The sequence below is a fragment of the Podarcis liolepis genome (genome assembly GCF_965112155.1).
Source record: "Podarcis liolepis genome assembly, chromosome: 2".
Classification (NCBI taxonomy): domain Eukaryota; kingdom Metazoa; phylum Chordata; class Lepidosauria; order Squamata; family Lacertidae; genus Podarcis; species Podarcis liolepis.
In genome coordinates, this window is record NC_139555.1 from 70082706 (window position 1) to 70612415 (window position 529710).

General features: G+C 43.4%; 16 protein-coding genes and 2 long non-coding RNA genes across 49 annotated transcripts; 5 read left to right on the top strand and 13 right to left on the bottom strand.

Annotated features, from left to right (window-relative positions):
- Window positions 1-612: 612 nt before the first annotated feature.
- NICN1 (nicolin 1, tubulin polyglutamylase complex subunit) lies at window positions 613-8391 on the bottom strand. 5 transcript variants are annotated; one of them, XR_014522337.1, is made up of 8 exons: window positions 8139-8391; window positions 7195-7336; window positions 6712-6900; window positions 5199-5312; window positions 3292-3363; window positions 3044-3148; window positions 1280-2514; window positions 613-1223 (listed from the first exon to the last, which is right to left on the bottom strand). XR_014522337.1 is itself a non-coding variant. In XM_083488790.1 (7 exons), exons 1-7 carry the CDS (start codon window positions 8295-8297, stop codon window positions 2473-2475), a joined length of 696 nt encoding a protein of 231 aa, XP_083344916.1. In that variant the 5' UTR covers window positions 8298-8332; the 3' UTR covers window positions 613-2472. The 5 variants fall into 5 exon arrangements, 4 of the variants coding, with proteins under 4 accessions (XP_083344916.1, XP_083344919.1, XP_083344917.1 ...); XM_083488790.1 differs by having other exon boundaries at window positions 613-2514; window positions 8266-8332; XM_083488793.1 differs by having other exon boundaries at window positions 613-2514; window positions 8139-8248.
- A 204-nt stretch (window positions 8392-8595) lies between these two features.
- Window positions 8596-16977, top strand: GMPPB (GDP-mannose pyrophosphorylase B). 2 transcript variants are annotated; one of them, XM_083488763.1, is made up of 10 exons: window positions 8596-8733; window positions 9002-9136; window positions 9816-9896; window positions 11895-11943; window positions 12193-12335; window positions 13956-14114; window positions 14308-14386; window positions 14711-14838; window positions 15104-15286; window positions 16228-16977. In XM_083488763.1, exons 2-10 carry the CDS (start codon window positions 9008-9010, stop codon window positions 16357-16359), a joined length of 1083 nt encoding a protein of 360 aa, XP_083344889.1. In that variant the 5' UTR covers window positions 8596-8733; window positions 9002-9007; the 3' UTR covers window positions 16360-16977. The 2 variants fall into 2 exon arrangements, with proteins under 2 accessions (XP_083344889.1, XP_083344890.1); XM_083488764.1 differs by having other exon boundaries at window positions 8665-8733; window positions 9820-9896.
- Window positions 16978-17157: 180 nt separating this feature from the next.
- RNF123 (ring finger protein 123) lies at window positions 17158-107865 on the bottom strand. 5 transcript variants are annotated; one of them, XM_083488643.1, is made up of 39 exons: window positions 107750-107865; window positions 102812-102929; window positions 100513-100597; window positions 98732-98811; window positions 97580-97677; window positions 94968-95022; window positions 94509-94594; window positions 93124-93210; window positions 91733-91800; window positions 90891-91022; window positions 89730-89838; window positions 89091-89195; window positions 87221-87346; window positions 87013-87105; window positions 86744-86817; window positions 85290-85407; window positions 84952-85051; window positions 84364-84425; window positions 81702-81773; window positions 80241-80361; window positions 79677-79778; window positions 77295-77401; window positions 74727-74919; window positions 73503-73648; window positions 72684-72767; window positions 71822-71929; window positions 71168-71345; window positions 69133-69207; window positions 68420-68507; window positions 68071-68158; window positions 67773-67857; window positions 63130-63269; window positions 62689-62877; window positions 60563-60638; window positions 58066-58150; window positions 26747-26889; window positions 22076-22170; window positions 19214-19299; window positions 17158-18559 (listed from the first exon to the last, which is right to left on the bottom strand). In XM_083488643.1, the coding sequence occupies exons 2-39, from the start codon at window positions 102891-102893 to the stop codon at window positions 18460-18462; spliced, it is 3921 nt and encodes a 1306-aa protein (XP_083344769.1). In that variant the 5' UTR covers window positions 102894-102929; window positions 107750-107865; the 3' UTR covers window positions 17158-18459. The 5 variants fall into 5 exon arrangements, with proteins under 5 accessions (XP_083344769.1, XP_083344771.1, XP_083344770.1 ...); XM_083488645.1 differs by having other exon boundaries at window positions 107722-107783; XM_083488644.1 differs by lacking the exon at window positions 107750-107865 and adding an exon at window positions 107344-107747.
- On the top strand, window positions 38361-42006 carry AMIGO3 (adhesion molecule with Ig like domain 3). The gene has a single exon (XM_083488724.1). The coding sequence runs from the start codon at window positions 39592-39594 to the stop codon at window positions 41137-41139; it is 1548 nt and encodes a 515-aa protein (XP_083344850.1). The 5' UTR covers window positions 38361-39591; the 3' UTR covers window positions 41140-42006.
- Window positions 107866-108041: 176 nt separating the features above from the next.
- On the top strand, window positions 108042-112343 carry LOC310700029. Its single transcript, XR_014522372.1, has 2 exons — window positions 108042-108179; window positions 110303-112343. It is a non-coding gene; the product is annotated as an uncharacterized lncRNA (long non-coding RNA).
- On the bottom strand, window positions 111799-118868 carry LOC310699995 (epidermal differentiation-specific protein-like). The gene is made up of 3 exons (XM_083488781.1): window positions 118748-118868; window positions 116388-116543; window positions 111799-113991 (listed from the first exon to the last, which is right to left on the bottom strand). The coding sequence occupies exon 3, from the start codon at window positions 113906-113908 to the stop codon at window positions 112916-112918; it is 993 nt and encodes a 330-aa protein (XP_083344907.1). The 5' UTR covers window positions 113909-113991; window positions 116388-116543; window positions 118748-118868; the 3' UTR covers window positions 111799-112915.
- A 41-nt stretch (window positions 118869-118909) lies between these two features.
- Window positions 118910-135614, bottom strand: LOC310699957 (NACHT, LRR and PYD domains-containing protein 3-like). 9 transcript variants are annotated; one of them, XR_014522329.1, is made up of 8 exons: window positions 134987-135325; window positions 132762-133050; window positions 131055-131075; window positions 128119-129835; window positions 126800-126886; window positions 126019-126186; window positions 123925-124094; window positions 118910-119533 (listed from the first exon to the last, which is right to left on the bottom strand). XR_014522329.1 is itself a non-coding variant. In XM_083488686.1 (7 exons), the coding sequence occupies exons 2-7, from the start codon at window positions 133030-133032 to the stop codon at window positions 123995-123997; spliced, it is 2364 nt and encodes a 787-aa protein (XP_083344812.1). In that variant the 5' UTR covers window positions 133033-133050; window positions 135417-135614; the 3' UTR covers window positions 123751-123994. The 9 variants fall into 9 exon arrangements, 5 of the variants coding, with proteins under 5 accessions (XP_083344812.1, XP_083344810.1, XP_083344813.1 ...); XR_014522330.1 differs by lacking the exon at window positions 118910-119533 and adding an exon at window positions 121454-123647 and having other exon boundaries at window positions 123764-124094; XR_014522332.1 differs by lacking the exon at window positions 118910-119533 and adding an exon at window positions 125264-125547 and having other exon boundaries at window positions 123751-124094.
- A 3957-nt stretch (window positions 135615-139571) lies between these two features.
- BRK1 (BRICK1 subunit of SCAR/WAVE actin nucleating complex) lies at window positions 139572-141705 on the bottom strand. The gene is made up of 3 exons (XM_083488821.1): window positions 141467-141705; window positions 141255-141337; window positions 139572-140211 (listed from the first exon to the last, which is right to left on the bottom strand). The coding sequence occupies exons 1-3, from the start codon at window positions 141582-141584 to the stop codon at window positions 140185-140187; spliced, it is 228 nt and encodes a 75-aa protein (XP_083344947.1). The 5' UTR covers window positions 141585-141705; the 3' UTR covers window positions 139572-140184.
- A 938-nt stretch (window positions 141706-142643) lies between these two features.
- Window positions 142644-183537, bottom strand: FANCD2 (FA complementation group D2). The gene is made up of 45 exons (XM_083488640.1): window positions 183272-183537; window positions 183173-183231; window positions 182291-182387; window positions 180010-180147; window positions 179639-179706; window positions 179050-179153; window positions 178574-178637; window positions 173635-173687; window positions 172270-172348; window positions 171140-171264; window positions 169297-169384; window positions 168659-168763; window positions 167838-167938; window positions 166802-166910; window positions 165030-165065; window positions 164084-164227; window positions 163215-163349; window positions 162096-162227; window positions 161723-161830; window positions 160859-160968; window positions 159588-159648; window positions 158676-158795; window positions 157795-157868; window positions 157549-157695; window positions 156575-156675; window positions 155877-155992; window positions 155024-155132; window positions 154669-154770; window positions 153481-153593; window positions 152547-152693; window positions 152199-152315; window positions 151118-151246; window positions 150843-150961; window positions 150358-150468; window positions 149959-150086; window positions 149216-149315; window positions 148750-148872; window positions 148470-148563; window positions 147908-147979; window positions 147449-147487; window positions 146639-146713; window positions 146020-146094; window positions 144988-145134; window positions 144019-144090; window positions 142644-143209 (listed from the first exon to the last, which is right to left on the bottom strand). The coding sequence occupies exons 3-45, from the start codon at window positions 182355-182357 to the stop codon at window positions 143129-143131; spliced, it is 4338 nt and encodes a 1445-aa protein (XP_083344766.1). The 5' UTR covers window positions 182358-182387; window positions 183173-183231; window positions 183272-183537; the 3' UTR covers window positions 142644-143128.
- A 16-nt stretch (window positions 183538-183553) lies between these two features.
- Window positions 183554-191877, top strand: EMC3 (ER membrane protein complex subunit 3). Of its 2 annotated transcripts, none has more exons than XM_083488785.1 (9): window positions 183554-183681; window positions 184466-184662; window positions 185855-185912; window positions 187128-187221; window positions 187923-188027; window positions 188271-188352; window positions 188478-188557; window positions 188913-188995; window positions 189997-191877. In XM_083488785.1, the coding sequence occupies exons 2-9, from the start codon at window positions 184508-184510 to the stop codon at window positions 190123-190125; spliced, it is 786 nt and encodes a 261-aa protein (XP_083344911.1). In that variant the 5' UTR covers window positions 183554-183681; window positions 184466-184507; the 3' UTR covers window positions 190126-191877. The 2 variants fall into 2 exon arrangements, with proteins under 2 accessions (XP_083344911.1, XP_083344912.1); XM_083488786.1 differs by lacking the exon at window positions 183554-183681 and adding an exon at window positions 183827-183932.
- A 476-nt stretch (window positions 191878-192353) lies between these two features.
- Window positions 192354-196654, bottom strand: LOC310700000 (uncharacterized protein C3orf62). 2 transcript variants are annotated; one of them, XM_083488787.1, is made up of 4 exons: window positions 196004-196654; window positions 194584-195013; window positions 193697-193788; window positions 192354-192722 (listed from the first exon to the last, which is right to left on the bottom strand). In XM_083488787.1, the coding sequence occupies exons 2-4, from the start codon at window positions 195006-195008 to the stop codon at window positions 192472-192474; spliced, it is 768 nt and encodes a 255-aa protein (XP_083344913.1). In that variant the 5' UTR covers window positions 195009-195013; window positions 196004-196654; the 3' UTR covers window positions 192354-192471. The 2 variants fall into 2 exon arrangements, with proteins under 2 accessions (XP_083344913.1, XP_083344914.1); XM_083488788.1 differs by lacking the exon at window positions 196004-196654 and adding an exon at window positions 195797-195992.
- Window positions 196655-198969: 2315 nt separating this feature from the next.
- USP4 (ubiquitin specific peptidase 4) lies at window positions 198970-235224 on the bottom strand. Of its 2 annotated transcripts, XM_083488672.1 has the most exons (22): window positions 233731-235224; window positions 233193-233320; window positions 231580-231710; window positions 228272-228398; window positions 227325-227470; window positions 226509-226567; window positions 224988-225119; window positions 223892-224009; window positions 223027-223200; window positions 222069-222227; window positions 220038-220262; window positions 217940-218023; window positions 215929-216023; window positions 207847-208038; window positions 206827-206915; window positions 206280-206498; window positions 206117-206187; window positions 205464-205579; window positions 204190-204339; window positions 202752-202855; window positions 201850-201938; window positions 198970-201127 (listed from the first exon to the last, which is right to left on the bottom strand). In XM_083488672.1, exons 1-22 carry the CDS (start codon window positions 233856-233858, stop codon window positions 201008-201010), a joined length of 2856 nt encoding a protein of 951 aa, XP_083344798.1. In that variant the 5' UTR covers window positions 233859-235224; the 3' UTR covers window positions 198970-201007. The 2 variants fall into 2 exon arrangements, with proteins under 2 accessions (XP_083344798.1, XP_083344799.1); XM_083488673.1 differs by lacking the exon at window positions 224988-225119.
- An 834-nt stretch (window positions 235225-236058) lies between these two features.
- On the bottom strand, window positions 236059-239889 carry GPX1 (glutathione peroxidase 1). Its single transcript, XM_083488798.1, has 2 exons — window positions 239466-239889; window positions 236059-236993 (listed from the first exon to the last, which is right to left on the bottom strand). The coding sequence occupies exons 1-2, from the start codon at window positions 239787-239789 to the stop codon at window positions 236655-236657; spliced, it is 663 nt and encodes a 220-aa protein (XP_083344924.1). The 5' UTR covers window positions 239790-239889; the 3' UTR covers window positions 236059-236654.
- Window positions 239890-248952: 9063 nt separating this feature from the next.
- On the bottom strand, window positions 248953-276371 carry RHOA (ras homolog family member A). Of its 3 annotated transcripts, XM_083489588.1 has the most exons (8): window positions 272038-276334; window positions 267905-271987; window positions 265821-267561; window positions 265404-265774; window positions 256808-256965; window positions 253893-254013; window positions 252298-252428; window positions 248953-250199 (listed from the first exon to the last, which is right to left on the bottom strand). In XM_083489588.1, the coding sequence occupies exons 5-8, from the start codon at window positions 256961-256963 to the stop codon at window positions 250026-250028; spliced, it is 582 nt and encodes a 193-aa protein (XP_083345714.1). In that variant the 5' UTR covers window positions 256964-256965; window positions 265404-265774; window positions 265821-267561; window positions 267905-271987; window positions 272038-276334; the 3' UTR covers window positions 248953-250025. The 3 variants fall into 3 exon arrangements, with proteins under 3 accessions (XP_083345714.1, XP_083345713.1, XP_083345712.1); XM_083489587.1 differs by lacking the exons at window positions 265821-267561; window positions 267905-271987 and having other exon boundaries at window positions 265404-265535; window positions 276206-276336; XM_083489586.1 differs by lacking the exons at window positions 265404-265774; window positions 265821-267561; window positions 267905-271987 and having other exon boundaries at window positions 276206-276371.
- Window positions 276372-283972: 7601 nt separating this feature from the next.
- TRAIP (TRAF interacting protein) lies at window positions 283973-311348 on the bottom strand. 9 transcript variants are annotated; one of them, XM_083489596.1, is made up of 16 exons: window positions 310930-311348; window positions 309874-309980; window positions 307305-307362; window positions 305216-305299; window positions 301107-301146; window positions 298352-298479; window positions 294979-295073; window positions 293228-293341; window positions 292159-292246; window positions 291034-291123; window positions 290730-290818; window positions 289084-289269; window positions 287686-287731; window positions 287107-287232; window positions 286720-286770; window positions 283973-285628 (listed from the first exon to the last, which is right to left on the bottom strand). In XM_083489596.1, the coding sequence occupies exons 2-16, from the start codon at window positions 309969-309971 to the stop codon at window positions 285509-285511; spliced, it is 1413 nt and encodes a 470-aa protein (XP_083345722.1). In that variant the 5' UTR covers window positions 309972-309980; window positions 310930-311348; the 3' UTR covers window positions 283973-285508. The 9 variants fall into 9 exon arrangements, with proteins under 9 accessions (XP_083345722.1, XP_083345723.1, XP_083345721.1 ...); XM_083489597.1 differs by having other exon boundaries at window positions 311023-311337; XM_083489595.1 differs by having other exon boundaries at window positions 311168-311335.
- A 4725-nt stretch (window positions 311349-316073) lies between these two features.
- Window positions 316074-382708, bottom strand: CAMKV (CaM kinase like vesicle associated). 2 transcript variants are annotated; one of them, XM_083488742.1, is made up of 11 exons: window positions 382402-382708; window positions 334353-334461; window positions 332364-332495; window positions 330624-330698; window positions 328646-328784; window positions 327921-328041; window positions 327089-327164; window positions 326226-326362; window positions 325419-325497; window positions 324792-324879; window positions 316074-322564 (listed from the first exon to the last, which is right to left on the bottom strand). In XM_083488742.1, the coding sequence occupies exons 2-11, from the start codon at window positions 334445-334447 to the stop codon at window positions 322184-322186; spliced, it is 1323 nt and encodes a 440-aa protein (XP_083344868.1). In that variant the 5' UTR covers window positions 334448-334461; window positions 382402-382708; the 3' UTR covers window positions 316074-322183. The 2 variants fall into 2 exon arrangements, with proteins under 2 accessions (XP_083344868.1, XP_083344869.1); XM_083488743.1 differs by lacking the exon at window positions 382402-382708 and adding an exon at window positions 380925-381037.
- Window positions 382709-430889: 48181 nt separating this feature from the next.
- On the bottom strand, window positions 430890-432282 carry LOC310699370 (actin, cytoplasmic-like). The gene has a single exon (XM_083487079.1). It carries the CDS (start codon window positions 432172-432174, stop codon window positions 430975-430977), a length of 1200 nt encoding a protein of 399 aa, XP_083343205.1. The 5' UTR covers window positions 432175-432282; the 3' UTR covers window positions 430890-430974.
- A 70574-nt stretch (window positions 432283-502856) lies between these two features.
- On the top strand, window positions 502857-507515 carry LOC310700024. The gene is made up of 4 exons (XR_014522367.1): window positions 502857-502888; window positions 504065-504201; window positions 506663-506853; window positions 507084-507515. It is a non-coding gene; the product is annotated as an uncharacterized lncRNA (long non-coding RNA).
- The last annotated feature ends 22195 nt before the right edge of the window (window positions 507516-529710 follow it).

Genomic DNA, 529710 nt, shown 5'->3' on the forward strand with positions numbered 1-529710 from the left:
CTACAATACAGAAAGCATAGCAGTATTAGCTTAGGCAACAGTGGTATTAACAAACATGAGTGCATGAGATGTACTGTAATTAGCTGCTTAAAAATCCAAATTACAGGTCTTTCAGAATACTTACCGTACTTTTACTTTAAAGACAAGGGAATATAGAAAGCAAAGATAGCACTGAAAATGGTTACTAAATCAGGAAGGGCATTTTTTCTTTCCAATTAAGCAAGCATGCATGAATCAGTTGGATTGAATAAAAAACAAGACTACATAGGATCAAAGTAGCCTGGAACACCAGAAGGTGTGGTGGTATTTCCCTCCCTTATTTTGCAGGTTATCTGGGATGTTTGCTAAAACAGGGAAGGTTTTGGAAGCAATTGGCTTTTCTTTTTTAAAAAAAATTATCAATATCCAGCTGTCATATTCAATTCAGAATTAGACAGTGGCCTTTGCTTCTATTCTCCTTTCCACTTGCCGCTCCCCCTTTTGGTTGCTCGGCATCTAGCATGGGAAAAAGAGCATTGGCCCATGTACTCCTAATTTTAGATGCTATTACAGGTTCATAAATAAACTTAAGAGAGGTTTGACAAGTACAATGCACCAAGCACATACAATCAATACAACACAACAATCTTTTATTTGTGATGCATCTGGCCTGGATAATCATCCATTGAAAAATACTTCAAATACATTAACCCTGATTTAATGCAATGGGTAAGGGTTGCAGCTCAGTAGCAAAGGACATTATTTACAAGCAGAAGCTCCCAAGTTGGGCATCTCCAAGTTAGGATAAGAAAGATCCTTGTCTGAAACCCTGAAGAGATATTGGTGCTCAGACAATACTGAGCTAGAGGTACCAATAAGGCAGCTTCCTGACATCATTTGCAAAGGTCTTTCACTGTATTCAGCAAAAGTTTATTATACTTGCAATGGGTTAGAAGATCACTGTGGCTCTTTCCAACTATAAATAAAGTAGCATACATAATTTATAATAAATAACAGAAAGGAAGTTACACAGCTATGGAAAAGAGGTTGTTCCCGAGATCTAAAGTCCAGCATTAAAAAAAAAAAAATCAGCTACACATCCTACTGAACTAATTCATTTTGTTCTGCAGCTTAGTCCACCAGACTATTACATATCATGGACATTACTGCAGCAAGTGTCCTATACCACAAGAAGATACGTTTGCTATGAAGCAACATAGTGCTGTTCTGTTCAAAAAATATCTCTGCCTGTCAGTATGGGGAAGTGTTTGAATATTCTCATTGTAACCATCATAGCAGCCCTTTGAAAGGCAGTTTAAGATGTACTGTTGAGAGAAAGTGATCGTTCAAAGGCAGTGTAGTAGCTCCTTGACAGAGAAGGGATCTGAATCCAGACTTTTACCTTAATCATTTTTTCACCTCAGCTTTCAACACTCATTCTTGAGCATAGTAATTCATGGACGGGAAATGAGCATCTACAACCATGCAAGGGTTATCTAATGAGTTGGAAAGATTAATATGGTAATATTTAAGAATACAAAGGTGACAGCTGGTAATTCAGGTTGCAACTCAGCTTAAATAAGGGAGCTCTCAAGGACATGGCTTTTCAGGCTTTCCACCAGGATGCTATTTTCGCTACTTGAAAGATCTATAGCTGTGGCTGTAAAAAATGACAAGGTGCTCCAGGACTCAGCTAAAAACCAACACAGCACAGTCTGGCACTGCCATTTCACTAGGGTAAACTATTTCTCTAATGTGGCCCTTACAATATTGTAGCCAAGGCTAGTGACAGGTTGTTGAGGGCTAGCTCTGTACAATTCACAACTAAACTACTCGCATCCCTCCAGGAAAAAAGAGGTGGGGGTTAACTTTTCAGGAAGCATTTCTTATTGCCACCCACTTATTAAAAACCTTACACAATTACATAGTGTAGGTTGCAAATGAGGTAGCCATAGCAGAGGAAGCAACAAGGAAGTTCTCATTCTCTCTGGAACGCCAACACATGAATTTGAGAATGTAAAACCTTCAGTCTTGTCAGCTTCAAGACATTTCAAGTCACTTCTCTTGCCAAAATGAAGGATTCTTCTCTCCACCCTGCCCTGCCCCCATCATAGTACCAGATTCTTGAAAGATTGCTTGATTTTGCCCCAAAAAGAAGCATGCACCAACATGCACAGCAGGGCTTCCAAGAAACAGACCAGGAGATGAAGAGCCCAAATAAGGCACCTTCAAGTTCAAGGGAACACAACCTTCCAGGGTCCAGTGCAAAATGGAGAACAATCTCCACATAAGACCTGGCAGGAAGAACAGAGCAGAGCTGGAGAGTTCCCATAAAGGCCACCTCCATGAAGCGGAAAAGGGAAGGACTGGAACATGAAGGCAACACACTTTGTCCATCATTTCTTCCTGCCTCAAGCCAATCCAACACTGTGGGGGTGCAGCTCAGTGAGTCCAGCTCTTAGGAACTTAGTCAGCTTTGAGTCCTGGGAAAACTCAAGTGTAGGACAGGAGGTTAAGGTCATAGGAGCCATTCACCTGAAACAAGAAAGGTACAGGGTATTGTTTTTAGCAAAGAGTCAACACATTGGGAATGTTATGGGATGTATGTTTCTCCCACACAGCCTCTATTCCCTCCAGTGGACAGAATGCTGGACTTGAGCTTAGAGGGAGCTGAATTCAAATTTCTACTCATCCAACAGGGTAACCTTGGGGGAGTCACTATGCTGTAGCCCAAATTTGCCCCAGGGTAAAATACAAACACTTCATGCAAGCCATTCTTAAGCTCCTTAGAGGAAGAAGGATACACGATAAACAGAAATTTCATACTGACTGCCAAATTCTTTCATTGCAGCTTTCCTGATTCGCTGCTGGAAACAGGGAAACCAAAGTGGGCCTTTGGCCTGATCCAGCAGGGCTCTTCTAAGGTTAATGTGTATGCTCTGTGGGCTGCAAAGGCTGAGCGTAAACTTGAAGTAAGTCTTCAAGATAGGGGGTGTGAGTTCTAACTGGACTGCAGTGAAGGACACACTCCCCAAACAAGAAGCAAAAGTAATATGAAACTAACATCAAAACGGCCAATTCGTGCTGCTGGCTGGTTGGCTTGGAGCATCTCAGTCAAAACCCACATTTGCTGCAGTTCAGAAGACACTTTGTCAGCATCAGGGAGTCCCTGAAAGTGAAGGAAAGTTATATATTCATATAAGCAGTTTCTCCACTGCTTTTGTTGATAAAACATCACATCTCCCCAGAGCCATTCCCTGCCAGGAGGCTGTCAGCAAATCAGAAACCCCCAGTGTCACCAACAATACTTACATCACGCAGATTTGTTGGCCGCTCCTGAGGAGATGGGTGAGAAAGCCAAGCTGGGAAGCCTTTTTGTGGACTCTGGAAGATAAAAACAGCCCCAGAGCAAAACACTGCTGATTCTCTACCAACTGGAATGTTGCACTTACACACATTATCCTTTTTACCTTCACCAATTTACTCTCTCAGAGCAGGCTGCCTAAAGACATAAATACTTGCCTCTACTGCCCACAGGAAAGTGCAGAATTCACTCTTATGAACTATTACAATCTATTTACCTTAAGCTCTCCTAGGAGCATTATTTACCAGGGGACTGTAGAGGTACAGTGTCCAGGATAATGTTTTCCCCCATCTGGATTTCACAGGTGAAAGCTTACTCTAAAATGTGCCACAGGGTTGGGCACAGGGGTGCCACAGGGTTCTGTCTTGGGCCCAGTCTTATTCAACATCTTTATCAACGACTTGGATGATGGACTCAAGGGCATCCTGATCAAATTTGCAGATGACACCAAACTGGGAGGGGTGGCTAACACCCCAGAGGACAGGATCACACTTCAAAACGACCTTGACAGATTAGAGAACTGGGCCAAAACAAACAAGATGAACTTTAACAGGGAGAAATGTAAAGTATTGCACTTGGGCAAAAAAAATGAGAGGCACAAATACAAGATGGGTGACACCTGGCTTGAGAGCAGTACATGTGAAAAGGATCTAGGAGTCTTGGTTGACCACAAACTTGACATGAGCCAACAGTGTGACGCGGCAGCTAAAAAAGCCAATGCAATTCTGGGCTGCATCAATAGGAGTATAGCATCTAGATCAAGGGAAGTAATCGTGCCACTGTATTCTGCTCTGGTCAGACCACACCTGGAGTACTGTGTCCAGTTCTGGGCACCACAATTCCAGAAGGACACTGACAAACTGGAACGTGTCCAGAGGAGGGCAACCAAAATGGTCAAAGGCCTGGAAACGATGCCTTATGAGGAACGGCTAAGGGAGCTGGGCATGTTTAGCCTGGAGAAGAGGAGGTTAAGGGGTGATATGATAGCCATGTTCAAATATATCAAAGGATGTCACATAGAGGAGGGAGAAAGGTTGTTTTCTGCTGCTCCAGAGAAGCGGACACGGAGCAATGGATCCAAACTACAAGAAAGAAGATTCCACCTAAACATTAGGAAGAACTTCCTGACAGTAAGAGCTGTTCGACAGTGGAATTTGCTGCCAAGGAGTGTGGTGGAGTCTCCTACTTTGGAGGTCTTTAAGCAGAGGCTTGACAACCATATGTCAGGAGTGCTCTGATGGTGTTTCCTGCTTGGCAGGGGGTTGGACTCGATGGCCCTTGTGGTCTCTTCCAACTCTATGATTCTATGATTCTAAATCAGCTTTAGAATTGAACCTGGCAACTGCAGAGTTAATAACATGGATTGTGTACATGAGGGGCTCTGGTAGTTTCATTGGTGAGGATGTGAAATTCATAGCATGGAAATTAGAATGAATTGGCAGGGGGAGCCATTAATAAACTTGCTCCATGGGTAGCAGAGATCTTAAACTAAGAGAGTGAAGAAGATCAAGCTCAGTGAACAGTAGTTGAATTACACAGGAAACTCTGATAAAACTCAGGCCAAGCAGCAGAAGAGAACAGGAGACTTGGCTCCACAGAAGCTGAAGGCTAGAAAAGGAGGACAGAAGCTGGTAGCTCAGAATCAAAGAGATCTAGGTGCAGCATCTTCTCCAGTTCAGATGTGTGACCTAGCATTTTGGGGGGGAATAAAGCACAGAGAGCCTGAGTTCAGCCAGTTATCAGACCCTAGACTGTGCTCTGAAGAAGGCTTCATTCAATGCTGAGTAAGCCATTACAACCATAGAACAATGGTTATAGAAAGAACAGGTGCTTTGGGGATGAGTTGAGTATGTACCTTCTGACCCCCAGGGAAAAGCTGCAGCTCCTCAATGGTAAAATGCAGCCATACTGGAGATGGTTGACGCAGGATGAGACGCATGGCAGCCACTCGGTCCACATCACAGAGCATCTGGCAAAGTAAGGGAGACAAGGCATCACTGAACCTGCGCCAAGGCCCAATATCCCTTCAAAACAAAGTAAACAATGATTTGCTGTAACATTGTAAGAGCTTCTAATAAATTCTCCCTTAATACAAACAATAGGGAATCATTCCAAACTAGCTAGAATACAGTATCAGTAGGGCCAGGAATTAAGGCCAAGTAGGGGTATTATCATGGTCTGGTACATATAGTAGTAGTTCATTGGACCTTGTAGATCTAGTTAAATCTCGGCTCAGCTATAGTTTTCCTGGGTGGATTCAGGCATACCAGCATTTCTGTGTCTCAGATTGTTAAAATCTTAGTTGCAAGTTGTTGCAAGAATGGAAAAAGTTAGACCTGTAAAGATCTTTGCATGCTAAAAAAAACCTATAGAAAAATATTAAAAACAGACATTCATTTTGCCTATTACTTTGGGACTGCAAAACCATTACAACTGTCAATCCTTTCCCCTCAGTGTACCTAAACCTTTACTAAGTACTCTTGAAGTTTTGGTGGGCTAGGTTGTAACTTACACTATTAAAAATGAAGTTTGGCTGGGATCCCTATCATTAATAGTTTGTTTTCCTGAAAGTTACCAAGCATTACCTTGCTTCTGCATTTCTCCAATACAAAACACTCAATGTAGCTGAAGCATTTTAATAAGACTAGCCAAAACTGTGCCTGTAATAGGCAGAGCTGAAAGGTACCCTATGGGCAGTAAGAGCATGCAGACTTTTATAATTTTTAGAAATTCTATTACAAAAAACACACAGTCCATACCATTCCCCCAACTATCATCTGGCACACTAAAGAAGGGGTGGGGATCTTGTTGTCCACCAGACGTTGCAAGACTACTGCTCCCACAATCTCTGACCATTAGTCATGCTGGCTGGCGTCGATGGGAGTTGGAGTCCAATAACATATGCAAGCCACAAGTTCCCTATCCCAGCTCTATTCAAGATTTACTCAGTGGTAGCTAAAGTGTGATGGCGCAACAAAATAAACCAGGAAAGTTGTGGGGAGCACAGGTTGCCATTTCAGACAGGAAACAATATGAATTAGCAGAATAATTGAATCATCTCATAACTGAGATTCCTGCAGTGCAGGGGGTTGGACTAGATAACCCTTGCATCCCTTCCAATTCTATGATTTATGTGCAATACCAACAGAAATACAGTGGACTCTCAGGTTACGAACGTGATCCGTGCGTGAGGCATGTTCACAGCCTGCAGCGCCGTGTCTGCGCACGCGTGGGTTGCGATTTGGCGCTTCTGCACATGTGCCAAACCCCGGAAGTAACTCGTTCCGGTACTTCTGGGTTCGGCACGGTGTGCAACCCAAAAACGCACAGCCTGAAGTGCCTGTAACCCGAGGTATGACTGTACTTACCTGATGTCTGGAGAGAGAGAAATAATCCTGAGAGCCTTCTTCTGTGTGAGGGTTGGGCATCAAGCAGTAATTCTGCAGACAAGTAACCCACTTGGGAGGACTTTCGTTCCCACCATCTGCAGGGTTTCGACGCTGCACCCGTAGAGTCAGAAAGGCTGTGTAATAGTTCTTGAATACTATTTCCTGCAACTGAGGATAGCAATATGAGGGGAGGACTGTCATGGATTCCTCCTTTTCTTGTTCACAAACATTACTGCAACCCTTGGAGCAGGTCATTGCTTGAATATCTAAATTACAGCTTGGAGCAAAGTAGAGAAGCTTGCCTAGGGTAACCAAGTGAGTTACCAAAGGTGAGTTTTGAAGCAGGTACTTCCTGGTTCACCATCGTAGTTTCTGTATCAGCTTTACAACTAAAATGAGAGACTTCAAACATAAGATCTGACAATTCCAAGCCCCACACACTTGGTTTCCTCCCATACTTACATCAATGGTCTGTGAGTGTGGAAGCACAACATCAATCACCAGAACACCAGGACGGCCTTGCTCAGTCCTCATGTCTCCCACTTGCAGTGAGACTGGGCTCTTTAAAATGCAGGGAACAGGCTCATGAGCCATGGTCCCCATGCTGGAAGAGAGCAGTGGACTCCATTAAGCAGCACATAAATATTACAACCTCCACCTCCCTACACTGAAACTCGGGAACCTGCCCCCTGGTGTGTTTTTTAAAATTATTATTAATTATTTTTTAGTATTATTATTATTATTATTATTAGTTGTAGTAGTAGTAAATAAATTGAATAGTAAAGCCACACACACCAGCAACAAAACATCCATTCAGAATTCCAATACAAATGCAGACTACTAATGACTATAACATGTATATTTGGGGGATCATATTCCACCAACAAAGCAAGTTCTGCGGATCACCCAGTAGCATGATAGCTTTGTTTCACCTATCTGATGCTGGCTGCTGTGAAAGGCCATGGTCCAATAAAACCAAGAAGGTACAATCCTAGGTATGCTTACTTGGAAGTAAGCCACATCACATTCGGGGGTGAGGGGCACACTTCTGATTAAAGACATATGGGATCAAGCTCCTCCAAGGTTTTACATACTGTACTGTTATTTTTTTTAGTAAACCAAATATTTTAGCAATAAAAACGTAGCAATAATATAATGACGGCCCCCTCCACACAGGCTTCCTTACTGTCAACGATGCAGCTCGGTTTTTTTACTTAGCAAAGCCGGAGCGTTCCCTAAGAAGAGAAACACGGACGCACTCGCCCCACTCCCGGTTAAGCCCAAGACAAGCAACGCTAAGCCCCCTCCCCGAGAGTAACGGACCCGTCGTCACCCGCAGAGGGCGGCGGGGACGCGCCCAGGTCCAGGCCCTTCCTTTGCCCACCCAGCGCATCCTTGCGACTCGCCTGCAGCCGCTCCCGGCTCGCTCTCGCGCCTCCTCCTTCTTCCTCCTGTCAACCTGCTGCTTTAAAGCGGGTAGAGGAGCCGACAGAGAAGAGCGAAGCAGTTCCCCCCGCTACGGCTTCCCCTCACCCGCTTAGCAAGCGCAAAGCCACTACAAACATGGCAGCGCCGCACGTCACGAACGTTGCCACTACTACGGAGAACGAGGAGGCTGAAGCCTTTGTTGCTAGGGCTCGCTTGGCGTCGCGCGCGCGTGACGACACCACGCCCCGCCCGCCTAAAGGCGGTGGCTAACGGGGAAGAGGGGCGGGGCTTTAACTTGAAGCCGCCTACCTAGAGACGTGTCTGCTGCGGCGCCTTGGCAATGACGCAAGGCGGTCGCATTTCTAACCTGTCCGCGTTGCTGCGGCAACGTAGTAGCTAGCGTTTTGATTGGCCGACAAGCATCGCAGCTCTCGTCCGCCATTGGATGGTTAGGATGCTTGGACACGTCCGGCGCACTGATTGGTTGACCGATTCGGAAGGGAGTTTGACGGAGATGTCGTGGTGGCTGGTTCTGTCGGCTGTAGGCGGAGTGGCACCTCCGGGCCGGGTCAGGTGAGTTACGCGGAGCCGAGGACGGAGGGGGTGACGTTGGCTACGACTACGGGCCTCTGGGTCCGGTCCAGAAGAGCACCGAGGGCTCCAGGGGCGGCGGCGGCCGGGCTCGGAGCTCGAGGGGCCGCTGGCAAGTTCTGCTTGGCGGGGGGTCGACGCGGGGAGGTTGGGGGACCATCGAGGGGGACCTGGCAGGCAGCGGGGCCGGTGGAGGCCTTGGGGGCGGCGTGGGGTCTGACGCTTCGCCCTTTCCTCCGCCCTCTTTCAGGCAAGGATGAAGGCGCTGATCTTGGTGGGGGGCTATGGCACGCGGCTGCGGCCCCTGACCCTCAGCATCCCGAAGCCCCTAGTGGAATTTTGCAACAAGCCTATCCTGCTGCACCAGGTGGAGGCTCTGGTGAAGGTAGGATTGAGCACCAACCTTCTGTGTTTGGGTGGGTGGGTGAAGGTGAGGCTGCCGTCCGCTTAGAGGGGCGGGGGAGAAGAGAGATTCAGGGGCCTCTTTTTCCTGAAAAGGGCGCTGTGCCTTTTAAGAGCTGCATGGCAGACTGGAATTCAATAGGTGAAGCTTTTGCTGTTGAGTTATTCCATGGGAAAGTTTCCTGCACATATCTGGGATGGCTTCTTGTGCTGTGCCCTCTGCCACGTTTCCTGTGCATTTCTAGGCATCTCTCCATCTCTGTGCTAGATGAAGATAAATCACTTTGCTTTACCATACAGATAAATAGGGATGGATGTACATTTTGGATAACTTGTGCTATAGCCAGGGAAAGTGGCTCATACAAATGATCACAGACTAATACCTAAGTGATAGGTGGTCTTCTTCCAGATTTAGGAGTCGAATGTGTGAATTCTAACTGCTGCCCTTTTGCTGATTTAGCTTCATTTTGCTCAGTGAGTTGATGGGGAAAGGATTAGAAATGTTTCTCTCTGTTCCAATCTTGCATAACCATCCCTTACATCTTCTAAATAATTATGATCTCTGGTCCGGTTGTATTGCCTCCCTGGGTCTGGACACCTGATCACCTCAGTTGCATGCATAGTTTGAGTGTCTTGGAGTTACTATTCCTCTTCTTTGACAGGCAGGTGTGAACCATGTGATCCTTGCTGTCAGTTATATGTCAGAACTGCTGGAAAAGGAGATGAAAGAACAAGAGCAAAGGGTAAGTTTTGAGTTGATAGTTCTTAGGCTGCTTTCCTGAACCTGATGGTTGGAGGTCCTGTAGATGTGCAGGAGTTGATTGGAACTCTTCATTTGCTATAGCATTTTGTCTTAATGTGGCTGAAGTTCTATGAAAGCTAGTGGCTCAATAGCATTACCTAAGCTCATGCTGCTTTCACAGAGCATAGCCTTGTGAATCACTAACTCTAGTGATTATCTTTCAGTGTTCATGAGGTGGGCATTTGATAGTTCACTTTATTCTTGGGGAGTTTTGCAACTGCAAGGAAAGGGGTTCGCTTTGGACTTTGCTGAGTTAGATAGCCTGTATGTACTAGGGCCTCTATGTGAAACTCAAATTAATTATAGTGCAGTGCATGAGCTTTAATTAGATTACAACTATACAATATATTACAATTTTAACTGAAGCCAACTAAGCCAAAATAAGCGCATGTTGTGCAAGTATATCCATAAATGTTGCTCACTTCCTACACTGTAAAAAGCAGGGTGTGACTTTTTCTTGGCACCGTGCCATACCAATTTTTGTAACTTCCTGTAACTGAAGGTTTATGGATTCAGTTTCATTGGCAATACCAGCTACACAAGTGTTGGTTAGAAGCAAGAAAACTTTTCTTCAGTAAAAATCTAGCTAGTGGTACACTCTTAACAACAGCACTCCCTTTTTATGATTTGATATGATTCACTGGCAGATTACTTTGGCCAGAAACCTATTATTTTCAAATAGATGGAACCTATTGTCTATAACTATTTGAAGACAGGGTGGTATTCAAAATAGATGCACTAGCTCAAGGATTAGTACTAATGCATTGGACCCCCCCCCCCCCCCGCCCACCAGTACAGATTTTTTCCTGCTGACGGAATGTATTCTTTGTGCTGCACCAAATACAACCTATACTTTTAATGCACATCTTATTTCAGACATTTCAGCATAAAAGGCTTAGCACCCTCTCCATTGTTACACTGGGACCAGATTCAACTGATTTGCTAGTGGAAGTACAACGGGGCTTCCCCCCTTTGCCCTGTGTGCCCCCATGCCTTCCCCAAATACGCTCTTGCAGGTTGGGAGAACCCACTGAAGAGCACGGGAGGAGGAGATGGGAGATCATGCTGTTTGCAAAGCGTATATGCTTGTGCTGACAAAATGATCAAATTAGTGTAACACTGAATTCTACCCACTGACTGGATTCTTAAGACAGCTAAGACAAGACAGCTTTAGAAAGTTCATGGAAGGAAGATTTCCCATTTCCTATCTACACCCACAGCCACCTGTGCTTCTCCAATAGCTTCTCTGAAGGAATGGGGTCCCCAATTGTGGGACAAAGTGCAGGCGACTTTGGGAGGAGTAGTAGTTAGGAAACCTTCCTTCTATGAACTTTTTGAAGTTACCTTAGGATTCAAGCCAAATTTAGGGCAGTTATCAGCCATCCTCCATGCCCCATCCCACATTTTACAAGCACGTCCCCATCCCCCCCCCCCATTGCTCTAGGGAGGTTTTCAGGGGGAGGAGGGAACAGGAAACTTTCATTCTGTGAACTTCCTCTAGTTAACTTATCTGAGGATCCAAGCCACTGATTCTAACCTCCTCTTTGTAATTGTGAATGCAGCAACCCCTCTGACCCTTAGTGTACCTAACTTAGCTGAAATTCTGTTGGACTTAATGGACTTGCTTTCAAATGTGGATGGTGTGTTACATGACTTTCTAAGAGGGAAAGTAAAGTTTAGTTATTTCATCTTAATTTATGCTGTTCATCTGTTGCTTCATTAGAACAAGTACCCCCACAAAGCCAGGGAGCCTGCAATCTGTAGGTCACCATAAATTCATCATTGAATAATATTGATATGGTTGTCTAGTTCTATTAGAGAGGATTTATGAAAATCTGATGACTAAAGGAAGGGTATATAACCAGGTCACTGGCACACATATTCTGTTGGTGATGCGCATCTTCTAATTTTGTTTTCCAAATTCTACTTTGTTTTCTAGCTGGGCATTCACATTTCCCTGTCGCATGAGAAGGAACCACTGGGCACAGGTAACTGAAGCAGCCACTTTCTTGTGGAGAAGTGAGGTTATAGGGGGAGTAAATGTGGGATCAGAATCAAAACTTGTGGCAACCTGGAGTGTCCTGGCTATATGCAGGTGGAGGATTGGGTACTACTAATTCTGATCAGGAGCTATATAGGATGTAACTTTCTAAAGCGGGTTGAGCAGTGCCTGCTGGCTGTTGTTGCTGAAGGGCACACGAATAGGTGAATATTGAGGGCTTTGGTTTCCTCCACAGCTGGACCCCTGGCACTAGCGCGGGAGCTGTTGACCGAGAATGCAGAGCCTTTTTTTGTGCTCAACAGTGATGTGATCTGCGATTTCCCCTTCAAAGACATGGTGCACTTTCACAGGCATCATGGAAAAGAGGGCACCATTGTGGTAAGTACCGTATTTTTCATCCCATAGAATGCTCCGTCCCATAGGACGCACCTAGTTGTTTCTTTTGGGGGGGGGGAATAAAGGAAATTTCCCCCCTTTATTCCCCCCCCCCCCAAAACCAGGTTGGGGAAACCGAACCAGGTCGAGGAACAGCGGGATGGCGGCGGTGCGCCTCCTTGCTGTCCCCCGAGCTTGTGGGGCTGGCCAATGTCTGTCCGGCGCACGGGGTGCTCTGTTTCAGGGCACCCTTCGTGCCGGGCGGCAGGCTGCTATCCGCAGCGTGGGGAGCCCTGCGGGGAACTCCTGCAGGGCTCCAACACGCTGCGGATGTCTGCCCGGCGCGAGGGGCGCTCTGCTTCAGGGTGCTCCTTGCGCAGGGCGGCAGGCTGCTATCCGCAGCGTGGGGAGCCCTGTGGGGAACTCCTGCAGGGCTCCAACATGCTGCGGATGTCTGCCCAGCACGAGGGGTGCTCTGCTTCAGGGCGCCCGGCGCTCCGGGAAGCATGCTATGGATGTGTTCCTGAAGCGCCGGGCGCTCTGCTTTCAGCACGTCAGGCGCTCCGGGAAGCAGGCTGCTATCCGCAGCCTAGACTGCCGTGCAGGAATTCCCGCAGGGCTGCCTAGGCTGTGGATGTGTTCCCGAAGCGCCAGGCGCTCTGCTTTTAGCGCGGCCAGCGCTCCGGGAAGCAGGCTGCTATCCGCATCCTAGACAGCCCTGCGAGAACTCCCACAGGGCTGCTTAGGCTGCGGATGTCTTCCTGAAGCCTGGAGAGTGAGAGGGGTCGGTGCGCACCAACCCCTCTCGCTCTCCAAGCTTCAGCGAAAGCCTGCATTCGCCCCATAGGACGCACCCAGATTTCCCCTTCATTTTTGGAGGGGGAAAAGTGCGTCCTATAGGGCGAAAAATACGGTACCTGTGGAGCACCCACTCCATGCTTGCAATGCTCCATTGCTGGAGTGGCTCTCCAGAGGTTGCTGGATTCCAGGTCCCATCAGCATGAGCCAATAGTCAGGGATGATAACTTTAGTCTGCCAACATCTTTGGAAAGCCAAAGGGTAGATCCCTTGCTCTTTTGCTTGGAATTGCCCGTGGATCCTTGGACCACCTAGTTTCTGTTGGTTGCAGAGCTGCCAGAAAGCTAAGTTTAGCAGGCCAGCTGGAGACATAGGCAGAAAGAGCTCCATCACTTCCACAAACCCTTAAGACTTGGCAAAAACCGTAGTTGCAGGAACAAAGAATCATAGTATTGTAGAGTTGGAAAGGATCCCAAGGGACATCTAGTCCAACCCTCTGCAACCCACTTAAAAAAAATCAAGCCCCTCCTGTGGGTGTTACAAATGCCTCCCCTTGTTTACATGCACAGGAGCACGCTTATTAGTTCATAAAGAAGAATTAGGGTGTGTGTTCTTATTTTAGGGATGAACTGCACACCCACATCTTTCTCTAATGCAAAAACAGAAGTGGTTGGAGTAAAGGTCCTGTCCTACTCTTTATTTTGCTCATGGGGTTCTTTTTAAAATAAGAGATCAGGATAGTAAACTAGGCATGGCAGTGCAAGCGAGCTCTTTCTGTGCCCTCTGAGTACCATGGCTGGGTGTGATGCCAGTTTTGCCTTGCAGGTGACCAAAGTGGAGGAGCCCTCCAAATACGGCGTCGTGGTGTGTGAGTCAGATACAGGGCGCATACACCGCTTTGTGGAGAAACCCCAAGTTTTTGTTTCCAACAAGATCAATGCTGGCATGTACATCTTAAACCCAAGTGTGCTACAGCGGATCGAGGTATGAGGCCGGAAGGGTGGAACAGGGATCTTGCACAGGGCAGACTGGCTGGGGTGTTTGGGGTTGTGGTTTTAGTTGGGCACCTCATCTTTTCATGCCGGTGAGATTAAGGATGATGATGTCCGTGGGAACAGTAAATCTCTATTCTTTACAACATAAATGGCCAACTGGTAGTACTCTTGCCTTCCCTTAGCTGCGGCCTACCTCGATTGAGAAGGAGATATTCCCAGTGATGGCAGAACAAGGACAACTCTATGCCATGGAACTGCAGGGTAAGGGCACATGGAAGGATTTGGAATGGTACTTTGATCCTAAGGGGCTCTCACAGCTGTAGGCAGTGATTTGAGGAGAGGGCATATTAGACAATTAGATGTTAAGTCAGTGATGACCTGGAACTGGAGTTGAGAAGTAAAAATAAGATCAAGATGTGGAAGATGCCACATAACATGCAAGGGCCCCGTAGGGCAATGTTTGAATGAAACAACGTAATGCGGTTTCACTGTACATCTTGCTATATGCTGCCTTTGGGGAGGAAGGCTGGTATAAGGTCCATCAATGGAGACAGGTGTCTTATTAATGCAGCTTTGTCATCACAGGGTTCTGGATGGACATTGGGCAGCCCAAAGACTTTCTAACCGGCATGTGCATGTATCTGCAATATCTACGGCTGAAACATCCCGAGAGGCTGCACTCAGGACCGGGTTTCATGGGGAATGTATTAGTGGTAATTCTATTATTGTATTTCTTTGGAGCGAGGGTGGGTAGCACTTCATTAAAGGCTGATCTAAAACTGGTAGTATATTGAGCAAGGCAACAGCAGCTCTTGATATTACATCTACCATCTTGTGGACTAGAGCTGTGAAGGAATGTTGTTCTCTCCCATCTAGTTTCCTCTGAGGAGGAGGAAGCTACTTCCCAGACCAGAGCTGTGGAAGCTGCTCAAGAAACACCAGTTTACTTTCATGCACAATTTCCCCCCTCCACTTCAGGACCCAACTGCCAAGATTGGATCGAACTGCAGTATTGGTCCCAATGTCACCATTGGGGCAGGCGTGGTGATAGAGGACGGGGTTCGGATCAAACGTTGCACTGTGCTGAAGGGGTCGCGGATCCGGTCTCATTCGTGGCTGGAATCCTGCATCGTTGGCTGGAGCTCCTCTGTAGGCCAGTGGGTGAGTTCTGTGACAGAGCAATCCTCATCAGGCAGATACACACTGGGGAAAGTGAACTGCTGTAGGCTGAGGGAATGTAAACATTTTCTGCTCTTCTATGGGGAAATGTTACCTCTCTGGGCAGGACCAGTAAATGGAGAGAGCTGGAATGCAGGATAATTTTGTTTATTCCTCTCGGTGGCCCCAATGTGCCTCTTTGCTGGCCTTAACATACCCCCTTTTTGCCCTGCACACTGGGATAGCTTGTGCCAGGAGAGCTTTACTTCAGCCAGGTGAAGTCGCCAGCTTAAGGCCACCTGAGACACAGGGGTGGGGAGATCAGGTCATACCATAACCTCTCCCAGCCAGTGTGTCTGGGACTTAAGAATTGCACTGTTGGTCAGAGCTGCATCTTAGCAAGACTAATTAGTTCTTTTACTGATGAGTGAGCTGGAGTGCACAGTCCACACAAATGCTACTGTGATGTAGTTTCTTCACATGCCTGCATGTTTGTTTTCTCACTCATGATGGACTTGTAGCTTTGCAGTGGTTGTGTGTTCATACTCACTACCCTTATTATTATGAGAGCTGCATTTATAACAGGGAAACATGCCCTATAAAGTCCCAATTTAATATCTTTCAGTGCTGCTTTGTGCTAGGTATCAAGCTGTCCTTTCCCTATGAGTTGAATTGGTACCAGATTTAGTGGCAATTTGAGTAAGATTTAGGGAAACTCTACAGGTATAATTCTCATGGCATCTCATTCTGGCTGCTCCTGCTTTTAATTAGCAGCCCAGAACCAGAAAAGCAAGGGCAGAACTTGTTAGAAACAGACTCCTGAGTAGCCACAGGACTGTACCATGGAAGCAAATAACTGCCTTAGCCTAAGTCTATCTTGTAACATACTACTTCCCCCCAGCTCAGCATAGAGTTGTCTAACTGTATGTCACACCCTTCCTCAGGTACGGATGGAGAATGTGTCAGTGCTGGGAGAGGATGTCATTGTAAACGATGAACTCTACCTCAATGGTGCCAACGTGCTGCCTCACAAATCCATTGCGGAGTCTGTACCGGAGCCACGCATCATCATGTAGCAGTCCTGGGCCTTGAGTATTGGACCTGCTGAGAGGGCCCTCCCTGTCTTACCCTCTTACAAGGGGAATCCCCACCCTGTGCCTTGGGAGCGGGGGCTCCTTGTTGACTTTTATGCTGAGAAAATACTAACCTTCTGCTGGAATCCTAGGAGTGTAGTAGGATAAGGAGGTTTGTAAGCTGGCTGGAGTGCTCCTCAGAATCACTGCTTAGCATAAGGCATGATGACCTGGGCCAGCTCCAGGGGTTGTCCAGTGCCACAGGCCGTTGAGCTACTACTGGAAAGTAACCCTAATGTGCAAAGAGGAAAATGCTTGCTTGTGTGGTTCTGCAGTAGGAGTTCAGCTGCTGCAAGAGAACGGTCCCAGGCAGGCCCGGTGAGGAGAAAGAACAGCATGCTGTGCTTTTATTTCAGGATAACATGTGCTGCTCATGTTGCACAAAGGGAAGACAGAATACAATCCTCTTCTTTGGAACTCTACTGCCTTACAGAGACTGATCCCTCTCTCTTCCCTCCATATGGCCAATAATCACTAACTATTACTATTCAAGAACTCTGGACAGGGCTCTGTCAATTAATGGGGACGGGGAATGAAATTATATTGTCATGAAGAATGGGAGCTGTGGTGTGTCATATGTTTTCTTTAACTCCGCTTGGGGAACAACAATGGCAGTTTTGTATGGCAGCTCACTTTTACCGCTGCCTTCCTTGCAGCCAATCCCATCTTGTACTGCTGCTGTGCCAGCCTTTAGGACAGTGCTCCATAAAATGGAGAGAAGAATACACATAGCTCACCGCCTTAAGGAATAATAATTTAATAATATTCCATTGTATGGAAGTTAACACCCCTTCCACTTTGGAGGGTGGTGGGGGAGAGAGACAATCATAGATGCACATAAGTTAAAATTCCTTGCTTCAAGCACAATGCTTGCTGCCCTCCCCGACACTTCTGGTTACAAGTCACACACAGTTAGTAAATTAAAAAACAGCAACCATCCTTGTCTGCTCCTGGATAGTACAGGCAGCCTGGTCACACAGTGAAGGGCTGGTGCCATGGGCACCTTCTGCTGGTGGAAGAGAGCAGTGCAATCAGGTTCACCCCTGCAGTAGCCCATAAAGATCAACCTAGCTCGTACTTCTCCCAACCAGAATACAATGCATGGGACAAACTCTGGCCCCCGCTATATCTGTTTTTCTTTTCTTGGAGAAGCTTGGGAGTCTATTCAGACTCATTCCTCTGGTTGTTGTGGGCTTCATCTCTGCACTTCTGTTAGTCATGGCATAGTGTGCCTGCTGTTGCATTCACTAAGCTCCCCAGACCAAAAACTGGGCCTTGTGTCTTTGCTATGCGTATCTAGCAGTCCCTACCTGCAAAGGAAAGGAGCTATATGCACAAAGAGCAGAGTCTAATGTTTAAGTGGACAGATGGTACAATCTTTCACTTACCAGCGCATCTGATTGCAGGTGGGAGAATGGCTTGTCAATATCTCCCTCCGTCACCAAAGCATATCAGGTGGCACAGCTGGGCAGGCTGCTGCACGATATGCCCACGTAAATATCTCAACCAGCTCTGAGCAACACACACACTTGTCAAAACAGCTGCTAAGCGCTGCAGCAAAAAACACACTTGGCTAGTGGCCAGCTGGGCTCACAGGAGCGATGTTGCCTGTGAGATCAGCTTTTACCCCATCGAGAAAAGCACCACACCAAACGGGATGTGTCCCAGCTACAGTACGAGACAGGCTTCCTGGGGCAAATGCAGAAAAGGAGCTACAGATTCAGGCTGAGGTAGAAAACCTGAGCATGTTCAGCCCCCTTGTACATGCCCCATGGGAAAAGCCCAGTGCCTGCTGGCTTGGAGTCAATGACAGCAACAGGAGGTGTACCTAAATTCAGGGGGGTTGAAGGATATGATGTGGCCGAGGGGATGCATATGGCAGTGCCTGGCCTGCAAGAAGTGTTATAAATTAAAAAAACACACAACTGAGCTCAGCTGTGCTGAACAGCAGCCGCCTTTGACAGAGGTGCTCTCGAAGCAAGGAGAGTCCATCTTGTGGAGAAGCTGCCTGGGCATGCGGCCCTGCCCTGCAGGGTCCAGGCACTAGGAGGTGGCTGGCTTCATGTAATCATCCACACCCGTGATGGTGGCTTTGCAGAAGAAGCAGTCCTTGTTGTTCATCAGGTGCTGGTTGATGCAGGCTCTAGAAAGACAAGAGCAGGAGGCCTTGGACATTTGTTCACAGCTAGAGGCCGAGCTTTGGCCCAACAAAGTACCTAAAAGTCCCTTGCTAGGCACAAATGAGTGCAAGTGTCCTGTGCATGCAAGATAATGCCCACTTTCCTCTTAAAATCAAATTCTACAGCTTCTCTATAAAACAAATTACACAAATTTGTTTTGGGGGCATGTGCTAAATCATGGTCATGACTTAGAGGAATGGGAGACATTGAAGTCTTCCCGTGCCCCCAGCCAGTTTGAATCCTGATCAGCCTTTCCCATGGCTTCTAAGATTTATTTACAAATGGCACACTTTATCAACCAAACTTTGCAGCCCAAAAGGTTAAAATGCTAGCTAAAAACACACACAAATCAGTTGAATCTGCATGCGCAGTGCAATCACAGCCTTGCATATGGGAGAGCTGGCCTAAGTAGCTATTCAGAAGCATCATGCTGCTGTGTCTTTCCATTAGGGCAACAAGTGAAAAGGATATTCCAGCTAGGAAGCTTCAGAGAATTCAAATGGCAAAACCCGTTAATTAAATCTCAAGCTATGGTCGGGGGCACCTTCTAGGATCCCTTCCATCCAACCAGGAAGCAAAAGTAGAGAAAAGCCCACATCCCCCAAGGGATTACTCACTTGCAGGACTTGTGGGAGCATGGCTTGAATACGGCAGATATGGGATGCGCGTAGCAGATGGGGCACAGGTCCTCCTCACTGGTGGGCTGCAAAAGAAGCAACACATCCACTCAGTTTATTGGCAGTTGCCAACACTCAGCCCACATCATGGTGCAATGCAAGGCATCACATGGCAGAAGAACAGCAGCTCATTAACAGTTAATAACATGAAGGTTCTGCACTAGACGCTGAAACTGAAATGGCTGGTTGGCTTCGTACATTTCATGCCAGGGCTTACTTAAGACACATGCTCCAAATTTTAGATCAGAACCACTTGTGTTGCTTTGCTCCATGCAGCAACTCTCGAAGAGTTTTGCCAGTGAGGTAGGAGGGGAAATGGTTCCAGGAAGATTCCACTATCAGCTATGAGGGCTCTACTCTCTCAGGAGGGCTACATGAACTGGAGGGCTACCTCTACCTCCATGGCCAAGGAAAGAGGAGAAAACAGGAATTCTAGCCTCCTGTGTCCTGTTCTTCACAGGGCAGTGTCCACCTTTGATTGCTCCTCCTCATGGCCTGATTAGGCCCTGGATGTCTAGAGGGGGAGTGTGATAGGTCTGTCTCGCTCTTGGTGCAAAATGTTATAGGAACATGAGCGGATGAACCTCTCTCCCACTGCCACTGGGATGTGGAGTGAAGCCCACGTTTCCTTGCTAACTATGCTCTGTAATTAGGGGAAGGATGTTTTTAAAAAGCTATTAATTTTATTTCCTCTTCTTTTAACTGTAACGTCTTTCACTGGGGAGTTCTATAAAAATGCTGATGACCGTAGGGACTGCACTCCTTTGGGTATTATGGGGACTCCTTCTCCCGGTTGATGTCATAATGGAAGGGAGGGCCTTGTCTGTCCAAGAGGTGAGGGAATCCCAGTGAGCAGACTGCTGCCACTAGGGGGAGAAAGTGAGATTTTTAAAAAGTTTTGGAAAGATAACAATATAAATGTATCTCTTATGAATCTCCCCCTTGGAGCACGGACCATGAGCGCTCCCTGTAAAGACCACCGTTAAGTGCACCTATACATATCCTGCTATCTTTCAATATAATTTTGGGAGAGCTAATAATCTCAGCAGCGGAAGCAGTAGTAAAGAATATACGGGGCTAGTCAACTTCTCTGCACTCGTCTCCCTGTGCAAAGAATGCACAGAGTTCAGCTTAGCTTGAGGTTCTTAATGAAGGCTTGCTTCCTGCCCCGGGGTTGGCCTAGGCTAAGAGCATGAGTTCCTACTGAACCCAGGGACAGTGTGTTCCCATCCCATCAGCTGTCTCTCCCACCCCACCCTGTCCTCCTGCAGCAGCCTTTATGCAGCTCCAAACTGCAGCTGGAAGATGAGCAGCCACATTAATAATTCAGATCCTACCCCTGGCAGAGATCAGGTTGCTTCCTGGATCACAGCTTCTCTCTGGAGGTCACCCAGACAGCAACACACGCAGGGGCTGCTTCAGCAGCCGGAGTCCATCTGGGTAGCTTCTGTGCTGCTTAAGCTCCTCCTCCCTCCATGCCCATCCAGTCCAATTTTTTTCCAACAAAGAAACCCAGTTCTGTGTCTTCAATTTTGCAAATTCATCTTGAACAGCTTATTCTGCTTCCAAGGTTCAGAATTTCAGAAGAAACTGGAATTGTTTGGGCAAAGATTTGGGTTGGGTGGGTGGTAGGGGAGGGAGAATGGAGCTCTCAGGCCTCACTTCCCTGAAGACAGTGGAACTTCTTCCCACTGGGATATCTGCTTGGCCGCTGGGTGTTTGCAGATTACAGATGGTGGAGAACACACAGAACAAGCATATTTCAGTGGTCATAAGTAAGTGCTGTACTCAGCGACCTTGTTAAGTGAGCACATAGCACAGGAATTTTGACTCTCATATTCATTCTATGTTGTACTACTGCTGGGCTGGCTAAACCCTAGTTTAGGGGCCTGATCTGACCCCTCAGTCAGTTTTTGTCTGACTCCCCACCACCAATTTTGGCAGTGCCAGAAAAAGGGGAAAAACAGTGTACACTCGGTAGGAGGTAGGTAGGCTTCAGAGCCTTCGATGTTCCCCCTTCCTAGTCATCAGGCAGATCATTTGATGAGCAGAAAGGGGATAATAACCCAATTCCTCGGTTGATCAGCATGGATCAGCTGAGAAGGGGGGGCTGTGCGGCTCTTGAGTGTGTCATGTATGTGTGCATGAAAGCAGTTAGGGTGGGCACCCCCACAACTGGCATGTAAACCTCAGAGCATGGGCCAAGGATGAATGTGACTCTCAGCCCCAAAAAAAGAATAGGCACCCCTGCTTAATGAAGTTGAGGATATTATTAGCTTAGTAAGAGTGCATTAGCACCTGTGCATATGTATGCTACGCATCTACCTGTGCCCATTCTCAGATCCTGCTTCCGCAGGAAAACACACTTTCCTTACAGATGGCTCAGAACTAGCCCTAAAGCAGGGGTGGTTATGAAGGTGATGCCAATATACAGTTGGACTCCCAATGGTCAGCAGTGATGGGAGCTGGAGTCCAGCAGCAGCTGGAGGGCACCACATTGGCTATTGCTGCCCTACAGCATTAGAGGTCAGCATCAACCTTTGCCATGGAACGTGGACACTTACCCCATATGGTTGTAACATGTCCAAGCCAAACCAGGTACCCAGTGTTGCCAAGCAAGGTCAGTAACGGCCCTTGTATCTGCAGGACCCTGTGAATGCTGCGCCTTCACTTCCCTCGGGCAATGCAGCAAGGGCCGGTGCTTGATATTTTGCCTCGGTTGCGGTCCTGCGAGGGGTGGTGCTATGGAGGGTGCCTTGGGCAAGTGGCCACACACATTCAGTTCATTAGGTGGAAGCTTACCAAGGTGGAGGCTGCAGCCTGCTTGGACTCTTCGCTGAGGTGGCCCAGCATTTGCTCCACCTTGGCCAGCTCTTCCTGGCTGATGTAATCAGTGTCTGCAGAGAAAAAGACAGATTAATGATAAAGGAAGGACAAGTGGCAGCAGAGTGGGGGGGGGCACAGAGCAGGGGGTGTGGGGGGCCTTGCTCCGGATTTCTTTTTTCAGCCCCATCCCACCAATGACTGGTTGGGAGGGATTAAAATGAAGCTGCGGTGGAGGTGTTTGGCCACATGGTGGCAGAGCCCAGCATGAGCTGATCTGTTAACCAAGTGAGGCGCAAAGAGGTGAGGCACCTTGTTCTCAGTGTTATCACAGGACAGAGGAAATGGCTTTGCGCAGTAGTGATCTATGGGACAGGGACAAGGGTAGAGTTCTCAAAAGCCACCACTTGACAGCATGCATGGAAAGCAGCATGCAGGTATAGCTTCCCTGGGCATATTGTGGCCACAACTCTTGCTACAATTAGACAACCCAGAGATTTAGAGTGCTGAAGAGAAAGACTAGTCTATGTTTTAAAATATGCAAGCTTTCAGAACCCTATAGACCAGTGTTCCCCAACCTTGGGCCTCCAGCTGTTTTTGGACTACAGCTCCCATCATCCCTCGCTAGCAAGACCAGTGGTCAAGAATGATGGGAATTGTAGTCCAAAAACAGCTGGAGGCCCAAGGTTGGGGAACACTGCTATAGACCATGCGATCAAAGATGACCAAGTCCTCCAGACAATGACAAGGAAATGGATGTTAAATATTGCACCAAGAGTGGCAAGGCATCCATGAAAGGGGTGAAAACTCTTCAGTTGTCACAGGGCAATCAAAGCTTCTTATCTGAGCAACTCATGAGGGGGAACACAGGAGTGATCCTACAAAGGGTAAGCAATGCCATTAAGGTCAATGCCATTAAGGGCTCTGGCTATAATATGTGAGAAAGATCTTCTGAAGCATGCATGCTCCTGCATACACACACACACCCCTCCGCCTCTCTCTCCACCCCTCACACTTCTGATAAGCACGTGTTTGTTCTGGGGGAGCCTTCATAAGAAGAGCTCTGCCGGATCAGGCCGATGGCCCATGTAGTCCACCCACGGTGGCCCATGTAGTCCACCCACGATGGCCCATGTAGTCCACCCACGGTGAACTACCAGATGTGAGAAACCCACAAACAGGATCTGAACACAAGAGCACCTCCCCCTCCTGCAGTTTCCAGCAACTGGTATTCAGAAGTATTACTGCCTCTGACCTCTGCCTCTGCCTCTTTGGTTTCCTTAGGCCTCTGGGATTTGACACAGCAAAGCGCCTGCGAGAACTAGCATAGTTTTCCTTACTGGGCCGAGCAGGAAAAAATGGTTGGCAGAGAAGGCACAGGGCAACTTTGGCCATGCCCATACACCCGAGTCTATGAAGCAACCTTCAAAAGCAGATCTAATATTTGCAAAGACTGCCTATGGCAGAGAATATCAGCCGCTGGGCCAGCTCAGTATCAGCATAGGTGGTGCTGCTGGCAGATACACAAGTACATGCATTTTTGGAATCAGGCTTTTAGACAGACACTCTCTGATGGGTGGGGCGGGAACAGTCCCTCCACAGCCCAGAAATAGGATGGGAACACAAGCACTTTGCTGTAGGGTAAGGGAATTCAGAGCGAGGCAAGAGGGTGCAACAGTAGGTAATGCTAGACTGACGGGGGAGGGGCAGGGGACTCAGCATGCTCCATTCTGGGAAACAATTAACAGTGCCTCTTTAAGATATAATGCACAGTGCATTGCGGAAAACAAAAGAGAATCTGCCTGTGGTGTCCTCTGCAGGCTACTGCCTTCCCTCTAGCACACGTTTTCACACTATCAGCAGGAAAAGGGAACCTGCAGTTGGCAGGCAGGGAAGTCCCACTTAATAATGACATTAGCGGGAAGGAAAGGACAGTGGTTATATTCCCTGTAGACTCGAATACAGCAGCAACCACCCCAAGGCACAGCCTTGTTCCATGTGAGGCATCCCCTGAGCTTTAGGATTCCCAGTTAACAGTAAACCCAGAGCACTTTCTAATATTACTTTCCTTTTTTTTGACAGCAGAGGATCATCATGAACCTTCCATAGTACTGCTTCAAATTTTTCCCAAGCACTCAACAGTGAGCATATTTGGACATGGTAGAGTAATTGTCATTACCCCCTTCCATTTCTCTTAGATTTAGCTTTTCTGGGCTCAGCGGAGATTCACAAGGGAAGAAACCAGAGATCATACTTGAGCAAAGATGCGGTTTATCATATTGGCTAAATGACCTCTCTAAGATGCCTTAGTTCTGTAAAAACCTGGAAGTGTATTGCTTTTTATCAAGGCTGGACCAAGACGTTTTGTTGCCTGAGGTCTGAAGGACAAGATGGCACCCTCCTTCCCATGCCATGTATAAAATCCAACCAGACTGGCAACTGAATCTTAGTTCAACAGTAACCATGGGGTCCTCCACTGCACCCAAGGACAGCAGCCTAGCACAGTGGGCGTAAGGCAGATTGCACGGCAATCACACAGGGCCAGTCCTATTATTAGGCAGAGCGCAACAGCCGCCTTAGGCAGCAGATGCTGGATAAGCAACATCCCCTGGCCAGTCCTCCAGTGTCCTTTTGGCAGCTCCCCACCTTGGGAGGACAGAGCTGTGTGTGCCATGTGGCCTGTCTTGCACCTTCCTAAGTTAGCTTGCTGCCTTCAGGTGCTGAAATATGCTATCCCATCACAAGTCCAGTCAACTTCTGTGCATGGAATGGTGAGGGAGGGGAGAGGCCATCATCTAGTCATTTGCCTCAGGCAGCAAATTATCTTGAGCAGGCCCTGTACACAACGGCTCTGCCCTTTAGCACTTTGCTGTTGTTTCCTATCCTACAGTATCTGTCTCACTCTGCCTAATGGTAGGGCTGGCCCTGGTTTGCATGCATTCGCAGCTGGAGAACAAAAACTGGAAATGCCTCCCCCCCCCCCCGCGCAAGCCTGAGCAAGGAGGCCTTCAGCCAGCCTTTCATAGAGAGAGTGAGATAAATCATAATGGCCACAATTCAGCGGAGGTTAAAAGAAAGAGAAAGCTTTGCTGCCTGCTGCAGTAATCTTCCACAGTTCTCAATCACTTCAGCAGCTCTGCACCACTACCCCAATCACATAATGCCTTATTTCGTCATCAGCTCAAGATCTCCATGGAACTAACAGTTTCTAGAGGTTGTGTAAATAAAGCCTGCACTATTCCTTAGGGAATCACGGTTTCCTCCATCTCAGCGCTCCAATTGCTTTCCTCTATCTCAGCAAACTTCAAGGGCATGGGCAGAGCCAAGGACAGGAGCTTGGTTCTCTCTCTCTCTCCAGCTGGACACACATTTCTTTTAAGAGATGGCATGTGGCAGTTTGGTATGCAAATGCATACATAACAGTACGTATTTTTTCGCTATAGAATTTTTTTTTGCTGCTATCCTACTCAGCGAATAGGATTGGATCCTTAAAATGGGCTGTGGGGCAATGTTAAGTGAAAATAAAATAAGAAAAGATGCAAACTACTTCTTCTCTGAAAACACACACACACACAGTGGGGCGGATGCACAGTGTGGGTACTCTACACAGCCACGACTGGTCCCTCCGGGGAACCCTAAGCAGTGCCATGTGCTGCTCTGCAGTGCCACAGGACAGTAGGCCTGAGCAGCTGAAGAATAAGCTGCCTCTGTTGCTGGCATTGCTGATGCAGGAATCTGCCTTCTATTGAGGCAGGCCCTTGAGTCAATCCAGCCTCGTATAGTTTACTATTCTAACTGGCAACAGCTCTAGGGGGTCTTGGGCAAAACTATTTCACATCCCTTTTTACCTGATCCTTTTACCTGGAAATGTAAGAAGGCTGAACCCGGGACCTCCCTGCATGCAAATCCTGTGCCCTACCACTGGGCATCCCACAAGTCCACATTGCTCCGCTAACCCCCCTGCACCTGCTCTATGCACAGAGCTACAGTCAGCTCACCACCCAATTTGTGACTTATCTTGTTTTATTGTGTTGTTATTTTACAGCAGATGCATTTTAAAGTGTGGCTTTATTTTTCCATGTGGCTTTATGGAAAAGCAGCCTTGAATATTTCTTAGAAGAGAGGCTAATGAGCTTACATATATGTATATACACCTTTTTTTCCCTTTTAAAACCTATTCTTTTGCCTGAATTCTTAGCTGATCCTTCTTAAGAAACGTAAGAAGGACCCTAATGGATCAGGCCAGTGGGCTAATCTAGTTCAGCATCCTATTCTCAGAGTAGGAAACCATATGCCTGTGGAAACAGGATGGAACAGTTGTTGCTGTTGCTGTTGGAGAGCAGAGGCACAGCAAGAGGAAAACGGAGTCATTCCCATGTTGTTGCCACAGGGCAAATATATTTGGTGGCCTCAAATACACAAAGCATCTGTGAAGAGCAGGGACAGGCAAGGAGGGAGGAGACACACAGCAAGGTAGCAAGGACAAGACAGCTGTTTACAGGCTCTGTAGCAGAGATCTCAGTGATCACCCTTTCTACAAAAGGCACCTAGGAGTTACCCAAATGGCAAAGTGGCAGGCAACAAGGAGCCATGCAGGAACAAGCAACTCATGGCATATGTTAAGCACAGAAAATCAGGGGAGATACTTACAGCTCTGCAGGGAGAAATGTTTCTTGTCAGCAGAAGCTGATGCCATCCCCAAGACTAGAGGCTCCGTGTTCCCCAACAAGTACTGAATAGAACGGAGCTGGAAACAGGGATCTGCCAGCAGCACAGCTGTTGCTCGCTCAGCCCTGGAAAGACAGACAGACATGCTTTATGAAGGCCTTGTCTTGGAGTGGCAGCACACCTCGCTGCTCTCAGCAATCCCTGTGTGACATGGCAACGTTTGTGTTCATGAGAACTGGCACCTCTAGGAGTAAAGGACACACTCTCTGGTCTTTAGAGCAATATTGCTTCATTAATATTGTTGTCAGACCTCCTGCCCTGAGGCCATCACAAGCTGCTCCCGTTGCTCACTGGTGGCCTAGCACAGCAATGGATGGTGCAGACCCAATGGCAATGGGAGAGGAAAAGGCAGGAAGTCAGAGAATGGGCCCATATGGTGCCTCCTAAGGGTCAGGCTGCTTTATAAAGACATCTGGAACTCCCTCTTGGCCAGAGTTGGTGGTCTCAAAGTGTAGGACATCTTGACAGGTCCACCTGACTTAACATCGTATGCGTTATTTTCTAGGTTGATGAGGCTTCATAAAATGGGGACTGCTTAATTCCAGAGGCTGGTCCCTCAGAAGCCAATGCCTTTTGTATAGACACGCAGCACAGCTTAACGAGCACCAAATTTTCCAGCCACCTTGGTGTACAAGTTGCACACAATCAGAGGGCAAATGTCTCCAAAAAGCAACAGCATCCTGGCAAATTAAATAGGTCTTGAACAGCAGAAATGGCATTCTTCATTTGATTGATATTCAACTCAAGAGCAAGAGGCAGCTGTTTAGCAACTAGATTGACTGACATACTGCATTTGCTATATGCTGCAGCCTGGAAGAACAGGAATGGGTGCAGGCGGGGGGAGGAAATGTCACAATGAATTGTCTTGACTAGGAAGCAGAACCTCCATACATTTTAAGCACCTCTTTCAGCCATTTGTTGGGTCAGGTTCAACAAACACGTCCTACTAGTGGAAGCCTGAGCAAAGGCTGGTTCTCTTCCCAGCATGCACCCCCAAAATGGCTGAGGGGGGTCAGAAGAACGCCCATAACGGGGGGAGGGGAGAGGGGAGATTGTTCTACCAGAAAAGCAGAAATGCTTGCACTGATGGAATGATCTCCTTATCACTATGTTGAATTCTTCTCACTATCTCTGTTATGAGGGAGATGAGTAGGACAACCAGTAAATACCAAATTATGTATATTTATTTTCATGCTGACGCCAGGTTGTCTGTTTGTAAACAAGCACAGGTGAGAGGAGAGAAAGCGGCTGCCCTGAAGGAGCAAAATACCGGTAATTAAAAATGAATTCTCAGGCATTAAAGTTATACTTAATGAAATCCACCATTAAAAAAACCAACCCTCAGTCTGAAAAAGGATTTTTATTTATATATTTAATTCATCATAGGATCACAGGATGCTTTGCAGCATAAAAACACAATTAAAAAAAACAAATGAAAGAATAACCCCCCTCACCACATTTGTTATCATCTTGTTGCCATAAACACCTGATCATGTTGAGAGTCCAGTTGCTGTAATGATTCAAGAGAGCTCTTATCTGCACTGACTACTAATTATGAATTTAAAATAATGACTATGACACCTTATTTACACTGGATCAGCTGTGATGTATTATTTCTCACTAATTAGTTGGGGTTTCTGCTACTTTCCTGCAGCCATTTTGACTTACCACTTACCAAATACATGTAGAATTGCAGCTTAATAATATAATCTTTTATCAAAATGACCATTCAGAATTTTTAATTACTTCCTCCTACTCTTTCCATTCAAAGAAGATTAAATATGGTAAGAACTGTCTTAACAGGTGAACACAATAGTTGGATTAAGAAGTCTTACAGAATACTTAAACCCTCAAATTTCATGATGGTACACGAAATGATATGTTCATGATGGAACATATCATTTGCAACAGGAGTTATATTTCTGCCAGTTTTTTACATAAACACACACACAAACATTAATTTCTTGTTATTAGTTTTTTTTGTTCTTTGTTGGTCTTCTTGTTATTATAGATTTGTATTATTACAGTAAGAATTTAATAAAAATTACTTGTTAAAAAGTTCAATTTTTCATGTTCCATAACTGAAAGCCAACCTTTGTTCATCACAAAGCATTAGAAGATATGTCTCATTACTATAAGGCTACAATGCTCCCACAATCAGCAAATGAAGCAGTCACAATAAGACAAGCAGGCCAATAGTACAAAGAACTGAAGAGATGAAATTTATGGGAAGTATTATGCAGCCCTACACAGAACTATTACAACAGCTACCAACCTCATAAGAGTGAAATGTGAGAACATAAAGTGGAATCTCAAAAGATTAAAATCAGAAGGCACAATTGCCCTCCTCATACACATAAAGGGAGACGGTGCTGTGTTCTCCTAGCCCTGCCCCGATGTTGCTATACCTCTGACACTTGCACATTGAGTGGGATTCTGCAAAGGCACACCTATGCATGTACATGGAAAGGCACTTTATGTGAGGACACCTCGACCATGCAGGGGTCCTTGTCATCTCAATTGTCTATTTGCATACAATTGTACAATACCCTTTTCTGGTGTCCCACTCAATGCCTAGATTTCAGATATGCAGCAACAGTACCGGCCCTGCCTTTCTCCTGCCCTCCATTTTTAGTGAATGTATACGGTTCAATGCTAAGCACATGGCAGCCAGAAGCAGAATGGACAGCGTTTCCTGGTAATCCAGTATAAACTCTTGGAGCTATTGTGATAATTTGAAAGCATGAACTGTACTAGCACTGTACAGAGAAACACATGGGGCCCTTCCTATCCTCAACATACCATACAGGGGAATTAAAGTCACATCATTTCCTGAAGACCACTGATTTGAAATTGGGGTTTACAGGACACTGTGCTGATGTACTTTTGGAGTGGTTCACACTCTTGTCTCTCTCACTGCTACTCCCTTGCCTCGCTCTCTCTTTATCCACAGCTCCCTCTTCCCCCATTTTCCTCCCTCCTTGTCCTATGCGGACCTGGGGCTGCTGGTTGCCTAGCCTGCTCTGTGGGTAACTGTTGGACCACATCAGAATACAGGGATTGGTTACAGATACAAAGCAGCACTTTCCATCCTTGTAAGAAGCAGTGAGCCTGCTTCCTGGAATGCAGCCAGTGCATTTCCAAGGAACATGCATTTGTTTCTACTGTACACTTAACTTTATGGCTGTGCAAAGCTGCCAGTGGGGACTACTGCTGTCTGGCACCCCTTTCCTCCAAAGGAAGACTAAGTCAACATTCAGAAAGGGCCTTTGTGAGTGGTTTGTCAAGGGCAGAATGATCCAGACTGCTCAGCAATGCAGCACTTGGGTGCAGAGAAGAAGGGACCGAATTGCTTTTGAGTACTATTAGCTTTCCTACTCATAAAGTGAGGAAGGCCATTCCCTTGCTGAGAAAGGAATTAACACACAGTCAGGGTGCTGCCAAAACACCACTCATTTGAAGACCTGCGCAAGTCTCTTACCAATACCAGGGAGAGCAGCCAGAGCACATTGAACTGAACTGTTTCAAGAGACAGGCCTCCTGCTTCATTCAACCTGTGGTGCCATAACTGAGGACTCTGCAGTGAGATGGGGAGACTGCTCACCTGGAAAGGAGGCTGCACATGCCGTGGAGAAAGGGGCTTCAGGTGACCTTCTCTAGGAGAGGGTTCAGGACTTGTGTTTGTTATAGGGAAATCAGCAAAAACAAAGTGGCCCTGTAAAAGACTGTATGTGGCATGTCTACCGCCACATACATGTATGATACAATACCAAAGTGCAAATCCAAACACAGGCAATTCCAAAGACCTCAAAGAAATGGATGGTTGAGCTAACCCAATGTTTTGTGTTGAATTTTGACTATTTCTACTGAGGAATCTTATATCGTTCCAGAAAACGTCTGATGCTTTAATGGTCATGTTGTATTTTGCTAATGGGTTTTGTGTTGTCTTCTCCAGCTGCTGAGACTGAAAAGCTTTGCATAGCTTGAAAAAAATTGTGAGAGGAAAGTCCAATTTAAGCATGTTAGGCCTAATGGAATTACAACCCACAGATCACTTCCTGATGGCTAAAACTAATTTGATATTAATTGAATTACTCTTCCTGCTCAGCCTGCCACATAGCAGTGACCTAGCTCTCACTGAAGTGGTAAACATGTGTCTCACTTGTACCAGTTCACAGTGCATTGGGAGGCTCACATGCCGGGATGCTCCCCTACACATAGAAAATGAGCATGCCAGAGAGAAAACCAGACCAGAGGCCTTCTTCCTGACATGCTAGTTTTCTAGGTGAAGGGATTTTTTTTTCATGAACAAAGGAAAATTCAATCACGTGAATCCCCACTTGCTCTCAGAGAGAACTGGATATTTTTGTTCAATTTCTTTAATAAATTAAATGCTTAAATCTGCATCATCTCAGATGACGATTTTAGCTCAATGACCTCAACATTCAAGCCTACTTCATCAACTATATGGAGAATGTAAAGTTCATGGGCCTAACCAGGTCTGACTTCACATACTGTTGGATATATAGATAAAGGATGATGAACAGCTCAGTTCATGTAAAAGTTTTGCTGCTTTGTATCATCCATTTTGTGGAGAAGTATGTTTGACACTGGGTCTCAACAACACTTTCACTTCCCTTCCCTGGAAAATGCACCACTTCAAGATCAGAGAGGAGAAATCAATTCATTTACAGCTCACTTCAGGGCATATGCACACACTCTGGAATCACAATTCAAGAAAGACATGGACAAAGGAAAAACAGAACACTTAATATTTGCTTAGAGGAAAAAGATTGCAAGTGGGGCCAGAGATTAATTTTACATATATTTACAAGGTTTTCAGGAAGAAAAACACTATATCACCAGAAGACTATTAAAATTACAGAAAGGCTGTGTTGTTGTTGTTGTTTTTAAATTAAACATTAGGTAATTTGAGCTAACCCTGTCTATGGAAATTGCGTTAGGATTGCCATATTTCAAAAAGTAAAAACCAGGACACCCCGAAAGTTGATGAGTTGTATTTTTTTTTCGATTGACTTGCCTAAGATCCAGGACAAAGTGCCTCCTTTCAGACATCAATTCCTTCTTTGAAATCCCAGTAATGTCTGGGAAAATCCAGGTGTATGGCAACCCTAAGTTACTGTATCACTCTCTTTCATTCAACATTTTCATGAAAGTGCCGTCTGTCCAGAGTAGCCTTTCCTTTTTCAGATCCAGGAGAGGCCTTTCATTTCAACCTGAAGAATGGGGAACCCCCTTTTAAAATCCATTTGCAGCCTGTCTCTTAGTTACCATTGGCGTGATGCACCTTCTGTCAGACCCAGTTGTGGCTCATGAGTTGAAGAACAATGGCATAGCACAGAGGCAGGGAATCTCAGGTCTAAGGGTCAAGCACAGCCCTAGTCTAGGCTGCTCTCTCTGTCCCCAATAATTCTCCCCAGGCTACCCCTCACTCAGAGTGTTTTTGCCTGGCTGGAATGTGTCCTTGTACTCTGATAATGCCTCTTAACTTGTCTGGATGGAGGACAGAGAGGGTTGTGTGTGTCCGTAGAAAGTAGCCTACTGTAAAAAGGGCAGAAACGCATTCATTGCTCTGTCCATTTTTGCTGCGTCCCTACCCATCACTGGCATGTGGCATTCAGAAGGTTTTCCAGAAAGGAATGTGGCCCTCAGGCTGAAAAAGATTCCTCACTTCTGGAATAAGAGTACACTGCCTTAATATACTGCTTGAGTCATATGATCAGTGGGATTAGGCACAACTCTGAAGTTAAGAGGGAAAAGGGAGTCTTGTAGAAGTGCCTGAGTGCCAGCCTAATTTCTATTGGATGGGATTGCAGAAATGACTAAGAAGCCTGCACCATTAACTCCTAAGACACCATCTCTCTTGGCTGCAAAGTTCACTTCCTTTCCCTTTTCAGATCTTGACCTTCAAGAAAACTTGTCACCTTTAAGAGATGTGTCAGTACAGTCCTATTGTTCCAACGGCAAAGATGAGCAAGACAGCTCAAGGTCATTACATTTTGGGTTGCAAAACAAAAGTAACATAGTTCTTGTTGTTGTTGTTTAGTCGTTTAGTCGTGTCCGACTCTTCGTGACCCCATGGACCAGAGCACGCCAGGCACTTCTGTCCTCCACTGCCTCCCGCAGTTTGATCAAACTCATGCTAGTAGCTTCAAGAACACCATCCAACCATCTCATTCTCTGTCGTCCCCTTCTCCTTGTGCCCTCCATCTTTCCCAACATCAGGGTCTTTCCCAGGGAGTCTTCTCTTCTCATGAGGTGGCCAAAGTATTGGAGCCTCAGTTTCATGATCTGTCCTTCCAGTGAGCGCTCAGGGCTGATTTCCTTCAGAATGGAGAGGTTTGATCTTCTTGCAGTCCATGGGACTCTCAAGAGTCTCCTCCAGCACCATAATTCAAAAGCATAATTCAAAAACATAGTTCTTACGGATTTCAAATGCAGACTACATCAGGCCTAAATCGAAATCGGAGCCCTGAGAAACACTGTCGTTCAGTAGTTTGTCAGGAGCACAGCTCAAGGAATGTCTAACAGCCTATAGTAATGTCACCATGGAACGTTACCAAGAAAATATCTCCTTTTTTAACACTGAAAAGGCAATTATCTCACACACTCTGAATTTATCTTATAAAAATGCAGCAGTCACTACTGATTCTTGCTGAGAGTGGAAAAACACTGGCCATTAAATAGCAACCCCATATACAAGCTAGAGTAGTGCACTCAAAGGTCTTTGATTAACCCAAAATCTTTGCATTAGAAGCATTCAACTCATTTGGCAATTCGGAATAAGTTTAGGGCACTTGCTTGGATGCAGTCAATTTACCATGCACTTGCCACACCAGCTTTATGCAGATCACTTAAAATTGATGCATATCACTTAAAAGCAGAGTGTGTTGGTTCCCAACCACATGCATTTAGAACTATTTAGATGTTTAAATCATGATCCCTTTAGCATATGTAGTGGTTGTTAATGAATGCACTGTTTCCTCAGGGTTCTTACTTCACATGAATTAGATGCTACATCTTTCATTTTTTGGCTCACACACATAAATTTTTGTTAGTTTTCTGTTGGGGGGAGGAAGGTATGTTACTTTTCCATCAGTTTAAATGTAGGATACATCTTAATTGTACTATTGTTACTGAGAAAATGAATACGTATAAAGGCATCCCTGTATTTGAAAATGAATTTATAAGTATTTTTTTAAAAAAAAACATGGTCCCAGCTTCACCAAAAGAAAGCCAATCTTGCATTACAAGTAAGAGGCAGGTTTCAAAAGATTAATGTTTCAAAGAAAAAGACTTGCATAAAAATCACATGTACTAATTTATATGTATAGCTGCAACATATACATACATATATATTATTATTATTAACATCAGAAATAGTTACTAAAATTTAAACAGACATACAGAGCTTCCTACTTATGCAGGGGTTATATCCTAGGCCCCTGCACCCGTAAGTGAAATTGTGTAAAGAGGGAAGCACCCTCTAAAAATCCTTTAAATGCTTTCTCTTTAATTCATACCAAAAAGACTGCACGTATTCCAAAGAAGTGAAGCTCTGGGGCTGGCAAGAGGCTAGAGGATGCATGGGAAAGCTGCTGCTGCTGCTGCACTACCCCACACACCAGCTGTTAAGTGGGGAAGCTGAGACCTGCTGTGCCTCTGGTCTCTTTGGGGCTTCCTCGGGAGCTGAGAGGACTCTCCAGCTCTCGCCACTTCTGGGTATGAATTGAATGAATTAATTACTTTCTTGTGCTGCACATATACACAGTCACACACAAGTAGAACACCCGTAAGTTGGGGGATGCCAGTATAATACACCTAATCTCACCATAATGGAGAGGAGAAGGTGACTTGTGTGCCTGCTCAGTCTGCTGTCCAGGCGCTAACTGCTGGTGGGCAACATCAAGGCCTCTCCTGCTCTCCTCTGTCATGGTTCTTTATCTTTAAATTGGACTTTGAATTGAGAGCCCTTTAAATGGAGGATGACTTCAAATAGAGGCTGCCCTCTGTAAACAGAACACATGGCCACTCTGATTCAGGAGTATTTCACCTCTGGAAGAGACAGAGGAATAAGCTAGGAGGAGGGGAGACAGAGCCACTCAGCAATAAGGGGGTCACTCTGATTGCACATTTAAAAGCAGCTGCACAAAAACATGCAAGCAGCTTTACATAGGGAAGCATCTGGCAAATATTTTCCCCAAAACATCTCCCTTGCAACTTGTAAAATAGAGGGTTAAGCACCCACTACGTCCTGCAGCTGCTGCAGCCAAATTAGTCATTTGCTGTACTAATGGAAACCAATTATTCTGCTTTGATTTTCACTTTCCTCAAATAAAGCAGCCTGGATCTCCCAGGAAATTGCCCTCCAGCTGCTGCTCTCTCTGCCCCAGCAATTACTCTACAGACATGCCTGGTCAACTTTGAGCATGTGTTCAGGGGCAAAGGGTAAGTCAATGGCATGCAGTCTCTCTCTTGCCCTCTGTCCATTGAGGAGAGCAAACTGTGTTTCTACAGAGTTGGAATTACTGGACAAATCACAGTCACCTCTGCCTCTGCTTTGATCAGAGATCACTTATTGCAGTTGGACCTCTCTCCAACAGTCCAACAGTCTCACCTGATGACTGATGGCACCAATGCAGCCTCCAGTTCAAAGGATGCAAGTTGAGGTCACACTATTGGTTCAGCCACAGGTAACCATGGAGTGATGAAAATCCAAGATAGTCAAGTAAATCAATACCAAAAGTATAAAAGCCTCAACAAATGTCAAATATGTAAATAGCGATGAAGGGAGGAAAATCAATAACCTGTGCCTCACCAATTATGTAGATACTGACATACAGCACAGACTAAAAAAAGACAATGGTTGTAAAGAGTTTGATCTGATTTGCTGACTTTTGGGACTTGGACTTGGGTCAAGAAGAGTTTAGAATTGTGAGGGCCTTCAGACTTGGAAGAGGAGGGAAAGAAGAGAAGAATAGAATAAGAGACTGCTTGATCACCCTTCGAACTAAAGAAGAGAGAGATAGAATTTTGGGTTGGCACTACCAGAAGAACCTAGAAGTACAACAGTCAAGAGTGGAAATTTTTAAAGATGTCCCGAAATATCTTTTGGATCTTGGGCCAAACTGTGGAGATGTTGTTGCCCTGCTGAGAGGGAATAAGGTCATCTTTGGGTGGGAGTTTCCCCAAAGTCTGTCTTTCAGTTTCAAAGGAAGGAAAATAAAAATAAGATCAGTAGAAGATAAAGTAAAGTTTCTGTATAAATACGAAGAAGGTTGATGGACTATATGGAACTGGCGGAAATGACTGGCAGAATCCGAGACCAGGGAGAAGAGTCGGTGGAAGAAGATTGGAAAAAGTTTAAAGACTATCTATAGAAATACTGTAAAATTAATGAATGTTAGAAAAATGTTGGAATGAAGTTATATGGCTTTAGTAGAAATGTTATAAGGAATTAAGTATAAATAGATTAATAGAGTATTAAAGGAAAAATAAGGTTAGAATGTGTTAAGATGATTATAGGATAGAAAACAGAGGAAGATGGAAAGGAATTGCTGAAACAATTAACAGAAGTGGAATACAAAAAGGGAGGTGTGAGGAGGTCATTGAAATAAGTGAATGAAAGATAAGATATTGAAATTGTTTGATGTATTTTAAACTATTTTTGTTTTGTTTTGTTAGTTTAATGTGTTAGTGTTATGTAGTGTTTTTATATTGTATTGTATTGTTCATTTTTTTGTAGTGTTTAAATTGTTGGAAAAGTAATAAATATTATTTCCCCCCCCAAAAAAGTAAGGAGTTTGATCTGGCTTCTGATATCTATGCATCTGCCCTTGAGAATTCTCTCATTCTCCCTCTTCTTCCCTCCCTCTCTCTCTCACACACACATTTGCTTCCTCCACAGGAACAACACTTGCTAACACCTTAGCAAGATCATCCACACAATAAACAGCCAATAATAATTGCATCAGCACACACAGAAAATGAAAATGAAGAGAAGGGGCAAAATCTGAATGGAGAGTCAACTTTTTTTTAATGCTGGCATTTTGAATGTTGCTCAACTTTTGTGTCCGGATTTTTGCTTTTTGAAATATGGTAACCCTAGGTGTGAGGAATCTTTGGCTCTCCAGATATTGCTGAACTACAATTCCCATCATCCTCAGCAAGCATGGCCAGGGATGATGCGAGTTGTAGTTCAGCAACATCTGGAGGGCCAAAGGTTCTGTACATCTGCTCAAGGACAATGATTTGCTGTATAGCTAAGTTGGTTAGAGCATAGTGTTGGTTAGAGCATAGTGTTGATAACACCAGGGTTGTAGGTTTGATTCCCCTACAGTACAGTTGCATAGTCCTGCACTGCAGGGGGTGGACTAGATCATCCTTCCTCAGGGGTCCCTTCCAACTCTATGATTCTATGATCAGCTTCCTTATGCAGAAAAACTGAAAAATGAGATAAACTGAAAAGCTGGATAACCAAAAGGACCTGTGATGGCATGGAACAGGTCTGTTTGATGGCATGAAACAGGTCTGTTTGATCTAGTACAGCCAAGCAAATTATAATGCATGACTTCACCCCAAAGTGTAAAGATAGCACTGATCGAATTCAAAGCCGAACACTCTACTGCTATCAGGGATTTGGCAGTGACAGAAAGTGTGGTTGTATACCACTACAGAAGCATACTGTAGGATAATGAGGTTGTACACTGCTTGTACGAAGCCAAGGTAACAACAAAGGATGAAGGTTGGAGAAACAGAGCGAGGTGATAATCTGGCATAGCAACAGAAAGGATGTCACTGCCTCCAGCCATAAGCCTTCCCTGAGGACACCATATCCTGGGAAGGACCACAGTGAGGAAAATTTCAGAACTGTGCCAGGGGAGTCACTTGTTAACTTCAAAAGGCTGAAAGACTCAAACACACCAGTCACAATGAAAACAGAAGCCTCAAGCTCAATTTGCTTTCACAGAATCAAGGAGTTGGAAGCAGAAGTGGCTGGCAGGGTGGACACAACCTCCTAACGGAGGCAGCACTGCTGCTGACTGGGACAGAGAGTCCCAAGCTTGCCACTGCCCTGCCCTGTTCTGAGAAGCAGCAGCAATGCTGCTGCTAGGAAGCTGCTTTCACAGCCCCAGCAGCTGTTGCTGGTTGGAAGGGCACCCCACTGGTCAATACAATATCTGCATCTCTGGCAGATAACTATCCAGTCTCTGCTTAGTTACCTCCACCTTTGTTAGTCTGTTCCATTGCTGAATGGCTATTACCATTCAGAAGGTTCTCCTAAGTTTCAGCCAAAATCTACATTCTAGTATGAATGTGTATTTATACATTATGCTGTGCTTTGGGTATTAAAAAACAAGCTTTCAGGTGTGCATACACTGAAAGTCTGTGATGCTGACATAAGGTTTTTTTTAAACTATATTTTTAGTTAAGAGGCCTAATCACAGAAGCTGTCATGAAGGTCACAAAGAAACTACGATCACATGTCTACTATCCAGAACAATAGGGTCACAATCTTGGTTGTGGTCCTTTGGTGCTACGGTGTGATCTATTCTTCCATGCCTACCCCTAAAAATAATAATAATAATTCAAGCAAGATCCAAAGATTACAAAATTGCAAAGACTTACATAGATGCACTGAGAAACTGTGAACAGCGGAGGAGCTTGGGATGCTTCGCAAGACCCACCCCCTCCTTTTACTAAGCCTGCTTCTTTATCTCCCCTTATAATAGTGCTGCTGGCGCAAATTGCTGCAGCTCTCATGTGCCACTCTGATACCCAGTCCAAGGATAGCTGTGCAGGATTTTTCTGCCCCCACATGGCACAACAAAGAAACTACATGCCATTCAGGAAAAAAAACCCCTTCACTACTGTCCTCCCCTTCCCCTCTCTTCTTATCACCACTCCCTCTTACACAAGCCAATAGGATTTCTTCTTGGTCCACAAAGCTTACCCTTCAGTGTTCACAGGCAGCTTGTAAATAGGAACAGAAGAGGGTGAAAGTGTTTGCATACAGTGCTGTCGGCTGAAAGATGAAACAACCGGCAGGAAAGAGTGATGCTGCTCAATATAAACCAGAAAGGAAGATATCCGGGTAAGAGCTGCTTTCTTTGGCGTTTCTATATGAGATTATAAAGGTGAAGAAATGGGCTCGCATTGGCCCTTTTATGATGAATCTGTACTGGAGTTGCTTAGCCTCAAGATAAGGATTCACTAATGGAAACTTTGGGATCTAAGGACACTTGACTTGGCAAAGCAAAAAAAAATGGATCCAGCTTCCCCCTGGACCAATGTTACTGAAGGAGCAGCCTCAAATAGATGCAAGGTTGGGTTATTTGGAGAGAGACACTTTAGAGGCAAATCCTGTAAACATGCTCAAGGCTTTTGAATCAGAGCTCAAGATGATCTATATAGACATACCTTGTTTTTGAAATTATTTGAGGCAATACATGCAGACAGACTCCTGCCAGTTTCTACAACTACCAAGAGAGGCATGCAGAACAGCAGTTACATGCTGGCCTTTGATTACAGCATATTTCTTAAATGCCTGTTTATTCTGAGTGAGACAACCCAATATTTTAAGGAGCATAATTCAGAGTCTTTAGGCACCATCTGATTTTACCGATTCATTCTACTGTTGCCCTTTCACACATCAGTGTCTTGCAAGAGGAATATATTCAGTGTGAATTTGACTTTGAAAACTTATTTCCCTGCTAGTGACAAACCAGGGTGAGCTCCACTGTTACATGATGAATGTACTGACCTTGGCTTTATTTATTTGGAAACTGCTTGGAAAGCTGTTAGTTTTCTTTGTCCTGTGCATTCAAGTCAGCACCTTAAACAACTGCACTCTCAGAAGATGTCCTGAAGTTTGCATTTGTACTGCTGATCTCATGAGTTGTGCCAAGAAGGATCTTGAACAGGTCCCCAGCACCCTGCTTCCCACAGCCACTACCTTGGACCTCAGCTACAATAACATTACTCAGCTTAATGACTACTGGCTGGCTGCCTTACCACGTCTCCAGACTCTCAGGATCAGCCACAACAAGATCCACAATATCACCCGGCAAGTGTTCCACAATGCCACTTACATTTTACACCTGGACATGTCTTCCAACTACCTGAGCACTGTGGAGAAGTACTACTTTGATGGCCTTGTGAAGTTGGAGGAGCTCTTGCTATACAACAACAAGATTGTACAAGTCGATCAAAATGCTTTTGTCAAGTTAATCAGATTGCAAAAAGTCTACCTGAGTTGGAACAGGCTAACAAAATTTCCATTTGAGTCCATTCAAAGACTTGAACACCCATACCTGAGAACCCTGGATCTGTCTGCTAACAACCTAAGCAGCATTCCTGTTCAAGTAATAGCAACTTTGCCTGGGTACATAAAAAATGGCTTGTACCTTCACAACAACCCTGTGATATGTGACTGCTCTCTTCATCTGATGCTCCAGGAATGGAAGCACCGCGGTTTCAGTTCTGCGGAGGATTTTGTAGAGGAGCACACCTGCAAAGCTTTCCCCAATGTGCCACGTTCCTTAGTCAACACCTTCAATTACAACAAGTATATTGGAGATTGCTCCTGGAACCAATTTGACATTCCCCAAATCCTCTGCCAAGTGGGAGAATCCTTGGTAATAGACTGCAACACGAGCCTCCATAATGACAATGCCACAAACTACAGATGGATCTCTCCTAGACATGAATTATTCATGTACCCTGAGCACAGTAATCAGGAGCATCAACCTTTCAGAAATGGAAGCCTATTGATCAGAAAGGGTAACCGTTCCCATTCCGGTGTTTATGTGTGCATAGCCATCAACGAGCTCCAACAGATCAACCAGACGTTTGAAGTCAACATCACATTTCAATACCCCAAACCACCCGAGTCTTTCAATACTGGCCTCACAACCCTCTTAGGGTGTGTTGTAACTCTGGTACTTGTCCTCATGTACTTGTACCTCACACCATGTCGCTGCTCCAAGTGCTTCAAGAAGCCCGCAAGCCCCCCTCCAGACTGCAGCGCCCAATCATCCATCCTTAGTACCACCCCGCCAGCCACAGATGGGCCAAATCGCAAGATCAGCGCAAACAAGCATGTTGTTTTCCTAGAGCCCATCAAGGAAGCCCAGAATGGCAAGGTCAGGTTGGCCGTCAGCGAGGACTTTCCAGAAGCTAAAAGCCCCAGACTCTTACAGCTCAAGCTGGACAGTGAATCAATCAGCTCAGTCTTTTCAGATCCTCTTATCATGTCCTATGAGGAACGAGAACAGACACCGGCAGATGGATAGGAAGCAATCCACAGGAAGGATGCAGCCAAGGTGGAGAGTGGGGAAGGAGTGGGGTCAAATCCCATATCCATTGTGGGAGGGAGAGGGAAGACAATATATATTTACAAAGCATCTCCTCACTGAAAAGCACAGAGGAATTCTCTTCATCTCCCTTGGATGGACTACTGTGGTTTATTCTTAATTTCCTTCATCTCCCCTAGAAATGGTGGAGGCCTTTTCTTCTAACAATTCTAGTCTGACCGTCCCAGAATCCATTTGACAAAAAATATTTGAATGCTCTTTACACATCCCAGATGACTACAGCCTGCTCAGTAGTAGAGACAGTAACTTGTAGCAGAGAGTACCATCCCCCTTTAGAAAACTGCTGTGGAACACAAGATTGTGTAATGGCTTTGACTTTCAGAGAATAAACATTTGCTATATAAGCAAGCCTGTTTTTATTTCTGGAGAAGAAAGAGTGCCCTTGCTGGACCAAAGAGGGGGCCATTTCTTACTTTTTAACTGCTTTAATCAGCTACTGCTTCTAATATTAATTTGGAAAGTAGGTTCCCGAGCCCATACTTTTCAACTTACGTCTAGGCTTCTTGGAACAAGTCATAGCATGGCTAAAAACTGAAGCAATTGCTCCCTTTACAGAGGTCACAAGCCCTGCTCCAGATGACCACCTCGCCCTTTTGGATATGTGCAGTCAGCCACGTAAGTGTCAGAAACTGTAAGAGTCAGTCTTCTGCTTGAATCAGCTTAACAAAACTGCTTGGTATTACTGCCTGCCCCTTAAAAGCACCTTGTTCTGGGTTTGCTTTTAATGAGGAACCTTTTCCCTAGATTGAATTCTTCGTATCTACAATAAAATTCTAATAGCTCGGGCATCCTGTGCTTTTGGATCACTGTGACAGAAAGCAAAAATCGGTGCCAGAAAATTATCCTTGGGTTAGACTTGAGAAGGGCAAATTATTTATTTTGCTGTCATCACAGCAAAGAGGAGTTTGATCCCAGACAGGGTTAAAAAGGATGCTATTCTAGACACAGTGCTGATGTTGTGTTATGTTTTTTAAATGTACAATTAACCTATGGCTGGCCAATTCAGATAACTGGATTAGATAGACAAGAACACTGCTTTGGTTAGTGTACCTTTTTATATAACTTAATATAGCCATTAAAAGTTAACTTTGTTTCTCCCCACCCACCCCTGCCCCAAAAGCTGTTGTAAATAATCAAATTCAGGAATGCATTAGATTATTCATGCACCTAGTGTAATTACAACAAGCCAGCTCCGCTCCGCTCTGCGCTTAAATGAACCATCTCCCTGCCTTTTTTCTCCTTGAGAAGGGCAGATGTGCTTGGGAGAATGAAGCATCTAGCTATTTTGGTAGTACTTTAATCCATGTAATGATAATAATTGTAACCTGGGGGTAGATTTCCTCTCGGGTTACATTTAAATAAAAATGCCCTTTTATTATAAAATGTTGTTGTCTGCATCTAAAATTGTCTTTGCCCTGCAACGGTGTGAGACGGTGCAGGCTTCGTCTCCCTTGTCTGTGGCCAGGTAAAGCTCCATATACAAAGTTCTAGTTCTTTTAACACAAAAGGAGCTCAAATACCAGTCTAAACCCAGGCACTCTAAATATTAGAGATGTCTCTGATATTAAAACCAAATTACAACACAATTTAATTTTGGCACAGTAAGTGAGGCTGGAAGGTGCAAAGAAAGAAATGCAACACAAAATTCTAAGTCTGTGGGCAAGAACTTGACACATTATACACAAACAAATATTTACATGTATGTGTATGTGGGGGGGGGGGGGTCCAAGACTGAGGAAGGAAGAAAACATATGAAATTCCATGAACATTACAGAGCAAACTATGCACTGCCAGAGGTTCTCACAAACTTGTATTCTAGACAGCCACAAATGTTGTTGACGTGAGGCTAGAAAAATCCAGGGAAGATATTAATATCTTCCAAGATCATCTGGGTCAGGGTGTTTCTAAACCAGAAGCTAAGAAAAATAACCAAGATTGTTTATTCTATTAACATTTCTTGCTTGCATCTTGTGAAGCATATATAGCCACTGACAATCCTGAATCAGGATTCCTGATATTCAAAACATAGAGAGATGTGCATCTTTAGTCTGGCCATATTTTTATGCTGTGGTTCTGCACACCAGGGTCAAAGCAGAATATGGGGAAAGCAGCAGGAGATGTCAAGCCATGATTTCCAGAACTTGAGATGTTCTATGCTGTTGAGATGCTCCTACTATGCTGTCTGTGGACAGAGTCAACCTGAGCCTGGGAAGAGTAGCACACCAAGCAACTGTCAGAGACAGCAGCATTCTGTATCACAGCCCTACTCCCCCCAGTTCTTTGCCAAAAAAAGCTAGTAAGTCACTTGACACAAATCAAAACTGAATTAAGCAACATTTGCTTCTTTTCATATGTGCACATGTCAAACACCATTTAACTCCTTAAAAAATCCATATTTAAAAATCAATTTGTAAATGGATAGGTACTGAAGTAGTTAAGATACAAAAATAAGTAACGAGATCAAAGCAGCAGAATTTAAAAAAATCCTATTTATCCAATTTTGGAGGCTAAGAAATGTGTGGTTGAGAGTTTTTATTTGTTCTAATCTGTTCACAATTCATAAAATTACTGCTACATAATCCAAACCTTGTGATGGAATGGGATAGACTACCAAAAAACAACAACAATTTTTACAATTTAGCTTTTATCCAGCAGGAAAGGATGTAGGAATGCATTTGCTGCTTCTGACTAACAAATCACAACAGACATACTGAGCTTCAGGGCAGAAATCTTAAGGTGCAACCTAGTATGTGTCTATTCAAGTAAGCCCCCTTGAGTTCAGTACTACTCACTCCCAGGTAAGTCTACATAGGATTGCAGCCTTAGCTACTGAGAAGCTAATCCCACAAGAAAAAAGGCAGAGGAGGAGTGGTGCTCATATTACTCCCATGGCTGCTCTCATAGATATTCTCAAATTGAGAATAAAAAAGGCTACAGTTTTTGTCCATTGAAGTGCTCCTTAGCAAAGAAAGAAAGAGGGGGGAAGTCATCGTGATACATGCAATAAAATGGAAATTAGTTATTCTGTCTGTCTGTCTGTCTATATCTAGCTAGCTAGCTATCATTACTTCTAGTTAAAGGAAATAAACTGTGCAGATACTACAATAAAGTGCATAAAATTCTTCAACAATTTTCATGTTATTATACAGTATTCCTCACTGCTCTAAAGTAGACCAGGGGATCAGTTAAATTTCAGAATCTCTTAAAGAGTACAGTGGTGCCCCGCAAGACGAATGCCTCGCAAGACGGAAAACCCGCTAGACGAAAGGGTTTTCCGTTTTTTAGTTGCTTCACAAGACGATTTTCCCTATGGGCTTGCTTTGCAAGACGAAAACGTCTTGCGAGTGTTCCGATTTTTTTTTGCTTCCCCCCCCTTTTTCTAAGCCGCTAAGCCGCTAATAGCTTTTTAGCTGCTAATCCGCTAAGCCTTTAATAGCTGCTAAGCCTTTAATAGCCGCTAAACCGCTAATAGCGCTAATCCACTAAGCCGCTAATAGGGTTGCTTCGCAAGAAGAAAAAACCGCTAGACGAAGAGACTCGCAGAACGGATTAATTTCGTCTTGCGAGGCACCACTGTATAGTCATGAATTTCCAATTACCAGCACTTTACAAAAAAATCAGTCTGCTCTCTGGGACTGCCCCTTTTCCTAACTATGGACAGAATTCTCCTTCAATCACAACATCATCCTGCATTAAAATCTGCCTGTGAATTATGGCCAATGTTCTCAAGCCCTGCTCACATTCCATCAGCAAGAGAGATGATTGTTAGAGGCACATGACTGTGTCTTTTCAGTAATGGAACCCCCATTGTTGAACTCATTCCTAAGGAAGTTAGACTGGCTCCTTCTTTGATGTCTTTTGCATAAACAGTTAAGATTCTATTCTGTCAGTCTTATAGTGCGTTTTAATTCATAGCAGCTGTAGATCTAGCTTCTAGTTTTTGAACGTCCACTGGTTGTGATGAGATTTGAATGGTTCAAAGCTGCCTTGGATTGGATTGGAAGGCACCATATAATATACAGTATAAGTACACCTTTCTCCCAAGCCCAGATTGTGCCTGACCCCAAACACCTTCGCCACAATGCAATATAATAACTGAACACACAACTAAGCACAGAGAAGATGAGTAAAAGGACGTGGTAGAGATATAGACATCCCATGGTGTCCCTGTATTATCCAACCCCCTAATTTAGACAGAGAGCAACAAGTGAAGGGCCTCACTCAGCTCAGAGGTGGAACACACGTTGTGCATGCCAAAGGGCTCGAGTTCAACCCCTGGCATTTCCAGTGAGGGCTGGGAAAGACTCCTGCATGCCCTGATGGAGAGATGCATGTCAGTCTGTGTCGACCAGGGGTCATGACCTTTTCTGAGCCCAAGGACCACATTCCGTCATGGACAACCTTATGGGTGCCTAATGCCATTGGTGGGTGTGCCAAAGGCAAAAGTGGGGTGAGCAACAGGCATGAGCCCTACCTTTGTATAGTAGGCTACAGACAGAAGTTTCTTTACACACTCCCATGAACACATCTCTCCATCCAGGCATGCAAAAGGCACTACGGCAGTTCAGGAACATGCAAAAGCATGTGAGGAGGGTGTGGAGCAAGGCTGATGTGATGTGTGACCTGTGGAAGGGGTATGTGCTGGGTAGAGTCTCAAAGCCTCATTAGAGAGGTCTGGAGGGTCATTATTTGGCCTCTGAATTGGAGGTTCCATAGCCCTGGTGCACACAATACTGAGCTACATGGAATATTCTGAAGCAGCATAAGGCAGCTTCTTGCATTCCTACAGAATGAAGAAGGTAGGACAGACTATCTTATGTCCACTAGGAAGAACTGGACATCTGCAAACAAGTCAAAACCCCTGTTTCTCCACAAAGTGGCCTTCGAGCCACATACCTACTGGGAAGTAGAAGAGCAGTTCCATTCTAAGTGACTGTGCCCACTCTACACCCATTAAAAAAGCATGAGAAAGCATGAAATACTATCCACATGCTCACTTCTACACATTTATTCAATGGGAAAATGATCTCATAGCTAAGGAGATGGCCAATTACTCAGAGGCAAAGTTCAGAGATCATGCTAGAACCCAGTTTGGCACCATGTGAATGAGTCTTAGTAAGGGCATGTAACCTCCTGCCCCAGCAAAGAGTGGTTTGGAGGCAAATGTTTCTGTTTTTGTTAATGACTGGCTATTTATTGCTTTCCAGAGCAGTTTCCCTCATCATTAAAAGCAACCCAAAGTTTCTGAAAGCATATGCTTCATTCCCATCTGAATTAATCTTCAATTTAAGACACCCAGCAATGAGGTTTGTTTTCAATTTAAAAAGGCAAATGAAAGCATAAGTGCATCTATGAGTGCATTCCACCATCTGTGCATTGCCTAAAGACACCCAGTCTCAATGCCTTTGATGCCTTCTGATCAGAAAAGGGTGTTGAAAACCTTCCCAGCTTTGACCTGCTAAGAACATAAACATAAGGACATCCCTGCTGGATCAGGCTAGGCCTATCTAGTCCAACATACTCTTGGTGATTTTGCTTGCCCTTTTCTGAACCTTTTCCAGCTCTACAGAATCCTTTTGAGGTGAGGCAACCAGAACTATACACAGTATTTGAAGTGTAATCGTGTCGCAGATCTGGATAATGGTATTATGATATTGGCAGTTTTATTTCCAATCCCTTTGCTAATGACTGCTACCATGCTGTCTTCATCAGAGTTAACCGCTATGAGCCCAGGTCTTACTCCTGGTCAGTCCACTAGTGACTACCACTTCCGCTGCCATTTTACTGCCCATTCACTTCACTGCCATTTTACTACCCAGTTTAGATGGATCTTTCTGGAGCTTCTCACAATCCCATTTGGTTTTAACCACCCTGAAAAATGTGGTATCAGCAAACTTGACTACGTCACTATTCAACCCCAACTCTAGATCATGGTTTCCCAAACTTGTGTCTCCAGCTGTTGCTGGACTACAACTCCCATCATCCCTAGCTAGCAGGACCAGTGGTCAGGGATGATGGAAAATGTAGTTCCAAAACAGCTGGAGACCCAAGTTTGGGAAACCCTGCTCTAGATCATCCATGAACAAGTTAAACTAGCACATCCCAAAACCATTTCTTGGGGGACTCTACTTTCTACTACCTTCCACTGGTAGAACTTTACACTTATTCTTACTCTCTGCTTCCTTTTTCTTAACCTCATCCACAAAAGAACCTCTCCTCTTATTCCATGACTTCTAAGCTTACTCAGAAGTCTTTAGTGAGATACTTTGTCAAAAGCTTTTTGAAAGCCCAAATACATAATGTCAAATGGATCACTTCTATCTAAGTGCTTGTTGATACTCTCAAAAAAACTCTAATAGGCAAATGAGAGAAAACTTACACTTGCAGAAACCACAGCGGTTCTGCTTCAGCAAGACTTACTTCTGGTATATGCTTGATTACTCTGTCTTTAACAATGCTTTCCTTTTTTTCTGGAACAGATGTTAAGCTAACCTCACATTTTAAGAGGAGAGCCCCAATGCTGCCTCATTTGCTCCATGGAGAGCAGTAGCGGACATTTACAACAATGAGTACCTAGGTGGCACTCGTCATGATGTCCCGTTGTGCCAGAAGCAGTTTAGTCATGTTGGCCACATGACCCGGAAAGCTGTCTGTGGACAAACATCAGCTCCCTCAACCTGAAGCGAAATGAGTGTCACACCCCATAGTTGCCTTTGACTGGACTTAACCGTCCAGGGGTCCTTTACCTTTACCTTTCACCATCCCTAATAGTCCAAAATTAACTTACATATTCATTACGCACCATTCTTCTTAAGGTGTGTATAAAAGCGCCCCCATGTGGTAAAATCACATTTTTTAGTCCCTGAAACCCCTGGTTTATACCCTTCTTTCACCACAGGAGGGCACCTTTGTCTTATCATTAACCACAGTGCTGAATGTGTGAACTCACCCTGTGACAATACAAAATTAAGCATATACCATCACCTGCTCTGAGCCCTTTGGATAAAACAGCACAGTACACAAATGTCTGCCACCAAGCTCTCCACAGTTTAGTTTAAATTTTCCCTTTAGGCTGCTGTTCTTACAGTGGCCAAAATCAAGCCAGGGGGAAGCCAGCAAGGAGCAGAAGAAAGCAATATAAGGGCATCCGAAGAAAACCACATAACATGGAGTGAAATAGCCAAGCTTGGCAGATTGAAAGAAACCTTTTGCACCAATAAAATCAGCTGTTTTGCTACAACCACCTAGGTAGCCTCCTTAACAGCAGCTGCACTTAAGAGACAATTTTTCAGAGTTCAAGAGGCTTTAAAACACAGAAATCCATCATTAAAAATTGGGGTTGCCTTAGTAAAAATCCAGCTTCTCTGACACACAGGACTTTGAAAGCTTAATGAATGTCCCTTGGGAATGGACTACACCGTCTCTTAGCAAACACAACAGCAATCGAGAACTCACACTGCTGCCAAGTTTGGTGTTTCTAAACTGCCTATACATCAAGCTAATGGGTCAGCATAAAACACTTACGTTTTACCAAGAGAAAGCAAGAAGTTGTTGAGTCATTCTGCCCCGGCCCCCACCTCTACTCAGCACAAAAGTGGTTGTTTTGTAGAGAGATTATTCCTAAAGAATGAGAGCTGATGGTTCCATTTTCTACTAATGCTCCATATTTAGTAAGCCACAACAGAAGAGGAAATAACTCTACTTCAGCCAAGGACATGAATCAGACTATGGAAATTGGACAGTGACATCATGGACCAGAAACAACCAAATAATAGTAATAATAATAATAATAATAATAATAATAATAATAAATGTTACAACAATTAAAACACAATATTAAACAACTAGTTGCTCTAGCAGGTACTAGCACAACGAGTCCCGCTAGAGCAATGGGGACTGCCCCCACTCTCCTCCACCCACGCCCCCCATAAATTGGCTTGGTAGGGCAGTTGGGGGACCCCCAGAACAGGGCACAGAAGGAGAAGAGGGGGAGATCTGTTACACCAGGAAAGCTGAAATGCTTGCACTAATGGAGCAATCGCTTCAGCACTACTTTGAATACCACCCTATGCCTTTGGCCAAGAGCCACTCTTGCAATTCCTGCATTTCTGTCAAACTTATGGGGGAAAGACAAAACCTGCCAGCTGAATGGCAGCAGGGCAGCACAATCTGCACTCCAGTCAGAGAGCCAGTCTCTCTCATGCCCAGGATGTACAGTTAGAAAAGGCAGGTTCTGAACCAGCTCTTCTGTTAATACCTTATAAGCAAAAGGCCGTCTGTCTGCACCAAACCCCATTTATAATCAGTGGCTGGTATGTTAATTTAGCAGTACAGGGCAATTTACACTGCGGCTCCTCATACAGACCCAGTAGTGGACAGTGGGGTAGCAGCACTTACCTGACCTCCATTTGGCTGTGTCACGGCTGCTTACTGGGAGATGGAGGGGTGAGGTGACAGTGAGGTAGGCATGGTGCAAATGCACCAGGCAGGAGACCAGATAACTCTGAGTTTGAACCGTGCCAACCTTGCCACTGCCTTCTCCTTTCCCTCTACCTCTTAGTAAGGAACAGTGACACAAACAAGGTTAGGTGAGCACCACCATGTCATCCGCTACTGTATAGACCCCGTCAGTGATACTCTATTGATTAGCCATCACATGCGGCACCAGAGTTAAGTGATGGCTGACCCACATTAACAGCACTTAGTCGCCCAGAGAGACAAATCCATATAACAGATCAGTCCTGCTCTACCAAGTTGCTCTTTGACTGAATTGTGCATCTGACATGTCTACAAAGGGAGTTATTAATTTCACCAGGTGTGAGGCAAAGGAGAACTACCAAATGCCAGATTAATGCAATGAGGTTGTAATTAATTAGTGTTCTGAACACTTTGAATCTTCAAAGGTTTTTGCAAACATTTGTTAATCCCCAGCACCAGGAGAGAAACAAAGCTTCTGTGATCACAGGATCACCCCGGGACAAAAAGGGCACCCTTGTCCTTATCAGGAGGAACAGCCCATGAACAGAGAATATATGCTACAATGCTGGAAGCAGACTAGCTTTAAAAGCCTAATTATAAGAGTAGAAAGAGGCTAAAGGTCCCCGAATACCAACATTTACATTGATGTATTCTGCTTTTCCTGATTTCCCCTGAAACTGGAATTTCCCACTTCTTAAAGTTCTATAAGCTTCACCCCGCCCCCAACCCAGCATGTTGAGCAAGTTAAAACAAGCTCTTCATTTGACATTTATGTACTAAATGAAACCCTGCCCCATCCTGCTCCCTGAGTAGACCTCGCTCTCCAGTAACTCTAGAGCACCTCAGTCCCTTTTAGAACCAATTAACCCTGAGCACTCGGTTAAAGATCTACTCTCAAGGCTGTAGAGATGCAGCACTGGTGTCTGCACCTAGTAATGGCTTGGATGGGGGCCAATAAACTGAAGCCGAATCTTGACCAGATGATAGAACTAAGGGCAAATGTGGCCCAGAACACCTTTTAGCGGTTTAATTTGATACATCAGTTGTGGCATTTCCCAGGTTACGGATAGTCAGGCCACATTGATACATGTGCTGGTCACCTCCAAACTGGATTAATGTCATTGTGATATGTGAGTCTGCCTTTGGCGAGTCAATGCTTCTCACAAACTGTAATCCTTGTATGTATCTATTACCACACAATAATCATAACACCATATTATTATTATTTCTACACCTTCATCTGAATATCACAGGGAGGTTTACAATATAAAAACACAAACATACATACCACAAAACCATAACAACTAACAAAAACAATAACCCCACACAGTTTAAAAGGCCATAAATTGCTTAATTAGCCAAAGGCCCAGGAAAACGTACTCTTTGTCAATAAATGTTAATATACACTGAAGATATGCAGTGGATGGAATTTCTGGACTCCTCTTCTCAAACCAGTGACAGAGCAGAGCATTGATTCAGAACACCACATTTATATTTTTTATGAATAGCAGAAAGCAAATATTTTTATAAATAATATAGTCAGGTATTATAAGGGCTAAATGGTCTCCTATGCACAAACCTAGGAAGAAAAAAACCAAACAGATTACCAGTTTAGAACTAATCACACTGTGCACAAATGTGAGCTTTGCAGTTGAGCCATTTTCCTCCATATTTTTAGCCATAGGCTAAAGTGTCTGATGTTCTCCGAAAGGTACAGCTTATGAATACATATTTATTCAGAGAACATTTCAGATGTTTTCAGAGTAATAACTATGAATGGCACACAAAGTCAAAACATGAAGATTACTTTCCTCTGTTCTTCAAAATATGAGAGCTCATCATAGGTGCTTCATTTGGGAGGATTATGTTTAGCTGGGAATGTTTAGTCTGGGGGAAAAGGACACGGAGAGGAGATATGATAACCATCTTCAAATATCTGAGGGGCTGTCACAGGGAAGATGGAGCAAGCTTATTTTCTCCTGCTCTGAAAGGTAGGACTCGAACCAATGGCTTCAAGTTACATGAAAGGAGATTCCAACTAAACATCAGGAAGAACTTTCTGACAGTAAGAGATGTTCAACATTGGAATGGTCTCCCTCGGAAGGTTGTGGACTCTCCTTCCTTGGAGGCTTTTAAGCAGAGATTGGATGGCCATCTGCCGTGGATGCTTTATCTGAGATTCCTGCATTGCAGGGGGTTGGACTAGATGACCCTTCAGGTCCCTTCCAACTCTACAATTCTATGATTCCTTGCCCTTCTAACTGCAGAAAGCAGCTCACACCCTACCTCCTTTCCATAACGAAGCTCTTCTCCTCATATAATTTACAATTCCCACCCACTGCTGAACATTCCTAATTAAACTGGGAAAGCCTAATGATTCTTGCCATCTGTTCAACAGCAACACTTTCCCCCAACTTTAGATATATGAACTGAAATGGGAGCCATGTGATGCCCATCTCAAGATGCATTACATTGCTCCTGCAGCTTTGTAATCACACTGGGGTATGTGCTGACAACAGCACGGGCCAGTTAAGACAAGAACTCAATAGCTGGTGACTGATCACAGCCATGGCAACCAGCAAATCGCTAGGATGCACACTCACATTCCTGCCTGAGACTATCATGCTGACATATTAGCTGTGTGTGTTTTTTTCCAAGAGGACAATCTGCCAGTGGGACAGAACATCTGTCAAGTGCAACTCAAGATGCAGAGAATGAGGCATGTGGAGGGTGCCAGTTTCCATAGCCCTTACCCAAGGCTCAACTGAGGACCCATGGGACTCTCTTCAATGTTAGCACAAGCAGATCAAAAGAAACTGATTCTCCAAGCAAAGGCTATGCTTTGTATTGTGGTCTATTGCCCAATGGGGGTAGAGGTGGAATGAAAACTCCTATTAGGCATACATGGCTCAGGCCTTGGGGCATGCCTAAAGCAGCTCTTTGAATCCCAGGTCATTATGTAATTCTAACCAGGGTTCTAGAAGTCCACTCATGAGAGAACACCCCCCCCTCACCCTATACTACATGCCCAGAGCAAAGATCCTATTCCTGCTGGGTTTTTGCAGGAGGTAGCAGTAGTGAGGTGCTACTGGTGCTTCCTTCAAAAGCCCAGAATGAAAGAAGAAGCACCCTTCCTTCTTCCAAGGACAACTCAAGGGAGGAAAGTTGGAGCAGCTTCTCTCCCTTCTTGCTAGGCTTCTGAAGGAGGGTGGCAAGTGAGGAGAACCACCCTGAAGGGAATGATCAGTGGTAACTACAAGTTATGGTTGTGTAATTAGCCACACCAAGACTTGGTGATCCCCTTTGCAAACCCCTACATGGGAGATCCCCACTTCTCAATTCTGAATGCCTGCTTTAGATGTTATTAAGGCCTTTCAGTATAGCTGTCATGGTCTGGAAATAATAGGAATTTATAGTAATATAACTGAGCTCATTGAAAAGGATGGCATGTAATTGTCACCAGCCCAGTTTTCCAGCCTGCCCCAGTTAAACAAGCATTCTGATAAGTTTAAATGCCTCCCAAGTACCCGAAGAGTTTGGTGAGCCACTGATTGCTCACACCCTGTTCTCCATCTAACAATCTTGAAAAAGTGATGTCTAGAAGTGGTTAACACATTTGTATAGAAACAAGAGCATCCTTACCAGAATACCACATCTCAGTCTGGCACACATACCTCCAGAATAGATTCCAAAATAATTATCAAATAAATGGCAATTATCAGACTTCACTAGAAGGAAATCAGTACCATGATAGTTAAACTGGCTTAAAGCAGTTTCACTTTGTAGTGTAGATCAAGGTTTCCCAAACCTGGGTCTCCAGCTGTTTTTGGACTACAATTCCTATCATCCCTGACCACTGGTTCTGCTACCTAGGGATGATGTGAGTTGTAGTCCAAAAACAGCTGGAGACCAAAGTTTGGTAAACCCTGGTGTAGAAGAACCTTTAAAAATCTTTAGTGTAAGTTTGTTAAAGAGCACAATGTATGCTGCAGTTCAGCCTAATATTCTGGGGCTGCTTAAATGATATCCATTTAGCGACTAAATGTTCACAATGCCCCCTTCTGGTCTGACAGTAAGTCAGCAACTGGAGTTCTTAAAGGCACCCAGATCTTTTTCCATCAAAACCAAAGCTGCTCAGCCTTCCACATGAAAGTAACTAGTTGGCACTATGCCTGGCATTGCAGAAGAATGGCTGCCATTTTATACGTAAGCATCAATGGGACTTCTAACCAAATGTACCATTAGTGCACGGCAGGTACAGGTCTGCTATGAGGATTTCTACCGGGGGTATCTACAGCACGTACTGTAAACTGAAGAAAAACAATGTATGTAATCAATTGGTGTAATGCAAGTTCTTGATCAGGAGATACCTGACAAGCTGTTCCATAGGTCTGCCAAGGATTCCAAATCCTGTCCTTCCCCCACTGTTACCATCTTATTTATATATATCTCCCTAGGCCAGGAATAGAGAAGCCTTTTTTGGCCATAGAGCCACATCCACCCTTGGCCATGAACACATGCACAGGACACAGGACAGTCTCCCCTCTTCAGATGATCTTTGCAAATCAGCTGAGGAAGGGATAATTTGCATCAACAGGAGGCTGCTAAACTGGAAGAAGAGGTTTAAAGCCCAGCATCATGTTTTTTTCTTTCTTTTTCCTGTCACTGCTAAAATTGCTGGGGGCTTGGGGGTCAGAAAAATTTGCAGCTGGAGGTCAGCCATCCCTGTTATAGACTCTGTTAATTGCCCTAGGCCCTTGAAAACTCTTGATTCACCCATGCATTTCTGCAAAAGCATCTCCATTATGATTTCATAGCAATTACAGCTATGAAAATACTATTGCTCAAGTCACAGAGTTAAGAGATAAAGACCCTAGATTCACGCTCCCTCCATAGTCTTCCAACAGAACAAAACCCGATCCCTCTTCAATGAAAGCCAGCAGCATCAAGAAGCTACAGATCACAGAGACGGTAATTAGCCCATTCCCATCCACTGTTCATGCCTCAGAAACAATTTAGAAGTTATATGATACAACAATAGTCCAAGGGAGGCCTCTATAATGAGCTGCAATCACTGCTGAGAAAAGGACCATATTTCACTACAATTAACGAACAAATATCTGTTGGAGGTTATTAAGCAATGTGCTGTTTTCGCTTGGAAAATGCAGCCTACTCTGTCCTCAGGCTGTTGATTTACTCCTGTTAACATGAAACTTGTCCAGGAATTTGCTGTAGATCCCATATGCCATGTTAAAAATGCTTAATAGTAATATATCATCATTAGTCTGTTCCTATCAATGAAAGTGCAATACGACCTTTTCCTCAAAAAGCAATGGGTTATTGAGGGCACTATAGATGAGGACAACATGGGCAAAAGAAAAGAAACAGCTAGTCTGCCCCACAGAACAGGAAGCAAATGGGCTGTGGAAACAGGGACAGGGAGGGTTATGATTGCATCTGGCTGTCAGCATATCAGCTGGGCTGTAAAGGAACTAGTGTAGAAGCTAGATAGTGTACAGAATCAATGATGAAAGGAGTTCAGTCTGGCAAGAAGGCAAACTAGATGCTGTGGTAGATCCAGAATCCCTGCTGAGGCCGCTGTGGCTGATATAAAGGTAAGGGGTGGAGGGAGCTTGTTACCCCAATTTGGGTGGGATGGGATTGGCCTCTATAGGGTTTCCCACAACCAGATTCAAAAAAATAAAAATTCACTTTAATATGGTGTGCTTGGCACATTTATATTTAGGGCTATGTGGCTTTGACCACAGGAGGGAGGATATAATTAGGTTGATTTGTGTCTATCTGGAAGGCCTTGGTGGGGGGTGGAGAGGATCAGAAATAGCCTGTTTATAGAACTAAAATGCCTAGCCACATGGAGCTCAGCTGTCTGCAAAACAAGGACAACATTTTGAAAAAATAAGACATGCCAAATGAGAAATTGAAACGTGACACAACAGTTTCATATGGACTGCATTTCAGTGAGACGGATTAAACTAGAACATCAGGCAAGATAAAAGCAATCTGAATAGAGTTGCCACACTGGATGGCTGGTTACCTATTTAATTTTTTGAATCTAAAAGATTGTCAAATATTCCAAGTAGCCGTGATACTGGTGCTGCTTGAAGAACTAACCTGCTAATCTAGCATGTGCCTTTAAAACTGCCATTTGTTATTAAATAGTTGTTACTTTGCTTTATTTTTGCTTTAATTTCCTTTATAACAAAAAAATCCAACTGCGGGCTGGCCCTGCTGTTCCAGGATAAAAGCCAATGAGGAGAACTGCTCAGTAAATCATTCACTTTTATAGAAACCTTATGTAACAATGTTAAAAGCTGTAATTCAAAGCAATGCTTTTAAAAAGGTAATTTCATTCTTTCACAGTTAACAGTTATCTAACTTGTTTTTGCAGTTAACGTAAGTATCAACCCACTTGAGAATATCTTTTTTCCTTATACAGTCTGGCTGATCAAATGGGCCAAATCTTTTTGACCTGTCAAATGCCTATCCCTAGACCTGAATGCAATTAAGGCTTATTTTAGAAGGAGGCTATGCACGTATTTCTCCGTGATCATCATGGGTATTTGCATGTGTTTCACAGGGGAGTGAATGCACCCTTCTTTTTAAAACACCCCTCTGGACCTTTTTCAGGAGCTTGATGTTCCCATTTTCCTCCTCAAGTTGGAAAGGTCAGGAAGTAAAAGATGTCCTTCCCCAAGTGAGGCAGAGGGGTGAGAGGAAGTGCTGAAAGCTGTTTTTAATGCTACTTTAAGATCCACAGTAGACATCAAAAAGAGTGGAATTAAATGCAAAATGTATTTATTGACTGTCTGCATTTGAGAAGTTGTTTACCTCATTCAGCTGATTGTATCAAAACTTAATCAGCCGAGATATGAACAAACCTTATGCCAGCCTGTCTTAGCATGTTGCAATTAACCCCAGAGGTCTTCAATTTCACATAATTTCTTGCTATGTCTGAACCATGAAACTATGACAATCAGGATCAGAACAACCAGGTTCTTAAACCACCTTCCAACTATGGTTTAATATCCTGGCCGGTTTCCCCCCGTCCTGGTAACCACAGGACAGGATTCAACTAACATACCCTGCCTGTTAGGAGACATGATTTTTTCTAGGTTAGAAATCAGAAGAAAAGCTACTACCGGTACTTAATTTATAAAGGAAAGGCTAGTTTTGTTTTTTCAAAAAACACAACAGGATGGGAGAAGAGATTATCAGATGACAAGCGAGTGTCAACCCACTGTCTCTAAAAGTCCTGAGAGCTGTGGAAGGGACTTGTCCATCACGTCTGTCTGAGTACCATAACAAGGGCAATGAAGGCAAAGCAAGAATACCATCAGCCACACTGCAGTAGATCTGGAGGGGCATGTCAGCAGCCACTTTCCCTTGGGACTTGGCTTATTTTCCACTGTCATACGCTACTGCAGCTAGACATATTCACTGTTTAACACAACCAAACACAGCATGTCTTTACAGTTTTATCTGTCTAAACGATCTGATGCCAGCATTGCTCAGTTTGGGAAGGTAACCGCATATGTAGAAAGAGTATTCTTTTGCTACAGCATGATGTGAGTGGTGCCTATGCATAAAGGTAAAAAGAAATGGCCTGCTTTCCTTTGGGCAGGACCATTCCCAGATCTAAATCCCAAAGCTTGTTCTTTCTAGAAAAAGAAGAACAAGAAGATGAAGAGAAACATACAGAGATAGGACAGATCTCCCTTTAAAGTTATTGTAAGAATAGAGTAGAACTAAAGATCATCTTGTCCAACTGTCCATCCCCTAAGCAGAATCTGCCACGAACCCACACCACGCAACAACCAAGGAACATAATATAGTATAGCTTGCATGAGCTACACAGCCGTGTAAGCAGAGAACAGAAGCAAGCAGAGAACAAAAGCAAACAAAGTTACACCAGAGAGTGGCTAATACTCTAGATGTTGTTGGACTCCAACTCCCATCAGCCTCAGCCAGCAAGGGCCAGGGATGATGCAAGTTGTAGTCCAACAACATCTGGAGGGCACCGTGTTGGCTACCTCTTTAAATAATTCAATGGAAGGTTTAAATTGACAATGGAAGGTTTAAATTGAGTTCAATGGAAGGTTTTAAATAGCTCTCCAGTACACTATAGTCGCAGCACAAAAACACCCAGAGACCAACGTACAGGACAGAAATTATTTGGGAATTTACTATCCTGCAACTAGACTGAGCATATGAAAACAGGGGGCAAAGACAAAGACTGCATCATTACCCTAATACACAATGCTGCCAGGCTGCTCATTTCAGAATAGTAAACTAGAACACAAGCAATGAAATCTTCATCCCCATGGAGCGGAATTAAGCAGCACTTACCCTTGGAAGTCAGTATCAACAAGCAGCCGGACCAGAATTCCTGTCACAGCCACAAGGATTGGATAGTGATCTACGCTCTCCAGTCCTAGGGAAGAAAGCAGGTATTTCAAATTACAATCAGTTCTATGAAAAGTTAGTTTGTTGACTTCCCTTGAGCACCCCTTTTTATCTTCTTAACTATAGCAGAGGACAAATCTAGCATAGGACTGCACTGAGGAACACCACCAGCCTAAGTTTTCAGGAGACCAGGAGGAGATAAATGTTTGCATTAATTCACTTAAAGATTTGTACTACTACATCCATCAGCTTCATCAGGTCTTTGCTAGAACACCATAAGATCAAATGAGTCCTCCTCCACCACCACTCCCAGTATGGACAACCCTGGACAAAACAGAATGAACCTCCTTGGAAAACAGGAAATCTTAGAGGTAAGTGACAAACACTAGAGAAAGCACTTGCTCATCTCTGCTAATGCCACTGTCTGGTTTTCAATTAGAAGGGCACTTAAAAGGATTGTGCAGAAAAAATGGAATGCTGCTAAGCCCTTCAGTAGTGGTCCAGCATTCCTCCACCTTCCAGTCAGCATACAATCCCCCGAGTCACCCAAACACAAGAGTGTTTCTCATGCACATAACCTTGAAGATGGCACTTGAAGACAGGTCTGAAGAAGTGCTGAGTGATTATTCCAATTTTCTCCTGCTTCTAGGTGAGCATGAAAGTAGCCAATGCTTTGAAATGTGGAAGACTTGATGGTGGTCACACATGCCAATATGCCCCATGTTTCCAACAGGGCAGAGGTGCTCGAGCTGGGATAATGTGGGTATGACTAAAGCAATGCTCAAAATTTTAAGGGAAGCGGAGGGGGGTAAAACAAGCTTGTCCAAATTTAAAATTAGGCACGCTTCAGAGACAACTTTCTTCAGGATGACAGCTATTCATATGGTCCTTTACTCCACATGCTTACGACCATACCTATTCCAGAATGTTCTTTCTATCACACTACTTACATCACACAGATGCCAAATAAATAAACCCATCAAAGAATAGGAAAGTGTAAAAATGTGTGGATCTTTTAAAGCTCTCTCCATTCACAATCTCAATTTTCAATGAGGGTTGAGCCCTTGTTCCCCAAGAAGGAACACAAGGGCACATTGACTCAGCAATATTGTTTACTTCCTAATACTGATCAGTATGACATAGATCTGCAGCAGTGTGTGCCACAGCAGTTATTTAATAGTGCTGTGTGAAGGAAAAGGGTCCATGCTCTGCGGGAGGGTGAGGGGACAGGCAGAGAGTGCACACACTGCTAACACATGCTGTCCTTTTCTCATCATAAGACACCAGAATAACCAGCCGAAATGAAGGGCTAAAGATAATGGAGCTATAGCGTAAGTGGAATCTAGTCAGCAATTTTGCAGTTAAATGCAGCTCCTGCTCATTCACCGGTATCGCTCTCTGACAGCTTTTAGTGCGGAAGCAGGACATCTTGCCTCCCTAAAGATTACTTTGCAATTTAACAAGCTCTGTACAAGAATGGATTCCTTCACCCTGAGTAGGTGGGCACACAGCCATCACTTAATGACTGCTTACTGTTTAGAGCCAAAAGATCCCATTTCCCATCATTGCAGGTTTTATGCATTTCTGTAAGCAACGAAGGCCAAGACCACATGGGGCTTCCTTTTGGGATTGGATGCCATCTTTCATTCTCACATGTGCTCTGTTGGGCTCCTGCCTATCTGAAGAGCGGATGGGAGGGAGCTGTGGCATCAATGGAAGCTGCACTGACACCATAATCAGAGATAAAAGGTCAGCACAGAATTCTCCCCACAGATATTTCCTATCTTGTTCAAAGGACTGGGAGGAGGAGTTTAGATGGAGGAGTTTAGATTTGATATCCCGCTTTATCACTACCCAAAGGAGTCTCAAAGTGGCTAACATTCTCCTTTCCCTTCCTCCTCCACAACAAATACTCTGTGAGGTGAGTGGGGCTGAGAGACTTCAGAGAAGTGTGACTAGCCCAAGGTCACCCAGCAGCTGCATGTGGAGGAGCGGGGAAGCGAACCCAGTTCACCAGATTACAAATCTACTGCTCTTAACCACTACACCACACTGGCTCACCCACACTGGGAGTGGGTGAAGCCCCTGTGCAGACACAATGAATGCCCACAACCACTGGAAACATTCATTTGAGTTTGTAGAAGGAGAGAGGAATATTTCCCAGGAATGACGGGAGAATTTAGATCACATAAGAATGAAGGAAGCTGCCTCACACCAGGTCAGAGTTTTTGTCTTTCTTACCTAGCTTTGCCTACTCTTTAGTGGTAGTGGCTCTGAAAGGTCTCAGACAGCTTTGCCATCACCTTTGAACTCCTTTGAATTAGAGCTGCCAGGGACTGAACCTGGAACCTTCTGCATGCAAAGCACATCCTCTACCACTGAGCTATGGTCCCTCTCCCAAAGCAGGACTGACTGCAAGGTGGCTGGGAAGGAAGCTCACCTGGCAGACGAAGATTGACCACTCTGTCAAACAAGTTCCGCTCAGCTGTCACACGATTCAGCACCTGATTTAGCAGCTGTGGGGAAGTAAGAAGAGATGGCAGGATGATTAAAGCAGAAGATGGAATTCTCTCTCTGCACACTTGCAGAGATGCTCATATGTTACTCCTGATAATTTCCAGTCTGATCATCAGGGTTTAGACAACTCAATTCCCTCGGATTCAGAAATCTCTCTACAACAGCAGGCACAATATTGGGCACTGCATTGTAATAAGGTGTGCTGGGATACAGAAAGGGCCTTGAGGGTTGTTCCTTCCTTTATGCCCTGGAACTGTCTGCCTTTCAGACCCACAATAGCAGAGGATGGTCTTCCAAGAACATATATTTTACAGCAGATGATGAGATACTAGATGGATGAATGATAATGCTCTATGTGGCCCTAGATTTCATGGTGTGGAGGATACCCATCAGCAGGGCTGCTCAGAAAAGAAATATGACAGGCCTCTCTGTGAACCATGAGAATGACAACAGACCTGAGCCTTCAGCAATAACAGACTGAAAATGTGGCTCAGGTTGCATCAGCTCACATCTCAGGCTGTGGACACTTTCAATGAAAAAACTCTTAGAAGGCAAAACAGCTCTTAATTCCATGGATGGATGGGGTCTCTTTCTAATAAGGCAAATTTCCACATGCATACAGTGGAACCTTAGCACAAAGGTACATGCAAGGTTGTGCAGTGATATTTGATTTAAAGAAGTTGAGCAAAATGAGGAAATAGCCAGCAGTGAGTCATCATTCCAGAGAGCAAGCTGATGCTTCAACTAGAATGTGACAGAATTCTGAAAGTGGCACCCAAAGAACATTTAGCACATTGTTTTCCCCTCCAGGGAAAACTGCACTGAAGAAACAATTCATAAAAGCCTTTCAAAGAGTTAGTTTCAAAATTAAAACCTGACATTTTTGGTCAACCTATTTTCAAACACTGCACTGTAGTAGGTTCATCTGCATGTAACTGCTTATAGGTGGTTATGGTGTACCGCAAGCCTCTTTACATGGCCAGTCATCGCATGACAACTCAAACTAGTTTCCAGATGGATCTGCTACAGTGACCCATGCAAGCAAGTCCCAAGTGACACGCACACCTTGCCCTCCCCATCTTTAAGCATCAGTGTCTACATCTGTAAGTTTCATGTTCTCCATTGTTACCTAATGGCTAATGGCTGTAAGATTTAGCATCTTCACTCAAGTGGCCATGTAATCTTGCCAGGACATCTGCTGATCAACTGTCTGGTCATTTGGTGGCCAGGTTGACCATGGACAATGGAAATGGAACATGCAAGGCTACCTGTCTGGGCCTTTGGAATCTGATATTGTTGATGATGGTTGGTGTTTCAGCTTTGTGTTGCTATTTTTCCTTAATGAACTTACAATTTTGTTCCGTTTTATATTATATTACATTGTAACCTGTGCTGACAGCCACCTTGTGCTCCAATCTGGAGCAAACAGGTGGAGGTATATGAAAACATTGGAATAAATGAATGAATGAATTATTCTGTCTGTACTGGATGGGTCTGATGCATGGATAATGAAAACATGTGAGTATGAATTGATGCTTGGCAGAAAATATGATTTACTGATACATCATGCTTTAAAAGCTTTAAGTAAACCGTAGGGGGCATTAAGGCATTTGAAAAAGGAAGCAAGGGCTGAAGCCCAGAGAAAGAGATTCTTAGGAATATCATCGGGAAGGGGTACAGATTGGCTTATCCTTCCACTTCTTGAAATGTATGGCCGTCTTTACTCTGGAGTTCTTTTCCAGGAAGAAATTACCAAAGAAGAAAAAGGGCAGTGAACTGGAGACCTTTATCTTGCTGCAGACATGCATACACACAATCTCTCAATAATCACTAACGGAGTAAGACAGTAGTGTGGGAGGGGAGGGGAGAGCCAGCCTGCAGTTTGTATAAGTTAGCTCCTAAACTTGCTGGTGCCACATTCTTTTAGAATAATATAGTTCACACCGGAAACTGTGACTATGCCAAATGACAGCACCCACATCCTCAGCTAAAAACCTTTGCCCCTTGCCATGTACCCAACCTAATGTTTTCCTGAGGAAAAGTGAGTACCTGTGCAAGTCTCCTGAGTAATAGCTCTGATGAGGGGCGACTCCAGTCCAGGAAGATCTCAGGAGCCAGTGTGACTGTCATTTCCAAGACCCTGAGCAGGCTCACTGACAGGTCAAAGCACGTTGCACACACCTTCAACTGGCGACTGTCTACAAAGTTTCTTTCCAGGCGCTCTGCAGCTTGCTGGATCTGCCCAAGCAAAATAGATGCAGCTTAATGTAAGAACTGGAAGGGGGAGCAGCTGTTCTCTTCACACCTGCCCCTAACTCCCCCCCTTTTCCAGTTCATGCACAAGTCAGCTTAATCCCAGCATCCCACAAGAACTGTGCTGCAAACTGCTACTGACACCCAGTAAGGAAAGGACTTTTGTTTTTATCCTCCAGGATGACAGGCAGAGGCTTACTCCTTCAATCAGATTCATTCTGGATCCAAAACTCTCACCTCCTGAATCATGCCAATGAACTCTGAGAAGGCCCAGTTCAGCTGGTTAAGCACACTGTTGAGGAAACTGGGTGCCATTTCACGGTCACTCCGCAGCAGGTCCGCCATGTGTCGCTGCAGCAGGGTGGAGGGACAAGGCTCTGGAATGAAACAACAGCGGCTTCTTAAGAGGCCACACTACCGGAAGGTGCTGGGCAGCTGTTGCCCAAGCCCAGCCTGTTTCACTGCCATCGTGTGGAAATGTGGAACAGTTTATAAGTTTATACGTATGTGCCCCTTTCACTGCATTCAGCTTCATTTTGTCTCTCAAAAATCACAAGGAATTCTTGGAGCCTCCTCCCAGCAGAGGCCCTCTTTACAATAAGTAGAGGCGGCAGCTGCCCTCCAAGGCCAGCTCTCACACATGGACTATTCTGAGCCTGTCCCGTCTCCAAGGCCCGGAGCTCTTTGCCATAATGCCGGTCTGAATTAGCTGGGATGTGGTCATGCACATTTGCTGTCTCTCTCTGCAAGTAAGAAGCTGTGCCCTGCAGCTGAGCTCAAGCCAAGCATCCCTCCTGCTCATCCCCACAATGCCCTAGGTCAGCTCAGCACTAATCTCTCCTGAAAGCAGCATCACAGTAGCTCCCTAGCAGGGAATCAGCACCCAAGACAGACAGTCCCACTCCTCTCTGCCAGCATGGCACATGTTCACACTTGTTTGTCCATTTCCAATCAGGGTGAGAAATCTAAAGGGGAGGAGGAATTAAACCCAACTCTTTTCCAGCCTGCCAATGGAACCCAAAAGCAAGCCCGAAACAGAGGTGCATTTTAAATTTTGTGTGTGTGTGTGTGTGTGTGTTAGCTACAGGAACTTTGCTAGCTCTCATTAATAAGTCCTCCTCATCAGAGTCTAAAAGGAGGGCCATTTGTTTCCTCACTTCCCTTAGACCAGTGTTTCCCAACCTTTTTTGGGCAAAGGCACACTTGTTTGATGAAAAAAATCTCGAGGCACACCACCATTACAGCCCCGTGACGTCAGCGCGCAGCGTCACGCCGGGAGGGACGCACGAAAGTGTAACTTTCAATTTTTTCCCCTCCCCCTTGCCGGGGAACCTCCAAGCTTTGGGGGTGGGGGGGGGAGGAGGCAGCAAAGCGAGGGACTAAGGGACTCCTCCAACGACAAGGGTTGGGGAAGAAGAGAAAGGGCTATTCCGCTCCAGTCACAGGAGGGGAATATGTACTGGCCCAACTGGTGTGCGGTCTTCGGAAAGCGGGGTGCGGGAAGGAAGCCTAGGCTCGGGGTCCACCGACCTCGGCGGAGAAAGGCAACAACCGGAGCCGATGACGAGCCGGCGCATGCATGCAGTGGCTGGCCTCGAGCTCGGGAAGCTGCGCGCGGTGATGTTGACGCGGGGCGTGCGAGAGCTTGGGGGCGGGGGGGGGGAGAGAGAGAGAAAGAGTTGGCAGCACCAGGCGCTGTTACTTATTGTGCTGCGGACGCTGCCAGCAACTGCGGTGGTTGTGTGGTTGTGCGGCCGCCGCCGCCGCAGAACGTCCTCGTCAGTCAGCTGAGCTGCCTGGCGGCGTAGGGAGCCGAGGGGCGGGGCTTCCTTTCTGAAGGAGCTGAGGGTGGGGGTCCTCCGGCGCCTTCGGCGAAACGGCGCCGGCCCAGAGCGCTTCTAGGAGGCTGCCTTTGTGCGCGACGTAAAGCCCTCTTTCCCTCCCTCCAGCCCTGTGTCACCTGTGGAAAAGGGGGCTGGATCCAGTGACGCAACTTGGAAAACTGTTAGGGAAGCCAGAGCAGGAAAGTGAGTGGGAGGCAGCATCGCCGCTTTAACCCACGTTTCCTTTTTGAAAGAGAAACTTGTTTCCCAACCTTTTTTGGACTCGCTCGCCTCCCTCCAGGCAACATCTCGCGGCACACCAGGCAACATCTCGCGGCACACTAGTGTGCCACGGAACACCGGTTGGGAAACACTGCCTTAGACACAGGGGCTAAGGTAAAACTTTTCTCTATGGAACTATAACCCAGCAGCAGATACTACTGACATCACTAGGACTGCAGCAGTGAAAAAAGAAATATGAGATACACTGATGGCACCCCACCCCAGGAGCACACCTTACATCACTTTCCCCTCCTTTGAAACATGCTAGAGATCAAGGTGTAAACCAGGAGGAAGCTGTCAGGCAGAGTCGGATTATCTAAGCTTCAGTTTGGCACTGAAATGAAATCCCTGCCAAATGAGAGTCCCAAAGTGAGAGCACTGCTTGCTTTCAAGAGAATGCAGCTGAAAGGCTCACAACTGTGAGAATAAGATTTAAGAGCTCTTCTAGCCAACCTCTTAACAGCAGGACCTATAACTCAAGGCTCGCAAAACTAGCCAGTGGAGGACTAAGCTAGAAGGATGTACGTGCATGTTCTCCTCTCTTAGGAGCCAGCCAGTCCCATCATTGCTTTAGTAACAAAAGTTACTAAAGGGGGCCCTAGACAGGAAATGAGCATGAGTTGTCCCTTAATAAACTGAGGCTGGAGAGCAGATGACGACTAATCACTGGTGTGCCCCTAAATTGCCCATCAACATTAGGCAAGCATAGCAGTAACTCAGGCACAAAAGGCGAGGGATTGTAACAGGACAGGCAGAGAGGTGAGCTGACTTTCACATTCAGATATTCCACCCCAAGTAATGGCCAGAGCACACCTGATATGTCTTCCATTGTCTGTGCTCCAATCTCTCCCTGCAGCATCACAAAGACCTGAGAGAGGGGGGTGGACTCGGCCCCTCTAGGGCAGTGTCCCAAGGACAGCTGGTAAATAGGCTCCTTTCAATTAACTTGGTATTAATTATTCATTCAAGTACACCTCAAAATAGCAGAAAGCAGGATCACTAGCCAAAGGATCCTGTGCCCTGTCTTAGACCTTTCGGAGCCACATGGAGGAAATCACTGGCAGACAGCGATGACCTTGCCGACACCTAGAAAAGTGAACCCAATTGCATAGGTGTCCCAAGGTCATTCAATGACCGCACCCCCAGGGATGGAGTTTCATGACAGCCTCAGCAAAAACAGCCAGCTTATTAGCCTACAGAACTGGGCCAGAACTGGAGCTAGCAGTTTCAGGGAAGCTGTATCTGTTCAACCTTTCTGTTCCCTGTTGTGTCCATCTTTTCAGAAGGAGAAGTGTGTAAAAAAAAAAAAAGTGGAATGGTGAAGAATAAAGAGGAAAAGGACAGTTGACACCACAGCCACAAGGGGAAACTGCTATGGAGAGCACATTTACAGCACCTACACATATTTGCTGTGCACTCGTAATATTCCCTCCAAACTAAAGAGAGATGCATACTTAACCACCCACCCTGAGGCACATTTGACAGGTCGCCATGACAAACATTTGGATGGCTCTTAGGACCATCACTTGGTGCAGCCAGACTCATGCCGCTTTATCTTTCTATCCCATCATTTCCAAAGGACTGGCTTGTGCACCAAGGGTGGGAGGGGAAAAGGCTCTACTAGAGGGCTATAAAACTATGTCACCACCATACAAAGGGAAGACAACAGGAAACTTACTCTGGAAACTAGCAACAGAGAGATCTCCTGGGCCCCCAAAAAAGCAGAAAAGAAAAAAGCAAAACAAAACAAAGAGAGAAACATTATAGATGCAAATTTTCTTAGAAGGGTCAAGCAGGTGTTACTATTGCCACCTTCTGCTGGGCTGTGAGGTTAGTCATTCTGTCCCGGCATTATATGCTCCCTCAGAGAAAGAGTGCAGGACCAACTCATAACTTGCCATCTACTCAGCAACACAGATGCCATCATTCTCTTCACTAGATCAGTAACTACAGAGGAGAAGCCAAAGCTCCCCCTACAGCTTGTAACTGGAGTCTCTCAGAGATCCTTGCCATGCTGGATATAAAGCCATTCTGAGTACTGTGGTAACACTGGGAGATCAGCCTGATTACTAAACCATGGCTGCCATAAGTGAGTGGCAAATGCCTCAGAACAAAGTAGGACTAACATTCACAGAAGAGGACCAGCCCAGAGCTGCAAGAGAAGCAGTGCCTGCTGGATCCAATGTACCACCAATGCCGATCAACTTGATTTCCTTAGAAAAATCAATTTTACTCCTTAAAGCTATAACCTGGTGTGCCTTTGGGGATGCTTTAACACTTTGTCAATTTATGCCTGATCTGGCCAAATGTTTTGTTTCCTATAAATATACACCAGAGCTTTCTTGGTCATCACCTAGTGAACCAGTGAAAACAACCAGGGTGATCACAATTATATGGAGGTGGGGTTTTTTTTAAGGTTTTGCACTCAAAAATAGAAGAGAGCTGGGTCAGGAAGTTAATAAGAAACTTTTCACCCTGAGTTTGCCACACACATTTAAGTTAGGGACAGAGACAACTTATTTCTATTACATGGCATCAGGAGCCCTCTAGCTCCCAGACATGCTGGGTCCCAGCAGTTACACAGACAGGATCCACTGGTGCCGATTATTGTGCCAACAGACAGCAGCAGTGTGGGAGTACCACACAACAGGATCCTGCCCTTCTGGTACCAGAGTCAACAGCTAACCAGATTAGGATAAGCTCAGTTACAGGACTGCATTTACCACAAGCTGTATTGGCAAAGCAACACATCTCCACTCCCTATCCCCCACTCACTCTGCAAGCTGGGGAGATTGGCATCTTCTGGCTTGGTTTTCAGGAGGTGAGGAAGCCGTGTGTACCTGTATCCAAATCCACAGCCCTACAGGAGAGGGGGGGAAGGGAGAAATGTCTGCTTAGAAGACCTCGCATTATCTCCCAACAAGGAACATGGAGACCCTCTTGCCAGAAGCAGGTAACAAAGTTCAAACAAGAAGTTAAGGGAAAGTTCAAACACAGGGGAAACCACTGGTTTTAAAACGACAAGCTGGAAATTCTGAACAAAATGTGAAGGCAGAGGGTTATCTGTTCTTACTCGCCACAGTCGTACAAGGATCCAGTTGGTCTGGGCCCAGGGTCTTTGCTCGTAGGGGGCCAGCAGGTTCTTCATCATAGATATTCGCCTGCCAGAGTAAAACAAACAAGTCAGCCAACCACCATGAAAACAGCACCAAGGTTAAAAAGTGGGGGTTCGGGAAGGATTCAAGGCAAGATGTTTAATTTACTTGAGAGGGAAGAATCAGAAGTGCAATGTGAGGAAACACGGGGAGCAGCAGCTTCCACACAAAAGTATAGGAGTCATGCCTGGTTCAGAGAAGAAGAGAGAAATAATCCTCTTCCAGGACATATAATATTTTTCAGGAATGGTGAAACCAAGAACTTACTGCAGTTCTGGAATCCTCTCTACAGCACGGAGTGAGTGTGGGTAGCAAACATAGCTGGCCAATGCCTGCATTAGGGAGTCTCTGATGTCTGAATATGGAAACAAGACAGAATGTAAGTGGAGTAAGGATAATAGGGACACAGATTGCCAGAAAAATACTTCAGATATTGTGGTGCAATTGCATACTTAGGGTTGCCATACGTCCGGGATTTCCTGGACATATTCAGAACACTGCAGTGGGCAGTAGTGTCTGGGCGGAAATCGGAAAAATGTGCAGTAAAATTCAGACGTATGGCAACCCATATCAGTAGTGCCATTGTTGCTGATTTTCCATAAATATAGGTCAAATACAGCATTTTTTTGCGATTTTGCAAAAGAAAAAGAAAAGCTCAACAACTTTCCTGTCTGGATTTTCACAGTGTGAAATATGGCAAGCCTAGCTTACTACAGTTACAGGACTAGTAAGCAGGACAGGATATAAAGACAAATGTCAAACCCAAAAATAATAATTGAGTTCTGCAATGATCTGAGGTGTTAAAAACATTAGAAACAGAGACCCTTACTATTCAAGAAGTACCAAGTAGAAATAAAATAAAAAATCAGCAAGCATGAGCTTAATTTTCTTTCCCCCAATCACATATGCATGTGTGCACGCATGTACACACATAACACCTACAGCCCAGGATGACCTCTGGAAAACAGGAGCTGCCTTACCAGTTCCCACAATCCTTGAATCAGCAAAGTGCTTGGCTAAAATGGCAGCGAGGTGAGTCAAGGTCTCTTCGTAGCCTGAAAAGAAAAAGTTCAGAATATCAGGATGCAGGAGAAAAAACACCCCACAGCTATAGGATATAGCAGCTGCAGCAGAATGAATTTCTAGAATGAGCTTTCAGATTTACAGAGAGAAAACACGGTCCAAGTATGGAGGATGAGCTACCACTTGTCTGAGTCTCTAGCAGGCAAGTCAGGAATCCAGCTTAAAGTTTAAGAGAATGATGACAGGAAGTCTGCACAGCAGCATTTGGTGTTGCCAACTTTACCTTACCACTTAACCAGAAGCATCGGAAGTAAGTGGGAATGTCCTTAGAAGTTCTTTTACACACCTGGTCAGAAAGCAGCCATGCAGGCTATGGACTGGGTTCATCCCTTTAACTAGTATAGGCTTTCTGAGACATGCAGATAATCAATACAGGAGTAGCAGTTGTTGAATCTGATAAAATTAGCCTGGACACTTCCCTACAGTTGAGCAAATTCTTAGCAATAATATACAGTAGTCCCTTTGTATTAGGACTAATACCCTCATAACGCAGCTAAAATAGGAATACTGAACTGTGTTATGGAGCAGCTTTGGGGTAGACAGAAAAATAAAGATTGGGGAAATTGTAGATGGGATGGGGGTTAAAAACCTATTCCCCAGTGCTGTAGCTCTGATCTAAAATCCACCACAAGCTTTCGACATTTGAGGTGGGGGGGAAGGGGACAATCCAATCACAGATCTCCTGGTGTCATATCTGGTTTCATCCCCAAAATGAAAGAGATTGTGGCTCTCATAGAGTACCATCTACAGAGAAATGCAGTATGCTGAAATACACTGCCTCACTTCCAAAAAACTTGCAGCCAAAAAGGGCTCCTGGCAGAGGAATTTCAGATGGAGGAGTTTGGAATAACTATGAAATAACAAAATAGATCTTCCAAACCAGTTTTCATAATTACATCTCCAGGGCCAGACTGCACAACACCTGCTCTGACACAAATGACAGTATTTTCTCACCCTTCACAGTACTTCAAAAAGAAGGAAATGTATTTTGCATATATTTCCAAAACAACGTAACTGCAGGCTGAGGGCAGAAAACACAACCCAATCCAATATCAGAGAGAACAAACAAGCATAATCACTGGAATTTGAGGAGGCAAAAAAACGATGTAAGCAGGAAGTCTTGATTTGTATGCTTTGCTTGAGCAGTTCTTGATAGTCAATATGATGCAGTTGTTTAACATAATTACGCCATGAAGTTACATAGTGAGAATGGCTATTTTCTACATGTTTTGCTACTCTTGCCCTGCAAAATTGCTAAATGACTTTTAATGAAATTCTAAAAACTGTATACAAAGGTCCTTTATGACCGCAACCCTTCAAAAAGGGGATCACTAAAATTACCAGGAGCTGCAGTGTTTCAGGGTAACACCACTCAGATAATGTATAAATACTAAAAAGTTATTAGGTTTAAGGTTAGGCAGTCAGGCTTAATAGCATTTAATCAACTTCAGGATGCAGCGGCAAACAATGCTTGTTATAGCTTGCACTAGGCATTATCAAGATGAGAAACCCGGTGACCCAGACTGTAGTTTTGTGTGTGTGGAGGGCAGGACAATTGCGTGAGCAAGTTAAACAGCACCTAATGTGATTAGAAAGTTGAGTACCACTCAAGAGTATCCACAACTTTTACTCAACAGTAGACCTACTGAATTAATGAACGTGACTAAGTTAGGTCTATAATTTCAATAAGTTTACTCTGAGTAAAGCTTGGTTGAATACTACCCCACAACACAGCCAGCACATTTTCAAAACACACATTTACAACCACTAAGGCACGTTAAGCTAAAGTTCTTTGCAACCCAAATTCTGTGCAGCGTGCAATATTCTGTGTGGAGTTCTTCTCCCTTTTCTCTTGTGCATTGAATTCTATATGCAAAATTACAGATGGTCCTGCTCAGAGGCCCTCTCCGGTTCCCTCCTTCTCCTCCTCACCTGGAAGCTCTTCCATGCTGTTGACAGGACTGAAGTAGTTCTTGAGAGCACTGTAGCTATTCATAGCCACACTCAGATAAAATTCTGGCATAAAAGCAAAGAGCGAACCAATCCTGTCTCCATGCTCAATAGTGCGGATGCATACCCGTAGCAGCCAGTATATATCTTGCATCTTCTCCTGAAAAGAAGCAATTCCTAGTCAGTTTGTATCTCAATTGGCATGAAATAATATACCTAAGTGCAGGGGCAGGGAACCTGTGGTCCAGCAGATGTTGTTGGACTCCAATGCCCATCAGCCTCAGACAGCATGGCTAACCATCTGGGATGAGGCAAGTTGTAGTTCAGCAACATTGGGGGGCCCACAGGTTCCCCGCACCCAGATCAGAGTAAATACTACTGAGGAAATAAAAGAAAAGGAGGTCAGCAATTTTGTGCAAAAGCAGGAAAAATGCAGATGAATTCACTGCTAAAACGCAAGATTTTTCTTTAATAAAAATGAACTTTACCAGGATTTATTAACAGAAGTACAACATACAAGACTTGGGAAGAAATGGTACAGCTCTATTCAGCATTGGCCAGGCCAGAACTGGAATTTATGGCCCAAGCTTAGGTGAGGCACCTCACTGATATTATATGTACTACTTTCCTTCTCACCTTTGAATAAATGGTAACGTTGATCCAAGCAAGTCGGCGACTCAGGTGATTAAGTTTCTCTGAGAAAACCTTCTGACTTTTCTCCAGTTCATCATGGATGTCTCTTCTCTGAATTGGACACAGAGGGTGGGTGATGAAGAGCAATGGTGCATATGTTTTCCTGCTTTCAGAAGCATGTACACAGCAAGTCCAGTACTTCACAAAAGCCTTACCACAATCACAGGATGTTCTTTTAATGTTGAGGAAAAGCATGAGCTGCCATGGTCTGCTTCCCAAGGGGGTCATCCTTACACAGAGATCGGGTATACCATGGAGTCCCAGGCACACTTTGGCTAGCTACAGTGCACACAACTTTTTACACCTAACAACATCCAAGGAATCTTAACAGGAGGCAGTCTTGACACCAGTTCCACATTAGACACACCACCACAGAAGTTGAGAATCTATTCCAGTGGTACCTTGGAAAGCAACTTCATTTAACAACTGCTCACACATGAACAGTGTAACACAGGAGACAAGAACTGATGCAAATTCATGACTCCCCTTCGACAAAGATAAAAACCATGTTTTGATGGAAAGGGAGCCAAAATCTTGCAGGAGTGTGTGGCACCGAAGTTTACTTTAACACTCAAGGTGTTGTTGTTGTTTTAATCATTAATCATTAACTACACAAAACAACCATCCTATTTTAGCTAAATGGAGAATTAGCCACCATTGCTTCTCAGTCTGCCTTCAGAAAATCAGTGAGAGCAATAGAGTGCTGCTCAGCACCTGAATGATTCTCAAGAAAGAGAACAGCTTGCAGGCAATATAGGCCTATTTTAAGGGAGAGGGAATATAACTATCCCCGTGTTATTCTTACCCTCTTTGGGCATCGGCTAATCTTTTCTTCAGTGTCTTTCAGTGCCATAGCATACTCATTCACATCATCGGAAACACCTACCATCTAAAACACAAATAAGGGTCAGTAGTACCAGCTAGAGCTTTTCTGTACAGGTTATAGCACATACTGGATTATTTTCCAAACACTTAACTTGTGGCAGCATCAATACATTGCAGGGCCCAACTCCACAATGAGCCCCTCCCACCAGTCGCTTTCCTGGAGACAGATTTTCAGCTGACAGCCTATAGCAGAACTGCGTAAGATGGCAGCAGACAGACCCACACCTCTGAAGGTGGGAGACTGCCAAAAGGCGGCAAAACAGCAGGAGGCAGGGCAATTTCCCACAGAAAATTGGCAACTCTTGTTCTGTCAGCCGCTATCCCTGCTAAAGCTCTTCTTCCTCAAGGCTATTCCCTTGCAGCTAGACTCACTGCCAATCACAGATCTCTGCTTTGGGGAGGGGGAAAGAAGCAGCTGCAAGTGGGATACCAGTGAAGGGAATGGGGATCAGCATCCCTTCTCACACCTGCTACTCCTCAGAAGGAAATACATGCACATCTATTGTGTTACTGCTGAGTGGTGGCCAGCCATGTTCAGAAAGTGCAGGTCTGCCACCAAAGGGTGTAGTTCCACCCAAAAGCAGAATGCAAGCAAGCATCGTGAGCTGGTATGGTGGCTGCAATCAAAAGCGCCCCACCCTCTCCCAGTGGGCCATGGTGTCTTTGTTAGTGTGAGTTCCAATCCCAGTTGTGAGAATGGGACAGGACTGAAAACTCCCCTGAAATGAATCCTGCTCACCTTACCAAGCTGCTGGTGCACGCTGAGGTTGTACATCATGACTATTCCATCCAAGATTTCCAAAAGAGAATTCTCAGTGATTGGTTGCTCTGGCTCTTCGGCAGGTCTCCCCAGTAAAAGGCCCTCATTTCCATGGCTGCCTTCAACTGTCATAAAAACAATGAAACATCCATCACTGTGAAGAAAATGGAACTAAGGCTGGTCTGGTATTCTCTCTTTTTTAACCATAAAGTTTTGTTAGCCTTTCTGTTCTGAAGGAAAACTTGAACAAACAGCTACCTCAAGTCACCAGACATCTTAGTTCAGCTGGTTCTGTTTTGAGGCATATGGACTATGCCTTTGAACCTACATTTATCCTTCTGAGCCTCATCATCCTGCAGTTTTGTTTACTAAAATAATTAAATATAACCTATTTAACACTGTTTACTCCCAGATCATTTGCACTGGCTACACAGTTCTGTTGCTTAGAAAGCACATAGCTTGAATTACAATCGTAGTCCTTTACAACAAATCCAGGCATGGGCTAGCATGCAGGTAGAAATCCTTTCCCTCAGTTAGAAGGCAGAACTTCGGGCTGAAATTATCTACCTACCTACCTACCAATAAATAATTATTAGAGGATCACAGAGCGATTTGCAGCATAAAAACACAAAAAAATGCCTAATAAAAAAAGAAAACAATAACCACTATGACCCTACATTTGTTATCATTTTGTAAACACCTGATCATGTTGAGAAGTCCAGTTGCTGTAATGATCTAAGCACTGTAAATGATTCAAGAGAGCTCTTATCTACAGTACCAATTATGAATTTAGGATGGCTGAGAACAATGAAGATCAGCTACAAGATACAAGAGACTTGCAAGTCTATTGCTACCTTCAGATCTGGACCATTGTTTTAAAAAGAAAATGTTAACAAAATTTACCCAAACCCTACACAACCTGGAAATTACTGAATACATTAAAATTAAGGAACATGATTGGCAGCCACTCTCTTCTCATGGATTTCTTTGGAAAAACATTATTGCATAATATGTTTATGAAGAGCAACTGTCTGGAATTATAATGCTATTTCTTGAATACTACCACTCCCTCCTCCCTCCTCTCACCTTGTATCCTTCTCCCCCCTCCCTTTCTTGCTTTGATCTCTTCTCTCTTTTGTTGTTATTATTATTGCTTTTTGTGTATTAGAAAGGATTATATATATATATATGCACACTACTCACTGTCCTCCTCTGTCCGTTGTTCCATGTTCAACGTACGAACTTTAACTTTCTCCAAGGCACCTGGTGACCGCCTTGGAGTCATAAGGCTAACAGCTGCAGTGCTGAGAAAACGGTTAGCCCGCCCCAGGGTGGGTGAACTAAGCCAGCTTGGTCTGGCCAAGGCACCTCCAATTGCCAGTGCCGCAGCTGGACGCTGAGAAAAAGAGAGATTGAGAGATATGAAGTAATATTTGTTCAGCTCTTTCTCTAACGGGAAGAATCAAGCTGGTTTGAATCATGCACAAATCTCCTTTGTTCTAGTTAGGCTCATTTGTAGGACAAGTAGCTGAAATATTTCCTTCTCACTCATGGTAACCTAGAAGAAGAACCAGGGTCTCATACAGGCAAGCATAGCACAGGCAGATATTCAGGACAGGAAAACTTTTACTAGAGAGCACAATTTGTATCCTCATCAGTTATTTCAATAGGGTGGTTTTGAACTGACACACAACCCAGTTTGCACAATCCACACTGCAAAATGCATCAGCTTGATTATGTATCAGCTGATGACTGGAATCAATCTTTTACGGGTCGAAACTGGAGTGAAAGAATCAGCACTGGGCCAGACGTAATGGCAATACTGAGCTATCCTGTGTTGTATGCTTCCAAATTCGAGGGACACAATATTCTTTACAACATGGTCTTATCAGAGGGTGCAGTCACAGATGGTGAAATTGTGCTCACATTGACATCCCTGTGAACTAGCAGACAAGTATCAACCATTCAAATTTCCTGGGCCCAGCATGGGGTATCCTTCCGTATTTTTAGGAGTGGGAAATCCTGACCACCTATAACCTTGCCCTTGAGAATCCCAAGGAGATAGAACTTTAGCCTGCAGTTTCTAAAGAGGAACACAAGACAAGCTGCAAGGCAACGTTTGCCCACAACATGAAGACAAAAATGCAATTGAAGCCAAGCAAAACAAAAAAACTTTTCTTTCTTTGCACAGAGTACTTTCTTTAACAAACTGAATCCTTGAATTCTTCATCTTATCAGGCCTTGCATCACATTGTGTCAACAGTTCTCAAAGTTCTCAGAGTAGTAGCTGGTCTTGAGTTTCCACTGAACTTTTCCTGGGGTATATATAGAAGAGGCCTGAAGCCTTTAAAAGCCCAAGCTTTTCCCACACTTTACTGTGCTCTACAGATTTAGTCACCAAGTCACTATGGTGGCTGCCCCTGCCAACCTTTGGGAACCATCCTTCCCCCTAACATAAATATCTGTTTTCCTGAGTTTTCTGCAAATTATAGATAATTTGGAAAGGGGAATCTTTCGCTTCGTAGCAGGCTTTTTCATTAAGCAGAAAATGGAAGTAGAGGCTGACACTGCTTCTCATGTGAAGTGAGATAAAACCCACCCTCTGCTAGCAAAGGCAAGTGAAGTCTTGGGACAGGACTTTTCTGTCATTTTACATCATGCTTTAGAAAAGGCAAGAAGTGACGGGATCCCCCTTCATTGCTTTCCCCTTCTATATGAGTTTGTTGTCAAGTGATCCCCTCTTGTTCCACACCAGCCATTGGGGAAGGAGAAAGCAACAAGGGGGCCTCCACCCTGCTTCTTTCATTTCCAAAATCTTACAGGCTTCATGCAGGATTTTTGTAGAAGGCACTCACTACTTCTGCAAATCCTGCCATTTCCCCAAGTTCTCTGTGTTTGCCAGGAGATTCAGGACAGGGGGCAGGAAAGAGGAGATTGGTGGAAACCATAAACAACAGGTGACAACTGTGTCAAATCAACACATGGGGCCTTCTATATAAAATCATGTTGCAGTTTCCCTTATATTTGTTTCTGATATTAGAACTTCCCGACTCAAACTGCAGAGTCATCACCACAATCTTTGGCAAGCCCAAATCCTGACTCAGATGTCTGTGTTAGGACCAACAGCAACTAGCGTTCAATCGGCATTCTTGGCATTCTCAGGTTAAGGGTGTAACGCTGCTGACTAATGAGAAATGCAGAGCTGTTGGAGCTTTAAGTGACCATCAGATCTTGCTAAACAGAGAACTCTCCATTAGCCTGTAAAATTCTGGGCCTGCAGTAGAGCCAGCAGGGTTAAAAGTAATATAAAAGACCTGAGAAAATAAAAAGGTCTTTGCTTGGCACTGAAGGAGAACGAAGCAGGTGCCAGGCCAACTGCTTTGGAGAGAGCATTCCATCACTGGGGTCCAAACACTGAGAAGTCCCTCTCCCTGCTAGCCTCCCACCTCAGGTAACTTTGTTTTCAGAACTGTCCCCTGGCCTAAATATGTCTGATTATAGCGCCTTAGAGTCAGGATTTTGGGCTGGATTCCGATGTACACTTTGCTATGGCACCATTAGACTGCTGTACAACCAATACGTTCAACACAAATCTTAGAAAGGCGAATTTCTTAGGTACAACGCATAAAAGTCTCTCTTTACTTGCTTCTCCCATCCATTCAAAACAAATTTCTGCTTCCAGGAGGTTCAGTGCTCCTCCATCCTTCCTTATAGACTCCATTGACAGCTGCCTAAGTTAAAACTCATTGCACATGGCATTGTTAGGCTCACTTGTGCTGTTGACACTGCTGACTCTTCATCTTCATCGAGATCATCCATTGTCACCGCCTGAAGTTCTGCAGGGTCAATCAGAATATTTGCCTTTGAAGCAAGCTCATCTGTATGAATAAAATATCAAATACATTCACTGCTAGGTATAATTACCTATGCACATTCAATTTACCACATGCCTTATTTGCAGTATTCTTCTTCTTATTATTACTGTATACCCCACCATTTTCCTGGTGGGACTCAAAGCAGCAGTACAGCTACCAGAAGCTCAAAGTGCAACGCATCAGAAGTGTCAATACTGCTACTGGGTCCTCACTAAGGCTGCAATCCTATGCACAGTGGGACTTGCTGAATTCAGTGGGATGTACCTCTGAGTATACACCCATAGGACTGCACTGTAAATGATCAGATCTGGTGGCAAAGGCATAGAAGAGGATCAACGCTCTTCCCAGCCATTTGTCCACTCAAAAACTCCCCCAAAGATAAAATATACTAGAACCTGTATTTTTTTTTTTCCTCAGGAAGAAAAGCACCCAGAGAGGCCAAATTTGAGTGGAGAAATAGCTGGGAAAGAAAACGCTAAAGCATCTGTTATGCAGTTTTTAAAAAAGGTATTAAGTGGCCTGGGACGGCCCATTGCCAGTAGTCATTCTATATAGACTTAGAACATGCTGTGAAAAATCAAATATGGTTAGGTATGCATTTTTGGGTACAGAAAGTATTGCTCTAATGTGTAGAGACCTTTTCTATTCTAATTAATTCAAGAAGCTTCTGGAAGCTTCTCTGTGTGATACAAGCTGGAAGTTTGTAGCTGACAAGCAAGATACTATTCTGTCTAGAAACAAGCAGAAGATTCCTGATGTTTTGGTTATTCCTTCAGAAAAGATGAGCAGCCGTTTCAAACTGGTTCTGTTCTCTTTTTCTGTCATGTTGACTAGAAGAACAGGCCAGAAGGAGCCTGAGTTTCTCTTTTCTTCTGGTGTGGTGGTTTGTATATAACATGCTTAGTGCTAAGGTTTCAGTCTTATTGTAAGTTATTGTAAGTTTAAGTTTAGTCTGCTGCAACTGGATTTCTTATGGATTGTGCCAACCTTGAAGACATATGGATTTGTGACTATTATGCTCATTTACCTTCAGCAGTAAAGCTCTGCTGGATGAAGAATTAATTGCCTCTGGTCTATTTTTTGGGAATCCTGCAATGTGTTTCAAGTTTTTACTCTGCTAATTTTATGATGAAGTCTGCTCTAGATCAATATGAGCAGTACCAAATAACAAATATGCTTTCTGACACCTACACACACACACACACACACACACACACACACACACCCACACACACCATATTGTTATGCTTTATTGTTTTACCTATAAACAGACAACTGAAGGGTAGTATTTTTTTTTAATGACTAAAATAAAATGCTCCCAAATGCAAACTGTACTTTTTCCCGATCGTGTTACTGATTCTAATAGCTATTTCCTTTTGTGTACGTTTTGCCTTGGAGGCTGCTCCCAAGGCAGAGAAAGGAGCATCCAGACCCTAGGTGGAATGGACAAGTCAGTCCAATAAGAGCCAAAAAATTGGGTAGGGAAATCTTGGGTCTCCCCCAGGGTGAACAAAAACAAGATTCATAAAAGGGTCACACACAATCTTCAAAATGTAATTTGGAGCTTGTATTTCATATTCTCTTATCTCTACCAAGCAGATGGCCAAGCAGCCCCCGTGCCCTAAAGCCTGGCTCTGCTGATCTGAAGAGCACCTGAAAGAGGAAGAAGCAAGTCCTAATTGGAATCTCACAGGCCAAGAGGCATCAGCTGCCACTTTATCTTCAAGTCCCAGGAGAGCAGTTCTTGTTTTTAGCTTCAGAGGCCGTACACATATCCTTGAAGAGGACTGAGCTATTTAAATTAGCTAGAATAGATTTGCATGTAAATTAACAAGTCAAAAAAATTACCACACTTATGTCATGGCTGCTATTTGATAATCAAGTTAAAATACATAGTTTTAAAGGAAGGTTACAAGTGAAGACAACTAAGCCTTTGAAGAAGATGCCAAGTTAGCATCTGCCTGTTTGAGCAAATAAATGACATTCTGAGTTTCCAGTATCCCTAGTACAGTATTTAACAAAGTGAAAATAGAAAAGGACCTTTCTCACCTTGCCGGGATCACTTAGGGGACCTAGAAACCAGCAGGCTTCTGAGTCCAAGTACCAGGCAGAACCAAAGCTTTCACACACAGATACGTAGCTCCACAAAGAAATGAAGCTAATTCTGTGACACTCCTGCCCCATCTTTTACTTCCCTCAATAATTTGCTCCTGCAACAGATTTTCCACATCATATGCTTCCACATGAATTAATGGAACGCAACAAAACAAGCACTTGCCTTTGAGGGTCTTCTTGAGATGAGACAAGAGTCCCCCAAGTCGCTGGAGGTCAAAGTAATCCACCTTCCCATTATAGAAGAGCTGAGGGGGGACATATGCATCTGTGGGGAAAGATGTTTTATATGCATTTACGGAGAAGGCCAAAGAAAGCTAATCTTCAATGAGTGCAAATAATCAGGGCCACAGTTACAAGACATCCACCTGCCCTAGCCAACTCTCCCTCTGGTATAAGGGGGAAGAGAAGTCAACAGAGCACTGAAAATTGATACTGAACAAAGAAAGCTAAAATGCATTCACACATAGCCCCTTTGCGGGGCTATGGCAAGGCAAGCATTCTGATGAAGATGACTTTCTTCTCTGCTACATGTCTGCACAACAGTGAGGACTAGGTCCACTTTTGGATGGGCATTGTTTCACTGTGGGATGCAAAATGTAAGAAACGTTGTCTTGAATGTCTCTAATTTTGCATTTTTGGGTGAAGAGATAGAATTTGGTTACACACAACTCCCGAAATTCCTGGATACCAAAACCAATATTCCCATTTGTGCATCTTTGGAAATTACCTTCACTGCTCATTGCTAAAGAGTTCTTCATGTTGTACTCATCCCAGTAATGTTTCAAGGCCGAGATGAGTCGATGCAAGAAGCACACCATATACTCTGGAGGACACAGCACAGTCAGATTCTAAGGACAAAAAACGACAAGGCTCTACTGTTAACAGCCATGCTGAACTGAGCTTCTCCATCCCCTCAGATGTGTGTGATGCACACCCTTGCCTATAGCATTCCCCAGGCAACACAGAACATTTCCAGTAACTGACAGAGTCAATATCCATCACTGATTCTCACCTGTTTCCCAACAAGAAAGAGCAAGCACGTATCTTCCCTTCAAAGCATAGTAGCACAGTACATCAAGAAAAGAGATGATGAGGCAACCTGGTGGCCCCAAGGCATGTTAGCAAGCGCCAGTAAGCACATTTCCCTCACTGCCAGAAAAGACTGGCACTGAAACAACAGAACACTCCCAGTCAGGAAAGAACTAAAAGTCCATGTCAGAGAGGTGACACCTTCACTTAGATTTACTGAGCGACCTTTAAGGCATGGCTGAGTGTGCTCTGCTAAGCAAGACTCAAAATGACATACTAAGAAAAATTGAATTCAGGAACCTTCAGTAAGTTATGCAAAGTTTTAATTAATTGCATAGAAATAATAATTCATTGTAGTAATGGACAGGGGCATCAAGTTCTATAGGGTGACAAAACCCTGTCCTCTGACTATTGAAAACTCTGACAGCTGCATTATCCCACTTTCCTTCAGCTTCTGTGATTTCACCATGATTTGCATTTAGGCTTCAAGACCCACTTTTAAAACCAAGACTTCTGTTCAAGAATGTGCCATCAATACAAAGTGTGTGCTAATTCCCCACAGATACCATTTCTTTTATGAAGTTATAACTTGACTGCTCTTCCCTTCCAGGTATCTTAAGCTATTTCTTTACATTCTGTTAAAAAAGATGAGATTCCTAGCATAATTGTTCTGCCACCAATATCCTAGGAAGGCAGTCAATGGGGAACAGAGGTATAGGGATATAAGGGGGGGGTGGAGTGTCAGAACTGAAGCCTAGCTTTGCAGAGTTGAAGAGCATTGTCTGTCAGAATGAAGAGAACTGACATTGACAGATAACAAAACCAAACTGAATAGAATGTAAGGAGTGACCGTGTGTTCGTATTGCATGAGTTGAGGGGCCTTGATAAAGAAATCATTCACTATGAACTCGACACCTTGGTAAGCCATTGATGTGTGGAAATTTCCTAATTTCTGCACAGGAAAAACAGTAGCATGGAGTCCATCAGCCCAAAATTTAAGAAGTCATTACACACTCAACAAGGCACCTATACTGTCCAAGCTGCAAACATGTCTGCAGCTACGGCTTCCGACAGATATAAGATTGTGTCCTTCTTCAGACTCTCCAACAGAAAGTGTGACAGAAGTCAAAGTGGAATGAAGATACTGTTCTCAACTTACCCCTCGGTTGCTGGCATTTTCCTGCAGAAACTTGCGGAACTTATTTAGAAAGATATATCTGGAAGCTCCTCCCTAAAACAACCAGTGTTTAAAGTCAGTTGAGTTCCATCAAGGTGAAAGAACAACCTAAAATTACAGTATTTCTTAGGTTTGCCTGAATTATGATCACTTGCTCATTTGATTTGAAATTTGCCCTTACAGGTAAGTCATAGAATCATAGAGTTGGAATAGACCACAAGGGCCATCGAGTCCAACCCCCTACCAAGCAGGAAACACCATCAGAGCACTCCTGACATATGGTTGTCAAGCCTCTGCTTAAAGACCTCCAAAGAAGGAGACTCCACCACACTCCTTGGCAGCAAATTCCACTGTCGAACAGCTCTTACTGTCAGGAAGTTCTTCCTAATGTTTAGGTGGAATCTTCTTTCTTGCAGTTTGGATCCATTGCTCCGTGTCCGCTTCTCTGGAGCAGCAGAAAACAACCTTTCTCCCTCCTCTATATGACATCCTTTTACAGTGGTGCCTCGCAAGACGAAAAGAATCCGTTCTGTGATTCTCTTCATCTAGCAGTTTTTTCGTCTTGTGAAGCAAGCCCATTGATGGATTAGCGGATTAGCGCTATTAGCGGCTTTTAGCGGCTTATCTGCTGATCGGATCAGCTGATAAGCGGCTTAGTGGCTTAGAAAAAGGGGGGGGAGGGGAAAAAACCAGCAGGAACTCGCAAGACATTGTCGTCTTGCAAAGCAAGCCCATAGGAGATTCGTTTTGCGAAGCACCTCCAAAACGGAAAACTCTTTCGTCTAGCGAGTTTTCCGTCTTGCGAGGCATTCGTCTTGCGGGGCACCACTGTATATATTTGAACATGGCTATCATATCACCCCTTAACCTCCTCTTCTCCAGGCTAAGTCCTTAAAGACAAGTGTATACATGTATTCTCATAACTTGCTAGACTTGCACTAAGCTGAGGGAATTGCTGTCTGCTGCTGTCTTGTTTCAAACGGCTGTTTTAAAATAAATTGGAGTTCAGTTTGAATTGTATATCTGGTTTTGTTATTACTTATTACTGCTTGTTTTATTATGAGCTGCCCTGTGGGTTCTACTGGGCCACATAGGCATTCTATAAATTGATTTTTAAAAAAGAATTCTCAAGAGCTGCAACATCAAGTGATGGCCATCACAGACCAAGAACCACACACAAACCTTTTCATTAGGATACACACTTCATAATGCAGTCTGCTTTGGGGTGACATCAACTGGAGCACTGTTGCACTTGTGTTTTTAAGTTAAAGAGATCCACCTCACATGATTGGTTTTGAAACATCAACGGAAGACATTTTTATTTACCCAAGAATTTACTGTTTAAAACTGAGAGGCTGAATACTTAAGCAGTAACAGTATGAGTTTCAAACTGATTTTTTTATTAAATTCTTTATATTCTAGATGCTTTGTGGTGGGTTTTGGATGGTTGATGTGTGTTGTTTCCAGCTCCTCTGGAAGTTTGGTGATTTAGAAATATCCTAAATAAATAAGTCACCAGTCATTACTTCAAAGAAAATTCCTCTTCAATGGAGGCAGCTCACATGATCAGTTGTGAGTCATTTAGTGATGAGGAGAGTGTGATATACTGCACATGCATGCATGAAACCTATCCTAAAGTCAAGTTACATAGCAGTGTTCTTTGGCTGCCTATCCTCAGAGAAGTCACCTTGTATGAATGCCCTGCTCGCCTCCATTACTAGCTTTTTTGGCTGCTGTACAGAAATCCAGTTCCCTAATCAAGAAGTCCATTCAGGATATGTACAGTTCCACACTGCCATCATTTGGTCGCCAGTGCAAAGGAGATGTTCATAAATCATTTATCTAGGCCTTTATTAGGAGTCCCACCTAACCGCATTAGCTCTTAGAAATTCCACTCATATTCTCAGCATTATCATTTCACACAGACTCATGAGATGCCAGGGTACTGGGCAGGAGTCATTAGCCTGTGTGCCCTGTATCCAATAAACAATGTTGTCAGGTTTAGAATTGTACCCAGTAGAGAAGATCAGCTGCTAATAGCCTAATCTGAGCAAACAGCTTCTAGTGTACAATAGTTTGAGCCTCCTCACTACATTTAATATCAGGCTATCAGAAATGAATGTGGTATTCATTTGTTACTATTACAATGATTATTTATTATACTTCTTTCCCAGCCATCACCAGAAGGTACCAGAACTGATTTATATTGCATTATAACAATGTAAAAGGCAAGACAATTTACAATCAGAGGAAGACAGTGGGTACAACAGAATATATAATTTAGGTGCTACATGCCAGGGTAAAGTGTTGAGTCTTCAACATATGACGAAAGCCATATAATAAAGAGTATCAGACACATCTCTGCAGGGAAGAAATTCCATGGCTCGGGGCTGCCATGGAGAATGCCCTCTCCCGGGTTTCCACCTCCTGAACTTCCAAGTGCCAATCTTAACAAACAAAAGAGGTTTGTATGGAAGGAGACAAGTCTTCCAGATATATGGGGCCTCAGTTTTCAGGTGACTAAATCTTGTTTTATGGTGAGATGCAGGCAAGGCCCTTTGAGGATACATGACAACCTCAAAAAGCAAGCTGCTCTCCAGTGTGACTGAAATACTCTGCAGATAATATATGCAATCATCCTTACCCCACCATGGTCTTTATTGTTCAACAGCAACTTCAGTATCTGCACTTGGAGTTCCTCCACCACTAAGAATAAAAAGGACCGGAAATAATAAACACTGCGTCAGGTAGCAGCCATCACCACATTGCTACAGAGAAACTGACAGTGGCCATATTCAAGCCCTGCATAGAAACTCCCAAGAAGAAACTGACTTTCCCAAATTATTATACACATCAGTTTTGTTGAGCTACACTCCCCAAGTGGCTTTGGACAGTCTTTGGAATGACAGGAGGTAAAAACATTATCAGCGGAAAACTTAGTGCTGTTTCTAAATGAAGTTACTAGTATTGCATTTGCAAGCAGGGGTGCCAATGGCACCTGTAACACAGCACTGCCCAGCTAATATTTTATAGCATTTGTTTATTCAAATATTTCAAATGTGGGTGTCTTGGCACAAAAGGCAGTATACAAATGCGATAAATTAATTAATCGTGGCATGCAATTATTTCTCCATTCTCTGTGAAAGCTGTGCTCTAGGACTGATCAATATGGCTTCATGCCATATTCTAAATTGCCCATGAGATTTTGAACGCCACTATCCCATCCTCAGACCTTCAATGCGTTTCTTGAGCCGCTGGCATCCTCTTTCATACGCTCTCCTCCTCAGTCTCTCCTCAGCAGTCTCATCTTTTATCTCTTTACTTTCTTTGCCCTGTGTTTAAAAGAGACGAGGTTAACAGAGTTGTTAGCAGAAGCCAAAAAGGATGGACAGGAAGGGCTGCAAATGCTCATGAACAGCTAATAAGAGAATGCAGCTGTATAAAGGTGCTAAACAAATGGTCATTTACATAAGCTATTATGTGCAGAAAACACCTAGATAAAGCCAACATCTCTGCAGTTAAGCTAGGACAGCCCTTAAATCGACCAGCAGTGGGCGCCATATTCCTCACCTCTTTGTTGAAGCGGTTTGGCCACCAAGTGGTGGGAATGAGCTCCTGTAAACCAGCCTCCTCCACACGCAAAGGACTCTTGATGTAAAAAAACACAACTGACCGGAGCACATCAAATCTGCAGAGAGTTAAGGGAGTTGTGTGGTAGTTCATATAGATGCACCTGTGGGATCTATGTCACAAGCAGCATCCCTGCAATAAGTTAAGAATAACTCCACACAGGACCACGTGAAAAAAATTAGATTTCCTGAAAACAAGTCAACTCCATAGGGTACTTGGAAGCTATAATGACTGTATCGTGCAGCAAGAAGGGTATTTGGGGGGAATGAAAGAAGAGGTGAAAAACTGTGAAAGGAACGTCTGCAACTTTTTGCTTATTTTCATCAGCTTCCAATGCATGGGGACATTGAAGCAGCTATCCACCCCACTTCCCCCATGTTAGCAATCTGCTGCTGAGACCACTTTGTGTATGTTCTCAAAGCTGTTATAGAATTTGTGCTTTTATGGTCGGTCTCGAGGGATGCTACTGAGACAGAAGCCACACCCTTCCAAATAATTTGGATAATTACAAAAGGCACATGGGGAAGGGATACAAAGGAATAATGATCAGCTCATACATAGATGTTATTTAACTACTGTCAATGAACAGAGCATTTATCTAGCAGGGTAGGCCAGGTAGGTGTATAGTGTTGGAAGAGAGAATAAGTGAAAAATAATCCTCTGGGCATGCTGGCTGTTCCATGAATGCAGCCAGTCTACTTTTGGAGAACACTGGGATCAGATTTGAATATTAAGGGGAGAGACCCCAGCTCCGTGGCACAACAAACACTTGCCTGCAGAAGAATCCGGTTCAATCCCTGGCATTGCCAGTTAAAATATCAGGCAGCAGGTGATGGAAAAGACCCTCTGACAGCCACTGCTAGTCAGAGCAGGCAATACAAGAGTAGGCAAAAAAAGATGGTGGCAGTGGTGAAGTTAACAAGAAGCAGGGGTTATTTTGGCTAGTCTGGCTGCCTCTCTCTGGTCCCATGGCACAGAATATAGCCCAAGTTATCACGGCTATATGTTTCCCTGAAAGTGAAAGAAACTGAATCTGAATGTATGCAAAGAATGGTCGATACAGTAAAGTGTGATCTCAAGGACCTCAGAGTGAAGATGCAGCCATTTTGCCTTGGTCAAACCCTTCCTCTCCAATTTGTGCAGAGGCACTCCTGAGCTGCATCTGGTAGTAAGGAAATAGCAACACTAAGATATAGAAGCGACTAGGGCCTCTTAAATTTAGCTGCAGGTGTGTGCAGTCACAGGAAAAAAAGAAACCACCTCCTGTTACCGGGTGGTGCTTCTCTAGGGCCTACACATGAATCTTTTTGTCTGTCTGAGCAAGTTTGTACCATCAGGGGATTTGGATGTATGTGAAAAATATTGCGTTTTTAAAAAATAATAATAAAGGATACAGGACATTGTGAAGCAGGTACTTCCTGGATTTCTCATGCTTCAGGATAGCAATAGTGAGACGGAGGTAGTGAATCTGGATAGAGAAGAAGAAAAAAGGGAAATCAAGATAAGCTGCAGTGATATGTGAGGAAGAGCTCTTAAAACAGCATATTTAAAATGTCTTACAACATTTGCAAAGCTGTAAGCAGTCAGCCAAAGCAGCTCCCCTCTCACTGCATGAACTTTGCTCTTAAGGGTTTCTACCGGTGTTTAACAGAATAATACTCACCTGTAAGCCTAGATCAGGAACAATGGGAGAGAAGCGGTATGCCCTGAGCAGGGACATCAGCAGCTGCTTGAGGCATTCATGTACTTCATAATCCTGAGGGAGGAAAGAAACACTATCTTACTCAATAGGAAAGAAGATACTGGGTCAGGGAGTTCCTCTGGAGAAAGGAAGCTCTTTCCTTGAGAGTAAAAGCACTCCAGTAGCTCACCTCCATGAGAAGCCACATGAGATCCAACAACTGCTGTATAAGAGGGTGCGCTTCCACAGACCCTCCTCCTTCCAGGATGCTGAGTAGGAAGTTCATGAGCACATCTTCCACCAAGTACACTTTGCACTGCAGAAAAGAATTCATTAAAGCAGAAGACTTAACAGACTAGCTTTATCATGATGCTGCAGCAGAGTCAAGAACAGTGAATACTCTGTGCTGCTGCAGCTCTGAGGGGGCTCACAGCAGCCGTTTCCCTAGACTACATTGAGAACTCCAAGGACAGGTTGTCCCACATCCCAACAATGTCCCTTCACGCAGGATCCACCTTCTCATTGGTTTCCAAGAGCCACTCCCCCCCCCATAATGTTGCGATTTCTTTATTATTTATAAACTATGTTTCCATTTTTTAAAAAAATACAGTAAATTAGTTCACAGCGTACAAAATTACAGTAACAGCAATAAAAACATCAATAAATAATGGTTGGTAAAAAGAAATTCACAGTGCAAAGCTCTCTCTGAATGACACCATTTTTAGACTTCTAAAAGAAGGTAGGAATGATGCCTGCCAAAGCTCAAATGGCAGGGAGTTCCACAGGGCACAGCCTTCCACACTAGAGGCTCAGTTCATAGTAAAGGCTGGCGGAACCTCGTGGTTGTGGGGAACCACAATAAGTGCCCCATCAGAGGATCTCAGTGGCCAAGGTGGAGCGTAAGGGATCAGATAGTCCTTAAGGTATTTTGGGCCCAAATTATTTAGTGTTTTGTGAATTGACAGAAGAACCTTGAACTCTGCCCAGCAGCAAACTGGCAAAAGATGTTAATGATAATGATAATATAATAATAAATAATAAATGAAGTAGTAGTAGTAGTTGTTTATTATTTATACCGCACCCATCTGGCTGGGATCCTTTGCTTGCTGGTTAATCTACTCAAAAGGAGTGAAGTGCACAGATGCACAGGACAGACTGCAGCACTCGCTGTATGTGAGCACTGGAGTTGGAAATGCTGGTGCTCGGTGGCAGTGCACATGCTTTGCATGCAAAAGATGCCACATTCAATCCCTGGTGTCTCTAGGTAGAGATGGCACAGATTTCTGTCTTTAACGGCTGAGCAATGCTGCCCATCAGTGGGGAGCCTTTTTCATCCCGAGGGTCACATTCCACCTTGGCCAATGCTTTGTGGGCTACATACCAGCAGTGAGCACAGCCAAAGCAAGAATGGGTGTGGTCCAAGAGGATGCAGCTACTCAAATCTATTATATGCTCCCCTACATATGTGTCTATACCTTCTCAACAGAAAACTATTTCTCCCCCAGCAATTAGGCCTGACCAAAGCTTTTTTGAAACCTAATTGCTAGATAGGGATGCTAGTGATCTTTGTGGAGATGGCCGCTTGAGAGAGGATGGTTAACTCCTCCTTCCCTGGCTGCACTCTCCCCCACAGCAATCAGGCTTAAAAAGAGCCTATTTGTGCCAATGGAAGACTGCTTTCAAACTTAATTTCAGGATGGGGTGTGTATATTTGGTGGGGAGGGGATAGCAATGCATGGGGATTCTTCTGAAAATGCCCCCCAACACCACAATTAGACTTTTGTCTCCTATTGCCATCAACAGGAGACTTTTTTCAAGCCTAAAACTTGCAGAAGGATGGGGTTCGGGGAATGGGATGGCATCATGGACCACTGGTTGTCCACTCCTGATGTAAATAACTGATCTAAACATTCCAATGGTGTGACCCTCTGTTAAGTCCGAGAATTTGTTGTTAAAAACTGAATTCACCGATGAGGAGGAGAAGTTCACGCTCATCTGTAACTTTGTAAACAGTGGTGGAGGATCCTGAAATACATGAAGTAACATTGGAGGAAACTCACCATAAGGGGAGCAAAACTGTTAAAAATGTGTGCCAGGGTGATTAAAACAGTCGGTTCCCCCTGGAGTTGCCACGTGGAAGCCTCTCTTTCCACCAGCTTCCCTTCCTGAAATACATAACTCAGGGTTACACATTTTTAACAGATCCTAATTCTACAAGAGTGTTTCTTAAGCTTGAGGAAGCCCCTGGGATTCTGAGATACACCTTGGATTTGCAGAGATTGCACTAACACCATCCTAAGCCAGATTTGGCATCAGTTAGGCCAGAGGTTTTCAACCTTTTTGAGTCCATGGCTACCTTGACCAACTACATTCTTCCTGTGGTACCCCTGTGGGGGTTTTACCTGGCACCATCTTCTTCCTTTTTCTTTTAGTACCAGGGAAACCTTATTATCTGCCCAGCACAGACTAATTAGATTTACATTGTGCTCAAATTTTATCACTGCTTTGGTTTTGGTGTATTTTTATTTTTTTCTTCTTTGTAAGTCAGTTGAAGAGCTTTGGCTAAACAGCAGGTAATAAAAGCCCTCAACAAAATTTGAAAAATGAAATGAAATGCCCCTAACCTAATCAATCCAATGTGCAAACAGTTTTTGGCAAGGCAAGTCTGAGTAAACATAACACTGAAAAGATTATCTCACCGAAACATCTATTCCAGTATGAATAACATTTTTCAGGTACCCCAACAGTTTCTGTGCTTTCGCAAGATCTGCAGCTGGTTTGTCCTGTAAGGGCCGATATCCCTCCACTGGATATGTATGAAATTATTAAGGATAAAAACCCCCACAGAAGGCAATCTACCCCTCCTTCAAGGAATGATCCTAAGTCCCTAGGCTTTCCTCTGCTGCCAATCCTTGCTTTCATCCACCACACCAAGCTTCTAGAATGATTGCCACATTTATTGGTATTTCATATGCCTCCAGGTCTTGTCCCACCCTTGCAAAGCAATCTGTACCAAGCACAACATGTATTGTAAAGGAATTAAAGGGTGATCGCTGCTTTCTCATTCAGGATGTCTTTCTTATTCACACTGACCAATAATCACCTTAATGATCATTCAAGAAGGTAGTATCTGCTGCTGGAGATCCAAACTGCCTCCTGAGAGTACAGTGGTGCCTCGAAAGACGAAATTAATCCGTTCCGTGAGTCTCTTCGTCTTGCAGTTTTTTCGTCTTGCGAAGCACGGCTATTAGCGGCTTAGCAGCTATTAGCGGCTTAGCGGCTATTAACGGCTTAGCGGCTTTAAGAAAAAGGAAACAAACTCACAAGAACTCGCAAGACGTTTCGTCTTGCAAAGCAAGCCCATAGGGAAATTCGTCTTGTGGAACGACTAAAAAACCGGAAAACTCTTTCGTCTTGCGCGTTTTTCGTCTTGCGAGGCATTCGTCTTGCGAGGTACCACTGTATAACATTTCTGACATATTGACAAGAATAAGATTCAAACTTTTATTCAGGATGGCAAGAGCTTCAGCTACAGAGCTAGAGGCCCCCTGTCCAAATCTTAGAATAACTACAAGCTGGCCTCAGACAAAGCCACTCTCAGACTGTAATAAGGATAAAAAAATAATAGTAGAATAGTAGGAATCTGCATTATGGAGGCATTGTTAGGCTTACTGAGATAAAGTATGTCAAGCATGTAGTATTTATATAGCACTTCTCCTAACTATTATTATGTTACTGAGAACCAGTGGATGGCTGGCAAGGTTTAGCATAGTTGTGGCCTGAGAAGAGAATGATACTTTTTAGATGCCAACATTGCTCGGGGAAAATATTTCTACAGTTTGGCTAAATCTATTGTCAAAGGATATCGGAGAGGCCGGCTACCAAAGTTAAAAGCAACGGATTCCTTGAATGATAGGCTGATAGCAGGGAAATAGGCCATGCCAGAGCCTCGTGAGATGTTATCAAAAGCAGTCCCCAGAGACACACCATTCCTGAAAAAGAAAAGAAAGAGGGGAAGGAGACAAATCTCTAAAGTTTTGACACACCTTGCCAAGAATTCTATGCACAAAAGACTTAGTTATCTGACGTTACACAAAGGGAGAAACAGCTTAGCGGCTTGTCTTCTGTATTATGACAAGTCAATAAAAATAAAAGCAGATTCTGAATCCCAAGTGCAAAATTCTCCCATTGCTTTGCCTGAGGATCTTAGGAAATAGCTTCTTGTAGAGACACGTAGAAAAATATGAATTGTTGTTTCTGGAGCTCTGTTCAAGGTCCTGTTCAGCTTAAGAATTCCACGCAGTGACTCAAAGGGCTCTACAGAGCTTTCTGTGTTGTACAGCTCCACACAGTCATGTTAAAAACAACCACTCATGTTGATTACTGCTTGTGTAGATCTAGTTTTATTTCTCTATTCATCTTTCTTGCACCCATAATAACATTGTACCAGGAATCATTCCCTATCAGCATCTAAACTCCTGTTCAGAAGTGATGCACTCCAACTTTATGAAACAATTTAGATGCTGTAAGGCAAAGGACCTTCCTTGTTGAATGCAATTTTAGTAGAGGATTATTGAGAATGAAGTAACTATTTACCCTTTAGTGGAGCTTGGTTTAAGCTCTCAATGAATATACTTAGAAGCTGAGAGGACAGAATATAGCAGACTAGCAACATCTAGGATAGTTCTATAAGGGTGCTTACAGGCAGAAAGAAATGCTTCCCTCATCCAGGTCTATCAAGCAGCTGACAATATCTCCTGCTGCCCAAGACTGCAGAAAAAAGAAAAGGTAATTAGATGGGACTTGGGGTATGTAACCAATGTTGCTAGGATACTGTAAAAACATATAGAGATTGCTTCCAATTCAGTCAAGAAAAGCTTTACAGGTCAAGAGTTCTGCTGCCATACTGATTCATTGTTTTTACTTTCTACCCCCTTCTGTTGCATATTGCAGCATGCAGAATTCTAGTTCTATATTACAGCAGGCAAGGGATATGAGATGTACCATGTGTTTGCAAGCACCCACTCAGTAGGATGGCCACTTTCTATATCACGGATGGGATCTTTTTGGTACCGCAGGCCAGATACCCATGAGCCAACTCTGACAGGTAGGTGAGTGGGACAACCCACCTCCCAAATCATATGGCATCATGTGACATCACATGATTGACAGGAGGGTTCTCCAACCTACATCTCAAAACAGTCTGCAGGCTTGGGGACTCACAGCACAAGACATGGTGCCAGCACTGTGCTTGGCACTTTGGAAAGCTCCAAGCACAAGGCTAGCAAAGTGCTGCTTTCTCCTCTCTCATCCTCATTGGAGGCAGGGAAGAAAGAACCCTGTATCATACAGGCATCACTGCACAAGAGAGAAATCTCTATCAGAGCCAATGTCTGCATAAAGCAGTCCTCTTCCCAGTTATGGATAAAAAAATGGGGGTGCTATTCAACTAAGTCTTACTCAAAGTACTTTCAATGAAATACATGAACCTAAGTTAGAGCAGAACCATTGACATTAAAGGGCATAACAGAACTAAACATTGAATACCACCTCAAAGACAAGCAAACCCAATTTTCCCGATGCTTCCTTTGGCTGTGTGACCTGTTCCTAGGAGGGACAGATGCACGCAGCCAAACTGAGCAGGGTTTAACCATTGCTCATCAGCTGATGCGTGAGGGGTTTAACCCTGCTAGGAACAGGTACCCACAACAATGCAGTAACCTGCACTGATGTCACTGATTGACAGGTGGACATGATTGGACAGGCCAAACTCGATCTGCTGGTGGGCCAATATGCACAATGGAAGAGAAATTGGTTTTCACAATAAAATTAAATACAAAACATGAAGCTTAATAACAAATAAATTCTGACTACACCACCCAATAAGAGTCTCCAGTTCTACTGGAGACTATGAAAAGCTGGAGAGCTATTGACAGTCAGTGTTGAGATTACCAAAACAGATAGACTAATAATCTGATTCAGTGTAAAACAGATTTCTGTGTTCCTAGCTCTTGAAACAAGTGAAGTGGTTCACAGAGATACACAGACTACATGCTTAGTGCAGCAAGAAAACAATTAGGGGCAGACACTCACTTTACCATAGTTGGTTGTGGTTACATTCCATTTGCGCACTCGATTCCCATCGTAAGCATATGAATCCGGAGTGTCTCCAACTCCTTCCTATGCAACATGAAAACCAAAAGCAAACCTTTACCAAAGATCACAATTAAGATTTTGCATTCCAATAATATGCCTTCTTCAACCACTGTCACTGACATACCAAAAAGGACTGAGAAACTTGTAGGCTGGGAGAAACAGACTTGAGAGAAATAGTCATATGGGTAACATACAAGGTGTGACCCGACAGTTCGGTGAATGGTCACAGAAACTAGACGGCGAGAATATTCGAACATACAAGCCTTCAAAGTAGGCCCCCTCTGATACAATGCACCATTGACAACGTTCATAGAACTGTTGGAAACTTCTGGAGAAGTCCTCTTTTCATACTGCTTTCAGTTCCCTCGTCACAGCAGCTTGGATGTGTGAAATGTTGGAAAATCTGTGCCCTTTCAGTGCAGATTTCAGTTTTGGAAAAAGAAAGAAATCCGGTGGGGCCAGATTAGGAGAATATAGAAGGTAGGGCAGCTCAGTAACCTCAGTAATGATTTCATGTGGAATATGTAATTCTTCCGCCATCATTCGGATGGAGAAACGCCGATCCCACATCAATAACTCATGAACTGTCAGCATTTGCCACCGCTTTGCTCGTCGACGGTCTGCCAGATTGCGGGTCTTCTTCGATAGTTTGCCGCCCTTCATGGAAATGCTTAAACCACTCATACACTGTCTTTCGAGTTACAGCTTCATCTCTGTACACAATTGTGGGCATTTTGTGGGTTTCTGATGCCAATTTACCCAATTTGAAACAGAATTTCATATTGACTCTCTGCTCCATTTTCAATCACACTGCACTGCTACTAAACGCTACCGCATCAACGTAGGCCTGTCAACAAATGCCGAGACATGTGTGCATATGTTAGCTGAGATACGGACCAACGTCTCCCACGTGGCTCTGTGAATCCGGCAGTTCCTATTATCGCATACAGGAGTGATTCACCCTACTTTCCAGTCACACCTTGTAATATACCAAGCATCCATGCCCATTTCTGGTAAGTATATACACTAGTAATTAGGTCCACTACTATATCCAACTTAAGTAGAGCACGAGTTGTGAAAAGGAATTACAGGTTCCCTTTTCCAAATTTCAGTTAAAACCCCTCTACAAAACCAGATTATATAGATATTGTCAAGATTTCAGTTCCCAGCAGACCTAGCTAACATGGGGTGATGGGAATAGTAGTCTAACAAGGGGCCACAGGTAATTTCTGGGATTTCCAGCCTTGGAACTTCAGGTAAAGAGTGATGTCTAAATATAAATACAATAAGTAAGAAAATAAATAAATATGCTCTTGCATTACCTCTTGATTGAATCGGCAATTGAGAGTGCACCAACCAATTTGCATAAGGCCTTGGGATGAAATCAGCACCTCATAGATCCATTTTCCTAAAAGAAAATATAGCAGCAAATGTGTCAAATGAAAAATTCTCTGTTAAATGCTATTAACATATAAAACTAGAATAGTCCAAAGGTTTGGCAGCCAGAAGAGTTCAAAAGGATGAATTCATTCTTCCAAAACCCCTGATTGATTTGTTTAGTATCACACTACCCTACAACAAAAAGCTGTCTGGGTGGCATGTCCAGTGTCTGACATTTTCTGCAAAAACCTGAAACAAATGTGGCCCCAAAATTAAAGTCAGGAATTTGTTTAAATCTCATTGTTAATAAATTCTCATCTCAAGTTGCTGTTCACTAGCAGCACACATTATGCCACTTGGACCAGTACCATGGGTTAGTGCATATTTTTTCTAGTCCTTACCTTTATACACACAGGTAGTAGCCCTGATAGAGCCAAAGTTACTATGTCCAATTACCTGAATTGGGAAACAAAGGAGGAAGACAGTCACACACCATGATTGTGTGTTTTCCATTATCAAGGGTTTCATTACATCTTGCAAATGTGTGTGTGTTGGCGGCGGGGTAAGTAAATCAGTTAAAGAAAGTATTAGGTCACTTTCAATTAATCAAATCATAGAACTTCCACAATAGGTTGCTCTCATTTTACACCAGGATTGGGCCCACTCAAAAATCAGGACAGGAAGCAATTATGTGGGCATGCTTGTTGTTACATCTGTGTTTGGTGTAACACAGATGTAACAACAAGCATGCCCACATAATTGCTTCCTGATTCCATTTCTCCTAGACAAAACACCCAGTGCCAAAAACAGAAAACTGGCTTTGGAGAAGTCACAACCTGTGCTGACCCCATTACTGGCCCAATGAGCTGCTTGGTCAAGTTGTGGAGGGGATCAGCATGGAATAAAAGCCTGGAGCAGGCCAACTGCAGGAACCAGATGGGCTGCAGGAGAGTGTGTCCAAAGATTTGTCAGAAGCAGCAAGACCAAGAAAGAGAGTGCCAAAAGGAATGATCAAGGAGCGATCACAGATGGGACAACACACTGTTTCAGTACATAATGACTATAAAAACTGACAGCAGTGCCAACAGCCCTAAAGGCACTTCCTCTATTGTTAGGCAGCCATAGGCACTCAGCCATAGGATTGGTAGCTAGGTAGTGCATAACAACAGCCACTGGTAAGTTCAGGGCAAAGCTGGTTCTGTCCTTCCTGTCTCAGCTGAGAACTGGAACCCAGTGAGACATGTTGACAAGAAAAACGTTCAAAGCAAACCTCCACTAACCCAGTACACAAACATATCAACAGTAGAACATAGACAAGTAGAAAGTAATTCTCTAGTGGGGGTTGAGGCAGAGGGGGAGAAGGAAGACAGCAATTATCAGAAACAAACCTTTAAAGACCAATAGAAGACAACAAAGAATATGTAGGCAGTGTTTAAAACAGAACACTTAAGCTGAGTGTTAACAGGTGGGCAGCAAGATACATAGAGGCATAATAAAAGAATGAGTTGTGCAATGCAAACTACAGAGAAGTAAGAAATTTCAGACTTAAAAGCATAGGTGGGCTTATCAGAACATTTTATTTATTTGTTTATAACATGTACATCCCAACCTTCACTGCATGCTATAAGGGCTGCTTATAACAGATCAAGTTATATAAAACTATCCCAAAACATGTACATTGCTGTATCATGCCTCATTTAAAATTCAGTATACAAGTCACTTTATCTGACAGCAGTGTAAAACATACAGATTTCTGCTGTGCCTTATAGGATTGACAAAAGAGAAACATATTTACCCAACATCAAAAACCTGATTTGATGCCTACCTGATTCCAGAGGGGAGAAAGTTCCTCCACCAGGATGCCACCAGGGAGAAGATCCTATTCTGAGTCCTGGGCAACTAGAGTTCAGTTGGTGATAGCACACAACTAACAATGTGTCTCCAGCACATCTCAACTCATAGGCAGAACAGTACATGGACAGGTGCTGTTTCAGATAGCTGAGTTCCTAGCTGTTCAGGGCTTTATATATCAGTCAACATCTAGAATTGGGCTCAGTGACACATAGATAGCCAGTGCAAACGCTTCAAATTTGGTGCTATATGATCACAGGCAGTATAGCTCTTCAAAATGTCCACAGCCTCATTCTGCATTACAACTGTGCTCACAGAACTGTGTCCTACACAGAGCAGCTAGAGAACCAGATGGAGCAGGAATAAGGCACTCCACACCACTGTGGCCACCTGGGTATCAAGAAGTACCCCTAGACTACATATTTGATCCTTAAAGGAGAATGCAACTCCATCCAAAAAAGTTGTGTACCTAATTCCTGAATCTGGGAACCACCAGCAGCTCTCCCAAGAACCAAGGAACCATCTGAACTCAAAACTTAAGAAGAACCATGCTATAACAGCAACCAAAGGGAAGGTTATAATGAAGACCTGACAAGTGTTATCAAAAGGGAGAAACCCTATCAGCAACTCTAGCATAAAACACATTTTCTATTAACATCAAACCAATGGCGGCATGATAGTGGCTCTATGTTGACCACAGTTAATAAATAGGAAATATTTTCTTAAACATGCAGTCTCTCCACATATCACCTTCACTCCCTAGACAAAATTTTCCCATTAACCTCAGTTATATAGTTTGCCAGCAACATTAGCAATTAATGTTTGCCTTAAATTAGAATCTCAAACTGCAGTCTCAGATTATAGTTAAATGGTAACCTTAGTTAACCTTCATCACAGTTGACATAACTGCTGACAAGCTGCTTAATGGTGAGGAAGGGGATTCGCTCCAGAAAGAGGAGTGGCAGGAGATAGGAAATGCACACTCAGCTTATTAGCCAATATTAGCAGGGAACCAGTGTTACCTAAGCCCAAAAGCAAAAGGAGAGTGAGGACATACAGAGACCAAAAAATGAAGTGAGAAAACACCAGCACAGACTTTAAAGACCGACCTAGAGTCCCCAGTGACAAGTCAGCCCATTCACAGCGTTTACCTCACACTCACCCCAAGTAGGTCATCATCCACCAACAGGAGCCCTTCAAAACCACTGGTATGATCCAACACCACAGTAGAAGGGCCAAGCCTGCCCTCTACCCCCTGATCTGAAATGAAAGTTGAAGGAATGACAATGAGAAATATTTGCGAAGCAACAACATAAGAGATACAGTAATTGAGACAAGGCAACTCTATGTTCAGTTTTATGGCAAAAGAAAGAGGCACAAGCATCAGTTAGGATATTATATGGTTATTTTTCTTCTCCTGAACACAGAGGACGTTCCTCAAAGATAGAGACATTTCATACATCCAAGCACAATTCTCCATAGAATCCCATGTGTGGAGGGTAGGTGACATGTGTCTTTCGACAATGACACACATTAAATAGAAAAAATACTGAATATGTGTTATCGTTGTAAGACCCATGTCACCTATCCTCCACACATGGGACTCTATGGAGAACTGTGCTTGGATGAATCAAACTGTTTCAATGAATACTGCTCTGAACATCAAAGAGGCTGATATACTGCAAACCTTCTGTGTAGTTGGCCATTTCTTTTCCCAAAATAGATATTATGTTTATCTGACAAAACTTAATAAAAATACATTTTTAAAGAAAGAAAGACCACCAGGAAGGGAACTAGGGTTAGGTGGAAAGTCCCCATAATATGCTATTCTGCTTTCTCTTAAGGCAATTGCAAAATGAGCAGACACCAGAGGCACCAGCTTCTGAAAAAGACTGAGGGGCCCCGGTGCAATGTCATGACATCACACATGCAAGGTCACAAGGAGCCAGGGAATGGAGCCAAACATGGTGGCAGCACAGCCTCTGTCCTCCCCTTCCCTCTGCCATGCAAGGTAAAGATGGGGGAAGCCGCTCCCAGCTAGTGGCGGTAGCAGCAGCAGCAACCAATGACCACTGAGCTATGCCACGCTTGGCTCCAGTATAGGCTGCTTCCCCCGTCCCTTCCCCATACGGCAGGAGGAGGAGGAGGAGCCACAGGCCACTGAAGCTGCACTGCGCCTGGCTCTGTGTTCGCCCTCCTCCTCCTGCTGAACATTGGGGGCCCGGCCCCCTCAAAAAACAAACAAACAATGGGGGGCACAAAGTCCCTCGGCCCCTTGGAGCTGGCACTTATGGCAGACGTTGTATATATTTACCTTGACCATCTTCTGAGACAGCATCTTCTGCCAGCAATCGTTCTACGTGTTCTTGTAGGTTTTGAAAGGAGAGGTGCTTTCTAGGAATAAAGTGAAGTATCCTTCAACAGTTTTTATATAATTCCCCATGGAGAGACTCACATGAATTGTTAACCAGAGTTTCTTCACTACTTCAGCACGATCCTCCATAAACTATTGATTTAATAAAGCTACATGGTATGTTTAATAGATTAAATAGCCCAGGGACACAACTACTTGAAAGGACCAGAAACTAAAATCTTAGACAAATAAAAATAGCTTCTATAGAGAAAATGACGTCATGGATTCTAAGAGACACACTCTGGCGCTCACCAACATGAACAAATTAATTATTTTGCAACTCTTTCCTTCTAGTGTGAATTTTGAACACAACGCTATAGAGTATTCAAATCCCAACTGCCAAGATTCTTTATGGCTTCCTATTGGACTGCTGTAGTGAAGCAGACATGCACAATTTGTGACTAAGATGAATAAAACCCACCAGCCAGGTCCTGTGTCCTTTCAGCTTCATAACACTGCTATGTTTTTACAGTTCCAGGCAGACAGAAAAAAGAGAGCTGCTGTTGGCTGCCACACGTGGCTGGTGGGCTGTATTAGGTTGGTGGATCACAATGCGTTGAGGCCTATGCAGCAGAACCCCTAAATCCAACAGGAGCTATGAATTAATCTAAGCTCCTTTTTCAGCTTTTAAAGAATAAACCAAAGGAATTTAATGCTGAAAGTTTTGACACCAACCCCCCCCCAAAAAAAAACATGGTAGAATGATGAATTGGAGCATTCCAACAGTACACTGGGAAAGCTGTGGCAAACAACAAGAAACAACTCTATTCCTCCTCCTCCTCCTGGTAACTGCTACTCACCAGAAGGAAAAAGGGATGAAGGTTATTTTTAGTAGCACTGACAACTCAGTTGTGAGTTCAGAAGCTAAGTATATAGTGGGCGGAATTTGACCCCAGCAGATCTTTAAATACAAACATACAACAGACGTTCTTCCAGAGCAACATTCACATGAGAGGTCTCAATACGAGGATTCCAATGTGTACAAGAAAATGCAATTAGAGGACTTTGCTAAAGGCCTTGTTTTGTGATTTCCTAGTCGACTCAGAAGGATTATACATAACTGGCAAGGGACGAGTGTAAAGCAATTTTAAAAATCACAATCACACAAAAGAAATGAAAAAATAATCAAAGAAAGCTAACATCGTCATTTCACATGAGAAGTACTTGAAACTAGCTTTGATAATATAAACATAACATATTGAGACACATTCATTTAAATTAATAGTGGACATGTATCAATCATTTTTAAGTTTTTAATAATCTAACAGTGTAATCCTAACCATGTCTACTCAGAAGCAAGTCAAATTGAATTCAATAAGATTTACTACCAGGTAAGTGAAGTTACAACTACAGCCTTAAATATTTCTTAAATAGTATAAAGGCATTCAGCTTTCATCATTATTTGCCATTTGTAAGTGTCATTTAGCCAGATTTACAGAAATTATAATTTAGATCAGTAAGTGCCACACCCTTGGCCTCTCATACACACCTTCAAAACTAAGGCATGCAAGTTCTACTGTCTGAAAAGTCCCATCAGCATTATACCACATAAACACTTCAGCAGTAAAATGAAACTTTTGTCTCATCTAGGGTCAGCATTCAGCTGTGATCCTAAGCAGTACCATTAAAGTAACACCACAATACAATTTTGCTTGCTCTTCAGTGAATCAGAAGTCCAGTACCTATATGCAGCAGTAGGCTGAGTTCCATCAGCAATGGGAAAGATGCGATGCAGATAATCATTCAGGAGTTTGCTGTTCACTATCCCTATGAGAATGAGTAAAAAGCCAAGTCAGCAAGGAACAACCAGGTATTACCTCCAATATACCAATTTTACTTCTACAAGTGAGGCAAGATGAAATTAGGCAGCCCTGTTTCATTTATTTATTTCATTTACAGCCTGTCTTTCTTCCATAGAACTCAAAGCAGGTTGCAAGAGGTTCCCAGGAGGCCGCCCATCCAGACACACTCAGAGCTAGCTTCTGTAAGGCGGCTAAATCATATGACTTCAGCCTATGCTGTTGTCTATATAGATAATACTATATCATAGACTTAAACAGCAGAAATATGGAGATTAATAAATCAGTTTTGATAAGCTCATCTCATAAATCACTTGATATGTTTACTTGAAAGATGACCCCAGTGAATTCAATGGGACTTACTCCCAAGTGTACACAGAATTTCAGCCAATGCCTCTAAGGCTATATCTCTATCAAATGTTTTTCCTTAGAGACCAGCTAAGTTTGTTCTTGGTATAAGCTTTCGTGTGCATGTACACTTTTTGCACACGAAAGCTTATACCAAGAACAAACTTAGTTGGTCTCTAAGATGCTACTGGACATATATATATATATATTCTGACTGTGTCAGACCAACACGGCTACCTACCTAAATGTTTTTTCCATATGTCTTAGTATATACAGCAAATAGAGGATACAGCATGCCTCTCATAAAGAGTGTTGTTTCTAGCTGAGACTCTACTTCCAGGTTTTTCATAGCAAAGTTACTAAATTTACTCCTGAAGGATTCAAATAGTGTGTTAATGTGTCTCTTGCCCCTCATTGTTGCCATGCTGCTATCTGAATGTTTGCACATTCTCTTGAGTTACTTGGCAGGAGGAGCTACAGCATGTTGCTTGAAATGACAGATCAATTTGGCCTGTCCTTGTTATCTCTCCTTGTCCCTCTGCTTCTCTTTGCACAGTCATAATGCAAATGTGCAGAGACCAGCCTACAGACAATGAAAGACAAGCCAAATAAACAATAAACCAAAAGAGCTGCACAGAAGGATTTTGTTATTCCCTAAGTTTCCTTAGCACTTTCTTTAACAGCTACAACTTAGCATTACACATGTGAGCATGGGATTCATAACAGTCCCTTTAAAAATTACCAGTACCAAGTAGCTGTTCTATTCAAGAGCCTATATCTGTAGGAACCTTGGTCTATGGTAAAATGCATTCACAAATGATTATGCTGATCATTTCTCTATGATAACAATATTTTCAAACCGGAACACCTGTTAACTGCAAGTGAGGGTTGATTTGCATTAAGTTAAACCTTTTCCCACCAGGTGAATTCTGCAATTACTTTGGGTCTGAGAGCCACATTCATCCAAGTGTTGTGATTTATTTATGGCATCCCAGCACTTCAGACCTAATTTCAGTCTGCAAAGGAAATGTCCATTTACAGGTGAGCTTTGAATCCAAATTGCGCCTGCAAATGGGCAACAGGCTGTCAGCATCAATGAGCAACCCCCATTTGCCAAGGCACAACTGACAGGCTCCGGATGGTTCCTTTGCAGCCGCATCATTACCTATTCCAAACCTGACATTGCATATGATGACAGTTGGGGGGTAGGAGAGCATGGTTTCAGGTTCCCCATTCCTGACTTAACCAAAACCATCTTCTCCATCTGTGTGAATTAAAAACTAACAGATAAAATAAGACAGATAAAACACCCTTTATCCCAATTTGAAATTCCATCCATGCTTTCCCCTGCCTCTCATAGGACAACACTGTTTTACATCAGATGACAAGCAAACCCATTTCAAACCCATTTCAACTAATAATAATAATAATAATTTGTATTTATATCCCGCCCTCCCCAGCTGAAGCCGGGCTCAGGGCAGCTAACAACAATAAAACAGTACAAAAGTACAGCATACAACACTTGGCCTTAAACAATGCATCAGATATTTAATAGCATTGTGCCAGGGACAAGTCTGGAGTGCTATGAAAGGTGAAACACCAAATACATGTTAATTCGTTTAAGCAGATTTAGCTTTGCCATTAGCTTGCACAACTGAACTAAGACCCCAAAAAAGTATCTGACAATGAAGTGGCAAGCTTGAATAGGTGGCAACTTTGTTTGCACAGCTAAGGTGCTGAAAACAGTGAATCTCTCTCCTAATTACGGTACTTGCTGACAAGATTTGTAAAAACAGCCTCCTCTTCCCCCAGTCATCCACAACAGTATTCCTACCTGCAACCTTGGTCTTCTCAGGCTCTGTGCTTAATCTATAGTTCTTCCGAGAAAATGTTGTTCCAGAAGCTCTTGATGTCATAATTCAGGTCAACTTGAATGGCCACTAATCTCAAAGCTGAAATAGGGGGGAAATTGACCAATTAGAAATGAAAACACTTGCAACAAAGAAGGATGCAACTATTCACAAAACTGGAAGAAAGTAGCAAGGTAACTATACACATTTTTTTGTATTTGCCCTGCTTCTAAATGTGTACATACTCTGGCATAAAACTCACTGCCTCTAATAATATACTATAAATTTGTTAAGAAAACAAGTACAAAAACTCCAAAGCATTTCACTGTCTGCAGGATGAATACTGGAGCGCATCTAGGTTAATATGTAGAAAATTTTGCCTCATAAACTTAAAATGATTTCATTTAAGAAAAGCTAGAAAAGAAGATCTGCATTTTTCCTAGTCGTAACAGAAAACTAGCAAAATAAGAGCCAAAAATGTTCACTGAAGACTGACATACATAAAGAGAATGAATAGTTTAATGTACAGTGGTGCCCCGCAAGACGAATGCCTCGCAAGGAGGAAAACCCGCTAGACGAAAGGGTTTTCCGTTTTGGAGGTGCTTCGCAAAACGAATTTCCAATGGGCTTGCTTCGCAAGACGACAATGCCTTGCGAGTTCCTGCGGGTTTTTTCCCTCCCCCCCTTTTTCTAAGCCGCTTATCAGCTGATCCGATCAGCAGATAATCCGCTAAAAGCCGCTAATAGCGCTAATCCGCTAATCCGTCAATGGGCTTGCTTCACAAGACGAAAAAACCGCTGGACGAAGAGAATCACAGAACGGATTCTTTTCGTCTTGCGAGGCACCACTGTATCTAAAGTTATGGTTTTAAAATGAGGGAATGCACAAAGCATAATCCCGGGATAGGGACCCTCCGGGTGGGTCTAATTAGGCCTAGCAGGGGTCCTAATACAGCCCCCTGGACCATTTCCCCCATACCACACATAAGTTGGGAGGCAGGTAAAGATGTGGCTTTTACACTGAAGCAGGTTTCAAAGAGGTTTCAACATAAACCACCTGGAAAAGCACTTCAAAAACAATGTCTCTTAGCACTCATCAGTACTTTGAAGTGCGTATCCATGCAGGTTTCTATGTTTTGAAGCACACTTCAAGGATGTTAACTGTTGTCCCCAAAGTTGAAGTCTTTGCATGGATGTCTGTCTGCTGGTGGTTCTTGGTCTACTGGACAGAAAAGTTTCCCCACCCCTGATATAGTTAAAAAACAAAGAAAGGGAGGGGGGAAAGCCATCTGAACAGCAATAAATATCTATTGGCAAACACATCCCCGTTTTTTATGTAACAATCCACATGTATAGCAATACAAAAAAAGTTAATGCCTATATATCCAAACAACTCTCAGGAGAGTTATATGACTAGTGTTCTGTTTTACGGGAGACTTGTGCTTGTCAATAATTGGTTCATTACTCTCTAGAGTTCAAAGTAATGGTTGCAACAGCAGCTGTAAGCTTTCTATCTATATAAACAGAGCATGATAGTCAGAACAAGACTCATATCTGTTTTCCTTAAAACAAAAACACAATGTATAATGATGTTATACAAAGACTGTGTAACAACATGCAGTACAGTAGAATTCCTACAGGTTTTCTGTTAATCAAACATGCATCCAAAAGATAACCTGTTGCCCTCCAGATGCTTTAAACTACAATTCTCATTATCCCTGACCAGGAGTTGGCACTTAACAACATCTGGAAGGCCACAGGCCCTCCATCCATGTTGCTACTGTATTAATTGATATGTTGCTTATATGCCAAAATGCCTTCTAAGTGGCTTATAACCTATCCTTTTCCATGTATATTTTCTATTCCCAAGAAGAACTTCCTTAGTATATAATATGTGGTCAGCTTTTTTTCAGCCTGCAATTTTCAATCTTTTTTTCAGGTTCATTTCATCTACTACAAACTGAAGCAAATATTAAGGAACTTCACTTATTTTATATATCACTAGACACTGTTTTATCCATAAACAAAGACTATATACAACACCCGGTCACTGTCAGTCCCATAATATGCAGCAAGTCTATATCCAGAATACCCAAACACTGGGTCATCATGTCTATCTGTTCTACATCCACGTTAGCAGGAACATGTTCTTCCTTCCGAATAATATGAAAACATCAACTTACAATTCAGGATTACCTTTCACACTTCAACACAAAAAGTAACCTTGGCAACAGCAGCAAATACAGCTGACAGGCTAGATGGCAAGCAAGGAGAGTATAGTAAGACTGGCATAATTGTTTTCATTTACACTATGAAGCAGTTTAGTTTTACAGTGGACCAATTTTATTAGAATTTGTTTAATCTAGTGAGGAATTATCTCTAAAAATCCAAAAGCGGTAAGTGTACCTGCATTATGAATGAGTTTTTTAAACAATACAAGAACGTCACAAATAAAATGACAAACAATACTAGGCGACCTTCCCATGCATCTGTTTTTGTTTGTTGCCTCAAAGTCAAAACAAACCAACTTCCGTGTATCTCATTTGCCTGGTCACCTGAAGATAACCTTAGGCAACCAAATAAGTGGTTATTTTCAAGGCTACATTACAGGTTTTTGCAATAATCTTTGATCTTAGAGACCGACACTGAAAGTATACACAGATATTTATTCCACTAGAAATAACAGAAAATGGTAGACCTCTTTATGAAGAATACATCTTTGAAAGCAGAGATGGTCCTAGTTGCCAAGGACCTTCCCAGCACAATCCTACCCAGGCTTATTCAGAAGCAAATCTCAGTTATGCTCACCATATCTTTAAAAGCATATGGAGGAGCTGGAAAAGGTACAGAAAAAGGGAACCAAAGAAATCAGTGAGTTGGAGCAACTCCCCTACAAGGAAATATTGCAATCAAGAGGAAGCATGACAGAGGTATATAAAATTATGCAAGCTGTAGAGAAAGGAAGTAGAGTTAAGTTTCCACCATCTTTCACAACACCATAACATGGGGTCATCTAATAATGAAAGTGAATAGTGGGTGATTTAGGACAGACAAAAGGAAGCACTTATTCACTCAGCACATGGAATTTACTGCCACAAGATGTGGTGACTACCACCAATTTAAATGGCTTTGAAAGGGAAGCAGACAAATCCATGGAGGATAAGGCCATCAGTGGCCATGTTACCTCCAAGATCAAGAAGCAGCATGCTTCTGAATACCAGTTGTTTGGAGAACAGCAGCAAAAAGGGGCTGCTACTCTCATGTTCTGTTTGTGGACTTTTCTGAGCATCTGGTTGGCTGCTGTGGAAAACAAGATGCAGGGCCGGATAGGCCTTTAGTCTAATCAAGCGCACCTTTTCTTATGTTCACTAAGTTCAGGTGGTCTTACTCCCAAAGAAGCATGCATAGGACTGCAGCTTGAGCCCTTCATGAGTTATATAAAACTGTCATTTGAAGGGTACAATCTGAATAAACAGAAGTTATTACTTTATATTAATTTTAATCCTACAATTATCTTGATTGCTGGAATATTTTGACTATCAGATTAACCATGTGACAATATGACAACCATTTATTTGCAAAAGGACTACACCGTAAATGGGGCAAAGGAAACTATGCAGATGTCAGCTTTGCTTCTAAGCAACAAATGTAGCTGAAAATCCATATGCCAATCCACTCCATATTACATTTAGAGTTTAGCACAAGGATCTGAAACAGTGCTAGTTTCTCTGCAGAATACCATGCTGCAATAACTCTGGTCTTCAAGAGTTGTGAAAGCCTTGGAGCTATTTCTACACTGCATGGTAATTATTACGTACTCCTAGTTTTCCACTGGTGGAGGTAATTTTTAAACCACCATGCACTGCAACATCTGGATCACTGTCTGACACCGCTGCAGCAGCTTCTACTGTTGCATATTCAAAGGTTTATTAAGAAAAGTATTTAATGATCTGATCCCATGCACACTTACTTGTGAGGAAAGTCCAGTGAACTAAAGAGTGCTTACTTCAGAGTAAACCTAGCATAAGATAAGGCAGCAAAGATGCAAACCCTGAGCCTAGTACAATCAGGCTGCAGTCCCATAACACTCACCGGTGAGTATACCTCATTTAAATCAATGTGATTTCTGTGTAAGTGTATATAGGCTGGCGCTATGGTGACCACAGACTGCGCTGTCTGCTCAGAAGGACTCCCAGGTTAAGCAATGTGTGCATAGGATTAAAGGCTAGAACTCAGTGGGGTTTACGTTTGAGGCGGTACGCTTAAGCTCCCACTGACAACCTCCTCCGCGTAACTGAGGTTCCCCACGACACATCCGAGGGGAGATTGGCTCCCTCCCTCCCTCCGCATTCCTTTGGCGGAAACTTGAAATCAAACTGCTTCCCCACAGCCACCAGGGCTCCTCCGAGGTGGTGTCAGCGCTGCGCAGAGGGACGGTGCCGGGGACGGCAGGGAGGCACGCAAAGGCGGGAGAAAAGGGGCACGGAAGATGCGCGCGCGCGGCGGCTCGAGGCACCTGGCGGCAGCCGCTCCCTGCCTGGAAAAGGCCTCCCGACGAACCCACGCCAAGGGCAGCGATACCCGGCCAAGGACCGGCGCGGCGGCGGCCACGGCCACTCTGCGGGGCTGGCCGCCGAGAGCTTCCCCGCGTGGCTGGAGGCGGCGAGGAGCGCCTTCCCTGAGTTGCCTTCCCTGAGCCGACGGGGCAGCCTGGAGCTCTTCTCGGGTCGGAGAGTTCGGCGCCGCGGCACTCTGCCCAAGCGGCTGACCCGGGCCTAGTCGCGGCCGCCGAGCCAGGCCTCTCGCAGGCGCCCCCCTTGGGCCCTCGCGCCCACCCCGGCCAGGGGCTCCCCGACCCGCGGAGCCCCGGCGAGACCCCTCCGCTCCTGCCTGCCTCTCTTTCCGCCGCTTTGACTCACCGCCGCCGCCACCCCACGCCTGGCTCGCCCAGCCCCGGCAGCGGCTCCTCACAACATCCGCCCTGCTACGGAGCGTCGGCAGGGACACACAAAGCGGAGGGTTCAACCGCAGCAGGAGAATTGGGGCGGATCTCGCGCCGCCTGTGCCGGCGCCGCCCCCGAGAGCCGGCGGCACAGGCGGCGGCGTCAGGCTGCTCTCCCCGCTCCCTGGGACTGTGGAACTGACTCTGGTTCAAATTCAGACATGCATCCTCTCCTCGTTTCCCCCTGCTCGTCTCTGCCTCCCGCATTCTCCCTCGCTGCCCCACTGCCCAGAGCCTCGCAGAGTTTCTGACATTCCGAGCACATACCCGCCGCTTCAGCTCCACCAGACTCCAACTGGGGTTTCCTGTTAATGACCTGTCCCCTCCCGCCCTTGGGTTTTACATGACAAGTACGTTTTATATTCCGCCTTTCTTCCGTAGGGTGCTTCCACATAGGGTCACCATAATGTAACCAGCTGGTTCACAAATCGTAAACAAGATGTGGACAACAGTTCTCGCTTAGAATTGTAGAGTTGGAGTGGGGAGGCACAAGGATCATCTAGTCCAAGCATAGGCAAACTTGGCCCTCCAGATGCTTTGGGACTACAACTCCCATCATTCCTAGCTAACAGGACCAGTGGTCAGGGATGGTGGGAGTTGTAGTCCGAAAACATCTGGAGGGCTGAGTTTGCCTATGCCTGATCTAGTCCAACCCCCTGCAATGCGGGAATAATTTACCGGACGTGGGGCTCGGACCCACGACCCTGAGATTAATTTTTACCAGTTTCCCTCCAGAAATCAGATGAAATGATGGGGGCATGGGGATAGGCAAGCACCAATCCTACAATAAACATCATCTGGAAGCACCCTTAAGTACATTTTATATCCCAGCTTTCTTCAGTCATTGTGGAAGAAAGTACTATGGATTCCCAGCATCCTGGCATTAGTCAGACCCAAACTTGTTGATGGTTGCATCATGTGTCCTCAAATCTGCTTCACTGAAAAGGCAGTTTTCAATTACAGTGGTACCTCAGGTTACATACACTTCAGGTTACATACACTTCAGGTTACAGACTCCGCTAACCCAGAAATAATGCTTCAGGTTAAGAACTTTGCTTCAGGATGAGAACAAAAATCATGCTCCGGTGGTGCAGCGGCAGCAGGAGGCCCCATTAGCTAAAGTGGTGCTTCAGGTTAAGAACAGTTTCGGGTTAAGAACGGACCTCCGGAACGAATTAAGTACTTAACCCGAGGTACCACTGTAATTTGTTAGGAGGAGGACCTCAACTCAGTGGTATAGCATATGTTTTGCATACAGAAAGACTGAAATTCAGTCCCCAGGATCTCTATATAAACTAGAAGAGACCAAATCCTGGAGAGATGCTGTCCATCACTGTGGATTTTTTAAATTTAATTTTTTTTACAGTTTTATTAACCTTATCACAGAAGCTATCAAAGCAGCATACAATAAGATAAAATAAGACTCTAACAAAAATAAACAATTTCTACAATTGTACATTTAATATCCCATAAAATGATTGTGTTACGCTTCAGGAAAAGACATCAGTAGCCATCTAAATATCAAGATGCTAGGCAACTGTCTAATTTCAGCTGGTAATGGATTTCTGTTTATTTATATACCAAATTAGATAGATCAGTGGTCTGACTCTGTATAAGGCAGCTTCCTATGTTCAGTTGCCTGTCAGTCCCTGGTATTGGTGATCCCTTTAGGGAGGGTCCAGAGCTCTAGTGACATTCCCACAGCCCCAGCCCCACCCCCTGGGCAGAATTACCACTTGAGGATGCCACCAGCTAGCTACCATGTATGTAAAGGAAGTCTTGAAACCTGTGGCATTAGTTCTGGTTAAATGTGGTTAGAATTCAGCTGCTTGAGAAATACATCTGCAAAGCCAATAATGGCTCATTCAATTTAGAGGATAGTCACCTAAGTTCTACGATACCCAATGCCCTCCAGATGTTGTTGGACTACAGCCTTGTCTCAGCTTGTGTTAGCAATGATCAAGGAGGATGGGAGCTGTCCAGCAATGTCTGGAGGGAATTGCAGATGGATAAATCCATGCATTACTGTGCAGAATGGTATCAAATAGACTAATGGGCTTCAGCAGAAGATGCCTTCCGAGTTCTTAATAGAGTGACTCCAGCTTTTGGCTCTGGAGCTTTAAAAATGTATGCCCCTTTGGCTTTCCTTCTGATTTTATTAGACTCCCCACCAGGTTGCTGTTGTACTCTGTACTGTACTGTATGGAAACATCTAATTGCGGAATGAGATATAATCTCAACAGGAATAATATAAAAAAGGATCATGGCCTGTGAGCTGCCTTTTGGCACCTTTCCAAATCTCTCCCTATTAGTTTGTCTAATTTTCCCCGAGAAGTTGGAAGTTGATTTGTGTGTAGAAACACCCACACACCCACACCAAGTTGTTATATTTCACTGGCCACATACATATATAATTAGTAAATAAAGGAATTTATTTCTCAGCTGCAATTCACTTAAAGTTTCTTGCTTGCAGATGCCACCTGTCCTGCAATCCTGTCCAGAGCTCTCTGCCACTGAGGAGTGTGTTATCTCCATCTTGGTCTTTCTCCACCATTTTGAGCCCTTATAAAGCCTGCAGCACTCTCTTGGCAACGCTTTGGCTTTCTATATTTGTTGTTACAACCACCCTTACTCACTCACTCAATTTTTGATGGCCCCTGGCCTATACAAATGTGTATGAGTGGATTATGTTTGTGTAGAACATCATACATTGTTTGCTACATGGGGTTTTTTTTAGGGCAACTTTTATTGATACATTAAAACTATGTATATTTTATGCTCTATGTAAACTGAATGTTTTGACAAGTAAGCTCTCTCTGTGTGTGTGTGTGTGTGTGTAATAATGACATATGAGGTCCTAATCTTATAGTACAATTATTAGAGAATGTGATGTTTGTATAGACTAACCTACATATTTAAATAAAGAAATTCCTTCCAGTAGCACATTAGAGACCAACTGAGTTTGTTATTGGTATGAGCTTTCGTGTGCATGCACACTTCTTCAGATACCGTGCATGCACATGAAAGCTCATACCAATAACAAACTTAGTTGGTGTCTAAGGTGCTACTGGAAGGATTTTTTTTATTTTGTTTTGACTACGGCAGACCAACACGGCTACCTACCAGTAACTACATATTTAAAAACACCCTAAAAATTGTCCATGTCTAATTTACAACCTCAGGGGCCACAGGAGATCCATCACCAATCCTTATTTTGCTGAAATAATACACTGTTATACAGTAAGAAGATTGTGATTAAATTTATCTCAGTCAAGGACAGGGTGAAATGAATTGAACTCTGCTTTCTCATTTTTCTATTATGCTCTGTACGACATAAAAAACAAAGCTGTAATATTTTAGATACTATACTCTGCTCTTGCATCTAACATGGCATTCATGCAAATATCAGGCATACTATCTCATTTACTAATAGGATTCATTTGATTTAAATGATGTTACAGAAACAAATTGTATTTTGAAGGAAGGTTCTAATAGATCATTATAATACATGGTATATATTGGCAGGCAGAATCTAGCTTTAAGAAACTTGGGTAGAATATAAAAGTTATTGTCTGTCTGAATACTGGAATGAGCAAAGTGGACTAGTTTGAATTAGATGTAAAAGTGTGAGGCTGTAATGCTATACATAATTAAATGGCAGGAAGCCTCATTCAACTCAGTGAGAGTTACTTCTGAGTATAGGACTGCACTGAGAGTCATCTAATTATCTCATAACCTCTTGATGAGAGATGTGAAAGATGTAGCCATCTAAACGTTGCTGGACTACAACTCTCACCATTCCTGATCACTGCCAAACCTGGCTGGGGCTGATGGGTGTTGGTATTCAGTAACACCTGGAGGACCACATGTCAACCCCCCCCCCCCCGTTCTTCATCATGCAGCCCTGTCACCCCCTTCTTGCTGGCATTCTGTGAGCCATTTCCGAAGAGTATAATCACACGCGTATGGTTGTATTGAGATATTCACCAGTCTGGTTTAATAAGCAGAAAAGCATCCAAACAGCAGCTGGAGTCTAATACATGATGCAAAAATACAATGAAACAAAATTGGCAGAAGCATGTTCTCCAGAGTGCTTAAACATAGCAGTTAAGGAGGTGCGTATCTGCAACCATTCACCCTAGAAATCATTTTTAAAATCAGATAGGATTTAAGAAGCATAAATAGAACTGCAGACCATACAGAGTTGCTGTGGAGGCTTAATTGAGCATACAAGGTATTTATTACCAACCTGTGTCCTAACAGCTACTTTCTGTTGGATTCTCTCTGTCGGATGTCTTTTGTCAGTGAAGTGAGACTATTTTCTAGTTCGTTGTACTAACTGTGGATTCCAGATTTCTTCTCTATATATATTTTATATGAATTACACAGTCCTCCTGTTATCAGTTTGCCCTTCAGTTCCTCTTCATCAGTCCCTCGAAACCAGCATTGTCTTGCCACTTTCAGGAATTTCATCTGGTATAGTGTCTTTAATGTCTGCAGTAATAGCAGATCAAGGAACATGCAAAAAAAATTTATTTAAGAATTTTTCCTTGTTCCAGATGCCAAGTACTTATCTTTCCATGGAAGAAGAAATGCAGTTCTCTATTTTTTTTTAAGGTAATGTTTTCTTTCCTAGGACAGGTTACGTTCAACCAATCACAATGAACTAACACACACACACACACACACACACAATTTCCCCACTCAGATACAAATATCTGCAAAATTAGAAGAGTGGGTTGGAAGTTTAAACTTCCATAAAAGTGCTGGGAAGGTGGGAAGCATACTGTAGACAATAAAATCCTAATTATTTTCTCTACATGCAAGTGGGTAAGGCAGGTGGGGCAGGGTAGAGGGAATGAACAGAGAAATGAGACAGTGAGAATAATGTTCCCATATATTCCGATATATTCAGTGCTGCTGTTAAAGTCCCATTGTCCAGCCCCATCTCCCCATTTCTAGGTAATGGTCTTCCTCACAGGAAGGGAGAAATGCTCTTCTTGAATATACAGCTGTTCATTTCAAAATGAAAGTGGGTTGTTGGCTGGCATGGTCATTTTGCTTTTGGTGATTACTGGTCCTCTGCTTAATTTTTCACTGATTTCATGCTGTATTTGGTGGTGATGTTGCGTCCTGACACACTACGATACTGCCCATTTTCCGTCCTTGATTTACCATTATTGGTGATGATCAGCTCCACAGGAACAGTGGCCGTGACTACCTTCATGATCACCTGGATGTTCAATTCTGATTTTTTGGGGACCTTGGCTGGCATGGTCACCTCGATTTTGTTTACAGTAGTAACAGAGTCAATCTTTCCTTTTTCTACTGTCAGGTTGGTGCTCGGATCTATGCTTAAATTGAAACTCTCATTTATTTGAAGGTTAGGGACTGCTAATTTGAAGCTGTGGCTTGTGAATATTTCATAGATTCGACTGCTGGTGGTAGTGAACGTCTGCTCTGTTTCCGTGGTGTTGATACAATTTATCTCATCAATCATCACATCCCTCACACTCTCCAAGTTCATGCGGTCCCATAAGATCCTGCTAGTGATAACAGGCCGGCCACTTTTAAGGGGATACACGTGGGAACACTTATCATGGAAATGATACAAAGGGCCATAGTTATCAAGCTTCGTTCCTTCTCGAGCTATATAGTACCAACCACCTCTCCTTGGATGTTCATAGAGGAGCCAGGCACCTTTCTGGACAATATGGGAAGACGCCTTGTCATTGAAATACCCATAACTTAGGTTGGTTTCCTCTTTTATCACTTTGCTTATCCCTTCATAGTTAGGGTGCTCATAAAGTGTGATCTGAGGATCTTCCAAGTCCTCAGTGACTAGTTGGATAGAAGAAATGTTATTACTTAACTGGATGTGCTTATGTTCTCCTTCTTCATATGCAAAACCCACACCTTTATAGTTGGGATCCCGGAAGACCAGCCAAGGTTGTCCAATCACCTTAAGGGAGGAAATGCAATCCCCAAAGTCTACAGAACGTAGGTCAGGAACATTGCAAGTGAATTCTTTCCTGAACCCCTCAAAGTCTTCCTCTTCATAAACAATAATTTTATTCATCTTTAGCTGTTTGGAGAGGGGGAAATGGGCAACAATCTTTAGCAGGTCGAAGATGGAGAAGTTTTCCTCAACAGGAATTCAGTCTGCATGAGAGGAAAAACAGAGAAACACACCCTTAGAAGCACATGTAGCAGCATGTACACATTTGACAGCTGAACAGGGGGATGTTGTTATTTATTTATTGACAATATTTTTTACACACTTTTCAGGGCACCCTCACAACATGGCCTACAAGGCTCTAAAAAAGGGGCGGCTAACCTTTTCTAACCTGAGTCACACATTGTCAGCTATCCACCCCATGCCAGTGGTAGGTGTGCTCAAAATGAGTGTGGCTCACCTGCACACACCTCCCTCACAGACATTCAGATGGACAGGTAAGTACAGAGAGACACAGGAACATGGGGCTGCTTGCAAAGGTTTCCAAAAACCAGATGTTCAAAGAGGAGGGGGCTGTTTGAAAGCCCTTTGTAAACAACAGCTGCTTTTTAAACCTCCAATGTTCAGAAGTTTAAGGAACAGCATGGGGCTGCTTGCAAAGGGCTTTCTAAGTACAATACTTCAAGCGTCAACTACTTGTCAAATTGGACCTGCCAGGTGTGGGGAGATTAAGATCCAACCCCCTCTGGCCAGAAAAGGTTCTCCAACCCTGCTGCAGACAATACTGAGCTAGATTGACCAATGAGTCTTGACTCAATGTAAGGCAACTTCCTATGTTCCTGTGGTTACTACGCTCTTATAAGCTTTCGGTGCCAACTGAAGGCCTATTCACTGCCCCAGATTGAATCTGTGGCTGTGTATGCATTACCATTTACTCTAGTTCTACTGCGCAGCCACCATTGGTGTTTGAAGCAGAGTATGCATGACATTAGCCACAATCCATAGACATCCTGTAACTACTTGAGAAATACTGCTGTTTGGTGTGTTTTCCCTCTAAGTAGCTCCTATTTGGTTTTAAAATGTAAGCTGCAGTTAATCTGAGGTACACGATGGAGACATCTGATACACAAGCGCAGATGACAGCACATGCGCAGATGACAGCTTAACAGAATACTTTGGAGGGGTTTTGCAGACATGGGGACAAATCAGATAATATGCACTGGATGACGAAATCGCTGCCCCCTCTCTGGTGTGTACACCACCATAAAAATATGTCATGAAACGCTGGGGTGGGGAGAATGACATTTAAGCCACAAATAGGTATTATTTGGCCTGTGCATTTGCTCATGCCTGCTTTATAGTTTTTAGAATTACAATTGGATCATGTTTTATTAGTATTGTACCCAGCCTTGGGATTAGTTTATAATAAAAAGTGGGAAACATAGTTTATGTATGCAGGCACAGAGCATGCAGACATTCTTACACACACACACACACACACACACACAGGCAGTCAAAAACATGCACTCATACACACATGCAGGAACACCACATATACTCTCTCGTACACAGTGTCCTGCTCTTCTGCCCCGTTATGGGGAAGAGAGAAGAAAAAACTTTCTTTTGCATTCTTGGAAGGGAAAGAGACAGCGTCCCACCCCACAAAGATGTCGTGTTGGCAGGTTAAAGTTCTGCTTAAAGAATCAGTGGAGAAAAGCAGCTTCTGCGTATGCTGCAGTGGAGCCCAGTTCTCTCTTTCCCATAGGAATCAACATACACTTAGTTTGAATATTCTTTTGAAGGTCCTCATTTATAATCAGCCTGTTACGCTCCTACCTATACGAAGGGGTTTCCTAAAGAGTTGCTGAGACAGATGCATTTATTTCATAAAATTTATGAAAACAGCTTGGTTGTAAAAAAACAAAAAACCCTCAAAGTGGTTTACGAAATAGGAAAGCTATTTATCCCAATGGGTGGGAAATTGCAACATTACATCTCTCTACCTCGGTTTTTAGCCACTGGGGCATGTTTTTGCCCTTTACAATCTGTCTCTGCTCTGTTCTGTGCTACAGGCAGCCGAACCTTCTGACATTTCTGCAAACCAAGAGAAACACATGAGCCAAGTCTCATGTTTCTGCATTTCAAACAACCTAGAGCTTGACATGCATTCATGTAAGAGCATATATCCTGAGAAGAAGTGGGGAAAGTGAGAGATGTGGAGAAGGGTGGAAAGAGGGAAAGAGGCTAGAGAGGGAGGAAAGAGTATTGAAAAGATAAAATGGAAATGAAGGGAACAAGAGAATGGAGCTGAGGGAAGCTGAGGAAGAGAAAAGGAAGCAGACAGAAAAAGTAACCAAAGAGGTGAAAAATAGAGGGAAAGGCAGCAGGAGGATGCTGTGCTCTGGCAGCTCCAACTGCAACTTGGCCTACAGCTGCCCCAGGACTTGTGCAGGTAACAGTAAAATTATTATCATCATTAACATCACTGGTATAGCCTTAATTAATAAAAGTAAAACATTTATGTGCACATAGAGATAAACTCCCCATCCCACACTTTTTTGGCGGCGAGCTACAAGCCTGTGCGAGAGATACTTGTACCCACCTTGTTAGGCGATCTGCACAAGCAGCCAGCCTTTCTCAGCAGCCTGGAGCTCTCAGCAGTCCTCCTGCTAGGTTTATATAAGGCGGGCATGTAATAAATATGGAACCAATTGGGATGTTGTAAGGATTGCCTCCGCCTATTAACATTGCAGCCAGTCTGAAGAATGCAAGTAAAGGAAGAATTTCAGCACAGCCCAACCCACAAGCTGTCAAGAGACAAATCCTTGAGCCAGAATTTGACCGATTTATGAATTCAGTTTTCTCGCCAATCTGTATGAAAACCAACATGTGTGCAGCTCCATTTGCTTTCAGACAGAGGCTGATAAAAATGTGCTGCTCACAGGCAGATTTTTTGCTCTGTTCCTCATCAGTGAGAGAGAGAGAGAGAGAGAGAGAGAGAGAAAGAGATTCCATCCTTCTAATTTCACTTACAGTTGAGGATAACTGGGGAAGAAAAAGAACAGTATTGAGCTTAACATACTCTGCTATTTTGATGGACAGAGTTCAGCTGAGGGTTAACTCGGGGGTAGGTAACCTAAGGGCCGGGGGCCGGATGTGGCCCAATCACCTTCTCAATCCGGCCCGTGGACGGTCTGGGAATCAGCGTGTTTTTACATGAGTAGAATGTGTGCTCTTATTTAACATGCATCTCTGGGTTATTTGTGGGGCATATGAATTCATTCATCCCCCCCCCCAAATATAGTCCAGCCCACCACATGATCTGAGGGACAGTGGACCGGCCCACGGCTGAAAAAGGTTGCTGATCCCTGGGTTAAATCATCACTCTGCTGCTGCTTCCTTCCCACTGCCCTCTGACGAACAGTGGGAATTTCTAGGTACACACTGCAGCTCAGCCTTTGCCAAACTGGTGTCCACTAGATGTTTTTGACTGCAAGTCCCAGCAGCCCCAGCAAGCATGGACTTGCTGGAGTCGAAAAACATCTGGAGGGCAACAATTTGCCGCCCACAATAAAAGAAATAAATGCCACCCACAATAAAAGAAAATGAGGAAAATGACAGTAGCTGGTTACATACTTGGTATACGTGCCAGAAGCAATGAAGCTAGCTGCACAATTCTGCCAGCCAAAAACGTTTTGTCAACACGTGAGGACAATCCTTTCCTGGACTGATCGTGCTTCTACTTCCAACCCATGTGGATTCTATAAATTGTGGGCATTTCTCTCTCACACATAGCTACAGGCTGTTTATTTATTTGTTTATTTTTCTGCACTCATGTCCCATTATTCTTCCAATGAACATATATGGTTCTTGACCATCCCCATTTTATCCTCACACCAACTGTGCGAGATAGATTAGGCTGAGAGATAGTGACTACCCTAAGGGCACCTAGTCTAGTTCATGACTGAGAGGGGATTTGATTCTGGTTCTTCCCAGCTCTAGTCCAGCACTCTAAACCAGAGGTCAGCAACCTTTTTCAGCTGTGGGCTGGTCCACTGTCCCTCAGACCATGTGGTTGGCTGGACTCTATTTTTGGGGGGGAAATGAACAAATTCCTATGCCCCACAAATAACCCAGAGATGCATTTTAAATAAAAGCACACATTCTACTCATGTAAAAACACACTGATTCCCAGACCGTCCGCAGGCTGGATTGAGAAGGTGATTGAGCCGCATCCGGCCCCCGGGCCGCCTACCCCTGCTCTAAACACACCACTGGCTCCCCTCCCCACAAACTTTCTGCTTTCTTACTTGAAGAGAAGGCCACAATATTCGGGGGGGGGGGGAGGGCTTTCACTGAGCTAAACCTCTGGTTACTCCCATTCCTGAAATTCTGTTTGTGGAATTCATTCAGGGTCTAGACATTGGGTCACCTGAAATTTCCCACAGTGTCAAACCCATTTTGGAGAAACATCACAAGTGCCACCTAGTGGGGTTGCAGATTTGCAGCTTTTTTTATTGGACTTCGTAAGGCTGTTCACATAAGAAAACAATTTTTACTATATCCCAGAAAGTTTCAACATTTTGAAACATTTTGCAAATCAACGTCATGCACTGTACCTTTCAAATAATAATATTTTAGAGTAACTTAATAAATAGCCAGTCATTTCTAATATTTCTAATAGTATGCCAATAAATTTGAATTACTGAGCAACTCCAAAAAAACATGCAAGCTATCTGATTAGTTCACATCACAGCTCCAGCATTTATTTGAGAATATACCTGCACTGATATTGGACTTCATGGGCATTTTCCTTGAAATCTGTAGTTATAATCTGTCTGAGTATTCTAACGAACACCCATTTCCATTCCTTCTCTGTTAATTCTTGTCAAATATTTTAGCCCTTTTTTATAAATGTTCCAGTCTTCTTATCCAATTTAATAATTATAATATAGGCCTTACCAATTAAACCCTTATCTTGTTCTGATGCTAATAATATTTCAAATTCTGTTTCCGCTCTCAAAGGTCCACATTTCCTTAATAAACAATATGGTGCTTCTCTTACTTGAAAGTACTGATTCAACTGCAGAGAAAATCAGTCAACGTATTAGTAATTTTTACATAGTATTTAAACCCGCTGCCTAGTTGTTGTTGTTTTTTATTCAGTCTAGTTCTGCTTTATACAAAGATGTAAGATCACTGAGCATGTCGTCTGCATGTGAGATGATTTCATTGTAAAATAAGGAAGTATGAGGAGACAAAAGCAAGGTGAATTTATTCTTTAACTTATACCAAACCGATACACTGGTAAAAACATAGTCATAGAATTGTAGACTTGAAAGGGACTCTGAGGGCCATCCAGCTGAAGAAACATTTTTAAAATCCTTTTTAACTTCTCTTGCAAGCCTGAGTTAATTCTGAGCTTTGGCCCACGTGACTTCCCCCCTGCAACTGTTGACTACTCATGTATCCTTCGTAATTTCTCCTTTCTTCCATTTTATACCTGAAGCTCATCTGAAAGCTCCTTCTGCAGCCACACCAGTTTCTTTAGATGCCTCACACTTTAATTTTTTGTTGGAATGGTGCCTTCAATATTTTACCTTTAAGAAACTCCTATCCATCTTGAACTTCCTTCTCTTTGAGTATATTTTACCATTGGATGTCACACAGTAGTTCCTTCGGGTTTTTGAAATCAGTCTTCTTAAAGCCTAGAGTGCGTGTCCAACTACACTCAGCTTTCCTTTGCCTCTGTATCATGAAACAGAGGAGGACATGATCACTTCCTCCCAGGTTTCCTTGTACTTTCACTTTATTGATCAGTTCCTCCCTTTTGGTGAGGACCAGGTCCAAGAGAGATAACCCCCCCCCCTTTGTTGCTTCTTCCACCTTCTGGAAAATGAAATTGAGGCAATGGAGGAACTTGTTTGACCTTACATCATTGGCAGAGTTTGAGTTCCAGCAGATATTGGGGTAGTTGAAGTTTCCCATGACAACTGTATCTCATCTTTTTGAATGTCTGGCAATATGCTCTAGGAAGACATTATCCAAGTCCTCAGTAAGGTCACTGTTGTTTCCCTCTTCTACAATTTTTACCCAGATGCTCTCAATCTGCTTTCCATGCTCCAAGTCATGGACCTCTTCACAAGTGTACACATCCTTTACTTATAATGCTACTCCTCCCCCCTTCCTGTTTGATCTTTTCCTTTTGAACAGGTTGTCCTCTCAATTTCTACATTCCAGTCATGAGTATTATCCCATCAGGTTTCAATAATGCCTGTTAAGTCACATTTGTATCCTGTATTATGAGCTCAAGTTCTTCTTGCTTGTTTCCAATACTCTGTGCATTTGTGTAAACAAAACTGAAATCATGAGTCATCCCCCTGCACGCTGCTGCCTCTGTCCCCTTCCATAGAGAGTCACCTGCTGCCACCACGTCTCTCCTTTCTTTGGGGAACCACAGAAGAGTACGGACAGTACTCTATTAGCAATCTGTGCCCTGTATTCTTCTTTAACAAAGGATACAAACAAAAATGCTTGGACCGATGGAACAATCAGAATAGCACAACTGCTCCCATGGTATTAAAAAACTTAAAACAAATTGCGGTCATAAGAGTAAGGTGCTTCCTAAAAATATTTATGGTAACTGAAGGCCAGAATAAAGAGTTACATCATCAGCCTACAATGGAAACTGTATAATGAAGGTGCCAGACACATCTCTGTGGTAAGGGAAGCCTGCAAATTAGGGGCTGCCACAGAGAATGCCTTCTCTCAAGCCACCCCCTGAAAATTCTGAAAAAGTTGAACTACCAAGAGGGGCTCCTCTGCTATTGAGCAAATGGGTACCTTCCATGCAAAATGGGCTGCTCAATATGTCCCATTCATTTCCCAGAGATACTAGCACCATCAAGCAGGCAAGGGTGTAGCTAGCTGCTCCGGCACCCGAAGCAGTGGGGGCAGGGCAATCCATGCACTGGGGCGGTTTTGGCAATCCGCCCAGGGGGGTGGCGTGGTGAGCTGCCCATGGAGTTTGCCTGGTGGACACAAGCCCCATGCTGCCATTTCAGGCAGCGCAGGGCCCTGAGCCACATCACTCCCAGGAGCATAGCTGTCAACCTTCCCCTTTTTTTGCGGGAAATTACCTTATTCCAGCGCCGTTTCCTGCTGCTTCCCGCTGCTATCCCAGATTGTTAGATATCCCGTAGACTGTCCCTGGGACAGGTGAGGCTGCTGATCCCTTATTTTCAAATCTGAAAGTTGACAGCTATGCCCAGGAATGATGCATGGCTTGGGCATGCTGCAGGCCAGGCCCCATGGTAACTGCTGACCCCCGTGGTGTGCCATTTTGTCACCCCCCTCAAGGATGACACCCGGGGTGAGCCACACACCCTGCACCCCCCTTCCTATGCCCCTGCAAGCAGGTACTCCTGCTATCTCTTCAGCTGGACGCCATGAATCACTTCCTAAGGCCATAACTAAGGGGAAATGAAGGCACCTGTGTTTCAGTTGTGTAATTCAAATTGAAAGCTGTTTTAGTGTCTTTCTGCTGAGCACAATTGCAACATTCCATAAGCACATTGGGGCTGTCTCTTTTATGATGGATGTTTAATATGACCCAACAATCATGACCCAACACTTTCTGAGAACAAAAATCCCCAGGGAAGCACAATAAAATGTTACATCTGCTTTTAATTAAAAGCCACACTGTTGCTGCCACGTTTAGAAGAAATGCAAACGTTTGCTGGGGATGCTTTTCTAAAGGCACCATCTGAGTGGAAGAATGGCAAGTACAGATGACTAGGCATTATCAGGGGTAGCACCCAGGCTATGGACCTTCATCTCCTTGAAGCCACTTTAGGCTGAAATCGTCCTATGTTCTGATGGCAATGCAAAACACTTCCCGCCCCGCCTTCCACCTCACTTCCCATGTTTCTCTTTATGAGTTAGTAATAAGGGGAAAGAAGACTAGGCACACAACAACACACATCCCACTGATTTCAGTAAAAGCGATTTAAACATTTTCTTAACTCTCCCACTAAAAATGCTTTACTTTGACTGAAATGTGTCACTTACGGGCGGGGGAAGGTTAATTCTTATCCCAATCTGTACCTGAGCTGGGATTTTAAAATGTTGAAATATGGTTTTATTGTCGGATGCTTTTATTGTTAATCACTTCAGGATGTTTCATGGGAAGCAACTCATAAATGAAATAAATAAATAAATAACAGTGCACTTTTTCTTAGTTTTAATGTGACATTTTGCCATTTATTTTCATGGATATGCTCTACTTATTTTATATTTAGAGTCATTATATTAGTACTATTAAAATCCACAAATAAGCATTAAATAAAATACACAGAAAAAAAATATGAAGGAGGCAAATGACATGCATGAAAGAAGGGATGTTCATAAAAATTAGCAGATAATGCCAAGCTGTAAAGGGTAGCTAAGACCTTAGAAGACTGAAAAAGGAACTGAGATTTTCATGACAGGGCGGAGAACTACTAAAAAACCAACAATGAATTTCAGCAGAGATAAATGTAAGGTTCTGTATTTGCACAAATATGTTATTTATTTATATTAAGGAATGAGGGTGTGTGATACCTGAGTTGATAATGGTACATGTGAAAATGATCTATGGCAGGCATCCCCAAACACAGCCCTCCAGCTGTTTTGGGACTACAACTCCATCATCCCTAGCTACCAGGACCAGTAGTCAGGGATGATGGGAATTGTAGTCCCAGAACATCTGGAAGGCCGAGTTTGGGGATGCCTGGTGTATGGTTTCTACAAGTTAACAGACCATGTTCTTGGAGGACCATAGAAAAGTCCTCCTGGATAAAGCCAATAGCCCATCTAGTCCTGAATCCTGTTCCCACAGTGGCCACACAGTGCAGGAGGATTCCATGCAAACCCCTTCCTGATTCATCCCCTCTATGTAATACACTCACTGTTACTATCTATCAATATACAGCTCTGCAAATTATTTTGACTAGGGTTTGAACAGGACCTGGATTTGTTGTAGGGTTGCCATATGTCCTCTTTTTCCAGGACACATCCTCTTTTTCGTGGGAATGTAAAATAAGTGTCGTCATAGCGATCCAAAGTTATAAAGTAGAAGTTGGCAAATGTGTCCTTTTTTTGATCTTCAAAATATGGCAACCTTAGAAGATACCATAACATGGTTGCCAACTTTCACATTAGTGGACAAAAATTGCAGGACTTGTAATAAAGCTATGAGAATATTTAGTTTCTATCCACTCATGGAGATGTGAGTAGCCATAACACATTGCTTCTTCATCTCATTTTAACAACTACAACTGCCTCAGCATCTTGTCAGCTCCTTTGGCTGGGAAGTGTGAAGAACAGCAAAAGAGCCTCATTTTGCCTGCCCTTAATCACGTCCAGCTGAGCAACAGCCTTTCTCAACAGCCTTTGCTTTAAGAACAGCAAAAGCAGCTGGAAGAGAGGAGCTTTGTGTGACCTGGGGAGGGGGGGATCTTTTAATAATTTCATAAACTATGTGCCCCTGCTGCTCAATTTGATCTTTTTACAAGAATTTTTATGTATTGCGGTATCTTATGTATTGTAATTTTGCTGTTATCTTTATAATTTAAATAATGATTTATTGTAATTGTTGATAGTGGATTTCTATTTAATTGTTATTTGTTGGTATTTTGAAATTTAATTTTATAGGGTACTATTATATTCTAATGGGACTGTTGAATATTACTTTATTGGATATAAGTTACTGATTTTAAGCCATATTTTTTTATTTGCCTTATTTGTGTTGGATTGGATCGTTAATAAGATGTGTGATCGGTGTTGTTTAATTTTGTTGTTTCTTCAACTTGTAAACTGCCTTCTGTAGCTCAATATAGAAAGGTGGTATACAAATTAAAGTGAAATTAAAACAAGGCTGCTAGGTTGAGTAAGAAAATACTAAAAAAAAAAAATCAGATAGCTGATCAAAGTGCTTACTTTTTTAATCCAATGACTGCTCATTTCATCCTTCCTGTTTGGGAAGCAATTTCAACAACTAAAGTTGGCAGCTTTGCATCTGAGCCTTAAAGCTGCCTTTCTTTCTTTTAAAAAAATGTTCAGCTCTAGAACTCCCATCCTGCAGCTACAAGCACGTTTACCTGATTCAGTACAATGCTGCCCTTTGGTAACATGACTGCTGTTGATCCAGAGCATACAAATTAGAATGTGTCACAGCCACAACAAAAAAGGACGTCCTGACTTAGTTAACTTCTTCTCTTGCTGTTTCAAGCGTTTCCTTCCTTTTTCACCAAATCCATTACTACCCAACCTGGAAGAAAAGGAAAGATAACCAGAAATGAGTAAAAATGAATACAGTGGTACCTCGGGTTACATACACTTCAGGTTACGTACACTTCAGGTTACAGACCCCGCTAACCCAGAAAAGTACCTCGGGTTAAGAACTTTGCTTCAGGATGAGAACAGAAATTGTGCTCCGGTGGCGCAGCGGCAGCAGGAGGCCCCATTAGCTAAAGTGGTGTAGCCTTATTGGAGTTCACCGATTGGGTCTGCATTGCTCTGGGGCAGGAGGAAGGAAGTCAAATGACACTGAGTTGGTTCAAAGAAAGAGTTTATTCTGCTCTCCGGATAGCAGAAGGCACTTGCGTGATCTAGTCCACAGCAAGTCCAAAGAAATGACAAATTTAATGCAGTATATATATCCTCCAGGCACCTCTCCCCCTTCCCCAGCCACGTCAGCTTGTACACGCAGGTTGACATCACAGGTGTTCCTGCTCCGGCACTCTTAACCATAAAAGGGATTTCCTTCCTGCACTCCTGACCATAAAAGAATATTCCTGTTCCTACTCTGATCTTGGAAGAGGTCATGATCTCCGGGAACACGCTTTTGGCATTTTCCCCGGACATCGGTCCCCACATATTTTGTGGTGAGCACATAAGATAAAGTATTGACGTGTTTTCTTTGTTCCCCTAAAGAGTCAGGGTCATCCCTCCCAGTGACTGATAAAGGAGAGAGCTTGTTGATGCAATTGTGTCCTTATTATGCTTTTGCTCAACAGCTCAAGTTTTATGCATTTTAAAATGCTCTCTTTTGAAAGAACAAAAAGGGGGGGGGGGTTGAGTCAGTTTTAAACTTGCTACACAGAAACCCATTCCTTCAGTGGTGCTTCAGGTTAAGAACAGTTTCAGGTTAAGAACGGACCTCCGGAATGAATTATGTACTTAACCTGAGGTACCACTGTACCAGGATCTGAAGCTGCAGTTTTTATGAGTGGGCTGCAATGCTACCTTCTGTCTTCATATCCTATGATATGAAGTGAGCAGCAGAGAGAGGAAGGATCCAGTGATTTAACTTAAGGTAATGAAGTGAGGATATTTTTAAGGGTATGCAGGAGCTCGACATATGTGACTGAGGCAGGGGAAGGGAATCTCAAGCCCAAAAGCCGAATGCAGCCCTCCAACCCTCAGGACTCTCCTTACTTAGGTTGTATTTCCTCTCTCCCTCTTCCTCACTGACACTGTTCCACACCCTCAAGTGTGTTTGCTTGGCTGCAATGTATCCTTGAGGCAAGCAAGAAGCATCATCATCACAACTTCTTTCTTTCTTTCTTTCTTTCTTTCTTTCTTTCTTTCTTTCTTTCCTTCCTTCCTTCCTTCCTTCCTTCCTTCCTTCCTTCCTTCCTTCTCTTCCTATGTCCAAGACACCATAGCTTTAATTGAATCTGGCAAGTCTGTAGCATGTCTTCAGTTGGCCAGGAGCAAATCTGGTGGGATGAACTGGGTGGTTACACAACTATCAATCTCTATGTTGGACCTAAATGAGAGCAGGAGGAGAGCGTGCTAGCAGAATGGAAAGCTTTACTGGCTTCAGCTTTTGGCCTTACATCATGTGCTCAAACCATTTTATTCCCATGTAAAGGAACTGGAAACAGCAATTTCCCTTTTCTTTTAACCACCCTCTCTGTTTCTGGATGGAAGTGTGTGTGATGTCAGCATAAATGTGTGTATTTGTTATGTTGGAATCTGCTTATAAAGAGCAAACTCTTCTGGTGACAAGTTGTAAGGTCAGATATGCTCTGAGAAACCTGCCCTTAACCCTTTGCCATTCAGTCAAAATACTCCTCCCATCCTGCCACTTCACTTCTTTGGCCTCAGGAGCGACAACAGCAAAGCAATCCTATCAGTTTCCTGGAAGGCAAGGTTAGTTCTCTCTCCCACCCTTTATCAGCACTTACAACAGATCAGTCAGGCTGGGGCAGGTCTCCATGAGGTGGCGGATGAAAGGCACAGAAACCTCTGAGAAGGAGTTGTCTTGAAGGTTTAGGGTGCAGAGCGTGTGGCTGGTGCTCAGAATAGTGCAAAGTTCTTGGGCGCAAGCATCTGTGAGGTAATTCTCATGAAGACTGGCAGGGACAAAATGGACCCAAGGTCATAGACAGATCACACACTACGTCTAAGCACTATTATCCTTTCCTCAAAGCTTTGGTGAGAACAGTCTCAAAGGAATATATAGTTACAAGCAAGCTATTATTCAGTCTACTTCCAGAATTTAACTTGCAACTCGAAGCCAAGTTGCCAGGTTGAATAGTCAGTATGTGGAATACCTAACATTCCTCTTTCCTCATTGCCTTATGTGCCAGAAGGTATACTAGGAAGCTACTGAGCCAGAGTGCTTTCCTCCCCCCACTTTACTTGGAAGTGGGACTTGAGGAGTTATTAAGAGGAAATTATAAGGAGTTGAGCTCTGTATCTTCTGGAGACAACTTGTCTGCTGATGTGGAGCTGTCCCTGATCCTGTTGGTCTTGTTCCCAGACCTTACTCTGTCTTTGCATCCTGCTCTCAGCACCAGTGTCTGGCTACTTGTGCCTAAAAACCCTTCCCACTGTGAAATTTCTCTCTCACTGCCAGCTAGCTGCACCCAGACTCCCAGAGACCCTGCACCCCATTGGAAGCCCACAAAGACGTCATACATACACCCAACTTTTTGTATGTGTCTCTGCTCCCTTGTTACTTACTTTAGAGTAGTCACATTACAGTCTAGTTCCTTCAGAGTGGCACAGAGAACATGCACTCCTGAGTTTCCAAGTTTGTTACTTCCAAAGCTACAATGAGAAAGAGAGAGAATGAGAAAGATGAAAAAAGATTCAGGACTGATTCTTCAAAATCTAGGAGGAATATAAGAAGGTGGGTCTGCATAGTTGGAACTGGACCATCCAATGTAGAAACTTAATAGCTCACACAGAAGTGTGAAATCTCCACTTCCTTATGAAAAGAGCAGGCTTCTAGCCATTTACAGAGAAATACTTGAAAATTAGGGATTACTAAAAGTTTGTGTATGAGGAAGTGGCTTTCTGAGGGTGCTATGGGAAAGAAGGATCCCACGCTCTATTCCCTTCCTTGCCCCTACACACTTATTGCTCCCCAATGCGTTCCTTCTGTTCTCCAACCACGGTACTGTTTCTGGTCCAAAAACAACCACAAGCCAGAATTCTGTCAAAACTAAAATGTAGCTGTAATACACATTGTAATCTATGGTGAAATTTGTTTTGACTGAACACACAGAGATTTCTAATTGCAGGTTTTTGAGTTCTGTGAAAATCTAGAGCGGCCAAGCAGATGGGCACTCTTACCACAGTGCCAACCAATTCTAGGTGTTAGAGAACAGAACAAAGTTTTTATGGGGAAGGCTGGCACCTGTGTACTTAGCGGAAAAATAACACACCTTCCATGCACTCCTATGCATAGCTACTGAAGGGTCCTATTGAGTTCAAGGAGATTTACACCCACATAGGTGTGTATGGGAATATAGCCTTTATTTCCTTATTTAAAAATTTCTATTGAGAAATAGAATGGTGACCAGGAATACATTAGTTACACCACCATCAACATTTATTTTTCCAAGCCCAGTATGCATCTCCCAACTACATGCATGACTTTGCTGGTCTAGGATTTTCAAGCCAGGGAAACCAGGGGCTTTTCGCCTTCTTGTGCATACTATTCTAGGCAGGGGGACAAGGAGACTGCATGAGCTTTTGAGCCAAAGATGGAGACTGGAAGGGATTTTGAGCCATGGTTACTGACAGCAAGGCATTTATACAAGGCATATATTGCCACATTGATTTCATATGGTTTCAGAAATGGTGAAGAAGTGAATACATGGCTATTCCACCACTACAACACAGTGTGCTTGAGTCTGGGAGTGTCTTCCTTTGACAGGTAATCCTAGTAACAAAGGGAAAAACAAATCAGTGCCCAACTCAAAGACTCTCCACTCAAATCCTGAAATGCCTGGCATGTGCTGTTCCTAAAAAAACAGTATGATGGCATCACTTACTTTAAAGTTGTACAGTTTTTTATTCCTGGAGCCAAAGCTCTCATGTGGTAAGACTTCAGCCTGCAAAATGTTAGATCAATGGAGTGATCCTTGATTTTACTGTGCTGTAAGCAGAACGCCAAAACCCTGCAGTCCAGCACCGAGAGCATCTGCTCAGAAAGGTTAATATTCTGGAAATGATGCATCACACGGTTTGCAAATTCTGCTTCCTGGGTCTCAAACAGGCAGTGGAAAAACTTCAGCAGGCAATGACGTTTTCGAGGAGGCTCCTCAGTCGCCACTTCTTCTGCTCTCTGAAGCAAGAAAGGCTTCACAAGGTCAGATGTCTTGCACTGCAGAGTCTGCTCAAGAAAGATGCGCACCTTTTCACTGCTCAGGCCAAATACGAAGCATACTGTTAATGTTAAATGCTCATTGCCTGGCTTCTCACACTCAGCTAAAAGTGTCTTCAAGTCCCCCATACTGTTATCTGAAACTTCCATTGAGTCCTTCTGCAGAATATACCACATGGCAGCAAAAAACTCCTGGAAGCAAAGATGGAGAAAACTGTACAGGTTGTGCCGGCCAACCCCCCTCTGGAATGTTCTTCTGTCTAGAAAGAGGTCTTTAAGAGCAGAAACCTCCAAATGATGCTCCTTGAGATCCTGCTCCTCAAAGAGGATTTTCTGTCCCAGGATGCCAGCCCGTGCCAAGGAACAGAGTCTTCCGAGCTCATTCAGAGAGGAGTTCTTCCATTTCGCAGAATCATGCTTAAGAAGATTGTGAGAAAACTGTACAAAGACTTTTGTTGTGGTGTCCAAGGTGTCTGCAATCTCGTCTTCAGTTTCCAGTTCAACTCTGATGACAGAGCAGATGATCCAGCACACCATGGGGATGAAGCAGATGGTGGAGACTGCACTGGTATTTTCAATGAATCTCAGTGCTAGGTTGGCTTTCTGGTCATCTTTAAAGAACTTGAAAAAATACTCACGGCGACCTTTCTCAGTGAATCCAAGGATCTCAGCAAATCTCGGAAACTTCAAGCACCCATGCAGCCTCTCTGCAGCACCAGGTCTTGTGGTGATTAACAGGTAGGATTTGGGCAAAAGCTTCTTTCTCAACAAGCTGCTCAGAACACCCTGTATGGACATCTTTGAATAAGGATCATCACAGAAACTGTCTCCTATGAGCTCTAAGGAGCAACAAAGCTCATCAAAGCCATCAATGATGAAAAGCAGCTTTTCAGGGTGGGCTAAAATCCCTTTCACTGGGGCATACATGTCTTGACACTGATCTACAATAAGGTCAGCCAGGCTGCTGGCATCTTCAGCAAGGCTTAGTTCTCTGCAGCGAATACAGAACACGTAGTCAAAGACGTCCTGGTACAGCTCCCCAGCAGCCCAGCCCAGCATAATCTTCTGCACGGTCATCGTTTTACCAATACCAGCAGGTCCTTGCAACACCACAGTTCTTGGGACTATTCCCGATTCATCAGGTTCAAAAAGGCTTTGTATATCAGTTGATGAATAATTTGAACTGTTGGTTTCCAAGATGTCCATGTGCAGCCTGCCAGTAGCAACCAATTCATGTTCCCTCTGCTTCTGAGGCCGGTGTTTTTTGATGATAAGTAACTCTATATAGCGGGCATTTAATGGGGTGCTCTCACCAAAGAGACTGTTTCTGTCCTCTGTTAGCAAGTATTCTTCCTTCACGTTCTCAGCATACTTTTTTTTGTAATCTAGTATAGACAGAGAGAAGGATTAACCACCTGCCATGGCATTGCAACATGCTTGCCTGATGCCAGGCCCCCCTTGATTTCCCAGTGGTCCCTTGTCTATGCAGACCCTCTGAGTTAAGTAACTTTTCTTTTGCTCAAGACTACCAAGGTCTGTGTTTGCAAGTTTGCAGAGTTAATAATAATAATAAGAATAATAATAATTTATACCCCACCCATCTGGCTGGGTTTCCCCAGCCACTCTGGGCGGCTTCCAACAAACTATTAAAAATACATTAAAACATTCAAATACCCTGAATCAGGCATACCGTTTGCCTGAACTGTTTCTGAATTGTTCCTATCGTTGGGGAAAACCTAAACTAGCATACATCTCTTTCACTTTGGCTCTACTTTATGGGATCTATATTTCCCCCCATCATAAACAAGATATATATGAAAATGTACTGACTCATGGGCATGTCAAAGTGCACACGGCTGGTAAAAAAGTGTCTGTAGTCACAGAGGGGAAAGTGGGTGTGGTCAAATTGTGTCTTTGTTTATTAGCATTGGAAAGAACAAGTTTTCAGAAAAACCTTTTGGCATCAAAAGGTTACAGCAGGGGATGTCTGGGAGTGATCAGTATTTTAAAAAATAAATAAAAAGTCAACTTTGAAGGGAGGGGCTTGGGGACACAGAAAACCTTTTGGCATCACAGGTATATCTGTGGGAGCAGAAACTAAACAGATTAAAAAAGAAAAGGAGGGGCATAGGAGCGAGCAATTAAAGAAAGCTTACTTAAAATAAAAAATTCAAATGTGGTGGAATCTTTGGGAGCCACAAACAATCTCTTGGGAGGCCAGACGCTGATCACCACTGACCATTTTAGAGCTCATCGGCAATGCTAGAAGAATAACTCTAGTCCTGTTCTGTCTAGCACCAGCTCTCTATTACCACTCCCTCCCCTCTTAATACTGGTACAGTGCAATATTCCCAAATTAGAGAGTGATGCAAATACTTACATCTTCCAGAGGCCATGCTTACCTGATATCTGCAGTTATGCCTCACAATCCTGTGGTTATCCAATTTTGTTTGCTTTTCTCCTTCAAACATATTCTACAAATTACTGAGCCTCAAGAGTCTTCTTGGCTCTCTAGGCTGCTTTCGAAAAGTTATGACAAGGGGGCCACTTATCTTGAGTTCTAAACTAAAACTTACAATGGCTTACGATGAGGTGCTTACATACCTTGAAATTGCTTCCCAACCTCTGAAAAAGAAATAAAATAACTGGTCAGACATTTTTGTATTGCGATCAGTAGGTTTTTAACTCTGGTGCTCATAATGTATAGGAAAGTTGAAAGGATCACTGTACATACCAAGCCCCTTCCTGAAAATCTGAGTTCAGGCCAGCTTTGAGACAGGCTTTGGGGCTTTAGGTCAACTAGCATTTGGAATGAAATTCAGTTCTATATCATCTGCATCACAGGTGGGCAACCTGCAGCGTGGCAGCCCCATGTGCCCATCCCAACCCTATTTTATGCAGCGCCCACCATGCCTCATCCCTCCATCTGATCAGAGTTCTTTCCTTCCTTTTCATTTCCTCCTTCTTATTGGCGCTTAAAAGTCTCTCCCTCCCTTTACTATGTAGTTTCAGATTTTAGCAAATGAAAGTAAACTGACGGTGTTTAAAAACATTTTGCTTGGTTGAATGGCTTGAGGAAAGTAAGCCCCCCCCCCCCCCAGCTATCTGAGAACATTTTGGAAGGTTTCTGTCAGAAAGGAATTATTTTCACTTGGGCTGTGTCTACACCAGGGCACTAATGTGAACACGAGTAATTATCTTCTCTGTGTGTATATGTATGCCTTCATCCACAGAGGAGCAATTTCAATTTTATGCCTCTAAAATCTATCTCAATGTTTCCAGTCCTCAATAGCAGTGGGGCTTGATGGGATGTACTGCACTGTATGTTGCTGTCCCTGTCCCCTCAGTTAGTACGTTCCTGCCCACGGTAAGTTCTGGATACCTGAGGTCCCTTGTGGGAATGCAAGCAGGTATTTGTTTACCCCTACATGCACCTTTTAATTTTTTGTAAAAAAATAAAAACTGAAATACAAGTTTTAAAATATACCAGATTTACACAGAACAGTCAGAAATAATTTTTAAAATATGTGTGTGTGGCTCCAAGCCAGGAAATCTAGGCCACCTGTAGGCTTGCTCAGAGATATGTGTTCACCTGTGTGCACACGTTCCAAATTATTTCATTTTATTTTAGAAATAACAAGTTTTCATATATACCAGATTTTCACAGAAGAGCAGTAAAAAAGAAAAAAAAAAGAAAAAATGTGTCACCCCAAGTCTGGAAAGGATTTGTGTGAAGGGCTGCTGTTTCCTTTCCTCCCCTTTTCCCTTCCAGCCTCTTGTTACCTGCAATGGCAATTTTTGTTTTGTGCCAGAGAACTTCCACAGAAAGGAGTCACTTTTGAAAAATACAGCGAACTTGTAAAATTGTGAGGTGAGCAGAGCTAGGGGTGGGTGAACAGCCTCTAAGCCATGGGTAGGCAAACTAAGGCCCGGGGGCTGGATCCGGCCCAATCACCTTCTAAATCCAGCCTGCGGACAGTCCTGGAATCAGCGTGTTCTTACATGAGTAGAATGTGTCCTTTTATTTAAAATGCATCTCTGGGTTATTTGTGGGGCCTGCCTGGTGTTTTTACATGAGTAGAATTTGTGCTTTTATTTAAAATGCATCTCTGGGTTATTTGTGGGGCATAGGAATTTGTTCACGTATAAAAAAAAATCAAAATATAGTCCAGCCCCCCACAAGGTTTGAGGGACAGTGGACTGGCCCCCTGCTGAAAAAGTTTGCTGAGCCCTGCTCTAAGCGGTTATTAGCTATACTGAACTGCAGTCAATTATATAGCACATTATATCTAGGTGAGTACAAATCCATACCCTTGCTGAGTTTAGAAGCATTGTACTTGAGACCAATGTCTTCAAAAATAGTTATCATCAGGGCAGCAGCCTCTTCCTCATAAAACTCAACCAGAAGCTCCACCATCTTCTCCCGAGTTGCCTTCTCCATCCGTCCAAGTGGAATATTCTTACCCCCGGGAGCTGCTGCAGTACGCAACTTAAACTTAAACTTCTCAAAATCTTCTTGGCCAAGATCCTCTAAGGCGTCTAGTAGGAAGTCCTGCATTGTTGCTCCTCCTCCTGACTCCATCGCCAGCTCACAGCCAGGCTGCAAGCAAAGAACCATTTTAAGTGCCAGAAGAAAAGATGTCGCCTGCCCATCATGCAGTAACTCACACGAGAAAGGCCTCTGGAATACATTTTGTAGGTTTCCGGGTGGACAGAAGGGAAGGGAATAACACTGACATGGCATACCGACTTTAGGATCCATGAGTGGGTCTTTACCGTACCCATATTACACGGAAGCAGTCCACCTAGCCATCCACTCCGTATTTACATCTGTCACTGCATATTTCCAAAACAAGAACCACTTTGGAACTGTACTGCCTGAACAAGGGATGTAAATCTGCAATCCAAACCCATTTATGTGGGACAAAGTCTCAGTTAATTAAGTAGGACTTGCTTCTGAAAGATGTGGTTAGGATTGTACTACAGTGGTACCTCGGGTTACATATGCTTCAGGTTACAGACTCCGCTAACCGAGAAATAATACCTTGGGTTAAGAACTTTGCTTCAGGATGAGAACAGAAATCGTGCGGCGGCAGCAGGAGGCCCCATTAGCTAAAGTGGTGCTTCAGGTTAAGAACAGTTTCAGGTTAAGAACGGACCTCCAGAACGAATCAAATACTTAACCTGAGATACCACTGTATTAATTATGTTCTGTGGAAGCGTGCAGCAAGGATGTTTTTGCCCGAAATTGGGTTTAAAGGGTCCACAAGATGTGTGGCAGGCTGGGAAGCTTTTGCTTTTGACCCAGCCCTCTAGGAACAAGCACTAGTGAGGTCTCATCAGCACCACACCTTTAAATAGGCATTATCCCACTTAAGTCAGTCCTTCCCTCAAAGCAACCTGGGAAGGAAGCATAGCCGGTTAAGGGCGATGAGAATTGTTAGGAGACGTCTGTTCCCCTCATGGAGCTACAGTTCACAGAGCAGTTCTAACAATTACTTCCTTTTCCCAACAAACCCTGGGAATTGTAGTTCTGTTTGGGGAACAGGCATCTCCTAAAAGCACCCATAACAAACTACAGTTCCCAGGCTTCTTTAGGGGAAGCCACAACTGTTTAAATCAGGGGTGCCCAAACTTTTTTCAAAGAGGGCCAGATTTGATGAAGTGAGCATGCATGAGGGCCGACCAGAGCTGTTGAGCTTTTTTTAGGATTTTACCCCAGGGCATATACTGCCATGGGGGCCACATTAAATCGACCTTGTTGGACATGCCTGGTTTAAAGCATGGGTGAGCAAACCGAATCTGGCCCAATCGCCTTCTGAATCTGGCCCGCACATGATCCAGGAATCAGCGTGTTTTTACATAAGTAGAATGTATCCTTTTATTTAAAATGCATCGCTGGGTTATTTGTGGGGCCTGCCTGGTGTTTTTACATGAGTAGAATGTGTGCTTTTATTTAAAACGCATCTCTGGGTTATTTGTGGGGCATAGGAATTCGTTCATTTTTATTTTTATTTTCAAAATATAGTCTGGACCCCCACAAGGTCTGAGGGACAGTGGACCGGCCCCCTGCTGAAAAAGTTTGCTGACCCCTGGTTTAAAGTGACGTGGTACTGCTTTAAATCCTTAAAGAATGTCAAAGAAATAAACAACTACAGTATCTGACTTTTAGAAGACATCTGAAGGCAGCCCTGTTAAGGGAAGCTTTTAATGTTTGATGTTTTCTCATGTTTTTAATATTCTGTTGGGAGCCGCCTAGAGTGGCTGGGGAAACCCAGCGGGATGGGCAGAGTATAAATAATAAAATTATTATTATTATTATTATTGATGGGATCATAATGAACTAGAAAGAATTCACCTACTACTCAAAAACAAGTTTGGTTTCTTCCCACAACCCTTTCTCCCCCGCTCGCCCTTCTGAGCAAAACACCCCCAGCTTTTCAGACGCGCTCTACAGCTCGGCTTCGGCCATTATCATCCGCCAGGTCCTGCCTGATCTGTTCCTTCACAAAAGGTTTCTAATAAGTCTTTCTCACCAAATGCCCGTCCCTCTCAGCTTCCCCTTCTCCGCCCCTACAGGAAAACACCTCCCATTCCGCCCAGCCGCCAGGCGGCCTTGTGGGCTTGTCAGGCGAGACCCTCCCGCCACCCCGTCCATTGCGACACGAGCGGGGCGGGGGTCGCATTAAACAGCTGCCTCGTCGTTTATTCAGTTTCAAGTGGCCCCTGTTGCCCCATTTCCCCCGCCCACAGTGCGGCCAGGCTTGGCCCCACCGGCGGAAACACTCCGGCGGACTGGAAGGCGAGCACATTCCCGCCACCACCCAGGGGGAACTTTCTTCCCAGCTCCTAATGGCGCCTCCTTTGGCCGCCCACGACCTACTCGTTGCCGTCTCTAGGCAAGGCTGGCTGGCGTTGCAGAGGCATTTGGGGCGGGGGGGACAGGACGATGGGCAGCAGACTCACCTCTCCGGAGTCAGTCCAGGATAAAGAAGCCGAGCGAGAAAGTGAAAGTGACGTGGCTCAGGCGGCGGGGGAGGGGGAGAGAGGTGCCCTAAGTCAGGCTTTCGATTGCATATCAGGCATGGCCAAACTTGGCCCTCCAGATATTTTGGGACTACAACTCCCATCACCCCTAGCTAACAGGACCAGTGGTCGGGGGTGATGGGAATTGTAGTCCCAAAAAAACATCTGGAGGGCTAAGTTTGGCCATGCCTGGATATGCAGTGCGGATAGAAGCCTTCGCCAACCTGGTGCCCTCCAGATGGCATGCATTGCGACTCCCATCAGCCCCCAGCTATCATTGGTGTGCTGGTTTGGGGTAATGGGAGTTGTAGACCCAAACTTCTGGAGGGCAACAGGTTGGCAAAGGGTGGTGTGTATGTTGTTGCGCCCCCCCCCCCATTTCTCTTCAAGGCCAGCGAGCATTTTCGGTTGGTGGCACAGACCATTTGGGGCTCAGCGTAAATAGAAACTGCACTCTTTCAGGGGGACGTCTATTGTTGAAAAGGCAACTTAATAAAACTGGTAAAAAATAAATGCAACTTAATAATTATTTAATTAGTTATTTACCACCCTCTGCCCTAAAGTCCCAGGCAGGTTACAGCATTAAAGGCAACATTTAAAACAACCACTCACCTATTTGTCTATAAATAACATATTCACCTTGGACTTTACTTCTGCTTAACCTGGGGTACCCCTCTGCCAGATATTGTTCGACTACAACTCCCATTGCCCCTGACCTTGCTGGCTGGGGCTGATTGGAATTGTAGTCCAACAGCCAGAGGACAGTGTTGGCTACACCAGCCTTGTACTTTCACTAAGGGAAAGGCACAACTTGCACAGAATACTGTACTCTAATGATGGGTTGTGTCATTATCAATGAATTGCTTGCATTTCAGAAAACATTCTATGACTTCTTGTCATCATGAGGAATTTAGTATCACTGAATCAGTGTCTTTGTTTCTGAGAACCATTGTTCTGATTCCTATTCTGAAATAAAATGCAGTTTTCTTAATCTTCATTCATCCAGGATTGACCAGTGCCTTTTCCTTCCATGCAGACTTTCCCCCTTTATTTTATTTTATCTCTTTATGTGTTTCCCACTTTCTTTTTGGGAAACTGGGTGGCCAAGGTGGGGTGTTATGTGATGCACATTTGTAGAAATTAGAATCAACACCAATTTGAAATAAAATGTAGCTGGTTGTATGAGGGGCAGCTGAAAGGCTGACTGGAAGCTCCTCTTCCTGTTTCCATTCAGGCTACCAGAGGAAAAACAGTGGCTGCACCATGGCCAACAACATGTCTAGGTTCAGGTAGGTGGCCGTGTTGGTCTGACACAATCAAAATAAATAAAAAATTAAAAAATTGTCCAGTAGCACCTTAGAGAGAACAAATTTAGTTGGTCTCTAGGGTGCTACTGGACATTTTTTTTATTTTTTTTTTAACATGTCTAGCTAGGATAAGCTGAAACCTTTACTCAGCCTCAACTCAGGAGACCTGGAGCAGGGCCTTTTCCCTAGTTACACCCAAGAGCTGCCTCATGTTGTACTTAAAACTCCCTTCCTCCTTGCCCACTGGCCATGCTGACTGGGGCTGACGGGAATTGGGAGCCCAAGAATATCTGGAGGGCCACCAGTTCCTCATCCCTCCTCTAGAGCAGTGTTTCCCAAACGTTTTTGGGCAACGGCACACCTGTTTACCGGAAAAAAATCTCGCGGCACACTACCATTAAAGCCCCGCCCCGTGACGTCAGCGCGCAGCGTCACGCCGGGAGGGACGCACAAAAGTGAAAGTTTTTTCCATTCCCCTTGCCGGGGTGGGAGGAGGCAGCAGAGCGAGGGACTGAGGGACGGCGGCAGCTGAGGCGGCGGCGATAGCGGGCGGAGGAGGAGCCGTCGCCGGGAGTTGCTGCTGCTGCTGTTGCTGCTGCTGCCCGGACATGCCGGCCTCCTCCTCCTCCGCTGTCTCGCAAGCAACCCACCCTCCCCCCGCTTCCCCAGACCGTGTCCCCTACCTGTGCTGCAGCCCCACTAGCCCCAGCGTGATCACATGGGGCACGTCCAGCTCCGTGGGCCACAGGCCGGAGGTGATGCACCCGAACACGCCGCACTCCTCCCGAATCCCCAGCTCCTCGAATTCCATGGTGCCCGAGCGAACACGTGTTGTTGTCAGCGCAGCTGCTTCTGTTATTGCCGCTGCTGCCTCCTGCCGCCGCCGCCGCCTGGGTTTGAGGGGGGGGCGGAGGAGGAGGAGAAGGAGGCGGCGGCCTCAGAGGCGCGAGTTCCTCTCCGCGCCCACCCCTTGCGCCCGCCTCATTTACATGCATACATTACGAAGGGGCGAAATTCCCCGCCTCGGGGCTGCTCCGCGTGGTGGAGTTGGTTTCCCCACCCCAGAGGAGCAGAGCAAGAGAGGTCGCCTTCGGGGCGGGGGGGGGCTACTTTGTATCTGCCTTTGGACACAAGTTAGCTCCCGCTCGCTCTTTCTCTCTCCCCACAAGTTAACTTTGTTTCCCTCTCTCTTTCTCTCCGCGCGCGCGCGCTTCTGAGAGCGAGTTTTGCCCAGTGGCTCCGAGAGTGTAAACGGCTGGCTGAAGTGCTGAGGAGACCGCGAAGGGCGGAGGGAGCTGGGCTTTGCGCGCGACGGAAGGGGTTATTCCCCCCCCCTTATGGAAACGGGGTTTGAGGGAATAAGGGGTAGGGAGGAGACTTCGGTTTTTGCGCGACTGAGCAGGGGAAGGGGGCGTCGGCGGGCGCTCGCCTCAGATTGGAGAAACGCTACCAAAGGGTTGTGAGCGGGGGGGGGGGGTGTTAAAAACATCCCTCCCTCCGTGGGTGGAGGAAAGGGGGCTGGGAGGCAGGATGTGGCCCCGGCGGAGAGTTTTAGGTGGCCCAACCCCTTCCCTTTCCCAATGAGGTGGAAGCATTGGCGGGTTTCTGCAACCGCGCCCCGCCCCCTTCCGCCGTCCGTGCCCCCCCTCCCTTCGTACGCAGCCCCAAAAGTGCCTCCGGACTCCGAACGCGCTTCTTTTTCGGGTCGCTTCCCTCTCGCGCGCTGCTCACTTGGTTTTGTTCTCTCCTAGGCGCCCGACTCGCCCGCCTCCCTCCCACGGCACACCAGCCGGTGTCTCACGGCACACTAGTGTGCCGCGGAACACCGGTTGGGAAACACTGCTCTAGAGGCATGGATAGCTTTGACATGGCTCAGAGTTTGTGGCATGGTGAATAAATGGTGGTTTGCCCCAGCTTTCAGTGCCTACTGTTATTTTAAAATTAACTAATATATAACTTAGGCCAAAATAGGCATCTAAGCAGTATACAGTGGTGCCCCGCAAGACGAATGCCTCACAAGATGGAAAACTCGCTAGACAAAAGAGTTTTCCGTTTTGGAGGTGCTTCGCAAAACGAATTTCCTATGGGCTTGCTTCGCAAGACGACAATGCCTTGCGAGTTCCTGCGGTTTTTTTTCCTCCCCCCCCTTTTTCTAAGCCGCTAAACCGCTTATCAGCTGATCCGATCAGCAGATAAGCCGCTAATAGCGCTAATCCGCTAATCCGTCAATGGGCTTGCTTTGCAAGACGAAAAAACCGCTAGACGAAGAGAATCACAGAACGGATTCTTTTCGTCTTGCGAGGCACCACTGTACTATTTATATCTATTTTTTATTATTAGTTGTTCATTTGATTTATTACCCAGTGCTCACCATCAAGTTCACAGCAACTGAGCCAAATCGAACTACCTGGTCCTACTGGTAGTAGCCAGAACAGATTCTCCCACTAGCACAGTGGGGCTACCCTCTTCTCTCTCTGCATCCCCGCAACACCTCCTCCACATGCACTCGGGTCGGAAGAACCCCCAGAACAGCACATGGGGGATATTGTTCCACTGGGCGAGCAGAAGTGCTTGCAGTGACAGGTCAATCTCCTAGCACAACACTGAATTCCACAATATTAAAATAGAAATAAATTTACACAAACATTTAAAATGTTTATCTATGGATACACTGGGGAGCTGCAAGTGTCCACCAATATTTTCTTGGACACTCACACTATTCTGGCATTGGATGGGCAATATCCCTTATGCACACCCATCTCAAATTCTAGCTGCAGACTGACCAGACTTGTTAAGCATAGGAGGTTTTATTGTTGAAACACAAATGGAAAAAAAGATACCCCAAGTTACATCAGAGAATACAAAATACTTAGAAAACTAAGCCCCCCACCCTTGGCACATGATAAGTCTCCCCCTGCCCCCAAAACACACTGCACATTTATTCTGTTGGACAACCGCAGCGAAATGAACTGATACCTTCCAGCAGCAAAAGTCAGCCACAGGATGCTCTTACTGTGTATATTGAAACTGCCCACTATGCACAGTCCCAACATCCTGGTCTGTTTCAACTGTTAAAAAACAACATCACCACCATCATTGTGTTCCCAGAAATGAAGATTTGGTTTCATAAAGATTCTGTTAAAGAGAGCTTTGCAAGCGCATAAATCGGCTTGTATAAAAACCACATAATTAAACATGCTCTTGTACAATTTAGCCATTTCAGGTGGAAATCACCCGCACAAAGTCACAGGCTCCAAACGGGGGATGCAACTTCCCAAGGGGCAGAGACGAGCGTAACTCCCATCCATATTAAGAAATGAAGAAACTTGATGTCTGATCGTCAGCTTCGTAAACAGCTGCACATTTTTTTCCAGGTTGGCTCCCTGCCAGCCTCTGCCACCCTATGTCAGCGTTTCACCTTTTGTTACCTGTCAAAAGAAAGAAGAGAGCTTGCTTGCCTTGCAATGTGGTTTCCTGGGAGGGGAAGGGGGAAGAGGATATTCCTAAGTTTCTTTAGGAAACTTATATGTAGTATTGGTGCAGGAGTATAGATATTATTATTTTTTGTGTGCACACTTGATCACATAACGCCTTAAAATCTAAAAATAAAGCAAAAGTAGCTGGGCTGACCCATATGAAACAATCCCAAATCCATGTTAAGTCAATACCTTCACTATGCCAACCAAAATTTCAGAAAAGAGCATCAATAACCTACGTCATGCCACTCTGGTAGCACTTTTGTAAACTGCTTAAAAAAAAAATCAAGCAATGTATACATGTTATGAAATATATAAATAATACATGTACTTTCCCCTAATATGATAACTTAAAATCAAATACAGCGTTAAGTGTAGTGGATTTTTCTGGGTGGAATGTGTGGGCCAGATGTGTGTGATGAAGAAGGCTCCAGGCAACAACAAAAAAGGCTTGTATCACAATGTGTCTGCCTTCTCCCTTATATGCTAGTTTTCTATGTACAGGAAGGTTTGGGAGGAAAGGCAGAAGCTGACTGGAGGGCCTTTGCAGTGCAGGGGGTTGAACTAGATGACCCATGAGGTGCCTTATTTATGAATCATTCAAGCACACAAGGGCCATAGCTAAGTTGCAGCGGTTCCACTGCAGGCATATCCAGTTAGCGCTGGCAAGATTCCTTAACTGAAACCCTGCAGAGCCACTTGCCCATCAGCACAGGTCATACGAAGCTGGATGGTCCAGATCTGACTCAGCATTTGGCGGCTTCTTACATCCCTGCGCCCAACCTGCTGCCTGACCACTTTGGTTCCTCTCAACCTCCAGGGAGGGCAAAAGCAAGCCTGGCTTCCGTGCCTGGAGGAAGCCTGCAAAAGGGAGCAGGGGGTCGTGGCAGCAGAATCCCCGAAGCCAAGTCGGCCGCGGGTGCAGCCAGCCAGGCAATGGGGGTCATCGCCTTCCGGGGTCCCCCATGCTAAGGAGCCGCCGCCGCCGCCCTTACCCGGGCCTCGATGTATTCGATCCGCCTCTCCAGCGCCGTCAGCTTCTCGTTGAGCGTGGCCAGGCGCGAGCGGCAGGACATGTCTGCAGGAGGAGAAAAGGGAAAGTAAAGGTGGGCAAGCAGCGCCCCCAGCCAGACACCCCCCCGCCCCGCTTGGCAGGGATCGCGACCCCCACAGGGAAGGAAGGAGGCCAGGGCGGCGGCTTCTGTACCGAAGGAATTGAGGAAGTCCGCGATCTTCTTGATGGAGCTGGTGATCACCTCGATGTACTCGCGGTTGGCCCAGTCCTGGTGGATCTCGCGCTGAACCGGGTCCTCCTGCACCGACATGACCGACAGCTGGGAGCAGACCACCCCCTCCCCGGCCACGGACGCTGCTGCGCTTGCGCACAAGACGCAGCCCCGTCTCCCCAGGCTTGCTTTTTCCTGTCTCGCAGGAGCAGGCCCAAGGTCGCAATGCGCGTGCGCCGTCCTTCCCTGGGCCCCGCCCTCCCCAAACCGGCGAGTCTGCGCACTGCGGCAAGTCTAGGCTTGCTGAGCAGATGCAGAGACAGAGTTGGCATTTGGGTTTGTTGTGGGTTCAATCTTTTGCTTGTATTTCTCTTCTGAGGCCCAGTAGTGAGGGGCTTTTTTAGATTAAGGAAAGTCAGGTCTACCATACCAAAAGCCTGCAAGAGGGAGATAGCAAGAGAATCTTACGCTTATAAATCATGGGAAGTCAAATTTGAACATATTTGTGCTTCTTATGCTTTTCTTATTAAGAAAAGGGCTAAGAACACACTCTTTTGGCTACAATACTTATCTTTCCTGATGTTGTGGTTTACCAGATTTTCTTCTTTTTCATAGCTTTGATGTGTAGCTGCAGAAGCCAATATGGCAGCATTGCGTATTACTTTTACACTGTGGAATTAATGCTTCTCTGAACTTGAAAGCTTAGGACGCAAAAACTCCTTCCTTCATAGCCATTATGAGGGAAGAAACTGCTGTGCCCCTATGATAAAGCATTTAAAATCAAGCATTATAGTTAAAGGCCTAAGGGACTTTAAAAAGCAGGACTGCCCAAATTTAAAATGCAAATCCCACACCTTAAAGACATATTCAAACCCCAGTTAACACCCCTGTAAGATAAAAAGTTACACAAACAAGAGACATATATTTGCTTTCCTTCCCAACTAATTGATGAAATTTGGGGCATGATTGATTCTCTGCTTACTTAACATTTTCTTACGCTCTGGAAAGCTACATGTATTTCATATTAAATAGAGATAACAGCAATACTTGAAAGACTAAAGCTAGTTGGGCAATTCAGGATAGCAATATTTATATTTTTTCAATGTGTAGACATGGACATGATTAGCCCCTTTAAACACTTGCCACAGCACGCAACAGTTAGGATTTCTACTTTATTTAGTAAATTTGTGAATGAAACTCCAAAGATCTTAATACATATTTCTGCATGTAGCACTACAAACAACACAACAGGCTAGAACACTATACAAACGAGCAATGAAATATTTTCATGAGACGAAAGCAACCAAAATGAACATTCTAGTATTTTTTCAAATGTTTAATCAAACATTTCAAATCTTGATTCATGACTCAAATGAAAAGTTGTATGTTTTGTTTTTACATATAACGGGTGGAGAATATTTAGGGATGGACAGAGAGCAAGGCATATGAGAGAGAAAAAGGGAGACGGATCTGGATGCAAGGAGAAAAGTGCTTTGATTTTCAAGGTGCAAATCTTTCTAGAGATCCACATAAGCTCACTGAAGCACAGGTGTTCTGGACACACAATCCATTCAATATTTGCTTCCTTTAATTTGCTAGTTCCAGTAATTATGCCATGAAGAATTAAGCCAGTATAGCCCATGCTAATCAGAGCTGTCTTCATCACTGTCTTTGATATCCATCCCATCTTCATTCTCTGAATCTTCCCCTTCCTCCTCCTCCTCCTGGGGAAAAAAAATCATGGCACTGATGCACAAGCGGTGAAGATTAAGGGATACAGATGTATGCACATTATCTATAAGCATTTTCATTGAGCTAGCCACCACAACCCCAAATACAGTGGTGCCTCGCAAGACGAAAAGAATCCGTTCTGTGATTCTCTTCGTCTAGCGGTTTTTTCGTCTTGCGAAGCAAGCCCATTGACAGATTAGCGGATTAGCCCTATTAGCGGCTTATCTGCTGATCGGATCAGCTGATAAGCGGCTTAGAAAAAGGGGGGGGGGGAACCAGCAGGAACTCGCAAGACATTGCCGTCTTTCAAAGCAAGCCCATAGGAAATTCGTTTTGCGAAGCACCTACAAAACGGAAAACTCTTTCGTCTAGCGAGTTTTCCGTCTTGCGGGGCACCACTGTATTTCTTGGCCTCTCACCACCAGTTTAAACCTTATTAGCATATATGTAAAGTTAGGGGTAGGTTTCACCAATGTGCAAATTGCTGCCTTTCCATGTCCAAGAAAGGAATGGTTCAGAGTGCCATTTCCATCTTAATCTTATCTCATTAGGCTAACCGGATTATGCCCATTGGTCAGCCTACCCCCCCTCGAGCCTACAGACTGCAGCTCATTTCATGCAAAAGATGTTAGTGAGAAAGAAGCAACAGTGGCACAGCTCAGATTACAACAAGAGTGAAGACATCTTATCATTGTGCATTTCCTGTACCAGAAACAGAATGATAATCTTGACCCTTCCCCTACTGAAGAATATAATGATCATAAAAACAACAACAACCACAATAGGTGCTTTAGACAATTACCTCTGTAGGAAGCTTGGAAATCTCCTCCTCCATCTTGCTAGCTTGAGATGCCTGTGAAAGAATCTCTTCTCCCTAAAATGGACACAATAAACTTATGATGCCACTCCAAAATGGAACTCTCCTCTCTCTTGACTGGCTTTCTGCTAGTCTGTGAAGATCTTTTGTTTTAGACAAGCATTTGACTCCTGGCATATGACTATTTGGTTTTAAAGCTCTTTTGGTTGCTGCCCCTGCCCCTTTTTAGCTGTTCTTGCATTTGTCACAGACTGTATTTTGAAGAAGAAGAAAAAAATTGTCCAGTAGCACCTTGGAGACCAACTAAGTTTGTTCTGGACAATTTTTTTATTTATTTCGACTGTGTCAGACCAACACGGCTACCTACCTGTATTTTGAAGGTGTGTTATGAGCTGCTTCAAACATTCTACTGGAAGGACTCGGCACAAATACTTTTAATTTAAGAAAGGGCTTATTTCTTATTCTATTTCACTTAAATACTGTGTGTGTCACTGTTACCCGTATATCATTCAATTGAAGAGGATAATCACACTGTCAGCAAACTGGCTTCCAAAAGCCAGTACTGAAAATTAATTTCTTTGAGTTCAGAGGCCCTTTCAGATGATCTCCATCGAAATAAATCATTCAAGTTAGCAACAACTAGACACTATGACGCTATCTGCACCATGGATGAGAGAAGAGGAACCCAGATCAATATAACGTTGCAGTTGCACATGGCTCATCTAGTTCCAACAATTTTAACTTTACCATTTCTTCACCGTACAGAGCTTGCTTAGTGTTCACTCAGCTTTCTAAAAAGACATCTGATAACATAAAAGTTATGATCTTCCATGTATTTAAATGTTATTTACTCTGCTAATACTTGAATAATGATGTCCATTCAAATTCCACCAAGCTCAGTCAATGAGCCATTCACAAGAAACCAAGTAGTGCTGTACACATATATATTCTCACCTGCAGATCCCTGTTTTTGAGGACGCCCACCCAGAAAGCTTCCTGACAATGATTGAGAGCCAGCATCGCTTTCACTCGGTAAACAAAGAGCTCAAGGGATTTCTTCAGTAGCGGTACATGGCTGGTGAGTCCTGTGTCTTGATGAATCTACACATGGAAGAAATGCACAGAAGGAAATTAACAATCCTTATCTTTTTCTGTATTTAATCATGATTGTTCAGTTGGTTTGGGATATAGGAAATCTGAATTCAAACCCTGTTTTATGAATGCACTGAATGGCATTCAGCAAGGTTTTATCTCCCTGTCTCTGCTATGATGGAAATAACGACCTTCAATATGGTTGTTATAACTAAATAGTATAAAGATTGTAAAATGTATATTATAAACTTAAGAGTGCTATTGATATTGTAGCTTGTTGCCTTTCGACAAACTTGCTCCTTCTTCTGAAGTTTGTCTTCTACCTCCCCTTCTCTCCCAGTTGCTAACTCTAAAAGGACAAGTGTAAGATCAAGGAACAAGTTGTAGGCAACAGGACTGGCAGTGGGGCACAGGGGAGCAGGAAAGGGTCTGCTGCCATAAATATAACCTTCTTAAGTTGATCAGGGTTGAATATTATATTACTACTACTACTACTACTACTACTACTACTACTATTTTACAACAACAACAACAAAACAACAACAAAAAACAATATCAGGAGTAGCAAAACAGATGATGACAATTTAGCCTTCCAGAAGAATATACCTGTGGTTGTGATATGTCTATAATAATAAAGGTCAGACTTACAGGCTAATAGCAATTAGCTTATAAAAAACGTTAGCCGGACCCTTCTTATTATGCATGGACAGGAATGGATAAAGCAAGAATAGCTGGAGGACAACCTGGAGATTCCCAGCCTTTTGCTGGATTTGCAATTCATTACAAATAATCACTGAAATGGGAAGACTGAGCATACTCTGATAGAGAACTTAAAGCAGATTGACCAGATTGTACTAAATTAGAAGCCAACACCTTTTTTGTAGCCTTCTTTACCTTGGAATGGCCACATATGTGGTGAAGTTGTCTAGTGCTCAGCTGCAAGGTTTTCAGCAAACTCTGCACATCCTCCTGGAAGGCGGAAGAAAACCATTTACAAGCCTGTTCAAAACTGCCACCTATTGGGCTACTTGGAATACTGCATTATCACTAACTCAAGGCTCTACTTTCACTCAATGGGGTATACTGAACCAATTAGGACGGCTTTGCATATTACATCACACCAAACTCAGGTTTGCTACCAAGTGTACAGTCTTGGTTCCTGGACAAGTGTACTTGTATGATGCCCATATTTGCCACATGTCCCCTAAACCTCTTTGAGATGTACATTTAAAAGTAACACACGAAACAGCCCTTATCTGAGTTACTGTCTTACTATTATCCCATGCTCTGGGTCATGGCAGGTTTGCAAGGAAGTGTCACTAAGGCACATAAGTTGTTTCACTATTGGCACTGTTCAGTTCTCAGATCAACTCAGTTATACCAAACATTTCCTCCCCCATTTTCATTGTATCATTTGCACAGTCACTATACTCCATGCTTAGAAAGAGCAGCCACAAATTGTTCAGTCCATTCCCGTGTCAATCAGAAGACAGCCCTGTTTCCAACACCTTACCCTGTGTTTTTTAAAGCTGCAGTCCAATAGGGGCATGCCAAGCTTCAAGAATGTTTCCACAAAAAGACGCCCATACTACATGGAGCAAAGACAAAAAGGCAGAAAATGTGGTAATTGCTTACAATAATTAGGAGATGCTATTTGAACAAGCCATGAGTTTACAACACAGAGCATGGAACCTTGCATATTTGTTTATTTCCCTTTCCAGCCTAATCAGGGAAGAAGTATTAAAGCATATCCCTGCCACCAATTTACATCATTTTAATTTTTATAGTTTCTCCCAAACAATCTCAGGAACTGTTTCATAGGATGCCTGTAGTGCAATGTAGCTATGTAATCAAAAGGTATTTGTGCTCCAAAGTTTCTCTACTGTAGCAGGAATACTTGGGCAGAAGGTACATGTGCCAGTAATTTCAAGTATCAGCATGGTGCTCCCTCATACCTACATCCAGGTTCACATAATAAGCACCTTTCACTGAATGAAGTTCTGTGCTCCCTGCCTTGCAATTATAGCCAGGTGCAGAGTCAAATTGAAGTATCAGAGCGGAAGGCTCTTGGAAGTCCTAGATTGCCTGGGTTGTTTTTGGCACTGAGAGACCAGCAACTTTTGGATGCTCTCCATTTTTTCCTCAATTCCTGCTGTTCACTGCAGATCTCTGTAACTAAGAAATAGCACCTGAGCTTGCTTCCCCCCGCCCTGCTCTCTCCCAGCCCCCTTTTCTTTTGTGTGAGCTTGAAGGCAGGGATTGTCTTCTCACGCATTTGTAAGCCCCTGTGGGAGCCACCATTGTCATCAGATCCTCAACTTACCTTCAGGCAAGCACTGAGCACAGGCCTACTGTCAAATACCTGTTTGGAAAGAGTAAAGGATCCAGCAGAAAGAATGATGAGAAGCCAGAATGCTAGTTAAAGCAATTCCTCCCACCTTCCCAATGAACGTAAAAGTCTGTACAAGGTCCTGAGGCAGCTCATTCCAGCTGAACAGCTCTTGTAAGAAATTGCTGTTAGGAAGTTTCTCCTAATGTTTAGCCAGAATCAGCTTCCCTGCAATTTCCACCCATTGATTCTAGTCTGCACTCTGGAACAGCCCCCTGTTTCTGCATGGCAGTCCCTTCAGATGTTTGATGATGGTTACCACATATATTTTTTTTACTCTTTTCCAGGTTAAACATAAAGGCACTCGTTTTGACTAAATGGATAAGAATACAGGAATCCTGCACGGTCATATTACAGCAATGCATGTTCCTTGTTAATGTGAAGGCTGCTCACCTTGACTAAATTAACAAGGATGTGGAAATCCCGGACAGCCAGGTTCCAGCATAGCAACTTCTCTAGCTGGACCTGTGGAATAACAAGAGTAGAAATATGTTTATTTGGGTATCATCTGGCTGCTGCCAGGAGATATGTTCCTCGAGGTGAGAGGGAGAGGAAGTGGTGATGAGCAAGTGAGGTTCACCTAGGCTTGTTCACACAATGCTAAATCACAGGTTAGTGTTACATCTCATTTAGGCCACTGTCAGTTATGAAAGACAACACATTTATATGACTGAGGTTCCCTACAATAAACAATGCAAGTGAGGGTTTGATCCTCCTCCAGCAAGTACTTTTAATCCAATTGTGCTTAAATGCTATGGAGTGTTTGAGTGTGCACACATTTACAATCGATTACAAATGTGCTATTTTAACACTTAGTTATTGTACTTGTGCAAAATCAGCTCTGAGCTTCAGGAATGAAGTACATGGTGAGGCTGAACACGCTCTAACACATTCTGCCAGAGCTATGGCATGCAGACTTCCTGCTAGAAATCTCTGATACCCTATGTCACCCTACCTCACTGGAATCTGATGGTTTTCCAGCAGAAATGCTTTTCGCTGAGCTTTCAAGCTGAGCCATCATCACTCGGAAGAAAACTGGAAAAGTTTGCCTGGTGAAAATAGAAAGTTGTGCTGAAGTCACACCATTTTGAAATAATACACAGCTTTCTGAGCATTCTTATTCTCTGAAGCATTTACATATTATTCATGCTGTATACATAATATAAGTTTCTCCAATATTCCTTCTTTTTGAAGAACTGTTCAATGGAAAAAATAAATCTCAAGGTCCCCATTACCTGGTCAATGTAGGGTAAGTGGAAGAGTATTCATCCTTAGAAGATTGAATCAGCTGCGGAATCCCAACACTGCAAATGTCTTCTATCGCCTTCAATATATTATCTGTGTGCTCCATATAGATACTGTGTGGAACAATTTTTTTTTTTACAAAAATTACCAGAATTCCATATGGTATCAGAAAGCCTTATAAGGCTTATACTACATTACATTACATTTGGCTTGATGTACTAGAAAAGCATAAAAGATGTTTTCCTCCCTATTTCATCAACATTTATAATTATAAAAATGTAGCGTAATTACAAATGCAATTTGATTAGAAATTGTGATTTTTAAACAATCTCAGTCGTTGCCAATGAGGCATTTTCAATGTCAAATGAAATAAACTGGCTGCTACATCATGATCTTTTTGTGGGAATGAAAGTAGAGAGCATTATGCTTATATCTCAAACATAAAGCCATCCTTACCAGAACAAAGTGTGGAGAGCATCATTAAACTGGGTGCCCTTCTGACGAATTCCACTGGGCTGCAGCCATGATTGGCAGAGAAAATGTTTAGTGATGGAAGCTGTCGAAGAAGAACAAAAGAAGAATGCATGGATTTATTTTATTGTGCAGGGCATGCAACAGTCTGTTGATCCGCTTTCAGTGTCTCAGTCAGGTAGCCAGCATGGGGCTATCCTGAGGTTGCTGAACTCCAACTCCCATTAGGCCAGCCAAGAAAGCCAACGGTCTGGCATGATGAGAGTTGTAGTCCAGCAACATTTTAGGGACACCATACTGGCTATCCATGAGCTAGGCAGATAACATGTGTTGAACACACCATGTGATTTTGCATCAACTTTTATTTCTTGCCATTTGTGACATCTGTGGGCTCAAGCACCTGTGGTTCTGCACCCATTGGAGTCATAGTCTCATAATCCTGTAACTATTTTTCAATGATCTCTGTTGGGTTGTGACATACAAAGCTCCCCCCTGTTTTCAGGGAATTTCCAATAAGACGTACAAACATTGTGTGCATCATCCACTTTGGAATCCTACTTTCCATCTAGGTTAGTTAAGAAACACTAACCATAAATTAAATCATTTCAACATTTTATTTTTTGAAAGCATAGCATGCCTTCTTCAATGTGCTTGCTGAAACTCTCAAAACTACACGTAATTTATACAAATTAAAGCTATGCAATGCAAGGAAACTCTGTACACATTACCTATTTCATTGCTTTTCTGGCTAGTCCCAGATTTTTCAGTAATGACAAGCAGAAGCTGAGTGAGGCTCAGTGCACAGTAAATGTTGGGAATACTGTGCTGGAAGTTCAGTAAGTATTGAAAACTCTGACTATAGGATACAAAAAAGAAATTATTATTATTACTATTACTATTATTAACAACATTGCTGATAAATTGGCATAATAAACACATTCTAATATTCAGTTTCCCGTGCCCAGTGATGGATCCTATATCCTGTTTCTGAATCTTTACCTTTTAGATCCATTTGAAAAACTATCCGGAAGGATCAGGCACTTTGACAAGAGGAAAGGTGGTCTATTCAGAATGGGACTAAAAAAACACTAAGGGGTGCACCATGAGGGACATGTTCTTTATTTTACCTGAGCAACTCCTCAAGAGGGAGATCTCTCTCCCCTGGCTTGAGTCTATGTGCTAGGACACGAAGACCAGATTTCAGCAAGCTATGATTTTCGTGTTGAGAAAAACCACTCCTGAGGAAAGAGAAGACATCAATCACCTTTTGCAATAATGCCTAGTGTGGGGAAGAGAAATGTAAGCATTCTTCAAGCTTACACAGACTGCCAGCCACATGTCGTCAGAATTCTTGGGACTCATTTCTACAGCAGAGGACTATCAGCTCTGATTGCATAGTTGAGCACCCTAAAGTTTTGCTTACATTCTTGTCTTAATCTGACAAAGTAACTGTGTCAGGGCTATATGACAATGAGCTTCACAGGAGCCCGTTCCTGACCTTAGCTAAGAATGGCTTGTTTGATGGGAGTCCTAGCCAAGAAGAAAAATAAGAGCCCTAAAATAAGAGTGATGGTTCATCCTCACTGTCATATTTGCACTTCCACACACTCACCAAGCAAACAGAAGGTGAAAGACTTGCAATAATCGCTGGTAACAGGATGACATGAGGTGGTGTTCTTGAATGTTGACCCTTGGCCCATCGATCACACCATGGTTCTCTGCAATCAGTGCCTTAATTGAAGAACAAACTATTAAGTAAAAAGCTGCCATTTGCTTGCTTACATTGTGATCCACCTACTTTACAAAACACTCATGATGGAAACAAACCCGATACCTGATAAAACACACATTGTATGTTGATGTAGTCTAAGCAATTTACTTTCTAACCTGGAAGTAGTTGTGCATATTTTCCATGTGGTTACACAGTGGCTTCAAGAGTTCAACAGCATATTCAATCACTTCTTGAGATGATCTTTGACAAAGATGTGAGAATCCAACATTTCTATTTCCTTTTCCCTGTAGAAAATCCAAGGTTTTTAAAGTTTTATGCAGTGATCAAACCTTAGTATAGGTGAAAGGGATTTTACCAATGAATGCTCAGCAAACATGAAATTGTCTCCAGTATAGACTAAAGTGCATGGCTGGTACCCGCGTAAAGCTGGGCACATAACTGGGTCACCTTTTGAAGAGAATAAACTTGGAAAAATGTGGCTTGGACTTCCTCCCTCCCCAGCTTCCTACTTTGATCAAACCATAGTTTACTAAATTAGGTTTAACAACAAACTATAATTTGATCAAACCAGGAAGTATACAAGAGTGAATCAGAATGCACAAGGGACAAAGAGAGTGCATTACTTTTGCACAATACAGTGGTGCCCCGCAAGACGAATGCCTCGCAAGACGGAAAACCCGCTAGACGAAAGGGTTTTCCGTTTTTGAGCTGCTTTGCAAGACGATTTTCCCTATGGGCTTGCTTTGCAAGACGAAAACGTCTTGCAAGTGTTCCGATTTTTTTTCACTCCCCCCCCTTTCTAAGCCGCTAATCCGCTAATAGCCTTTTAGCCGCTAATCCTTTAATAGCCACTAAGCCTTTAATAGACGCTAAACCGCTAATAGCGCTAATCTGCTAATAGGGTTGCTTCGCAAGACGAAAAAACCGCTAGATGAAGAGACTCGCGGAACGGATTAATTTCGTCTTGCGAGGCACCACTGTAGGCTAGTTTTTACACACTCAACGCATCCCTCTCTGCCCTCCACCCAGGCAAGCAAGAAGCACTATCAGAATTCAAGGACACATTTCAACTGGGCCAAAAAACCTCTAGTAGGTTGTAAAGCAGAGCTGATGACAACTGTGGTTTGGGAGGATGTATGCCTTGGGGAGAGTCCTGCAGGCTAGAGGCCTGGGGAGCTGCATTTGGTCCCCGACATAAGGAACACAATGCCTTCTTGCTATCTCTTTTGTACGTACCTTAAAAAAGGGGGCTCTCTTTGCAGCAGCTGGAATCAGCATGTGTTCCAACTTACGACTCAGATCGTCCAAAAGGAACAGAAGCTGTGTTGGCCCAATCTGCACCACTTCATGGGTCTAAAAATTTAAGGGAAGAATATGACACAATTAAGCCAAATGCTCATATGGTGCCTATAAATGAAGTATTCTGGGATCTTCAGGCATTTCAATATAGCACTACATAAAAATGCAAGTTCAGGAGATATCAGAGTAGGATGGGACAATGTGTGTTGCTGCTGTGTATTATCACCACAACAGGTGAGAGTAAGTAGACTGAAGTTTATGTCATTGTTCTTTAAATTTACATGCCTTTGTGTGCATCTCCGTATCCAGAGCAGATTTGGTCAGCAGGCCACTGTGAATAATGCTAAAAACCTCTAAGTCTAGTTCACGGAAATACGCACTATAACTCTGCAGTGGTACCAAAGGAGTCTCTGGTTCTTTTTCTGTGGAGTCCTGAAAAGAAGAACAAGAACATATTTCTTTGCACAGGACACATCTCTGGGAACTGACTGAGTGCCAGTCAAGTGCAAAAGTAACTCTGCATTTTGCCAGCATTTGATAAGATGAAATACACAGGTGGCATATACAGATACAGACTGTGCAAATTCCCCTTTCAACAGTATAGAATCATAGAAATGTAAGGCATCTCAAAGGTATCTTTGCCCAACCCACTGCTGATGCAAGAAATGCTGCTGCTATAGGATCCCTGACAGGTAGATAGTCATCCTAGTCTGTGCTTAAAAACAGCTATAGGACAATAGAATTGGAAGAGCATCACAGAATGGGAAGATAGAAGCACTGCCAAACAATATGGAAATGACTGCACATTCAGATTATGGTGCTTCTTCCTTAATGTCTTGTCTTAGATTTTCACTAAGGGGGCATGTATTTGTATATGCTGCCAGTGTACTGCACATCCAGAAGGAAAGAATATAAGAAAAATAACAAATCATGGGTACACCGATTTAAGACTTGAAAAATCCAAGGCACCCTAAGAATCTGAAATGCATTTTTGCTGGCCCCAACCCCTTAAGCCACTGAGTGGATACCAATTACCCTGGCATGTTTGCACCAATGCTGCTTTTTTATCATGCGGTTTATCAGATTTTTCATGAGAGGATGTTCATAATCAGGGAGAGAATAACGCTCAAATTTCTAGGGGGAAAACCCACAGCACCCCAGTCTGCTCTTTTTAGTTTCCTTTTGTATACTCCTTAAAAGAACTTGGGCTATATAGAACCTTCTCTGGTTGGCTGATCTCAGCTTCAGGCTGATTTGCTTCTGTGTTCTCATCCAGCTGTGAGTTGTCTGCAGAACTGTTTTTGCCATTATCAGATTTGGGGTTTTTTTGCCCTGAAAAACAAGGGAGCATTTCACAAGCAGAGGGAAAGGGGGCAAGATCTGTTGGGATGAGCATCTTTGGATGCAGCAGATCCCCAGCTAAGCTGGGAAGTTCCTGACACAGCTAAGTCCCCACCCTTGGCTCAGATGGAGCTATGCAAACTCCTGCAGCAGCCAAAGCTGGTGCAAGCCCAGAATAAGGGGCGTTCCAGGACAGGAGGGAGGGGGGACATAATGTGCATCCCAAGCCCCGTCTGATCAGTCATGTGACCCTCGGAGCCCTGCGTGAGTTAAGCTAGCAAAAAGGATGGCCTAATGGAAACACCACCACAGAAGTCAACGAAGAGGACCTGGTCCTCAGTAATTGGGCCCAGTAGCACCTGGTGCCCCACTGAGGCCACTCCAAATGGGACCTCTGGACCCAGTGGATCTCCAATTCAATCCCATGGTTGTACCTGCAGGATTCAAACTGTGCATGCCCCAAGCACAGCTCACTTCACTTCTTGACATCTGTGGTGTGTGGTATGCTGCCTCACAGGCTCCCTGCATATGGACTTTGCATTCAGGAGAGGTGCTGGGGGCACTTGGAGAAAGGCGCTATGCACTTGAGGAACACACTCCACAAACACTGGGCGCCTTCCAAACAAAGTCTGCCCCTCAGACATGGAGAACAATCAATACCTTCATGCTAACACCTTTCTCCCTATCTTCACTCTCCAAAGGAATGCCACTAGCGCAGCAGTGACTGCTGCCGTACTACTACTCACAAGAAGGAGTAGCTATAGAGACAGAGAACTGGGTAAGCCTGGAAGAGGGGAGCCCTTCTCAGTGTGGAGGCCTGGCAGCCTCCCGGTCGACCCAGCCCTTCTGATACTCCTGCAGCACCATGGTATACAGGCCATGATATACAGAATCCTTCACTGAACAAAGGCACAATTATACTTTAAGCTTGAGGTGCTGTGCTATACAGTCTTTTTATTGTGTAACCTCTTCTGCATTCCTGGACTTATTTGCAAAAAAAGTTTATAGTCTCGATTATATCCTTCCATGAATTTTTATTTTAAAAATAAAGTTTAGCATATGTTACCTTTGCTCTTCTTTTTGGTGGCACCAATGGTATTGATGACAGGTACTCCTTCTGAGGTTTCAGAATCAAAATTTGCAAGAGGGGGAACATATCCAGGGCTTGCTGAGAAACAAAAGGGGAAGCAATTATGTTGACTACATTAAGGCAGCCTTCATACATTACAAAGTTTCTACATGAATTGTATTTCCATGTGGCAATGAGAAATATACAGGTAGCTCTAACTGTGCAGCAATCCTACACATGCAGAAAAACCACAGTCAACCTGTTTGCCAGCCCATCTACTTGTAGACATATGCAGATACTGGATATTCTCTTTCCCCCATGCCCTTTAACCCTGAATTTTGTTCTTGCTCACCTGCCAAGCATTTTTCCAGCAGACACTGTAGCTCCGTAATGTTCTGTAACCGAGTCAAAACTTTCCCCTTTATCTCGGGGTCATCTTGTTGACAGAAGGCATTCACCACCTTAAAAGGCAAAGCGAAATTGTGAAACTGAGAAAGGGACATCTCCTTTCCTAGCTACCTCTGCTAATCTAGGATGGCTGCTAAACCTTTTATCGAATCTGATACTTCCAGAGCACACTGGAGAGACATCTTAATGCACTCCACAATAAGGATTGTGTCCTTCAGCCTTTGTCCAATTCCAAATACATCACCTGTTATAAATAAGTTGCTGACTTGGACCATAAAATGTCAGCCAAACAACATGGTGAAGTGCATCTGCAAATTTCATCCCCTTGACCAGGAACCCACAGCTTTAATGATGCAGATATATTTTTTGAAACTGTTGTACTATACTGCATGAGACAGTGCTCTGAGATCTTGGGGCAGACACTCTTTTCAAAAGTAATGTGACAAACAAAGAAAACAATTAAAATGAATAAAAAGAACCCTGGAGGCTCCTTTGTACACTTATTTTTCCAGTTAGAAATATTAATATCTGTATTATAAAAAGTGTGTACTTCTGAAGGCATGTATTTTTTTACATGTACCAATTAGGAAGCCACACACTTCTTCACCCCCAAACGCAAAAATAATATTTATGTCATGAAAATGTGACTCCATTTAGACACACACAGAACCCAGTTTAGGAACGCTTCCCTTTATGTTTTTGGGGAGATAGTATTGTCATATCAGACAGACATCTGGCCTATTAGCCAGAATTTGAAGGAGTAGGAAATTAACTATTTCTTGCATAGTACTGCTCACCTCACGAAACCAGTTGAGGGCATGAAATAGAAGAGAACAGAGGAATTCACGTTCTTGCTTCGATAAGGAATCTAACTTTCCTACCACCTCCAAGTTGGTCAGATACAAAGGACATCCTGTAACAAACATGGCAAAACCCCAGGGCTTAAGTTAACTTAAGTTCAACATAATCAAAGCACCCACCCACTGCCACCTTCACAAAGTTCAGCTGGCCTGAGAGGTAAATGGCACACGACCAGTGATTCCTAGTACAGAGGTATACCTTGGGTTACATACGCTTCAGGTTGCAGACTACGCTAACCCAGAAATAGTACCTCAGGTTAAGAACTTTGCTTCAGGATAAGAACAGAAATCGTGCTCCGGTGGCATGGCAGCAGCAGGAGGCCCCATTAGCTAAAGTGGTGCTTCACGTTAAGAACAGGTTAAGAACAGTTTCAGATTAAGAATGGACCTCCAGAATGAATTAAGTACTTAACCCGAGGTACCACTGTAATTCAGTCCATTTTGGGGGAATTAATAGTATAACTTAGGAGACAACAAATTAGAAGATAAGATGTTTTGCTCACAACCCAGCTCTGAACATCCCTAGTCCTCAAAGAGATTACAGGACAGGCAGAGCCAACTATCTTCTGCTGTAGTCCATGGGCTAAAGCAATAAATGCCATTCATTCACAGAGATAACTGTCCATAACCTGTACCTAATAGGGCATCAACATCATCCAAGCTCCCTTTATTCAGTTCCGCCATGCAGAGTCTCAGCAGTCGGAAGAATGGTGACAAACACAGAGGAGACACTACCCTGGGGAGAGAAAGGAGAGAAGAAATGAAAAATGTCCTAGTCCAGTCTTCAGTATCTCCAGACATGGCTTGGAAAGACCAGTCTGAAGCCCTAGATCAGGAGCAGCTAACTTGCAGCCTTTCCAGACGTTGATGAACTCCAACTCTCATCAGCTCCACCCAGCATGGCCAACAGTCTGGGATGATAGGAACTGGAGTCCAACAACTATGTTGGCTGCCCTGGTCTAAATCTATACAGGACCAATAAATGACCACCAAGTTATCTCACACCACTTTTACGTTAAAAAACCAACAGTAGTTTCCTTGGGGGATCTCTTTAATAGGCATATTCATTGTGTTTATGTATGAGGGCCACAGGTTAGCCACCCCAACCCTAGACAATACTATGCTAGGTGAATAAATAGTTTGGACTTTGCTTAAGGCAACTTTATGTGTTCTTACTACGTTCTTCTGACAATGTAAAACTTGGCAAATTTTTAAAAGTATATTTAAATTTGCCTGCATCTTTCTTGTTGCATAAATTGCCTCCTCTCATGAAACTGGAATCTTTGTTCCCATTTGCAAGGACTAGGGAAAAAAGTTGGGATAATTGGGAGATGCAGATGCACTACTAAGCAAACTGGAGAGATAGGGAAGGTGAGCTGTGGCAAGGCAATGAGACATGTTTTGAAAAGGAATACTGTGAGTCTGCTGCTCTTTCCCCTTGTTTTTACATTTATCAGAAATGTCTGCGTGTTTTCTTCATAACCATCCTGACTAGTTCTTTCTGAAGGAACAAAACAACATATTTCCATGATTCCATTTAAATTTTAAAAAGTATGTGTTAGGAGTCACATTCTGCCTTGGCCAATAAGAACAGAGAAGCACCACTGACCTTTTGTCATGGCTCTTAGCTGCTACTTCATCTACATTCTTGCTCAAATAGCTCTGGGACAGCAGAGGCAACAAGTTAATAGCAATTATTCCCTCACTTTTGTCATCTTCCAAGCTATACAGGGACTTCACCGGGAGCAGAAAAGCACTGCAGAGGAATCAAATATCAATTGATGGCCAATGGTACAATAACTAATTAAATTTTTTTGTACTAAAGGAGGTGAATGGTATTTTTTTCCTGAAATACCTGTCCTCTATAGGGAGAAGATCTGTCACAAAATCTCTCTCAAAGTCCTTCTCCACACTGTTCTCAATCCACTCCTGAAAGAATGACAGTTCCACAGGGAAAATTCATTTTAAAGAATTATGTTGAAGGGTGACGATGTAGGCTAAAGCAGGAAGTGAAGCATGCAAACTAGCTAAAGCAACTCCTCCTTTATCCCCCACTACTCTTCCTTTGACTGCTTCCACTGAGAACCCCTTTACCCTCCTAGACTTTAATTAGCCTAATCTACTCCCAATACTGGTTCAAGTGGTATGGCACTTAGGTGTGGGGCCAAAACCTTATTTTCCCTCCAAAAACAAGATATTATTTTATTTAAGGATTTAGTAAAGCAGCAAGTTAAACTTTCTTTAAGGAAAAAAGATTTTAGGATGTAGAAGTCAGAAGAAGTCCGAAACAAACTATGGCTTACCACAAACATGCAGCATGCTGGTGCATGTTATTCCAATTGCATCCACGCTGTTTCTTCTGTTGCCAAAAGCCAGGTGAAAACCAACCACAGTGCTGGCGGAGTGTTACGTGTGAACCAGCGCTCATGGTTTGTTTCTTCCATGTAAACCAAGAGCATGAAGTAAAAAACAAACCTTCAACTCATGGCTTATAGAGAGAGAAACAAACCATGAACAATGGTTTGCATGTGATGCTAAGCTAGCGTGGTGGTTGGTTTCCTCTCAGCTTGGTAAAGGGAGCAGGAGGAGCAACTGGAGCAATGTGTATGAGCACAATTGCTTCAGATTAAGGTTTACCATGATTTACCAGACTACTGTTTCAGCTAATATTATCCCAGCTGCGGTTATACAATGTCTGTAACTGAATGGATGCAGACCAATAGCTCTATAACTTACCAGGATCTGAGAATCCAAATTCCCTTTTTGAATCAAGTTGGCGAGTTCATCATAATAGAGAGCCAAGGCCTGGGGGACCTGTCCGCAGCAAGAGCAAACCAGCTCTAGTAAAGATATAATCTGTAGAAAAAAAGAAGCAGAGTAGTTACTGGAGGATGATATGGTTTCAGCTTTCCAATGTTCGCACATAGCCCACAAACCCCCAAGTGGCTTTAGAGGTTACAAGAAATGTCATTAGCCAAATGAATGTCACTCTGGCATTTGGTCGACGGCTCTTCTCATAATTGTGCTAGGATAATTGTACAGGCAACTTGTGATGGTTCCACAAGTGCAGGCAGCCTGTGCACATTCCCCTGTGAACATTATAAGGAATACCAGCAGCCAAATGTTAAGTAATATCTGACACCTATCTCTGAAACGCATTCTGTGTGCACAAATCTACACTGACACCTTGTCTTATTGACATTGACATCCTGCTCCTCCCATAACTCCCACTCATCCATTCTCAGATTAATTCTTCCAAGTTTATTTTTCTAACCTCTTTACCTGGCCTCACCTCACATAATGCTAAACCATGGTTTCTAGCATTATGAGCAAAGGCTCTGACAAGCCTTGGGCTTGAATATTCTCTCCTCCCATCTCCTCTTTAGCACATAAGAGAAGGAGATAGTTTAAAATGAAAAGCAGAAACTTTCTAACGACTCCCCCCCCATGTTAAAATTGGGGCAGATTCCGGTCAGTTTAAATTCTAAGTTAATAAATAAGCAAGCATCATGTTGGTCTGAATATCTCCTCAAGCTTTACACTGACTGATCCTTCCCATTCAGTTCTGCTGCAATTTTTCAAAGAACACATCTCTTCCCCACATACTACCTATTCCCAGAGGGGTCCTGCAAATATCCAAATACTTGCCTGTCTACACTGCTCCTTGCTCAGCTGTGCCCGTTCCAAGAGCTGTCCATTTTCTTTACTCCTGAAATTATATTTTAGAGTAATTATTTTTAACAGATGTACTTGGGCGCTCGCATATACATTTCTGAGCCACAGAAATGGAACTAAGGCTGCTTCAAAGACCATAAATTCATTACATTCTTTACATCTCATTGATCATCATTCACTGTCCAATTAATCATCACAATGATATAACTGTCACAGTCCCATATGGGTAGGGAGGTGGCTTCAAATGCCATAAATGCTCACATATCCTCTGAAGGCTTACTCTCTAAAACAAACGAACCCCAAATACTATTGCCTAATGAACTGAAAACTGAAATCCAGTAAGAATTGTGTCTCTTCACAAGAACACTATTATTTTATTTTATAGTTTCTGTTGTGTTTTCGATCATGCAGCACTTCATATCACAGAATTAAAACAATACCATGGAGGGGTCCCTTCCTAATTTGCAGAATGCATTTTGATAGCATTCATTTCAAAAGCCCAGGAACGCAGAATTCTACCTCACCTTTAACAAGGCATCAATAAATCATATGCAAATGTATTGCAGATCATTAGGCTCTACAACATTTTGGCAGACATTTGAAAAGCGGTGTGCCCCTCATCTCTCTTGCACTATTGGTATACGTTGTGTGTACACAGGGAACACAGAAATCCTGCTGCTCACTTTTTCTAAGGCTCTGCTTTCTTTTTCCCCATAGACCACTTAAAAATTACTGAGGGTCCTGGTGGACCAATTAATGATTTTTTTCTGCTTGTTGTAGCAACTGTACTGCACTGTGCTAGATGCTGTACAATTTTAAACTGTATTTTTATTGCGTCCTTCAGTTCTTATATAATTGTATTTTATTGTATAACAATCTGAATTCCAGAAACTTCAAATTGTAATATAGTAGAATACAAGAAATAAATGAATAAATAAAAATACAATTAAAAATCACCATATTTAACACAATGGATAAGCTGCCTCCTGTCTTCAGCCACAAATCCACCTGAATGAAGTTTGCCCATGGACGACAGTTTGGAAGCCCCTGTTCTAAGGCATACTGTTGGCATCAGCCTTAATGGAGCTCTTTTGGGCAACCTATATATTTGGAAATTGGTTTTTGAAAATTGCTATATTCTCTTGGGTTTTTCATGGTGCGGTTTTCAAGAGACACCCTCGGTTGCCATCTGTATATAGAAAAGAGTTAAACGACAGTGTGTGAATTCTTCTCCATTTCCTCACCTCTTTGCTGCCATGCTTCCCACCATGGTAACTGCACCAATAATACCAATGCGCTTATACTTTGGAATAGTGCTGGAGAGTTGCTTCCTGATCACCATATGCATGTCATCCTGCATGGAAAGAGAGGAACCAGAATGTCAGAAATAACAACGCCTCATCCAGATGCAGTCACAGTAAATCTCATGCCACTGAATTATGCGTGAAATCTCTAATACCTGAAAGGGTAGAAGTAGTACATGTGCTGGAATTCAGTGGAGTAAGTCTGAGAAGTGGATAAATGTTTTCTCTCTAAGGTAGCAGGTATCAGCAACGTTCAGCAAATTTTGACCATTCCCTGTTAACACACACACACACACACACACACACACACACACACACAATGGCATCTAGATATTTGCAATTAGGTCGTAAGAACATCCCTGCTGGATCAGACCAAAAGCCCATTTAGTCCATCATCCTGTTCTCACAGTGGCGAACTAGATGCATATGGGAGCCCAGAATCAGGACATGAGTGCAATAGCAATGCTCCCCACTTGTGCTCTTCAGCAACTGGTACTCAAAGGAATTCCATCTTGGAGGTAGTACTGTATTGGCCCAAATATAAGCTGCACTTTTTTCCAAATTCCGACTCTGAGAAGTTAAAGTGCAGCTTATATTTGGAGCCGAGTGCCAGCACCGGCTTGGGGAGTGGGGTGCTGAGCACCGGCCGCCCCCTGTTCAGGGCGTTAGTGCTGGGAGGCGGGCCGCACCCGTAAATAAACCTTGAATTTTAAAGGTGTGGCTTATTTGCGGGTGCGGCTTATAGCCAGGCCAATACAGTGCATAACCATCAGGATCTACAGGACTCAGTATGTTTTTACTCACCTGAATGTGATTGCTTTTGTGCCCCTGGCTGAATGCCAGCATGCTAAGAATCTGGAATAGCTTCCGGATTTGTTGTGGACTTAGATTATCCATATAATCTAAAATGCTCTGAAAAGGAGAGATCGGAATCATGCCAAGTACTCCATATCTTCATGATAAATTCTAATAACAGAATGTGCAGTACAGCAAAAAGTATACTGTTAACACCTGGACTGACTTCCTCTGTGTAAAGGACCACAAAAGGTGGACCATTAACCAAACTGTGGTGGACCATCAAGCACCAGCCGACTGCTCAGACTCTTCCAAAGAAGAATGGTTAGTTGTTAAGCTGTTAGTACCAAAGTGAGAGCTCCTAGCTTTGTATCATACTTGCCTTCAGAAAGACTGCATAAGGAACTATGGATGAAGTGTGAAGAGACACTAGGTCAATGAGCATATCCAGAGAGACATCAACTGCAATATTATTGCCACCACATGCATGAGTTACCAAGGCACCCACAATCTCCTGCAGGAACAAACACAAGGAAGGAAAAATGAAAAGCATGCAGTCCAGCTTTGGGCAGAATGGCCCTGACCTGGTATAAGAGAGGCTAGACATGCTGCCTACTTCCAGAGGCATCCCATCCTGTTTTGCCACCCGAGTCCAAAGCTTCCTTTAGCTGGGTCACACAGCAGTGCCCACAAAGTGAAGGGCACAAGATGTCTCAAGCTTTTGGTGAGATCTTGCTGGAAGTTGCCACTTTTCCAACAGTCAAGGGCACACTGCCTCCTGGGATTCTGCCGCCTGAGGTGGCTGCCTCAGCGCATCTCATAGGTGGGCCGGCCCTGCCTTCTTTGCCTGTATAGTCTTGTTCAGCTTTCCCCTACTGGTTAACATAGTTTGCACCTACATAAGTTGGACTGTAGAGAATGACAAGAAACTCTACATAAACCAGGGCAAAACACAGAACAGAGATGTGCTGATCACACTAATCACAGCAGGCATCTTGATGTAACAAAAGGAAAATAAAAGAGAGAAGTGCAGATAAACGTTTGACTTTTGACGCCAGAGGTGTGCATTTTCAGAACTCATCATATTATTGTGATTTTTATCTATTTTTATTCTGAATTTTAAATTGTTCTAACCTTCCCTGGGACCTCTCTAGTGAAGAGCAAGCAATAATTTTAATAAATAATAATATGCTGAACTATTCCCTCCCTCTCAGTGGTGTTTAATGTGAGGAATTAAATATTTCCAACCCACCAGAACATGGCCCAGCCCTGGTAGCTGCAGGGTGGCTAATAGTGCTGTGGCCAGAAAGGGCCTTTGGCCAATGCCCTATCTCACCTATCACTGGCACAGGCCTGGCTACAAAACAGGAAACTTGAGGCAAACTGGTTGTCTTCTATGATCCATGGCATTCTGCCCCCCACTACATTAGAACCAGTAGCTGTCAATTGCTACAAGGCAACAACACACACACACTTCACCAAACAGAGAATGGAACTATACCTGCTGGCAATAAGAGTCAAAGACTGTGAATGCTTGCTTGTACATACAGCAGCCAAAAGAGACAATGCAGGGATCTGCCGAGTGTACAAAGATCTCAGCCAGTGACAGGACAGCTGGAAAGAGGTCTCTCATAACCTAGATAAAGACAGAAAAAAGGGAGATTCTGATACATACCTCTACTATCTTTCCAATTGTCTATCTTACTCCAAGTTAAGGGTTTTTTTATATTTTACTGTCCTGAAAAGATTGGCAATGATTACAGGAAACACTTCAACATCTCACAAAGATGAGCTAACAAAATACTGGAGCAATTCATACAGATTTGCCAGACAGACTGACATTTCTAAAATTACATTGTAAATCGATAAGACAATGAGGCAAGCAATAAGGAGGCTTCTGAGGGGATAGAAGCCACCAGCGCTGCCTAGTTCTGCCAGAAGGAAGTTTTACTCCAGCTGGCTTTAGGAAGCGTACGTATGAGGATGTCTCCTGTTGACAGTTTCCAGACGTAAAGAAGGACATGTTCAGGGAGCATATCTTTGTAGGAGCCAGTAACACCCTGAATCCTAGAGCCAGTTCACACATACAAGTCTTGCTATCTTCAGAATAAATCAGGCAGCATGCGGAGGCAGCCAGCAGCCATTTCTGCAGTTGAAACCACCATGATTGCAGGAAAAGCTGTAACCATCTCTGCCTGTTTTACTTTAATGTCTCTCCATGCAGATCTGTACCTGTGTACACAGCCATGTGGATAAAATAAGCAAGGTCTGTATGCAAACCAATAAATAGTCATGCAGATTTTTGGACGGAGGATGGAATGGGGGAAAGACTGTCAGCGTGCTGGATCCCACAGCAGCAGAAGTACTCACCATTAAGTAGTAACGGAAGGCATTGCGCAGCAACTGCTCTCTTACGCAGCCTGATTGAATCTTGTTTTTCAGCACTCTCTCAATCTGCTTCTTGTTCTTGCCATTTGTAGCATAGATTACTAACAGCATTATCAGATCCAGAACCTTTTGGCAAGTAAAACAATTAACAAAGGTTAACAACCAAACAAGGTAGAAGAATAAGGATCAGACCAGACAATGGATCTAGACAGCTCACTTGGCAGAACCTGTGGTAATTTTATATAGCATTCTGAAAAATGTCTCTTTAGTTTTGCTTTTAAAATGACACGTTCCTAGTGTTCATGATTCAGAAGAAAGATTGGAAGGCCCAGCCAGTGTTTACAATAAACTAAGGTTTCAGTGAAAATTCATTCCTAGTCCTCATCTACTTTCTGATAAGAATTTCTTCCATAGCACAAATACATGGAGGGGAGAAAGTGAATCCAAATTCTGAAAACAACTCCTTTTTGTACTTATGTAAATCAAATATAAATGTGCATACACTGAAGGCAGTGTCTAAAAGCAGAATCTGACAAGACTCTAAAACAGAATTCTAGTATCTTGGCCAAAGAATGGAATAATTTTCTGTCATATCGACAAGCAGGCCAGAGATTGAGATCTCTCAGTTTAGAGGATGGATGAAAAGAAGTTTGGCCCTTGCCCTGACTTCTAATGGCTTTGAGTGAAGAGATAGATTTGCTACAAATATTGAGCTAGAAAGGTAACTCAGGTGTGTTAGAAATGCAGTGAAAGAAGGTAAAGGTCAGTTTCAAGATGTCCTCTTACTACACAAGTGACAACTTCACACTATTCCAAATTAATGTAATTGCTGCTGGGATTTTTTTTTAAAAAGTTCCCCCCTTCAATTAACATCCCTAAAAAAATAATTATAGGTAGAGAACAGCTACTGCAGAATCTAAGATATTACCTTATGGTCAGAGGCAGAAGCAACACTTTCAATGGCCTAGAACAGAAGCGGAAAAGACAGTTGCCAATGCTGAACAAATAACCACCCTACACAAGAGACTAAACACATATTTCCAGCTGATTGCTGGGATCACATGAAATCATGCACAAGTCGGACATAGGTAGAGGGCCTTCTCAGTAGTGGTGCCCATCTTGTGGAATGCCCTCCCATCAAATGTTAAGGAGATGAGTAATTATATAACATTTAGGAAACATCTGAAGGCAGCCCTGTATAGGGAAGCCTTTAAAAGATTTAATAATTTGCTGTGTTTTTATATATGCTGGAATCCACCCAGAGTGGCTGGGTTGGCAACAGAGTCAGATGGGTGGGGTACAAATAATAAATTATCATTATTATTATTATTATTATTATTATTATTATTATTATTATTAGTGTAAACCTATTGGAACCTTCCTAATACAGTGGTACCTCTGGTTAAGTACTTAGTTCGTTCTGGAGGTCCGTTCTTAACCTGAAACTGTTCTTAACCTGAAGCACCACTTTAGCTAATGGGGCCTCCCCCCGCCGCCACTGCATAATTTCTGTTCTCATCTTGAAGCAAAGTTCTTAACCCAAGGTACTATTTCTGGGTTAGCGGCATCTGTAACCTGAAGCGTATGTAACCCGAGGTACCACTGTACATATCTTCTACCACAGTCTTAGGACAAAGGTTGTGCTATGGGAATGGGGAGGAGAAACACACCTGGGCACTTCTGCCACATGAGTCAAAATGCTCCTGGAACTTATTAGGGCTCACCATCAAATACTGAAAAGAGACATTCATCCCATTTCAGGAATATAAGCCTCTGTTCTGGTGGTGTAGTGGTTGGAGTGTTGGACTAGGACCTGGGAGACCAGGGTTCAAATCTCCACTCAGCTCAATTCTATGATTCTATTATCTGCATCTTCCTGGATTATTGTGTTATTTTATCTTCTTTTGACTATTAGTTAATAAGTTTGGAAAGGAATTTACTCCCAGTCTTTCTGCATTCCTAGCAGTAATTCCAGGCAGCCAGATGTTATACTGCCAAAGTTACAAACTCAGGTTGGAACTCAGGCACCAGATGAGGAAGAGTTAAGGAAGCCTCCTTAACAGCACAATCTTATACATGTCCACTCAGAGGCAGGTCCCACTTTCAGTGGGGCTTGCTCCCCATGAGTGGGTATTGGATTGCTGCTTAAGACGGCCTGCATTGGCAGCAGGGAGATAGAAAGGCTTCAGAGCACAATGAGAGGATTACATCATCAAGAGATGGTGTTGAATAGGGAGGATAGCTCATGGTTAGCAAGGCTGTCCCTTCGCATAAGTGTATGCTGGTCATTAGACTAGCCACGCATGTGCCTGTCCATCTCCACTGCCCATGTTCATTACTACATATGGTTATGCTCTATCAAGTGTTTTCCTTTCCCGTTTCTTCCTCAACGACTATGATTGTATGTTACACCCTACATTGCAGAATCTGGACTGGATGTCCTCAAAAGATTCCTCCCAACTCTGTGATTCTATTCTATTCTGTTCTGATTTTCTCAAATAGGACTCAAAGTCTGAATTCAACAGCAGAGCCGTTCTGTGATGATTCTATCATTCACATATAATTTCCTTACTGAAAAGGAAATAGATTTTAAAAGGATCTTTAAATAAAAATCTGAAGTACATATTTTTTATAGAACTGCATCTGAAAGAAAGAACAACTTGGCAAAAGTGCATACCCACAGAGAAAATACACCCTGACCTTAATCCAGCCTTCTGAAATGGTCTTCTGGAATTTAACAGCAGACTTTATAATTTCAAAAAGGAGCTTGACGCAGTCCTGGTTGACACACAGTTGGCTTGCAGACAGACTGAAAAGAAGCACAAGATGGATAGGCAGCCCGTCATCTTAACCACAAAAGCAGCTAAGCAGGTAAAGTCTAACTTTGGTGGCTAAATTGCCACCCACAAAAGAATGCATTGGCAGGTATAAGGCACAGCAGCATTGAAAGGGAGCGAGAAAGTGGGAAGCCACTAAAATGAAGGCAGCAGTGATAACTGCACAAAGCAGCAGTACCATCTAAGGCAAATAAATGGCAAAGAAGGAGGGCAACAGCTGGAGGAGATGCAAGAGTTAACACACCAGCCATGCCACGGAATGCTTAGGATTGTCCAAGTGCAGACTGAGGTCTTGGGTCCCCTCATTGTATCAATCACCCTCTTGGTGTGAAGAACTGTCAAACCTCTATCAGATAGTTGGTAGCTGCTGTTGGTGGAAAGGCTCTCCATGTGTTGGGGACACGCCACACAACCCCTTTCTAGCCATTACCCTTGTCATATGGAATATTTCCTACTCCCGTAGGCGACTCCTAGATCTACCCAAAGATTCATATGATCTTTAAGAAGGAAACCTCCTTGTGGCAGATAAGCTGTGGAATCTGTATGTTCTTCTTCAAGGATCAGGTGGGGATTCTTAGTTTTGTGTGTATGTGAACATGTACTACCCAAAAAAGGAGGGGGAACCCACCAGGGGAGATGAACATAGATAAATATAGAGCTGTGATGGTGATGCTGTTTTGGCTGAAAGGGAGAGAACAACTTAATAGTGAGATTTCAAAGTGAACACGTTCAAAAGGAGATGAAATGTTGCAATCCCATCCATGCAAACAAAGGCACCAGAAACTTGATGTAATATTTTCTTTGCTATGTTTCGCTGAGGCTATGATTTTGCCTCATTCTAACTGCTCATGCACGGAGACTGCAAGTCTTTGGGTGAAGCTGAATGTCAACACACAAACCTTGTCCGAGTCTGGCTCCTGAACTTGGTCTGAGAAACATGAATCAGTGGAAGTGAAACACACGAGTCCAGGTCCAGCTTCTTACGAAGGTCAGAAATTACCTGCATAACACAGTGCATAGGTTTCTGCAGCTATTACTCAGAAATACGCACGAACATTCATGGTCATATATTTTAAGACAGTGATTGTGGAGTAGGAGAAAAAAAGTGTAAATGGGGTAAATGTCAAGGAAGGAGCCTGCAAAAATACTTTTTATAATTTATACAGAATCATCAACTAAACAAAAGCTTAACATTGTTTTTAGACAGAAAAGAGGATATTTTTTTAACTATCATACTTAAAATAGTTTTTACAAACGCAAACCTAGTTCTACTTCCTTTTATGGAAGGGAATGCTGAATGAGCAATAAAAAAGGAAGAAATTATTCCCATTTAAAAAAAAAAGTTTGGTTTTAACCCTTTGTATGCAGCAAGAAAAGAAATGTCTTTTGCTGCCCTGTGAGCCATAATTCAGTTTTTGACTACTATATGCCAAGCAAGCATTTAGCACAGAGAAAGGGGTCACACTTCTTTAAGAGTCATGCACCTGCTTAAAAGATGAAAAATTTTAGCCAAATGATACTCTTATCTGCCTAGGTAAAAAGATAAAAAGGATTTAAAGCAACTGGAAATCATGAACTTATAACATTAGTTTCAGAGGTGTGCGCTGGCTCATCTTGTACACATGTAGAAATAAAATAAATGTTTGAGTGCTTATCCCAACAAAGTCATCTCTGCATTCCTAAAGAGTATACTTTTCAGCTTTAATAGTAGACACTTTACCTCTGTTGCATCTGTGGCCTTGACGGAACGGAGAATAAATTTTACTACTACAGGCAAATCTTCCACTTTTACGGCACCGACTGTGATCATAACAGATTGGCGCACCTAGGTTGAGAGCAGGACATTTTTCAGCTGTAGGAGCAGGGGAAAGTGCAGCGTTTATTTACAGTTCTTCCTTACCTCATTATTAGGGCTCTCAGCAGTTGTTAGTGGAAAATTCACACAGGCTGCGAATATACTAGAATCCTGAAGGCTCAAATAAAAAATGACCACCAAGCACTACCCCATATTTTAAGTCACTCAGAACTTCCAGAAAGTGATCAGGAACAAGCTTAGGGGAGCCTCCAGAGGGAAAGGATTTCATAATTACAGAGCAGCCACCAAGATTGCATGTTAATGTGTCTGCTATCCAAACCTGGGATCCACGTGCTATAGTTAATGAGGATTTTTCAGATCTGAAAATGCATTACTTCCAGCCTTGGCAAACCTAATTCCCATAATTTCTAACTCTCCTATGCTCTCCCTGAATGCCTGTATGTATTTATGTACAAAGAGTACCTAGTCTCACCTATATCATGACTTTAAGTAACACTTATACCTTGCTTGTGTGCCTATCTATTTAACACAGGGCTTCCTACCTCAGACAGAAGTCCCACATCTAGATTCAAACTGGAAAGGGCATCAAGGATTGGAACAGATAGCTCAGTCTTCTCCTTTAATAACGAACTAAAATGCAGGACAACAAAATGACCTTTTAAGATCTAGCAACATTCCCAAACTGCAATACTGGATTACAGTCCATCCAGTATCAATTTGTACAAAGACAGTTTTGTAGGCTGCTACAATAAAAGTTTATGAATGATTTATTGCTTATCTCTACAATGTGTAACTCGCCCGTGTTTGCTGTCTTTCTTTTTCAATCAAGGATACACAAAAGGGTTTACAAAAGATTTTAAAATATACAATCAAAACAAGAAAATAAAATATAAAACACAAAATATCCATTTTAAACTGTGGGTGTTTCCATATGTGGATGATTTAATCATTCTTGTTTCCTTTAAGCTGTAAATGGAACAGCAACTCTGCTTTGAGATTTCAGGAATCTAAATAATGTTCTGTAGTTGGCGAGGAGGAGGGGGTATTTTAATTGAGATTATGGTATTAGGGATTAGGCTAAATAATGACCCATGCCCCCCCCTTTCCGGCTGCACTCTCAGTCATGATCTTCCCCACTCTGCAATTAAGGAGTGTGGGGAGAAACAGATATTAGACAATGGTTCATCTACACTTAAGAGAAATTATGCAGCTGTTCCATTGTGTTAAATAAACAAAGCACAGTAGATTTTCTGGGAGAGAGGAACAGAAACTGAAAAGGGAAAACATGGGAGGAGGCTGTTTTGATTATGATACTATGAAGATGCTCTATTAAAGTGAACAAAGCATGGCTCTTCCACAGTAAATGCCCAAATATGGAAGGAAGCAGCCTGTGACAAAAATAAAAACATATATGACCATATATGAGAATGTTGAAGTGTGATGCAGTTTTCTGCCCTGAAGACTAATTACGGTAGTTGAAATGCATCAGGATCAACTGACCTTGTTCAATAAAAACTTTGTTTGAATTTTGTGGCCTTCTGGTTTTATCCATGTGTTATAAGAAGAGGAAGAGGAGGGTGTGGGGTTCTGCTGAAATCTTGCTTTTTTATGGAGCACTTGAAAAGCTCAGACTGTCAGTGCATCAGATGAAGACCACACTGAATGCAGCAGCAGCAGCAGCAGCAACAGCAGCAATGAACTGAGAGATACAGCCTTAAGGGTTATGATGCCACCACCATTTCTTGTGAATAATCAGATTGGCATGGAGAAAATACTATGTGCAGAGTTCATGCTTTGAAGGCTCCTTATATCAATTCTAGGCAACTCAATGCCCTTCCCTCTCAGAACTCTTTTGAAACTGCAATTACACACACGCACGCACGCACGCACACACACACACACCTGTAAAGCATGAACTGAGACACAGCAGTGTCTTACAGTTGTGGTTGCAGTCTCTTGAATGTCAGGGTTTGGATGCAAGAATTGATGGGATGACAATCAAACATGCAGATGACATCAAACTGGGAGGGGTAGCTATGCCATAGAAGACAGAATTGGGATTCGATTGGACAACTGGGCCAAAATTAACCAAATGAATTTCTATAGGGACAAACATAAGGTTCTGCATTTAGGCAGGAATAATCAGCTGTACAAATATGAAATGGGGGGACACCTAGCTTGCCAATAGTACATGTGAAAATGATTAGGGGTCTTAATGGACCACAAACTTAATGCGAGTCCTGGTCACTCTTGTCTGGATGCACTCTAAATTCACTTCTTTTCACCTTATGCCTAGTCAGAAGGTATCTTCAGCTAAGGCACCAGAAACAGCTAACAGAAAATTATAGAGAGAATAAAAAGAGAACATGGCAGCATCAAACTTACCTAAGCTCTCTGGCAATTTCACTATGCTGAGAATCCTCTAGGATTTCTGGCAGGCTTGTGATTATGTCGTGTTGGATTGGTGGAGGAGAAACACAAATCATCTGCATGAGTTTCTGAACAAGATCCTGCAGATGATCAAAAGCTTTAGAACACCAGGAATTCAGAAAAATGGCATTTCCTTAATGCTGACAGCTTAAACACAGATAAGCCATCAAATGTATGCTACATATGCATCCAGAATGGAAGCTAAGTGATTGGTTTATTTATCAGACATATATTATTTTGTACTTTTTTAGCATGCAAATATTTTTAAATGCTTATCTCTTTTGTCTCCACAATATCTCAGTTCATTTCTAGACCCAATTAAAAATGCTGGTTATGATTGCTAAAGCCCTGGGATAGAGCTACTTGAAAGATCATCTGCACTCATATGTACCTGCCCAAACCTAATACTTAGCCTCAGAGGCACTGCTTGTGGATTTGTCAGTGGGTACAATTAGAATGCCCTGTCTTATGTACATAGCAAGATATGAAAGTGCCCAAATCTGCTGTAGAAACTAGTCATGAACACAGAAATTGATATGTGATAAAGCTGAAGCCTTAAGAGTTTTAAATGAATAAAATCTTTATTGCTAAAAGCTATAAGCCGTCACAATTGGTCACAATGCGTAAAATATAAATAATTAATTTAAAACTGAACAGCAACAACAGCAAAGCAAACACACCAAAATTCAAAAATCACACCTGCACTCCACTTCTCACACTCCCCCTTATGATACTTGTCTTGGTGCCTAGCTCTCAACTTACTTGCAGCCAAGGCAAATTCTGAAACCTGTGCACAGTGAGTGCACAGTTCTTTGAAATCCCAACTATGAGACTTCAAAGCACCCAAGCTCCCAATGCCATTGTAATGTCAGATGATTGACAGGTGAGCATTCCTATCCACCTATCAAATTTGGCCTACAAAGTTAGGATCTGATAAAGATCTGGTCCATGAATTCAAAAAGGTTTCCCATCTCTGGGTTAAAGAAACCAGCATCTAACTAGCACGTTGCTAGTGCTCACTGAATGAATGTTAAACAATACCCCATGAGAAACATACGGTAATTGATTGCATTGGTGGTACTTGCCTTGCTGTCAGCTATCCTGTCAAGCCATTTTAACTGATTGACAATGAGCCGAGGCAAATTGAGTCCATCACTGCCCACACTGAAAGATCAGAAGAGATAAAACATAAGCCCTTGTTCCTTTTTATTACTGAGAAACCCTTCTTTCTGAAGTCACTTCCAGATGCAGCTATGGAGGACTGCTCTCAATCCTCTCTAGATGCTTTTCGAAATCCAATGTATTTAGAACTATAGTTTCTTTTAACAAATTCTGTTAAAAATAAATATGCCATGCCATTCTGTATATGAGCCACTTGAGGAGATGCAATACACACTAGTTTTCAGCCAAGCAAGAAACCCAGCCTCAGGATCAACAGCAAGGTAATAATAATAATAATAATAATAATAATAATAATAATAATAATAATTGTTGTTGTTGTTGTTGTTATTGTTATTGTTATTGTTATTGTTATTGTTAATACCCCACATAACTGGCTGGGTTTTCCCAGCCACTCTGGGCAGCTTACAGCATATCTAAAAACAAAATAAAAACATCAAGTGTTAAAAACCTCCCAATGCAGAGTTGCCTTCAGATGTCTTCTAAAAGTTGTGCAATTCTTTATCTCCCTGACACCTGAAGGGAGGGTGTTCCAAAGGGAGGGTGCCACTACCAAGAAGGCCCTCTGCCTGGTTCCCTGTAACTTCGCTTGTCACAGTGAGGGAACCAGCTGTCGCATTCTGCATTAGTTGTAGTTTCTGGGTCACCTTCAAAGGTAGCCCCACCCAGAGTGCATTGCAGTAGTCAAAGCAGGAGATGACCAGAGTGGGCCACCAAGGAATCAGCTAAAAGGCCATCAGCATGGGATAAAACATCCCTTACCACTCTCTGGAAACCATTTGGATCCATTAAGTGGTGGGGCAGGAGCATCCGAATTGGTCCCACTTCCCTGTGGAGAGGAAGGGTTGCAGAGAAGTCTAGTTGCACCAGGAAGTGACAGCTCACTGTAATCCATTCATTTATTCTGCCATCTAAAACTTGCTTTGTACAGCAAAAAAGAACACACAGTAAAAGCTTAAACTTCAGTCCTCTATAGCGGGGTGACTACTAACCTTTGGCTCTCCAGATGTTGTTGGATTCCAACCCCCATCATTCCTGACTATTGGCCATGCTGGTCAGGGCTGATGGGAGTTCAACAACATCTTGAGGACCACAAGTTTGTCCAAGTTCCTGAACCTTAAATGAGTATAGAGCATGAGTGGCAAAGATTTTTTAAAAATCTTTCATGCATGCTAACGAGATCAAGTTTTGAGGATTTCAACAAGCAGTTGAGAAGCAGATGGAAAATGCAGAGCAGTCAACATTTCAAGTTAAAATAGTGGAGTACTTGCCTTTCGTGAAAAAATTCGGGGAGTTTTTCAAATAGTAGTCTTATAACAGCAGGCTTCCAAAAAGAAAAAGGCATTTTGAGAAATTACATTTACAATGAGGTAGCACACTGTGTACACAACACTGCAGACCCAAACCCCATCATCCACTGTTAAAGAAGAGTTCTCTGCTATGAAGCGCAGTATTCAGCGCTTGTGCAATAGGACCTTCCCCATTCTGTGCTTCTCCAACTCTACTCCAGAGGGCCAGGGGAACCACAGGTGTGTGTGTGTGTGTGTGTGTGTGTGTGTGTAGAGTACTTTAACAGTGGGATTGCTTTTTGTCAGGGCAAGCCAGAACTGTAACTCAGTTTGCAGGGCAGCAGTTGAAGAAGGAGCAAAAAGGGTTTTCTTGTGTGTGTGTGTTTCTTTGTGGCTGATTAGCTGTTTTCCCTGTGTAAAGGTCAGAGGGGGCAGGGTTTCTGTTGAGGCAGGGGATTAGCTGTGGGAGGAGCTTATCAGAGTTTGCAGGGCAGTTATACCCATCTTTTAGATTTAGGGGCGCTAGTCTCAAACGTTGCTTGGGGGAGACCTAGGTGTGTTTTTTTTGTGGGGGAAGTTATTTGTCCTGTCTTCAAGCTTTTTATGATGGAGGACCTCTGTAGCCACCCCCAACGACACGATCTCAAGATGGAAGGGGAGGGAACAGCTGCAGTCGCCTGCAATTCCTGCGCAATGTTTGCCATCTTGCCAAAGGTTGCAGGCAGCTTTACCTGCAACAATTGCATGTTGATTGCCCTTTTAAAAGACAAAGTCCAGCAACTGGAGGAACGTGTAGCTACGCTCCAAAGAATTAGAGAGCTGGAGCTCTTCTTGGAAGCAACAGAGCACACCGTCCCCACCAAGGAGGAGACAGGGGACTCCCCTGAGAAGGAGGCTAGTTCACCAACACAGGAGCCAGATATATGGAGAAACGTGACTCAAAGAAGTAGGAGGCCCAGGGTTCACTCTGATTGTTTAGAAATACACAATCGCTTTGAGGTCCTCTCCCCTAGCATGGAAGACGGAGAGCAGACTCCATTTGAGGATCTCTCCCTCATTACAGTCGATCAGGTATATGAAGACGAGCAGCAAAGTCAGTCCTCAGGGAATGTGCAGGCGACCTTGGAACGGACAGCTCACGGAAGAACCCCGACCAAACCCAAGAGGAGGCGTGTAGTGGTGATAGGGGATTCCCTACTGAGGGGAACAGAAGCAGTGATCTGTGGGCCTGACAAGATGTCTCGGGAAGTGTGCTGTCTCCCCGGGGCTAAGATCCAAGATGTAACTGAACGACTGCAAGGAATCATAAAACCCACTGACAATTACCCCTTCCTCTTGGTTCATGTGGGAACCAATGACACTGCAAGCAATAGCCTCCAGAAGATCAAAAGAGACTACGAGGCTCTCGGCAGAAAATTGAAGCAACTAAATGCACAAATTGTCATCTCGTCTGTCCTCCCAGTTGAACGACGTGGCCCAGGGAGAGAGGGGAAAATAGTGGAAGTGAACAGCTGGCTTCGCAAATGGTGTAAACAGGAACGGTTTGGATTCTTAGATCACGGACTGCAGTTTCTTGAAGATGGACTTCTGGCAAGTGATGGGCTGCACCTCACAACGGTTGGGAGAAATGTTTTTGCCAAAAATCTCAGAAACCTCATCAGGAGGGCTTTAAACTGACTACTGTGGGGGAGGGAGACAGTGCTCCTGAAGGTAGGAGCCTATCAATTAATGAAGATGATCATCCAAATGTCATAGACCAAATGGAGCAAACAGCACGCAGACCTAGTGGTGGGAGGAAAAAATCCTTAAATAAGAGACACGGAGGAATGATTAATGGACTTCAATGTCTGTACACTAATGCGCAAAGCATGGGAAATAAACAAGATGAGCTTGAGCTCTTGGTACAGCAAACTAAATATGACATAATAGGCATCACTGAAACCTGGTGGGATAAGTCCCACGATTGGAATGTAATAATGGGGGGATACAATCTATTTCAGAGAAACAGACCAGACAAGAAAGGAGGAGGAGTGGCGTTATATGTCAGGGATGTGTATACCTGTGAAGAGATCCAAGATTTAGAACCTCAAAGCCAAAGTGAGAGCATTTGGGTCAAAATTAAGGGAGAGAAGAATAACAGAGACCTCATTGTGGGAGTTTACTATAGATCCCCAAGCCAAACGGAGGACATAGATGATGCCTTCCTGGAACAGATGGCCAAGCATGCAAAAGGAAGGGAGATAGTAGTAATGGGGGACTTCAATTACCCGGATATTTGTTGGACGTCAAACTCAGCCAAGAACATAAGGTCAAACAGATTCCTCACTGGCCTTGCAGACAACTTCATTGTCCAGAAAGTGGGAGAAGCAACAAGAGGAACAGCCATTTTAGATCTGGTCCTAACCAATGTCGATGACCTGGTTAGTGGGGTAGATGTGGAAGGATCATTAGGCGCGAGTGATCATGCTCTTCTGAAGTTTACTATACAGCGGAAAGGAGCAGCCAAGCATACTAGGACTCAATTTCTTGACTTTAAGAAAGCCAACATCATAAAACGTAGGGAAGTGCTGGGTGAGATCCCATGGACAGCAATACTAAAAGGAAAGGGAGTTCATGATGGCTGGGAGTTTGTTAAGAGGGAGATAGTAAAAGCACAACGTCAGGCAATACCAATGAGACGGAAACATGGAAGGTGCCTAAAGAAGCCAGGGTGGCTATCTAAAGAACTTTTAACTGAATTAAGATTAAAAAAGGATGTGTACAAAAAATGGAAAAGGGGGGAAACCACCAAAGAGGAATTGAAACAAATAGCCAGCACATGTAGACACAAAGTCAGAAAAGCTAAAGCACAGAATGAACTCAGGCTTGCTAGAGAGGTTAAAAGCAACAAAAAAGGCTTTTATGGGTATGTTCATAGCAAAAGGAAGAACAAAGAAACAGTGGGGTCACTCAGAGGAGAAGATGGTGAAATGCAAACAGGGGACACAGAAAGGGCTGAACTCCTCAATGCCTTCTTTGCCTCAGTCTTCTCCGATAAAGAAAACAATGCCCGACCTGAAGAATTTGGAGCAAATGATTCAGCAAAGGAAACACAGCCCAGAATAACTAAGGAGATAGTACAAGAATACTTGGCTAGTTTAGATGTATTCAAGTCTCCAGGGCCAGATGAACTGCATCCAAGAGTATTAAAAGAACTGGCAGATGTGATCTCAGAACCACTGGCAGTCATCTTTGAGAATTCCTGGAGAACAGGCGAAGTCCCAGCAGACTGGAGGAGGGGAAATGTTGTCCCCATTTTCAAAAAGGGGAAAAGAGAGGACCCAAATAATTACCGCCCAGTCAGTCTGACATCAATACCAGGGAAGATTCTGGAGCAGATCATTAAGCAAACAGTCTGTGAGCACCTAGAAAGGAATGCTGTGATCACCAATAGTCAGCATGGATTTCTGAAAAAGAAGTCATGTCAGACTAACCTGATCTCGTTTTTTGACAGAATTACAAGCCTGGTAGATGAAGGGAACGCAGTGGATGTAGCCTACCTTGATTTCAGCAAGGCATTTGACAAGGTGCCCCATGATATTCTTGTAAAGAAGCTGGTAAAATGCGGTCTTGACTATGCTACCACTCAGTGGATTTGTAACTGGCTGACTGACCGAACCCAAAGGGTGCTCATCAATGGTTCCTCTTCATCCTGGAGAAGAGTGACTAGTGGGGTGCCACAGGGTTCTGTGTTGGGCCCGGTCTTATTCAACATCTTTATCAACGACTTGGATGATGGACTCAAGGGCATCCTGATCAAATTTGCAGATGACACCAAACTGGGAGGGGTGGCTAACACCCCAGAGGACAGGATCACACTTCAAAACGACCTTGACAGATTAGAGAACTGGGCCAAAACAAACAAGATGAATTTTAACAGGGAGAAATGTAAAGTATTGCACTTGGGCAAAAAAAATGAGAGGCACAAATACAAGATGGGTGACACCTGGCTTGAGAGCGGTACATGTGAAAAGGATCTAGGAGTCTTGGTTGACCACAAACTTGACATGAGCCAACAGTGTGACGCGGCAGCTAAAAAAGCCAATGCAATTCTGGGCTGCATCAATAGGAGTATAGCATCTAGATCAAGGGAAGTAATAGTGCCACTGTATTCTGCTCTGGTCAGACCACACCTGGAGTACTGTGTCCAGTTCTGGGCACCACAATTCAAGAAGGACACTGACAAACTGGAACGTGTCCAGAGGAGGGCAACCAAAATGGTCAAAGGCCTGGAAACGATGCCTTATGAGGAATGGCTAAGGGAGCTGGGCATGTTTAGCCTGGAGAAGAGGAGGTTAAGGGGTGATATGATAGCCATGTTCAAATATATAAAAGGATGTCACATAGAGGAGGGAGAAAGGTTGTTTTCTGCTGCTCCAGAGAAGCGGACACGGAGCAATGGATCCAAACTACAAGAAAGAAGATTCCACCTAAACATTAGGAAGAACTTCCTGACAGTAAGAGCTGTTTGACAGTGGAATTTGCTGCCAAGGAGTGTGGTGGAGTCTCCTACTTTGGAGGTCTTTAAGCAGAGGCTTGACAACCATATGTCAGGAGTGCTCTGATGGTGTTTCCTGCTTGGCAGGGGGTTGGACTCGATGGCCCTTGTGGTCTCTTCCAACTCTATGATTCTATGATTCTATATTGGTTTTAACTTTGGGAACTTGTGCTTAAGGTTGCTTTTCCCTCCTCCCTCCCATTCCTTTTCCCTTATGCCTTTTTAGTTTGTGAGCTTGTAGTGCAAGAACAGTCTTGGTGTGTTTTTCCCCCTATGCCAATCTGAAAAGGTTGGGATATAAAATGCAGTCAATCAATCAATCAATCAATCAATAATAGGAAGCTGGGAGATGGTTGGGAGAACTGCATGGGAAAGTGATCTTACCTGTAATATCTCAATGCCAAGGAGCAGTTTAATGAGGCTTTCACAATATGAATGGATTGCATTACTGTAATGGAGAGAGACACTTTGCTATTATTATTAGAAAATGGCGTCATGTGAGTACCTGGGTTTAAAACAATATACTGTATTTGTGATAGGCGCTCCCTGCCCCACTTTGAGCTCCTTAGACAAAGGGACACACATGTAATAAATAAAATCAGATTAGTTTAACCCCAAGTACCTTCTCTTTTGTTGCTGTTTAGAGTTTGACCTTTAAAAGGTGTATATGTTTACAACAGAATTAAGTTTGTTTCTTTAAAAAAACAACACATTAAAAAAACACCTCCAGCTGCAGTCCAGAGGCAGATTGGAGTATATACAAGTAGTCATTTACTACACTGTCATGGTAACATACTGCAAGTATTAAACCATTCACATGGCAACTTGCAGGGAGAAAACAAATGAGATTTTTCATTGACCTTGTTTCCTGACTTTGTGTGGGTATGCATGGTAGAAGACAATTCCTGAAGTGATCTCTGTTTTCTATGTGGGATTCCAAGCCACTGATGAACTCCTCACCAATCTAGACAGGATGGAGGGAAGGAGAGAGAGAAAATGAAGGCTGAACAATTATCCCTACTGTTTCAAATGCATGAATGTGCAAATCAAGCAGTGAAAGCCTACTGTTTACACAATGCCTGTTCTTGATCTTTGTGTGGGATGCATAAAACTGTAATTTGTAAATTGTTACTTTTTAATGGAAAAATCCAGTGACTGGTTTCATACTCTTTCCAGATCTGTCAGCAGCGAATCATAAGCAAGAACTCTGTATCGATTATGGAGGTCTCCTATTTTTCTCTTGTGTTCTGTTTTTATTTAATTCATATATTTAAAATGCAAGGTAAAGAATAAGAGAAGTGGATTGAAAAAGAGATTTTAATTTGGGAGAGTGTGTTTGTCAGAAGAGAGACACACAGAGAGAGATGGACAGAGACAGAGAGCTTTGGGTGTTAGAATCAATACAGGCCCACTTCAATTTCAAAGACATGAAATAATGCCAGTTCATACCTGTGGTTGAGAAGGGTGCTTCTTCAATGCTTGATGCAACTTCTTCTGGAAAATTGCTCCATCCACAGCTATGGAAAAAGTGCCAAGAAGGACAAACATTGTCATGTTCATGTCATAATAGTCTGAATCTGTCACTTTCTGCCCTTCCCACTAACTGCCACGTGACAGGCAGAAATCCACCCGGCAAAACTTTCCCTGGCATAGAGGTAGTGAGGCAAGAATGCTAAAAAGGTAAAATTAAATAAATACATTTCTAGCAGAGCTCCTCTATTTTTAATAGTTGTGCAAAGTAGCAGAAAACCAGCAGGTAAATGTTTTACACTTTAATTTCCTTTTAGAATTACTGCTAAGAATGTCATGAAAGTATATACCTATTTCATTCTGTCGTTCTCCAGCTTTCAGTATAATTCCTCCTGTCTTGAGGAGCTGCCCAAAAACATTGTTGTTCTCTACTACTCCATCTTTGGGAATGGATCTGTTCTTACCAAGCGTGCAAGATTTCTTTGTTTCTAAGATGGAAAAGTTACTAGCGTAAGATAAATGTCATATTTGAGAGTCAAATACCTCAAAACAAATAAATGGGAAAAAATCAACCTTTATATCATGAAGTTTGTACTGTATAAAGTTTCAGGTCCCTTGGAAGATGAACCCAAGGGCTATATATTCCAACCTAGAACAATTTCTAAGAGAGTGTAGGAAATACATACAATAGAGCAGGGTTTCCCAAAACTGGGTCTCCAGCTGTTTTTGGACTACAATTCCCACCATCCCTGACCACTGGTCCAGCTAGCAAGGGAAGAAGGGAGTTGTAGTCCAAAAACAGCTGGAGGCCCAAGTCTGGGAAATCTTACAATAGAGGAAGCAGGATATAAAGCAAAGTTAGGGAACCTGTGGCCCTCCTGATGTTATTTGGACTAATTCCCAGCATCCCTTACCATTGGCCATGTTGGCTGAGGCTAATGGGAGTTGGAGTCTAACAATATTTAGCAGACCACTAATTTCCCATCCCTAGTATAAAGGGTGCAACTAACAAAGCATTTGAGTAAGTGGTTTGTGGATTGCAATCCCAGTCCTAAAATTGCTGGACAGTGAAGAGAGTTAAGATGACATCACTCCTCTGAAACCCTCAGATTAGAATTATGGAATATTATATACACCACAAATAGCCAGCCAAGACTTGTGGCCAATAAAGGATGCATGTTGTCTTGTCCCTGACCTTATGTTGTACTTCACCAGTGTCTGGTGTAAAAATCAGGAACAATTCCCATCTCCAAGCTCAAGATGAAGGATGAAGCTCATCTCTATCCTACTGTGCTTCTTATGTACCAAGACTACCTCCAAAAAACAGTATAACAGTACAGCCCTTTTCTCAAGCTGGAGAGGGAAACATGGATCACATCCAAAAACACAGGAGCGCCAAATACTTGGAAGTTTAACAAGACACAGACAAGCCCCAGCCCCCCTCTCAAGTGTGGAGTATAAGAAGAGGTTGAGAAATTGTTCTCACTTACACCACAATTACAAAACACTCGTGAATTCTTTAGAAGAACAGTTTACTCAGGTCTCCCCTCAAGCTGGGAAGAATAGGATAGCTGGGAACAGCAGGACTGTTATGAGACCCATTAGGTACAGTGTGACTTCTGAAAATATCCCTGACTCCTTTTCCATTTCCAAACTATCACATAGTGCTTCCAAGGGCGCAATACAATTCCACAGCCTCTAACTCAGGAGTGAAGCTAGCATTCTGCTGAAGATGGAACATTCACTGTGGCAAAAATATGTACAGACTCTGCATAAAATGTAGGAGCATAATTTAAGTCCCTGTCAGCAATCCTGTATGTCATTACTTAAACAAAGCAAGATTATCACGATTGTGGGATATTATTTTCATTTTATGATATATAAAGAATTTTCTCCTTTGTAATTTTTCTCAACGAGCTTACAGTGAATTTATATACAGTTGTACCTTGGATCCCAAACACCTTGCGAGTCGAACGTTTTGGCTCCTGAATGCCGCAAACCTGGAAGTGAGTGTTCTGGTTTGTGAACATTCTTTGCAACCCGAAAGTCCAAAGTGACTCCGCAGCTTCTGATTGGCTGCAGGAGCTGCGCCTTGGTTTCTGGACGTTTTGGAAGTTGAATGGACTTCCGGAACAGATTCCATTCAACTTCCGAGGTACCACTGTATTCAGTGCTCATAACCATGGAGAAAAAAGTATTCCAGGGCTGGGGGGAAACACCACTGAGCTCTATGAATATTTTTGTTGTTGCATTGGGTATTACTAAAAAGGCAGGCGTTTCTGCCTAATAATAATAATTATTATTATTTATTTATACCCCGCCCATCTGCCTGGGTTTCCCCAGCCACTCTGGGCAGCTCCCAACAGAATATTAAAAACATGATAAAACATAAAACATAAAAAACTTCCCTAAACAGGGCTGCCTTCAGAAAGTCAGATAGTTGTTTACTTCCTTGACCTTGGATGGGAAGGTGTGCGACAGGGCGGGTGCCACTACCGAGAAGGCCCTCTGCCTAGCTCCCTGTAACATCACTTCTTGCAGTGAGGGAACCACCAGAAGGCTGAAGGATGGGGTTGGAGATGCTTCAGGTATACTGGGCCAGATGACAGGAAAGATTCTTGCTTTACATACTTGGTAAGTTTTCCATCAGATTTTCTCCTTCCACATCAGATTTGGACAATTTCCTTTTTGGAGCCATGACAGCAAGCACTGAGGTAGTCTATTTCAACTGTGGGGTGGGGGAAGGGAAACAATTAGAAGCTGACTAAACGAGATGTTTTGTTATAAAATGGTGCACAAAAGAGAATTAATGATGATACAACTCTGTTCTTGAAATGGCAGTAGGACCTGTTTGAAATATACCTTATTTACAATAACGAGTATCTGTGAATGGCAAAAGGGCCTACTACAATAATCTGCTGAAGTAAGCCATTTACCACAGTGAACCAATCCATATTGACAAGAGGTAACAAATATTAGATCAGTAGTTTACTTATTTTAGACATATGTGCAACTGGATACATTTTCATGAACACATTGGACGTAAGATCACAATTAGTGTACACGTTGCATTTATTACACTTTATTTTTATTTCTGGATTTTTAAACTATCTGTGTGAGACAAAAAGCAGTCCTGGTCACAAATCCTCCTTCCCCAGTTTTCTTCTATACCCAACAGGCGATTTGGGAAAGAAAGATGAGGCCAAATGCATTAAATCCTGCTCTTTCTCACAACAAGAAGGATGGGAAAGCTCCACTATCCGTAATCCTGCTGCTGTGTTTACAACTGTCAGCTCGGATCCTGATTTCCCCTCCCCTCCCCTCCTTCAGGCCACAGAAATGCCTCCAATGCAATTGAGGCTATCATTAACAGGCAGGGGAAAAGTGATGCTTCATTGGGTTCTTGAGCCCTATATAATTCTGCATCCGTACCCCCTTTGACAACTGATTGAGAGCCCAGCCCAATAGGGCCAACAGGGCCAGAACTCGTACCTGCGCTGTCTGTTAACCCACCTGAGCAACCGCGGAAGCGCTGCTGAAGGCCAGCGGAGGCCAAGGGATAACCACCCAACCTGCCTTTCAGAAGCTGGTGGGGGACAATCTCCTGCACACTGGCTCATTCAGAAGTACAACCCCTCGCCCGCTTCGTGGCTGTTCAGCCGGAGCCCTGCCCGAGTCCCGCTCCTCCTGAATTCCCGGGACGGCGGAGTCTTAGTCCCAGTGAAGCGGCGCTGGAACGGCAGCGCTTAAGCAGAAGGCGCCCCTCACGCGGCGCTGAGAGGCCAATGGAACTCCGCCTCCCTTCCCCGCCGAGGCGCAGTTGAAACGGCGCGCGCGCTCCCTCAGCCACCCTTCGCCCCGCTTTCAAAGGTTCCCGCCAAGCGCCGCCTCGGGACGCGTCTCAGTGACGTCAGCGAACGCGCGACGCCTCTCCCTACTGGGCGCCGCGAAAGAGAGTCGGGCGTCGCTCCCGGAAGGGTGAAGCGGGGGAGGGAGACCGAGCTGCTGCTGCCGCCGAAGAGGTAAGGAGCCGGTGGGCGCGCGGCGGGGGTCGTGGCGCAGGTGCGCCTGAGGGGGGGGGGCCGCGCGGCGTCTGCCTTCCTCCTCCCGGGGTGGGGTGGCCGCGGCTGTGGCCGCTGAGGGGTCGTGTAAAATCTCCCCACCTGTGGTGAATTTGGTGGGGGGGGGGTTAAGAGGTGCTGGGGCTTGAGCCTCATCCCTGCGACTTAATTCCAGGTGCGTGGAATCCGGCTGTGATCCCTTCTCCGAAAAGGCAAGACCGTGTATGTGCGCATGTATTTACATTTGTTGGTTTCCGTTGACCTAGTCCTAATAGGTGAAGAAATTTTTTTAAGGACTTTGCAGTTTTCTAGAGGGCTTGTCTCTATTTCGTCGGTCCCGGGATTGAGCTCTCCTTCATACGGAGTGCTGCCTGCTTTTAATGACATTTCGGTTTGCTTCCTGCCTTGTCTCTTAGGCCTCTGCCTGTACCAGGTACTCGAGTGGCAAATTATTCGGCCTCACTGTGCTTCCCTGAGGACAAATGGGGATTAATGCCCAGAGCTTCCATTGCTGCCCAGTGTCTTGCTGTGGCTGCCTTGTAACTTAAGAAGAAACATAAGAAACTCCTGGGTGTAAGGAATGACTGCTGGGGTAGAATTAGAAAAGCCACTGTGCTCTGGGGAACTTAGGCAGCCTTCAAAATAAACAAAACTTGGCTAGCAACACGCTAACTGGCTCAATGTTTTCGGAAAGTTGAAGGTAAGTGGAAATTTCTAATTGATGACTTGTGCTTTGTTCCCCTAGATACTGAAGGTTGAAGTGCATGACCAGAACTGAATTTAAACAATGAGTGAGCCGGAGCTGTTGTTGGACTCTAATATTCGATTATGGGTGGTGCTCCCAATCGTCTTCATAACCTTCTTTGTGGGGATGATTCGTCACTATGTATCCATCCTTCTCCAAAGTGACAAAAAACTCACCCAGGAGCAAGTATCTGACAGGTAAAAGATCCTTGCAATTGAAAACTGAGCATTGTCACTGATACTAATAATTGACAACTATAGAGCTTGATGACAGTACTTTATGGTAGCACATAGGCTTACTGAACTGCAGTAGGTGGGCTATATCTTGCTGCGCATGTATTTGGGAATACTTGTAAACCCAGCTTTGTGCCTGGGAGTCCAGATAGCAGGTAGGTTTGGGGTGTTTTCAGAAAATGAAGCCTGGTCTTTGTATATTAGCAAAGAAGACTGCACAGGATAGATTAGAAAAAGTGGAGCCTAGCTCCTGGATCCTGTCAGCTGGGCTGATTAAAATCCCCAGGATTATCATACTTAATCTTAAAAATGGTAAAAATTCAAAACAAACTGTTATTTGTAATATTTGTAATACTCAAATTCCTAAATTTTATTTTGAATGTTTTCGCTTTTTAGATTTTGATTTCTCTCTTTAGTCTTTATATGGACTTTCCCCAGCTTTTCTTCTATAAATATGTATATCTTTCTTCAGATTGTTTCTAGTCACATAGATGATAGCAAAGGACTAGTGGTGATGGTAGAAGGGGATAAGAAAACAGTTATCAAAAATCGCTAGGCCAATCTGATTGAAAATATCTGTTCTTTTCAAGTAGATTTTGTCATGTTCTATGACTGTTCACTTCTTTATGGTTTTACAATATGGAGATAATATAGGGAAATGTATGTACACTATAATGTTTCCCCACAGCAAATGCATGGATTGAGTATTTGTACTTTTCTACCCTGCTTTCTGGTAAAAAAAGGGGAGGGGGAGTTTCCCCACAATGGCTGTCTGGTCAATAACTGCTTGTACACTTCAGATATTTATGAGCAGCCCTGTGTTTTCTTCATGGAGCATTTTTGTGTTTTAAAAAAGAAGTATATGAAGCAGCTCTCTGTGGCAAGGAATGAAACTGTTGCCCTCATTGGATTAATATCTAGTATTGGTTCCCAAATCAGTTCTTGCTGTTCTTGAAATCTTGCTCAACACGTTTTTAAACTATGAAAGATGATCAGTTTTTATATGAAACTGTGGATATTGATAACTTGTTGGGAGGCTCTCAGTTGTATTTTGCATCAGTGTCACATGCAGTGTTCGTGCAGGAATATTTTTCTGTCTTCCTCCTTATTCTCTTCTTCTATTTCATATGTATGATAATGGCTTTCTTTCTTTCAGTCAAGTTCTGATTCGAAGCAGAGTTCTCAGAGAAAATGGAAAGTACATTCCAAAGCAGGTACGTTTCCATTTGTGCCAGAATTTAAAAACTAGAGGTAGGGGAAACCTTAATTGTTCCAAGATTTGGAATGTAGTCTTCATAAGGATCTAAAATGCACATTGTAAGCACATTTATGGAGTAGACCCAGTCATTTCTATTACTATTAATATGCAGCAATGTACATCCAAGACAGTGGGGTATTCCATCATTTTAATTTGCTGTCATGTTGCAAAATTGGATCTATTACTATTTTGAAATATATTTACTAAGATCAGCATGCTTAGACCAGATTAAACTAATGTTAATTGCAGCAGTTAAAATGTTAGTGGTTAGAATGAATCTGGGACATCCTGTCAATCCAAGGGGGGAAATCCCTATCAAATTAAAGTGGCTCATAACAGACACAAGCTAGCAGACTACAGAGCTTGCATAGTTCCCTGATAATCCAACCTCATACATTGTCTAAATGTGTCTTTTGGAGACCTACTTTGTTTCTACATCACATACTTTAAGTTTTTTTTAATGCATAGCACTAAAAAAATAATGTGAGCATCATATAGCTTAAAGTATAATTTTGACTTTGCATCTTATCAACATTATGGGTATACTAGACGGAGGAAATCATTTGTATTACCACTGATCTTTTGGAAAATGTGTAACATGATTATCTGTAAAAATGTTTGGCTACATCTCTGTTTATATCACAAGTGCCTAAACTATGTCACAGGCAAAGATACTTGGAAAAATTAAAGGAGGGTATGCATTGCCACAGTTTCCATTGAAACCTGGAAATATTTGGAAAAGCAGGGTAGGTTGTTTGCAGGGTAAATGTCTGTCATCCTTATTGCCAGCTCTTCCACAGAGAAATACAATGGTACCTCGCAAGACGAAAAACTCGCAAGACGAAAGAGTTTTTCGTTTTTTGAGTTGTTTCGCGAGACGAATTTCCCTATGGGCTTGCTTCGCAAGACGAAAACGTCTTGCAAGTTTGTTTCCTTTTTCTTAAAACCGTTAATGCATTCCTATGGGAAACCGTTTCAATGCATTCCTATGGGAAACCGTTTCAATGCATTCCTATGGGAAACCGTGCTTTGCAAGACAAAAAATTCGCAAGGCGAAAAAACTCGCAGAACGAATTAATTTCGTCTTGCGAGGCACCACTGTAACCTGTGCTTAATTTTGAAGCCTTGTGTCCACTTCTTTCATCATTAGAACTTGTTTTTCTTTTTTCAGTCCTTTCTGACACGGAAGTATTACTTCAATAATCCAGATGATGGGTTCTTTAAGAAAACTAAAAGGAAGGTAGTGCCACCTTCCCCAATGACAGGTAAGTAAGAAGGCTTCCTAAGAGTTTGTTATATTCTAAAATATGAGCAATAGAGTAGTAATCAGTGTTCGAAACTCCCATTGTTCTAGGCGCATTTTGCAACAGGGAATTTCATTAGCATGAGCAGCTTCTGAGCTCTGGGTGCAGTACTACACCTAAGATTTCAGATTAAAACTGCAGAATAGAATAAAAGGAGGACCTTTTTCTGCTTCCCCACTTCCAGCTACTCTCTGAAGAGAACATCTTAAGAGTATTAGGGGGTTGGGCAGGGGAAGGATTACACCATGTGAAAAATGAACATAATATTTTAACTGCAGTTCATTCATTTTCAGCTTTGTATTATTTGTATTATTGTTATAAAAAAGCATGCGTAGACATAACCTAGGTTTAAGGTGCCATTTAGCTCCTAGCTTTCATATCACAGTTTCTAACTCTGGTAGTAATAGGAACATCTGATTTGCTTTTGTGCTTAGCAGCAGCCACTAATTCTAAAGTCTACCTGGTTTTCTCATAAAATAGCCCAGATATACTTAAAGTCAGATTAAATAGCAAATTAAAGACTAAAGACTAAACCAGGGTGATCTTTTCAATTATGCTAAGGAGGTTTCCTTTGTTTTTAAAGTAGTATACCCAAACTTCAGAAATCCGTGGGTTTATAGACTTTCTATTGTGTGGTCACTTTAACTGCATTTGCTTTGCAGATCCTACTATGCTGACAGATATGATGAAAGGAAATGTAACAAATGTACTTCCTATGATTCTTATCGGAGGCTGGATCAACATGACCTTTTCTGGTTTTGTCACAAGTAAGTGTCAGTTTAGGAATCTAAACATGTGTGGTCTGGAGGCCTTCTAAAATCCCCTGATGCTTCTAAAATCCCAAATTTAATCAGCGTTTTCATTAGCTGAGTGTTCGTGTTCCCTGTCACAGGTTTTAAGCTCCTTGTGAGAAAAATTTCCCTTCAGTTATATTCCCCTGCAAAGCACTGTGTTTTATGGTGCTTTGTAATAATCATAATTGTTTCTGACCATATTTTTATTTTTTACAGCAAAAGTCCCCTTTCCTTTGACGCTTCGTTTTAAACCAATGCTACAGCAGGGTATTGAGTTGCTTACTTTGGATGCATCCTGGTAAGAATCCTTCACTGTGCTTCAAACAATCTTTGTCCATCTGAAAATGTGAAAGTTACAGCAGTGTTGGGAATTGGGCATTTGGGCATTTGTTTAAATGACACTCAGTTTCTTTGGTTTGTTAGGGTTAGCTCTGCTTCTTGGTATTTTCTGAATGTGTTTGGACTTCGAAGCATTTATACCCTCATTCTTGGTCAAGATAATGGTAAGAAACTGCTATTTATGTAAAAGTAAGAGTGATTCTTGATTTATTAAATGTGTCAAACTATGCTTAAATGTTTCTTAGGAATTTTGGCCTAGTTACTAATATTAGTAAATTGTAAAAATTTCCAGCAATAATAGACAAAAATCTTGTCTTCAGCTTATTAAGGCTGAAGAAGGTTAAGCATACCTGACTGAGACCTCATACCTTTTTCGGCCTAACTTGTACAATACAAGGGAGATATGTTGCTGTCTACCTCAGCACAGCACTATAATGCTCACATTCTTAATTTTCCCCAGCTTTGATAGTATTGCTACTGTTACATAGAGTCATACAAGTCACTCTTTCATATTTACAGCTGCCGATCAGTCCAGAGTAATGCAGGAGCAGATGACAGGGGCGGCAATGGCCATGCCTGCAGATACTAATAAAGCATTCAAGGTATGAGGCTTCTGTTGCAGTTGCTGAAACGAGCTGCTCAAGTTTCATGTAGCCTTGCTTCTATTCCTTGAATGTACAGAAAAAATACTTCAAAGGATTAAAACCTGCAAAAAATGATGGTCTTAAATATCTGTTTATTGAATGTATGCTAAATAAATTTTGTAGCTTATAGGAGTGTGATTGGAAACCCCTATTCTATTGTAATTTTTTCATGCTGCTTTAGGGTAGATAAAACTTCCATTCATCAGGAAACACTAGATGAGAAGATCAGTAATGGTGCAGAAGCTTAGCCAAAAGAAGTGCCCATTATTACCAGTGCATAGACAGGGGGTATGGGTGGGGTCCTTGGAAGACAAAATGGTAAAGTAAGAGTGTCCAGGGGGTAGAAAGTTTGAAAACCTATGCATTAAAATATACCGTATTCTAGTTGATGACCTGTATGGAGAAGATACTTAACATTGTATACAAAGTGGAAATATGTTGAACAGAAACTTGTTTTACAGTACTAGTTGCAAGGAATAAGAAACAGAGGTTTCAAACCCCCTAAGTAGCTTCATGCATTCTGAGCTGTTCTTCTGTCTGCAACTTGTGCAGTAAAATAAAAGCTTAATCTCCAGAAAACAGCCCACTTGTCAAATGCTAGGTACTAGCAGCCATGTACACACAAACCAGAAATGCCCAATGATCTCCGTTTAGTATTGCAGGCAGTTGTTAGCTGTGAGGACCTGCTCCTCCCCCAAACATAGCTGCTTGTATGTTCAATAGCCTTGCTGCTTCCTTGTACACATTATAATTCTTCTTTGCAAGTTCCTACTATTTAATCACTCTGCACACATACAGTTCAGTCACAAACTTCGGTGTCCTTGTTCAAGATTCAGAGTCTAAAGCAGCATGAATAAATTAAGGCAGAATTGTTGAGCAAAGGCTTTTTTCCAAGATGGAAAGTAGGTGGTTGGTACACTTCTGTTGGCTGCATCAATGTTTTTTCTTTATCACTGCAGACAGAATGGGAGGCTCTAGAACTGACTGACCACCAGTGGGCCCTAGAGGATGTTGAAGAGGAACTCATGGCTAAAGACCTCCGCTTTGAAGGCATGTTTAAGGAAGAGCTGCAGACGTCCATGTTCTGAGTTGCTTCATATGGTTGGCATTAAGTCAGTTTGTGTTTATTTATCTATAATGTACTCTTACTGGTGGCCAGAATAAAGATGGTCAGAACTTATGTGAGTTATATACCTGCAGGACAGAGTCTTGCTTCTGAGGTCTCCTCTGATGCCTTTTGAGTCACATGGAGCTCTGATTTGACAGCTGCTAATAGTCATGTCAGAAGGCAAACTACCAAACTTGTAGTGATTGACCAAACTTACTGGAAGAAACATTTATAATTCAGGAAAACCTGAAATTGAGTGTGGGTCCCTGCAAATTTTAAATGTACCTGCTACTCTAGAGACATACTAAGTCGAAGTCAGAATCCATTAATGATTAAAATATTGGTATAAGATTTAAACCTTGAAGCATCTCTCAGTGCCGGCTCAGCCTATGCAGCATAACTGCCAATACTCAAAGACTTGAATTTAGATGAGAGAAGCATCCAAAGATGATTCTCCTTACTGTTGCCATTCAGTGGTCCACAGACTGAGGACTCTGTCTACTGGGAGGCTGGTTCTTTTGAGGAGAAAGGCTTGATTAGGGTCTGGACTAGAAGCGACCTGTTGTCTCTAGAGCCACTCTTTCTCCTGCCCCTTAAGTGCATGGTCAGAGGTTATGGGTCTGCTTGAGCAGTAACTAAACACTGATTTTGGTATTGAAAAAGGACCATTGGTACACTTTGACTTTAGCTGGCACCAGCACTGAATCTATTTGTGAGTAGACTTCTTTCATTTTAAGAATTTGATTTAAATGTTTTTAAGACATGATCTAGAACCAAGGAAAATCCCTTTTTTTTATTAAGATACTGGTTTGTCTTTGAAAGACAAGCTGTGAGCTTTTGCTTTTATCGTCCATTAGGGAACAAGCATCTGAAGTCTCCCAATATCTATGACCTAAGGTACTTGGTGAATTATAGTTCAGTGCTTCTTTGGGGCTCGTTTGTATAATCATAAGACAATGCACATTCCTCAGATTCATAATAACAGAACTAGGCTGATTGGATAAACTGTTCTTTAATGACTGTGGGTCAGTTGGCATAGTGTGACAGTAGAGAAAAGGCTACTGATGCCATAGTCTGAAGTTGGTCAGAATGTAAGCATTTGATTATCCTTTTGGAATAACATGTGGCCTTGGCTTATGTTTTTATGCCTGAGAAAAATGAAGGGAGCTGTTCACTGTATTTGTGTCTTTAAGAAACAAGATAATGTGTCAATGAAACGGAATTCTGGTTCAGCTCTGGTCGCATACTGGTCACTAGTACTGTAAGGGAAAGTATTACATCCCTCCTGGAGCAGCTGTATCTGCCCATGTCAGTGAGGCTCTGAAATATATCCTGTTGCCCATTTCTGCCTATGAAGAGCTCTCCCTTGCTGCAGCAGTATATTTATGTTTAGAGTAAGTTATAAAGTGTTCATTAGTGAAATTCAGAAGCTTTCATTTTGTTCTCTGCTTCTAAAGACACATCTCCCATCCAGTTGTAGGCTTATGTGAAAACTGTTTTTAATATGATAAAATCCATCCTAAGCAGTGACCTAATTTGACTCCAGCATCAAGACTGCTTTACTAATAAGCATTGCCCCCCTGCAACTGAAATGGTTAAAGCTACCTATACACAATGACTTGAAAAGCAAAAGAAGATTTATCACAAGTGTATGTGTGGGGTACTGGGAGATGGGTACAGCTGCTTATTATCTCCATGTTTATAGCAAATAAACTCTTAGACTGCTCTTCAACCTTGATGGTGTACATATTCCCTGCCCCCCTTGTGGCAGATTGTAAATCTGCTCTTGAGGGGAATGTAAAGAGGTTTCTGTACTATAGCAGATGCTGAATGTTTTAAGGTGCATGGAGTAACTTTAAATGCTCACTTTGTAGTTAGTTAGTTCTAAAATCACTTTCACAATATCTCATCCTGTCCTTGCAAGCATTTTCTCTTGAATAGCTTTACAAAATAAGGCAGCTAAAAGCTTGAAGAACTTTAAGGCAGTTTTGACATAATGTAGATAGTTGGATTTGTACCATCCCATTGCTTGACAAATGTAGTGGGAAACCATGACTATATAATCAGTTACCCCTTGTCATGCACATTGCGGATAAGTTGTTCCTCAAAAGACAGGAAGACAATATCTTAAGGGTAGTATCTTCTGATCCAGGCCTAGGTAATGTTCCGTGTTCATTAGCCTATGGGGAAAACACTATAACGCCACACTACTGTAAATCACTTTAATAGTGCATATTGCAACAGAAAGGATTATTTGCCTAAGTTTCCATGGTTCAGAAGCATTAATTATCAAATCTTAAATAGCTCACACCTCACACCAGCCTTTCTACTGCAGCTGCTGCAAGGTGGAGCTGTTTGGTTTGTAATCCTCTTCCATATCCAGCAGTGTTTCAATAATTGCTTCATCCTCTAAGGTATGCTCCAGGACCTTTCTGAAACCGATCTGTGCACTTGGATCCAAGGCTGAGGCCTCATCTAGAGGAAACAGTTCACTTGAGAGCCTAGACATCTGCTGAAGTTCATTCTCAAAGTCAGTTTTCCTGTGCATCCTCTCTGATGGCCAAATAGCTGGGTTATCTTCAGTGTAAAAACAAGAATGCAACTTATCAGTCCTGCCCCTAAATATCTGCACAAGTTGAAGAATAGCTGATACATAGAGGGATTTTCAGCATAAACACTCCTGCTAAGCTTCCATTACATGTAAAGTAAGTGCAAGTACTAGGCTCCCCCCCCCCTTAAAGAGGAACCCAGTGCTTTTAGCATTCTAATAACAATTACTCAGATATATCCCTTCCAGGTTTGGAATAAAGGACCTTCATGTTTGTCAGTAGGTGATGGCTTGAAAGCAAGTGTGTAGCAATGGATGTGAAGGATTCTAATTTATGAACGCTAATTGGACCACAGTGGTCTAAAGGAGGGATGATTCACCTATGAGCTGCATCCTGCCTGCCAAGACTTTTCTATGCCCTTCTCTTCTCTCTCTTTCCTCACCCCCAGGAATTTGGCAGGGATGGTGATTAATTCTTTTACCAATTCAATTCTTCCTGCATGTAGAGTACTTCTCAGAAGGCTTGTGCAAGTTCAGGATGCAAATGGTCTCCCACTCACCTGATCAATTACCTGGTGTGTTGGACAGAAGCTGCATTCCCATTGTGATGGAAGGATCAGAGTATAGAGCCCCCATCTCCCTGTTCACCAGATCAATCATTGGGTCCAAAAGGTTAGCCATCCTGGTCTAAAGTATTCCTCCCTCGCCATATGTAACAGTTTCCAAGTCAGAAAGTTTTATTTCAAGGATGTGCTTGCTTAACTTTTCTGATGAAATTATTTGCCATGGTACACCCTGTCATAATGCATTCACTCTAGCAGCTATTGGTTAAAAACTTGATTAAAATAGTACTGACTGCTTGTTCATGTAATGGAGAAATAACTAAAGATACCTCACCAGGTTACACAGTCTATTACAGGCTCTGCAGATATACAACTCAATTGCTCTTTACAGTGCCAGTTTTAAAAAGCCATGTCTGGTAAGCAGGGCAGACAACACTTACCACTCATATTGGCAAGATCTTTCAGGCTCTGTGGAGGAACATCAGTGGCACTTATACTTGCTTCTGACTTCACAGGCCTTTCATCAGGTTTGCTAAACACCACAGAAACACGTTATGGAGACTGGTCTTACATTGTTCAGTTAAACATTCTCTAAAGTGTATGATCTCTACCAAAATTGTACACTAGTATATCTTAGCTTTCTGAATCATGGTTTAGAACTTTCCTGTATGTTGAGAAATAAATGTGCTTGCACCAGCAATTACAAAACAATTACCGTATTTTTCACCCTATAGGACGCACTTTCCCCCCTCCAAAAATGAAGGGGAAATGTGTGTGCGTCCTATGGGGCGAATGCAGGCTTTCGCTGAAGCCTGGAGAGCGAGAGGGGTCGGTGTGCACCGACCCCTCTTGCTCTCCAGGCTTCAGGAAGCTATCCGCAAGCCGTGGGAGAGCTGCGTGAAGTCGCGCAGCTCTCCCACGGCTTGCGGATAGCAGCCTGTTCTGGGGGCTGGGGTCGGGGGAAGCTCGGGCTTTCCCTGCCCCAGCCCCGCGCCTGGGGGGGGGGAAATAATTTTTTTTCTTTATTTCCCCCCAAAAAACTAGGTGCGCCCTATGGGGCGAAAAATACGGTAGTAGAGGTGGTCTAAAACTGAACCATGTGGAGCACCCTAACACTGTGCTTTGCCATTCCACAGAGTAAGGCAGTGGGATTTGAGCATCTCTGAAAGGTGGCAAATTGCTAATTAATAAATATATTTCTCATGTGACAACATATTTTGAGCCAACTCTTTGGACCAGTCTGAAACCACATCAACAGCCATCCGAATAGAAGCTCAGTGCTATTCATCCTAAGACAAAAATTAAGCCTGTGACAAGCAGAGCATACCTTAGATGTCCTTTCTTCCATCTCTCACTGTCTTCTGGGCTGATAAAAAACTGCCGGTCAGCCATGAAGATGGGAGGATGTAGCCATGTGTTTTCCTTGCTTGTCAAGGGTTCCCGTTTTGTACATGGAATGTTGGAAGCGGTAGTCACTGGAATTAAGTTTGGCCTGAAGAGGGGATTCTCCTTTTCAGGAGTGGAAGAGACTGGTAAAGATGACTGGGGGCAATACACAGTTGAAAGAGTAAGTTCTCCCTTCTGACTAAAGAGATCTGCATTTAGGGGTGAAGAGGGCCGTGCTGTCTGCAAGTCAAAGTTCTGGTCAGTGGTGGAATCTGGGGAGGGGGGAAAAGGAACCAAGAGGTCTTCCATTGCTCTGTCAATAGCTGCAGTTAGCTCCTTACGGCATCTGTTCAGCTTTTCTGACATCTCACCTGAAAGGAAGAAGTATCACATTGTCCAGGAGTTTGGTTATGTAAGAAATATAAAGTTGGGAGGGTGCGCACAGATTGAAATCAATACTAAGTTGCTAATCCAGTTATACTGCAGTCAGCTAATCCTAGCATTTCCTTTTCTCTGTATACTATGTCCTTGATGCAGATGGATTACTGAATGTTAATGCAACATTAAAAACAAAAAGGATTAAAAAATCAGATGCGATTTTTCAAATACTTCACACACAGGCCATGATTTTTACATGAGTGCTGAAGTACACTTTAGATTGTTTTATTCAGGGCTACTTATAATCCATTGTAGTTTGACATTTGCATAGCATACAATACTTCCTGCTAGACTTCCTTCAGGACGACATGTCTTCAAAACCTTATTTAGCTGTTAAACTTGTCAGGTGAATTTGAGACCAGCCTAGTCTACGTTACAAGGCTGTAAGGATAAGGAGAACCCTTATACCCCAGCTCATTCACCGATACCTGTGGGAGAATCAATGGCTGTCCCCCAAGTTGGTGAGGCACATTTGACATCAGCACAAAACTGATCCTTCAGTGTTACTGACCTCCTGTGGCATGAATGTCCAATAGAGATTTAGCAGGCACCTGCAATATTAACCTTCAAACTCTTGCTCGAAAACTTATTTACCATCAGGCTTGTGTCAGTTAAGGTGTGTGTGTCAGTTTTACTAGACACTTGCTCTAGTAAAACCCAGCCACAGAAATCCCGTTACATTCTCCCAATGTATCCAGAAAGCCACTACAGCTTACCTGGTTCTTTACTTGCAGTCAACAACCTTTCACTTCATCTATTAACAAGGTATAAGAATGGACCATTTTTTCTACTCTTGTGACTACTGAGTGGTTAATAAGTGCTAACGAGTAATTTAACACACTTTCATAGTTTGAATAAATGCCCCTTGTAAATTGAACGTGGAGCAATCCATCCTACAGACAAATCAACTCTGAATTGTTCACCTGTTGTGATGGTTTACCAAGTCGTCCCAATATCAAGACAAGTGCAGGATAGAAGATCGATTGCTTAAGCACTTTTGAGTAACATGGGGATGATCAACTGGATCTGGAGGCTTCTAGTAAACAGTCTGTTGCCTCCCCCCTCTACTGAAGGTTTTCAACTGTCACGGAACCTTTCCCCTCTGCTAGAACTTTCTCTCAAGATTGTACTCGGTGCCTTTTGCCCAACAGCGTAAGACAGACCATTTCAAAATCAACGTTGAGTAAAACCATCTCTCTGCCACATAACGTTCTTGGTGCCAACTGATGTTTCCCACCTAGCATTTTTTACCTAGTGCTTGTCACATAAACCAGGGCTGTGGTCCTCTAGAGGTTACTGGGCTCCATCTCACATTAGCCCCAGCCAGCCAATGATCAGGGATTATGGGAACTGTAATTCAGCAACCTCTGGATGACCACAGGTTCCTCACCCCAAAGTAGGCAATCAATGATAAGAATAATTTTATTATTTATACCCATCTTACTGGGATTCCCCAGCCACTCTGGCCATCTGACAGCAAAGTTAGCAAAGAAAACTAGTTTCATTTTAGAAATCAAAATGACAAAAATAATGTTTTTACATGAGATGCACCTCTATCCATTTTATAATCTTGCCTACCGTATTTTTCGCCCTATAGGACGCACTTTTTCCCCTCCAAAAATGAAGGGGAAATGTGTGTGCGTCCTATGGGGCGAATGCAGGCTTTCGCTGAAGCCTGGAGAGCGAGAGGGGTCGGTGCGCACCGACCCCTCTTGCTCTCCAGGCTTCAGGAAGCTCTGTGCAACCCTCGGGAGACCGGCTCCGAGGGTTGCGCAGAGCTGCCTGCAGTCCCGGGATCAGCGCAGCTCTGCGTGGCCACTGGGAGCCAGGGGCGAAGCCCCGCCCCGCTCCCGATGGCGGCGCAGAGCTTCCTGCAGTCCCGGGATCAGCGCAGCTCTGCGCGGCCACCGGGAGCGGGGCGCTAAGTCCCGCCCCGCTCCGGATGGCGGCGCAGAGCTGCCTGCAGTCCCGGGATCAGCGCACTTCTCCCCATCGCCAGCCCCACAAGCTCGGGGGACAGCGGGGAGGCAGAGCGTGCCTTCCCACTGTTCCCCGACCTGGTTCTTCCAGCCCCGCACCTGGGGGGGGGGGGAATAAAATTTTTTTTCTTTATTTCCCCCCAAAAAAACTAGGTGCGTCCTATGGGCCGGAGCATCCTATGGGGCGCAAAATACGGTACATAGTCAAAAATATTTTAGGGGTAGCCAGCACAATGGTATCAGGTGTAAATTATAGTTTGTATTACTGTAAATATATTCTGGGCTTGTCTTTTTCCATTACAGTGGTACCTCTGGTTAAGAATTAAATTCTTTCTGGAGGTTCGTTCTTAACCTGAAACTGTTCTTAACCTGAAGCACCACTTTAGCTAATGGGGCCTCCCGCTGCCGCCGCCGCACGATTTCTATTCTCATCTGGAAGCAAAGTTATTAACCCGAGGAACTATTTCTGGGTTAGCAGAATCTGTAATCTGAAGTGTCTGCAACCTGAGGTACCACTGTACTCCCCCCTTATTATGCTTTATTATAATAAAAGCTTCTTAAGTTAGTGTCATCAAATACATTGCTTACACTATAATCATTCAGATCTACTTTTTACAATGGGAATCGGAGATAAAGCTATTTCCCCCCAAGCCAAATAGGAAATTAATGTCTCAGCAAATGGAAATCATTGCTCTGATGGGATGTGCTAGTTGAATACCTTACAGATAAAAGCTGACCCAGAGTTTTCAGAAGCAATTTCCAAATAAAGCTAATTTTGATCAAATTTATTTGTACTAGATACTACTGTGCTCTCGCAACCTTGTATATAGTGCTGGTTTGCAATGACTTTATTTCCTTTGGATGGGGTGGGAGGAGGGAGATATATATATATATATATATATATTTGCTTTCGTAGATTTTCACGGGTACAGGAATGCAGGTTTTGGTGTCTTCGGGTGTCTTCCCGTGTAAGAGTTGGGGTGTCTAGGCGACGTTTCGACGAGGTCTCACTCGTCATCTTCAGGCTGGTGCTTTCGGCTTCTTGTTACTGGAACAGAGCAGGATCTCAGTGTTTGAGTTCCTATAAATACTGTTGAGGGGGTGTGGTGTATAGCCTCCAACGTTCTGGGCAGAGAGGAAGTTCCCAGGTTAGTGTGCCTTTTCTTCTTTTGTTCCTTAATTACTTGAGGTCAAGACACGAAAGCTTTAGCAACTAATTCACACTTAATGACCCACCTAAGTGGTACTCAGAATATCACTCAAGAAATCACTCAAGATATCCCTCAAGTAATTAAGGAACAAAAGAAGAAAAGGCACACTAACCTGGGAACTTCCTCTCTGCCCAGAACGTTGGAGGCTATACACCACACCCCCTCAACAGTATTTATAGGAACTCAAACACTGAGATCCTGCTCTGTTCCAGTAACAAGAAGCCGAAAGCACCAGCCTGAAGATGACGAGTGAGACCTCGTCGAAACGTCGCCTAGACACCCCAACTCTTACACGGGAAGACACCCGAAGACACCAAAACAATATATATATATATATATATATATATATATATATATATATATATATATATATTTACAGAGATTATATTTTTTGGAATTATGCATTTATCTACATGCATATCCTGGGCACATTTATCTACATGTACCATGAATTTTAAAACAGAAGTCACTTGGAATCTTTTGGGTAACAAATGAGTAACAAGTCTAAATAATAAATAAACGATAATAAAATTGCAGAGCACCACTGTATTCCAAAACACACACTTCTGCCGAAAATAAAGTTCCCATAACATTTGCAGTGTTTCATACAGACTACCAATTAAAAACTAGAGATACAGGTTTGAGTATCTATTTCAAATCCCCATCCACCATACAGAAAAAACAAGGTCCACACTCAAGTGCAATCCACTCCTTTTTAATTTTTTTTCCTTTTATACAGTAAAGCCAGTCACTTACAAAGTGCTAGTCTAAAAACAGATTTTGACACTATACAGAATGTACACACCAGCTAGGATCCAGCCTGGTCAGAGGCAAATCCAGGTTCCTAATACCATCTTTACAGCATTTAGAAGAAATTTAGTTCAGGAGCCCAAAAATCACCCAAACCCAAATGTGCACACTATCTGACCATACAGAGCAGTGAAAAGATTGCTGCAACAGTATGGAACAGAAATACATATGGTTACATTAAATTGCTCTTTGCTTTTAAATATCTGTTTCCTTATCGGTCCAAATGTTACATTCCAAAGAAAATATAACCCAGAAAAACAGGAAAAAACAAAACAGTGCAATGCTACAGTTTGAACTTAGCCTTTAAATAATTCCAGCCCTAACCCCACCCACCAACCCAAGTGTGCAGGAAAATAATATCCAGTTGAGACAAGACCTCAAATCAATTAAAGAACCTGGAAGCATTAGCAACTGAACCAAACAACTCAAATTTCAGTGTTTAAAAGGACTATCCTGGAGAACGCAATAGTAATCACTGGAAGATAGTGAGGAAAATGCAGCTGACAGCAATGAGGACTCTTCTGCTCTGTAAGTTAAAAAGAACACGATCACTTTTAATCAGTTCTGCTAAAATGGTGTGCCTGATGATTCCACTGGCTACCACTTGCCTGACGTCATGCCGATAAAGATCAGCACAGAAGCAGTCTGGGAGAGGAATATTTCTTAGTTTGCTGAAGGGAATCCGTGGGAATGCGTTCAGAGCACAAAAGTGAAACACCTTTACACAGGTGCCAAGATAGTTTCAAAGCCATGACACTAAATGGGAAATGTCTTAAGGTGTCATAGCAGTGTGCATGGGAATTCCACGGTGTTACCTGAAAGCTCCTTTCCTAGAAGGTTCTTGTCTATCATCCTCCGTGGAGGAGGAGGCTGTGGGTAGGAAGAAGTCAAACAACATTTACTCTTGCCATCTCTCAGCCAATGAGGAAAAAATACTAAGGAAGTATGAGGATAGCAGAAGATTACAAAAAGAGAAATGAAATGGCTAGAAAGAAAAATAGTGTGTCTGAGACCACCCAAAAGGACATATGCCACTGGACGTTGATTCCTATGCAGCCTTCAAGAGATGGACTCTGAACTTTTCATGGTGTGGCTGAAAGTGCACAGAAATAGAAGACAGTTGACAGCGGAAATTTCAAAAACTACCCCAATGAGACTTGAATAAAGAAGCCTTGTGATTGCACAATATGTAAGTTACCAACTAGATCAGGAAGAAACTCAGAGCATATAAGACTCCATGTGAGTTGGTGTGAAGAATAGGCCCCATGAATACTGCTGCTGGAAAGGCTGGGGGTGGGGGAAGAGTTAATCTTTGGGACAGATCCTAAATAATTGTTTTATTAGCACACCACAAGAAAATGTGGGGATTGTGACTCCTGTATGGGACACAATGCGCCAGAACAAATATGCAATTTTCTCTTTTTCTTAAAAGCACACACAAGCTCACCATGCCATGTCAGCAAGGGACTGACAGCAACATAGTGCCAAAATGTGCTGTGCAAGATTGGAACTTGTGCCAAATGTTCACTTCTCTTTTACTCTGGAAACACAAGCACTCAGGCATCTTCTGCAATGCATAGAGCTCAAACCAGAGTTCTACTTACAGTCAAATGTTGTTTCCTCTTGCAACACAGCCCCACTTTCATGCATTGCTCCAGTCATACAGCATAGCTCCTGCTTCCACACAGTTTCTGCCAGACTACACAGTCAGATTTAGATAACACTTTATTGAATAACTATTTGTTTAAAAGCTCTTTGGCTATGATATACCCAAGTCCTTGACATCTTATTGCTTCCCTATGCTATCCATAGTTACTGCTTATTGAGTCCTTCTGTACTGAAACTCCTGTTTGATTCTTACAAAAATCAGTTCTTGGATGCCTTTTAAAATTAGCAATATGACTTGCTTAAACCCCACCACATAGGTTCAGTTGGTATCCATGCCATCACATTCCTCGGATTTCAGCTCAGTGCTTATGCAAGGAGCGGGGTTTCCCTTGAGCATGCCATCTCTACGTTGGTAGAAGAGGACATATGCCGCTTTTGTCTGCAAGGCAAGGTGAGAAATAATGGGATTAAATTGTCTTCAAGCCTGCATGCAAGAGAAGTCCCAGTACCAACACCCTATTCTCTAGTAGCTCTGTAGATCTAGAGCAGCCTCCTACAACTTGGTGCACTCTGCATGTTTTGGACTACAACTCTCGATCATCCCTGACCATTCACCATACTGGCTGGAGCCAATGGAAACTGTAGTGCCACATCTGGAGGGATGTATGTTTGCTACCTGTGATTGACAGAAATAGATAATCCAGCACTCATTCCTGAAAGTGATTTAGGAAAACAGTGTCAAGAAAGTCTGACCAAGTCAAACAGCTGCACTCAGCTCCATCTTCCTTATAAGTTTCCATGTGTATGGCTTCAATTATTTTTAGAAAACACTCTGCATGTCCATTCCTACCTTGCCGATTTAGCAGCTGCATAAACATTGTTAGGGAGTATTGGGGGGGGGGAGGAGGCCTGAATCTCAGATCTCATGCCCCTTTAAAAAAAAGGGTTTTTAAACACACTGCTTACACAGCAGCCAGGCACACTGAAAAGTAAAGTGCCAATGAAATCCCTGTCAACCAGCATCTTAATGTGTAGAACTATGCAGTGATGAAAATGTGTATTGTTGGTCTGAGCCTCAATTTTAAGTACTCAGCAACACCCCAAAAATTCTAAAAGTTACAAAGTACATCAAGGTATACTCAGTTGACTTCAAATACATACCACTATTTGCTCTTCGGATGCTGGAGACACACTGCTGTCATCAAAGTAGTACCATTTGCCATTCACTTTATTCTTAGCATATGCAGTATCTACCAGGGAAGCAGAAGAGACATAATGGACTTGTTTAAGAGGTACAGAGTGAGATTTACAAGTGCTGATAGCCCACAGTTCCATTTAACAGTAGCTTCCCCCCCCCTAAACTCAGTTATCAAAGGCCATTTTGTGCCTAGCAGACAATGACCAAAAGGAGCATGAATAAATCACAAAGAGCCGTTAATAGTTTGAGATTAGAAAAACATTCTGATTTGCTATCTGTGTCAAATATGTGGCAAACCTTGAACAGTTTAATCAGATGTAACTTGTAGATTCTCTTCTACAGCTTAATTGAATGGTTTTATGTTTTGCACAGGAAGTATTTTTGGTGCAACAGGAGCAACTACAAAGATGCTAGTCCCAATCCTCCAGTGGTACAAATGTGATGGAGGTTCAGTGGGACAGAGGAAGAAAGCCTTGATTTGAAGCAGAGCAAAGGCTATTGGTTTAAGAAGGCATGTACTCTAGTTATATAATAAAAGAGAAAGTTACTGAGAAGGAGCAGCACTGCACTGGGGCAAGGCATAGCTTCACATTTTTAATAGCAAAGGTCCAATGAGCATTTGTGTGGTACACACTCAACCCACAAGTTGTTGTTTTTTTAAGAAGAAGCAACTGCATTTTACTCAATTCAGTTTTTCTCTTAAAATACTACTATAGTCCACACCCAGCAAGCCTGACTAACAGGGGGGGGGGCTGCGCTAAAATCTGTCAGGTCTTCCACTAAGCTCCTTTTATCTTGCATATTATCTAATGGGAACATTTTGAAATTCTGCAGTTACACATCCAGAAAGAACATAATTACTCACAGTGGCCAACACCCATGCCTCCATAGTGATTGGAAACAGCAATGAGGTCATACACATATGGGCTTGCTGCCGGGTCACAAACGAACTCAGACATGTTCAAATCCCTACAAGAAAGAGTCACAAGGGAAAGGTCAGCCAGCAACAAGTGCAAGGTGATATTGAAACCTTAAGACAAATAAAAAGACTTCCATGAGCCCCCAGACAGTACTGTAAGCACCCAACACTTCTTTTTTAAATATCCCAATATTTAGCGTCAGTAACTGACTTCACTGCCACTGCTAACTCCTAGGAGGAAAGCCAGTTCACAATATCAACCTCAATAACCACACAGTGCTCCCCCAATGTCCCTGCAGATGCAGGGACAGGCATTTCCACAATACACCACAAATGTAGTGGCAATTTTTTCAGTTGCAGCCAATGCTGGGTGATTTCCATGATTGCAACATCTGTGGACATTGGAAAGCCTGGTTTGCATGAGGCACTGTACAAATGCAATCTCGAAGTGCATTGAGACAAAACTGACTGTGACCTAACCTGAAGTAACTTTTGGAAGAGGTGCTCGAATATGGTAGCTTAGCAGTTGTTCAGAGTTGGACTTATCATATATTCCAGTGCTACAGAATTACAGAGAAAATATTAGACCTCAATATCCTCCGGTGAACAGAAATAGCAGGCAGAAGATCAGGGCCAGGAACTTACGACTTTCTATTCTGCCTCTACTATAACCCACATCCAAATCAAGTCCTGGATGCATATACAGTGGTACCTTGGTTCTCGAACGTAATCTGTTCCAGAAGTCCGTTCGAGTTCCGAAACATTCGAAAACTGAAAGCGGAAGCCTCAATACTCAACTCAAAATGGAAGCCATGTTTCCTGTTCAACTTCCAAGGAGCGTTTGAAAACTGTGGCATTTACTTCCAGGTTTTTGGTGTTCAAGTTCCGAATCGTTCAACTACGTTCAAAAACCAAGGTACCATCGTATATGTCAAGGCTCTGACTGTGTAGCAGATTTAGGGAGACATTCAACATCACACTATGATAGTTCCATTAATGCAAGCATTTCTGCATGCCAGATGGAACCATCTTCCCTCTCCTCTCCTACCACACTGTCCTAGGGAACCACTCAGAGCTGGTGGAAGGCATGCGGGTGGGGGGGGGGAGTGGGAAAGCCCCATTCTGTTGGCTCCTGCTAGTGCAACTATTTAGCTGAATCCAGCTCTTAACCTCAAGTGCACTATGTTGTTGTAAAATATTAATCGACCACTGAAGTGGATGGTAGAAAACGGTGACAGACGTGCTTCTGGCTCCTCACATTTTGAAGGCTAAAATCCAGCCTGTGTACCAAGGTTCTAGTTCCCAGCTGGGTTCTCCAGTCAGTGAACCCAAATTATTTGTATTTCTTTTTTGCTCTGACCACCAATGCAACCAAAAATCCTACCTGATAGGGAATTCAACCACAGTGTCAAGCTTATCCCTCCAGTATCTGTTATATGAGAAGCGTTTTAAATGTACTACTAAAATACGTGGAAGTGACCAGAGATCAAATTTCTTAGTGGCTTGTTGATGTTTCTTGCAATTGGGACAGTACCTGAAAGAACACCAAAAAGAAAGGTAAACTAAAATAATAATTATTCTTCCTCCTTTCTAATCTTTGAAAACATTTACATTTGTATATATTTAATAAAAAACCTTAGGGACAAAAAATGAATAATACTGAGGAAACACAGAAACCATGCCCTGAATAAGGACCAGGCTGGAAAACTGGATGTAACATCAAGTTCTGTTCTGGCATAACAGCAAGACAGCAGTTAGGAAAAGCTTAAGCTACCTTCCTGTCAAGGCCAGCAAATTGGATGTCCATCCTGATGAGGTGGCAAAGAGAGCTAAGGAACAATAATCAGAGAAGAGGAAATGCTGACTGATGGATTCTCAAGGAGCCCCCAACTAGACTGCACTGTGAAAATGCTGTGCCACTTTTTGCCTTCAATTTGTCTTCCAGTGGGTAGTCTGATCGGCCAGTATACCAGAAGGTAACTGCATGTCCAGCATTTCAGTTCAGTCACAGGCCAGGATAGCAAGCGGGAAAGTTTTGCTTAAAAGCAAAGCCCACATCCAGAGATGGGGAGGAACAGAAGAGATTTGTGCTGAAGTCTACAGAGGTATGTGTGCTGAGGCAAAGTTATCAATGTCCAAAGATAGAAGGGGTAGCCTATGTGGCTGGCCTACACAAGTTTCCCAGCAGTACATTAGTTCTGTGGAAATAGCAGCTGCCTGTATAAACCTGTAAGATCACTTACATCATCTGGGGAAATTTTACTTATGACACTGTAGCCTACAGATAATCACAGGGTGATTACCTGAAACAGGTATTTTTGCCCATGCTTTCCTTAGTTCATAGGTTTGGACCCTATTATTGCTATTAATGCAACTGTACATAATCATATAAGCCTTCCTGTTGACAGCATGTTATAATTCTTATATGTATGTAGTACAAAGAAGTTACTATTTTCCAGGATGGGTCAAGCGCTGTTCTTACCACATGATTTAACCATGTGAAATCAAGCCACCTCAAAAGTGACTAAATGAAATCAGCCTGAGCTACCTTTTCTGCATGACCTACAGGGCAAAATGCATAGATAATATCCATGCTTTGGTCAGTTGCTAAACACAGCCCAGAGATGTTATTGCTATGAGAAAACACAGCAAACCTACCATGGATCATGTTCACCAAGTGTTTCCATAGTAGTGAACAGTTCTATGCAATCTTTCAGAGCTACGGTAGTTTTCTTCTTCTGTGGCTGAAACATACTGTTGTGTTTTTCAAATGCCTACCAAAAAGAAATATACATTATGTTTTTTCCTCAAGTGTAAGATGCATGTTAAACCTTCTAAAAATTAACACACCACACAGGAGAATACTTTAAACCCTTCTGTACTAATTGTCTACAACTTTTATTTCAGCTTGATTCTTTGCCCTCCTCCTCTTCTCTGGTAATGCCTTCGTACACTTTACTCATACAAAGATGGTACAATACCATTTTTGTAATCACACATATGATGTCAAGTGTGAGACAGGTAAGACCTGTGTCAGCCAAAATGGGGTTTGCAAAGCTCAGTGGTAAGCGGTGTGCACAAAGCTGAACCATCAGCTGATCACCAACTCTTGAGAAGCCTTGTGCATGGCACTCTGCTGGTGCTGATAATGACCTGTTGTCAATATTCTATGACAATGCTCTATTTCCTCAGTACCTTTATCAAAGTACAAAGGCAGAATAAACCACATAATCTTGCCTAACCCCCTGCCAACAGTTATTAGGGGCCAGACTACAGCAGTGCCCTTTAAAAGGTGGGGGAACGCTAATCACCTGTGCCTCATGTTCATCAAAAAGCAACTTTCGGGTGTCAGAATCCCAATCAATAGCAAGAGTTGCATGAGCTGGAAAAGAAGAAAAGAAGAAAAGCAATAACATCATGTAAATCTGCCAAAGATGAGGTGTGTCTAGGATGACAATTAGAGGAGATACCTACAACTCAACTTGAGGATTTTCCCATCTGTATTAAGGGAGTTTATTTCTGATGTTCCATAAGAGTTCACAAGACTGAAGCTAAAGAGATGCCTTCTGTGATGCAGGCCTTCCTTTTCCAGGTCATCCTGGATGCAGTCCTCTGATTTGCAGGCATCTGTTTCTGATATTTTCTCCTTACTGTCTTCCTCTCCATTCTGATGTTCCATTTCTTCAACATCACCTGAAACATATTTTAAAGATTGTTTTTCAGTTTTGTTGTTCCTCCATAGCATTTATAATATCCTTTGTCTGAAAATTAATGAGCAAATGATTACAACAGCAGCTTTGAAAGGAATGCAGCTAAATCAGAGAGGACCAGGGAGGAGTCTGTACCCAACTTTGCAAGTTATCACAACATGCAATATACTTAATAGTGTTATTTGAAGGATATTTCTAAAGCACAAAAGGTTGTATACTACCACAGGATGTATAAAACTATTGAGGAGTCATGTCTACTACTTTAGACAACACAGATTTAGTTAAATAATACCCATCTTAGGATAATTTACCTTCAGACACACTACTGGAGCCATTGCAATTCTCACTATCTGGACATCTTTCAGAACATTCTTCTTTTAAGGAAACTTTTACATAGCGACTGAAACACATAAATTATTTTTTTCATTAAACGCTGACACGAGTGACCCATTATTGGAAAGGCAGGTACATTAGGAGAAAAGAACAATTAGTGCAAAATCTCCTCTAGATGTTGATGATTACAATTCCTACCATTCCTAACTGTTAGCAATGTTGACTGGGATTGATGGGAGTTGGGTATCTATCTCATCAGGAAAGCAGCCAGATTGAAAGTACAGAAATATTTCCTCACCCACTATGATTATCATACACATATAAAATAAAAGGATCCTTAAATCCCTTGAATTTCCTTGAAAATTGGTAAGATATGTAAAAGAAAATATGAAATAAGCAAATTGATTCACTGTTTATGTTATTACCATAGGAGTTTTCTCTTAGGATATAGAATACTGTAATATATTCAACATTTTCACAAATATGGTAACATCAAGATAAACAAACTAATTTAGTTCAGTTCCTTAAGTTAAGCATGCATTGTGTGATGACTACTAGTTTAGATTTGGGGTGGAATTTTTTTTAACAAAAAGAAATTCATGGAAGCTTAATGCAACCTGTATACACAGAAGCAGTACACAGATAAGGGCCAGGACCTTCTTGTGCCGCTTCTGAGTTTTCAGAGGTATCTGGTTGATAGCTGCTAGTGACAAAAAGTTGGTCTTTGATCTTAGATTCTTTTTGGGTTCATATAAAGGAAGAGTTTCAACCAACCAGGTTAATACAAGACATTTGTCAGAAAATTCTACAACTATGGAAGTACTGGCAGTTTCAAACTCATATACTGATAAGCTACCAGTGGATGCAGAACAATAACAATTAGGCACACACAAACTAGTAACATCTAATAACAATCCTGTTGTAGAGTAATTGGAGAAACGAAGATGATTGCACTTAGAAATGAGTAAACTTATATGCCACAGAGGTCCTGTACTCACCTAATCCGCTCCAATATAACATTGTACAAGTGATCTAGGGTAAGCTTGTGTTTGGGTATAGCTATGAGTAGTGGTTGCCCATAGAGAACAGTCCCCGGAGCAGCACTTGATTGTCTTGCTTTCTTTTCTCTGAAGTAAACTGAAAGAGTGATGCATTCAGCACCATCTTCCGTTGACTTGCAAACTTCGTATCTGCACAAAAGAGAGAAGAAGAGTGAGCAAAGTTCAGTCCTTTCAGAACTGGTAAGAGTGTCATGCCAGTCTTAAGCATTCACACTTGGAAGAGTCATATTCTACATCACAGTTCTTAAAATAGGAGCTGATTCTAAGCTCATGACTGAATAAACCATTTCCTTCTCCCTTTACTTGAACAATTAGATCTGGTTTTATTTTGAAAGTGTCAAAAGTTACCAGGTAATGAGGGCCCTGCCTGCAGACATGCAATGTAAAAAGATCTAGCGATCAGTCCTATGATGTTAACCCAAGACAGTAACTTGTACCCACAGGCATTCACAAACACCCGTTAATACAAACAACTAGAGCCATGAAGAATTTAATGCTGTATGACATAGTACTGGAACAATAAATCAGTTTGCTAGGAACCAGGATTTTTTTTAGGAGTCAAGGAGAACCAGGTGATTGAAGGGTGCATAAAGATTGGAAGGATGAGAAAAAGAGTACAGGAACCATAGGGAAAAAGGAAAAGACTTGTGAAACTCATCTGGGACAAAGAAAGTGAAGAAGTGGAGTACTGTTCCCTCAGGCACAGCTACAATAAACAGCAGCAGACTAAGTCTCCTCATTATTGCAACACTTGCAACTTGTGTCTTCTCTGAACACCTCCCATGAATATGAAAGTCCTCCCATCTACTAGCACTTCCACCATGCATGTAGTAGTAGCCCTGCTCAGAATGGTAGCTGTAGTGATTCCTCACCACTTCTCTGAGTGGCAAAACAGAGGCATTGTACCTACCAAGGTTACAAAACAAAAAGCCTTTTGCCTCTCACACTGAAAGTAAACACACAATCTGTATGCATGAATATAGGGAGGTATTCCTCTTGCTGTACCTCAACATTTGGTGTCTGTGAATTCATCCAGATTTTTCAAATCCTATTGATACTGCGTAAGTAAAACAAACAAACCAACTGTACACCTAAGTACATAAACATGCAACTGCCCATTATTATTAACAACCTCCACAATAAACCTAAATAGAATATTATTGATATGAAAATATAGCTTAAATGGGTATTATTAGTTAGCTTAATGTGCAAAGTTGCTACAGTGGTACCTTGGGTTAAGTACTTAATTCGTTCCAGAGGTCCGTTCTTAACCTGAAACTGTTCTTAACCTGAAGCACCATTTTAGCTAATGGGGCCTCCTGCTACCGCTGCACCGCTGGAGCATGATTTCTGTTCTCATCCTGAAGCAAAGTTCTTAACCCGAGGTACTATTTCTGGGTTAGCGGAGTCTGTAACCTGAAGCGAATATAACCCGAAGTACCACTGTACTTCGTTCTTTACATATTGTTTTTCTTTCTTTTTTTACTCAAGACCCAAATTACAAAAAGTTCATTCTAGATTTAGCCCTGACTTATTTTTCTGACTTCTTTAACAATGTTAATTTAGATTAATCTGAATTATGCTTCAATTAAGTTAGATTCAGAGACTGGCCTTAATTTTTTTTTCTAGACCCCCAAGACCAACCAATTTTGGCCACAGTTGCAAAAAGGAAAAAAAATAGCCAAAGTAGACAGCAGAGCCCAGCATCCAAATGTGGCTACAAATGATCCTTTCCCTCAGTCATCAGATCAGACATTTGAAGAGTGGAGAATGGGCGATAACCCTTCCTCCTCATCTAATCTGCATGGATCAACTAAAGAGGGGAGCTGCCTGCCTATGTAAACCTTGGGTGAGTGTGTATATGTGAGTGTGTGGAAGTGGCCACGCCTACTGCTGCTATGTGACTCTCAGAGGGTAGGCTAGGAGTGAATGTGTCCCTTAGGTCCCAAAATGTTACCCAACCCTGCTCTAAAACAAAGAGCAGAATCACTCAAAACTATTTTGCTTCAGGCTATATAATCTCTAAGGAAGGAGCATTTCTAGGGTCAGATTTTATCTTAGTTTATAGTTGTATTTCACCACCCATCCCAAACCCATTATCAGAGAGAAAACCAAAGAGTAATAGGATAAATCTTGTATTTCAGATACTACGTTCAAAATCTCCATAACCATTCAGTCTTTTACCAGTTCCAAGCAAACAAGGGTAGAGAAACTATGCAAGGTAAGGTGGGCAGGAAACCAGGGTAAAGTGACTGGCATGAGAATATTATGACAGTTGATGTCAGTAAGTTAAGTGTGACCTGCAAATCATTTTGGCAAAGTTTCATCAATTTTAAACATATATGCTGAATGCCTCCATTATCCAGGCTAAAATAACAAAGGCACTCAAACATATAAAATCTCTCCAGCCTCATATCCCAAGATGCTTCCCCTGGGAAGGAAAAACCCGACAAAAACTTTGCATATTTGTGCAATGATAGACACTTACCTGACCCCTTGTAGGCTGGCTCCATGCTCCAGCAGGATCCTGGGTGATGTGATATCACCATCATGGCACATGCTGGGGCTTTACATCGGAGCAGGAGCCTAGTTGGGGCGGAGCATCATGGGACCTAAGGGGAAAAAATAGTAAGTGTCTGCACTGAGTGCTGAATGCCCCTTCTAGTTTAGCCTGGGGGAATTCAGCACAAGTGACGCATGTTGATGTAGTTTTGCCAGATTGATTTGCAGATCACCTTTATTACAATCTGTCAACTGAACATTCAGTAGGAGAAGCAACTTTCCCAAGAATTGCTGACCACCATGTTCTTATAAATGCTTGGACTCAAACTTTACATCCTCCTGCCACTCATGAATGCCTCCAACGCATCTACCATACCACATTAACCAATCCTCTAAGAACTGGTTAAAGTATGTATGCAATACACCTGGAGAGCAATTCAGCTAATAGATTAATACTGGAAATTCTTTGCTAGCTCCTAGCTACTGAAAAAAAAGTGATTTCCGATATTTGCAATATGGTGCCAAAAACAGCACAACTGAGAAAGAAAAAAAAGGCAAACATGATAGAACTAATTCAAGTTCCAAAAACAGAGGAGATGCTGGAGATTGGTGATCAGCTTACCTAAATTTTCCCTCTCACTTAAAAACTGTGGGGTGGAAGGATTCATTTTTGATCACCACCGTTGCCTTAAGGAATAGAGGTAAGCTTTGCTCTGTGCCATTTTCCAGGTATACATTATGCACATTCTGAAGCTTCAAGCCCTCCAAGTAGAAATATTACAGGCACCTACATTTTAATCGCTATATATGGGTTTAGAATGAATTGGTGCGAGTTTATCACAGAAACAAAAACATATTCAATTTTTGCAGGAAAGTGCAAATAGTGACTGCCTGCCATATCTCAACAGGAATGCTATTTCACCAAACAGGGGCAACATCACCCTAAGTTAGCGTTACACTAATTTAGTGTCTTTGTGTACTGCATCCCAATCCCTTCTCATCCTCAGGCATGGATGTGAGGAAACTTTTGCTTCGTTTTTCAGCTAACCAAGATTACTTCTTGTATCCAAGCTGTGCTTACTATTAACAATGTTTTCAGGAAATAGACAGGATCATGAATCACAATTTGAAATTTGAGTCTCTAAACCCTGATAAATGGTAAACAGCTTGTCTGGGTTTGGACATAACGAGTAACTATTATTAGCTGAAGGAGCGTCTCCACCCCCATCATTCAGCCCGGACACCGAGATCCAGCGCTGAGGGCCTTCTGACAGTTCCCTCATTGCGAGAAGTGAGGTTACAGGGAACCAGACAGAGGGCCTTCTCGGTAGTGGCACCCGCCCTGTGGAAGGCCGTCCCTTCAGATGAGAAGGAAATAAGCAGCTATCTTATCTTTAAAAGACATCTGAAGACAACCCTGTTTAGGGAAGTTTTTAATGTTTAATGCTGTATTGTTTTTAACACTTGATTGGAAGCCGCCCAGAGTGGCTGGGGAAACTCAGCCAGATGGGCAGGGTATAAATACTAAATTATTATTATTATTATTATTATTATTATTATTATTAAGCTGAAAGCTGATTCTCTTGTGACTACACTGGAGGAAAATGGAGGGGATCACATGACCCTAAGATTTGGACATGTAACACTAAACTAAGCTTTAGTAATCTGGGTGTTGCCATGAAAAAGGTCCACGCTTGCATTACTGCACACCATCCTTAAGTAGTGGGACACCCAACAGGACCTCAGAAGATGTTTGTAACCTATGGGTAGATACATGCGAATGAGGCCACTAATAGCTGAAATGACAAACCATGGTTTGTGGTAGGCTAGCAAATGAGAATTAAGACAATCCTGTTTTGAAACGTGTTTTCAAATTGTGCTTTGTCCTAACCAGAGTTGGGTATGATGACTCGAGTTGAGAAACCATGGTTATGGCCATGACTCCAACCCAGAAGATCACAGTATCAAGAGATAGGAATGCTGAGTAGACCAAGTATGAAAGCTCTAACATCATCTGCATATATGCTTGAAAGCTCAAAATCATGATTTGCGTTCTAAAATGGGATTAGTACAAAGTATAATTTGCATAATGCTGGAACTGAGATGCCTCGACAAGCCATTATCAACTTCCAAATGTATAAGAGCAATGCAGATACAAAATAAGGGAGAGTGTAATATATTAATCACATTTGTTAATACACCTTAAAAGTTCACTTTACATTTGAAGAACTTCAAATGCTTCAGTTCAAAATGTTGTTCAAATCCATTATTTCATGTCTAAGTCAGGAAGCCTCCATTGATCCATCTAACTCAGTATGCTAACTGTCAGAGTCTTGCCAGGGGCTTAGTCAGGAGTCTTTGCCAGCTTCACTGCTATCGGGGACTTGTGTATCATTTTACACAAACATGCACTGCCTTTGAGCTGCCATAATTAATGAAGCATGTAAAGAAGGGGGGATAAGCAATCTTGTCTGCTTCAGAAACTGGCAAAAAGATATTTCTAAGTTCGTCTGGAATGGGAAAAAACCTAGAATAGAATATAAAATACTTATAGATACAAAAGATAAAGGAGGCTTCTCCCTTCCAGACTTGAAATTATACTACGAAGATTGTTAGAAGTATACATGGAAAAATCAATAAAAAATATTTTTAAAAGGGGGGGGGGGGGAATCAAACAAACATTTTAGGGAGACTAGAACCGAGATGCTAAATTCTGGTTAAGAGAGGTTTTACCTCTACAAAAGTGTTTTGTTTGCTTTTCAACAAGACGTCCACCACCTGTACTCTAGTGTAATGCAGCCTGTTTCATCATTTGCAGCTCCCAAAGCACCAGGCTACTGAATGGACTCCACAGCACTTAAGAGAGCACTTGGGAGGATTTGTGTCAGTGGCCCATCTCATCTTGACATTCTATAGTGAGACCAAGGCCTTGACAGGTTCACTTACTCTATCCACCAGAAACTCCTGCATAACATTCAGGAATCCACTGCATTCTATTAATCTCCATGGACCTCCACCCCTGCAGTGGGATGTAGGCACCACAATTCCAAACTTCACCAGGAAGTGGTCTGACCATGATGACTGTGTTGTAGAACCCACCCACTCCCTACTCCACAGAAAGAGACAGATACTACCACTTTCACGATTTGAAGCAAAGACAAGATCCAAGCTATGTCCTACCACATCTTAGATAGATGATGAGACAGATGCATGGTTACCACAGAGACCATGAACTCAAAAACTGGCCCTGAGAGCCTCGGCACACACACTGAAGGTTACCCAGGACAATCATCCTGGGTTCCTTCAATTCTATTTTCACAACCACCACAGCCATCAAGGCTGTTGGGAAACAGGGTGGACGGCATACCAGCAGCACCCCTAATCTGTCTCTATGGCCCAACATCAGGTAAAGACATTCTCATTCTGCCCTGAGGGCAAGAGGTGTACTAGTGAGCTGCACTGAAATTCTAAGAACTATGTCAATAAAGTGGTACCTTGGTTCTCAAACGCCTTGGTTCTCAAACGCCAAAACCCCGGAAGTAAGTGTTCCAGTTTTCTAATGCTTTTCGGAAGTGTTTCTGGGTAACCTGCACCAATCAGAAGCTACACCTTGGTTTTCGAACATTTCGGAAGTAAAATGGACTTCTGGAATGGATTAAGTTTCATGCTCTCTCTTTTTTGCTATTTATTTTGCGTTTTTGTTTTTGAGACTTTTTTGATTGATTTGTTTGTGTGGAACCCAGTTCAGCTACTGATTGATTTTGTGACTGTGGAAATGGATAAAAGCCCCCCATCCAAACAATGACTATCATCAGTGCAGGTAAGGAGGGAAAAATAATTTTAATTTTTATCATCTACAATACTGTCTTATTTATTTTATATTACAGTACGTTGATTATTGCTTTCATTTTATGGATCAATGGTTTTGTGAAATAGTAAAATTCATGTTAAATTGCTGTTTTAGGGGTTGTTTTTAAAAGCCTGGAACTGATTAATCCATTTTGCATTACTTTCTATGGGGAAGCATACCTTGGTTTTGGAAAGCTTTGGTTTTGGAACTGACTTCCGGAATGGATTACGTTTGAGAACCAAGGTACCACTGTACCTCTATCCCCAGCACTCAAGTCTGACCTGCTGTTGCACCGAATAACTGGTCAGAGAGATGGGTGAGATCAGGCCCACCCAAGTCTTACTTATGCTAGGTTAGCCTCTTTATCCTCCACAATCAAGTTGTGGATAAGTAAGTTCTTATTCTGAACCTACCTAGTATTTAACAAAACCATGTTATCATTTTAGAGAGGCTTAATGATGCAGCTCTATAAATACAACACAAAACAAAGCCAGACCCTCCTATTGCCACCAACAAGTTTTCACTGTCACTTGATATCAATAGTCAATCACTGTACTGCCAGTAACACCACTTCTCCTAATCTAATTTCGCAATCTGTTTCCCTTTAACTACTTTGATGTTTCCTATTAAAGAAGTGTAAAATGATCTCCTATTAACAAATATCTAATGAAGTCCTAACTAAATACCGAGAGTTTTTAGGAATTTAAAAATAGATAAATTTAGTTGGATTTGTGATGTTCTGCCATCATTGCTAGGAACTTAGTTTAAAGGCTCATCTTTTATAGTTCATATTTGTACTCATAGCTCCAACACAATGGGAATACAATCCAAAATGCAATTCTAATACAGTATGTGTGCTCGCATGCATGTATGCACAAAAAAACCTTCTTAAAAAGAGGTGCATTTTAAGATGTCAAAATATACTGCTTTTAAAATGTCTCTGTTTTAGCCATTTCTTACTTGACAGTGATGAACAAGTCCCATCCACTTACTATAAATAAATGTTGCACCAAACTTGCCCAAACTGACCGACTCCAGGATCAGTTTTACTGGTGCATTTCCAAAAGATTGACAAGAGAAGTACAAGGTAGTGCTCATGATGTTTATCCACCAACATTTCATGTATCCACAACTTTATAGGAATGTGTACATGACAGATACTCAGAAAACAATACCTGCAGACACACTGGAAGTTGGGGGAAGTTGGGGAAGGGGTATGTGAGGCAGGCTTACAGCTAACGTTAAAACTAGAATGCAAAGTTTAAGGTTTGGTTTCGAATTGTCACAAGTTCTCCATGCCTAATTTCCCAAGGTAAATGTAAACATTTTCATGCTCTTTTAAGTTCCAAAAACATTAGTAATTTTCAGTGGAGATTTAGCATTCCATGTAACATGGCCCCAATGTTTTCTAGAATCTATTGGTACAGCTAAACAATAAAAAACCCAAAAGGAAAATAGCAGCACACAAACACCCCAAAGGTCACTAATTAAACAATATGTGTCCCACACCACATGATATCTCATCAGAATAGCATACAACACAATGTAAGAACTACTGATCACCCACATAAATTGTGGGTACCAAACAATCTTTTCAGGCTAAACACTCAAATGTAATATAGCAAAAGTTTCTTATCTCTACTCTTCCCAAAGAACCGGTTACTCACACAAAGATGTTGTCCTTTGGCATAATCTGACTTAAGCCTTCATCCATCTGGAAAATTTTGTGAAATCGGTGATTATAAACATCTGTCACCACCATCTAAAAACAGGAAATAGTTGAGAATGGAAGTCAGAATAGCATAATGATAATCAAAATATAAGCCAAAGTTACTTGAAGTTTAAGAAAAATATTGAACATTTCTCCTAGGCATTTTCAATATTCTCCAATGAATCACAGAATAATAGAATTGTAGAGTTGGGAGTAACCCTAAGGACCATCTAGTCTAACCCCAAGAGGAAGTATGGTATCAAGTGACTCATGAGATATGCTTAAATAAGCCAACTAAGCAAAAAACCACCAGTGGTCAAATGAAAGAACTAGTACAATATACTGGATCTCAGCGATGAAGAATAGTTAAGACTCCTTGTGTTTGCCAAGAAAACAGATGCCAAAACTGAAGGAATAGAACTGGTTGCTTTAATAGCTTGCCCAGAGAAAAATCTCTTTAAGATTTCAAAATGGGCAATATAATTTGAAAAACAGCTGCTTGAAAGCAAGGATGGCAAAGAGAATGCCTAACAGCCACTGGCAACAAAAACTCTGATCTGATAATAAGCAGTTAGGTAGTGGAATGAAACAGGGTTCTTCTTCTCCCAAGGGTACTGGCCTAGCCACTGCTTCTTCTTACTTCCTTAATCCCAAATGTGTTCCTTTCCTAGCTCAATCACCTTCTCCACCATTTTCAGCTTACAGAGTTGAATTCAAGATAATTAAGGTTGGCTATCATATACGTTGGGGAGCTGACAAAAGAAGTAGGTGGGAACTGACCTGTATACACTAACCAGAATAGGATTCCCTCCTATTCTCTCAAATCCCCATTTATTTGGTCTGGTTTCTAGAATATCCCTTAAGTTCTGCATGAGATCACCATCATCAAATACACTCTCAAAGAGCCCATTAGAATAGGAATTGTTATTTTTCTTTCTTTCCTCTTAAATATTATCTGATTATAAAACATTAAGATGATGTCTTTCACCAGACGATTTCATAGAATTGTAGAATTGGAAGAAAGAAGAAGAGGAGGAGTTTGGATTTGATATCCCGCTTTATCACTACCCGAAGGAGTCTCAAAGCGGCTAACATTCTCCTTTCCCTTCCTCCCCAACAACAAACACTCTGTGAGGTGAGTGGGGCTGAGAGACTTCAAGAAGTGTGACTGGCCCAAGGTCACCCAGCAGCTGCATGTGGAGCAGCGGAGACGCGAACCCGGTTCCCCAGATTACGAGTCTACCGCTCTTAACCACTACACCACACTGGTTCATTTAATCCAACCCCTACAATGCAGGAATCTTTTGCCCAACGTGGGACTTGAACCCACGGCACTGAGATTAACAGCCTTGTGATCTACAGACTGAGCTATGTAAGATATAGAAATAGATAATATTTCCAGTTTAAAGAACTCTTCATTATTACACTAGATCAATTCTCAACTACATACAGAACATTTGCAACACGATACCAAATTCTGCTAAGAATCCCTTCCTATTAAATATTTGTAGAATGTACATAATTATCAAGGAGTTATCAGTGCTAAGGATCCAAGGTCTCACTTCGACCCAATGCTCACTTCAAGCACTTGGGGACATTTTTCAAAATGAGTGCTATACATAGTTGGTATTAGGGCAAGCAGAACAAGGCCAAGGTCAGAGAACGGCTCATGCTGACAAGCTGTTCTTGTCAGAGTTTTTATCTGAAAGAGGACAGTTTGTTTTCATCTAAGTTTCTGTATAGACAAACATTTTAACATGTGGAAAGTGGAACGTGACTCCTCACTTCTTGCCCTAAAAAGAAAAATTTACAACCTTTTAAAAGATGTGCCCAATACACAATATCAAGTCACCTTCTTATAATGTTTGTTAAAGTTATTTTTAACTAATTCAGGAATCAGTCTACCTAATAACATTTTGTAGAAAACTGAACCCTTTTATTTATCACACAATATTATTTAGCCTTACGTTTTCTGCAGGAACCCCGGAGAATTTTGAGAGTGCATCACACAGGTCAGATACAGCCCCCATCATTGGCACAATTACCTTGTACTGGGGGAAAAAGCAGAACATTAAACTTATACTAGGCAAAATAAACCTTGGTAAGGAACACAATTCTAGACTTAAGGATCAGCATCAGTAACCAGATTTGATACAGGGTGTGTTTGCGTGTTATAGTCAGACATGGTTAACAGTTTACTGTGAACGCAGCTTCTGCTTTTCTCCTACCTGCTAGTAAGTAGGAGCAACAAACCACCACCCTTGGCTTACTGTTATGTCCAAAGCAGCCACCATTGTTTGTGCAATCAAGCAAAATTGTGAAGAAACTACATTTTATTAGGATAAATTTAAATGTAAAAATGTTGTCCTGTTATAAGCACTGCTGGAATTGTAAAAAGCTAATGGTATGACAGGAAAAAACTGGCATTTTTTACTCTTAACTAAAGCTAGAAAGATACACTGTATTGGGGGTTCAGCTTGCAATCTACCAAGAAGCAATTAATACTATTACTAAGGGGGTCACTATTGTTGATATCTAATTTTAGTCATATGCAATATACACCCGATGACTTAACTTAATTGATTTCAGTGCATCTACTCTGAGTAAAATTCAGTCAGATACTACCCTATGTAGTTTGTGAGGTATAAGTTATGACACTTAGCAACAAAATTCAGTTTATAGAAGACTCAGAAATATGCAGAAGACTAGGTTGTGAAAGATTGTTTAGTGGAAACTACATCCAAAATTATCTTTTTTTTAATAAATATTTATTGGATTTTCACAAATTATAAAGAACACACAGAATACACAATACAAACATACACACACGAAACCAAACATGCATAATTTCAAATCCTTTTTTTCTTAAAACTTACTTCACCGACTTCCCCATACCTCCCCTTTTTGCATCCCAATTCTCAAATTGTTTCAGCAAATCCTCCCCCTTAATTTTATCTACTTTTTCCTTATTCTTTTCTTTTACATAATCTTTTACTTCTGTAATCCCCTATTTTCTATAACTACAACATTTTAGCAGTCATTGATTTTGCAATATTTCTTAAGATAGATTTTAAATTTCCTCCAATCTTCTTCCGCTGTCTCTTTCCCCTGGTCCCGAATTCTGCCAGTCATTTTGGCCAGTCCCATATTGTCTATCACCTTTGTCTGCCATACATCCAAAATTATCAGCCCATAATTACAGGCCAATTAGGTTTCTTTGTGGGAATGTTGTTGCTAGGCGGTGACTGAAAGCAGAGAGGTCATCTCTGATTCTTGGGCTGCAATTATGGCCAGGGCTTCATTTCTGTGTGAACATCCTTGGGGTTCCCTCCTCCCTGCGTGTAATATGACTGGCAATTGGGATCTCACCTGCTGAAAAATGGATTGGACAGATTCCCTCTCCAAACATGTAGATCACAAAACATACAGGTGAGGTCAATCTCACTATGCTCAGTTGGGCTTACTCATAGGTGAGCATGCTTGGAGTACAGACTTAGCTGCCTTCCCAGAGTCTCTGTAAAACTGATCTCAAGATTGGGTATTGGATGCATCTTATCTCTGTGTGTACGTATGCTGATATATATATATAATGCACATATAATGCAAAGCTGGTCATTTTACATGCTGGGGTAGGAAGGCTTGTTGTGAACTGTGTATTTTAAGACAGCAATGTTTGTTCCAGCTATATCTATTTTAAATTTGATTTCATTCCATTTATCTGTTGGAGGTAAAGGTGTTGTACATGATCTCTTCCTCTGCACATTTTTTCCTCAACAATCCTGGAAGGTAGGTAACTAGAAAATGTAGGTAATACAGGTTGTAACTGACTCAAGGTGATCATGTGAGCTTTATGGGGAAGATGGGATTTGAACCTGATATCTGAGTGTGTTTCTATGTACATTGAGCAGGCAGGAAGCGTGCAACGCAGCTCATACAATGACCCTTAGTATCGGAATTCTAATGCTAAAAGCAGGCAACCTCTTGTAAGTTGCAGAGGGCACTAAACACTACAATTTGATTTTTCTGTCTTTCATAACGAAGACCAACATGAACACCTCTACTTACCTGAGTAGGTTTGCGCTGTGGATCTGCAAAAACCAAGAAAACCTCCATGGTTCGATCTTTCTTCAAGGGCAATGGAAGGGTTAAGTAGCAAAAAGGGTCAAAAGTCACGGAAACTTTAGAACATTTGGGGCAGACCAATGTGGATTTGAAGAGACCATGGAAAATATCTACAATTATAGAGTTATTACGCAATCGATGATTCTCCCAAGCTTCTTTTGCTACCACCTGCAAAAAATAAAACACATTGCAGAGAAGCAGGAACACAGTATAAAGATTAAGGTGCAAGTTCTGATGAAACAGCTTTTATCTGTAGGGAAGGATATTGAAATACAATAGAAGGACGTGATGTGACAAACTGATGCTGAACAACTATGTTTGTATGCAATGAAATCATTCACTTATTGGTATACCTGTAATTCAACATGCAAGTGACCTGCAACAGAACAGAACAGACTGTACAAGATGATTGCACCCTAGTGTGTAGGTGAAATTTGCATAGTATGAGAGAATCCAATTCTAGGGATGGAATTCCAATGTCACACTATTACAAACACTCTGTCTGCCTAAGCGTTTCAGTTTGCGAGATGGAACAATGCCCCTCCTCTTCCCCTGATGTTCTGGGGGTTCTCCCAACCACCCAAACCAATTTCAGAGGGAATTTGGGGCACACAGGGGAGGCGAAGTGTTCTGTGCAGGGCTGCTGCTGACAGGGTCTTTTTCAATGAATCCCAACCTAGGGAAAGGCAGATTAGAGGTAGCTTCTAGCAAGTGAGCAAGGAACTGCTTAAGCAGTAAGGTAAAGCTAAAGGGACCCCTGACCATTAGGTCCAGTCGTGGCCGACTCTGGGGTTGCGGCGCTCATCTCGCTTTATTGGCCGAAGGAGCCGGCGTACAGCTTCCGGGTCATGTGGCCAGCATGACTAAGCCACTTCTGGCGAACCAGAGCAGCGCACGGAAACGCCGTTTACCTTCCCGCCAGAGCGGTACCTATTTATCTACTTGCACTCTGACGTGCTTTCGAACTGCTAGGTTGGCTTAAGCAGTACTGCAGTGCAATTTGTAATGTACAGTCAAACCTAAGAAATATGTAGCTTTCAGCAATGTTTGCTCCAACTATGATCGTTGTGACATTCATGCAAAGGCAGTTATTTAATAAACACTACACTGGGGTGTGCGCGCGTGTGTATGTGTGGCATCAATTCTCAAAATTACCGTAATAAAAACTAGGCCTGCAAAGGAAAAGCAGCCCAATTAAGTGAAACTTTAAATTGGGCACTGTCCCCAAGTAATTATTTATGTCATTCCCTTTTAAGCCCTTGTTCTACTTCGGTTTAAACAGGGCCAAGAAAGGAGGATTACAGCAACTGACTGCAATTGGAAAGGGTCACCTGGCTCTCAGGTTTCCCCAGCCAAACTGGGTGGCTTACAAAATATATAAAACATAATAAAGCATCAAACAGTTAAAAAACTTCCCGATGATGGTGATTTAGCTGTGCAGGTCTTATGTTCTTAATGAGAGGAAGGATAGTTCTATCTGGCTGGCCACAACTGAAAACAGCTAATGTGATTTCAATACTGTAGTTAAGTTCCAGCCAGCATCAGTCACAGTGATCTGTCCAGCGTCCTGACAAACTGTGCTTTGCCATGCCTGTTGTGATCCTGCATCGCCTATCTGGACTCTGCCTTTCTAGTAAGTGCCACTAATTTGACCCAACTTTGGAGCTAGAGGAGTTTGCCATGCAACTGCTTGGACAATCTCGTCCATGTATGCATCTTCAAAATTAGGAGGAAGGCTACCTGCTTATCAGAGCACAGGGCCACAGTCACAATGGGAAGCATATTTGTTGAAGCCTGGCTAAGAGTCAATGGTCCCAAGTGGACTGATTCATGGATTCATTTGCTAAGAAAAAGACATCCTCAGTAAGATAAACAAAGGAACTGGATGGGCAAAAATAATTTGTAACATATGTTGAGTGTTACTCTTTTATAGCACAATTTAACTCCAAGCAGTGGAATGTCTATGCAGCATACCGAATCAGGCCTGCCATTAGCATCCTTCAACTCCAAGTAAGGTTTCTTTTTTACTCTGTTTAGATCCTCATGTAAACCATCTAAAAGAAAGGCCAGGAGCTCTTGGGAATCTTGTTGCTGGTACCCTGAAAACTGAGGAGCAAAGCGGCCAACCTGGGTCTAAAATTAAAAAAAGAAAGGGAAAAATAACATTAGGAAGATGCATGTGAGCAGTGAAGGGAAAAGCAGTAACTCTAGCCTCATTTGCAGAATTCAATGAAGATTAGCTAATTCCTAGCAATAAACTAATGTCAAAAAGATACCAAGATGTATGAAGTCTCCTCTCATATCAGTTTCTTTGGATAACAGTTATCAGATACAGTTGCCGTATGGTTAATCCATGTAAAATTCTGTGAAACTGACAAACGTGCTAATAAAGTACATTTGTTACTTATTTGAGTACAGAATATCAACAAGTGATTTGAAGACCATGTGTACAATTTTAACAACTGTTTCAAAAGCAACTCAGTGTACAACTAATTTCAGAGAGATATAAAGTTGCTAACTTTCGGCTCAATTTTATTTGGAATATTGCACTTTACAACATACCACAGTGGTACAAAACAATAAAAAGTAAACAGATAAAACAGTTCTCAAAAAAGAAGTCAGATAACTCCTAAAATCTTGTTAAAAATCAAATTGTATCAGTAAAAGCTTTAGAAGCTACAACTATTCTAAGCAGAATGCATGGCATTTCCCTGCAATATGCAACATTCAGTGAATTATTAAGGCACTGTAGCACTCAGGAGTCCATATCATACTTAGCATTCTTTTAAGTTCAACCTAAGCTACCAGGCTAGACATTTCATGATGGGGAAAGTATTTCCCCAAGGGCTAACATTAAAGCTCCATGCAAAAAGCATGAAACCAAAAATGTCACTTCCTCTAGCTGTGTTGCAATGACAGAAAGTCTACTTACTTTGAACATGCGGGGGGCCACGTGAGAATTTCTCCCAGACCACATCTGTTTGATGAGTTCTGCATATGCTTCTGCAATTTCTCCTCTCATTCCCAGAGGATTCTCCTGATTTATTTCAGCTTCATACTCATCTTCCAAGAAATAGTCAGTCAGTGGAGGGGTGTTACTCAAACACTAGAAGAACATTCAGACACAAGAAATGCATAAAAAAGAAAGCCATGCCAACAACCCATTTTCAGCCCAATGAAAACTAAAATTGTACTAGAGTCAGCAAAATCACCCTATACAGGACTGTATTGCAAGCTACATTAAATATTACATATGGAAACTGCTGAAAGAAGAAAACCGAGGAACATGTACTAGCTGGGTTATTTCTATTTTGAGAGGACGGGGTCATAGCTCAGGGTAGACCACTTGTTGTGTATACAGAAGGCTCCATGTTCAAACCCTGGCATCATCATATAGGGCTGAGAAAGTTTCATGCCTTGAACCCTAGAGAGCTGCTGCCAGTAAGCAGCCCGGTTTGCACACAGTGCTAATCCAGACAATGGCTAAGTATGATTGAGTGAGTGGATTCTCGCAGCAAAAAGTGTAGCCACTTTGCTCCTCCCTTGGCCCTGCTGCTCCTGTGCTACTCATAGAGGAGCCAGGGTTTGGCTTATAACATATCGGCAATCCTGGACCAGTGTTCTGACACTAGAAAAATGCAGCTTTCTATCTTCCATTGTAACCCACAGCATTATGTAGGTTTTCCAAGCTGTATGGGAACCTAACGGTTATACAATTTAAGATGGGGTAGTATAAAACCCAAGCAGAAGAGTGTCTACCACTCTAGGTTCTTCAGTAGATTGTACCAGTTCTTTACCTGTAAAGCTGAATTCATGAAGCATGTATTTCCTAGGTTACTGAGCCCACAGAGACCAGGCTGTGACTGAGGAGGGCTCTCCCTGTTGTTGTAGGAGTTGCAGGAAAAGCTAGAACCTCTGGAGGGGGGAAAACATACTGGAATATGATAACAGGTTGCAGAATATTTCGGCTAAGAAACTATTTACAGCTATACAAAAATAATGTGTATTGTATTTCTTACCCGCCCTGCATCAAAATTTTATGGGGAGTTTACAGAATATAAAAACACAATACAATTAAACACGTAACTCAAACTTCAAGACAAAGCAAACCTTCCAACTGATCTATAGTATACACATGCCTACACTATAAAATTCCTCCCTCAGACCTAGTTCTCACAATCAAGTATTATGAGGTAGCCAGTCTGCTGCCTGACTGTACCATTTCATACTGTAGGTGGAGACTCACTTTACTGATATTATATTTTGCTTAAAATACACACATCCTGCTTTTCAGTTTCCAGAACATTATGCTAATGAAAAACAAAACCAAGACTAGAACTAAAGTTAGGAAAAACCACCACCACCACAAAAAACCCGAACCAAGCAGGATAAAAAGAACTGAAGTCAGAGGGTCCTAAAATCCTCCAATGTAATACTGTGTTTGCCAGGCATCTCAAAACTACCGTATCAAGGAAAAGGCAAGGAAAAGCCTTGCCTCAAGTAACCACCCACTACACCTCTGGGGGCAAGCGCCTTGAGAGCACAGCCTCCAAGGGAGATCTCAAATGCCTTGTAGGTTTATATGGGAGAATGCAATCTGGTTTAATGAACTATTTTAGAGTGGCATTTTTTTCCTATCAGCTATTGTATGATAAAGTGCTATTGTAGGAAAAATTGACAGAACTCATACATCTTAATGGAATAGTAACTGGCAAAAAAATGCCAGAGGGCCATGAAACCGAAGTTAAGTTTAAAGTTATACATAGCTAGCTTCCAAACAGTGGAACCATGAATGCTTCAGGGCAGAACCTTATTTAATAAAGAAGAGAATGCATAAAAGTATTCAGAGAAAGGAAGTTACATAAAGAACAGCAGACACATTCTTGCTATTACCCTTTGCCAAGGCTGGAGCAGTTCAAACTATAGGAGTTATTGCTATCACCATTTGTAATGGTTGAAGAGGAGCAAGAGCTTGCTGATGATTTTGAAGAGGTAGCTAGATTTCTGCTTGTTGCAGTGCTTGATCTGGGAGGGAAAAAAGTAGTAAAAATCCCATCAGGGTTTTTGTTTTTGTTTTTTTAAATAATTCCTGAGATTCTTTAACTGACTTTTTAGTATAGTTTACTATTTTAAACTGTTTATTTCTGGATTTCCAACCCAGAAGGAATGACTACAGCATCAGGTTGAAGAGGTGGATTGTTTATGAGTCAATGGAATTAGAAATCTAGTACTCACCCTCATTCTGTATCAAATTTCCCTATTGTAAAATACCAAGGAGAACTTATGCAAGTGGTACTAAGCTACACAAGGCAATTTCTTACATGGCAGAGCACATGATACGATGCGCCACCGTTTGCATTCCAGCTGATTAAGAGTTCTGCAAATAATTGCTAGGAAAGAGCCATACTTCTGAATCAGTGTTTGATCCACAATCAATCATTGTAATGAGTACTAGGTTAGCAAGACTACTAATCTTAACTGGTACAAGGCCTCAGATTCATATTTGCATGCTCATAGCGTAAATCTGTCCCCTCCCAGCAGAACAGAAGGCAACCAACAGGATTTTTAGGACTAAAATTAATCTACTAAATAAAATGATTATCTTTTGAAAAAGACGCCTTAAGTAGAATAGATATTCCTTGGCATAATCTACCAGTGATTTGTAAATACTCTAACATTTTAACTACCTCCAGCTGTAGTCAGAGGCCAATAAGAATTGTAATGCCTGATACATTGGGTGGAATTCAATGTTTCATCTTCCAATAATTCCACCTATGCAAGTCATTTACTGTGCTAGAAGTTCTTCTGATCTTTCCCAAGCCAATTTGGGGAACCCGTGGGAATCTTTTGTAGGGGCAGGTTAGGTGAATCCTTACATGTGGCTTAAATTGTATATGGCTTTGCAACAGGCTCAATTCAGAATGAAGCGGAGCATAGGATAGTTCTTCACTGTTCTTTAAAAATCTGAGCTGCGCATTTCACTATCTCTTAAGGAAAGTATCATTTCAATATTGTAAATGTAAGATTAATTTTGTCAAGATTATGCAAGGTAGAAATGTAACTTTAAAGTATGTTTTTGGTACTTATTTTTTAATTCAATGCTACTTCAATTTAGAAAAATGAGTATAACAGGACTTAGGGCATTTCCTGTCTCATTGTTTAGCCTGAAAGCTCTCAAAAGTGGCTAACAAATTAAAATACAACAGGACAATAACACAATGTAATAATAACAGAATAGAGAAAGAAGAAAAATAGTCAGTGTCATGCCAAGTTAAACAGTGGTAGAGACACCTCTCAGACCCAAGTTAGACAGAGGCACAATTCAGATAACACAAAACCATGGTTTGGTGTTCAGGTTTTGCAATGTCTAAACAGAGAAAGAGAAACGGAAAGTATAAATAGAGAAAAACTTACTTTGTCTGAGATTGCCTGGGCCATGTACCATCTTCATTCTTCACTTCTATTAACACTACCTTTAAAGTTAAAGAAAAATAATAGTAAAACTAGGTAAAGGGAGTGCTATCTTATAGATCTGGGCTTTCTTTGGTTCCGTGCAGAAAAATACAAGCAAATCAGTGCTTACAAAACAGGAGATTCCCAATTAAATAACCCCCATGCTAACACCTTAGGATGTACAGGAGGCTCTGGCAGGCTTTTGACTCAGCACCATTTACAAGTTACCATTTAAGGAATCAGCATCTACACAGAAGAGTTGTTCACACTACTGTGGCAATTTGATCACAACTTGCTTTTTTCAGGCCCACAAATCACACAATGGCAGTAACAGCCACCACATGCAGCTGCCTCTATATGATTGCTGCTAGGCTGTGAATGCAGTAGCTCTTCCACAACGGCTGGCGTTTGACTGAACCTGGCCAAATAGTTGAGAAACCAGCTCAAATTTCAGAATACTTTGTATGACTTCATAATCACATGGGATGGGATCCAACTTCCAAGTCCTACTAGCAAGAGCTCTTGCTAGCACAGTTGGGCTCCCCCCCCCCCGCGTGCCCCAAAATTGGCTTGTAGAGGTGTCAGAAGAACCCCCAGAACAGCATGCCAGGGTGGTGAGGAGGAATAATTCTGTCTGGCAAGCTGGAAAGCTGGCCCTGACAGAATGACAGCCATAGTATTACCTTGAATTCTTCCCATTGTAACTTTTTTACAAATTGCAGCCTTGTCGACAGCCCACAGGGTGAGCAATAAACATATGATATTTGAACTTCTTACCTGTCCCTGATAGAGCCCCGCATCTTGTATAGTACTGTCGAGTTTGCTTAGCTGCTCATAAGTATTACTCATGTATCTGCTCCACAGCCTAATTTCTTTTCCGTCAGGAATATTAAACTGCTTTCGCATTTCATTTTCAATAGTAGCTGGTAAGAAAGAGGCAAAGTTATTACAAGTTGTATTTTGACTAGGTTGGGAGGTGTGGCTCGTTCAAAGTGTAAAAACGTGCTTACTTACTAGTGCTAAATAAACAAGAAGGTGTATACTAATTCTGGATTATTTTACACTGGTGAATTATTAACTGTATCTGTACATACCAATTTTCTGTAAAATTTAATTTCTGACTATAGCTGTATTATCTGGAATAGCTAAATATTATCACTTTAAAAGATAAGGAATCATTTATTTAAAATGCAGCTAGGGTTATTTGAAGCTGACATTCTACTACTACTGAAATAACCAGTCTGCTGGTAGGATTGTTTGAACAATGGCAGAAGCATCTAAAGCTGAAGAGTAACCGTCAGTTCTAAGGACAAATAATAAAAGCTGGAGTGAAATTGTGGTTTAGCAATGCTATAGGAGGATCAGATAAGTAGAAGCATTCACCATTTCATGGGGGGGAAAGAAGTACCGTATTTTTCGCTCTATAACACGCACCCGACCATAACACGCACATAGTTTTTAGAGGAGGAAAATACATAGGCATGCCACCCGTAGGCATTCCCTCCATAACACGCACAGACATTTCCCCTTACTTTCTAGGAGGAAAAAAGTGAGTGTTATGGTGCAAAAAATACGGTAATTTCAGATGATTGTGAAAACAAAATTTGCAAAAAGAAAATGGTAAAATATACTTGCCCTATTTAATGATCTAAATAAATTACTAGACACCACTAGGTGTAGATGTGTTTCAAGGTGTGTTGTGGCGTTAGCAAACAGCTACTTACCAACGGTGTCTGCTTTGCTGAAATAAGAGCTCATAAGATTAGCAGGATCACTGTTCTGACACAGCTTCAGCTCCAAAAGATAAACTTCTACTTTACAGTGCTTCACAAACAGACCATACTCCACAACCTAGGAAGAAAAGGCTTCCTGTAAAGTAGGTACAACAAACTATTCTGAAAGCAAATATGTAGTCTAAACTGAAAGGCTCCACCCTCAAAGTATCCATATCTTGGCCTGATAGATAACAGTGCCAACATCTAGAGTTTCACATAAAACAGAAGTCCTTGGTTTTAACTCTAGTTCTACAACTGGCAAAGTGGCTTCAGATAATCCTGCAGAGGTTTCTACAGCCCAATCCCAAGTGTGTTTATTTCAAAATTAGCTCCACTGAAGTCAACACCAACCAATGGTTATAGTTAACTATTCTTCTTCTTAGCTATTCAAACCAAGAGGTAAGACCCATGGTGGATAAAAATCAATGATTTTTTAAAGAAAAAATAATAAACAAAATTTAAATTTAAATTTAAATTGGATTTTTAAAATAAAATGCTTTTGGAGGAAAAAATCTTTCTAAAGATAGTTTTCTATTTACCGGTAAGTTATATTATAGTCCAAAGGCAATTCATCAGGAAATAAGGATTTGTTTTAAGTTTTTCATGTGTGCTAAAACTCAGTCTAAGTTTTTTAAAAACGTGTTTAACATAATCAGTTAACAAACATGGGATACATATGCTATAATGTTATTGTTTTAGTTAAATAAATTGTTTAAATTGTTATTAAGGAAATGATCATTTTTCTCCTTCCAATAAAGTACAGCAGAAAAGTTGTCCAAATATAAACTGTTAACTTATTAAACCTCACAATAATTTCATAATCATCTGTCTATGTATTTCTAATAGTATAGCCATTTTTTTGCTATAACTGTAAAAACTACTCTGAAAATTTAATATTCCAAAAATGAAACCTTCATTTGTTTGTAAATATTAAGATTATACCAGCAAGAATGAGTCTTTCTGTTAAAAAATGATTGAAATCAGGCCTTACTGGCTAGTGATTTAAATCGATTTGATTTAAATCAAATCCACCCTGGTAAGACCCAAACAGCAAAGGGCAAAATCAGGTTTACCAAGATCTCTTTTCCTCAAACTGCCTACCCAAAGTTGCTCTGGAGAGTTGGGAAACACTGGCACAAAACTGGAACATCCAATGCCTTGACAAGTTGAAGCTCCATTTTTATTGGGGAGTCCATTAACATGATTGTAAAATTCTACCACAACAAAACAAGAGAGCTGAATATGACCATCCAGGTCTCTTTATCTGGCCCTGTAAAACAGGAGTCAGCAAACTTTTTTTGGAGGGGGCCAGTTCACTGTACCCCAGACCTTGTGGCGGGCCAGACTGCACGCACGCACGCAGCAGAGGCTTCTCTCTCTCTCCCTCTCTCCCCCAGGCCCTCCCTTTCCCCTGCCTACCTATGGTGCTGCCAGTGCAAGGGCGGGCTGGCTCTGGAGAGGCGCTGCTCTCTGCCAACTGCGGCTCCTGTGCCTGCCCTTGCGAGTGGCAGAGGTTGGCAGCAGTGGCAGCGGGATAAGCAGCCTGAAAGGGCTGGCTGGCTCTGGAGAGGCACTGCCCAAAATGGTGCTCAGCCCGTTCCCCTTCCTCCTCTACGCCAGGAGGGGGAGGCGCTGTGGTGTGTGAGGAGAGGGGTGAAAATGGCGCCCCCCAAAAATGGCAGTGCAGGGGGGGAAATTAAAGAAGAAGAAATTAACGAATAGAATCCACACGATCCACAGACCATCCGCGGGCCAGATCCTGAGGGCAATTGGGCTGGATCTGGCCCTTGGACGGTGGTTTGCCGTCCCCTGCTGTAAACTTTCCATAGGTCACACGCTTCACTGGCCCTGCTTTATACTCTGAATGTTTTTGCCTGGCTGTAATGTGTCCAACACATAACACTAGGTACAATCTTCTGGCTCAGGGAAAGGAATGAATGTTATGTAATCATTTGGTAGACACTTGGGAGATGGTTCTGTTTTTCATTTCAATTTCAATCAATAATAAAAGCAATAAAAGGAAAAGGAAAGATCAGTAATGGATCATAGCAATTTGCTAAACCACTGAGCCTCTTGGGCTTGCCAATCAGAAGGTTGGTGGTTTGAATCCCCACGACGGGGTGAGCTCCTGTTGCTCAGTCCCAGCTCCTGTCAACCTAGCAGTTCAAAAGCACGCCAAAAAGTGCAAGTAGATAAATAAAGCGAGATGAGCGCCACAACCCCAGAGTCGTCTGCGACTGGACTTAATTGTCAGGGGTCCTTTACCTTTTTATCAAACAGAAAGTAAACACAATCTAAACAAAACTAAAAAAGGGAAAGGGGTTTTGTGGGGGAGGAGGGAGAAAAAGGGGAATTACCCTTCTTATTTTACATTTGCACATTCCTTTTAAGGCCTACATTTAAAAAGCATATACTGTATTTTAGCAGCAATATGGGCATGTTTAGCTTATCTTCTTATTCTGAAAATGGAATTATTCCTATGACATATCACATGCTCTTTTCTACATCGTTCATTAAAATTATACCAGATTGCATTAGCATGTACTATATATTATTTATTGCACAGTTAACTATTTGATTTAAGATCCAGCCTACAAAGCAATTTTCTGCGTTGTGTAGTTACTTGAAGTCCTTCTGTGTTTCTGAAGTCAGTATACATTATCTCTTACACTGAAAAGAAGCATTCCTGGTAGACGGGTCATGTGGAGTGTCCTTTACCATATTCCCCTCTCCAAAGAGTAAACAGTTATTCTCTTTCCTCTCCTCCCCATGGCTATCCACTCTCTAACCTGCTCCAGTCTCCTCACTCTACACAACCCTCCAAAAATGTTTTTTGAGATCCACAGGGGTAGCAGGGAGAGGAGAACAGCAAGTCCCACTAGCTGATGGACACAATTGGATACCACCCTATAACTTCATCCTGTGTTCTGGCTAAATGACTAATCAACAGAGTACAGGGCAACTGAAGAGAAACTTTCTCCTCTACTCTACATTAACTAAGCTAGAAACATTCTGTAAAGCCATTCTGAAACTGTAGGAGCCATCCTAATACTGGGAAGAGCAGTTCATTTCCTACCCTGTATTTCCAGTTATTCAACCTTATACGTCACACAATATATCATTATCCTATGCACCAGTTAAATGACACCTAAATATTCTTTATAGTGTTCATTTCTCTGGGTAGCTCAAGAGATAATTCACATGATTCCCCAAAGCGACAAAACAGTGTAAGTTACATAAAGATCATTATCACTTACCTTTCTCACTATTGGTTTCTGTCCCTCTATGCAACCATACCAATTTACTAATTTGTTCCAGGCTTCAGTAGGAACCAACACATAATCCAACTCATCAATGAGATGTTCTTTCAAAGTCTGAGCTTCTGAGTCTAAAAAGGAAAGGAAACATAACGATAAACAGGAAGATAAACAGTTCTCCTGGAAATCCTGAATAAAACAAACGCACTTTCAAAGTGACAGACACTTCTGAAAATCTAACTTAAGGTAATTTAAATAGCCACATCAAAGTGAGTCTTGAAGAGACTCAAGTGGTATTATTTCACAATCTAATTTCAGAGTTCCCTTCCACACATAATTTCAAACTATTAATCAAATAAAACCAGCTGTATAGTATTTGAAGTTTTCTTTAAAAAGTACAATGCAGAACTGGAAGACTTTCCTATACCAATATGATCCAGAGACTTTGAGAAGCAAACTTAAACTTTTTATGTTTGTACACAGACTTCCTAGTGATTTCCTGGGACTCAGCTAGACTGGTAAAGAAAAAGCAATTTATATGCATTGTATGTGAGATATAACATTGCGCTACCAGATGGCAGTGTGGAGTCCTGTTTTTCTCTACCTGTCTTCCCTGTTTAAATTTACAATGCTTTAAACTGAAACACTTCTTTGATATGTCTAGATCCAGCCCTGGTCTGAGGAACACAGCATCTATATTGCCTTTTGCTGCTAAATTTAAATAGCTCTACCTATCCACAATATGTATTACTTTAAATCTTTTAAAGAGTTGCTCAAGTGTTATTTCTCAGGACTGTATCTGGAGAGAGGTGGCGTGTCAGAATGGTGTGTTCTTTCCACTGCTTCTGCTGCCACTGGGAACCTCTTGCAATACAGGAAAATGTGATTTCAAGCTATCTAGTCTCCCAAATAATGAAAGATCATGTAAGAAGCAGGCTTCAGATTTAAATTATCACCTTACCAAGGTCAACTTTGTGCCACAACAAACCTGAACCAGTACTAAGCCAAGGAAACAATGTGCACCTGGAGCTCAGGGGGCGAAACAAAAATGTATTCAAACATAAGTTTGAATTCAGTGGATACACCTAATGATTTGAAGTTCTATGACACAATATACCAAGCCAATAATGATTTGCAACCAACTGATTTACAACACAGAAGCAGATGTAACGGTTAACTCTTTTAGTTTCCATTTACAAAAAAAGGAAAGTCATCTGCTTTCAGGCCTAGGTTGAGTGGAGAAATACACACACACACACAAAAAAAAACCCACAGGAAGGGTGTGGAAGCCAAGAATGAGACACTTATTTAAGGGTGGAACCTCTAAGACTTGTTACAATACTAGTTATGATTGCAGTAACTGCTGATGTGACAATCATGCTAGACTCCATCATAGTTTTTCCAAAGCAAGCTGCCTTATCATATAGAAAAACTAATATCCCTACTTAAGAATTGGGAAAGTGTACTGGGAAAGATTGGAGGGGAAGGGCACTGACTCCCTTAATGTCAGAACATAGTCCAAAAAGCAGTACCGTGCAGTGACATTTTCCCTCCTCCACTTCCCAGTCCCAGTCCAAACTCCAAATCCTAATCCCCTCTCCACACAACTTTACCTGCAAAAAGCCCCGAGTTATCAATGGGTCCCGGGAAGAGATTAGGTTCTCCAACGTTGTACAAGTCCCAACTGTCAAAGCCCACGTATTTCTTCCACTGCTTGAACCACCGGCTGTCAATTAGGAACCTGCAATAAAAGGGGGAAAAATACGCCTTGAGAAGAAGAGGAAGGGGGAAGAAAGAGTAATAAAACAAACAAACGGGGCAGGGTTGCAGCGGGAGGCAGGGAAGGTGAACGAAGTTGCTGGAGGGGACGGGGCGGAAGAAGAGTGACTCAGCACCGGCACCGGGAGGGCCCGGCCGGCACCGACATGCCCTCTTCCTGCCACCAACACCGAACTCCCGGGGGGAGCAGCTCGCGCCTCCTGCTGCCCCCCCCCTTCCGAACACCCGCATTCGAAAGCCAACAGCCCGAGCGCGCGGAGGGCCTGCGCGGAGGAGGCGGCGCGCGCGCGGCCTGGCTCTCAACCTGACACCGAGAGGCGAAAGGAGCCGCCGCGCTCTCTCGCTCCCACCCGCCACAACCGCCCTTCTCACCACGACTCTCCCGGCCGCAGCGCCGTCCCCAGCAGCGGCATAAGTTCCGCCCGCTGCGTCCCGGCGTCCGGCCTCAGGCCGGCGCCGCCGCCTCCCCCGCCGTCTAACCCTACTTCGGCTGCCGCCATGACAGTACTGCAAGCGCTTTCGCCCGGCCGGCCGTCCCCAACTGCGGATATCCTTCCTCGCCCGGCCGCCGCCGCCGCGCGCACAGAACGGCACTGCGCAGGCGCGGCGACGCCTCCGGGCGTTCGGAGGGCAGGGAGCACCGGGCCGAGCGCCGTCGCCCGAGCGGGGTGTTTTGACGCTGAGGAAGAAGGAGCCGCTTTCCGGGCGGGGCGGCAGGGAATCCCTCGTTCTCCAGTCGCTCACACAGGCTCGGTCTGCGGTGTCAGTTACCTCTGAAGGGCTGATGATTGCAGGTCGTGCCTCAAACTAGATTGCGACTCTGGCTATAAAGGGATCCTTCTGCATTCGGTGGACTAGAACTACCAACATCTAGAGGGCACCACGTTGGCGACCCCTGGATCTCTGCTGGTGCAGCTGCCTTTTGGTGTCTTTAGCTGTTATGCTGCCATGACACTTTCTTGTCTCTGGACATCCTACTCCTTGAAACCAGCAGCCAACCCAGTGAATTGATATTGAAGGTCTTGTGGGTCGTCCTGCTGGGTTGGCATAAGGGCAATGGCAATCGTCCTTTTTATCCTAAGCTTTTTTTGGAGACTGCTCGTCTAGGAAATATACAGTTCGATGTTGGGCTCTTTTTGCGGCAACTATTAATATTGGGTGATATTGAATTGCAGTTGCTTACTTGTGCAACAGGCTTCCTGCTTCTGCAAATGGGACTTCCCATTTCTCCCCTGCAACTCCCCAAGACATGGCAAATCTGCTTTGGAGGTTAGCACCCCCTCCAGAACAGATTGTAGTAGGCAGAAAACTAGTATGTAAGTAAATTGTAATCACCACCACAAACTATGGTCCTAAAGATCTGACTGAGGTATCACATTAAAGAACAGAACAAATATGCTTACAGAAGAGCAATAGCATTACTCTCTCCTATCAGATAATCTTCAAGAGAAAAAGCAGCATGTAGTTTTTGAAATAGTATTGGTTGCAAGATCTCTGGTTTCTGTTAATTGAAGTAAGTTCTCCATAGCCATTGGCTCAGCTGTTGAAATGAACAATTTATGAACGTTCCTCCATAGGCCTTCATACACAAAGTCTAGGAAAGATTGGGCTGGAAGATACTCAATGGAAAGAAAGGATGCATGATTGCCCTCTGAAAACATAGATCTTGATGTGCTTTGACCATGCTAAAGATATTAGTGTTTTTAGGACAACAGGATAGGAGGTTAATTTGTATAATTACACATTTTAACAACTGCCTGTTATAACTATATAGTAATTGTATTGTTAATCCCTTTTTGTTCTTGTATGTTACATTCTTCAGACACCCATCTAATAAATCAATGCAAGGGCATGTGTGGAATGAGCAAACAACATTGTTGCAATATTTGTCAGTTGTGTGTGCATATTTGAGAGAGAATGACACAGGAATAGAACACAGGTAAGATACATGCACACAAATATCTACAAAGCTGAGTTTCATTTGTAGTATATTTTTCATCTAGTTCCAGTTTCCACTCCTGTCCCACACAACTAAAAACAAGCCTTTTTTTCCCTAGCAAATTACCTTCCACATTTATTTGTAATGCTGCTTATTGAATCCAGTTTGTTAATAAGGACTATGATTTGGTAGAATTCTATGTAGAATTTTTGCCAGTAGAAGCAAGGTACCCAACCTATATAAAATAATTTATTATGTCAATCCACAGCTGTAGGGAATTTTTTTTTTGTCTCAGTTCAGTCAGTACATAAGGCTAAACCAAATCGTGGTTTAGCATGAACACAGATTCTTGGAGCCATCATAACTGCTGCACTCCTTTGGTTCTGCTGCTGGCATGCTACCCAGGGCTAAGCCATATTTTGGTTTAGCATGCTGTCTAAATGCAGGCTCATGGTTTGTCTTCTCCAAACAAACTAAGCTGTAAACCAAGAACATACCTTAACTACAGCTCATGGTTTGCCCTAGAGCAAGACAAAGTACAAGCTCTGGTTTGGACAACATGCTAAGCAAAACCATGGCTTAGGCCAGAAACTGCAGTAGCAGCAGCCATGAACTTCTCTCAAGGGACCTGCTCAGTCATGGTTTAAGTAATAATTCTTCAGCTCTTTTGGTAATGTGTTAAATGAGCTTAGCTTGAGATTTCAAATAACTAGTTGCTACCTAATGTTTCGCAGCCTTATTATAAAGACACAGACATAATCGTCTTTGAAGCATTTTATTGACATAGAATTTCATAAACTGCTGTTTCCCCTAGTGTAATTAACTACATCTTCACATACGAAATTTTACAAATACATCAAGTGTCCTTCAAGTGTTTAGAAGAAGCACCATCATAAATAAAATTTTGATGGAGAATAGAAACTTACAGCCAGAGTAAACAGATGAATTGCTGAAAAACAAGATAAGGCCACACAGACAAACAGCATGGAGCTTGGCACATAGAGGGCTGCTTCACATAGTAGGATTTAACCCACACATTAAAGCAGCCACTCATATTATTCAGCCTTGAGTCACGTAATACATGGTTGCCTCGCACATTAGAGGAAGGGTTATAATTTAGCTTACATCACGGCAAATAGATTCCTGCATTTCAATTAAGTTTCATTGCTATGATGCATAAGCAACTTTCTTCTGCTTATTCGGTTAGATCAGCCCAGTCTAATCTAGGACAGATCTGCAATTCACTCTAGTACGGAAAGTATCATACTTAACCTAGGACATCATCTAAGCAATAGCCTAGCTGAAAAAAAGAAGTAGACATTTCTGCAAGGCAAATTTTCTGGTTCTTGGTGACTTGCTAAAGCAGCTTTTGAATATCATCCTGGATCTTGATGGTTTCAAAACGCCTGCTGTAACGCTTGAAAGGCACTCCATCACGGCTTATGAGGAACTTCTCAAAATTCCATGCGATGTCACTGCGACACACAGGGGACCAGATGATGAACTGTGGGTTGGTCATCAGAGACACGGGGTCATCATGTGGAAAGGGCAACTCTTTCTTCAGGAATTTGAAGAGTGGGTGAGCGTTTTCCCCATTCACCTCACACTTCTCAAAGACACTGAAGTTGGGCTCATACCCATTGCCTGGGCGGACATACTTTAGTGAATTCAGGATCTCCTCGTTGGTGGCATTTTCCTGTAAAAAGGAGAGAGAAGATACATGCTTAATTCCAAATGTCAGAACAAAGTGTAGCAAACAGCCACAGCAGCACCAACCAGGCTACTGACTTCTGCTTTATGTGACATTTTCTTTTGCTTCACCAACCCCCTTCACCATGCCAATAGCAGCTTTGCAGAAACACTGGGCAAAAACATTCCCTTCCATCGCAACTTGCTACTTGTTACAGTATCTTAGTTTAGTTCAGCAAACATATGGAGATTAAAGTTATGGAGAAAAGCAAGTTTTACCTACTAGTTCTATAAACTGCTCTGCTGCAGTTGCAAGGAGTTAGTAGGATCTGAAACTTCAAGTTCCTCATTGAAAGTAACATTTACAGAACAAATAATTTCTTCCTCAAACATAAGTCAACTGATGTGACTTAAATATTCCCTAGCATATTGCCCAAGCAGTGATAGGCATTTTGGGGTAGTGCTGTGGATGTCTCTTGACAAATAGCAGAAGGTCTTCAATAACTGGGCAGGAGGGGTGGGGAATGAAGCAATAAAAAGCACTTTTAAATTATTTCCAACTTAAGCCCTTACAAACAGATTGTGATGTTGCCACACAGTTTAGGCAAGTACCCTAATTGGAAGTTTGTGCATAAGGGTTTAGATGTGCAATCAAAATGCACAGTTCAGCTTTGTACACTTTGACTATACAAACTGCTTCATCCCCTGCCCCATCTTGAGTACCCCGCTGCTTTTTGTCCCATTCAGAGAAATACTACTTCAAGCCTCAGTTCATGTAACACTAATATGTCCCTGCTGCACACTGCCTCCAAGGTGTGGCTGGGAACTGAAATTTTACAACACCCTTATCAATTCTGGTGAAGCAGGTATTTGTACATGCCAGTATCAGCAACCATCAGTCTGTCTTCTGCCATGATTTGACCTAGTCCTAGACCTTTTGGGTTGCATGCAACAAAATCATCCTGTTAGCACAAGGACTTCCTTCCACTTGTGCAACAAGCTTTCCTCTTCCACTCCTTGTGTGCCCCCCCATCTGCTCTTGACTGTTGGGGAGCCTCCAGAACAGACTGGAGACAAGGGAATAGGATTTCCTATTGTATGCCAGGTAGGGTTTGAAAAACAAGAAGCTTATTTACACCCCCTACTGAGCAAGATCTGTCAAAATGACTGAGCCAGTAAGTATTGTAAGAGCACAGCTACTTTATTAGTTTCAGAGGTAGAGTAGCCGTCCTTTGAGCCAGCTACTTGGTTGAAAACTGCAGACTTCCAAGCCTTACCAAACTATCACCTCCCAATCCACATGCTCCAAATTACGATGGTAAAATGCATGTTTCAATTCCTGAATTTGACTGCTTGTCACTACCTGCTCCAACAACAAGAGGAGCAACTGGTCTATGCAGCCTTCCCCACTTTGTTCCTTGGTGTACAAAGTTTCCACTCACATCTGGAGAATACATTTATAGTATGAATATACCACTTTAATAGTCATGGAGAATCCTGAAAACCGTCGACTGGGAAATGTACCGGTAGCTTTGCAAGAGCAGCTCCCTTAAACTACAGTTCCCAGTATTCTCCTTGACTGCTGAAGCGGTACAGTAGCACTTTAAATGAAGTTCCAAATGCTGCCCTTCTCAAAAGAGGTAGCTGTAGCTGGTTCAGTCAAAACCACCATCCTCTTTTCCACTTCACACAAGTGGAGATGCACGGAAACGGCGGCATTTGATTGAGTGGGAAGGAAGCCATTACGCAGTTTAGCTTGTGAGCAGACGGGAAACTAGTAAGATTGCAAAAGCAGCAGCCGCATGTCTACAGCACAACTTGTAGGGTGCTCTCTGCTGGAAAATGTAACAAACCCTTGCTTCCTCTCTCCGCTCCACAATCATCCAACAAGGTGCTGACTTGAGATGTAGAGCAACTGGATTAAGTGTCTCCTCGGGGCACGATTCCCCCCCCCCCCGCTATCAATGCCCCAAGGGGCTCTTGCAAACCTTTCCTGTGCTCGGCAGGCATAAAGCCAGCTTTGGGGGGGGGGCATTCATCATCGAACTCCTCTTATGCCCAGATAAGAGCCTGTAAAGCAAGGGGGGGGGGAATGTTGTGGCGATACGGAAGGAATCAGTTTCAGCATCTGGGAAGGCGCGGTTCTTATCACAGAGAAGGCAGGGGTGGCTGGGAGCCGTGATAGAGCTTCCAGGAACTAGGTTCACCCCGCTCCATCGCGAGCGTTAGGAAGAGAGAAAACAAAGCTTCTGGCCATGTGCAGAGTGCGTTATTTCCTTCCCCCTCCCGCCCCTTCCTATAAACCTAGGACTGATAAGCCCCCACACAAAGCAGCCCCCCATAAAAAGACCTACAAGCCGACTTGGGAGTTTGTGTCGCCCAAGGGCGCCTCGTTCCCTACGAAGCAGGAAAAGCTCCCAAGGGGAAGGTCTCGCCCTCCTCCTCGCCCACCGCGCCCCCTCGACGGCGGCTACGGTACCTGGTGGCCGAATTGGTTGCACGGGAAGGCGAGCACCGTGAGCCCCTGAGGCCCAAAGCGCTGCTGGAGCTCTCGGAACTGCGTGAAGTCCCGGCTCGTGGTGCCTCAGAGGGAAGCCACGTTGGAGACCAGCACCACCCGGCCCAGCAGCGAGCCCAGGTCGACGGGCTCCCCGCCGCCCAGGGGCCGCACCAGCACTCCCGCCAGGCTAGACAGCGATGCTCCGGCCATGCTGCGAGCCATCGAGGATGCAGAGCAAGTGCGCGGCCCCGGGGCACCTCCGGCCCTTTTCAGCGCGCCCAGCAACCCCGCCCACCTCGCCATGGCTCCGTCTGGTCCTGGGGTGGGTGGGGCTGGCGGGAGAAAGCTCCGCCCATCGTCTTTGTCCTCGTCTGCCGCCGATAAGCCCGCTTTCTTTTACTCCACCCCGATTCCGACCGCTTCCTGCCGCGAGCATTCTGGGCATGCGCGGGAACCCTGCGATTCGAAGGTCGTTTTCAAACGCCGATTGCGAATGAGTGATTGCTTGGCTCGAAGCCAGCGTGGTTTGCTGGCGTTTCTCTTCCGTGTGGATTAATTTAATCATTCTCTTCTTAAAGATCGCACCTCACGTAAAGCACAGCCGCTCTTCTGATGAAGGAAACGCAGCCCTGTTGCTGCTGGGGAGAGGAGACCAAGCAGCAAATAACTACCTGCCCCGTTTCTTAGGAAGCAGAAGCTGATTCCTAAGGTGTCTGATTTGGCAAGCTTAAGGTGGGCTTCATGCCCCAAGTTGCTTATCTGTCATTGCCGTTGAGTCATCACGCTTTTATGTGTGTTGTGCAAACAAAGGTTCTGAAGGTTATTTTATGTCTCGAAGGGGACGCTCACAGTCATGGGAATACATGGAGTGGGGTACAGCAAAGCTTATTTTGGAGCTCAGAACGTAATAATAATAACAATAATTAATAATAATTAATTTATACCCCGCCCATCTAGCTGAGTTTCCCCAGCCACTCTGGGCGGCTCCCAATCGAATGTTAAAAACAATACAGCATTAAATATTAAACACTTCCCTAAACAGGGCTGCCTTCAGATGTCTTATAAAGATAGGATAGCTGCTTATTTCGCTAGTTCCTTTTAACCTTTTCAGATTCATCTCTGTTTCGAATTTCCATGCAAATAAGGAAATTAAAATTAGGCAGCCAGGTTCAGCATCCTCTGATTTGACTCCCATAACCCAAGCCGCCTTCTCCAAGTCCCAAGTCCTTTTGAAGGCAGCTGGGGGAATGCAAAATGTGTAGCTGCCCTTACTGCTCTTGGGGAAGGCGGGAGCAGTCTCTTGCTTGCTAACCGTCTCTGTGCAGGTTTGGTCATAGTTTACCAGATTACTGCGGGGAACTTCTATGCCAGCCTGAGCATCATATAGGAGGGCTGGGATAAAAAATGAAAAATGTTTCATCACTTCTTTCATTTTAAAAAAGGAAAGGAAAGGAAAGCAACTGTAACAAAATGCCCAACCTGGAAGGCCTGGGTTCTAGTACTGTGGGAGAAGGAGAACAAAGATCTCCCAGTGCATTTTCTCTATACACCACTTCATTATTATTTTTTAATGAATTATAAAGTACTATTTCCACTGAAAGGATTATGTGCTCCAACTTCAGTTATTAGATATTTTATATTGTACAAGAGAAACTGTTTAAAAAGGAAACAAATTAGGGATTGGAAAGGTGTAGATCAGGTTCTGAATAGCCAGAACAATCAGGTGTTAGAACTGGAAGGAAAAGTCTTTGTTTCAGAAAACTGGGCTTAAAGTTGTGACTGATAATTACACCATCCTGGCAAGTTTTGAAATGCTGAAATCTAAATGTACCAACTCAGGAGTAAGTCTCATTAAACTCAATTTGGCTTACTCCCAGACAAGTGGATGTAGGATCGTTGCGTAAATCTAGATCTTCCTTATTGCCCCAGAAAAAAAGTTCATATTTTCCGCTTAGCAATCTCAATAGTTCCTCAGCGTTGGACTTCAATGGAAATACTTCAAAGCTCCCTCAATATTGCAGTATGCTATAAAGTCCAGGTGAGCAATAACTGGAAATAAAAAGCACTGAGGCTTACAATAGGAGTGGCAGTCAAACATTCAACAATAAATAGCAACCGCTCAGCCTCAGGTTGAGCAAGAGCTGGTTTCCTTTACCCTTAATAGCTCACCTGCCCTCCCACACTGCTCTTCTAGAAGCTTCTACACCAGCTTGGACACCTCCTCACGCTGGGTGGTGCCATGGTAAGGACTGGGCCCACTTAGCCCATTCTGAAGAAGTAAGCAAAAGGAGTCAGCAGTGGCGTAGCGTGGGGGGTGCAGGTGGGGCCGTCCACACCGGGCGCAACATCTGGGGGTTAGGGTTAGGGGGCGCAAATCCACGGATTAGGAGGCACAAATTACTTGCCTTGCCCCGGGTGCTGAGAACCCACGCTAAGCCACTGGGAGTCAGAACACCCAGCTCCTCCTTTTCCTCTACTGCAGGCATGCATTGCACTAGACAATTAAAATTTCCTATCAGCACAATATAACAACAATTTAAACATCTATGGCTTCCCCCAAATAATTCTGAGAAATGTAGTTTGTTACGGATGCTGATAGGGCACCTGAAACAAACCACAAAATAGTGTTCCCACTAGGGTAGAAGACCTGCCTTGGGAACAAGGGGGAATAAAGATCTACCCTGGGAACAAAGGGATAATAAATATATACATGTGGTACATAAGAGCCAACTCCTAGGTGCCAAGGTTCCTTCACCTCCCCCAATAAAATATTTGAGGTGGCCACCTCCCAAATGTTGATGAGCACTGCCATTTATATGGAGTGTGTGTGTGCTGCATCATGTGTTTGATTATGCTGGGTGGGGCCTACCTGTCTCCCCAATATTTTATTCAAGTTGGCACCCCTGCTGCCCAAGCTCACTCACTGAGCTTTTTGGCCAAGTGGGGGCTTCAGACTTAGGTCATTCCACTTGACTCATCTTTGTGCACAAGTGAAGTGTACAGTATGGGTGTAATCTTGTGCGTCTGCCCCCAGATGCAGGACAGGGAAGGCAGCCAAATGGAAAAGGGAAGAGGTTTCAACATGTCGCTCTGCCTGTGTGCTGTTGCTGTAACTGTTCTTGCGAGAGATCTGCGGGAAAGACAAGGCACACACACACACAGTTCCTCCTGCGCCACTTCCTTTGTGAGCTCGGGGAGCTGCCTGTTATGTCAGCTTCTGCTTTTAAGCCAAGGTTGCCACCCTTTTCTCCATCAACGTTCCTGTGGTTTGGAACTGCTCTACGAGGCAAACGCTCGACAGGTTATACTTTCCTCCTGATTCATTGCATGGTTGTTGCATGTTCCAGAATTGTTCTATGACTATCAAGTGTCAAAGAATGCAAGACAAGTCATGCCACAGTTAAAAAGGAAAAAATGGCATCATTTGCCCTGTTCCCAATATTAAAAGTGGCAACAAGTTGCTTCTTGGAAGTCAGGTGATCTTATGTCCTTTACGATCTGGCATGTCTTTTTAGAACTAAAAGCACCCTTTGAATTCTTTGTCTGTGATCCCCAGACTCAGTTATAAAGGAGCATCTTTGGTTCCGCTCATTATGAATGAATGAATGCTTTGCCTTTATACCCCATCATTTTCTTCAACGAACTCATGGTGGCATTCATAGTTTCCCCTCTCCTTATTTAATCCCCCAAACAATCCTGTGAGGTAGGCTAGACTGAGAGGCAGTGCCTGGCCCAGGGAGCTTCATTCATGGCTGAGTGGCGGTTTGAACCCTGGTCTCCCAGATCCTAGTCTGACACTCTAACCATTGCACCCCACTGAATAATTTGTGAACTCAGTTGTTTCAATAGGATTTAAATATGTAGCTCCCAGTTTTATGGCTGTTTGAATGTGCCACAATTTCCGCTTTCAGTGCTGCTCAGTTTTTGTTTTGTTTTGAAGCAATAACTGCATTCTAAGTTGCTATCGCTTTTAGAAATTACTTGCAAATTGAACTTGTACATTTATTATATCATATATGGTTTTACGATTTGACTGTATGCCACTCTGGGTACTTTTAATAGAACAGGATACATAAAAGAAATGAATGTTTGATTGCCTGTGCTAAAAGAGTAAAGCATGCATCTGCATGGAACCTTACAATTTTTCAAATCAAAGCCCTACCAAATAATCTGCATGGCACATCTTGCAGATAGGTTTGTGCGACCCCAAAACATCCTGTTTGTCCTGCAAAGAGTATTTCTTGGCACTTATTGCTGCAAAGGTGCCTGCGACAATATGTTTGAGGAAGTTGTTTGTGAAAGTCATTTCCTCATATGTGTGTGCCTCGCTCTTGTTTCAGCCCAGCCATTGTTGAAATAATTGCACAAGTGTCAGTGCAAAGCAAATAAAGCGCACCTGGTGTAACAATTCAAAGCCATTTCTGTGCAGGCTTGGAGAGAAGGGGGCAAATACGCATTGCAAATATTTGTTTCTCCCCTTACAAGCCAAGCTGCCATAATGAAACCAGGAAGTAAAAGGACTGCTGGACTGATTAAATACTTTATTGTCTTCTCTGGGCCACCACATTGTGGGGGCTCAGTGATTTGCTGAAGCACTAAGACACGGCTTGTATAGATGCTATGCAACAAAGACAGTGGCAGCTGCAACAAGGATGTGTTGTGCACCCCAGGACTATGAGGTGGAGGGAGGGAAGTCCAATTGAGTTTAGTGGTGCTCACTTCCAATTAAGAACATAAGAAGACCCTGCTGGATCAAGCCAGTGGCCCACCTAGTATAGCATCATTTCTCACAATGGTTAACTAGATGTCCATTGGAAACCTGCAAACAGGATTTGAGCACAAGAGCCCTCTCCCCTCCTGTGGTTTCCAGCAACTGGTACTGGGAATCATTGCTGCCTCCAGCTGTGGAGGCAGAACACAGCCATCAGGGCTAGTAGCCATCAACAGCCCTCTCCTCCATGACTATATCTAATCCTCTTTGAAAGCTGTCTCGGTCGGTGGTCATCACTGCCTCCTGTGGGAGCAATACCCATCATTTTAACTACTCGTTACGTGTAGAAATACTTTATCTGTCCTTAATCTTCCAACATTCAGCTTCATTCATTGGATGTCCATGAGTTCTAGAGTTATGAGGGAGGGGGAATAACTTTTCTCTATCCACTCTCCCCATGCCACGCATAATTTTATACATGTCTATTATTGTTGAAGGGACGTGGGTGGCGCTGTGGTCTAAACCACAGAGCCTAGGACTTGCTGATCAGAAGGTTGGCGGTTCAAATCCCCGCGATGGGGTGAGCTCCCGTTTCTTGATCCCTGCTCCTGCCAACCTAGCAGTTCGAAAGCACGTCAAGTGCAAGTAGATAAATAGGTACCCCTCCGGCAGGAAGGTAAACGGCGTTTCCGTGCGCTGCTCTGGTTCACCAGAAGCAGCTTAGTCATGCTGGCCACATGACCCGGAAGCTGTATGCTGGCTCCCTCGGCCAGTAAAGCGAGATGAGCACCACAACCCCAGAGTCAGCCACAAATGGTCAGGGGTCCCTTTACCTTTATGTTGAATGGTCTCTTTAAATTTGAAGGTTCATTATTGTTCCACAAGATGTGTATTTCTTTAAGGACCAGAGCAAATAACGTGACCTAGTTTTACAGCTGTGAAGCAGTATAGCAGGTGCTGTTAAGTTGTGTTAATTAAGCTGTGTCAGCAATTGGGTATAGTATATAAAGAGCAGCACCTAGCTCTCTCAGGACCCTGGTGGTTGGGTTGGTGGATGGGTCATGCCTATTGATATAATTAATGTAAAAAGGAGTTTTTGTTTTTGTTATTAAAACCAAGCAAAAGTTATTTTTGCGTTCCTTGTAATGTGTGGTCTCCCCAGCACGCTTTCTGCAGCGCAGCTAATCTGCAAATAGCCAACAATTATATGTATGTAAATAAGTATGCCTAAGCTTGGAGTCCTCATCAGCCACTCTAGCGTTACCTGACGCGCTTTTCAGTTCTCATGACTTTCACTGACACAGCAGGAGCTGAGGACCTTTCACTGCCCCACCCCCAGGTGTGCTCTGAGCATGGTTGCAATTCAGTCTGTAGTCTCTGTCACACAGATTCTCAACAGCATTTCCTCCCACTAGTCCTGTTTTCTTTTGTTGTTTAAATAGGTGCTTGGGGACTGTGTTGGCTGACTGACCAACCAACCAACCAACCTTAATTATAGGGACGTGGGTTTGAGTCCCACATTGTGCAAAAGATTCCTGCATCGCAGGGGAGTGGAGTAGATGTTCCTTGTGGTCCCACCCAATTCTACAATTCTATGAAAGATGTCCATACTTGCAGTACTGAACAAACAGTTCAGTATGACCAGTGTCTTGTAGATTTGCTATCTGAACAAAACAACTGAGCTGTTAATAATAAAGAGAATTTATTGAGTTACATATGATAGCCATTGACCATGCATTTGCCTGTGCTTTTAATGAGAATTCAAATATTTCCATCTTGCGTCTTATCTATTCACTATATGTTTTCCAACATCTTTAATTGAGCAGAACTTTCAATCACCACACCATTCTTCTTCCTCAGTCTAGTTACAGGAGTTCCACTGGATCACACTACAGGTACAGCATCATGTTCCCAAGCACATGCGTCAAGGAAGCCCATAGCAGAGCATGAAGTACCCTCTCCCCTGAGCCTGTTTTGCTAGCATGGCAAACACCTAATAACTGACCTGCCCACCATAGGTTTGCCTTAACCCCACTTGAAAACCAGCCAGATTGGTGGCCCTTGCCACACCTGTGGCAGAAAGCTGCCAAAGTTATGCATTGTGTGAAATGTAAAAAACAGCCTGCAATGTTTTTCCAGCTCACACTGTGATAAAGATGAATGGTGGCAGTTTTTATTTGTTTTGTAATCTGACTTTAAAAACAAACTGATCTTGTTTTTGAAAGCTGCATTGGGTTCTTTTTCAATGGAGAAAAACAAGATATAAATTATTCAAATAAAACAAGTATGTTGGAAAGTATTAGGAATCTGAGAACATAAACAACACAGTGCCACTTCAGTATTTCATAAACTGAATGCTGTACACAATATTTATCACCGAAAGGGAGTGTCAATATCACACAACTGAGGACTAGCGGAGGTTGAAATACAGCTTTTTAAAATGGTTTCACATGAACGTGGATGACTAAGAGTTGACAATATTTTCCATGCACAAAATGGAAGATGGAAATAATAATTACTGTGATATGCAAATGATGGAATATCCCTGTGCCCTTTTCTCTTTTGGCTGCACCCCATCTTGGTTAGAGATAATGTTAATGCGTCATTCACTGAAACTGAAAAGTATCAAATTATTCTTACATCACCTTGGTATCATTGCTGAGGCACAGCGATATTCTGAGGTAATGTCTGGAAGAGATTGACAAATTATAAAGTGCATTTCGTACACACATTGAACATACTAACTTTACATGTTGCAAAGGCAAGATTCTGCAAGCACCTGTGACGTTCTTTAGGCTTGCCTACATGACTATTTGGGTTTGTGTGTCTTTTTAAACACTTTCCTCTGTCAACAGCAGATTCCCTTGCAGTATCAGACTGCTTCTGAAGCTTCCCTCAGTTTTAAAAGTCCTGCCACATGGGACAAAGTGTGGCAGAGCTGCTGTTCAAGAAGCAAACCTAAAACACTATGGGTCATACATAACTGAGAATGTATTTTAATCCTGTATTTAGCAGACAATGCAATAAAAGCAACGTGCAGACTTTATGGCAAGGGTCGGCAAACTAAGGCCCGCAGGCCAGATCTGGCCAAATTGCCTTCTAAATCTGGTCCACGGACGGTCTGGGAATCACTGCGTGGATCTGATTGTTCAGACTGCAGACGCATTATTTCCTTCTCCCTCACATGGCGCCGGCGCCTCCTCCCTCCCTCCTTCTGGCTTCTCCCCGCCCTGCCTAGAGGAAGGGGGCTGGACTTTGTTGGTGCCAGCAGCAGCAGCAGCAGCAGCGTTAGCACTCGAGTGGCTGCCACTGTAAGCAGGCTCAATTCGGGATTTGTTGCTGCCAGCCCCTCTCCGGAGCCCTTTCACGTGCCACTCATCATCCCACTGCTGCCAGCCTGTGCCGCTCGCAAGACACAGGTAAGCAGCCACCGGGCTCGTCTGGTGCTGTGGAGAAGGGAGGGGAGAGTCGGGGTGGGCGGCTTACCTGAGTAAAATGTGTTCTGTTATTTAAAATGCATCTCTGGGTTATTTGTGGGGCCTGTCTGGTGCTCTTGTATGGAATGTGTCCTTTTAAAATGCATCTTGGGTTATTTTAAGTATTTTAAATATTGTATTGTTATGTTTATGTTGATTAAAATCGTTCTTCGTTTTAAATATTGTATTTTCCTTGTTTTTTGTGCACTACAAATACAGTATGTGCAATGTGCATAGGAATTCATTTTTTTCAAAAATATAGTCTGGCTCCCAACAAGGTCTGACAGTGGACCGGCTCCCTGCTGAAAAAGTCTGAGGACCCCTGCTTTATGGCAAGCAAAATTAGAGCATTGAATGCTTTTGCCACTGGACTGATGAGATGGTGCAGCAGGCAGAAAGGCACAATTAGGATGCTTCCTTTTTGGCAACCCCAAACATTCTCTAGGAAGGGGCAAAGGAAAGTTTGGGGTGATCATTTGTGACCATGTATCAAAGGACAGACATAGCTGAAGACAGATGCAGCAACACAAATTAGAAGCAGTTGCAAAAGTGCACTGGTATTTACATATGCTAAAGCTTCTAGCATATACGGAAAATAATCTGACAGTAGATATGCATTACAGCTCTTTATAGTTACCTTATGCCCTTGTATAGTTAAATATACAAACCTGTGTGATAATGCTAAAGAACTTTGACATTTTCCCCTTTAATGTTGTAATGTTGTATTTTAATCTTGTTTTTAAGTTGTATTCATTCAACTTGTTTTTATTATTGCTTGTTAGCTGCCCTGAGCCCGGCCTTGGCTGGGGAGGGTGGGGTATAAATAAAATTTATTATTATTATTATTTAGGGTGCTCAACTTTTTTTCTCTGATGTTGAGTAACAGTATTTGCTGCATGGTGCGCATTAAGATGACCATTTGCCAGAAACTTTGCTGTGCAGTTATCTTCTCTTGTGTAGACATGTTTTAACCTGGCAATGCAAGCATGGATCCTTCTTGAGGAAAAGGCACTGCTCTGCTTTACCCCACCTTCATACCTGCTTAGGCAGCTTGCTAGAAGTACTGGTATCAAGTTGCCAGCACTAGCCAAGAGCCCAGCCGCTGGATATTCAGGAGCAAGTTACACATCTTCATATTTTAAAGTAGGGTTGTTATATTCTGCTGCTGACAATTATAGACAAAAAGATGAGTGTTGGCTTTCTTTTTAAATTCACTCTGTTCCAACCTGAACACAAGCTTCTACACAGCGAAGAACACAAACACCAGAATACAGGGAGCTTAGAAAACTGCCTTTATTTTATTAGTTGTTGGAAACAGGAAATACAGAAGAGAGTTTAGTTTGCTGCAGAACAGCAAGATGTTCACAGGATGGGAATTTGGCCAGCAGATTAACAAGAAATTGCATTTTCAGCGTGGAGCTGGATTCAGCAGGGGTTAACTTAAAGCTTCTGAAACATTCAGTTACCTTGACTGTAAAACAGCTGCTTTTCCCTTGCTCCAAAGGAGGTATTAAGATGAGCTTTCTGGGCATGTTTAAGTCATACAAATGGGTTGGACAATTACAAATGGGGAAAGGGCATCAATCTCCATTTGACTTTATTTTGCAATACACTATTAAAAAACCCAGAACACCTTACACAGAAGTTACAAGCAACAGTATTAGGAAATCCAATTATACAAAAAATACTACATCTAGGCTGGGGTATATAGATTTATTTTTGGTAACATACATTTAAGTGGCACTAATTACACAGTAACTATAAGGTAACTAACATGAAACCACAGAACTGTCACTTTTCATAGCTGGATGGGACTTTGGTCATTTCAGGATAATCACATTTTCCAATCACCAATTTTACACTTCAGAGCCTTTGAGTACAGAATCGGGGGGGGGGGGAGGGAAGAAATCAAATGTGAAAATACTGAAGTTACTCAGGACCTCATCCACAGCCATGTCTGTTGTGCCTGAATAGGCTAGAACATGTTAGTTATGAAGTAGTTACAGCCCAATTCTCAGTGTTACCAGCTTTCCCCTCCCCATTTCTAAAAAAAGCAAGAAGTTAGAGAATTGTCTTGAATTAGCGCCTGGCATATCCTGCAAGTGCAGAGAGAGTTTTGTTAAAGGAATGTTGAAGTTAACCCTTGTGTGCACAGATGTATTTGATGCAGACCGTTATAAAAAAATCATGGTTGGCTTCTAAATACTGGTAGCAAGACTCAATTTTAAATCTCTTAAGTAAATTATAGATAAATGAAAAAGGCTGGTAATCATACACTAAGATTAATAAACAGCACTTCAAAAATTTATCGAGTGCAGGGCGCTGCTTCAGCCATCTTCCCCTGGCCATGCTTTACAAGAGAAGGCACCCGGATTTTTTCTTGCCACGTCGGGCTTGTAAAGCAGCTCTAGTGGCCATTTCAAAAACTTCCCTCACACCGTCTTTGGTCTTTGCACTGCACTCCATGTATCCAAAAGCACCAATGCGGTTTGCCATATCCCTGCCCTCTTCAGGTTTCACTGGCTCCTGTACAAACACAAAAACAATTAACATAGTTCAAAAGGAAGGAAGACAGACCATTTTGGTTTTTATCTTCAGATGCAAGCCCCTGATTCTCTGCTGCTTTTATGAAGGGAATAAATTTCTGGCAATGCTCTTCTAGCAAAGTGAGGCCTTCTAAAATTGAAGTGAACACTTAAAAATGGTTTGGTACAGTACCAGTAGATTTCATAGTGCAGCAGTCAGTGCAAGTAAGCCATCAAAAACTTGAATCTTAAAACCTACGTTCTATTCCCTGTGGTTCTCTTCTTCCTTAAAGAGAAAAATTATGAGATCATTTATTTGCTGCATTATTCCTCAGTATGTGTAGCAGAAAAGGGGGACTAGTTAATGCCCCAGCTACTGCTCAGGTGACAGTTGTTTTATAAGTTAGTGACATGTTGCAACACACATCTTAGTGATTTAAATGAACTTAAGAATTTGTTGGGCTTTTAGAGAAATGTCAGGTATAGACGTGCAGTTTAAAAGGACATAGGAGTCGAGAAACCTAATTTATTCATATTGCAGGATGTTACCAAGAGGCAGATAAATATCTCTGTCTAACAGTGAATCCCTCTGCACCCGTAACACTAGGCTTCCTCACAGTGAGCAAGCATTTTTACTAAAGAAAAGGGCATAAAGTTTTAGCATCAAGTAGTCAATAACGTTTCTCCAACATCTAGAATACTGAAAAAAATACTGAGACAATGACCTAAACTTTAGATCCTAAAGCTGCTCCACAAAGCAAGCCCAGGTAGGCACGATGCCGACACGGAACTTTCCATGTGATGATCTTGCTTTAGAAGCAATCATATTACTGCAGCAACATATGAAATGTCCCTTTGTACCTGTGGCAGTTTTCTTACCACAGCACATTGCTTGCCCAGCTCAGGAAATCTAGTACTGCACTATGGAATTCTGGCGATGGAGCAGTATATGCCACTGAACAGTTAGATTTGGCCAGCTGGGTAGAGAGACAGACATGGGGATGTGCCCACGCCATGAAAAATAAAAATACTGTAAACTATTTGCAATTATACAGTTTTATTATACTTCTGTTTAGTTGTCCAAAGGCATAATAGAATGTTGCTATTTCCAACTCAGGAAAGCCAGGCAGACTCTTCTGTACTGTCTCCTGACAAGATGCAATTACTAGAGATGAATCTTTGAAGGTTTGGTAGCAGGGATGAAATTCATTTAAGGGGGCTTAAATGTGCTGATGGAGGCATGGCTGCACTGTTGTCTGGATCGGAGCACAGGCGTGAAAGAGGAGATGCCTAGCTACCTATTTAGCAGGAGCAGTGCAGGTGATTCTTGAAGCTTAGGAGCGCTTTGACAATAAAGAACTAAATTTCTAATCATGTGTCCTCAAAAGGGGGGGGGGCTGCGTGTGCTGCGGACACGAAGTGGGCTTTAGCCCCCAAAAGCTTATGCTGTAATAAATTTGTCAGTCTTTAAAGTGCTGCTAGTACTTTTCTTTCAATTGCTTTGCTAAAATTACACTATTATCTATCTACTTTAAAGGGTTGATGTGAAGATAAAAATACTCAAACACTTGGGCAAACTTAAAATGCTATTACAAAAAGGAGGATGGCATGGGGGATGATTCAGATGAGAACTCAGGATACCAAATACAGGATCATGGATTGCACCTTGTCTGCACATCCACCTAAGGAAAGCTTGTCCTAGCAGATAGCCGCACACTGGATTTGCTGGGGACCTACATGTAAAGTCTAATGTTTGCAGGCCTGAAGATCCTGATTGTGTCACATGTTCTTTTCACTTTCATTTTTAGGTCAGGCTTCTTTTTTTTGCAATTCCAAACCTGGTCTCCTCCCAACAATTCAAAATTGTCGGCAGGCAGGCAAGAGAAAGCCTTTTAATTTTGTTTATTCATTCATCAGTATAGCCATTACACCTTTCCTCCAAGGAGCTCATGGTGGCATTCTTGAGTCTATTTCCCCCCATGTCATCCTCACAGCAACCCTGTGAGGAAGGTTAGGTTGAGGGATTGACCCATGGTCACACAGTGAGTTTCATGGATGATTTTAACAGATACTGCATGGAAATGGAAAAAAAGACTTACCTGCTTCATCTTGGCCAGTTCCCGCCTTGTGTGTTCATCATTCCTCAAATCCTTCTTATTTCCTACCAGGATGATTGGTACGTTGGGGCAGAAGTGTTTCACCTCTGGAGTCCACTTCTCTGGAATGTTTTCTGAAATAAAAAAAAACCTCACATCAGAAAATCAATCTTCAGTCAAGATTAAGGTAACACATGAACTTGCCAAACTGTCAGGGAGGATCTGGGACCAGGGAGATCAAAGATACCAAAATAACTGGAGTAAATTTATTGAATATTTAAAGAAGAATTGTAAAGAGGTCAAGACACTAGCAGGATTGACATAATACCTCCAATGTATAATAGTACTAATATGAGAATGATGTGCGTGATGGAAAGAGAATAAATATACCAGTTGTGGGGAGGGAGGGGGGTCGCGACTCGGCAGAGTCAAAGGGAATGTATGGTGCTATTACAATTTGTTGGAAAAGAATATGTAAGGAAAACAATAAAAAATCACTTGGAAAAAAAATAAGATTAAGGTAACACATGTACAGCAAATTTCCATGGGAGCTCATTTTCCCATATCCCTCACCAGCCTTACTGGCTGGGCTCTCAAAATGCTAGACACCAGTGTTTAAAGATCTCAAACAAGAGGCCATTTGGGATTTTCCCAGCTGTTAGCAGTTAGTGAGAGCAGTCAGGATCCTCCCCCCTTCCTAGGTGTGATCCTTGCACTGGTTCCAATGGATTCCAGTTTCCATTTTGGCAGCTCTCAAGTAGCTTATCCTAATGGAATATATTTTCCCTCCAACATTCTCTAATTTGGCTAAGACCGAATCCATAGCAGTTTCCCCACCTTCTGCCACCATTTCTCTGCCACTAGTCTGTTTCAGCTAGTAAACAAGGCAGAAAGGAACATTATGAATCTCAGCCTGCTACCATTCCTTGATTTAAGTCACTTGGCAAGATCTGTAGAAGAACGAAGTCTTAAAATTCTCTTTCTGCTGAACCAATGATGAATTTCCATTAATCACTAAACAGTACATTTTGGAGCAAGTTTAGAGTAGTTATAACTGGATTTATGGAAGAAATACTGCCCTTAGAAATATGTATTTTATATTTTTGCATATTCTCTCAAAAGTATGTTCAGCTAAGTAAAACATATTTTCCCCCCCTGTTAAAGTTACAGATACCCTTGGTTAACAAACTATTCCCATGCATATCTGCATTGAAATTGAATAGCATTTAAAGAGAAATGAACTTGCCTTTTGTGCAATAAAATGTGATCAAGATCAAACTTCATCACATCAGGGAAATTAATGTTTCTCCCAGCTCAGTTTTAGACACAGAAACATTGAATTCCCTAACTGTTTTGTCCTTGACATTAGCCTCCTTTCCTACCTTCACAAAAAACTTGCCTACCTTCACAATAGCAATCTTTTAATACACTTTGTTCACAGCTATGATTAAGAAATGAGATTCCCTCCCCCAAGAACTAGTATTTCATTGAAAACGCAAGTTCTCTGAAGTTTTAGCTTATATATAGTATAGACATCCTGCTAGCTAGCAATGCAGTAATTTAGAGGACATGACATGAATTTAGTTTTAACTACTTACCTAAACTATCAGGACTATCAATTGAAAAACACATAAGTATAACGTCGGTGTCAGGGTATGAAAGAGGCCTAAGTCTATCATAGTCTTCTTGTCCTGCTGTATCCCATAAGGCCAGCTCCACCTACAGGAAGAATAAGGGCATTCAGTCAATAAAAGAAGGTACCTTAATAGATAAGGCTTGTCAGGGTGGTGTTAAAAGTTCTTGTCCTGAGATTTCAGAGCATGTCCCTCTCCATTTAAGCACTCTCTCATTTAAAAAGAAATAATACACTGTTCCACATGCTACTTTCAACAGTGGTGAGAAGAGCTGTACAAGGAGCAAAGGCCTTTTTTATATTGGCCCTGAACAGATTTCCAGAGCTTCTCTTTGAAAAAAGAATATCCACCTATTTGTTCGGTCTCCGCTAGTTAGAAAAAATGGATTTGAGTGCTTAGCTGTATTGCTCAGGAGTTTCACTGTTAGCAAGATTTTATAAAACTGCATTGCCGATTGCAGGTTTTGATTACTACCAAATATGACTGTGATAATAGATGTTTGCTTGAAGTACCTTACATTAAAGGAAATGGGGGAGAATCAGTATCAATTGTATTTTTATAAACATGAACATAAAAAGGAATTGCAAGTAGGCAAACAGAACTGGGCCTTTTTTCTGGACACCCACCCCCCCATCCTAAATTATGGAACTCTGTGCTGAGTGATATCAGGCAAGCCAATCTCTGATATTTTCAGTCAGCCTAAATTCATTCTGGCTTCTGGAGGTTAATTAAGGATGCTGATCATTGGGTTACAGTTTTAAATGACCATTTTGTCTTATGCTGTTTTATAGTTTTTAGATATAATTGAGTATTTTGAGTTTTATGAATGTTTGACTGAAATATGTTTAATTGTAAACCACTTTAAGTCTTGCCTAAAAGCAGGATAAAAGGTTTAAAAAACAAAACAAAACCCACAAACAGTTTCAGTGCTTTTAATTCTCTGTCCAAAAATTCAGTTCAAACAGTTCCTTAGGAACTTCTATTCTACTGAAAGCCATTAGTGTAGTGTATTGATAAGAAATAGCTTAACAGAAATATCAGTTTACATTTTCCAGATGCATATGACTGAATATTCAGGGCTTTGGATCAATTTGCAAATTATTCAAAGTATTACAGCCAAGATCAAATTGAAGGCCTCTTCTCATTTTACATTTTAATATCCCCAGGACATATGTTCCCTGCTTCAGTTCATAATAAACACATATTTAAATCAATGATTTTTGGGGTGAAAATCTTTAAAGAGCAGGGACCAAAATGGATAAAGGTCCCTAAAATTTGTTTACATTGTAGGGCAGAGTTGCAATTTAACTCACAATGAAGTCATTGCAAGCTGATACGAGGCATGCACTTTTTGTACCTGGGCACCTACACTCATGTACAAAGAAGTGAGAAGGAGCACCAAGACTGAAAACAATTCTGTGCAAATGCCATTCTCACAAAACTGCCACTGGAGTGACAGACCTAAATACAGGGCATGGTAGAAGAAAAGGAAAACTTGGCAGGATTTATCTGGGGTAAAGAAAAGAGAGACCAAGATTGTATTCATATAACCAGTTTTCCCCTTTACGTAGAAATTGCTAATACTGCTGTGCAGTAGGATAATAAATTCTTCTGTAGTTTAAAAGGAATATCCTGTATTTAAAATCCACATATAAATGGCACACATACATACTGTTGTTTCTGAAAGCCTTGCAGCTGTTTTGGTGAAGCAATGTAAGGTGTGGGAGTAGAATGGGGAGGGTGATATTGAATTAGTAGTAGGCATTGTATGATTTGTGTATCTGTAAGGCAGAATTTGGGTATGACTGTATCACTTTGCGAGTCAGGATGTGCCTTGGCAAGTGTGAGGCTGAAGAAGGGATCCCGGACTCTAAAGGTGCTTCAAAGTGACCTGCTATACTTTTGCATTTTAGGATTTTGTTGTTTATTGCAAAATATTGTATTTATGTTTAATATTGTACTGCATTAAATATCGTAGCATCTCAAGTTTCATTGCTATATATTGTATTTGTTATTCTGTAAATAGCTTAGGGACTGTCTTAAGTGGTTTATAAATACATTAAATTTTAAAAATAAAAAAAACTTACAAAATTTAGCTTGGTTTCAAATAAAGTCTGACGATCAAGAATAAAACAGATTCCGTTCTGCTTTTCATTACTTCTACACACTTCTTTTTAAAAAAATGCTGCTGTGTGCTGCACTCTGCGCAAAAGAGGCATCCACACCAAATTTTAATTGGCAAAACAGTTTGTTCCAATGCTAACCCACTGAATGTACAACATTTTAAGCTGTTTCTAAGATATCCTTTCATTAACTTTAGCAGCATGTAACTGAGAACAGAACAAATACCCTTCAATTTCATCCAAATGATTTGAAAGGGGGCAATCTAACATTAAGCTAGTCAAACCTTCTATTTAGTGAGAGTGCTATTTATACAGAGGAGCAACCATATATGAACTCTTTAGAGAACCAGCCCCCCCCCCCAAATGTAAACACATGCCCATAGATTCATCAAGTTTCCTTGGGATGGATTCAGATTTCATGTGAGCAGAATTTTGCTAATGGGATAGTCTCCATGGTGGAAAAGGGAGTGATTTTTTTTGCAGATTCCTCCTTTCTCCAACAGCTGCTCTGGATGTTTGGGACCTCTCTGTAGAAGGTAGTGTGGGGTGCGTGAAAAGTTAACTGAAAATCTCAACCCCTTTCCTCAGCAGAAACCTACTCAGTTCTCCTAGATGGAAGAAGCCTTTTCATTTGCAGAAGTGAGACTCAGGATTCAATCCATGATATTGATCTCTAACTATAGATTCATTTATGCTAACTATATACTCTGTAGAACAGAAGCTGGTGATGTGCTAGTGGCAGAAGTGCAGACTCACCTGTTTTCCATCAACTTCAATATCTGCTACATAGTTTTCAAATACCGTGGGAACATATACTTCAGGGAACTGGTCTTTACTAAATACAATGAGCAGACAGGTCTTGCCGCAGGCACCATCACCCACTATAACCAGCTTTTTCCGAATGGCTGCCATTGCTGCAAAAAGAAACACAATGATGATTAAAAACCTAACAGAAATTATGATTTTTCTATGGCAGTGTGGTAGGGATGCTGCAGGCTATTATTCCCCCTTGGCTGGAAAAACTGACAAGACTGCCGATTCCAGAGTTTTCTGCTCACCTGCACTGCATCCCACCCTCCTATACCATGGGGCAGCCAACTTTTTCAGCAGGGGGCTGGTCCACTGTCCCTCAAACCTTGTGGGGGGCCGGAATATATTTTGAAAAAAAGAAATGAACGAATTCCTATGCCCCACAAATAACCCAGAGATGCATTTTAAATAAAAGCACATATTATACACATGTATAAACACCAGGCAGGCCCAACAAATAACCCAGAGATGCATTTTAAATAAAAGCACACATTCTACTCATGTAAAAACACGCTGATTCCCGGACTGTCCGCGGGCCAGATTTAGAAGGCGATTGGGTCGGATCTGGCCCCCCGGGGCCTTAGGTTGCCTAGCCATGTCCTACACTTTTCACACCAACAATGCTAATTTTAAAGTAGTCATGGACAACTCTGATGCTGAGGCGTGCATTAGCAACCACTCCTGATTCATACTGTGACAATTTCTAAACTGTAATTTCTAACTGTGAAGATAGTTCAGTAATTTGTGTACAGTTTTTGGGATGCTGCAGGCTGTATTTGGAGCCCAAAAGAACTTAAAAACCCCCGGGCCTTAAGCTTGAGACTCCAATTGTAAATATATAAAATGGATGTGTACCTCCCCACACCCAACTAACACTGGTAACTTATTCTCTTACTCCACATCTATCAAGAGCCAACTACACTGCATTTCCCCCACCCAAGATTAAGAGTGGTCTCCCCTTTAAGTTGCTATGGTTTCAGTTACAGCTTCACAACATCTAACATTTTTATTAAGAATCTCATTTCTTTCTTTTTTCTTAAATGTTAATACAACTGTTCTATTGTTCAGTGTCCAATACTTTTGTATAATAAAGAAGAATTAATCTAATTGTATTTTTGATTACATAACACACATTATTAAGTAAAAATACTTATTTTCTTATAAACTGCAGTAATCCTTAACAAGTAAACTCGTTTCTATATCTCATTGTATTGCATTGCCTGTGTCTTCACAGTTTCATAAGACTCTTTTTAGAAGAACACAACAATTAGCCTGGCAAGCCTCAGGAGTGGAATGGAAGAGTGGAAGGTAACCCTGCAGAACATGAATCAGAAACTATTTTCCATGGAAGGGTTACAGTGAAGACATTTTCTGAAATCCTAGCAGTTTCTAATAGCCATCCCAAGAGTGCCATGACGCAGCTCTCTCTGCAGCCCAGTCGACCAACAGGAAATAATATACACATAGCTACCAAACTGTCTAATATAAGAGATTCAGACAGCAAGCTTAAAGCAAGAGGAAAGTGATCCGTTCCTGTGGTCTTGGATCTTTCTGCCTCTGAAAATCCTAAACAATTTAGGGGCAAACTGAACTTTCCTTACTTATGATCACATAATTAGAGATTAATACTGGATTTACACACAACTGAAGTATGATTTCTGAAAAATCTTTGCACTGCAGAATTACAAAAACAAGACTCAAGCAAAAGCCTAGATGCAGAGATGGAGCAGCTTGGGAAGCATCCAGTCATGGCAATACTGAGCCAGATCCTTCTGAGTCACCTGGTGACTGTCATATGGATTCATAGGCACTGAAGTCAAAGAACCATTGTGCACATTTACTACTGCCCTAGCCACAAGTAGTGTAATCCTAATCATGCCTACTCAGAATTAAGTCCTATTGAATTCAACAGGGCTTACACTCAGATACAGGGGGATAGGATTGCAGCAAAGGCAAAATCTGATGTAGTCATACTGGTATCAGACCTACACGACATTGCTGAACTACACAGGATAATTTAGAAATATCCAGTAAGATACACTGAGAAGGAAAAAATAAATTTCAAGTGCCAGGTTCTCATAGCTCATGGTTATGATTTTATGGTGATTTGTAACAGTAAATACAAATGCAGCGCTTAGCCCATTGACAAATGAGTCAGTTGAACACTAGATACACTCCAAACCCAGAATGCAGGGTCAAGTGTAAAAACCAATTGGAAAAACCCACTGATACATATGTACAGTGCCAGTAATATAAAAGGACATTTTGAAGCCATGAAGCCCGTCTTTCAGATTTTTGTGTGTGAAAAACTAAGATGTTATCACCACATTGGGCACTGCTTTCTTTTTGGGTGAAGACAAAATAGATGTTGAACAGTTCTGCTTTCTCTCTGTCATCCAAACAGCATTTCTCTGTATTCTCCACGCAGAGGACCTACTACTTCCTTGTTCTTTCTATTGCTTCAAACATAGCCATAAAACCCCTCTTATTATTTTTAACCTCTCTTGTAATTCTGTGCTTGTTTCTGAGCTTTAGCCTGCCTGACCTTCTCTCTGCAAGCACTGGCTACTTATTTATACTCTTCCTTTACAATCTGCCCCTTCTTCCACTTCTTAAACAAGTCCCCTTTAAATCTCAGCTCATCTGAAAGTTCCTTATGCCCCCCCACTGGTTTCTTTAGGCACCTCCTACTATACTTGTTTGTTGGAATTGTTTGTGGTTGTGCCTTCAAACATCTTTTTAAAGAAACTCCATCTATCATGACCCATTCTTTGAGTATTTCTGACCATGGGATCTCAGCCAGTATAGTTCATTATGCTTTTAGAAATCAAAAATTTAAAAGTCCAGAGTGCATGTCCAACTACACTCAGCTTTCCCTTTCCTCTGTATAATGAATCCCAAAAGGAAATGATCACTTCCTCCCAAGGTTCCACTACTTCCACTTTACTGACCAGTTCTTCTCTGTTGGTGAGAATGAAGTCCAAGATAGGCAATCCACTTGTTGCTTTTCCCACCTTCTAGAAAAATGAAGTGACTATTATATCTCTTTTATGAATGTTTGTTAATCTGCTCTATGAAGGCATCATCCAAAGCCATTACTTAGCCTGAAATTGTTTTTAGTTTTTATGCTCCTTCTAGAAATATGCAGCCAGTCTTAAGCAGTAGGAGGTAAATTATGATTGATCCAAGTTGCTGCTGAATTCTGCTGATACAGAGATTGCTAAGAAACTCAAGACAGGAATCTTTTCGGAAAAGGAAAATTAGAACACTTTTGCACTGGTATTATTTTATCAAATTGGGCCATATCTAGACAATGGATTTCCCCCAAGAATTTGTGATTAGAACACTATGGAGTCCAAGACCTATGGATTAAAAACACATTGAACTGTTCTTTCCAACTCTAAAATTCTATGATTCAATTATGCTTTAATTGAGATTCCTGCACTAAAAGAGGTTTGACTGGATGGCCCTCGGGGTCCACACCTTTCAACTCTACAATTCTATGATTTTCTCTTTCTTTCATTTATTTATTTTAAATTTATGATTCTATTTACACCCCACCTTTCCTCCAAGCACCTCAAGGTGGTGTATATGTTTTTCCCTCTTCTCCATTTTATGCTCCCAACAATCCTGTGAGGTGGTTAGGCTAAGAGAGTGACTGGCCCAATGTCACATAGGGAGCTTCATGGCTAAGGCAGAATTTGAACCCTGGTCCTCTATGTCCTGGTTTTATATTCTGGCCTGACCACGACACCACTGGCTCTTTGTATTTTATCCTTTATTCCATTTATAGCTTTCAAGCAAAATACACCAATATTGAAAAATAACAACTTCTCTACTGTCTGGAAGATCTGTAGTTCCCAAAAACTTTCATTTTTGTTTCATCAACTTCAGAAAATGGAAAATTTGTTTGAATTGAAACACACTTGAACTTTCACATGGTTGTTCCTTGATTGATAAATGTTTGAAAATGCATGATTTCATTTGTACATGTCACCATGTTGCAGGAGCAAGCAACACACTTGGCAGACTCTCAGACTGCATTCCTGGAACAAATACCTGAAGACATTCTGTGTTCTGCAGCATTTGAAAGTACTTTGGCAATATTAAGTCCCAAGAATGTTGCTTGTTCAGCAACCTGGTCAGAGACAAATGCAATGCTATAATCAATTACATTCGTACCTTTGAACCTTGTATTCAAGAATTTTTCAAGTTTTTAAAATGTTGCTTTTAAGTATGTTGCTTCATTCCAATATTAGAGGCCTGTTTCCATTTAGGAACAAACGAAGGTCATGGATACATACATTTCCCATGGCTTGTCTTTTCTGGAACAAGCACACTTGAATACAAAAATAGCCATGAGGTCACCACTGTTCTTTACTGCTGTTTCTCCTTAAGTGCTCCAAGATCTGCTACTTCTAAGCTACATATAACACAATATAACATTCTGGAGAAAAGACTTCTGAATTTCTGTGTGGAAGGGTGATGGGTTTTATTTAACCCTGAGATGATGATTACTCAGCAAATTTCAGTAAACTAAAAGGGCTGTGTCACTATCACAAAAACTGGGGGGTTTGAATGATTTTATCTATTTGCTAGTTGACTTAAGAAGAAAAAAAGTCCTGTCTCCAAATTAAACTTTGTGACCCATCAATAATCCCTTGCCAAAACTATTTTCAGACAATGAAAAATCAGTACCCTAAGTTGCTTAGGGAGTTCAGCATGAGAACACACAACTGATATACTGTATTCTTGTTCTTGTTTAGAGAATATTCCATCTAGGCCTAGGAGACATCACTGAACCATCTGGAGTGCCACTTCTTGGCCTGCAAATTGTCTATTTCTATGCAATGATACAAACCAATGCAAGCATTATGAATGTAGCGCTGAATACAACAATTTATAGTTCCTTGAAAAATGAAAGAGAAAATATGTATACTTTCATGTAACATTTGATAGCAGAGAAGAAAGACCCGGGCAGTACAGACTGAAAGGGAAGCTATAAGTCTGAAGCTCAATGCCCAAAGCTCAATGCTTTTAAGCCTTAATAGTCTGCAAAAGAACAGTCAGCTTGTCCCACATCACCATTTTCAGCTTGCCAGAACATTTTATCAGAAAATTGAAGTACAATTTCACACTATTGTGTTTAAGCAACTGAGGAATTTTTTAAACGATTCTTTTTTAACACAGAGATTTCTTTGGCTCAAAGTCTTAAGTTTGCATAAAATTGAATACATAATGGATTTTTTGTGGAGGGAATATATAACTTAAGTATGTGCAGGAATAAAGCCTAATTGTCTCCATATTGAGATTCTTATCCATCTCATTAACAAGTGTCACATTAGGCATATAAACAGCCACTTGCTTCCTTGATGTGGAAAGTTAAGCATTGTCTCCAGGTGGCCATGTAATTTTTGTAAATTTGTTTTAAACCACAAGTGACTAACACAAGTATATGAAGGCAGGGTGACCTAGTAACTTGTAGATTTTCAAGGCTGTGTTGTATTAAAACATCACAAACCAAGGCAATTTTCAGGTTCTTAGTTGACAGTATCCAAGATGGATAATTTTTTTTGCTGCCTGCCATAATTCCACATACATCAATAATGAATTGTCATGAATTAAGCTTCTTTGAGCTTTTTGAATTTTTCAGGTGCAAACGATTTTACACAAATATTTACATGCAAATTGAAGCAGCATAGGCATAACTTGCAGACAGCTAAAAAACAGAAGTGTGTGTTAGGCTTAAGAAAAATGCAGAAATAAATTAGAAGACTAGATTATGAAATATGCAATGGAAGATGTTTCTCTGAGAATTTGTGATACTTGTGCTAGAAATATACAATCTGTCCTATAGACAGGCAACACAAGGAAACTACCTCAGTCATTAATTTCATACAATGAGCTCTTCCCCTCCTTCCTTCAGATCTATCTGCTTTTTAACCACTAAAAGAGTAGGCTTTAAGATGTTTTGCAGCCTGTTGCAAACAAGGGGACAATTAAGTTTTAAAAATCTAAAAGCAATATATTTACACTCTGCTAGATTTGCAGAATACTTTTTCTGGTATCCATCAGGTGATAGGAAGAACTAGGGAAAAAAGTTATGAGAGAGTTAAAAAGCTGCTTCCTGTTGTTAAATTAAGTGCATGAGGTAAGCTGTTGCCAGCTGCCAAATGCTACGTTAGCTTTCTAAATTAAAGACTTAAGACAGAACAAAACTTGCTTTCAGTGTGTTATTTTGGTGACTTATGTCAGCTTTTCAATTACAATGAACACAGTGACTTAGGTTTTATAAATCATTCCTTCTTTTCAAGTCCCACACCAAAATATAGAGATCTGACATTAATGACATTTACCTACTGCAAGTTAACATTGTGCCTATACTGGCATTAAGTATCAGAATAATTTTTAAATGGTTTCTGCAGTCCTAACTGAACCACTGTTTTCCTCACTTGTGGAAGTTAAGCAAATATGTATTAATAACTTTATGGGCTAGATCCTTATTTCCCATGAGTGAAATTACACTCATGCGCTAATGGATTAAAGGAGATTCCTCCTCTTCCTCTCTGCAGCCCCATAAAAATCTGCTCTAGAGGGATGGGGAACTCCCCATCCAGTGTTTGGTGCTTTTTAAATATGGCACCAAATGCAAGCCCTGCTGGGAGTGGTTTTACTCAGGAGTTTTTGGGTGCAGCTGATCACTGCTGAAAGCAGGGCTTACATACAGCAGGAATCTTTGCAGCTGCAGCTTGAATTCAAGTTTGGGCTGCAACAAAAAAGGGAAGAATTGGGGTACTTAAGTGCAACCCTGATTCTTTCTTTGAAGTTATAGGATATATAGTGTCAGGTTGTTAACAGGTGGGCAAGTCTTGCCCACCTCTCAAAAGTGGCCTACAGTCGGTGGGCCAGAACAGGATCCTGCCTACTGCTCTGATCCAATTTGCCAGTTTGCTCCAACAGGAATTTGTGCTGGATTGGAGTCCCCTCTACAAACCAAAGGAGCCCCTCAGTTGTAGGACATGCCTGGATCCAACCCTATAAAATTAGGAATATCTTCAAAAACTTGACATATTGATCACTTAATGATAGTTCATAATATCAGTATTTCAACCTTGAAAATATATATATATTATTTTTACTGAAAATGAAAAATAATTCACATTTACAACTGCACAGTTATTAAAGTTAATGATTCCACTTGAGTTAAGCATCTTAATCTGGTAGGCTAGTGCAATAAGCAGGGTGTAACCTTTCCATGTCTGTATATGACCAGAGAAGATGAAAGGTCAACTGAAACATCACCCTTGCTTGCCACATCACAAATGGCTTTTAAAACTACTATGGGTTTCAGAAGTAGTGCCTTTTCTGTAAAGGAGCCTGTTGTTTGGAAACCGCCACCGTTGAAACAGATCTACTAGTAGAGTGGTTCTTTGGATCTGTATGCTGCTTTAATGGAACTGGAACTTCACTGCAATCAGTGCCGTAAACTGCATTTCATACCCTCTGTATTGAGGCAATTTCAGCCTCAGTATAAACAGGTTCAATTTTGATAAAACAAGAGCCAAGGATACTTCCTAAGAAAGCTAAATTGGATTTGAGAGGTCAGAGCATGCAACAACGCTACAGACAAATTCACTATCGCCTACAGAAGAAAGAATAAGCAGGACAATAAGAGTCTGCACTGAATGCCTTCTTTACCTGCAGGACAAATGTTTTAGTAAACATTTTACTAATAACTTTTGACTCGGAATAAATATTGAAAATAAAAATAAATAAAATGATCAAATTGCCTTCAATTGCTACTTTACTAAGTCCACTAAACAGAATTATGCTGAAGTAGTAACAACAAACTGAAGACATCTAATCAAGTGAACTGGGATTGCTATAGGATACAACAAACTTTCAGGTGACTTCAAGTAACTGACAGCCTCATTTTGTAGTCAGCTATAGCTGGTTCCTGAAACACTGCAATTTCTCAGCAGCTAATATGTATTAATTGAGCACTCTAGAGCCCATCACTGGAATAATTTTTCTCCCTCCTCCATGCAGACTAATTCACTTCTTATATTTGATAACTAATCAGAAAATAATTCAAATTATCTTTATTCAACAAAACTCAAAGTGCAGACGTAAAAGTGAAAGTCATAATATAGCTGTGTAGATTAATTAACCTAAACATTTATACGGAAGGGAGCATAGAAATTGACTAAACACAAACACACACACACACAAATGTTGTAGACAATACTTTAGTATGCCCCTCCCCAAAAGAGTGTCTGCTGTGAAGCAAGTCTTGGGAACGCCTCTGCGGCAGTACAGCCAACCAAATGTTTTCTGACAGTAAGGCAAAGGGCAATTCAGAAAGAATTATTCTTGAACCATGAGCCAAATTGCAGGACAGCAGCAGAAACATCCTGAAGTGGGTTGCAGCTACCAAGAAGCTGTAGTTTACTCCCAATTAAGTGTAAAAGATAAACACATAAAGTTTCTAATTCATGTAGAGGAACAAAACAAAAAACAAAAAACCCCAAAGTTGACAAACCTTAGAAAAGTGGTTGTGACTATGAGTCATTCCTTGGTGTTGACATTTAAGGAAGGAAGTACATGTCTCTCCCTTCTAGCTTCCTGCAGGTCTTCAGTTTAGCCTGAATCAAAAGTTCCTGGATAATAGATTCTGTATATTTGGGGGCAGGGAAGGGGGAAGAATCAAGATCCAGGAAATGAAGACACAGACACAAATACAATCCCCACTGAAGGGCATCATATTTCTGGATAGTTCCTGTACCAAGATTATAAAATTATATTCTACCTCATAGTGTAGTTCCATAACACTATGTAAAACATAGAAGACTAATAGGAAAAAGAATGACCAGAAGGTATATTTATACTTCTTTTGGAAAAGGAAAGTACCAGCTGCTGCTGCTGCTGCTGCTGCTGCTGCTGCTACTACTACTACTACTACTACTACTACTACTAATTTATTATTTGTACCCCATCCATCTGGCCGGGCTTCCCTAGCCACTCTATGAACAGTATGTAGTCAGAACATTTAGCAGGGAAAGCCTTTAAAATAGCAGGGGCTACCCTGTGGCCCACCTGCGCCCTCTAGATGCTACTTGACTACAATTCCCATCATGGCTGATAAATGACTATGCTTGTGGGATTGATGGTTGAGCAATATCTGGAGGGCCACAGGCAAGCCACCTGTAGCTTTAATGGAAGGCTAAGTTTCTCTTTTCTTTAGGCTGTTTTAATTAGGTGGTGTACACTCTGCACTCAAAAGTAATTTTGAGTCTCAAATACATTTCTGGATTGAATCAGAACCAGAATGAACAACTTCAGCTGCAACTACTAAAAGTCTGACCGGTTTGCAAATTTAGACTGTTTACCCTTATGTATCTTAGTAAGGAATTGGTTACAATTTCTGAAATCTTAGAACAAAGAAAAATCCATTCCAAACACACTGACTTGGGCTCACCTCCAAATATACATAGAACTGAGTCTGTCTCGGCAAAAATGGCTATATAGAAGTAATGAACTCCTGCTTCCAGAATGTTACTGGCAGACAAAGAGCAGTTTGTGTTGTCACAAAATGCAAGTTGTTTGCCAAGAAAACCCATACTAGTGTGATTCAAGCTAACCAAATACATTTTAAGTATATTTGCTAATTTTGCACATTTTACTCTAAACCAAATATTAGATATTTAATTGCTTTGGCAAGTAAAAATGCTGCAGTGGTAGGAGAGTTATAAGCATCAAGGCTGTGGGGAAATTCCCCCCCCCAAAATTGACCATAGAACCTTCCTTGAGTGTAGTTCCAGCTTATGGCAGTTGCTTCTGCTTGATTTTGGGGGGTCCCCCTCAGTGCCACAGCCCACCCCATTCAGCAGGGCCCTGCTACTCAGTGGAACATTTTCAGGAGTCTGGACACATCAGCTTCTGCTAGTCCCATTACACACACTTAAGTCTGGATTGTAACCTATATTTCTCTCAAGGATGAACTCAAATAAAATTAGGCAACTAACATAAAACCAACGAACCAACCAACCAACCAACCAACCAACCGGATTATAATCAGGGGTAGTGAGACAGGCTGATCTCAAGCAATGCTGCAAATGGAACCTGGACCTAATGGTAGTCATTGGCCTTCTTCAAGTATAACGCTAAAACATGGCTGATCATTATGAAAACAAGTTGGAACAAATCTCAAACTCTGGCTCCCCTTCCTCCCTGGCACAGTCATAAGGAACTCAGGTGCTTTTGCTTCAGCTTGTTACATCATCCAAACCTGAACTGTGGCTAATTTTAACTATGGTTTGCTGAAACAAGTCCGCTTTATAAACTGAGGTTTGAAGTTAGCTTGTTTAAACAAACCATAGTTAAGATTTGTCTGGGTCTGGATGACAGAACAAGCAGACAATAGAACAAGCTGAAGTTAACTTAAAATCTAAGCAGAAGCTTCTTGCAGAAATGCTGGAGGAGATGGGAGTGCACAAGCCAAAGGTTTAGGGTTACATTCAAATGCAGCTACAGAGTGACTATGGATTTTAATATTATGCAAGTGTCTCCCCCCACCTCCATCTCAAGCTTAGAAGCTGTTTGAAATGAAAAGTTCTGGGATGTCTTTGCCTGAAGCTATTCTAATTCCAAGTTTAGGAATTTGAAGTTCCAATCTGATTTACAATGCATGATGGGTATGACTGAGCTTAAGGTAAAGGGAAAGGGACCCCTGACCATTAGGTCCAGCCGTGGCCGACTCTGGGGTTGCGGTGCTCATCTCGCTTTATTGGCCGAGGGAGCCGGCATACATGTGGCCAGCATGACTAAGCCGCTTCTGGCGAACCAGAGCAGTGCATGGAAATGCCGTTTGCCTTCCCGTCTGAGCGATACCTATTTATCTACTTGCACTCTGACATGCTTTTGAACTGCTAGGTTGGCAGGAGCAGGGACCGAGCAATGGAAGCTCACCCCGTCGCAGGGATTCGAACTGCCAACCTTCTGATCAGCAAGTCCTAGGCTCTGTGGTTTAACCCACAGCGCCACCTGCTTAAAGCAGCATCTAAATGATCCTACTATTAAAATTACTCTGTATACACAAATTGAATTTTAATCATCAGCTGTTTCCTAACTGGATGGGTCAGCAATGTGAATAAAATCCTGCAAGCACTCCAGCCAAGCACTTTCATGCCAACTGGAGTCAGGGTCCAGCTGGTAAGCAACACAAGCTTCTTGCTCCAAGGATACCAGTTTTCATTTACTTATGTAAAATCAAATCCCAATCAAGCTTCCAGAAAATGTACCGAAGTATGGATTTTCTGCTACATTAAGAGTATTGGTGGAATTGTATATCTTAGAAATTGTTTAATAAACGTAAGGTATCAATCAGTTAAACAGAGATGAAAAATTAAAGCACTTCAACTTGTTTGCAAGATTCCCCGTATATGAAAGAACTAGCATTTTTGGAGACAGATGTTTTGAAAGAACTTCCAATGCTTGAGAGATATGCAATGCTATTATTAACCACTGAAGACCACTTATGGTTGAAATGCATTCAGCAGCTGAGGGGGGGGGGGGTTCAATCTTCATTGGGCCCAACATATTCTGGTAATTTATATTATGCTAAAGTGATTTAAGTAGTCATATATACAAGTAAAGGAACTTAAAGAGTTTTTATAATTGTTTTTAAGGATAATAAAGTTGCAGAAAAAAATACTAATAGTAGTCTTTCAATTATCTGGTATTTAAGTGAACTTATTGGCCACCCTTCTGTCGGTGCTCTGGTACTTATCAACGTATTAGCCAACCTTAATTTTTTATCACAGTCAATTCCTCCCAAGTCATCTGTTTTAGGAAAGAGACGGGAGTATTATACCATTCTGGGCTTCTGGAAAAGATAGAAGCGATGCAAGTCTCTTGTCACTTTTGCTTTTTCCACAGCTCAGTACAAAAAACATCCATATCCCAACTCAGAAGAGAAAAAGGCAGGTCAAGCTGAGAAGAGTCCCTGATCCTTGGGCAAGCAGATTTGTGGATACTTGCATAAGACTGTATTTTGAAAAGGTAGTTCTAGTCATTTTTCTTTGTTCCTTTTCAGCTTTTATAGGGTTCAGTGCAAATTTATTTCATCGCACCTACAGAATTATGAAAGGTAGAAATATTAATGAAAACACCGAGTTAAGGGGAAGTATATCTGTGATAAAAATGTATGTATTACCAAGGATGTCTTTCCTATTTGAATCAATACCTGTGGTCAAGGGGGCAGGACACTTTAAACAATGGCAAAAATATATTTCCAAATTTGTCTGGTGGGGGGGGGGAACCCATAATTAAACATAAATTGTTAACAGATGCTAAAGAAAGGGGCAGATTCTCCCTGCCAGATCTGAAACTGTACTATGAGGTGTCCTGCCTTTGCTGGTTATGGGAATGGAATACAGACCTACTAGATTTGGAAGGACATGACAACAGATTTGGGTGGCATGCCTACTTACGGTACGGAAAAACAAAGGTACATAAGAGATTCCTGAACCACATTGTAGGGAAATCAATTTTTGAAGTATGGGGAAAGTATAAAAAACTTGTTGGAAACTAAAACACCATGGTGGCTCTCCCCATTAGAAGTGATATCTATTAAATATGTAAATATGAAAGATGGTTGGGCAACTTATAAAGAATTGTTAATGGAGGTGGAAAACCAATTAAAACTAAAAGAGTCCAATGAAGTAAGGTATATGTTATCAGACTGGTTATAACACCATAAACTGAATGATATATTCAGGATAGATAAAAGTGTGTGTTTTGGAAAAGAACTCTCAAAGTTTGAAAAAAGATTTATTAGACAATAACGAAAAACTGTTATCAAAAATGTATAAATCACTGTTGTAATGGGAGACAAAAGACGAGGAAGTTAAAATGGTTATGATACAATGAGCAAAGGATGTGGGGTATAATATATCATTAAATCAATGGGAGAAGTTATGGAAAGAGGATTTAAAATTTACAGCTTGCTGTTCGCTGAAAGAAAATTATATGAAGATGATGTACTGAATGTATTTGAGTCCAACAAAATCAGCAAAAATGTATAATAGTACATCAAATGTATGTTGGAAGTGTAAGGAAAAGGAAGGTACTTTTTACTATATGTGGTGGTCCTGTAGAAAAGTAAAAGACTTCTGGGAAATGATATATAATGAACTGAAAAGAGGTTTAAAATAACTAAATAACTTTTGTCAAAAAATCAGAAGCCTTTTTACTTGGATTAACAGGGTATGGAATACCAAGGGACTTAAAAAGACTATGTACACAACAACGGCCGCAAGAATATTACTTTCCTAGAAATGGAAAGAGAAGGTACCAACAAAAGAAGAATGGATAATTAAGATGATGGATTATGCCAAAATGGCAAAGATGACCATGAAGACCAGAGATCAAGATGAGAAAAAGTTTCAGCAAGAACACAAGATATTTATAGACCGGGGATGTCCAATCAGTAGATCACGGCCTACCAGTAGATCCCCGACTGATCCAGGTAGATCGCGGGATCCTTATTGTGCACAAAAAGTTATGGGGGGGGGACTAAAAAGCTCTGTGCAATCCTGCTCCTGCAAAAAGTTCAACAACTCTGGGTACTTCACTTCCACCCACCCCATGCACACTCCTCCTCCTTCCAATGACAATGGGTATATCACTGCCAGTTTTTTGGGAGGTGGACATGCCTGCTATAGACTATTTAAAAGACCACGGTAAATATAGTAAAATGTTTGCAGGTTTGATATAACATTTAAGTAATTATACAATTGGGAATTAAGATAAATAAGAGGGAAAACAAAGTTTGGAGAAATAAAATGAGATGCAAGAAATTATAGGGGAGGAAATTGGAATTCAGGACAGGGGCGGGGGGAAATCTATACTATATTCTTGGAAAATCATTGAATATATGACTAATTGTGATAATAAAATCTGAAAAATCAAATATTTTTTAAAAAAGGAAACACCGAGTCACACTTCATTATTAAACCAATTAGACTGAAACAAAAACAAAGGAAGTCTTCAAGTGCTAGAAATGTACTGCCAGCGTCATATCCAAATACTAAGCTTTACAGAATCTCAAGATACCAGGATTGGCAATTTTTAATGTTGGAAAGGTGAAGTTTTTAAAGCAACCAATTATGAAGAGTTTAATCATAAAGGCTACAGGAAAGAACTGTAAACATCTCAACACCTACAGATCAAAAGCTTAGCATTTCTTGAGGTGAAAGTAATATTAATTTGTGGCCAAAATTCACAGGAGTATTAACACTACTTGAGGAACAAGTTTGTATCAACGCTTTACGATGCAGGGCTGGAAAACAAATGCCTTGATGCCCAACTTGCCTGAGTGCAAGTGGACTCAATTCAAGTGGACTACACTAGCACAACACTATGCCTGCAGAATGCCAAACAGTCCCTTGCACCAAGCTAAGAATCTTTAATCCATGGAGGATCTCTGCAAACTGGGTGAAGGGGCATTAAAATGGCAAATACTATTCAATGTTAGCAAGTCTAAAGTGACCTAGATTAGGGTAAAAACCCTTAACTTGACATATATGCTAATGTGGTCTCAACAGATGGTGAGTGACCAGGAAAGAGATGTTGAGGTCATAGTGGATTTGGTGCATCAACAGTGAAAAAAGTGAATTCCATGTTAGGGATAATTAGGAAAGGGACTGAAAATAAAAATGCCAATATTATAATGCCATTATACAAATCAATGGTGCGGCCACACTTGGAGTACAGTGGTACCTCAGGTTACAGACGCTTCAGGTTACAGACTCTGCTAACCCAGAAATAGTATCTCGGGTTAAGAACTTTGCTTCAGGATGAGAACAAAAATTACGAAGCAGCGGCATGGCGGCCCCATTAACTAAAGTGGTATCTCAGGTTAAGAACAGTTTCGGGTTAAGAATGGACCTCCAGAACGAATAAAGTTCTTAACCCACGGTACCACTGTACAGTTCTGGTAAATGCACCTCAGAAAGGATACTGTAGAGTGGCGAAAAGTGCAGAACAGGGTAATCAAAGTCATCAAGGCAGAGGAGCAACTCTCAAGTTGTTGAGCTTTTTTTTCCCAATTTTACCCCGAAGTTGCTGAGCTTTTTTAGGATTGAATTTTTTTAAGGATTTAACCCCGAAGTTGCTGAGCTTTTTTAAAGGATTTTACCCCAGGACATGTACTGACACGGGGGCCGGATTAAATTGACTGGGTTAGGCCCCCGAAACGGACTTTGGACATGCCTGCTCTAAACAGTTTGGGACCACACTATTCCGGGGACCACCTACATCTGATTGAGCCTGTCTGGGCATTATGATCTGCCTCAGAGGCTCTCTTGTAAAGTCAATTGGTCAGTAGGAACTTTTCAATGCTGGCTCTCAAATTGTGAAACTTTCTAGAGTTGTTCCCAACACTACAAACTTTTCAGAGTACTTTAAAAATCTATGTCTGGCTAGTTTAAGGTGGATAGTTCTTGTTTAATATCTGATGAATATTTTGTATTGAGAAGCTAGATTTAAAAAGCTAAGTGCATTAATTGCTATACATTGAAATATATATTTTCTTCTATACTTGTGCAGTACACACAATGCTGGCAAAAGCAGTTGAAAACAGCATATTTAGATAACTAATTGCACCATGTGTGAATAAGTCAGAAATTAAGTCAGATATTAACCTTCTGAGAAAATCCATTTGGTGATTCCAAGGGAACACACTTCCCTTATGATTGTTCCATTTGATTCTATCTCAAAACATCTCGAGTCCAAAATTGCAAAGAAAGAACTAAGAGATAGTTCAGAGAACAAAAGGGAGCTCTCATTCACTGAACTGATAACTTCTGCAGAGGAGGCAGGCTCTAAGAGGAGTCTTGAGAGGATGATGGTCCCCAAGCATAACCTTCAATGTCCACATGCCTCTTTCTGGTTGTGTAGAAAATATCACCTGCAGAAGTGTGATATGTGAATCCAATATGCGATAAGTTGCAAAAATAAAATAAAAATTGAAAAAAGAGTACTTTCACCTCAAGTGATCTTTAGAGACTTGTCCCAACTATGAACTGTTTTCTCCTTACACCTTTAACTGTGCAATTAACAGTAGATGCATTATTTCTAATTGTGGGTATTCAACTTTCTCCATTCAGTTCCGCAAAATGAAATAATTGCTCTGTTGGAAGGCATTGAGAATGGACTTTTAAATATGACCAAATCAAATTTTCTACAACAGTAATCAGTGGCAGAACTCATTTCATGAGAAGCATTACAAACATCAAACACATCTGAAGGTGCAATTTGTACTGATTTAGTGAAATTCTAAAGGGTACTAGGGCAGTACCAGCGACCAGCTGAGAAAAAATCATATTCAAGGCCAGTTTACAAATGTGAAAGTTTTTTCCCCCATTCCAAAATATATGTAATTTAGATACTCTAAATCCTTCTAATTGATAATTAAAAAGCAACTGGGCGAGGGATAAAATGTATGCACCCTCCCTGCAAAAAAGTACTGGAGCACAAGAGGCTCAAGATAATAAAGACAGGCTTGTAGATCATATGGACAGAGCTTGAAACATTTAAACAAGGCAATAATATACATGAAGTATGTGTGGAAATGTTTTACTCAAAGCCATAGATTAGTTTACTGGCTACTTTTCAGGAAAATAAGGAGAGCGCAAATAGCAAGCTTGCAATATTCAATTGAAGGAAGTATGGATGAAAGTAGAGTTTGTGACAGCAATAAAGTAGGCTGGGCTGGTTCATTGGGCAGAGAAGACAGTGCTTGAGAAGAACTGCTGGGAAAAGGGCACAAATCCTTATTGATCACTGTTACAATTGCAAGTGTTTAAGCAGATTCATTAAATCAAAACAAGCATAATACACTATGCATGTAAAGACTTGAATGGTAATTTTCATGTAGTATTCCAGGTGTGGGAAACCTCTGGCTCTCCAGAAATTGCTGAACTACAACCCCAGCAAGCATGGCCAATGGTCGGGAAGGATGAGAGATGGAGTCCAGCAGCATCTGGACAGCCAAAGGTTCCCTACACCTATAGTATGCTATTGGAAAGGGAAGAAAAAAACACATTTTCAGTTACTGTACTTTCATTGTTTATCATAACACTTTAAGCCAGACAGAAATTCCTAATTATATAGTGGCAACCAAGCCCAACATACTCTAGCAATTTGTAGGTAATTTGAGTACAACTTCTCAATCTTTCCTACCCTTTGAAACATTTCAAACACAGAATATTGCATAAACGTTTCCTCTTCCTAGCTATGCTTACACAGCTCTCCCACTGCAGTGTTAAACCTACAGCATTACCATAGCAACCCCACCAATCACAACAGTTACTTTAGAGTCCTTAAATATTATTTGACAGGTGGCTATCAGGAAAAGATATTAACCTACAGAACGTGGAATGGGCTATATAAGAATATGAATGCTGATCACTAATTGTCTGCTACTTCTAGAGTAAATATTGCTACAGGAAGCATTACAGGCCACTGCTACTAATTTGGTTATTTATTCACACCTAGTGGGTTGGGTCTTTGGCTGTATTACCAAACAGATCTATTCTTCCAGACTAAAATGTAACACAGGTTAGATACAGAAAAGGTTTCAAAACCTGCTGTATATTCTACAAGTGTTGAATCATCTTGTTAATGACACCAGAGAGCTGGAGAGCAGCACAACATTGAGTATTTAGGGGGTTGTTGTTGTTGTTTACTACATTGAGCTGGATTGAATTAACCTGGTAGCCTAAGACCTCCTCGTGCAATGGAGCCCTTCACCTTCTCCCACAATCTGCTCTGAATACCTAGAACCTCTAGAACAGCACACGGGGAGGAGAGATGTTCTACCTGCCAAGCAGTGCTTGCACTGACAGAATGATCATATTACCGTAGTGGGACATTGAATTCCACCCATTATTATTATTGGATTCAGCATTGGATTATTTAAAAACATTCTGCTAAAAAATTTTGAGAAGACCTGCCAATTTAGCCATCAACACGCTTAGATGGCCTTGGGCAAGTCACTGTCCTCTTGGCTTGAACTCCATCTGCAGTATGAGAAACTGATACTTGTCTGCCCTACAGGGCTATCACAAGGATTACTGAAACGTATGTGCCTTGAAGCATCAAAGTATATATTATGGATAGACCCAACGTGCTGAAAATACACATTAAGAATAGATCCCAAATAATTAGCGAAAGTTATTTCAAAATAAATTGTAAAGGAAATTTGGGACTGATTAGTGACTCTTGAGGGTGACTGTACATTGGAGAAAAAAACCTGTTTGGCTTCAACTGCAATTCGCATCAGGTCACATCAACCCCTTGCATTGTTTGTCTTATGAGGTAATCAGTTAAGTTAATGTAAAGAAGCCTCTACAAACAAATAAAACCAAGCACAAAACTGAAGTTGATGATGTGACAGAATGCTACAGGGATGAAAATCTAAATCAGCAGCAAATCTGGAAGTTAACTGCATGCTTCTAGTACATTATTCAGCAAAACACAACGTTATTCAGTCACACAGCGTGTCTTCTCCATTTGGGCCTCCTATTATGATCTGAGAACACCCACACACTTCTGGAGAAGAAACCCATACAAAGATTCAGCGCCGGGGCTACACCACTACACAGCCCAGAGGCTCTGCGAAATCTAAAACCCAGCACTGCACATTCGGGCACTTTTCATGATATTTTCAAGAGTTATTTTTGCTTTAAAAAAAGAACGCCAAGGCCGCCGAGGAGGGAAAAGAGCAGCTCGACAAACAAGAGAGGAAACACCACCCTTCCTCCACCCCAAACAATCGACAGAAACTTATGTTTTAAAGCTAAAGGAGGGCCGCCGTGGGGAGCCCCCGCCTGGCATCCCCGCTGGGCTCACCTGGAGACCCGCCACCCGCTTGGAACAGGCAGTTCCCGAACTCCACCCAAAGGGGGAAGGCGGCGGCTGAGCCACCTCTTCTCGCACCAGGAAAATAAAAGGCTCGGGCGGCCCCGTCACCCACAGGCAGCGGGAGACTCCACTCCCGCTCCCCCCACCCCCACCCCGCCTTAGCTTGTGGCCCCTCGCCCCTCGCCCGCCCACGTAGTGTGTGTGTGTGTGTGTGTGTGTGTGTGTGTGTGCACTTCCTACTCTAACCGCCTCACCAGGAAGAGCGGAGGAAATTCCCGCTCCCTCAGTGGCCACTGGCTGTCGGGTGGGGCAGGCCGCACAGGGAGCGGCCACGCAGGGCCAGGAGCCTCTCCGCTCCCGCGTTCCTCGCCGCCCTCGCCCCCTTCGCTGACCCCGCGGCCTCTCCGACTCCTCTACCTGAAAGGGCTCCTCCGCTGCGTCTCCCCGGCGCTGCTTCCTTTCTCCTTCTACGGGCCCAAACTCCGGCAGCGGCTGAGGAGGAACGGAAACCGGCGGGGCGGGTCGAGCCGAGAGGAAAGCGCGTTCACGCTCTCATACAAAAAAAACGCGACGTGCGCGTTCCCGCCCCTTCGCGTCTCGGCGGCCAATCGGCGGCCGCGGCGCGGGGGCTGCTGGGAGGAGGCGCTATAAAAGGACGCAATCTATTTGTGAACAGGCTCTTAACTTTCCCGACGGCGTCGAAGGAGGAAGCCTGGAGGGGCGGGGGGGGGGCGGTGAGGGAGCCGGGACTGGGTGTGCGCATGTTTACGTGCAGCGGAGGTAAAGCAGGAGTCAAGGCCGCGCCTCCTCCTACCTTCACCTGCGTCCGCACGGGCTGAGGTGTTTGGGCTTGGCTAGGCGAGCAGGAAGGAGTTCAGGAAAAACAGGGCCGGGCGTGTGACGGGCACCTGCCGTGGCGCGCCTATCGGGAAAGCGAGCAATCGCCGGATGAACCCCTTCCTTTGAGAATCTGTGCTTTGCTTTTTCTGAGTCTACTGTTGCCCCACAACGGGGGTGGGTGGGGGGAAAGAAGTTGCCCCACGGCGAGAGGGAAGAGAGTTCTTCAAAGGTCGGGCGTTCCTCTTCGTTTGCCTTTTGTTCTTGTTTGGTCTTAAATCACTACAGAAACCTGGAACCCCTTCTGCCGATGATGATATTAATAATAATAATAATAATTTATTATTTATACCCCAGTCACTCTGGGCGGCTTCCAACAGAATATTAATAGTAATAATAAAAAGTGATAAAACATTGAACATTAAAAAACTTCACTAAAAGATAACTGCGGGATGGATGCCTGCCACAAGGGATGTTGGCTTTGTTGTCCTCGCCCATCTTTGAAACCCTGCAAAAAGCTTAGTCCTGGGCCCCTCTCTCTGCCTGGCAACTTGTTCTGTCCCCTCCCACGGAATATAAAGCGAGTTCACCAAAGTTATTTACTGTCAGCCATAGGAAACTGTCTTAGAGAAATTCAGACCATTGCCTGTACCAGGAATCAGGATGAGCAACTTAGGCCCCGGGCCAAGTGGGCTCTTCCCTGTACTACATCTCTCGAGAACCCCACTTGGCGCTCTCCTTGAATGCCTTTTCCTTGACTGGAATGTGTCCCTGAACTTTGATAATGTCTCCAGCTTGCCTTGATGAAAGAGAGAGGTGTGTGCATGTGTAAAGTGTCTTACTTTACAAAGGTAAAATTCACGTATGTGTCTCTGTCCACTTTTGCATGTTTACCCCCAGAAAGTTGGATGAGAGGAATGCAGTCCTTGGCCTCAAAATAGTTCCCCAATCCTTACCTTCACCTGCTGCTAGCAGCTCCTTTGGGCAGGCATCCCCAAACTCGGCCCTCCAGCTGTTTTGGGACTACAATTCCCATCACCCCTGACCACTGGTCCTGTTAGCTAGGGATGATGGGGAGTTGTAGTCTCAAAACAGCTGGAGGGCTGAGTTTGGGGATGCCTGCCTTAGGGTTTGGGGCAGGGATTATCCAGACCTACCTGGAGATGGTGGGGACTGAATCCAGAACCTTCTGCATGAAAAGCAGGTTCTACATCACTGAAATATAGACAGTTTTAACATTTTTTTCAACAGCCACCCCATTGAAACACCTTTTCTATAATTTGAGAGAGACTATTATATGCTATTACACAAGCAAGGTGTCTCTGCAATGCTTGCTCGAAATAATGATTATAGTTATCAGGTGGGAGTTTATAATAAAAGCAGCACTGGCTTTTTACAGCCTTTGATGATCTTTGAAAAGAAACACAGCAGGAATCAAGTTTTGTACACCAAACAATAAACGTTAATATCAACTTTGGCCTGCAGCTATAATGTATATTCCATTTATTATAAAATGTTCTCTGTGCATGTTTATTTATGTTCTTCAGCTCTACTGCACACACAGCATTGAAGATCAAGCTGGTTAGAATTTGTGTATAATATGAAAGTGATAGGAAATGAGGGAATGCGTTAACAAAAAATGAATTAATGTTTGGCCCTTAGGTCTTATGTCTTTTAATTTTATTAGTCATTTGTATATATGCTTTAGCTGGGGAAACCAGCAAAACTATGAGTGAATTTTAGTAAGCTAATTATTTGCAGGTAATTTCAAGCATAATCTGTTTTCTGACAGAAAATATAGAAAAATAAGCCCCAAATCTTGTAACTTACCCTGCCCTTCTATTTGCAAACATTGCCTGTGGAATGTGTCCCTAAACACCCATAATGGTTCTTGCATGTCTGGATGGATGATAGGGTATGTGTGAGTGTATGTTTACCCTTTCTACCTTATTGTATGAAGGGTAAAATATCTTATTGGTTACTCTGCCCACTTTTGTCTCTGCCCCTTCTGGCACATTGCCTAGGAGGGCATGTGGCCCTCAAGAGTGACAATGGTTCCTGAACTCTGCTGAAAACGATTGCCAGGATATATTTTACTTAAGAGAGTAAAAGTGAAATTGCTGCAACTTGCTCAGGGGAACAATTTGGTATTCCTGTCTTGGATAGAGAACAACAATTCTAAAAGCAATAAAAATACAGTGGTATGTCTGGTTACAAACTTAATTCATTCCAGGGGTCCATTCTTAAGTTGAAACCGTTCTTATCCTGAGGTGTGCTTTCGCCAATGGCGCCTCCCACTGTGTGCGTGCCTCCTGCTCACATCCCGGGGCAAAGTTCGCAAGCGGGAGCTACTACTGTACTTCCGGGTTAGCAGAGCTCGTAACCCGAAGTGTGCGCAACCAGAAGCGTTCTTATCCAGAGGTACCCCTGTAGTGACAGAAAGTGTAAAATGGTTCATTAGGGGGTTCATAATGAAAATAACTACTGATAGGGGAGGGAGTATATTACAAGATGTCCTGCTTCCAACTCTATACAGTGGTACCTCAGGTTACAGATGCTTCAGGTTACAGACTCCGCTAACCCAGAAATAGTACCTCAGGATGAGAGCAGAAATTGTGTGGTGGTGGCAGGGGGAGCCCCGTTAGCTAAAGTGGTACCTCAGGTTAAGAACAGTTTCAGGTTAACAGACCTCCAGAATGAATTAAGTTCTTAACCCGAGGTACCACTGTACACCTCCAGTGAAATTGGCAGCACTGGTTGAGGAGTAGACTTGCTACATTAAATGGAAAACTACAGTGGGGGTGATGGTTTGATTAATTCAGACAAAGAGCTTGAAATTCATTGTAAGACACTCTCACAGTAGTTTGATCAGTTTAAATTTATTGATCTAACTCTGTTCCTTGTGGGGGAAAGGTCTGTTAAGCTGCTCTGGAAACTAGACCTGTGAGGGGAACAGGCACTTCCTAACTCGGCACCCTTAACTACAGTTCTCAAGATTTTTTGTGGTATGCTACTGCTTTAAGTGTATAGTGCAAATGGGGCTTTAGTTCCCATAGATGCTCTTCTTAAATGTATTACAGAACTGGCCCCACGGAGACGTTTCTTATTGTTTCATTTAGCTGTATACCATATACAGAAACTACTTCCTAGAAAAAACCACTGGATGGCACCAGCACCTCATCATTTAAAAGGCCATGGATCATGCAGTACCGCCCCCACCCCACGCTGCAATGCACCTTTTGAGCTTACTAATGTTTCATGGTTCTCCCCAGTGGATGATTAAAAGAAAGCTAATTGCTTCATAATTCAACATATTCTCATGACTGTTCCCCAGAGCCTTACAGTAAACTTCTCCCTATGGTGAAGACTCTGCTCAAGTCAAACATGGACATATAAATTAGCAGGATATCAGCGAATGCTACTGCATTTCTATATCAGAGGTCCAAAATTATATGCAAACAGGGCTGTCTTTAGCAGATGCGGCGCCGGGGTGCAAATATCTGCCCAGCGCCCCCAAATTACCACGGATAGTGGGGTGGCTGTAGCTGTGCACTGCCAGCCATCAGGGGGAGGGGGACACAACTATCCCCCATGCCACTGCAGGAGAGCAATGATCACATAGGCTCAGGAGTGAAGTTGCGCCCTTCCAAGCCTCTGCAGGAGAGCACAGCTTCCCTCCCAAGCCTCGCAGAGGTTTGGGAGGGAAGCTGCACATCTGTCAGCCTTATTGTTGGTGGAGCACAGCTGACGGGTGTGCAGAGAAAGGGGAGGCCGCCGGCAAAGCCTCGCAGCTCCCCCACTTGCTGGGGTGCCCCTGAGAGGCTGGCGCCCTGGCGCGACGAACCACTAAGCCCTATGGGAAAGGATAAACTCCTGTCTAAAATGTATAATTTTTTATTAGAATGGGAAACAAAAGATGAGCTAATTATAGCACCAATTACACACTGGGCAATAGCTACAGGACACAGTATAGATTGCAACCTCTGGGAGAAACGTTGGAAAAGTGATTTGAAATTTACTGTGTTATTTTCTGAAAGAGAACTATTTGAAAATGATTCATAGATGTTATTTAACTCCGAGTGGGTCAGCTAAGATTCATAAAGCAGAACAAGATGTGTTGGAAATGTAAAGAAATGGGAGGAACCTTTTTTTTTATATGTGGTGGACATGTCAAAAGGTAAAATAATATTGGGAAATTATTTACGATCAGTTGAAAAAAAAATGCTTAAATTTACCTTCCCCAAAAAGCCAGTCTCCTTTTTGTTGGGAATAACCCAGACAGAAATCCCCAGGTGCCAGAAAAGTTTATGTATGCAACAACAGCAGCCCATGTTGTTACCCAAAAATGGAAATTATCAGATCTGCCCTTTTCAAGCAGAAGTACCTGTTTTCAGATCACTGCCCTATGACATTTTGTAAAGTGCGGTCACACAAATAGAATTTACCTAGATGATGTAATTGATCATATAGTTAAATACAGAATAAAGTAGTGTTATAAGTAACCTGGTCCAGAATTTGTTGTTTTAGAAAAGTTTTATGTATTTAACAGCAGTGGCCCGTGTTCTATTAGCCCCAAAATGGAAAGTGAGCGAGGTTCTTGTAAAGAATCAGGGTTTGTCTTCCTGTTCTTGAACTTCTTGGGAGACATCTGGGTTGACTTATCTTAGAAACTGGATGCTGAAATTGATGGACCCTTGGCCTGTTCCAACAGGTCTTATCCATTCTTGGCCAGGGTGGAGAAGAGGGGGACAACGCAACTGGAGCAGGCCCCGATGTTGTCTCTGCCTGACTTCCTCGCTTTCCTTCTTCACAGGGCAGATGGGCTGGCGAAGGTCACATATTTTTCTAGATGTGGGTTAGCTTAGCATATGGCCTCCAGCTGTTGCTAGACTCCAACCCATCAACATGGACACCGGTCAGGTTCCTCACCCTGCTCTGATGCATTAGGTCACCCGAAAACTATGAACTTGTCCCTCTGACTTTCTGATAATACCTCTTTCAGCCAGGCCAGAAACGTAGTTCCAAGTGGCAGGAGACAGGTGTCCTTGCTCCCTCATAGGATATATGAAGCACAAACAGAAATTCTATTGCAGAAGCCTGTTACGTTGAATACTTGGCAGTACCAAGTTCAGGATAGTGTGACATAAAGCAATGCTTCAGCCTGCCCTTTTACAACCCTCTATATTAACTTTTAACTACTCTTGTAAGGTGATGTATATCCTGTGCAATTTATCCAGTTTTAGTCAGAGAATTGATCAGATTCACCCCCTTGACCTCTAAAGCCTTAAAGATTCAGTAAATAAATACCACAGGCAAATGCTTGAGTAAACAATGTTAATGCTCCCTCCTCCCAAACTATGATTTCTCTCAGCTCTGTAAAAATTGGTTATTGCCAAATTTAAGCTTCGAGGCCAAATGGGAGTTGACAGTTTCCCCTTAGGAGAGATGAGTCAATACTGAGAAAAGCATGCAAGTCTGGAAAAAAGATAGTAAGAACTTACTGGAAGTGAAAAGTGGGCCTGCCCTTGTCTTAGTAATTTAATTGCAGTAGAAAATGCCTCTGGTAGTTGACTTCAGAAACAGCATCATCTCTCTGAATATCCCATTTCACTCAAGATTGTTTTATTTCAGTTCACCTTTATGCTACAATAGCTCCTTACTGCCCAGTAGCTGAAGAAAAATTTGAAGTGTCCAGAATAGAAGCAATGTGCACATGGATTTTGTCAAAAAACTATTGTTTTAAGCCTGACTGAGACCTCATTGAGGTAGATGTACATTATCAACAAGGCAGAGATAAGGCCTCTCATAAAAGCAACCTTTTTATAGCACCCATGACCTGTACAGTGGTACCTCAGGTTAAGTACTTAATTCGTTCCGGAGGTCCGTTCTTAACCTGAAACTGTTCTTAACCTGAAGCACCACTTTAGCTAATGGGGCCTCCTGCTGCCGCCGCGCTGCTGGAGCACGATTTCTGTTCTCATCTGTTCTGTTCTGTTCTGAACCTGAGGTACTATTTCTGGGTTAGTGGAGTCTAACCTGAAGCATACATAACCCAAGATACCACTGTATTAGTAAGAGGAAGTGGCTACAAATTTCCTTAAACAGTTCTGAACTGTTATTGTACAAAGCAAACAGAACTAGAACATGAATGTTTCAGGAAGCTTTTGGAGGTGTGGAAATGATAAATATTGACTCTTTCTTTATAATCCACAATGTAATCAGATTCTCATGCATCAGTCATCATCCCTCACTTTCTGGTGCACTTTCCTGTCACTTTCCTTACTGGAAAACCCCTGATTTTTTTTAAAAAGTTTGCTGTTATATAATTGAATCGCTCCAACAAAATATTGACAGCCTGGAGGGAAACTTAGAATTTGTGGGTCGGGTATGGAAACTCAGAATTCTTAAGATCAGACCAACAATGTCTGAAGCCACAGATTTCTGCTTTGCTGATCACCCTTCCCCTTTAGGGAAAATACATGGGATCAGCTAAAATCTAAGACATTCTTCAAGATACTCACACGATCCTCGAGGGCTATTTATCAATTGTCTTTCTGCTTCATGGTACATAGATATTTCCACTGCTTACTTAAAACTGGGAAGTATCAGCTTAAAATCCCTGTTCAGCCATGAAGATCACTTGATGCCCTTGAGCCAATCACTGTAACTCAACCCTACATACATCAGGTTGGGATGTTGAGAGTGACACAGCACCATTTCTATGTATGCTGCCCTGAACTCCTTTAAGGGAGGGCAGGATGACATACACAGTATCAATGATAACAAACAGTAATTCACTTGTGGGCCTGTGGTAAGTAGGAATTGCTTCCAAGGGACATAGGAAAAAAGGAGTATTGTGACACTTTAAAAATAAAGCATTATCATAGCTTAAGGTTTAGTTGGACTACAGCCCACTTCATCAGATACATGGCTATCCTGAGTTGGAGGTGGGAAACTAAGCAGTGATGTCAGCAGGAAGAGAATGCAGATAATTCCAGTATGGGTATCAGTAATAATGGCTATATTCTACCTCCAGGATCAACAAGGAGCATCAGTATAAGTCACTGAGGAAAAACAGCTGGAAAGGTTGCTTGCCCTCATGTCCTGTTTTGAAGGATTTACGTGGGCATCTATCTGGTTGGCTACTTGAAAGCAGAACACTAGACTAGATAGGCTTTTGGTCTGATTCAGCAAGGGTGTCCTTATGTTATACCCAAACATTCTGGTTTTATCATATCTAGAATCCTCGTCTGGAGGGGCTGTGACCCTCCCTTCCAGATGTACATTTAGCAATTTGTGCCATTATAGCCTCTTAGTGCAGCAACAGTGATCATTCTTAATACTGTGTAACATTTTAACGGAAGGGGCACATACAACATTTATTCAAAATAAATACAATTATGAATTTTAAGTACAAGTTCATTCATTGATTGATTTATGTCTTGGGTAAGCTTGCAACTTAACTTTGGAGTTAAGGTGGAGATATTCAGCAAAAGCTTTTTAACCAGGTTTCCCTGCAACTCAAAACATCAAGGTAACTCCAACTCAGAAGGTCCCTTCTGCCTGAATCTCTTTAAGGAAACAAGTGGACATTTGCTTCAGATAAGCAATATTTTTAATCCCCATTTTATGGATCGAATCCTTAAAGCTTTGGGGGCAAACCCACTTTAAGCCTAGACTCAGCAGTAACTACAAACGATAGTTGAATTTTGCTATTCCATCAGGAAATCAGAAGTCTAACTCTGGAAGAACAATATCCATATGCTCTATAAAACCCTCCTTGAAGGCAGGAAACAAAAAATTCAGAGACAAATAGCAACAGTTTTTTTGGGGGTGGCAGAAATGTCTAGGACAAAAATCAAAGTAAAATACAGATCTAAATATTGCAAGTTCCCTCCAAAAATATTCATCTCTCAAACACAGCACACTGTTAACTCAAGGAGAAAAAGGTGACAACTGAATGCCAGATATGTGAGACAACATTTGCTTTTGTGAAGCTGCAGAATGCTTGAAATTAGTTTGAACACTTTAGGCATGTTAAGAGATTGAGGAACTGGGTGTTCAAGTAAGAAACATGAATATGCAGGCTTAGGGACAGGCTATCAATTTTGCATGATTACATAAAAACAACAAAATCTGTTCACCTTCAGAAGCAGGACATTCCTTGAGACAAAAAACATGTAAACAGTTCCCAAAAAGTATCATCCTAAAAAAAAGGGGGGGGAAATACCCCAAATCAGTGAGAAGAATGGAGAAATTCAGCGTTAACTGAGCATTAAGTGCTGCCACCAAAGATGAGGATCAAGAGCCAACAGATCTAGCAGACGTATCTGGCAAAGACATGACCTTGCTCCCTGATGTTAGAAGATCAATTACATAAATTCTTTTCTTGTGTATGCCATCCAATCACTCAAGACACCAATGCAACTTGACAGTTGCAAATAATAATTCTCTTCTTACATGAAGGTTTCCATGTCACAGATGCTAACATAGCAGCATTTTACTGAGGAGACGCTTCTCAAGCCATATTCTCTTCAGATGTAGTCTTCCCTACTGTCAAAGTTACAGGAGCCAAGGCTTCCTTGGCTTACCAGGATTAAAATACAGTACTCCAAGACAGCAGAGAGAGAAGGCATTCTGGAACAGAAACTACTCAGTCCTTTTCTCCCCTAAAGTCTGGTAGCACAGCAAAGCCATTCCTCCATGTTCAATCTGCGGGGGTGGGGGGTGGGAGAGTCAGATGAACACAAAGCCAGGGGGAGTGCAGCTGCTGTGCCACTGTGGAGTTGTCCTGGCTCACTTAGGTCACCATGCTGTTCTGTCTGCTGTAGAAGATAATTCCTGGCCTCTGATTATCTATGTGTAAGCTAGAGAGATCCGTAGTTACTTAAGGAAGTTGTCTAGTTTAGTCTGACTGATGCCAGAAGTGGCTGCTGTTGGTTGCTTAGAAACACTTCTTTTCTTGCACCTCAAAGCCAGGGGGCGAATCTCTGTTGATATACTCTGAAATGAGACACGTCAAGAAAAATAGTGGCCAAATATTTAAAAGAAAGGTTTTACATTCCCATACATATCTGACATGTATAAATCATTATATCTGGGGGCTAAATTATTTTCTCTCCCCCTGAGTCCCTCCTTCAGGGTCATTTTTTCCCCAACCTCCCAAGTAAGAGAAGAAAGGTCAGGTTTTAGCTGATCATGGAGTCAAACATTTTTTATTCCCATCGCCCAGTCAAAGGCTGACCAAGAGATGGTAGCAGACAGATCCCTCTCCTAATAGTGTTTTACTGCTACATAAGCTTCAAAACAATAACCATCACAGCTCATTACAAAGAAACAGGCTCTTGATGACAAATATTGGATTACTGACCGCTTAACTCTGCACAAGGGGAGGTAAAGGAACATTAACCTGAATGTGAACACAGATATGCTAGAAACACCAATGATATCTAGAAACACTCATGGTATCCTCTGAAAAATGTAGCATTTGCTGCAAATGTGTCTTGAAATACTCTACCAGCTGCAAAAACTGGAAACCCCCCCAACTTATATAGGTTTTCCAGTTTTCAGGGAACGAAAGTGTATATATTTACCTAATTTAAACACTGTATTTCTTTGATCTCTACAGCAGAAGTAAACTCAGCCTGATAGATTCACAAGTGGGATTTGAACAAGATCCTGATCCAGGTTTCCTAGGGCCACTTTTCCCCCAGTACCGTCATACTTTGGAAGTTGAATGGAATCTGTTCCAGAAGTCCGTTTGACTGCCAGAGCATTCGACTTCCAAAGCACGGCTTCTGATTGGCTGCAGGAACTAGGTTGTTTGAAAACCAAGGTACAACTGTAAATAAGAACTCATACAATGTATATTCTGATTGATTCTAGAGATATATATTCCCCAAATATATTCCATTATTTCGGCTTCTCCTCACTTTGAATTTAAGCCAGAACGTCACTGTTCCAACTGGAACATTGCTTGATGGCTTAGTAAATGCCACTGCTTCTTCTTAGTCTTTTGTGTCATTGATCATCATAGATTCAGTGCCGCTGGATATCAGCATAGCTTCTGCAGGACAGATCTTAGGAAAGGATACAGGCTGAATGAATTTGGTTCTGCCTCCTAAGCCATCATACCCAGTTCTCACCTACAAGGAAGAGAATCCAGTAGTTAAAAATGCAAAAGCATATGACTCCCATGGAGGAAGTTGTTATGAAATAGAAAAAGGATTGTAGTGGGTAAAAGGGCACATAACACACTAGAGGATTTGTGATCAGAATATGCTAAGTATGTGCTGCCTGATCAGGTGTCTAAGCAGGTCCACTAGCAATAAAAAGAACAGAGCATATTGAATTTGTAAGATTTGTAGATGAGGACATGAGAAGGCATGTCCAGGAACAGGGTTCTGCTGGCTGCTGGTTGGCAGTTTAAGCAGGAACACTCCACACTGCAAAACTCTGATGCACATCCCACTTGTACTCACTATTCCTGTGTTCCTCTGTGGTACGAGCATGTTGCTTGCAGGTGGCCTCTTGGACATAACAGAGTTTCTAATGAAAGCAGGCAGAAGATCTTCCAGATGCTCATCATCTGTGTCAGCTGAGCAGCTCTGAACCATATTTGAAGAAGTAGGAGAGTTAAACTAAAATACTCATATTTGCAACCAAACACAAGCAGCACTACTAGAATCCATGTAATCCATCTACAGTATTGTGCGAAAGGAAATGGTCGTTTCTGCAAAAGCAGATTTTTTAAACATTCTTAGAGAGGAATGGAAGTTTGAAAGTCACTGGGCTCTGGTGCCAGCTGATAGATCAACAGATGACAACAATACGGACACACTGCCCCAGATAATTCAGAATACATAGCAGTGGGAAGCTGACTCTCGCACACCTCTCAGGGCTAACTGCAATATTTACTATTTTATATAACACAGAAAAATGTATTACTTTAAAATCCATGCAGAATTTGGCTGTCTGGAGAAAAGATGGCTTTCAAAATAGCTCTAAAGATAGTGGATTGAAGAGGTTATAGTTGCTACTCAGGTTATCCGTTACAATACCTCCACTGTTTCTTTCAGAACTCTTGATAAACTTGTCACAGGTGCACTGGAAAAAACAAAAAAACCCACACACAATTTAGATTACACATCACAAAGTAGTAAATTGCTCAATATATCCCTTTAGAGTTGGAGGCACCAGTTTGAATTCAAACATGAATTTTCACAATGTGGCCCAGATCATAAGCCAACACCTAAAACAGGCTTTGCCAACCTGGTACCCTATGGACTATGACTCCCAGCAGCTGTTAGCAGTGGACATACTACAAAAGTATAGGCTTCTTATGTCTCAATTAAAATAATAAAATGCAACTATAATGTTGTCTTCTCCTCCCTTCTCTCTGTTCTGACCACTAAGATAAAAGCCTCTGGTTTGATCAACAGGCAAATGTGGTAGATCTTTCATTACTTTTGCCTTGCTGCCATTGTTATCATTTCGCTGAAGCCCTAACCCAGGGATGGGGAACTTTTTTCAGCCAGACGGCCATATGCTTTCTAAGGGCCACCATGCCAGTAGTGGGTGGGGCCAGAGGCAAAAGTGGGCAAAGTAACAAATGTAATTATTACCTTTGTACACTACACTAGTTTGTGTATATCCTTCTTTTATCTTCCATCCAGACAAAAGCAAGAGGCATTATCAGAGTTCAAGGGCACATTCCAGCCAGGCAGAATCGCACAAGGAGGATGTGAAGCAGGTCTGGTGAGGGTGTGTGGCTGAGGAGAGTCCCGAGGGCCAGACAGAGAGGCTTGGAGAGCCACATTTGGCCCCTGCACCTGAGGTTCCCACCCCTACCCTACCCCAAAGTCTTTATACAAGTAGGAAAGCCATTCTTCATTATCTCTAGGATTCAAGGGGAGCCGAGATAAAGCACTTGTTAGAAGTAACACAAATGAGGGGTGCCTATTTAAGAAATCTACAAAGTAAAGTTTCCTTATTACGCAAATTATGTAGCTTGGGTTTGTGCTCTCCCTTCCTCTTCCTGAAACGGTTCTGTCTGTCTTAGATTGCAAGCATGCAGGTTAGGAATTACCCTGTTAGAGACTTTTTAATGAGATATTTGAGATAGATAATGGACAATAAGATAGGCAACTTTGGGGGCAAAGTCTCACTTTACTCTCACAACAGGTAAGATATGTTGTGACAGTCTTCTGCAGTGAACAAAAGCTTTAAAATGAGATATTTCCATCAAAAGCAATGAGAACAAAATGTGATCTTTGTTGTACAATTTGTTATTTCTTCAGCTTGTAAACCGCCTTCTGTATAGTAATATAGAAAGGCAGTACAAATTAAAAGTATTAAGATGGCTGGAAAATTGCTTATAGTGCATGCAGAAGTGAGAATACCAGACAGATCAAGAGCACAACATACACCCAGTAAAAAGGGAAGCAACTGTGACTCACAACTTTTTATCCAGTTTAAGTTTTTTTGCAGGAGCAGAGATGCTCTTGTGAGGTGGATGCTTTGGTGTCTGTACATCAAAGGTATCATTCTTTGGTGTCTGTACATCAAAAGTATCATTCAGGTCAATCTCATCACTGTGAGCTGGTCGATGGAGCTTTGGGGTTAACAATTCTAGAGGAGCAGGGCTGTAAGGCAAAATTGTACAAATATCACAACACAACATTACACTGTCAGACAGGTAACCATCTCAGTTTCCAGCCCACACCACATGCTGTACCATCTAAATACTAGCTTCCTATTGGTACTCATTCCTGATGGTGGAAGGCAATGACAGTATATAATACGGATACAGTGGAACTAAATTCAGAGAGAGAACTTCCTTCTGCTTTCTAGCAACATGTGCAAAGTGTTCAAAATTACCAAAATGACTGCCAGGTTGCCTGGGGTCTTCACATCCCATTCATGCTAGTGTACTGTAAAACTGGCCTTAAACAAGAAGCCCTACATTTATATAGGAAGGTTAGGTTACTGTTTGATATAATCTTCTTCTTTGGTGATCACTCGTAGCCGAGTAAGATTGTCTTCCATAAACACGGTTTTAACAGTGAGTCCGTAAGTGACTGTGGAGGCCAGTTCTGGATCCACACGTCCTTCCACAGTGGGGACATTGGTTTCTGGGCAGGAGTTGATCACGGTGTGGATTTGCCAAGCATGCCTTCCTCTTAGCACGTTTCTCCCTTGTGTCCTGAGTTCGAGTGTCTTCAAAACCCATAACACCTTTGGTAAAGGCTGTTCTCCAACTGGAGTGCTCGCAGGCCAGTTTTTCCCAGTTGTCAGTGGTTATACTACATTTTTAAAGATTTGCCTTGAGACAGTCTTTAAACCTCTATCATTGACCACCAGCATTACGCTTTCCATTTTTAAGTTTGGAATAGAGTAGTTGCTTTGGAAGACGATCATCAGGCATCCGCACAACACGACCAGTCCAACGAAGTTGATGTTGAAGAATCATTGCTTCAACAATGGTGATCTTTGCTTTTTCCAATACACTGATATTAGTTCACCTGTCTTCCCAAGTGATGTGTAAAAATTTTCGGAGACACCGTTGATGGAATCTTTCGAGGAGTTGGAGATGACATTTATAAGTGGTCCATGTTTCACAAGCATATAGTAAGGTTGGTAGTACAATAGCTTTGTAAACAAGCATTTTGGTTTCCCTGCAAATGTCCTGGTCCTCAAACACTCTGCACACTTCAATCGGGAGAAAGCTGCACTCGCAGAGCTCAGGTGATGCTGGATTTCGGCATCAGTGTTGGCCCTTGTGAAAAGTTTGAAATAATAGTGGCAGAAGAAACACTTGCACTAGTGTTATACTGAGCTGGTATGGATGGTGATGTAGCAAATGACAAAATACTGAAGTCTAATGAAAAGGGTCAGGTAGCAGGTGGTGGGAAAGACCCTAGAGAACCACTCCCAGTCACAGTAGGCAGTACTGGGCTAGTTGGACAAATAGCCTGACTATATGTAAGGCATCTTATGATGTGCTTTTGGACAGCTGAGGAAGGTGTGACATGTTTATATTGGACAAAATCTTTGGTACAGTAACTCTGCTGCATCAATATCCACTGAATTTATCTAAACCAACCTTTCAGAGACAAGCCGGCCAAGTGCTTCATTGCTTAATGATGACACTTTAATGGTATCTTGCATCACTCTTATCTTCTTTTTCAAACTCTGTGGAAAGAAAGAGCAGCAATTAATACATGTCAGAAATCCTACCAAAACCCAAGATTTCTACATCCCCTCTTGCAAAGATACAGGCATCTTGAAGTTGAGGGTGCCTCCCAGCCATTTTTAATCAGGGTGGAATTTAAAACAGTATTTGGACTATACACTACGAAGGCTGTAGGGCCACAATAATTATCAGCAGGTTAAAAGAATGTTCTCACCATTATCTCATTATCTGCATTTCTCAGATCAGTCTGGGTGCTCTTCACCTCTTCTGTCGTTTTCTCCAACTCTAGAACTGTCTTCTGTAGCTATAGATTTAAAACAGTATGTTGGATGTCTCGTACATGATGGGATACAGCAGTACACCAAGCTTCTAAGTGCTCAAAAAACCTACAGTAGTTTATGTTTTACAAATGCACGTTCTTAGACTTCAGGATAAAATAATTTAGTGTATTGTAAATAAAGATGTCCTAAATGGAAACAGATTCTTATTCTTTCAAGGCTCCTGCAGAGGGAGCTCCAATGTGGCTCATCTCTTCAGGTGTCAATGAGAAGCTGCTGAGGGCAGCGGTACAGTGGTACCTCGGGTTACATACGCTTCAGGTTACGGACTCTGCTAACCCAGCAATAGTGCCTCGGGTTAAGAACTTTGCTTCAGGATGAGAACAGAAATCGTGCTCCGGTGGCGCGGCGGCAGCAGGAGGCCCCATTAGCTAAAGTGGTACCTCAGGTTAAGAACAGTTTCAGGTTAAGAACGGACCTCCGGAACAAATTAAATACTTAACCCGAGGTACCACTGTACTAGTTTGCTCAAAGTAATTCAGTGTGCTTGTAAGTAGGCATTTATAATAAAGGTACAATAAACTCTTGCCATTCCCAGTATATTCTCAAGAGAGAAACCCTCTCCCACCCTTCCTCCCTACACCTGTGTTTACAGTACAAACTAAGACCCTTCCTGATATTAATCCAGAGGGATTTTCAAGAGACAGTTGTGCATTTTGACTCTAAAACTATAAACTGTCCTCGTGCGGTTATATATGTATAACACAATGCTTTATTAGAAGTTTTTTTCAATTCTTGTTATGCAGAAACAGAAAGAATACTGAGGCAGACTAATAAATGTTATGCAGACATATTGAGGAATCTTAGGGAACCTACAGCTGAACTTCTCAGCTTAAGATAGCTGCCAACATGGTCAATGTAAGTGCTTGGACAAGAATTGTGTTAAACAAATACATACCTAATTAAAATGCATTTTGCTTTATTTCGGTAGTGGTACTGATGAAGAGCTGCACATAAATACCTCTGCAACGTGTCTGCAGGAGCATCAACACATCTTTTACCTTGTGATTAGCAGAAAACAACTCCTTTCTCAGCTTCTCTTTTGTATCATTTGATGCTTTCTGAGACTCCTTCAGATTTTCATATTCCCTGGAGAGGGCCCAAATTAGTCCATCTGTTGAACATGCTTTCAAGCAAACGGCTCTTAGATAAAGCCAGTAACCAAATTTAGACTGAAGATTTTCATTTCACAGCTTAAGTGCCTGCAGAAGTTTCTGTTATATATACAAGAACTTCCAGGGAGAAGACAGCACTGAGCAAGCCAACACTGACTTGAACAGTGTTAAAACACTGATACACTACAGCGTAGGCGAGAAAACATGCTTTCAGGGGAACAGCACTACTTGGTTTGGGCCGGGACAAGCAGCAGAATGGCAGAAGAGAATATTCCATGTCAAAATGCATAGGATGTTTAAACAATCTTCAGTCGTGTACGGTATTTTACATTCTCATTAATGAAATGAGATGCAGCAATTCAATTTTTATTTTTAAGTTCAAGGTTCTAAAAGCAATTTAATACTATTATAAAACAGTGCTGAAGTTACTGATTACAATGCAGGTACACTTCACGCTGGTAGCTCATTATTAAAAGTTGTGATTACCCATTTGCTATCTGACATTGCCTGCACAAGCTGTGAATTATAAACGGTATAAATAAAAAGGCCTCTAGTGCACACAGTAGGGACTGGTGACTACAGCATACTTAATGTCACAGCAGTGTAAAGCACTCTGCTCAGCACCAGGGAGATATTCAGGGGCCATGCTGCCTTACTCAGAATCATGACAATAATTCATCCCCTCCGTTCTCATCAAACAATCACCTCCTGAGCACTCTGGCAAAGCTCTGAAGGTGGTTTCCATAGCAATGGATGTGTCACTAATGCAACAATAGCATACTTGCAGTGTTGAAATCTTCCATCTATGCCACCTCAATTATATTCACCAAGGCTTAGCATTGCAACTAGCGTTCTGCCAGAGCACCTATTGTGATTAACTTTTCCACCGATTCCTTTAGGGGGTACCACACAAACCCAATCCAAGTCAATAAGCTACTGCATTTAATACACCTACTTTTTCAGTGAGATACAATAGACGGCAAGCTGTTCCACTGCAGCCTGACCTGTTCCCATTTCACGGATCATCTTTTCTACCTCGGGACGTTGACTTTGCAGCAGTGTCTCAATCCTGGGACGAAGGAAGGTAGATTACAGGTGGGTGGTTGCTTTTTGTTCAGTGGCAGCTTGTCCATGTTATAAAAACACAGAAACAGTTAATCCTGGAAGAGACACATCCTGCATTTCACACTAGCAATGATTTCCCCGCAACATAGCTGGATTCATATGAACACTAGTGTGCTTCAGTTGAATGGGAATTATACTGATGCATTCCCCCCCCCCCAATGATCTTACTGTATTTTATGTAAACCACTTGGTGATTTCACATATTAGATGGTATGTAAATATTATAAATGGGACGCGGGTGGCGCTGTAGGTTAAACCACAGAGCCTAGGACTTGCTGATCAGAAGGTCGGTGGTTCGAATCCCCACAACAGGGTGAGCTCCCGTTGCTCGGTCCCTGCTCCTGCCAACCTAGCAGTTCGAAAGCACATCAAAGTGCAAGTAGATAAATAGGTACCACTCCAGCGGGAAGGTAAACGGCGTTTCCGTGCGCTGCTCTGGTTTGCCAGAAGTGGCTTAGTCATGCTGGCCACATGACTCAGAAGCTGTACGCCGCCTCCCTCGGCCAGTAAAGCGAGATGAGCGCTGCAACCCCTGAGTTGGTCACGACTGGACCTAATGGTCAGGGGTCCCTTTACTTTACCTTAAATATTATAAATAACAAAATCAGGAGTTACCAGTATTAAATTTCCTCTAGCAAACAAACTCAGAAACATGGCCATTTGTAAGAAAGTTGAGCATCAATTATTATCAGACAAGCACATGATAAAGGGGCAAGGCTCATGTTGGAAACACTTACCGTATTTACTCGAATGTAATGGGCCATTGAATTTAATTTTTGTGATGTAATTTGGCAAAGAAAGGTGCACATTACATTCCTTCTTCCATCTGATCCCTCTTCCCTTCTCTCTGATTAGCTGGTGCAAGGCAGAGCGGAACCTTTGACCCTCAAGGGTGTCCTGAATGGAAAGGAGAGGCGGATACAGGCGAAAGGCAGGAATGAAGGAAGGAAGGAAGGAAGGAAGGAAGGAACAAAGAAGGAGAGTAGCCATGATCTGGGCTGGAGAGCGAGAAAAAGTAAGAGGGAGAGATGAAGGAGTTGAGAAGGAGGAGCAGAGCAGTAAGGACTGCCACTGGGTTCAGGGAGCAGAAGACCAGGAAACAGGGTGGCCAAGGCTCTACACACACGCAGGCTGCCAGCTCCTTCTTACTGCTGCTGCTTACTTCACTCCCCCCCTCCCGCCACCTTAAGCCAAAAAGGAAGGGAGAGCATCCCCTGACAAATCACTGCAAATCTTTTGCCCTCCCCAGAAAGATTAAATTCAAGAGGAAGGCTGGGTCATGGGAGACCTAAGACACTGCATGCTAGTGTGCCCTGAAATCCTAAGAACTGTATTTTCTCGAATGTAATGTGCACTCGAATCTAATGCACACCCTAATTTTTGCAACATATTTGGCAAAACAGGTGTGCATTACAGGAGTAAATACAATAAGTGTTTCTACTGCAAAGTTACAGACTCAGAGTTGGAAGAGGCCTCAAAGGTCATCTGGTCCAATGTTGTCTTCTAGAAATGTGAGGTTGCTGAGCAGTCTGCCAACAGAACCAGAAGATGTATGTATAGAGCCAAAGCTTGTTTTCTCACCCCTCCAATGTTTTCAGTCTGTTTCTCAGCCTTCGGGCCTCCTCTTTTGCACTCTTCGCATCATCTTGCTGTTGCTCCAGATACTTCATTTGTTTCTGAGAAAAAAAGCACTATTTTTGTTTAAGAGGAATCCCCATGGAAGCAAAATTTGGACTTATCAAGCCATTTCCAAAGCTCTTGCTACTTCAATAGCCCACAGTCTACATTTCAGGTGTCTGGCATATCCATGGATCATAACTTATCTAATAATAATATTTACAGATTGAGGTCATTGCTTACAAATGAGAGAAGTACTTAATTCCAGGAAAAAAAACATTCCCCCTTAAATATTTCTTGTTTCCACTCTTGCAATGAATTTTTTTTTTAAGTGCCACATGAATGCTTCATGGCAACTTGTTCATGATCTGTAGATAACTGTATCATGCATGCGGTCTAATTTAAGTGCAACATGGTAGAAACAAACTTGTACAATATCATGATTTCTCTTTTGTGAGCAGGAAAATATCTCACAAATTCCTTCCTTTCATTTTACTCTGCTCTCATGAGACCACCACCAAAAGTCTACCCCACTTTAACCATCATCATATTGTAACAGCTTCTATACTTATATTAAAATGAACAGCTTCCTTGAATATAGAGTGACCTGCGCAGGATCAATGCAGTGTGTGTTTAGGGAGCTTCCTCAGCAGATTTAAAGAAAATAAACCTCCTTCAATAGACTTGTGATTTTTAGGCTTTGATTGGGTTGGTCAGCTTGGCACAAACTTCAAAGGATCCTGACTACTTTCCCTCTGAACTGAAAGCTAGGGAAGAAGCAATGCTGTTTGATCCTACTTCAGAGAAAAGACTGGTCAAAGACTAGAATATCTATACAAGATGATATTAAGCTTTACTCCATACAGAAGGTGAAATATTCTAGATGTATTTGCCAACATACTACTTCCCTACCTCATGTACTTACAGAAATGAATGCCTAAAATGCTGGCTGGCTGATGAGAGCTCCCTCAGTCTTCGTTAATCCCCAGTTTTTACAAATCTTCCCAACGCTTCCATTTTAGCTTTTTAACTCCTCAGCAGCATCTAGCTGGTAATGCTAATGCATTTAATGGCCAGAACAGGAAGGGCACAGTGGATTTAGCTTCTGCTGTTGCTAGAGAGGCTTTCTCCAGCACAGCCAAGAAGGAATAGCAAAGCTCACCCATTTGGCACTTGCCGCACATTGATAGCATGCTTGGAGACAGCTTCGGTTGGAATTCTGTTTTTCAGAATTGGGAAGAAATTCTAAGCTCTAGGCAGAAAATGCATACAAAGTTTGAAAGCTGTCTCCAAATCTGGGGTGGGGTGCGGTTGCCTCAGATTACATAATTAATAGGCTTAGCCCCAGTGTCTTAGAGCAGCTGCAGGGTCTGCATGATTAGAAAAAGCACCAAATAAAGTACACTTCACTGAAACATCAACTGTCCTGGGAGAAGTCAGAATATGGAAGAGCAATGAAAAGAGAGCATGAATGATTTGTGTATCTCAGCTTCCTTCTGATCATGTCACATTAAAAGTGCAGCCTAAAATGCGACATCTGTTGAGCACCAAGAGAAACAACCCTTTTCCGCTTGCCAACTCATGAAACTGCATTCATATCAACAGAGATCTAAAAGGCAGAAACAAGTCGTTATAACCCATCTAACTCACATCATTTCCAGAAACGCATCTTGACATGGAAGTTCTCACTTAAAATGTCTTCCACTATCACACAGCCAAACTGTGTTTTCAGCTTAGCCTCTTTTCTCAAGGCATAATATTTGACCCATGGACCTATCACTCATGAGGACATCATATCAGGAATTATGGTAAAAATCAATTTACTTGGGCATTATTTTTGGATGGGATGGAAGAGGATGTGGCTAGTAGTCTAAAACCAAATCAACAAACATTTGTCTTCAGCAGATGCCAAGGTCATATTCCTTTAAAAAAAAATGTGAAAATTTTTGGCATAAAATAGCATTAAAATCAGCCTAGTCTGCAGAACAAGAATAAAAAACCAAGATATAGAAAAGAAGAGAAAAGAGAGGGAATAACCATAAGGTTCTTTATCACATCTATATCCTATCATTTATCCACACACACAGAGGTGGACCCTCCCAGATCCTACTTGGTTGTATTCCTAAGCAATGTGGGAGGAGATATTCATTCTCAAAACAGACCAGACTCACTACAGCTACTTTTACATGCTAGTGCAGAACACTGGTGACGTACATACTTTCTTCCCATTTCAACCCCTTGATAAGCACGAATGTCACTTTTTTATAGGGACAGTTTAGCACAGGGTAGAGAAATGCATTTGGCCGGAAGGCCAGTTTCTGATCCCCTACCGTCTCAAGGCCCGTTTGACGTCAGGCTATGAAACTCTTTGATGCCCTGACAATGGGCTCTTTGCAAGAGGCTTGTAAGGAGTACAGTGCTGTGCTTTGAAGTCCCAATGATCTGTTGACTGTTGGCACTTCAGAAGCACTGCATGTGGGGCTTCTGATTTATAGTGCTTCTGAAGCACCATAAATCCCGATTGTTGGGACTTGTGCCCAGAGTTTCTAAAGCATTTCAGAAGTCCTTATGGCCCAGCTGTCTAGTTACTTGATCACATCTAACATCATACACGACATCAGGTGATTGGGCCAAGCCAGCCTCACCTGCCAAGCAGCCTGTTTTCCCAAACCTGAGCGAACACCAAACCAGCAAAATCAAGAAAGTGTTACATCCTGCATTTGGGCTTTTTAAAGATAAAGGCAAAGGGAAGCAAATGTCAAAACCTTAGATTTGGAATCATCCGGTATTCCATGATGGAAGTCTCACCTGCCTGGTTTATACTTGCTTCATCTTTTGTCTCCCCTGCTAAGTCTAAAAGGACTTTTTACCTTAGAATGCTGGATGTTGTACATTAAAACTTTCAAGTCATACCATGAGATGTATTTAAGATACAGTACAATCACATCCTATGTGGCGGCTCATTTCCAAGGGTTAAATGTATACATGGAAGCACGTATACTCAAACTGCCTCCATGCAAGCCAGTGCACTGAGCACACATTGGGCCCCCCAACCAAGGCAGAGAGCTTAAAAACTCTTTCTGCACTGGGAAAACCTGGCATAAAAGGAGGTTGTAAGCACTTCACCTTACTTGGATTTAAGTCTCACAGTTCCAATCAGCTCACCTTCAACTGTGTATGGTTGAAATCAGGAAGATTAAATGATTTTACAGTACGATGGCATCTTATACGCAAACACACAATCTCACACTACTACTTCTTTTTACTTTCAGATATATGGTAACCAGAAGAGAATCTTATCATATTACAGCACAGACCCAGACCATTTTGAACATACCTTGAGAGTAGCACACAACATTGTCATCTGAGTCACAGATTTCTGGAGTGATTCAATGGTGGCATTACGCAAATCCAGGGTCTCCCTTAGTGAATTCACAATATTTTGGATATCCCGTTTCTCCTTCTCTGAAACAACAAAAAAACCACACACAATTACAGTGCTTTAAAACAAATCTCCTCAAGTTCTTTAGGTCTTTGGACTTGGGGCAGGAACGTGACGAACGACAAGCAAAGCAAGAGGAACTTTCAAAGGCATAAAACAGGGGTGGCTAACCTGTGGCCCTCCAGTTGCTGTTAGGGCTCCAACTATTATCAGCTCCAGCCACTGTGGCCAATGATCATGAATGACAGGAGCTGTAGTCCAGCAACTTCTGGAGGGATCAAATTTAGCCACCCTTGGTCTAGAAATTGCTTGGAACTATTGGATGGCCATTACTGAATCTGTTCTGCGAGAACCATGTGCCACTTCAAATAATCCTTGTTACAAGCTCCACTAAGCTTCAAGGTTTCTTTAGAACAAGAGTAACAGCGTGCTCTCTTCAGAACTTGTTCAGTTGGCAATGCCAATATGGTAGCCATCATAGAATCATAGAATCATAGAGTTGGAAAAGACCACAAGGGCCATCGAGTCCAACCCCCTGCCAAGCAGGAAACACCATCAGAGCACTCCTGACATATGGTTGTCAAGCCTCTGCTTAAAGACCTCCAAAGAAGGAGACTCCACCACACTCCTTGGCAGCAAATTCCACTGTCGAACAGCTCTTACTGTCAGGAAGTTCTTCCTAATGTTTAGGTGGAATCTTCTTTCTTGTAGTTTGGATCCATTGCTCCGTGTCCGCTTCTCTGGAGCAGCAGAAAACAACCTTTCTCCCTCCTCTATGTGACATCCTTTTATATATTTGAACATGGCTATCATATCACCCCTTAACCTCCTCTTCTCCAGGCTAAACATGCCCAGCTCCCTTAGCCGTTCCTCATAAGGCATCGTTTCCAGGCCTTTGACCATTTTTTCAGCTCCCACCCTCCCAAGCATCAAAACAAGCTCCGGTACAATTAAGTACTGTGCAGGGAGTCAGCATTATTCATAAACATAACATTTACAAAACCATGAAATTTTGATGTCTGACTTTAAAAGACTCTGTATTCTGTTTTTGGTGTGAACCCTTGTGTGCTGGGTACATGCTTAGGCAAGATTTCAGCTGTTCCTGTGAATAGTGAGACAACGATGACACACAGAACAATTATGTTACTGTATTGGTACATTCCTATTCTAACTTATTTACTTTCACACACTTTGCACCCTGAACAAGAAATTTAAATGTAACGTACTTCGTTTAATTCCTGGAACAAAACATATTGTCCCAGTTTGTGCATCTGCAAAAGTTACAGGACCATCAAGACTCCATAAAAGACACATTTATATTAGAGATATGGCAGGCCTGCAAAACTGATTAGGCAGATAATCACCTTTTATTCCCCTCCAAAGAGCACCTAAAGTGTGTCAAAGCTTCAATGTGTTTCTTAACCAAGCAAGGTACAGTGCTACAAGCCACCCTCAGGTTCAATATAACAGTTGTTCCTGTCTCAGTATGCAAGCTATGAGGGAAGTTGTTCATCTCAGGGAGAGATGTAGCTTATTTTTGGCTCCTTAATTTGTAATTGTCGAGGAAGGCAAACAGTCCAATGGGAAAAGACAGCTCATTAGAAACAGAAGAACCCTCCCTGGTTGCTCATTTAAAATCCCTTCATTTTACTGCATTCTCATGTTTTGGAATTTCTGTCATTCACTTTGAGTGACATTTTCTCTTCACTGCCTATGACTCACAGCTGCCTACAGACAATGCTTTAAAAGCCATCAACAAAGTCTCCAAGGCTTTCACTTAACTGTCTCCATAAAGCATTTCTAAAATTAAAGTTACAATGCTCTTTAAAGCAATGGGGAAATGGAATCACATGAGCAACCAGACACATGGACCATCATTCAGATAGCTGACAAAATCCTCTCCCCTCCTCCGTTTCCTACTTCTATTTGGTTTCTCAATTATATGCAACACCTCTGCAATTTTTCACTACAAAACCACTGACATTAGGCAGGTACAAGTTTCGTAACAAGGAGGCATTTACCTTAAGTTTATCTGAATAGTCTCACTTAAGTTTTTCACCAAGCTCAGCTGTGTCATGCCAAATCCCTGTGGCTGAGCAGTCTTTAAACTCTGGTCAACAAGTGACCCAAAGCATTTCATGTATATATGTGTTTGGAGTGGAGTGAGTGGGAAGTATCTTAACTCTTCAGTTTTAAACACAGCTTTAAGTCATCATGCAAGGCTTGTTAATACTTAAAAAATTAAGATGCAGCGCTCATCTCGCTTTTCTGGCTGAGGGAGCTGATGTTTGTCTGCAGACAGTTTTTCCGGGTCATGTGGCCAGCATGACTAAGCCGTTTCTGGCGAAACCAGAGCAGTGCATGGAAACGCTGTTTACCTTCCCGCGGGAGCGGCACCTATTTATCTACTTGCACTTTGACGTGCTTTTGAACTGCTAGGTTGGCAGGAGCTGGGACAGAGCAATGGGAGCTCACCCCGTCGCAGGGATTCGAACCGCCGACCTTCTGACCGACAAGCCCTAGGCTCTGTGGTTTAGACCACAGCGCCAACCGTATCTCAGTAAAGTCTTCAGTAAAGTTAATACTTTACTGGGACACATAAATACTTTACTAAAGGGCAAACCTCTTCCTCTTCTGTTTTTCAACTCACCTTTCATGGCTAACTGGGCTTTCATCCTATCCAGTTCATTCTGAAATATAACACATAAAAAAACAAATTAGGTGGCAGCACAACATACAAGCCCGCATCAGAGCTTTAAAAGGTGTGTCAGAGTGATTTTAGGATATCTACCCAAACACTATTCACACTCACACGGACCAAGTTATACAGAAAATAGTCACAACTGTCGAAGCTTTATTAATAACCTATATCCTAGGATTATTTTAGAAGTGGGCAGAGGGCTGGAGCTCAGAACTGAAAAAAACATCAAGAGCGATTGTCTTACCACTTGCCGCCCTATTTCTCACACTGTCATTTTGCTTTTGTCAAACAGCTTTAGAAATCTCAAATGGGAAAAACAACAACGAAGAAGTATTTCAACACTATTTTAACTTAACAAGCCAGCCAAGCACAGATCCTGCCAGAAAGAATTTGAGTCCCAAATATTTTTAACTAATATTTGTAATCAATGGATAATTAGCTGGAGTGCAATAGTGTTACAAAACTAGTGTTTGGACAGAGTCCAACAAGCAATTTATGAATGCATCTGGATAGAGGCACAATGAGTCAAACCAAAAGCTTGTTTAATGCTCATTCAAATGAGCTTGGAAATTGATAGTGACACAGAACAGCAGCTGGATGAAAGGGCAGCAATGAACTGGCTGGCACCAAGTAGCTTGAGGAGGTGCCAAATGAACACCCAAAGGAGCTATGTAACAGCTGGCAGTATTTAATACTGAAAAAATAAAATACATGGCATATAGCCAGAATTTACAGTACTTAATGATGCCAACATGGATCTACTTCATGCTCATATTTCTACTTTAAAAAGAAAAAGGAAAAGCTGATTTATCAGGTGGGGTGTGTGTGGAATCTGATGAGAGTCTGCAAACCCTAGAAAGCATAAAGGCTGAATTAGGCCTGCAGGACATAGCAGACAATAAGCTGGGCATTGAGTAAAATGTAGTATGACAGCACCCTCACCCCCCACCAAACACAGCATGTTACTGAAACTATTCATGCAAAGACATCATGTCTATATTAATTTAAGAAAATAATTAATTAAATAAGGTCACCAAACTAACAGCATGTCATTCATGGTGCACTGCAGTATATTGTATGGATTATTAGAATCTCATGGCAAATATGTTGTTGAAATAAAATGGTTAGGAAACTAAATAAATAAATCAGAAGGCATTGATTCAATAGAAAACACAAGCAGACAACATAATACGGAGTGAAATATGATTGTACACACACAGCTTGTATGGGCAGGGTAGAAGCCAAAGTATCCCTCTTCCCTTATTTGACAGCAATACCAGCAATATGTACACTAAGGCTTCCTTTCTCTTCCATTGAAGTAAAGAAGAGATGTGTTTTATAGGAATCTCAATGATGCAGCTCAGTAGACTACCTGGAGGTTGATAAGGGAAGCTTAGGGCAGAGATGAAGAGGGCTTATGCCTGCCCTTCATTTGTATGGAGCTATATTAAAATGGGAGGGATGCAGGTGGTGCCGTGTGTTAAACCACAGAGCCTAGGGCTTTCCAATCAGAAGGTCGGCGGTTCGAATCCCCGTGACAGGGTGAGCTCCTGTTGCTCGGTCCCTGCTCCTGCCAACCTAGCAGTTCGAAAGCATGAAGTGCAAGTAGATAAATAGGTACCGCTCCAGCGGGAAGGTAAACGGCATTTCTGTGCGCTGCTCTGGTTCGCCAGAAGTGGCTTAGTCATGCTGGCCACATGGCCCGGAAGCTGTACGGCGGCTCCCTCGGCCAATAAAGCGAGATGAGCGCCGCAACCCCAGAGTTGGCCACGACTGGACCTAATAGTCAGGGGTCCCTTTCCCTTTATATCAAAATGGGACGAGAGGAAGGGCTGATCCTAGAATAAAACATGTAGGAGAAAGTGTTGCCAAGTTTGATGTGACAGAAGAAAGGGAATGAGGTCTCTACCAAGTCAACTGGGATCCAGAAAGTGCAACAAAAGAGGCAGCCCAGGGTTCATTTCACGTTCGGGAAGCATATCAGGGAAAGGAAATCAGCTATGTGGAATTATGAAGAAACCTGGTGCGAATGCTAAGTTTGGAAGCAGAGAAAGGAAGCAGTGAAGGTAGAAGGAGCCTTTATGGTGGTACCCCAGCCCATAACTAATTTAGAATGTGGATCATTTTTATTTAAGGGAAACTGGACAACGCATGGGCTATTTGTACATACATTAATGGTTAAAAAAATTATGCCAGTGACAAGTTGGGGGGGGCAATGAGAGACTTGGAGCACCTTAAAGGGTCACAAATAAGTGGACTTTAGCCCACAAAAAACTTATACCATACTAAATTTGTCAGTCTAAGGTGTCACAACAGACCAATTGCTGCAACAGACCAACACATCTACCCCTCTAAATATTGGAGCAAGATAGTTGACCCCCCTCAATTCCATGGACTTGTAGCATCCACAATACAAAACTAACATAAGTGCTATATATGCTAATAACTATTAGCAGCTGCCAACTTATAGCCAAGAATGTTCTTGTTATAACAGGAAGCAAACCAAGAGATGGTGTTTCTCTTTATTGCCATGCCATCCTACTCTGAAAAAAAATGTGGTTTTCAGTATTTTGCAGCTCAAGAGTAACACCTGGCAAACCACTGCTGCTTCATTCAAGTGAACTAATGCTTTCTATGGCTCTCTAGGTGTGCTAGCATAAGTATTCACTTTGCCGATTGGCTGAACTGTTACTTAAGGTACTCAAGATATGTTGTTGCTATGACAGGAACACATTTAATTCTCAGTCATCCTTATCTGTAATAACTTTCCTTTGTTGAATAGTGCACCTACTGAATAATATGCTTAAAGAAATCCTAGTAAATATAAAGAGAGCTTTTATGTGCATCAAGTTATTTTTGAATCTATGCAACTACCTTGTTTATTGACCACATTTATCAGGTTGCTTTTAGTCTCTTTTCTGTGAATATGACAGCTTTATTTCTGATGGAACTGTTACCTATATCAGGGAATTAGGCACACAGACACAAAACTTGTCGTCATGGAAATTCTAATTATGACAACCATAGCACATGCTAACTTTAAACACAAGAGGGTAGAAGAGTCCTATTATATCAAGGTCAATGGAGACTTTTTAAATGACTAAGATACAGAGGAAATAGCATTTTGCCAAGGATAAATTATTGTTGAGAGTACACAGCGCTTTAGCACCATGATTTTGCATTCAGGATTTCTCATTGCCAGCACAGTAGTGATCTCAAACACGTTAAGGCTGCAATCCCACAGACATTCACCTTAGAGTAGGTTCCATTGGTTCTAACCTAATTGGGTTTATTCCAAAGTAAACACATATAGGATTGCACTATAATTGATGTACCTTCCCAGATGAAGCTTGTCTTAAATATTTATTCGTAACAGTATGTATCATAAGATTATAGCCTATGTTTTTCCAAGTCTTGTAACATTATTATATATCCTACACCCATACACACTGTGCAATCTAATTTTTGTATTATTTTTGTATTTATTTTTATTGTGGATCAAAAGATCTCACAGAGCAAGCTAACTGATAACACTGAGGAACAGTAAAAATGTAACTATGTGCCGAGTTGTCAGATGAAGACTATAAACAGACCGTAATCTTTTAACAGCTTCCACCCAATGAGCATTGCAAAGACTGCAAACTATCCTCTCTTCGCTCGTTCCTACAGGCAACTAGAACAACATTCCATTCAGCCTCCAGACTTTAACATAGCTGTGTTACTCCTGATCTGCACAATATCCGAGGATAACAGGAAGAGGCTAACAAAAACAAACATAATTAAGAAGGCCATGCTCTTTGAAAGGAGTCTGAATGGCAGAAAATTGGAAGAAATTGATAGAATTCCTTTCATGTCAACTTGCTCTTAAAATGAAAGCATTTTTAAACCTGAAGATCTGAGGTCATGTAGAGTCTAACTGAGGTGGGCCTCCAGAAGCAGAAACAAGTGCAGAAGCAGATTCACCTTTGATCCTATGCCTAGCCAATGACAGCAAATATTTACAGGGAAGATTTTTTTTAAAACATAGATGATGGGAGCAAGCTGTTGCACATACATACCTGTAGACTTTCTGCATCCAGTCCTGTCTGTTCCTCCAGGGCAACATCAAAGAACAGTTTGTTGATTATGTGTCTTTTGCCAACCTACACGTAACATGTGAAAGAATAAGGACGTGACTGTGAAAAAGGAGGTGCCTGTTGCAATAAGATGGGAAATGATGTTTCAAGACAATATAAATATTGAGATTTCAGAAGACACATCTAATACACCCACACACCCCTTGACCTTGAATCAGGATGATTGCTTGTGTTTACTAGAAACCATATTCTATAGCACAGGGCTTGGAGGAAAGACAGTTCTGTTGGGCATCAGGCACAGCAAGGGATATTAATGTGACCTGTCTAGCATATTGCAATGTAGCATATGATGCACTTCACATCACTACTGCCGCTATGAAATTCTTTGGCTCAGAATTCCAGTAACAGACTTTCCAAGTGTGGAGCCATTATTCCAGCACAAAATTTTGGAATTTTGACAAAACAATTCAAGCACCTTGGAACCAAGTGCAATTTGTTCTCTGGCAGCTTTAGCTCAGCAGCTGAGGCTAAGCTCACACTGTGCCAAATCCAAGTACGTGCTGCTTGCTTTATGAGGAAAAAAATATTACCGAAATTGAATTTCATAGCTCTCTCCACCTCCCCCATGCAGCTACCGCTTTGTGTTTTAAGTATTATATACAGTCATGACACCAGCTAATTGCATAGTTACAGCTACATAAGATGTTATTTCACGATAGCTCCATGGTAACCCAAAGATGCGAGAGGCGGCGAAGAACAGAGGGAATCAACAAGTCAGAAGAGCAACAAGGGCTAAGACCTGGCAAGGACTGAAAAAGACAAATAAGAAGGCAACATGCAGCTTGGCACCTGCACACTGGTGTTCCTTTGAAGCTAATAAATAACATTGTAACAGCCAAATACCAAAGGTCTCGACTCTAATTATTGCCGTATTAACAGGGTACACCACACTTATGGCCACCATCCCAAAAACTCATTTACATATAACAGCTCATGTATACGCGGCAGGACTTTTGATTTTTCCTTGTATCCGCAGCATCCCCATTCCTATTTCCATTATCCACAAAGGGATGTTCAGGAAACAGAAGTCAAAAACTAACTGCAGCTACTTGTACAGCTAGCTAGCTAGTGGCTTAGATTTAGTAATTTCAAAGAGAAGGGGCTCTGAAGAAGAATCTGAAGAAAGCTACTCATACTCAAGACTATCTGCAATGGAAGACCTTCCTCTATCATGGGCTCATTGAGGTCCAGCTGCTTAGTCGCACTCCCAGAGGACATAAATGGAAGCTGCTGCTTAGTAGGCAAAAACCAAAGAGCAACACCAAGGATCAGAGCAGGAAATGCCACCTGAATAACCCTGGCACCATGGAGACACCGTGTTATGATACCAGACCTGAATGTGATTTTTATTGCGAGAATATTTTCTAAGCTGCTTTGAGAGTGTCTCAATGCTATAAAGTCAGATTAAAATATTCTAAAACAGATAAATAAATCTCACTGAAATTAGCTGAAAATCAATCAACCAATCACAGCTAACTTGTCCTATTGATTTTAGTGGGCCCCAAACATAATCAACTTTCTCCAGATTTGGACCTCTGTGCTGAGGCCATCAAAATCCTCTGCCAATAAAAGATGAATTCTAAATCAGTTGAATGCTGAACTTACAGTACTTAAAGTGAAAGCAATGAACCTTCTAACTGAAGAGATATGATCTAGCATACACTTCCCAGTACATGCTAAGCTTTGGTAAAAGCAAAGCAATGGTAAGATTCAATCCAATAGCATAGAGAGAGAGAGAGAGAGAGAGCGTGCAGGAGTGCCCCCCCCATAAAACCTTTATAGTAATTCCATGACCTTATGCTTCAAGGAAGCAAGGTTGATGGGCCCCTTCTCCAAAGTTACCTTCTCTCATTTGGGTAGTCTTTCGTTCTCTTCTGACCACACCCCTCCACCCAGTCTGGGCAGGTCGTTACTGAAACAGAACTCCTCAGCCTTGGAAGGCAAAGTACTCATATGGTAAAGACGATGAAATATGACAGATTATTTCAGTGAGCATAGGCTGAAGACTCACCTGGATTCTGCACTGTGGACAAGTCCGACTAGGTGCTGTGTCAAACCACTGGATGAGGCTAGAGGGGAAGAGATGACAAAGTGGTTGTTGACAAATGGTGCTTCTTAACATGAACCACACAGGTAGTGATGTTAAATTCTCAAGAATAATCTTTTGGAGAATATTCTCGAGAATATTCTCAATTAATGAGAATATTAGAGAATTCTCATTTAAAATAGGAGAATATTCATTTTAATGCATTGAAAATGATATAATTAGTTAACATACATGTTTATTCATGGGTAAACTTGTTCAGATGGCAACCAGAAACTGTACAGATACTTTTATTCAATGGGGCAATGCAGTGAATTCACATTCTTTGATTTTTTGCACCAAACTTGAAATTGAAAATTGGCATGTTAAGGTTTGATACAAGTAAATTCAGTAATAGGCTATCTTGTGCTTCTAATAGCTCTAACACTTAATAACTGTGTTGGTGACTAAAACATAGCTTGATAAACAAATCTATATGCATGCATATAAAAAAGAAGCCATTAACATTAAATGTATTATCATTATATGATAACATATTTCAGTATGTCAGTCTCAGGTAAATGACACCTTGTACCATTGAATGGCACTGCAAAAACCAGTTTTTTGGCATTAAATAAAAATATACAAATGTCAACTGTTTAAATCAAGGCCACCTCACATGCTGTTACACATAATTGTATAGGCCTAGATACTGTAAGTTTATAAAGCATTAAAGCTACTTTCTGTAAAAAAAAATAATCACACTGCATGGCCAAGGGTATAGAATTGTTAAAAATAAGGTCACACCAAAATAGAAAAAAAGGCTATTTCATATACAGTAGTTGAAATACAAATGAATTCAAATGTTCATCAAATTAAATGAATAGCATTTTGTTTTAAAAATGTTTTCTGTAGCTCACATTTCAGAACTGTCAATGGTGAATGACACAACTGGTTCAAAAAAATCATTATTCATTACTTATACTGGCACTATCATAGCTTGACTTATTATTTACTATGTTTTTTAAATGTGGGTTGTAAAATTGGTTCTTACATTAGAATTTACAGTTTGTAGAGAATATTATCTGGAGAATATGCTCACCTCACTATACGCAGGTATTATCAGTTACAAACAAAACTCATCTAGTCTTGAGACAGACAGTTTTAGAATTAATTCTGCCACAGGGCCAACACCCTGTAATACACAGGGCTGCAATCCTGTGCACACTTACTACCCTGAGATTTATTTCCATGCAAGTTTCACACATTTCAACTCCCATTTAAAATAAAACAGTTTTGCTGAAATTTCAGTTTGCAACATCACAGTGCTGAACATCTTAAGTATTATTGCCGTTGCCATTGGGACCGTATTTAGCTTGGTAGACAATGAGTGGTACAAGGCATGCAGGCTCACTTGTGATATGATTATAAAGTGATACAAATCGTGATAAATGAATAGGATATGGATATGTCTTAGGAATATATAGAGTTTGTCATGAAACACACATTTGGACATATCTTCAATATAGGAAATACAGTGGTACCTCGGGTTAAGAACTTAATTCATTCTGGAGGTCCATTCTTAACCTGAAACTGTTCTTAACCTGAGGTACTACTTTAGCTAATGGGGCCTCCTGTTGCTGCGCGATTTCTGTTCTAATCATGAAGCAAAGTTCTTAACCCGATGTTCTATTTCTGGGTTAGCGGAGTCTGTAACCTGAAGCATCTGTAAACTGAGGCACCACTGTAGCACAAAATATGCACACAGTGCATTAGGCTAGAAATGGCTCAGTACCACTGTGAACCTGGTCCTTCAGTCCTCAAATATTTTGACAGGCATCCGTGACACAGAAGGAAAAGCAGGACACAACAAACTGAGGAAATGAGTTACAGACCTATTTTATCAGGCAGAGAAAAATCATTGTCCTACTCCTAACCAGCACACTGTTTCTATAACTTCAGTTTCTCGATGATCAACATATCCATCCCCACTCCTAAACCACAAAGACACCAGCCAACAACAAAAAAATTGCCTTAATGCTTCTTTCTATTGTACCTACAACTATAATATCAGCCTGCCTGGGCCCTTAGATATGGAGGAACAGGCCCTTTTCATTGTCTCACCATCCTGCGGTGGCATGAGATATGGCACCCTTTGTGGAGGTGCCCCTATTATAGAATAGGCTACTCCTCTGAAGTATGGCAGGCACCAATATTGCTGACAATTGGGAGCCAGCTAGAAACTTGTATTTGCCCAGATGTTTGCTCATTGTTATAACACATTGTGTTTTCATGTTGGATTTTTCAAATTTTGTATATTTTACTTACACTTACTCTTATTTTTGCTCCCTTTGTAACCTGCCTTGGAAACATTTGAACAAGGGCAGGTTAAAAATGCTCTTAATGAATAAATAGTAAAAAATAAGATGTTTCCAAGTATTATTTCACAAATAAGATGTAATGAAAAGTTGATGTGTAAAAAAAAAAAGAGATAGTTGCTTAGGTTCTTAAATAACTTTCCTCCACCAATTTTGCCATTTGTTTATACAGTACTCACCATAAATGGTGGAAAGTATGTCCACAGTGAATAGCTGCCACATCCCTCTCATTATCAAAGAAATCTGAGCAGATGGTACAATGGGCACGGATAGGCATCCTTTACAACTGCAAGATCAAGGAAAAGATGCAAAAACTCAGATGTGGAACAGCCTCTCTGCAAAAAGAAACACCAAACTTAAAAGAGGTTCTGCCCAATAAGAAAACAGTCACAAGGGCATATCCTGAATGCTGGTTCCCTTTCCCCACCCGTACACTGAAGAACTGAATTTGAACTTGATGATCTCTCTGTGCCCTGCACTACATTCCAGCTTACTGAAAACTTAGACAAAAATAACAGCAGCAAAATCCAGAGGGGAAAGCATTCCTTCCAGCATTTCTGGTTTTGCTCTATAGTCCCAAATAGCCAGCGAAAACACCTTACACTCCCCTCCGAAGCTCTTTCACTGTCACAGCCAGTTACTTAACTGGGCAACACCAGCTGTAATATGGGATGTTCAGTATGTCAACTACCACTAGCCAGCAAGATATAGGTCAGATATTCATTACAAACAAAGTATTAGCAAAACATTAGGACAAAGTACAGTGGTACCTCGGGTTAAGAACTTAATTCGTTCTGCAGGTCCGTTCTTAACCTGAAACTGTTCTTAACCTGAGGTACCACTTTAGCTAATGGGGCTGCCACTCCACTGCCGCGTAATTTCTGTTCTCATCCTGAAGCAAAGTTCTTAACCCGAGGTACTATTTCTGGGTTAGTGGAGTCTGTAACCTGAAGCGTATGTAACCTGAGGTACCACTGTACTGCCCCTTATCAAAAGGAGGATTCAACAAGCACAGACCGCTTTCAGAATTTGATGAAAGCTGCAAACTCTTCCTCAGATTCCCCTTCCCTGTAGACCGTTTTCAAAACAACAGGAAGGAAATGAAGAGGGTAAATAATAATAATAATAATTCCTCCCCCCCCCCCAATTCCACAAACCTGCTGAAGCCCACAGGTTAAGAACCTCTCCTTTAAATCTCTACCTTGGGCTAGTCAGTGTCTCCAAGAATAACTAGCCTCACGAGCCTTAAGTGGTGGGGAAAGAAGCTTTGGTTGCGGGGGCTGAACAGAATAAAAAAAATGGGCAGTTAGGCAGCTTCCCAAACTCACAGAGCCTCTGCCTATAAAAGGCTGGCAGCCGTGACCAAAGAGAAAGAGAAAGAGGGAGCCCACGGGCCAGTCCTCTCGCCCAGCTCCAGGGAGACAGAGCTGGGGATGGGGAGAGACTTCTCTCGAGGGGACACGCGAAGCTTACCCGCCCGTCTGGAGCTCTTGTCCTCCAGCTTCCTTCCCCCGCCCTGAACCCGGGAGGCTTCCCTGGAAGGAGCGCTCTCCCTGCAGCCGCCGCTATCAGGCCCAACAATGAACCTGTCGGTTTCCAGTTCAAGCCTCACTTGGTTGCCGGATTCAAATTTGGTTCCTATCTCAGTGATTTCCGGAACTGAACGGAAATGACGTTCTTAATTAAGGCGCGGGAGCAAAAAAAAAAGAAAAAGCCCCCCCCCGTTTTTTTTAAAGCTTCCGACACTGCGGCTGTCCCTTTGGAGGGGCGGGGCTAATAAGTGCTCGCGCCCCTCCCGGAGCGCGTGGCTAAAGGGGAAATGGGTGCTGCAAAAGGCAAAGCCGTCCTGCATCGGGGCGGCGCTCTTAGAATTAGAAAGGGATAGGGCATCTGTAATCGGACTTTTTATTACATTTAGTTCTAGAAAAAGCTGCCTTGAACATGGACGTAGCCAGGATTTATGTTGGGGGGTGGGAAGAGCCTCAATTGAGTATTTTTATTGAGTTATTTGCCCCCTGCCCCCCCTGGCTACTCCTATGGTCTTGAGTACCGTCAGGGCGAAAGGCGGGGTATTAAAAATATACGTACAGTAATAATCTAAATTGACAGAGGCACTTAGAGATCAATCCAAACATAAATTTCAAGAAGAATGGGGGAAATATAGTGAGTATCCGAAAAAACTGCATTCAGATTAATACCTGGACTTTTCTTGACTAATTTCCGCAAAACAAATTACGGTGTAAGAATGTAAGATAAAGAGCAAAATAGAGAAGAGGAATTGAGAAAGAAACAGTTTACTAAGTATACAACCGGACCTGTCCTGTGTTGAGGATGAAGGAAGTCAAATAGAAATGAATAAGAATTAGGGATGTACAGTACAGTATCTGTAACATCTGCTTTGCATTTGTAGTTGTAGTATCTTGTTGTGTTTGTTTTGTGAGTGTTGTTTGTGTTGGTGTCGGTATAATAGATCATATATATATATATATAGAGAGAGAGAGAGAGAGAGAGTTGTTTAGTCATGTCCGACTCTTTGTGACCCCATGGACCAGACTCCATGAACAAAGACAACAGGCATATCTATCTATCTATCTATCTATCTATCTATCTATCTATCTATCTATCTATCTATCTATCTATCTATCTTATCTATCTATGTATTAATATGAACTTTTTGTACAAGGATTTTGTACAAGGATTGGGGAAATGTTACAGAAGTCATAAGATTTGATGACATGATGCCCATTATACACACGAGGTTGCTTCTGGCTACAGGCTATTTGTTTCCTTACCTGCCAGGGAATTCAGACGCTCCTCCTGCCACACCAAGCTTCTTCAGAGCGAGTGGCCGGACATCCATAGTCCTGGATGGGTGGAGTCACGGACCATTACGGCTGCTATATTCAATATGGGATGAAGCTTATATGCAGTTTTGCCTAAAGGATGCAATTCTTATATGGAAGTGATAATCGAAAATGGGCTGAACAGGGGATGAGCTGGAAAACCTGCAATGATTGCCATTTCTACAGAGCTATTAAAAAGTGTAGGAATAATGTCCTGTCTTGAATCCAGTGTCTACTGTTGCTTGAGGGGACTATTATTTTTTGAAGTTACAACTCTCAGAATTAATAAAATAGGATGTATTGCAAATTAAGTGTGCACAGAATTGGACCCTTGCATCCTAACCATGGTTATTTGGAAATAGTTCATGGGTTGCGTCTAATGTTAGAGCAGACTCCTTGAAATTAACAGATTTGACAGTTTAAGTGCATTAATTCCAGTGGTTCTTATTCAAAGTAGAATTGGATACAAATCCATGGTGGTATTTGTTTCTATTTGGGTAAGTATGCTTAGGATTGCTTGGTTAGAAGTACCACTAAATACAGTGAGTGGAATTCAGTGCTAGGTGGGTTTTCCTGCAATGAGACTTCCCCAAATCTGTCTTGGAGGTGTTGGGAAGGAGGGGAAAGGCCTGTTGTACAAGGTGACCTCGTTCAATGCATATGACAATTTAGTTGAATCCAGTGTAATGAGATTTACTTCCTAGGTAATGTTTCAGATTGGACCCCTTGAATGCTGTGTTTCTAACTTCTGACTAAGCATTCCTTGGGTCAGGCAAGGTGCATGTTGAATAACAACAAAACAATATAAAATATATGTTATTGAGGAAATGCAGTTATTTATCATCCTTCTTTCGTCGTCTTCTTTAACCCCACATGAAGACATTTCCACACCCAACCTCCCAGATTTGCCTAAGCCAGTTTTCGGCACATTTCCCTTCAGATTTGAGAATGGCTCTGGGGGCTTTTAACTGAGTGTATTTTGGTGCTTTCTTTTTCGCTGCAATTTCCCCAGTGGAGCAGCACCTCAAGTTGTAAATGAATCCAGGGACTGCTGGCGCTGTTGCTTATTTTCAAAGCATGGAAACAGTAAGTTCACATCCCATCTGTGTCATATCTAATAACAACAATGTACAAATCTTAGGAAAATCTACAGTTTGACATAGCAGGGTTTCTCACAGAAGAACTCATTGTACAATTTCTATATTAAGACTCCCTTGTTGGGCTTTGCTAAACAGAAATAATATGGTATCTAGAAACAAAGGCAAAACAATTTGGTGGGTTGAAGCTGGTGAAGACATTTCTGTGGGAATTAAAAATTCAACACCATTTGTGCTTCATTAAATGCAACTGCAGGCTGTCACACATTGCATAAAGGTCTTAAACTTGTCATTTTGGTTGTGAAACCTGGAAAAGAAAACTTTTCTGGTGATATTTGACACTGCGAATGGATTATTTCCAGCCTGTTTTGTGCAGAACAAAGAGATTAACTTAGCTTTGTAGAGATATATAAAATATTTACTAGCTTACACAACTGTATGCAGCTGGATGACATGACGGGTCTGGCAACACTTGCATAATTGGTTGGGATAGATGTGACATGTATTGCTCAGAGGGCTTTTGAGCCTCCTGTTATATAGAATACAGTGGTACCTCGGGTTAAGTACTTAATTCGTTCCGGAGGTCCGTTCTTAACCTGAAACTGTTCTTAACCTGAAGCACCTCTTGCTGCTGCCGCGCCGCCGGAGCCCGATTTCTGTTCCTGAAGCAAAGTTCTTAACCTGATGCACTATTTCTGGGTTAGCGGAGTGTGTAACCTGAAGCATATGTAACCCGAGGTACCACTGTAGTTTTAAATGCACCTGTATCACCTTTTGAAAATCAGTTAAGGACCAGGTATGAAGGTGGATTTACAGTTGCATTTATACCGTCTTCTATTTCCTGCATCACCTGAGAACAGATGTATTCTGCCTTGAAATATATAACCTCCTAGCCCTCCATTCCCCCCATACAGTTGTACATATTTGGGGATAACCTTTTCATATTTTAAGCTTGCCTACTTGCATTGAAATGTCTCTTTTGTCACCATTGAGAACATCAAAAAGCCTTGCTGAATCAGATGAGGCCCTTTAGTCCAGTATTATGTTTCGTCCAATGGCCCAAGAGATGCTTCAAAGAATTCCACAGGCATGGCAGAAACTAAAGATAGCAGCCCTTCTTCGGTGTTTGTCCCTCTGTTACTGATCATCAGAGGCATGTTGCTTCTGTGGTTCCAAAAGGTACAATGGCTAATAGTTGTTGCTAGATTTATCATTCATGAATTGGCTAAATCCCCTTTGAAAGCTGCCTAAGACAGTGACCATCCAATTATTGTGCCAGCAAATTCCATAAATTAATTTCATGCTTGTGAAATATTTTTTATTTTGTGTGTTATGAGTCTAATTGCATGACTCCATGTTCTAGTGTTATGAGTGAAAGAAAAATCTTCATTTTCTCCCATGCAATGTATTTTATGACTCTTGTTATGCCTACCTTTCATCATATTTTCTAAGCTCATTGCAGTTGAGTAGTCACAGGGCTGCATGGACGAGCATTTGGGGAACTTAACTGGGGTAATGTTTTCTGCATTTGCTGGCGTGGTGCTATTTAAAACAAAGCATAACTTTTTATGTGCATTAACTGAAGTTGGGTATGATTCCCAAGTGATCATTAAAGTGCTTCAAAATGCTTGTGTGTTTTGACCTCAGCTTTACCATGATAGCTTGTTCCACTTTCCTGTCATATCTAATCTGGAAAACCATTTTCTCCTGCAAATTGTAACAGAATTCCCTAGCAGAGGTTATGCTAAGGATACATTTCTGGGGAGGGTATGTGGTGGGACATGAAATTGCATCTCCTTGTTCCTCTTGCAGTGCCACGAGCTAGTATACAAATACGGAGGCAAGAAAGCTGTTGTAAATTGTAAAGCACAAAATGACAAGATTCTGGTTGCTGCTATTAGTTGACTGGTTGGGCTTCCTGATCTAGTAACTACTGCCGGAAGGCCATAGGTTTCCCAAACATGCCATAAATGAGATAAGGAATCAGTGAACATGTGTGTAGTCTCTAGGTGGCCATGTTGTGCATCTTGAGGACATCGGTAAGTTAGGTTTCTTGCTTGAAGAATGCAAGATTGTGCAACAGGACCTCTTCCCCAGGAATTTTATGTAGGGCCTTGACGGTGGGGAGTGGAAGGTGGAAAAGAAAACAAGACATGTCTACTCTAACATATTATACTGGCCTCATATTAGGCTTAATTGACAGGGTTTCCTCCCAGTTCCAAAGCGGAGGGTTTAAATTGGTTTTAAAGCAGGTATAAAATCATGGCATAGTTGTGTCCCCCTTCCTATCTCAGACCGCTTTCCAAATTATATCTATATTGTCTAAAAATGGACCAGCATTATTCACAGCCCTGGCATTAGTTGGAAAAAGACAGCCCCTAGCAGGATTGTGTGTACAGTGAAGACACAGAGACAGACAATGCACTAGCAGGTGCTCTCTCAGTTTACCCTTAGAAGGGACTTTATTTTTTTTCCAGTGGTACAGTGCGGCAATTACACAGGAATTTCTGGGTGGTTGTAGTTTAAATAAAACAATTTCATAGACTAAACTCAAACTTACAAACATGCAGCTGCTCGTGAGGGAGGAGAAAGGCTAAGAAATGCTGGAGTCAGTAACTGAGGCAGGCAGGTGGCTGAGAAGGCCTTGACGTCTACTACGTAGGCTGTTCACAACAAGAGCCAGGCTTCTCTGTGTTCTTTATGTGGGACTGAACCTGGGATAGCAAGACCCAGTTATGGGAAATGAGGGTGCTTGTGATTCATGTGGAGGGTTTGACAGGGGCTCTGCCCTCAACAGGTGTGCGACAGACAGGGAACTCTTCTGTCAGCTTCAAGATGCAGTGATGGATAAAGCATAGCTGTATGATTTCAGCATACTATGCTGTTGGTAAAAGGCAATGGACCTCCTTCAGGAAAAAAAGTGGCAACTTGATTCAAACTTCATGTTGAACACGGCTGAGGTGGGTCTTTCCCCAAGTGTGTAGTATATGTGGGATTTTACAATAATTAATAGCTGTGCATGAATCTCAAGCTTCTGTGCTAATTGACATATAACCCAGGCGCTCCTATTTGAGTTGTGCTTAACTTGTGTCAAGTTAATCATTCACAACATTTCTATGCCGTTCCATAAAATAAAGTTATCTGAGCTGCTTACCGAGAAGCCAAGGTCCTTTCACACCAAAAGAAACAGTTCCTTCCTAACCTCAGTCTGTCCCAAAGCCATAACTTCTGTTTAAAATAGTTCAATGGGATTTACTTTCAGGTAAGTGAGTATATGATTGACACTTGACCTGGGAGTAGGTTCCACTGAACTCAGAGAAGGCCTGTACTGCCAATCTAATGCTTAAATGGGCAAAAAATATCTATGAACTTGTAGCAATTTTAGTACTTGCCTGATCTAGAGCATTCTTGTTTATACTAGTCTATATTATATAAAAAAAATACTGAGTAGATGAAGTATATTGCACATTTTTGAGTTAGCAAAAACAGGTAAATGCATTCAATTCTAACTATGCAGGGGCTTGCCTTGAGAGTAATTCAGAAAAGGGGGTTGCCATGGCGCTGCCCATGAACTCAGGGGCATCCCTGTGGCCTTTCCCTGACATCCATGAAGCCTCTGAGCCCCCCTCCTCACTATTTCCTTTGTCATGAGGTGGTAATAGCTATTAAGGGTACCTTTTTCTCCCTTGAAAAGTACCGTATTTACTCGAGTCTAATGTGCCATCGAATCTAATGTGCACCCCAATTTTCAGAACCTTGAAACCAAAGAAAGTATTTGCCGGCAAATGTAAACGTGCCATCAAATCTGATGCACACCTTAATTTTCGCAACGTAATTTGGCCAAAGAAGGTGAGCATTAGATTTGAGTAAATACGGTACATAAAGTTGAAGGAAGGAGTTGGAAGGGTAACACTCTTTCCCACTTTTCAGTTCTATGTTCTTTTCAGGATTAATTCTTCTTGATCTGATTTTTATCCAGATCCCTTGGAAAAGCTAAGTGCCTCCTTTCTCTCTTTCTGTCTCTTTGAGGAGGGGGAGAGAAGCGATTAGAGAGTTTGGTGCTCACAGTGTTTGCTTAAAGATCCAGATGTGCTTATGGGCAAAAGTTGTTGACCTCCAATCTAGAATCTTGAGTGAAAAGGGCACAATTTGTATTGGGGTGGTGGTGGGGAATCACTCATCACATGGAGGGGAAAAATCCATGTTGGAAAGTAAGAAAAACTTTAGCCTTAAAGAAGGATTTTTGTATTTCACCAGCAGAAATAAGCATCTGACTACACCATTTAATCTTCAAAACTTGCACACAGGACATATTAGGAGCAGGCCTGCCTTAGGTGTCATTTTCAGTTGTGATTAGAGAACCAGCGTGGCCCAGGAGAAGCAGGCCCTCCAATACAACAGAACTACTTTGTTTAAAGACAAAGGAGCTGGTGTGAACCACTGCAACAGCACAGCTGCTCTTCTAACAATCTAGTCACAACATGCCATTTTAGAATGAACACTGGACGCCTCAGGAGCCTGGTGTTTTCGTGCTCTGAAGAGGTGACTACATTATAGGTCTACCTTATAGTGCTGTACATACCGTAGGTTGCACATACAGTAGTAGCTTCAAGGCGAGACATGAATGTGCTGACAGAACAGTCCAGAAAGTACATACTTCAAATCATAGACTGCCTTCTGTTTATCATGCGCACGTGACAATCACAAACCATACTAGGGGTGTTGTATTAATCTCACACATACCTTGTTTATTTTATGCACTGCACACATACTAAATACACCCAGTCCGCAGCATTTCCTTTCCCAGAGCCAAGGTTTTCTGCTACTGTGAGGAACCATTTTGGCTGCTCATACCAGCAGCCATATGCAGGCCTCACACTCTCCTTTGGACAAAACACCTGTGGAGAGGGGCTCAGGAACCAACTTGAAGCAGGAACAAAAATTTCTAGTCCTTGACTACTTAGGGGTGTATAGTGGCAGATTAATAGATAGAAACCAGTGAGACTTCTCAACTTGAGGACTGCTCCTTCTGTGACATAAACCCCTTCTGATCCCAGCAGTCCTTTTTGTTGTTAAAAAATATTACTCTGGAGTTAAGCTTTCGAATATAATCAAGGTGCTAATAGTTCTCTTCCTTTTAAGGAATGTAGCCTATGGCTGTAAGAAGTCTGTTTCTAGATCACAAAGCAACTGACATAAAAATAAATTACCTGCTATCTGTGCCAGAATTTTTTTTGGGGGGAGGGGAATCAGGCTTTTGTTTGGGGGTACATATATATAGTTCACATGCAAGCACCAAAATGTAATACGTACAACAGGAGCTACAGTCTTGCTTTCTCCATCAAGGAGTCAGTATCGATTATATCTGAAGGACCCAATCTGGCCTAATATATGCTACTGGCACCCCAGCCCAGCATTCAGTTTCCATGGAAGATGTCCTGCTCAGGCCTACATGCCTAAAGTCTTAGGTGTGTATGCCACCTATGGTTAGGCTGTCCTCACGTAGGTAGGAGTCGGCTGGTGCCTTGACTCCATTCATAGGGTTAGACTGAACTGTACTTGAAAAGTCCAAACCCAGATCCAGAATCTGCCCAAATATCTGGATTAAAGAGGAGGCTGTTAGGTGTATTGTATCACACACCATGCAGCACAGTTGAAATCTTTTCATTATAGCTAATGAAGGTTGTCCTGTCAGACAGGGATGAAAATATGGAATGGCCCATTGGCAGCTTCATGGAGGAGTAGCTATGCTGCGTATTTAAATGTGCCAAACAATCCCATAGTTGTAGGCCATGCAAACTGAACCTAAACTGGAACTGTTATGTTCGGCAGTGGCCTGGCTTTGCACATAGGAGTCTGCAGCCAAACAGCTGAATGGCGACACAGAGAGAGAGCATGATTTGAGGAGGAAAAGGTTGGCTGTGGGGCTCAACCCCCACCTGCTGCTTCCCTTCTGCAGCATCCTCTCTCAGTTGGTTTTCTCTTATCTGCAAACAATGTGTTGCAGAAAGCACATTTGGGAACCCCATCTGGGTGAAGCAGCTGGGGAATAAAGTAACATACCTCCCCTACTTCTCCCCTTAAAACCACATTCTCTCTGAACACCACTTCAGATATGAAATATTAATCCAGGTTCCTATACCTATCTGTTAAGAACATAGAGTTCTACCTTATGTGTCAGAATATTGATCCATCTAGCTCAATATTGTCTACACTGACTGGCAGTGGTTCTCTAGGGTTTCAGGCCAGGAATCGTTCCTAGCCATACCTGAACTTGCCTTATGCATGCAATGCATGTATTCTACCACTAAGCCTCTGCCACATCCCCCTTGGAGTTGGGTCCAACAACATCCGTAGGGTCACAAATTCTCCATCCTTGTGTTGTTGAATTTTGATTTTATGCCTCCCTACTTGTAAGCCATATTGAACTCATTGGGACTTAACAATAAACATGCATAGGATTGTGCTATTTGTCTGCTTTTATATATGCTATAGCACAGTCCTTGATTACCTGATTTCTCACTTTTGTTCGCAACCTTTCCTTGAAAGAGTTTTGAAACAACTGTTCATAAACATTTTTTGTTTGGCTCTGGTCCTCTTTTATAGCATGCCAACCAAATCCTGTAAGAAATATAGAATTACTAAATTTCCTAGTGTGTAAAGTACGTTTATCTTCACAGTATGTCTGGAACCAGAGAGACATTTTCATCTCTGTTTTATGGGAGGGGGGATGGCAGTATAGAATGATGACAAAAATGGTGACTGCAATGTTTATTACATAGGCTCAGGAATGCTAGCTACTGGAATAAAGTGTGTATTTCAGGGTGAGGGAGAACATTCTTTCATTTTTACTGAAAGATGAGCTTCTTGCCTACTGCAGATAGGGAAGGAAGCACATGATCGAGCTGTTAGTGCGCACACACTTTCTGCTGATCCTATTCTACAAGTTGCTTACTACTTTACTCTACCCTCTTGCAACCCTAACTGGCTTTTGAAGTCTATTCCACCTTAAATGCTAGGTTCCCTCCCAGCTGAATGCCTTAAGTAGTGTCAGAGAGGGAATTAGGATAGGTATACAGCTTTTTCACTTTTGCATAATGAGTTACACCTGCAAAAATCCCCTCTTCTTCCCATTAAAGGTACAGAAGCCGATGGTCTTTTCATCTGGTCACTTAATCTTCCAGGAACCTTGCAGTAAAGTTGCAGGAATGTAAATACCTAAACAAGGCTTCTACAGATTTCCACTAAGATAAATCACCTGCAGAATCCATCTACAGGATTTTGCCACAGTGTAGGATTCACCTGTTTGCTCTACAGTGTTGCTCTGGAGATCATTTGCTCATTTGCTTCTTCTGTCACATTGTTTTCCAACAACTACTGTTGATAATTTAGAGGTCTCTCTGCAAGGTTCCCATAACCTACAATAATAATAATAATAATAATAATAATAATAATAATAATAATAATAATAATAATAATAATAATATTCTGCCCTGAGTGCTTAAAATAATAGAATCATGGAGTTGTAAGAGACACAGAGGGTCATCTAATCCAACCCCCTGCAATGCAGGAATCTCAACATGTTGTCTTGGGATAATGCAGCAAGTATTAAATAAATAAATAAATAAATAAATAAATAAATAAATAAATAAAGCAAGCTTCCCACCTGTCTTTTATCTTCCTTGCCCCTGTTTGTTCACAGTTGGCTTGTTTTCCAGATTAGGGATGTCTCCTGTCCCCAAGGGAAAATTGCTTCTGCACAAATATATGGATAGCTACACCCCAGTTGTGTTGACAGTTCAGTATCGACAGTTCAGTGAAAAGTCAAGCAAATGCACACACACTCTCACATGGATTTTGCATTAGCTTTGTTCACACACAACCATATTTTGGACATAGAGGTAAATTGCTACAGAAGATCTTGCCAGCAGCTGAACAGATGAATTCCACATGCATCTCCAATGAGTATGACTAATTTGAGAGCTCTGCCATGACAGTGTGTGGCCCTCTTTATCCTCCAACCTGACCTGGACCTGCGTCCCATTCCCCATACCTCCATGGTATATAACAAACCAGTCGGCTGAAAAAGTATGGCTACTGTGTCTGATCTGATTGCTCCAGCTTCTCCCAACCAGCCTCAGGGAGTCAAGTAGCAAGTCAAGTGACTGAGAGAGAGTAGTAAGAAAACAAATCGAGAAATGGGACAAAGAAAAGGAAAGCAACAGAGGAAAAGAGGGAGCGGGGAAGAGAGAGAAAGAGAGAAAGAGAGAGAATTTCATGCAATGGGCTAGGCCTCTACAACCACTTGTTGTTTACCTGGGCCCAACGGGGTCTCTCTGGACTCTGTCACATAAAAAATAGAAACTCTGCTGGCACCTAGCTGGAGACACATAGAAGTCAGACAAACTGACAGCCACACGCAGAGGGGTTGGTTGGGAAGCCAGGACAGTTGGGGGGTTGGGGGTACCATGCCAGTGACTATTTACAAAGAGAAATACAACAAAGAGAGGTACAGCCCTGCCCTTGCCCTTGCCCTGCTCCCCTCTGACTCAGCCAGTCTCCTCATTCCAGGACTCTGGGGTGGCACTGGGGGCGGCAGTTTCTCCCCCGTTACACGTGGTTGGGGCTGCCGGTGTTGTCGCCGGAGTTTCTGCCGTAGTTGCTGGAGCTGTTGATGTCGTTTCTTCTGGGCTCGCTGCTGCTCCTGCAGCAGCAGCAGCAGCTGGCGCTGCCATTGTTGTCGCTGGGGCTGCTTCGGCTGTTGTGGCTGAAGCCGTGCTGTCTGCCTCCGCTTTTGCCTGTGGGGCGCTGGTGGTCTCTGTTGGGGAAGCACTGTCTGTCGTGGCAGTGGCAGGAGTTGCTGGTTTCGCTGCATCCGTGTGCTCCGGCGCTCGGAGTCTCTTCATCATTGTGGTCACTCGAACGGCTTTCTGCAGGTTGGCAAGAGAAAGGGGGTTGTTCGTTGGTAACATGTCATGGCCTCTCGCAGTTTTATTGCGGGGAGAAGGAATAGGAGCAACACCTCCATCCTGCTTCCTTTACACACACACACACACACACACACACACACACACACACAAAATTATATATAATTATAGCATGTTCACACTGGAGAATCTCAGCTTTATTTATAAGTGTGCTTTCAGTTCTTGTGACTGCAGACAAAACTTGAGAAGAGACACTGTCTATAACGGCAGCTCAAGGCTAAAGCATGAGAAAGCAAGCAGCTAGGCCCCAAAATGTACTGCGAGCTTTATTTCATTTCATGATGACTGATCCAATTGTATGACTTCTTGACCATATTACTGAAGGCTAGCAGTATTCAGAAATGGAAGTTAACCAATTTACTCTTTTTTTTTTTAGTCCACAAAATTATAGAATTATAGAATTCTGAATTATAGAAAAACTAGAGGTGGTCCCTGAATGTTACTCCTCCCCTGCCTCAAATAAAAAATATATGTTGGGGCAGGGGATAACATCCAATTTACATTTTAGTGATGGCAATGTTTTCTATGGGAATGTCCCTGAGAAAGGTCAAGTCTTTCCGAGTATTCCAGTTGTATACTTCCCAAAAGCCCGTGTATGTTGCCTCCTGCTTCCCTGCCCAATTTTTTTTTAAAAAAGTACATTTGGGCAGGAGAAGGCAGAGGTGGTGGTGGGTGGTCTAGTCCTCAGTGAAGCATCCTTTCTCACTGAGAAGTAAAAATTCCAGAATATCCAGTGGGAAACTGACTCTTCATGTGCCATTACCATCAAGGAAGAAGAACCCAAGTGGGATACACAACTTTCCTCATCCAAATCGCTAAAGTTTCTTTTTAAAGATAGATAGAACATTGTACCATATATATAAAAGTCATAAGCCATAGAGTTAATAAATATTATTAATAGAGGAGTTAAAGGCAAAATTTCACGGAAGATTAAGATGTCAAAGAATAAAAAGGTTTATAAAAAATAATTAAGGTACAGATGAATATTACATGAAAATTAATAATGTAAAATGCAATTAAAAGTACTTATAAAGTATTAAAGTTATTCAAAATATTAACATCTTATCAGTATTTGAGCTAATATAGATTCTTCAGGTTCTACCAATATATTCTTCAGCACAACACAAACATATCACTCGCAAAAGTCTATACAATATTCATGAAATCAAAGTCTCCTGATCAATATTTTGGTAGTAAGGCCTCTTCCAATAGTTAGTTAGTAGATTACAACTCTGGCAGAAATTATTAATTGCTTCCTGCCATTCCTTAAGTCTAACAAATGTCAGTTTAACTGAGGGTAAAATTAGACAAGGTCCATTCATGTAATTAGCATTCACCCCAATGGGTGCATCCCACTTTCCATGCAAATTGCAGCTGCATCCTGACTGGGACTGCAACAGGGGGTGAAAAGTTATGATGTAGATGGGTCCCATGCCTGCAATTTATTGTTGAAAAGCCATTCAGTTACTAATTGTGTGACGGGTGTGTTCAAGGCCACTTAGCAAACTTCATGGCTGAAAGGGGATTTGAGTCTGGGTTTTCCCTTTTGAAATCGTTCTAGCCATCCTCAACACTCTAGTTGCTCTGCCACTACTATACAGTGGTGCCCCGCAAGACGAATGCCTCGCAAGACGGAAAACTCGCTAGACGAAAGAGTTTTCCGTTTTGGAGGTGCTTCGCAAAACGAATCTCCTATGGGCTTGCTTCGCAAGACGACAATGCCTTGCGCGTTCCTGCGGGTTTTTTCCCTCCCCCCCTTTTTCTAAGCCGCTAAGCCGCTTATCAGCTGATCCGATCAGCAGATAAGCCGCTAAAAGCCGCTAATAGCGCTAATCCGTCAATGGGCTTGCTTCGCAAGATGAAAAAACCGCTAGACGAAGAGAATCACAGAACGGATTCTTTTCGTCTTGCGAGGCACCACTGTAAATGTAGTGAGGAATGGACAATGGCATTTCTGTTTCCTACCAAGCTGCAGTGAGGCTAGCCTTCTTTGCATATTTGTGCGGCCTTATGCAAATAAAACCAATGCCCATAAGGGTTGACAAAGTAGGGGAGATTTGGAGACAGACTGGGAAAGTCCGGGATGTGTCCCCTCTCTTGAGGCGATCTCAAACTTCCTCAAGTGCAAAAGAGGATTCTTGCTGGCAGCACCAAGTACGTGGGACCTTACCTTCCATTTTGCCCTGGCAAAGTTTTTCTCAATCTGAGCACATACTCCATCCTTTATGTTCTTGTCCGAAGCTGCATTGCCAGAAATCCTGAGAACAGAAAAAATATGACAATGAGTTATGTCTCTTGACAATTACCCTTCCTTAGCCTAACTTCCTTCCTTAGCTTTGCTCAGGGGCCTGTACTGTTGGGGCTTAAATGGGAAGGCAGCTTTCTACGCCAGCAATTACCATGAATGCCCTGGCCTCTGCTCAAACCAATCTAGATTTTCAGTGCTTATAACATCTGAAACACCTTGTTTCTTCTCCCTTCACCAGCTTATTTTATTCAATAGCAGAAGCTGGCCAACATGGTGCCCTCTAGATGATGTGCTTGGACTAATATCCCCACTGCCCCTGACCATTGGCTGTGGTGGCTGGAACCAGTAGGAGTTGTACTCCAAACACCTGGAGGTTGGCTACCCCTACTTAGGATTTTCAATGTCTTTTCTAGGGCATGAAGACAATTTAAGAGCATAAAGACCTTACACACCTTACCCCTCTGGCATTTCCTCCCATTCTCCTTGGTCCCAAGTCCTTCTTTTGATAGGAAACCCTTATTTTACCAGGAACAGCTATTTGGCACTCACCATTCATGAGAAATAGCCTCCTCTGCTGTAATCCTCTGGTCTTGGTCTACCTCCATTAGACGGGCCACCAAGTCCTTGGCTGGAGAAACAAAGAAGAAAAGGATGTAGTGTCTCCTCTCACTACCATTCATCAGATGAAACTGGAAGTCTCCTGTGATTTTTCTTGCCTAATACCTAATTCGGTTCTTTACGAGGGAGGTACTAGGGGCACAGCGGGACACGGGTGGCGCTGTGGGTTAAACCACAGAGCCTTAGGACTTGCCAATCAGAAGGTCGGCAGTTCAAATCCCCGCAACGGGGTGAGCTCCCGTTGCTCGGTCCCTGCTCCTGCCAACCTAGCAGTTCGAAAGCACGTCAAAGTGCAAGTAGATAAATAGGTACCGCTCCGGCGGGAAGGTAAACGGCGTTTCCGTGCGCTGCTCTGGTTTGTCAGATGCGGCTTAGTCATGCTGGCCACATGACCTGGAAGCTGTACGCCGGCTCCCTCAGCCAATAAAGCAAGATGAGCGCCGCAACCCCAGAGTTGGCCACGACTGGACCTAATGGTCAGGGGTCCTTTACTAGGGGCACATATCAGCCAAGGAAGAGATCAGTTACCTCCCCTAGAATGGCACTGACATTTATTGAGACTTACATGACTGGGAGAATCAGGTAGGAGTTTATTGTTGCAGGGCATCTGCTAGGTGGGAATGCTGTCGATTGGATAAAGGAACCGTTGACACTGTATTTCCCTTCATGGTTTGTGGGTGTACCTCCTACAAGTAACAGCATGTGTTTTCCTTCTCTCCAGTATTCATAGAACCTTACCTGCCTGAGAGATGTCATCCCAGTAGGGAGGATCAAACTCATAGTCGCCTGCCAGGATCTTACGGAACAGGTTCTTATCATGGTTTTCATAATCATCCTCATCCATTTCCTCATAGAATGGTGGGTTTCCTGACAACCTGTAGCACAGCGGTAGGAGGGGAAATTAGCTATAGGAAGGAGATCAGCTGCAAGAGATTTATTTATTGAAAAGGTTTATAAGCTGCCTTTTAGGGCAACAAGGTGTCTTCCTATAAAACTGAATAACAACAGACATATTGCTAAAAACGAAACAAAAACATTATACGATACCAAAAATAAAAACCATAAAATCACCATAATAAAGACCACATAAAACAAGCTAAGCCTTTTTGTCGTTGGCATCTGTCAGCCTTCAGAGACAGTGGAGTGCGCCTGCAGAGATGAAATCAAACTGCTGCCTTAAAAACCTTATAAAGACTGCAGGACACTGCAACATATTTTATGAAAAAGCCATCTGAAATAGATGAATTTTTAATGTCTGCTTAAAGCCTGCAAATGCACCCCTCAACTTAAAACTCATGGGGCTACTACCAAAAAGGCCCTGTCATGCCTGCAAATCTAACTGATCGCACTGACAGTCATATGAAATGATAGGTGTACAGTTTTGCCACTGAGTGAAGCCTCTGACCATACACAATCTTTTGCCCTTTTGCCGTTGCAAGAGCTGAGAATGGTTCTTCTCCTGTAGATAGCTTTTAGTTCCTTCTCTTTAGCCACCAGCCTCCTCATATCCTGTTTTCTAACCCTCCTCCATCTTCCCCCGCCCCCCGGTCACCAGTAAGATAGGCTGAGGACTCCAGTATTCTTCAATGCTCCTTACTTACAGAATATACATGATCACACCAATAGCCCAGCAGTCCACAGGCCGTCCATACCGCTGGCGCCCGACCACCTCAGGAGCTGCAAGGACAAGAACAGATGGCAAGTGCTGCTCCCATGAACATATAGGGCAATGAAACACAACTCCAGGACATAGGATTTCATAAACTTTGCCTTGATCGGAGTGGAAATCAACACTGATAAAATATGACCTGGTGCAGTCATCTTTGGGACTATACTACTTCTGAAAGCAGCTGCAAGGACTGTGTATTTGAACCTATAACACTTCCCTGCAAACAGAACTAGTGCACCCTGACAGACAACGTCCCATGTGCTGCAGGTTTAGAGAGGTAGAACTGGGTTGTTGTTCTTTTAATAAGAGATGAAACTGTCCCCAAAGATCTCAACATTTCAGGAGCATTTAACACCCATGTCATGAGTGAGCCACCCTGGAAACACCCCTCACATCTTCCAGTGAGCCACATTCACTCCCCTCTCGCTTGGGGAATTGCACTAGATGTCTCATCAGACAGCAGTTATGGCTTTGAATGAATTAGTGTCTCTTGTGTGAGAATTGTGGAGAGCAGGAATGTTATTTTCGATGGAATATGAAATTAGCTGTGGCTGGTTCTGCCTTTTCCATCATGAAACCTTACAAGCTAATCTCAAAGGCGCGAGTTTCCTGGAGAAATCAGCACCTACTGCATTTCATCTGCATTGGCATCTGAGATGGCAAGTCCCTGGTGGACTTGATACTATATGGGTATAATTCCACCCCCCTCATTGGGTCCTTCCATGAAAACATCATCTGGTTGTGCTGACTGTGCCATCTCTTACCTAGATACTCAGGGGTCCCACAGGGTTCCTTGATGAGCCCATTCTCCAGCTTGGCCAGGTGAAAGTCGCTGATCACAATCTTGGAGTTCTTCAGGCGGTTGTAATACACTAGATTCTCTAGCTGCAGGGACACAGCAGGAAAGGGGTGGGGGAAGAGATGAATGAGAAAGGAATTCCCCCGGCAAAACTGCTGAATGGCTCCCTCCAGCCCACAGTGCTGTGCCACACAGAGGGCCCTTCCAGATGAGAGCCATCAAGCACTGATCCTGTATATTTTAAGGCGCCTAGTTAAAAGCCTTCTTAAACAATCAGCTTTTAGCTTCTTCATTTTGCCTACCATGTGCTATGTTAAGGTTTTTCCCTTGCTGATTGCTTGATTCTATGAATCACTGCTGCTGTTGGAATTTTTTATGACATCTTTTATTTGAATTCTCTTTTAAGGACAGAATACACACACACACACACACACACACGTAAATTATTCTGGGCAAAGCAAGGTATTAGGTATTTAGGATGGGTCTGCTTCTATTTCTGTATATAGAATCATGAATGGGACTTGCCAGTAAGTCACAGAAAACAGTGAGAAAGAATGGAATAAGAAGGGAAGCATTATTATATTTGTTTACGTCTGCTTCTTGGAGGAAGCGAGAGCCCATGAGGATGGGATGGATAATTGGCTCAGACGTTTGTGCAGCAAAGGCTAGCAGCAGGATTGACGGACTTGCCTTGAGGTTCCTATGTACAATCTTGAGTGAATGCAGGTATGCCACAGCCTCCAGCACCTGCCTGATGACATTACTGGTGTCACGCTCAGAGTAGTAACCCTGGTCCAAGATCCAATCAAATACCTCTCGGCCAGTAGCCCTGCAGATGAGAGAAGAGAGACAAAGCGGCAAGGGAAGACGTGAAATTGTGTAACCTGCAAGGCAAGGGTTGCCACACCATGGACAGAGAAGCACGTTCACCACAATTTTGCTAAACAGGTCATATAAACCATGACTGAATTTTTTTACACATCACTTGGGAAGACAGGCGAACTAATGCCAGTGTACTGGAAGAAGCAAAGATCACCAGTGTTGAAGCAATGATTCCTCAACATCAACATCGTTGGACTGGTCATGTTGTTTGGATGCCTGATTATCGTCTTCCAAAGCAACTACTCTATTCTGAACTTAAAAATGGGAAGCGTAATGCTGGTGGTCAACAAGAGAGGTTCAAATACTCTCTCAAGGTAAATCTAAAAAAATGTAGTATAAACACAGACAACTGGGAAACACTGGCCTATGAGTGCTCCAGTTGGAGAACAGCCTTTACCAAAGGTGTCATAGGCTTTGAAGATGCTCGAACTCAGGACGCAAGGGAGAAATGTGCTAAGAGTAAGGCCCGCTTGGCAAACCCTCACCACAATCAACTCCTGCCTAAAAACCTATGTCCCCACTGTGGAAGGACGTGTGGATCCAGAATTAGCCTCCACGGTCACTTACGGACTCACTATTAAAATTGTTTTTATGGAAGACAGTCTTAGTCAGCTACGAGTGATTGCCAAAGAAGAAGAAGAAAGAAGCTAAACCATGACGAGTATAAAATGGAGCTGAAGAAGATCCACTCTACTTCCCCATGGGGAGGAGTTGCGGTGGACCCCGTGGCCTCCCACTCTCCTCCAGGGGTGGGGGACTTAGTCCCCCATTGCCTGGGGGATCCCGACCAGCCAATCCGCTGGCCGGGGGAGGGGGGGCATGGCCGGGACCATTTAAACAGAGGCACCAGCCGGAGAGCTTCCTCTTTAGCTTGCTTCCTCAATCAAATTGGCACTGGCCATTTGGTTTTCGCCTACCTCGTGGCAATCGTAACAACTTTGTTAGGGTTGCGGTTAGGCATTGTTTGACCTTGTGATGGGTGAGGGGAGGTGTGGCCATCACCTGCCCCTCCAAGCTTAAGAGTATTCCATTAAAGGAATCTGGGGGTGTTGATCTTGTCTGAAGCCCGGGGCGGGGCTAGGGCCATGACACGACCCCGACGGGAAAATCAGAGGGAGCTCAAGTTGGTGTGCATCGACGGGGCTCCCCCTTCTGGTGGTTTACCCTTATCGGACTCCCTGCGCATCGGGCAGGAGTCAGATATAGTCAGGTCCATTCAATGCCTTAGCCAATGCTGCTCACATTCTGTTATCAATAAAGTTGTGGCCAAAATTTGCCCAATAACATTAATCTAATATCTGCGTCCTTGTGTGTGCTATTTCTCAACGAGGGGGTGGCTTCGTGGTCTCGACACGCAACTGCCTTTACTGGGGGTCAGGCCACTGATCCATCTAGGCCAGTATTGTCGACACAGAGCGGCAGCAGCTCTCTAGGGTTTCAGAGGGCGGCCTTTCATAGCCTTACCTAGAGATGCCAGGGATTGGACCTGGGACCTTCTACATGCAAAGCAGATGTTTTACAACTGTTTCCTCAAATGAACAGAAATTCATGAATGGTGTGGAGAACAAGTGGAGAGTAAAGAAATATCCATGCCCTCCATCTTTCACTTTATGGATGGTCTCCTGAAGAAGCTTCTAATCACTCTTTGGGAAGGCACTCTGTGAAGTGCCGACAAGATGGTTTGCAGCTGAGCAGGCACAGTAGAGCAGTCCAAGCCCCAACAGAGCAAAAGGGAGAGGCCACTATGGATGCAACATCTTGGGAGTTCTGGGTAACAACTACTTACAGCTCCAAGAAGAGGAAGTACTCTTTCCGGGTAACATACACATCCACCAACTGCAGAATATTGGGGTGTTTCACCCTGTAGGGAAAGGAAAGGAAGAGAAAAGCTAGGGGTTGGAAGAGACCTGCTGGCGTATGGCATAGATCCTGTCACCAAAGTATTTCTTGCAGGTATCTACTCAACTTTTACTTGAAAACTTCCAAGGGGAATGCTGTCACCTTTATTTGTAACGTATTCCAGTCGTTTGCTGCTTCCATAATTTGGAAGTACATTGCAACCTAAATCTTGTTCCTTATCATTTAAATCTGAGTCCCTGTTCTTCCCTCAGTGGATGTGGTAAATAAGGATTCTTTAATGGATAGATCATGAATAGGCAAACTCCGGCCCTCCAGATGTTTGGGACTACAATTCCCATCATCCCTGACCACTGGTCCTGTTAGCTAGGGATGATGGGAATTGTAGCCCCAAACTTCTGGAGGGCCGGAGTTTGCCTATACCTGGGATAAATTAACAATCTCCTTTTGAGACAGAATGGACCGCATTCCTTCAGCACTGAATTAGCCTTCAAAAGCCTCCATCATTCCTGAAGCTCTCCCCTAAATCTTTTTTTCTGTTTGTCAGCATCCTTCATGGATCATCAGTGGCCACAGTACTCCAGATACTTCCCATGGGCACCCATGGTAGTTTCTCACTGAGAGGAGCAGGCAACCCCCCCCCCCCATTTCTGACTGCAACGACGGCAGGGCCCACTAAAGGCAAGGTTGCTTGGAAGGAAGTATATCCCTCATTCTGATAAAAGTTCCCTATCCCTCATACAGAGTGACCTGCAAAGTTTGTCATTTGCAGAGCAGAGCCATTGAAAGCAATAAACTTAAGTTATTGGGCTTCAGTGGGCAAGAGTCACCTAATGAACCCCATTAGCAGAAGCCCTGCACAAGGGCTCTTGCTTGTGCAATGGGAACTTGCCCCCATTCCTGGTTCGGTGTGTGTGTGTGTGTCTGTCAGAAGCCTCAGGACGGGGGGGGGGGGGTTCATTCTATCTGGCAAGCTGATATTCCTGCACAGATGGAGCTTTTGTAATAGTGTGATGTTGAATTCCACCCAGTGAGTTTACTCTAACACTGTATATCACCTATAGGTAGGATAAGCTATCTGGCACTTGATCTGGGATCAGATGTGCCAGTGTACAATGCCAATAGTTGTTGTTTTTTAAAAGAGCTATTAACACTGTGTAAAGATGAGCTTTCAAACAGGAATAGGCGTTCTGCTGTTTGTTGTTTTTGCTGTGAGTTGTGTTGTGCTTCCTTGCCGGTTTTGCTCTTGTCATGGCACTAGTAGAGCTTGTTTGTTTTCTCTGCCCAAACATCTGTCTGGTATTTAATCTTTAAGGTGTTTTTACATTTTTTTTTGCAATTAAGAACCTATTTCAAGAATTGGCTTTGTGTGGCTTTGTGACTCCATTTGAGGACTCTGCTTTGAGGAGGGGAGAGTGAGGAATGTGGCTTTGCGTTTGACGCATGGGCTGGCCAATCAATGCACATCCAGTTCCTCCTGAAAATATTGGCAATGCCTGGGTCAATGTAGGAGCTGTTCTGGAGAATCAGAGAAAGTCCAGATAATTTCTTGCTGTAGTGGATGTGGACACACTATGATTATCTACCACAATTAGTAAAAAGATAGCAACACAGCAGCTGAAAAAAGCAGAGACCAATGTATCAATCAGTGTGGACATTCACAACTCACATTTTCAGGATGATGATCTCATTCTTTGCTGCCTTCCGCACTTTGCGCCCATCTCTTTTCAGAAACTTCTTGCATGTATAGAGCTTCCCTGTTGATTTCTCCTTGGCACGGAATATCTCACAGAACTCCTCTCTGGCGAAAGAACACCCACCTTCAGATTTAAGCAGTCCATGCACAGCAGCTGGAGCAGCCCAAGAGGGACCACGTATACCTTAACTTCATGAGTCACCCACCCTCTCAAGAGTGATGTATACATCCATCTACCATATTGCCTAACAGATGCATGCCAAATTCAAGCACTCTATCCAGGTCCCACCAAAATGTGATTGCTCTTGGAATAGTCCAGGCATGGGGTAGGGGCAGGAAGAAAGCTAAGGAGGAGCAACCATCCTATAAGCCTGTGCTAACATAAGAAATGGTGAGCTTGGCCAAATGGTTCACACTATTTCCTTTAAATGTTCAGTGGAGGAACATAGGAAGCTGCCTTTTACTGAGTCAGACCCATTGGCCCATGGAGCTCTGTATTGTCTATGCTAACTGGCAGCTGCTCTCCAGGGTTTCCTTCCGGTATAACCAGGAGACACCAGGGGTTGAACCCGGGACCTTCTGCATGCAAAGCAGTTGCTCTGTCACTGAGCTACAGCCCTTCCCACCCATGACTGGTGTGAGGCTGCTACAGTCTCTTGATGCAACAGGACCAGGTCTTCTCAGAATTGGGTTGTTTGGCAAGCAGCACAAAGAGGGTGGTAAACTTCATCTAAGGCTAAATACTGGCACTAGACCTAAAGTCAACAAGTACCTGGGGGGAAGCTGAAAAGAACCTTGACGAGAGAGTGCAAGCAAAGCCTTTTAGTACCCAAATATGTTGGCCCTGGATAATATCTTCTGAAGAAAGTATGTGAGCTGCAAGCCAGGAATTCCCTAGTTCAAATCTCAACTTAAACTCATCATGAGTCTAGTAGGCTCATGTTTATAATGCGTGCACATAAAAAGGAGCAGGATCACATCAACAAGCTCTGCCCCTACCATATGCACATACATTTGCCCACATGTGTATAAATTTATAAACTGTACATGTAGAGATTTGTACAAGTGGCAGGGGATAAACACAGTCTCAACTTCTGTCTATGCGTCTGCATCCATAGGTACTTCAAAAATGTATAAAAATATGTGACTAGAGCTTGCCACTGTGATTCTGCTCCCTCCTAAACACATTTGTTGTAGACATGTGGGATTGTGTGAGCAGCCCGTATGCCATTTGGGCAAGCCACTGCCTTTTCAACATGAGATCTCACCTCTTGGTCTGGAATGGGAGGTTATTGGCTTAATCCACAATGCCTAACCAGCAGAACTATGTGCTGTCTAAGTACGGAAAAGTACTATTACTGTGTGCGCTAAGTGACCCATTACAGGAGACATGGGTGGCCACGGAAAATAGCCCTCTCTTCCCATATTGTTTGGCTGCACTTAATGTGTAGTGCAAGCTCAAATTGTGTGTTTTTCTATTCCCTGCCAGCAACAAAGATGTAGGGCAGGAAAGAGGGGAGAACGTGATGTGGGGAGTTGCCTTGGTCAGCAATCCTATGTCTGCAATAAGCAGCAGTTTAGATACCTGTTTGTTGAATTCTATTAACAAAAATGAACCCCTTCAGTTTCCATGTTCACTTAAGCTCCAAAATGCCAGTGAATTGCTGCTGTTCAGGGCCATGGCCTTAACAGATAGTTTTTTAAGGCAATATGGATATGGTTTTGTATACCTTACATTGTGGTTCATTCAAGCTTTACCACTCCTGTGGACCTGGATGTCTCTTAGTGACAGAGGGGCAGACCTAAGTCTCAGCTTGTCTGTTGACTGCAGTTGACAAATGGAGTCATTGCAACGGAAACTACCCTTTCACATGACAAGTACCCAACTGGCAACCAATGCCATTTGTATAGGATGCATAGAGTTGGAAGGAGCTTTGAAAGCAAGGAGGAGCAAAGACTTACGTTTTGATGACCTGCCCTAGGTCATATCTGTCAGTCACCTCAGATGGCTGGTTATAATCCTTCTTATCGCCCAGGGTAACGCATCCAAACGGCATTGCCAAGTTTGGTGCTGAAATATAAGAGAATAAAAAGCTTTAGGTCATCACCCTTGGATTCAGGTAGTTTCGGGCATAGTGATCAGGGATATTTGAAGGTCCACCAGCCACTGCACCACAGAGCAGTCGTGCATTTCACTCTCATTCTAACCAAGTCAATGGGGAAGCCACAATCAAGGAACCATCACCTACTTAGGTCAGAATAAGGGACTTCAGTCACTCGGGTGCAGTTGCAATATCCACTATGAGCTTAAATTTGCTCATCCATTTATTTCAAACACTTTTTCTGGCTATGTTAGAGCCAGACTTGGCACTGGAGTTCTGTGAATGGGATATCTTGTTTGTTTTTTTAAGCTGAAAGCAGTGGTGGGAGGTCCCTCTTTGGAACACAGCCGCGATGCGGAGGGATTTTCACCTTTTCACCTGCATCATCTTTTCTGCCAATTAAAATCCGGCCATCTTGTCCTCCACTTATTTTGTGTGTGGCTGCCCCAACCGATTAGTGACACACTAAAACGATGCCCCTTTAAATGTATTGTGGAAGGGCAGATTATTGCTCTGTTTCTGTTCTTTTTTTTATTATGTATTTTGTGTTTTTATATTGTAATTGTATGATGTAAACTGCCCTGAGATCTACGGGTATAGGGCACTGTACAAATCTAATAAAAATAAAAATAAAAGAATTACTATTATTATTCCAATTATTACTGGCTCCATATATGCCAAAGTTTATGTAATGATATGCAATTGAGCTAGATATGCATATATAGCTAAGGAAAATATATGGCTTTTTCTCACAGGAATAATAATAATAATAATAATAATAATAATAATAATAATAATAATAATTGTACACCACCCATCTGACTGGGTTGCCCCCCAGCCACTCTGGGTGGCTTCAAGCATATACAAAAACAATAAAACATTGAACATTAAAAATTTCCTAATACATGGCTGACTTGAGATGTCTTCTAAAGGTTGTAAAGTTTGCAATTATTCTATATATGAGCCTCATAAAAACACAATAGCTCATAATAACGCACATAACCCATTTCAAAAGATACTCGACAGGAATGCATTTTAGACTTTTGCAATCCATGCTGCATATTCCATATGCTGATAGTGGAATATGTGTCAGTGACCATCCTGTAGCCCAGTACTGGAAAAAAATGCCAGTTCATAAAAATAAATTCTGTAGTTTAAAACAGTACAGAACCTGAACAATTATTACAAAACTAATATCTTGTGGTTATACAGTGTGGAATCCATATAGCAAATATTAATGTGGGTAGTTGCTAAGAGAGTCGTGTTATTTTTTTTTTTCCTGATCAGAAACACCTCCTACCTTTAAAAACAAAACACGTCTTTCTGTAATTGGCCAAGAGCCACAAAAATATTCCATGGAGAGAAACCATATGACAGATTCATATGTCTGATGATCCTCTGCATCTATGATAGTCGATCAGCCTAGCTAAATTGGCTCTGCTCCATTAAACAAATGTTAATGGACACATACAGTAGATTCACTTTCTCTATTAGAGGTAGAAAACTAGTCTCATTTCCCCCAAAAAACACTACAGAGAAGGATTTAGGAATACTCCAGCACACGGATGGTACCTACTCACAGAAAGCCTCACCTTAAATTGAGTATTGCATTGCCATGGACCCTATCTTCATAATACTGCTCAAAAAGACTTGTGGAAGCTCAGATGAAGGACTGCAGTAGAGGACGAGCGACTACTTTCTGTTTACCCGTAGTCCTTTAGGTTAAACCTAATGGGCTGAATCCATCACACACATGATGGAACCCTGCTGCCACTCACAGTTTCTCAGCATGTGCCTATTTGCCGCAAGTGGTAATGTACATACGACTTTCCTACATGGAAGTAATATCCATCCATGTGTGGAGCAGCCCTGAATAAAAATGTTTTGCAAGCATCCTGCACAAATATATATGAATGCTGGGTGGGTGGGGGAACAGCTGCTGCCCCTCCCATCTGTGGTGTCATAGGCCACCTCTTGTGTATAAATCTCGAGGTTCTGGAAATACAGCTTGACAAAAAAAAAAAAAAAAAAAAAATGAAGCACAAGATAATATACCCAGGTCAATGCTGGGATTACTCATCAGGCAGCTCCTTGCCTTTGGGTTGTCACACAGTGATAGTGACAGGTGTATCATTAACGCATCTCCAGCAAGTGTAATTAGCCAGCAGTGCATTGAACTACAGTGCAATAAGCTCAGAGCAGAAACCCCAGTAATCACGCTCCTATCCATCACAAATCGAGAACTGCCATATTCAGTTTCCTTCTTTTTAAAAGAGCTCTCAGTTCTGAAAGTGTACCGAAATCACACGAGCCTCACAAAACAAAAGCAAACCTTTTTTGCCCTCCCAATGGCATAGAAATGCTGAAAAATCCAATTCTTAACATGCTCAGCCAAGCAAAATCAATCAGGCTCCCCACCGTGCTGACAATCTCGATGCCACATTCATACTTGTAACTTTTGGCAGAACTGGTAGAAAAAGAAGGGAAAGGGGATGGATGGAGGTGCCTGTAATCCAGAGGTTTATCACAACCCCCAGGTTCTCAATCTCAAATAACTGCAGTCGTGACTGACATTCCACAAAGTGATGCTGCTCAAAGCTCAAGGTATCTTTCAGAATGTGTTGCCTTCTGCACCCGGTAAGCTATGAACCGGGCTGGTGCTTTCAGGAGGGAGAGAATACAGTTTCCAGGTACGCTTTGAGCCTGCCCACAATACCAGAAGCAAACATGTAAGTATTGGGGAAATGAGGGTCCCAAACCAGGATCAAACTGTGGTGTGGACTCCTGATTTGATTGCAAGGTATGGTTTGTGCAAACCATGATTTGCCACATTTGGATGAAATGGCAAACTATGGTTTTCTGTCATTAAGAAGCAGAAGCCTATAAACTCTCCACATGCATGAAGGAGGAGGGAGCAGGTATCCATGGTTCTTAATGACAAATCATTACTTTGACATGACTTCTGAATGCAGCCAGGGAGTGGTGGCTGGGCAAGAACACTGGTGGATTTCCTCTCCACCAGGCAGTCATGGGGCAACGAGAGGACTTCGTTTACTCTCCACATTGTCACACAGCCAAATCTGATTGGCTATGTGGTGCTGTGATATCCTCATATTAACTGCATGATCCAGGATTGGTTGGGCTTACACAAGTACTAAGCAAGCACTAAAACGCATGAAAAAAACGAAGGTGGTTTTTTTTTGTTTTTGTGCACGCTTTCTTTTCCCCAACCCTTAGCATGATACTTTATGGCTTACACACCTCCCCACAAACGAGAACTCAGGCGGCGGATACCAAAGTGCTTGCTTTTCATTTCTGCTTACATCCAAATCAGATGTAACAGTATGAGGAAACAGCGCTCTGCTGTTACTGGAAACCTTCCATCAAAATCCTTGAGTTGATGCCTCTCTGTTTTGGTGGAATTGGCACAACTGAAAAACGAAAGGGGGAAAAGTCTGTAGCAGGAATCTTCAAACTTGACTATCCCAAGAGCTCACTTCTCCCTGCAATGCAGTGTTTCTTACTCTAAGGTAGGGTGGGGAAGTCTGTGGCCAAACATTGTTGGATTTTGATTTTCACCAGTCCCAGCCAGCATAAGCAATGTCCAGGGATGATGGAAGCTGTAGTCTGGCAACATCTGGAAGACAACACCCCGCCCCTGTTTTAAGAATATTCTGTTGCCCTCACCGCCCCTGGAAGCCCACTTTCTGCAGCCTTGTCATCTTCAGCAGCCCTCACTCCTTTGTGACTATGCTTTTGAAGCAGGAAGGGCCCTTGTCACTTTGATAAGCTTCCACTGGAAGCTCGCTGTTGTCCTGTTTCTCTTGCGATGAAAACTGAAGCAATTAGTTAAAGGGGTCCAGGGTGGTGTTGGAGATTGCCACTTCCTTCTCTAAGCTGCCATTCTTTAATTCCACATCAAGCGGATGGATCAAAGCTGCAGAAAGCTAGGCAGATGGCTCGCGCCTAAAGGCCTGAATGCAGAGGTATTGTGGCACAATGGCAAAGAGAACCGGATGTGAACCAATACGTTCCTACATCAAAACTGAGTCACGAGGTAGACGTTGGAAAGCCACTATGAGCTTCATCAGCCCCTCCCCTGCAATATGGGGACCATGATACTGACCTACCTTATGCAAGGTTGATGTGAGACTTACTGAATAAATGCATGTGAAATGCCTTGGACACTTTCATTACCTCCACTTCAATGCTATATTATGCAATACTGGCCCAGTTTTCTACTCAGGAAGCCTGGCAACCGTAGTGAGACTCCATATATGTAAGGTACACAGTTACATGGGACCTATGAACACCTGTTCTAATGTGGAGGCTGAGTAACTCCCACTGATTGCTACCACCACTGAGTTTGGACTGTGTATTGGGATTGTGTCTTGCAGTGTCCGTTCCACATGAGAAAAGAGGTTAAAAAATAGGTTCTTTAATTTGTACTCTTCTGTGAGGCATAATTGGGCTGCAATCTCAGTACTGACCAGCACCTGCTCAGTGGGGATAACTTTATGAATTTTATGACCCATCTCATCCAACAGCTCGAAAGGAAGGTGAATTGGAAGGATGGCAACAGATGGAAGAAAAGTTTACTTATATATTTACCAAACTTACACCCTGCCTTCCTCCAAGGTGTTAAAAGTACAGAGTGCATGGTTCTCCCTTATTACCGGTAATTTTATCCTCAGAACAACCCTGTGAGGTTGGTTGGGCTGAGAGTTGGGCTGAAAGTCAGCAGCTGGCCAAGGTCAGCAAGTGAGTTTCATGGCTCAGGGAGGATTTGAATCTGGGTCTCCCTGGTGTACGTCCACTACGTCGCACTGAGAGCGAGCCCAGCATCTTACTTTGAAAAATACATTGTGGGCTACCTTAGCAATTAACTACTGCTCAGTGTTTCTGCTTGTAGTTATTGTGGCATTTGTACAGCCTCCCCCAAACTTTGGTCCCTAGACATTGTTGGATTACAGCTAAACATGGACTACAGCATGACCTATGATTGGGGATGATGAAAGCTAAAGATAAAAAACATCTGGTGACACAGTTGCAGAAGACTGTTTCAGTATTTGTGCTTCCAGAGCACATCTTTGATTGCTTACTGTTTATTTGATTGCTTGTCTGTTGCTTAATCTTGCTGTGTTTGTTTTATATCCTTAGCTGCCTTGGGGACTCATGGGAGAATATGTGGGACAGAAGCATTTTTAATAACACAAACAACATGAAATAAATAATGCTAAGCATGATAGATTCCCGGACACTGAACTGGGACATGAACCATTACACAAATTGCTCATTTATATAGGTATGATTTGTGCCACAGCTCCAGCTTTGGCTTCTGTTTACAGAGCCTGGGATATATGAAATGGGAATAGACAGAAGTGCTGACATCCCCATCTAGAATTAAGTACTGTGTGGATAGCTCTCTTCAGCTGATTTCTCAATATTCAGCACGAAGGCTACTAGCTGAATGAGCTAACTGCCCCCAGTGAAAAATATTGCAAAACAGATTAAACATTTGCACCAGGTGTTCGAGCTCAGATGGCCCTTGCACTCTTTTGCTTTGTGTTTCTTACCGCCAAGAGAGAAAGATGCATGTGTGACCAGTCAGCCAGGGTTGCTAGCTCCTACTGGCGTGTAAAAGCACACTTTTCAGGGGACAGGAATGGATAAGAGAATGGATGAACCACACACCAAAAGTTAATATTGTTGGGCATAGGATAGGAAAGGATGTGAACTTGAATCTCCTCCTTGCTTAAGAACTTGCAGCGTTTGTGTTGCACCAGAGGCCCCCACCCCATCCTCTCATCCCAGCCTTAAAGGATTTAAAGGTAAGGTAAAGGACCCCTGGATGGTTAAGTCCAGTCAAAGGCGACTGGGGTTGCGACGCTCATCTCGCTTTCAGGCTGAGGAAGCCGGCGTTTGTCCACAGACAGTTTTCCGGGTCATGTGGCCAGCATGACTAAACCACTTGTGGCACAACAGGACACCATGACGGAAGCCAGAGTACATGGAAATGCTGTTTACCTCCCCGCTGCAGTGATACCTATTTATCTACTTGCACTGGTGTGCTTTCAAATTGCTAGGTTGGCAGGAGCTGGGACAGAGCAACGGGAGCTCACTCTGTCCTGAGGATTCAAACCGTCAACCTTTTGATCGGCAAGCCCAAGAGGCTCAGTGCTTTAGACCACAGCACCACCCAGGTCCCTAGAGGATTTATAGGGACTTGACTCACAGGGTTGTCGAAAGGCTTGTGAACCTTTTTGCACATGCCTGTTACGCATCCCATCATTGTCTGCTGTGGGGCCATTGAGCATGTGAGCCACGGCCTTCTGTGTTGTGGGGCCCAGGCATTGGAACACAGGGGCATAGAAAGCTGCTTACACTGAGTCAGACCCGTGGATCCAGCTAGCTCAGTACTGCCTACACTGACTGGCAGCAGCTCTCCAGGGTTTCAGGCAGGTCTCTTCCAGCACTACTTGGGGTTGATTGAACCTGGGGTTTCCTGCATGCAAGGCAGATGTTTTGCTACTGAGTTACACATCTTCCCCAAACTCCCTCCCTTTAGAGCTGTGACTGGCTCCCTCACTGACCTCCAAAGAAATGGTGACAATCAGGCTTTTAATAACAAGGGTTTCATTTTGTTATTCTGGTGCCCATGCTATGTTTTTTTGTCTTTCAAATACAGTTGGGGTTGGGTTTCTTTTTGGGGTTACTCTTTGATCCTTATGCTGTAGGTATAGTTCATACTTTAGGCATACATTTTGTATGCTACTTTGGGGACCTTTTGGTCCAAAGACGGCATGCAGTCAAATTTACCCCACCTTCCTTTATCGCCTAAGTAGCAAAGAAACAAAAGCAGCAACAAATGCCAGCAAAGGAGATCGGCACAGCTCACAGTGACTCACGCAAGTCACATTGTGAAATCCATGGTGGTTGCTAACCAGGCAATTATTTGCTGCGACATCAGGCCAAGGTACTGGCTACATGCACTCATGCGTTACTCTCCCTGGACTTTAAAATTTTATTTTTAAGAACAACACACAACTCAATTACTGGAGCCTGCAATTAGGAATATAAGGAGCTGCAGAGACAGACCACAGGTCCATCTCATTCAGTACTGTCTACACGGACGAGAAGCAGATCTCCAGAATTTTATGCAGGATTCTCCTCCATTTCTACCTGAAGATGCTGGGGACTGAACATAGAGGGCTTTTTACCTTTTACTTTCTGCATGAAAAGTAGATGCTCTAGCACTGAGCCTTTCCCTATGTTGACACTGGGGCGCAGATACTTAGCCCTTTCCCTGCCTGCTATTTTTTTTCCTGTAAAAAAACTGTTCCACCCAATTGCTTTTCTACCCACTTTAGAAAATACAGGAAAAACAGCCAGAAAGAGGAGAGATTTTGAGCAGAAGGTTGTCCATAGGAGAACGGGTTAAACATCCTAACCACTTTGTGCTGGAAGTGACAGCTTCCCATGGCATTTTGTATTTTCTATTAAAAAAAACAACAACACAGCAAGAACTAGGGAAAATCACACACAAATGTACACAATATTTAATCTGGCACCTAGAGAAGTGACTGCAGGCACAACCCAGGAGTGGAAAGGACTCTTGGCCACCAGAGGTCGCTGCAATGCAAATTATTGGCCACATTGTATGTATGTGATTCATGTGTGCTTGCCTGGCTAGGGAATAAAGGAGAATTGTTGCCATCTGGGTCCACCTTTGGGGAACTGGAAAACGGTGACAAAAAGGATCGAAACAATCATTTTTAAGTGTAGCACTCAAAGAGGCACGTAGCCACTTTTGATTGGAGTGTGGAGGAACAGTGAGAAACAGTGTCTAATAGAAAGCCACATCTCTACTTAAAGGGGGTGACGATAAGTATTATACCAGATGTAAAAAATACATTAATATACATAGACCAGTATTTGTGAAGTCTGAGAAGCTTTTCAAAAAGGATAACAGTGGACACAGAAACATTATGCAGGCCACCGCAAGCATATAAAGTTGTATGCGGGGAAATTAGAACCAAAATAATAAAACATTTACAACCCTCCAAGCAACAGTCAAAGAATGCATATTCAGTGCTGGCAATTCTGGGCAGCACACAGCATCCATCCGCAAGAAATATCCCAATGAAATATGGTAAAAAGCCAGCTTTCTGAAAAACCATTGAAGCTCCAGCTCCTCAAATATTTATTTATAAGCTACCTTGCCTTCACACACACCACACACACACACACCAGCTAGAGGCAGAATATGAGAAGTTTCAGTAGAGTGTTCTGTAGAGACAAAAAATAATAATGAATATTTTCTTCTCTTCAGTAATACGGAATTTTAAACTTCTAGTAATCTTGAGCAGTTTTTCCCAGCTAGCTGCACCCACCAGTCCATCTCGATCTCCTGTTTTAACTAGAATGAGGTCACCACAGCCATAGCTAGTGGTTTCTGTAAACTCCAGCTTCAGTCCACAATAATTGGTTTTTGTGTCTATGTGTGGTGTGGTGTGTCATTTCCCTCTGCCCTTTACATAGCTGTGCCACTGGCAAGCCTGACCCTGTGGTTGCTAAGCCTTCTTTCTCTACTGGGGAATTATTCTCAACACTGGGCTGCATCTAACAGTGTTGTTCTGCGCATGACAGACTTCTGCTTCCACAATGGAACTTCTCTTCCCTACCCTCCCTTCTGAAAATGTGGGATCCCCATCACTGAAGTTCTTGACATCCCTCCTCTGTGCTGTGATCCAGATATAAACTGGCCCCCACCAAGTGGCTGCTTTTTGGATAAGACAGCTAGAACTGCAGTCACAAAACTCTGCCTATTTGACCTAAAATATATTATAAAACTGGTTTTAACTTTACAAACAGAATCATTGTGTCAGGTAGGACCTCCTAGGCCACCTAGTCCAACTCTCTGCTGGCTGCAGGAGGTCCAGAGCAGAGCACCTCCAACCAATAGTTCTTCAGCATCTGCTTAACCCCCCCCCCCAGCAAGAGAAAGCCCACCATCATCCCTCCAGGTTTAAAGAGAATGTATTGATAACAAAATTGTGTCATGAAAATGTAGATGTTATGGCATCCTTTCCTGTATTAGACACTGGCTGAAAGAGATAAACTAGCTGGGGCACAAATGGCCAGTTCTCACTGCAAAGATTTGAGATGTCAGGGCAGATGTAGTAGTTAAGACTAAGGCCTGAGAGACAAGGGCTCAAATAGCCGAGAAGCTCACATGGTTACCGTGGGCCAGTCACTGCTTCTCAGTCTAACCTACCTCACAGGGTTGTTGTAGGGATTAAATAGGGATGAAATGAGGATGAAATGAGGGGGAGAACTTTGTATACCTCTTTGAGCTCCTTGGAGAAAAGGTGGGATATAAATGCAATAAAATAAATAGAGATTAAGACGGTGCCCCAAAATCTGTGTGATACTTGCTCTTTACAGAACAGTCATTAATGACCTGGAAAACGAACAAGTGAAGTGACTAAATTTCCAAATGATGCTAAATTATTCAACACAGTTAAGTCTAAAGCAGGCTGTGAGGATTTACAGAAGGATCTCACAGTGCTGAGAGAAAGGGCAAGGAAATGGCAGATGAAATTAAATGTTGGTAAATGTAAAGTGACGCATGCTAAGAAGAATTAAAGCCCAATGGTACTTCCACTTTACTGCATCCAGAATTGGCAACCAGCATTCGAGGAGGAGATCTCGAGACAGCTAGAGATGGGACTATCAAAAAGGCAAACCGTGCTAAAGGGGATTCATATCTTCATATTAGAAAATAATGAAGCATCCGGTCTCAGAAAGGATAAAACTTTGAAAGGCAGCAGCTAAGATGTTATAATACAGGAATAGTAAAATAATGTATGGTTTGAGGAGAGACAATATAGAAAGTGTATTTACTAATTTACAAATGAACCACAAACAGAATACAACTCATTCTTGTAACTTATTAGCATTCAGGAAAGCTACGTACAGTGGTACCTCGGATTACAGATGCTTCAGGTTACAGACTCAACTAACCCAGAAATAGTACCTTGGGTTAAGAACTTTGCTTCAGGATGAGAACAGAAATCGCGTGGTGGCAGTACGGCGGCAGCAGGAGGCCCCATTAGCTAAAGTGGTACCGCAGGTTAAGAACAGTTTTAGGTTAAGAATGGACCTCCAGAACGAATTAAGTTCTTTTTTAAAAAAATATTTTTATTAGTAATTTTGACACAACATTTTGTTGATAAACATGTCATCCTTAACCCCCCCCCTATTTTTCCCCTCCCCCTCCCCAAAATATAGCCCACCCTCCCCTCCCTCCCCAGACTTCCCTCAGCTCCTCTCTCTGGTTTATCAACATATATTATTTTCTGCATGTTACAAAACTGTACAGATCCTTAATTTATCTATCTAGATGTTATCATTAAGTTCTTAACCCGAATTAAGTTCTTAACCCGAGGTACCACTATGATGGCTAACGGTATGTAGGTTTCAAAGAGACCTAGCAAAGTTCGTGGAACCCAACAAGGAATGGGATTCTTTGTTGGTGCCTTGTCTCCCAGAAAATAGGACACTGACTATTGCCAGAGATATTCTGCTGGGTTAGATGAACTACTTATTTTCTATGGGGGTATTTCTACCCCATGAGCCTATTTCAGCTTTATACTGTCATAGCTTTCTGAGAAGTGCAGTTTGGTGAGGGTGCTAAGGTTTCAGACAAAATGAGGGCCTCATTTGGGGCCAATGAGGGGAGTCATGAGGGCTGGTTTTAGAGGCCTGGCCCCCCCAGCCTAAGGATCCTCCTGTCTACACTTAGGGGAAGCACATTCCAGATGTTGGAGTCACCACAGAGGAGACCTTGTGGCTCTGCCTTTGCAAATCTTTCTACTGTGTAAACTGGGACATGGGACAGTTGCTCTTCTTCAGAGGAATACCTAGGGTCAGTTGCAGTCTTGGCAAGGAGCAGTATTGGCACCCCCCCCCAATCACTTTACCTCAACAGCCACATTAGAAATTAACGTATTGGCCTGAATATAAACCACACCTTTAAAATTGGAGGTGGGGAAAAATGAATATAAGTCGCTCCATTCCTCCTCACTGCTCCTGGCTGCATATCGGGGGGGGGGGGGGGAGCTGTGCTGTGTTGCCGGCGGCCTTTCCCTTTCCTTGCTCTCTCCCTTCCCGGCCTTGGGGGAGAGGACGGGGGACTACACACAGGGCGGGCACCCCTTTGTTGTGCTCCTGGCGCTGTTTGCCCCATGCTCCTGGCTGCATACCGTAAGGTCGTGGATATAAGCCGCACTTGAACTTTTCATAGTCAGAATTTGGAGGGGAAAGTGAGGCTTATATTCAGGCCAATACTTGGGACCCAAGTATTGAGTACTTGGGACCCAAGTGCTGAAAGTGTCCAGAATGAGGGTGAGGAGAGGAGGAAGGGGGGAAAAATGTATGCCTTTGTGCCACGCGGTGTGAGAAGGGTGGGAAGCTTCTCCTGTGTTTGATCTCACTACATGCATGTCGCTACACGCACACACGTCATGCACTCCATAGTCTCCAGCAGTCTATCTTCATACCTCCCTTGCCAGCTCTTGTCTAAATTCACAACCTTACACAGATAATTGGAGACAGATTTCTGGGGTGATTTTTGCACTCCAGCCCAGATCTGCGTGCAGTAGAAAAGGAAGGTCGTGGCAGGATGCACAGGGGATCTATGGGGGGCTGTAGGAAGTTTTGGCAATGTTTTCCAAAAAAGATCAACAACTCTGTGGCTGACCCCCGAAAAACAACTTTGGCCAATAACCCCTCTGTGCTTCTTACAGATCTAAGGGAGTGCTCTGGAGCCATGCAGGGCCTAGTGGTCTGCATGTGTCCTTGAACTTTATAGAAGTCTGTGAGAGTTGTACTGACCGCTTAATGTCTACACGGAAGTAACTGCACATGGGATTCTAGCCTAAATTAGTGTTGCTTAATTCCCTAAGTAGAAAACTCATGGACAGACAAACCCAACAGAAACTTTAGCCATGCTCCGTTTGTGGTAGCCTCTTGCCCCAGTTTCCGTGTGTTGCAATGAAGGACGGAATATAAGGTTTAAAAATTATTTTTTATTTTGACCGTTTGTATCTGCAAAGACCAGTTCTTATAATCCCCAAACAATTTTTCAGCAGTTCATCATTATTCATTGACTTGGCAGAAGCTGAAATTATGCTAATTTTGGTCTAGTAACAGAATAAAATGGCAAAACATTTTTTTCCTGGTCCATAAAAATATTATATAAAATGTATCCAGGTGGACCACAATTTTAGCGATCCAAATGGCAGTGGTGTGCATAGCCCAGAGTCTGCTGAACCAAGATTTGGAAAAGAACCTAAGAGTCCTGATGAATCAGACCAGAGGCCCATCCAGCCCAGCATTGTGTTGTCCACAACCAGATCTCACATGCTACAAGAAGATGCCTGTGGGAAGGCTACAAATAGGGCAGGAAGGTAATAATACCTATCTCCTATTGTTGCTCCTGGAACATACTTTAGTTTAGAACAAAGGTGAGTAACAGTGCAGGGGGCATGGTAGAAGGGTACAAGATTGCGCATGGGGAAAGCGCATAGGGATAAGTTCCCATTTCTCTCTCTCTCTCATAATACTTGAATTTATGACCTTCCAATGAAGCTGAACACTGGGAGATTCAGAACATGCAAAAGGAAGTACTTCTTACAATCATTATAGATTGCTTTGACAATTTCCATTTTTATGGTCCATCTCCCATCTCTGGGAATCAGGGCTATTATCAGTTTAACTCTTTCCTTTCCAAACCTCATCATCTTTATAGCTCTCCCCCCTCCTTTGCAGTTGGGAAAGAATCATGTTCAGAAGTGTAGTGCAGGGCTGTGGGGGATTTAACCCTGTCCGTACCACAGCATGGTTCCAATGAAAACTCTGCCCCTTCCCACAACATTTGGGGTTGCTGATGGCTGCATGACATTATTTGAATTGTGCCCTGAGGCACCCGAGCCACAAAGTTCCAGGAGAACAAGAAGTCACACTGACACGGAATATTTGGTTTATGAGTTCAAATAGGCCTCAACTTTATTGGTTACAGATGTGAGCGGTTTGGCTTAGGCCAGGCTTCTTCAACCTCGGCCCTCCAAATGTTTTGAGACTGCAGTTCCCACCATCCCTGACCACTGGTCCTGCTAGCTAGGGATCATGGGAGTTGTAGGCCAAAAACATCTGGAGGGCCGAGGTTGAGGAAGCCTGGCTTAGGCATTGAGGTGAAGCCAGGCTATATCTTGACTCCTGCCCGTCTGCAGGGAGTCAACGGAAGGGTAAACCACTGAAAGGGGGTGCCCTATAACTTACGTCAGATAGCGGTACCATGAGGGTCCTCGTAGGGGTTGTGGGCCCTAGCCCACACCCAGGCTTTGGACAGTATTCACACCTCGGATCCCTTTAACACAGTGGTTCTCAACCTGTGGGTCCCCAGATGTTGTTGGACTACAACTCCCATCACCCCTAGCTAGCAAGGCCAGAGCTCAGGGATGATGGGATTTGTAGTCCAACAACTTCTGGGGACCCACAGGTTGAGAACAGCTGTTTTAACAGGATACCCTTACTGAGGAGGGGCAGGCAGGGCAACAACCTCCCCTCCAACCAACCAAAGGCTTACCCAATGCCTAACTGCACAAAAATTGTGACGATTGCTACCAGGTAGGCGAAAACCAAATGGACGGTGCCAATTTGCCAAGTGAAAAAAATTCCTACCCGGCCCAACAACCAGGCGACCGACAACTGCTATAGCAAGGTCATCTCAGGTGAACCGACGAAAAGGCAGGACGAGGGAGCCAGACAGCCACGCCAAGTTTAAATGGCCCATGGTCACACCCACTCTGCAAGCTGATTGGCTGGGGCTGCCATGCAATGCCATTGACATGGCTGGCTATGACGTAGGGGTGAGGTGGTGTACCTCCCCCCATGCTGGAAGACCTTGAGGCACGGCTGTCTATGTGCAACACTGCCCACCAATATAGAGGTGAGAGGACTTCTGAAAAGCTGGAAGTGCCATTGCTATTCCACCTGCAATTTAACACAGAACTACAGATATGAAGGCCCCCCCCCCAAAAAAAAACCCCAGGGAAGTTGAAGGGGAGAAATGGAAAAATCAAAGGTGGAATGGGATGGGTCCTTCATTTTATATTTATTTTTACTTTTTTTCTAGCCCTTCAAATTTCTATATGGCAATAATAGTCTATACTAAGTTATCCATGTCTGGAGGCACCCAAAAACTGTATATCTGGGGGACACTTTGAAAGTGGTAACTTTCCAATGTTTGGCTCCCTCCTAAAGTGTCAGATGGAATCTGCTGGAGAAATTTCACAGAAACATCTCCCTGGATTTATACTCAGATTTCCCCCCCTCTGCAGATCACACCACACACACAGCAAAATGAAGAGAAATTACACAGCTGAGAGTTCAGAATGCACCTTCGCAGTGGATGATGACTTACTTACTCAGATGACATACATTATTCACAGCCTCAGGGTGGATAACAACCATTATTAAACACACAATACTGAGATACAAAGCAGACATAATAATAATTTAAAACAATTTTACGACATTAAAGTAATTTTATAGTAAAGACATAGGAGATTTAAATATTTCAGATAGCATGCATTTCTTAAAAAGATACACCAGTAAGTTAAACTCTTGCTTATTCCCAGTCAGTAAATAATTTCTAAATAATTTATCCATGATTTGTATATTGAAGTCACATGGGCAAACACTTGAAAGAAATGTGTGGAGGAAACTCCATGTGGCAAGTCATTTGTTTGAATGTAACTTTTAACTACAAACTACTAAAAAGGAGAGGCTGTGATTGGTTTGGTTAAATGTCCAAAAGGACAAATGCTCCTTCCTGTGATAGTATGCATGCAATCAATGCAAATTTATTTCTGTCTGGAGCTCTACCACACAGTCTTTCTAAAACCTGTGAAATGGGTATGGCTATGTACATATGATTGCTTCTGAAGAGTAAAGTGAACTACAACCCCCATAATAGTATTGTTAAGCGGTACCAGCCCTGATACAGCATGGCTACAAGAATTATAGATGAAAGGACATATGAGGGGAAAGTATGTTGTTTCCTATCCTAATTCCTCATTACAGTTGCTTCCCCATGTCCCATGGCAGTTAATAAGCTGCTGAAATTAACCGGATCAGATCAGAAGCAGCTTCTAGTTTGGTCAATTTCTTTAGTCAAGGAAAAAAGGAACGGACTTGGATGGTAGAACATCGCTGAGAGGAAGCGATTGCACTTGTCCTTTCATGTACTTATGCAGATCTGTGTGCTTTCATCTAGAACCTTTCAAGTTCATTTCAGGAAGTTTTTATTTATTCAAAAATAGTTCTAAAATTCTTGCAGGCATATGACAGAGTGCCTATTTTCACATAATGGCACTACCGGATGAGTTCCTATAACAGTCACACTGATATCTATGCACTTCAGTTGCATCAGAGATGGTTGTTCTCCCGGGAGATAGCTTAGGTTTGAACCACTGAGCCTAGGGCTTGCCGATAAGAAGGTTGGTGATTTGAATCCCCACGACGGGGTGAGCTCCCGTTGCTTAGTCCCTGCTCCTGCCAACCTAGCAGTTTGAAAGCATGTCAAAGTGCAAGTAGATAAATAGGTACCACTCCGGCGGGAAGGTAAACGGTGTTTCCGTGCGCTGCTCTGGTTTCGTCAGAAGCGACTTAGTCATGCTGGCCACATGACCCGGAAAAACTGTCTGCAGAAGCGGACAAACACCGGCTCCCTTGGCCTGTAAAGTGAGATGAGTGCCACCACCCCAGAGTCGTTTGCGACTAGACTTAACTGTCAGGGGTCCTTTACCTTTTACCTTAAGTACAACCGAAAATACAATGCAAGATGCTAAAGTGACAAAATATTTATAATAATATCAAGAAAGGTAAAGGATGGCTGGACGATTAAGTCAAGTTGAATTTGACTACAGGGTGCGGCGCTCATCTCCACTTTCAAGCCGAGGAAGCCATCGTTTGTCTGCAGACAACTTTCTGGGTCATGTGGCCAGCATGACTAAACCGCTTCTGGCACAATGGGACACCAGGACGAGTGCCACAGTGCAGGGAAATGTTGTTTACCTTCCTGCCACAGCGGTACCTATTTATCTACTTGCGCTGGTATGCTTTTAAACCATAATATAGTCCATCTACTATTATTCTTAGGGACGCGGGTGGCGCTGTGGGTTAAACCACAGAACCTAGGACTTGCTGATCAGAAGGTTGGCAGTTCGAATCCCCACGACGGGGTGAGCTCCTGTTGCTCGGTCCCAGCTCCTGCCAATCTAGCAGTTTGAAAGCATGTCAAAGTGCAAGTAGATAAATAGGTACCACTCCGGCGGGAAGGTAAACAGCGTTTCCATGCGCTGCTCTGGTTCGCCAGAAGCGGCTTAGTCATGCTAAGGAGTGCTCTGATGGTGTTTCCTGTTTGGCAGGGGATTGGACTCGATGGCCCTTGTGGTCTATTCCAACTCTATGATTCTATTCTATTCTATTCTATTCTATTCTATTCTATTCTATTCTGGCCACATGACCTGGAAGCTGTATGCCGACTCCCTCGGCCAATAAAGCGAGATGAGCGCTGCAACCCCAGAGTCGGTCACGACTGGACCTAATGGTCAGGGGTCCCTTTACCTTTACCTTACCATTATTCTTGCTGTCCTCAGCAAAGCAGTGTCTCTGGGACTGCAACCCAAATCCCCCAAAATGCAGTTCTCTCCCCTCCCACCAGCATCTACCCAAAGGCAGCCATCTCCAGCCACCAGCCTTTCACACCCTTGATCTCCCAGTCCATGTTTCCCCCCCCTCCTCCTCCTCCTCATTTTTATTATTAGAAGTCCCCCAAAGTGTGGGAGTCCATTTTAAGCTCTACCAGCATCTCATGCTCTGGGATGTATGAAATACCCACATTCAACACTCTGAAGAGCTGGTGATTCTGCACCGTTTAAACTTCTAGTTATACACTGAAGGGATGAAATAACATATCTTTGGGGACAGTGAATCTGGAAGTTTTGGGTATATTTCTGGAGCAGCAGCCCAGGGAGATCATCATGTGAAATCCAGTAATTTGCAGTGGTTGGTGTTTGATTTAGATGTATGAAATCCAGATTTGTGAAGGAGATTTCTGAGGAGAAAATAAGATAATAAATAATAAAGTTGCTGGGACCAGGAATCTCTGAATGCATCCACCTGCTATGCTCTGATGCAATGCAGTCTTAATCTTAATTCAACATGCTTGTATGTAGCATGTTCCACTTCAAAAGCCCTTGATATTAATTGAGCATAAAGTATAGTTGTAGTGACTAAGTTCATGAAAACACTACAGTAGGCAAGGAAATGTCAAACATGGCGCTAAATGTGTTCAAAATGTACACGATGATCTCTGAGTTTAAATTCTTAAAACACCAGAGTTTTTAAAAGTTTGGTACTAAGCAAAAAAGCATCAAGCTACATTAAGAAGATCTGAGTTTCCTTTGAGGACTAAGCTGGTCCTGCCTTAAATCAATTTAGATCTCTCCAAGAAGAGAATTGTATCTCAGATGTAATCCTTACGTCAACTGAGTCAGTTTGCCTAATTCACTGACTGCAGTAGGAGCTGGGAGCCCCAGGGATTTTAAACAGGGTGAGGCAAATATACCAGGGAATCAAACAATTTTGTTACTCAGAAACCGAAACAGAGTTACTGTTTAAGTGAATATGGTACAGATCTGAGCAGCAGTACTGAGGGGCTTGAGTTCAAATTCCACAGAGAGCTCATTAACTCTTTGGGAAATATTTATTTTCCTCATCTTTGGTCTCTTTCTGTGGTTCTCTCTCCCCCCCCCCCCATCCCCACACACTTTCATTTTGTCAAGACTAATGACTCCTCCACTCTGGAGATTTCTTTAATGGAAAGAGTTGTAAGCTTCAGCCACAGCAGAGAAACAGGGAGCAAGGGATATGGATGGAGGAATGCTGGCGGAAGATGACAACTGCCAATGGCAGCAAGTAGATATCTGCGAGGAAAGTACTCCACAGAGAGTCCCTGGGAAGCTAAACTGAGGAGAAAGCTCAGAGTGGACAGCTAATCACGCAGATGCTGGAAACACATGCAGGAATAATAGTGACTCACAGGCAAGCTCTGAGAATTAATTGACTAATGTTTGCAGAGCACTTTGAAGATAAAATAAATTTAGTGTAGTCTTAACTATTAATATGTCTGGGGTAGAAGAGAAGGAGATTTAGGGGTGCACAGTCCAAGGGATATTTTTTTTCAACTCCTGTGCAACATGGTGCCATCTTTCGGACTACTGATTTTACCATTTTGATGCTCATCTAGCAGGATAGGAATCTCCCATCTGGGTCTGAGTACTCTTGAACCACCAGTGGGAAATGCCTTATGTGCAAAGTTGACAAGAAAGTTAGTCGAGCCACACAGAAGGTGCATTGTCTCATCAAGGAATTAAGCACGTAGAAGACCGTCCAGAAAAATCTGCCCATTTTAAAAATGGGAACATTACACTTAAGCTTGAGAGAGAGAAAGATGTAAAGAAGAATTTTTTTCAAGCCTTAGGGATAATAACATAAACAGACCCCTCTCTTTCTGAATTCCAGATGGTGAGGACAAACAACAGGAAAGGAGACCATGTATGCACAAAAAGGTTTCAGGAGCCGCATGCTGCCTGTCTCTGGTATTTTGATCAATTTCCATTGTGATCAGTGTCATTTGTAGAATGGATCAAGGAATCTTCTTATTGCTAGTCATTATGTAGAAAAAAGAGAGATATTTTTGATTACAAGTGGCAGGAAAGAAAGAGAAACAAGACCTTAAACAAAACCAAGAACCAGGCTGCTTTGGTGCTAAAGGATGGGGGCAGGAGAGCTGGTACTGAATAATATTTGATGGGCTTCTATCATATGGGATAGATTTCCACTTCACAGTTGTTTTACAAAGGAAAATGGGAGGGCAGGCTGCACTGAAAGGGTTCTGCAGCCATTCTACTTACTTTGAATGGCACGAGACTCACAATTGGACAAGGGTCATGGTGCATGCACCACCCACCATTTTCTTTTTTGCAGCTACTGTTGCTATCACCAAATATCTTCCCTTTTGGAATAAGAAACCTGATCCTATTAGCTTGAAGTAGAATGACACCTTCATGTTTACACAAGATTTGCCTATATTTTTCTGTGCTCTCTCATATACCTACCCTAGAGGTTATGTAATATGAGACTTCTGGGCTTAAGTAATGTTCTGGCCAATTTCATTGGTCCTGTGTGTCAGTGTCTTGTCTGTTACCTAACATGGAAAAAGTCTCTTTGTCATTTTTAAAAAAATTAAGAAAACATCTCTAACAGGACAAACAGAACAGCTATTGTTGATCTGGTTTGACAGACCAGTGGGAGAAAACACCTCTCAGAATATCATTCATCATAGCCACAAATCTTCAAGTTCAGTTGGAAGAAAAGTGTGTTGACAGGATTTAAGCTTGTATACAGTGAAATTGTCCTGGGGAGTGTTCTGGCTTGGACCCATCATGTTTCAGACAAGAGCTTAATGTACAATTGATTTGTATATTGCAAATGATGCCACAGCAGCTGTGACTATACTGTGCTGTATTTTGCACAAAAGAAGAATGATTGGAAAGCAGGGTTAAAGATACTCTTTAATGTATTTGTCATCGAAAGTGACTCATCCAGCAAATATCAAGAGCTAGAGAGCCAGGAACAGTAGCCAGTACAGATTTTCCTCCTAGGCATGTAATACAAAGTGTGTGTGTGTGTGTGTGTGTGTGTGTGTGTGTGTGTGTGTGTGTTCGTGTTCCATTACACACACACACACACACACACACACACACACACCCTCTTTGTTTCCTCTCCTTTGCAGACAAGCAAGTCTGCTATGTACACATGAGTGTGTGTGTGTGTGTGTGTGTGTGTGTGTGTGAAGCAAATAGATTTTTCTTCTATAAATCACAATCTTGTGCTTGTTCGGTGATAAGGCAAGTCTCAGCAAACTAATTAGGCATATATCATAAGAAACCAACAAAGGCATTGTTAATAGCAGGGGTAGCCAACGTGGTGCCCTCCAGATTTTGCTGGGACTCCAATTTCCAGCAGCTAGCATATCCAAATGGTAAGGAATGATAAAAGTTGCAGTTCAGCAACATCCAGAATCCACCCCATTGGACAGCCCTGATTTACAAGCTCAGAGTAAAAATCATAATGGTAGTAGAGATAGGATATATGATGATGGACTGTACATCTGTTCTGGTATTTTTCTCAACCAAAGCACAAAGATTTCAGAGTAAAAGTTTAACGTTGAAAGACTCAGATAATCATTCTGGAATATGCGTGGGTGAGGGCTAGGGTTTTTTTTTATGGGGACAGCAATAATGTGGTAGCTTGTTTGGATTCCAGCTTGTCAAGCGTGGCAGCAAAGCTTGTGCTGACATTTGGCAATATTTGCAGTAGTACTGTAATTTCCCAAAGAACAATTACAAACAGGTTTTCAACCTTTCATTAATTAATGAGTTGGATGTAGTCTATTAGAGAGGTTCTCAGTCGATTAAAGGGCATCCTTCATTAGCCGGGCAACTTTTTTTTAAAAAAAGAAATGTTATAATAATTTAGTACTTTATAAAACAACAGATGGCAGACATTGTCTTAAAGGAGGTATTCCCCCTTGACTCTCACAAAGGATGGAATGCCATATTTAAGAAGATTAACTGACAATCCTGAAATATCTGGAGGTCTGTCGCAAAGAAGCTGGAGACTTGCTCTTTGGCTCCAGAGGGCAGGCTGATGGCTAGAAATATCAAGGAAGCAGATTTCAGATAAACATGATTAGGAGGAACCTCCTGATGGTGGGCAGTGGGACATGCTGCCTTCAGAGGTTATGTTTTTCTGGAGATACTGAAGTGGAGGCTGCACAGCCAGCTGGAAGGGATTCTGTGTTTACATCCTTCACTGTGTTGGGGTTTGGACCAGATGACTCCCAAGGTCTCTTCCAACCCCATGATTCTATGGTATACACAATCTAAAAACAAAGAAAGAATGCCTTTTAAAAGACCCACCCACCCAATGTTCATATGCTAAGTACATACACAATTAATTATTTGATTAACAAATAATTTAATTTGATTTAATCAAGTTACACTCCTAATCAAAACTCTGTGCAGCATGTCCTACCATAGCATTTTCTGCCACAAGTTTAAAGTTATTGTATGCATTTTCATATAGGCTGTATTTGTATTCTTATTTCTTAAATAAATACAATTTTTAAGGCAACCCATTTTGCCCTGGATTTGCCTTTCATTAAGCTTTATCTGTTTTGTGCTTGTCCTGCACTATAATATTCCTTAAGATGGGCGCATAATGGAAAAGAACTAAGGGAAGATGTGTATATATGTCAAGAAGCATTGGAAAAGGAAAACACAAGCAATGAAGGACTGATCTGATTATGATATTCCTGATAGTAATGGTAGCAGTTTAGACTTTAGAGCATGCATGAGAAATCTGTGGCCCTTCTGGACTCCACCACCCATCAGCCCAGGCCAGCATGGCCAATAGCCCTGACTGATGGGTGTTGTAGTACAGCAACATCTGCAGAGCTATGGATTGCCTATCCCTGCTTTAAATATTTAGTTTGAATCTTATATGGCAAGTATTATCTGTCAGAAAAAAGCAGCAATGCAAAAGCCAGCTGCAGGTGGCTGGAATGCAAAACAGGATGTTGATGTCTGGAACTGTACTAGTGGAAAAAGGGGGCAGTCTATTCTCTGTACTGAGCACCGGATGTTAGCTCAGAGTGTCATCTGACCTGTACTGGAAGTACAGGGGTGGAGTTGTGACTCTACTGCTGGAGTCTGGAGAGTGCAGACACGTTTCTCTGTACTGCTAAAATGACAGGAATAAAAACATGTAAATAGACTCCTGTCTGTCTCTTTTCCCCTCCCCGGGGGAAAGCAGGGAGGAGGGAGGAAGGTGTGTTCTTCTCACGTTTGAGGAGGATCGCCGATTTATGGCCTTGCCTGTATCCTGCCGGGAGACGCAGACGGGAAGGTCAACAAGTATCTCAGCCGATTGCCTGGGTTGAGGCCAGTTACCTCTGACTGCGTGCTGAGAATACTGACATATATTGACATTATCCCCATATTGCAGTGTCTACCTGAGACTGCCATGAACTCATGGCAGAGGCAAGTTGTGAACTGGAGATTTGTAGTGCAATGTCTCAGCCATTACACTGTATTAGCTCTCTAGGGCTATTATCTAAAGGGGATTGTGGAAAACACGGTTGGAATTTATTTTCTCTAAAAGCTGCTCTGGCTGCTGCAGAAAAACGTATTTTATCCTAACAGAGAAGATGAGTATCTCATAGAGAAGACAAACCTGGTCCCGTGGTGGCGATGTCAAAACATATTAACTATGCTTACCCTCGTGAAGGCAAGCAACGGTGCTGAGAATGGGTAATTGTTGGGTTAATGAATGGCAAAATGATCTATATGCATCTTCTCTTTCAATGCAAACATCGAGAGAGCTTGCCTAGACTTCACACAAATTCCCCAGATAGAATGCAATATGGTAACCAGGTACTTCTTTCTTGAGGGCTAAATAGGAGTCAGAGTAGTGACAGCTACTGCAGATTATGCACCAATGTAAAATTTAGTGGACTTAACCTGCAAATAGCTGGCTTTTTCTTTTTTTTAAGAGAGCAGAAGGCAGTTTCAAAGAAGTTCATGGTGGTGGGTACATCCTGCCACCTCTAGTAAACAGGATTTATATGTTTTTAAAATATATCCCCCCCCCCAACCTGCCTGCACAGAATCGACAGTAAAACAAAATGTGAATACAGTACACCAAAGGAAGTGATTCCTCTCATACCACTTTCAGCTCTATCCATATCAATTCCTGTCTCCACCTTTCTTCTTTCATGTTACAAACAGGGAAGGGCTGTAGCTCAGCAGAAGAGCATCAGCTTTGGTTGCAGAAGGTCCCTGGTTCAATCTCTGACAACTGCAGTTGGGGATGAGAGAGACTCTGGTCTGAAATCCTAGAGAGCTGCTGGCAGTCACTACAGACCAGGATGGAGAACCCCAGGCCCCAAAGGCAAATGCAGCCCCTCCAGCCCCACACATGTGGCCCCTGAGACTCTCCCCAGACCACAGCCCAGTGCCAATGTCACATGTCACACCTCCTCTACCCCTCCTTTGTCTGTAGCACTGTCCTCATCATATGAGGAAATATGGCCCTCAAGCTGAAGAAGCTTCCCTACTCCTAGTGTATATAATACTGAGGTGCATGGTCTGGTGGTCTGACACAGTAAAAGGCTGTTTCTTGCGTTCTAAGCCACCCCTCTCCATCTGAGGGCAAGAAATGTGCTGGTTCAGCTAGTCCGGCCCTGAGTTCCTGACAGATGCACAAGCCTTCCTGAAAAGCAGCCCGTTGTTATGCATCCCTCAGGTGTTGTTGCACAACCATCTTGGCATGCATGGCCTACTGTTTCCTTCCCCTTAATGAAATGCTTGGCTAGTTTATGGGGCTAATAAAGAGGCAAGGAAGTTAGAATTAGCTGCTCAGCCTCCCATGCTGACCTGGTGACTGTAGTAAACGGATCTCGCTCTGAGACCTTGCTGCTTCTTCTTGCTGAGTGGTCTCTCTCTTTCGCCTCCCAAACACACCATGCAGTGTCAGCAAACTGAGTGCTCCCCTAGTCCATGTCACAGCCGTGGGACACTTCAGCCATTAGCCTTCTTCCAGCAGTCAATAAAGCTGGAGAACCTCCTGACAGCACTTGCCTTGCTCTTTGCTCCTTGCCACTTCAGCTCACAAGTGTGTGAGAGTGTGGAAGGTGTGGTTACACGTAGTGCTGAATTCTGAGCTGGCGGAGCCACCTTGCACACATTAAAATGTCAGGAAGAAGGCAAGGCTGAGACCTTCATTCCCTGACACACTAGTTTTCTACATGCAAGGTGGTGTGGGGGTGTTTCTGGGGAGGGGAGAAAGGAGAACATTCTAAATGCAGCCCGTCTCCTACAGCCTGATGTGCTACAATCCCGTTTTAAAAACTTACCATGTAGTGCTGCTACAGATACAGAAGACTTCTAAGTATACTTAGGGTTGCTTTTGCACTCTGCTTACCAAGGCTCAGTTACTTAAGTTAAATGCTCACACGCTCTCTTAATTAAGGTGGAATTTTGCTATTTTATTGACCAGCAACTCAGCTACAGACAGATGGTTTGGTGGTGTTGAATATCAATACAGTATTGGGGGGGGGGGGGGGAGACAGGCCAAGGAAGAGCCTGGATTGAAAGCTCAGAAAGGGCTCTTCTGAGACAATTGTAAGCCATACTGCCTAGGGCTGATAAATTTTGGCTCTACCCCTTGACACAAACAAAAGGATTAAATGTGGTCTCCTAGCTGGGGTAGGTTGTGATTCTTTCACAGCCTATTGCAATTGACACTCATTTCTTAAATTCCACGCTCAGGTGCAGCTAGGATATGGTGAAAAATGGGATGCCCTCCAAGCCATACACAGGCAAAGAACAAGCCTAGTGGGTCACATCCCATTGCATAGAAATCCCTTCAGAACCTACATCTTAACAGTACTTTCATTCGATTGGATGATGGCATAGAGTCATGTCGTCGGTCTTGAAAAATACTCAAGTTTTCTCACTTCCTCCTTATCATTACTTAGTGAATAACTCTTATCATTTGCTGTACATATATGTGTGGTGATGAGTTTGACCAAACTGCGGGTGGCAGTGGAAGACAGAAGTGCCTGGCGTGCTCTGGTCCATGGGGTCACGAAGAGTTGGACACGACTAAACGACTAAACAACAACATATGTGTGGTGAATATTGGCAGGGGACACTCTAACTCAAAATCAAGCCCCATTGTCCCACCCAGACCAACCCCCAATCTGGTCTGTGGGCCTTTGCTTCTATCACAAACTGTCTACAATACCTTGAAGATGCATTTTCAGTAGCTTTCCCTATAGCCACAACTGCTAGAAAAACTGTGAAGGTAGTTTTCATTTTGTGGTGTGCTCCCAACGCACAGAATAGATAAAGTCCAGTTCATATGCTTAAGTTTTTGGACGAGGGTGCACAGTGGCCACAGCAGATACTCATGCTGAAATGAACAGTTCCAGAAATTCTCTATGAAGCAATAAAAACACACCTCTCCTGCCTGACAAGTTCACAGAAGTTCGTGCCAGGTGCGTTTTAGATCAGAATTCAAAAGAAGGCACATCAGGTTCTCTGGCTCTCTCTTTCTCTCAGAGAAGTGAGGCTGGGGACTTGCTGCCTGCTGGTTTCTATTGCCAACAAAAAATAACCACCTCTCTTCTATACTGTGGCTGCAATGCCCACCACTAGGATCTGACCTAGAACCTAGTACTGTGGGAAGCTCTGAAGTCCAAAAGGAGGTGTGAAGTATCTTGGGCTGTGTGCCAAGAATACTAGAGGTCACAACGGGTAAACCGTCTTGCTGATTCATTCGCATCATGTGTCCAGATGACAACGGAGCACAGGCAAAAAGTGCTAGCGCACCATATCACATTGCAAAGAAGACAGCCAGCTATAAAGCAGGACCGCAGGACAGTGACAGCTGAGTCAGGAAAGCCTGCAAGTGCCATCATGGAACAGCAACGTAGCTGGGGAACAAGCAGGGGTAAGGCTTAGACACTAAGCCTCAAGAGAAAACAGGGAGGTGTAGGAAGGGCAAAAGGGCATCAGGAGAACTATGCGAACAGCGTGGGATGGATCTGGGTAGCAGCTGACCTTTCACTGTGGGGAACAGCCATTGCTTCTTGCTTCCAGAATCCTCATACTTGTAGAACTTAGCAGATACTTAGTCAGTTTGAAATCTGCATGTAGGAACCAAGCCTAAAAGCTGGCCTTATGGCTATAACATCCAGCTTAATTATGTGGTGTTTGGCTTCTTTTAAATAAACCCCAAACCCTCATCCTCTTACTTCCTGTGTTGTGTAACATCTTTGCCTGATGACAAAGAGTTCTGTAGAACTCAAAAGCTTGCCCCTGTTTTGTAAATTTTTGGGTGGTCCTAGTCATTGTCCAAGTGTAGACTGTTTCTGTCAATTTGTCTACCTATGCTTTCTTCCACCCCAAAAAACATGGGGATGGATGTGTCTTTCTGGAACAAACAAAATTTATAAGATGGACAGATTGTTGTCATGGGTGTTAGCACTGTATACTTAGCCACCCTTGGCCAACATCTGGAAGTGAACGATTTGGCACTTTTGTTCTCTCTTCCTGCTAAGTAGTAGGTTGGCCAGATGTGAAGGAGGATAAGACACACGTCCCATAAATAGCTGAGCAGAAGAGAACATTCCAATTGCTTTTCTCCCTCTTGCATGATAAGCTGCACCTGCTGAAATTCCCTTTCCCATGCCACTATTAATAGTACAGAAGCCCTGTTCATCTTCCCATTCGGCCAGCAACATGCTTAACTGCCTCCTTTATTTTTGCTTGTTGGGCAGGATTAAGATGAGAGCACAGGCACGGACGGCATAATGTCCGAGAGGGAAGAAATGGTGTCTCCTCTTGAGCAAGGACACGAAGCTCAGCTTCGCTAGAGGCCCCGCAGAGCTGTTGCACAAAGCAAATCTGTAAGGGAGCCGGAATTTTGGAAAGCTTTGAGAATAAACCGTGTGAATAAAAAGAACAGTGGGAGGAAGTGCTAAACTGCAGTCTGTTCATTCTAGAGAGGAGCCTCATTACAGTGAAGCTAAGCTCAGATTTTTCCAAAGGGGGGGGGGGGGACCAAGAGAGACAGATTGTATGGTTACATGGGGGCTGAGAACACAGCCAGGGTTAGAAAGTGACACCAGTATGTGAGATGGGAAGTCAGAAGCAACTAAAGCCCGTGGCATCTCCAGCAGAGAGAAGCTAATGTTAGCGGAATGCATTAATGTTGTTACAGGAAGGTCAGGGAGAAAGGGTTGTTTTTGTTTTCGTTTTTTAATGGAGAGAGCCAGGCATTTACTAGGAAAAGAAAGAAAGAATAAATACAATAATGACTTATGATTCCTAGTAATAACTGTGTGCTGTAGTAATGGTCTAGATAGCCCTTCAAATATGAAGAATCCCTGAAAGTAATTGGCAAGATGTTGGTCTTGGAAAGAAACTAAAAATATGCTACAGGCTTCGTTTGGAGCTTTTAGGGAAGAAGCATCAAGACAGACAGCTGATGGGCTTGGTCACACCTGCAGCAGCATTATGATCTCAAGTGGTGACCACTACAACCCAAATGGGAACTGCAGCTGGACTAAGCAAGATGCCTGTGATGAGCGGACCAGATAACTCTCCTCTCCTGTGTCTTTTTGTGCAGAGACTTGGATTACCACAAGAGCCAATCCTTAGGCTACATCTCTTGGTTATGCTCTAGTGCAGGCATGGCCAAACTTGGCCCTCCAGCTGTTTTGGGACTACAATTCCCATCATCCCTGACCACTGGTCCTGTTAGCTAGGGTTGATGGGAGTTGTAGTCCCCAAAACAGCTGGAGGGCCAAGCTTGGCCATGCCTGCTCTAGTGTAACCAAGAAATGGAACACAAAGTGGGGCTACACAGATTATGGTAGGCTCAACAGATAAACCCTTGAACTGCACACTTTATGGTTGCTCAGTGATCTTTGTTCCACCGACAGCTTTGATTCTGAAGTGGGCATAAACAATAGTTGCATTTAGTCAAAACAGAGGGGGATCTAGATAATATTAGAGTACACAAAAAAGGGAGACTTTCTGACTATAATTATCTCACTTTCTGAGCCTAGCAGAAGAAGGCACATAAGCTCAACCCATAGAAAGTCAACTGCATGCAATGACAGTTGAAATGAATTGATTTCTCACTCAACTATATATTTTTTTATTGATTTTAGCAGAATCTGAGTACAATTAACTGTTTTCTAGGGCCAAGAGACACGTCCACAAGTAGATCCCAACACCCTTTTCTGTTTTACCAATATTTACCATAAAGAAAAAAAGTTAATTGGATGAGGAGCTGCCACCTCTGTTCCTCTATACCTGGCATATATTCTATGATGCCAAAATTCTCATTCAAACTTTTTGATATATCCCAGTGAGATCCCATGGAGTCCAGAGCAAAACAGATTTTGTAACAGAACAACTAGAAGGTAAGGCATAAGAGGAAAGCATCCAGCATGGGGGGGGGGGGGAAATAAAATATCTCATAAATACAAATATGTAAATAATTGTGGGTGCGTAAATGGGAACATCTGAAGAAATATAAGGTGGGTTGTTTTGACATCAAACAAAAGGTGTAAATTCCATTTGAGAGGCTGTTATGAATGTGACCAAAGCATTTCCAGTAGTAGAGGTGGACCCAGAGGGCAAAAGGGACCTGTTTAGGCTTTCTATAGACTTAGGGCACAATCTTATGGTCCACTTCATCACGGGAGGGCGTGATCTAGAGAGATTTTAATTGTTCGAATTCTGAGGTCCGGCTGTCTGGATTTGGACTGCAGCCTGGAGGTTCTCCACCCCGACATTGTGTTATTCAAGAAAGGTTGTGTCCCACCCCCCACCCCGCCTCCCAGGAGCACACTTTTTCAGTAAGACCTAATCAGGGATCAGATCTAAGTAAATATGGTATTGATTTTCAAGCACACTGACCCTTGACCATTTGATGACCTGCAAATCTAATGTAGCAACCCTACCAAAGCACACAGCAGGGGGGGGGGGATGACTCTGAGCTATTAGAGAATAATGGAACCGTAAGCCAAAACTTGCACAAGGAGATTACCAGGAATAAATCTTGCCAGGGAATTTGACAGCTTTTATTTTTCTGTAATTACAGAATTAGTGGCCAAGTAGAAGCAGGATGGTTTAATAGACCGGAATTTTATTACAGCATTTTGAGTGCATCTGAAGGGAGCCTCACTTGCAGAATTTGATTGTGTTGGCTTGAATAGGGTTTCCTCCAGATGCAGCATGTTATCTACACTCGTTTCTGATGAGAGGTTAATGCTTTCTGCTTCCATTGAACTCAGACATGACTCCAGGGACAGCCCCAAGGTTACAGGATAATGCTTAGCATTGATGCATAAGACTAAAGAAAAAGAACTTTAGCAGAGATCAGGGTTCAGCTCCAGTCCCATTAACATCTTCATTAAGGATGGGGAAGCAGGCATGAGAGGCATACTAATTCAATTTGTGCCAAAGACCAAATGTGAAGGCACAGGGACTAGCAGAAATACAAGTGTATTCAAAAGGCCAAAAGAGATGAGAAGTGATCTAAAAAGGCTGCCAGAAGAATCACTCGGGGGTTGTGTATATTTATTACTTATTCCTTTCATATATATATATACATATATATGCAGGTTTTGGTGTCTTCGGGTGTCTTCCCGTGTAAGAGTTGGGGTGTCTAGGCGACGTTTCGACGAGGTCTCACTCGTCATCTTCAGGCTGGTGCTTTCGGCTTCTTGTTACTGGAACAGTAACAAGAAGCCGAAAGCACCAGCCTGAAGATGACGAGTGAGACCTCGTCGAAACGTCGCCTAGACACCCCAACTCTTACACGGGAAGACACCCGAAGACACCAAAACCTGCATTCCTGTACCCGTGAAAATCTACGAAAGCAAATACATACATATATATATATATATATATATATATATATATATATATATATATAATATTTATTAATTTTTCAACAGTTTAAACACAACACTACAGAAAACAAAAAAACAACAACAATACAATACAATACAATAGAAAAAACACTACAAAACACTAACACAAACAACTAACAAAACAAAACAAAACAAAAACCATTTAAAACACAATCCAATTTCAATATCTTATCTTTCATTCACTTATTTCCACGACCTCCTCACACCTCCCGTATATTTATACCATCCTTCAATTGCATCCCCAGGGCGGTTTTACGAAAAAGAACAATTAAAACACAACTACAACAACAAAATCAGCTAAAAGCTACAACCTTATAAAAGCAGCATAAAACAATGAGCTGTATTCTAAAGGAAAGGAAAACCCCCCACATCTAATAACACCAAGAAAGTGAAAATGACAAAAAAGTGCCAGGCAAACCTTCTGGAAAGAGTATTCCGGAACTGGGGCACCACCACTTAGAAGGCTCTCTGGTATCCACCCTTTTGATGGCGAGAGCATTCACAGAAGGGCCTCCATAGAAAGGCAAATATAGAGACTGATGGTCTGAAGCCATGAGGAGCTTCAAAAGGTAAAAAGAAAAGAAAAAAGAGCATTTTGAACTGAAATGAGTGTGAGCCAGTGCAGTTGGCATAACACAGGCATAATATTATAATATTATGATTATAATATCCAGCCAGCAATCTAGTAGCTGCATTCTGCAGCAGAAAGCATAGTTCAGAGGCAGCCCCCAAGTATAGTGCATTATAGGAGTGTAACCCGGAGTTATCAAAGCATGAATAATGGCACATGGCTATCTCCAGGTAGGGTCAAACTTGGAATAGCTAAGCTGGCAAGAGGCACTCCTTGCCACAGAAGCAACTTGTAGCTCTAACAAGAAAGATGGATCAAGGAGAACTCCCAAGTTGCAAACCTGCTCCTTCGGGGGGAGTGCAATTTAGTCTAGTGTAGGATCACTCCCCTGGGCAAACAAACCACTATACACAGCACTTCCATCTTATCTGGACTGGACGTCTGCTTATGGCCCTTATTTTGGGGGAGAGGGGCAAGGCTACTCTGAGGTATACAGATGTACCTTGGAAGTCGAATGGAATCCATTCCAGAAGTCCATTTGACTTCTAAAATATTTGGAAACCAAGTTGCGGCTCCTGCAGCCAATCGGAAGCTGCATCAGATGTTCAGGTTCCAAAGAACGTTTGCAAACCGGAACGCTCACCTCCAGGTTTGCGGCGTTCGGGAGCCAAAACATTCTACTCGCAAGGCATTCGACTTCTGAGGTACGACTGTATTTAAAAAGACTGTCAATATGTAGGGGTAATTTGTGTAACGGCCAGTATAAAAGCCCAGGGATATGTTTGAAGAGCTATTTTGCCTATACAGTCATACCTCATGTTACGTCCGCTTCATGTTACGTTCTTTCAGGTTATGTCCCGCGGCAACCCGGAAGTACCGGAAAGGGTTACTTCCGGGTTTCGCTGCTTGTGCATGCACAGACACGCAAAATGACATCATGAGCATGCGCAGAAGGGGCAAATCACAACCCGTGCATGTGCAGACGCACCACTGTGGGTTGTGTTCCTTTCATGTTGCGAACGGGCCTCTGGAACGGATCCTATTCGCAACCAGAGGTACCACTGTATAAGCAACCTCTCTCTCTCCCCCTCTCTTTCTCACCCCCCCCATCTATCCTCAGTGTTTCACCATTCTGTTTGAAACAAGACTTAGCAAGTGGGTGTGGCAGACAATGGTGCAAAATGGGAGGATTGATTAATAACGGCAAAAATGACACAGGGCTAAGAAGGTTCACACCCTGTGGATTCCAAAGGATGTTGGATGTGGTGAACATCTGTTCAATTCAGTAAGACTGTTAAGCAAGAGTGCATCATCAGGATCAATTAACACAGAATTTTTAAAGACTTAGTTTACTTTTGGGAGATCTGGAGCAGGGGCAGCCCAGCATTAGGCAGAGCAGGTCCATCTAGATGGTGTGTGCGTGGCAGCGGTCGGGATTGCCATCTTGTCTTTCGCCTCAGGCAACAAACTGCCTTGGGTTGGTCCTGTTCTGGAGAACACACTGTAGCTTTGTAAATTTAAAGGGGTAGAATTCACTCTTGCACTAAGCCAACTTCTCCGTTAGCACCAGCATTTCTGCTTCTGCTGATGGAATTATCTCCCCTCTCCTCCCCCTCCATGCTGCTCCAGGGGTTATCCCATCAGCCCAGAACCAATTTGGGGAGAGGACACATTGGGGAGAGGGGGAAAGACCCACTGCTCTAGCAGGATGCATTGTACTGGCTCTTACTAGCTCAACTATTTTATTGAATCTGGCCCAAGATAATTGTTGAACCACTGGGACAGTAAAACGATAGATTGCAAGACCGAAATCAGTCTTCCATTGCCCTAAAGCATGATTTGCTTTTAATTCACATAGTCAGGATTGCTCAGTTAGGTACTTCATCCATCTATGGGCTCGCCAACACTTCCACTTATCCCGTGCCTAGAAAGCATGGATCTGAGTAGTTTCCCCAATTCCCTGCTCCTTTCCCAGGAAAAACTTTTTCTTTAGCTCTAAATGGGAACAAATGTCAATCTAGAGAAAACTGGAATTGCTGTTTGCTCCGACTGAGCTCTAAAGAGCGTTTCCCCGGGGGTGGGGGGGGGAAGCAGTGCGACCAGAGGAAGAGTGAATAAGCCCCATCTTTGTCTGGTTTTCTTTGGAAGTCTGGATTCTGCCGCTTCAGTCAGGGTCCACCCACTCCCTGCTCCATCCCCAGCTGCTGCTGCTGCGCTAAAAATTTCCCAGCACTGCTTAGAATCCTTTAAAAGAAAAAAGAAAAAAAAACCCCACTGCTTGCATTTCCAGGGATGAAATATAGCTGAAAAAAGAAAAATAACAGCCTGTGTCATTTTGCTAACGCGGAAGCATTCCATCATGAATGTGTGAAGCATCAGCCCTGCTGTACACAGCTCTACAGCTATTTCACCAGGGAAGCTGGGCTGCCTTGCCTCTCCTGAAAGACACTGATAAATCGAGGGACAGAGCTGTAAAAATGATCGGTGGCGGTGGAAGTCTAATCTAAATATTTATAGAGGAGAAGTCTTGCTGTAGCCCAGATGAGATCATAGGACTATCTACTGAAGATTGTGACATCCCTCTTCAGGCTACCTGGACCCAGTCTGAGCTCCTCATCTTTACCTTGAAATACCTCCCTTGCCCCTCCATCACCTGGCTGCTCTTATGTCATTTGCTCCTCTGCTTCATCACCCGCATAAGGTGGCCACATACCCTACTTTACAGTAGCGAGTCCTCCATTTGAAGGGTTGTCCAGTTCAAGTCCACCTTAAAGAAGAAGGGAGAGCAGGAGGATCTTGACGTTCCCCATCAGCACTAGCACCAGGGGAGAAGGCTGAGTGGGCACACAGAGTCACCTGGTCACAGTCTTCCTCATTAGGCTAAGTGAGATGTATCTCTATTTAAATTTAACTAATTTGTATGCATTCTTCAAATCTGTATCCTCTGCTTTTACATCACAGTTTCTCAAACTTGGGTCTCCAGCTGTTGTTGGACTACAACTCCCATCATCCCTAGCTAGCAGGACCAGTGGTCAGGGATGGTGGGAATTGTAGTCCAAAAGCAGCTGGAGACCCAAGTTTGGGAATCCCTGTTTCAGATGATGCAATTTTCCTCTTTGGTCGCCCTCTCCCTCAAACACTCCCCCTTTCACCTTTGATGCCCCTTGTGCCTTGAGCAGCTTGCCAGAATACCTGTGGATGCCAACCTCCTCCAAAACCACCTTGTCCATGCAGCTTTTGACCCAACGCCGCTCGTTCCTACGCTCTCTAAAGCAACTCTTACTGTAACGAAGCCGAAGCACTCGTAAATGGAAATAGCGGCATATTCATCGGCTGTTTATCCCTCCCCTCCACTTTCCTCTCCTTTGTCTGTTTCCCCCATGTCAAACTTTAGATCAGGGCTTGTGGCACCCACCGTCTCAATTTCTCAGGGGCATCCATACATATAAATTAGCATATGCAAATTTCATGCACATTTGGTTCACAGGTCTGTGCTGTGGCACCTAAGCAACTGGTATTCAAAGACATGGAAATGATTTTGTCTAAAACTATTTCCAAGTCGCCTGTAAGAACATCCGTGCTTCTTGCTAGCAACACAACAAGATGGAGACCCTTCTCACCACATGACAGGAGAGCAGCATCCTATCTTTAAGTTTTACAGTCAGTCTGGGAGATTAATCAGCATGAGGATGTAAGGGAAAGGCACACTCTCTACCTGGTAGATTTCAGACACAAATGAGTGGGGAAGGATAAAAAACATTCAACTCTAAGGCTCTTTCTTTAAAATGATCAGCCCAACTGCACTCAGGGGTGGCCTCAGATGTTTTGGCACCTGAGGCAAAGCACCCCCACAATAGTGTGCTTGTGGGATGCTCTGCAAGGGCTCCCCCTCAAGGAAAATTCCTTGCAGAGCCTTGCCACTGAGCGTGGAAGATTGGGCAGAATCTCCCTTCCTGCCCAGCAGCAAAGATGGGTGGCAGAATGCTGTTACTCTGCCTCCGCCAAAGCCTCCCTTACCTGTGTTGCTTCTCCAGAGGCAGTGGGGCGGGCAGGGCGCTGCCTCTTGCATTTCCACCACCTGAGGCGGTTGCTTCACCCCGCCTCACGGGAGCGCTGGCTCTGATTGTACTCCAAATGGCAGCTAACTCTTTGTAATGTACCTGTGCTAAGACTGTAGTCCTATTCCTCACTTGCCTGGGAGCAAGCTCCATTTAATATAGTGGGACGTAGCGCTGAGCAGAAATGCATTGGGTCGCAGTGTTCACTACTTTAATGCCAACATCCTCTACCCTGTGCAGATTTGCAAATCGAAGAAACTATCGTGGGCACCACATACACCAGCAACCAAGCACAGACTGCCAGCAAGTATATTGGCTATAATACAGTGCTTCTTTCAAGTCTAATTTCAGGGGGGAAAGGGGACCCTGCAGGCATCAAGGAAAGCTTCCATGGGCACATCTGCATCCATGGGTACCATTTTAGTGATCCTGGCACTACCCTCTCAATATTCCATTACGTGCAGATACAACAACAGACTGTGTAGGGGGCCTATGCTACAGTTAGGCCCTCCTATCTTACCCTCCCCTCCCAAATAAACCATCAAACATATGTGGTCCAGCACAGCCATCGCAGCAGCAATGAATGCAATAGCTCCAGGAAGAATCTGTAAAGGATTCCTCTATTATCCCACAGCGATGCCACCACTTGTTAAAAGATTATTATAGCTACTCTTACTATAATCCCAGTTTGCTGCCACCAAGCTGTCAAGGATTAACTCCTGTTATCCCGCTCCACTTCAGCTCTTACGCCCCTTTACTTATTTGTTTGACCCTGTTTCCTCACTGCCACCATATATTTAAATTGCAAGTTAATGATAAACCTCTATTCACCCGCTAATAGCTGTGGCAAAGCACGGTACGAAATAGTACAGGCACCACTTCCAAGTAAAACAATGTACGTAAGATGTCTTTTGTCTTTGATCAACAAATAATTAAAAATGGGCGGTCATGCTTAGCTTTAAATTTAATATATAATAAACTTAACTTGGCTGCTCTTACTATAAATCAGACTGTTCACTCTACCAGGTTGCTTTAACGTTAAAAAGATACCGTATTTTTCGCTCTATAACACGCAGATTTTTTCTCCTAAAAAGGAAGGGGAAATGTCTGTGCGTGTTATGCAGCGAATGTGTGGTCCCTGTAGCCGAAAAATAAGGCAAAAATCAAACCGCGCTTCAGGGAGAAGGGAGCTCCGTGAGAAAGCTGTTGCTTTCCTGCATTCTGCCTCAGGGTCTCTCTGCCCACCCTGCTCTGTTTCGTTGCTGTGTTTGCTCAAACGGAACAAAGAGCAGGGAAAGCCCCTCCCCTCCAGGCAAGTAGAGAGGAAAGCAGAGCGTCCGAACAAAGAGCAGGGAAAGCCCCTCCCCTCCAGGCAAGTAGAGGGGAAAGCAGAGCGTCCCTCGCTCTATCCTGTCCCTGCTCCGGAGGGAACAATGTTTGTGAAGGGAAGAGAGATTACAGGTTCGGCTTAAAATTCTGATTTGACTTCCTGCTTTTTGTTTTTGGAGACACACAGCATTCAAATATGCTTTCTTCCATTTAAAAGGATGAAATCCTTAAACAGTGGCTGGCTTGTGTGGGTGGGTGGGGGAAAACTTTTGCCTTCCTTTCCTCACGTTATAGCCCTCTCCTGCATTCTTAGCCTTCTGTGTTTTTCCTTCCCTCCCCACTTAAAATGTGGTTACAAAGCATGGATCCACATGGATCCTCAGGATCTTTGCATTGGGTCACCCCAAATTCACCATCAGAGCACACAGCATGTCCATGGCTACAGCCTGTCCCCCCCCCCAAAAAAAATCACACACCCATTGTTGCCTGGGGCTGCAATGGTGCAAAAACGTGGTTACAAAGCATGGATCCACAGGGATCCTCAGGATCTTTGCATTGGGTCAGCCAAAATTCACCATCAGAGCACATAGCATGTCCATGGCTACAGCCTGTCCCCCCCAAAAAAAATCACGCACCCACTGTTGCCTGGGGCTGCAATGGTGCAAAAACGTGGTTACAAAGCATGGATCCACAGGGATTCTCAGGATTTTTGCATTGGGTCACCCCAAATTCACCATCAGATCACATGTCTGTGGCCACAGCATGAATCACAAAAATGATACGTCCACTGTTTCATTCAGAATATTTTTTCCCTTGTTTTCCTCCTCTAAAAACGATGTGCGTGTTATGGTCAGGTGCGTGTTATAGAGCGAAAAATACGGTAATTCTGAGATATTAAGTTCTTCCTCTTGTCTAAACCAATACCTTATGATCCTGGCCACTCTTAACTCAGTGCTTGCTTTGACAGAATGTAACTCAAAGTCCAGCCAACTGCAGCCCTATTGTGGAAACTTTTTACCTCTTACCATCTCCTAGGAGCAAGTAAAGGTAGCATATAGACAGTTAACTCTGTACATTCCACAATGTGAATTCAGATAAAAGCAAAACCTTTACCTCAGAAAACCTCCAATAAGTATACAAATGCGATTTTTCTACAGGATCACATCTCCCCTTGCTGCAAAATATTGCCATTATAGTGCTATGAAGAGAAAATATATTATTATTATTATTATTATTATTATTATTATTATTATTATTAACTATCCTTGAAAGGGACTAATTTTTGGGGCCGATGTGTAAGAAGTGATAAACAAATGTGCATTTATTGCCCTAAAATCTGCTAACGTGGGAAGGCACACATTGCGTACACTACTACTCTGTGTATGCAGGTGAGTGCAAACAATGAATTTGGCATATCAGTGGAGGTGGGGGTAAGGAGAGAGAGGCTTGGGGCCCTAGCACTGACCCCATACTGGAATTTCCTCACTGTGTTTCTTTGAACAGATGCTCCTTGCTGGTATCCCATCCACATGCTGCTGTCTCAACTTTGCTCTGAGAATTCATAGGAAAATAGCAAGAGCCAGAGGCAGAACACACACGAACCCCTCCAAAATAGCCTGTACCAAATCTAATGGCATTGCTAACATCAATCATAGGCGCACCAACAGGGGAAAAAACCACACCATCAAGTTGGATGCTAGGCAGTACTAAGGAGAGGAGTAGCAGAAAGATGCTGTTTTATAAATCAGCAGCTTGTTCTTACTTCAAACACTGCCTTCCGTTACTGTTCTCCTGGGCTTAGCAGCAAGAGAACATGCTGAGAAAAGGCAGCAGGAACACTGAGAGTCATCAGGGCAATGTGGGGAGAGATGATTACATACAAGAAGGAGAATTGCCACTGCTCTAGCAATGGGCTGGTTCAAGTTATTTTGGCACCACACTATAGGCCAGTGTGCCTCAACCAGGTGCCCTCCAGATGTTTTGGACTACAACTCTCATCAGACCCAGTCAACTGAGGCTGATGGAAGGTGTAGTCCAAAACACCTGCAGGGCATCAGGTTTGGGGAGACAAAAATGGGGCATTAACAGTTACTGAATTAGCAGAGAACTTCATCAGAGGACAGGCTTTTAACAAGTATTGTGTAATTAGTAACCCCCCACACACTGGAGATTTGTGGTTGCTGTTTCGAAACTCAAACTGTGGGGGGGGGGGCACTGTTAAGCGTAATTGTTTAATTGTAAATGGAAAATAGCTCTGTATGTGTATTGCTAAAAGGAGCATGGAAATTTCCAGTGAAGCTCTCTGAGCACCAAACAGGCTGATAATTAACTGAGAATGTATCTCTGCTACTCTCTCATGTGCTGTTTAACTTAGATTACATGGGAGGGGTATTCAGTTGCAAATCTCCATTTTGTGGGAGTTGTCTTTGTTCTCAAGCCACCTTGCACTGATGATTCTCTCCTGGAGAGAACAGCCTCAGGCTGGAATGCAGGCTGCATGGAGAGAAATAACTTTGATTTCAGTTCTGTTTGGAGTAATTTTACATTTCTAAGAAGATGTACATTTGCTTGGACAAGCACATGGTTTTATGCAACTATTTGAATGTATCGCTATTGTTGTAAGTCTGTTTTGAAGAAAGTTATTAAAGCTTTGGAACCATATTTTTGGTCTGGACAATTTTTATTCCAAGAAGAGTCATCCTATTGCTCCAAATGTGTAATATTAATAACTGCAAGAGGCACACCTACCCCCACCTAGCTCTCATGGTTGCTGAGAGAATTCTCTCTGGGCTTTGCCTTTCTTTCCACCGCCTTCTGCATGACTGCCACATACAAGGATTGGGGAAAAGGATGGAATTGGCAGCAGCTGCTTAGCAAGTGATCCCGGCGCCTAACAGCTGTGCCAGAGAGGAAGCAAGAACAGTACGCCCTGACTGTGTTCCCTCAATCCTCCAGATACTACCTGGTCTTCAGCTAGGTCTAAATGTTACACTTACCGCATTGCTAGGTGCCAGTTTAGAAACTGGAGTGTAATGTTGACAAGTGTGGTGTTTGTTCTGCATCAGGAATGGGGAACCCATGGCCGTTCAGATATTGCTGGGCTCCCAACTTCAATCAGGCCCATCCAGCATGGCCTGGTGTTAGGGATACAGGCGTTGGAGTACAACATCTGGGGGCCACAGGCTCTCCATCTCTGCTACATAGTAGTCTACTGTGGTGTGTGTGTGTTGTGGAAGCATCATATACCAAGAGAGACAGCAGCATTGAAAGGTTGCCTATTGTTTCCATAGACTCTTCCTTTAATGAATATAGATACCTTGCACAGGCAGACCTTGGACTCCCTCCCTTTGTGCAAGTGCTTTTACAGACCATGATAGGTAGCAAGAGGGCTAGACTGTTTCCATAAGCTTGGCCTTCTGGCCACTGCACAAACCGCTCTGGCAGACAAATAAAAATTCCTTCCATGCCATGTCCCACGTGATGTTTCACTTCCCACACAATTAGAACAGCATGCCATGCTGAGCTGGAAAGCGGGAGACTCAACACACCACCCGCACATGATATGCACATTACAGACAAGTAAAGGCATGGCGTCAAAACTCCAAATGTCGTGGAGTGATGGTACCATTTAGGTCTGGCCTTTGCCCGCTCTTCCACTTGAACCTGAGCCCTGGGAAAATGTCCCGCCATCCCAGTTTGAGAAAACACTAGTAATTATTCAGAATAAATATCCATCTTCCACTCCTCCGAGGAGCTAAGGTTGCACAGAGACTCTGAAACACCCCCAGCCCAATCAAACTGGTTTTCAGGTTTATTTGAAAAAAGCCCTGACATATAAGTATGTGTAAGTATGTAGAGCAACCATAGTGACTAGCCCAAGGTTGCCCAGTGAACGTCATGGCTGAGCAGGGATTTAAATATAACACTCTTTAACTGAGTTATCACTTTGGGTCTCAATTAACTTGAAAATAAATCAGTCTATCTTCAGGGAAGAACATGAAAACCTTTTTTTTTAACAGAGCAGTGTACAAAAACAAAACATTGGAGGCAGGCAGGCAACCTAGTATACTTTGTAATGCGAGTCATAACTGAATCACGTACCTCAGGAGAACAAATGAGCTTGAACAAAGCAATTGACATTTATAGTCTGAACATAAAAGTCCTAAAATGGAATCAGTTTTCCAAGAATCAGTTGAGTATATCAGCGAAACAAGCTACAAAGTGGAATAAATGAGCCCACCCTCCCTAAATCACACACAAAAGATTCCGGTCACAGCAAAAGGCTTTAGATCTGTTGCGTATAGGTTGTTCCTATCTACTTCGTGTTTCCCCATGGCAGGTTTTTTGGGGGGACGAATGTAGCATTCTGTCACACTTCGCCAACATTTGTACCACTCATTATGCCAATATATTGACTTTGATTGAATTTAAATGGCTGAGTGCTTCATGAAGGAGTTCTTAGGGGGATATTTTCCTTAAGATCAGATGAGATGCCGGCTGGCACATTTGATCTTCAGCCATGTTTATAAATTATCTGTACCCAAGAGAGAAGCCACTTTAAGTTTGACTGTTTCATTTCAAATAGCTGCATGCCCTTAGATTTGCAAATCTGGCTTCCCTTTGGACCTCTTTTAACAAGTTGTAATGAGTCACTGCAGCCAGAATTCCCAGACCCAGAGCACCTGCCTTGAACAAGTGTGAATCCTGTATCACAGGAAATATTTTTTTACAGGGAGGTGAGCAATCAAATAGACCTTTTTGATCTTGAACTACCATAAGCACTCCAGCCTGCGTCCTGAAATCCACGGACATAAAGTCCACTTGTGAATTATCCTTTCAGCTAAAATAAACATTTCCTCAAAGTGTCTTGTGACACCTTATCTAATAAGGCATTTGTTTTTGCTGTAACAAAAGTCATATCGCTACCCCACTGGAATTTTCCAAACAAAACATGGTCACCTTTATGCACCCATCACATTCCATGCAGGAGTCATCCCTGTGGATTATGTCTTACATTGTTTGTTGCCAGGATTGGGTGAGAAGAAAAGGCACAATCCACTTCTATAGACTTTATGAAGACAGAGGCTCTGCAGGCATCAAATATGTAACATGCTACTAAGCAAGCTTGCTGTTGGTCATCATAACTAGAGACATTTTGCTGCCTGGCAGAAAATCCAAGTGGTGATCCCATTTTGGGAAATGTATCAAACTAAGATATTGATTGACATTTTGCTTTTCTGTACCAGTACCCTAAAAATCTGCCACCTGATGTCCTAGTAGAGCTGATCCTAAGTGGGAACTTTGTTTATCTAAGGTTCAGTTCCAATGTTAAACTGCAGTTTCAGAGATAGGAGCAAAAGGTTTCATTGTGAAGTGTCAGAGGCCAGACCCCCTCCCTGAGTGATGGCTTTCCCCTAGAACAGTGGTTCACAAAGGGTGTGGCACGCCACATTGGTGTGGCAGGAGAAGATGGCAAGTGTGGCAGTAAGATTAAAGGACAATCAAAGAAACATTTCAACTTGTCAGTATAGTATAGTATAGTATAGTATAGTATAGTATAGTATAGTATAGTCTCAAAATAATTTTAAATATGTCCACACCTCTCTTCAAGCACATTGGCTATTCTTCTACAGTTCTCCATGACATATTGTTCTGAACAGGGATTTTCAATTCTGACAAGTATGAAAGATCAGAAAAAAGAAAAGAGCTTCTTTCTGTTAATGAGCAGACAAGAGTATGTTTGTCTCAAATTAGACCTAATATAAATGAGATTACCCGGCAAAAGCAAGCTCACACCTCTCACTGGGAATGATTCATGATCTAATGTAGCTGCATTGTTTTTATACTTTCTGCATGTCCCATGATCGCATTATAAAGTAGTTGTGTTTTATGTTATAAATCAAGCACTGCGAGGAGTTGTTACTTTTTGCTTTCCAATGTATTTCTTATCAATAAAAAAAATTAAGTGAGAGGCGCAAGCAAATTTTTATTCTGAAAATGCGGCCCAGGGAAAAAAGCTTGAGAACCAATGCCCTAGGAGGAGGGAAGCCAACAGCATTACTAAATTCCAAATTCTCAGGGCTTCATAGGATCCTCTCAGGTGGGCTGACTATATAAATAAAGAGCAATTGCCTAGACAATTAAAAATGGGCTGTTCTCCTTAGTTTAGCCCTTTACCATATGTTTCCTTGCATATTAATAAACCAGGATGGATCAATGTTGAAGCATATATAATTAATGAATTAACCCTTTCCCAACATCTCAATAACAGAACAGGCAAGCAGACAGATATGCAGATTACTGACATGCATGTATATCTGTATCTTCCGCAAGTCACGTCTTTTCAAACCCTTCTGCCCTGCTCTCCCCCTGCCTAGGCAAAGACCTATATCTCTGTCAGGAACTCAAGCATGCCAGCAAGGCCAGGCTGAGCTGGTGGTTTTCACACCAGGTGCCGAGATAGCACACAGACTTGGCAGTATCTGAACAGACCCACAACATTAACTGTTCACAGATTGGGCGCCAAGATGTCTTTCCTCTGCTTCTCCTTGAAGGCTTTGATTCTCCATTAAATGGGAAATGATGAGGTGGGCAATAATCTGACCCAAGTAGTCCATACATGGGTGACCTCAAGACTGGACTCCTGTAATGCCCTTTATATGGGGCTGCCCTTGTATGGGGTCCAGAAGCTGCACCTAGTGCAGGATGCAGCAGCCAGACTGCTCACAAGAGCAAATTACTGGCAGCATGCTATTCTGCCAAGAGATATGCACCGCTTGCTGATTTGCTATCATGCCTGGTTTAAGGTCCTTGTGTTAATTTACAAAGCCCTAAGTAGCTTGGACCCAACATTACCTTAAGCACCGTCTGATTCCTTATGCTCCACCTTTGCCAATGAGATCCTCTGATGGAGAACTTCTGGTGTTTCTCAAGCCCTTGAGGATCAGCTGGAACTCTCTACCTGTAGAGTTTTGCAAGGAACCATCCCTGCCTTCTTTTACACATCTTCTGGAAACTGCTGTTTATAGACAGGCCTTAACAATACGATAGCCTCTTGCCAGTATAGACACGACAGATCTCAAGAGACCATTGGTTTGACTTTCTGTGATGCTTCCTATGTTCTTGTGTTCCCAGACACTTAGGAAAAGAACCAAGTAAATGCAAGGATTGTTTCCCTACGTAAGTCAATCTGCTGGCAGCTACGTGGAGCAAATATCTCTCCCTGCCTGTGCATTTCTCTACCCCAAAGGGGTGCCAACAGCCGCTTCTACCAACTGAGGTTGGAGAAAGGGAATCGTTTTTAAAGAATGTTTTGCATGGGTTTTAGAGAGGCATCACCTCCCATTGTGAGCGCTGCCCACACGTTTCTTTTGACTCACTCTGAATTCTGGTCGGTTTTTTTAAAAAAAAAAACAATACAGGAACTTGCAAAATCTCTTTAGTGGCTGCAGAAGTGGGATGAAATGTACCCACCGAAAGCAGCCACCTTTATTTCAAACCTCTTTCAACTGCGGGAAGAAAGACCGTCTCTATCCTGAATCTATTCCTGAGCTGAAGGCTTTTCATCTCAACAGTGAACTCTGTCTGTGAAATGCGTCAAGAGCTCCGTATGCAGTATTTATCTTAAGCGCCTTGGGGGAAAGAAGGCACCCCAGGGTCATGAAAGCAAAATACACCAAGGTTTGTGAAGCTGAGCTACAGGTTTGGGCTTTAAAATAAATGAGGGGCAGAACAGGTCCTCCCCTCACCCTCCATTACAGTAGGAGATCAGTTGATCTGCACATGTGATTGAAGCCATTTTATGTGCCAACTGCACAATCCATCTGCATGAATACAACTCAACTGTCATTCACAATACAGGATGATGGAGGAAGGGGATATATCAGAAAGCTCATGAATTAAAAAAAAATGTGCAGCCAAACCTATGGAACCTAGGGACCAATCCTATGGAATCATAAGAACACAAAAAGATCCCTGTGGGATCAGACCCCAAGGCCTATCTTGTTCAGCAACCTGCTTTCCAGTGCGGCCAACCAATTCCCTACAAAAACCCTGCAAACCAGGACATGAGTACAACACCACTCTTCCCACTTGTGCTCTTCAACAACTGGAATTCAAACACATTCTACCTCTGATAGTGGATAGTAGTACACAGTCATTGTGGCTCATAGCAATGCTTAACCCCTTAATGAAGAAATGTATGTGAAAGCACAAGTTGAAGGGTCCAGGCAGATTTTGCAGAAAAGGCACATACCACCAGGTGACTTGCCCATTCCAGTTCACAAATCTTTATAAAACACATGTGAATTTTGAAAGATGGCATGTTTTTCCACATGCCTGTTTGGATTTGAGTTGATAGGCTGGGAGGTGGGTTTGGGGAATTCTAGCTCTGCCAAGTCATAGATGATAGCTGAAAGGGCAACGTGCAGACCATTCCAGGAATTGTGTGTGTATCTGCTCAACGGCACTTGCTGGCTCAAGGGTTCCCCATCTCTCTCTGTTTACAAGGTGCCATGCCTAACATTGTACTTTTTTTAAAAGCTGATTTCCATCCAACATAAGATTCTCTCTTATCTTGAGCCCAGATGCACTTGTGTTCATTTGCACCCAACTTTCAATTAACTTGATTGAGACTAGGTGAGCCCTCTTTCCTTTTCAGAATGTAAGGGAGAAGGAGCAGATGTCCTGAAGCAGAAAGCCAAAGAAAGGTTTGGCTTCCGGAAACTTTCCAGCATTTATAAAATATACCTCAAAGGACATTCTGTGGGGAGGATGTACCGGTTATGTATGTTATGAGTCTGCACCCATATGGCAGATTTTTCAGTAAGATCCACATTCATTGTTGCAGGAAGGTGCTACTGTTGCACAACTAATTCTTAAAGCTGCACTCCTATGCACTCTTCTCAGAGAGTGAACCACACAAAAGACACTGGGGCTAACTTCTGAGTAAACATGCATAGTATTGGACTCCACATATTACATTTTAAAAGTGCATCTGTGCAGCCATTTTTTGTTTTGTTTTCTAAGCTCAGTCCTTAATAGATGAGCCATTAAAGTGTTTACTTTAAAAACCCACTATATATCCTTTTGGTTTAAGGAATTCTGAGCTGAAGTGTCTTTTGGGGCACACAATCACTGTGAAGGCAGCAAATCCAACATAGTTCTGGGAATGACCAACAATGGGCATAGGCCACAGGGCTCCACAGGGAGGAATCAGAAGGGGCGCATTGGCAGCTCTGTGGAAAGTGAAACGTGACAGCAAGGGCCACATGCTTTAATAAGTAGACCAATTATCTAAAACTTCCAGGAGCCAATTGTAACCAGAGTGTAATTTTTAATCAGGCGACTTCAGATTAATGGCACACTTGTCCACTTTTGAGAATATTTTGGTTCTAGTATGTAAGTGTAACTCATCTCATCCTGTTAATACCTTTAAGAGTCACAAGTGAAAAATATTAAAGACAGTCTTTTTAAGAACAATTGGTAGCTCTTTGGCACCTATTAATGATGTTTTGTAATATGAAAACTCAATCAAATTATAACTAGCTATAGTTAATCTGCTAATTAAAGAGACAGATGATCAATCAACTAAAAATCCTTTAATTGGTTCACACTGCTACTGATAACGAAAACAGTGCATGTCATTTGCAGCTGCTGGGACCCGAGGCCTAGGGGTGAGCCCAAACGGAGTTCTCTTACTTTTGTTTACAAGGTTTGCTCAGAGTCCCTGAGCATTTGGGAAGGCACAGAGGTGGAAGGAGTCTTCTTCTGCAACTCCAATATCCCTAGCTCAGTCAAATGATGCTAATATGGCAAAGGTAGGAAAAGAATCCAATACGAATTGGCAGGAAAGGGATCTTCTGTTTCAGATGGCATAGTTTCCTCTTTAGGGTGCCAACAGGCATATGAAGTGAGATCCACCCTCTTCAGCATGTATTAATTAGCCCTTCTTGTATCCCTAGTTTGACATGGTGTTCCACATCAAGTAATCCAGTATGTTTAAGGCGGATGTGATTTTAGGATATGGCAACAGGGCTCTGAAAAAGCACATATAAGCAAGAGGCCTCTGAAATACTTCCCACCCTGACTGCGAATGAATTTAATATATCTGATACAGGCATCGGTTTGAGGGTTTAAAACAAAAATAAAAAATGGGGATCTTTTATTTTGGCTAGTCACAATGTTTATGGCTGTGGAAGGCAGAGATTTACAGAGCTGGTCCAAAACAATGCCAGATGATATTTACACCCCGCTCCAAATATATATCTATAGAAGAGGTTTTCTTGGTGAGTTGTTTTATCCGTGCTCTGGAGCCCTAGTCAAAAAGGCTGCTCTGTTATTAAAAATGAACTCTAAGTTCTGTACGGATCTTAATAATGTTAACTGGATATGAGCGCATATAGGGGGTATTTAAAAGCCTCAGCAGCCACCCCTTCGAATCTCAGCTTATCGGGTGATTAAATAAAACACAGAGAAACCCAAAGCCAGGGCAAAGGAGTTGAGCGCGCCTCCTTCCTTGCGGATGAGTTCCGTTTGCTAACGCAGCCCCGCGGGCGCTCTTCTGCGAACCACAGCGAACGCTGGTGGCGCTGCGCACTCCAACCCCGGGAGTTTCTGTAACGAAGGACAAGAAAGCGAGGGACACGCCGTAGCCCGAGGACCACACATGCGAGAAAACGCAGGTCGAGCTTCCCACCCACAAGGCCAGGGGAGGCAGGCAGCATCTCCACCCGGGCGCCAAAACAGAACAGCTAAACTTACAAGATGCCTCCCCAAGCACCGTCTGAGCGCAGATCCTCTAGTCTATGGAGATCGTTCCCTTTTTAGAGGCATCTTTAGCCTGGATCTGACTCCAAGCATAAAAACTCCTGTTCTCAAAACAACACCCCCCCCCCCGCACTCTCCAACCTGCAATTAAGACAGAATCTTTTAGTTGTGACATTCGCTGTTGTCATGGAAATAAGCGCGAGAGAGCGAGTTGATGGGCGGGGGAAAGGAAATCAAAATAGCAGAATCTGCCCGGGGAGAGGGGGAGCGGGCGGCAGCGAGAAAGAGTTAATGTGTGCGTGTGGATTTACAGTTGCTAATGCCGGCTAATGCCACCAGCTCCAGTTGGGCTTCCGCAGATTGTCCCATCCAGACTAGCCAGCAGCACCAACCTTTTCTCGAGGCACGAAACTTGCAAGCGCATAGCTGCAACCTGTACGTTGCTTCCACCAGCCCCGTGCGCGCGCATGGATTGCTGGGGAAAGTGAAGCCGAGGAAGCTTTGCCTCCTCCCTCTCTCTCTCTCTCTCTCTCCCCTATGCTACGGGAGTAAAGGAAGGCGAGAAGGACCCCAAAAGTCTCAGTGGGAGGAGTGGGCGCCTGACTCGGAAGCAGACCCCCCCCCGCGCGCGCATCTGCCGCGTGGCCAGCCCGAATCCGAGCTGCCCCTACCCCGCGCCGCGCCTCCATGGCTCTCTGCGCAAGGCTGGGAAGCCAGCCTCGCCGAGTCTCTCCCATGAGAAGCGCGCAGACGACGACCAGCACCTCCCGCCCCACAGGGGGCGACGTGCCTCTTTCTGCCCCGGGCCCAAGCGAGAATCCCCGATCGCCGCGGGAGAGGGTGGGCGCGCGCACCTAGCAGCAAAGGGAGCAGACGCCAGTTCCTTTTGCAGCAGCTGCAGATCGACTTCCACGTGGGGTCTGAGCTTGCTCCTTTTCTTAACCCTCCGCCAGCCTCCTGACTCCACCGCCCCCGTCCCACTCTGAACCCCCCTTTTGCACGCGGACCCCCCTCCAATTAATATTTGAATGTGTGCGCGCGCTCACTGCACGGGCTGGGGAAACGAAGACAGCGCGAGTGGGTGGGTAGGTGCGGGAATGAAGATCCGCAATTACTCAGCTCGGAGTCACTTTGCCGAAGTGAAGGTGCAGCGCAGAAACACTCCGAGCAATTCACGGCGGCAACGAAGGGGAGCATTCGCGCGCAGCCCGGTCGACCCCACAGGTTGGATCGCCGCAGGGAAGCCACTTGCTCCCCGGCGGGACAGGCGGCTACTTCCCAACGCGCAACCTTTCCCCCTTACAGCCGCAGCCTCAGAACCCCGAGAGGGAAAGCTTGCCGACCGAGCTTCTTAAGGCACATGCCCGGGTGTCTTCCCAGCCGTCTCCGGCGCCAAGGCTCCAGCAGGGGCCCTCCTCCCCTCGCCTCACTGCAGCAAGCCATGGGGGCCCCGCGCCGCGCCAAGACCCACCTGCAAATCTGCTCTGCCGCTGGAAGGGATCAGAAGGGTGGGAAGCGTTCCGGTGGCGGCGGCGGGGGGAGCTGCCCTATTTCTCGCAGCGGGGACTTCTCGCCCTCCCCGTGGTGATCGGCCCTCCTCAATAGCCCGCCCGGCTCTTCCCGGGGCGAGGGTGGCTGCAGGGTTGCAAGGCGAGATGTGGCGTCCGAATCCGCCGTAGGATCCCGTCGACTGAAGATGGAGCCGAGAGCGCTCGGTGCTCCGCGGCTCCTCGCAAGTTGAGCATCTCAGTTGAGTTCCAAGTGGGAAAGTTACAAAGGATGAAACTGACAAGGGCCCGCCCAGGAAGGGTGGGGCCACGGGCGGCTGACGTCACCCGGAAACTTTACGCCCCTCCCACTACTTTTAACAATTGATCCTGGGCCCTGCCCGGGTTACGTTCTCCAGGTCCGGGACAAAATCATCTCCCAGGCTGGTTTAGAGAGGGGAAACTAGGAAGACGCGCATCATATTCCAAACCAACCTGATCTGTCCCAAGAGAAAAGCCTTTCCATGAAACTCTGTTCATTACAGTGACGTATTTCATGTTTTCCCTGTAGTTTAACCTGTATAATATACGACATTTGTAGCACCCCAGAGCGATAGAATATGCTCGTATCGTACACTTTTGTCACACAGCGCTGGGATTCGTTGCATGTTCATTACATCGGGACTGAACCCCGTCATCAACCGATAGCAAACCAGAGACAGATATAACAGGAAAAGAATCATCGGTGGCACATTAGGCTTAATGGTGAAAGAACTATTTTTGGATATGGTTGCGAAACGGCATTCTTGTTGCAAAAGATGTAATTGTATACCTAAGGGAGGCTGGAGAATAAGCATTTGTCTCGCTGATTGACATTCTCCCCTTTAGAGACACACAGTTGGCAGGCTAGCTGTCTAAAGTCATACCTTCCCTGAGTCCTCTCGCAGGCTCCAAGAAGAAGAGGTCTCACGGGCATGACAAGTTTGATTACGATACGCACCTGAAATCACGCCCTACAGGGATTATCCCAGAATAACAGTAAATTGCTTCCTTTTTAACTGATTTATGTAGACAGAGAAGGTGTAAAAGAGAGGTGAATGCAAGGAAAAGAGATTCATTGATGGGCAAGAGCTTTCCTCCCACATCATGTCTTTTTTGCCCATGCCCATGTATTGTGGTCGATATCCTGGACATGTGGATGCTCAGTGCATGCAGTTCACAACGCTGCAGTGACCTGATACATTATGCTTGGCTAGAAGATCATGGGATTCACTTCATATGCAGTAGGGCTGCAGTTGAGCAGTCAAACACAGTGTGAGTGTTGCAGAAAAAAACATATCCCAGGTTCAGTTCCTGGCTTTTCCACGTTTGGCTGGGAAAGAACCCTGTCCGAAACCCTGGAGAGCTACTGCTAGTCAGTGCATTCTGGGAACAGGGAACCTGTGGACTTTCAGATACTGCTAGACTACAGCTCCCATCATCCCTGACCATGGGCCAATGTGGCCAGGGCTGATGAGAGTTGGAGTCCAACATCTTCCATAGGGCCACAGGTTCCCATCCTGGGTGTAGACAATGGCTACTGATGGTGATGGACTGTTTGTCTTGGTACAAGGTGGCTTCCTGTGTAAAGGAACCAGAGCTGAGGCAGTTCATTTCCAAGAATGAATGAAAAGATTTGATTAGAACTCCAGTTACCTGCCAGCCAGCTCACAAACATGACGTTTGCAGACTTCTCCAGATATGACATTACAGGATTGTTCACGAGATTTTCTGCGCAGGTTACATATTCTTCAGGATTGGTTTTTTTTAAAGGTTTCATTGACATGACTGAGTTGTTCCCAGCACTGTTAATATAGACACACATAATATTTCATGTTATTCGTGTGCATAGACCTGATGACTCATTACAATTCCATCAGCTCATACCTAGGCTTGCTATACTATGTGTTGGTGAGACTGGGACTTAGCAGCAGCTTCCTGATGGAAAGTTAGCATTACAAGGAAGAGAAACATTGGAAATAGGGCCTTAGTTGACAATTAAGGAAAATCCATGAGGCGCACCAGTGTTAGCTATATATTACAAAGTAGGGCATGGGGGCACACAGGTGGTGTGGATTACCTGGGGCCACACATTCAGCTTTACGATTTATGGCCAGAGATGGAATTGTACCTACAAGTGTTTGTGAGCCAATTACTAAATTACACTGTTACTTTGCTCTTAAATCAGGGGCTGCACATAATCACATTTTGCAACTCTCTAGAAATGGCATTCTGTTAATCATTCTACTTCAGTAGCACCCTGGGATTTACAGGGTGGCTGTGGCCTGCTTGCGTATACAGAAAATGGATGCCTATCAGAGGAACACACTTGTCCGAATAATATATTTTTGACTCTGCAGCAAATTAAAATATACACCGTGGTACCAATTCTGTGTTACTAGTCATAGCACAATCCATCTCTACAAGGGACTTTCTGGGCAGCAGACCAGTTCTTATTTGTGCTGTGGGCTATGGACCTGCATGCTGAGCACTGGCAAAACGACACAGTGAAGGTAACAGCAGCACACCTCTCTCAAAAATGGGTCTCATCAGCTGTCAGGGATGATGGCTGCTGTTTGGGAGTTGGAAGACGCAACCTCCATATCTGCTTCTCACACCATGCACTGTCACTGCACTGTGTGCAAGAAGGTATTTCACTAGTTGCACAAGACAGAATGGGGCTGAATGGTCTAGAGGGGTCCCACTTCCAGTGAGTCCCATTCTCTTGCATTATGGTGCAGTGATGGGTGCACAGGGTGGAGCACCCTACTAAATGTAATTAATGTATGATTCTTACAGCATTTTCCTTTGATTCCTTTCTGCTGGAATGGGTTTGCGCAGGAGTTTCAGTTTTCATTTTGAATTCAAAAGTTTTCTGCCCTGCAGAACTGCAGAACTGCAGACAAAAAAACGCTTTTGGAAATGTGACCTCTAAAGTGTGACGTGCCCGATGGAAAAAGGGAAAAGAGAGGATTCAATATAATTTTTTGATTTGCAGTGAGGGAGAAGGACTTAATGCATAGAAAGCTAATGCTATTCTAGGTTGCATCAACAGAAGTATAGTGTCCAAATGAAGGTAAATAGCAGTACTGTACTTGGAATACTGTGTCCAATTCTGGGCGCCACAATTCAAGAAGGACGTTGACAAGCTGGAACGTGTGCAGAGGAGGGCAACCAAGATGATCAAGGGTCTGGAAACTAAGCCTTATGATGAATGGTTTCGGAGGTGGGTATGTTTAGCCTGGAAAAGAGGAGACTGAGAGGAGATATGCTAACCATCTTCAAATATCCAAAGGATTGTCACATGGAAGATGGACCATGCTTGTTTTCTACTGTTCAGGAAGGGAGGACTTGAGCCAATGGCTTCAAGTTATGAGAAAGGAGATTCCGACTAAACAGCAGGAAGAACTTTCTGACAGTAAGAGCTGTTTGACAGTGGAACAGGCTCCCTTTGAATGTCGTAGACTCTCCTTTCTTGGAGGTTTTTAAGCAGAGATTGGATGGACATCTGTTATGGATGTTGAATTGAGATTCCTGCATTGCAGGGGATTGGACTAGATGACCCTTGAGTTCCTTTCCAACTCTACAATTCTGTAATTCTGTAACATTAATATACATTTAAACCTTGCCATTAGTAATATTGAGGCTATAGCCATACTGATTTTATGCCAGAACAGTTGCTCCAGTGACTTCTGTCTCGAGGGCAAGGCAAATATGCTTTGGATGATCCCGATTTCAAAGCAATAAGACACCTTATTTTTTAATCTTTCCCCTCTCTCTCTTTTTTAAAGAGAGCAAACTAGTTATTTTTAGAATCACCACAAAGATGTATGCTCACAGCTCCTTGGGCTGCACAGCTTAAAAGTGCTGTACAATTACTTTTTATATTTAAAGAAGTCCATCTCTTTGTAGATAATGATCAGCCACTGTCTCTATCTAGGCTTGGCATGCCAGAATTATAACCTTATCTGCCTCATGGGGTATACCAGTTTCAAACTGATGAAGGTGTGAAAGAACCTTTGCTCTGGGAGTAGCTTGTATCAAAAGATATTTACGATACAGTATTAATTCCTTGCCGACTATATATGTATATTTAATACAGCCAGATAAATGTGAGTGATATTGACCCGAGGTGTTTTAAACTGATGTCTCAGCACTCATCTAAGATGCTGTGCTTTACTTTTTATTCCTTAGAAGGCATCAGAATTGGTGACCACTGGAGACGACCCACTAGTCAAAGTAACCCTCAGATGTTTTCTCTCTGATAAATATGTTCTTGCTTATAGACCATTGTATAACAGCCCTGATAATTATGCTTAGAGCAGGCATAGGCAAACTTGGCCCTCCAGATGTTTTGGGACTACAATTCCCATCATCCCTGACCACTGGTCTGCTAGCTAGGGATCATGGGAGTTGTAGGCCAAAAACAGCTGGAGGGCTGAGCTTGCCTATGCCTGGCTTAGAGGCAGGAAGGGATATTCCTTTTAGAACAGTCTTTGCCAACTTCCTGATGTAGTGGTTAAGAGCGGTAGTCTCGTAATCTGGAGAACCGGGTTCGAGTCTCCGCTCCTCCACATGCAGCTGCTGGGTGACCTTGGGCCAGTCACACTTCTCTGAAGTCTCTCAGCCCCACTCACCTCACAGAGTGTTTGTTGTGGGGGAGGAAGGGAAAGGAGAATGTTAGCCGCTTTGAGACTCCTTAAAGGGAGTGAAAGGCGGGATAGCAAATCCAAACTCTTCTTCTTCTTCTTCTTCTTCTTCTTCTTCTTCTTCTTCTTCTTCTTCTGATGTTTGGGGCTACAGCTCCCATCATCCCCAGTCAGCATGCAATATTTTTTGTATCCTATCCCCCTTAAATGTTGTTTGGAAAATATTGTATCCAATGTATACAAAGTAGCTTATATAAGTTATTCATTATTACAGATGGGGAACCTGAGGCTGAGAAATTAATCACTTCCCCAAGATTCTTCCATACATTAAAAATCTGCTTCTTGGCATTTGAGTGGAAGCTGTTTTAACAGGAAACATTAGTTTCTAGATTACATGTATATGTAGAAATATTATCTTCATTTTTTTAATATTCATAATCTTAACATATATTGCAGGATAGCAAAAATACATCAAATTTATTATGTATTTTTCTATACCCTGCAGTATGTAATTTTGGACAGTGAACACCTATACTTTTAAAGCACGTGTGTGTGTGTGTGTGTGTGTGTGTGTGTATGCATCTATTGGTTGTCCTTGTATTTCTTACCACTTTTCACCATAAGGTCCATGGATGAGTTGCAATAATATAAAAAATACAATATTAAATATTAAAACCCATTGAAACAATTTACAGTAAGAAGAAGAGGGTAGTTCCAAAAAATATATTTCAAGTGTCAGAGGCCAGGGTAAGGAGATGTGGTTTCAGCATACAACAAAAACTATATACAGTATAATGAAGGTTCCAGATGCACCTCTGTGGGGAGGGAATTCCAAGGGCTAGGGGTTGCTACAGGCTGTCACCCCACAACTTCTGAGGGCAATGGGACTGCCCCTCCCAATCTTAAAACCTGAGAGAGCCTATAGAGGAGGTGGTCTTTCAGTTATTTGTGGCCTACATGAACATAAACATATACATATATTAGCAAACTATTCCCCTCCCAATTTGCATACAGTTTCTTGCTTTTATACTTAGTTTAAATACACTCAGCAATGTACTGTATTTGAAATGTATGGATCCTGACGCTTTCCACAACAAACAACAATTTCATTAATCTTTCTGGCTACAAAAAGCACCGTTTCCGAAGGAAATACATTGCCGTTATTTTTGCGCAGAATATTTAACTCCAGTAATACAACCATCCATTCTACCGTTATTGCCTTTCTCCCTCTTTCTTAGAAAACAATTGCCATACAAGCAAATGAGTAAGTAAAATCTGTCTGAAAGAGCTGTGTGATTTATTAAGAGATCAATGAGAATTTCTGTGCACCTGTTCTGTATTAAATATTACTTAATGGGAGAGAAAAATGCTTGCCCAAGGGAATCTCAATGAACATGTGTTTGTGCATGCGCGCGCACACAGGAAGCTGCCTTGCGCATAGTCAGGCCACTATCTACAGTGACTGGCAACAGCTCTCCAGGGTTTCAGGGAGGGGTCTCACCCAGCTTGTGGGTTACCATATTCTTCGCTCTATTAGACGCACTTTCCCCCTCCTAAAAAGTAAGGGGAAATGTGTGTGTGTCTTATGGAGCGAATGCAGGCTGCATGGCTATCCCAGAAGCCAGAACAGCTAGAGGGAGCACTGAGCAGCGCTCCTTCTTGCTGTTCTAGCTTCTGGCTTAGCCGTGGGAAGCCTCCGCAGGGCACGGGGAGCCTTCATCCTGCTGCCCTGCGGAGGCTTCGCAGGGGGTATCCCAAAGCCAGAACAGCTAGAGGGAGCACTGCCTCTGCAGGGCACGGGGACTATCCCTTCTCCCTCCTTGGGGAACAGCCTGCAAGCGCCGCACACATGCTCGACGCAGCTCGTGAAAGGGAGCACTGAGCAGAGCCTGGGATGCATACAGGCTCTGCTCAGCACTCCCTTTAAATAATATTTTTTCCCTTGCATTCCCCCTCTAAAAACTAGGTGCGTCTTATGGTCAGGTGCGTCTTATGGCGTGAAAAATACGGTATTTAAAGTGCAGTCAAACCAACAATTCATGTTTTGCTAGTGAGGAACATGATAGGAGCTGAAGCTCACAAAGTTTCCCTGTAAGTATGTTAGAGAGAATTCTGTGAGAGACATTCCCACTGTGCCCTGACAGCGGGAGGGCATAGCTATATATCCTCCTGCCTGTCTGGGCTCACCCTCTTCCTCTCTTTCCATCTCTTTCTGCTCTGCCAGCAATGTGAGGACACCTGCTAAGTCAGAGCAACATGCTCAGACTCCATTTTAAACCAGACTTCAGTATGTCCTTGAATTACCATTTTAAGCCTGCCTGGAAAAAGTTGCTTGACCTGTTACTCTTCAACAAGTATTTTGAATGAGTAAATGTTATGTTTACTTTTTACAAGACTGTTTGTGTAATTATTGTTTTAAGGGAGGGGGGAATACCAGGAAAACCCAGTCTGCCTTAAAGCTCTCTGGATTACTTAAAGGCTAAAACTAGCCTATCTAAGCTGCCCTTTAAGCAAATGGTTGGCACTCTGCTGAACTCACAGATGTGGAGAAGGAAGGATAATATCTAATAAATACATCCTCTCCTGTGCCTGGAGGTGCCAGGGATGTTCCACTGTTGAGCTGCAGTCCTTTCCCAAGTATCCTCTCACTGCCATGAGGGGTGAGATGATTAGGAGCAGCACTAAAGTGTACAGTTTTCTGAGATGCAAGAACAGACTGGTGAGTTCATACTAGTATTTCCAAATATTAGACAGAGTCTGCAGACACCTAAATAACATGCAAGGGAACCTATATCAGATCCCCCAAAGCAACAGCAGGGACCCCCTGCCCCAGTCCAAAGCCTCATTTCCACTAAAAACTCTTCTCTCTCTTAATCACACATTCAGTTTGTTAGGTGAAACTAGCCCATTCATTGTACAGTGGTACCTTAGTTGTCGAATTTAATCTGTTCCGGGAGTCCGTTCGACTCTTGGAACCGTTTGAAAACCAAGGTGTGGCTTCTGATTGGCTGCAGGAGCTTCCTGCATTCAAGCGGTCCAAGTGGTAATTGCGTTGGACGTTCCGCTTTCAAAAAATGTTCGCAAACCGGAGCACTCACTTCTGGGGTTGCAGCATTCGGGAGCCAATTTGTTCAGGAGCCAAGCCGTTCAAAAACCAAGGTACCACTGTAATTGAAGTCTCTCTCTCTGTGTGTGTATGCTCTTTTCATCCTGTTAGATTTTTAAAATAATAATTAATTGTGAAATTATTAAATTTAACACTCACAGCAGACATGTGTAGGTTTGAAAACAGTGTTAGTTATGTTCCAAGTAGATAAACTGAAATGAATAGAAACAACCAGCTTAGGTCTTCTGATTTCCATGGGTCTACTCTGAGTATGACTTAATTGGAAACAACCTTCTATTTCCAGCGGATCCCAAAATGTGGGATAGTGTCTTTATCTCACACAAAAATGGCAAGAGGGTCATCAGTAGTTGATCCCCTTTGGAGCACCCACTCTATAGAACAAGACCCAAAGCAATACACATCTGTTCCACCACCTATCCCCAGCTCCACTATATTGCTACACTACTTCGCCTTCTCCTCAGCTGCCATGCCAAACTGGCACAGGCAGAGCTGGCTGAGTGAAAGGTTGCTCCACTGACGTCCAACATACCTTGCTGAGCCACTTCAACTGCAGAGGCAAGCTTTAAAATTGGATTTGGATGGTGCAGAATAGATAATAGTGATAATAGTGAGGGGCTTTCATTGTTTGCAGACTGCAGGTAGGGTTGGGAACAAGCATAATGCTCCTATAGGCGTCCTGATTGTCAGGAGCAAAACTACTACTCCCCCCTTGTTTGCATAGGTGTTTCTTGCCTGAGAAATGTCTGAGGTAAAAATGGAGCTGTTCGATGCCATGATGGAGGTCCCCCCCCCCCCCCCGGAATAGAAGAGAGGCCTTCTCCTTAACTGCTGTGCCTGTCGCCATGTTGGTGCTTCTAAGAGACGAGCTGTTGGAGAAAAGCTGTCAAGGAAAAGGTTTATTTCTGTTTGTTCTATCCGTTGGAAAAAAGCAGAGTTCCTATTGCCTCTTTCTGTCAGACACTGTCATTTTCAAAGGGGCTTAAGCATCAGGTGGCATATGAAAAGTGTCTGTACCATAAAAAATGGTTTAAAAGACAGTAAAGGAATGGTACCACCAACTGTCAATCAATCCTTTTGATGAGCAGATTGCCCCTGACACTAATTTAGTTTATTTCAGTCTGTTATTTATGGCCATTTCCTGTCAGTAAGTGGCATCAGAAACATTTCCTGTTTTGCCACCTACTGCAACAAAAGGGCAACTCTAAAGCAGGGACAGCTATTTCAAATTTCAACAGGGGAAATCTTCACAGTTGGGGTCAAAGGCATTTTTATCCAGATTTAATTGCAAAAGCAGTTCATTTGTGGTTCCTTTTTAAAAATCCCTTGTAATAATCAGAGATATAGGTCTTTCCCCACAAGCAATTATGCCCTGAGAAAACAGTTCCAGCAGCCTCTCCTCTATCCCATCATTAAATGCACATTGGAATATATCTACCCAGCTAAAATTAACTCCATTTATAGTTAAGAAAGGTCACACAACTTGCTGCAGCGAAAGCTTCTGATAATTCACACAAATCAGATGTAGCACACTACTGCTGTGTTCCTGCAACTAATAATATGCAAGACAATTGTCAAACAGAGGCACAGATTTAGACTTACCTCAAAATGGCTTAGTGTTATTCCTTCATCATGGCAGAAGGGAGACGACCAGATTGGGGGGAAATATACACTTCTGCATTCTGCGTCACTTAACAGTGCATTGGTACCTGCTAAAACTTAGCCCCATATGTTGCAAGCATACAGATTTCCTCAGTTATGATATTCAAAAAGCTATATAGATAATCAAATGCAGATTTGACAAATAGGAGGATTTTCCCTCAGTTATGCACTGTTTGATTTATGCACATTCCTCATTGTAAGAATGTAACTGTCTATGTTTTATGAGGAGAGAACTGATGTAAAAACGATGTTTAAATTTTGGACTTTCAGCTTGGAAGCTATATGAAATTAGCGGAACAGAGGGATTCATCATGATTTAAAGCAGGACCCTTTCCATTTGTGGTGAAGAGGTTTCAATAACTATTTGCTGCTGATCATCAAGCCCCCTAAAAATTCTCAGTCTTTTTCCTTTGTTATGGTAAAGGGCTAACCCAAAAGAATGACCACAGAGTTCATATTAAACTTAGTGAACAAGCTGGACTATCATAATGATTAAGGTTTTAAATGATAATTTTAGATTATATGTTAGTGACTAAGTTTTAATTTATATATTTTTTAACTGTTGCTATATCTGTAATGTCCCTGTTATGCCTGTAGGTGTTTTGATTAGTCCGTGACGTGCTAATTGATTTATTATCCGCAATTAGCTCTTTATGGCAGCTTCGGCAGGTCCGGCACACTTCCTCTGCGCGATCTGCTCCTTCTTCTCCGTCACGCCCAGCAGAGTAAAACACAGCAGCAAACTGTCACTTAGTTTCCCACAAACACACAGAGCACAGTAATGTCCATTTACAGCTCTTTTATTTCATCATTTTCTCAGAAATTTCCAGGACTCCTCGCAGCCATGGCAAACTGCCTCTCTCTCTCTCAACGACCGGAGAGGAACAGAACGGAAAGCTCCTCCCAGCTTCCAAATCTGACGTCAGAATGCTGAGGCATCATGGGAACAACTTAACCTCTTAAGTTCCAACTCCCATACCCCCTCTGCCACACATTCTGACAATACCTGTGGAACATCCACGTAACTCTCAGGTTCACACTGTGCGAAACTTACCAACGCACCTGTGGCTTGGTATCTTTCCGGTGGAACACCCTTCGTTGTGCGACTGGATCGCCTGGGCACAAACTCAGATGTTACCTCTGACTCACTGCCACCAGGAACTGTGTCCTCAGCATCACGGGATTCCCCCTCTGACTTAAAGCGTTTTCGAATCCTCTCCATTACACTCACAGGAGAACTGGGCTCACTCTTGGCCTCCCTTTTAACAACTTGTGGAGATGCCCCACCCTGCTCCAGACCTTGATCAGTGACCTGATCGTCATCAGCAGACTCAGCCTCTTCTTCCTTCCCCTCAGAATCTTCCTGTTCTGAATCAGAGAGACACTCTGAGAGAACATCACGCTTGACAGCAGCCTTTGACTTTTCATCCTGCTCATAGAACTCAGCGTGTTTGCTGATCAGCAGTTTACTCTGATCACCTGATGGGAACGCAAACCTCCATGCACGCGCTGCTGGCTCATACCCACAGAAGATCATTTTCCGGAACTTGGATCCATCTGGCCCCTGCAAAACTTTAGGCACTGGCACAGATGCTTCCGACCCAAACTTGCGCAGAAAATGAATCTGGGGTTTCCTGCCATGCAACAAGCCAAACGGTGTGTCACCTACCACTGAATTGTAGGTCCGATTCCAGGTGAAGCTCACATACCTGATTGCCTCCAGCCAAAACTTTGGTGGCAACCCAGACTCCTTCAGCAACACCTTTGCAGTCTGGACCAGAGCCTCACATCGTAGCTCTGCTTCCCCCCTCTGATTGGGTGAAGTCACTGTGTGACGTATCCCTTTCTTGCGAAAGAACTTCTGCAAAGCAGAACCTGTAAATTGAGCTCCTCTGTCACTTGTGACAGCTTGCACTTTGGTGGCAAACCTTTGTTCCACCTCCTCAATCCACCCTTTGATCAGCTGTGCTGTATCATCCTTGGATTTGAGACCATGGGTCCAGGAATTCTGCGTAAAATTATCCTGCATCGAGAGCAGAAACCTTGACCCTCCCAGACTTGGTTCTTTTACAGGACCCAACAGATCTATGTGAACTAGCTCAAAAGGTTTTTCGGTTACCCTATCCACCTGTGGGTAACTGCACCCTTTTACCTTTGCATGTCTGCATGCTTCACAATCCATCGCACATCCACATTCTACAATGTGGCAACCGTTAGCGACCTCGGGTAGCGTCTGTAGTTCTTCTACAGAGCCATGAGCTGTCCTAGCATGCCAAGCGTGTACACATGCATCATGATTGGGAATTGTAGCACGCAGTGCTTGTGCTTTCTCAACCTTCCCCTCACCCTCCAGAGACGTTTTAAGAATGAAAAGATCATTCTGCCCCTTTTTAACCTTGGCAAGCATCCTCCCTCCTTTGGAGATTGTGCAGACGTCATCCTCAAAAGAAACCTTAAAGCCCTTTTTTAACAAATAAGGCACAGATAAAAGACAGTGGTGTATCCCTGGAACGGTACAACACTCCAATGTTTCCTGTAAAATAGACATAAAGAGATTTGTAACGTTAGTCACATATTTTTTCTGTCCATTCGCAAACAGTACAGTTTTCCCGGCCGGAATTGCCTTGCAATTCCACCCCTCGACAGCAGGGGTCTCTGGAATCAAGTTGCGATTAGCTGCAGAGTCAATAACGAAACGAAACTCTGAGCCTTTCTCACAGCTGTTTTCAAACAACGCCAGACTAGCCGTGATCTGATAAGTCTCTTCCTGGCACCTGGCACGTCCACCAGCCTCAGTCCCACGCCTGGTTGTTTTCCCAGACTGGTTGCCATGGAAACCCGACTGATTCCCATGGGAGTTGACCTTGACAACATCCTGCCTTGCCTCTCTGCTCCGGTGGGGGCAATTTCGACGTACGTGGTCAGCTGACTCGCAAATGTAGCAACGACGAACTTCAGTGGAAAAACACTGCCTGGGGCTCTTTTCAGCTGGCCTGGCCCTCCTTCTTCCGGAAAAGCACTCTTTGCCAGATCCGCCCCCTCTGAAATCCACTCCAGCAGGCACAGTGGAAAACTTTTCAAACTTGCCTTTGGAACTTTCCGCCCCCCCGACTTGCTCACTAGCACTCCTTGAGGCTAAATCATCAGGAACAGGGGCTCCAGCCATCTCTAGGCTTTCAGCTTCCATCTGCCCTTGGCCTCCTGCTGAGCCTTCACACAGACGTTTCAGCACTCTCCAGGCCTCACACGCAGATTTAACGCTTCCCAGGTGATGTTGCAAATTAGCATGCACACCTGCCCGCAACATGCAGATCTCAGCTCTCACAGCTTTCTCTCTCTGCATCTTCTCCTCCAGAGAAACAGATTGCAGCTTTCCTGCATCTCTGTCCACCAGCCCTGCACTTTCAGCAGCAGCCGCTTCGCTTGTGGACGGCTCTTTCTTGCTTACGTCCCACAAGCCAGTTGCCCAAAACCAGGCTCTCACCCTTCTGACCCAAATTTCCCACGACTGGGTGGTGAGATCTTCAAGCTGTTCAAACGGAGCTTGAAACACCTCCTGGCCATCTGCCATGGTCTCCCGTTCGTCCCAGGGGCCCCAAGCTGTACTCACAAAAACACCAGCTCTTCCGGCTCCTGCTGCGTGGAGAAACGATTTCCGCTGTTCTCAGCACTTCTGCATTCAGCACAGGCAAACCTTTGCGTCTTTCAGCTAGCTGCTTGCCTCAAATACAGACCTCCGCTTTCGCCAACTCCACTGCCATCCGAACGCAACTTCAAAGCATTCCGGCAGCCTCTAGTGACAGTTTTACAAGCGGTAATTTAGGGTCCATAACCTGTAGGTGTTTTGATTAGTCCGTGACGTGCTAATTGATTTATTATCCGCAATTAGCTCTTTATGGCAGCTTCGGCAGGTCCGGCACACTTCCTCTGCGCGATCTGCTCCTTCTTCTCCGTCACGCCCAGCAGAGTAAAACACAGCAGCAAACTGTCACTTAGTTTCCCACAAACACACAGAGCACAGTAATGTCCATTTACAGCTCTTTTATTTCATCATTTCTCCAGGACTCCTCGCAGCCATGGCAAACTGCCTCTCTCTCTCTCAACGACCGGAGAGGAACAGAACGGAAAGCTCCTCCCAGCTTCCAAATCTGACGTCAGAATGCTGAGGCATCATGGGAACAACTTAACCTCTTAAGTTCCAACTCCCATAATGCCTAATTGCAAATTCAAATGTATCCTGTCAGGGAACTGACATCGGAGCTAGAAGCAGAGGGAAGGCTCTCAAATGATGCTGGAGAAGGGCCCAGCAGGGAGAGAGGCAGCTCAACAGATGGGGAAGCAAATCAGCGCGACACCAGGGATAAAGGGGGGCAGATGGGGGAATCGGTGAGAGGGCTCCAGGACTCTTCACCGGACACCAGCGGGGAGAGCACGGGTCCTCCGCTACCCACGCCCACCCTGCGCAGAAGACTTCCGCGCAGAGAGAGTAGGAGGAGACTGGGTGTCAAACAACTTTTATGTTGGAAAAGGTTTAAGAAACGCCCACTGACGGATTCTGCTAGTGACTGAGGCAGCCACGAAGTGAAGGGCTGCCCAGACAGAAAGGTTTAACCAGGCAACATAGCCAGGAGAGGCGGCAACGTACGCACGAGCAACCCATACTCATTACATATCGCTATCGTGTTTTATGACTTCCTCGATATTGTATGTGGGCTGGAACTGGTCTGTGACCGAAATAATAAAATTCATTCATTCATGATAATGCCACACAAATTGTTTTCAGAAGATCTTGGAAATCTATATCAAAAACATAAAGATAAAATGTTTAAGTGAGCTTTGAGGCACTGCAGTGATTACCAAATGAACTTTATATACGCAGCTGGGAAGGGAGACAGCAAGTAGATATGTTTGAAGAAAAGGGGCTTGATTTGTAATGGAGAGAAAGAAAAGAATTTTAATTTAACAGATCTTTGCTAACCTGCTATAACAAAGCCATGTGTGATTAAACCATTCAGTTTAGTAGATATGTTCACTTTGGTTTCTTCTACATTTTTTCTCTCCCGCGCAACTTGAAACAATATCTATGGTAGTGTCAACCTTGGGGGTAGATCTGGACTGAGCAGCTATACTTCAAAGACTCAATGAAACCTAAGGGCTAGAGATAAAAGACACCCCTCTAGGTCTCAACATCTGGACCTCAGGAGCTTTCCTAGGTGACACCATCTCTCCTGGCTGCGCTGCTCATGAGCCCCACTCCACACCCTCCTCAGGTATTGCAATCAGGTTGGGAAGGATGCGATCAGAATGGGCAAATCTTCAATTTTGGTTTCTCTCAGGTTCACATTTTTCCAGTTTTACATTCAGTTCTCTACATTTCCAAATCAGTTTTTATTTTATTTTTTAAGTTCTTACTGACATTTAAGTGCACATTTCTCCTAATATGCACATTTTGTATGCAACTTTGCCTAATATAATATTTTTTGCAAGCTATTTCTCCTATGCTGCACTTAATGCACTCCTGCCACTGGTTTGGGAAGAGGTTGCACAAATGAAGTTAGCCACACTCTATCCTTTATCTGTCCTATTGTGTGTGTTTTTTATGAAATACTCTGTTCAGATTCATTTTCCTGCAAACCAGCTTCAATCCAAATGAAGAGAAAGAACAACCTATCTGCATTTTAAGCTAGTAATGTGCACATAGCCTATGCTATGGCCAGCCACTGATAGGAATGCAGTTTTAAAGGGGGGGAAGTAAAGTGACAGACATAAAAAAATGAAAATGAGAAAAGAGCATCTTGATCAGCTCTTGTTTCCTTAATATGCTATTGCTATTGCTCAGCATACAACAAAACATAATAGGTAAGGAGAAGGATGGATTCTATTTGTCCAGAGCACCCAAAAAATCTTAGGCCGCTCCTCAAGTTTGATATTTTTAAAAATGAATGTGTGTGTGTGTGTGTGTGTGTGTGTGTGTGTGTGTGTGTGTAAGTTTGGATCCAGAAAAAAAAATCTGAGCTTTTTCAAGATTCAGTTTTGGTAAGAATGTGACTCTTCCTTTCTGCACAGCAATGCAAATACATTAATGAAATGCAAACAGATAAAGTGTCAACAGTGCGCGGCAGGGAAGGTACAGGCTGTGAAAGCCTACAGCAGAAAAATAAATGGACACACTGCATAAATTTTTTAGCTGGAATTGCTAGGAAGGAAGGGGGGGGGGAATACACACGTCCTAATGCAACCCCCCCAAACCCTAAAAGAGCAATGCCTTACATTTCCTTGAGATTACATTATAGCTTTCTATATGCTTTCTGCACTCTGTAGTCTTGCTATAGTTGATGCTTGCTACTCAGGAAAGCTTATTAAATAAAGAATAACTGTCACAGCTTGTTCTTTTTTATGTTCAATTCATCAGTTTTGCAGTAAAAAATAGGGAGGGGGAGAGAAAAGAAAGAAAGAAAAATGCAACCAATGCATTAGTTTTTATTTTATCAAACAAGAAAAACCTGGCAATAATACATAAGAACCTAAGTATTATTATTTCTGTTTCTGTTTCTGTTTCTGTTTCTGTTTCTGTTTCTATTCTGTCCTTCATCTGATGATCACAGAGCAGTTTACTGTATAAACCACCAAAATGCCTAATATTATGGGTTAGTGGGGGGACAGGGATCCCCCAGATCCCTGGGTGCCACATTTCCCCCTCTAGATTATTCGGTGCTGGCCCTGCCATTAAGCCATCCACAAGACAAAAGACCCTACAGGTAACTGAGGGGGAGGTTGCCAGGGCAACATGGCCATGGTGTTACACAAGAAAATTGTCACCTTTCCCAAGATAGTTGAGTCAGTAGAGCATGAGTCTCAACTTTAGGGTGGTGGGTTCAAGCCCCACATTGAGCGAAATATCCCTGCATTGCAGGCGGTTGGACTGGATGACCCTTGAGCTCCCTCCCAACCTAGCTGCATGCCTACTGAACACTTGAAAAGCCCAAATGAGTTTAGAGGTGAGTGAGCAAGGAGAGACAGCATCACAAATCAACGCAGCTCGGATGTCAAAAGAATGATCTAATTTAGATGTTTGAAAATAGCTTTAAATAAGAAGCACATCTGCTAATCTTGTCATTCATTCACTTATAATTAATGAACGGTACAAAATGTCAGTGGATTTTGGCTTAGCTTTAGATATTAATATGAGCTCATCCATATATATATATATATATATATATGCTTTCGTAGATTTTCACGGGTACAGGAATGCAGGTTTTGGTGTCTTCGGGTGTCTTCCCGTGTAAGAGTTGGGGTGTCTAGGCGACGTTTCGACGAGGTCTCACTCGTCATCTTCAGGCTGGTGCTTTCGGCTTCTTGTTACTGGAACAGAGCGGGATCTCAGTGTTTGAGTTCCTATAAATACTGTAGAGGGGTGTGGTGTATTGCCTCAAAAGTTCTGGGCAGAGGGGAAGTTCCCAGGCTAGTGTTCTTTTCTTCTTTTGTTCCTTAATTACTTGAGGGATATCTTGAGTGATTTCTTGAGTGATATTCTGAGTACCACTTAGGTGGGTCATTAGGTGTGGATTAGTTGCTAAAGCCTTCGTGTCTTGACCTCTTGAATTTGTGAAGAGTTTTTCTGGGAAGATGGCTGTACTGCACTTAGTTGTGCTTTGGCTTGGCTTCGTGTATAGGGGCGAGCTGTGGTTTTGTGCCCTGTGCCAGCCAGATCTGTGTAGGGATTGCAGGGGGGTGCAGCATCCGGAGGTGCCACTATGGTTTGGTTACTGGATGGTGTCTGTAATTTATCTGTGGAGAGGGTCTGGGTTTGGGTCTGGTGTGGTTGATTGGTGGTGGCGTTCTGTGTGCCTCTGGATCTGGTGTCGGTTTTTGTGGGGAGGGCTAATTTCCAGATGTCTGGCAGGCGGGACGTGTCGTCACGCTTGTTCATGTTGTGAGGGTGTTTCTCTATCTCGATGGCTTCCATGATTATTCTCTTGTGGTGATGTTCCATGTTAAAGAGCAATTTGGAATCTGCAAAATTAATTTCGTGTCCTGTTTCTTTCATGTGTTGGAAAAGAGAGGAAGATTTTTCTTCTTTTTTGACGGCATTCTTGTGTTCTGCGATACGTGCATTTATTCGTCTGTTTGTTTGTCCAATGTACGTGGCTGGGCAGACTTTGCAGGGTATTTCATAGACCCCTTGGTTTTCCAACTGGATTTTATCTTTGGGGTTTCTGAGGATATTGGCTATTTTTTGGTTGGTGCAAAAGGCTGTTTTGATATTGTGTTTATGGAGGATTTTGCTAATTTTATCTGTAGTGCCCTTGATATAAGGAAGGAGGGCCATGCCATTGTTTTCTTCCGTGTCTTGGTTTTTGGGGGGTGTTTCTTTTTGGATTAGCTTCTTAACCCTGTTTTGCTGGTATCCATTGGCGATTAACACATTTGAGAGATTCTGTAACTCAGTTGTCAAGTGGTCTTTGTCAGCCAGGCGTTTGGTTCTGGAGATGAGGGTCTTGGCTACGGAGTTTATTTGTGCAGGGTGGTGGTGTGATTGAGCATGTAAGTAGCGGTTGGTGTGTGTTTTTTTCCGGTAGATAGTGTGTCCTAGGGAGCCATCAGGTTTTTTGTAGATTAGGACGTCAAGGAAGGGAAGCTGGTTGTTGGCTTCTATTTCCATAGTGAATTGTATTTTGGGGTGTAGGCTGTTGAGATGTGTGAGGAAGCTATCTAGTTTTTCTTTCCCGTGTGGCCAAATTACAAAGGTGTCGTCAACATATCTGAGCCAAAGTTTGGGTTTGTGTTCTGACTTGTCTAAAGCATTGGTTTCAAAGTGTTCCATGTACAGATTTGCGATGACCGGTGAGAGGGGTGATCCCATAGGTGCTCCTTCTATCTGTTTGTATCTTTGTCCATTGTGGATGAAGTACGTGTTGGTTAGGCAGTGGTTGGTCAGGTCCAGGATGTATTCGGGGGGATTGTATTTGTTTTGGATGGCTGTCAAGGCTTCATTAATGGGCACTTGTGTGAAGAGAGATACAACATCGAAGCTCACAAGTAGGTCATCGGGATGTAGGTTTTGCTTCTTTATTGTTTCTATGAACTGGAAGGAGTTAGTAACGTGTGAAGCGATGGATTCTGCATAGGGCTGAAGTTGCTTAGCGAGAAATTTAGCGAGATTTTGTAGAGGTGAGCCTATGGAGCTGACTATTGGTCTGAGTGGTGTTCCTTCTTTGTGTATCTTGGGGAGACCGTAGAGTTTGGGGCATCTGGATGATTTTTCTCTGGGGATGATTCTTAGCTGGATTTCTTCACTGATAGGAGAGGCTTTTATTTTGGATTTGGTGGTTTTTTCCAGATAGGTGGTGGGATCTGTTTTTATAGGTTGGTAGGTAGGGTCTTGGAGTAGATTTGATAGTTTTGCTTGGTAGTCCGATGTGTTCATCACAACAGTGGCATTACCTTTGTCTGCTGGGAGAATGATTATGTTGTTGTCTTTCCTCAGGTTGGTGAGTGCTTTCTGTTCTTCTTTGTGTAAATTGCTTTTGGGTGGTTTGCTGGAGCAGAGGATGTTGGTGACTTCAAGTCTGATTTTATTGGCTTCATCTGGGTTGATTTTGGTTAGGCTAGCTTCGACTCCGCATATGATGTTTTCCGTGGGGATGCGTCTCGGGGCGACTGCAAAGTTGAAACCTTTGGAGAGTACTTTGGTTTCAGTTGAGGTGAGGATCCTGTCTGATATGTTATGTACTGTTTGTTTCATGGGTTGTTGTGGAGGGTGGCTGGGCTTCTGGCGTTTCTCTAGTTTGTGGAGTTGCGTAGGAACAAACGTCGCCTAGACACCCCAACTCTTACACGGGAAGACACCCGAAGACACCAAAACCTGCATTCCTGTACCCGTGAAAATCTACGAAAGCAAATATCTCACCTCTACGGGGAGGAAACCTTCCAGCTGACAAGAACCTACGAGAAACTAGAAATCCGAAGAGCCACCATCTTATGTGATCTCTTGTTCCTACGCAACTGCCGAGACAACAACTTAATTCCCACATGCTTCCAACTGAAATTCCACTCTAAAACCCCAGCTACCGAAAGGATCCTGAAACGAACTGAACTATCCCTAATCAGAAACGAAATACATAAGAAAAGATACCTACTAAACCAAACCAACAAAGATCTGCTCACTCTTCACCTCAAACTCTGTAACAAAATCCACCCTGCACTCTGGGACAAATGCAAACAACTAGCCGTCTGGAGAGCTGAAACTGAGACTTCACATAAGACAGACAGACACACCAACAAACTCCACAAACTAGAGAAACGCCAGAAGCCCAGCCACCCTCCACAACAACCCATGAAACAAACAGTACATAACATATCAGACAGGATCCTCACCTCAACTGAAACCAAAGTACTCTCCAAAGGTTTCAACTTTGCAGTCGCCCCGAGACGCATCCCCACGGAAAACATCATATGCGGAGTCGAAGCTAGCCTAACCAAAATCAACCCAGATGAAGCCAATAAAATCAGACTTGAAGTCACCAACATCCTCTGCTCCAGCAAACCACCCAAAAGCAATTTACACAAAGAAGAACAGAAAGCACTCACCAACCTGAGGAAAGACAACAACATAATCATTCTCCCAGCAGACAAAGGTAATGCCACTGTTGTGATGAACACATCGGACTACCAAGCAAAACTATCAAATCTACTCCAAGACCCTACCTACCAACCTATAAAAACAGATCCCACCACCTATCTGGAAAAAACCACCAAATCCAAAATAAAAGCCTCTCCTATCAGTGAAGAAATCCAGCTAAGAATCATCCCCAGAGAAAAATCATCCAGATGCCCCAAACTCTACGGTCTCCCCAAGATACACAAAGAAGGAACACCACTCAGACCAATAGTCAGCTCCATAGGCTCACCTCTACAAAATCTCGCTAAATTTCTCGCTAAGCAACTTCAGCCCTATGCAGAATCCATCGCTTCACACGTTACTAACTCCTTCCAGTTCATAGAAACAATAAAGAAGCAAAACCTACATCCCGATGACCTACTTGTGAGCTTCGATGTTGTATCTCTCTTCACACAAGTGCCCATTAATGAAGCCTTGACAGCCATCCAAAACAAATACAATCCCCCCGAATACATCCTGGACCTGACCAACCACTGCCTAACCAACACGTACTTCATCCACAATGGACAAAGATACAAACAGATAGAAGGAGCACCTATGGGATCACCCCTCTCACCGGTCATCGCAAATCTGTACATGGAACACTTTGAAACCAATGCTTTAGACAAGTCAGAACACAAACCCAAACTTTGGCTCAGATATGTTGACGACACCTTTGTAATTTGGCCACACGGGAAAGAAAAACTAGATAGCTTCCTCACACATCTCAACAGCCTACACCCCAAAATACAATTCACTATGGAAATAGAAGCCAACAACCAGCTTCCCTTCCTTGACGTCCTAATCTACAAAAAACCTGATGGCTCCCTAGGACACACTATCTACCGGAAAAAAACACACACCAACCGCTACTTACATGCTCAATCACACCACCACCCTGCACAAATAAACTCCGTAGCCAAGACCCTCATCTCCAGAACCAAACGCCTGGCTGACAAAGACCACTTGACAACTGAGTTACAGAATCTCTCAAATGTGTTAATCGCCAATGGATACCAGCAAAACAGGGTTAAGAAGCTAATCCAAAAAGAAACACCCCCCAAAAACCAAGACACGGAAGAAAACAATGGCATGGCCCTCCTTCCTTATATCAAGGGCACTACAGATAAAATTAGCAAAATCCTCCATAAACACAATATCAAAACAGCCTTTTGCACCAACCAAAAAATAGCCAATATCCTCAGAAACCCCAAAGATAAAATCCAGTTGGAAAACCAAGGGGTCTATGAAATACCCTGCAAAGTCTGCCCAGCCACGTACATTGGACAAACAAACAGACGAATAAATGCACGTATCGCAGAACACAAGAATGCCGTCAAAAAAGAAGAAAAATCTTCCTCTCTTTTCCAACACATGAAAGAAACAGGACACGAAATTAATTTTGCAGATTCCAAATTGCTCTTTAACATGGAACATCACCACAAGAGAATAATCATGGAAGCCATCGAGATAGAGAAACACCCTCACAACATGAACAAGCGTGACGACACGTCCCGCCTGCCAGACATCTGGAAATTAGCCCTCCCCACAAAAACCGACACCAGATCCAGAGGCACACAGAACGCCACCACCAATCAACCACACCAGACCCAAACCCAGACCCTCTCCACAGATAAATTACAGACACCATCCAGTAACCAAACCATAGTGGCACCTCCGGATGCTGCACCCCCCTGCAATCCCTACACAGATCTGGCTGGCACAGGGCACAAAACCACAGCTCGCCCCTATACACGAAGCCAAGCCAAAGCACAACTAAGTGCAGTACAGCCATCTTCCCAGAAAAACTCTTCACAAATTCAAGAGGTCAAGACACGAAGGCTTTAGCAACTAATCCACACCTAATGACCCACCTAAGTGGTACTCAGAATATCACTCAAGAAATCACTCAAGATATCCCTCAAGTAATTAAGGAACAAAAGAAGAAAAGAACACTAGCCTGGGAACTTCCCCTCTGCCCAGAACTTTTGAGGCAATACACCACACCCCTCTACAGTATTTATAGGAACTCAAACACTGAGATCCCGCTCTGTTCCAGTAACAAGAAGCCGAAAGCACCAGCCTGAAGATGACGAGTGAGACCTCGTCGAAACGTCGCCTAGACACCCCAACTCTTACACGGGAAGACACCCGAAGACACCAAAACCTGCATATATATATATATATATATGTGTGTGTGTGTGTGTGTGTGTGTGTGTGTGTGTGAGAATGATAGATGCTGGAAAGTTATGCACAGTAACCTACAAACCAAGTAGACATTGCATACCAGCACTTAGTATCATAACTGAAATTCTTACATTTTAAATTAGTTCATTCATAATTAGGAAGATGGGCACAGAGGGACCCAGTACCACAGTCCAACCTTGGATCTCCAGATGTTGTCGGACTACAATCTCCATCATCCATTGGCTATGCTGGGTGGGGATGATGGGGGTTGTAGTCCTACAGCATCTGGGGACCCAATGTTGTGGAAGGCTGATCCTATTTATTTCAACAATGTCTATCCTGCCTAACACTGCCATTTCTAAGTGGCATACAATGAAGTTACAAAAGAGATGTAAAGAACAAACTAAGTTAAAATGAACCATAAAATAAGAAACACTTACTTAAAATGCCTGATTTCAGACCATTATCCTGGTTTCAGATATTGATGTTTCTGGGGAATGGGTACAAACCCTCACCATAGACCAGGTATCCCCAAACTCGGCCCTTCAGCTGTTTTGGGACTACAACTCCCATCATCCCTAGCTAACAGAACAAGTGGTCGGGATGATGGGAGTTGTAGACCCAAAATTTCTCCAGAAGTTGCCATAGACCAAATCTCCTCACCTTCATCCCCCATCAATATCCTTGCATTACGTGAAAGTAAAGAAATACTCAATGGCATTTCCTCTGAGAATTTCAAAACCCTTCCTGTAGAAGTGGTTCTGGCTCAGGGTTTGATGGTGAGTTGAAATTGGAGTATGCACAGCCCTAGCTTGCTAACATACCTTGGCTTGTTGCAAATCAGGGCCCCAAGGCACTGAGCAAGTAAGCAAATATTGACTGCCTGCCAGAGAATGTTAGATGTTCATGAATACAGCAGTGCCCTTTCAGGGAGCTCCACAGTTGACTCACCAAAAGAGGTTCTGTTTCTTCCAAGTTGCAGAACTGCTGCCTGTAAAGCTTTTCAGCTGATGGTGTGCCGATGACTGGGTTATTAAAAGATTTTACAGTCAATTTACTCCTAAGGACCTCTTTACACAATCATTTATCTTGTTAAAATGATCCCTAAATATAACTCAGCCTCTGATTTGTGTATTCCGTTTGCTTATTTATTCGTTTAATGATTTCTGCAGCGCTGTTCATAAAAACAACAACATAGCAGCGTGCATGTCTAAGAACAATAGAAGCAAGAACAGAGCCAATAAAGCAGGGCCAACAAAATTATTGCAACTTAAACAGCAGCAAGATCTAAACCAGCATGCAACAACAAACCAAGCAGAAGGCTGTGTCAGTCATCTTCTGCCCCCCCCCAAAAAGACGTCGCCAATCACCTTGGAAAAGAGAGTAGGAAGTAAACTGTACAAAAGACATTTCCCAAAGCACCACAACCAAGAAGGCTGTGTGTTGAGAAATGGGAATCTGAGCCTGAGTAGTCCCAGTCAAAGGCTCTTTGACTGAAGAAGAAGAAGAAGAGGAGGAGGAGTTTGGATGTGATATCCCGTTTTTCACTCCCCTTAAGGAGTCTCAAGGCTGCTAACAATTGCCTTTCGCTTCCTCCCCCACAACAAACACTCTGTGAGGTGAGTGAGGCTGAGAGACTTAAAAGAAGTGTGACTGGCCCAAGGTCACCCAGCAGCTGCATGGGGAGGAGTGGGGAAGCAAACCCAATTCACCAGATTACGAGTCCACCGCTCTTAACCACTACACTACTTCTGTACACCATTGCTGTACAGATGATGCATCCTATATCCCTTACTGCTGAAAAGCCCTAGCATGTAGGATAATTCCATGCATCTGGTCAAATGCTTAATAGCACATCCCTATATGTGCCGATTCAGAGGTCATGTGTGCAGTGGGGCTAGCTCCCAGGAAAATGTGCACAGGATTGCACCCTAAGAGGAGCTTAGCCCACATATTGGCTAGTACACATGTCGCAGAAGCAGCAGTGTGTAGAAATACAGCTTGCATTTGGTCTCATGCATGGATGAAGCATCTTTCAACATTGCAGCACCGGCATGGACTAACACCACTGGTGTTTTCTCATGGCATTTCCCATGGAGACAGCATGTCTATTACAATTATTCATAAACGATAAGAAAGGGATCACATCTGAAGCACCTTTGAATCCCCCTGTTGTGTAGAGAAACATATTTTTTATTGTGTTTTACCTTAGCAGTCAAAAGAAGAAAAGAAAAATGCGCGTGCCGAGGATGTCTCTGCTTCATGGCCAGATGTGGCTGTGCCTCAGGACAGGACATGTAAGAAGTCTTGGTGCATTACAATGAAATGCAACTACAAAGATGGCAATGTGGTCAGCTTCGCTATAGGTCCAACACAGGTTTTTTTTTACTGAAATAAGCAGAGAAGTTCAGATTGCTCTGGGCTTGGAATATGTTAGGATAACACACACATCATACACCCCTCAGAAGTACGGCACCAGGGGCAGAACAGACGCCCAGAGGGCCTTATGCAGAGGCTCCCCATGTCATGTCTACGCTTGGATCTTCATTGCGTATAGATAGGTTTATTTTCTTTACATCTGCAAGGCATCTCAGGGGCAATGTGTGAGTTTTTGTTTTAAATAGTCTGTGAGCTCCCCCCCCCCCTTGCCGCCTACATTTTAAAAGGAAAACATCACCTTGGCAACCAGCCATATCTATCTCTTCACTTCGCTACTGGAGTCTCTGAGGAAAGGTCTGGCAATTCATTCTGGGTTTTTATATTTTATTTTCCTCTTTCTACTGTGAAAGTTCTCTGGGTAGGCTTCCAATGGCAAAGAATAAAACAAGCTCATTCCGACTCGGGTTTACTTTAAACTCCCTTTTGTTCATCTATGATTTTTTTTTTTAAGCATCCATGTCCCATCCATTGTGACAAGTGGGCCTAGGAACAGAAGATGCCAGACTGGATCAGGCCCACGCATGAATATGCTAGCCCAGTCTTCTTTGCCTGGCAACTGTCCAAGGGCAGAACTAGACAATATGAAGTATAGTACAGAAAGCTCTGCAAACATCAAGTAAAACAAGAAACGTGTAGGATAACAACATTACATTTTAAGCCCAGGCCCTTTCCTGGTTGTGGGAGGCAGGTGGGGGGAACTAGCAGGATCTGGGAAACATGCAGTGCAATGATTTCACCTTTCCCCCCTTTAAATGAGGGTTTTGTTTTTGTTGTTTTGGACTTCCCAAGGATTGAAAAACCCCACACTGAAACGTGTGGTAGGTCCTGGACAACCATAACAATGGGTATCAAAGCAGAATGGTGTTGGGCACTGTGAGTCTTAAAGCAGAAAAACCATGTGGACCAGTTACTGATTCTTTTCTCCTTGCAGTACCAGGGCTGCTGTTTGGAATAGTGAATTGTAGGTAGATACCATGAACTGTATCTTTCTGATACTGGATGCTGGGAGAGTCAACCAGCTTGTTATATATCCTCTAAGGTCCTCTCTATTTTCTCTATTTGGGCAACTCATTGCTCAGAAGAGCCTCCAGTTTAGCCCCAATTTCTTGCCTTCTTGCCTTCTGCACCCGCCTTCCAGTTGGGTCTGTGGTCTTTCAGTCATGGACTCCTCAGACCTAGGAATGGTGTCCCCAGTGGAGTTTCATCTCGGCAATAACTTTTCTTGTTGCCCGTCTCAGCGACCACCTGATTAATGGGTAGCTGAGGGAATGTGGTCTTGAGCTGAAAAATATTCCTCACCACTGCTCCTAATGGTGATGCTTGTGCCGAATGCTCAGCCAACACTTTTGCTCAAGCTTCTGCTCAGTAACCAGTAGCACTGGGCTTCCATTGCTGGTTATGGCAACACTTCCTATCCAGTGCAGGCTCAGTTTTTCTCCCTTGTTTATAGTGCAAAAACCAGCTGCCTGCCTGAGAGTGGTGCTGCACCACTCTGAACACAGTGGGTTCAGATCACTTACAGCCTAGCTAGCGGAGAAGAGAGGTATTTCAGTGATAGACTGTGGGGAAACAGACCTCTGGGAAAGGGAAGATTCCGATTTCCTCACCCAATGTGCTGCATTTGTTCTTAAAAACAAGACTTTGGCTTTAGTTGGGGCAGACTCAAATTTAAGCAAATAGACCTTTCCCCAACATGCATAGTTTGTTCCTTTTATAGATGCCATTCAAAAACCCCTAATAACTTTGTTGCTGTTCGCTGTACTTTTTAAACATTTGTATGGTATCCTTTATTACCTTTATCATTATTCTTACTACTACAACTATTATTATTTATTAAATTTATATACCATCCTTCACCCAAAGATCCAAGAAAAGTACAAAATGAGAATACAAAATGCATAATAAAACAACAACAACATGAGCCAATAACTCCTTCTCCCACAAGCATATTAAAAAACCACAGAATGTTAATCAGCTGGATGCCTGGTTGGAGAGAAATGGTTTCCCCTGGTGCTTAAAGATATATAATGAAGGTGCCAGGTGAGCCTTTAGAGATCAGGGTGATGAGAAGAGTTCATAGTTCTGAATATGTGATGAGCACAACCACAGATCTCCATATGGCTTTCCACAGAGACAGGATATTTTTGTTATGTTCCCTCACATTCCTGATTGTCTCTAGTATGGCTTGTTTTTCAGACTGTTGTCAAGGTCTTTCTCCCAAGTGGAAGCAGTTAATTTAGTTTTTAACTCCTCTTAAAATGACAACAACAACATCATTTATACCCTATCCATCTGACTGGGTTTCCCCAGCCACTCTGGGCAGCTTTCAGCAATAAAATAAAATAAAATAAAAATAATAAAAGTCAAACATTAAAAACTTCCTGATATTTTATGCTGAAATGGCAAGACTAACAGGTGTAATAAGAAGCCAAGAAGTAAAGAAAATTATTAAAGATCGGAGAAAATTTGTGGGATATTTGAAGAATTCTTGTATGCAAATAAGTTCATTAGGGGGGTCTACGTAAAACAAGCAGTTAAACATATTATCAAGAGAAACTAAAGAATAACTTAAACATGGATTAATGTGGAAAATGCAGTATAAAAAATTAAAATTCAAAAGAAACCACAAAAGGAGGGGAGGGAAGTCAAACACATATGCGTATTGGAAATGTATGCGATTTGTGTGTTTGTAATTTGTATGTCTGTAAACTTTTGAAAAATGGAAAAATAAAATTTATTTTAAAAAATACACCTTCCCAATACAGGGCTTTTAGAATTGGAATCTTAGAAGCTCAGTGCATTAGAAGTAACCTAGTACTGTCCATTCGGAATCAAAGGGCATCTCCTCCCTGGCCGTACCCCCTCCACAGCCACAATCCCTCTCCCCCAACCACATTCCTCACTGTCTCTGTTCCGTGTCATCCTTGAGTGTTTTTGTGTGGCTGGAATGTGTCCTTGAACCAAAACAATGCCTTTTGCTTGCCTGTATGGAGGACAGAAAGGAGTGTGTGAGTGTGTGCAGAACATAGACCATGGTACAAAGGTAAAATTTACATTTATTGCTCCTCCCCTTGTTTGCCTCTAGCTCTGCCTACCCCTGGCATGTGGCCCATCCAGAAGGGATTGTGGTCTTCGGGCTGAAAAATATTCCTTACCACCACTCCAAATGGTGATGTTTGTGCCTAATGCTTAGCTAATGCTTTTGCTCAAGCTTCTGGTCCATAGCCTGTAGTACTGGGCTCCCACTGCTGGTTATGCCATTGCTTCATATCCAGTGCAGGCTTAGGTTTTTCTCCCTTGTGCAGCTTATTCCTGGCCCAAGAGGATGGCCAGGTTGTTTGGCAAAGCCTGTGGGACCCAAATGCACTATATTGCGCCTGGTTCTCGCCTCTACCTCTGTGGACCAAGTGCACACCTCTGCATTGTTCCAGCCAGAGCAACGCAATTCAATACCTCTAGCTGCAGCAGTAGCATGAATGAGATAACATCCGGAAATGTCAGCTCACCTCCCAATGCAGTTGGTGTAGAATCTACACAGTAGATCATCCACTTATCCAGAGTTAATTGATTGTGTTGCTCCCACCCACGCTCACCTGAGTGTAGATTATGCACCTATCAAAAGTTAATTATCTGTCCCTTTCCCACACTGCAGTTTGAGAAAGGAATGAAGGTTGCGTGGCAGAGAGGCAGTAAAAGAAACAGAAAACTTAAGCTGGTTCTGGCATCGAAGTGAAGCGGCGAGGGAAGCAGGTGCTGCTGCAACGGTGCGTTTTAGTTTTACAAATTAACAAAACAGAAGGAAGGTAGTAAAATGTGGCAGGAAGAAGGGCTTTGCACCAGCCCACCATCGAGAGAAGCCCAGGTAGAAGGGGAATGCTAGAGACACACAGAGAGAGATAACTTTATATTGCTTTGTATTTTTACTCTGAAGCAATGTGGTAGGAACTCTTTTCCAGAAGATGAGAGGTTAGTGCCTGCATGAATCTTTGGCTTGCTTCTGAACACCTCTTGGTCACCTTCTTTCTGTGTTTCTGCGTGCAGCTGTTCTCTGAGCGGAGGATGTGATGCCCCTCCCATGGCTCCTATACACAGTTCAGGGTTCCGTTTGCCTTAGTCCTGCTGTGCCGGTCCACCCCCACCCCCCACATTATAAATAGCATGTGCTTGCTGCAACTTGCAGCAGCGCAGTGCTGTGTGGAAAGGAGGAACTGCCAGTAACGTCTTGCACTCTGTAAATAACTGGGTGATGACTCCCTGCTGTGAAAATCACACTCTCTGTAAGAGCCGGGAAGCGACTGTAGCCGGGGTGTGAAAGGCAGGAAAACAGGAGTCAGCCTACAGCTGGTCGGTGTCTGCGTGAGTGAGTGTGCAGGGGGAAAGGCAGGCGCCCCGGGGAATCAGGGAAGGGAGGAGCTTGGGATGCTTCTAGACATCTTGATCTCTTGGTTCACTTAAGCAGCTTCCACGTTCCTGCAGTATAGCAGGTCGAAATATTTTAGGAGTTATAACATAGAAGTGAAGTTTTTTGTCACACAGTAATGTGACCAAGCAATGGAACTCAGGGTGGGGCTATGTAGATGAAGGGACAGCTCTGGGCAGGCTTTTTTGCTTGGAAGAACATACAGGATGCATTGTTGCTGCCTTGCAGTAATATGCAAGGGCCAGAGCTCACCGACAGAGCATTCTGCCTTGCATGCAGAATATCTCAGATTCAATCCTTGGAATCTCCAGGTATGCCTCCTGTCTGAATTGCCAGAACTTTAGCCAGCAGGGCTCACTTGGAGCTGTCCAAGGTCCTGTTTTTTCTTCCTTCATTGCAAAAGAACTTCTGGCTAAACTTTATCTGCTTTATATATACTGTAAAGGTAAAGGTAAAGGTAAAGGTAAAGGTAAAGGTAAAGGTAAAGGTAAAGGTAAAGGGACCCCTGACCATTAGGTCCAGCCGTGGCCGACTCTGGGGTTGCGGTGCTCATCTCGCTTTATTGGCCGAGGGAGCCGGCATACAGCTTCCAGGTCATGTGGCCAGCATGACTAAGCCACTTCTGGCGAACCAGAGCAGCGCATGGAAACGCCGTTTACCTTCCCACTGGAGCGGTACCTATTTATCTACTTGCACTTTGACGTGCTTTCGAACTGCTAGGTTGGCAGGAGCAGGGACCGAGCAACGGGAGCTCACCCCGTTGCGGGGATTCGAAATGCCAACCTTCTGATCGGCAAGTCCTAGGCTCTGTGGTTTAACCCACTGTGCCACCTGCATCCCTTTTGCTTTATATATCCTTGCCTATTATTGCTTTATATATCCTTGCCTATTATGACTTGATGCTGTCTATGTAGACCAGCTTTAAACTTGACTTATCCTTGAAAAAGGATAATGGCTGGTGTTGAGGAACAAAGAGTCCCAAAGGAAACAGAGTGCTCCAAGTTTCAGCACCTTACAATGGGATAACTTGTTCACCAGCTGATTGTTGGACTCACGGGTCTCCATTGACCACCACTCCTCTTGGACAGCTGTGAAGGAATGCTGGGGAAAGGTTTTGTTAGGAATCCAGAAAATTTGTTGGTGATATTTTCCATTTAGCTTTATGGATAATAATCAGAACCCTTCTCCAAAGCTGTCAGGGGATGGGGTCTAGACAGAGTGCAGCAACTTCAATGGGAAGTGAATGGATTGGCAGTGCCCCCTCCCTCTCTCCCTCCCTCCCTCCCTCTCTCCCTCACTCCCATTTCAGTGGACACATTCCATGATTTTCAGCAGGTTTCAACTTGTAAGCTGTATAATTAGCAGTTGCCCACCCTCATGTTATTGTCATGAGCCTTGAGGAGGTGTCATAAAGGGGAGGTCAGATATCAAGGTGGAATAGAAGGAACTCAGAGAGTTGGAGCTGGAGAACCCTGGGGAAGGCCCTAGCAGGATGAGGGAGATGGAATTGGGACCCCAAGAAATGTCTAATCGTGGGAGGGGTCTGGCAGCCGTGTGTGAGAGACTGAGCAGGTTGTCAAAGGTGAGGCTAGCTCCTACAGCACCCTTAACCTGAGACCTCCTGCTGCAGAGCAGCCTCTGCAACTACCTCCTATCACTGAGGAGCCTCCCCATTCTGCACCCCAAAACGTGGCATTTCCTGGTCTCCAAGGGTGTGTGACACAAACAGTATATAACAATCCATGTCATGGTGATGTGTAACCCATCTCATAACATTCAAAGGCAAACTTCTATGCCACTGGTATTCAGGGTACAATCCTGTCTCTTGGTAGCCTGATATGTTCTTTTTGCTCCTAAATATATGCCATCACATTGAGCTGTATAAAAATGAATGCTTCTGAAGTACATCGGTTGTACCAGTACACTTAGAGGGTTTTGTATTAATGACTTACCCTTGTAGCATTCTACAATTTTTGTCCCCTAGAAACTTTATGTGTGCTGACTTTCCATTTTCTTTCATATCACTGTTTAACATATCAATTAGCTCTGGGTTGAGAACTGATCCCTGGTGGACTCTGCTAGAAACACATACCCATTTCCTAATTAACAAGTACATCCTGAGATCTATTAATTAACCAGTTTTTAATCTGTTTAATAAGGGTATGATATGGTGCTAATTGGAAAAATGGAATATTGTGCAGGATGGAGTAAAACACCTTACAGCAATCAAAGTGTTTTGTGCCAACCAAGATTACAGAAGGGTTCCTGCATCAGGCCAGATCTACACAATCAGAGCAGTCACATGGTACAGGCATCTCAATACCTGCCCCCTGGGACAGGTGCAGGGTTGCATTGTTGAGTGTACTCCAGTTCAAAGATTCCTTCCAAAGAGTAAACCAATATCTGGGGGTGGGGAGAGAGCTAAGCCAGAACCCTTTTCTCCAGCGTGTTGACAGTCTATAAGGTAGAAGTCACAGAACAATATTGAATATGTAGTGCAAGGTAGCCAATGTGATGCCTTCCACCTACTGCTGGACCAAAATTCCCACCAGCCCCTAACAGCATGGACAATGGTATAGGGTGATGGGGGGTTGTGGTCCAACAACAGCTTCAGGGCCCCATGTTGGCTACCCTTGAGTTCATCTAACCCCTGTTCTGCACCCTGAAGTACCACAGTCCAAGAAGGGACATACAGGATTATTCTTCTGGGCTCGCTGAGTCTGTGACAGCAAGAAGGTAAAAAATATCTTAGAGGTGGCCTAGTCATTTATACACTCTTCAAAGAGACCTACAACATCTGGTGAAGTGGGATATTGCATGTTGTCAGGGGTTCAGGAGCAGAGACGCAGAGAAGGGAGGAGACAGAGAGCGAGGGGGAGGAATACGAAGGAAGGATGAGTGGGGATGACGACCCGAGATCACCGAGCCTGTCTAGCGAGTCCGAGGATTCCCAGAAGGGAGCGCCAGCAGCCAGGGCAAGGGGGGAGAGCAGGGGGACACCCCAGGAAGAAGGGTCCAGAGAGGGATCAGAGAGCAGCAGTTGGAGATCGGGACCCACGTGCCCAGCCGGGAGCAGCGGGGAGAAAGGGGACCAGATATCGGGTTCCGGAGACTTTCAGAAGGAGGGAGGGCATGAGTCAGGAGTAGTCACGCCCACCTCGGGGAGCGATGAAACTATCAAGAGGAAAGTGGAGAGTTGGGCGCGCGCGCCAAGTTCAAATGTAGCGGAAGCTGGCGCAGTCAGCAGCCCAGAGAGTGAGCCGGGTCCCAAAGCCCGCCGCAAGGAGGCGGAAGGGTCAGGGGGGTCCGCGTCAGAAGAGAGTAGGAAGGGAGAGACCCAGGGGGGCAGAAGGACCCAGAGACGGAAGGAAAGGCGCAGGAGGTGGAGCAAGGCTAGGGTATTAAGCTGGTGCGCTAGAGGCGGAGACTCAGACGGGTCTTCGTCGTTCTGACCTAGAAGAAGTAGGGCTGCACATTGCAGTTTGGAAATGGAACCTGTAATCCAATAAAGACTCTTTGAAACTGAACGCTGGCTGACTTGGTCCTATGTGAGCTGGGACTGGGTGGCAGCCCTGACACATGTGAAAATTCATGCTACACTAAAAATGCAGCATGAAAATTGAAGCAAAATTTGGAAGTTTGCAAGTAAGACATCTGAAAAGTGTTGGAGGAAGCTAAATAGTTTGGATAGGGCTAAAGCTATTTCCCAGGAGATTTCATACATCTGCTCCAAGGCCACACAAGAAAGCCAAGATGATAAAGATAACAGGGTACCCTTGGATCATCAGGGTTCCTTGAGCACCCTTAGTTTACTGGGTGACAAGTTGGAGGCAGTGGTGGGAGAAGGCCTGAAGTGGGTCTGGGACAAGTTCAATGGCTATCACTTCCATGGACCTCCTATGTGGAATTTGATTTGTGCAATAGAATAAAGTCAGCCTTGATTTTCTTCAGCTACTAGGACTTTCTCAGGTCTTTATAAGATTTTATTTTACAAAAAAATTATTTCAGAAGCAATTCAATGGAAAATGGGGTTGGGAAGCAATTCTTCCCCCCTGTTGGATTATCAGGTGACTTATACTTTTTCTCTGTGTCCCCCTGCAGCATGTGGCACAACTTCTTGGCTCGATCATTTTCAATTTGTCTTGCTAAATGCATTCTGTATTCTGGGAAAGCAATGGCTGTGCTTAGAGAGGGAGCAAAATGCAGCCTCTGCGCTATCTCCCTCTCCTCACCCCCCACCCATAGCCCTTCATGCATCACCAGCTTGTTAAAGGGGGGAAAATAAACCAGCAATTTCTTGAAAGCCTCCCAGATCATGCCCTGCTTGTTCTGTGTTGACATTCTTGGCCCATATGCTGCTGGTTGATAGCCGAAGCAATCGCCTCTGCTCGGGACTGGCTGGGCTAGGGAGACAAGCAGAAATTCCAGTTCATTAAAATAATCTGTCCCAGCAAGTTATGAGCCTGCTGGAGGCTGAAGACAGTGTCAAGATGCAAGCATCTTGTTCCAGTGTGGAGGGAGGAAGATCTGGAATAGCTAAGTAAATCAGCATGACAAAAAGTCAGCTACTGAGCTGGTTTGGCTGCATTATAATGTGAAAATACAGTCTATTCTAGAGCTCTCTAGCAAGCAAGGGCGACAGCACCCTTTTTACCACTTCTACTTTTTGAAAACCTAGGTGCCAGCAAGGGAGGGAAATGGAGTTGTTAAACAGAGATTTCCAGGCTCTTTGTCTGGATCCACAGCTATTGCCTGCGTCTTTCATAATGTATTTAACACATTTTAAATAGGTAGGTTGGGTGGCAAATGCAAGTGAATGATGAATCCACTTATATCTGCCCCAGGCAGAACTTTGGCCTTCAGGTCGTGTCTATGGTTACTCAAGGTGCCGGCAATTTTCCTTCCACCCACATGCTATTGTTCTTTGGTGTGTTAGGATGAAAGGAGTCAGGTTGATTCCCCTTAAGACAAAGGGGAATCAGACTGCAGAGGAGCACCGCACCAGCAATTTTGCAATCATGCCTTTCACGATTAGTACACTGGTCGTTCATGTGAGGCTATGGCTAGGCCCAACTTGCCTGGCCTGTGCTGTGTGTGAACTGCAGGCAGAGGTGTACTGAGGGTCCCTTGTGCCCCTGGCAAGGAGCTCCGTCAGCACCCCCATCACTTAGTGCCTTTGTTCTGTGGTTCAAGAAGGATGGGAAGCTGTTTCTCAGCCTCCTCTACCTCACTGGGTTGTTGGGAGGATAAAATGGAGAGGGAAGTAATCATTTTGCCATCTTGAGCTTCTTGGATGACAGGTGGGATAGAAAAATAGGTTTGAAAATAGAGAAGCTTCCCTGTCGTGACTTGCCCATCTAGCTCAGGGTTGTCTATATCGGATGAAAGGAAACTTTTGCCCTCCCAATGTTTCTGAACTGCAATTCCCATCAGCCCCAGCAGGCATGATCAGTTGCTAAGAACAATAAGAGTTGTAGTTCAGCAACATCTGGAGGGTCAAAAGTTCCCCACAGCTGGTATGCACTGACTGATCGTGGTTCTCCAGGCTGTTAGATAGAGAAGGGTCTTTTCTGTTACCCACTACTTGGGGCCTTTTAATTAGCAACAGTAGGAACTGGAGTTGGGAATGTCTGAGTCATGGTTCCTCCCCATCCTTTTATTGAGATACTCTGGCCAGCTTTCAAGAAACCCTTGGATTTCCTAGAGCAAGGCGTGAAAGCTTCTCCCCAAGGCTTAACAGAGCAATCCTAACTATAGGAAGCCAGCCTAACTTACACTGGTGTAAGTCAACCCTATTCCAAACCCTGTTTAGGAGCCTCCAGGAAGGGCTACTGCTGGCTGAGTCAGCAGGTGAGTGTGGGCCCAGTTTTTGAGGACTGGGTCCTAGGTCACATGACTGAGCTGAACATGGTTTGGAATGGGTGTGTCTCCTTTCCCTGCCCCCACCATACTCCTGTCACGTCCCCCTTTAGGGGACTTATGCCATTTTAAGTTCCACATGCTTAAGTTCTGAGCCCTGACTGAACCTGGATGAGGAACTTATTCTGGTGTATCTCCAGCTCAGTTGGGGGTGTGGACTTAACCCCATCTGCACTATACATTTAAAGCAGTATCACACCACTTTGAACAGTCATGGCTTCTCCAAGGACTCCTGGGAACTGCTGAGAGTTGTTAGGAGACCCCTATTCCTCCCACAGAGCTATAGTCACCAGAGTGGTTTAATAATCAATCCCTCTTCCCAGGGAGCTCTGTCAGTTGTAGCTCTGTGAGCGGAAAAGAGATCTCCTAACATCTCTCAGCACTCTTAACCAACTAAAGTTCCCAGGATTCTCTGGGGGAGGCAACAGCTGCTTAAAGTAGCATAATACTCCATAGTGCAGATGGAGCCTTATGCCAGTGTAGCTGGGAAAGTCCAAGATCTGTCAAATTCAAACTCTTTCACCCCAGTGGATCTTTGGTTTGACTGTGACTCCTTAAGTCAGCCTTGAGTTAACGGCCATCACTTCCAAGGACTTGGGGAGAACTGGAATTCTTTCTTTCCTGGGCAGTTTTTCTGCTCAAACTGCCCCAACCTGTATGGGAAAATAGATGCAACCCTATACTTGGAGGGGGAAATATAAAACAGCTCTTCCATACCCTTTCCCCACTTTCAATCACAGCCTCCTGAGGCTACTTAAAATAAAATTTAAAAAGTTTACCACCTGCATCTCCCTTCTAACATCTGGTTCAACTCTGAAACCCTTTGGATGATTATAACATCCTCAAGGTTCTGGGTGGACGTTGTGAGTGGAGAGGAGCACACCTATTAAAAGCACTGTATCTCGGCCATTTCCAGACACCCCTTCCAAAACCAGCTTGTTTCTCAATAATTGTAAGTGAGCTCCTGTGCCACGCAAAGCCTTGTCACACAGTAATTATTTCCCCATCAGAACTGACCACGCTCGCTTCTCTTGACTCAGCTCATTTTGCAAGACTGATGAGATTCATCCCACCTTGAATTCTCCAGCAGTTGTCCTGTAGGGTTGTTGACAGCTTGGCTTATCTGGACTGACAGCAGCCACTGCAGGTGGCAAAGGAATTTAGAAGCTGATCTAGCTGTCAGGTTTTCCTAGGATGCTGGAAGCAGGCAGCCAAGTACTAAGCAGATTTATGGGGAGACCCCAGGGATGTAGAATTTGCTTTCCAAGAGGATAGAGCACCCAACGTGTTCCCTAGTGTGGGATTCCTTTACCTGTAGAAAGTAGCTTGTATTTTTGACCATAGGAAGTGTGATTCAGATCCTTGCACTCTCTCCAGTTTGGAGAAATATGATGGGGGGGGGGACACTAACCCTTCCATAGTCTTTCTGGATATCAGAATGATTTGAAGCATCTTATTTGGAACCTCCATTTATGATTATGGATTTGTTAGGTTCAGCAACGTAATGGGCTGCCACACCTCCACCCCCTGCATGCAAATAACTCTTTAGTAGATTCTTTTAATAATAACATTTATTTATTTAAACAAGAACACTCACTTCAATAACACACAAGAATAAGAAGAAGCAAAGACAAAAGAATGAAATGAAAACCAAAATTAAACACACACACATGACATATTTGAGCTGTTTCAGTCATATTCCCTGGAAAAAATAATTACTGGTGTTGTGGAGTAGGAATATTTTTTAAATGGACATTGTCGTCTTGTGATATAAGCAGAGTCTTCTCCATAGCTGTATGTGCAAAAGCAAAATGCGGCTTCTCACTAATTAATTACACTCAGTGGTGCAGGACAAAAGATAGGAAGCAGGAGGAACAGAGATTTCTCCAAGCCCAGAAGCAACAGCTATGTACCCATCACAATAGAGAAACAAGTGAGACTCTTTCTACTCTGTTGCTTCAAATATTTCAGAAGGGCAGGGGGCAGAGGAAAGTCCGACTTTCTTTAGGCTATCCAGAATCATAAAAGGTATCTCATGAAAATCAGGGAGGAAAAAGTTCTGTCTCGCCCTGACAAGACAGTGGCAGCAGAAATGTCACTGCTTTGTGCAGATCAAACTGCTTTTGGATCAAGAATGGAGGGGAATAATAAATGTACCCAGACAAGTGTGGGAGGTTCATTGGATGTACCAAGACAATTTTGCTTTTCCTCATCTTTTAGTAGTCCTGATTTGCTGTCAGAGGAATCTGCTTCATACATGGCACAGCCTCATCCTGCACCTCTTCAATTTGGAAAAATTGAATTAAATTTGTCTATATTTGAGGGATATTTAGAACACAGAATTTCCTGGTTATGACACACACACACACACACACACACACACACACACACACACTTCTTAAAACTTTAAATACAAATTTGGATAAAAGATTTTAATAAAGGACAGCATATAATGAAGCACTGGGAGGCCAATCAATGGAATCTCTTTTATTTGTTAAGATTTTTCTTACTTTTTTTTCATAAAATAATAAGATATAGAGAAATAATGTAAATAAAAAACAGAAAACAGCTACAAAAAGTACAGATGGAATAAGTACAATACGGAGTCCTCTCTTAAAGATGGTTCTTAACTCACAGAAGGGAGTAGCTCCTCCCAGCTCTCACCTGGTATAACTTTCCTTTCTCCTCCCAGCTTCTCACTCTGGGAGACCAATGTTTCTCTGCCTCGCACCCAGGGTCCTCCATCAACCATCTACACCACCATCGCTGGACCTTGATAAAGGCCCTGAGCATAGGACTCCAAAGAAAAAAGAAGAAACAAAGAAGAGAGACAACGACAACAACAACAACAACAACAATAACAACGAAAGAAAGAAAACAAGAAAAGAAAAAGCGAAAGAAGCAGGAAGAAGAAAAGAGAGAAAGAAAGAAAAAGAGGGAAGGGAAAAAGAAACAATAAAGAAAGGTAAAAAGGACTCCCGGTTTTCCAACTGCCAGTTACCAATATATATATATGTCAGGGGTTCAGGAGCAGAGGCACAGGAGAGGGAGGAAACAGAGAGCGAGGGGGAGGAATCCAAAGGTAATATGAGCGGCGACAGCGGACCGAGATCTCCGAGTCTTTCCAGTGAGTCGGAAGATTCTCAGAAAGGGGCGCCAGTGGTCAGAGCAAGGGGGGCGCCTAGGGGAACACCCCAGGGAGAAGGGACCAGAGGGGGTTCAGAGAGCAGCAGTTGGAAATCGGGACCAGCGTCCCCACCAGAGCGCAGCAGGGGGGAGGAGTCCCAGGTATCGGGATCGGGCGGCTCTCCGCAAGAGGGAGGACAGGAGTCAGGAGTGGCCACACCTCCATCGGGGAGTGAGGAAACGGTCAAGAGGAAGGTTGAAGGCTGCGCGCGCGCGCCAAGTTCAAATGCACAGGAAGGCGGCGCAGTAAGCAGTCCGGATAGAGAGCCAGGTCCTAAAGCCCGCCGCAAAGAGGGAGAAGAGTCGGGGGGGTCAGCATCAGAAGAGTCCAGGAAGGAAGAGACCACGGGGGGTAGAGGGACCCAGAGGAGAAAGGAAAGAAGGAAGAGGTGGAGCAAGGCGAGAGTATTAAGTTGGTGTACAGGGGGCGGAGACTCAGACGGAGCTTCGCCGGTCTAGCTTCTAAGACGTAGAGCTGCGCGCTCCGGCTTTGGAATGGAAACTGTAACTCAATAAAGACTTTTGTACAGTACTGCTGGCTAGCGTGGTCCTCTGTGAGCTGGGACCTGGAAGCGGCTCTGACAATATATATTTAAGACATTCAGTCCATGATAATATCCATCTTCTCCACTTTCTGTTAAGAATAAACTGAACCTAAGTTGGGTGGCTTATCTGTATGGAAGCATGATGTTCAGCATGCTCTAGGTGTGATTGTACTCCCATCAAAGGAAGAAGTTTGTTGCTTATGTGTGCTCTTCAGTTTTCCACCAGATGTATCCCTTTGGGGGCATAAAAAGCCTGATGACACCTAACTATACACAGGCAAATTCCATGTTAGAGTGATGTAGCATGTTTATACATCGGGCTGCCCTTGAAGACTATCAGCTTGTCCCACTGTTAAGATCTTCAGAAGCTCTCTTCTGCATGCCCCTACCATTTGAGGTAACGTGGGTGACAATGTGGGAGAGGGACCTTTTGGTGGTGGTACCTCAGCTGTGAAATACCCTTTTAATTTTCCCAAACATTTTACTTGGTGTGGGGACCTTTTATCCACCCAATGGTTGCTGAAATACAATTCCCATAATCTCTAGCCATTGACTATACTTGGGCTGGTGGAAGTTGTTGTTCAGCAACCACTGCCATAGCTGCCTTGCCAATATGTTTGTCCAGCTCAGCATTGATGGAATAGTTGCTGATTATGGTGGAGTCCAGATAGACAAAATCATCTACCACCTCAAGCATGTGGTCACTAGTGCTGATGTGTAGAATGCTGGCAATGTTCTGACCCAGGATTCTGGTTTTTGTCAGGCTGATGGTGAGGCTGAACTCCAGGCAAGGTTGGGCAAAATGGTTGATGAGTCTCTATAGAGCTTGCTTGAAGTGCACTGTCAAGGCTGCATCATCTACAAACAACAAACCTTGGATAGGAACCCACTGCACTTTGGTCCTGTCGTGGAGACTTGCCAGGTTGAACTTGCCTCTGGAATGGAAGTGCACACTGTCTTCAGTCAAGCTGAATGCATAGGAGAGCAAAAGGGAGATATGCCAAAGAGAGTTGGGGCAAGAACACAGCCCTGTTTCACACCACTCTTTATAGGGAAGGCATCTGAGGATGAACTGTCATATTGGATGGTGAGTGGAGCTTTTAAAGGACCCATGTTTTGCTCCAGGCTCTAACATCCCTTTGGTCTTCTGACTTTTCCTTGGGGAGCCTGTTGGCATCTCAAGTATGGAGCAATAGGTGAATGTAAGGCTTTGGACAATTTGAGAGGGGTGCATGTGGCATTAGGAAGTGCACAGCATTTCCCTTCAGTCAATATGGGCTGCTGATGTCTGCCTGATTTCCCATCAGACAGGTGGCTCCTCCTATCATTTGGTCATCTCCAGGTGGAGCTTCAGATCCCCTGGGTTCAACATGCAACCTTTTTGAAGTTGTGTCTTCCAGGGTCATTGTTGGGATCACTTCTCAGCTTCAAGTGTCCCCTTCTACCAGCCGGTCATTGGGGTCTTGCCAGACGTGGTAGGTATATGGTTATTGGAAGCCATCTATCTTTGTAAGAGATGACATATGTGGAGCATTTATCTGGGTGACTTGGATTACATCAGATTATATTTCCTTTTATATATAGAAAAAGAAGCATAATAAATACATCAACATCAATTTATGGGACCAGGCTGTGATATATTTTGATACATATTTAAAATGCAGAGCTGTCTCAAGAACTTGAACAGAGGCCAGCAATGGAAGGTGTCTTTTATTGGGAAGGGAGTCTTCTTTACGGCAGGGGAGACAGGCTAAAAAGAAGGAAGATATATAGGAGCTCTAGGGAGCAATGCAGATCTGAACCTCTGAAAGCTGCAAAAAACTACAGCTGATACTCACTGCCCAAGGGCATAATAATAACAACTGCTCCAACATGCTGCCCTAGCTCTCATAGCGACAGCCTAGGGATTTGCATGTTTGCTGAATTTTAGCAATCCAATATGCCCAGGGTGTGGTCTGAAGGCAAATAATTTCAAGCTAAGCATGTCTGGGTCTCCTCAGGGGCTCAATGGGAGACCTCTTGGAAACCACATGTATGTTGGAAGAAAGAAGGGATATAAAATTAATAAATTTTAAAAGATGTCTGTGGTCTGTTATATGAGTTATATTTTTCACACTGAGAGATGTCCATATAGGAAAGGAGTTGCCTACCATAATGTGTGCTGTTTTTTCCTTTACGCTACTAACACTCTTGCAGCCCCATTCTTGCATTTTCTTAAAGATCTATCTCTGTGTAGGAAAAGCTGAATGTCTGAAGTGCCTTTAAAGGCTAGATGAGCCTTGGGAATATATTCCAACATGTTCTCTCTATTCCTGAGTGGGCTGAAAATGTTGCAACTTGGGGCAAACTTCTCCCCTCACTGAACAAGTTCTTCATGGAGACACCGCAAGCCAGTGCCTTGGTCTATCTGACTCAGTATGGCTGACACTGAGTGGTAGTAGTTGGATTTGGAAGGTTTTAATAATGTATTTGGTTGGCATGCATATTTGTGGTATGACAAGGTTAAAGCACATAAAGCGTTTAAAAACCATATTGTTAGGAAAGCACTGTTTAATGTCTGGATAAGATACAAAGATCTGTTAGAAAATAAAACCCCGAGATGGTTGTCACCAATGGAAGCAAAGGCTCAGAAAAAACTCAATATGGAGGGCCAAATGGCCGAAGTATTGGGAAATTCTGGAGCAAGAGGGAGATAGACTAAAACTGCAGAGTTTTGAAAAATTAAAAAATAGAGTGCGAGATTGGCTCCATTATTATCAAATAATGGAGGCATATAATTTGGACAAAAAATTAGGCTTTCAGGTGGAAAAATCAAAATTGGAAACAGAATTGTTAGATTCTAAAGTTAAGAATTTGTCAAGAATGTATAACTTGCTGTTGAAATGGAATACTCAAGATGAAACGGTGAAATCTGCTATGATTAAATGGGCACAAGATGTTGGACATAATATTATGATGGCTGACTGGGAACAGTTATGGACCACTGGTATGAAGTTTACGGCATGTCATGCCTTAAAAGAGAATTTAATGAAAATGATTTACAGGTGGTACATAACACCAGTCAAGCTTGCAAAAATTTACCATTTGCCCGATAATAAATGTTGGAAATGTAATGAAACTGAAGGTACATTCTTTCACCTTTGGTGGACATGCCCAAAGATTAAGGCATTCTGGGAGATGATCTATAATGAAATGAAAAAGGTATTTAAATATACCTTTCTGAAGAAACCAGAGGCCTTTCTCCTGGGCATAGTCGGCCAATTGGTGCTAAAGAAGGATAGAACTTTTTTCATGTATGCTACAACAGCAGCAAGAATACTTATTGCAAAGCACTGGAAGACACAAGATCTACCCACCAGGGAAGAATGGCAGATGAAGCTGATGAACTACATGGAACTGGCGGAAATGACTGGCAGAATCCGAGACCAGGGAGAAGAGTCGGTGGAAGAAGATTGGGAAAAAATTAAAGTATATTTACAAAAATATAGCAAAATTAATGAATGTTAGAAGGATGCTGAAATGAAGTTACATGGTTTTAGCAGAAATGTTATAAAGATTTAAGTAAAAATGGATTGTTAATGGGCCAAAGTGTAAAATTTAAGGTCAGATTGGGTTAAGGTAATTTATAGAACAAAAATTGAGAACGATGGAAAGGATTTGCTGAAATAGCTAAATTGAATTAGAATAAAAAAGGAGGTGTGAAAGTAAATGAAAGATAAAGACATGGAAATATTGGATGTGTTTTTAAATGTTTCTGTTTTTAAATGTTTTTTTCTTTTTCTTTTTTTTCTTTTTAATTGTGCTGTATTGTTTTTTATTCTGTTTTTTATGTATTGTAACTTTTTATTGTCTCTTTTTTCTCTTTCTTTTGTAATTGTTAAACTTTTAATAAATATCATTTGAAAAAAAAAGACACTGAGTGATAGTGATCCTCTAGGGCAGGGGTTCCCAAACTAAGGCCCGCAGGCCAGATAAGGCCTGAAGGACTTGTTTATCTGGCCCCTGGTGACCCCCGCTGCCACTGCCTGCTCTTACCAGTGCTGCGCTGCACGGCTGCCCACTTCCGGGTTGGAGGAGCACCGTAAATAGCTTGTGCGCATGCGCAAGCGTTATTTGCGCATGCTCATTATTTCCAGTGCACATCTGGGTTGGAGGAGGCCCGTGCACATGTGCACAAGCTATTTCCGGTGCTCCTCCAACCCGGAAGTGCACCAGAAATAGCGTGTGCGCACACGTATGGGCACACGCTCCCCAGCCCTCCAGCCTGCTGCGTGATTGGTGCTGGAGACACTGGCCTGAGGCGCGGTAAATTTGCTGGCCCCTACTGTAGGGTTTCAGGCAGGAGGACTTCTCAGCTCTACCTGGAGAGGCTGAGGATTGAATCTGGGAAACTTTGGCATGCAAAGCATATGTTCTACCACCAAGCTAAAGTTCCAACTCCTAGCTGCCGCCACCACCCTTTCACAGCTGTTGTGGATGGGGAAATCAAATGACTTTTGTTGCACTGCCTTGGTCTGATGCGCTTCTCTCCTGGCATGGGAGGAGGCGTCAGTGATCATACCTATATCTAGACCCGGAAGATGTGTTCTGCAGCTCTGGCACTCTCAGGTCAGTTGTTGTACATGGAGCTGGAAATGAAGAATTGAGTGGGATGCTGGAGAATGACAAACATAAAGTGCTGCAGGCGCCTGGTACTACAGGAAGGGTCATAGGTCAGCATCTGTTTTGCACGAGAAGGTCCCGGGTTCCATCACAGGCATCTCCAGGTAGGACTGGGAATATTCCCTGTCTGATACCCTGGAGCCAGTGTGCACAATACTGAGCTAGAGGGACTAGTGGCTTGACTCAGGGGGCTCACCCACACTTAACCTTTGCTCTGCACTTGTAGGCGCAGGTCCAGGCTTCCCAACTCTGTGTCAGAGCACTCTTCCTTTTCCTTTTGCCCTTCCACTTTCCCTGCAACAACCTACTCTTTACCTCTGAAGCAGAGCAAACAGCAATCCACGCAAAACCCAAATTGACATGTGTTCCAATTTAGCAGTAAAGATTGAGTTTTCCTGGGGAAAGTGGCATGGGGGGGGGAGTGGCAGATCTGTGCCTAGAAAGCAAAGGGCAAAAGGTAAAGGTAAAGGACCGCTGATAGTTACGGTAAGTATAGTCACAAATGACTCTGGGGTTGCAGCACTCATCTCACTTTACTGACAGAGGGAGCCGACGTTTGTCTTGTTCGCAGACAGTATTTCCGGGTCATGTGGCCAGCATGACTAAGCCGCTTCTGGCAAAGCCAGAGCAGCGCATGGAAACACTGTTTACCTTCTTGCCGGAGCAGTATCTATTTATCTACTTGCACTTTGATGTGCTTTCAAACTGCTAGGTTGGCAGGAGCTGGGACAGAGCAATGGGAGCTCACCCCATCACGGGGATTCGAACCACCGACCTTCAGATTGGTAAGCCCTAGGCTCTGTGGTTTACACCACAGCACCACCCACGTCCTGGGCAAGAGGTAAGTGTGGCTAAACCCTAAGTGTAAGGCAGATTCTTCTGTTTGCCAGGCAAAGGCAGAATACCAAGCTTTCCTGCTGCAGCACATACCTTCTACAGCTAATGAGAGGTCAAAGCGCGCGCACATTCAGTTTTTGCTCACTAGACTCGATCCCAGCCCTATCACTGGCTCAAGCATCCCTGGCTGTGTGACACTATGCAGCAAGGCCTTTGCCGGAATTTCCTGGCTAAATGTCTGGGTGTATTTCAGCCACTGCTGAGGGGGGCTGCACTTTGCACAGGCAAGAACTATGATCACGCTAACTGCCGACCACCTATGCCTGTAATTAACTGCTGGGTAAGCAAGGGGGAATTAGCAGTGCGCTGTAGACTCGGCTTCCAATCAAGAGTTTAATCATGCAGCCTGCAAACAGCAAGATACACAGTTATTAATCTTCGAACTGTGTGGTAACCTCAAGTATAATTCCCAATTAATCAGCGGGAGGCAGACACAGCTCAATATTTACAAGCATTTGTAGCATTAAATGCTAATTTATAGCATTAATGTGATTAAAGGGGGGTATTGCTTATGCAGTGACGTGGGTCAGCCTCGGCAAGACTTGGACCCTGTTCTTCAGACTATGTTGCTAGAGAGGAGTTTAACAACCCCATTTGGTCCAGTTTGTGCTGCTTCCCAGAATGCCCAACTCAGAACTTTCCCAGAGAATAGACTAAATAAGTAGCCAGGCTGCATATTACTCTTACCACATGGAAGGCCAGCCCAGTTTTCCTTCTTCAGAAGACCGAAGGCTCCCTCTTGATGCACGAATAGAGCTGGCACGGCTTGAAGTCATACTGACAGAGAAGCTCCCAGCCAGTTTTCTCCTTCTGTTTCTTACCTCCAGTTTAGCATACCATTTTGACTGGATTTTATACAAATAGTCACAACCATGCTGGACACAGCAGGCATGCCAGCTATCTGTGGTAGGGCAGAAAGTGAAGTCACTGCCCCTCCAGCCCAAGAGGAACTTGGGAAACTCATGTGAATTCTGCTTTGATTCCTGGCCACTTTGAAGAGGACTCCTGGTCCATCATGAACAGCACCCACTTCTGGGTGTGTGTGAAGGAAGAGGGACTCCATCAAGCACATTGACCTCCAGGAAGTATACTATAGCACAGGATGCTCCAACTTTTCATACCAAGTGGGCCACAAGACTCCTTCAACAGGGACCCTGCCAAGTTGTGAAAGCACCACCTAGGCCATGAGAAGGAGGACTCTAGGATCTTGTCAGAGCCCCATGCCTCCTTCCCAAAGCCCAGCACCTCACTTCTCTGGCTTTGGGAAGGCAGCATGAGGGCTGTGGGAAGGGGGCATTAAATATTGTTGAGGGCCATCAAAAAAAAAAGGCCTTGAGGGCTGCATTCAGGCTGAATGTTGGACCACCCTGCTATAGCACATACACTGATTGTAAGGATCCATTGGCTTGTCCAGAGTAATCCGTTTGGATTACTTTTATGTGGCATAAGTAGAGGGAATCCTTGCTGATCCCCAAGTGTGGCATCAACATGAGAGAGAACTCAATTAACAACATTCATCTGAGCTTAGTGAGAAGAGACGACTCCCAGGAAAGATCCTGGTGTTGGGAAAGATTGAGCGCACAAGGAGAAGGGGACGACAGAGGATGAGATGGTTGGACAGTGTTCTTGAAGTTTGACCAAACTGTGGGAGGCAGTGGAAGACAGGAGTGCCTGGTGTGCTCTGGTCTATGGGGCATGAAGAGTCGGACATGACTAAATGACTAAACAACAACAACAACATCTGAATTCAGATCCTGGTCATTCTGAGGCAGGCTTCCTCAACCTCGGCCCTCCAGATGTTTTGAGACTACAATTCCCATCATCCCTGACCACTAGTCCTGCTAGCTAGGGATCATGGGAGTTGTAGGCCAAAAACAACTGGAGGGCCGAGATTGAGGAAGCCTGTTCTGAGGGGTAAGCAGGGCTCCTTTGGGTTTAGTTACTACCTGCCCATGCCTCTTTTTTTCATCTGTTTCTTCCTCCCACCAACTTTTATGGCTGGGAAAGGAAGCAGGGCTGCCATAATGGAAAATGGGAGAGTGGGCGTAAAAGTGATGCAATGGATGGCAGCAATCATTACAGGACATCCCCCCCCCCCCGGACACACCAAGAGTACTTAATTCCTCCGGTTTGAAAATCACCACTTATTTTTAATGGAACAGTTTTTGACACTAGAACCATCTGCACTTTTTCATCCTGGCAAGTTGTTCCTGGGCAGCTTCCTTTCTCAACAACTTTGCTACCTGCTTGTGAACTATCCATTTTTGGACTGTCAATCACTTCTCTCACCGGAAGGGAAACAAAGGGGACCAATCTCTCAGTACCCGATGCATCTACAGGTACTTTTCAGCTGCCAAGTAAGCCAGATCACAGTGGGGATATTTGGAAGAGAGGGTGGCAAGCCAACTCACTGGTCTTGTGGATGGAGAATCTCATTCTGCAAGGAGCCTATAGGAGAGGCTGAGAGTGCTGGGATGCCTCACTCGGTGTTAACTTTAGCACAGCCAAGCCACCCCATGTGATCCGCCACAGCCGATCAGCCTCTTTCCTTCTGGAGCAAAGTGAAGTGCTAGTATGTTCACAGACCCTGCTGGGTGGCAGCTCAGCCAATGACTCATAGCATAACACACACAAGGATCAGTGTGCATTTAAATTTGCCATGGCAACAAATAGTCCACCAGCGGTAATTACATAGATTGTCATGGAGACAGGGCAAAAGAAACAGAATTAGTTCCCAGTTCTTTCAGGAGAAAGACCATCTCTGAAGTTCCTGGCATAGGATCCCCAGGGAAGATGTAAGAGAAAAGAGGCTGCGCTACCTCCAGCCCTAAAAAAAGATGCTCTCTGCCAAAGAGCTGGTCTATGGCAACACAAGAGCTGGTCTATGGTTTATGAGATAGCTGTAAATGTCTCTTCACTCTCCCATTGCTTAGGGGTGCAAATATTAAATGAGAGAAATACATGCAAAGTGGAAGATGTATAGGTTTACCCCTGAGATAAGAGGCAACGAGTCCCTGGGTACCAGTTTCTGGAGAACATCTGCAAGTAAGGGCTATTGTCATCTTGCCCTGCATGTGGGCTTTCCATAGGCAGCAACTGGCAACTCTGGAAAGCAGGATGCTGGGTGAGATAGGCCATGGGTGTGATCCTGCAGGGCTCTACTTGTGGCCCAGAGGATTTGGACAATGCCTCCTCTATCAACCACTCACTCACTCATCCATCCTTCACTACACCAACTTTGAAGCCTCTCCCCCATGATTTGCAGATAACGCCACCTTTTGCCACAGAAAACAGCACAGGATTCTGTATTTGTGTCCTTTGGCAGATTCTGACTAACTAGCCTTGCTAAAGGACTAAAAGCCCTGTTCTGATAAACTCTTCTGTTCCAGTGGCATTCTTTAGCAGGAGCAGGATTCGTCAGTCTCAATATTTATCAGGAAGAGGAGCCACATACGGTCAGCAATGGCTATGTTTTCATTTATTTCCCTGGACCCAAGCTCCTCACCTCACAGTCTTGATTGACCTCAATGTATGAGCAGTTTTACAGGTTGCACTCTCTTTGGACAGTGGGCGGAAATGTGTGAGGGGGAGGAACAATCTCTAAATATAGGTAACTGTTCACAGATTTGGGAGAAAGCTACAGTGAGAACTGCAAATGGTGGTAGGTGAGTTCTTCCACCACAAATGTAAGAACATAAGAATAGCTCTGCTGGATCAGAGGAAAAGGCTCACCTAGACGAACAACTTGTTCTCACAGTGATTGACCAGGTAGAACATAGCCCTCATGGCTAGTAGCCACGAATTGATCTAAAGAAAGAGGTGCAGATGTGTAGGTCTGCCTATGAGGCAGTTCATACTTGTGTGTATGTGAGAAATATGGCACACATATCTTGCACTGCTTCTTTTGATAGGCTTTACCTGTAACAAATCACATTTTTTAAAAGGATCCATTACTTGGTTCAACATTTCCACTCTCTCCCTCTCTCCCTCCCCCCCCACCTCTTCTTATATTTTTTGTAAATCCCTACAAACTCCCTTTGCTCTTCCCCATCTCCAGTAGTGGTGACAGAACTGACTCAGAAGTGCTATGCTAAAAAAACAGCATGTTGTAGAGGAGAGTTTCCCTTTGACACATGCCCTTGCCAAGCCTGGCATGCCACCGCCTTGATCAGAAGCAGTGCCGGTGGACAATGAAGGACCCCTTCTCATTGTAGGCCTGCCGGTCAATCCACACGTTCTGGAAAGAGTTGAGGGATGCCACAATGGAGCCACCCAACCAGGCAGAGAAGGTGCGGTTGGGGGAAGCCAGGATGCCCACCTTTTTGGATGGCTCCATCTTCTGCAGTTCCTTCTTAATCCTCTCGGAAAAGCCACGAAGCATGGTAGTTCCACCAGCCAGCAGCACATTGGCAAGCAGGTCCGCTTGTCGCTCTGGCTTGCATTTCCTGATGCTGCTTATAGCTTGGACATGAAGCCCCACCTCTGGGAAGCCCAGCATGGTCGGATTGAAGAGGATCTCTGAGCAGCGGAAGCGCTCACTGCCGATGGAGATAACCTGCCTGTCAGGAAGGGTGTAGTCCATGAGGTATTTCTTCTCATCAGCATTCAGTTCACCCTCATATTCCTCCGGGATATAGCAGCACTTCTCCTTGATCTGACATACCACCTCCATTTCATCCTTATGGAAAGGGTTCCCAGATTCTCCCATCAGCTTGGCCAGGTATTCCGTCAGGGCATGGCCTGCTATGTCCAGTCGGTAGGTGGCATGAGGTAAAATGTAGCCATCGTGGACAGGAGCGGTGTAGGATGTCCCATAGCCAGAGCCAATCACCAGACCACCTGTCCGGCCGTAGGAATACACCGACAAAAGGGACTGATGAGCCACAAACATGGCTGGCACTTCAAAGTTCTCAAAGAGCAGCTCCGCCATTTTCTCGCGGTTAGTCGTTGGGGACATGGGGGAATCAGTGACCAGCACAGCAAGCTCTTCAGGGCACACGCTGAGCTCTGTGTAGAAGACATGGTGCCATAGCATCTCTAGGGCATCCCAATCTGTCACGACTCCATGGGTCATTACCTGGTGTGTGCTCACCTCCGCACGCCGCTGTGGGATGCTCTTCCCAATGTAGTACAATGGGCTTTCCTTGGTCCTGTACCTTGGCACCCCCACAACACTTGGCACAATGGATCTCGGCTTCTCATCCCCAGCCAGGCCACTCTTGGTGTATCCAGTGCCTGTGTCTATAACAACGGCAGCATAGTCCTTGTACTTGTCTGACGGGCATGATGAGGAGTCTGACGGGAGGCCCTTTGAGCTTGGTCTGTGCCCTACAGGGCCAGGACTCTTGGACTTCTTAGGGTAGTGCATTGTGATGGGATCTTTCAGAGGCTATGTCCCTTTGTCCTGATGCTATCACAAGACCAGACAGTGGCCCAACAGCCTCAGAGGGAAAGAAAGAATCTTCCCATCAGTACAGAAGGCAGGCACCATGTTGCCATAACAATCACCTGTGATGCGGCCACAGCAGAATGACATCATAAGAATGGGGGATGAGATGAAGGTGTTTTCATTCTAATAAAGATATTGAAATGAAACTGAACTGACACCCACTGAGACCTTACCACAATACTTGACATACTTCTATTGTTTCCATGATTGACATCCACTCTAGACACCGTGTGATATTTAATGGTTTTATCCTCATCAATTATTTCATAGAATCATAGAATTGTAGAGTTGGAAGGGACCATGAGGATCATCTAGTCCACCCCCTCCAATGCAGAAATATTTTGCCCATTGTAGGGCTCGAACCCACAACCCCGAGATTAAGAGTCTCCTGCTCTACTGACACAGCTAACTTCACAGAATGACAAAAGCAAACACATGTTGGCTAAGGAACTTGTTGCCTAAACTGACGTACGATTCAGTTGTGGTGTGTGCAATAATCTTCTGTGCCTTCTCAATCTGAAGTTCATGTCAGATGCTTTTATTATGCCTTCCCCCTCCCCTTTTTGGGTCTGAATTTTAGGTATGGGACTAATAGTGCACTATTAGTCCCTTGGGGTCTGGTGAGGACCCCAAGACTTCCTGCAATGATTTTGCAATGTTCTTTGCAGATAAAGTCGCTCAGAGGGAAAGGGAAGGAGATGGAGTCACACAGAGGCAGAAGGAGAACTATGCCATCTTGAATTGCTGTGAACTCTGCTCTCTTTTACCTCTGGCCTCATCCACAGATTAACTGCCCCCCCCCCCGAATAAAAGACAGAACAAAAGATTCCCCCCTTTGGATTTAGCTGCCTGATCAGCACTGGAAAAGCGTTCCCCGAATGAGCTTGGCAGAGGAGGGAGCTGCAAATATGATGTAAAAAGAATGCAGCACAGACTGGATTAATTTAAGTGAGTGTTGATGGGCACATGCAATTCTCGCTGGTGTGCAGGGTGTTGGGTTGAAATAAACGACAGACGAATGACAAGTGTCATATGGGAGGCATCTGCTGAGCATGTCTCGGGGAGTCCCTTTTATTGAATATTACAGCATTGCCACATATGTGCTTGTTGCTGATTGGTTAACACAAATACAATACAAGGGTTGCATATACAATACAAGGGTTGCATGTAGACATTAATCATCAATAAATTAAAGGTTGGGAAAGGGAACACAGAATTAGACAGGCGTGAAAACCTCTTTATTAAACTATAACTAATGATTGATATAGCAAAACTTAACAGGGCATAACTATTGTATTCCATAGATGTGGTCAACCATGCATTAGGAACAGGTCAGGATATGATGTTTCATGAACTCAATGTGAACTGAACATTCTAGGATGGGTGAGGCGATGTTTCAGTTAGAGTGGTTTGCCAAAGTCATGTGCAGAAACAAAACGTCCCATCACAGGGGACTGAATGTCCCCAGCTCCATGGCAAACATGAAGGGTTTCGTTTTCTGTTGACGCTCCTGAAAGAATGGGCACATTGTTCAGTTAGAGCACCAGTTCTCCACAGAAAGACTTGAGAGTGGAGATCTCTACTGGAATGTCAGGAAGCTCCTCTACTCAGCATCCTGGTTCTTACTCCTGGTCAGATGTTTCCTTTGGGGCCCATGACCCTGTAGAAACTGCAGGAAACTTTTAGAAGTCAGAACAGGGCACACACTTTCCACTCTATGCTCATATATTTCTATGATGGCTATCTGATCTGCCTCCTCTGTCAGAGATATTAAGGCTCTGTGTACCAGTTGCAAGGAATCATGAGGGAGAGAGAGTGCTATTTTGCTTAGGTCCTTCTTGTCATCTTCTTCTTCTTTGGCAATCACTCATAGCCGAGTAAGATTGTCTTCCATAAACAGGGTTCTCAAAAGTGAGGGCATAAGTGACTGTGTTATCTGACAAAGTCCATATATTCCATGTTCCAAAGTTCAATTGTCTTTTACGACCACTGGGTGGTGACCCCACTGGGGGCGGTAATCCAGTCAGGGAAAAAGAGGGGCAGATTATGTTTAGGGCACCTTTTCTAGCCCCTTCCCTCTTTTCAGAGTGAGCAGAGTGGATCCTAAATAGGGCTGCTCAGTCATGGATAGAGCTGCCGAGCTGCTCAACTGCCTCATTCCTTGAGTCAGAGCGACTGAATCTATATCCACCGCCCAGGTGCCGGTTCATAACTAGGGGCTTCAGGATTTCACAGTCCTGCCCCCGTTACCATTTGCCAATTGCCATGGGACGTTTGGGGGTTTGGGATGGGTTTTTGGAAGACGCCTGTGCGTGAATTTGTTTTATGTGTGTAGATCAGTGCACACTGACCAATGCACAGTATTCGCAGTAAGGCTCTATTCCAATGGCATGAGTAATCATGACTGGTAGATTCTTGTCATAGTGGAGCAATAGCCTTTCCTATTCCTCTCCTTCCAGAGCCTCTGATCTGCATTTTAGTGTGAGAGATCCCCTTGACAACTTGCTGGCCATTGTGAGGACAGGATGATGGACTAGATGGGTCTTTGGCCTGATCCAGCAGGCTCTTCTTACGTTCTTGTGCTGGGGTTTCATCTGATCCTATTATACTCACTCACCTGGGAGTAAGCTTCACTGAACTCAATGTGTTACATTTCTCAGTAGACATGTGTAGCATTAATCTCTTGTTCCCAGTGTATGCATTTATGGAAGGAATGGCCTTAGATCTTTAGCCTTGGCAAGTCCCTGTCCCCACCTATTACCCGCTTGGGAAAAGGGGTGTATGATTGTCCTAAGAGCACAGTCTCCTTGCTCAGCTGCTTGAGAGAGAGGCAAAGGTTCAGAATGAGCCTTCTGATAAATGGCAGGAACAATTGACTTTCCCTTGCTAAAGTAGCTCTTTCTCCTCTGGCCACAGGGAACGGTCTCACTCTTAAAAAAAAAAAAAATCCTGTGTGGCTAATCTGCCCATGTCTGCTTAATTCCTTCTGACTGGCAGAGAAGCAACTCTGTTCTCTCTGCATTCAGCCAGCTTTGTCATTAATGCAGTTAATTCCAGAGCCAGAGGGTGAGCCTGGGAGATCCATAGCAAAGCAGGCAGGCCATTCGCACTGCTGGCAGAGCCGGGGGGCAGGAATAGCGATTAAACTCACCATGCTAGATTTACTATATATACTAAGTCAGGGTGAATCCTGATGCATATCCGACGGGCATCAAACATCAAGACCTGTTCAGGGTAAGATTCAGAGCATCTCACCATCAGAGGGTTGACATGAAACCGAACTGTGGATGACCCAGCAGCATCCCTTCTCCCCACCCACCCACACTGCTTCATCAGAGTGCTTGTTACATGTGCAAGATGCAGGGATGATGCAATGCCAGGACAACGTGATATTAATTGACATTAAAAACCATATTGTGTAAGTTCATCCACAGTGGCATCCTGCAGCTGTGACATGCTGCTGTCTACTTCTAAAAACATCTGCGGCTCCAATGTTAAAGAGTTGCAATGACGTGGACTAGTCTGTGACTAATACTGGACCGTTTAGGTGTGTTCCAAGGCAATTTTCAATAACTCACTCCTTGTTCCACTTTACTGTCAAGAATTGTGTGTCGGTTAATGTGTACCTGCAAGATGGAGGGTCAATGGATGGTCCTTCTATCTTTGATCAAGGAGATGTGCCAGGTAAATTTCTCAGCATCAGAATTCTACTCATTACCTGTCTGGGGATCTGCTTTCAATTTTACACTGCAGCTTGCCAACCCTGAAATGCATATATAACAGAAATGTAGGCATAAATTTTATGAAATGAAATAATAAGCCTACACAGATGCTTAGAAAGTTGAGGTGATTTTAATGTGTTTTAGTACTTTAAATTTGTATGTTTTAAAGTATGGTTGTGATTTTATTTTTCTTGATTTCACTCTTTTATCTTTTGTAAACTGCTTTGAGGGGTTTCCCCTCCCCCCTTATGATTGAACAGCGTGAATTTTTTTATGAAATAAAAATATGAATATGAATATTTGTGAAAACAACACCAAATAGTATGGTGTGATGCTTGGAAAAATGCATTTACTAGGCAAAATGTATTCATATTCATATATTCAAAAACGAGAAAGAGTTCCATGGGCAGCAGGCTCTTCCCTGCAATGCCTCCGCAAGACTTTCCATTTGAACACAGCACTATATGGGTATTTCTGCATGAAGAAAAATGTTTGTATTTTGTAATCTCTGCCTATTACCTTTTCCTTTATGTTACTTTAGTCTGTTATCCTATGATTTTTGTAAGGGTCAGAGGGAGCAGAGTTACTTCTGCTTCATCTTAGTGCAAGCATAAAAAAGGGAGAGCACAAAAGACTCTCATTTTCCCAGTAAAGAATAGGAGTTGCAGCAGCATGTCAGGAGCTGCTGAGGCTAGTATGGGAAGCCTCCAGGCCATGCTCAGTGCTTGAATTGAATTGCCAGAGGGTGAAGGGCGGAAGAAGCTCGGCTAGAGATGATCAAATCTGTCCCCTTGGGTTTCTCATTTCTACATTAGTCTGCAATTTATTTTCCAAAGTTCTCATCTGCATTTTAGTGCAAGCCTTCCCTAATACACACATTTTGTGGTGTGCAGTATTGTCATATATATATATATATATATATATATATATATATATATATACACACACACACACACACACACACACACACACACATTTTTACGGGACATGGGTGGCGCTGTGGTCTAAAACCACTGAGCCTCTTGGGCTTGCTTTATCAGAAGGTCAGAGGTTCGACTCCCCGCGACGGGGTGAGCTCCCATTGCTCGGTCCCAGCTCCTGCCAACCTAGCAGTTCGAAAGCACATCAAAGTGCAAGTACAATGGTACCTCGGGTTACATACGCTGCAGGTTACATACGCTTCAGATTACAGACTCTGCTAACCCAGAAATAGTACCTCGGGTTAAGAACTTTGCTTCAGGATGAGAACAGAAATCGTGCTTTGGTGGCGCGGTGGCAGCAAAAGGCCCCATTAGCTAAAGTGGTGCTTCAGGTTAAGAACAGTTTCAGGTTAAGAACGGACCTCCGGAACAAATTAAGTACTTAACCCAAGGTACCACTGTAGATAAATAGGCACTGCTCCGGCGGGAAGGTAAACGGCATTTCCGTGCGCTGCTCTGGTTTCGCCAGAAGCGGCTTAGTCATGCTGGCCACATGACCCGGATAAACTGTCTGTGGACAAACACAGTCTCCCTCGGCCAGTAAAGCGAGATAAACGCCACAACCCCAGAGTCAACTGCAACTGGACTTAACTGTCAGGGGTCCTTTACCTTTACCTTTATATACATTTTTGCAAAGCGGTTTTTCTTTATATAATGCATTTTTCTAAGTTATTTTCACTAATATATAGATTGTTATGCACACTTTACACTTTAGTGCCTCTCTTCATTGGGGAACCCAAGTAACTGTTTGATTGATGTTGGCCAGATGTTGGGTCCACCAGAATCTGAAATTAGGGACCTTTTTTAAAAGAAGTAGCAAGAAATACGCAATATCTTAATTAATCAATTGTGCCCGCCCGCCCCCATCCTTAAGCACTAGCTGGTTTCTGGTGGGTTTTGTTGTGCTTTGCCCACATGACGATCTGAGACAGAAAAGTGGGATCTGCACGTCCTTTCCTTAGTGTGCCCCTGGTGTCTCTGATGGCCAGTGACATTTTCCTGGCACTTGTCCCCTCTTTTCATTTATTCAGGGAATAACACTTTGAATCTTGGGGGCCTTGACTGCTTGTGTTTGAAATGTCTTCACTGCTGTGACTGGTTTGAGATTCCTAGGCGTTTCGCCTCTTGTTCTCTGGGTGGGCAAGTGTCCTAGCACTCTTGGGATGTGTGATCTTGAAATGTCATTTCTGCTCATGCATGTGACTCTGAAATTTGCTCTGTCACCTCACCCTCACCCACCCACCACTTGCTTCAAGCCAGGAAGTCTCAGTTCAGTCACAGTTTGTCGAAGGTACAAGGGAGAACAAAATGAATTCATAGAAAAAAAGGGGACAGCTATTCGTGGGAAACATGGAGAGGAATTCACACACCTCTGCAAGGGGCGCACCCTTCTCTGAGGCAATTCGGGCCTCACTTGTGGTACTGAAAAAGAGAGAGAAGTTTGCTTACATGGCAAGAGGATGGGGAAATTGTGGGCCGACTTGGAAGGGTTGTTTGCGATGTGGTGATTCAGTGTGTGTCCAGCTTGACAGTGAAGTTTGCTGGCTAAGAGATTTGGGAAGGAATTCAGTGTAGCCCTAATTTAAAGTCCCTGAGTGGTGTACTAGTTGTGCTAGCAGAATGGCTTGCACAGGACTAGGTGCAGGAAGAAAGCATGGTCCTGGTGCCTGAGTGCTCAACTGATTGCTGTAGCCCTAATACTCCTGGTTGCGCAACAAGCTTCAGCTAGTGCAACTGATGTAGTGATGCTTCCTGAACATTTCCTTTTTTCTGGGACAATTCTTGCTGCTGCTGAGATAGGAATGAATGAGGGTGCATCTACATGATGCTTTCTTCCCAAGAGGCTATAGCAATGTTAGAAGGCCAGCAGTCCTGTGCAGATCCATCACTGATAGTTCTTCCTTACTGGGAGCTAAGCTCTGATATTTTTTTGAGGCACAGATTCAGTCTAGGGACCAGGGAACAAATAGGGTGAACCTTTGGAAATCTTGATGAAACTGGGCCAGATGCGTACTGCAGTTTTGACTTGTGTCGTCTGGAGTCAGGGAACCAGGTGTAAAGCCTTGAGCATAGTTTGTTCCGTGTTCAGATGAGGCTAGAGACTGTGACACTGACAGCCCACACTGAGATCTTCGGCTGCTGCATATATTTCAGTACTCTGAAATGTTCAGTCCAGTAGCCTGCTAGCAGCCGTCTACATCCATTCCTGTCTGGAGTCGGAGCCAGAAGCTGAGGTCTCTTGGCAGAGCCACTCGGGGTGACTGGCAGGACTTAAATGAAAGCAATCCTTGGGTGAGAAGCATGTTGGCAGCAGCAGCTGCTGAGAACAATAGGCCACACTTGCACAACAGCCTCCCCTGCAATGTTGGAAGCACCTCAGATAAGCTGGGTCTCCTCCTCATGTCAAAATGCCTCCAGTTTAAACAGTGAATCCCTGACTGACAGAAACTGTGGGGAGGGGGTAATGATAGTGGGTGGGTTCCTGGGTGTCCCGCATGTGTGGGGCTGGCCACTTTCAGGAACACAGGGGAAGATGAAATGCTACTGAGTGCAGTGGGTAAGTAGTTCTTCAGTTCAGACTGAGCTGTGATCAGAGACACCCTCAGAAGCAAACGAACACAGAAGCCTCAGGTGTTCTTTACAGTTTCATTTGCAAGTGCTTTGGGTTTCTGAAATCCTGGTCTAAAAATGTTCCTGCTAGGCTGCACCTACCTCCTGAACTCGCAAGGCTGTCTCTGCTCCCACCTGCTCCAAGAACTTGAATGGAGCCTAAAAGTGGCTTTTTTTCTTGTATGCCCCCCTCTCCACTCCCTCCTATAGATATGTGTGTGTGTGTGTGTTTTGAGAATGCTTGTCTCCAGAGGACAGGCAGCATAGCTATGCTGCTGAATTAGCACCTTTTAATAGGAACTATTTGACAAGAGTCTGATTCAGCTTTTCTCTCCTTGCTCTGTGGGGGATTTTTCTTTAGGTGAAACTGGGTCAGTTCAAGTATCCGAGTCACAATTGCATTTCATGTGCCTGCCCGCTTAAGAGCTCCATCCCAAAGGATTTGCTCTATGAATGTGTTCTTAGATTCCACATGCAGCCAGGCAGCTGCTGTCTGATAAGGTGAGGGGAGAAAAGGGGGGGGGGAGAGTTCAAAAAGCGTACAAATGCAAATATATCAAGAGCTGCTGTGGAAGGTGCTTTTATCAATAATTGTCCTGCTGAAGACTCTGCCTTTGTGAACTGAGCCATGATTGATGCAAGAAGTAACTCTCTTAGTCAGAACATGGACACAGACCATTTGCACAGGAATTGATTTAACAGCCCTCCCAAGCTGGGCATTGCTTGAGGGCTGCGATTGGTCACATGACACATGATATTGCTGATCCCTCCTCACATATCTTATGTACCAAATCCACATTGATTTTGTATTCTGATGTTGCATTTTCCATGCACATTACGGAGCTCATCCAAAGAAGGAAAAGGAAAAATGTCACTGAATCAGCATGGCTGCTTCCTGCCCTGATAGCTTCTGGGAGGGATAAGACGATGTTTCGTGAGGATGCCCAATGTTTGTGGCATAACACTTGACCCATTCAAGTGAAAGCAATTTCCCTGTAGATCTGCTATAGTGAGGGCATAACAAGCTTCTGAGAGGCCTCTCTGTCAGCAATCATGTAATGTGTGCAGACCTGCATTTATTACCCCTTTCAGATGCAGTATTAGTCTGGGTGGTTGAACTCATTTGTGGAACATGCCTCCAGGGATGGGAAAGGAACTGGATGCATTTTCATCCAAAGTCGGACCTAATAAATTTGCACTTTCCAAAACAAAACGAGACACACATCAATTCGTCAAAATGTGAACTTCTCTGAATTTTGCAGTGCAGTTGTCCAGTCAAGTAACGTGTACTAAAATAATAATAATCATATACTGGGGTAAAAATGCTTAAACATGTGTACAAAATATGTTATATTAGGGAAATCTGACCTGAAAAAATATTAGGCAAAACGACATACAAATGTGTGTATCAGGAGCAATTAGGTCCATCAGGGTTTGTGTAATGTTTAATTGTTTAAATATTTAGTCCCTCTAACCACAGAACTTTCTCCAAGTAAAACATTTTAAACCTGATGCATAAAAGAGATGCTCCTCATCAGTGGAAGGTGGTCTGGATGGAGAAATGTTATATTTATATCCTGCTCTTCAGCCAAGCAGTTCACATATTAGAATGACAAAAGACCTGTCCTGCTCTGCCCTATCTTGCCCCCACAAAATGGTCACTTCTCTAGGGAGCTAGTTAAGAGTGGCAGCTTGGAAACTCTATGCATTTGGCTCAAATAACTTCCCTGTATTGGGTACATTGAGGAAGAAGACTCGGGGGTCGCTGTTGCTTTTACACTGAAAGGGTCTATATCTCAGTGCTTTGCATGCAGGAATTCCTGGGTTCAATCCCTGCATCTCCTGGTAGAGCTGGGAAACACCTCTGTATGAAGCATGGGAGAGCCGATACTAGTCAGTGTAGACTACAACTCTCATCATTCCTAGCCACTAGGGCTCATGGGAGTGCCGCATCTGGAAGGCACCATGTTGGCCACCCCTCTTGTGGACAATACCGAGCTCTTAAATGGGCCAATGACTACATATTCTTTAAAATGTTTGTGTTTAACGTCAAGAAGATGAGAATGGAGGCTGAAGAGTGGCCAACGGCAGAAAAGATATATTAAAATAACTACAGAGGATTTGATGCTTATAGTGAAAGGCCAGTCAGAGGGCAAATGTTCCCAATGGGGTGGAGTAAAGGAACAGCCTATCAGGCACAGGACAGAGTTTGAGGACTAAGGGGAGTGAGCTGACATAGCGCAAGAGGACTCAGCAGTCAGGGTTCTTCTTAGGACTGTGAAGGAGGAAACCTAAGGGCTATATAGCAGGGGGCTGCTGGCTACAGTAAATACAGAAATAGGAGCCAAAGGAAGGCAGGAGATATTTTTGAAGGTCAACAAAATTACATAGCTGGCAACCATTCAAAAATTTTATGCATGCCCACCAATTCATAATATTTATAGATTGCTCATCTCCAAGGAGCTCTGTTCATAATAAGTAGAAAACAAGCATGAAACATATGGATGGTATTGCTTCATCCTTTAGAGAGTGGGTATCCAGGCAGAATGATTGTGTCCACACAAACTTCAATCAGTCCTTCCTTTGCTTTCTAAAATCTGTTTTGTGAAAAGGGACATCTGGAGGCAAAGAGCAACAGCGTGCATTCTCTCTCTCTCTCTCTCTCTCTCTCTCTCTCTCTCTCTCTCTCTCTCTCTCACACACACACACACACACACATTTAAAATAATAAATGACAGTATGCTGCTTTGCAGAAATATTTCATAATATGCATCATGTCTCTTTTGTTTGCCAAATCTGGGGAAAGGAAATTTCAATGAAGGAGCTGTAACGACCATTCAGCCTAGCGAGCAGTCTTCCAAACTCCAGCTTTAATAATGTAATTTAAATAATCATAAACAATGTGATTGGATATGAGCTAGGAGATCAGTTATGGTCAGGATGTTAAATCTATATATAAAGTTTAAATAGGGAGTTCAAGGAATGATAAAAAGGGTCAAAATGCAAAAGGTGGAAATAATAAGCCAAGAGTAAAGCAAACAATTATATTTTATCCAGGACTGGAGATCTCAGTCCAGAAGTGGCCTACACATTACATCAAGTGCAATAAAACACAAATAACACCTGGAATTTAGACTTCAGAGAGTAGATCCCAGGCAATTCGGGATGGCAACTCAGAGATCGCAGGTCAGAAGCTGCAGCACCATGGAAAGCTCCTAGAAAGCAGCTCCATCCAATGAAGTCTAGGAAATGAGTGGGCCCTTTTGTGCCTCCCAAGTCGTGCCTCTTCCTTGAGAAGAGAAAGGCCTTAAAGTGGCAGCTCTCTCACTAGGAGCTCATTATTCTTCCTCCTTTCAAACAATTTCCTCCAGGCTTACCTGCTTTGATGGGGATGCGGGTCTCTGGCATGGAGGGGGTCAGTTCCTCATATGTGAGTATGCATGTGTATGTGCACATGCATGTACAAACACCAAGGATATGGACTCCAGAGAGTCTTATTTAGGAGTTGCTAAGTTCAAGGATTCCCAATCTGATAGCCTCTGGTTCTGGCTCAGGTTTGGTCATGGTGCTGAGGTCTGGCATCTAGTCCCTCTGCTTCCATAATCTCTGGTCCAACAAATTTTGCTGGCCCCCACAGAGCTGAGGTAACTTACTGGAGGGGGAGGGAAGGTGTTCATATAGTATTTAAATTTGGAATTCTAGATGTAAGCTTCTTCAGGATCTGTCCTTTTTGCCTACTTGGGTAGCACTAGACAATAGCAATATTTGATGACAATATTTGTATGTCATCATCACTGAGACAAGGCTTAATGCAAGGTGGTTCAGGTTAACCACAAGCAAGCCAAAATTGCTGGAAAACAGCTTGTGATGTTAGAAGGGCAAGACAGCACATCAAGCCTGGCCAGTAGTGCTGGGGAGTCAGATGATGAACACCAGCAAATTGCTCCCTTGCTCTAGAATGGTGCCCATTGCCACACTAGGAACTTTCCAGCTAATAGATATAGATATATAGATATATAAAGCTGTGCTTGTTTTCCTTCTACAGCATCAAAATCTTTCTTTAATGTTTTTATTTTTAAAAAATCCCTGTCGGTTTCATTTTAATCTGTTTTTTCTTTTTGGTATTTTTCATTTTAGACCTTATTATGTCTTATGTGATGATTGTTTAATTTTGTTGCACATTTAATATGTTTTTATTTATTGTTTATGACTACTTTTGTTATATTTTTGTAATTACATAAATCTTTCCATGTTTTAAGCCACCTTGAGCATAGTTTTAACTATGGAAAGGCAGCATGCAAATAAATGATGATGATCATGATTTTCATGATTGGGGGAGAAGACACACACACACACACACACACACACACACACAATATACACTGTGAGGACAGATGGGTCATATGAAAAGTGGTCTTGTGAACTGGGTGGGTTATCTGGGAAGAATGGAGGACAGAGAGGCATGCAAGTTTAGGGAGGCCAGTTGGAGTTCACATGCCAACAATTTGTCCCTTTCCTACTTTTGTGTTTCTGAAATCTAACCGTATTAATATTGACATATCTGAGGTGGCTGTGATTTTTCCTGAACCAAGTAAAAGCTGCAAAAACAGCCTAAAATCCCCCCCTCCCAGACTGCAGCAAAACCCATCACTTGGGCTTGTAGCTTTTACCACATCAACCCCATGGGCACATCATACACAAAGAGCTGGCTGTCATTTTGAAGGGCTGTCACAGCCTGTCTTCATGCTACCTGTCAGTTCTCATATGCCATGAAGACATCAACCACACCAATCTTCATTGCCTATTAGTTACATTTTCCAGAAAGCACCTTTTTCTGCCCTCCAACGCCAGCCCTCATGCATGGATGAAGTTCCCTGTTGCTGCATAAGATGTCATTTAATTATCTTCCCATAAACCAGGGGCAGCCAATGTAGTTGGAAATGACTCCCATCATTCTTGACCATTAGCTATGCTGGCTGGGAATGATGAGAAAGAACAATTGGTCTTACCTGAAGTGTAGATTTGGGAGTAGGGATGCTGGAGTACATGGGCCCTGCCATGGGTAATTTCCAATGAACTGATAGGGAGACACTATCTGTTGATTATAATTTCCTTGCCTTGTCAGATATCTAGTGAATTTGCTCCTTTAGATTTGCCCGAGCCAAGGAGGGAGGAAGGAGGCAGGTTTTTTATTTCAAAGACTCTGTCGGTGCTTTGCTGCTCGTTGAATCCAGAAAACTGAGGGAATTGAGCCTACTTCCCACAAGTCTCTGCTCCTGCCTAGCATCACATGACAAGGACATTGCCCATCCCATTGGCTCCACCATCCCACAATGTAAATTTATAGTCTAATAACATCTGGAGGGTTACTCCTGTTAGCTGAACCTATCTTTAAAGCTTTCTTTTGCACTCAGATTTATGAGGATCATCATAATGGTTCAGAGCAAGCCTCAAAAACCAACAACACAATAACTTGAATTTCCCTTTTGTGTTTATAGGATGTACAGTGGTACCTTGGGTTAAGAACTTAATTCGTTCTGGAGGTCTGTTCTTAACCTGAAACTGTACTTAACCTGAAGCATCACTTTAGCTAATGGGGCCTCCTGCTGCCGCTGCGCTGCCGGAGCACGATTTCTGTTCTCCTCCTGAAGCAAAGTTCTTAACCCGAGGTAGTATTTCTGGGTTAGCGGAGTCTGCAACCTGAAGCGTATGTAACCTGAAGCGTATGTAACCCGAGGTACCACTGTCTTGATTTGACTAGTGAGGGACCTTAGGCAATTTTTTTTTTTTGGGGGGGAGATTGTAGAGGGTAGGAGAGGGATATTCAATTCCCCCCCCCACACCCGAATAGTAATTGTTCAAAAAATGAACCTGGGAAGCCTGTAGATGTATAGAGCAAGGTCCCAGGTCCGCAGGTCCGCAAGTCACCACTGTGTGTGAATTCAGATAAAAGCTGGAATTTGTGTAGATCTGATTCATCTTTCAATGCAACACTGCACTATGCACAGCAGATTGAAAAAGCCCCACAACAGTCAGCCCAGTATCAAACAAACACCTATCCAGCTGTGTGCTGAGTCTGCAAAATTCCTAGAGTGCTTTGGGGGCAGTTTACAATGTGGAAAACTGTGTTCAAAAAGCTGCTGTCCCTCCGGAGACAACTTAAAAAATACTTTTAGATTTATTTGACAAAAAGAATCAATTGACTTTCTCTCACTCTCAGATATTTCCAAAGTGTTCAAATATCATTCTTTGAACAGGTGCTCTTACATAAAAACAAACAAACACCTATCTCTTTGTGCTAAGTGGATCTATTCCCTGCCATTTGTTTTAAGTGAATACAGCAAAGGCACATAAGCTTTCATAGAGTCGAACTGGAATTCTTCCAGCAGCATGACTAGAACTCCGTGATTTCCAATCTGAAGGTTATAGGTGCTTCATAGGTGACCTTTTCTGACCTGAATATGAATTTCAGAAGCAGAGCTGAGTGGGGTATTTTAGAAAACTTGTGCACCACCCTTCCAATGCATAAGACTGAGGCACTGTTTGTGGGTGGTTCCCTAGACTGGATGGCTGGAAGGTTGCCTGCTTTTGATGGGGCTACACTCCCTCTGAAGGAGTGGGTATGCAGCTTAGGGCTTATTCTGGATCCATTGCTATGGCTTGAGGCTCAAGTGGCCTCTGTGTCACAGAGTGCCTTCCATCAGCTTTGGCTGGTGGCCAGCTGTGCCCCTATAGCCTAATTTCTTTTGTCTATGCTCTGGTAACCTCTAGGCTACATTACTGCAATGTGTTATGTGGGGCTGACTCCGAAAAAAGTTCAGAAACGTCAGTGGGTGCAGAATTCGGTGGCCAGATTGCTCACCATGGCAAGACGGTTCAAGCATATAACACCAATCCTAGCCCAACTGCATTGGCTGTCAATTAGTTTCCGGGCCCAATTCAAAGTGCTGGATTTGAACTATAAAGGCTTAAATGGCCAGGATCACAATATCTCAAGGACCACTTCTACCTATATAAACTGACCAGGACCCTGTGGTCATCATCTGATGCCCTGCTTCACGTGCCTCCTCCAGGAGAGGTCCAGAGCGGCAGCAACACAAGAATGGGCCTCTTCTGTGGTGGCTCCCTGTTTGTAGAATGCTCTCCCCAGGAATGCTCGCCTGGTGCCTTCATTATATATTTTTAGGAGCCAGGCAAAAACGTTTCTCTGTAACCAGGACTTTGGCTGATTAACATTCTATGGCCATTGGGGGGGCATTGGTTGAAGGTTTTTGTTTTATTATGTATTCTGTGTTCTCATTTATTATGTATTTTATGTTGTAAATAGCCCTGTGATAAAATAATGTTTGCATCACTTGTGGTAGCTTACAAGTTTTTTTTAATGCAATCACATAAAGCAAAAGCCTAAAAAACAGACAAAGTGTGTGCAATATAATATACATATTTTGTAAACTGATATGGAAGTTTTCTAGTGAAGGTGCAGTAGAGACATTTAAAAAGTATATGTAAATAATGTGCAAAAGACTGGGCAAGTGTTTCCTCCTCCTCCTCCTCCTCCTCCTTCTCCTCCTCCTCCTCCTCCTTCTCCGCCAGCAAACTCCATTTGCATGACCTTTCATACAAAGATGATTCACTGCAATGATTAGAAACCTGACTGACCCTCAGGATGTCTCTACAAAAGGCATTTCTCTTATGATAACACTTCCTCCTAGGAAGAAGCATTTCAAGCCTAGTTGTGAAGAACACATGCATGTGCATGTATGTCTCCACAGGGACACATGAAGGAAAGTCAGTAATGAATGGTGGCACCTGAAATATGTATAGAGCCTTTGTTCGTGACAATGTATATCTTTCCTACACACTTTTCGCTTGGATGGAAGATATTTTTGGGAGGAGGATGTCAGCTATGAACTGAGCAGACTGGAGAAACTTGACCAAACAGTGTTGCCTTGGCTACTCCTGCCTTAAAAAGTGTCTTTTCCTTCATGCCCAGCTCGTGAGCTTCTCATTGCACCTGACTGGCTACTGCTGGAAAGAGAATGCTGGACGAAATAGACCTTTGGTTTAATCCAGCAGTGCTCTTTTTCAGTCTCCTGCAGAGACATGACCTTAGAGAAGCAGTGGGCTCTCCAGAATGTCTTGGACTACAAGTCCCAGCCATAGCGATCAGGGATGATGAGAGCTGTACAGCAAGAAGCAGAAAGCCACATGCCTCAGACAGAGATGCTTGTAAAAACACTCCCCACATTCCTAGTTTGACACATGGATGCTAGAAGTGCAGGATGCAGTGCCAGAGGTCTGAGGTCTGGATCAGCAACATCCCATATATTGACTGTATTACATGTGCACATTTGAGCAGACAGGTGTGAGTGTGGGCAATAGATGTATGCATACAGACTTGAATGACTGCACCTGAAACTGAGGGGGACTAGGGGTGCCAACTTGAACAAAATATTTAGGGGCCAGGGAAGCCCCACCCCACATAACTGATCACATGACAGGGTGTGCACACACCATTTGAATGGCAATGTCCATCAACTTGGGACCCTGGCCCCCTGAGATATTTTATTGGGGGCCCCAAAGACGCCTCGGCCCCTAGGAGTTGGCTCCTATGAGGGGGACAGACAATGAGTGGATGTACTTTAAGTTCCCACCTGTAGTCTCTTCCAGTTGTCCTCTCTTATGGCACACTGTTGCTGTTTGCTGTTTGCTGTTGAATATTGGACTGCTGTGAGATAACCCTAGAAGTGGCAGCCTATCAGTGTACCAGGCCAAGTAAGGCAACACTGACAAGGAATCCCCCTGGGTCAGCCTTGAACATGCGGTGTGTGTGTGTGTGTGTGTGTGTGTGTGTGTGGTGGACAGTGTATGTGATAACCAACAAACTGAACTTTGCATTATAACTGGCCTAGTACTTTTTAAATCTAGGTTGCCTGCTTCATGTCTTTGCCAGTGTAATTAGGGCAGGATAAATGTGAATTAGAATGAAACCCGTCATCTTCTGCAAGCGAAATTTACAGGAGGGAGAGAAAAGGAAGTCAAAAGCAGAGGAGCTGATAATGCACTTCGTCGTAATTGCTTGATCCATCTTGAAATAATTAGAAACTCAGTAGATTAATGCTCTGCAAATGAACATTAAAAGAGATCACACATGCCCCTGCTAGCACCTCTGTCCAGCTCAGAAGGGATCAAAGGCCCAATAACTAATTAGCCCCAGAAGATGGCTCACACAGCGAGCAGCCACAGAAGGAGACGGATGCCAAAGTCACGTGGGTTATCCTCTACTTCTGTGGACGGGAGTGAAGTGCAATGAAAGCCCCATAGATCAGAGTGTAACATAGAAAAGGCTTTAGCAAGTAGCCCGCATAATACTCAGAATGGATATTGTATTGTGGCTTTGCTGCATGAGGTTTCAGGTAATGCTTTTTATCGAGTATGGGCAAAAAGGAAGTGCTTTTTACCGTATACTAAGTCATTGCAGAGTGCTCTTTCCCCAAATTGCCCTTGTGGCTTGACACTGCTCTTACAAGATGATCAATAATACCACATGCATACATAATAGATGCCCCCACTGCTAGGATGGTAGTAGATCATGCACACCACAGTGACAAGCTAAGCGTCCCAGTTCTAATGGACTCTTCATCCCAGATCATTTGTTTGCAGTCAGAATTGCTACTCCGAATGGGTCTTGCTTGCCTTGAGCAATCAGGTGTGTGTATAACTGAAGAGCTATGCCTTTGCTTGTGGACTACCAGGTGTACCAAGCTCACATACCCTTCCTTAGAACCTGAACACTTAAACAATTAGCCAATTAGTCAATTCAACACCCAACAGTTTCCCACTCTGCCTTGCCACTAGCATAGTGGCAATCCCTCCTTTGCCTAACTTTACTGTCTGAGGGGGCTGGGCTAGGGCCTAATGATAATAATAATAATAATAATAATAATAATAATAATAATAATAATAATATATTTATACCCCATCCATCTGGCTGGGTTTCCCCAATTCCCAACAGAATATTAAAAAACACGCTAAAACATCAAATATAAAAAACTTCTATACAGGGTTGCCTTCAGATGTCTTCTAAAAGTCAGATAGTTGTTTATTTCCTTGACATCTGATGGGAGGGCGTTCCAGAGGGCAGGCACCACTACCGAGAAGGTCCTCAGCCTGGTTCCCTGTAACCTCACTTCTTGCAGGGAGGGAACCACCAGAAGGCCCTCGGAGCAGGATCTCAGTGTCCAGGCTGAACGATGGGGGTGGAGACGCTCCTTCAGGTATACTGGGCTGAGGCTGTTTAGGGCTTTAAAGGTCAGCACCAACACTTTGAATTGTGCTCGGAAACATACTGGGAGCCAATGTAGGTCTTTCAGGACTGGTATTATATGGTCTCAGCGGCCACTCCCAGTCATCAGCTTTGAGTAGTCATACCCCAAACCAGACTTCCCTGTCAGCCCAGAATCCCTGCTACATGTAGTGAGCCAGAGGTGTAACAGGCAGAAGATAAGGCTCTATTAACAAACCAGTTTAAAGTGTGTGATGGTGATGATCTTTTAAGCCCTGCACAGCTTAGGATCAGGGTACCTAATAGTTCACCATCCATCCCCCAATTAAGCCTGTGCACTTGTAGATCATTTGTGCAGGCCATTCCAAACCCAGATCATTTGGGGCAAGGAAAAGGGACTCTTCTCTGTTGAAATCTCCTGCCCAAGGAGCAGAGGCGCCATCTCTGTGGGGCCCTGGGGGCCTTGGCACACACAAAAAATCCACTGTGGGTGCCTGGCTGTCACATCGTCTGCTTGTGCTGCTCAGCCTTCACCTGCCACCACTGCCCGCTGCCCTGCCTCTGATGACTGTCCAGCACCACGGCGGCAACTAGGGCCTCTACCACTGCCACGGGGCCTCTGTTGGGCTCCTCTTGCCCTGTCCCTGTGTCTTCCACTACAGAATTAAGGTCTTCCTACTGAGGAAGGCCTTTGGTCTTTAGAAGCTAATCTTCTTAAATTGTTGGAGATCATAATTATATGTAATCATTCTGTTTTTTCACTCTGTCTTTTTCTGGGTGGAATTCAACAAAGCACAACATAGCACATAGGGAACAAAGTCTGCTCAGGCAATCAGGCTTTTCCACCCTCTCTTTCCCCCATGCTTGCCATCTAAACTTGTTCTGGGTGTCCCATCCCCCCCCCACTTTGCAGAATCCTACCCATTATGTATTATTATGGGGTTTTTTATTTAAAAAAACTGCAGTTGCTTACAAATAGTTTTAATAATTGTCTTTTTAATATATCTATATTACCGTTCTTATTGCATTTTATTTTACTATAAACTGCCTTGAAATATGAGGAAAAATAGGGTATAAATATATTTTAAAGTAAATGGTTCCCAGTTGAAGCCCTGGATAACTAAAGAACAATTTAGCATAGCGTGCATTCCTATACATGAATACTCAGATGTAAGGCACAAAGAGATCAATGGGCCTTACTCCCAGGGAAGTGGACACAGAATTTCAGCCTACAGTGGTACCTCTGGTTACGTACTTAATTCGTTCCGGAGGTTTGTTCTTAACCTGAAACTGTTCTTAACCTGAAGACCAATTTAGCTAATGGGGCCTCCCGCTGCCGCCGTGCCGCAAGAGCACGATTTCTGTTCTCATCCTGAAGCAAAGTTCTTAACCCGAGATACTATTTCTGGGTTAGCGGAGTCTGTAACCTGAAGCGTATGTAACCCGAGGTACCACTGCAATTAGTTGAGTTTTAGTATAAGCACATAGTCTCTTTCTTTAGACATGGTTCATTAGGGTTTTCAAATTATTACACTAGAATAGAATCTCTTTGTTTCCTTCCCTGCCCCCTAGCTTCTCTCCCTTTCTCTGACCTCATGCCCTCTTTTGTCTTTGTTTTTTCATCTACAGCATTTTCATCTCTGATAATCTCTTTCCTCAGCCCCTGTCAACCCACAAAATACTCACCATCCTAGGTCTGTGACGCAGCAGAATAAATCTTGTCTTCAACAGTCACGGAGGCCATTGAAGAGACAGATGATTCCCCTGGAGGCAATTAACCGGAGCAATAACAGACTGATGTTTCTGCCTACTTACAACTTGTATTTTAGGAAGGTTAGTGGCAGTTAGGAGTGGCCGAATATCTACAGGGGGAAACGGAATGACTTCTGAAGGTCTTGTTATTCCCGGTAGGTCACTCCCCTCTTATGGCAGAAGAAGGGACTGCCCAAGTGCTGTGGTGATTCCAGCTCAAACTTATCCATTAGTAAGTTGGAGGAAGGCCAATAAGCTGAAACTGAATCCAGCTGAGGTGCAATGGGCATTCCATTAGGCATCTAGCTGGCTATGGTGAGAACTGTGGGCTAGCCATGGCCCTTTGATTAGATGCAACAGGCCTCTTCATGTGTTCTCAGCCTCTGGAAGGTCACAGGCTCCTCGCCCCTGCTCTAAAGGTGTGCATTGTGTTCGAATTTAATCTTCAACATTTTTGCAATGTAGCAGCTCATTGTACAGGATGAGTTAATATCAGTTTCTACATGGCTTTGTACAGTGGTGCCTCGCAAGACAAAATTAATTCGTTCCGCGAGTTTTTTCGTCTAGTGAATTTTTCGTCTTGTGAAGCACGGTGTCGGAAAAGTTTTGGAAAAGCTTCAAAAATCACCAAAAACCTCAAAAAAGGCTACCACACCACGTTCTATGAGTTGCTCCTCGAAGTCAAGTCGCAACTGTATTAACGGTGTTAAGAAAAAGGAAACAAACTTGCAAAAAACGCAAGACGTTTTTGTCTTGCGAAGCAAGCCCATAGGGAAATTCGTCTTGCGAGGCAGCTCAAAAACCGCAAAACCCTTTCGTCTAGCGAGTTTTTCATCTTGCGAGGCATTTGTCTTGCGGGGCACCACTGTATAAGCTTTCCTGAACAAAATACAATGGGGAAATTGTTCAGCTCCTCAGCATGAGCTTAGATTATATGTGTCTATACAGCCGTACCTTGTGAGTCAAATGGATTCCATTCCGGAAGTCCGGACGTTCGACTTCCAAAACTTTTGAAAACCAAAGTGCAGCTTCTGATTGGCTGCAGGAAGATCCTGCAGCCAATCAGAAGCCTCAGAAGCCCTGTAGTATGTTTGGCTTCCAAAAAATAGTTCACAAACCAGAACAGTCACTTCTGGGTTTGCAGCGTTCGGGAGCCAAAACGTTCAAGAACTTAGCTGTCTGAAAATCATGGTATGACTGTATTAGCGAAAGAGATGTGCCTGTAGGTGTCTTTGCACATGCACATCCAAAACATAGACACAGAGAGTACAGGCTTGAATGCCCCACAGGCAAAACAGGCTCCCAGGAACTTACAAATGTGTTTGGGCCTGTGTTTCTTTGTCTTTTGTGTCTCCCTGGCTTTGGCCACCCTTGTTTCCTGCCGAATAAATTGTAGCCTTTGCCTCTCAGGGATCACCTAATGAGCTTGGCTGTCGCTGGGTGCTGCTGAGTGATTTGCAGATGAAGCTAATGACTCGCCTTTGATTGTACTAAGAAGGACGTCGGTTTTATTGCCTAATTAAGCTGTTCCCTCGCTTTTCATGCAGGGACTAGGAGCAGGATGTTTCAAGGCTAAGGACACGCAAAGCACAGGCAGACCCTGTCAATTGCAGCATGAGAAGGTCCTCACCAGGGATTGCAAGGAAGGGAGGGCTCAAAATGGACAAGATTCCTGTGGGAGAGCCATGATCACATCTCCAGATATTGTCTCTCTTTTGTTTTAGTTTAGCTTTATAAATAGCTCAGGAGTGGGGGCATCGGTGTACCGCAGGATGTTTGTTTGTTTGTTTGCTTGTTTGTTTAAACAACCCTCTTCTCTCTGTATAATTTATTGAACTGAAATTATCCCAGTTGCTAATAGTTTTTCAGGGGAGGGGGCGCAGAGAGAGGAGACAAGCACAATACACAGAGAACCAGAGGTTCCCCATCCCTCCAGACAAGTCATGTGAGTTCAATACAGTGAAGCGAGGAAGAATCTTGTGATGTCTTAAAGACTGACATAAAGACTTATTATGGCACAAGCTTTGTAGGCAACAGCCCACAGATGAACTGGAATCTAGTCCACTGAAGCTTATACTGAAAGAAAAACGGCTAGTCTTTAAGGAGCCACATGCTCCTTAATCTTCATTCTCCAACCACTTAACGCTAGTTTTGGAGGGATGGTTTTGATTACAGAAACAGTTTGAAGGGGGAAGGGTTAAACAAACCCCACTTCCTCTGTGCTGCTAGACAAAGCCCACACCCTCCAGCCAATTATAAAGGAAAAATACTGGGAGATATGCCGCTCACGAATCTTCCATGTTGTATACGGTTTGGCCTTGGCGCTGCTCTGACTACCACAAGTGTTTCGCTGCCGAATGGCTGCTATTCACTATCCGCCCCCATAAACCTCCTTTGAAAGGACACGTGGCAGGCAGGGGCTGCCTTTGGCTGACAACATCCTTCCTTACGCAGTAACTCTTTTGTGCTTCCACGTATGCAAGCCAGTCCCACGAATAACCAACCTTTCATAATATGCAATCAATTGTGTTATATCACTTCTCAAACCGAATTTGATGTGTGTGCCTGCTTAGCCCGATGTCTGGCTGAATTCTGTTGATGGTCAGTTTCAAGGCCTCTGACCTCCCTTTTTAGGGTTCTTTTTCTTTAAAGTGGACTTGAACCAAACAGCCCTTCATACAGAAGACACCTTGAAATAGACGACAGCCCTTCAAACAGTTCTTGGTACACATTTGGGCATGTGCTTTGCCTCATATAATGCATTTCCATCCATTGTTTTCACCAGTAGATGCATTTTTATACACTCTCAGGCATTTTTGCGCATTGCAAAATTCAGAGAAGTGTGAATTTCACATTTGGTTCACATATTGTTTTGAGAAGTTTGAAATAGGGAAGCTACACCTTTAAATGTGAACTTAAACCAAATTTCACCCCCATCCCCAATCTCTGGACACATTCCACAGGCAAGGTCCAGCTCTGAGGGCCTTCTGGCAGTTCCCTCATTGTGAGAAGTGAGGTTACAGGGAAACAGGCAGAGGGCCTTCTTGGCAGTGGCACCTGCCCTGTGGAACACCCTCCCTTCAGATATCAAGGAAATAAACAACTATCTGACTTTTAGAGGACACCTGAAGGCAGCCATGTTTAGGGAAGTTTTTAATGTTTGATATTATATCGCTTTTTAAATATTCTGTTGGGAACTGCCCAGAGTGAACGAATGATGTCCAGTGGTACCTCGGTTTACAAACTTAATCCATTCCAGAAGTCCGTTCTTAAATTATTATTATTATAACCTGATCAGTGCAGAATGGAGTAGAACTATGGCTTCTTGTGATCTGGGCCCTCTGTTTCAGCTAATGCAGCCCAAGGCTGCCCTTGCTGGGTTTTTTCTTTTCTTTTAAGCAGCTGCATCCCATCTAATAAGAGGTTTTAGCAGGAATTTTTAATGTATTGGAAGTTCTTGTCTCTCCAGCCAACTGAGCTGTGGCTGGCGTTTCAGCTTCAGTTCAAGCAGGGAGTAAGCTCTCCCTATAAACTACACTAGACTGCCCCAGACTGGCCCCTCCCAAAGAAGGAATTTCAGTTCCAAAACTCACTGTGTTACAATAAAGTTTTGGTGCCTCTAGATGGTCACCATTTTGTGGAAGGGATTCAAGCGCATGCCAGAAATTGAGGTTTGCGCAACTGAAGTGCTCTATTGCCTACTACAACAAATCCACTTTAAAAACAAAACAAAAAAACCAACAGACATTTGTAGTTAGGAAAGTGGCAGGGTAATGCACTGGAGAGTGTGGGGTGAACAAATGATGTACAGTGGTACCTCAGTTTAGGAACTTAATCCGTTCCAAAAGTCTGTTCTTAAACTGAAACCATTCTTAAACCGAGGCGTGCTTTCCCTAATGAAACCTCCCGCCACCGGTGCCTTTCCACTGTTCGGATTCTGTTCTTAGACTGAGGTAAAGTTCGCAAACTGGGACACTACTTCCGGTTTTGCAGAGTTCGTAAATTGAATCGTTCATAAAAAGGACTGTTCTTAAACTGAGGTACCACTGTAATGGAAAGCTTTATGAACACCCCACAAGCCATTCAGAATGAATGCCCATTGTTGTATAGTATCCCTGCAACAAATCAGAATGAAGGTATAATAAAGATGGAATATCAACTGAGCACCGTGTAAGCAAATTAGGATGAATGCACAATAAACAGGTCACCTGGAGGAGTCCTTTAATAGTCGGTACTGTTGAGAACTGGTTTCTCTTTTATGAGAGTTCAGAAAAGGAGTTCCATTACATGCTATGCTTGTTTCTAAGTTGAAAGCTGCATTGAAGGCCTGATGCAGACTAACAGGTGGGCTATACAATAAATGAATAAAATAATAATAATAGAATTAATTGAACCTCTGGGCTAAAAATGCTCTTAAAGGAAACCAGGCCATTAACTTTGATATTCTACTGCTAATAAATGTGAAGCGCAGTAAATAAGGCTGCTTTCTGTGGAGTTTAATAGGCATATATAGTATGATGTAAATGCCTTTGCAAATCTTTTAAAAACCCAGGGTGATTTCACATGTTCCGAAGAGAGGGCCTGAGAGGCTACTTTCAAACTTCCAGCATAACATCTCAAGGTGTGCACCCCCCTATTATGCAGGGATGAATATCTTGCATAGCCCCACAGATGTTGTTGGACTACAGCTCCCATCACTCCTGACCATTGGCCATGCTCACTGGGGCTGAGGGGAGGAGGAATCCAGCAACATCTGGAAGGCCACAACTTCCTCTTCCCTGTCATACTGGAGTGCATTGGTGTCTGAGGCTAGTTCAGATCCTACATTTTATCCCAAGCAAAATATGGAACTACCCCTTCTAGACATTATACAAGTGAATTGTGCATTGGTTCTCGCTGCTATTTCGCAATGTCCAAAACCACCTGCATCCAGGGCCCATGTTTGAGGAGGCCCTTGGCAATATGCCTTCCAACAATACCCTAGAGGAACACTATGTCATGGGCATTGTGGGAAATGCAAAATGGTGGCCTGTTTTTGGTGTTAAGAAAAGGAGAAATGGGCTGTGGCTTCAAACGCTAAGGGGGGAAATTCAGCTGCTCTTTCTGGGCTCACCCTAGAATTTTTGATCTACTGCCATCAGATTCTAAAAGATGCAGAAACGTGTCTGCGAGAGATCACCAAGGACAAGCTTAAACAGACTTGCAAAAAACTTTACAAAAAAAGCAAAGCAAATGAAGCTGTGTTGAACCATAAGTGTGTGTGGCAGGGACACCAAAGTCCACAGTTGGCACATACCTTTCTAAGATGAACCAGAGTCCCAAAATGCCTTTTAAGTTCTTCAGAACTGTCCATCAGGCTGGATTTAAGCAAAGCAGAGGCAAAGGAAAGGAACAGCTGGCTTTATTTTGTAGCCACAAATCTTCATCTGGGCACAGTCTTAAGATGGAAGAGGTTCTACTAAATGGCATGCAGGTCTCTATTTGCACCCAGTGGACAAAGAAATATACAATAGTGGTTCCCACATTTTTGCAAATATAAAATCCAGCAGTTACTGAGATTTGCCCCTCTAGTCTCAGGTGAAATATATCCCTTGTTAGGCAGAGAACAGAAGGCAAGATAAACACAGTTGTTTTTAGGTAGCATATTGGGTTAAAAAAGGAAAGGAAAGCCAAATTGTCAGCCTTACCCAGTGGTTGGACAAAAAAATATAGTCCCATCTTCAGGAGGCAGAAAATTATCTTCCACTAGTTTGCGCAATCTGATCCTGAACAGCTAAATTCTGTATCCTCCAAATATACACACACACACACACACAAAAAAATCACAAATCTGCAGATTGTTTTACTTACACTGAGGCATCAAACCTTTTCTCATTCGCAAGCACTACATTAATGTCAAATTACGAATAAGCAGGCTCATGAATGGTTGACAATCATCTAACTATGAACTCCCCCAGAGGCTTGTGGCGAATGAGCTACAATTATTATTTGGTATTTCATCATCACTCTAAAGTAGGCCAAGCAAAAGCTCAATTAACAAAATGTGCAGTTATGCCAGCAGCAAAAGGGAACCATCTTTGTGTCATTTACATGGTTTTTTTAAAAAACTACTATTATTAATTCATTACGAACCATTATGAGCTTTCTGTATCAGTGATTGCAGACTACACATTTGGTCACCTCAAGTACCCCACTTCTTGCAAATCTGACAGTGGCTCAAAAGGAGTCCTTTGTATCAGCAAGAAACCTGGTCACATCAGCTAGGGAAGAAACTTCCCTGCTTGACACCTTCAATGATAGGTAAGCTTCCTGGTGAGGGGTATTCTTATAATGTAAGCAGATTTCCCAATACAGAGCATCTTCAGCTCCAAAGCACTCCAGTTGTTCTAACTGTCCTTCTGTGGAATTGGAGGAGAAAGGAGAGTTGATAGCACTCAGTATTGATAGAAGGGTTCCAATGAATGTTGGCTTCCATAGTGTTATGGGTGCAGGTTGATAACAGCTACTTGGTATTGACTCAGTGGCCACAACCAGCTCAAGAGATTTTGCCTTCTGAGGCAAAGCATCCATGTACAGATGCAAGCTGGACTGGCCATTGAATCTTCCTTCAACACCAGTGACAGGACAGCTTCCTCCACTGTACCTAAGAGCAGCAAGCCAGCCATTGGAAAGGGTGCATCCATATGTTATTTATTATTACATTTATACCCCACTTTCCTTAAACTTAACTTAAATCCATTGATATCCCACTTAACTTAAATCCACTGATTTCAGTTAATCTATGCTGAGTATGGGAAGGGACGCGGGTGGCGCTGTGGGTTAAACCACAGAGCCTAGGACTTGCCGATCAGAAGGTCGGCGGTTTGAATCCCCACGATGGGGTGGGCTCCCATTGCTCGGTCCCTGCTCCTGCCCACCTAGCAGTTTGAAAGCACGTCAAAGTGCAAGTAGATAAATAGGTACCGCTCCGGCGGGAAGGTAAACGGCGTTTCCGTGCGCTGCTCTGGTTCGCCAGAAGCAGCTTAGTCATGCTGGCCACATGACCTGGAAGATGTACGCCGGCTTCCTTGGCCAATAAAGCGAGATGAGCACCGCAACCCCAGAGTTGTCCGCAACTGGACCTAACGGTCAGGGGTCCCTTTACCTTTTATGCTGAGTATGACTAACAATGCAATCTTAACCAGTGGATTTTCTCCCAGGTAAGTATAGTTAGGACTGCAGTTGTAGTCAGGTGGAACCCTTAGAGTTGTTTCTCAGTGACAACAAAGGGTTGAGATTTGGGGTGTCAGGGAATAAATAATACCTTCTCTGTGCTAACATTTTTGTATAATTCAGGCAGAAAAAAAGCAAAGACAGCTTGGTTGCTGGGTGTGTTCAGAAATGGGAAATGGGCTGTTGGGAAAAATGCAGACTTGCTTGAGATGGTACCAAAGCAGATGTAAATGAAGATATCTTAGATAAACTCCCGGGTTTTTTCTTTCTGGAGTGCAGTTCTAAGGCACATACATTCCAGCCCACCCGACAACCTACATTGAGACTCCATTCATCTTGGAAAATTAGCTAAGAAACCAAGGTGAGAGTCTGGGGGCTGAGCAGAGGCTAGAAATGTGAATAGCTAAGAAATTCTAGCTTCTGCAAGAGCAGTGTGAAGGAACAGCAGGATGCTGAATAAATTCCTCTCTTCATACAAGCAGCTCTGTATCTGAGACTGGGGAAATAGCATAGCTTTGTGTGGAGGAGTAAACATTGACTTTTTGCTTTATTAATGGTGGTGCCCTTTTGTCTAGAGAAGGAAACTCATTTAATGTTGATGGGGAAACAGTTCAAGAAGAGAAGCAACATTGCAAATATGTAAATGGCCATCTATCACCTTGCACGTTCCTAATATTGTTAACTTGTCCTTTTGTTTTATTTTCCCAGGAAGATCTATAGTCTATTTAGAACTTCTTTGTAAACCAGACTGTCTCTCTAGGAAGAGAGAAAGCCATTAAGGCAGCAAGGTGACCATCCTTTGTTAAGCTTACTGTTTGCTAATAGCAAGGAATGATCAGCCAATATGTCTCTAATGGTTAGGAGGTGTTTTTTTCTTGATGGGCAATTTATCTGCAGGGATGAGGTCTGCTTAGGTGTGTGTGAAAGAAAAGAAACCTCTTGCCAGTTCAGATTTAGACACAGATGGGTTTGTAGTGGGAGATCTCTCAATGGAAAGCAGCCTCGGGGACTGTTGGGGTTCACAGTATTGTTCTCTGGAAGCTGATGCAGGAGAAGCCGTTTTGTTGCTTATTTTGAGGGACCTGCTTGCTCCCCAAAGACAGGCACCTTTGCTGTACTGTTTCAGACACCTGTTGAAAACCTTTCAGTTTCATCAAGCTTATAATCTAGTGATGTACACATGTCTTTAAATTTTGCTGACTATACAGTATTGACAATTGCTTTCTGATGTTTAATGTACACTGCTGCATATTTCAAACAGGGATTAATCCTAGTGCTTTGCTTCCTATGCTGGGGGAAAAGCCAAAGGTAGAATCAGAGAGGAGGAGGAAGCTTAAAGCACCTCTCCCTCTTCCACCACTTCCCTCCTCCAAATTGCTATGCCTCACACATTTTAAGGTGTTGGACAGAGAAGTGATATTGCTCCCCAATGAACGTTTGATCTGGTTTGCACTGTAAGGTAAAACAACGTCAAAAGGGACTGGGGAACACCGAGAAAGGAACAAATGCACCCAGAGAACGCTGCAGAGAAATCTGAATTTATAAGCTCGCACTGTGCTTCATCTGTATATTTCTCTCCATGTTCTGCTTGAGCCATATCTGATTTTTACTTTCAATTTGGGTGGCAGCACTCTTTATGGGGGGAAATGGTCAACTGAGCCTCAAGGAAATAGAAGGATGGACTGGACTGGTCTGTTTTGAGTGGGCCCCAGAACGGTTGCACCGATAGCTTTGCCTACTTAAACCCTCTCTTCTAAATCAGGGGTGGGGAGAACCTCAGGACAGAGGGCCAAATGCAGTCTTCCATGGCTCTCTATTTAGCCCTCAGGACTCTCCCAGGTCAGACTCCCTCCCCAGGCCTCTCCCTAAGCAACATCCTTTCCCACCCATTCTGTGATTCATCCTTGGTGGAGTCTACACACATATAAAAAACGCTGTGAAAATGCTTTTAAAAAAGCATTTTGAAAAACACATTGAGTTTTGCGTAGCTCACTGTCGCCATCTAGTGTCACATTTGTATGTTGCACTTTACAACACATTTAAAACGTTTTATTTGCAGCTGTGTAGCTGAGTCCCTTGAGTGCCAGTGCTTGAAGAGAATGTGCACTTGAAACATGGTGCCTCTTGCTTGCATGGATGGGGAATGGAGAGAATGTGGCTATGGAAAGCTCTGTCTTTTGTGTGGCTGGAATGTAGCCCATTGCATAAAGAGTGGCATCTATTGCTCCACCCCCCCGGACCTGACGACCATTGGCATATTGTACCAGAAGGCTGTCCATGAGCAAAGATGGCCTTCAGGCTGAGAAAGGTTTTCCATCCCAGTTCTAGATCTTTTGCGCATTAGAGTGCAGATTGGCAAACGGACTTCCCAGTCCCTTACATTTAATTTCCTCTCCACAGCACAAGCTCTGTGCCCATGTTACACACACACACACACAACCCCCTTCCTCCAATTATTTTGAAATCATCGCTAGGAAACCATACAGTCAGTCGCCTCCTATTTCTGATTCAGAACTTAATGAATGTGTGGTGCGAGGGTTGGGTACAGGTTGCTACGGCAACCCTAATAGTCCTTGACAGCTTAACCCACTCTGAAATCACATTGTTCTGTTCGTTGTTGGCAAAGGACGTTCATGCTTGCAGGGGAAAGGAAAACATGTTCCAAAACACATCCCTGCTTCTGAAGAAATCAGCCTCTTGGGGCTCCTTCTTTCTCAGCCAGATTGATTATTTGGGGTTGAGAAGAGGCCGCCTCAAATTGTCAAGGGCAGCCAATCTGCTCAGCAATTAGCACGCTTAAATTTGGGATGGTGATGTCTCCATGCACAACACCTCCTCTCCAAGTGTCTATGGAGCAAAGACAAATTCCAGCTGGAGCAGCTCAGAGAGCTTTTGCCCTGATGCCTTTACCCCCGGGGTACAGTCACCGCAGAATGGCAGGCTCTTGCGAGGTGAGAGAAGCACTATAGAATAACCTGTGAACTCTGTAGATGCAAAGGTCTAAAGATGCCAGGACTAAAATAGAAGTTTTGTAATGGGATCAACACTGCTTACAGCTTCCGTTCATATACTGTCAGAACCAGGCTGGGTTTAGGCATATGGGGAAGTTTCTTGTCAGGTGATGACCCGGTTCTCACTGAGATGGTTAACTGGGTAACGGGTAATAGGTGGAGGCTCATGAAATTCCATTTTTAAGAAACAACAACCTTCCCTGCACATAGAAAACTAGCATATGAGGGAGAAGGCTAACCTAGAACTCTTCTCCCTGATATCTATTTTTCTAGGATATGGAACACACAGTCATGTCAGCTGCTACCTTCAATCTGAAATCATACAGCCCAGGAATAGATTTGTCACCTCACTGAGAAGTAAGAACGGGAAATGTTGGATGTCTAGGAAGCGGCTTACAGCAGAACATTGGGCCAATAATTCCAGAGTAAATCAAACATGGATTCTCGGGCTATACTAGGCCTTAGGACGACCCCTAGTGGTAAAGGCAAGCCACACCATTTCAGAACCAGACACTCTGCCCCCACACCCAGCATAAGGTTATGCTCCTGCATTTGTTTACCCCATTAGGCAGAATTCAGAAATAAAGAGGGACTTAGAAACACACACACACACACACACACACACACACACACTGCACAATCACAGTAATGGAAATTTAACCAGCGAAACTGAACTGTGACCAGGAGAAGCTGAAAGTGAGGAGGACAATGTCAGGTGCTACCAGAAAGGGAAAGAAGATAATACCACCAAGTCAGGCACTGCTAAATATTGGGAGTGATAAGGAAACACTCTGTAGCATCTCATGGGTTTAGGAAGGGTAATTACTGTTTGAAGAAAACTTGCAACAGGACTGCCCTAGTGCCAGGAAGCAGCAGGAGTCAGCTTCAACAGTAATATTCATTGGTGAGCAAGAGATCAATAGCTCATCATAGCAGCTAGGGCTTGTTACACAGGTAAGACGCCAACTGGTTTCCAGTTTCTCTCATTCCCAGTATTTTTCTTATTGAATTGTATGCATTTTAGCCTGGGTTTGAAACCCTATTTAGAGTTGAATGGTGGAATGGTTGGGACAAGTAATGCTGTCATGTAGGCAGCAGCAGTGGCATCTTGATATCTATAGAGCTTTGCCACCTGCAACAGCTTCCCAGGAGGTAACAGGCAGGACAACCCAAACCTAGTCTGGGTAGCGGTGGGTGTGATGAAGCAAATAAAATGAATTTCAGCAGAGGTAAATGTGACGTTCTGCATTTATGAAGGAAGAATCAGATTCACAAGTACAGGATTGGAGACGCCTGACTTAACAGCAATACATGTGAAAAGAGCTTATGAGTTTTAGTAGACAACAAGTGGAACATGAGTCAGTGCCATAACATGACGGCCAAAAAGGCTAATGTAATTCTAGATTGCATCAACAGAAGGATAGGATATAAGAAGAAATAGCACCATTCTATTTTTCTGTGCCCAGACTTCACCTAGAGTACCATGTCCAGGTCTGGGCACCACAATGTAAGAAAGATTTTGAGAAGCTGAAACATATCCAGAGGAGGGTGAAAGAAACTAAGAGGCAAAGACCTATGTGAAAAGTTCTGTTTTTGTCTTCTGCCCCACTCCATTTGGTGCCATCTGCCTATCTAATGAGCATTCCCCCTGCTTCTTCATTGAAGTCATTTGTAAATATCTTAAACAACATTGGGCCCAGGGCAGAACTTCCTGGCACCCAACTTTGATGAGGAGCTAGTTCATCAACCAGATGTAGATTCACCTAACAGGAGCATCATCTTGCCTACATTTTAACAGATGGTCAACAAGGATATAATGGGAGATCTTGTCAAAAGCATTGCTGAAATCAAGATATATTATGTCCACAGTATTCGCCTGATCTGCCAAACTAGCAAATCTATCAAAAAGTGAGATGGGGTTAATCTGGCACAACTTGTTCTTGTGAAACCTGTGCTGGCTCTTTGTGATCACAGTGTTTTTTCTCAGTGCTGACATTCCGCCTAATGATCTGCTCTACAACCTTCCCAGGTATTGACATCAAGCTGACCAGTCAGAAGTTGCTTCACTCCCCCACTTGGTAGATGGGAGCAATTATTGTCCACCTCCAGTCTTGCGGCACTTCACCTGTTCTCCAGGAATTGTCAAAAAATATCAACAGAGGATCTGAGTCGACAGCTGCAAGTTTCTTTGGTACAATTCAAGGGTGCAATTAATCAGGACAGCACCTGGAATCTGAAAACACCAGTTTCAATGTGGAAATAATCCATATATTGATTTGATTTATATTAAACATAAATAAAATAGATTTACATTGGGGCTGTTTCTATACCCTGGGACACCTGGCATTGATCTGGAATGGCAAATCCACGCACTCTCCAAGCCAGTTCTCCGTAGATTGTTGTAGCTGTTCCTTGCCATTTACATGCTATCACACTCCTCTAGGTACTGGAAACCAAATGGTCTGATGCCTAATGATGGCTCTCTACTTTCCTCCACCCAAGAAGGGCAGCCATCTCATGGTCCAAGAGCAGAGATAGGGGAGGTAGGTTTGGCAACTGTGCATGAGGTGAGCTGCTGAGCAATGGCAGCAAATGATAGCAAGTGTTCTCATGATAGAGAAGCTGTCGATTTCACACCTTCTCCTGGGAGAGGGGGACTTATCTGGACATGAAAAGCTGCTTTGTTCCTCTCTCGGCATATGGTAGAAATGAGTCAATCCAGAATTGATTGGATGGAAACACTGTGTTAACGGAACCCTACAGCAATTTGATATACAGAGAGACAGATATGTGAGTGATACAGCACTCAGTGTAAGGATATGGAGCCTAATCCTGGAGATTTAACAGGTTTCTTTATGGGTGTGAAAGGAAATGCAATAACTGGCACTCCCTTTGGTATTTTATGCCTCTGAATGGTGTCAATATGCTGAATTCACCAGTGAAGTGGCCTTTCCTTTGTGGCAGAAAACCTTACACTAGGCGGCCAGCGGAAACTCAAGAAAACTGCTCGTTGAAAAGGGTCTTTCATGTTCAATCTCATTGGGACACTGCAGGAACTCTCATACTTGTGCAGATAGGACTCTGGGCATGTCCCCCTGTTTCCCATAGCACATGTAACTCTGCTGTCCTGGAGCTGTGGCCTTGTTTGAGCGAGAGACTCGCTCCCGGAGTGCTTCCCAGCTGTCTGAGATTCTGCTCCTCGGTGACATGCGACAAGAGTGTTGCCATCCGACTGAGTCACCCCTGCCGAGAACCCCCTGAGGGATGGGACTGTGAGTCAGACTCCTCAGCAGAAGCAGATCTGCAGCAGGGTGCCCCAGGGAGCGGGAGACAAGCTGCAGCTCCTCTGCATCCTCCTTTGCCTAATTGAGGATAATGGCATTCGAGGCTCTGTGCACCACATGCATACAGGTAGGCAGGTTGGCAAGCAGGGCTATCTTGTGATGGGCATTGGTTTAACTCAGCCATTTGCATTAAGGGCTCAGGTACGGCAGGCTGACGTACAGCAATCAGAGCGCCAGATGGGAAAGCATAGGAACCGAGCCATGCAGTCGTTAGCAGATATCAGTTTTCTTCTCTTCGATTCATTTATCATGCTAATTCACTCCCGTGGCTTGTGGGATTCTTCCATGCTGCGATCTCTCTACATTGTAACAATATTTGCAGCTCTCTCTAGTTAAGCACCTAATCATCTGCAAAGAAGAAGAAGATGAAGAAGAAAAGGGAGAGGGCAGGGAAGTAAACAAAGGCAAAGGGCTAGGAAATGGGGGAGAAAATGTACATTTTGGGGCCAAGCAACTGCCAAAATACGGCACTACAGTTACCTGTTCCATTGCAGAGGCATTTGAAAAAGTCACAGGAAACTGGCAACAGCAATCAAGTGAAGGCATGCATGAAGTAAAACTGAGCTGGTATATATTTATGCACACATAAAAAGAGCCCTGCTGGATTTAGCTCAGCATCCTGTTTCCAGTAGTGCCCAGCAAGATGCTTACAGGAAGTCCACAAGCAGGGCCTTAAAGTAGGATCCCCACCCCCACTACCTGCCCCTGGCACCTGGTTTTCAGAGGTATACTGCTCTGAACTGAAAAGTTCCACTTAGGCACCATGGCTAATAGTCCTAATCCCAATCATGGGCATTCTCTGTGGACCTTTTCTAATCCTCATTTTAAACTGTCTATGCCAATAGCCAACAGCACACATCAGAGCAGCACACATTCCTCAGATTAATTATGAGCAAAGCAAAGAAGTACTTTCTTTCCTCTGTTTTAAACTTCCTGACATTCAATCTTACTGGATAGCCCTGGGTCCTTGCATTGGAGAATCTCTATTCATTATCCACATCCTGTTCATAGGTTTGCAGTTCTATATCATGTAGTTCTTTCTTGTCTATCCTTCACTTGTTTATAATACATCAGCTTTTCCCAGTCTGGGAGCCTCCAGACAGGGCTGGGCTAAGAGCTTTCGGCACCCGAGGTGAACCACAAAATGGTGTCCTGTGCCCCACACCAGGGAAGAAGATCTACATCAGAAACAAGGGGTGAAACCATATCAACCTTACCCAAGAGTTGAAGTGGGAATCAAAGGCGGTTGCATGTGCAGAGCCCAGTAGACTCCAGAGGGCAGGGCCCCCCCATTTCATCCCTAGGGGTGGGAAGAGACCAGCAGCACCTTCTAGAGGTCACTGCAGAGGAAGCACTGGGGTGGGGGGACCTGTCAAGGAGGTGGCAGATCTGGCCTCCAAAGGAGTGCACTGCAGCCATCAGTGCTACTGCAGCAGCAACAGCAGCAGCAGCAGCAGCAAGCAGTGCATTCCTTGGAGGCTGGATCCACTGCCCCTGTGGGTCTTGCTGCCTGAGGTGGCTGCCTCACCTTGCCTCATGGGTGGGCCCATGCTGCCTCCAGATGTCATTGAACTCCAGCTCCCATCAGCCAGTTGTGGCCAATGGTCAGAAGCAGTGGGAGTTGTGGTCCACAACATTAAGAGGACACTACATTGGGGGAGAGGCTGCAATATCTTATTCCGCATTCTGTAAATCATAACAGAGATCTTCTGAACCCAGCGATGCTGTTTAACACCCTGTTTGTTTCTTGAAACTAATTGCTCCAGCATTTCCCTGAAGCGAGAAAAAGAGACAGAGCATTGAGCTTGTTTAAAAACAAAAACAAAAAAAACCTTTACCTAATAAGCCAAAAAGAAGGGTGGGAAGAAAAGCAGGAAGAAAGCAGAGAGAAAAGGGCAGGCATAAATGTAGAGAGATTTATAGAATCATTAAAGGCACTGGGAACAAAAAGATTACTTTCTTGGTCTCTTGTGGCTCAGAAATGACAATATCTTTGTGGTGCTCAAAAAAAGGACTGTGTGTGCTTGGTTTGGCCTGGAGCACTCCTGTCTACATTTATATTCAACCTAGTTGGATCATAAAAACTGCTCTGAGCAAGGGGTGACTTTTGGACAACGACTGATTTAGCAGGCATGGCACACAGGAAAATCGTGCTTCCTGATTTGACCCCCAGAGTTGAAATAGCTTAATAAAAACTCGTGAATAGGAGATCTATATATGCAGGGCCTTTTGTCCCCGGTGGACAGCTCTCCCAACTCAGCTTCCTTGAGTGATTTCTCAAGATCCATGTCTTAAGAGAGCTGCAGAGAAAGATACTCACAGGATCCTTTGGCGGTTACCATAAAACTACAGAATATTTCCTATAAGGACTGTCTGGGCCTTTATATTCTAACCTGATCTCTGAAATCATCCACATTAATTGACCTAAGAAGCCCAGCTGGCTTCAGCTAGATGTCAGGTGTTTATTATTGCCAGTCCTGTGCTCTTGGCACACGCTTCCAGCAGAGATTCAGCGGGCTAGCTCACCACTGATTTTCAGATATCTCTTCTATTCTTCAAACTTTCTCAAGATGAGCCAGTTTTTTAAAATGATTATTTTGCATTGTTTTTATGGTATTTGATGTTCTATTGCACTGGCATATTTTGTTGTGCATTGCCTTGATGTGTTATGTGGGGGGTGGGGTGGGCAGCCTCAAAATAGCTTTACAAATAAAATTGATAAATTAGTAAACATTTATCCTGTAGCTGGAAGACAAAAGTTGCTGTGGTCCTCTAGGTAAGAACTACAGGCAAGGGCGGGATTGGGGGGAGCATAGTTCTTATCTTCAAAAGACTGCCAAAGCTCCTTGATATGAATAGGGCTTCAGGTGTAACATGTTTCAGAACATAAAAATGGAAGAAGAGCCTCGCTGGATCAGACCAAAGGGCTATCTGGTCCAGTATCCTGTTCCTCACCGTAGCTGATAGGGGGCCACAAGCAGGACATGAATGCAATTCATGCAATTCCCACTCTTGTCCCCCAGCCACTGGCATTCAAAGGTCTGCTGCTTCTGATACAAGAGGCACCATAGAGCCTCATGACTATCTGCCACTGCTAGATTTATCTTCCACGAATTTGTCTAAAAGCCTGCCAGGTTGGTGGCCTTGCAGCAGCAAATCCCACAGCTTAACTATGTGCTGCGTGAAGAAGGGCATTCCTTTTGTCTCAGCTTTACAGATACGATTTATGAACAGATGGCTAGAAATACTGGTGGCTTGTATTTACAAAAAGAAATTGTGCTGCTGGTTTTTAATTATCGAATGGAAGAAAAGAAGAAGAAGAAACAAAACTCAGTTGTTTGGTTGTCTGACGCCCCCCTCCCTATTCCAAGGCATTTGCTTCCTCAGATATATCACTGGCTCTTACAGTAAGAAAGAGAGAGAGATGCAGTTAATGTTATAAACAATCTTATTTGGTCTTTGATGTCAATGTGAAGCCATTTCTGTATTAAATGTAACCACTGGCTGGCACAATTTGAAATTCAGGACCTTGGAGAGCGACAGCTGCAGCACTCTGTGAACTCACATAAAGCATATTTATACACCAAATTCTCCTGCCCCCCCTCCCCAAAAAAGGTACACCTTGCCTTGTATGCTACCTTAGCAGCTCCCTTGAGTAACACATAAGCTGAACCCTCCTTTCCCTTTAAAAGTGTGTGAAGCCCTTGCTTTTCAGCATAATTTACAACAGGCACACTTACAATATCAAACTTTGCCTGTGTTACCAAGACGCCTTTGCCAGAAATCACCAAGGGTCTCCTTAACTCACGTGACTTTATTTTGCAGACTTTATAACCCAGAGAAACTTTAAAGAGGGGGAAATGTGATGGATTATATCGTGTTGTCCTGCTCTCCTGCTTTTTATGGGGTCCAGTGTGTGCTTCGTTGTGGCCACGACACTAAATGATAAATATATTATTTCCTTATGATAATAACATCCTTCACGTTGACTAATAATCATTGTTAACTAATCTCCCCAGTGTTTACATTTTACTCTGTTGTGTTTGGTTGGGTAGATGCTGGTGGTAGGGGGAGAGACATATCCCAAGCAGGGACAGGAGGCAGCAATTGCCACCAACTTGGATGGCTTTAAAAGAAGATTAGACAAATTCATGGAGGAGAGGTAGCTGTCAGTGGCCATGAGGGATGTGTTCAACCTCCCTTGTCAGAAACATTGTGCATCTGATTATCAGTTGCTGGGAACCACAGGTATGCTGTTGGGCCTATGGCCTCCTTGCAGGCTTCCCATCAGCATATGGTTGGCCAACAGGATGCTAAATAGATGGACCACTGCCTGATCCAGCAAGCTCGCTTTGTGTTCTCCTGATGGAACACCTACGCAATCCTTAACCTGGCTCTCCACAGCTAGGAGAGCACATACTTTGAGATCAGGACTGGATGCCTTCAGAAAACAAGCATATTTGTTTCCAACCTGCAGAAGAAGCATCAGGAAGATTAAAAGCTCAGGAGGTCTATCTATCTTTTTCGGTTTCCTTTGTGCACAATTGTCTTGACTGTTCACACCTTCTTGTCACTCTCAAGAGGCGGCTTGTGAAACATTCATAGTGCAGGGATCTGTCACAGCAGGTGACACTTCTAAGGCCAGAGTACAAAATTAAGTTTTAAAAGCAGCTGCTGGGTGCCAGCAGGGGTGGGCTGTGAGCTGTTGCTGCTAATGTACTAGCAGATGTGAACAAGTCAAGTGTTCCCTTCGCTGGCCTGTCACAGCAAGAGAATAATATTGCTCCAACACTGTGCAGGAGCTCTGGATTTGGCTGTTAACTTCCTTTGCCCCCTGGGGCCTGCACTGAAACCATGCTGCATCACAGTGTAAGAAGACAACTGTCAGTCCCTCATGCACACACACACACACACACACACACACACACACACACACACTGATGCCCCCTGCTCTCTCTCTCACTGTGTGTGGTGCAGATCTCTTGAGACTTTAACATTTCAGACTGCAGATGAGGACACTGTTTGAATTCCACTCCCTGCAGTTTATTTACAGGTAAAAAGGTCAGGACTTTACTACCTTTCCTTATCAGAAAAAAGGTAAGAGGTTGAGGCCATATTTTTCCAATTATTGACAGCTTCCAGGAATTCAGAGTGATTCTCATTATATTGCATTTGTATCTACTTCTTGGATGTTTGCTGTTATCGTTACATAACACATTCAAGTTATGCAATCTAAGCATGATGAGCTTAGCGCTTTATGGAGACTTGTCAAGCTACGTTTTGCTATGGCATCATTGTGCCAGCCTGCAAGGAAGTGAGATTGGATGCTCAAGCAGTAGCAAAGGGTTGATGTTGGACAGTTTAACTTAAGCAGGTAGAGTGAGAGGGTATAGTTTGAAAATAAGGAGGACTGGGCCTGGTCAGTACCTGGATGCGAACTCCACATATACCTCCTTGGGTTCTAGGTTGGAAGAAGGGCAGAATATAAATATTAAGAAACTATGAATAAATGAAATGTCATCAAGTAACCTTCAGTTAAGCTGGAAGTTCTACGAGTCTTTCTTGGTGTTTCCCCTTTTTTTAAAGGAGGGATTTATAGCACTCCTTGTTTATTTGCAGGTTACTTAATGAGTTATCGGATATTGACTTGTGTGATCCCTCCCACAGCCTATCATACCAACAAGGTTTGGCTGTTGCAAAATACTTAAGTGTTCAATCAACATGATTGGCTGAACTTTCTTTGGTGCTCTTGAATTTAAAATTGGCCAGGCCTGAGCTTTCTAAGGGTCAATGTAAGTTCCTAGGGAGATTTTCCTCATACAGGGCTCCTTCCTTTCACTTTGTTGCTTTGGTCTGTAATATATTTGCATGGAGATTGGCTTTTGTTTCTAAGACTTTGGATGCGACAGCTCTCTATTTGAAACCAAATGCATCCGTTCACCACATCACGACCATTACCATGGCAACAGAATTAGGCTTTGAAGAGAGAGTGAGGACCATTCTTCTGCGTTACTGGTGAGGACACAGAATGTGTGTCACTGCACTTGCCTGGGAGTAGTTTGAAGACCCACACAATCTACCTACTTCTGTGTGCTCAAGGAATAAGACCTTTAGGAGCATGAATATCTGGAGGGTATTTAGCTGAAATGTGCTGGAGGAACTGTTTCCCACTGAGACCCTGGCTCTATATTGTCAGCAGACAGGCTGCTGTCTGTCTGGTGGAGCTGAGCTAGAAACCAGCACAAGACACAGTACATAGCGATAAAGCACAAAACTTTACAATAAAAAACACATTAAAAAGTTTAAAGCAGACATCAATTAACCATGGTGGAAGGATGTATTCTTAATTGCCTGCACAGGTCTGGTGGAATAGAAAACCATTCATCAGACATTTAAAATTTGGTACAGAAGGCACCTGTTTAATCTCTAGTGACAGGGAATTCCACAGGACTGGGCTGATGATGCTTTAGGCTTGCTTGCTTTCTTGCTGTTGTCAAATGAGCCTCACCAACTCAGGAAACTAGCAATGACACTCCTGTGGAAGATCTCAGTGCAAGAGCGGGGATAGGTATTTACCCTCTGAGTTGGATTGCTCTGCAGCCTCAGTTTCCAGTCCTGCCCCTGACCCAGTTTAGAGCACTGTAAATGTCCCAGCCCTGACAAAAAGAAAGACAACTACCTTATTCTTCTAGACAAAAGAGTAGGTCTGGATGAGGTTTAAAGTATATCTTGACATCTCAGGGCTCTCTAGAGCCCTTGGATAAGTGATGAGGTGTTGCTTTGATTAGCTTGGGAACTGAAGGAGGACTGAGCATTCTTGATTTGAGTCGGTCCCATGCCAGGGTACAATGCAGTCTCCCCCAACCTGGTACCCTTCAGATGCTTTTAGACAACTCTCATCAGCCCCAGCCAGCGGTCTGAGAAGATGGGAATTGTGTTCCAGAACATCTGGAGGGAACCAGGATGGTATAAAGGGTGAAGGCCCTCCTTTATCTGTCTCAGAAGAAAGTTTTGATGGGAAACTTTCAAGTATACTTTGTGTTGAAGTTCCACAATCACTCAGTTACAACAATCCTAGAATCTGCCATGTAACAATGATCAGGGTGGAATCTACACACATGTAAAAAGAAGTTGTGAAAATGCTTTCCCCCCCCCAAACGTTTTGAAAAATATATTGAATTTGCCATAGCTCACCATTGCCATCTAGTGTCATATTTGTATAATGCCCTTTAGCTGAGTCCCAGATGAGCACAAAACTGGTGTGGCAAATGTAGAGATTAGCACCAACTGAATTTGCCCCAGTGGAAACCCAGGTATCTTGGAATTTGGCCTACAGAGGAGCAGAGTCTTTAGCCTTCTTCTCACCACTTGCTTATTTGCCTTGTTGTATTTTCCACCCTCCCTTTCTCCCCAATAGCTGTGATTTTGCATCTCTCTGGTAGCAGGTATGGTAAGTGGCTGGCTGGCTTTTTTCAGCTAAGACAGGACAAACACCAAAGCTTTCACTGGCTCCCTCAGGAGGATGTAATGGGTTTCTTCAGCATCATTAACTTGTTATCTTAAGGGGGGACAGACTTGCTCCTAAGTGCAGTGCCCTGTTCCCTCTGAGCAGGCCTGGAGTGGAGAGGCACCTACTTTTCCTGGGCATCCAGCAGAAGCAATAGGGCAGCTTCACTAGCAATCTGGAAATATACTTAACAGCCTGATTCTATGCAGGCTTAAGAGCACCTAAACACATTCATTTTAATGGGCTTAGGGGCACAACTGACTCAGCAGGGGTTGGGCTGTAGGTCTCCCAGCTGTTGATTAGAATGCTTGTTGAATAATATTATAGCATGGGACATTGAAAACAACCAGTTCTCCCCCCCTCCCCACTTTTAACCCATGTGCTTTGACGATTAGAGCCACCATATTGTGAAAACTGAGATACACAGTGAACTGTGTAGCCAATATTAATTGAGATAGGGAGATTTTTTGGGAGCTTATTTAATGCGTGTTGACTGCTTAGGTGGGGAACTTTTGGCCTTCCAGATTTGTTGGACTCCCAGGAGCCCCAGCAGCAGAGACAATAGTGAGAAATAGCAGAACAACATCTAGGTAAAGGTAAAGGGACCCCTGACCCTTAGGTCCAGTCATGACCGACTCTGGGGTTGTGGCGCTCATCTCGCTTTATTGGCCAAGGGAGCTGGCATACAGCTTCCAGGTCATGTGGCCAGCATGACTAAGCCGCTTCTGGCGAACCAGAGCAGTGCACGGAAACGCCGTTTACCTTCCCGCCGGAGTGGTGCCTATTTATCTACTTGCACTTTGATGTGCTTTCGAACTGCTAGGTTGGCAGGAGCAGGGACTGAGCAATGGGAGCTCACCCCATCGCGGAGATTCGAACCGCCGACCTTCTGATTGGCAAGTCCTAGGCTCTGTGGTTTAACCGCGTCCAGGGCCACCGATCCCCCCTTCCTGGTTTAGAACATTACATATTGTATTCCTATGGAAAATGTATGTGCATCTGCACACACACACACACACACACACACACACACACACACAAACAAACACAGTGAGCTATTAAAATAAATAAGAGGATAAAGAGATTGCAGAGAATTTGAATGAATTATTTGCATCTGTCTCCACAACAAAAGAGATAGCACAGATCCCAGTGTCTCAACTAATTTTTGCAAGAAGGGATTCTGTGGAACTGATACAAATAGTGGTGACAAGAGACAAAGTTCTAGACCTAATAGACAAAATAAAAAAAACTGACAAATCACTGAGTCCAGATGGCATCCACCTGAGAGCTCTTGTGGATCAGCAATTAGTTAAGTAACAGGACGCAGAGAGTAGGAATAAATGGAAAACCCCAACAGAGGAATGTAGAAAGCAGAGTCTCCCAAGGATTAATATTAGAACCCGTGTTTTTAAACTCATTTATAAACCATCTTGAGTTGGGGTGAGCAGTGAGGTGGTGAAGTTTACTGATGCTACTAAATTGTTCAAGGCCGCTAAAACAAAAACAAAAAAGGATTGTGAAGCATTTCAAAGGGACCACTTCAAACCGAGTGAATGGATGATAAAATAGCAGATACAATTTCATGCAAACAAGTGTCAAGTGACCCATGTCACAGCAAAATACCTCGATTTCAAAGATAAGGTCATGGGGTCTGAACTGGCAGCGACTGCCCTGAAATGAGACCTTAGGGTCAAAGTGGATAGATTGATGAAGAAGTCGACTCAGTGTGAGGCAGCTGTGAAAAAGGCAAATTCCATACTAGACATCATCTGGAAATGAAATGAAAATAAGACTGCTGGTTTCACTATGCCATCGATGGTGTGACTGCATTTGGAATACTACATGCAGTGAGCTCACCTCAAGAAAGGAAGAAGGTTCCCCAAATAGCATCAGACTGATCAAGGGGATGGAGCAACTCTGCCATGAGGAAAGGTTACAACATTTGGGGTTTTTTAGTTTAGAGAAAAGGCGAGTTAGAGGAGGCGTGAAATGAGTTTATAAAATTATGCATGGCATGGAGAAAGTGACCACAGAAAAGTTATTATCCCTCTCTCACAACACTAGACCTCATGGACACTGAATGAAGTTGAACGTTGGGAGATTTGGAACAGGCAAAAAGAAAGTGCTTATTCTCTTTAAAGCCCTAAACGGCCTCGGCCCAGTATGCCTGAAGGAGCGTCTCCACTCCCATTGTTCAATCCGGACACTGAGGTCCAGTGCTGAGGGCCTTCTGGCGGTTCCCTCACCGCAAGAAGCAAAGCTACAGGGAACCAGGCAGAGGGCCTTCTCAGTAGTGGCGCCCGCCCTGTAGAACGCCCTCCCATCAGATGTCAAAGAGATAAACAACTACCTGACATTTAGAAGACAACTGAAGGCAGCCCTGTTCAGGGAAGTTTTTAATGTGTGACATTTTGATGTATTTTTAATCTTTGTTGGAAGCTGCCGAGAGTGGCTGGGGAAACCCAGCCAGATGTTGCAGGGTACAAATAATAGATGATGATGATGATTACATGGTGCATAGATAAACTATGGAGCTTGTAGTGAAGGCCACTAACTTGGATGGCTTGAGAAGAGGATTAGACAAATTCACAGGGGGTAAGTCCATCAATGATTACTAGTAACGATGGCTATATATTACCTCCAGTGTCAGAGACAGTATGTCTCCAAATACCAGTTACTGGAGAGCAGCACTGGGGAAGTCTTATTCGACTCATGTCCTCCTTGCAGGCTTCCCATCTGGTTGGCCACTCTGAAAACTGGGTGACAAACTGGATAGGTTTTTGATCTGATCCCGCAGGACTCTTCTTAAGTTCTTATTTATGTTAATCCTTCTTCACCTTGAGGATGGACAGGGCTGCCAAGTGTTCCCTGCTGCTGTAACCCTCCAAGACCTCTTCCCAGCTGTGAGCCTCGGACTCCCCCTATGCATTCTTATGAGATTATTGTGGTTTGTAAGTTATTCTGTCCCCGTCCTCCACTCCCTTGTCCTTTATCCTGCTTTAATATTAGTAAATGAGCACTTCGTTGGCTCTCCCTGACAATTACTTTGATATATACACATTACCTGTGTGCATCCCGAGAGCTGCCTGGCTGGTAATTAGCTCCGTAACTCAGAGGAAACAGAGAGGGCAAAGCCTTTATGCTGCTTGAATTCAGGTTTGCAAGGCAGCAAAAGGAAGGCCGAGGCTGACTCAACAGGAGGCCTGAGTCAGGGCTAATGCTTGGCCTCACAACTTTGCATCGACAGATAAATCTCTTAACGTGGCTTAGGAGAACCTTATCAGTAGAATATAGCCAAGTTGACCAGACACAAGAGAATGCTTAAAAGATGGGAAGATACCAACAAGAGAGCTGGACACTAAGGTCACATATACAACATATATTCAACACACATTTGAAGCAAGCAACCCCCCCCCCCCAAGAAGCCTGGGAACTGTAGTTTGTTACAGGTGTGGGAAACTATAATTCTATAAGGGGGAAAGTACAGTTCTTAAGATTTTTTAAAGAGGAAATCTTGTGCTTTCAGTGTTCTGATACAGTGCCAAATGAATATGCAGACTGCTTCTGGGTGCAGTTCTGGAGATGGCCATAAGTGGGTTACCCAAGGCCCTTAAGCACTTTATCCTAAGGATTTAAGTTTGAGTTGTGGCCCCAGGCCCCTTACCATCGCACTGCAGCAAATTAGCACAAGAAGAGAGCAAAAGGGAATATATAGGAGCAAATGATGTAGAGCACAATGTATGATGGTGCCTCTTTGGCTGTTGTAACACAACCTGGTTGCTTACTAGCTTACTAGGGGTTGAGCTAGCTGCTTGTCCATTACTTCTTGTATGGTAGTAAGTCGTACAGCAATCGTTTTACTTCCGTCCATATTGTTAGCTGACTTGCCACGGCATGGTAGCTTTCATCCAGGGAGTCCAGGATGAGAATTGCAAACAGTGACTCAGGCATATTGAAACCTCTCTGAGTCAATTTATGAGTCAATACTCATAAAGTGTGCCCCAGTTTTTGGAAGCTTCATAAATCCTGTCCATGCCACAGTTTGCCTCACTTAAACAATATTTTACAGTCCCTCCATTCCCAGGAATGGGCTGCAACTATACTTGATATGTGGTGTCATTCCTAGCATTGCTCCCAAGATGGTCATCAGCATTTCTGTTCTGTTACAAAATACTGCCTAGCATGCAAATGGTTTGCAGTCATCTACAAATTCATCCTCAGAGGGATCTTCTCTTTCTCCTTACAGTGGTACCTTGGTTCTCAAACAGCTTGGAACCCAAACACTGCAAACCCAGAAGTAAGTGTTCCGGTTTGCAAACTTTTTTCAGAAGCTGAACATGCCCCATTTTGAATGTTACACTTCTGATTTGAGTACCACACTTCCATTTTGAATGTTACGCTGAAGTCTGTCTGTTTTTGCTATTTATTTTGCATTTTTGTGGCTCTTTTTGTTTTGTTTTTGTGACTGTGTGGAACCCAGTTCAGCTACTGATTGATTGATTGTGTGACTGAAGTAGATTGTTTATTGCTTTCATTTTATGGCTCAATGGTCATGTTAAATAGTAAAATTCATGTTAATTTGCTGTTTTAAGGGTTATTTTTAAAAGTCTTGAATGGATTATTCCTTCTTGCATTACTTTCAATGGGAAAGCATGCCTTGGTTTTGGAATGCTTTGGTTTTGGAACAGACTTCCGGAATGGATTAAGTTTGAGAACCAAGCTATCACTGTATTATATTTCAGTTTAACGGATGGCATCATTCTTCCTGTCCAGCAAATCCGCTCCACTTCCCAGTGGGGAGGAGTTGTGGTGGACCACATGGCCACCCACTCCCCTCCAGGGGCAGGGGACGAAGTCCTGCATCCCCTGGAGGTTCCCGGCCATGTCATTCGCCTGCCAGCCAATCCGCTGGCTGGGGGGGCGCGTGGCCGGGCCCCATTTAAACTGAGGCGCGAGCTGGAGAGCTTTCTCTTGGCTCACTTCCTCGATCTCCCGCCCTCCCTCCCTATTTTCAGGTTTCGAATTTGGCCTTGCTATGGACCTCGGTTGGTCACCGTTGAGGGGCCTGGTAGGAACTTTTCCACTTGGCAAATTGGCATGGGCCATTTGGTTTTCGCCTACCTCTTAGCAATTGTCACAACTTTGTAAGGTTTGGTGCTGAGGCATTGGCTGATCTTATGATGGGGGAGGGGAGGTGTGGCCACCACCTGCCCCTCCAAGCTTAAGGGTATTCTGTTAAAGGAATCCAGGGGGTATGGAACTTGTCTGAAGTCCAGAGCTGGGCTAGGGCCATGCCACAACCCTGTCTGGAACCCAGGGGGACCTCGAGTTGGTTTTCATTGACGGGGCTCCCCTTACCGGTGGTTGACCCTTACTGGAATCCCTGCATGACGGGCAGGAGTCAGATATAGTCGGGTCAATTCCAATGCCTAAGCCAATAGCGCTCACATTCTGTAACCAATAAAGTTGTGGCCTAAATTTGCCCAATAACATTAACCTAATATCTGTGTCCTTGTGTCTTATTCATCAACACGGGGGTGGTCTCGGGGTCTCGACATGCAAGGGACATCCTGGGGCAGAAGCAGGCTTACCCATGCACAGCCAGTGAGGATGCAGATGTGCCATGGGATAGACAGGCGTACCCAGCTGGGGATACTTATTGGGATGCGGCTGGGTGCTTCATTTTTTTGAAGGAGAAGAGAATGCACATCCCTGTCCAAACAATCAGCTGCTGGACATGACTAGCTGTAAGACTGGACAACTGGAGACACAGTGCTAAATCGGGAACTATTCATTTTACAGCTATTCTGAAAATCCAGGGAGAGCTTAGACTGGTGCATTACAAGCAAGAAGACACTTGGCTTAGCTTGTCTTGTTGGCTGAGTCCATGAGACAGCGAAACAGCTCTGACTCATGCGCTAGCAGCATGTACATGACTAAATTACAGCAGCTCTTCCAAACTGCTGTAAAGCAGCCCGAGGTTCATAGTGCTTCCATGAAGTTCTTTATGGTGGCACCACCGCTGCTGAAAAATGCAGTAATTCACAACAGTGCCCACGACTAGAGCTGAAGGGAAGCCATAGCAGGTTGCCAAAAGTCAGCAAAGCTAAAAATGCTGGTCAGAAATTAAAAAAGATCTAGAAATATGGTCAAATTTGAAATTGTCAATGTTAGGCCGAATTACAGTGATTAAGATGAATGTATTGCCTAGAATGTTATTTTTGTTTCAAGCCTTGCAGATTCTGGACAAGATGGATTGTTTTAAGAGGTGGCAGAAAGATATTTCGAAATTTGTCTGGCAGGGCAAAAAGCCCAGAATTAAACTTAAAATACTGACAGATGCTAAAGAAAGAGGGGGATTTGCCCTGCCGGACTTGAAATTGTACTATGAAGCAGCAGCGTTTTGCTGGCTAAAAGAGTGGATGCTCCTCGAGAACAGACATTTTGGATTTGGAAGGTTTTAATAATGCATTTGGTTGGCATGCATATCTATGGTATGATAAAATCAAGGTGCATAGGGCCTTTAAAAACCATATTGTTAGAAAAGCATTGTTTAATGTCTGGATAAGATATAAAGATCTGTTGGAAAACAAAACCCCTAGATGGGTGTCACCCGTGGAGGCTAAGGTATCGAATAAACTCAATATGGAGGTCGGATGGCCGAAATATTGGGAAATCTTGGAACAGGAGGGAGATAAATTGAAATTACAAAGTCATGAGAAAATGAAACCTAAAGTACAAAATTGGCTTCAATATTACCAAATAATGGAGATTTTCAAACAGGACAGGAAAATTGGCTTTCAGGTGGAAAAATCAAAATTAGAGACTGAACTGTTAGAACCCAATTCTAAGAATTTGTCAAGAATGTATAATTTGCTGCTGAAATGGAATACACAAGATGAAACAGTCAAATCGGTTATGATTAAGTGGGCACAGGACATTGGTCATAACATTATGTTTGCTGACTGGGAATGGTTGTGGAACACCGGTATTAAATTCACGGCATGTAATGCCTTAAAGGAAAACATTATGAAAATGATTTACAGGTGGTACATGACTCCAGTCAAGCTAGCAAAAATCTACCATTTGCCTGACAATAAGTGTTGGAAATGTAAAGAAACTGAAGGTACTTTCTATCACCTTTGGTGGACATGCCCGAAGATTAAGGCTTTCTGGGAAATGATATATAATGAAATGAAAAAGATACTTAAATGTACCTTTCCTAAAAAACCAGAGGCCTTTCTCTTGGGCATTGTCGGCCAATTGGTGTTAAAGAAGGACAGAACTTTCTTTATGTATGCTACAACAGCAGCAAGAATACTTATTGCAAAGTATTGGAAGACACAAGATTTACCCACCCTGGAAGAATGGCAGATGAAAGTGATGGACTATATGACATTAGCTGAGATGACTGGCAGAATCCGCGATCAGGGAAAGGAGACGGCGGAAGAAGAATGGAAGAAATTCAAGATCTACCTTAAGGACTATTATAAACTTGATGAATGTTAGAATGTCGAGGTTTGAGTAAGAAAGGGATGCAGCGATATAAGAGTAGGTTGAAGAAAGGACTAAGAGGACAGAGGTCTGACAGATATATTCAGAGTTGCTAAAAACTTTTGGACATTGGGATGCAGAAAGGGGAGGTATGGGGAAGTCTGAGAAACACGGTTTATGAAAAAAAGGTTATGAAATTATACGTGTTTGTATGTCTTTTTATATGTTTGTACTGTCTTAAAAATTTTGTAAAATCAATAAAAAAATTATAAAAAAAGTCAGCAAAGCTATCTCCAAAATGCAACTTGACTCTAACAGTTTTTGAAATGCAATAGCTGGTGCCTACCTACCAGACTAGACAAGAGGGATTCACCTCCCTGCCACTGCTAGTTCACTTATGGTTCTGGTTAAGGAAAATACCTCACTACTGAAAATGGGAGAAAGACAATTTAGAAAAATAGAAATGTCAAGCTAATAGTCCCCTACCTAAAAATGGGCTATTATCTACTTTTACTCCTTAACAGAGTGATGGCTTTTTCACTGGAAAAAAAAAAAGTTTTGCTCTTTTTGAATGCAGATGTTGACTAGAATGTACATTTAATTTTTAAAGTATCTCTTTTCTGCTCTCCATCCCACATTAAGAACATTTGCACAAATAGTGCAAAAGAGACTCAAAAGTGCCCTTACAGTCATGTGCAAAAAAATGTTCTCCATCATATCAATAGCAACTCTAAAGATGTTCATCCAGTTGTATTTTAAAATGACAGAGGCATTAAAATTTCCCTTTTGTCTTAACTGTTTCTGACAAAGAGTCCCTGATCTCTTCTTTAATTGGAGATGTTGCTGAAGGCTAATGTATTAAATGAGACTGATTTTTCTCCCCAGGATATGTCACTCCAACTAAAAGTGTACAAGCAAGTAGAAGTGTTTTTTTGCAAAAGCCATTCCAGACCCATCACTCCCAAGCAGCACATCCATTTAAGATGGTGAACTTTTGGTCTTCCAGATGTTGCGGGACTCTAACTCCCATCAGCCCCTGCCAGGGATGATGGGAGTTGTACCAGCAAAATCTAGAGCAGCTTTTGCCAACCTGGTACCCTCCAGATGTTGTTGAACTCAGTGCTGGCTAGGCTGATGGTGTTGTGATCCAAGAACATCTGGAGCACAGCAGGTTGGCAAAGACTGATGGAGTGTGCCATGGGTTACCAATCCCTGCTGTAACTAAACGGATATGTGGACTTATGGTGCACAATGCTGATTTAGGGGAAGCCGGACGAGAGAGCCAATTTCAGATTCAGAGAGTAATGGCTCAAACTTGGGTTCAGAGTGGGGACACTCTTGCAGCAATAACCCTCAGTGGAGAACAGTTCCCTATTTTCCTCCTTGGTCCTGTCAGACTGTAAACACAAATCTGAATGTTCGCAGTACAAACAAATAAAATAACATAAAAACTCCCTCTCAGGCATGTGTGAGCTTAAAAGCTTTCATGGCTCCGCTTGGTATAAATAGCCCTGCTTGCTTCTTACAATGGTTGGCTGGCAACTAAAGCAACGCACGGCTGCCTGAGACATCAGCTGGAGTTTTGCAGTTAAAGGTGCAATGCTATGCAACTTTAACATCCAAAGTGGGTATTGTAAGCCAGCCTTTCCCCTTAAGGGGGTTAAAAGAAATATTCTCCTCTAGGCTGGAGTTTCATAGCAGGGGAAGAGATCCTTTTCAAAAGCCACCACCTGCAGTTAAGATACATCAAGGAAAAGGAACATGACCTGTTTTGTGCCCTTGGTTGGTAGCCGGGACATTTGATACCAAGCCATCACAAATAAATGCAGACAGTATTGTGAATACATTAGATTAGTATTAGGAGACAACCCTCCTGCATAGTTCACTGTTCTTGAGATGTTGACAGCAAATCTGACATTTCCCATAAAAGAGGTGCATGTGGTTGAACACCCATGGGTATGGTGCATAAGGGAGCTCAAATTTGTGCATCCTGAATATTTATCAGGACAACAACAACAGTAAAAGGTAACCTTTAATGCAAACAAATAACTTTCCATTGAGGCTTTGTATCTACTTCAGAGTTCTTTAGTTCAGGTTCCAGAAAGAGCAGGTGCTTTCAAAACCCTGCAGCTAATTCCATCCGTGTTAGTAGCATGCTTGAAGAGAATTCTGCCAAGGCAAAATATGAACTTTTCAACATGCACAAATGAATGATAAGTCATGAGAAGGAATGTAACTAGATCTTGAAGCCCGCTGTGTAAGTACCCCTGCTTTCTGTCAACTCGTACTTAGGCCAATATGTTCTGCAGTTTCTGAGCAGTAGAGCTCTAAATATCATCGGGGGTGAATTATCAGAGCATCATCACTGGCACAGAATAGATCTCTAATTAATTGCTCTCCAAACATAAACGCAGCTGTTTTCCAATAAATTTAAATATGACACCATCTGTCCAAATCTGGATTACAATACCTTACTCCACATCATTTGATTTAATACATTGAAGGCCTCAGGAAGTGCTGAAAATACTCACCATTTTTTATACCCCAAGATGTTGAGGAAGTAACTGGAGAAAGAAACATTTTCTGTTGTTCGTCATGAAATAGCCTTGAGAATGTTTATAACTGAGAGGCTTTTAAGCATTGTGTCATGGATAAAATGGTGCAAAATGAAAAAAACTCAGCATAATTTCCTAAGCCCAGGGTGGACAGCCTGTGGCTTGAGGAATATATGCACCTTTCAGCCTAATTTCATGTGGCCCTGAGCATAAATTCATGTGGATGACAAGAGGTGCAGAGATACTATACATCTAAACCACATTTACCCCCTCCCAAAGAATCCTGGGAACTGGAGTTGGCCACTCACAGTTCCCAACAGTCTTAAGAAACTACATTTCCTGGAATCTTGGGAGGAGTGTTTTAAAGGTATGGTGTGTACACAACCAAGGAGTGAGAAAACAAGAAAAAGGAAGGACATGTAAAAGGGTAAAGGAGTATTGGTAAATGATTTATATTGAATTGAAAAAAATGTTTAAAATTACCTTCCCTCCAAAACCAGAGTCCTTTCTGTTGGGGATAATTCAGACTGAAATTTCCAGGTGTCAGAAAAGGTTATTTATGTGTGCAACAACTGTGGCCCATGTTTTCTTAGCCCAGAAATGGAAAATGAGTGAGGACCCAACCAAAGAAGATTGGCAACTTAAGTTGACGGAATATGCATAACTTGAAGACTTAACATATGGAATAAGAGAACAAGAAGAAGATACGGTACATTTAAAGAAGATTGGAAAACATTTATTGACTATATGGAGAATAATCGTGTACAGCTGAAAACGCTGGCAGCATTAAGATAAAGTCAACAGTGTAAATAAGTTTTGATGGATGTAATAATGGAAAACTGATTGGTATCGTTTTTGTAAAATATGCAGGGATATAATATATGTAAAATGAACCATGGAAAGAGAGGAAGGGAAGTCACTGATATCTTAAGTATGTGGAATGTTTATCTGAAATTGTAAAACAGAAAATTTAATAAAAATCATGTATATAAAAAAGAGAAAGGGGGTTGGCAGGAAGAGAGAGAGGAAGAAGGAGACAGAGAAGGAATATGGGTTGCCTCAGCCACCGCTGGCTCTGACAGATTACTCCTGAGGGAATGTGGCCTTCAACCACAACAAAAAGTTCCCCCTCCTGTCCTTAGGGAATAAAACTCCAGCAAAGTATGCAAGTTCAAATTCAACTTTTAAATTCTGAATGTGATTACATGAGGATTTGCCAAACATGCCTTCCTCTTAGTTTGTGCTTCTTCAAAGTCCATGATGCCTTTGGTAGAGGCTATTCTCCAACTGGAGTGCTCATACACCAGTGCTTCCCAATTATCTGTGCATATTTTTTTTAAGATTTGCCTTGAAAGTGTGAATGAGACAAATGTGTTTTCAAAATACATGCAATTACACAGGCAGAGAGCCAGAATAAGTTCTAGCTTTGTTTGAGTTTCCCACAATAATGTATGATGTTGTCCTGAATAGCAAAACCAGCAACAAGACTGAAAGGGAATCTGGATGAAAGTCATAGATGAAGACTGGACTAGGGCAAGAGGTATGAATCCCTGTGCAAAAAGAATCCTTCCCAGTTCAAAACAGCAATCTGAAGGGACATTCTGATTGAGAACTCATATCTAGAAGCATAGTGTGGATACAGAGATAATACAGAATTTGAAAGGTCTAGGAAGATTCCTTTTACTGATAGATAGTATTTATCTATGGGGATTTTAATTGGGAATCTGTTTATGAGCAAGACCTGATGAGCCCAGAAACACTGGATGTGTATCTGAGGACTGGAATTGGGGGACACTGGCTGCTCACTGAGTAATGTCTGTTTCTCACCACACAGCCCAGCCCAGCCTCTTCTCAGCTCCAGCAGCACTGGCAGGTTCCCGCCTGCTCATCATGGACCTGCTGCTACTCTTTCCTGAGCAAGAAAGTTACTAAATATTGAACAAAGGTTTGGCTGGAGTTTTATCCTCTAAATAAATCACAGGCTTGAGCGGCTGTCAACAAAACCTCGTTGTGCTGAGCTAAGGAAATCAGCTGTGCTTTGCCTTTGATCTTCCCTTACAGCTCTACTCTCCCTTCTCTTGGTCTGTGGCATTAGAATAAATAGTTTGGTAAATTAGTTTGCTTTGTACTTTGTATCACAGAAGTACTTTTCATCATCTCCCCCCCCCCCCGTCCTCAAGCTCATCTCTCCTCTCTGCTCCATTCCTAAACAGCCAGGCCTTGAGAGAAAAGTGGCCTAACTTATCTGCTGAGTGCCCACTGAACGTGAAGCCTGTATGAGTCAGGACCCCATCTCTCCCTCTCCTGTTTCCCTGCCTTCATGTATTATAGATGGCTTGGCTGTCAGAGAGCCCAGCTCACTGCCTCAATAATTGATGCACTGCAGCTCCTACCTTCTGCGGGCTCCTGGGTGCCTGCCACAGCCATAGCTGCAGCAGCACACTAGTTCTGGGGGACTTACTTATCCATGGCTACTTGCAAAGATAGCGAGCAGGATAATAGTAAAGAAGCAAGCTCGGGCACAAGCTCTCATGAAAATGGAGAGATTTTGCAAAGGGAGCATCCAAGGTTGCTGGACTTTCAGCAGAGTTGATGGGGATGGTCTGAAGTTCTATCTCTTCCTCTCCTAGAGCCTGATGGAGCGGCTGCTGATAGATGGCGCTTGAGGGAGGAGTCTGGATGAAGTTGGTCTTTCTGAGTGGAGCAGATGGAGAGGGCTAGTCATAGTACACAGAAATCCGTAACTTGCAGCCAAGAGCCAGTCAGGAAACGATACCTGGGAGGCAGACAGAAGGTGCCTCAGCTTCTCGAGACTCAGCCCACCTACTTAGCTGAAGTGTTAGAGGAACAGCAAGGATAGATTGCAGCAGTCCAGTATTCAGAGCAAGTGCAGATATTCCCCATAAAGAAAACCACTTGAGACTGAGGGATGGAAAGTAGATAGCATGTAAGGGCCCCATATCTGGAGCCCTGTGTGAGAGAGAACTCACCCATTACTGAGTTGATGGGCTCCTCAACACCAAGTATCCATAGATACATCCCATTGTGGTAGAGAGTCTCCCACTGTGTGTTGTTAGAGTACTGGAGCACGCTAGCATGCTCTGGGAAGGGCTGAAATGTGCCTTGGAAATATAAGGTCACTATATTGGCTGCTTCCACCATGATATGATCATTAGAGTAGGGTAGTTCTCTGCAATGTGGATCCATTGGTCAATAAATGGGCACAGATAGCAAGCCAAATAAGAGGTAAGACCATGCCAGGATTTCCTAGGGCAGCTGGACAACAGCTGGCAGGTGCAGTGGAATTCCAGCAGAATTGTTATTGTCCAGGAAGCAGAGCCCCATCATTGAGCCATGTAAGGGGAAAGGAGGAAAGCTGAGAGGCAGTAGTAAGCAAGCAATCCAAATCTAAAGTCCATCTAGACTGGCAACATTTCTAATATTGACCAGTCAGATGTCTCCAGGAAGCTTGTGTGCCAGCCATGAAGACAGAAGCCTTTCCTTGTTGTTTGTCTCTATCATGTTCTGACAGCAAGCAAAAGCCCAGAGGTTAAGAAGTGGTCTCTGAGAGAGGAGAGGGAAGAAATGTTCAAAGGATGCCAGACATAAATCAGTCAGTTGCGAGAGAAGGGATTTTTCAGAGTGGAGCAGCAGGACCTTGGACAGCACTGAGATGGAAACTTGCTCCAAAAAGATATCAAGTCCAGCTGAGATCCACACTAGAAACTATACCATTGGGCAACTGGCAACTGTATGAATGGATGTTAAAGAAATTAGTGGCAGGGGGAGGGGGAATCTAGATACGGATCCTGTTGAGAAGGGGGAATAGGGACTTTGCCCCTTACTAAGGTCTTGATCTGGTCTGCAGGCCCCACACCTGATTTCTGCATTAGGAAGATGGCTCCTAGTCATCCTGATCCTACACTGGCCTTTCCATTGGGAAGAAAGCTCTTGTGGATGCCCCAAACTGAACCAGAACCACATCAAGGGGCAAAGGGTCCAAATCTGGGTCTACTTACTCTAAAATCAAGGGATGCGGGTGGCGCTGTGGGTTAAACCACAGAGCCTAGGACTTGCCGATCAGAAAGTCGGTGGTTCGAATCCCCACGCCGGGGTGAGCTCCTGTTGCTCAGTCCCAGCTCCTGCCAACCTAGCAGTTTGAAAGCACATAAAAGTGCAAGTAGATAAATAGGTACCGCTCCGGCAGGAAGGTAAATGGTGTTTCTGTGTGCTGCTCTGGTTCGCCAGAAGCGGCTTAGTCATGCTGGCCACATGTACGCCAGCTCCCTCAGCCAATAAAGCGAGATGAGCACCGCAACCCCAGAGTCGGTCACGACTGGACCTAATGGTCAGATGTCCTTTTCCCTTACCTTTACTCTAAAATCAGCATCTGCCTCAGAATCACTATCCACCCTTATTTTAGTTCCTAATTGTGCAAATGGCGTCACATCTAGTTTGACCCCGAGCCCATATATTCTCTTCTAGGCTGACTACCAATCCTAGGTCCCACAGACTCTGGGGTGCATAAAGAGGTCTTCCTGTTGCCTGGTGCTTTGCACCACATTGATCTTCAGTTGTCTTTAGTTAGCATTGTCATATTCACCTAGTGTCGGGTAGAGTGGAGATCCATGAAGTCAAGGGTACTGCTTACTTGAGGGGTCCCAGCCTGAAGCTTTCGAGCTCAGCAAGCTTCATCCCAGGGATTGGGATCAGGTGTGGTGTCAGCTTCTGCATTTTGCATCTCTCTGGCTTGTGACACCAGACTCCAGGGTTCTCTGGGGCTTTGAGATACCTCTTCTTCTGAAACAATGCTCTGATCACTGCTCCAAGGTGGGGCCATGGTACTCAAACACCTACTATTCAGATCAATGCTATCTCTGCACTCTGGACTAAAGTTTGGTCCTATTAGAACAACTGAATGCAACCAGTTCTCCAGAATGTTTGTTGATTATTCTGACAGCTAATGAAGAAAATAGGTATGTGTCTTTTGGAATGTAAATTATGCCTTCAATTTTAATCCAGAAAAAAATGCCCCAGGCAGGTATAGAACATTGGGAAAATATGCTGTGGATAAGTAGTGGATATCAGGTGGAATCCGCAATCATGGGGTGGTTAATATGGGGATTATCTTTTACTGGTATGCCTTTCAACTGTAGTGCTTTAATCTTGTCTAGCACTAGCAGCATAGAGTCAGGACGAATGAAACATTTGTAAAAATAGCCCATGAGCCCATACGGTTACTTACCAGAAGAAACTGGCTTTGTAGTCAGATTCTTGATTCTAAGACTGCTGCCATTTTTTAGAGGAAAGTTGTTTCATTAACCCATTTAGAGCAGAATTGCCTACGACGTGACTCAGACGGGTTGCCCTGATTCTGAAAGTCAATGTATGTGATCTTCACTGTCATGATCTTTGCAGTGCTACAGCTCAGGGATAAAGCATTAGGAGGACTTGGGCAGGCCTGATTCAAGCCTTGGTACTGCCTGCTAGGGGATCTTAAGACAGTAGTTCTAGCAAAGAGAACCACTGCCAGTCATAACGTACAGTACTGGTCTACATGGGCCATTTGCCTGACTGTGTACAAGACAGCTAATGATATATGCTTTATCATTTCATGTACTGTAGAACAGAACAGGCCCAAGCAGCATTGGAAAGCTTGCTTATTTTATTGTTCTAATAAGATGAATTAACCACAGGAGCTCTATACTGGAAAATCTATAATCTTAAAAACCATTGTAAACAGTTAAAATCGTTAATAGGATTGGAATAACACTTCTGGTTTAATGGTGAATTTTGGACACAATGGAGAGGTAAAATATTTGATTATTATAAAAGATGGAGGGGGAAATAATTAACAATAGGACCCACAAAACGGAGGAGGGAAGTCCAGGAGGTTTTATGGAATCTTGTTTCTATGTTGTATGTTATATATAAATGAAAGCAGTGAATATACTAGCAACAACAATAAAACAACAACAATAAAACAAGCAGCAATTTAATTGCAGGGATTTGTCCCAGAAACAATGGTTTGTTACATTATAGGGTCCCTTCATACCTTCCCATGGTGATGGCCCATGATTCTGCAGTAATGCTTGAATGCCAAGACAGGTAGGATAAAGTGCTTCATCACGCAGTGCAGAGTTAAAGTATGGAACAAACTCCCACAGGAAGTGGCAGTGGCCACCAACTTGGATGGCTTTAAAAGAAGATTGGACAAATTCATGGAGGATGAGGCTATCAATGATGGCTAATGTCAGGGAACTGACATCGGAGCTAGAGGCGGAGGGAAGGCTCTCAAATGATGCTGGAGAAGGGCCCAGCAGGGAGAGAGGCAGCTCCGCAGATGGGGAAGCAAATCAGCGCAACACCAGGGATATAGAGGGGCAGATGGGGGAATCGGCGAGAGGGCTCCAGGACTCTTCACCGGACACCAGCGGGGAGAGCACGGGTCCTCCGCTACCCACGCCCACCCTGCGCAGAAGACTTCCGCGCAGAGAGAGTAGGAGGAGACCGGGTGTCAAACAACTTTTATGTTGGAAAAGGTTTAAGAAACGCCCACTGACGGATTCTGCTAGCGACTGAGGCAGCCACGAAGTGAAGGGCTGTCCAGACTGAAAGGTTTAGCAAGGCAACAAAGCCTGGAGAGGCGGCAACTTACGCACGAGCAACTCATACACATTACAGCTAACTTTGATGGCTATATTCTGTCTCCATGGTTGGAGGCAGTGATGCTCTGAAAACCAGTTGCTGGAACCCACAGGAAGGGAGAGGGCTCTTGTGCTCGGGTCCTGCTTCCAGGTTTCCCACAGACATCTGGTTGGCCACTGTGAGAACAGGATGCTGGATAAGGTGAGCCATTGGTTTGATTCAGCAAGCTGTCCTTATGCTCTAAAGCCAGCGCAACCTGACCAGGAGACCCACACACAAAACATGTCCTTTCCACATGTTTCTGGCTTCTAAACCTTATTCAGGAAGCTAGCTGCCTTCTACTGACTCAGATCATTGGTCCAGCTAGTTCAGTATTCTCTCCCCAAACGTGAGTCTCCAGATGCTTTTGGACTACAAGCAGTGCTTTTTTCTTTAGGGGTACTCTCATTTTGACTCAAGAAAATCACCATTTTATAGTTCAAATCGGGGAAAATAAATACAGTAAATGGACAAAAGTACAAAGATTCACAAAACATTTAGGGGTATGCGTACCCCTGCGTCTCCCCAGAATAAAAGCACTGACTACAAGTCCCATCATCCCTGACCACTGATCCTGCTAGCTAGGGAAGATGGGAGTTGTATTTCAAAAACAGCTGGAAACCCTGGTCTACACTGACTAGCAGGATTCCGTACAGGGTTTCCTCCTAGCCCTACTGGCAGGTGTCAAGGATTGAACCTGAGACCTTCTGCATGCAAAGCAGCTGTTCTACCACTGAGCTACAACTTTCTCCCATTGCTGCCAGTGGTGTGTGATGACCCTGTAACAGAAAAGTGCCTCCTGTACGGATGCAGTAAATGCAAGAGCTGCCTCCTGGCCATCTGATTGAGACAGGGAGTTTTTAAGCTAAGATGCTAGCGGTCTTTCTGCTTCTTGGTTCTATCTCCAGTGTTTTTATTGATTCTGCACAGCTCCTGTGTCAGAGGGCCCCCTTCCAAGCTCCAGTGCACACCTGATGCGCGCACTCCGATGGCCCAGGTGGACGCTGTGTTCTAACAAGCAGCACCCTGCTGCTGTGCTGCTTAAACAAGACATCAAACATTGTTATCATCAGCCTTGGCTTCCCCAGGTTTCATCTCCCTGCCGTATTTCTCTATTGCACTGGGGCTAATTTGGGAGAACTGCTGTGTTTGATGGGGAAAGCTTTGCTCAAAATCAAAGTTTGGTTCAAAATTGGAACAGTCTTGCTGCGCTCGTAGTTCATACACTCGGTCTGTCTGCAGCAAGTAAAATGAGCAAGAAAGGGTTGACTGACATGTTTGAACTGCGGCCTGGAAAAGGTGTCGGAGCTCAGTGGTTGAGCACATCCTTGGTACGCAGAAGAGCTCTTGTTCAGTCCTCAGTAAAAAGAATTTCAGATATGAGGGCTGCAAACTATTTCTCTTGTCACCCTAGAAAGCTGCTTCCAGTCAGAGCAGGCTGCACTAGGCCAGATCAATCCATGGTCCAACTTAGTATAATGCGGTTTCTTCTGTTTAATAACAGCACACATAGGGCTGTATATGATGCTGGTCCTACTCAGAGCAGACCCATTGAACATAATGGCCCTGACTGACTTGGGACCAAGTCCTCTGAGCAGAACTTAGTTGGGAACAACCCATAATTTGTAAGTATTCCCAGATGGAGTTCTTGTGTCTTTCTGATTCATTGGAGGGTTGTTGCCTGTCAGATAAACATTACTGATCTGAAGAAGAATGTCAGTATGATGAAACAAGTCCTTCTAATGACTGCCTCATTGTCTTGTGTTACGTTCTTTGACTGAACCTAACAAACTACAGTAGCTAAAAATGGAGAGCCATGGCTGTGTTCCAAAAGAGCCTCCTAGTTTGCCAAGTTAAATCCTATCTCCTTTTGTCTCAGTCACATTAGTTGTCCTATTTACCTTACCTGAGTTTCTCCATCCTGTTTTCTAGACCTTTCTGCACCACCTAGTTTCCCCAGTTTGGGACAGGGAGCCCTTGGCTTGTTCCTTTCAACTTAGTGCTCAACTCTTGTCTGCAGAATGCAGACAATTTGACGCAGCTTGATGTAGCCCTCATTTTGCTGCAACTTGCTCCTTCCTGTAAATGCTGGTTTCAAACCATCTATCCCTTCCTTGCTGGCTTCCCAGACAGATAGAAATAATGCAGTCTCGTCTGCTAGCATCTGAAGCATTTGTGTCAGGCACCTTTACCTTTCTGAGCTCCCTGGCATATGAAGTGCAGCTGGACTGCAAATTACTGTAGCTACAGCACACTTCAGTCTATTTTCTGCCATTGCAGCACCTCTAAAAAACAGTGTCTTGAGTTTTTGTTCCATGTGAAGAAGCTGGAAAGTGCTTCATGCAGCCTGTTAAATACTTGTCCTTGTTTATAAATGCATCTCCCACAGAACTGTCACCGTCTTCCCTAAAAAGGTCTCCTGTGCCTTTAATCCCTGACTGATGGTGAAAAATTCAACTGCTACTTTCCCTTCCAATGTGGTTCCATGACTAGAAAGCTCCACCTGTTGAGTTTCTTGTAGACATGCAACTATGAGAAGCACAGAGGGGCTTGGCATGTGCAGATGTAACGCTTGGGCAGCCATGTACTGAGCTGAATCCTAGAACAATAGGATCCAGAATGCAGCAGTCTGGTTGGTCCGCAGGAGCCACCCAATCCAGCTCCAGGTGGAAGTGAATCAGCGACCTGATTGGCCTCCAGGAGCAGCAAATCAGGCTCCTGGATGAAATGAATCAGCAACCTGATTGGCCTGCAGGAGCAGCCAATCAGGCTTCTGGAGGAGGTGAATCCGCAACCTGATTGACCTACAGGAGCAGCCCAGAATTAGCCAATCATGCGGGGCCCATTGTGCAAATAATGTATATATAGCTAGACGTTTTGGGGAAAGTTTCATTCATTGCTACTATGAGCTGAATAAAGAGCATGAAATTCACACTCGACTCCGAGTATATTTCACATGGCTACATGTGTACGTATTTCTCCAACTCATGTGTGAGCACATCACAGGCAAGTGCTGAATCTTCAGAACTAAGAGCAAACATTTCCATGGGACCCAGTACTGGGAAGCAAAAGTGCCTCTATGAAATGCACCTTTAGTCTTCTTTGTGGCAAAATGAATAAACTGAACTGAAGCTTAACATTTGCTTGTTAGCCTTCAAATCATTCTTACCATTTTTCTTTGTGTCCTTTGTATTCTTTCAGGGCCTTCTACACAATGAGACCAGCAGAACTAGGTACCGTAGTTTGCAATCCTCTCTAATATGAACATAAGTTGTCATTGTGTGGTTAAGGGCCCTGATAATCTTTGTCTCTGCTACAGCATGCTGGGAACTCGTGTTCAGTTCATTTTTCAAAATGACCTCTGAGCCTGCATTTTGTGTGCCTACATGCCTAACCTTGCTTTTGCTTCGCTAAAATAGAAATCAAAGAAGCCTTATTGCCGCTGAGTGGATAGAAACCTTTCCAAAGAAGAGCTCCTCCATATGTGCCTCCTACAAGTAGGTTTCCTTTTGTCTGAAGTATTGTCTGCTGTTTCTCCCAGAGAAGTTGCTTTAAGATTATATACAAAGCCTCTGGAGTTAGCTGCTCTGGCTGTGGGCATGGAGCTGAATGGGACTATGTGTCACTTTAAATGGTAAACACAGTGGCCCAGTTCACAGGTAATGCTGAGCTAACTCATGGCTTAGCATGAGCAAGCAAATGTGTAGGCTGCCAGAGAAGAGATTGTGTCCCCTTGACTCCTTCCCAGCTGTTTTGCTGTTTGGATTTTGCTGTGTTCCACCGGAACCCAGCCTTGTGGTTTATGTGGGATATCTAGCCTCATATAACCAACATGCTTAAGTCTGATTAATGCAGGAAGGGGTTAAGACCACAGGGTAAGCTGTCCTTCTAGGCTTAGCTCACCTTAGGAGGGACTAGGTAATCAAGCCTTTGTTCCCCTCAAGTCTACCTTGTTAGTGTAATGTGAACAATGGGTTAAATTACACAGTGCTTGGTCTTGAGGAGCACATTCACTATTTAGCAGGAAGAAACTCCAGTGAAAATCCTCGTTATTACATATTTTTACATGGCTGTTTATTTGTATATATTTTAAATTTTTACATATGGATGTTTTATGATAGCCTATATTTGTAATGCCTAATAAAGGTTTGGAGTACATCCCCTGCCCTCCATGTCTGAATGTTCTGAGGTAAGAGTGTCAGGTGCACTGAGTTACCATAGCAACACCAACAAGGGTAAGTGTATGACTTGCTGAGTCATTCAGTCTCCCATTGGTTCAGAAAATATGCCTATATGTAGAGATGGATATAATAGTCTCTAGGGTATTACTTTCATTATGTCCGGTCTATGTCCTATTGCAAATGCTGATGCTATCCTGTTTGATGTCAGGGTCTAGGAGCAGAAAATCTCTGGAGACTCTGCTGGGACTCCACATAGTTTGCTGATACGTCACACAGGTTGAGGTGTGGTGAACTACCAAGTGACAAGTCACCAACATACCTGAGAAGCTCAATGTATGAGGAGGTCTGAGCTGGTTGCTCTAGACCACATGGTTTTCACAAGCTACTCTTGAGTTCCTATACCAATTTAGAAACTTTCACTACTGTGACTAAGTCAAGCTTTACTGCCTGTGCAACTTTTTCTGAACGCTGTTTGGAAAAGCACATGAAACTGACCTTAAGAGTTTGTAAGTAAACTATTTTTAACGTACCAAATGTATGGACTTCGTCTATGCTAGGGAAAGAGGGAAACTTTGGAAGGAACCTGGAAGGGTATATTTTAAAGGTCTAACAGACTGGTATTTCTATGCTTTACTTTGCTTCAGATTTAGTGATTTTAAATCTCTGCTGGGGTTCTCTCAACAAAGAGTACTTTCATCTTGGCATCCAGAAATTCTCCTTTTATACTTGTTTTTCCTTGCCACTAACATTTTAGCTCTCTCCAGACAAACCACAAGCTGCTACCATGGCTTGTCCTATGGTTTACAGCTCATGGTTTGTGTGGAAGAGCTAAACCATGAGCCTGACTTTTGACAACTTGCTAAGCCAAACCATGACTTAGCACAGGGTACCACCAAAACAACTTGGGAGGAGCAAAGCAGTTCTGATCTCCTCTCTGAGAGTCTCTGCATCTGTTTACCTGAAAGTGTATCTGAAGAAGTGTGCATGCACACGAAAGCTCATACCAAGAACTAACTTAGTTGGTCTTTAAGGTGCTACTGGAAGGAATTTTTTTATTTTGAAAAAATATAGTTCTTGAAACATGCAGAACTTGCCAAGAAAAGCTGCAGTGCCCTCAGTAAATAAAAGCTTTCAACTGGAAGGAGCAAGGCTTGCATCATATTACTCACTTAGAGCTACCAGCCCCACCCTACAGAGCTTTTGGTTGGAGGGCTCTCATCCAGTGGAATTTGCATATACTTCCACAGCCCCACCCACTTCACTGAAGGCCAGGAAGCAATATTGTCTCCCTAGACCAAAGCTTCTCCCTTGTGCCCAAGGCTCCTGGCAAGATCTGTGAAAAAATTGTTGCTGCTATGTGCTTCATCATATTAGATTTACCCTCTGCTGCTAGTTTATGGTGAGTTTCTTATCCATCACCTTAAAACAAGAGGAAACGGCACTAAACAGGCAGACAAGGGTAGATACCAATTTGTATAATATTTGCATACTCGGGGATGATTGCTATAAAATGCATCTTAACATAGCAAGGAAAACTGTGACCAGGTGACTCCCTGAGCCCATTCTGCCCACTGCCCAGGTGCTAACTTGATGGGCAACTTTGATGCCCCTCCTGCTCTCCCATCTTCCAGTTTTTGAACCCAACAGCCCTTCCAAGAAACAAAGATAATAGTGCTACCCTAACCCTTTTACTAATTCAGTGAAAGCTCCAGCTTCCACCTTCCTCCACCTGAGTCATCTAATATGACCGGCCGATAGGCAGAACTGCTCTTTCAAGGTTTTTCAAAGAGGTGGAAAAGCATTTGAAAAACATAGCTTTGCAAAGGCAGTGCCCTGTCTAGGTTTGCTTATTGTTGTTGGTTTTAAAAAGGCACCTTGGTTTCATCTTTTGGCAACCTCACTGTGAGCAGTTCAGCCCTGAAGTAGGCATGCTCATCCGTCTCCAGCATGACCTTTGAAGCAGTTTGTGTGGGGAGACACAAAATGCATATTTTGGCAACGTGTTCTAGACCTCAGAAAGGAGAATGTTACGTAATGTTAAAGTAACCTTCTCCAGCAATCTCCCACAAAGTGAAAGTAGGAAGCCACTTTAATAATTTCTCTTTCAAAGCCTTTCTACATGGGACTGGGAGATGGCAACTGCAGAACTCAGAAATCCCTCGGAGTTTCCTCAGAGATGCTAGGTCACCATTCTGCCTTGGAGCCAGGATTTTGCCCAGGGCGGCATTTGTGGCTGGCCACCGAGACTCACTCAAGCGTTGATGCTGCTTAATGTTCTGAATCTTGGTTTATTCATCTTGTATCTCCTTCCAGCATTTGCAGTACTTTGCAAATGTGAACCATTCTGAAAGGCACATTGAAGAAGAGCACATGTGCCTAGCAGGCTGCCCCTGGCTGCAGAGCCAATTGCACCCCACTAAGCTTTCCTTGATATGCCAGAGTGCTTCTTCATCCAAAGAGCCCTCACTAATTCCTGGTATGCTGGGACCTGGTAAAAAAAAAAGACTGGTTCCAGGCCGATGGTTAATTGGTTTAAGTCGGCAGTGCACATGGAAAGGAAGCCGTGGAAGTCAATGCAGAAACACAGGAAGTTGCCTTACGCCAAGCCCTTGTTCCATTTGTCCACTTAGCTCTCTATTGTCTGCACTGAGTGGCAGCAGCTCACCAGGGTTTCAGACAGGTATCTCTCCAAGCCTTACCTGGAAATGCTGGGATCTCTTGCATGCAAAGCCTGTGCTCTACCAGGTTTTGACAACCTTCCCAATGATCAGTCAAGGTGGTCAAAAGGACCTGTGGAAGATGAAGGAATCATGTTGGCATCCCCCGGCCCAGCCCGTGTCCAGGACTGCATCCCCATTTGCCGAAACTGGGATGCAGGCCAGGATCTGGCTCCCGACAGGAGCATAAGCCCACACCACCTACCAGGAAGGGGCTCTGATGCTAGGATTCCCTCGTTGGGGTCCCGGTGAAGCTTCTGCCATCCCACAACACCACCACACCAAAAGGAGTGAGTGGACTTGCAGCAAATCCACTGCCCCAAACCAGATGCCCACAGGCACAGCCCAACATCATGGAATCGTTTTTGCCTTTTCTCTCTGCCTTTTCTCGCTTCCTCCCTCTCGCTCTCCTCCTTTCTCAGTGTGTCTTTTTCTCAAACTGCAGCTTCTGTGTCTCACAAAGCAAGTCATAGAATTGCATGTCCAATCTCGCTCATCATCCATTCCACACAGCCACTCCAATCATCCACTACCTCAAGCAGCACCTCTACCAACCACACATACGTAAATGAATCGCACTCAGCAATATTACAACCCACATATAAAGGGTCACTGCCAAGCATGCACATATACGATACACTCCCAATCTGAAGTAGTAATGGATTCATGCTCCACTCCCACTGTGTTGAACCAAAGGCGGACTGCAAACTCCATCTTGGTGGTCAAGATAATCCCACAATTAATTGAGCTCATATATGTTTATATTCACTTGCTTTGATATAAGCTAATTGGCTTATATAAGGCTGATTGCCGAAGAATTGATTCTTTTGAATTATGGTGCTGGAGGAGACTCTTGAGAGTCCCATGGACTGCAAGAAGATCAAACCTATCCATTCTTAAGGAAATCAGCCCTGAGTGCTCACTGGAAGGACAGATTGTGAAGCTGAGGCTCCAGTACTTTGGCCACCTCATGAGAAGAGAAGACTCCCTGGAAAAGACCCTGTTGTTGGGAAAGAGGACGAGACGGGGACAAGGAGAAGGGGACGACAGAGGACGAGATGGTTGGACACTGTTTTTGAAGCTACCAGCATGAGTTTGACCAAACTGCGGGAGGCAGTGGAAGACAGAAGGGCCTGGAGTGCTCTGGTCCATGGGGTCACGAAGAGTCGGACACGACTAAACGACTAAACAACAACAACAACATATGTTATCTCTATCTGTGGGCTTGGGATGTTGGGCTCTGAGCCCAGAAAGTGGAACTATCTGTACGATTTGGGTATTTTCCACCTATGCCCTCATCTGTTCAGGTGAAATGACATGTGCTGCTTTGTGTATAAAGAATGTATGCATGGCTGCTTGGGCACAAACAAGCCGTCACCTTGCTGCGGTGTCCGTCCCACGTCTGCAAAAGCTAGGAGAACTGGCAGACTGCTTTACTGTAAGTCTACATGTTTTGAAATAAAGCACTGGAAGTGGCCATTCTGATGTTTTGGGCATCCTTATTTGGTATCCCTGCATCCAACCATCCCAATGAGCCTTCTGTTTGGCCTATGGTTCAGGACACCCATTGGACCGCCTAATACTTTGCTCCCATCCCTTACCTGAGAGGGGCCCAGATCTATAACAGAGCAGGCGCTCACGCCGGAAGGTATAGATCTATTTCCACCCACTCTTAGCTACAGAATCATAACATGCATACTGCTGCACAACCTCAACATATGATGAAGGAACAATCAGAACTGGTAGCAGACAGAAACATCAACCACACACTCAAGTTGGGGTATTATATAGGATTATATTACGTTGCTACATGTTTAACAAATATTGTACAATGGCTAAATAAAGGAGAAATGACACCTGTTCAAATATTTATTCAAAATCATGATAAAATGCCTCTTTAAAATCTACCTTGGGCATACGATGAAACACATTAAGAGATAAATCATTTAATAAAACCCAGTTTGTTTAATCAGCATGACAAATATGAGACAATGGAACAAATATAAGAAAACCTTCTCACCTGGTGTGTAGCATCGTCAATCATTTCTAAATAATGTTAATTTTCAGCTCCCTGGCAACATAGAATTGAGCTCTGAGTATAATATTACCACAATATGTGGTATAACAAAAAGAGAGTCAATATTCCAGCTAAGAAGCTTTCTGATTAAAAATACTAATGAAAAAGCAGAATTTGAGCTGAAATGAAAAGTTAATCACAAAAGAAGTGTGTGTGTAATCAATACTTGATTTAGTTAATAAAAGAAATGTATTTAAACAAAAATGGCAAAGAAAGAAAGAAAGAAAGAAAAAATGAACATTATATATTCGGAATCTAATTCCATATCTGCTGACAAAAATACTGTGGTACCTCAGTTTTTGAGTGTCTTGGAAGCCAAACGTTTCAGAACCTGAATGCTGAAAACCGGGAAGTAATTGCTTCCATTTTTGAATGCACCTCAGAAGTGTTTTTCAATTTTTCCAATTGAACTTGCAGCCAGCCCTTTGTGCCTTGGTTTTTGAACATTTCGGAAATCGAAAGGTCTTCTGGAACGGATTACGTTCGAGAGCCAAGGTACCACTGTATATCCAAATTTTAGCAAAATGTGCTGGAAATGGGGGAGAGGCAAATATTGCACATTGTGTATGCATATGGTGGACATTATAGAACGATTAAAAGCTACACACACACACACACACACACACACACACACACACACACACACAGTGCTTTTTTCCTGGGGAGACGCATAACCCTAAACTTTTTGTGAATCTTCGTACTTTTGTCCATTTACTATATTTATAAAATGGTGGTTTTCTTGAGTCAAAATAATAGTAGCCCTAAACATGTTTAAAGAAAAAAAGTAGAGTGTGTGTGTGTGTGTGTGTGTGTGTGTGTGTAGGACATTACAGGAAAATCCTTGCAGAGCTACAATTCCCAACACCCTTTACAAACTACAGTTCCCAGGATTCTTTGAGGCATGAGGTATTTTAAATGGATGGTGTGTACTTTCTCTTAGACAGGCTTGCCTCTCACCACTGCTAGTCTTATTAAGCTCTGACTGCCTGACTTTAAGAAGTGCAGGAGCCTGTAAAATAATTATCCTACTAAACTCATTAACTTTCTCTTGTCATTGCTGCAATGAATAATGCACCAAGCCCCTTATGCAAAATGCATGCTCAGAACATTACAATTAAAAATCCATAAGTATTTAAAAGCTTAGAAATGGACAGGAGTGGTCATCTCCATCAATATTCCAGCCCTATTACACAATCTGTGCTAAGGACATGTTTCACAAAATGCTCCTATTTATGACTCCTGGGATGGCTGCTACATTCTTCCATCACACCTGTCAGCAGGGAAGCACTGCAAGAAAGCATTCATCAGCACTTCTCTGTGATGAGTAAGCAAAAAGCCCAAACTATATACAGCAGATGTTCTACACTGCGCCAGGGCCAGCTCACAACATTTGGACCCCAATGACACAGATCCCACAGCGTGTAGCTATCCCAGTTTGATCCCTTCACCCTGCTCTCTCTCTTGGAATCAATGGTGCCTCTGTACCTAGAGAGCAGAAGAAACTTAAGGATCTAAGAGTGTGGCTATTTGGGAATGGGAATGAAAAGAAGCTGCTGCTAGATGTCCTTGCAAACCTGCACTCAAGCAAAACAGGCAAGATGGAATGGAAAAAGGAGATTGCACCCAGCAAGACAAGAGTAGGCAGAAAGCTCCATTGGTGCACAAGGAGACGGAGGGTTTCAACAATGTCCATATTGGGTGTGTGTGTAGAATGACAATGCCCAGTTTAATGCCCCAAACCCCACCATATTTATAGCTGCAGTCCTAAATGTCATTCAAGACCCACAGAACACAAAGAAACTTATTTTTGATCTGAGTAAACTTACTGTGTTGCAGTTAGACTTTTTATTTTTCTCTCCCAACCCTAGGCCATCACATCCTTTGGATGAGCATGGAGAATGTCATAACCTAATCATGCTCTTCTGCCAGTGTTGTGGGCCCCCTTCTGACATGCATCAAGTGGAATGGAAGATCACCCACTAGTGTGGCGTGCATGTGGGTATTAGAAGTTTGTGGCTACAGTCAGTTATGTGATATCTCTCCCTCTGCACCCCCAACCCCAATAATCACCTCGTATAGGAGGAGAAAGCCAGTTATACAGGTGAATTGATTACCAAGGATGTTTTGGGACTGGAATGTTAGTGTGCTTGACTGTGGTGTTAAGTAATGCAATGCAGTGGCGGAGCTTCATGCTCCGGCACTGGGGGGCGGAGAGCAGGTGGGGGCGGGGCTGGCGTGCATCCTGGGGGTGTGGCACATTGCCCGTAGGGGCGTGGCACCCAGCGTGGGCAGGGGCCAGCTGCGATGGCATCCCGCCAGGATCACGCTGCTGGGGGCGGTGTGCTCCCCCCGCACGCCTCTTCCTCCGCCAGTGATGCAATGAGGCCTTTTAATAAGGATACCCTTAGCATTTTAAATCTCAACATGTTCTAATCCAATAACACCTAGCACATATTCCTATAGCTTGCCATGAACACTAGCAAGTTCTGGGTTTTCGTTTTCAAAAGACAAACTTTGAAAGAACTGCCTGAGGTAAGTTATGGGGAAGAAGAAGAATCAAGAATAGAAAAAGATCTCCAAAACATACACAAGTGTGCAGAGAGAGAGAGAGAGAGAGAGATATTAATAAAGTCTGTTCCACTGAAAACAAGCAAAATCATATTGAGTAGGTGACTGTCTGTCTATCTATCTTCCCACCCATCTATCTATATGTTAAAAAGCTTTGTTATGATAGTGTATCACGGCTCACAGATGGTAACATTTTTGATAAATGTTACACAAAGTGCTGAACAGCTAAATTGATCTGCTAAATCTGCATATGTGTTGTATTCATTAATTCTTTTTAAGAGTGGGACCCACACTAAAAACTTGCACTGGGACCATCATCATCTACTTCCTCTGCTCTTCTTTGGCATTTATTGCCGACATTCTCCCCCCAATAAAATAAAATAAAAGGTAACAGAATGAGGATTTGACAGACACTACCAGTTCAGGCTGCCTCTCCTAGCTGAGAGTGGGCTGGCACCAGCATCTTCTGAGTCACTTCCTCTGCTCTCCCAGTAATCAGTCCCGCCCACCTGCTCAGCACCCCAACATTGCCAAGGCTTCCCACATTGCAATCTCTGCCAACTTCTGCCCTGAATCTCTCAACTCAGGTGAGGGAAGATGTTCACACTAGCTCCCTCCGCCCTCATCATTTGCATACTACATTCGACATGCACAACCTGTAATTCTTGAAGAGGGAATTTTTAGAGGCTGGTTAATAAATATCCTATATATTGTCACCTGCACTTCTGCTGTTAGGAGAATTCCTGGGTGATGCCATCACCTGTAAAACAGCAAAGTCTAATGAGGAAGACTTCATCTAGCACCCTCGTGTATGGTTTACCCATACCATCACAAGGTATAATATTTGAAGACAAACGTGGAAAAATATCAGCCCCTCTATGGTACAACTGAGGATTGGACCGGCTATTTGAATCTGGCCCCTAGACGTCAATATGGGATCAGGTAAGCCTGTTTTTATATGCCTATTGTCTTTGTCCATGGAGTTTTCTTGGCAGGGATACTGAAGTGGCTTGCCGGTTCCTGCTCCAGGTGGATCACGTTTGGTCAAAACTCTCCACTTTTTTTATTTTATTATGGTGCTGGAGGAGACTCTTGAGAGTCCCATGGACTGCAAGAAGATCAAATGTATCCATTCTTAAGGAAATCAGCCCTGAGTGCTCATTGGAAGGACAGATCATGAAGCTGAGGCTCCAATACTTTGGCCACCTCATGAGAAGAGAAGACTCCCTGGAAAAGACCCTAATGTTGGGAAAGATTGAGGACACAAGGAGAAGGGGACAACAGAGGACGAGATGGTTGGACAGTGTTCTTGAAGCTACCAGCATTAGTTTAACCAAACTGCGGGAGGCAGTGGAAGACAGGAGTGCCTGGCGTGCTCTGGTCCATGGGGTCACGAAGAGTCGGACACGACTAAACGACTAAACAACAACAAGCCTGTTTTTTAAAATGCAGTCAAACCCAGATCAAAACATGCAGGTTTATTGCACCAATATCTTGGGTTTATGGTTTGCCATATGCCAAAGACAGAAAAATTAGAACTCAAGAAATCAAAATCAAAATACTTGCCTTAACACCATATGCTGGTATTTACTGATTGCATAATAACTCCTAGAGGTCTATGGCAAAGAGCAGTGAGAAATCAAAGCCCCACTCTGCCCTTCTGGCAGAAAGTGCAGTTTCAGGAGTTCAGAGTACAGCTTTTGCTGCTGCTTCTGGACTTAAAAATAAAATAAAATACCTTGATGCAACCTTGACTGTATTCTGGATGGGAAATTTGCCTGGGAACTTGCCTAGGGGTGCATAAAGTGATGCAACAGCATAGAACAAAGGCAAAGGGGGAATGCACGTTGTTCTGCGGACATTCTAGAAGCTCAAAGAGGCAAGTTTCTCCCCTTTTGCCCGCACGCAAGATCATGGGATGACTTGGACATGTAAAAAGAGCTATTAGGTATCAAAGGCATAATAGAGAGCTTCCATATCAGCTGTCATTACCTTAGACACAACTGTTTTTTAACAGGCATGTTCAGTTGTCAGTCACTGACTGATAAGACATGTACATATATTTTTTCAGGAGATCCAATGCAAAAGACTCCATATCGTGGCTGGACTGCAGTGGCCAGAGTCCTCTAGTCTGTATTGTTTAACTCAGGGGTAGGCAATGTAGTGCCTTCCAGATGTTGCTGGACTACAGCTCCCATCACCCCTGACCATTGGCTCTGCTGCCTGGGGCTGATGGGAACTGGCATCCAACAACATCTGGAAGGCCCATATTTGCTCCCCTTGGTCTAATTAGTAGCAGCTTTCCAGCAGAGCTCTTTCTAGTCACCTGACCTCTGGGCCTTTTCATTGGAGATGCCAGAGACTGAGCCAAGGATCTCCTCCATGAATTCTGCCAGGGTCCTTTCATGTGCCAGCCTATGTGGATGGGGGAAAGGAGATTTCAGCAGATGCAGATTACCTTACAGTGATGAGAAAAACAGCGTAGGCTCAAACTGCTTCTTTCGCACCATTATTAATAGACACAGGAGTTCCTGTGTATCTGGACACCTTAAGAATGTGTGAATCAGCCCAGGGTCTACTGCATTTGGACCTGTAAATCTTAATTATAAACGTTGCTCTATGCTGGGGAAAGCTTGTAGTCCAGCTCAAGTCCTTGTTTCCTATCCACAGGGTAGGTCGATTAATAACTTCCAGGAATAGTCGAGTAAAAATAATTGGGACAGTCTGGAGAGCAGACTGTGTTTGGTTCTGGAAGGGAAATGGTAAAGTTCTCAAAAAGCCTTCAGAACTTTAAAGTGGAATATTTAGTTTATGAACTGGAAAAAGCCCTTGTTCATTTCCCTTGCCAATGTGCTGCTGGAAATATTTATAGGTATCATGGATGAACAATCAGGAAAACAATGAGCACAAGCTTCTCATTTATAACCATTCTGCATGGCCTAATTAAGAAACATTAAACATTTAAACACCAGCCCACTTGATTGGAGGCTGTCATTAAAAAAAAAAAGTTAGTAAGTATGATCTTTGAGCATGCAATTTGAACCCTACTCCCCCCCCCCCCGATTTCTGATACTTCTAAATTCATGATAATCCTTCCCCTGCTTCAGGTGAGATAGCTAATCTATGGTGCTCCAAGGATATTGCCCATTTTGAAGAATGCTGGGACTGAGTCACCTTCATGAGACCCCTTGACACAAAGAATTTCAGTGGGCCTACACAAAATTTGAGGATGTAGCTGGGTCAGGTATACGCAACTATATTTTTCAAGACCTACGTTAGCTTTATGATTGCAAGCTGTTTTAAAATGTTTTGAACGTTGTTTTAATGTTGTAACCTGCCCTGGGACCTTATGATGAAGGGTAGGTAATAAATAAAATGGTGGCAGCAGCGACAATGAAGTATCTGGCTAATACCCAGAAGATTTTAACAACCTGACTGTAGTGGAAATAACACTAATCCCTCCCTGCTTCTTCCCGCCTGCACCAAAGCCAAAACCATTACATACCAGAGCTGCCTTTTGCCTAACCTGATAGGAGTCCTAGTGGCATTCTTCCGTGGTTCATCCTTATGGCTTCCCCAGTGCGCTGCTTACATTACAATGCCTCATCCATTACAATTGCTCAGGACCACAATACCTCCAGGGCTGCCTTTGCCCATATGAACCAACCCAGACCTGCGATCATCATGCGAGGTCTTTCTTCATGTGCTTCCTCTGTGAGAAGTCTAGAGGGTGGTGACACAAGCATGGGCATTTTCTGCAGTGACTCGCTGCTTGTGGAATGCTCTGCCCAGGGAGGCTCACCCAACACCTTTGTTACATACCTTTCGGTACCTGTCAAAAACTTCTCCCGGGCCTTTGGCTAATTAAACAATCTACTGTGTGTGTGTGTGTGTGTGTGTGTGGAAGTTACTGTTTTTGTTCGTCGCTGTAGTATGTATTTTTGTGGGTGAGGGTTTATTTTGTAAACAGCCCTGTGATCCTCAGGTGAAGGGCGGTATAGAATTTAATAAATAAATAATATATGATATAGTTGCTTTTCCTTCCAATTACTCATACCACATTTGTTCTCGATTGCTGCCCACTTACTCTGTGACGCTGCTATGCACTGCTTATAGGATCAGTCTAGTCTTCACCTAGATCCCCATCCTGGTTTCCTTCTCTGTACTCAGGCCTTTTCCACACTTCCAGTCTCATAGGCTCCACTCGCATTCACTGCTTGCCACCTTTTCTCCCGAGGAATGATGCTTTGATCATCACGGCATCCAACAAAAAGTCAGCAGGGCTGTTCTCTTCTCACAGCTTTCGGCTGCTATGTGCTGGTTTCATCCCTGTGCCTCTGATCCTCCCCCACCAGCCACATCTGAATGCTCTCCACATACCACATACCTTCACCTTTGTGGTGAGTGTTGGAATTCAGTAAGACTTTAATTGGACCAGCCTCAAATTGCCCTCCTCTGCCAGAGACCTTAAAATTTTAAACTCTCACATTTCTGGACTGAATATAAAGCAATCCGTTGGAGGGCCAACCAAGCCCTGCCCAATCAGGGAAGTTCTTTAAAATAATAATTTTTAAAAAATCAGTTACCAATGGGGGAGAAATTCAATTCCGTTCACATTTAAAGGCAAATTTACAAAATCAGTACCTTTCAAAACAATCCATGAACTGAAACATCTATCCTTCAAAATTTGTATTTCTCTGAATTTTGCAATGCAGTTCTCCAGCCAAGCAACGTGCATAACAATGCATATACTAGGGTGAAGTATGCATATAAATGCATATGTTAGTGAAGACGACATACAAAACCACATTATTGGGGGAAATGGCTGAAGAGGCATCTTTTGCCCTGGCATTCACACAGGGTCAGTGCAGGAAAAGTTAGCCTTGTATCAGGACATCGGTCTTCAGCTTGTTTCCTGTTGTGGGCTCAGGAAAAGTGCTTACAAGTTTTTGGCAGTACCCAGAGTAGTGGCTGGCAGGCAGGCAGGCAGGCAGGCAGATGAGAGTTACTACTGCAGGGTCTCTAGCCCAGAAGCTAAATGCTTAGGAGCAGGTGCCCAAAGAATCCAAGCTCAAAGGCCTTTGGCACAAGGATTTCTCTGGGTCAAATGTCAGTCTTCCTGGTCCCTCCCCAATTCACGTGTCCTTTGAGCCCTTGAAATGAATGCATGCCTTAGTTTCCTGCAAAGTCTTCTTATCCCTAGTTAGCTGATCAAAATGTGCATGGCCACTCTGATTACAGTGGTATCTCTAGATGCGAACGAGATCCATTCTGGAGCCCCGTTCACATCCTGAAGCAAAGGCAACCCACATCTGCATGGGACGCAATTCACCGCTTCTGCGCATGCGCGTGACGTCATCTTGAGTGTCTGCGCATGCGCGAGCGCCGAAACCCGGAAGTATTGCATTCCGTTACTTCCAGGTCACCGCGGAGCGCAACCTGAAAATGCTCAACCGGAAGTAACTTTAACCCGAGGTATGACTGTACCAGGGTTTAGAGAAGCGCATGCAGAAAAGAATGCATGTTGATGGAGTCAAGTAACATTTATTTCGGAGGGATAGGAGAGGAATGGTGTGTCTTGTTTCACAAATGAGAGGTGACACTTCACGTATAGAGGAAGAGCACTAATCTATATCTTGGAGGCAAAGCTTCTCTCTGTTCTCTTGACTCCTTCCTTCAACTACAGCATCCTTCTCTTATTTCAGCATATCTTAACTGCACCGTGGCCTTTGCCAATATGCCTTCGAGGTACCATGGGACTGTTGGGAAAGTGTTAGAAGAACAGGATGCATAGCTAATTAAAGCGAACCCCAAGCTTGTTCACCAACTCCCCCACCAGTTTTGATGGGTCAAGGAGCCAGTGGTTAGTTCTCAAAAACATCCATCACCACATCAGGTAGGTTTAGCCATGTCTAAATAACACAAAGGGCACCTCTTGACTGTCCTACCTTGCAAAAGTGGGAGTACTTTTGCCTCTTCTTTAACAACAGGGAAAAGGTGTGTGTGTGTGTGTCTCCTCCCATGTGTCAGTGTGATTGGATGCTGACCACAACATGTTGTGGGACCATTCTGCCTCAGACTGCTGGATCCTGTCCTAACCAAAGTGGTCTTCTTCCTTGCTCTCAGGGGGAAACCATGCAGAAGACAAAGGGCACATCCTCAGTTTGTTGGCATTCCAAAATAGTCAAGGGCAGAAACTGTGAGCCCACCAGTTTTGCCACCATCAACGGAAGCTGGTCCAACAAAAATAACTGCTTTTCTTAAGATGTATCTGCGATGGGAAGAAGCAACTGTTGCATGCATGGACGTGCAACCTAGAAGGGCAACATCTGCTAAAGCATCAGATCACTGGATCAGACAGTGGGCTAACCAATTTTGAACATTGACTTCAAAGACTGATTTCTGTAATTAAAAGCTAGGAGGCTTCTGCTTTCAATTTGGGGGGCGTGCATGGCGGGCGGGGGAAGTTGGAAGATGGCGTGGCGGCTGCGCTCTGTAATTACGGCTCGGAGATGATTTCTCTAAGGACTCAAAATTAAAACCCATCTCTCATTTGAAGCTGACATGCACCATCAGCTGCATCTTCAGTATAACATCTCTGCCTCGCCCGTTGCTTAAAGGCCTTGTTGGGACGGCATGTTGCTATTTGGAGCGGTGGGTGCTCCAGCTGCTCCATTGTGCTGGGAGATGGCCATCACCCTTGGATCTGATCTGAAAGCAGCTGCTTGCGTTTCAGAGCCCCGCTAGAGCACATCACGTAGCCCAGCTTGGGCATAATCACAAGGAGGTGCTATTTTTAAATGTGCAGTTGATCATTCATAGTGTGAGGTTTGTTTCCCTGGGCAGCAGAAATGGGGGGGGGGGGAGAGATGATATCTGGACCAGCCAATTAACTTAACGAAGCTGGTGGAGTTGGTTTTGAGCAACCTCAAGGGAACTAACAAAAAAAGAAGTCAATAACTGGTTCTGCAGCATGATTTTCAAGCCATTCCAAATTCCATGAAAGAGAGGCTCCACCTACAATCAGGTCAGAAAGGGATGGAGAAATGATGGGCATCAGAAAATAATATATAAGACAAATGGAGGTGTATTGATTTCTCCTGGATGCAAGGAAGTACAGCACAGGCAGATTTGCTCAACACTTCTTGAAAGAACAAACCATTTAGTACTCTGAAATCCCAACAGATTGCTTTTATGTGTCATGTTCCTGTGTGTGGATTATTCTGGATTTATAAAAGCATGGTGTTTCATATGACTCCATGCTTCTCAAAGAAGAAGGAAATTCAAGGAGATGTTGCTTACCTCTCAGAGTTACAGTTCCCAGCATCATTAACCAACTTCAGTTCCCAGGATTCTTTGGGGGAAGCCATTCACTTTAAATATGCTTTAAATGTATGCTGCTGATGTGACCACTGGCAGTCTCCAGCAGTTATCCTTGTATCCATTAACCCTCTCCTGTCCACTTTGCAATCTGCCCCCAATAGTGTGGGGAGGGGGGAAGGGGAGGAGCTCTCTCATATCCATACTCTGTTTCACCATCTCAGTTCAGGAAGAGGTAATCTCATTTGGTCTTCACAACAACCCTATGAGGAAGGTTAGGCTGAAAGTGAGGGGCTGGCTAGTCTACTTTCACCCACTCAGCTTAACTGTTGAGCAGGAATTCGAACCCAGGTCTCTCTGCTTTACGTCAAACATTAGAACCATAACACTCTGGCTCCCAACTAGGGTGACCAGGTGCAAAAGAAGAGAGAGGGTTTGTGCACCTTTAACAGTTGTGCAACAGAGGAGATTTCAACAGGTGTAGCTTGCCATGCATGCTATAAGTACTGAAATTTGTACTTCCAACACACTATAAAAGGGGCAGGGGTTCCCTGTCCTCTTTGCCTAGCACTGAATCAAGCCTAGAATGGCTGCAAAAAGTTGCCCCTATATCGTCTCAGCAAGTATGGCTGTGTAGGTGCTAGTTGCCCAACACCTGTGATATCTGGTCCAACTCTCTGATTCAAGAGCATAAGAAGTGCCTGCTGGATCAGGCCCAATGGCCCAGCTAGTACAGCAACACTGGACAGCCAGATGCCACCAGCAGGACCCTTCCTGCAGTTTCCAGAAACTGGTGTTCAAAGCATCACTGCCTCTGTCTGTGGAGGTATATTTATTCAGTTAGAGCCTTGCACTGTTCCGCTGCAGAAGGTACTCAAAGGAATAAATGCCATAGTAGGAAACATTGGTCTAAACAGCCACTCTGCCAGACATGGAAAGCTGAGGTGCACCATTTTCATCTTTCCCAGTGCTTTTTTTCTGGGGGGACACAGGGGTACGCATACCCCTAAACATTTTGTGAATCTAAGTTGGGCCTCACTGAGGGGCAGTGTTTCAATATGAGTAGGAAAAGGAGAGTACCCCTAAACATTTTTTAAGGGAAAAAAGCACTGATCTTTCCCTTCTTCTGCAGTATTGCCAGCGGTGGGTCTCTCTGTGAAAATCTGAGTCAGCCACTTGAACCAGAAATGCTGGCGCTGCAAAGGACGGTTCCTTTCTTCCACCAGGAGAAGATTAGTTGGAAAGAGGACCTTGTCAGGAATGAAAGGGGGCAGATCTGTAGATGTTCTCCATCTTCTCCCAACTTTTACATCTCCCCCACCGCTGGGAGGTGGTTGGGTCATCAAAGGCCCCTGTTCCACATGGAGTGGAGAGAAGGAAATCGCTCAGATAGGAGCCTGGAACATATCTCTGGTAACTTCTTTGTCACCATCATTCCCAAACCAAGTGGAGATGTTGAGGACAGCACTCACATGTGCACACAAACACGCACACACCGAACACTGATACAGAGCTCGGAGGACCCCTGAGCACACATGCTGCCTAAGGGCTGAATTAAACTTGATGCATCTGGTGTGTCTTAGCATTTAATATGCACTTTAAAAAACAAACATGGAAATGGCATCAGTTGGGGATGGCAGTTTATGATTATTGGGATCACCGCCTGCAGGCATGTGGCACCAGTGGGGGACTTCCCCCAACCTACCCTACAAAGCTAATACCAGGTTCAGAGGAGGGCTTTCCCTCAGGGCCACAGCAGGGAAGGCCCTACCCCCTGCTAGCCATGAGCCTGATAATAACCTTCCCCAGCACAAAATGAAACTCAGAAAGAAAAGGATGATATGAAAGGGCAGTGCAACATCCTATGGAGACACACACACACACACACACACACACACACACACACACACACAAAATTTACATTGCAGATGTGAAGTTGTGTTGACATTTTTCATATTGTCACAGGCACTGAAAAAGGTGGCTATGGCAATTGCACAATCCCATTCCTAGTCTCACCTTACTATTTGGACTGCAGTGGGCATGTTTGCTGCGAAAGGAAGAAACTGAAATTCCCCCAGCAACTCGAGTTACCACTCTGAGTGCTGGGAATCCGAGTCACCTGCAATGGAAGCAGAGTACTGTGTGAGGACATCATGTGGATCTTGCATATGAACTTAATAATGGCTTTGTGTATCTCTCCCTCCCTCTCTCACGCACACGCGCGCGCACACACACACACAAACCCACATTGTCTGCAATGAATCACTTCTTAATGTCATGTGTTCTCCTGACATAGAAAGCTGGTGATTTTTCAAGCTGATCCTTGTTTTGATCAATACGACGTTTTCATTCAGTGGGAAATTTCTGTTAGACTTAAATGTCACTTATGGAACGACTTGCAGAAATACTGTTACGGTTTCCTACCATATTTTTGTGAGGTGGGCTATTGGTGTGGGTCGCCCTGAGGCAATACCTGGCTAGTGTCAAAAGACAAAGGGATATGATATGGGATGATGTTCCAGGGAAGTGTCTCCATGGAAGCAGAGAGGGTCAGGTGATTGTCAGAAAAGGCGGTTCATCCAGAGTCTACCACCCTCAGCCCCAGCCAGGAGCAAAGTTTCTGTGTGTGATAAGAGGAGTCCCAAGGTGGGTTGCAACATTAAAACGTAATATTAAATACAGTTCAAAGCAACTTACAATCACAAAAATAAGGTGGGTCCTAAAAATATACGAAAGCGTCAAAAACTGTAATTACTGCAATTGCTGTTCCCATCTGGGTGTGTGATTTTTGTCTGCAATAACCTGACCTGCAGTGGCTTTCTGAAGGCTTAGTAAGCTGACCATAGCAGTTTAGTTTTAAATCACTGAGGAGTGTTTAATCCCAGTGGGATCTACTTTTCCTTATTATAGAGTAGTTGCAGCTCAAATGCATTTAGAAAGTGGTGATTGGCAGGGGTAGGGACTGATGAAAGAGAAGCTATGCATTGGGTGTGCAGTAAGTGGAAAGGAGGTTGTGGACTCTCCTTTCTTGGAGGCTTTTAAGCAGAAGCTGGACGGCCATCTGTCATGGGTGTTTTAGCTGAGATTCCTGCATTGCAGGGGGTTAACCCTCTGGGTCCCTTCCAACTCTACAATTCTAGGATTCTAAGAAGAAACTGAGGCAGAGGTGGGTGTTTTGGAGTACAATGGTACCTCTAGTTATGAACTTAATTCGTTCTGGAGGGCCATTCTTAACCTGAAACTGTTCTTAACTAGAGGCGTGCTTTCACTAATGGGGCCTCTTGCTGCCGGCACACGATTTCCGTTCTCATCCTGGGGCAAATTTCTCAACTTGAGGTAACTCTTCTAGATTAGCGGAGTTTGTAACCTGAAGCGTTTGTAACCTGAGGTGTTTGTAACTCGAGGTACCACTGTACCTCAGATTGCTGGCTGTCCCCCCACAATGTGATGTTGGGGCAGGGGGATTTGGCTGCCTCTCGGCTGTGCCTCCAGCTATGCTCAACCTCTTTATGTGTAAATACTACACAGCACCAAGAAGCTTCCAGTGGCCTACTTCCAAAGGAACCCAGATCCACATAAGCTCTGTGCCCCTGGAACTCCTCCACATTTGAAGCAGTGGAGCAAGCATAACAATACAGACTGTGCGAAGAAGGATGCTACTTCATTGTCAGAAGTGTGTAATTGTTATGCAGAAATAGCTTGATAATATTAACCCTGCTCACTAACAGTCTTGGGGGCAATCATTTTACCTTTAAATCTTGGTATATATGTATATATGCACAAATAAGTGTTCACGTGAACATTTAGGCAAGTGTGGGTCGGGCATTTTGTTTTCAAAGCAAAATTATCACCCTGGGAGCGGAGTGTGTGTGTGTGTGTTAGAGTTTCTTCCTGCATGCTGGGGTGGTGGTGATGATGCTAAGCTTATTGGCTTGCTCAGCTCTGCCAGGAGAAGCAAACAGCCCAGCCTACACATACTCTCACTTGTTTCAGTATCCCTCCTCTTCTCCCGGCAGCCTCTCTTGATTAGCACAGGATTCACCTTAATTTCCTCTCCTAAAATGATTTCCCCAATTCTAAAAGCAGCATGCTATGGATTTTATGCATGTAAGAGTTGCATCCAACTAAGTTCTACGGAGATCAGCTGAAACGAATAGGCCTAAGATAGCCGTGTCTATTTATTTCAGTTGGTCTTTTCTGAGTACAACTAACACGGGATACAACCCATTATTTTTTTCCTTGTTCCTTGGCTTCTCCAACCAGCTCCTTGCTTCATTCTGAGGAAAGGCCAAGGGGCTCCTACATCAGATCAGGGCATTCTGAGGTGGGGGTGGAGGTGGCGGCTGGTAGAGGGCCTGTTCTGCCACTCCTGTGGTGGCTTAACATGTTGTTCATCATTTAAACCTTTAAATAATTTTAAGTGGTGTTTCTGACAGCTGTGGCAGTGCCGTCACCTTGCTTAGAATGCCTCACACTGAGGAAGTGACCCTTCTCTCCTTCCTCAGTGCAAGGGAGGTGGAGAACTTGGGTGGTTGGCTCATGGAGGCAGCAGCAGAGTCAGGTGAGTAGGGGACCACCAACTTCCCACCCACATGTCCACTGCTGGAGATAATTGCCTCAGGTTGCCTCATGAGTGCTGGTCCTGCTGTCCCTCTCTCTCTTCCCCATCATATACCTACCAGTGATGTTCTGCCTCTCCTCCACCCCTTGTAAAAATGACTCCACTTTCTGCAAGGCTCCCATTACCAGCTTTCAAATGAAGCATGCCGATTGCATAAGTATATGCATAATTTATGGTGCACACAGAGCTGGTATTTTATTGTCAAACAAAAATTGATGATCTACTTCTACCGGCCCACAACAGAAAGTGTCCTTTCATACTGTATTACAGTGTGGTACACTGGTTTGACAGCCACGGACAGGAAGTTCCTACAGAGGGTGGTGAACACAGCACATGATATCATGGGCTGTCCCCTGAGTTTGCTAGATGACATCGCGGGAGACCGCTGCCTCAGGAAAGCGAGGAAAATTCTTAGGGACGACTCACACCCTGGCCAGCCCTTCTTTAATCTCCTACCTTCGGGCAGGAGATACAGAAGTATAATCAGCCACACCAACAGGTTAAAGAACAGTTTTTATCCGTGGGCTGTTGGGCTGCTGAATGGGAAAAAGTAGTGGTGCAATTGACTTCCGACAAGCACACAGAGTGCGAACAAGACTGAGTGTATGGGGGGGAGGGGGCACATTTAATTTCACTGCACACAGGTGGTGTAGTGACAATAAAGGTTTATTATGTTTATTTATTTATTTATTATTATTGGTGCAGTGAACAACCACGATGACATGAGCCAATGGCAAGCCACGCACCTGAGCCACACTCATCCCAACAAGCGGAAAAGAAAGCTTTAAGGGACACAAACAGCTGGAGACACTATTTCCCGTCATAGATGGATGACCTGGAGGCCAACTAATTCCACAGCGGCAGCTGTAAACAATTCCTACCATTCTTTAGATCCCCTGCATCAGCTGTTTTCTACATTTCAGCAGCCTAGCCTTCACGCCAGGCATCTATTCAAGCCCACTGCTTCTGAGGAGAGGTTTTGGGCGTTTGCTATCATCACTGTCTCCTCCTCCGCCACTTGCCGCCCTTAGGTTAAAATGCCAAGTTCCTACAGTCTTTGCTCTTGCAGTACATCCACCAATGCTTCTGTGCATTTGCTGGCCTTTTTAAGTATTTCCAGTGGTGTTCCAGTTATGCCCCTACTGCACACACACACCTGCCTACACTCCAACATTTCTCTGACGAAAATAGGGGCACCCTATTCTATACCCTTTGGCTGACTGATATTCTATGGCTTTTTATATGTGTTTGTGGGGAGGGAAGGTTATTGCTTTGTTGTTTTTGTTTTTACTTGTCCTTTTACCTTGTATTTTATTCTCTGAACTTGTGAGGAAGGGTGGTATGTCAATTAAATAAGTAAATAAATGCCTCCAACATTTCTCTGATGAAAACAGGGACATCCTAAGGAAAAGCGGGACATTCCCGGATAAAATTGGAAATTGGGATGGCTTCTGTAAATCCAGGACTGTCCCTGGAAAATAGGAGAGTCTGAGGAGAATGTTAAGCACCCTTTCCCCCAAGAAATTGCTCTTGCTCCCCCAGTCCCCACCCTTGCTCACCATTCCCTGCACTGGGAGAGGCAGTCTGCTGCAATTCTGCCTCAAGTGGCAATTGCACCCAACGTCTCTAATTGGCCCTTCATGTGAAATTCCTTATTGTGCATGGGAGGAGTGGGGTTGTTTTCCGATGAGATCAGTGCTTTTTGTCTAAAAATAAAAAAGAGGTGCCAGTACTTACCATGATGGTGTTACAGTAAGTGTCACATTTTTTAACAATAAAAAAGAGGTGCCACGTACCCTTAAAAGAAGCCCTGGGTGAGATGATGTGGACAAACTCCCCTTACAATCCATTTTATGTTTGACAACACTTCCGAAATATGCATGGCACACCACACGCTTGGGACAGGTTTCAGCCTTGAAACCCCACCCAATAGGCCTCAATCCCTGGCAACCAGAAGCTAGAAAGCTATTGCAGTGCAGCCCAGATTAAACCTTTGAGCTCCCTCCCTGAAGCAAAGGCTTCTTTGCAGCCATCTCCGATGACTAAGTTTGCTGTAATAACCTCTACTTAGCAGCAGGAAAGAGCAGCGGATAATTGCAGCTCCACTTCCCTTTCGCACGCCTGCATTGCCAGCTTTTCTTTTGCATTAGCTTCAGGATGAACAGTTCCAAGGTTGTGTTGTTTTGTTTGTTCCAATTTCCTCGGTAGCGATAGCAGCTTTGTAGAGGAATCCAGTTAGCACAATATAACACAGTTAACGTTGTCTGGAGGCTTTTCTTGCTTTTGCTCGGCGCTCCCTTGCTACGAGCTTCGCAACCATCCTCCAAATGCATAATCAGCAACTTCTCTCTCTCTCTCTTTTCTTAACGAGATTATTAAAGCAAGAGCAGCTCGTTGCCAGGAATGGCATCGGCTTCCCTTTAGCACAAACAAGCATTCACAGCCGTCAGTGCAATTGAAAAAGCTTTTTATCATAAAGTTCCAGTCCAAAATCCAGCTCCTTTTCCAAGAAGTCTTGCCAACCTTCCCTCTTCTATTCCTTGCTCATAGAAGAAGAAGAAGTTTCTCCAGGAATTTACCATCTTGGGTGGTGTTCAAGGGCTTTACAGAACCATTAGATGATAAGCTCCCTGGCTAACCATTTTCTATTACCCCCCTGTTTTTGGGGGGTGGGTAGTGACATTATTTTTTGCTTGAGTCTGGGTCCTTGGCATTGAGTACATTTCACTGTACACACATTTAAATGATTTAACACATGCCCATTAACAACAGTCAAGTTCCTTACCACTGTTGAAGTCAGAGTAGCAAAATCACAGCTAAGAAGCTCAGATTGTAGCCTTATGAGGCTTTGCCCTCGGGTGGGAAAAAGTATTGCGCCCGGGAAAGGGAGATGGGAGTCAACAGACACTCAAGGAATAGTTTTGGAGAAAAAGCTTTATTTCTACCATCCATAAACTGGTAGAAGGAGCAAGTGTGATAGTTCACAAAACAAGCACGGGTTCACAGTCATTTGCACAGAGTATATATTCCCCTTCCAGTTCCCTCCCCTTTCTCCTCCTCTTCAGGAGTCCTGCCCCATGAGTTCCTCTGAGCATGAACAGAAAGCTCCTATCTTTGGGACTCTTGGGACTCTTGGCACCCTTCCCAGGAAAGGGTGTGAGAAGCCAAGGGTGTGGGTCGAGGAGCCTTGTGGTTCAGCATGTCCAAGATGTTGCAACTGAATGAGATAAGTCAGTTCTCAGGCTTGAGTATTCTTTGGACAGTTTTGAGGCCTGGTTGGGGGGGGGGGTGACTTCAGGCCTAGGTGGGGTCACCTGTCCTCACCTCCTTCAAGATCATATATATGACGGACACCCTTCTTTGGAAATTAAACCAATGTCCAGAATTTAACATTCAAAAACTTTACTTGCAGAAACTTATAGATTAATTAAAACATAATATTTAGTCCCGTTTCTCCGCGCATGGGCTTACAGTCTCTTCTCCTAAATTCCAAACAACCGTATTTTCCTCTCTTTCCAGAGCTTCAGCCTGTGGTTTCTCAATTAGGACATGCCTTGCAGTTCCTATGAGAGATTTCCACTTTTCCCTTCTCCTGCAGCTTTGCTACCTCTATTTCAAGCACTCCAACACTCTTTTCAACTTAGCAACGTTCACAGTGGATTCTAAAACACATTTTTGCTTCACATAAAATGGAGTCTCTTCTTCACTAGATACCTCCCATGTGACCAGCATTAGCCAATCACATGAGAACTACTAGAGAACTCTCTAGCATTCAGTTACCAGCCAATTGAATTTAAAGACTTAGTAATGCATACAAGCATTTACAATTTCAGTGAATTACATTACTGTACTATACTTATCAACACCTACCCCTTGGGCAGAGGTAGCAACTAGGGGAAATGGAGCTTTCAAACAGTTCTTAGGTTGGAGCCAAAGAAAGCTCATTTTTCAGAGTGTTGAAGGTGCTGTGAGAGAGTCATGGTTGCTGGATATGTTTGTGTGTGCACCCATTCCATGATCACCTGCAGTGAAAACGTGGTCCATGTTTTCGAACTGCAAGGGAAGAATAGCAGCTCAGTGGTAGAGCCCCAGCTTGGAATGCAGATGGCCCCAGTTTCTGTCTTCAGGATCAGGGGATGGGAAAAGCCCTGGGTCAGTGACTCTGGACAGCTGCTGTCGGTCAGTGCAGAGTAGTCGGTATGGAGCTAGAGGGCTGATTTGTCTGCCCTATGTTTCAAAGCCTTCAAAACATGCTTGACCACGGAGGCAAAAGAAGCATGTATACACCCACCCTGTTTCACTTGACACAGGGAGATCAGTCTCTTTCAGTTCAACACCAGTTTTGCATGCGCTCAGCCACGAGCTCATTCTGTCCCACTTTTTGCAGTCTTAAAAAAATACATATTTAAAATGTACGTATTTTATACACATTCTTGCACACACACACCCATAAGATACACATTTTTGTGCACATACTTTTAAACCAAAGCTGCATGATAAAATCTGGAGAAGTTTGCAATCCAAGTGATAGCTGTGTTCTGCAAATAAGTCCACGATGGGCAAATTGCTGTATTTTTCCGTGTATAAGACTAGGTTTCCCCCCTAAAAAATAATATCAAAGATTAGGGGGCGTCTTATACTCTGGGCTATCTCCCCCCCCCCCATTTTCTTAAATCTGAATCCCCAAAAATAGAGGGCGTGTTATACACGGTGGCGTCTTATAGGCGGAAAAATACGGTAGCTTTAAAATGCAGACTGGATGAATTTCTTGCTCCAACCTTATCTATCACACCAACATTGTCTTTCTTCAGCCTCAGAAAGATCATCTGTTGCTTCGTGTATGTCCGTTGCCCTAGGTGCACACTCAACCGGGAACAGGGAATATAATGACCCAGAATGAGAGGGCTGGTTGCGTAGGACTTGAGCCCACAAGATGATTTTCTCCTAAAGGAACAAAGAGTTTTCTTAGCATTGTGTCCCCATATCTTTGACCCTCTGGGCAGAAAAGCATCTGGGCGAGAATGCTCAATGCTGTAGAGTCAGGTGACTAAGAAAGAATGGGTTTTACAAAGCCCCTCTCTCAATTCATCTATTGATGACCCTCATGGTCCCTTCCAGGAGGAATTCTATGATTCTATGAAACTGAGCCTGAGGCTGAGGCTGTGCACATGCATTTGGGGGTGGGGAGAGGGAGAGCTTTCTGGTGGAAATATGCTTGCATTTAATTAGCCAAACTGTTTCCATCTGAGCTGTGCGCCTCTTTATTATTGTCTGCTCCATTTGGTAGATTTAAGAGGCTTTGAAATGTCAAACAGAGCCATTCAAGATGCATATTCACAATATTTAATACCTATTGTATATTTTCCATGTAAATCAAGCCACCCATCCAACCAGCCAGACATGCAAATATGTCCCAGGTATAGTGGTACTGTCCCAGTGAGATCCCCGCCTACCTCCTTCCCTTTCTCTGATCCCATGGGGAGGAGAAGAGGGGCTGCTGCATATGTGAATACGGCATTTACATTTGCTCCCATAAACAAATGTGTGTGTGTGTGTACGCACACGCGCGTGCGTGCATGCATGCGCATGTGTGTTTTCCCTTGTGGAAACTGCACTCTGGGTGTTGTCTGTTTCAATTCTGTGGCCCAGAGCTCTGAGTACCTAAGGCTCCAAATAATCCTGCACCCATTTCCTTGGTAGTAGAGCCGAGCTGTGTGATTGCCAATGTACAGGACTGGAAGTAATGTTTGGCAGCCAATCCCCTCTCTGAGCCTTTTTTGAGGAATATCATACATGTGAAACAGTACTAAACACCAACTGCTGTTCAATGTCTGCCTCTCAGCAAAGTCACATGGAAGTGTATCCTATAGAAAGCCAATTACATGCCCTGAAGAGTGAACCAATGATTTTGTACGCTAGTTATGGCAAAGTGCCAAAGGGTAGCGCCTGGCCAACATCTTCCCCTTTCCAAACAATTTGCCCTGGCTGCCACTGCGAACCAGATGAAAAACCTACCACTTAACATCTGCTGCCTCTTTGTCCAAATGCAGAGCACATCCTTAGAGCGGTCAAAAAATGCTCAGAACTATTGTGACGGAGTGTGCAAGAAGCTGATGCTCAGGAAAACAAATGAGGAGAAGTGGAAGCAGCACAGTCTGCAGGAGAGCTGCAGCCAGTGAGGAGCTGCTGAAATCCACACACCCCTCTGTCTCTGCAGTAAAGAGCCAGAGTTGGTGCTAGAGCAGTGGCAACAGGGTTTGGTGGGTGGGTCTGGCAGTGGTGGGTGAGATCTGGTATGTTAGCCAGGTGAAGACAGAAGACCCGGCTCCGAAGAGCTATCTAGGCCCTTTCACATGGTCAAAGAAGCCCATGCTGGGTGCTCTGTAGTCTGAGAGAGCACACACAGGCCATCCCATGACCAGCACAGAGACCAGTTTGCTCCTTGGCTATCTTCCCATGAGGGTCTTAACTCTTAGCATGCTCCTGGGCCCTTGTAAGCTCTTTTACAGACAGTTATGCAGCAGGTGAAGGTTTTCCTAACATGGTAACATAAAGCTATCCTGCAGTCTTGTCAAGTTACTGTGGTGATCAGTTGGCAACCTCACACATGCACAGGGGGAAGGGGTGTCTTTCCCCTTTAGGGAATCACCAATGTAGGATTGCACCTTAAATCTCCTTTGCATTCATCACAACTTTTGTCTTTTACTATGAGCAGGGATATTTGAAATCCGCTGTAGCATATGGTGGGAGCTATAAGAGAATTTAAGTTCCTTTGCTGAAAATTTTAAAATGTGGCTTCTCAAAGCCCTGATCACATGGATGTAGGCTACAGACTTTAAGAGGAGAAATCCATTCATGCACATTTTCAGATGCTTCCTATTCTGTTCCTAAGCACCTCCAGTTTTCGATTCTGAGAGCTCACTGTGTTTCAAGTCACCGCCACTAGAGAAGATTAAAATACTGCATTCTCAAACACAGTGTGGGTATCCGAAGGCTTCAGTACATATCCAAAGTTTGCATTATAATGCTGTGAAGTTCATCAAAATGCTTGTCTGACATGTCTCCTTTCATTTACGGTACTTTGCTCCCCTGTTGCTTTGAAAGGTCCTTTTAAATAACGTCCTTTCATACCATGTGCTCGGATTAACCAAGTGATGACTCACAGGTAACCTGGCAACTTCTCCTCAAGGCTGGCGAATCTCAAAAGATGCAGAAGCAGCTCCCTGAATGTATGAATAATGAAATGACCATTCAACTCCAAAGATTCATATTTTTGAAACCTTGACAAACTACAAATGTGTTTTTAATCCAAACGTTTGACTGTAGATAATTCAGTGCATTTTTTAAATTTTGCCTAGTCTTTTCAGCTCTGTTGGTACCTACCCATCGTTACCTTGGTGACTAAGACCCTGTAACCATGATTTCTTCCCAGCACTGAAGCACTGGTAGCTAAGGGCCATCTTCACTTTGGGATTTGAGCACTGTAGGCTTGTTGTCATGTGTTCGTGCTAACATTGGTTGTCCTTTGAAATTCAGATCCTGGTAAGCATTTATGAAGTTGGAAAATGGTGTTTTTCTGCTTCCTGGCTGCCAACCCAAATTGCTCACACTCTAAATTGCTCTGCCCCTGGCAGAAAAACCTGTCCTTTGCCATAAGATCCAGCAAATACGAGCCTTGGCCCCAAGGGCTGCTCCACCACAGCTTTGATTTCTGCAGGCAGGGTACTGCAGAGCTCTTGTTGATTTCTGTAGGCAGTGTACTGCAGAGCAAATCTTGCCCCATCACACAGAACATTGCTGGAAAGAACATTGCTACAAGGTGGAGTCAGTAAACAGGACAAGGAAGCAAGGAGGAGCTGGTTGCGTCCATGCCCAGGAAGAACAAGGTGAGACACAAAGGTTGGATTTAAGCAAGGGACACAACTTTATTAACTCTGTGGTGAGCAGCAGTTTGAATTCCTCCATTCCTCCTACCTGTGTTGAGGCAACAGAAGCCAGAAGACCATGTGACTCAGCTGAACTCCTGGTGAGGCTTGCAGGTCCTCTCTGCCCCACATACTAGTTGAGTTAAGGGGACAGTCTAAATATGGCAACCCTACCCAGAGCACACATGTGATGTCAAATCCTCTGCAGGAGGCTGGGTGCTCTGGCAAAGCTGGGCAATGAAACTGTGACATGCAACAGGCCCTGCGCCCTGAGGGTGCCAAAGAAATCTCAGCTCTCTAGAGTTGGTCCACCTGGCAGGCCTACCTGCCCCAGGAGGGTTCTAGCCCTACATCCTCCAGACCCCTAAGTGTTGAGGGGCTTCTCCAGAGAAGCTCCTTCTTGTGCCTCAGGCCATTCGTCCTTTACCTCCACTTTCCTGCTAGTTGTGGTTGGTCTAAACTAGGCCCTATTTAACCAGGGCCACCCATGACTGCAATCCAGCTTCCCAATCTTTCACAATACGCAAGGTATGGAGGATCTTACTCAGCTTTGTAGTGACCAGTTCATTTTGTACTGCAAACCAAATTGGGTAGCAGAATGCTGACTGCTGACTGAACAACTTCTGACCGTCATGAACTGGCAGGACACCGAGGAAGGGGAAGAGGATCCTGGCAAGGGGTGTAGCCATGACTGGTACACACCGGGGCAAGCTGAAGATGGGGAAGGGGAGGTTGGGGGTTTAGGAGATAATCATGGGACATCAGAGGATGGTGACGGGGCAGCTGACAGTTCACAGGAGCCAGGGGAGGGGGGACACATCACCGGAACCAGAGGCACTCCTATCTCTACAGACATGGCAGGCACTGAGGCAGACACTGACAGCAGGAGGTACACTCTAGGAGATGGAGACAGGCAAGGGAACACAGCCCAGCTCACCAGTTGACCGAATTGAGATCATGGGGCTTGTTAGGTCTGGGAGGAGGTTTGTGGTCACTCAGCTGCATGAGGCTCAGAGCAGGTGAGGTCCACGTGTCTTGTCAAGTAGAGAGAGGCACAGCTGCTCAGCTGGAGCAAACCCGGATGTGACAAGTTTGGAAAGGTAGAAGGGATACATGGCAGAGAGTCTGTGTCTGCTCAACGTTTTATGACAATGGACCATAGCTTGGTTGCTTCGGGAATGCCACTGGGCTGTGACTTTGGGACTGACCCCAGGTTTTCTGACCCTCAATCTTCTGCAGAGGTGGGAACCTGGTCTTCCTGTTTGATTTTGGGCTTTACTTGCTGTATTGGGCTTGGACTAGGTTTTGAGCTTTTGGACTGTGTAACTATTCTCTAGCACTGCCCTTGGGACTATGTGCACTAGCAGGACTTACCTCCAAATATGCTGAGGTTCAGGACACTGACTTGACACTTGAGGTGCTAGAAGATCTTTGCCTGCACTACTCCCCAATTGGCCGAGCTGCATTGGCCCTTTTGCCTCACTTCTGTCCTGAGGCCAGATGCAACACCGCTGCTCCTGACAGCTGCACTGCTAGGAGTGGCAAAACTGGGCTGTAGCTGAGCAATATTTCTGGACAGGCTTGATTATTTCAATCACAAAACTTTCTCCTCCGATCCCTATGACTTTAAGAGAGCTTCTGACTGAAAAACAAGCAATCGCTATCCGCTACTCTGGACTTGGAAAATAACTCTTCTGAAGTTCTCTGAATTCTTGTTCCTGTTGACCCCAGTATGTGCCACAAGTTGTAATAAGCAGAGAGTAGCTACGGTCAGCAAGATCTAAGTGATGTTTGGGGCCGGAACTTTCTGAGAGATTCCGGTGAGTTTCAAGGAATTGCAGCCAAAGAACATTAACCAGGCACAGCCTGCGGCTCAAGAGGCTCAAAATTACCTTTGTGCATGTTTCCTAAGCTTCCCAAAATCCTCCCTCAGCTAGAATAACAGAAGGCTCAAGTGCAGGAGCATTACGCATATGGAAACCAAGCTGAATTGAACAATGCCAGAGCCGAACCAGGATCCAAATTTCAAAAAAGAACAGAATTCAATATAAAACTGAAAACTAAGATGGAGACACCGAGGGATTGTGGTTTTTATTTATTTATTTAAACCAACAACAACCAGTTTTAATAGGGAAAAATAGTAGAGATGGGTACAACACAGAAGCTAGGACCAAAACAGTTCATACTGCTGAGCCTTTCCAAACTCCCTTCTTGCTGTACTCCAACCTTATTTTAAAGTGCCACTCCCTGCTCAATGCTACTCTCTATCATAGAATTGTAGAGTTGGAAGGGACCCAGAGGGTCATCTCGTCCAACTCCCTGCAATGCAGGAATCTCAACTAAAGCATCCAAGACAGATAGCCATCCAAACTGTGCCTTAAAACCTCCAAGGAAGGAGAGTCCACAACCTCCCAATGGAATTCATTCCATTGTCAAACAACTCTTATTGTCAGAAAGTTCTTCCTGATGTTTAGTTGGAATCTTTGTTCTTGTAACTTGATGCCATTGGTTTGAGTCCTACCCTCCAGAGCAAGAGAAAACAATTGCTCCATCTTCCAAGTGACGGCCCTTACTATTCTCAGTGTTTAAAATTGCCACTTTCCTCCTCTCAGTTTCTTTCCATTTCTGCTTTATTCAAACCTCTGCTGTTGTTTAAAATTGCCATTTTCCTTTCGGTGTCACGGCATCCCTGCTTTACTTTCCCCCTTTCCGTGTCCTTCCCTTCTCACTCCCATGCCGTGGTCATTTGTGTTACACAACCTGCCCTCATTTTTGATCCCCTACCCCATTCTGACTTCCTGAAAATCCAGGATTGCAATAAGGCACTTCAAATCCTCTAATGGGAACTGTGCGACGACAGCCTAACATTTTTATTATATAGGAAGATAGAGATAGATATATTCTTGCTGTTGGCCTAAGTGCTGTCAACTTTGCAATGTCATCCTTTCCAGTCTGAACTTTACTGTGAGACTCATCAGACCCTGGGTCCAGAGAGCTATTCAGTCCAATATAAAAGCTCTCTGCTTTTTCAAAAGACATAGCTTGCAACAACGCTTTCAAAGAAGGAAGGTACTATAATTTCCTGAAACTGGAAAATCCCCCGAAAGCAGGAACACTAAATTTCTCTGACTTACTGCTGACTTGAAAGGTTCTAGTGTGGGCATGGATCAGTGGTGAGATGTTCCTGCACATGTAATCATAAAACTGGTCCCTCAGCTTCCTATGGGGCTATTACAGGAAACAGCACTAGACTGGAACATTGCTACTATAAAAACCAACGGGACAGAGAGCTTTCGAAACTCCTAGCTGCCTACCCACCCCCTTTTCCCAGAAATTATCAGGACTGCAAAAGAGATTACTGTGAGGGATACCCCCCCCTTTTCATTTGGGGTAACATCTTTCAAATAGGTTAGTAAGAATATTTTAGGATGTAAAATGCACAAACTGTTCCAAGATCAGTTGAATATTCTGTGCAATTTCTTGTCAGTACTGCTTTTCCTCAGGTCAGGTCAGCCAAGGATGTGGGGGGTCCTTCTACATTTCTAGCAGCTAACATTATTATTATTTTAAATTCTGGATATTCTTAGAGGAGCTGAATAAATAGCACCTTGTCCACAGTTTTAATGAGTTATTAGTTCAAGTTGGTGATGCTGTATATTTCTCTTAATAGTTCACCATCTGGGATTGCTTCACTGATCATTACTTCCCATTTGCGAATATGACCTGTCTTCATCCTTATGTAGTGTAATTTGGGACAAGATAAAAATTTCCTTTGTTTTTCAGACTTTTTTTTTTTAAGGCATTCATCTTGATAAGACCAAAGAGAAATTACTGGTTTATATTATTGTGGCAACAAGGACACTGTATGTAAAGTATTGAGAGACAAAAGACCCCCCCCCCAATTAAAGGAATGAAGAATCCCGGTTTTGGGACTCAACATGTTGGAGGGTATGAGACAAGCAGAAAACATCGCTCAGTTTAAACACAGCCTCAAGAGGAGGAGGGGAAAGAGTCAATTGTTGTTTCATAGCTGAAAGAGAAACATGCAAGTTCTTCATTTTATACGTACGCCGCTTTTCCGGGGGGTGGGGGGTGGAATCATGTAAAAAAGCAGCTTACAACAAAGAAATCAGGAAAGCATTTCAAAATTGAACAATGCAAAAAGAATTTCATAATAACAGAAGACAACAACACAATAGCAAATATAACTGCGTACCAAAGAATCAGCGTTTCAGCGCTATAAATACAACAAGATTACATTAACAACATTACACCTCCTGGCAATAGCAAGAATAACATGGGAGCTTGGCAGTTTCACCTTGGTCCTCTGCCACAATATTGCTCACAGTCCCTCTTCAGAGGGAGCTTCTTATAAGGCTTCCGGGGCGGTGGGGGCGGTGGGGGGTAGCTGGAAACACCCCTCCCATTATGTTACACTTTGGAGAAAAATGTGGAGTAGAAATGCAATAAATAAATATAAATAAATAAGGCTCCAGATTGTTCAGGAAGGATCCAAAGACAAGTTCTCTTCTTGACAGATTGGCTAGCACCAGTGGCGTAGCGTGGGGGGTGCAGGGGGGCCGGCCGCACCGGGCGCAACATCTGGGGATTAGGGTTAGGGGGCGCAAATCCACGGGTTAGGGGGCGCAAATTACTTGCCTTGCCCCGGGTGCTGACAACCCACGCTACGCCACTGGCTAGCACCGTGTGACAGTTAAACTAACTTTTGCTGGACCAGACAAAAAACTTCCCACATCAAATGCATTACAATACCAATGTCAGAACACATTACACAATACCCTTGAAAACTTAATTCAAATAAACATGACTTCTTCACAACTTTATTTAGGTCGCAATCCTAATTATAGAGACTTATTGGGTTGTTGTTTTTATATTATGTATTTTGTTGTTTTATATTTTGATTTTAATCTGTGAACCGCCCTGAGACCTCCGGCTATAGGGTGGAATATAAATTCAATTGATGTCTTGGTATATAAATTTAATAAAAATAAAATAAATAGGAAGCCCCTGTTGAGTACACCGAGACTTAAATGCATAGGATTATACCTCATGGCATCAAAATAGAAAAGTCTGGAAGCCTAGAGAATGACAGAACAGACCCTCGAGGGAAGAGAGATGGCAGGAAGGAACTTGTTGCTAGCTTAGGAAAGAGATGGAGGATTCAGCTCCCATGTGCAGATTATAATTATTTTAACCAATTCCACTTTTCTCCCTGATGAGCACTTCAGGAAGCTGCCACCTTTCTTTATACTGTAGGACACTTTTTCTCTTACAGTAACTTGAAGTTTCCACCGGAGGGACTGGAGGAGTTATCAGTGTGGAGCCCATTCTATCCACCAAACATTGATTTGCTGTGTGGGTGGCAGTAGAGTACGGTAAGTAGGTGGCCATCACTTGATTCTCCCTATTCTGTTTGGATCTTTTCTTCTCTCCCTTGCTCCTCCTTTTTCCTCCCCCCCCCCTCCCCAGAAGCCACATCTTACTGAGTTCACAGCCTGTAAATCCTTTCCCTTAAAAGGGAAGGAGAATGAGAAGAGAAGGTACTTTGCAGATAAATAGGAGTCACTCTTCTGAAGGGGGGGAGAGAATTCCAGGGCTAAGTCATTTCCCTAGCACTACGCCCCCCCCCCCCCCAAATGCACAAAGTTCTGGGGAAGAGTAAAGGTGAGCTCTGGCAACCCCTACAATAAAATATCCTTCCAATGAGTTAAGACTATGCTGTAGAGTGGGCACAGTTTCACTTGCTGTGGGGTCTCATTTATCTGTTCTCTCTGGGGCACTGCTTTGAATTCCTCTGTTGCCTCTTCTGAAAAATGCACCACTTACTTTTGTACCTGAGCCAAGGGTCTCATTTCTCTTTCAGAAACGAGGTAAAAAGCTTTTGTGCTCTGCTAAATGACAAAGAACAATGTGTCTGTATGCTCCTGTGCAGCTGCGGGAATCCAAGGATAACTTGGTCCGATCAAGGCCTTGAGAATGAATGAAGCTATTTTTGGTCCAGGCAGTCCTTGATGTACCTTCAAGTGGTTTTGCCCTTCTGGACACCTCTGGTTAATTCTCTTAATAATCACAATACATCTCCGTTAGGTGGTCGGAGGGAGGTCTTAAATGCATGTTCTCACAGCTGAGCCTTTATCTCACAAAGGGATTGATGGACCCATTGAAATTTGGTCCATGCCAGTTCTCAGAAGGGACAGGACTAAATCTGTTTCCAAGCAGATTTTTAGGGGGGGGGGATCCTTAAAAGAGAGTGGGGTGAAGCAGAGAGTGGGCAAAACAGTCCAATCAATACTGAGCATGCTCACTGGCTGCAGAATGCAGGGTATCTGTTGGGGTGAAACCAGGGGTGCAGAATGAAATGGAATGGAGTGTCCTGGAAAAGGTCTTAGTGGTGGGCTGGCATCCTCCACATCGACACTCTGGATTGCAACACTTGGATGGATGCCCTTCCTGCTTGTCAGAAAGAAAGATGCTTGGTTGACATGGGATGTAACAGGAAATGAGAAGTGTTTGCTATATTTTTAGACTCGTTTATTAAAACATTTAATAAAATGTTAAAAACAGTGACAGACGAGATGGTTTCACAGTGTCTAAGAAGAAACTGCAGTTAAGAACATAAGAATTACTTTTCCGGAAGCGGAGCAAGCTTCCATCTGTTCCACCAGCGGTCAGCCAGATGCAGAAGTGGGAGACCCACAAGCAGAGCACAGAAGCATTGCTCTTCCCCTGCTGCTCATCTGTTCTCATCTACACTCGACATTTGGCAACATTCTGCTCTTGTACATGGCGGTTCCATCTCACTGTGTTGGCTGTAGCCCACTGATAAGTTATAACAGGAGGGACTTCAGGCCTGGGGGTGGGGGGCAAATGTAGCTCTCCAAGCCTATCTGGCCCTTGGGCCTGACCCCAGACCACACCTCCATAGGTCAGAGCTTTCCAAACTGTGTGTTGCGACGCGTTAAGTGTGTCGGCTGCAGTGTTTAGGCGTGTCACAAGAACACTCTTATAAGGGGTTAGTTTAACTGCCGATTTGCTAATACAGTGGTACCTCGGGTTATAGACACTTCAGGTTACAGATGCTTCAGGTTGCAGACTCCACTAACCCAGAAATAGTACCTCGGGTTAAGAACTTTGCTTCAGGATGAGAACAGAAATCGCGCGGTGGCGGCGCAGCAGCAGTGGGAGCTCCCATTAGCTAAAGTGGTACCTCAGGTTAAGAACAGTTTCAGGTTAAGAACAGACCTCCAGAACAAATTAAGTTTTTAACCCGAGGTACCATTGTACTGTAAAACTTAATGACTGTGTCACAAAATGATGTGTGTCTAAAAAGTGTGTCACCAACATGAATAGTTTGGGAAGCTCTGCCCTAGGCCATGGCCCTCACCAGCCCTGCTTTGAACCCATTTTTTAGTTGGTTTTGCCTAGTTAGGTGTTCTTGAACCCACAATGCCTTTTCCTTGCCTGGATGGAGGATAGAGAAGGGTGTGTGTGTCTGCAAGAAACTAGCTCACTGTGCAAAGGTAAAATGTACATTTGTTGCTCCACCTATTATTGCTTCTGGCCCCGCCCACTTCTGGCTTGTGGTCTCTGGAATGTGGCCCTCAAGCTGAAAACAGTTCTCTACTCCTGAGTTGTTGAAAAATGCCAGAACAGTCAGAACTAAGAGAGCTAGGGATTGAATTTTCTGAAAATGTCAAACTTATCCACATGGAGGTTTTTTTCTAATTAGAGTTACTATTTTTTAACCTGCCCAGCTAAAAATACAAACTATTCTCACATTAATATTAAATGCACATTATATGCATATATATGCCAGGTCTCCTAACGTAGCCAGCGCATAAACTGACACATATAATAACGCATAGCTGTATAAAAATACATACATATAAAAATAATGCTGCAGATATATAGGACTACATGAGGTGTATTTTGTGGATAATTTTGCATATGATTAGATTTTTTAAAAAATCAATGCACTGCTATATAAACAGACACTCAGTGCAAGAGGTGTTGCAAAGTGGGAAAGCTCAACGGGGCCACACCTTCCAAATTCCCTGAATGAATTCATTTTGAATGGACTCCTCCTCCATACCTAGCAATAGCCATCTCTACAATTTACCACATTTATATCCAGTCTTTCTTCCGAGTTTAAGGCATTTTCCATGGTTCCTGCTCTGTAGCCTGCCCTCACAACAACCCTGTGAGGTAGGTTAGGCTGAGAGCAAGGATTACCCAGTGAAATTTCGGGGCTGAATTTAAACCCAGATCTCTTTCCACATCCCTAGCTTAACCATAAAATTTGCTTTATACTTCCTTTTTAAATGATACCCCCTTGCTAGCACCAATAACTGGTTTCATAAGCAACCTTTATTGTGTGTGCCATCACAACAATCCTGGAAGTAGCGTGCTGTTATTCCCATTTTTATAAATAGAGGACCTGAGGCCAAGAGACATGCTCGAGGCCAACCTAATGGATCTGTGGCAGAGATGGGACTTGAACCCAGTTCAGAGGGAAAGCTGAATAAGATGTCCTGAGCTAAATGTGCATAAGCCCAGGCTCCTTGAACACAGCGGATCTTACTTTAGAGTAAAATTGCAGACTCCATCCCTTGGTTAACACTCTGGGGCCTGCATGGCCAGAATTGGGTGTGGAGACGCCCCCTGCCATACCACAAGAGATGTGCACATTCACAAGACACAGATCACACACAATTACCTGATGAGTGTGATTCTTTGTGTATCTTTCACTTGAGCACCTCTGAATGGAAAAGAAGGTGGATTACCCAGGGAGGAAGGGTAAGAGGACTGTGTCCAGGCGTTCAGAGGATCAGTCATGGTCTGCCCAGATTGAATCAGGGGAGTCAGC

Coding starts and splice junctions, on each gene's coding strand:
- BRK1 (XM_083488821.1), bottom strand. CDS start 141,584: ATGTCGGTGCAGGAGGACCCGGTTCAGCGCGAGATCCACCAGGACTGG. Junction 141,338..141,466: donor GGACTTCCTCAATTCCTTCG/GTACAGAAGCCG, acceptor CTCCTCCTGCAG/ACATGTCCTGCCGCTCGCGC. Junction 140,212..141,254: donor TCGAATACATCGAGGCCCGG/GTAAGGGCGGCG, acceptor TTCTTTTGACAG/GTAACAAAAGGTGAAACGCT.
- TRAIP (XM_083489589.1), bottom strand. CDS start 309,971: ATGCCTATCCGTGCCCATTGTACCATCTGCTCAGATTTCTTTGATAAT. Junction 293,342..294,978: donor AGACTGAAAACATTGGAGGG/GTGAGAAAACAA, acceptor CCTTCGTCCCAG/GATTGAGACACTGCTGCAAA. Junction 291,124..292,158: donor TGTTTTCTGCTAATCACAAG/GTAAAAGATGTG, acceptor TTAAATCTATAG/CTACAGAAGACAGTTCTAGA.
- AMIGO3 (XM_083488724.1), top strand. CDS start 39,592: ATGATGAATGTACTGACCTTGGCTTTATTTATTTGGAAACTGCTTGGA.
- RHOA (XM_083489586.1), bottom strand. CDS start 256,963: ATGGCAGCCATTCGGAAAAAGCTGGTTATAGTGGGTGATGGTGCCTGC. Junction 254,014..256,807: donor TTGAAGTTGATGGAAAACAG/GTGAGTCTGCAC, acceptor TTCTTCCTGTAG/GTGGAGCTGGCCTTATGGGA. Junction 252,429..253,892: donor TGATAGTCCTGATAGTTTAG/GTAAGTAGTTAA, acceptor TTTTTATTTCAG/AAAACATTCCAGAGAAGTGG.
- LOC310699370 (XM_083487079.1), bottom strand. CDS start 432,174: ATGCACTACCCTAAGAAGTCCAAGAGTCCTGGCCCTGTAGGGCACAGA.
- RNF123 (XM_083488643.1), bottom strand. CDS start 102,893: ATGACATCAAGAGCTTCTGGAACAACATTTTCTCGGAAGAACTATAGA. Junction 79,779..80,240: donor TTTAGCAATGAGCAGTGAAG/GTAATTTCCAAA, acceptor CTTTCCCCACAG/ATGCATATGTCCCCCCTCAG. Junction 73,649..74,726: donor ACAACGGACAGAGGAGGACA/GTGAGTAGTGTG, acceptor TTTTTATGACAG/TTGAAGGCAGCCATGGAAAT.
- CAMKV (XM_083488742.1), bottom strand. CDS start 334,447: ATGCCGTTTGGATGCGTTACCCTGGGCGATAAGAAGGATTATAACCAG. Junction 325,498..326,225: donor GGATGACATCTCTCAGGCAG/GTAAGGTTCTAT, acceptor TTGTTTCTCCAG/CCAAGGACTTGGTGGCCCGT. Junction 322,565..324,791: donor TTGCCAGGGCAAAATGGAAG/GTAAGGTCCCAC, acceptor GCCAACCTGCAG/AAAGCCGTTCGAGTGACCAC.
- FANCD2 (XM_083488640.1), bottom strand. CDS start 182,357: ATGGCTCCAAAAAGGAAATTGTCCAAATCTGATGTGGAAGGAGAAAAT. Junction 165,066..166,801: donor TTTCAGAAGGCTGGATTAAG/GTCAGGGTGTAT, acceptor CTTCTGTTCTAG/GCCATTGAAAGTGTTGCTTC. Junction 160,969..161,722: donor ACAAAAGCAATCACATTCAG/GTGAGTAAAAAC, acceptor CTTTCCATGCAG/GATGACATGCATATGGTGAT.
- USP4 (XM_083488672.1), bottom strand. CDS start 233,858: ATGGCGGCAGCCGAAGTAGGGTTAGACGGCGGGGGAGGCGGCGGCGCC. Junction 233,321..233,730: donor CTGCGGCCGGGAGAGTCGTG/GTGAGAAGGGCG, acceptor CTTTTATTGCAG/GTTCCTAATTGACAGCCGGT. Junction 202,856..204,189: donor GTGGTTGAATTCCCTATCAG/GTAGGATTTTTG, acceptor TCTTTCTTGTAG/GGATTTGAACATGTCTGAGT.
- GMPPB (XM_083488763.1), top strand. CDS start 9,008: ATGAAGGCGCTGATCTTGGTGGGGGGCTATGGCACGCGGCTGCGGCCC. Junction 9,137..9,815: donor AGGTGGAGGCTCTGGTGAAG/GTAGGATTGAGC, acceptor CTTCTTTGACAG/GCAGGTGTGAACCATGTGAT. Junction 14,839..15,103: donor TCATGGGGAATGTATTAGTG/GTAATTCTATTA, acceptor CCTCCACTTCAG/GACCCAACTGCCAAGATTGG.
- NICN1 (XM_083488790.1), bottom strand. CDS start 8,297: ATGTTTGTAGTGGCTTTGCGCTTGCTAAGCGG. Junction 7,337..8,265: donor GCTTTGCGCTTGCTAAGCGG/GTGAGGGGAAGC, acceptor GCTCTCTTCCAG/CATGGGGACCATGGCTCATG. Junction 5,313..6,711: donor TCTCTCTCTCCAGACATCAG/GTAAGTACAGTC, acceptor TTACTTTGCCAG/ATGCTCTGTGATGTGGACCG.
- LOC310699995 (XM_083488781.1), bottom strand. CDS start 113,908: ATGAATAAAATTATTGTTTATGAAGAGGAAGACTTTGAGGGGTTCAGG.
- LOC310700000 (XM_083488787.1), bottom strand. CDS start 195,008: ATGTCAGAAAAGCTGAACAGATGCCGTAAGGAGCTAACTGCAGCTATT. Junction 193,789..194,583: donor TGGAAGAAAGGACATCTAAG/GTATGCTCTGCT, acceptor TGTGGTGTTTAG/CAAACCTGATGAAAGGCCTG. Junction 192,723..193,696: donor AGATCTTGCCAATATGAGTG/GTAAGTGTTGTC, acceptor TTTACACTGAAG/ATAACCCAGCTATTTGGCCA.
- LOC310699957 (XM_083488684.1), bottom strand. CDS start 135,262: ATGTGCTCGCCTTCCAGTCCGCCGGAGTGTTTCCGCCGGTGGGGCCAA. Junction 126,887..128,118: donor AAAAACTGTACAACTTTAAA/GTAAGTGATGCC, acceptor TTCTCATTGTAG/CTTTGGAAGTAACAAACTTG. Junction 124,095..126,018: donor CCCAGCCTGACTGATCTGTT/GTAAGTGCTGAT, acceptor CTTTTCTTCCAG/GTTGGGTAGTAATGGATTTG.
- EMC3 (XM_083488785.1), top strand. CDS start 184,508: ATGAGTGAGCCGGAGCTGTTGTTGGACTCTAATATTCGATTATGGGTG. Junction 188,028..188,270: donor CTTTTCTGGTTTTGTCACAA/GTAAGTGTCAGT, acceptor TATTTTTTACAG/CAAAAGTCCCCTTTCCTTTG. Junction 188,996..189,996: donor ATACTAATAAAGCATTCAAG/GTATGAGGCTTC, acceptor TTATCACTGCAG/ACAGAATGGGAGGCTCTAGA.